This window comes from Hermetia illucens, chromosome 4 (genome assembly GCF_905115235.1).
Source record: "Hermetia illucens chromosome 4, iHerIll2.2.curated.20191125, whole genome shotgun sequence".
Taxonomy (NCBI): domain Eukaryota; kingdom Metazoa; phylum Arthropoda; class Insecta; order Diptera; family Stratiomyidae; genus Hermetia; species Hermetia illucens.
The window spans coordinates 84206694-84783409 of NC_051852.1; the positions used below are offsets into that span (position 1 = coordinate 84206694).

A 576716-nucleotide genomic window follows, 5' to 3' on the forward strand; every position below is an offset into this window, starting at 1 on the left:
CAGGTACAATAGGCACTCATAAAAGTTAACCCCTTTGATTTGTAGGGCCGTCAACTTTGGTGGATTATCTACTTCTTAAGCACACTAACACTAAACTTCATTGCTAATCAATTTGCCGAAACGCCTTGTTTTAGTTTTGAAGACGATTTATTTTTCGGCTGACGGAAAAATTTACATGCATAACACCTTTATTGTTTGTTGTAAACATCCGAAAAGTGCCAATCGACACGAAGTCAAATTGAATGAAAAACTTAATGAAAATTTGACTTTTTACGGTTTTCTGTGGTGCCTATTTCATATATTTAACTTTTACTAGTCTTAACTTTTGTGAGTTTCTACTGTATTGGTATGGGGTTTATCTGAGTTTTGTATTATGATTTTTTTTCACATTCATGGGTTGGATAGACTATACTCTCTGAAGTTCCGCATAAATGGAACTCGTTCATCCCTTCAAATCAAATAAAAGATGTAGTTGGAAATGTAATGATGCCTTTCCATGCATTTATGGAGGTCTATAACAAGAATACATTGATATGTCTATGAAGACAAAAATAAAAATAGCTGGCATAGAGACATCTACTATGAATATACTATGAATTCAGGCATAAAAGGTTTTGTGCATTTCTCATGCGTTTGAGTGGTTATTTGCCCAATTTATACGTAGCTCGTAACATTTATGCATTACGTATGACCGACTATTCACTTTAGTTTGATGCTGACGTTCAGAGTCTTAGGTTGCAGTATTTACTGCGACAGCTTTGACATATTCATATTTTGTTAGTAATGGTACAATTTCCACAAAACATGGTAGTATTATGCTCTCTAGTATAGCCTACATTACTGCAAGGAAACCCAAGTCTAAAAATTTTAAAAAAAAAATGTAATATAGGGTTTTTAGAGCCTAGACACCGTACAGTGTGTGAAAATTTGTCCGTGAAAGAAATAGTCACTTTCCAACCCTTTTCAGTTCCCCCTCTTGAATAAAATCTCAGATCTGAAGCCAGCTTTGAAAGATACTAATCGAGACATTTCGTTTGATATCCTACATGTTCAGTTAAAGAAAAGTACACCCCGTTTTGCATGTATGGGCCCCTTTTTAAAGACAAAACGATGCTATCCACTGTATGCGTGGGGTTTCACAGTTCCTACCAAATTTCAAATCCAGGTGGATAACCGTTTTTGAGAAAAGTGCATGTGACGAACGGACAGATAGAAACTCTCATGAAAAACGAACGATACTCGGTTAAAAATAAGAGAAGATGGCGACGTCCACCCGGGTGGATGAATAGCAACTGACTAACCTATGAATAAAATTTATAAGTCGTGGCATCTGCGTGCTTTCCATTTAATGGCGTTGTTATTCAAAAATGAGTAAATGAGTTAAACCCATTTGTAGAGGAAACAAGTCGGGAAACCGGAAGCTGGACGCTTCAGGTACGAAAGGTTTTGTGTATTTCTTAGTACGTAGCACGTAATATATGCATATATGTATTATGTGAGAATATCCACTTTCGGATGATATTGACATTCATAGTCTTGAATTTGCAAAGAAGCGACAACTTTGACGTATTATAACTTTGTTAGTAATAGTGCGATTTCCACCAAACTAATAGTAATATCATGCTCTATATTATGTCCTATATTGTTGCGAAATTTCGTAGTCCTAGCATGAACTTAAGGGGGGTCTTGCAGCGAATTACTAAAAATTATAGTAATATACTATTATTAACTTTATTTGTGCAGATATCAGTGGGGAAGGTATTTCGGAGCACAGGCACCATATAGTGGCAGCCTCTTGATTTTTTTCAGATTTTTCGGTTTGGTAGTTTCTGAGAATGGCCCCCGTAAAGGAATGGTCACTTTCAACCACCCGCCCTCCCCACCTTTTCAACAAATGTCAAAACTAAGACCGTCTTCGAAAAGTACTAACCGAGACCTTTAATTTGATACCCCACATGACTATATTTGATGAAAAAAAAAATTTACACCCCCCTTTTGCATGTATGGGGACCCCCCCTTAAATTCATCATTAAAGGACGTAACTCACTGTATGCGTGAGCGTTCACAGTTCCCAGCTTTCCACCAAATTTGGTGTCAATCGCTATAACCGTCTCCGAGAAAACTGCGTGTGACGGACAGACAGACAGACAGACAGACAGACAGACAGACAGACGGACAGACAGACAGACAGACAGACAGACAGTAAACCGATTTTAACAAGTCGGGAAACCGGAAGCTGGACGCTTCAGTTACGAAAGGTTTTGTGCATTTCTTAGTACGTAGCACGTAATATATGCATATACAATATTATGTGAGAATATCCACTTTCGGATGATATTGACATTTATAGCCTTGAATTTGCAAAGAAGCGACAACTTTGACGTATTATAACTTTGTTAGCAATAGTGCGATTTCCACCAAACTTGGTAACATCATGCTCTATGTTACACCCTATATTGTTGCGAAATTTCGTCGTCCTAGCATGAACTTAAGGGGGGTTTTGCAGCGAATTACTAAAAATTATAGTAATATACTATTATTAACTTTATTTGTGCAGATATCAGTGTGGAAGGTATTTCGGAGCCCAGGCACCATATAGTGGCAGCCTCTTGATTTTTTTCAGATTTTTCGGTTGGGTAGTTTCTGAGAATGGCCCCCGTAAAGGAATGGTCACTTTCAACCCCCCGCACTCCCCACCTTTCCAATAAATGTCAAAACTAAGTCCGTTTTCGAAAAGTACTAACCGAGACCTTTAATTTGATACCCCACATGACTATATTTGATGAAAAAAAAAATTACACCCCCCTTTTGCATGTATGGGGACCCCCCCTTAAATTCGACGTAAGAGGATGTAACTCACTGTATGCGTGAGCGTTCACAGTTCCCACCTTTCTACCAAATTTGGTGTCAATCGCTATAACCGTTTCCGAGAAAAATGCGTGTGACGGACAGACAGACAGACAGACAGACAGACAGACAGACAGACAGACGGACAGACAGACAGACAGACAGACAGACAGACAGACAGACGGTAAACCGATTTTAATAAGGTTTTGTGTTTACACAAAACCTTAAAAATGGATAATTTTCATGATTTTTTTTAAGAAACAAAACCTTTTCAAATCACCATTATATCATCTTAAAGTCATACAATGAACAACTTTCAGTAATCTTTTCATTGTTCATTGTTTCATGTTTTAAATAACAGTTAAAAAAAAGTATTTCCACTTTTATGTTTGGGGTGATCGAAATTGTGAGGAACTGAATTATCTGAACAAAAAAATATCCATGGAACTAGTTAAACAGTAAGCTAGCGTTTGTTAGAAGGGTTTAAAAGATATGCATTTCTCATAGAATATCGGACAATTATAGTTTCTTGGTTATATGATATGATCGGCCATCCTCCTGTAAGAGGCCAAAAAAACTTCGAAGAATTCTTCTCTTGAACGCGAGTGGAAGTTTGAAATTTTTATTGCCAAGATCCCGAGTCATAGATGAGGACTGGTAAGATCATTGTTTCGAGTTTCGAGTGGAATTATTTTTGTAAACTGAGCCGTTGCGGGATATGCGGACTAAAAAGTCGAAATTATCGATTATCGACGATTTCAAAGCTGTATTCTCTTACCTTTATTTTTTTTCCTAACCAGTGCTATTCCATGTTGTCTAACTAACGACAAAGGGATGCCCTACCATGCGTCCTCTTTAACCTGACCCTCGAGAAAGTGATCCGTGATGCTGAGATAAATGCAAGAGGTACGATCCTCTTTAAGTCCACCCAACTACTGGCCTATGCTCACGATATCGACATCATGGGAAGAACCACCCGAGACGTATAAACTGCCTTCATTCAGATGGAGCAGGCGGCAATTGGTGCAAGATCTTGGGCTGCACATCAATGAGGGAAAGACAAAATATATGGTGGCAACGTCAGCATCGAAAACCAACCAATCAACAACATCAAACCGCACTGGTCAAACGGGAAGAATAAAGATAGGCGACTACAACTTCGAGACCGTTGATAATTTCTCTTATCTAGGGTCGAAAATCACAACCGATAACAGCTACGATGATGAAATCCGCGCACGATTGTTGTCAGCCAACAGAGCCTATTTCAGCTTACAAAAACTGTTCTGCTCGAAACGTCCCACCATAGGGTCAAAGCTTTTACTGTACAAGACAATGATCTTGCCAGTCCTCATGTATTCCTCGGAGACCTGGGTTCTTAGCAAGAAAAATTGCGACCTCTTGACCCCATTCGAGAGAAGAATCCTCCTAAGAACTTTTGGCCCCCTACATGAGGATGGACGATTCCGTAGCCTACATAATGACGAAATCTATAAGCGATACCATGACTGTCAGGTTGTGGATAAAATCCGGCTCAATAAGTTACGGTGGACGGGTCACTTAACCTGTATGGATAAGTATGGTCCAGCCCGAAAAGTTTATAAGGGCAATATCTATGGTAGAAAAAGAAGACGAGGCAGACCCTGCCTGAGATGGTGAAATGGCGTAGGTCAGGACGCCAGACAGCTTTTAGGGATATCGAATTGGTGGACCTCGGCGCAAAACAGAGATGTCTGGAGTTCCTTGTTAAAGCAGGCATAGACCGGACACCGGTTGTTGCGCCGTTGATGATGATGATATTAACATTGTGAGTATAGGTCAGCAGTTGGTTGAATTTGGAGAGAAATGCGTCTGTTCAAGCCAGAAAGGAAGGGGGGGGGGGCATTTTTAACGGGTCCGAAGATTTCTCGGGGGCTTGAAATAGAAAACGGGGATAATATGAGGTCCTGCATAATTGCCATTTACTTCAGCATCACGGACCACTTGTGAAACCACTGAAATGCGGTTCACTTGCCTCCACTATTTTCTTGCAAGTATGACCAAATAAAATCAGGGGCGAATCGAGCCCGAAAAAGACTTCTCGCGGAACACCGGGCGGTTTGCTCGGCTGGACGGTGAAGAATTTTGAGGGGGACACGTTTTCGCGGCATCCAAATCCGAGATATCCCTGAGTAGTACGGCTGAGGAAAAGGCCACCGAAATTACACGATGGATGGCGAAAGCATGCGATACTACTATGCACAGAACGCGATTACTCCCCAGTAGGCAACCCTAGTACTAATGGAGGAAAGAAATCGCGAGTTTGTGAGTCGCATCTCTCCGGGCAAAGGGCTCTGCCAGAGGCACAGTGGAAAGCACGGTGGCGATAGTCGAGAGGAAGTGCACAGGCAACTACATGGCCGCCTAAAAGAAGCCATTCGGAGGAGTATAAAAAGTCGTTTCAAACAACTGTGTGGCTTCCTACAGGGTGATAATGAAAAGACTGAGAATTTTATTGAGGTGATCTGTCTGCGCCTCCTGAAATAGATTGTTACCACTTTGTTCCCTCACCACGAAAGTAGGGGACAGTAAATGGCTGCCCAGCTAAATGAGGGCATAATACCCCCAGTAACTGTAGAGGAGTTAGTATGTGGTAGAATCGGTGACAACAAGGTCCCAGGTGTGATGGCATTCCTAACCAAGTTTTGAAACTGGCAGAGAAGGCTAGGCCCGACCTTTTGCCAACACCTTCGACGCGTGCCTAAAAGAAGGAATATTCCCTGTCCAGAGAAGAAAGCAAAACTTGGTGCTGCTTCCCAAACCTAACAAGCCTCCTGGAGATCCAGCATCATATCGTCCTATTTGTCTACTGGATACACTGGGGAAGATGATGGAGAGAGTCATCTACAACATACTCCTACCCATTGTTGAAAACAGCAATGGCTTGTCGGAGCGCCAGCTTGGTTTTCGGCGTGCCCACTCTACGGTGGATGCAATAAGCACGGTAGTGAACTTGGCGAAAGGCGCATTGATTTCTGGCGGCACCAGTACCGTGCTAGTGCTGCATGCCAAAAAACACATTCAACTCGGCCAACTGGTACAGAATAAACCGGCATTGGTTGACATTGGTGTCCCTGGGTATTTGGCGAATTTGGTGGAAAAGTGCCCCTCAGACAAGACGGTACGGATGATGAGGGCTCCAAATAGTACATTGCCACAGCCGGTAGTTGGTCCTTGTTGCGGAATATTATTTATAATGGGATGCTCGTTCTTCCCGGCCCAGAGGGGACTACGATTGTCGGCTTTGGTGATGACCTAGCTGTGGTTGTTACAGCAAAACATTCAGAAGATGTGGAGGCCTAAGCGACGGAAACAGTGAGAGCAGTAAAGGCCTAATATATATAATATATATATATTTATATGCATATGTAGATGCAGCTTTGGGGTAGTGCCTAATTTGGATAGATATATTTGCACATTGAACAATTGGTATTCAATATACGTACTTTATATGTACATATGTCTACTTTTATGCAGGAAGGAAATCGAAAATAAGTGCACAATCAATTTATATACATGCTTATAGAATACAGTATTTGGTAATAGGCAATGTTTGTTTGCTTAGGGTAAGCAAAATATCTACGTCTGTCGTCTCAATAGGTCAAGCATAATTTTCGCAAGTATAAAGTGGTTCCAATTGTTGAGTCTAATGTAAAGTTACATTTGATTTATAATTTCGCGAAGATAGTAGCGTTGTGTCCCATTCGTTTCTTTTTCACCTGTGAATTTGTCATCAGCTGGGATAAATTAACGAATGAGTACAATGTCATGTAGAAGGAATGATACTAATTTTGCATGCATTCATTTCTCATTAGTTTCTATTGATTAAGTGATTGAAGTAAGAACGAAATGGTAGCACAAAGTTTCACTGCGATGCGCGGATTGGCGCACATGCTCAATGATTTACTTCCACCATAAAAATTTGAGACGGGACACGAGTGTTCTTGGCTTCTACCGAAGCCATGTCTAACACGCTGCTGGCTTTGGAACGTCATTTCATTTATTTTCTGAATAGTGACTTACAACTAGACAATGATTACTTAATGCTAGCTTAATGACTGCTAATAGATCTTAACGCTATCAAAACGGGTGACTATTACATCGTTTGGCCAACCCGACCTTCTCTGTAGTTTACTTTACTGTGTATATTCTTATCATATACATCGATCTTGACAATTTTTTTTTTATAGGACTTAGCATATTCAAACTGCGCCCGCACTAAAGGCGCGAGAAGGTGAAATTTTACTTACTTAACCTAGTTACATATAACTTAACCCAACTTATTTTAACTTAACCTAGCTTAATCTAACATAAATAATTCTTAACTACTATTTACAATGAGCACATTACAATTTCCTGTGCTTATCCTCTATCCACCCCTACCAGGCAAGGAGCTTCAAAAAGGGTTAGGATTTTGCGTCTTAGAGATGAACTCATGATTTGGCAGGGCCTTAAGAATGTGGCCAATGGGGAGGTTTTACCCTGTTGGTAGAGTTGCCGAATTAATGGGTTGGGGTGGTCCTCCGTTCTTTCGAAGAACCTTTCCATTATTGTGAGAACGTGTTCTCGAAGTGGTTTGACTTTGGCTCGCCTATACACTTCGGCGTTTTTGCCGATTTTTTTTGTTTTCCAGTTGTAAGACAAGCCTGTGCAATGTCTAAGGATTCGGCGTTCGAATGACTCGCATTTTGCCATTGCTTGGTTGGAGCAAGAGATCCAAGTTGGTGCTCCGTAACAGATAACGGGTCTTATAAGGGCCTTATACAGGGTCAGTTTGGTTTTGGTGCTGAGACCTACTGTCTTGGGAAGAAGATAGTAGATGCTACTGACTGCACCGCGTGCCTTGCTGATAGCGAGCTGAAGGTGGAGTTTGAACTTGAGGAGTTCGTGCAGGGTTACTCCCAAGTATTTGATCGAAGTAGATCCGCTCACTGTGGTGTTCCCGATTCTCATTTTTAAGCGTTTAGCTTTCCTATGGATGCCTCTAGAACCTAAGTATCTAGATTTTCTCCTAAAGGTGCAGATTTGCGTTTTTCCCTCATTAATCTTGATTCCCCAACTACGGTAGTACCTGCAGAGATTTACAATGTATTTCTCAACCGCTTTGGCTGCCCTGTTGGGATGGAGGTTCGAAGCGAAGATAAGCGTGTCATCGGCGAATTGGATCAGTTCAACGCCGTCATCGGGGATCGGAACGTCAGCCGTGAAGATATTGTAAAAGGTTGGCCCTGAAATGGATCCTTGCGGTACACCCGACGTTACCGGCAAGAGATCGGAGAATTCATTCCCCACGCTGACATAAAAGTGCCTATCTTCGAAGAAACTTAACGCAAGTCAAATTATCGGGACAGGGAAGTCATTATCTATCAGTTTGTTTATAAGTCCGTTTACCCACACGGAGTCGAAGGCCTTTTCCAGATCTAACGCACATGCTACTGTGGGTTTGTTGTTGACGTTAAGTCTTGAGACGACAGTGTCGTGTAGGTAGCTCAGCGCGTGCTGGGTTCCGTGTTTAGAGCGGAATCCGAACTGGTGGTCAGGGATAACTTTGTTGAGATTACAATGCTGGACTAGCCCAATTGTCCATGCTTTCTCAAACAGTTTGCCAAGGTTGGATAATAGGGAAATGGGCCTGAAATTGCTTGGCTCGTTGGAGGTTCCTTTCTTCCGGATTGCAATAATTTTTGCAACTTTCCATGTGGATGGAAAGTAGCCGTTATTAATACAGTTGTTGAAAACTGCTAATAAAAACTTCAGTGAGGCTCTGGGGAGGTTCTTAATGACAAAGTTCGGGATTTCATCAGGCCCGGCTGACCTTTTACCGTTGAGGTTTCTGGTTAAGTCGGTGAGTTGAGGTAAACTCAGAAAATGTTGCGATTCCGATGGCTTGACTGAGGTGTTGGTTGTGGTGAATTTTGTTAGCTTCTTGGAGCTCTCAGAGACGAAGGCCTTGATTGTTGAATCAACAATCGACGATATAGTCGGGTTGTTTTGAGGCGGAGGGGAATTGAGCTGAGTCTCAAAAGATTCCGCGAGAACTTGCGCTTTCCTAGCGTCACTGCAGATGTGCTCCCCGTTCTTGGAAAGAGCGATATTGCGGGGCTTATGTTTGCCGGTTAGCCTGTTGATATGCTGAAACATATCTGGGCCGGGCTTAATATCTGCTAGTTTCCTTGTCAGTTCTTTGTTGCGGAAATTCGCCACTCTTTCCCGAATTATTGTACTGAGACAATTAATCCGGGAAAGCAATGCTTTATACTCAGCATTGACTTTATTTCCGAGTTTGTGGAAAATCCGTTTGAGTTTCCTACGCCATATTTGCCTGACTTTCATATGGAGCATGATATCGTGAGGGACTGAGTTATATTGTAACTCGTCGACTTTAATAAGCCTTGTGTTTCTGCGTGTAGCAGTATTAATGGCATCTGTGGCCAAGGTGATGGCTTCGTCGATCTCCATGTCTGATAGATTGCGGTCAGTTGCGAGTTTTTTCAAGTTCAGCCTTGGTGCAAGGTCTGCCTTGAATTTGTCCCAATCAGTGTGGGCGAAGGACCTTGCGGTGGTCATTACTCGCTTTCACAGTTGGGAGGACGAGGACAGTTTAAGTTGTACTGCGAAATGGTCAGACATGCCTGGTAGAGTAGTGCACGATATCACTTGAAAGTTCAGGGAAGTTTCCTCAGATAGGAGGAAGTAGTCAATGCTTGATTGGCTATTGGGTCTTGTCGGAGTATCTGGCAAGACCAAATCGACATAGGCTGGCGAGTAAGGGTCTTGGATCCATTTAAGCAGGATTTCCCCATTTCTATTGACTGCCGTATCGCCCCAGGAGGTGTGCCTAGAGTTGAAGTCGCCACCGAAAATGAGGTACTTGTACTTTAACTGGAGATTGCCCAAGATCTTAAGATCTTGTCCCAGTTGCTCAGTTAGACAGTTGCATTTGATGTAGACGGAAACTACCAAAATCCGTCTACCATCAGTGGTTTTTACTATTGCCGCCGCAGCGGAAGAGGTAAGCAGGTTTCGTATAACGACTTCCTCAAATTCATAGTCTTTTCTGACTAAAAGGGCAGCGCCAGTGTTGTTGTCGTTCCGGATAGTATTATACTCGGTGAATTGCACGTTATGCCTGCTATTGAGGTGAGTTTCTGAAACGCAGTATAAGTCTGCTTTCAGACTGTCGATCAACACTTGGGCAGTGGCACGTTGGGCGTGTGAGATCAGGGACGCGGAGTTAAAGGTAACGATATTTAACCCCATAGGTTCATCAAAAGTTTTATTGCAGCGAATTGCCGCTGCTCGTTGGTGGAGGCCGTCGCGAGAGATTGCACCAATTCGCGGAATGCGTTTGGTGCGGGGGTGGGAGCAGGTTGTGCTGCCACTCTTGGTGCAGAGCTCCTGGCAGCTTGCGCGTACGAGACGCTGGGTCTGGCCAAGCTTTGTGACAGTTGTGTCACTGCGTGCTTGGCTCGGGAGCTTTCATTCGCTCTTCTTTGCTTGGCAGCTTCCTTCCTAGCTACCATTTCTTTATAAGCTGGACACCCGCGGTAACTCGCTGGGTGGCCTGCTTGCCCGCAGTTGCAGCAGAGTACTCCTTCGGCTGCAGTCCTCGTGCATTCCCCACGAGGGTGCGCTTTCGAGCACTTGACACATCTGTGTACAATTGTGCAGTTTTGCGCAAAGTGTCCGAAGTTTTGGCAGTTGTAACACTGCACTTCTTCGAAGCTCATGACTTTTTGCCAGGAGATCTTTTGATGAAGGATGAATCTAACCTTCATCACTTCGGTGAGCTCTTGAGAGGGCTCGAACGTGGCTATAAATAGCCCCGATTGAGATTTCATCGGGAGGGCAGGGACTTCTCTATGCAAAGCTTTGTCTCTGCGGGTGACCAAGTTCGCCACCGTGTTGGCTTGCAGTTCCTGCAGGATGTCCGTGGGGTCCGTTTCCCTGTGGAGCCCTCGGATAATTAGGGACTGATTTCGCAAAGAAGGCGGGGTCCGGGTTGTGGCGTTAAGCCCTTGCTCTTTCATGAGCGTGAAGACCTGGGCGTGTTCTTCCGCCGTCTCCGTAAAAATGAGGGTACTATCCGCCCTCGTGTTTTTTAGGGATGCTTTCAATCCCTTGGCTTTAATTAGTCGGAGGAAATGGGGCACGTTTAAATTGTAGCCGGTAATGGCCGGAATTTTAACTTTTCTGATTTTTAAGGGGGGGGAAGGATTTGCGGATGGCTGTGGTGGCTGTGGTGGGGCGGTCACAATTTTCGCACTAACCTTGCTTTTTTTATAACTTTTCCGGCTCCGGACAAAGTTGAAGGGGTCCTCGTCAATGATGACCTCAGGGAAGGCTGCAGGCGATCCCGCGATGTCCATTGAAGGGGCTTCTTGCTGCTCCTGTTGCTGCTGTTGATGCTGTTCTTGATGTTGTTGTTGTTGCTGCTGATGTCTCATTTGCTGCTGTACTGCTGGCGGCCCAGAGCGGACCGTCTCCTCCTTAGCTTATGCTGCAGTTGCTTGATGAGCAGCTGCTGGCACTCCAATTGCTGTGCCATGGCCGCTCTTTCGCACTTCAGGTCTGCAATTTCCTTTTGCAGACCCAAAGTAACCTCGTTGAACTCGGAGCCCGTGCTCCCCTCTTCCTCGGATGACATTTCTCCTGGGAGTAAGGTGATACTCCTCTTGGCGGACATTCTGTCCCCAAGCCCGTCCTGCGTGGCTTTCTCCTGTACTTCACTAAAAAGATAAAAAAAACGTCAATAGTAAAATTTTATCCACTGTATAACGAAACAGAACGATACTTCCTTGAGGGTCTGCTTCTCCCTGCAAGTGTATGCTTCACTGTCCGTCTTGACTGCTTCACACACTACTACACTATCACCACTCACTATTAACTTCTCTGAATTAATTTTTCAATAATCGTCGACGTCTGTTCACTTCGATGGCTCGGAGTGAACTCTGCTTCGGAACGTCTGCTGCTGGGTCATATGAATGTATGGAACAATTCTATTGTGTCTGAAACATGTAGCACTGGACACGCTGACTAAGGGATGGTATGAAAATTGACGTTCAACACATGCTTGGGAACCAATACGTGTCATTGCGTTGAAGATCTCAACTAAGTGCTTGATGGCAGGGAGACAAAAGGGGCGTAAAAGGAAAAAAAAAACATTCTGGCAGGTCTACCAAAATTGAACTAAAAACCCCAAACCTAACGACGGTTACCAGAGCGAAACCGTAGGAAAGGTCGTGCAATGAGAAACGAAGAAAACACTTGGAAATAATATCATGTGTGTAGCTTACGCCAAGGAAAGGAGGGAAGTAATTACCGGCATATCACGGCTAGTGGTTTTGTATAGATAAAATTCAGCAATGCGTTCGTCTACAGCCATACCAAAAAGTCCTTAATATCGCCGAGAAATTCGGACTGGATATGTTGGTTCAGTTTTTCGAAGCATGCATGTTTGAGGTTATATTTCCTGTAGCATGGAACCGGCAGTAACTGGTACTGCTGCCTAAGGGTGGTAAACCTCCAGGTGAAGCAGCTTCTCTTTTAGACATTATGGGGTACATTTTAAAGCGGGTAATTTACAGTTGATTACTGCCGGGTGCCGAGATTCAAGGATGCCTTTGAGAGTGGCAGAATCGGCTCCGTCAAGTCAGGTCAAACATTGATTCCTCGTTTAATTGGTCGACACAGCAAATTCATGGAAAAGATAGCTCCAGCAAATATCACATGGTGATGACCCTGGACGTGAAGGATGGATTCAATTTAGTCAGCTGGAGCTTTATACATAAGTCGCTGGTGATGATTAGTATTCCCACCTATCTCGCTGCTATTGTCGATTGCTACTTACAAGAATGGAAGATAGTGCCATGTAGCTGGAGAGAAAGTATAGGAATATATAACTTCACCCAGTTTCTCACCAGCCATGGAGGATATCGCCAGTTTATCTGTACAGGTTTCAATTGAACACCGCACCTTATTGTCCAACCTGTCATTAAGTTACGGAGAACCTAACGCACGTATTTTTCCAATGCCGTAGATCCTTAAAAGAAAAGAGACACCTAGAGGAAACTCTAGATAATATATAATCACCGGAAAGTGCCTGTAGGATTGAATTCGGTTAACTAAACCATTGCAACGGCCTAGAGTAGATTGCGAAAAGCGGAAGAGGTAACTAAGTGGTTAGGAAAGCGTGGTTATGGACGTCGCATGTAGAAGAAAAGAGAGTGAAGTAAATTGACTCCGCCCTGTGGTGTAATATCTAATATAGGTTCCACAGAGCATAGAGGGGGGTGGAATGGTATTATAAGTAAAATTTTTAAAAAGTCCTTAAAAAAGGACAGGCTGTAAACTGGTTTTAATAAGATTTTGTCTTGAAAGAAAGCTATAAACGAAAACGCCTCGTGAGATTTGCTTGAATTATTCCCGATTCACGCTACTCCGACCATTGTTTTATACAGCATTTCGGCTTTAGATTTAGATGCAACTGTTTTGCACAAGAAGTAGCTTTTTGCAACCGTGGTTCAATTGGGTGAGGGGAAAATAAGGTCTTATTAACAGAAAAACAATATTTGCAGTTTTTGATTTAGTAGTTGCATACTGGAGGTCCTTCTCCATTGATTTGCATTAACATGAAAAAGCTTTTTCATTGGTAGCATATCATTATAGGATGATCATTCACTTTCAATACTTTTTCTGGGACTTGTAAAACGAACTGCAATTGATGTAAATTTTGAAATCTTAATTATGCGGAGATTAATTTTAAACAATCGGCTCATCATTGTCAACTCATTTATATCTTTAGATCGACATTCAAAGTATTTATTAATCACTACTATACACACCAGCCAATCACAACCTGATACTTATCCCATAATTTTAATGTCAAGAAAGCTATCTAAGACTCAACTGAAGCTCCAAAACACATATATGATGTCTCACAGAATATTCATACCCGTAAATCTAGCACAAAATGAGTTAATCCCTTTATCCACGTAGAAGAATCCGTAAGCTGAATGATAATGTATGCCTGGCACCCCGAGAAGCTAAAGGGATGCTGTTTAAACTTCATTGAAAAGTATTTAGCAATCTTAATTACTAGTAATCGCAAGTTATAGGGGAATTTCAGATCGACAGGATAATAGGATTATTGGTAAGTATTTTGTCGTTTCGAGAAGTTTTTATGTCAGAGTATGGAAAATTTAATTTAATCTCCATTTAATCTGCTGGGTAAATTTACTGATATGCCGATAAGTGCGTAAATCAGTTGATGTGCACTAATGAATTTATATGTGTATAGTGTACATAGATACATATCCACTTATAAGCATTTCTCGCAAATAGACTTCTGTGCCTATGGAATACACTCCGATACACTTTGCGGTTTTCACTATTCCCACGCTTATTCTACCAATGCTATTTTTTCTCGACAAAATCATTCTTTTTAGGGAAATATTGTACATCAGATATCTTATTAAAAACATGAGTGATGAGTCCCCATTGACTAGACACTCTAGAATTTGACATGAAATCTACACAATCTCCCACTGGAAAGCGACCCCGCTCCTTTTCCGAATCTACAACATATTTTAATAATGTATCGCCTTTCATATTCCCGTCGGGAAGTATGTATCTGACGATTTACGGGCTAATATGGAGATAATTGGAGATTTGAATTTTGGATCAGTTGAACAAATAATTTCCCTCATACCGTTGCCGCTGTTCTAAAGATTAAATTAAGGACCATTTTCCATTGATGTCAAATATTTGACAATCTGATAATCTTAGTGTTGGTGGATTTCAGTTCTCCTGCACATGTGTAAGAATTAACAATTGTCACGTTCATGCCAGGCAAATATCCGAAGGATGGAAAGTGTAACGTATTGCTGTTCTGTAAACTTAATTGTCCTTACGTCTTGTCAGCAGGGTTGCCTTATAAAATGTAGGAAGCAAAGTATCGTCAATCGTGTAAACACAAAACCTTATTTAAATACGTTTACTGTCTGTCTGTCTGTCTGTCCGTCACACGCATTTTTCTCGGAGATGGTTGTAGCGATTGGCACCAAACTTGGTAGAAAGGTGGGAATTGTGAACACGCACGCATATAGTGAGTTACATCCTTTTACGTCGAATTTAGGGGGGGGGGGCACATACAAAAGAGGGGTGTACATTTTTTTTCATCAAATATAGTCATGTAGGGTATCAAATGAAAGGCCTCGGTTAGTACTTTTCGAAGCTCGAAGGGGGGTTGAAAGTGATCATTTCTTTAACGGATCGATTCTCAGAAAGTATCCAACCGAGAAATTTCAAAAAATCAGAAGGCTGCCACTATATGGTGCCTATGCACCGAAATACCCTTCATACCGATACCTGTCCAAATAAGGTTAATAATAGTACATTACAGGAAATCCCCTCTTAAGTTCAACCTAGAATCACGAAAGCAATGTAGGCTACAGCATAGAACATGATCCTACCAAATTTGGTGAAAACTGCACTACTACTAACAAAGTTATAATAGGTGAAAACTGTCGTTTCTGTGCAAATTCAAGACTTTGAATGTCAATATCACTTGAAAGTGGATATTTTCACATAATATATGCATATATTACGTGCTACATGCTGAGAGGGCAAATGCACACTTAAATCCCTTTATAAACGAAATACACAAAACCTTTCATACCTGAAGCGTCTAGCTTCCAGTTTCTCGACTTGTTACTTCTAATATTATCACAATAACATTTATGTTGGTAGATGATATTTTAGCAGAGAGATTGCAGCGAGCAGAAATTTTTTATATACACGAATGTTAGTATACACTGGCACATATACGAACCAACGTATATTTGAAAAATTACATTTTTTAGACTAATTTTTAAACATTGTACAAAGCTAAGAGTTAGTTATTTTTAACTTCAAATTTAAACAGTTTTCTGTCATATTTTCAAGCTTTTAACAAAGAAAAATATTTCTACACTTTTTATAGCAGCTTTGTAATATTTTGTACTAAATTACGCCACATATACGTTTAAAGGCCCTTACGAAAAGTTTGTTCAAATGAAGATAATAATAATGGCTAGGTTAACCATTTTTACAGACAACTTGCTACAGATTTCGCAAAAGTTTGCAGAAAATTGAAATCTGTTGGATCCTATATTTCCCTAATGTTCAGTCTCAGCCGCGTATGGAAAATATAATTTTGCGTTTTACTTTTGGGTTGCATGTTGCCGTGGGATTCAGATCCGGATTACACGCTGGCAGCTGCTAATTGGTATTTTGTGTTGTTTAAAGCGCTTTGGATACATGTATGGAAACCTGCTAAAAAATGCAGTCTTCACCCATTTGCTCATCCATAAAAGGGATAGGAGCGCCTCGCCGCATTTCATTGTTCTTAGCGGAACGAAGCAAAGATTCGCTTTTCAGATGCTGAAAATGTTCCCCAAATCTTAACATTTCCCCCTTCAAAAATAAATGTCCGACATCCGAACAATTTCTTCTTTTATGTCAAGGCGGTAACCGGTGGAGGAGCCAGGACCATCTAAACTCATTTTTTTTCATCTCAGAGGATAATTTTTGCGCATTCTGTAATCCATTGAATATGCGCTTTGGCAAATTCCAGTTTATCGTTCCTATGTTAACGTTTTAGAAGTAACTTGCACTTGGATGTTTTTCCTTTCACGTAAAGAATTGATATTGCTGTATTGGAGTTGCCTTCAAATTTTTTATTTTTTCATTTTTATAATTTCTAACCTCATGTCTAATAAGATTTGTTTGCTCATTTGCCAACTTTTCCTCCTTTGTTTGGAATTTTCAGCGTCAAAGTATGCTCAGCTATGCAAAGTATGTATGTTTTTCCAAATAATTTTGCACCACAATTTCAAAAAATCCTTTCTGACTTCCTGTTCCTCTACTGGAGTATCCCTCGTAATGAAAAAAAAATAATTTACATTTGAAATTCAAAATATCATAGAATATCATTTAAAATAAAAAGTGATCCACACAAAAGTTATTATTTTCACAAAATGCTTGAAAATCCAAAATTGTCAAATATAAATGAATATGTGCACAATTTAATTGCAATATCCGTATATTGCAACCTCACTGCGACAAAACAAAAGAAAGCAAGCCTGTGATTCAGTGAACTTCAGCTACTGTCATGTGTCTCCTATCCATCTCCTCTTTTTAAGTCTTACGAAATCCTTGAGTGTAACGTGCCACTCTGCCCTCCGTGTCCTCGCTCTGCAGCATGACCTCAATTACTGTATCCGGGAGCTTGACACCTTCCTGCCGAGATGCGATAGCGGTTGGCAGGTGTAGCAGGCATGAAATCCTTGCAATAAATACAGTCTGATTTTCCGATTGTGTTTAGGTAAGGCTGAAAGGAATGTGGCACCCCCCGAAAATTGATGTCGTTTCTTAAGTCTAGCGCAAAAGGAGAACCACTCGTCGACAATGGCGACATTAACTCGTCTGGTCGAGTGGACTACTCCTTCAATCGCATTAATTGTGGATCGGAAACGTGAGCCGCGCCTTCCGACTCGTAAGTCTTCGCGTCATACCCACGCCCGCCATAATTCTAATTCGCCCTGCCCTTTCCAAACCCCTGCGATCTTTCCGTACTTCCAGCGCTTAAAAAAACGAGTGAGAACTGCCTTTCGTCAAATGATCCACCCGATGTTTTAAAGTAATGAAAAAGTTGGTCCCCTATCTTTTCAGGAATGGTGATAATGGCCAATTTTGGTCCTCAGGAGTTAGCCAGGTTACCCACGTGTGAAATATCGCTCTTTATCGCTTCCTTCACTTCTTTCGTGTTCACAAGACAATCAGAATCTCGTATCTCGTGGGTGCACATGGACTCTAGGCTTGCAACCTGCTTTAATGTCTAGAGTGGTCTGGGCCGTTCAGTGAACGTACTTTTCTTGTCAGTCTTTGACCCTTGTTCGACAAGTATATCCCCAATTGTAATTGACCGGACAGATCTAACGTCTACCCCACCGTCTGTTGCTTTGGCGTTGTTGTGGATTTCTTGAAGAACTTCCGTGAAAGATATTCTTTTGTTCGACGTAATGTGAAGTGCCTCTGCACGTAGTTTGCACCTTCTCCGTTTCTTTAACGCTGATGTTTTCATCGCTATTCAACTTTCTTAACACGACGCAGAATTCTTTTTATTGCGACGTTGGCCGCAGATCTACGCTGTTTCCCCAATGTGTCATTTTATTAATTGTTTTGTCCACCTGTAGCTAGAGACTACGCTAACGATTTGAATTTTTATCAGTCCCTCTTAGGCTGTCTTCCAGAAATGTCGGTGTCGAATAATAAGGTCTAGGAATTCTTCCATCTCTATTACACCAATTTTGCTTCCGCGAGATGTCACTCTTGTATAGTAATGGAACGGAACATCATAGCTATCAGCTCATGTGCTACATATTCCGAATCGTTTGCCAAATCAAAAGTCCGAACGCTAAATGAAGTCGGATAGATTAGGCAAGTTATGAGTCCGCATGCACTTACTCATATCATACATAACGTCAGCCACCCTCTAAATAGACTGTTTCAATGCTAAGACGAGCAGATTTTAAACTAGTATTCTTCATAATTTAAAAGGTGGAATAAAGACCCTTCAATCATAATAACAATCGTTTGCGCGACAATCTAATTAGATCGGAGCCTTGAAGCATGTTAGAGTACTACATTCAAGACCGCAACGGTATACCACAGGTGTACGGTACACAGTAGGACGTGTATGGTCATCATTGTGCTCGTCCGAGATTATTACCCTGGCACTCATTCACCAGGTACTGATTCACGGTTGAGTCGACTGGTATCCGATAGTGCCACCAGTGACATTTGTGCCGGGAGTTGTGTGTAACATCCTAGCTCTCTAACGACTAAGCCATTCGGACAAATTACCGTTTACTTCCAATGATAATAAAAATTCTTTAAATAATTAAGGGGGTCGTCCCGTGTGTCGGATCCGCGGAATCAAAGTTTCTTTTTGGCATCAATTGTATCTAGATATAGTGTAGAATATATAGGCAAAGTGATTTTTTTTATATTCGGAGTCGTTTGGAAATTATAGTGTTGAAAACGTGATAAGTCACATACCAGATTTATGTCGATCGCCGTAATAAGCTCGTATTTATCGGTCCGAATGACGTTCGAATGACTTCGCCAAAAGGGCAAGAATTGAAGCCAAAGCTGGACATATGTTTCTTGAAGAAACTAAGGTTTATGGATTAGGTATAGAAGATTAATAGTCAGTTAAGGTTTTATGACTAAAACTCGCATTCTACTTTTTAAATGCCTTTTTCTCTAAACCGCATGTTGAAAATCGCCTGCCACCATAGCCCAAAATCTATCAAACGAAATTCTTTGACATTTCCACCACTTATTCAGAACATATGTCTACGGTCTGCAAACTAGGATAATTGCGATTCCAAAAATTTAGCTTTTAATATTTTTTAATAATCCTAGTTTGCGGACTGTAGTTAAGTCTGTACATTAAAATACCGTTTACTTTTTTTTCTTTAAAATGATCGCAGCGCCGTCTAGTGTAGCAGCAGAAAAACACCTGTTTTTGGATATGGGTATCTAAATTACTCTGTATTTCAACAACGAACTACGCAATCGGGATTGAAAAATTGCTATGCACGCTCAAGATATTAATAAATCTATGGTGAAAAATTCGTATATGTATCTTTTTTCAGTTCTTCACTAAAAAATTCTAAAAAAGCCAAAAAACGGCCTTCACATAGGAGGACCCCTTTAAAATCCTTGAAAAAATATCTCAGCGTTAGTTACCTGCCCTACCGGAGCACCTATAAATAGTATTTCTTTAGTCGACCGTTAGCTTATAAATTCAGATTTCTGAAATTAAAAATTTGGTATCCACATCATTTCGAAATATATAGTATTCACACTTCCATAGTTCGTCATTTCGAAAAAAATCCTTGGAGGCAATGATGGTATATGGGAGTATTAGTTGCTTGAATGCGGGTGGTGAATTGAAATCAAACCGACCTTATAGCAGATCCTCAAGTTGGAGAATGTAATGGTATGCATATTCCAAAAATTAATACGTGTTTGTACGATTTTCGACTCACCATTTCACCATGTTTTCAGTAAATAGTGGACATTACTATAGGGCCTACCTACTCTCTGGGACTGAGTATTTGGATTATAATGAATCATTTCTCCCACCGTCATTGGTTGAATTCATACAGAAAACTTTGACCGCTAGAAAAATAAGACGAGTCAGACTCTGTCTTAGATGGAGCTATGGCGTAGGTCAGGACGCCAGGCAGCTTTCAGAGATATCGAATTGGTGGACCTCGGCGCAAAACCAGGGTCCCTGGAGTTCCTTATTAAGCAGGCCTAGACCGTATACTGGTTGTTCCGGCGTGGATGATGATGATGAATAATTCTAAAGGAAATAAACCGTACACAAAATAATGAATAAATTAGGAATCCAATAAAACAACTCAGAAACGGGAAGCTTGGTGCTTCAGGTATGAAAGGCTTCGCTGATTTTTTATGTGAGAATATTAAGGTACACGATGGTTCCATTTAAACATAGTTCATAGTATATATACGTTGAATATACGCGATATTTAATTCGATGTAACACAGAGATTTCATCTCTTATCTTCGTTAATAATAGTATAATTTTCACCAAAACTCCAAGTATGATTTCTTCTACTAAAACTTACACTACCAAAAATTCAATTTTTAATTTTACGGACTTAGGAAGAACTTAAATGCGTTCGCAGCATATTTTAAAAAGATGATGATATACTATTATTACCTTTATTTATTTATTTATTTATCGTGTATATTAATGGCGGGCAGTATATTTTTCAGATATTTCGAGTGACTAGTTTCTGAAACCGGGTCCTTGAAATAATTGATCAATTTAGGACCCCGCATTCCTCCCCAATTCGACAAATACTAAAACTAAAACTGCTTCAGAACTTTTCATTTGATACGACACATAGCTATATTCGGCGAGAAAATTTTGAACCTACCTTTTACGTGTACGGGGACCCTCCTTAAGTTCAACGTGCTGCAATGTAATTCAGCGCATATGTGGGGGGTTCACTGTTCCAACCTTTCTATCAAATTAATGTCAATGAGTATAACCGTTTCTGAGAAAAGTATGTATGACAGACAAACAGGCAGACGGACGGTGAACCGATTTTAATAAGGTTTCTCTCTAACAAAACCTTAAAGAAACAAGTAGAAACCCGGAAGATGGACATTTCAAGTATGAACGCTTTCGTGTATTTCTTATGTAAGAGCATTTGAATGCAGAAATGTTCCATTTGCACGTAACTTGTAATGTAAATGAATTTAACATGTCAGGTTAGTCACTTTACGGTGTTATTGATATTCGTTGATTTGAATTGCAGTAAACATCTTTGGGCGACTATACGTTTATCAATAATAAGTGGGATTTCCACCAAACTTTGTAGTATCGTGCTTTATATCGTAGTCTATATTATGATTCTGGAAAGAACTTAACGAGGGTTCCACACAATTTCGGAAAAATATATTAATATATTAATTTTAACTTTATTTGAGCAGATTTTGGTATGAAAAGTATTTTGAACCTTTTTGAGAAGCTCCTTATTTTTTTCAGATTTTTGGGTTTGGTAGTTTCTAAGAATGGCCCGTCAAATAAGTGATCACAACCCTGCCCCCGCATTCCCATCCCTCTTTACAATTAATAGCTTCAGCATGTACTAATCGAGACCTTCCTTTTCACACCCCACATGAATACAATCAGTAAAAACAGTGTATATTTAGTTAAAGATGCTGGTCGGCGCATTAACCGGACTTTATCCGCTTTTCTTCCTTTGGGCAAAATCTGGAAATCTAATTATTTCAACACCAGCGCTAGTTTTGTGTAGTGGGATTTGCATCGTGACTGTGCATCGGATACCAGTGGACTGAACTGGGGATGAGAGTAACTGAGTCAAATCGTTTAATGTGCCTTTATGGGCGTAAATGAAGTGTTTTAATACATACAAAGCCCATATCCAATTGGATTGTTGCACCAACGACTTTTAGTATAATTATAAAAATATGAAGATATGAAGTTACTTCGAAACAAAGAGAAAACTTGGACGTCAGTAGCATTGACCAATGTTTCTATCAGAAACTGGGAACAAACCTACTATAATGACAGGTGGCTAAGCTTAAATCCTGCAAAACGCACCAAACGTTTCCTGTCAGAACCAATTAAACATAGTCTATCCTGTCAAAAAGTAGAAAGACTTGTCGCAGTATTGTGGTCATTCTGACTGGTCATAATTCACTAGCTGTCATATGCTCAGAATAAGTCCAAGATGATACATATCCATCCTGTAATGAGTGCCCCGGTCTATGTACGCATCAAACATCAGAATTTGATGATTGTGATGATGTGCTACAACTGCAGCGGGTAGCATCACTTCCCTTAACGGAAATCCTGCGATACATAAACGAATCTGGGATATTCCGTTAAATGGGAAAATGGAGTACAATGGACTACTGGGGCCTGATGCTTTCAGAGGCTTTGCCTTTCCTCCACCTAAAACACACACACCAACACATAATATGCTATTTTTTACTTTATTTCGTGAGGTGAATCACTGTAATTTTTTCAGATTTCTCCGTTGGTTTGGTTCTGATAACGAGACCTGTTTCCATTTTTGAAGCACATGTTTTGAGTCCTCACTCATCAGAAATAAGTGAATTTTCGAAAAGTATTAATTGAATTATTTCATTTGACATCCCACTTATCCATGTATGGGGATCGTCCTTTAACCAAGCGTAAAACTACGCTAATCGTTGTTTGCAAAGCGATTCATAGACCATCTATTCCCGTGACGATCATTCCAGCTGTCTCCGAGTAAATCTTGTGTGACAGGTGGACAGACAGGCAGACAATACGAACCGAATTTCAAAAAGACGATTTGAAAGGCAAACACTAGAGCAGCGTAGATGCCTGATCAAGATCCAATAAGAAAATTAGTTAGACTTATAGTTACATAGATATGGAACTCCGTTGCCTATTTTCTTACCGATACCTACTGGTAGTCTAGCAGCCCTTGAACCATTTGATGTGACTACAAACATTTGATGTAGATGCATTATCCCCTTCAGTCATTCGCATTCCAATTAATAAGGACATCGGTATTACACATTTTCCTTGTTGATTTGAGTCCGTGTGCTTATGTAGGTACAAACCTGATGTATTCAACACGAAAAAATCCCTAGGTCAGTACGTTTGACACGCAAGAAAATAGAAATGGAGTGTGCATACTTCACACTTCTACAATTTTGTACAAGCAAGGACGCACATCTCTGCTCAGAGGATATGTACCTGGAATGCCAGTCTGTTTGCAAAAGATTTGTACAAGGTAATTCAGTTAATATTTGGGACAACTTTGTTCCATGGATGCTCCGAATTGAAGATACACATGTATGTATATGTGATGGAGCATTCAATGCAAGGTTGTCCGTATTCCGAAATGTATGTGCATATATGCAGATAAAGATACATCTCGGAACATGTTTTACATTTTAAGCAAATACTATAAAATGTTTCTTAAAAAACCATGTCTTTCCAAATAGTTCCTGAAAGTTTTCATTGACATATATGTATATATGGTAGGAAGCTGTTTTGTCCTTATGTTTTTTCATACAGAGTCGCTTCCGACCATCTACACAGCCACTACCCTAAATTAAGAATAATTCGGAACGTCACACTTTGCAATTTTTACGAAATAGTTGATTCTACTTATTTAGATACAGATAAATTTGAAAGCCTGAGTTAGTGCATTTGATCCGAATGGTACTCCTAGGAACTGAGTTACGCTAAGTACACACTTTCAAGCAATAACTTTGAAACGGATTAGCAGAATATGTAGTTCCAAAAACTTGCCCAGAGCAAACGACTTCTTAGCAAATCATTCAACTCCCAATCGACTGATAAACTTTGATAAGCCCCTAACTGCTTCATCACGGTAACTAATCTCCCAAAATACCCAAGTCGAATATTTACTTACTGTACCGGAAGGTGTACAGAGCAAAGTTGCTGTGGATGAACACGGAGAGACTCCTGTCAGCATAAAATCCTATCAACAGATTTTCCTTATTCACCTCACGCATTGTCTTCTTGAACAGATTAACCTGATGATTGTTATTGATTGAATTACAGGCGAAGGTTGTAAAAATAGCGGCGGCAAGCGCCCAAAGGTGAAAATGATAATAAATAGCAAGTGCTAAGCATGTCAGTTAGTAGAGGCCTTTCAAAATTGATGACATATCTGGACCGTTGTAGCATCTTAAACGTTCAACGTTAAGCGGGATCTAATGTTATTTTTCGTCGTCAACGTTAACATTCCGTGATGAGCATTAGCGTAATTGCGTCGCATTAAAAAGAATCTATCTGTGTACGAGGTAAATCTTGCAGAAATGAAATTACCCAAAAATGGCGTCTGTACAAAATTTATTCCAGTATGCTGACATTGATGATAACAACGAAGCATGTATTATAAATAAAGGAAGTCCGCTAATCCCGAAGGTAATTCCACGGCAGATCTTGACTTTCGTATTTGGTAATGAGAGAAAATGAGACGTATGAAAAAAGAAATATTTCTGTGAAAAGTAGGGGCGAATTTGCAAATCGAAATTCATTGGAGGATTATTGCACCGGAATGGGTAATTATATTGATTGGGCGAATCATCATCATCAATCTGATTTGGAGGAAAAATATCGGATATCCCCTGGACGTGATGAGGTATACTGTATTAGTTTACTGCTACCCTAAGAGTATCTAAAACATGAATACAGAAGCAGAAGGTCATTTACTCCCCGACACGGAACATTGTGCAATCGACTTGCGGCCTAGACATGCATTTTGGGAGGATACTGGGGGAACTAAAAATCCGATTATGGCGGGATCATCTTACGCATTATTGTTTTATTTTCCAAAGACGGAAGTGAATCGTATGATAGAAGAAAGCTTCAGCAACAAAGGGGAAGAACTACAGGACTAAACCTTGCCTATGAAGAACCTTCTCCAACATTTCTACCAGAAAAAGCGGATGAGAGCGAAGTCAGAGATGTAGGTTCAACAGGTCTTTGTTATGGGAAAAAGGATCAAAGTAGACCAGAAATCGTAAACAGTGAGATGGATCTTTTTAGAAAACAGGAAATTTGCTGTAGCACCAGGTGTGGCAATATCGAGGAAGGTCGGACGCAAGGGAGGAAGGAATTTTCAAATTGATAGAAACTGATAATCCCAGTGATATCCATACAGACGCAGCAGCCTCCACAGCCATGGGCGATTTTACATCACATAAGAAATTACGCGTTCAGTATAAGAGCGAAGATATTTTTCAGCAGAGCAAAAGTCCCTATCTCAACCTCCACGTGGTGATCGCTGGAAGTCCTTTCTTAATGAAAAACTACAGACGCAGAAGAATGAAGGCGAGTCTCCCCGCGTCCAAAAACGGGACATATTGTATCAACTGGTCCTCCAAGTTGGGGGTAGGGTACGGCTGACAACGCTACACGCAAAACCGACGCTTCGAAGCCATAGAAGGAGCGTCGGGCAGGATGGACTTTAAAACAGCAACGACAACGGAATAACGATTTGCCCATTTTCTCATGGAACGTGCGCTCCCTGTACAAACAGAATGCTGCTGAACAGCTAGCGGATACCCCATCCCAATATAAGGCTGATATAACTGCGTTGCAAGAGATGCGCTGGACAGGGTCCGGTTTCCTAGAGAAGAGCCGTGTATGTATGGTATGTATGTATGTATGATGTAACATTATAGTGACCATCCAGTAAACCATGTGCTCGGAGTAGGTTTCTTTGTCAGCTAAAAAATTAAACCTGCTGTTATCGGCTTTGAAAATATAAACGGCTATGCACTCTGCGTTTGCGAGCCAAATTTAGAAATATAAGCTTCATCCCCTACAGAGGAGAATACAGAGTAGGGGAGTGATACTTTGTACGAGGCAGTTGAGCGGACTCTGGAAGCCTGTCCCAAGTATGATATCAAAATCATACTTGGAATTTTAACAGTCAAATAGGGAGGGGGCCTGTATTCAGGCGATACGTCGGCTTCCATAACTTACATAGGGATACATGATAATGGACTGCGAATTATTCAATTAGCAGTATCGCACGAAATTGTTATTGGAAGTACCTGCTTTGCGCGGAAAGCGGTAAAAAAAAAACGCGGACCTCTCCAGATGGGATCACCTTCAAATTGACCACATGCTGATTGAATGCCGCTACCCTCAGCCTTGATGAATGTTATGTTATCATTAATACAGCCACAAATATACTTGTCCCCAGCCGCAAGAAAAGTCGGAACGGCTGGTTGAATGTAAACTAGCAACGGAACGTAAGAGTGCTGCATACCAAGTAATATTGCACTCTCAACGGTCACGGCCAAGCGCGGAGACTTCTCACTAACTCCGTCGAGCGGAGAAGTGACTTCACAGACGGAAAAAGGAAACCAATAGGTCTGTGAACTTGACAAGTACAGGAAGCAACCACACCAGGCGCCGACGTTTTACCAACAAGTCAGCAGGATGTAGCCTTACACACTTCGATAATCATTCTGCAGAGACAAAGTTAGAAATCTGATTTCCGACAGAATGGGCATATTGAAGCGATGGGGTGAGTATTTTGATGAACTGTTCAACAACGAAAATATCGGCGAATTGGAGGTCCTGCTAACTGACGACAACAGACAAATGCTGCCCCCAGTATAGAAGAAACGATCTGCGCAATCCACCGACTTAAAAACCATAAGGCGGCCGGAGCCGATGGAATTACGGCCGAATTGGGTAAATATGGAGGCGACCAACTACACTAAGCAGTTCATTAATTGATGCTCAAGGTATGGAACAGCGACTCAATGCCTGACGACCTGCACCGGGACATTTTCTTCGCCATACATAAAAAGGGGGGCGAGAGATCTCGGGCCACATATTAATGAAGACAAGACGAGCAAATCAAATTGCACTGGTTAAACGAAAGCAACATCTATCTAGGGTCAAAAATCACAACCGATAACAGCTATGACGATGAAATTCGCGCACGGTTATTTGCTGCCAACAGACTGTTTCGCTCGAAACCTCTTACCATAAGATCAAAGCTCTTACTGTACAAGACTATGATCTTGCCAGTCCTCATGTATTCCTCGGAAACTTGGGTTCTTAGCAAAAAAAAAAATGCGAAATCTTGGCCGCGTTCGAGAGAAAAATCCGCAGAAGAATTTTTGGCCTCCTTAATGAGGAAGGACAATTCCGTAGCCTATATAATGACGAAATCTATGAGCGATATCATGACCTCCAGGTTGTAGCTAACCAGGTTGCGGTGGGCGGGTCACCTAATCCATATGGATGAGGATGGTCCAGCCCGGAAAGTCTATAAGGGCAATATGTATGGTAGAAAAATAAGACAAGGCAGACCCTGCCTGAGATAGAGCGATGAGCTCAGGACGCCAGACAGCTTTTAGGGAATTAATTGGCGGACCTCCGGGATGTCTGGAGTTTCTTACTAAGGTAGACGTAGACCGGACACCTGTTGTTGCGCCATTGATTGTAATGAGGAAAGTCCTTAAGACGATTGCGACGACTCTTAGGCCAACTTTACAATTACTGATTCTTAAGACTGGTAAATCGTTAATGTGTATATTTGTGCAAATTCACTTATTAGTTTAACTTAAATACTACATAGACAAATTGCAACCATTTGGAAAAGTTGAATTGACTACAATACACATTTTGACTTAAGAGGAAGAAGTCTGGAAATCTGGAATTCGATTATTTTTCCATTAGACCGTAAACTCTACCTCACTATCATTCATCATTTCATTCATCATCTGTAAAACCGCGAATTGCGTGTCTTTTATTTCTCCATTCTTAGCTTTTATTTCGTAATATCGTGTTTATTATAGTTTTCATCAATTAAAATGGTAAAATAATATCAGAAATAGTCAAATATATATCGTCACATCAACAAAAAGCTGATCGTGTAGTCAGTCTTAGACCCTGCTTTAGGAAACCAGTTTAAAGTCGAATGCTAGCGTGGAGGCGATTAGTGATCGCATTACAATTATGGCAATGCTACTTTGGTGAGAATTGAATAGGGTAACCCCCCAAAACTGTCATATAGCTAGTGGGCCAGCTCAATCTACGGAGGTAATAGACGATTTGGTGATAGACACTAGAGATCACAGCCTTAAAATAATTTTTGGCAATTTGAAAACGGAAGGTTTAACCAGCTAACGAAGGAAAAAATCTAACTTAAAGCCCCTATGTACAAGTAAACTTCGGAATCCGAACCAGCTTCCAAGGAAAACAGTTTTCGATTATCAGCCTGATGTACTTCAGTGTTCCCTTGGCGAAGAGGATGATCTGTCGGGTGTATAAGCGCTTTACCACCAACAGGTAACCTTTCTAGACGTTGCAGCTAAAACAGACAGGATACCTTGCGCTTTTGAGGCGATTGGGGGCTCTAAAAGGGAATCTTCTTTTCATTCAGCCCCCGTCCAGTTCACATTCTCCATTTGGTTCTATCAAATACCTAATATGGGTGTAATTGCGAGGCTTTTAAATCCCCATCCTGCGTATCAAGCCAGCATTGTTTGGCTCTAGAAGGGAATGAAACCCTGAATCCGTTATCACCAATTGAAGAAGGTGGGGTAGTTTTCTTGATGCGCGTAGCTCTACCATACCGAGACAACGCTTGTCGTACAACAATAAAGTAGAGGTGTAACCGGGACATTGAGGTAATTTTGTCTGTAACGAGCAAAATGTGATCAGAAGGTAAGAAGGAAAACGAGATTTATGAAGCATCTTGAAGTTTTACAGAAAAAGCGGATATGATTCGGGAAAATTTCAGCCTGAGACCAATAGAAAATTACTATGAGTGGGCAAAAGTCACACCAGGTGGCCTGACTAGGGCTTCTCTTCAAATTGCTGTTGAACGAATTTTTCGCACCAAAAGGAGAATGAGCCACAAATTGTCGGTAAACAGGGCATTTTCCCGTTACCTATGGTTTGCTAGCGGGAAGTATGGGAGCTGTGGATATAAAAAAGGATGACTGATAGTTTCGATCATGGCAGAGGCAACTCACTTCTGCTCTGGGAGCAGCATGACAAAGGGTTGGTACCAGCGTCAAACAACACATCACTGCGAATTACATCCAAATGAAAATCGGTACTCGCCTCAAAAACAGGTAATTGGTCCAACGGACTTAAAACTCACTCAATCTGTTAGTATATTTAATATGATGGGAAATTCGACTGAAATCTGAATAGATGCACGCGATACACCAGACATTTCCTAGCGAAATCAAACAAACAACAAGAGCAGAAAATATGCTGAAGCATTGTGAGAAATATGACTCGCCGTAGCTTACTAGCTGCACATGTTTGTAGAGTAAGATTTCTACAATATGATATATACTATAATAAATATAAATACTTAAATACTTTCTATGTGAAATATTGCAAGAGGAAAAGGAATAATGCGAGAGCGCCGGTTAATGAAAGAATGGGTGCAGAACGACCAGAGCAGAATGTGTGGTTCGGCGTTAGAGACGTTGGGCCATCTCATTTCTGGCTGTGCTGTTATGGCACGGGTGCAATACATCACCAGGCATAATGCTCAATGTAAGGTCATCCATCAAAACCTTGCATACAAGCATGGGATGATCACGGGAGCATGCCCTGTTTACCGATATGAGCCGCAAGCAGTACTTGATAGTGCTGCTTACAGCATGTGTTGGGACCGACAAGTTCTGAAAGATCGCCATACTCTACATAACAAGCCTGATGTACTGTTAGTTGACAAGACGGGTCGCTCCGCGTATATAATTGATGTTGCTGTCCCCCATAATAGCAACATCGAACGGAAATACGTGGAGAAGAAGGTGGACTATGGGCCACGGGTCACGGCTTTCCTTCATGTCCTGGGACTTTCGCACAGTCTGGTTCAAACCATGCAGAAGTACACCATTCTGCATACGGCTCGATGTTATGGGGAGTTCTCAACGGATTCTCCCATTGACCTATCACCGGCCAGTAGATACGATCGTCCGAGCCGAAATGCTTGGCACCTAGTGCTAGTATTAGGTAAAATCCGGCATCTGTCGAGATTGTGACAACTCGGAAATAATAATCGTTGGCGCAACAATCCATATTATATCAGGGCTTTGAAGTGTGATAGAGCTCTTCATTCGAGACTGTTAACGGTACACTACAGTAGTACACTGTACGAGGCAATGTGGTCAACATTGCGCCCGCCCGAGATTATTACCCTGATTTGACTCAGGTACTCATTCTCAGCTAAGTCGACTAGTATCTGACGTCAAATCACGATACAAATTCCACCGCCACCGGTGAGATTTGACTAGTTGGGTGTCATATTCGCCAGAAAGTTCCGCATTTGCTAAACCGAGATGCTTACACCTGGTAAGTTTTCTAATAATAGTGGACCCAATTCCCAGCTTGCCACAAGAAGCAACTAAAAGAGATAGAGATTTGTGAAACAGCAACCTGTAAATTTCTAAATTTTGTTGCTACTGAAGCATCAACAATGCCTTTGATATAAACTCTGCTCATGTATTCGGTTTCAGCTCTCGGAAACGGTTTATGACTGGTTGCTGAAATGTGCACACGTTCGTCGATAGCGATATCGAACGCTCCACAATGCTCGCTTTCTCTTCAAATCGAGTGAGAATCCCAGCGATATAAGCTGAACATTGTGGTCCTGAGCGAATTGATTTAGTGGGACTATGCAAAGCACTCGTCTCAGTGGCAAGTGGTAGCAGACACAAATTCGATATCGGGCTGCTGCTCACACTAAAAGGTATGAAGCTTATTTATTTATTTAATTCAAAATGTACAACAAACAGAAAAATTCCATGAAGGTTTTGTACGCGCATATATTATAGAAAGAACTTTCCTGCGAAAAAAGAGAAAGAAAACGACAGAAATGGTTACAGTGCAGACGCTACTTTCTTCTTAAATAAATCAAATGATGAAGACAGAGGGCCAAGTTGCAAGTGGTTGTCACCAAGCATTCTTGATGCAGAGGAATGAAAGCAGCACAAGAACTTCACGAAAGCCACCTCAAAAACCTTCTCGTATGTCCTTGTGTAAAGACTCGGTAACCGTGCAAAGTTACTGAAAGAAAAACATTTTTTTTCATGCCCTGTAAGCGGAAAATCATGAATCAGTTTTCATGAATTTTCAATAAAAAAAAACATTACCAATCCTTTATGTTATTTAAAAAGAGAGATCAAAATGTTTGTGAAAGATTTAGTAAAAGACAAATTACTAGTAATTGAACTTTCTAAGAGGAAAAAACAAGGTTTGCCCAATATTTTGTGAGAAAACAATAAAAGTAAATTATTACAATTAGCTACATACATATCTCCATTCTGCAGAGCAAATTGTTCGTACATTTTCTAAAAGAAAATATAATCTCTATAATCTAAAATATAATCTCTATAATCTTTTTCGATTTGACACATTCATCGTTATAGTTGGGGGGAATTGGGCATTTTGCTAGTTGCTTTAGGGTCCTAAATTTTTCTCCTGGCATGTCCTTGTTTAAAGATTTAATAGAATGTAATGTAATATTCATTTGGACTAGGCTAAATTTTCCATTTCACCGAGGCGGGTTTTTTTTATATGAGACTCAAATTGTCCCTAATGTTTGTTTTTGACTTTCTTATTAATAAATGGAACAGTAAAACAATTAGCGAAATTCGTGTTTGTCTTTGCTTTTCTTATTTATAAAACCATTTAGCACAATTTTTGTCAACAACCGATTTCCATTTCTTTGAGAAAGCCACCCGTAGAAAGTCTAAATAGTATGATCAAGTGAAAAGTCCATAACATGTGGAATTTATTCAAATTGAGTGAAGTTTGCCGAAATGACGATAATTTTATGTCCTCGTTGGAAGAAAAACTTTAATTTCGCGGATAAGACACTGTAAAAAAAAAACAACAAATAAATGGTTCTCGATAGGAAAAGTGTAGAATTCCCAGCGTCGTAAAATTTGTCAGGCTAAAGAAACTTGGTTTGAATCATCGCAAATGTCTTCCCAACAAGTGATTATATTGTTGTTTTGCTTTGTCCATCTCCTTTGGTGCTCAGAGGTGGCGGTGAGGAAGACGGGGCGGCAACCCTCACAGCCAAACCAAAACCAAGTGACCGCTGTACTCACTTTGGTTTGCCGGCCGTGATGCAGTAGGCGAATGCTCCAAAAGCCTAATCAGGGCGATCAGACCCGAGTCTGTACGGGGACATATCTGAAATGGCAAATTAGTCACGAAACCTCACCAGGGGTATACTGGTACCATGGGAACCGAGATAGCCCCTGGACTCTCATACTTCGGGTGAATTTCCGTTGTATGTGAGTTCAGCTCGGTTATTTGCGGTTGGCCCCCTAGTGGGAGCTTCGTGGGGGTTGTTGGTTATGCTCAAGCGAGAAGGGACCTTCGGGCCTCGGCGTGGTGTTGCGTTTCAGCATGGGTGCCGCACTCCTTAGTTCGATAAAGATTTAGGTAAATCTTGCATCCACCAGTATGAATGCTAAGCCATGCACTTGGTATAGACTGGTACCGTTGTTGCTTGTCTCAGCGGGGCTCTGATTGTGGTCACAAAATCAATCCGTGTATTAAGAAAACCGTGGGATAAAGTCGTCCCGACAGGTGCTCACGTTAAATCCTCAAAGACTTAACTGCCCATCACTTCTCTTACAATGATTCTATAATTTCTATTTTTGATGAAATCCTCATCCGAAACTGTGGCCGATCGGTATTCCTACGCAAGAGAAGTTTGTATGATCATTTTAGACCAATTATATAAACAAGAAGGACCAATTGACGGTACCTCTAAATTTATAGAAGTGGATGAAATAAAATTGGCAAGTGAAAGTATGAGGGCAGACGTGTGGTTGATGGACACTGGATTATCGGTTTGATTGAAAGAAATGCAAATAAGTACCGTATTGAAATATGCCCAGTCGGATTTCGTGATATTATAAAACAAGTCGGAATACCGGAAGCTCGCGCTTCGGGTATAAAGGTTTTGTGTTCATCTTATGTAAGAAATTTCAACGCACATTTTTCTATCCATATATAGCTACAAATCCAACATACTCCTTCATATTTTTCCAAACTACGAGACATACGTACATATTACAGCCGTAGATATTACGCTCACCCTAAACAAACAAACTGCCTATTTCCGAATACTGTACACATATATGCAGGTATATAAATTGATCGTACCCACATTTTCGCAAAGTCCATTAGCATGCATATATTATATACCTACATACACACATGTCTCGTTAGAATAATTGATATTTATATACAAATGACTAAAAAACTAAAACAAAATAATCCTTTTCCACCCAATTCATAGGAACTTACTTCGTTATGGTATTGACGAATTGATATGTGATGATGACGTCATGCAGGTTGTAGAGTGCACGAAATTCACAAAGAATTGTTAAGTTTTACACCCTATAACTTTGTTAATAATGGTTGGATTTTCTTCAAACTTGACCAAATTGTGCAACATGTTCTTCATTACACCTATGTTAAACTTTGTACTTCTGTGATGAACATAGGGGGGGTGCCGGGTAAATTTATAAAATGTGGAAATATACTATTATTAACTTTATTTGTGCAGATATCGGAACCGGATATATTTTGAGACCTAGATTTCATGGAGATGCACTACTGTGATTTTTTTTCGGATTTTTCGGTTGGATAGGTTCTGAGAACGAGACCTGTTACACTTTTTGGGGGTCATATTTTGAGCCTTCACTCCCCTATGTTTCACCCAATATCAAATATGGAACCAGTTTTGAAAAGTACTAACTGAGACCTTTCATTTGTGAAAAAAGGAGCCCCCCCTTAAACTTAACACAAAATGGCGCCAGCTGCTGCATGTAAAGGGAACAACAGATCACAGACTCCTACCAATTTTCGTGACAATCGGTCCAGCCGTTTCCGAATAAATCGGGTGTGACAGGCAGACAGACAGACAGACAGACAGACCGACAGACAGACAGACAGACAGAACTGCGGAAAACTAGGAATGGCGTATCGGCTAAGTGCACTCCGGGTATGCAGTGCTTATCGAACGACATCAGGAGAAGCAGCATATGTACTGGCAGAGACAATCCCCATAGACATCTTGGCGGATGAAGTTCGGCGTCTCTACGACAATATATATGCGATCGGTGAGTCTATTGTACTTCGACGGCGACTAGCACGGCGAGAATCCATCGCAAAATGGCAAAAGAGATGGAACGAGGCACAAACTGGCCGTTGGACCTACCGTATCATTCCACACATTCGAAGATGGATGGAAAGGAATCACGGAGAACTAACCTACGAGCTAACACAGTTTTTAAGTGGACATCGAGGTTATCGGGCTTATCTTTATCGATTTGGACACGACGAGTCACCATGGTGCCCAAGATGTGGTAACGTGGCTGAGAATGCAGAGCATGTTGTGTTTGAGTGCCCAAGGTTTACAGCACACCGAACTAGGCTGGAGGCGATCGCAGATAGGCGCTTAACACCTGGAAATATAGTGGAGTTTATGTTGGAATCAACGGAGGCTTGGAATCAAGTGGTAATTGAGCTGAAAATGATTCATGAACAGCTAAGGCATGAATAACTGCGAAGAAAGCAAGAAAGGGAGCGAACAATAATGCGCCGCAGTTAAGAACTGATCCAGCCCCACGATGCAATGCTTATAGCAGTCCCATGGGGAGAGTGGAAGAAGAAGGAGGTGGTTTTAGTGAGTAGAAGTCTCACATAACTGTTTGGCAGGAACCAGCAGTAGGTTTTGAACCGTTCCACCTTCCAACGATGAAAACAAACAAAAAAAGACAGACAGACATCGAATCGATTCTAATAAGGTTTTTTTCACACAAAACCTTAAAAGCCTGTGCCGGTGGGATCCGATTACTGCAAAGGATATTTGAAACTGGCTGATCATCATATCACAAATAGTGAATCATAGCAAAAATTGTGTTGATCCTGTCACTGGATGCCATACACAAAATATTGAAAGTCGCTAGCGAGTCCTCAAGATGAATTTGAACTGAAAACTTGGACTTACATTTATGTGAGTTTCTATGGCATCGAATGTTAAAAAACAGTGGCATCGATCCATTTGAATTCTTTTTGCAAAATATAAAAACAATTTATTCTGGAGAATAAAGATATGTTTAAGTCATAACGAATTGAGTTTTATTACTGCATCACAAAATTCTGCTCAAATTCTCCTGATTTCCCTTCTATAAAATTCATGTAAATTACTGGTAATTTGCCTTTTACGTAATTTGTGAATCGAGGACCCACTAGTACTATTAATAAAACCACATCGGATTATTAAAACTAAAACTTAAAGTCTTAAATGGTGTAATTAATATCAAAGGTATTTGCTAAATATATGCAAATATAATCTGGAAGAAATCCTTTAACGAAACCCATTCCATGTCCAAGTAAGCAAACATTGCTTGAATTCATTTTAAAATCTCTTCGCTCATAGAACCATTTCAGCAGAAACTTGGACTGAATTTTCTCTGCTTTACTAGCAAATTCATATTTACTCGAGGGTATACAAAATATCGACTGTGTAATTGAAAGTCGGATATACTTTTTGATTAAGTTTTGTGGTTTTATGGTGCTCTGATGATCGATATTAAAAGAAAGTACAAGCTTGTCGATTTATACGCCCATTTTCAATAGGGACTTGTCTTGTAAATATATAAATTCAGAGTATATGTGGTAGTGTGTATGTTGACGATTAGCTGCCGACCTTGTCCTCTAGGCCCGCTCCTAGAGTGAATAATCGCCCATTGATGGTAGAAAAATCGCTTAACTTGGCATAAAAATCGATTTATTTTTAAATTACCCACTATACGTTAAATTTGTTTGAGAAAGTTTTTTTTGTTCAGAATCCATCATGCATGCATACATATTTATGATGAAAAGAGAACGACAAGCAGTGCAACATTTTTTCTAAAAGAATCAACAAATTAGTTTTGATAGTTTGATGCTGAAGAAGATTTAAAATATAAACTTCAAATTTATTTCAGAATCTACATATATTTAATAAGCAGTAATATAAGTAAAGTATTATATAGTCTTGAAATAGATTTTCAATACTTCCGGCTATAAAGCAATTCCCTTACGGTGGCAAAAAGCATAAAACCAGGGAAAACGCTGGTCACACGCTACTTCATGGAATTGAAAGATGTTCGCGAAAGTAATCTGACGAATTATTTCTGATTTCCTTGAAGCTATTTTATACAGAGATGCTGAAATGAAAATGAATCCAGACATGAAGTTATAGCCGCTATAAAGCGACTTATTTGGAATTAACACCGGGACAAATTGCGCGCTCAATTGTAATTCTCACCTCCAGGTGATCCAACTTCCGACCACTTCTGGAAAAATGAATACAGCATTTCAATAAGTACTTGCCTCGTTCTGCTTGTCGCACTCACTTCAGATGGCCCAAAGCAAACTTGCGGTGTACGAGTGCTTCACAGCCTTTCCCTGCACGACTTACAAACTCATCCTGCCAACTTGTGTAAAAATAACTGAGAATTGCATAATTTGGTAGAGTCGTGCCCAACGACATTGGGAGACAAAGCCGCCCTTGCACATCCCTCCGCCAGCATGACGAATGTTTATGTAAACGGTGGTCATGCTGCTTTCGAAAATCGTAAACAAAATTTCGCTTTAAAATAACTTTGAAAGGATCCAGCTTGCTACACGCTCTCTTTCTCTCTGTCTCTTTGCACGTTAAATTCTCATCTGAATGGCCAATAAAAACACACCCACAAACGACGAATTCGTCACAATACTCGTGTCCACAAGAATAGTTTGATTTATTGCCCCAATATTGATATGTTGAAAGGCTAATTTCAATTTCAACTGTACTCAAAGGGGATGAAAAATGTTTGGAATTCTTCGTATCCGCCAGCCACCCTAGCCGTCCAGTTTTTTGTCAATCGAAATGCAATGTTGCCTCTTTTCGCTGGTGCGGAGGATTCTATGAGAGCTTTTTCAAGTTTTTTCTCTTCCTGTGATATACATGTGTATAGTGTTCTCAAAGCAAAGCATTTTTCTGTACTGTGATGTCTCGCAAAAAGTTACCAAGTGTCCTTGATGGTTACCACCACCAATCACTGGGACGTCTAGACTTTTTATTTAGACATTTGATGATTTTTAAAGTTACAAACTACTTACTTGGCTAACTTTAGTTAGCTTTGGATTCACAACTAACCTAGCGCAAATTATCATACTAATATTATGAACAAGAAGAATATTCGACAGAGACGACATTATTACATCTGGGCTGTTCCACTCGATCCCAGAGAAGATCTATTAACACCACTAACAATTCCGTTCAAGTAGATCAGGCACATCAACTAATATAAATGCATTTTTTTCTTCAATTCATGCAGATGGCTTCTTAAATGAAAGAAATATGCTTGCAATAAATAAGAATATTTGGGTATGCAATGGTTCCATTCATAGCTATAGCTGGCAGTGCATATGCGTTGAATATATCTGATATTCAATTCGATGTAGTACTGACATTTTATCTCTTAAAAAGTAGTAATTTGATGCGGAACAGGGAATTTGATCTACCCTAACTTTGTTAATAATAGTAGAATTTCCACCAAGTAAACCTCATATTAAAACTAATTTTAGTGCAAAATTTTACGGACCTAAGATGAACTTAAGGCGGGCAGCGAATCTTTAAAATATCGCAACAAAGATTTTTCTAGATACCATGTCACACCATCATTTTTTCAGATTTTTCGACCTTTTATTTGATAGCCTACATGTGTATATTCGGTGAACAAAAATTGTTCACCCTTCTTTTAGGTGTATGGGGAACCTCCTACTCTTAAGTTCAACGTGCAGCAATATGATTCACCGTATACGTGGTTTTCTCAGTTCCAACATTTCCAGCGAATTTCGTGTCAATAGGCGTAACGTTTCTGAGAAAAGTGCGCGTGGCACACAGACAGACGAACGGTCAGACAGGACCAAACAGTTCTGAAAGAAGTAAATCGAGTCCGGGATAATGCATCCCTTGGTATTGATCGAATTCTTAACAAGGCGCTGAAACTAGCAAAAAAAATGGGACCAAGAATTTTCGCACATTTATTCACAGACTGCCTAAAAGGAAGATCTTTTCCTGTAGAGTGGCAATTACAAAAGCTTGTATTGAACTTGTATTGATAGACCTGTCTTCTAAATACATTAGGCAAGATTCTTGCGCGGATAATATAGAACCGGTTATATCATATATAAGAATTGATAGTGACGGTTATCTATTAAATAGGCAGTTTTATTTCTGGAAGGCTCGGTCAGACTACCAAAGTAGGTGCTAAAGTAGCCAGGAAAGACTGTGGCGAGAAAAAATATTGCGCAGTGGTGACTCTCGACATTAAGAGCGCTTTCAATTCTGTCAGATAGAACAACCATTGCTAAAATACCTGGTGTGACTTTCGAATCAATGATTAACTTTAAACCTCATTTAAAGCTTCTAATCAATCAGCATCAGGTTTAAACTGTAACTATCAGTTCATTTTTTAAACATTTTTTAAACTTCAACTCCAATCTTAATTGATAATTTACGATTGCCTTAGAATTTTGTGTCACTATTGCTTAAATTCAAATCACGTTAAATTGCCGATGTTCTTTGTAATGTCAGACGACCTTAGGTTGAGGAAATTAGCCAATATAATGATGACTGAATTCTTCCATAGATTGCCGAAAACAGCACTGCTATGCCGGCATCAGCCACTTGCAGAAGCAAGACACCACCCGAATTGATAGCCCTTTGTACAAAGCTGGAACATCTTGATAAAGCAATAAACAGTCTTCCGCAAAAGTTTACGACCTCAAAGTCCCACTCAAGCACCAAATGCCAGCATTAAGAGACACACCCTTGTGAAATGGCATCAAATTTTACCGTGAAAAAATTTGCTGAGGGTATGTGTGACAGCGTAGCATTTTCCCCAACAGACACCGAGTCTCTACTTCGTTTATTTGACTAAGTTTATCTCATCAACTCTGGTGTTACTTCCTCCAACGTTTCTGCCTCCAAATTCGCCGGTCATCAACTCAAATTACGTTTTGTCCTGTATGCTACCAACTACCGGCCAAAAAAGTCATATGAAATTAAAGTAACTGCTCCAGAGTACAAACTCCGGACGAACTTTGCTTGGCCCTTTGTTATCGCTGACGTACAGCCAGCCATCATTGGGAATCACTTCATAAGACATTTTGGCTTGCTTGTGAATCTTACTATTCAAGGAGTGATTAACAAAACAACATCGCTTATTTTTAAAGGCGAGACCATCAAAACTCCCTACCTCTGTAGATACACCATTCATCCAGTAATCAATTGCTCGGATCTTCTTTCCGAATTCATCTAAATCACAAAACCCTCAGCAAACGTCTCAGTAGCCCTTCGGAAAGAGGGCTGTACTGACCGTATAGTATCTAAAGGTCATCCTGTTTTCGCTAAATGCAGGAAACCACCACCCCTTCTAAACTGACTTTTCTCTCAGCTAGAAAATCAATATTTTTAACTATGGATCTGGAAATTGCATATCTGGTAGTAACTACATATTGAAGACTGTATGAGTAATTAATCATAATTAAACTAAATTAAAAATTATATAGGCTGTAGAAATAAAAAAATGTCTTCTATCACTCAAGAAAGCACTTGCTGGTGTGACATGATCGGTTTTTCCATCTTCTAACTCGGATAGGATTCTTACCATTGGCGCTTTAAGAGCTTGCGTCGGAGCAACTTTGGAACAGATAGATAGTGATCTCACGAAACCGGATCGGATTTATCTCCTGAAACCTTACCAACAAATAAATCCCGTGCAGCACGTATGATCACGAACTGCTTGCAATTTTCCTGCAATCAATCAATGTATTTTCATCATCAACCGTCATTTTGAGGGCAGACTACAAACTGTGACTATATCTTTCTTAATAAAAATCTGGAAAATGCCTTAAATAGACAGCTTCACTAAATCGACTTCATTTCCCACTTTACGATAGACACAGACTATCCGTTATGCCGATAATTCTGGTTCCTGAAACCATACTTCAAGTTCAGGCCAGTAACTATACTCATCAAAGACGTAACTATGTAAACAGTTGGATCCGCTCTCTTTGATTATTGGACCACCCATTACGACACCTCAATGAAAATAACAACTGACTTGACCTGAAAGAAGTGTACAACTGCTCACACGTTGAGTTAGTTTCAAATCTTCCAACAAAAGATTCTAGGGGACGGAGCGGCATTGCAGCGATGATTACTAACTTTGAAAACAAGCGAAGTTATGGTGAACAGACAACCAATAGGGATTCTCTTCGCTTTGATTTTTCCACTCATCAAAACAAGATGACCAAGAAATTTCTATCAATATTATGTCTGATTTTCCTTAATTTTCCCGTTCAATAAACACATTGTTTTGATAACATATTTGCCGTTTTGTTGTCTTCTTGAAAGGATAATACATTAAAATCATCTGACGAGAGTGATTTGGAAAGAGGGGACTGCTCCAGGCCTCGAATTTTCGGTAGCTATCCACGATCAGTTTCGGTTATGCCTGAGAAGTCCGCAGATGATCAGTGGCCGGAACGTGGATAAGATGGAGCCGACCTGTCAGTTTGAACTGTTCAGGCGGTCGGTAATCGAATGAAAAACGATTCGGCCAACCGGCCATTCGAAGGGGATAAGGAAAACTAATCTGTGTGTGCGTTAATGCTTTCTGTCGACAATCGGAGTGATATGATGTCAAGAGGAGCAAACGAAAAGAAACGAAATTCATAACAAATTTTCACAAAAAAATCCCAAAGAGTGTTGAGAGGAGCAAGAAACTACATGGAGGTCTGATTTAGAGGACTGATTTAGAGATTACAATCAGAGCCCCACAGCGACTGTCAGAGTGGTATTGGACTGAACTGGGGCCAACCACAAATTACCGGACCGGGAATTCTCCTGGAGTAGATGCACTCATAGGGCCATACCCGTTCCTATGCTACCAGACAACGTCACGTGAGAACTCGTGGCAAAAGCCACTTTAAATTAGTCCAATTATAGACTCGGGTTTAGACGGCACTAATACAAAAACACACAACACTGGTGGCTGTCCACCACAGCCACTGTCGCTATTCACTCCTCATACTGTAGATGGAGCAGCGTCAAGGAATTCGCTTCGTCGCCGGAAGGCAGCAGGTGCGTATGCATTGCCGCCTCGAAGCGCACCACTGCTAGCGATGCACGAGCTAAAATCGTAAATACCGTTCACTAATAGAATGTGCTTGTCGTGTAGATTGTGGATGTCACAGTACCCTGGACAGACACAGAGAACATGGAACCAGAAAAGAAACTTATTCATACTAGCTTGGCCTTCAGGAGGAAACCCATCTCGTGCCCGAGGTTCACGAGAGAACTTCCTCTGGCGGCCACACATTTCCCGTGCTCACATATAATCCCACCCTTTCCATTTTCTTTTCTTTTAAGCTGCCACTTAAATGTCACGTTCTCATCTAACAGCTAACCCCTCCACTTGGTCCGCACTAAATAAATCTTTCTGCAGCAACTGATCATGTAACACAGCACTTTCTCTTGATAAAGAGGAATAATACGCAATAATATTTTTATGGCGTCGGTCAAATCCGTGCGACATACAGGAAAGCATCCTCACAAGCGTAGAGCAGCTTCCTGCCCTGCACCTAAATCTCAATATCGTAAGAAAATATTCAACAAAAAGTCCCACATATATGGATCTACCAGATCTTCTGTTTTCTGTTCTGTACAACTTAAATAGAGTTGGGCAACTTAGGTTGCTTTTCGGCAGCATCGCGACGATCCTTTCCAAAGACCACGAGTTCACGATGCGCATTCACTCAATACTCCGACACTCGAGCTCAAGGCTGTTCCCTCATCAAGAATGAGGAGATAAACCGCGTAAGTAACGCATTCAGCCAGCGAACTAAGCTCACCCAGGTTCAGAATTTCTCCTTCCCTTCAGCACGATCGCTAGGAGCCACCGAAGGTTCGGTTCTCGAAAACAGTTCACTCAGCAAGACACAAATCCTGTCACGCCTTGTCAGAATAGTATACAATTTACCTTCACTCCTGAATTGTCGAGACTTAGGTTCCCTATGCATATCTGGTAGACCCTTCCCTAAGGGTCATTACTATACTCACCAATAAAGCGCCTCTAGTCTACTTCTTTCAACTGCATCAACGATACACCTCGTTCGTAAGCGAGCCCAACAAACCCAAAAAAAAAATAAAGAAGGATTCAGAGTATACACCCGCTCATAAATTGAAACGTTTGGGAAAGAGAACGTCGTCTAGAGGGAAAAATTGCGCTTTTGTTTTGGTAATCTGTGCAAGATTTTAAGCCACCGTCAGATGGGAGGCTCTATAATGCTTTGTTCTGGAATTGGGTACCAAGGGAAATACAGAAATAAAGTTTATTTCTGGTGAAACATCAAGACATAAATCGAAATGATCCAGGATCAAGTCAGTGATCAATGAGTACAAATTATCAAAAGACCCATGATCTTCCAACAGGACAACACAGCAATTCATATAGCACAGATCACAAAGCCATTCACATATCCGATTGAACAACAAGATATATCCACAAGAATCTGAACGATGCAATAGTTCGGTGCTGGCAAGAAATGCCTCAATCAGAAATCAAAGAACTGTTTAGAAGTTTACTTAAAAGACTGCTGGAGGAGGTAAAAGTAAAGCAGGGACAACCCATTATTATTGTCTTTTTGTGTAATGTCTGTGTGCATGGTTGTCGATCACACCCGATTTACGCGGAGAGATCTCCCATCCCTAAGAAATATTTCAATGGACGTTCTTAAAATCAAATAAGTGAACAGTACTTTTAACTTGGCTTCATTACTTACTAGAGAGAAATGAGGTCATTCCTCTAATTGATGCTAATAGATCTATCCACAGTTTCAGCAATGCAATAGGGCCTATTCCCGAATTTTCATCTGGTCAAAATCTTTACCGTCAACGTGTCTAATATCAAACGTCCTGTTTTATTTTCGTTCTCGCTTTCGACTTCTCTTACAAGTTTTTTAGACGTTTGTTTCACCAATGTTAATCGCATTCAAAGTCTTTCAGTTGTGAAATCGATCGAAATTACGATAACAGCTATCATAATATCCTAATCCATGCTTCTATGCATATCAACGACCACTGACGTCATAAGCAAAAGCTTTTCATGCTTATAGCAACTGTTTCGTGTGAAGGAGCGTGTACGCTTTACCAGAAAACAACGACACTGAGAACACTACCCAGTTTTCCAAACCCCATCGTTCAAGCTCTCAACCACCCCCATTCGAATCAACCACATTTTGTGTTCGACAACTTGGTATGTCTCGGGAACTACGATAAGAGGAGGAGTGGGTGGTGACTGGCAAAGTGATAGAGTAGCGCGCACTTGTTGAATGGAGCGGCGGCAGTCAAAGGCCGTAAGCTGGGAGGCGCTCCACAAGTGGTAGCTGGCATTCAGTAGATTGTCGAAATCCTTCGGTTTCAGTTATCAAACAGCTGTTGAGAAAGTCGGTTATTCAACAAGTGGAAACTCTGCCAATCCTGTAATAAAACGTAAAGGACTTGTGTTGTGTGGAAATCAAGGGATATGAAACAGAAAATATAACAGTGATGGAAAACAGCGAGTACCTACATTGAACAATTATCGAAGTGAAATTAGGGCGCGAAAAGCTCGGGTTCTCGTTTCTTATCGTGTTGTTGAAGTGAAAGCTGAACTGTGATTGAAATTTCCTGAGTATATTGTGCTTGTGTTTATTTGCGACTATTTCCAAGACGGTAAGTATTTGTTCCACGCTTTTGTATTTATCTTTATTCAAAATATTAAATAATCGGCAGAAACCCAGGAACCCACATCGTGCTCATTTGCGGTTTCAATCGCTGCAATCAGTTCAGATTCCAACTGAGAAGGTCAATAGTTTCTCGCTTTGTATGACGGAAATAATAGAAAGCAAAAAAACAATTCGAGGCTACATGTGGTCTCTGCTAACCATTAGATATTAGATCTAAGCAGCGTATCTATAAAATATACGAATAACATAAGCAACAAGTGGCCGTTTGGCTTTTCCCACCCTAATCGAAAGCGCTCCCTGCATGCAGACTATACCGTACTTTTGTTATTATGAGATAGAAATTTTGTCCAGATAATGACTGCCGAAAGGAACGTGAGAGGCTTGCCATCATGACTCCGTAACAAAATATCCAATTTATCTAAAATTTGCTAGTTTTTCGTTTTTCCCATATTCTTCCCAAGAAGGTTGCATTTTCCAATATAGTCAAAGTAACAATTTTCAAGTTTTTAAAAAATTTTTTTTGACACAGGCAGGCTCTTTGTGAAAAGAAAATGAACGGAAATTGGAAAATAACATAGGAAAAATGTTGGGCATTAATTTAATAATTAACATAGTCTTTGCTGAGATGCTGTTATATTTTCAGAAAAGCATTCACCCATCTATATTTTGATGTTGGCCAATTGTTTCCCATTTCTGGTCGATGGCCGACACGATTATGTCTATCACTTTTCAAATTGTATTTATGGTAGCTTGTTCTATCTTTGACTTTGATTATTAAGATATTAAAATCTTAAAAGTCAATATGATTTCCTACGCGACCCTTTCCCCAAATAAGAACTACAGTAACAAAAAGGGTAGTAAATATTGAATTCCTTAACAAGTTAGTCAGGCAAAAGAATAAAATTCTGATAGTGTGTAAAGTGGGAAATCTTATTTGATGCTTCCCCCATCCTGATTATATCGTACTGTAATCTTGGAAAAAGTTTTTAATGTAAGCAGCCGAACCTCTGCTTTTAAAAATGTACAGTGTAAAATTTAAATTTACGTATTTTTTTCACAATTATGTTATCATCAATATTAGCGTAGCCACTCTCATAGCCGTTACTTGCATTGTCAGCACTCCCCCATTTTAGATACTTAGAAAGTATTGATATATAGGTTAAAATGAATCATTATAACAATTGATATCTTTATTTTACTTGCCGAAACCATGAATTAACGACTAGCCCCTTGTGCGGAAAGAAAAAAATACTAATTTGTTATTTAAAATATTTGATGATGTGCTTCTTAGTTTTTCACTAATTATATACGGCAGACAGGCTGACACAGGCAACAGACAGACCATAAACTGATTTTAAAAACAGACCGACAAAGGGAAAGGTCTGTATATGTCAAATAGATGAGAAACGTGAGGGCTAAGCTACTTCCTACGTAGTTAAGGTGGACATCTTTATGCAGCCAAACAATTGAACCTGTCAAATTAACTGCACAGCAATACTATATAAGTAACAATTCGCAGCATTCTCTGTTTTTCGAAAAAGATAATTGAAGCACTTTTTGACACATGTAAATTTAGAAAATTTAGGCAACTCAACTTCACACGTCGTCGAGGCTCTTCAGTCCCATATCTTGAACGTTTGATAAATACCAAATTTCTCTGCTTTACCATTCAGATTTTTTTAAATATCGATGTACGCATCCATATTCCCCTCTACGAATATCACATTACCTACGCCGTCCGCACCGTAACAGCCACCCCACAATAGTACTTCCCCCATCATGCATTTCGCATATCGCACGGAATAAATGTTAAGGAGGTCACCCCGTGTGTCAGATTCGCGGAGTCGAATTTTTTTTGGCTTCAATTGTATCTAGATATAGTGTAAAATATATGGGGAAAGTGATTTTTTGATATTCGGAGTCGTTCGGAAATTATAGTTTTAAACACGTGATAAGTCACATGCCAGATTCATGTCGATCGCCGTAATAAAGCGCGTATGTATCGGTCCGAATGACTTCGCTAAAAGGACAAGAATTGAAGCCAAGGCTGTACATGTGTTTCTTGAAGAAACTTGAATTTTATGGACTAGGTATAGCAAATTAATGATCAATTAAGGTTTTATGGCTAAAAATCGCATTCTACTTTTTAAATCCGATTTTCTCGAAACTGTATGTTGAAAATCGGCTGCTACCATAGCCCAAAATCTATCGAACCAAATTCTTTGAAATTTTCACGACTTATTCAGAACATATTTCTACGGTCCGCAAACTAGGATAATTGCGATTCATTCAGTAGTTTTTTTTTATTCATTGAAGAAGCCTTGAAAAAACACCAAAATTCGCAAAAAAAAGTTTAACACGGCACCAAAAATTTAGTTTTTAATATTTTTTAATAATCCTAGTTTGCGGACTATAGTTAAGTCTGTACTTTAAAATGCCGTTTACTTTTTTTCTTTAAGATGATCGCAGCGCCCTCTAGCGTGGCAGCAGAAAAACACTTTTTTTGGAGATGGGTGTATAAATTGCTCTGTATTTCAATAACCAACGATGCGATCGGGCTAGCAAAATCAATCAAGTAAAGCGATTTGAGCTTGCTCAGAGCTATCTTTTTGAAAATCAAACATTTTGGGGCGATGTACTTTTTGCCGGAAAGTCTAGATTTCATATATTCGCCAACAATGGAAAAGTAAAAGCTTAGAGGAAGGCTAACACAAAACTGTAGCCGAAAAATCTGAAAATCAAAGTAAAGTGGGAAGAGTTATGTTGCGATGCTGTTACAGAACGGGCCGCATGGGCAATGTGATATCCGTGGAGGGGAATATGGATGCGAATATATACATTGATATTTTTAAAAAAATGTGCATGCTAGCGCATTGGTATTTGTCGGTGAGCCGAAACATAAAGCGTGGAAAACACAAATGTATTGTCCGAACCTTTTTAAAATTCTCGGAGTGCAATATTATTGAGAATCTGCTGGGTTATGTTGACGGTAGGCTTCGCAAAGGTCTTATTTTAAACAAAAAATACTTGATGAAACGTCTTCCCAAATAATGTAGAAAAATTGCAGCCGAATACAGCCAACGTTTGGCCAAATCCATGCCACTGCCCAGTGAAGGATGTATATGATGCTAAAAGTCTACATACGAAATGTTAATTAGTTATTTTTTGAGTTTTTAATGTCATTATTGTTCAAATTTCAGTAATGCATACGTTTTTTTAATTCGCCCTTAGCAAATGTTTTATTTGATACTTTTTCTTTGATTTCCTTTGCCTTGTATACAGCAGACTGTATGATACATTCTTGTAAAAAAGTAACACATACGACTCCTTTTACCCCCTTTCTCAACACTTATGTATTTGATAATATGATGTCCGGATTTCAATTTTGTAATGGACACTGGGAACGACGAAAGCTATCTGTCTGTCAAAGGCCGATAACGACGCGCATAGGATATAACACAGCAGAAGTGTTGATCACAATAAAGGGATTTTCTTTGCCGATCGACGAGCTACGACGAACAGAAGGACAGCTAGGGGGAATACTTTCAGTAGATTACAAACGACGACTTCGTTTGTTCTCTATCCCGAATACCAGTAGTATGTTTTTGGAGCATTTCCACCTGTCAGCCTCACAGAAGTCGAGAAAACGATCTAATGAATAAAATCGGGGAAAGCAACAGCAATTGACGACACGCAGCTGAGCTCTAGAAAGTGACCCAACACTGTGGCTCAGTCAGTGGGGTTATTGAGAAGAATAGAATGCCATCTTACAAGAAAGTACCACCAATATAATAAAAGAAAGACCATCATATGATGATGATGATGACGATTGAACCGTTTGCAGCGTTCCAGTAATGTAGTCTAACAAAGCTGCACATATTCATCAAACAGAATATTTGGTTGTCAAAATTCTATCAACACTGAAGAAGTATAAAGGCGTAGCAGTCACTTACCCCTCCAAAGAATTGTGTGATTTAGTTTTCTCTTTAAGTATACTCCCACTACATTTCAATTTTTTGGATTGTATTTTCTTGAATATGGCACAAAACGTAAAGATTAGACTTGTATAAAAATACATCCTGTCGAACGCTTGTTTAAAATATTGCTCAAAGAGTTCTAGTACAATTAGAACTTCAGTTAAGGATTAGTTTAGCAAAACCTAAACTTAGCAGGAAATCAAGAGAAGTAAAGAATTCCCCTTCATAAAAACTTATCCGGTCGCCTTTTCTAATCAGAACCATTTCTAATTATTGTCGGAACCAGCTGTACAGATACTAACGCCATCTATTATTCCCCGGAATCCAAAATTAGCTCTAAACTATTTCCTTTCTTCCTCCTTTTCTACCCAGGGCAATAAATTTATAGGTGCGGGAGATAACAAAGCGAAGCGTTGACATTGAAACTAGTCAAACCAGAACGTAACAAGTCGGGAAACCGGAAGCTGGACGCTTCAGGTATGAAAGGTTTTGTGTATTTCTTTTATAAAGACATTTGAGTGTGAATTTGTTCCATTATTACGTAACACGTAATTTACGCATATATTATGTAAGAATATTCATTTTGGGGTGATATTGGCATTCAAAATCTTGAATTTCCAAAGAAATGACAACTTTGACCTATTATAGCTTTGTTACTAATAGTGCGATTGCGATCAAACTTGGTAGGATCAAACTGTGTATTATAGCCTACAGCTTCGGAAAGTACTAACCGAGACCTTTCATTTGATGATTTCATGTAACTCACTGTATGCGTGAGCGTTCACAGCTCTCAAATTTGGTGTCCATCGCTGCTAGTTTCCGAGAAAAATGCGTGTGACGGACAGACAGACAAACGGACAGACAGATAGGGAAACGGACAGACAGACAGTAAACGGATTTTAATAAGGTTTTGTTTTACACAAAACCTTAAAAAGCTTGTCACTCGAAAAATCACAAGCCCGCTAGAAAACAGGTCTGATAAATTTATCTGATGCATCTCACTGTTATCTTGTCAATAGAATGGTAGGGAATGATTTCTTTTTCATAGCGTGACCAAAAATTGATCATAGATAATTTTCCTGAAAGGCTATAACTGGGGCCTTAGACGGATAAACGTTGTGGCTTGGGAAAGCTAGCATTGGGAAGTTGCAAAAATAAATGATACGCAATAAAAAAAAAAGGCGAAGGAAGGCATGGCCGGCTTCCCATGCACGTCAAAGTGGCTTTAAATATTTTTGTCTGATTGTAATCAAATGAAATGAAATATCTTTGTTATCACTTTTTCCTTTTTGTTTAGCCTTTGTTCCGTTCAAAAGCTGGGTCGTCTTATTGTCATCCGTTCCGCCATTTTTGTTCTGTAGGAGGTCTGATCTTGATGTAGTCGCGAGGTTTTCAAATCATTATCCAGCACATCAAGCCACCGTTGTTTCGGTCGACCTTTTGGTCACTTACCATCGACTTCGATTTTCAGACCAATCGTGGCAAGCGAATTCCCCTTAGCGCAAATTACATGACCATTTTGTCGAAGATGCCTACCGTACTTTTTCCACGATTGTTGCAACCTCATGTAGATTGCGGATATCCGCATTTCAGATATGAACAAGTCGTCTTAGCTACCGCGAGATGCCGTTCATTGTCTTTTATATATATATACTCATATACTCAGGACCATAGGGGGCGACAGGGCGGACGGTGTTTTCTCCAGATCCAGAAATGCAATGTAGATAGGGCAACCCATCTCAAGGTGTTTCCCCGTGAGCAACCACGCAGCTCGTATTGCGTCAGTAACTCTTGGCAAACTCCGCTTGATTCACCGTTATTTGAACGATTTCCCGAATACGGTTGTCAAGAATGCTTTCAAAAATCTTCATGGTATGGGAAAACCGGATCGAACAGGAATTTTTACATCCTGTTGGACTAACTTTCTTTTTCCATATTATAATTGTGGTACTTTCCTGCCAGTCATATGATATTCTACCTTCCTGTATAACCCAATTGAAGAATTCACTGACCCACTGTGTCGATTTTATTGGTGGAATTGGTCCAAATGTGAGAAATGTTTGCGAAAGTAAAGGATGAACAAATTCTTCTAGTCCTCGAAATATTCTCCCCATCTGTTCGACCGACGGCAAGCACAGTACCGTTCTTGTGATTAACACTACCGAAATGTTCGATATCCTGTGTGCGCTCGTGTCGGCTTTTGGCGGGTCGATACAGATCTCTCCCGCCATCCTGCCGTGTCCAGTTTATCGTAAAGATGTTTGGAATAGTCCACTCGGGTGACAGCGATCGGTTTCTCTGTTTCCCGGTTGACATTCTATCGTTGAGAAACTTGTGGTAGAGGCGTTTCTTTCCACAACCCTTTAATTCAACATCGTCATTCTATAGCCGAGGGTTGCATAGGCTGTTTTCTGGATCGTGTGTTTATCTTGGTTTAACGATTCCTCCACATTCGTTATGGTTGGTAACCGAGTAAGTGAAATCATTTCTTTTTTCTTCTCACGAAATCGCCACCATTTAATGCGTGGAGGGCTTATGTGTTGCTCACGCTGTTTCATCGGTGGCTTCAGTCGCAAGACGGCAATCAACGGCGATATCAAGGTCCGATGATCTCATAGAGAATGGCTGTGCAGTCAGTGAATGTGGTAAAATGTCGGCGCCTTATCAGATTATTGTCGGTTTGCGTAGGAAGATGAGACAATCATCAGCAGCCACGTTGCAGGCTTTTGCATCAAGAAGTTTCCAGAAGGCATCTTTCTCGGCAGGTCGATTTGTCTGTGGTTCGTACGTGGTGAAGAAGTGAATAGTGCAATTAGCTGATATAATGCTGAGATTCATCAACCGGTCTTCAAATGGTTCGACTTCTTCTCTTCTGCTCGGAGATGGCAATGCCAACGCTGTATTGAGTGCGTGGGTTACTAAAATAAAGAAGTTTACAGCCATTTTTACCGCGTTCGCGTTCTATGTTGCAGCTTTTAGCACCAGACCATCAGATTTCCTATGGAGGACAGATATCGCGGCTTTTCTAAAGGGCTCTTGCGAATTTCTCGGCCTTTCCAGTGATGGTGCCAATATTTAGCGTGCACTAATCTTCTTACGTCCTACCGCCGTCCATGCGTCAGGAAACCTTGCCCATTTCTTGACAGGACCGGGGCCCTTCAAGTCACGTCGACTGAGATGCACATCCTAACAATTTTTCGAGGCCTATAATTCAATACCATAATTTTGTTTTTAATGACATTGGATACAAAATACGGTGGATACTCCTTTATCTCTGCTTGGGACAAGCATGTAAATAGCATGGCGGAGTTTCTTCTTACAAATCTCATAAAATCGCAATTGTGCCCCTTTATGAAATTTCACCATATCGAAATTTGTTCAAATAAAGTGAATAAAAGTATATTCTTGCATTTCAGTAATTTACTAGAAATCTAACTGGGTCCATCCTTGCAGTAATATACAAGTATGCTACCAAACAGGGCACGAAACAGGAAAGTTGACAAACTATTATAGTTGAAATTCAAAAGAAATTTGCAAGTTAGTGTGTTTAATGAAATTCTTCAAATACCGTATTTTGGGGATCGCAAATGAAGAAGAAAAGAACGCAAAAGTGAATTTGAGGATAGTTGGTTTTCGAATAAACTACTCGTGTAGCGTCACCAGAAATCTGTCTCGTCCTCTAGATAATCCCTCTGACTATGGGTGAGGGGGTGGGACAATGAAGCTTAAAATAATCCATCGAAAGGTGAACACTTGCTCGAGCTGCATTTTTTTTTTTGCCGGATTCTTTGCCATTCTTGGGTTTATATTACTTGCATTTTGTACCTGACTTAGGGGGCGGCCATAATTAACATAAGGGCAGATATGCCGGCACTTATGTTGACTGCGCTCGATGCGTCTTAATGTAACTGCCCTTAATGGAGATATGTTAATAAATTTCCCCAGTTGCAGTTATGGTTTACCTTAATATATTCATGCTTCACTTCTAATTACCTCACGTATCCGGATTTTTACTAAGATGTTAATCACATTGAGTTATGAGTTGAACTGAATCTTTAAGCTGTAGGGCATACGTTGCTGCGCGCATTGTCCATGTGCCATAGTAGCATCCTAGACGAAGTACTTCGGGAAATCTGGCCATTCCATTTTTTCGAATACATACAAAGTATGCAAGTCGTACGATCTCCCAAGTTTCGCCAGGGTATTCCAACCGGAAGTACTGGTGATTCTGGCAGCCTGAAGCGTTGTCATTCTGACCGACAGTCAAGCGGCCATTAAAGACTTTTACGGGCAACATCCTCCAGGCTGGCGGAGCAGGAACTCGCTGAACAGTCTGGGTGACACGTGCAAGGCCACCTTCTTCCGGGTTCCCGGTCATAGGAACATAGATGGAATGAACAGACTGACGAACTGGCCCGGCGGGGCTCTGCTCTTAGCAGTTCGTCGTCGGATACAGTCTGCGTCCCGCCGGCGAGTGTCAAGGTTGGAATCTACACGCATTACTTAGCAGCCTTGGACCTCAGATGACGAAGGCTCACCCCCTGCGCCAAGTCAAGAAGGATTTGGCCCGCAAACCCATACAATGTTGCTTACCGCGCTATGAATTAAGAACTAAATTTCTCATGCTACATTCGTCATCGGTATAACGAGCTTATAACCCTTTTCGGGAAACTTAGGAACATATTCGCGAACGGAACGTTGTCAATCAATATGGGCTAAGAATCGAAAAAGTCGCCTGCAAGGTACCGGATAAACTCAAAGTCGGAAAAGGTTGTTGTTGTTCTAATTTATAAGGAAACTTAAACGGCATTTCACGTGGCATTTGCCGAGTATGCTGCGGCTTTCTTCAAAGGTAAGCGAAAGATCACCAACCTGAAATTTTCAGATGTGCTTCCATAATTTTTCAACAAGAGGATAACCTTTCAACGCCAAGGCTCCTTTGCGCTAGGGCTTAAGAATATAGCCAAGTTATTACCCGCCTTTCTTAATGGGATAGTGCGACCAATGTGTAAATTACGAAATAGTGTTGCTATAAAAAACTCAACAGCGCCTTGGATAGAAACGGGCCTCACCACTACGACCTTGACCGCTTGCTATTGTAGAACATGAGCCCTTTGGTCGGTAAAGATATTGAGGAACCAGAATTTTTATTTCCTCCAAATTAAACAGGAATTCCAGAGACACACAGATGAGAGAGTAAGGCTTTTAGGAGTAATCCTTCCTCTAGTGGCGCTATACTTTTGAGCCCTGGAAAAGGTAGTGGTAGTAGACATGAATACAGTGTTAATAAGGGTTCGGGCTTATACTTATCATTATTGTTGTCAAAATGTCACTTTTAGGGATCCTCACCTGAATTGTTCATAGAAAGCATGCTTCCCTTCTGCATCGGAAATATCCGCAGGTGACTAGCATTGGGCGATAGTGGCGCCTCTTAGCTGGTCTTGCCCGTTGTAACAACGATGGTGGATGGTTTTTAGATTCCAGCAACTTTCACTGCCTCGTCATTGACAACAGACTGTTTGAGCAGAAAATCTGCCACAAACTCAAGTAGGAAAACTTTCTTGCTGAAAACGACACACACTCTAAACAACTCGCATGGGAGTATTGATAAGCAGTGGGCTTGTGATAAGCAGGACGCGCTGGAGCGCCGTTACTATGAAAATATATAGGAAGTGCAGCGCAGTGTACGCCTTGCTAAAATGAATTCTAGCATTGCTTTGGTGAGGGAAGCAAAAAGTGTCACAAATAGCAACCATCGTTTCTGTAGGCTACATTAAGGTCAAGCTTCTCATCTATGATGATAATAAACTGAAGAGGCGATCTCACAGGGAACGCAAAAAAAAATAAAATAACCTAGGGCCACAAAAGTATTAACACAACGAGAAATGTAAACGGATTCTAATTAGAAACTAACCAAATTGAAACTGCTATTTCAATTTTAATTTTATTTATGACATTACGGCTGTAAAACAACGGTGCATCGGATTGAAAAGGCATTGAATCACATCCCACGGAATTTTGTTTCATTTTTGAGGAGATTTGTAGACCTGGAGTTCAGCGGGGTTAAGATTTACCGATTGAAGAGACTACATATAATATATATAACTATTCTTGTGTCAAAAAGAAAGTGTACTTGAGTTTGTTGTCCCACTGGAATACAAGCACATGAAAGTATACCCGCTTCCGTATTCTAATCAAGAAACACCAATCTACTCTCCCTGAAGCTCAAAACTAACTGATTCTCGCCACCATGCTTGACGACTGCATATATGCTGTGTTTTAAACTACACACTGGTTTATCTACAGATATATTGTTTTCCGCAAACAGGCTGTATTCACTTTTGGCGACCACAGAACTGAATACCAAAAGTCTAATGCCGCATTCAGACACTTGCAACTTTTAAAGCAAGCAAGCAAAGTATAGTTTCTTTACCCCGCCCAGTAAAAATATTTTGGATGCATTCGTTCCCTGCTCCACACTCTCAGAAACTTCCTTGCAACTGCATTGGACATTCCACGTCGGCGAAGTTTGCTCCAAGTCGGCAAGGCTCGTTTACACACTGCATTTCACACCGTTCATTCATCTCGCACACACATGCACACATCCTGTGGTTTTTACCAAACACCGAATCTCCATCGGTAATACGACTATTTGTGCACACGCTTGCGCTTGAGGTTTTTTTTGAAGGCTTGGTAAATATGAGGATGTCATTTCAGATTTTTATAGCACACTCTTTCTGCTCCTTTATTAGAAATTTGGCTTATTTCAGGCAGGGACGACCGGCCGCGTACCGTTACCAGTTCATTTTTTAGGTTTTGTTTACAAAACAAAACCTTATTAAAATCGGTTCAATGTCTGCCCGTCTGTCCGTCTATCTGTCTGTCCGTCTGCCTGTTTGCTTGTCACACACACTTTTCTCAGAAACTGCCGCAGAGTTATAAAAGTTTGTAGTAGTATAGAATATAATATGAAGCATGTTATCCCCAAGTTTGATCAAAATCATACTATTACTAACAAAGTTACAGTAGTTCAAAGTTGACTTGACGTGTAAACTCACTGCAACTAAATACCAGTATCACACTAAAGTGAGTAGTCTGACATACTAAATGCGTAATGCGTAAACGCCGAACTTCCGGTTTCCCGACTTCTTTTTATTTAGAAAGACGATTACGGTTTCGTCTACGGAAGAGACAAGTCAGCAGACGCTACCTCTGCCTTGGAAGCAATATGACCAAAGTGCTTAGTAGATATAGTTCGCAGCCTTTTATTATTTCGGAAACACGTCATGGCTACGACTTATATCCTCGGGAAAAAACGCCTAGTATTTTTGATCAAAAGCCGGTCGTAGCGGAAATATCCCTTGTTTGAAATGAAAGGAGCCCTGAATCCGCCATCAAATTGATCCACAAAACTATAGTCGTCTTTTTTAAATAAAAAAAATAGCTGGGTATAAGCCCAAAATGAGGAGCCCATGGACCAGAAAAGTCAGAGGTAGTTTTTCTCCAATTGGTCCGGTCCGCCACCAAGTGCATCGCGGATTCAGGACTTCCTCCATTCCAAACAAGAAATAGTTACTAATTAAGATTTTCGGTCATTTTATTATTCATAAAATGTGATATTGCAAAAATTAACTTGCCAATTTAACTAAAAATTAGTAATTTTGGAGATACTGATAAACCTAAAAAGATACTAAGTTTAGTAAGTTTGGTACTAGAAAGACAACACTGATACTTTGGTACTAGAAAGATAACACTGTTTATTATAGTTAATCACAATAACCCTGGGCTAGTTTAGCAATCGATATATTTGTAAATTCGGAATCAATTGCGAACGATATAGAAATATACGACATAAGCTACAAAAGATTCAAATAATATCAGTTGTTATTAATCTCATGAAACTTATATAATGTGCTGAAAATGTATGACCAAGGGCTTTGCGATTTTAGCTATAATCTAAACGATCGTGTCCAGTGGTAGACATGAAAATGGGTCATTCCATTTTTCGTTATACAGATGTATATTTCCATACTTATATATAATTAGCATTGCCACTCTCGCTGGAAATTTGTATACTGAACAAGGCTCGCAAGAAAGCAAAAGTGATATGTTGGCTAGCGTAGAGAATAAATACTTCGATCTGCTGGTTATCATTTGGGAAATGCCACAGGGATCCATTCCAGGATCAACATTTTACACTATTTTCACAACTAAGGTTCCGATTCTGATGAGGGCCATCTCTCAATGACACTTTTTTCGTCCTGTCCTTTCGGTAACGCAGCTAAATCGATCGTAAACTTGGCAAATAGTACCGTAGTTGGGATATAAAAATCAATGAGGGCAAACTGCAACTAGGTACTTTTCGGAAATTATTAAGATACAGGGGATCTAGAGCCATCCATGAAAGAGTTGAATATTTGAAGATTAATATCGCGAAGAAATAGTAAGCAGTTCGTCATTAGTAAAGCAGTTAGTAGAGTGGGTCTATGTAGCAGTATTTACCTGACACTTTACAAAGTCGCTATAAGGCGAATTAGAGTTTTCCGAACTCCTATATTGATCATTTGCTCTACGAAGGACATGTGTGAATGTGAGACATTTGAAAGCTAAATTACATTTCCTTGGTCCGACGCGTCCTATAATTGAAAGATAAAAAGTGCAGACAAAATTAAAACTGTCAAGAAAGTTCTATCTGAATCTGATAAATAGCTACTTCGGAAGATCGGAGAGTTAGATGACACAACTTCATTAACCACATTCCTAAGGATCTACCCATTTTGTAAGGATTTGTTTGTCTGTCTGCCTGTCACACGCACTTTTCTCAAAAATTGCTGTACCGATTCACACCAAATTTGGTGAGAAGGTGAAAACTGTGAACATCCACATATGCAGTAAGTTACATCTTTCTACGGTGAGTTTAAGGGGCGGGAGTCCTCAAATATGCAAAAGGGGGTGTACGCTTTTGTTCACCGAATATAGTCATATAATCGACGATCTGGATTAGTACTTTCCTTCTTAACGAGTCTTCGTTTTGACATTTGTCAGAAACATATGGGGGGTCGAGAGATGATGATTATTTCTTTAACGGACCCATTCGCAGAAACCACCCAACCTAAAAATATGAAAAATCATTAAGGTGCCTCTACACCGTGTCGAGGCCTCAAAATTAAGTTAATATGAAGCTCCTTTATGTTTATCCTAAAGTCATAAGAATCTTAAAGTTTTAAAAAATTGTAACAATATAGACTATAGTATGATATAGTGCGATATCCCCAAGTTTGAAAAAACTTACAATTGCAAATTGATAAAGTTATCATAGCTCAAATTTATCTTTTTCACGTTAATTTACTGCAACCCAACGTGTTAAAGGTCAATATCACACTAAAGTGAGTAGTTTTTTAGTAGTTCTGCACTCAAATATACTTACATAAGAAACAAACAAAACCTTTCACCCCTGAAGCGGCGAGCTTCCGGTTCCCGGTGCTTATACATAAAATCCACCCACTTTTCCCTTTTTGGTATTCCTTACCAGATGGGGATACACAGCGGTAAAGCATAATTAATTGTAATCTACTATTATAGATAGAAGCATTTGTAAAATAGTTTAAAGGGGTCATCCTGTGTGTTATTGCGAGGTATCGATTTTTTTGCCATCAATTGTCTCCAGATATGGTCCAGAATATTTGACCAAAGTGATTTTTCGATATATCAAGTTTGCGAGAATTGAAGTCAAGGAGTAATAATCGGCTGCACACGACTTTTTTGATGAAACTGAAGGTTTATAGACCAGGAATAGCCGATTAATTGTTAGTTGCAATTTTATGGTTGGCAATGCATTATCCTAAAAACTACAAGTTGAAAATCAGGTGCACCATACCTCTAAATCCATCCAACGAAATTCTTTGACGACTTAGGTATTAACAACATAATATATTTCTACTGTTCGCAAACTAGGATGATTGTGATTCATCTGGCGGTTTTTTCATACATTAAATTAATGATGGTAATCTAAATAGTTATAATAGCCACCTTTCGAAATAAAGTAAAACTAGTTAACTTGAATGAAGTTAAATATAAATGACTATGCTTGGAACTGAAACACTGTCGGAATTGGAATAGAATAAAATCAAGATTATGATTTATTATGCAAATCGTAGTGCTTAGAAACGTTTTCTAGGTGGCATTTTCGATTTGTTGTTACCACAAGAAAAAAAGACAGCACGCATCACAATTTATTACAATGAAAGAGTTTATTTATGTTTCAATTTTGTGCTCTTTATTGTACATAAGCAAATAATGGAAAAGGACTTATTTTCTCCAAGCAAAACACTTTCAGAGTTATCTAAACAGAACAGAATACCAAAGTAACAAATTTATACGGTAACACTCTCATCATCCATTCTCTTGACTATTTCCTAAGGCGACAATAATTTAGGGTGGCATTGGTTGGTTTTTAGGGTGCCACTCACTCGGCACTTGGTGGTTAATGATAAGATAAAAATAGCGACAGGGAGAAGAAAGCATAACAATTAACGGTCACTAAGCTTGGAATTTCTTCACTTCTCTGCCTCTCTCTTTCTTAATTGCTTGCGTATTTGTCACTACGGAAATAATATCGTAATTAGGAAATGAGAATGAAAAGAACTTTCTATTTAACAGAGACATAAAATTATTTTAATAACACCATTCACCGTAAACGGACGAGAATCATATAAAAGTATAATGACAAAATATTTCATTGTTACTTGCTGATTGCAATTTCTTCTGAACTTTGGCATTTAAATGAAGCAATCCTTGGAGTGGATAAGGGCTAAGGACATCTCCCAACAAACAACCGCAAGTTGCAATTGCAGTGTGCACTAACTATCTGAAGAGATGCAACGTACTGAAAAGTAATTTATTAAAATTATCTTTTTTTCTATGGGCGGAATTTCTGTAATAAATGGTTTTTACATGTACCGGCATACATCAATTGAAATAATTTTTTGGGATAAGAGAAATGGTTGCAAATAAGAGCTAGATTTCCCGAAATAGACTACAACTTTCCTGGTCTTACTGGCTTCGCCCAGTATATTCTCCATGAGAAAATGTAATGTTAGACCCTCAATTGAAGAAAATATTTTAGGTTAGGTTTAGGCAGTATACTTAGGGTTTAGTCTCCTGTTTGACATGTTTTTTTTTTTATTTTTAAGGTTTTGTGTCTGTCTGTCAGTCCATTCGTCTGTCTGTCACACCTATTATCTCAGAAACAGTTACTCCTGTCGATGCGAAATTTGGTAGAAAAGGGACAACTGTATGCAGTGAGTACCAAAGTTCTACGCTGAGTTTAAGGAAGGCCCCGCTTCACATGCAAAAGAGGGTGTAAAATTTTGTTTCACCGAATATATTTATTTTATTTGTGTGATCATCTGCACGCATTTCTACTTTACCCCGTGCACAAAGCCATACAAATACGTAACTTAAGGTACACAACTTAATTAGCACATACATATACATAGACACGTGTGTTTCGAGTAATTGATACTGATATACAAATAACTCAGAAAGGGTAAAAAATGAAAACTCCCCATGGACCCGGCGGTTAACATAACTTGTCTTTATATGATGATGACGTCATACACATCTTAGAGTGCTATACATTTTCATGAAATGCAAAAGTTTCAGTGCTAATAATAATAATAATAATAATCGTTGGCGCAACAATCCATGTTGGATCAGGGCCTTGAAGTGTGTTATAGCACTTCGTTCAAGACCGTCACGGTACACTACAGTACACTGTAGGAGGCAATGTGGTCAGTATTGCGCTCGCGCGAGATTATTACGCTGATATGACTCAGGTACCCATTCATAGCTGAGTCGACTTGTATCCGACGTCAAATCACGATACAAACTTCACTGCCACCAGTGAGATTTGAACCGCGACCTTCCGTATGACAGCCTTGTGCTCTAACGACTCAGCTATCCGGACACTGAATAGCTTGATATTTTCATATCCTTATACATGTGTATGATAGTTTTCTATTAATTTGGAAGCTAAATTTTCGTAGAGAATATTGTAGGCGGATACGGTGTTATTCAATATGAAGCATTTCTTCACATCTGTACAGTTTGCATCTCAGTTTGTAGAGATTAGGGGAATAGATATGTAATGATAGCTTTTGTTTGCAAAACAAAACGTTATTAAAATCGGTTCAATGTCTGTCTGCCTGTCTGTCACACGCACTTTTCTCAGAAACGGCTTTATCGAATAGCACGAGAAGGTGGAAACTGTGAACGCCCAGACATACAGTGAGTGATATCCTTCTACGTTGAGATTTAGGAGGGGCCCCCCATACATGTAAGAGATGGGTGTAAAAATTTTTTTCACCGAATATAATCATGTCGGATATTAAATGAAAGGTCTTGATTAGTACTTCTTAGTTTTGAGATTTATTAGAAAGGCGGGTAGTGGGAGGGGTGGAAAGTGATGATTTCTTTAACGGACCGATTCTCAGAAACTACCCAACCGAAAAATCTGAAAAAACCCAGCTGCCTCTATATGGTACCCAGGCCTCGAAATACCCTTGATATCGATATCTATTCAAATTAAGTTAATATATTTTTGGGGAAATTTAGTAAAACGCCCCTTAAGTCTATCTCAGAGTTATAAAAGTTGGTAGTAGTACAAAATATAATACGAACCATATTATCCCCATTTGATCAAAATTATACTATTACTAACAAAGTTACAGTAGCTCAAAATTGACTTTACCGTGTAACTTTACTGCAACTGAATATCAAAATCACACTAAAGTGGGTAGTCAGACATGCTAAATGCATATACATAACGGGCTGCATACAAATGGGATAGTTCTACACTTTAATATACTCATAGTAGAAGCAAACAAAACCTTTCATACCTGAAGCGCCCAGCTTCCGGTTTCCCGACTTGTTTTAAATTAACTCCGGTAATGCGAAAAATAGTTTCTAGTTTTCTTTCGTTAGAAAATTGACATTTGGCTTATGCTCTCTTATGTCAATTACAGTTGGGCATTTAAAGCCCAAGCAATTTGGCATAAAGCAATAGTGTCGCAACTCGAAAAAGTTAGTTCTTCAGAAATAGCAAAACACCATTTGCTTCTAAAGAATTAATAACTTGCCTCTGCCTTTCCTTTTGAGAATGGCGGTATTCTTTGTCCATACTGCTATGTGAGCTTTTGATCCATTTTCTGTTAAAACAATTGTGTCGCTTAGAATATGAAGGTCCCTTTAAAAAGAAAGTTTCATACCAAGTTTTAGTCGTTAATTTCTGACCCGAAATCAAATCAATATCGGATTAGGCGTCCATTAGTCCTGAGTTCTACTACAAAGATTGAATTAAAACTGACGAGACTTCTTTCATTTATGTGTTCGATAATCATGTACATATTTGGATGGATTTCAATATTTGCAACTTCCGATCCTTTCAGGCTTTATTTGAATCGATTACTTGGATACAACGGATCCCTATCCAGCGTTATCTGAAAGTGTAATTACCTAAGACGCTCCTAATGTTTATCTAAGAATAATCTTCTAATGTCCTTCTGTTTTTATGTAAACTTGCAAACCAACCATAATAAACCAAAATAATTTGTTCAGATGGTTCCTTTTATTCACAGCCATTGAAGTTTGTTCACGTGCACCAAGTTCTTCCCTTTCAACAAATATGTTAATACCTAACTAAGGGTTCAGAAAACAAGGAATTTATAAAACACATTTACATTTCTCAAATACTTTTAATAATCGAAAACACCGACCACTTATTTGAACATTCAGAGCTATATCCAATATACATGCCCAAACCTCGCCAGTAATTAGAAGAAATATTTGAACTTGAACATATTATGCACATTGCCTCCAATCCACTTCTATCTAAGCGGACGAACTCCGATAATGAAAGTTTGTAGCATTAAAAATATGTATGTGCTAAAAATGTGTGATAAATCGAAGCAGAAACGTGTCAACTTGAAGCATGCTCCTTAATTTTTCGAGTGTTATAAGTCAAAAATGTTGACATGTTGTAAACGTCATCTAGCGACAAGTATTTGTATTGCAGTTCAATTGGTTTTGCAGATTAATGGATCCTTATATTCTATTCTATATTTTTGTCGTAAGTGTGTTTTTTTATCTCAATAAAGCACTCTTCCAAGACAAGCGCTCGCCATGTTTATTCTAAATCAACCGCCCCACAAACAAATATTGGAGGAAGCTTTGACTAAATTTATAAGTAGGCGCACTTGGTGCACCAATTATAATATTCATTCCACCGGATGAGGAAACAGGGGATTCTTGTTAACAAGGATTCAATTAGCTTATAAATCTTCTGCCCAACCCGTCCTCGAGATGGGGAACATAAAAAGAATTCTTCCTTCATTCGAATCCTATAATAGCATTGAGGAAAAAAGCAAATTGTCATCCAAATATGCACATTTGCGAAAAACAATCAGTTTAGCAAAGTTAATACGGAAAAAATCGTATTTTAATTTAGGGACTGTTGGAGGCATGATAATGAGTATATAATATATTAGGCGATGACGGCTTTTCGGTTTTTTACCAGGGCAGAGGCAAATCGCCAGACGGTGCCTCACCTCTGCCTTGATGTTAAATGCTCCTTTATGTAATTCGCAGAACACAACATGACTACGGTATTGACCAGAGCTTGGCCAGAGCTGAAAATATTTTTTTTGAGAATTGTCCGGCATCAAGTTGATGCGGACTTAGGATCCCGCGATTCTCGAGAAAATATAACATAATAATGAGTGTAAAATATAATAATCGTTGACGCGACAATCCAATTGGATCAGGGCCTTGAAAGGCTTTAGAGCGCTTTATTTATCCAACTTCCAGTCAAAATACAAATCCTTCTACCAGCAGTGAAATTTGACCTTCTGCTAAGATAGCCTCGCGCTCTAATCACTGACCCACCCAGCCTCTAGAATATACATAGCTCTACAATAATTGAGGAACATCAAATGCCAAATATTATTAGATCCATAGCAATGAATGAATGAAATTATTAACCGATAGTATCCTCAATTAATAAGATACATTCTAAGTAGATAACATAAAAGTTAATACTATCCATGAGCTTAGACGAAAATATTTGTTTTAGAAAAATATTTATGGGAAGATCTTACATGCGGTGGGTAGATGTCCTAGATGAGGTGGTATACCATAAAATGCAAAGCTTGTGATGACCAAACGTTGGGTAGGAGCATGAGCCCGGAGAATGTAGTTGCGGAGATGCTAAGGTCGAAGGGGAACTAGCTGACGGTTTTCTCCGCAATCGTAAAAATGCGGTAGGAGTTGTTGAAGGAGGGAAGCAGCAAGGAGCAGAAGGGCGAGTGCCTGAAGCAACTGGCCGAAAAACTAGTTATAGACTAGCAGATATCAGCATGAATGCCCCTCCTCCCTCGGGTCCTTTATTTCCTCCGTTCAAGACTGATACAACCAACAAATGAACATTTAACTAGTTTTAATAAGATTTTATTTTACACAAGATCTTAAAATGGAATGGAAACAACCGTGGCACTTGCCTGCTTAGTTGTCAAAGCTATGCAAAAGTTGTAATAGGTGCACAATAACCAGCGTGAGGGAGGACGGCTCTTCAAGTATGATTATTATTATTCGCTCGTAAAACGAAATGCAAGCGCCTATAAACATTTTTTCTGTGAATTTTAAGTTGAATACTGGCCAACTCCAAATGACAAATTCTGCTACTTTACTAATTGTATCCAGCGACCAGTGTCAATCTACCAGATTTTTAATGTCTCCTGCCAATTTACTTTATTGAAAAGTGAGGGATGCATGATTAAAAAAGTTCACTCCTCAAAACTACGCCATCTTATCCCTCTTCAGTTAATATTCAAAGTATAGCCCTAAGATACCTGTTTACTCACCCGCAAATAAATAGCAAGAGTAAATTGAAAGACCTGAAAACATATAATAATATAATCGTAATCGATAGCGCAACAGTCCAATTTAAACACATATACGTACATAAAATTACATTTATCTAATATTTCAATAATTACACCAACACGGCAAACCACTTTATCATCATTTCATAGATAAACCTCCATTTGACTTGCACAACTTTCCAATGAGCATTTTGTAAAAGGAAAATAGGCTCTATTCCAGTGAATAGATAAACTGATTGTTATCAATCACACGATAGGACCACAGATATCTTTGACTAAATACTCGATAACAACTGAAGTGATTAGATATCCCCACTATGTGCGCAAATTGATCGTCATGTCCATTAAGAAAAGGATACCTAAAAACTCCAGGGTGTCACACATAAATAGAGTGCATTGCTTTTACCCAATATTTTTTTATCTCCATATTATTTTATGGAATTCCTCGAAAGAGAAATTTAAAAATATAGCCTTGGATAGGATGCATGATGTTTTTCCAACATGCTCATAAAAAGCTCCAAAAATGTTTAAATCGATTCACATTGAAAAGTAAAAGAAATTTGAAGAAAAAATATTTAATTGAAATAATAAAAATTTGTTGTTTCTTTTTCGTTGGTGTGGATATTTATTCTTGCAAATACCGATATTTCGGGAACCACTTGTTCCCTTCATCAGTGAAGGGACAATTGACTTGGGTTCAGCAGAATGGTGCACTATTGCAAACAACCTAGGCACAATCTATCCTTTTCGGGTCAACTTTGGTAATCGTATTATCAGCCATCTCGACCGTATCAGTTGGCCATTAATTCGTCATTAATTATTTAGGCTCTCAATGCAAATATCGAGCAAGCTATTCGTGAGATACCGCCAGAAACTGTCACCAAGTTCTTGGAAAATGGGCTATCCAAATGCCCTAATGAATTAAAAAAAAATTCACTATATTGACCACCCTATAGCACCAGCAATTCAATAGGTTGTTCTAGCTACATATCATAGCAAGTCCTATCCACATTTGTTTGCCATGAGCGGGGTTGTTAGTATACAATATTGATCTTTGATGGCATTTTGCAAAGAAATATTTTATATTTATATTATATTTTTTGGCCTCAGCTACAAACTTCGTAGACCTCAAGTAAAGTCACTAAAGACGACTCAATATATAAGTTTGTGTTCAAGAATCTTTTTAAGGTTTTGTGTAAACACAAAACCTTATTAAAATCGGTTTACTGTCTGTCTGTCTGTCTGTCGTCATTCGCATTTTTCTCGAGGACGATTATAGTGATTGACACCAAATTTTGTAGAAAGTTGGGCACTGTGAACGCTCACGCATACAGTGAGTTACATCCTTTTACGACGAATTTAAGGGGGCGTCCCTATACATGCAAAAGGGGGGTGTACATTTTTGTTTATTAAATAAAGTCATGTGGGGTATCAAAGGAAAGGTTTCGATTAGTTCGAAGCCGGTCTTAGTTTTGACATTTGTTAGAAAGGTGGGGAGTGCGGGGGGTTGAAAGTGACCATTTTTTTAACGAACCCATTCTCAGAAACTACCAAACCGAAAAATCTGAAAAAAATCAGAAGGCTGCCACTATATGGTGCCTGCGCTCCGAAATACCTTCCATACTGATATCTGTACAGATAAAGTAAAAAAATAGTATATTACTATAATTTTTAGTAATTGACTGCGAGACCCCCTTGAGTTCATGCTAGCACGACGAAATTCGCAACAATAGAGGGTATAACATAGATCATGATCTCACTAAGTTTGATGGAAATCACACTATTACTAACAAAGTTATAATACGTCAAAGTTGTCGCTTTCTCGCAAATTCAAGACTACGAATGTCAATATCATCCGAAAATGGATATTCTCACATGATATATGCATATATTACGTGCTACGTATACACAAAACCTTTCGTACCTGAAGCGTCCAGCTTCTGGTTTCCCGGCTTGTTTGAAATAGTTTGTGTATTATCTTCCTGGACATTGACGAAATATCTCCGAAGAAAGATGGGATTTTCTGGGCCTTAAATGCTCTCTCACGGAATGAATATAAATGGAATGAATTTCCCCTCCATTTCTTCTTGTACGCAAACTGTTATATTTTGCCTCGAGATGGGAAAAGAGGATGAACAAAAATATACAAAGCTAGTCCCACCAGCAACAATGAATTACGCATATTTACCACAGCTTTGGAGCTTTTCTGCGCAAGTTAATCTCACAACCCTACATTAAAATCAGTGCCGGAAGAAAAAAAATTAGCCTATTTACAGAACCTTTAAGGGCACATTTCACACTCAGAGCGCGACTTGCAGAATGTGTCTAAAATTGTAATTTCTCAGAAATGAAATAGAATATTGTTTTGAAGTTTTTTTCATTTTGAAGGTTAAGAATCAAATTAAAATAAGAAATGTATCCGGTTGTTGTTGTTGTTATATACACGGGTGTATTTGTTGTTTGTGTGTGAACCCGAAGAAGAAAGTGTAAATGCGGTTTTGTGTAGAGCACAGTTATGGCCCGAAATGGAACTAACGGGGTCGGTTAAAACATAGAATTTTGGCAGCTTTTGAAAAATTAAATTAAAAAAAAAGTTTTATATATTTCTTTTATAAAAATATTTGGGTGAACATTTGTCTCATTAATACCTAACACATTCTGTGAGAATATCCACTTTCGCGGGTTACAAACTTTCAGTCTTGAATATGCATCGAAGCGGAAAATTTGACCTATTATAATTTTGTTAGTAATAGTGTGATTTAAACCAAACATGGCAGAATCATGCTCCATGTTATAGCCTACATTGCCGCTGTGAGTCTAGTATGACCTTAAGGGGACTTTCGCAGTCAATTATTAAAAATTATAGTAATATAATATTGTATTATTAACTTTATTTGAACAGATATCGGTATGCAGGGTATTTCGTAGCCTAGGCACCATATAATGACAGCCTCCTGATTTTTCCAGATTTTTCGGTTGAGCAGTTTCTGAGAACGGGTCCGTGAAGAAATTATCACTTTCGACCCCCCGCATTCCCCACCTTTCCAACAAATGTCAAAACTAAGACCAGATTCGGAAAGTACTAACCGAGACGTTTGATAGTCCTCATGACTAATTTTGGTGAAATACAATTTACATCCCTCTTTTGCATGTATGAGGACACCCCACCCCAAGTTTAAGTTCAATTTAACATGATATACCTCACTGTGTGAGTGAGCGCTCACAGTTCCCACCTTTCCACTAAATTTGGTGTCAATCGCGAAACCGTTTCAGAGAAAAATGGTAGTGGCGATACTTGTAGTGGTCGGCGGCCGCGAGATCATTTCGTTTCCTTTCGAGCAAAATCGCCATCATTTAATTTGGCGCGCATTGTTTCAAGGGTCAGCAACCGTTTAATAAACCATGTGCAGAAAAATACAACATCGAGGGCGCAGCGAAAATCGAAGATACGCTCGTCCCCCTTATTGCGTGTGCCAAAGCTTGTAGCCCCGCGGTACCGCCTGTCCACATGACCATCAAAACACCGCTCATTGCCGATATATTCATCGGGAAGCACGTTACTGGTCTTTTTGTGTAAAATAGAAGGGGTCAATCGGACATTGGGTTTATATTTCTGTTGTACGTAGGTGCAAAAGAAGTCAATCATGTCGTCAGTTCAGATAATAGTGAAGTTCCCCAACTGATTATCAAATCCCTCGACTTCCATGGTGACATCATGAATTACACCAAAGTATTGGAGTTTATAACCATGTACACGTGAGGCTCCAAAAGGTGCTAAAGGTATTTCTAAGGTGCGAGGAGCTTCAAGACAATACTGAGAATTATCTCAATAGTTAAGGACTTCCAACGGGGCTTTCACCAACATCTCCAACGAACGTGTGATAGAAAAACATGAACTTGAAGCCATAAAGGCAACAGTCAAAGGTTTGTTGATTTCTGCAATATTCGTCATCTTGTAATTGCTGGCACAATCTCGAGCGCAAAGCCCAGTACAGATCCTGAATTTAACACAAACCATTTTTTCGTGTGATGAAACCTACTTGGCTAATAATAGAAATGACGCATTGGAGCACTATAGAAAATGCGGACGGAGACTCATATCAACAAGGACTGTGAATTCGATACAAATTATAAGTCGTACAAGGGGCAGAAGGGTATGGGTCATCGACAAACTGCACGCAGCAGTAGTTGTCCGAAGTACAGGGAAAATTTCAATCAAAGGATGAATAAGATTAATAAAAGTCAAAGTCAGTCTGGATAGCTGAGTGGTTAGGGCACAACCCTGACGTATGGAAGGTCGCGGTTCAAATGCCACTGGTGGCAGTGAAATTTCTATCCTGATTTGACATCGGATACCAGTTGACTCAGCTGTGAATGAGTACCTGAGTCAAATCAGGGTAATCATCTCGGGCGAGCGCAATGCGGACCACGTTGCCTGCTATAGGGCACTATAATCCTGCAGTGTACCGTTACGCTCTGAATGAAGTGCTCTAACACACTTCAAGACCCTAATCCAAATAGATTGTTGTACCAACGATTATTATTAAAAGTCAAATTTAACTAGTATGAGTGGATTTGCCCTTTCAGATCATTTGCGAGAAAGTCGTCGATGTGTCCATAATTAGCAAACCATATCGACGTCATGGTAACGTCATTCCAGCATTTGCATGGCTGTCTGAAAAAGGCCATCCGAAGAAGTAAGAAAAATTATTTTAAACAATTATTCGGGGATGCCAATACACACCGTTGCAGTAGGGCAACTTGGATAGAAATAAAAAGGCTTCGATGGCAAAGATCACTTTGCATCACTAAATGCAAACAACGCACCAGTCTAAGGAGAGCACGACACTTCCAACTATCGAGAAAAAACTAAAAATAATATGAGAAGATTACCGATAATAAGGCCGAGGATTTGAACGACAACAAAGCGTTGAGACGCTCCTATCCAATGGAAAAAACTTAAGTTAATGCTACTTTTCAAAAATCACCCAGAGGCCGTACATTGTGTCATGCGCTCTGCTTTTGCATACTATGGGGAAGATATTGGAAAAAGTAATCTACAAGAGACTGCTACCCATCGTTAACATTTGGCAAACTAGTATTTCTGAATACTCAGTGAGATTGGCCCAAAAATTATCTCTCGAAGTGGATTTCCTGGTACGTAGTGGGTATGGACCTTGGAGAGTACATTTTCTTAGCCAGGATGCCACAAGGTTCGGTACTGGGCCCTTTGCGGAGGGATATAATGTAAACGTCCCGAAAGATTCAAAGTTTGTCGGCTGAAAAGTGAGTAGCTGCGGGTGAGGCAGCATCGGCCACATCCAAAGCATGTGCAAATGATTATGGGGAAAACAGTGGTAGCAGTTGACTGGAAAAGCCGGATTAACCCTGATCGATAAGAAAATAGAACCGGTCTTGATCACGAATTGTTGAAAAACAGTGGCAATGGAAGTCAAAGGTATATTGTTAGTCTTAAGTCGGCTATCTAAGTTTTAGGGTGGACCTAGAGTGTGTTCACGACAAGTCACTGCACTTGAAAATTCGGCTGAAGTGACCGAGGATGATTTCTAGTAGGCATGGACTTCACAGTTCAACGTTCACTCGGCAGGGCTAAACGGACGCGACTTTCTAAAATTTTCACTTCCGATCTTCTCTAACCGTAAATAAAATGCCTTGCGAAGGAAATTTGGGTTAGTACAAACGAAGACAAAGTAGTGGCTATGATGCAAATCAAGTCTTTCATATAAACTATATGATGATGATGCGAAAATATCCAGAAAGGCCTTAGGGAGGACAATTGATGGAAGAGAAAAAAACAAACTGAGAAGGAAATGAAATGACACACCCAATGCTGGCGGTGAGGTACCATATAGGTGATTAGACACAAGGATTTAGCAAACACAATTATTGAATTGAAGCAGCTAGAAACAACTACTAAAGGAAAAAAGGACCGAAGCGATTGTAGCTATTTGGTATAACAAGTCAAAGGTCTAATCAATAGTTTTTTGGAAAAAAATACTTCTGTACTCAGTAACTATACAGCCGTAAGGTTGACTAGAACTTTGAAATGCTTTTCAAAAGCATTTCAATTTCAAAATATAGCTGACCCCGTCATTGTCTCAAATAAAATTGATAATGACATTTTTCTTTAGAGGTCAACGAAACCACTTTCATCGAATTCCTTTTCTTCCGTTATAAAGACATTGAAACTAGTAAGTTTACCTAAAACTGAACTCCTAATAATACATTGGCAATGATCTTTGTTTACAATGCATCAAATCACATAAAAGAGAGCTTCATTTACAACAAATAATTAGGTGAAATAAATGGATCATGGTTAATTTAAAATTAATTTTCGCTTCTTCCTTATTCTATTCCAATTTATCAAATCTTATGTGACAAATACTTAAATATATATCGATGTACTAAACATAACTTCCAGCCGGGCAAATGGGTTTCCTCCGTATTGCTCTTATCTCGGACCCAATTTGTGTAAATGGAATATTACCCCGAAACTAGAACTCACTGACACTACATATTAAAGTTGATGTATAATCTGTGGCCCAAATTTTCGAGCGGTTCCACATTAACATAACAAAAATATACGGAAACCGACATAGAGTCTTCAACCCCTTGGCGGAAGCACACGTTCATATTGCGTTTAGTATCATTTACGTAGGAGGCTTTTCTTTATATACATACATGTATTTCACAACCACCCGTTCATTCATGAATTTTTCTGCAATAATGTTGATTTCAAGTGTAAAATTCAATTTGGAAAGGAGACGGCTGGGAGACGAGCTTCTATTTGTCTGCATTAAGCCGATGTAAATCTATGGCGCCAGTATGACAACTTGAACCTATAATCTAAATCGATCAACCCCCACAGCTCGCAGCCTCACTCACATCGCATCAGCCCCATCATCATTCTCATCATCACCATGTTCACTTTCGTGTTCATGTTATCCTTATCCCAATGCTATGGATGCTCCTGGAGGTGGCCTAACACGGAGGCAACAGGCGGAAATCATCAAGTGGTTGTCGAAGCTGTTTATGCTGATTGAACGAAACACAAATAGCGCGACTACTGCCGCTAAGCTCTCATTGTTCTACACTTCCCTGTATTACGTTGTTTAAAGTGTGTGAGACCAAAGGTTAAACTGTTAAAAATAAAGATAAATTCGAAGTGTCCTTAGTAGTAAATGTATCAAGACAATGGCAACAGATACCATTTAATTCAAATCAAATCATCCTCTCCATTTACCACGAAAGACATTAAAAATTGACTCTTGCCCCCGACTAGAACGCAACGAAGTGGACTTTATAGCGATAAAATAATGATAGCCTTACAGCATCGAATCCCTCTGTGCGGGTGTCGGATGTAACTTGAAATGTTAACACGCATCCACCAGGTCTCGTCCTCCCTGTGCGAGTTCCTTTCTGACACTTGTCCAAGGAGTGCTTTCAAAGGAGAGTTACCAAGATTACTAGCATCGATACTTTTCACGGATATTTTAGAATCGAACTTGCAAGTTTTTACACAATTCAACGGATTTCATTTATCTATGCTATGTGCCAAAAAGGTCATAATATCGAACTAGCTCCAAAAATATATTTCTATCGTTGTTGACCTGGAGCAGCTAAGGAGAAATGGATCGGGATTCGATACAGAATGCGGAACTGCGCCTTGGTTAAAAAAGGTTTGAAGTTTGCGTCTTTTTCTGTTTCCTTGGCTTTTTCCAAAACATTTATTATTTATATTATTTCAAATGCTATTTATTGCAATGTAAACTACACACTTTGTAGATACTACAAAGAATTGTACCTAACCTATCTTTGAATCAAATACTATGTATTTATGGAAATCAAAATTCCATAAGATCTTTGTTTTCAATATCTTTCTTCGAAGTATTCAAACGGTAAAATAGACATCGACCAATTTATATTTTCTTCCTTGCGGCTGAAATACCGGAAAGAAATGTAACTCCGCTTTGTTGGTTTAAGATAATCGTAGTGTTATATAAAACCGCACTTTAACATTTTTTATTCTTATTGATGAAACGGATCGTTTACTTTGTTCAGACTTTGCAATTATCATCGAGTCAGATAAATTTGAATAAACACTAGAACTACATTCTTAGGATTTTAATATTCTTCTGCCCCAGATTTTACTTTAGGAATCTACCCACGCTAGCACTTCTAAAGATCGTTTTTAAGGTTTTGTATAAAAAAAACCTTATTAAAATCGATTCGCTGTCTGTCTGTTGATCTGTTCGTTTGTCACACGCATTTTTCTCGGAAAGACGGAAACTGCGAACGCTCACGCATACAGTGAGTAAAATCCTTTTACGCCAAATTGAAGGGCGGATGGACCCGTACATGCAAAAGGGGGATGTAATTTGTTTTTCACCAAATATAGTCATATTGGATATCAAATGAACGGTCTCGATTAGTACTTTCCGAAGCTGGTCTTAGTTTTGACATTTGATGGAAAGGTGGGAAGTCGGAGGGTCGATAATGATCATCTCTTTAACGAACCCATTCTGAGAAACTACTCAACCAAAAAATCTGAAAAAAAACCACTATAGGTTGCCAAGGCTCCGAAATACCCTCCATACTGGTATCCGTTCAAATCAAGTTAATAATAGTATATTACTATAATTTTTAGTAATTCACTGAAAACCCCCCCTTACGTTCATCCTAGCACCACAGTAATGTAGGCTATAATATAGAGCATGATTCTATTAAGTTTCGTGGAAATAGCAATATTACTAGCGAAGTTATAATAGGTTAAATTTGTCGCCCCTTTTCAAATCCAACACTTTGAATGTCAATATCATTTGAAATGGATATTTTCACATAATATATGCATATATAACGTACTACGTATTAGGTTGTTGCACATGAAATGACAATCGGTCACCAAAATTTGAAACGACTGTAAAACTTGCAAAAATTTATTTAATTAATCAAAATAGGTGCCAGTCAATTCAAAATACTTCTCCCAGCGAGCATGTATGCCAGTTTCGTAGAAGTCCAATTTTCAGGTGCTGATAAACTCGTCGAAGGCAATTTGGATGACCTCTTTACTCCTCAATTGTTTTTCCACCAAAATATGATAAAAATGCTTAAAAAAAAGTGGTAGTCGGTTGGTGAAAGGTCCGGTGAATATGGTGGATGAGACAGAGTCTCATATTGCAATTCGTTCAACTTTTGAACCGTTGTTCTGAATTCATGAGGTCGTGCATTGTCTTGAAGGAGTATCACATCATCTCTGTTGACTAATCTCGGCCGTTGAATACTCAATTTTTGGTGCATTTCCTCGAGTTTGGCACAGTATTTTTGTGTATTCATTGTTTCTCCAGGTGCCAAGAAAGAATAGTGGATAATTCCAGCTGTAGATCACCACGGATGGAGGCTCGGTTTCGGCATCCAGCCGTTGTGCTGATCGTCGACGATTGTCGTATATTATCCACTTTTCATCACATGTCACTATTCTGTGCGAAAAAGGATCGCTTCTGTTGCGGGAGAGTAAAGAACTCGAAACTTCCATTCGAAACATCATGTTTTGCTACGTAAAGGCTTGCGGAACCGATTTGTCGAGCTTTTTCACCTTTCCAAGTTGTTGCAAATACCGGGAAACTGTCGAATAGTGTACGCCCAGTTGCTCTGCAATGTCTCTCACAGACTGACGTGTGTCGGATTCGACTAGCAAACGCAGCTCGTCGTTATCAATCGATGGTCCTGGATATACACGTGGCTTACTTTGAAGGTTTACGTCACCTGACCGGAATTTTTCGAACCAACGCTGTATGGTTCGTTTTACCGTATCAGCTCTAAATGCGCTGTTAATGTTCCTGGTCGACTCGGCAGCTTTATGACCGAGTTTGAACTCATACAGAAAAAGTATACGTTCTGGGCTCTTTTCCATCCTTTTTTCCTTTTCATTCTCTATTATCACAACAATGGTCAAAACTGAAATGACTCCTTGATTAAATGTAGGAGTATTTATACTACATTATCCGACACAGACAGCGCCAACTGGTGATTTGATACAGCAAACTCGCAACTAACTTCACTTGATTGCCAAATCGACCACTTCATATGCAATAACCTAATACTATTGGTACAAATGCACACTCAATTGTATTTATAAAATGAATACACAAAACGTTTCATACCTGAAGCGTCCAGCTTCCGGTTTCCCGACGTGTTTTGGATTTATATTTATGAGTGCTGTGTGAAAATTTCATGAAGACCCGGACAGTACTTTTATAATTATAACGAATTTTGTGAGTCGCCACGCGACTGCCTATGCTAAGCTCCTCCTCCTCAAACGAAGGAAGATTCAACGTAGAGAGGCTAGATTGGACAAAAGTAAAATTTTCGCGAATCAGGCGGTCTGCTCTATGGTATGGGGCAATACTGATTAAGTGCAAGTTCCAGTTCCCAATGATTTTCCGTTAAAAAAATTAAACGCGTTTTAAATTGTCCCGAAACTAATCAACCGATTTGCTTGAAGTCTTAACCACATATTTTACACATTTGTGAATTGAATCCAATATGTAGAAATCAGCTCCACCGGAGATTTTTACAACGCAAGTGATCTGCCTTTATTTTTTTAAGGTTTTGTGTTTACATAAAACCTTATTAAAATTGATTCAATGTCTGTCTGTCTGTCACACCGAGAAAGTTTGAGCTGTGAGCTTTACATATAGTTTATATTGAGTTTGAGAGGAACATGTGAAAGGCGGGTGTAAAATGATCCTGTTTCTAATATTGGGTGAAACATAGAAGAGTGAGGGCTCAAAATGTGTGCCCCAAAAAGTGAAGCAGGTGTCGTTCTCAGAAGCTACGCAACCAAAAATCTGAAAAAAATCACAGTGGTGCATCTCTACGAAATCCAGGCCTCAAAATACATTCAGTTCTGATATCTGCACAAATAAAGTTAATAATAGTATATTTCCATATTTTAGCAATTTACCCGGCAAACCCTTTTAAGTTCATACCAGGAAACATTGGTGTAATATTCCTTGGATGTGCTCTCTTTATCGTTTCATTTCCACAATCGGCAAATAACTGCCCATATTAATTTAACTTAAGGGGACGCGACGGGTTCAAATTTTGATTATTTTACTTTTTCAAACGATTTATTTTCTGAAAAAAAATCAGATATTTTGATGAAATTTTGCAGCTATATTATTATAATGTTAAAGTTAAAGTTTAAACAAGCCCGGAAACCGGAAGCTGGACGCTTCAGGTTTTGTGTATTTCTTTTATAAGGACATTTGAGTGCGCATTTGTCCCATTAGTACGTAACACGTAATATATGAATATCCACATTCGGGTGATATTGACATTCAAAATCTTGAATTTCCAAAGAAGTGACAGCTTTGACCTATTATAACTTTGTTTAATAGTGCGATTTTCACGAAACTCGGTAGGATCAAACTCCATATTATAGCCTACATTGTTGCTAGGACGAACCTAAGGGGGTTCTGCAGCCAATTACTGAAAATTATAGTAATTTACTATTATTAACTTTATTTCAAAGGATATCGGTATAGAAAGTATTTCGGAGCCTAGCCACCATATAGTGGCAGCCTCTTGATTTTTTTCAAATTTTTCCGTTGAACAGTTTCTGAGCTGTCGAAAGTACTAACCTTTCATTTGATACCCCATGTGATTATATTTGGTGAAAAAAAATATACACTCCCCTGTATAGGGACCTCCCCTCAAGTTCGACATAAAAGGATGTGACTCACTGTATGCGTGAGCGATCACAGTTTGTTTTACACAAAACCTTAAGAAAAGGATTTATAAAATTTTCTAGGCTGCTATTTGTTTGCTAGAAATTTTTTAATGAAAGGTCAAAAATTAACAGCGGGTAGGTTTCGGGTAACTGCGATCGATGTTTTAATCAGAATGATATTCTCTATAAATAAACCACAAAGAAAAAAATTCGCCAAAAATAACAAAGTGACGGTTTAAACCGATAAAACCAGTTTCCAAAGTATTCCCTTCTATTTATGTAACATGCTAACAAAACGAGAATATGAAATATACCCAACTAAAGCAGACGTTTTGAGGAGAAAGGCACAATACAAGAAGTAAGAGGCTCAAAATGCGACTTTGAGCCGCCGCGCTATATAAACTATGTAGCGACTTTTTAAAATAGAATATCACTTTCATATTCTTACCACATATTTTCAGATGTATTTTCAATCAAAATCAATCATAAAAAAAATTACAAAAATTAAGTTTAAACCATCAAACGTACCATGTTGAAATATAGCAGGAAAAGCTCGTCGCGTGTGCAACACCATGTTCACTTTCTATAGTTGTTAAACAATGGAAAACTTTAGAAATCTATCCTCTTTTTTGGATTAAGTTTATTTGGACTTTGCAAATCGTAGCTAACATGTTGAATCCGGAAGATGTCCAAATAATTGCGTCCATTTCATTTTCAATTTTTTTCTTTATTCCGTTAAATTTTATTTTAATTTAACTATTCGGAAACATCCCAAAGAATAGCGATATGAAATTCCATTTGATGATAATAAAAAGTAAAGGAGTTGTTTTGATTTTATTCGAATTTTTCATGTAATTGCTTTATGTAGTTAATAATTGTGGACATAGTCTGGTCCGTTAAAAAGAAGAATATCGACAGCAATTTAACTGATTAGTTATGGTTAACCCCTCCAACAAACCTTCGGTCCCCCCTCCCCTCCCTACCCTTTTCCCAAAACTTAATCTACCAATTAGTCGTTTGGAAGTAAAAGTCCCCACTTTTGCTTGCAACTGCAACTTTAATAAATCGATCTCCGCCGAATAGAAGCCAATGTTGGCTTTTATTGAGCTACAATGGAATTCCTATTAAAAAACGTGGGCCCTCCAGATAAGACAATGTTCGTTCATTTAATTAAACGGGAATCACCACATGAAGCCATGTTGTCATTAAGAATTGAATTGTTTTAGTCTAGGCACCCCTCGTAGACTGTGTCATCCCTCGTTTCCTATTTCCCTTCACTACTGTGCTATTTGTAACACTCCCACGACTTTGAAAATTCCACTTGATTAGGCTGTCAGTTGATCCAATGCCCAGCTTCATCTGTTGCCGACAACAAATCAATTACATTTTCACTGAATCCTAATAATAATGGTCTAAATAAGTTATTAAGGACACCGGGGGATGAATACATTTGAGGATAACCCTCTAAATGAAATTCATAGAGAATACACACACAAGGCACGAGTATTTAGCTACCAACGATAAGTATATGTCCTGTAGGGCAAAAGACGTGTAACTTTCATTGGTATACATATACGAGTACCTATAATTGAATGCAATTGGTAGAGTATATCATCCAAAAAGCATGAACTTGAAGTGTGGAGAGTTTTATATAAACTATATAAACAATCCAGAATTGCAATATAACCTAATGAGTGACCGTTCACAATGCAATTGAAATTGAATAAAAATTCAGCCATTTAGAATACATTTAATTAAAGATGGATATCATATGATTTTCTACAACTCCTGAATGAATTAATACTAATATTTTCCGTTCTATTTCGTTGCACTGAGGTTTTATCTATTCACTTGTATTTTCATGCATTCTTATCAAAAGTCCTTGATGAGTTCTTCTAGAGATTCATTGTATTAACGCTAAGTTTCTGAAGGTTCATTTCTTTGTCAACACATTCATTTAAGTTGGAGGTCGCGGCGGAACGATAAAGTCTTCTATTCATTAATTTTGACGACAAAGGATTAAGCCCCTGTACACATCAGACTCGTGACGTTTGCATCTTTTCTTTATTGGTAAAAGACAGATCATTCTAAAGATGATTTTCCAGAAACTCAGCGCCCTCTTTGTAACCGAGTTTATAAGGCAATTTTCCTCATCCTTACAGAACGCCTTACATCTCTCCAATGGAATCGCAACATTGTACCGACAAAGACACGGATATGAGCACAGCTTAATAACGAATTAAGATTGTCTAATAAAATACTGCATTAGGCAACAATCATCACTCTTCACTCGCACATTGCGGCGACATTTCAATTGGAAATCATGAAAGCCGGAATAGTGGCGTCTTCTGTAGCAACTGTACCAAAGGAAGAAGATACTATTTGTACTGCGGAATTGTTTTCACCGCAAATACAGAACACAAACGCATATTTTGAACAGTTTTCATCCGGTCCTCTTAGTGGGGCTAGTGGTGGAATTCTGGGAGAAACTATGCTAACGACACCAGAGACTGGTTCCAATCATACAGCATCCTACAACGAAATTGACAGCACGAGGCCACGAAGGACGAGTCGTCGAACACAGCCGGTAATGAGATTGTTCAAATTGACTTAGGGCTCGCAGGACGTTAATTAATGATTGCTATGTTCTTTCTCATTTTGTGTTGCTATTGTTTGTAGATGAACACTTTTGACCCAGACATGACAGACTCCAGTTCACAGAGTGATGACACAAGCGGTGGGGGTGGAAGTAGCAATGGTGGCACTCGGGCGTCAAGTCGAGGTCGAAGTACAGGTGGCACATCGAGGCGACGGAAAGGTGCCCTAAATGCGAAGGAGCGAAACTTACGGAGGTTAGAATCAAATGAACGTGAAAGGATGCGAATGCATAGTTTAAACGATGCATTTCAGGTAATCTATATTATTCTCATACTATACATACAAGTATAACACTATCCAAGAAAAATCTTTCTCACATTATATATCTACACTACTTCACGAAAGTATTTATGTGCTTCCGCAATCACGGAAAAGAAGATTTTTTATATTTGGAAAAAGAATCATATATGTATGTACATCTATAGGATCACAAAACAATTTCTCTCTAAATCATCGATGAGTGTTGATGTGCAAAACTTTATGATTGTATTGCAATTAGAGTAGAAGTGTATTTAAACGTCTCAACCTCTCAACAGAATTGGAAACCAAGGTAGAGATTTGGCAATTAAAAAACCTAGCAACCAAAATGTATTTTGTAGAAATATTTGTGAGGTGTAAAATAAAGAATTGAGATTGAAAATGATCTTAAGATTACCTTAAAGATTGAAAAAGGAGGAATGAAGGGTGACTCTACATGTTAAGAAAGGATTTAATAGAGTAGAACCCATCTGTGAAATTGGGAAGGGACTCACAGTTGTGAGATTCATGAAAGAGGAAGAGCAATTGAACGAATCTTACTAGGCGAGGCTATCGCAAAACAAAAAAAAACATTTGAAGGCACTTCGCGGAATGTCCAGAAATCATGTATATTTTTCTACACGTGAGAAATTGTCAAATTTGGGGGCGGAATCAAGGCTGATTGAATTTTTTTTTGAAGATGGGCCTTCTGAAATCGTTGTCAACACTACTACTAAAATGTTTGTGGACAAAATAGCGGGAAAGTATTAGGTTGTTGCACATGAAATGGCCAATTTGGCAATCAAGTGAAGTTAGTTGCGATTTTGCTGCTATCAAACCACCAGTTGGCGCTGTTGGTGTCGGATAATGTAGTATAAATACTCCTACATTTAATCAAGGAGTTATTTCAGTTTTAACCATTGTTGTGATAACAGTGAATGAAAAGGAAAAAGGATGGAAAAGAGCCCAGAACGTATAACGTTTCTGTATGAGTTGAAACTCGGTCATAAAGCTGCGGAGGCGACCAGGAACAATAACAGTGCATTTAGAGCTGATACGGTAAGCAAACGAACCATACAGCGTTGGTTCGAAAAATTCCGGTCAGGTGATGTAAACCTTCAAAATGAGCCACGTGGACATCCAGGACCATCGATTGACAACGACGAGCTGCGTTTGCTAATCGAATCCGATACACTTCAGTCTATGAGAGATATTGCAGAGAAACTGGGCGTACACTATTGGACAGTTTTCCGCCACTTGCAACAACTTGGAAAAATGAAAAAGCTCGACAAATCGGTTCCGCAAGCCTTTACGTAGCAAAACATGATGTTTCGAATGGAAGTTTGGAGTCCTTTACTCTCCCGCAACAGAAGCGATCCTTTTTCGCACAGAATAGTGACATGTGATGAAAAGTGGATAATATACGACAATCGTCGACGATCAGCACAACGGCTGGATGCCGAAACCGAGCCTCCATCCGTGGTGATCTACAGCTGGAATTATCCACTATTCTTCTTTGGCACCTGGAGAAACGATAAATGCACAAAAATACTGAGCCCAACTCGAGGAAATGCACCAAAAATTGAGTATTCAACGACCGAGATTGGTCAACAGAGATGGTGTGAGATTCCTTCACGACAATGCACTACCTCATGTATTCAGAACAATGGTTCAAAAGTTGAACGAATTGCAATATGAGACTCTGCCTCATCCACCATATTCATCGGGCCATTCGCCGACTACCTAAGTATTTGGATCATTTTTTTGGAGGAAAAACAATTTAGGAATGAAGAGGCTGTCAAAATTGCCTTCGACGAATTTATCAACAACCAACAGTTGAACTTCTACGAAACTGGCATACATTCTCTTGAATCTCGCTGGGAGAAGTGCTTTGAATCGACTGGCACCTATTTTGATTAAATAAATAAATTTTTGTAAGTTTTACAGTCTTTTCAAATTTTGGTACCAAAACGGCCATTTCATGTGCAACAACCTAATAGTAAATACCGAAAATTTGACCGTTTCGTAACTATAGGAGCACTTCCAGAAACTAATTTATCTAATCATCGATGAAAAATCTAAACTTACAACTAATATATGTAGTCTAATTCAGAATTTTCCAAGCCAATTCAAAATTTTCCAAACTAATTTCAAAAATTTCGAAACTAACTTCAGATTTTTCCAGGTCAATTTCCGAATTTTCTATTTCAAATTTAGTTTTTTCCATTTCCATTTCAGAATTTTTTCTATGATCTACTGTCAAGTTCTATATCAACTTTCTATCCCTGGATAAGAGCCCGAGATCCAGGTTCTTTAAAAAAATCTGAGCAAATCATCAATTTGCTATCATTATTTCTGTTAATAGACAATAGTACTCAGTCTGAAAAAAATCTAATCCCCTCAATCTACTTTTTTTTATGACCTCTAGATATAAAATAATTGCAAATAATTCCGTCATTTCCTGTAAAACCTTATTAATGTCCAATGACAAGCGAGGGGACTTCTCAAGTATTAAGAAGTTTAAATTGTGGTGTTGCTATTACTTTCAGACACTTACCCGTCCTAGAAGAACCCATTGGACCTTTATATCCTCAGACCGGTTCATTAAAGCAAATAATTATAAACAATTGATGGATAGCGCAGATTTTTTCCAAGAATTCCAGCTCCTTCCTTATCCAGTGGTATAGAACTTTATAGTAAAATATTGCTAAAAATATTCTGAATTGGAAATGGAAAAATCTGAAATGGAAAAATCTGAAATTGAAATGGAAATTTTTTCGGAAATTTCTGAAATTAGTTTGGAAAATTTTGAATTAGTTTGCAAAATTCCGAATCTGACTTACAAAACCGATATATTTAATCTGAGAACTTTTCAGAATGACAACAGTGTTTTACGTGCTTTAGAGTTCAGTAGTATTTTCGCAGGGAATACTACGTCCTAAAGGTACGACTACATTTACGTTACGCGACGCGACCACAGACTACGCTGTCTGTCAAAATTATAATACATTTAGCTAAGTGACGTGACAGAGCCGAGTTGCCCGGCAAAAAATATTTTGCAGCGTCGCGTGTTATTTCCATATAGTGGTCTCACTTGACTGCTATGATTTTCAGGTTTGGTGTATGCTCCTGTGAAAATGTCAAAACATGTAGTTGTTTACAGTTCGCTGCCGCCCTAGTGAAACATAGGCATGCCGCATTGTGGCAGTTGTGCCGATTGTAGTGTCGCGTTGCCTAGCCTAAATGCGAACCTACCTTTAAAGTCACTAACATGATGATACCGCCTGCATACTGCAAAATAGTTGATTGGGAAGCGGTGTACATCCTTATGATAAAGTAATAATTCATCCCATAACTACCATCCAAACTCATACGAATTATTGAATAATTTACATTTTTGAGTTGCGATAAAAATTTATATATGGATACCATTTAGATATTCGTCATGACTTTTTCAGATTTTTCGGTTGGCTAGTTTCTGAGAATGGGTCCGTTAAAGAAATCACCTTTTTCGACTCCTCGTACTCCTCGCCTTTACAATGTCAAAACTAAGACTGGCACCGGCAAGTACTAATCAAGACCTTTCATTTGATACGCAACATGACTATATTCGATGAGAAAAAAATGTACCCCCCCTTTTGCATATATACCGACCTAAAAGATCTGGCCACAAATGTGAACAGAATCCGAATAACCTAGAAAGGGTATCTCATGTTTGAGCTGAAAAGATCCAGCGTAGGCAAAACTGATGGCTTTCGCACTCAACTCAAAAACCCACTTGAGGAGAATGCCGCAGTGCGTGCCCAAAAACATTAAATTTATATGAAATGACATCGAAAGGAGAAATTTGTGCCGCTCTGATGGAGCAATTCAAGAAGGTGTGGGGAGAAAGGGCCATATTGGCAGAGAGTGAAATAGGGACCCTAAATGCCTATTGTGCGAAGTAAAGGAGGGACAGGATGACCGGCATGATGCTGGAAGTGGTAATTGTCCGAAATTTAGGAAGGCGCTCATTGCAATGAGAAAATGAGGTGTATTCAAATAAACCTAAATCATTGCAGGGTCGCTAAGGATTTACTTGAGTAGACCACATTCGAATCTGAGATGAAAATTGCCACCATAAGTGAACCGTATTGAAACCATTACGGTGGCATATGGATTATGCCACGGGGTGGAGCGGCGATATGGGCTTGTGGTCGATAGGCCATACAATGTACTGCAAATCAGGCAGCCAGTGGCTTTGTATGGGCGAAAATAAATGGTGTATATGCATACAGCTGCCACGCCTCACCAAGTTTCACACTGTCTGAATTCGAGGAAATGCTTGATAACCTTGTTCTCGACGCGATGGTACGAAGTCCAAAGGTGATTGCTGGTGATTTCAATGCTCGGGCCCTAGAGTGGAGTAGCAGAGAGTCAAATGCTATTGGGCGCAGTTTATTAGAAGTTTTCGCGCAGATGGACATAGTTTTGGCTAATGAAAGTGCTGTAAACACTCAGGCTCGCTGGCACGTGGTATGTCCTGGTGCGTCAGTGAACGCTACATCCACAGCGATCACCAGGCAATCTTCTTTGAGACATGTTCCGAGCCCCAGGGCAAAGAGCTATCATGCCCGAAACCGAAAAAGATTTCAGGCTGGTCTGCAAAATCTTTGGATGAGCAGATCTTCAGAGAGGTGTGGTTAGATCAACCTGATAAAGCAGGCACCTCTACGGAAAGAACCGTCCATCTGGTTCAATGCATCGCCAAAGCATGTGACGCGTCCATGCCTAGGAGGTGCTCATTCCCCAGTAGAAGACCAAACTACTGGTGGAATGATGAACTGACCGGCCTTCGATCAGCCTGCCACCGAGCCAGAAGAGCGGGCCAGAGGGTGGTAGGTAGACTCGATCAGGGGCAGAAAGAGTGCGCAAGAGGAAATGCTTTAAGGAGCTCTGCTAAGAAGCGGACGTAAAACCGTGGGGGAGTGCTTATAGAATCATGATGGGACGATTCAAAGGCCATTCATCTCCGCGGATCACGTCTTCCACCCTTCTGCTGAAAATCATCCAGGGGTTATTCCCCCAGCAAGAGGAGGACACCGACACGTTCCAACCACTTCTGAATGTGACGGAAATTCCGAGGGAATATTTCAAGCGGCATGGAAGCGGCAGCAGTTGATACTTCTGCCTAAGCCTGGTAGACCTTCAAGTGAACCATCCTCATACCGACCCATATGTCTTTTGGACACGGTGGAGAAAATGTTAGAGCGGGTAATCTATAATAGATTACTCCCGGTTGTTGAAAGCCGAGGCGGCCTTTCAAATCGGCAGTATGGGTTCCGAAAAGCCAGATCAACCATTGATGCCATCAAATTGGTTACTGGCTTGGCCGAAGGTGCAATCCACGGAAAGGGTAGTACCAGCAAACATTGCGTGGTTTATTTAATTTAATTCAGCCGATTGGAATCTAATACGCAAATCATTAGCGAAGGTTGGTATTCCCGCCCATCTCACTGCTATCGTCGATAGTTATTTAACTGAAAGGATGCTCTGGTATGACACTGATGACGGACCCCAGGAGTACCTTGTTTCCGCAGGTATCCCGCAGGGCTCCGTATTGGGCTACTACTGTGGAACATCATGTTCAACGATGTACTTAATCTTCCCCTTCCGGAGGAAGCCACAGTGGTGGGTTACGCTGACGACATAGCACTGCTTGTTGTCGCAAAGCATCTCGAAGATGCTGAGTTATACTCAAGCGAGGCAATCAGTGCTGTTAAAAGTTGCCTAGAGAGCTCTGCTCTGACCCTTCATCATCATCATCAACGGCGCAACAACCGGTATCCGGTCTAGGCCTGCCTTAATAAGGAACTCCAGACATCCCCGTTTTGCGCCGAGGCCCACCAATTCGATATCCCTAAAAGTTGTCTGGCGTCCTGACCTACGCCATCGCTCCATCTTAGGCAGGGTCTGCCTCGTCTTCTTTGTCTACCATAGATATTGCCCTTATAGACTTTCCGGGTGGGATCATCCTCATCCATACGTATTAAGTGATCCGCCCACCGTAACCTTTTGAGCCGGATTTTATCCACACCCGGACGGTCATGGTATCCTCATAGATTTCGTCATTATGTAGGCTACGGAATCGTCCATCCTCATGCAGGGGACCAAAAATTCTTCGGAGGATTCTTCTCTCGAACGCGGCCAAGAGTTCGCAATTTTTCTTGTTAAGAACCCAAGCTTCCGAGGAATACATGAGGACTGGTAAGATCATTATCTTGTACAGTAAGAGCTTTGACCCTATGGTGAGACGTTTCGAGCGGAACAGTCTTTGTAAGCTGAAATAGGCTCTGTTGGCTGAGAACAACCGTGCGCGGATTTCATCATCGCAGCTGTTATCAGTTGTGATATTCGACCCTAGATAGGAGAAATTATGGCGAGGATGATGCCGAACGTGGGAGGGCCACGGCATACTTCGTTGCTTATAGCCAGGGTGGTGACCTCAATCATGCTCTACGCGACCCCAGTTTGGAGGGAGGCACTGTAGATGTCATTTAACACTAACAAACTGAGTGCAGTCTTCATGGAGGACAGTCCTGAAGGCATGCTCTACCTTCAGGACTGTCTCAGATGATGCAGCATTTGAAAGAGGCAGATGAGATGAGATGGCGAATATATAAAATGCGAAGCCAATCTTTCCCTTATCGCAGATGAAGAACGCTGAGAGCGAGAGATCCATAGATAGATGGCAAGAGCGGTGGAAACGCTCGGGAAAGGTTCGGTGGACTCACAGGTTCATTATTGCCACCAAGGAGTGGTCGGAAAGACGACAGCGTGAGATTAATTATCATCTCACCCAGTTTCTCACGGGGCATGGACGATATCGCCAACACCTGCACAGGTTTAAATTGGAGACCTCATCCGATTGTCCAAATTGCAAATGCGGATAGACGGACAACCGAGTAGACAGACAGACATTGAATCGATTTTAATAAAATTTTGCTTCACACAAAATCCTAAAAGAAGTATGAAATAAAACTCACCGGTGCAGAGAACACGTTTACTATTTACCCTCAGTTACTGTCAAATCCAGAGTTGGACAAAATCATAATCATGATTATGTGATTATGATTACGAATTCCATGATTACGTCGTTGCAATCATAATCCAGTTCTCGTGATAATGATTGTAATCATGTAATCAGCAACCACGCCAGATACCCTGTACACACGCTTGCGTTTAAGAGACTTTTCCAAAAGTCTTAGCGAAATGGAGACGACACCTTATAATAATTAAGCCATTTTTAAAATATTCTATTGTCCTATCTGAGGCATGTGGATCTACACATTTTGCTTCATCTAGAGATGTTACCTGATTTCGTGTCTTAAAGCCGTCATCCACATTCAGTTCGATGAAAGCACAATTCATGTATCCGTAAACCAAGCAGCATCATTAGTTCAGCCCTGGGCGTGGAAGGCGTTGAGACGCAAATTTGAGATATAAAAAATGCTTACCAACGATAAAGGTGCTCATATAATTCTCGCTTACAAACTAAACAAACATGAAATTCTCGCTAGCTTCCTTTACAGAGTGTATGCGACGAGGACGACAGGGCGCATTAAGGCTCACACGTGCCGGGTTTCCTTATCTCAGGTGTAACTGACAGGCAGAACTGATCGTAGATGACTACGTTCAAGTAGCGCGCCTACTGATTACCACACGACACGCCACGTCAGATTTTTAGAGCAGTATTGGCAACGACAAAACACTGCTCGGTGCAGAGACAAACATTCATATTGGGAATTAATGTTGTGCAGCATTATTTGGCTAACACGATAATTAATTCAGTTGTTAATAGCAATGAGCGCTTGTCAATTAAAAGCAGCAGTTTCAGCAAAAAATCGTGTCGCTATAGAGCGTTTCAATTTCAGTCGAATAAATTATGTTAGTCATCAAAGACAGACGAGCAGTTGTTTTCAAGACGGATTTATCTTATGTCGGTACAAAACCTTAAAAGCAGTTCCATTTTTAACTTGCATAACTCTAGAACGCATGCGCCCCTAGATTTAATCAACAACTAAACCAATTGTTACTTACTCTGCCAATTGTATCTAATCCATTAACTTAATATTAGTTAGCAACTGCACAAATCACAAACAACATCGATCGTAATGGTAACTTAGGTGATAACGTATGATTCCATGATTATGAATACGATGATTACGATTTCATGATTACATGAAAGAAATCGTAATCATGGCTTGTGACTGTGATTTCAATCTCGTATCCAGGTAACTGTTAGAGAACAAGACTGTCGTATGGAAGGTCGTGGTTCAAATCTCACTGGTGGCAACGGGATTTGTATCGTGATTTGATGTCGGATACCAGTCGACTCAGCTGTGAATAAGTACCTGAGTGAAATCGGGGTAATAATCTCGGCGAGCGCAATACTGACTACATTGCCTCCTATTTTACGTTCCTGAATGAACTGCTCTAACACACTTCAAGACCATGATCCAATTGGATTGTTGCGCCAACGATTATTATTATTAATCACAAAGTCACGCTCATTTCTGATTATAATCGCAATCATAATTGTAATCATAATCATGATTATGATTTTGCTCAACTCTGGCTTGACCTAAGTAGTATCATGGAATTGTTCTCCGAAGATAGTGTACAAATCGACCCTTTTTGCTAATTTCACATCAAAATCATTACGTTAAGATTGAAGCTGAAACGACAAAGTTTACAAACGTAATATTTGAAGGAGTTCAAAAAACCCGGGGAGAGGACACGAGATATGCGAATGGTTTTCCAGAAATCGATATCGATAGGTAGAAAATCACAACTTTTCAGAATGGAATGGATGATTTTACGACGGAAATACTACGGAAGTTAATGCTGCAGAATTTTGAAATTTTATGTTTGTATTATTATTATTATTCTTGCTTGCTTAGTTATTTTTTCAAAATAAATTTTGTAATAATGAAACCAGATTCTGTGTATTTATAACGCCCAAATGTTTTTGTTTGGCAGTCTACTTTTCTCAATAGTATATACCACAAGTTTTATCAAAAAAAAAAATTATCGATGTAAGATAACCATTGAAAAAGAGAATTTATCCGACAGCCTTGTAAAATTTTGTTTTATACGGCGAAATCTTTTTTTTTTCTGATCTATAAAGTCCAATCCAAAGTCATAACCAAAAGTGGCATTATATCCATAACATGAGGTGGTTTCTTTTAGATCTTTGTAGTACTATTAACACATAAAATCTCGTTTACGTATTTTATCCATTAGATCTGTATCTAGCCGACTCTCGGACTATATATATATTTCAGATATTTCGAACAGTTTCCTCCATTACGATTAAATTCGAACAAAAAAAGGATGAGCCTTTTAATCAACCTGAAAAATGCACTGAAATAAAATTAAAATGCCGTTTCAACTTACTACAGGTATTGAATTACAACGCAAATTACAGAGGTATACCCGTGGGCAAAAAATGGTAGTCACAATTGAGTTTAAAATATAAAGAGGCATACATACCCCATACACCATACATATCGTCCTCATGCATGCATCCAGTTATTGAATCAACGCCTATATTAGACCTAAAAGGTATCCTTAACAAAAGAAAGAACTTACGCTATTAGTAGAATATGGGATTAAAGCTTGTATCAGATAAATATACATATATGTATGAGCCACTTTTCTGTTGTGTAAACAAAAATATTGTAATGGATGAGTGATGCAGACTAATGGAATGCACATCCGTGTGAAAACGTGGGTATAATCACTGCAATAGGTCATTATTATTATGATGTTAGATGTGAAAATAGACTCATGCAAGAGGCTGCATATCATCACCAATTAAAGGGTTATATCTGCTTGGATAAAAAAGGTTTTTTCTGCTTGGATAAAAAGATTTTTCTGTGAGCCCATTTTGGAATTATAGTCCACAAGTAATATATCAATCGATTAACCAACTATCCAGATAACTAAAGGTTTTTTTCGCAGAATGGCGTGGCTTAGAAAAAAAATTCGCTTTTTCGTCGCAAAATATCTAGTTAAACTGTTAATAAGAAAAATTGTCGTCAATAGTTGTAGAAATCGTGTATAATTACTATCACCTCACTAAATGATTAAATGATCATGTTATAATTAAATTTTCACGCCGATCGGATGAAAACTCTTCGAGTTCTACAGCTCACCGAGTTCCTAAAATGTGATTTCCAGAAAACAACATTTTTCTTACTTAACCTAACAGAAACCTTAACATCTAACTTAATCAAAGGTTTATTATAAGGAAACTTAAACTTCTTCTCTAATATATAATATAATAATAATAATGGTTGGCGCAACAATCCATATTGGATCAGGGTCTTGAAGTGTGTTAGAGCACTTCATTCAAGACCGTAATGGTACACTACAGTACACTTTAGGAGGCAATGTGGTCGGCATTGCACTCGCCCAAGATTATTACCTCGATTTCACTCAGGTACTCATTCACAACTGAGTCGACCGGTATACGACCTCAACTCACGATGCAAATCCCACTACCACCAGCGAGATTTAACCGAGGACTTCGGACAAAAAACAATAAGAAATAATAATTAAGTAATTAATAGATAGTTGTCAACGGGATTGACTAAATTTTTCTACGAAAACAATCGAATTATAACCATTATGGGGAATTTGCAGAGATTGCATCCATCATTTTCAAATTTAGTAAATAAGAGGAGGTAAGAAACAGGATTTCCAGAACTTTAAAAGCGAATCGATATTTACCTATAATTTCCTCTGAAATAGGAAGGTCGATGCTTCAGGTATGAAAGTTTTGTTTTTTTTTCTTATATGTTATATGTATGTTTGAGGGCAGAACTATTCCATTTGTACGTAGCCCGTAGATATCGATATGGAGATAATTTTGAGGCCTGGACACCGTATAGAGACATCTTCCTGATTTTTTTTTCAGATTTTAGATTGGGTCGTTTCTGACAACGGGTCATCACTTTCGACAACCGCACACCCAGCCTTCCCAACAAATGTCAAAACTAAGACTAGCTTCGAAAAGCAGTAATTAAAACATTTCATTTAATAATCAACATAATTATGTATGTATGTACCGTTTACACATATGAGAACCCGCCCCCCTTAAACTCAACGTAAAAAAATTTAACTTACTGCCTGTGTGGGCGTTCACAGTTCCCACTTTCTTAATAAATTTCGTGTCAATCGATATTGTGATTTTTGAGAAAAGTGCGTGCGACAGACAGACAAACATTGAACCGATTTTAATAAGGCTCTAGTTAAAAAATGAAAGAAAATTGTCAATACATAATTTGATAGAAAATTGCGGGAATTGTGTAGATCCTTTCGGATCGGTTTTAGCCAATTTTTCCAAGAACGAAAGTAATTTAACAAATTATACGTCGATGGATACTAGGGTTTCCGAGTGGTAACACAAGGGTTAAAATGTAGAGAGAGACGAAGCTGGTTCGAATCACATCGAATGACGCCCAAAAATGAAAGGTCCATCTTTCAACCAAATAGTCCATCAGATGTTAACCCTCACTCTATTCTCGGAATACGTTGTGAAAAAGATCAAAGATATTCTGTAAGTCGCCAAACTTAACGGATACGCCGACCAAACACCACCAACCGTTCTCCCCTACTCACAGAAAAGGAGTTTAACTTTCGTTAAAGCGAAAGCATGCAGGGTTTGGACTTTTTTCAACAACAGCAACAGCGAACTTAAAACTCTTCTCGGAGGAAAAGGAAGCAATCGACCAAATGGCTTGCTCTTCAGCATTCGAAATTTCCGACAATCGTTGCACAAAAGGTACACTTTATATCTGCTAGACTAAAAGATAGATTCAAGCCCAACTTAGCAAGCGCTTGGCTGAGCATACTGTTTTTGCGAACCGCACCATTTCCTAGAAGGCCGTAAAACTAGTCAAACTCATAGGGTAAGGAACCTTGGCTGTTCAAATTTATCAGTAAATATACTGCAGACACCAATTATAATATCCATTCCAATATACAGATGAAAAATAAGCCCGAAGTGTTAATGGGGATTAAATTACTGGCGATTTTCTCCTTTCTAGCAAAACTTTGCAACAGGAAGGGATATATTTCAATTGCAAATTTTTCCTACCTTTCATGAATTGGAGTGCCTTCAACAAAAGTAACCATATCGAACAAATTCCTGATTTTCGTAGCCACAACATCACTCACAACTATCGTCCCTATTTATGGATAATCAGATGGGAGGCTATAGATTATTGTGCGATATTATGGTAACCAGTCAATTCATTCTCCTCCTCTTCTAAATGCAGTGTAGAGAAGATGTAGAAACAAGTCGGGAAACCGGAAGCTGCGCGCTTCAGGTATGAAAGGTTTTGTTTGCTTCCTGTGTGAGTTACATTTGAGTGTAGAACTATCCCATTTTTACGTTGCCCATTATGAATATGCATTTAGCATATCAGATTTACTACTTCGGGTTGTAAATTTACACGGTAAAGACAACTTTGAGCTCAAGACCTTTTATTTGATACCCCACATGCCTATGTTTGGTGAAAAAAATTGTTACACCCCCCTTTTAAATGTATGGGGACCCCCCTAAATCTCAGCGGAGGAGGATATCACGGGTCCCATCTTCTCACCAAATTTCGTGTCAATCGGTATAGCCGTTTCTGAGAAAAGTGCCTGTGACAGACAGACAGACAGACAGACACTGAACCGATATTAATAAGGTTTTGTTTTACAAACAAAACCTTAAAAAAAACATGATTGACGCATAAGGACAACTTTAGCAGTTGCCAACGTAGTTCGGTCCATTCAAAGGAAGTCTTACCTACGGGAAAGTCAATCCTTTGTAGATTGCCGAGTTGTTTACATTACAAATGAATGAGATATACCGATTATTTCTGATAAGACAGTTAAGGTCTTAAGTGACTTTCTATCATATGTAAATCGATTGTTATACACCGGCATCAAAATTAAACAAGTCGGGAAAGCGGAAGGTAGACGCTTCAGGTATGAAATGTTTTGTGTATTTCTTTTATAAAGAGATGTGAGTGTGCATTTCTCCTATTACTATGTACCACGTAATAAAAGCATATGTTATGTGAAAATATCCACTTTCAAGTGATATTGACATTCATAGTCTTGAATTTATAGGGAAACGACAGTTTTGACATAGTATAGCTTTGTTAGTAATAATGCGATTTTCACCAAATTTGGCAGAATCATGCTCTATGCTGTAGCCTATATTGTTGCATTGTTCGTGATTCTAGGATGAACTTAAGGGGGGTTTTCCTGTCAGTTACTAAAAAATCGGTATGGAGGGTATTTCGGAGCCTAGGCACCATACAGTGGCAGCCTCCTGATCACTTTTAACCCACCGCACTCCCCACCTTTCAAACAAATGCCAAAACTAAGACCGGCTTCCAAAAATACTAACGGAGACCTTTAATTTGATACCCCACATGACTATATTTGATGAAAAAAAAATGTACACCCCCCTTTTGCATGTATGAGGACCCCCCCTTAAATTCAACAATTCAACGTAAAAGGATGTAACTCACCATATGCGTGACCGTTCACGGTTCCCACCTTCCTACCAAATTAGGTGTCAATCTCTACAACCATCTCCGAAAAAAACGCGTGTGACGGACAGACAGACAGACATACAGTAAACCGATTTTAATAAGGTTTTGTGTTTACACAAAACCTTAAAAACGGAAGAGAATTAAAAATTGATGGAGGAAAAGTAAACCTAATGAAAACAAAATTAGGTACTCCCATCCACATAGGCTAAGGCCATGAAACATAGTTTTGTTTCCGCAGTTGGCTAGGTCCTATGGCTTCTTTCCGAGACATAACCAACAACTTGATCTACGCTAGAACATCATTAACGGAGTAACAAGCATTATCCCGTCTGGGGAATTTCAGAAATTCATCTGAGGTGGGGTTTGCCACGTCTTCTTTTTCTACTATAGATATTGCCGTTATAGACTTTCCGGACTAGATCATCTAACTTATTGAGCTGGATTTCCATCCATTATTTTACAAGGGATCAAAATTTCTTCGGAAGATTCTTCACTCGAACGCGGTCAAAAGTTGACAATTTTTCTTGCTAAAACACAACTCTCCAAGGAATACTTAAGGACTGGCAAAATCATTATCTTCTATAGTAAGAGCTTTGACCTTATGGTGAGAAGTTTCGATCGAAACAGTTTTTGTAAGCTAAAATAAGCTCTGTTGGTTGCCAACAACCGTGCGCAGATTTCATTGTCATAGCTGTTATCAATTATGATTTTTAACCCTATATAAAAGAAATTATCAGCGGTATCAATCTACTATCTTTACTGTTCCCATTGTAATAGTGCGCATTAATGCTGTTGCTTCATTGTTTTTTGGTGCTAACGTTGTCATCATATATTTCGTCTTACTTTCCTTAATGTGCAGCCCAAGGTATCGCACCGCTTGCTTGGTCTGGATGAAGCCGATTTGTACGTCTCGGGTTGTTTTTCCCATGATGTCGTTAGCATAGGCCAGTGGTTGGGTGGGTTTGAAGTGGAATGGCTCCCTTGCATTTAGCATATTTCAGTACCGCGCCACCTTTTCCAGGGTCAGATCGAAACCCAACTGATCTTTTAGCAGCTTCTGCGCTCGAACAACGTTCCGCCAAACGTCCCAAACGGTTTTATAGTCTATACCCAGTTCCTGGTCAATCGAGCGAATGCTCACATGCCGGTCTACTTGGATGATTTCGACGATTTTATCGGTTTCTACGACGATTGGCCTACCAGTACGGGGTGTATCTTCGACATCCACTACACCAGCACGAAATCGATCGAACCAACACTGTGCTGTGCGAATCGTTACAGTATCGGGCCCATAAACTTCATAAATTTTTTCGACCGCCTTCGCTGCATTTTTACCTCTCAGGTAGTAAAAAACTAAAATATGACGAATTTCTTGTTTGGTAGACTCCATTTTTGACGCGCTATAACTTGAGACTGAAAAATACGATCACAACGCTGTGAAAGAGACACTTCTAGCACAGATTGTCGTCTTCAAATCGGCGTATAGTATAACCGGATAACATGTTTAAGTGTCGCCATCTATTGACAAAATACGACATTTCTACGATCACAACGCTGTCAAAGAGACACTTATAGCACAGATTGTCGTCTTCAAATCGGCGTATAGTATAACCGGATAACATGTTTAAGTGTCGCCATCTATTGACAAAATTCGACATTTCACCTAAACCAGGCCAAAGTGGTTTTTTTGTTGAGGATGCTGAGAGTCGCGAGTCCGCACCCACTTGATAACGGATCGGACCACTTGGAAAGCAACTTACATCCTCTCTTGTGGTCATCGGACTCCTCTTTACTTCTCCTATAGACTTTTTGCCCCACATTTCAATAACACACGTACTATCGAAAGAGCAACAGAATTATCCCAAATTGTTACATTTATTTTAAACCACGATTCAAACAAACTTAACTTTCTTAAGTAAACAATGTTTGCAGTCTACTTACTAACTGTAATCGAGAGCGTAGTTATTCAGAGAGGAAATGTTATGAAAATACCTAAAAATGAATTTCTAATTTCTGAATAAATAGAAGTAGTCATTTGGAAGAAATGCAATGCAACGGCTGCCAAAAAGCAATCCATAAAGAGAACGTCAAGGCTGGTCCACAAGCAGAAGGTTCTCGCATTTGTACGCTGATGATTGAGATGGTTCGACCACTGTTTGCAAGAGCAGTCTGAATCCAGATATGTAGTTGCTATCGCGAACAACGAGTCGACCATAACATCTTTTGCATCTTCTCTTCTATTATTATCATTTATACTCTTCATTGTTTTTTATAAATTATTGCAAAGTTTATTAAAAAGATACTCGTATTTAAATGTAGGATATGTTACACCTTCAAATGTCCATTACTATTTCTATTACATTCTACATCTTTTTCTAACTACTACATATCTAAACAAAAGATGTTATCTTTGTTGACCTATACAATTAAATATAACCTATTTTTCCCAACAGTCGTTACGAGAAGTGATACCACATGTTAAAAAAGAGAGGAGACTTTCAAAAATCGAGACTCTTACATTGGCCAAAAATTATATTACCGCCCTTACCGATGTCATCCTGCTGATGCGAGGCGAAGAAACAACAGGAGCAGCATCATCTGTAGCATTTCCTAGCCCGGAAATAAATTGCAACATTTTCGCTGATACAAATACAGGTGCTTCGGACAACATTATGTCCACCGCGAATATATACGAAGAACCTTTCCGGGAATTCCTGTAATCTTAAGTAAGTTTAATTTTAGATGAATTTTTATTTTATGTACATAAGTCTCAAATTTTTGTATTCAAAATTGTGTTGAGAGAAAATGCAAATTTACTGTTGGTAAATCTAACAAATAGCGAAAATGCCATAATTTTGTGATTCGACAAGTTTGCAATTCATGTTACTGAGAAGATCCTGTAAACTCGCAACATTTGTTGGCCCCCAGAATTCACAACTCCTTGGGACAGGCGTTTAGACCATTAAGAAATACAGCAGATTCATTGTACTGCTCACTTGAATTTTAATGTGGATACTGCACAGTTTTCAATTTAGAAAGGGTATATGTGGGTATTAAAACATAGCATGCCTACAGTGAATTTATTCTCCGAAATAGCTACCTTTGGCGTTTGAGAACTGGAATAAAACTAGAAATTTTAATAAAAAGCATCATCGCCGAACGTGTCAGCTAGATACAAGAGAAACATCATTTTATTAAGTAATCAATAAATTTTTGAGAAATTTGATGTTCATAAGCAATATCACCAACACTCGGCAGCCGATGCTACAACATGTTACACTTTCAGCTAATATCACCTTGTGATATTACATGCATACACCTACCCGTCTCTAATACCAATCTCGTGGCAGTGGCTTCTTTCAATCTAGCAAAGAATTAAATGCTATTTCGCCCTATGTCCTAAATTGTCTATATGTTAATTTAGCAGTCAATTGATAATGACGCATGTAAAACTTTTAACTACCGTAAATTATAAGATTTTATGTTAGGGGTGAAAGCTAGATCCATAAAAATTTGATTAGGGTTTCGAATTTCCAAAGAAGAGGGAGTTTTAATATGAAAGCAGTGATATATGCATCAAAAAACAGTGTGATTTAAAATACTAGAACACTACACAAACATTTACAAAAAGGGGAAAAATAATTGCGAGGTAGAGGCCGATACTTTGTGGTTAGTAGAAAAGGAAACAAGTCGGAATTTGATAACAGGTATGTAAATTGTGTGTAGGTATTAGTTATGTATTATAGATAATAATAGCTGTATGACGAATGTTCTCCCGCTGAAACTCAACGTAACACGATGTTCTTCACAGCATGCATGAGGTTCCATAGTCCAAAAATTTGACCAAATTTCATATCCGGAGGCATACCGTCCTCCAACTAATTATCTGTAACTGACAGGCAGACAGACAGCCCGATAATAAACCGATTTTAATAGGGTCGTGCTTTATATAGCAAACAAACGCTGTATTATGTGGTTGAAACTTCAAGAGATAACGGTGGACAAGTAACTGAATTTGGAAATCAGCAAAAGGTTCTCCATACCTATACCCCGGCGAACACAGAAGTAAAGAACACCAGGGATCCGTTTAAATAAGCATAATTAGCATAATTAGCAATTCTATATACTGTTACCGTTAAAAATGAAAAAAAAAGCTTTTTTCATAAAGGAGAAGTATCGAGTGGAAAAATAAGAAAAATGTCAGGCTGTGGTTACAGGGACCCATATTTCAAGAGACTCATACAGACCCAACAAATTCAATTGATCTGTCTTTAGTGCTTCTATTTATTTCTTCTAGTTCTATGCATTTTTCGCTTTGCTTTGTGCCACGTATTTCTAGGCCAACTCACTCGTTGACCAACCTCGATTGGTGAATTGCATTACATGGAATAGCTAAAAATTGAGTTCATACCCATTCTTAATGCGTGACATATCTATTGCCATTTTCGGTTTCTAAACGACACGTCGACCGGTACCTGGCCCGCCTGGTGGCGTAGTTTCTCGCCCTTCACGATTTTCGAACAAAGCGGCGTGGAGAACATTATCCTTATAATAAAAAGCAGTAGTATCGGCTACAGAATGTAATTTTATCGGGCTCCTCCACGTACACTATTTGTTGAGGCTGATACGAGCTTCCAAACAGCCGAACGCTTCAGGTATGAAAGGTTTTGTGTATTGCTTTTTTAAGGATATTTGAATGGGCATTTATCTCATCTGTACCTAGCTCGTCTCGTTTATGTATTTGGTTTGTCAAACCATTCACTTTAATATGATTCTGACTTTCAAAGCCTTAAAATGCAAAAAAATTGTACAGAAGTGTCAAAATTGGCCTATTATTACTTTGTTAGCAATAGTGCGATTTTTATCAAAATTTTCTTTAGTAAAGCGTATATTACTGCAGTTGATGATTCTAGCCCAAACTTAAAGGAGGTTCCAATTCAATTTCTAAAAAAAAACAAATATAGTAGTATACTATTATTAGCTTTACCCAAACAAGTACCCGTATGGAGAGTATTTTGGGACCTAAACACCATGGACCACAATATATATAGATATTTCAGGTTGGTTAGTTTCTCAGAACAGATCTTTGAAGTAAGACCACCACTACCGCGCTCTTCTTCTTTACAACCAATATCAAAACTAATACCGACTTTAGAAAGTACTAACCGAAACCTTTCATTTGATATCCCACATACCCTCCTTCTGCATGTATGGGGACTCCCCCCCCCCCCCCCCCCCCCACTTTTAAACTCAACATGAAGCTATGTTACTCACTGTATGCAAGGGGGATTCACAGATGTCTCCTAAATTGGATATACATAGGAGTAATCAGTTCTGAGATAATCGGTCTGACAGACAGACCCTCAAATTCCAAGATCCAAGGTGTAGTAGGAATTACAGGAACCCGGAGTAATAGTTAGAGTACTTCATTCAAGGCAGTAACGGTACACTACAAGACCTCACACTACTGGAACCGGGCTCCGGGATAAGATATTAAGCTTGGAGTGCTCCAAGAGGACTCCATACTGAAACAAAAACCGGGACGTATCTTAGTTGCAACTAACCTTCTTTGTGCACCTCTGTTTCATCGTATAATTGTGTTACCTTAAGCATCTTTCCACCTCGCGCTACCCCTTTTGTTAACTGTCATATATATTATTCTATGCTCAACCTTCCTCATCATCTTAAATTACCACTCCTTCCTAATTGCGCCTCCCTCACATCGTGCCACTTTCTTAGATATTTTTTCTGCCTTTCATGATGAAACTTGGATTCATCATTATAAATCTGACTCCATACATCATGCAATGGGCCAGTCAAATTCAAGGTATCCCAATCAGCCATAAAACTCGCGGTCTTAGTTTATGGGGTTCATACTGAAGGTGTGCTGCTTTTGAACGATAACACCCCTGGGGTCAAAGCGATGGTTTCCACTCAAAATCTACGTTTTGGAATACTGAATCACCCTCTATATAGTCCAGATTTAACTTTAAGCGATTATCATTTATTCCTGAAAATGAAAGAAGAAGACCTTTTCGAGCGACAGTGAAGTGAGGGACCTAATTTCTGCTTATTTTAGAGACAAAGAGAAATAATTCTTTCACGAAAAAAAAATCGGATAACCACAGAAGGTTATGTGCTTCCCCGAGTGCAATCATCCTTTTTCAAGGAGTCTACTTTGGTCATAAAAAACACAATAAGTTTCTATAAAAATCATACTTAAATTTCTTGTTCAGAAAAATAATGAAATAGCATTACGAACGTCATACGGTACTACTACCTTGACCCAGTTTCAGCGAATACTTGCTCCACGCATGCTCAGCTGCTTGGTGTTGAGCTGGCTGTGGTGGTGTCCCCCGCCTCGCAAAATGAAATTTAAGCTCATGTCGACCTCAGGCAAGGGTTGCGTTTTGATTCTATACTAATTTTGAATCGGAGCTGGTCACTGCAACAGGGGAACCGTTCGCTAACATTAAAGCTTCCATATATTTTCAACAGACCACGTCATTTTCTATACTATAACAAGTCGGGAAACCGGAAGCTGGGCGCTTCAGGTATGAAAGATTTTGTTTGCTTCTTTTATGAGTATATTTGAGTGCAGAACTATCCGATTTGCACGTATCCCGTTATGTATATGCATTTATCATGTCTGACTACCCACTTTAGTGTGATATTGATATTTAGTTGCAGCAAATTTACACGGTAAAGTCAACTTTGAGCTATTGCAACTTTGTCGCTAATAGTATGTTTTTGATGAAACTTAGGGATAATATTCTTCATATCATATTTTATACTACTACCAACTTTTATAACTCTAGGATAAATTTAAGGGGGTTTTACTCAATTTTCCCAAAAATATGGTAATATACTATTAGTAACTTAATTTGAACAGATATCGATATGGAGAGTATTTTGAGGCCTGGGAACCATATAGAGGCAGTTTCATGATTTTTTTCAGACTTTTCGGTTGGGTAGTTTCTGAGAATGGGTCCGTTAAAAAAATCATCACTTTCAACCCCTCCCACTCCCCGCCTTTCTAGCAAATCTCAAAACTAAGACCGGCTTCGAAAAGTGCTAATCGAGACCTTGATACCCCACGTGACTATAGTTGGTGAAAAAAATTTTACACCCACCTTTTACGAGTATGGGAACTCCCCCTAAATCTCAACGTAGAAGGATATCACACACTGCATCTCTGGGCGTTCACAGTTCCCACCTTCTCACCAAATTTGGTGTCAATCGGTATAGCCGTTTCTGAGAAAAGTGCGTGTGATAGACAGACAGACAGACGGACAGACAGGCAGACAACAAAACCTTAAAAACGTTCAGTTCAGTGTGGCAAAACTCTACAAGAGGCTTTATTTATGATACAAATGGTTAGTGTGTGAAATAAAATCGGTTTAATGTCTAATCGAAAAATTTATATGAAATCTAGACCTCAAAATACATCCCGTTCCGATATCCATCTATCTAGCTATATATATAAAGTTAATAATAGTATATTACCATGTATTAGAAATTTATAGGAAAACACCCCTTAAATTCATCCCAGAACTACAAAATTTGATAAAAGCATAAGCGATAATATAGGACATAATTCTGAAGGCAATCCAACTATTATTAATTATAGAAGGCTATGTATGTATGTATGACGTCATATTCTCATAAGGTCTTATATGAACGGCGGGTTCCATGGGGACGTTTTAGTTTTCCTTTTTTGGTTTTTGTTAATTATTTGCATATAAGAATGGGAAATCGTACATATGTGTTTGCCTCTTATCTCTTCGGCGATCCTTCTCCCATCCTTTTCCCGTCTCTCCTTAAACCGAATGTATGTAGAGTGGCCTTTGGTCCGTCCCCACTTGTCTCCTTGCTATTTCCTTGGCAGGCTTGGTCACTGAATTCTTGTTGCCAATATCAAACTTGAATGTCAAATAAACTTTCGAATTGTTTTTATTGAAAGATATTTTAATAACTGGTTGATCGTATATCATAATCTAATAGTCAAGGTGCAACATAAAATATCGATATTCTATATACTTATGCATATACTATACATGTAATTTGAACTCCTGTCGGCAGACGATCATTTTTTTAAGGAACGTCATTACTACTGTTTCGCGGCAAGGCATGGAAACTTTATAACGACTTTTTATGAGTTTAGCTCTCTGGATTCAATGAGAAAACGAAAAGGGGACGTAAAAGCGCGAATAGCACAGGCAGGAAACTGTCTCAATTGACGCACTAAGCAAGTGTGCAAGGTACATATTATTGATATTATTCATAGTGTAACCAGAATGTCCGCTTTGGTAATTCAATCCTCTTCAAACTTCAGCCCAATTCAACTTCCTTATTATAAACACCTTTGTTTGTTGCTCTGTGATTTCTTTCTAATTCCCCTTCTCTTTTCACGCTATCCTTCTTCTTTAAGGGAAATAAGTTAAAACGTGAACGAAAAAAGATACTTTTAATACTGGTCACAGTACGTAAACTCAAATTTCAGACAATAGGTTCGATATATTTTCGACTCTCCTTCCTCCTTGGTTTTTTCCGCATGAATTAAAGCTGAATTCAATTACGATTCCATTTTACCATTCTACTTGTCATCTATCTGTCGGCTCTATTTTTCGCTGAAAAATAAATTAACATTTTCAGTGCTGGTTACGCCAATGTAAACTAAAAATAATATTTGTGGCAAGAGCTCCAGGAAATCAAAGCTCCGAATTCAAAGCCTATGAAAATTTACAAAAACTTCCTTTGACAGGGTGAGAACACTGCAGGCAAACAAAAACAGGAGCAACATTTCTCCGGCTAATCAGATTCCGAAATCAATGGCTACTTCCCCTGTATATGTATTTCGTGGCACACTAAACCAAAAGCCGTAAACATGCATTTACGCATCGAAATTGAATCAGTAAAATCAAGCTCTGAAAAACAATAAATTAAAGCAGTCGACATGAAATGGGTACTCAAAGAATTTTTCTGTTTATTTTCTTCGAGAAATACTTCTAAAGAGAGTAACACAGAAATGCCCAGCGTGGGTGTTTACTCATAACTGTAATTGCAATGTAATGGATTGAAAATGTCCTGCACATACACACATTAACCTTGGGCAACTCTATCAGCTTCCTTGGAATATCTTTATATTCCAGTCATGCGGTTCTTTCTAATTCATCTACCATCAAAAGCATCTTTCTTCTCAACAAGATAGAATACATGCAGTGGTATTTGTTGCTTACCATGTTAATTAGATAGATAAATTGCGAGGGAAAAGAAAACATCTACAGCTTTCACTTTTCGCCCTTGTCCTCTCAGCTATCAGTACTATATTTAGATGTAACGTATATAGTAGTACACACGTCTATTTGTTCTCTTGTAGCCGGGTGCCTTCCTTATGTATATGCGTATTCTCAAACGGCCTCTAAATGTCGCTCCCGTTCGAGTTTCTTTGTGGTCTAGCCTTATGTCTCCAGGATATGAGTTTGCAACCGTCACGCGTCGTAAGGCTCGCTCTTCTCCACTGCTATCCTAAAAACTCGATGAGAAGGCCATTATTTTCAATCTGTATTCTCGTTATGATTTCTATTATTTGCTTAAGATGCCACTGGCGACCACATGGGTAAATCCTAGAACAACACAATAATGCAATTTAAGTTTCATCAAGGAAAGCCATTTCGAATGTGCACATATCCTCTAGGCGTGTTAGACGGGTATGAAGTGTAATGTCTTCTGAGAAAAGAAGCAAAGAAGTGACCTTTTGTATTGAGTTCAAGTATTGTTTACAATCAGGGTTCATATTTTAAGATTCACATGGAAAGCTAAATCGATAAAATGCCGCCGAGAATATCAGTTCTTAACCTCTGCCACAAATTTACTGAAATAATTTCATATTCACTTCCAAGATAAAACCATTCATAAAAACGGTTAGCTAGAAATCCGACTTCTAGCAATTATTCTATCTTTGATACAGTTAATACGCCCAGGAAATAGATGCGAAAGCTTTTCCATTAAATATTTTTTTCTTTCCCCTTAGATAACATTAGGGTTAAATAGGTAAAGACCTCAGGGGAATTATTGTGTTTACGCGAATGATACAGACACAGCAGCGGTTCATTTTCAGCAGCTCCTACATGCAAGCCTATGCGGTAAAGTTACAGTTCAATGCCGCTTAAAATGAACAATTCGCCTTTAGCCCCTTCCACTACTGTACATTTACCCTTTCCACTTATAATTAATTTTACTTACTACTACAATTAGCATAGTAATAGTATTACAATAGTATTACTAATTCATTGACGCAGCACGATCAAATTTTTGAAAGATGTCGTTCTCTGTAGGGCAAAATATAATTTTCGGTATAATATAATGTTCAACAACCACGATTCTGTAGTTTTAATAAATTAGTATTGTTTTGTTATCACAAAATTCGTTAATCGGAAAGTGTTGTCCAACCAACTGGGGAACGCATTTTATCATTCACGTAGGCAAATCGGAATAGCGAATACGCAACACCTGTAACATATTGTAACCCCGTCTTACTACACTGGCTCAAACTGAAACTCGGGCATTAAAGTATTTTTTTTAAAGAAAAAAAGTAGGAAGACATAAAGTCTGATGCAGGTTAATATAAAATCCTTCAAAACACAAGCAACATTTGTCCAAATCAATCAAAAATTAAAGTTTGAAAAATGACAAAAACTATTCTCAAATTGAAACTCGGACAACTGACAATACCGCTATTGTTTTATCAGAAAATGCCAGGAATCCCAGAAATTTGCGACCCCCTTGACATTAGCAATCCTCTGTTTTCATTTATCATTCATATACATATACGTTTCATTGAGAAACCTCAAAGAAGGTTTCAATATTCGCTTGTTTTCGGAAAATTTCGGTTTGAAACTTAACAAGTCGGGAAACCGGAAGCTGGACGCTTCAGGTACGAAGGGTTTTGTGTATTTCTTAGTACGTAGCACGTAAATATATGTATATACTCGTATTATGTGAAACTAACCATGTCCGGGTGATATTGTGCTAGGATGAACTTAAGGGGGGTTTTGGAGCTAATTACTAAAAATTATGGTAATGTACTATTATTAACTTTATTTGCACAGATATCGGTATTAAAGGTATTTCGAAGCCCAGGCACCATACAGTGGCAGTCGCCTGATTTTTTTCAGGTTTTTTGTTTAGGTGGTTTCTGAGAATGGCCCTTTTAAGGGGGTCATCACGTGTGAAGGCCGTTTTTTTTTGGCTTGTTTTAGAAATTTTTTATGAAGAGCTGGATGAAGATATAAATACGAATTTTTCACCATAGATTTATTAATATCTTGAGCATGCATAGTAATTTTTCCACCCCGATCGCATAGTTCGTTATTGAAATAGAGAACAATTTATACACCCATCTCCAAAAAAGGTATTTTTCTGCTGGCACGCTAGAGGGCGCTGCGATCATCTCAAAGAAAAAAAAGTAAACGGCCTTTTAACGTACAAACTTAACTACAGTCCGCAAACTAGGATTATTACAAAATATTAAAAGTTAATTTTTGGTGCCGTGTTAAACTTTCTTTTTGAATTTTGGTGTTCTTTTACGGCTTCTTCAGTGAATGAAAAAAACTACTGAATGAATCGCAATTATCCTAGTTTGCGATCCGTAGTAATATGTTGTGAATAAGTCTTGAAAATTTCAGAGAATTTCGTTTGATAGATTTTGCGCTATGGTGGCAACCGATTTTTAACATGCAGTTTCGAGAAAAACGCATTTAAAAACTAGAATCCGATTTTTGGCCATAAAACCTTAACTGACCATTAATCCGCTATGCCTAAGCCATAACCCTTAGGTTTCTTGAAGAAACACATGTACGGCCTTGGCTTCAATTCTTGTTCTTTTAGCGAAGTGATTCGACCGTCATTCGGACCAATAAATACGAGCTTTATTACGGCGATCGACATGAATCTGGCATGTGACTTATCACATGTTTAACACTATAATTTCTGAACGAATCGGAATATCAAAAAATTACTTTGCCCATATATTCTACACTGTATCTAGGTACAATATATGCAAAAAAGTACCATCCCGCGGATCTGTCACACGGGATGACCCCTTAAAGAAATGATAACCTTCAATCCCCCGCACTCCTCACCTTTCTAACAAATCCCAAAAATGTGACCGGCTTCAAAAAGTACTAATCCAGACCTTTCATTTAATACCCCAGATGACTACATTTGATGGAAAAAAAAATGTACACCCCCCTTTTGCATGTATACAGACCCCCCCCCCCCCTTAGATTCGACGTAAAAGGATGTAATTCACTGCATACGTGAGCGTTCACAGTTCCCTTTCTACCAAATTTGGTGTCAATCGGTATAACCGTCTCCAAGAAAACCTAAAAAATGCGTATGACGGATAGACAGACAGACAGTAAACCGATTTTAGTAAGGTTTTGTGTTTACACAAAACCTTAAAAATGGGAAAGAGTCGATAGTGCGGAAAACAAAGAAAAATCCAAAGTTAAGTACTCTAAAGTTAACTGCGAAATTAAAAACGCAATTCGGAAAAGAAGCGAATCAAAAAAAGATAAGAATAATGCTAAGGAAGAATAATTTCAGTGCTGGGGTAGCGCCAAAAAAATGCTTATTACCAAGAAGAACCGACGAAAAAGGTTAAAGTTTACAAATTGCACAAAAATAAGGACTTTTAGTTTTGGAAGACAGAATTGTTAACCGATGAAAGCAAGTTCAACTGTGGTTACTTTATAATTGCCCCCGTCTTCTCCATCCAACTCCTTAATCCCCAGACTTAAATGTTATTGCATATTTATGGAGATATTTCGAAGAAAATATGAAAAACTACTTTGAGTCACTGTAGCTATGTTAGTTTGGGAATGCGAGTGTCGATTCTACAAACTTCTGCTATCTCAATGTTATCTTAAGGGGGCCATCCCGTGTGTCGGATCCGCGGTATCGGTTTTTTTTTTGGCATTAATTGTATCTAGATATAGTGTAGAATATATGGGCAAAGTGATTTTTTGATATTCGGAGTCGTTCGGCAATTATAATGTTAACAAGTGATAAGTCACATGCCAGATTTATGTCGATCGCCATAGTAAAGCGCGTATTTATCGGTCCGAATGAGATTCGAATGACTTCGCTAAAAGGACAAGAATTGAAGCCAAGTCTGCATATGTATTTCTAGGGTTTATGGATTAGGTATAGCTGATTAATGATCAGTTAAGATTTTATGGCTAAAAATCGCATTGTACTTTTTAAATGCGTTTTTCTCGAAACTGCATATTGAAAATCTGCTGCCACCATAGCCCAAAATCTATCCAACAAAATTCTTTGAAATTTTCACAACTTATTCAGAACATATTTCCACGGTCCGCAAACTAGGATAATTGCGATTCATTCAGTAGTTTTTTTTTTGATTCATTGAAGAAGCGGTGAAAAAACACAAAAATTTTCAAAAAAAAAGTTTAACAAGACACCAAAAATTTAGATTTTAATATTTTTTTAATAATCCTAGTTTGCGGACTGTTGTTATGTCTGTACGTTAAAATGCCACAGCACCTTTTTTTGGAGATGGGTGTACAAATTGCTCTGTATTTCAATAAGAAACCATGCGATCGGGCTGAAAAAATTACTATGCATGCTCAAGATATTAATAAACCTATGGTGATAAAATCCGTATATATATCTTTATCCAGTTCTTCACAAAAAATTTCTAAAGACCAAAAAAACGGCCTTCACAGGGGATGACCCCCTTAAGAAAAAATTATTTTCCACTCCCTGCTATAAAGCTACGATCATGTTGCAAGTAGAACCGCAAAACCGTAAAAAAATCAAATGGTTCCCTGCGCTCGTGGAACCAACTTACTCCAAAACCTCCAACTAGTGCCGTGGCGTAGGTTCAGAGTAAAGGGAAGCAACGTTTTAATTTACAGTTGTAACCCCGTGTTATCATATCAAACAATTGAAAATATATATAAATAAATATGTGTTCGGATGTATGTTTACATGTAAAGGATAAATAATTTCCTAAACATTTTTTTTCAAACCAACAACATACCTATTAACATGAAATGCATACAGTCAGCAAAAGTGAAATCCGGACAGCCTGGTACGAAATACATGAGTACTAGGGGGTGAAAGGAGTTGTATGTGTTGTTTTCTTACAAGAATGTTACGTACGGTCTGTTGGATAAAATGATAAAGAATCAACGAAAAAGGATGAAATAAAACCCTTGCTAAGGACGAAAAACAAAATGTATTTTCGTATACAAAATTAAAATAATATTGACATTAAAAACTCAAAAAATTGCTAGTTAATACTTCGTATGGAGACTTTTAGCATCATAGATACATTTACAACCTTCACTGGGCAGTAGCATGCATTTCACCAAACGTTGGCTATATTCGGCTGTAATTTTTCTCCATTATTCGAGAAGACGTTCCATTAAGTATTTTTTGTTCGAAATGGGACCTTCGCGAAGCCTACCTACCTTCGACATAATCCTACAGGTTCTCACTAATATTGCACTCCAATGGTTGTGAAGAGGTTTTAAGTATAATAGCTTCGGACCATTGAATACTACCGCATGCGTGTTTTTCACGCTTTGAATGTTTGATAAATGCTCAGTTTCTCTGCGCTGCCATGCAGATTTTTGTAAAATATCAATGAATAATACTTATTTGGATCGATATTCCCCTCCATGAATACCGCATTACAAACATCGTCCACTTCGTATCAGCCACCTTCTCATAGCACCTTTTACTTTACTGTGATTTTCAGATTTTTCGGCTACAGTTTTGTATCAGGCTTTCTCTACGCTTTTACTTTTCCATCGCAGGAGAATACATTAAATTTAGGTTCGTCTACAAAGAGCACATTACCGCAAAACGTTTGATCTTGAAAACAGAGTTTTGAGCAAACTCAAATCGTTTTACTTGATTGACTTCATTCATTTATTATCATTCACTTTATTCCATGCGATACGTAGAATGCATTGTTAGGGAAGTGCTATGGTGGGGAGGTTGTTACGACTTGAACTGCGTGGGAAATATGGCATTTGTGGAGGGGAGTATGGATGCGAATATGAAAATCGATATTTTAAAAAAATCTGCATGCCAGCCCAGAGAAATTGGTTATTTATCAAACATTCAAGATATGCCAAAACAGTGACCCGAAACATAAAGCGTTAAAAATACGCATTTGGTAGTGTTTAATTGCCCGAAGCTACCCAAAACCTCTCCGCAATATTATTGACAATCTGCGGAATTATGTCGAAGGTAGGCTTCAAGAAGATCCCATTTCGAACAAAAAATACTTGATGGAACGTCTTCTCAAATAATGTAGAAATATTGCAGCCGAATATAGCCAACGTTTGGTCAAATGCATTCTACTGCCCAGTGAAGGATGTAAATATATGCATGATGCTAAAAGTCTCGATACGAAATATTAACTAGCAAACTTTTAAAGTTATTAATGTTATTATTATTTTAATTTTGCATACGAAAATAGAATTTATTTTGTTTTTCGCCCCCAGCAAGGGTTTTATTTTATCCTTTTTCGTTGATTCTTTATGCATTGTATCCAACAGACTGTAGGTAACGTTCTTGTAAGAAAACAAAACACATACAACTCCTTTTACTTTCTTTCTGAGGACGCGTGCATTTTGTACGAGCCTGTCCGGATTTGACTTTTGCTTATTATATATAACTATACCACAAAACCAACATAAAATTTATGTTAAAGAATTATGAATCAATATTAAATTCTCTAAAAACAAAAAAAAAGAAAACAAGTCGGAATACCGGAAGCTTGCGCTTCGGATATAAAGGTTTTGTGTTCATCTTATGTAAGAAACTTCAAAGCACATTTTTCTACCCGTATATAGCTACAAATCCAATATAACCCAACATAATTTTCCAAACTACAAGATATACGTACATATTGCAGACATAAATATTATCCTCACCCTAAACAAACAAACTGCCTATTTCCGAATACTGTACATATATATACACGTATGTAAATTAAATATAAAAACAAAATAATTATTTGCGACCCCATTCATAAGAACTCATTTCTTTGTGGTATTGAGGAATTGATATGTGATGACGATGTCATGCAGCTTGTAGAGTGCACGAAATTCACAAAGAATGGAAAACTTCCACCCCCTATAACTTTGTTAATAATAGAGATACACCACTGTGATTTTTTCCAGATTTTTTGATTGGTTAGGTTCTGAGAACGAGACCTGTTATACTTTTTGATGGTCATATTTGGAGCCCTCACTCCCCTATGTTTCACCCGATAGCAAATATGGAACCAGTTTCGGAAATTACTAATTGAGCCCTTTCGTTTGATACCCCACATCGCCACATTTTATGAAAAAAAATGTGCATCCTCCATTCTCATGTATGTGGAGCCCCTCCTTAATCTTAACGCAAAAATGGTGCCACTTGCTTCATGTAAAGGAATCAACAGATCACATGCTCGTGTCAATTTTCGTGACAATCGGTCTAGCCGTTTCCGAATAAATCGGGTGTGACAGACAGACATCAACTCGATTCTAATAAGGTTTTGTTTCACACAAAACTTTAAAAAACTTCTTTTACATACGTAAATACAGTGACGGTAAAAATAATTTTTTTTTACATTAAACTTTTTGTGACTTAGTGTTTGTAACTTAGTGTTAAAATGGTTATAATGCGCGACAACACAATTTCTGTTAAGAAGCGGCCATTCAGCGGGGTAAAAATAATAACAGTGTGGAGTTTCTCCACATTTTTTACTATTGCTTTTCCTTATAATAGACCGACTTTATAACCAAAACAGTAAGTTTGATCATTTTTGATAATGGAGGAAATAAGAAATAAAATCTTTTTTGGTTGAAATAGTGGAGCGTGCGCCGCATTATACTCCCGAGGAGCGAAATTTTATAAGGAAAGATCAACACGCATATAACAAGGTCTTCTTTTCTGTCAAACAAATGCAATCAAATATAAAACAAGTCGAAATACCTGAAGCTGGACGCTTCAGGTCCAAGGGTTTGGTTTTTCTGTAAAAAAACAATACACCCGCTTTTGCGTGGGTCCCCAACAAATAATGGCACCGCTTGCTGTATGTAAAAGGATTCATAAACCACATGTTCTCACCAAATTCCGTGACAATAGCCTCAACCGTTTGCTTCCGAATAAACCGTGTGTGGCAGACAGACTGATTGACAGACATTGAATCGATTGAAACAATTGACACTGATGGCAAAAAAAGAGTTTTAGCGTCTTTGCACGCAAAATGTATCATGAAGTTTTCGGAAAAAAATTCCGTTATTGCCTACAAATTGTATAAAAGAAAAATTCAAGTTGGAGCCTTGCGTTGAAACAGTTCAAAACTGGTTAAGGAATCATAATTTGAAAGACCGAAGTCTAAGAAACGAAACCAACACATATTACAAAAGAATTCGATTTGTAGAACTAGATGCGGAATGGCCCATTCAAGAATGGATAAATATTTTATGGATCAACGAAATTAAGGTGGTTGAAGGGGGCTCCTTATACACGGGAAAGGGAACCCCCTCAATTTATATATTTATAAACCTATTATCGAGCAAAACTAATCTTCACTACCCTGCATACCATATACAATCGCTTGAAATTCACATTGAGAAACTGAAGAAATTCATCCACAACCAATTTTACTGTTCCGGAAGCAAATCTGAAGACACCTCCACAAGAATGTAATTCATCGTATTGGCTCCATACCATTTATGAATTCACGATGAATGCTCAACAAGCGATCCTTCCGCTGTTTCCAAAGACCGCTGTCACTTTCTGAAACATCTACAAACTCTCAAACTGAATTACGAATTAGAATGTGTGAGCGCGGGTGGTATACCTCACTCTTGATGCTTGAAGTAAAAGGTAGAACGATAGCAAGCGATAGAAATAAATCGCAGGTGAATGGCTTAGTCCATATATATACTCGAATATCCGGCTGACAAGACTCCTAGCTCGAGTTATATCTTCAACATTTATCTCTCAAACCCATCTTTGTTTGTTGATGAGTCCCCAACCCCAAAAAATTTTCTTCATTTGATACGATACGGTTTACACGGCGAAAGTCTGAGCATCGAAATCGATGGGAAACATCCCAAAATTCGACCAAAGCAGCGATTGTTTTAAACGCTAGATGGTGATTCGGGAACAATGTGACTATACCCAGAACAAGGATATAAGTAAGAAAAGAAGAAACAATCCGATCTATATATACGAGCTGACCCTGTCACCGAATAGGATAAAGGCGAAAGAAACAGAAAATAACCGAAATTAGGGTTGAGATAATCCATCCTCCAAGTTCCATCTGCTTTAGTAAGGAAAACCAGACATCCGGGTGTTGCCTCGAGGTCCTGCCATCCTGACCTAGGCTATCACTCCATCTAAGACCCGATTTGCCATTTCTTCTATTGCTATCACAGATATTACCCCCATAAACTTTCCGGACAAGATTATCTTAATCCATACGAATTAGATAAACTACCCCCCGCAACCACATTTTATTCACAAGCAAACAGAGATGGTATCGCTTATAGATTTCCTCGTTATATAGACGTAATCGTGCTTCCTCCTGTAGAGGGCCAAACTTTCTTCGGAGGATTGACCTCTGCTGATTGTCAACAACCGTGCGCGGATTGCATCGCTATAGTGGTTATTGGTTGTTATGGAGAAACTGTAATGTAAAATTGTACTCCCTATCTTTATTGTTGTAAGTTGCCTATTGATTCATTTCTTTCATATATTGTCTGTATATGTTCTTCCCATTATATCGAAATCCTTAACATAAGCCAGTCGTTAAATGGGTTTGTCGAACCTTTGCTTCTGGTATTAATATCAGCGTCGTGCACAACTTTCTCCAAGGTCGAAAAAGATGTATAATAGGGCATGCCTTGTCTTAGACCGTTTTTGATGGTGGAATCAATCTTATTATTTCGGCTCGCATACCGAACTTTCTCAGTGTCGTGTATTTCTGGCTTTCCTATCATAGGCAACCTTAAAGACGATGGAGAGCTGGTGCAACTTATGTACAGGGTGCGGCAGCATAACTTCCTTTTTCAAAACTCAATAAAAACTATTATATGCATCGGAAAATATTTATTTAGTTTTTATAATGTAGGTACATGTCTAAAGTTTTTATTTACATTGTTTTGAAAATCAAATCTGTTAGGTGACGTCCCCCATTCTCCATACATTGCGTAAACCGATTTCTGGCGTTTGTCATGACTCTTGTTAGCATAGCAGGTGTTATGTTGGCAATTTCTTCTTGGATGTTGGTCTTCAAATCTTGTAGGGTTCTTGGACGGTTCACATAAACACGGGATTTCAAAAAACCCCATAGAAAAAAATCACAAGGGGACAGATCGAGAGAGCGTGCCGGCCATTCCAAATCGCCTCTAATTGAGATAAGGCGCTCTGGAAAGTGTTCCCTCAAAACAGCCATCGATGCTCTTGAATTGTGTGCTATTGCACCGTCTTGTTGGAACCAAGTGTCCCCCAAATCCAAATTTTCTAGCCGTGGGAAAAAAAATTCTGTAGCATGTTTACATACCCGTCCGAATTCACTGTCACTGTAACCTCATTTTCCTCAAAAAACCAGGGACCAATAATTCCAGCTGAGAAAATTGCACATCACACTGTGACTTTGGGTGAATGCAAAGGCTTTTAATGCAATTCTCGAGGGTGGGTGTCAGCCCAGTAGTGCATGTTTTTTTTTGTTAACCGACCCACACAAATGAAAATGGGCTTCATCGCTAAAAAAGCAATAGCACCCTCGGGAACGACATCAAGAAGAAGCTCACACGCGTTCATCCGAGATTGAAGTCACGTTCTGAAAGTTCCTGCACTATCGCCATCTTATAGGGATGAAAATGAAGATCATCACGAAGAATTCTTCTCACAGAACGATCGGATAGTCCAAGGGCAGATGCGTGTTTGCGCGCAGAACGCCGTGGCGATCGCAACATTGACGCTCTCACTGCTTCAATGTTCTCAGGTGATCTAACGGACCAAGGGACTTCAGTTCTTCCTTTTGTCGCACTTGCAGTTTGTCTGAATGTAGTGACCCATGTAACAATTGATTTGCGGTCTGGGACGGGAGCCAACGGGGCTAAATTAAAGCGATTCCGAAATGCACGCTGTGTTGCAATAACCGAACATCCGCTTGAAAAGTAAACCTCAACGGCAAAGGCACGCTCCTCACTATTCCAACGCATGATGGCGACTGAATCGTGTCGGGACAAAACTTTACAGTATCCCCTCTTGAACGAGACCACTAGCGCTCCGCTATGACATCAACTAACTGAGTGGCGCGCATTTTAAAAAAGGAGGTTATGCTGCCGCACCCTGTATATGCCATTAATTTCCGCAGAAAGAAAATCTGAAGAAGTGAAGCCCCTTTGATATGAGCCGGCGATCTTTTGGGCGTATGTGGCTATTCCGGCTAGGAAGAATACCTTACAAATTGTAATCAACCACGCAATACCTCTATAATTACTGCAATGAGTAATGTCTCCTTTTCGAGGGGTTTATTTATTTCGGTTTATGCCTGACGGTCTGTCCGTCCTTTTCTCCAGCAGCCTGTCAAAGCACTTTGTCAAAAACGATTGCCCCCATTGATGCGAAATTTGGTGGAAAGGTGTGAACTGTGAATCCCATGACATGCAGAGAGAAGCATCGTTCTACATTGAGTTCACCGAGTCAAGTGGCATATCAAATAAAAGTTCTTAATTAGGACTTTGTAAAGCTGGCCTTCTTTTTGACATTTGATGCAAAGGGAAGGGTGTGTCAATTGCAAAGTGATAATTTCTGTCTGGCATTTATCCTTCAAGCTAATATCTGTTTAATTAAGGTTAATAATAGTATATATACACACTTGCGACAAACCGCCTTACAGGTTGTCCGCCGCGGCTGGCAGCGAGACGCTGTTAAAATAACTGGCATTTGTCCAACATAAGGCGGTTAGATTCGATTTACAAATGAAATGGACGCCATCATAATACAGCATCTCCATATCAAAGAGAGAAGCGAGGCGATTTTGCCGGTAATATATTAGTTAGTGATATACACGGCGCTTGAACCGCCATATCCTACGCAAAGTAAGAAATGAAGCCAATTGGAACCCAACCTTTTATTAGGCTTCTGGCTTCCCTCGCTATTTGCTTACTTTACAGAAACATTTATAAAAACTGTAAATGAACTAATCTCACACAAGTCTGGATCGTATTGAGATACAAGGATTGAATATCATAAAAAGTACAGCAAAAGAAGAAGTATCAGATATCGTAGGAATAAATTCTATAATTGATGTTCTATGATATCACAGAAATTGAATTAGAATATTGAATATGTATTGGATTGTCTATCAGAAATGCTTACCAAGAATGCGATTCCCTCCTTCATCATCATCATCAACGGCGCAACAACTGGTATCCGGTCTAGGCCTGCCTTAATAAGGAACTCCAAACATCCCGGTTTTGCGCTGAGGTCCACCAATTCGATATCGCTGAGGTCCACCAATTCGAACTGTCTGGCATCCTGACCTACACCATCGCTCCATCTCAGGCAGGATCTTCCTCGTCTTCTTTTTCTACCATAGATATTGCCCTTATAGACTTTCCGGGCTGGATCATCCTCATCCATACGGATTAAGTGGCCCGCCCGCCGTAACCTATTGAACCGGATTTTATCCACAACCTGACGGTTATGGTATCGCTTATAGATTTCGTCGTTGCGTAGGCTACGGAATCGACCATCCTCATGTAGGGGGTCAAAAATTCTTCGAAGGATTCTTTTCTCGAACGCGGCCAAGAGTTCGCAATTTTTCTTGCTAAGAACCCAAGTCTTCGAGGAATACATGAGGACTGGCAAGATCATTGTCTTGTACAGTAAGGGCTTTGACCCTATGGTGAGATTTTTCGAGCGGAACAGTTTTTGTAAACTCTGTTGGCTGCCAATAACCGTTCACGGATTTCATCGTCGTAGCTGTTATCAGTTGTAATTTTCGACCCTAAATAGGAGAAATTATCAACGGTCTCAAAGTTTTATCCGCCTATCTTTATTGCTCCCGTTTGACCAGTGCGGTTTGATGTTGTTGATTGGTTGGTTTTTGTTGCTAACGTTGCCACCATATACTTTGTCTAATTTTCATTGATGTGCAGCCCAAAATCTCGCCCCAATTCCCGCCTGCTCGATCTAGATGAAGGTAGTTTGTACGTCTCGGGTCGTTCTTCCCATGATGTCGAAATCGTCATCATAGGCCAGTAGTTAGGTGGACTTAAAGGAGATCGTACCCCTCGCATTTACCTCAGCCACACGGATCACTTTCTCGAGGGCCAGGTTAAAGAGGACACATGATAGGGCATCCCCTTGTCATAGACCGTTGTTGATGTCGAATGGTCTAAGAGTGATCCTGCTGCTTTTATCTGGCCTCGCACATTGGTCAGGATCAGCCTGGTCTGTTTTATCAATTTCGTCGGGATACCGAATTTACCCTGGCTACGCTATCCTAAGCGGCTTTAAAGTCGATGGAGAGAGAGAGGGAGATTCCATCCTTGCTCTCTACATATATGAACTTTTCTTATACTATAATTTACCCGTTTGCTGCTGTTTCAAATCCGTGTCCTTATATACTGACGTCAAACAATTCCAAATTGGTCTCCTTTGTTGAGCACAACCACCGCAGGTCGGACCGAAACTCTTCATGCAACCGCCGCGTTTGAAATTGTATTGCGGTCTAGTGCGTATAAATATGCTCGGTTGCATATTAAAATCAAAAAGCCTTTGCTCGCGCCGCTAGACGCCTAAGCGGTTAACCGCAATTGCGCATGAGCCCTAAGAAGTATGTACCCCCACATATGATGCACATACCATAATACTGATACATCCGTAGCTTGACAAAGCAGAGGGAAAAAGAGGTGTGCAGCCTAGAAATTACATCAGAATAAGGCCTCTTACAAGTCCGTACATCCATACATACATACGTAGATATATATGTGCACATTTAAGTTGAAAAGTATCGTGGCCATCTCAGAACACACATCTATACTTACTATACATGTTATAATTTCGTTACCAACAGTTCGATTTCATTCAAGCTTTCCAGAATTATGCTCTATACATACTGTTGTTTATACTCATGCTAAATTGCGTACCTTTACGTTAAGAGCGGTTTTCCTAGAAATTAACCCGTATTAACCGTTCTTAACTTTATTTGAGCAGATATCGAGATGGGATGTATATTGAACCTGACATCTTAGAAAGATGCTTCATTTTGATTTCTTCCAGATTTTTCGATTGGATGCGTTCTAAGAACGAAGACTACTGATTTTGATGATGGGTACATTTGGAGTCCTTTTTCAGAAGCTGAAATTACTAGCGGCTTTAATTCGCATCCTTGTCATGTTTGCAATTATGTAAAACGGAGCGATTTCGGCCATTTGTCACTTTCGGTCACGTTGCTTCCGGGCCAGAGGTGAGACAGCGTCTGATGAGTGGTCTCTGGACGAAACCGCTAGTCATTCTTTCTATCCCTTTTTAACTTATGTTCAAAGTTGAGTAACTTCGAAAAGTACTAATCGCAGCTTCTATATTCAGGCAGATTATTATGGCGCCGCTTCAGATATGTTATGTGATCTATAACTTGTGCAGGAGCAAACAACACTGACGGCTGGACAATGCTCATAATACTTTCCGTCAAGCAACTCCAAATATTTTTCGAGCAGTCGAAAAGGTACTCCTCATATAAACGAACGACCCTTAACGCGACATTAACTTCTCGACTCAACAATAAATACTATTATTCCGGGTGAGGCTTGCCACACCTTTACCGTTAAACGCCTACGGCCATTCAGACTATAACGATTCTTACCACCTGGAAGCAGATTGCTTACCACTCTGGGTTCCCCCGTACCAACGGGATTAACATCCCAAAAATCATTAATTTAGATCCTCTCTTCATTTTTCCTTCATCGATTTCGTGAAGGTTCTCCACAATGTGAGTAAGGAATGTATCTGGAGTGCTTTACGTAGGAGGGGCATTCCATAGAAAGAAGAGCCTATGATAAGCGCATTATGCCTTGAATTTTATCAACAGTACATTTTCTTATCGCTATTGGTGGCACGCTTATGCTGCCTTGACTGGAGGATGAGTGATGTTCAATGGACCATTTCATTTTTCCCCAAATTGTCAACCGTGACTACGCCGGTAACATTTGCTCGCCCTTTCACCTCGCCATGAGCTTTAGTCAAATAGCTCTAGACTTTGAGAGAGAGGTAGGTAGATTCGGAGTGAAAACAATAAAACCAAGGTTTTCAGTCTGACTGAACTTCATAACACTCCGAAGCTTTAATTTTTCCAACAATTTAAATTCTATAATTAAGGCAGTGGTCACATCATTAATACTTTTTGCATTTTATGGCCATGTTCATCTACTATTCGTCTATTCCATTCCATTATTCCGCTTTTTGAATTAGTTAAGGTGCCTTGTAAACACTGACATTTGGCATATGTATTTCAAAAATAGGTTTAGCATTAGCCATAAACCTTTTGTGTTCCCTCCAACTTTTCTACGATTCAACACCAACTCAGCTCTTACCGGATGTGCACTCATTAATTCCAGTTTCTTTCGCAAAACCTACTTTCTCATTAAGGTATCTTATTATCTGGCCTAGGGAGCTTCACGCCCGCGGAGTCGACTAGCTTATGCCGCTTAGATCCAGCTCTTACAGTAACATGAATTGTGAAAAATCTATTTTATCGTCTATCCTAATTCCTATTTCAAATCTATTTTCATTACATTAAAAAAATTCAATAGAATACACTATTATTTCAAATAAGGTAAAGTTATATTATATTGATAGAACGATTGCTCAAAATGAATAAAATTTAAATAATAATAACAACAACAACAACAATTTTAAATATAATTGAATTTTTGCTATTTTAAGACCTAAAATGTCAATCAAAGTTTGTCTAACATGAATTAATTTTCTATAAACTCTAAGAAAACCCCCTTTAACACTAAGTTTTAGAAAAATATTTTTAAACTAATTTGACATTAGGGAATATGTTAATCGAGATCCCTACTTTGATTAGTACTTATATCTTTTCAAGGAAAAATATACTTGCTACTGGGAAAAAACGAAGTCACTGAATTGCAGGACGCAAAACGTATACCGTCTAGTAAATTTAAGAAGTTACTTACAAAGTTAAATCAAATTATCCATTGAAGTCAATATGAAAATAATTCGGTGAAATTAAATTATCCTTCCAAAATATGAATAGAATTACCATATACCATATAACTATTCCATAAATAAAATTTACTGAATTGCAAGTGAATCTGTGTTGCTTTTGTGATTTTATCGAAAATCAAAAATGAAAAAGAACAAACGAATATGTTAGAATTAATATAAAGTGAATTAGGAGCTAAGGTTATACGATAAGTACCAAGAAAGATGATAATATCATGAAATTTTGCTCAGCGATAACACACAGTGCTATTATATAAATAAAATGTTAAAGAGTCGCATATTTCACAACATATACATACGTATGTATTCATGAAATATTTAATATTAACTATGTACATATATAAATAGATGAAATGAAAAGAACCGAACTGGACAATGATGGGAAAATATGAGTGTTAAGACAAAATATTGCCGTAACGATTAAAATAAATATTGCTTTTAAATGTTGAATGCATTTTACGTTAAAGTTGTATTTTATTTCCCTGTTGAGAAATGGTAGCTAACGAAAAATACATTTTAGGATTTTTGGAATAGTTAAACAATTATTGTACACCATTTAAAAAGTAAGTTCAAATATCGACAATACATTGCATTTTGTAACAAATAATAATAACACACTTGATGTCATCAAGTTAGTTAAGACCTATCTAGAAAAGTCTAGCAGGCGATACGGACTACTAAGTCAAAATGCCGAATAGGATCACTCCAATTTTACCATGGAGTAGTCGGTTAGCTGCACGCTTAATTCTAAAGTAAAGAACAGGCGAGTCCCTTGCATGCGGTTGTTTATAAGGCAGATTGGAAAGATCGATCTTTCAATCCTCTGACTGGGATGACGTCACACCTCGATGACACCGTTGTAATGCAGGGACAGATATTATGATATATTCATCAGAACCTCACATACAAGTATGGGCAGTTCACTGTTATAATGTCTGATTTACCAATATGCTATGATGTTGTCATCCCTCATAACAGCAACATTGAGTGGAAATACGCGGCGAACATGGGCAACGGCTCGGTAAATCAAACAAATCTCGATTGGGTGAATGCTGTTCTGGAACTAAATATTTCATGGTTTCCCAAGATGTTCTGGACTTTCGCACTATCTAATTCAAACCATGCTGAAGTGCAACATTCCCCAAATATATTCGATGTTGCGGGTCGTTCTCGACGGATTTTCCCGATAACTTTTCACCAGTCGCCGCTACAGAAGCTCCTCTATTCCTTTTAAGTAGGTAAAATCGCCCGACTCTAACTACTCGGTATCTACTGGCTAAATTAGTATTAAATAAAATCCAGCATTAACCGAGGCTGCGACAACCTTGAAGTATGTTAGAACACTCTATTACAGACGCCGTTGCTCTCGTGTAAGGTTATTTCCATGATTTGACTCAAGTACTCGATCATATGTTAGTTGAATCGACTAATATCTGACATTCAACCACAATACGAATGCCTCTCTTTTTGGTGAAATTTGAATCGCAACTTTCCACTACCGACCTTAGTAACAAATGCGACTTAGCCCAAACTAAGGCCAAGAAGGCCCGCGAGAGGCTGCCTGTCAGAGATGCAGGAGTACATTGAGAGCATCTGCCCGGCAGGACTGCAGAGCCCCAGTAACACCTGCACACGCGGTTCTTTCAATCCTATTAAGCTTCATCCTATTGTATTTTTTTCTCAAAACCTACCACCATGCAATAGAGCCGTACGTTAGCATCGGACGCACTAAAGCGATGTACATCTAGAGAACCATCGTCGGTCGAAGACCCTATTTCTTTGCAAAGGTTTTCTTGCAGGCATAGAAGGCTATAAACGCCTTCTTAACCCTCATTCCTATGTTCAATCTATAATTTAAATTTGGATCCAGGATTACACCCAAATACTTTACATTAGAGGACAGAACCAATTCATGGTAGATGGAATTCAGATATCCTTGTCTTGGTGATGAATAGCATCAATTCTGTTTTGGTTGGGTTTATGGTGAGTCCGCATCTTACGGTCCACAGGCGCACCTTTAGCAACGCTCCTTCCATGATGTCGCTCATAATGGACAGAAACATCCCTGATACTAATATCACCAAGTCGTCGGCATATGCCACCATCTTCACCCCGCTGCTGTCCAATGTTCGTAAAATTTCGTCCATTACTATTAACCAGAGCATCGGTGAGATAGTGCCACCCTGGAGCGTGCCTCTGTTTATAGCTCTGGTCAAGTCGTTGCCTCCCAGATCCGACTGGATTATCCTGGTACTTAACATGGATATAATCCAATGCGTAAGATACCCCCCCAACCCAATACCGGTCAAGGCTTTCTTGATGGCGTTGGTACTGACGTTGTCAAAAACTCCCTCTATTTCCAAGATGGCAGCTAGGGTATACTGGTTGTACTGCAGCGACCTGCCCGCTTTCGGTATGAAAACCACTCGATTGTGGTACTTATCCTAAAGAGATGCAGCTCCGGTAAATCTCAACAAGCCACGGCACAACCCTTCCCTGCTGCTTCTGTAGCATGACCGGCATTATGCCATTTAGGCCTAGAGATTTATATGCGGATAAGCTGTTTATAGCCAACCGATCTTATCCTCGGTTATTACCGATTTGATAGTCTCGCGCAGCTGGGGTGCCTGCAAACCTTCCAAGCAAGGTCCTGACTCACAATCCTTCTCTAGGAGGAAGACACGCCTATTAGCCGAGCGCAATTCGAGTGCGGCAGATTTATCTGCGTTTCCCTCAGCATGATCTGCTTGCGTAGGGGGTTCTTCAGTCCCCGTCGGACCGTCGATCGTCATCTTTTCTAAAAGCTCTCTAGGTCGTCGTCCGGTATTGCAGAGCGGAACACTTTTACCTTTGCGTTCCTGACTCCGAACCGCACTTTGTAATCGACCTTTTCCAGTGCCTCCAGGCACTCTTCGTTTATACGGAGTAGTAAAGGTTGACTGTTTGTCTGATGATAACAACCCGATCGTCCATAGGAATTGGTTGAGTTTGTCATTATCCATGCGGATCTTCGGTAACCAGATGCGAGCGACCGGTGTCCTGGGAATCTCGTCGTAAGGGATGACCTTGAGCTTTACGCCCTCCCAAGCATCGCTGATCTTAGCGACACACGAACCGAGAAAGTCCCTAGAGAACTGGTCCATGCAAGCTATAACGTGGAACCCACGGATCACCTGAGAGGAATCAAAGCAGGGGGTGAGTCCCGTGTGTTTGCCTTCGGTGTCCAGGAGATGCTCAAAGACGATCCCCGACAGCTTGGCCTCAACACTGGTCCACACTTCCGGCGCTAGTTTGCCGCTAGCCGAATTTCCATCCGCCGCGCCACACGTAAGTGGCTCCTGGCCACGTCGCTAAAGGGTTTCGCAGTTCGTGGCCCCGTGGCCCGTTGGATGTTGCTTAGCGTCTGAGCTCTTGCACACTCTGCTCCGCTTGTGATCTTGCACGGCTTCATCTTGAGATCGATTGCATTTCAGAGCGATGGACTTCGCCTTCTGCTCGTGTGCCTATTCCTATTACTCAACAATCGCCTGGTATTTAGCGAGGTCTCTTTATTCTTAGCAATCTTGCTGAAAATATGCATGGCCTTCTGGTACCGGCTCTTGTGCAGGACACCAGTGGACTTGTCGGTTTTCACTTTCGAGGGATCCCCCGAGATTGACGGTTTCGCGTTGGGAGTGCTACCTCGCTCCGGAGGTCCCTGCCGTTGGTTTTAGCACAGAGGTGCTACTGCTGACACCGAGTGTACTGCTATCGACGGCTGCTGTCTCCTGGCTGGATGCTAGTAGCTCGTCCTCCGATAATGCGCTTATCGTTACCCCCCTCCCCAACTTTTTATATCGTCGTTTTTTGTTTTTAAGGTTTTGTGTGAAACAAAACCTTATTAGAATCGAGACGGTGTCTGTCTGTCCGTCTGTCCGTCTGTCTGTCTGTCTGTCTGTCTGTCTGTCTGTCTGTCACACGCGATTTATTCGGAAACGGCTGGACCGATTGTTACAAAAATTGGTGAGAGTATGTAATCTGGTAATCCCTTTACATGCAGTAAGTGGCGCCATCTTGTGTTAAGTTTAAGGGGGGGCTCCCCATACATGTGAATGGAGGGTGCAAATTTTTTTTCACAGAATGTACCCATGTGGGGTATCAAATGAAAGGTCTCAATTAGTACTTTTCGAAACTGGTGCAATATTTGATATTGGGTGAAACATGGAGGAGTGGGCGCTCAAAATATGACCCCCAAAAAGTGTAACAGGTCTCGTTCTCAGAACCTATCCAACCGAAAAATCTGAAAAAAATCACAGTGGTGCATCTCTACGAAATCTAGGCCTCAAAATATATCCGGTTCCGACATCTGCACAAATAAAGTTAATAATAGTATATTTCCACATTTTAGAAATTTACCCGGCACCCCCCTTATGTTCAGCCCAGAAGTACAAAATTTGGCATGCGTGTAATGAAAAATATAGTACACAATTTGATCAAGTTTGAAGAAAATCCAATTATTATTAACAAAGTTATAGGAGGTAAAACTTTACAATTTTTTGTGAATTTCGTGCACTCTACAACCTGCATGACGTCATCATCACATATCAATTCGTCAATACCACAACGAAATGAGTTCTTATGAATTGGGTCGGAGACAATTATTTTGTTTTAGTTTTTTAGTTATTTGTCAGCCAGACATGTGTGTATGTAGGTATATAATAGATGCGTGCTAATGAACTTTGCGGGTAGTGCCTAATTCAAATAGATATAAGAATTAAATCGGAAATATGGGTAGGATCAATTTATATACGTGCATATATGTGTACAGTATTCGGTAATAGGCAGTTTGTTTGTTTAGGGTGAGCGTGATATCTATGGCTGTAATATGTACGTATGTCTCGTAGTTCGGAAAAATATGAAGGAGTATGTTATGAAGAGATAGTTATTTTTAACGTGGGGGAGTCTATTTGAAATAAAAATTGGTTAAATTTTAGTCAATCGAAAAATCTTACGGACTTCACTAAAAAGTGTTACTATAAAACTATAAAAATTGGAGGAGCTAGATTTTTGCCCAATTTGGAAAACACGATTTCGAGACAAACCTGTTTAAAATTTCCAATGTTAATATTTTAAGGAAATTCATACTGTACCTATCATCTACGATGTCTGGGCTACACAGCAATCTTCAAAAAGGCACATTCTTCGGCCGCTTATCTTTATAATAATCGTTGGCGCAACAATCCATATTGGATCAGGGCCTTGAAGTGTGGCGCTTATCTTTCCTTGGTGAAAAACATACTCTACTGGCTTTTCCAGCTTCTTCAGTGAGGGCGCCCGGATTTTTCTATAAGCGTATTGTAAGCTTCTGTACAAAAGCTATAACAATGAAATCCCGTTGTGATTCTTAATTTGCATTATTTTATTATGAGCACTATTGAAATAAATTACTGGAAGGTTCGCAGCAATATCGCGGGCAGTTTTGCTATTGGGGCAAATTAAGGACTCACTGACCGTACCATCGCATTAAAACTTTTGTCGTAATTCTGAGTAAATCCGCTCAACATCGCGTTAATAACTCATCTTTATTTAACTAAGGTATAATGAGATTTTGCCTTAGGTACTATATATACCATGCCCACAATTATTTTCACCGTCTATGATTGCCTTTCATGCCAAACACACCCTGAACTTCCTGCTATAGGGTTGATGTTGGAGCTTCTCGTTCTTAGAAATTTTATCATAAAAGTAAAGTATGTAAAGTAACTCAAATAGATTTTTTCAGGTTTTCAATTGAGTTGCTGCTTCCGCTAATAGTTTCAGTCATTTTTATAAGCACTACAATATAAAAGGCCGATGAAATTAATTTAATTGCGAGAAACACGAGTTACTCACGACAAAACCTACTTTCCACTCTCTAATGGAGTTTTTGGAATCAACTTTTATTCTAGAATGATTATTCATGTACTCAACACTTTTTTATCCATTCAAAAAATGTTTTTACGCAAACCTTTGAATATAATTTTTGAATAATTAAGGTAAAGGTAAGGTGGTAAAAATCACAATTGGTATTAACTCTTCATAATCAATGATCCCCGGAATGCCCAGTTCAGAGGAACGTCGATTCCTAGGTTTTTGCCAAACCCATTTGAAAGTGCATATTGATGATAAAATATAAGCTTTGATAAGTATCTGTGAATTCCAATTCAACGAGCTGTTGGAAGAGAGGAAGGTCGATTGTCCGATGTGGACTGACAATCCACCTACGCAAATAGGATATGCTTCTGCTTCTGCTGCAAACATCAAAGTCGCATTACTACATTACTGATTCGGAAGAGGCAAAACTATTAAAAGACTGCAAAATAAATATTACGGTTTATTCCGCAGCACACTAGACACTAATATGGATAGCCCTAAAGCACACATCCTCGCCAGAAAGAGCCTGTGCGACTTTCTGTGGCCAGATCTGAATTTAAGCGGCCTAAAAATGGTCAGACTAGAGCAAAGGAGAATGGAGAATCCTTGGAGGATCGACTGGAGGAAGTTGAGGCAAATTATCAAGAACAAACTGTCCAGTACTCCCAATGGAAACGCTGGAACGATAGATGAAATGGAGTCAAAGAGCGAGCCTTCGGAAAAGCATTTAAAGTTTCGTGTATTGTAAAAAAAACAAAAAAAAAAACGTTGACACCTTGGCAGAAGATCTTCAACATCTTCTGCAGGCACAAGTACTGGAAGTCATATAGGGACTATCTAAAAAGGTAAGTCTACCATCAAGGCTACCAGCAAGCGGTGCTGGTTGGACTATAGTCGAAGTATTGAAGATTGAAAGCACCTACGAGACCATAAAACATCCTTTCATAAAAAGTCTATCCACGAATCTTTCCATAGGCACTTCCTTTGAGATTGTCCAGCCATAGCTGGAGCGAGGCTGGGGACACTAGATGAACAATTATTTGGGGACCTCAAAGAGATCTTTAGTTGGAGGGTGGGGGCTGTTAGTGCATACGCACTTCTCCGCCAGCGAGAAAGACTTGGAGTCAGAAGCTAACTTGGAGGATATGCAGCCCCCTTGTCTGAGATTATCAAATCCATAATCACCAAGGATAAAACCACTGGGCAGCAAGAAAGATTTATTAGAAATTTATCGCGACCGCGTTTCTTTCGAATACGTAACGCACCCACCTGGTTTACATACTGAAAGCGGGTAGACGCGGTCTTGAGTCAGTAAAGGATTTTTGCCAATCAGACTCTTCACTTTGATGTTGAAGACCTTAGACCGCGTCCTAGAAATCCACCTTAGGAAGATCAAAGACAGGACGCATTTCTCAAAACTTCAACATGCCTACCCCTAAAGCAAATGCACAGAAGCTGCTTTTCACCAATCAGTTAGCACGATTGAGCGGTTCATACACCACAAATAAAATACAGTAGCTGCTCCTCTGGATATAAAGGAAGCATTCAACAGTGCTAGAATCAAAGCCGTAAAGGAATCTCTAACCAGAATAGGATTTCAGGATTGTCTTATGCATAGTATCCATGATGAAAGTCCAGTTAAACCAATCTGATCTGAGAGATAGCCCCTTGATCAGAACTGTGAACAGAGCGACGCCCCAGGGTGGCGGCATGTCTCCGATGCTCTGATTGTTAGTGATATTTGAAATTCCATGCATCTTGAGACAAGATAAGGGTACCTAAATTTTACCTTCATCCGCTAAATGAACTTTGGCACTTTTCTCCAATGTAAAGTATTTGGGGGTGATTGCGTATCCCGTTTGACGACTGCAGTTTCACTCTGAATTTGGATCCTTCTCAAGATGTTTCTAACGAAGCTAAACAACCGAGTGGCTGGGATCACTCCCAGACTTTAGGAGCCATTATCCGTTTCGTTTACTCTCCCAAAGATCCTAAATTAAATTGGATACTGAACATAGAAATAAGGTTCAAGAGAACCCATGTAGCCTTCATGCCAGTATGAGGATCTCTGCAAGGAAATAGGATCTGGAGCCGAGAAAGATTCTCTGGATGTACACGGCCGTGGTTTGTCTCATCCTAATGTGCGAGTCTATTGTCTATAATAGATCCAATCTCAATTGGATTCACATGACCGTGTGTTCATGAGTTATTGGGGTCTCCAGTCCACTCGTAATTGCCCAGCTCTAACAAATACTACGGGCTAGCTGGAAAGATCTAAGTTAGCTGGATTCTGCTACCCTTGTTCTTCCCACAGCAGTCATGGCCTTAGGAGTTTGTAACATCAACACGGTGCATCACAGCACTAATTGGACTCCTAGGGACGGTCATTGATACCAACGTACCCATCTAAAAATTTCCCGCGGTATAGCTTATGATGACTACGCGCCTACGCGCCTAAAAGTAAGAAATGCAATTGCGTCTACTAGTATCTGACTTACTTTCATTAAAAGTATGCAACTATCTGCGATGCAGCTAACTTCACAAAATCTTATATTCAATTCTTTGAGTAAGGTCAGGATGAGCAGAAATTGTAATAACATTCAAGAAGTAAATAAAGTTAATGTTATTCTTGTGATTATTTAATAAAAAATTACTATTAATTTTAATATAATATGCTTTCTTCCATAAATAAATATAATATATAATTTTGAAATGAATTAATTGCATTAATAACTTAAACGCTAGCAACAAGCCAATGTAGCAATGCTGCTACTGCAATATATAGTTGGATTTCCATGACGCCCCTTGACGTTGAAGTATGACAATGGCATTTTTAATGTGCCAATTCAATCGATTGTGCAAACCACATCTCTGCAACTAATGTCTTTTCAAGAATGTCCTTAATAGGGTGATGTATGAGCTAGCCGTCCCCAACATCTGAAATGAAAGTATTTGCTATAAGTATTTCAAAACGCATTAAAAAAACAACTTACCGTAGCAAAAACTGAAATAGATGGTGTGAAAAACGGTACCTGCACACTAGTTCCCTTCTGAGATCTAACCATTATCAACGCAACCATCTTTTGAGTTCTTGTGTCATATTTATACCATTCCCGGAAATATACAGCTCTCGCGACATCAATGCTCTAAATTATGGACGAATCAAATGTGAATCTCTCATTTTAAAAATCTACTTACAGATTCGAAGACCTGGGACCCCCCAATACAGTATACAAACAATTCAAAAATCACCATTAAACTGTGCACTATATAAACGACAATATTAAATCCTGACGCCTGAAAAATTTCAAAATTAACTTAAAATCATTGCATCACAGTGCATCATTGCATTCTCACCATTAGGAAATCTATAGCTGTAACACATATGACAAGCGCTGCAGATAAAAAGTGTCCCAATATGATAAGGGTGAAAAGATCCACTAATTCGTCGCACATATCCATAATAACATTGTGTTTTTCAATTACTGCGCATAATTTTTTCTGAGTAATTCTATTCTGTTCTGCAGAAACAACAGCCACTAGAAATATTTTATTAATCTTCACAATTAAGAAACGGATATTGGTACAATAAGAGTGAAATCATTAGGGTTTTTGACCACAAAGAGCAAAATTAAGGAAGGTTTTTTGGTTTTTTGCTTTTGAGTTTGTCATTATTTAAGCAAATAACCATAATTGATAATTTTTGAGTATGTAATTTTGATAATTTTTTTAAGATTTAATTTAAAACAATCTGTCTGCCTGTTTATTTGCTCACCCAAATTTCTGGCGACCAAAATATTAGTTCGTTTGCCGATCTGTATCTTTAATATGTAGAACAGTGAATAGTAAACAAATACAGACTAAAAGGTGGGACCCATTATCATGATATATACCATCTCGGCCTAAAAGCTTTCTTCAACACTTCCGTTACCTTCGTTTAAGTTTCTTTTATCCCGTCCTTATTTACTTATATTTGAAAATATTGATTGACAAAAAACATCTACGGACTTTCACGGTCAATTTCGCGAACGTTTTAAGTTTTCGGAGTAACTGCCCCCCCTAGGTCACTTGCAGCCAACTCCAATGGCCTTTAGACCATCGCCAGTCTGTTCAGTCATTATAATTCCAAGCATTATTAAGAAAGTTATAGTCAAAAATTTGGTTTTGGTATGCATTTGGCCTACCGGATGCATCGCTTCCAACTATCTCGTTCCAAAGACCGCGTCCTCTAGCTAGAAGATCTTAGAATTCATCTGCAATCTGCGTCCACTGAGTCCTCCCAACAATTCCTTGGCTTGCCTTTTGGTCGGCTCTACCTTTCATCCCCCGTTTCGAAATTCTTCCCTCGTGCATTCGTTCGATGTGGCCAGCCTATTGCAATTTCCGGAGCCGACCCCGCTTGTGAACGGGACAAAGGCTGAAGAAAAAGAAGAAGAAGGCAAATCCTTCCTTTAAGGCTCCGAGAATCTTTCGGAGGACTCTTCTCTCGAAGATATTGATCAGCTTTTCCAACATTTGCGTTAACGCCCACGTCTCGCATCCATACAGCAGTACAGGGCGTACAAATATCTTGTAGGTGCGTAGTTTATTGCGTCTGTGTACTTTTCCCGATCTCATTATGGGGAGAACCGCATAAAATGCTTTATGAGCATTAGTAATCCACCTTAGATTTCGTGTTTTTTGCTTCCGTCCTTCGAGAATAGGGCTCCAAGGTAAACGAATTGGTCCACATGTACAAAATTATGCTCGCCCATTGCAACGTTCTCAACACTACCAGTCGCCTTTCGAGGTTGCTTCATATATTTCCTTTTAGATTCATTGATCCTGAGCTTCACTTCACTTGCTGCTGACTCGAACTGTATGAACACTTCCTTCTCATGAAGCATCGATCGAGTAAGAATATTCGCGTGGTCTTTGTACCCACGAGTTGCGCGGATTTTACCAGTAACATACCTCTGGTATCCAATGAGACCACCTTCCTGACGACGTATTCGAGCACCAAATTAAAGAGGTCGGGGGCGACACTATCTCATTCCTTAAGACCTGACACTATAGGCAAGCTTTGTGTTAGTTCACTTTGGATTCTTACCTGGCCCTCATTATTAATCATTGTGGCTTTCACTTGCCAGACTATTTTAGGTGAGACTTTTAGCTCGATCATTATTGTGTACAGAGCATTAAGATTTACACTATCGTATGCCTGACAGAAGTCAACGAACAGCTGGTGCACATCGATTTCATATTCCTAGCACTTTTCAAGCACCTGCTTAATTGCGAATATCTGGTCCGTGGTCGATTGTCCGGATCTGAAGCTACCTTGGTATTCCCCGATGATGTTGTCTGTATTCTCTCATCAGTCATCGTTCGATTGTATTCGTCAGCACCTCGTAGCACGTGCACAGTAGTCAGCTCCCCATGTAGTTTTCGCAAAAGTATGGTATGGTATTAATTTACTGCACTTTTTTTTAGTGTATGGGAGCCCTATTTGCGCCTAACTCCTAATGTTTAGTTTGTCAGACCATTTACTTTAGTATAATATTGAGTTTCAAAGTTTTAAAATGTAAGAAATTTCCTCCCCTTTGCAATCAATGTGAAAATTAATGTCGCTTCGTGTAGTATTATACTAACCGATACCTTTCATATGACACCCCATGCGACTACACTCGGTGAAAAAAAAATGACACCTTCTTTTAGGTTAATGGTCACCCCTCTCCCCCGTTAAACTCAATGTGGAACTATGTTATTTCCTGCATGTTTTGGAATTCGCAGGTCCCACCATTCTATCATTCTATCTTCGTATCAATAGTAGTAATTGTTTCAGAGATAAAGTGTGGCAGACAGACAGACGGACGGACAGACAGAGAGACAGTAAACTGATTTTAATAAGTTCTATTTTACATAAAGCATTAAAAATGTGTGAAACTGGTACCAAATAGAACTCATATTCACAAACGGCATAACAGACAAATCTGAGCCTCTCTTATGTTTGCGCTGACGTTCCAAAATACAAGATACATGTAGCTAAATTTGTAAAGTGTTTAAAATTTTTTCTGAAGAACGTATTATGTTTATAAGTATATACATACATATATGCAGCTGAGTAATGTACCCATTACAAGACGTTTCAGTTTTTGCTTAAGCACGATATCGATTGACCATTTAAACTTCACATTCCTACTTACACGGTCCTTTATAAAATGCCAGCTTTGCGTCCTCTCGACATAGTTGGAATAACGTTGCCATGTAGAGGCAACATTGAACAAAGAATCCATCAACTCCTCCGAATCCAAATGCTGCGATAAATCCAAAATATGAGTTTATCATGTATCCAATACCGAAGGCCACAACATTATGTGTCTGGAATGGAATCCTAATGCAAGAGAGAAGCATGAAAGAAATGAAAGGAAAATAAAACATTTATAATTTCATAAAAGTCCACCAACCATGCAATAAATGGCATTTCTCTAGTTATATTCCTTCCGTTGCGATGATTCAGCACATTATTGACAATCGGCCGGAAAAAGTATGCTGCATTTGTGGCATTCCCAAAAAGGAATACTATTACTCCACAAAATGTTATTAGCCTTTTCATATCCTTCATTATTTTAAGTTTTTTGCTGTTGTTTTCTATAATTTTAAAGCAGTGTCTTCACTTCAAAGTTTGCACATAACCATGAAAATTGTATATAAACGATTAAAGATTTTTTGATAATAAGATAATATTGAGATTGGAAGGCACTGCAAATTTTATGGAAAATCACATTTTCCACTTTATGATTTGTGAAAATGTTAGTGTTTTACTAATCACGAATCGACATTCAACTTTTTCGTGACATCTCAGTAATTCAAAATAGGTCAGCAGGACGAAATACAGTTCGCAAGGAGCATTGATCCAGTAATACCCTCCGAAAATCATCATCATCACCAACGGTGCAACAACCGGTATCCGGTCTAGGCTTGCCTTAATAAGGAACTCCAGACATCCCGGTTTTGCGCCGAGGTCCACCAATTCGATGTCCCTAAAAGCTGTCTGACGTCCTGAACTACGCCATCGCTCCTTCTCAGACAGGGTCTGCCTCGTCTTCTTTTTCTACCATAGATATTGTCCTTATAGACTTTCCGGGTGGGATCATTCTCATCCATACGGATTAAGTGGCCCGCCCACCGTAACCTATTGAGCCGGATTTTATCCACAACCGGACGGTCATGGCATCGCTTAAAGATTTCGTCGTTATGTAGGCTACGGAATCGTCCATCCTCATGTAGGGGGCCAAAAATTCTTCGGGTGATTCTTCTCTCGAATGCGGCCAAGAGCTCGCAATTCTTCTTGCTAAGAACCCAAGTTTCCCAGGAATACTGTCAAGATCGTTGTCTTGTACAGTAAGAGCTTTGACCCTCTGGTGAGACGTTTCAAGCGAAACAGTTTTTGTAAGCTGAAATAGCCTCTGTTGGCTGACAACAACCGTGCGAGGATTTCATCATCGTAGCTGTTATCGGGTCTAATTTTCGACCGTAGATAGGAGAAATTGTCAACGGTCTCAAAGTTGTATTCTCCTATCTTCATTCTCCCCGCCCCCCTCAGAAAATAAGCCTTTGAAAAGTCCGATAATCCCAAAGAGATTTGAAGGGGCAGGATTTATTTTTGAATCATCATCCCGTGTGAAGGCCGTTTTTTTGGCTTTTTTTAGAAATTTTTTGTGAAGAACTGGATAAAGATATAAATACGAACTTCTCACCATGGATTTGTTAATATCTTGAGCGTGCATGACAATTTTTCTAGCCCGATCGCATAGTTCATTATCGAAATACAGGGCCATTTATACACCCATCTCCAAAAAAAGGTGTTCTGCTGCCACGCTAGATGGCGCTGCGATCGCCTTAAAGAAAAAAGTAAACAGCATTTTAACGTACAGACTTAACTACAGTCCGCAAACTAGGATTATTAAAAAGTATTAAATGCTAAATTTTTGGAGCCGTGTTGAACTTTTTTTTGTGAATTTTGGTGTTTTTTTTGCGGCTTCTTCAACGAATAAAAAAAAAACTACTAAATGAATTGCATCCTAGTTTACGGACCGTAGAAATATGTTCGGAATCGTCGTGAAAATTTCAAAGAATTTCGTTTGATAAATTTTGGGCTATGGTGGCAGCCGATCTTCAACAAGCAGTTTCGAGAAAAACGCATTTAAAAACTAGAATGTAATTTTTTGCCATAAAATCTTAACTGACCGTTAATCCGACTCCTAAGGCCGTGACCGTTGCTATGGAAGCAGGGAGGCAGAATCCAGCCGGCACGGATCTACAGAGCCAGTCCGTAGCAGCAGTTGGAAACCTCTCTGAGGTCCACAAAGAATGGTTTACCCAGTGTCCGCAGCCTGACTCTAGCCAGAGCTGGGCAATCGCAGAGAAAGTGCATGAGGGTTTCCCTTCCTTCTCCACAGCTGAGCCTAGCGGCATGGTCCCCTATGGACCATCGCCCCGTGCAGACCACCGTAATGTTGAATACATTTGCACGCGTCTGGCACAAGAGCTCTCGTGATCGGGATATGTTATAAGCGGGCCAAATTCTCCTTGACACAGCTCGTAAGCCTTCGCCATCTTAGGCCCTAACGAACTAGAAAGCAAGCACATTATTTATTTATTTCACAATAAATTGTTCGTTACCCATTTAAGATATTGGGAAGGAAGGGTCACTATGGTCTGAAAACCTCTGTATCAGGCATCTCAAGGTGGAAATGATGTAAATCTAACTTGTCCTTAAATGACTTCTTATCCGGTTTCCAGAAATCGATGTTATCTTTTATAAATAGGATGTCCCTTTAACAATGGTTGAAATTTGAGTGGTCGATTGTACCACTCGTTTGAGGGAAATTGTTTCATGGACTGGTCACTTTAATGAGTAATATTGGTAAATTGCTAATTAATCCCAACATTTTTACATGTCATTCCAAAGCTAATACGATGAGGCAACGTTATATTTCGGAATTCAAATGAAATTCATATGAAATAGCGATTTTGAAGTTACTTAAATTTGAACAGTCATATCTTCGAAATGAAATTTTATATAGTTGCCGAAAATGGAGGAAAATTTAGAATTAAATTATTGGGGGAATGAAATATTGTGATTTTGTTGGGTGGATCAAGCTTTTTGACACTATTCATTAAAAACGCTATAACTCTATAAAAGGTAGAGTAGCCATTCCATTGAACAATTTTCCTCATCATTAATGAAGCACCCTGTACATTTTGAAAACAGAATATTAGGAAATCGTAAAAGTAAAAGTATTTACTAAGTTATAGTAAATAAAAGAGCACGCGCTTACCATATTTTTTGAACTGGTGCGAAGCCCAGCTATAATTTTTTTGAATGGATTGCGCTGATATTTTCACACGTTAACCTACACATCAATAGGTCTCTTTCGAACCCAATGGTAAGAAAAGACGATTTTTCTGTACAACCTCACCATTTTACTGTTTAGTAAAGTAAAATTATCCTCCTTCGAATGATAGGGGCGATTATACAGAATACCAAAATGTTTTAAAGGGGTCATCTCGTGTGAAGGCCGTTCTTTTTGGGTTTTCTTACAAATTTTTTGTGAAGAACTGGAGAAAGATGCAAATACGAATTTTTCACCATAGATTTATTAATAATATCTAATATCTTGAGCATGCATACTAATTTTTCCCGCCTGAGCACATAGTTCGTTATTGAAATACAGAGCAATTTATACACCCATCTCCTAAAAAGGTGTTTTTCTACTGCCACGTAAATGGCATTTTAACGTACAGACTTACCTGCAGTCCTCAAACTAGGATTATTAAAAAATATTAAAAGCTAAATATTTGCTGCCGTGTTAAACTTTTTTTTGAATTTTGGCGTTTTTTCACGGCTTCTTCAATGAATAAAAAAAACTGCTGAATGAATCGGAATTATCCTGGTATGCGGACCATAGAAATATGTTCTGAATAATTGGTGAAAATTTCAAAGAATTTGGTTAGATGGATTTTGGGCTACGGTGGCAGCCGATTTTCAACATGCGGTTTCGAGAAAAACGCATTTAAAAAGTAGAATGCAATTTTTAATCATAAAACCTTAACTGATCATTAATCTGCTATACCTAGTCCATAAATCTTAGATTTTTTGAAGAAACACATGCGAAATCATTTGAACGCCATTCGGATCGATAAGTACGAGCTTTATTGCGGCGATCGACGTAAATCTAGCATGTGACTTATCACGTGTTTAACACTATAATTTCCGAATGACTCCGAATTTCAAAAAATCACTTTGCCCATATATTCTACACTACATCTAGATACAATTGATGCCATAAAGAAAATTCGATTCCGCAAATCCGACACACGGGATGACCCCGCTTAATTTTCGGTTCCAGATTACTAAAAAATAGAAGAGAACGAAATTTAGCCAGAAAAAAAATTACAACGATTATCAAATTCCTTAATTAAATATTGTGTATCATAATATCAAGCCTCACATAGGAAAATATAGTGACTCCCCCCCTTGAGTTGGGGATTTAGAAGTCAGTTATATTGCTTACATATTGCTAAAAAAAATTAAAAGGGATGAACATTTGAAGGTTAGCAACCGGGAAATTTCGAATTTCATTATAGGGATGAGGACAGACTTACCGCGTACGACCTTCGATTATCAGATATGAACTTTGACTAGCTTTTAGAGTATGTACGACCTCCTCAATAATGACATCGGAAATTCTGAGAATGCTTGCCTCTTCATCCTAGATAAAAATTCTTTTAATACCAGTTGAGCGATGTAAAACTCGCTCAAGTGGTTTAAAGTCGCCGGTTAACGGTTTTCTTGCGGAACTGCGTTATTCCCTTCAACTCGTAAATTCGGAAACCCGACATTTTTCCCAGGGAATGGAAGAAGAGGATGGTCCTTAAGATTCCGATAAACGACACCCGCCTTGAATAGGATAATTGAAGGGTGTTTACGTTATCATTGCAACTTAAAAATAATACTGAAGCTGGACGCTTCTGGTACAAAGGTAACATGTTTGTTTCGCTATTCGTATAAAGCTACAAATTTAAAACACTCCTCCTTTCCAAACTCCAAGGTACACATATGTACATATTAAATCACAAATATTATGCTCATGCTAAAGAAACAATTATTCCCTTTTCCGAATGTTGTTGCATACATATATCTATATGTATATATTTGGGGAAAAAAAATGTACAGCCCCCTTTTGCATGTATGGGGACCTCCCCTTAAATTCGATGTAACAGGATGTAACTTACTGTCTGCGTGAGCGTTCACAGTTCCCACCTTCCCACCAAATTTGGTGTCAATCGCTGCTACATTCTCCCAGAAAAAATGCGTGTGACGGACAGACAGACAGACAGTAAACCGATTTTAATAAGTTTTTACACAAAACCTTAAAAACGGCTAAAAAAGGCAATGATATATGATGATGAAGTCATACACGTCTGTCAAATTCATTCACATGAAAATTTTAACCTTTAATTAATTAATAATAATAGATTCGGAGGACCTTTTCGCCCAGCGGAAACAGATGCCATTCTGTAAAATGATTCACAGAACACATTGTGTCATCAGCTTTCGTGGCCCCAGCCGCTTCCAAGTAAATCATGTATGACAGGCAGACAGACGAACAGACAGATATTGACAGACCGTACAACCATTTTAATTCGTCATATTTTTTTCGATGTGTGTAGGGAATTGGTCATTATCTTCATTATAACATTATCTTTAAAAAATGGGTTTGAGTTAATGGGACCAACGAAATACACAAAAAGAATGAAACTACTTCAATTTGAAAATTGACTTCTCCAGGAGTGAAAACCAGCAAATGAAGCATTACATTTCGAGCTTACACGGAACAAGGCAATATCACAAAATCACACCACCCGTCATAGGTAAAGCCCCGACACCGCGATCTTTGCGGAAGTTAGTTTTTACGATTTTGTAACAAATTTTATTCAAGGTTGAAAAATTCTTAAAAAGTCATGGTTCACCAGTCAATTCCCTTTCATCATCATCAACGACGCAACAACCGGTATCCGGCCTAGGCCTGCCTTAATAAGGAACTCCAGACATCCCGGTTTTGCGCCGAGGTCCACCAATTCGATATCCCTAAAAGCTGTCTGGCGTCCTCACCTACGCCATCGCTCCATCTCAGACAGGGTCTGCCTCATCTTCTTTTTCTACCGTAGATATTGTCCTTATAGACTCTCCGGGCTGAATCATCCTCATCCATACGGATTAAGTAATCCGCCCGCCGTAACCTATTCAGCCGATTTTATCCACAACCTGATGGTCACGGTATGGCTTGTAGATTTCGTCGTTATATAGGCTGCAGAATTCCAAAAATCCCTCGGAGGAATCTTCTCTCGAATGCGGCCAAGAGTTCGCAATTTTTCTTGCTACGAAGCCTCCGAGGAATACATGAGGACTGGTAAGATCATTGTCTTGTACAGTAAAAGCTTTGACCCTATGGTAAGACGTTTCCAGCGTTTTTTTAAGCTGAAATAGGCTCTGTTGGCTGTACGTGCATTTTATCATCGTAACGGTTGTGATTTTCGACCCTAGATATGAGAAATTATCAACGGTCTCAAAGTTGTAGTCGCCTATTTTTATTCTTCCCGTTTGACCAGTGCGGTTTGATGTTGTTGGTTGGTTGGTTTCAGGTGCTGATGTTGCCACCATATATTGTATTTTGTCTTGCCTTCATTGATGTGCAGTCCAAGATCTCGCAACGCCTGCTCGATCTGGATGAAGGCAGTTTGTACGTCTTGGGTCTTTATTCCCATGATATCATCAGCATAGGCGAGTAGTTGCGTGAATTTAAAGGGGATCGCACCCCTCCATTTACCTCAGCATCACGGATGACTTTCTCGAGGGCCAGCTTAAAGTTGATGTCGAATGGTCTTCAGAGTGATCCTGCTGTTTTTATCTGGCATCGCACATTGGTCAGGGTCAGCCTAGTCAGTCTTATCAATTTCGTCGGGATACCGAATTCACTCATGGCCGTGCCTGTCATAGGCAGCTTTAAAGTCGATGAAAAGATAGTGCAACTGATATCCATATTCCAACAGTTTCTGCATCGCTTGCCGCACAGAGAAAATCTGATCTGTTACTGCTTTACCTGGAGTGAATGATGTTCTGGGCGTCATCCGGCCATCCGGCTTAACAAGCGAGAATATCTTATAGATGGTGCTCAGCAACGTGATGCCTCTATAATTGCTGCACTGCCTGATATCCCCCTCTTTATGTATGAGGCAGATAATGCCTTTTTGCCAGTCGTCAGGCATTTTTTCACTGCCGCATATTTTGAGCATCAGTTGATGAACCGTTTAGTGTAATTGTTTGCCTCCATATTTTACCAATTCGGCTGTAATTCCATCGAGTCCTGGCGACTTATGGTTTTTAAGCCGACGAAATTCACGGACTATTTCTTCCTTACTTGCTGGTGGCAGTATTTGTCCGTCATCTTCACTTGGCGAGACCTCCAACTCGCCGATGTTCTAGTTGTTCAGTGGTTCGTCAAAGTACTCAACCCATCGCTCCAATATGCTCATTCTGTCGGAAATCACCTTTAACTCTTTGTCTCGGCAGGATGAGCATCGGGGTGTGTAAGGCTTCATCCTGCTGACTTGTTGGTAAAACATTTCCGCGCCGTTGCTAGCTTACATTCATTGTCAAACCAGCCGTTCTCTTTCTCTTTTCGATAATGTCCATTCTCCTGGAGGTGAATTACGAATGGAAAGTGATGATATTTATGTATTGTTTTCACGGCCAAACTTGACAGCTTCATCAAACATATGAACAAAACATTAAGTGGAGATAAGTGCGAGTAAACATCGTAACTATGGTGAATTTATTCCGCACTATCGACCCAAAAAAAATAAACGTCGTTTTAATTTTTTCATGTTACATTTTCAGGAATCACACACAGGCTTGGAAATTGCAATAGAAGAACCTAAAGAAGCAAAAACTGACTAGAAATATAGATGACTACCAATTATTATTGGAAAAAACAAATAATGGCAGCTTATACAAGGAGGCATCATCAATATAATGAAATCATAGCTTTTCCAGTTTCCCAAACACAGCTAAGATCCTTGTCACAGAAATTCTGCACACTTTATAACGTAAAAAGTTGTTATAATGCAAAATAATATGACTTATATATTTTTCCTTGCTTTTTCTATAGAGACATATCTCGCTCAAATAATGCTTCGAAATAGCGAACACATTTGAAATAGCAAACAAGTTCTGTTTTATTTTGTTGGCTATTTCGAGGCGCTACTGTTGTTTAGTAAATGGATTTCAGCAGAAGGCGTTTAAAAACAAACTTTTGAATAATTAACACTCGGCAAAGAATACTTTCAGCTTATATATGGACCTTTAATACCGTACAGTTCAGACTGTTAAAGTTAACATCTTCTAATTTCTTAGAATGCAGGAAATTCACCTTCAACCTTTGGCGGTCCCTAACTCGTGTCTCATTTCATCCAAAATCAGAAGCAATATTAGTTGCGAAAAGTAACCTTTTGTTTGATACCGCCATGACCATATTCCGAAATAAATTTACACCCCCCCCCCCCCCCCTACTCAACAAAAGCGATCCTATTCAATCCGTATAAGAGGTTTCGTATTCCACACATACGAAACTTCGCGATATTAGATTTCGCGGTTTCCGAGTAAAACAGGTGTGCCAGACAGAAATTTGGGTAAAACAAAACCTTATTAGAATCGGATCATGCTTGTCTGTCTGTCTGTCACACACAATAAAACTCGCTCGGCCGATTCAACAGATAGTGCCATTATGCATTGGATTTAAGGGGGAGCTCTCCATACATATTAGGGGGTGGGGATGAAATTCGTTTTCACATAATATGACCATGTGGGGTATCAAATGAAAGGGTTCAGAATCCCTCCGTCTCACCAAAGAGCTGCTCGACAAATGCAAATCGACAAATGGCTACCAAAGACAATTCATGTATTTATCGGTCATTGATTTCGACTTCCATTCATCGATCCGCTCTTGATCCGACTTCACCACACTCAGAGGATTGAAAGGTCGATCTTTAAAGTTAAGTGAAGTCACAGTTTGCCTTACAGATAGCCGCATGCAAGGGACTCGCCTCCTCTTTGCTGTAAAAATAAGCCCGCAGCAAGTCGACTTGGCGATGATGTTGTGTCACCATGTCAACCACGCCTCTACCTTCGATGTCATGAGGCAGGTTTATCCGCTCCACGGCAGAGTTTGGATGATGCATTCGGAATTTGGGCATAATAGTCCGTTTCCGCCACTGAATGTGTCCCGATCGGTTCTCGTCCACAGCAATATTGCGAATGCTTAAACCAGTGAAGGGATAACGAATACATTCAATGCGCTTATCTCATTCTTCCCCGAGAGATGCGATTTCAGTACCAGCTTCACACGTCGTAGGAATTCGAACAGCAGAGCATCTTTCAGATCACCAACTCGAGCATGGGTTCCTTTCAAAATTCCCAAGTATTTGTAGAAATCTGTCTCGGTCATAGCTTCGATGTGGAGGTCACCATTGCTATGTCCGGCATGCGGCTCGTAATGACCTTTGCGGATGGCTTGGATTCAACACTTGTCTAATCCAAATTCCATCCGAATATCACGGCTAAACATGTCTACTATTCGCAACAGATTTCTAAGATGGTCGTCAGTACCAGCGTACAACTTGATGTCATCTGAGTGCATCAAGTGTGTCAGCTCGCACTTAGCACGTAAACCATATTTTATTGTTAAACCATGCCCTCTAACACCATTCTGTAGCCTTAAAAGGGGTTTAGTACCATGCAAAACCAAAGGGAATTCAACGAATCTCCCTGGAAGATGCTCCATATATAGGGGCTCTGAGGTATTAGCACCCTGAGATGTACGCACTGGTATGGTGGTGCGCTACCCTTCCATCACTGTCGCCAACAACTTTATTAGTTTCGGATCAATTCGATACAGATGTACGACATCGATTAGCAAGGTATACGGGACGCTGTCGAAAGACTTGACATAATCGATATAGCAACTAAAGAGGTATCTTTGGCCTCTAGTTGCTTGTCCTACAACTACTGAGTCGATAATGAATTGCTCTTTGCAACCCCTTGACCCGACTCGACAGCCCTTCTGCTCCTCAGACAGAATGTTATTGGTCTGGAGGTGTACATTGACCCTTCCACTAATAATGGACGTTATGAATTTGTAGAAGGTTGGTAAGCAAGTAATCGGTCTTGCTTTCGCGGGGTCCATTTTAGGGAGAAGGGAGGTAATTCCCGCAGTGAGGAAAGGTGAAGATTCCTGCGGCCGACTAATGACCTGACAGTGTGTCAACCAACTGTATGTACTGGTAAAATTCTTATACCAGAAATTCTGCACCCGATCCAGACCAGGACTCCTCCAGTTCTTCGAGCTGTTTATGGCTCGTCGAACTTCCTCTTCGGTAACATCCGCAGAATTCATACCAGGCGTACTGGCATGGCGGGTGCCTTCGGCGGTGACCCACTCAATATGCTCAGCATGCTAGGTAGGTAACCTCTAAAATACACCCCAATATTCTTTCGCTTCTATCACCGAAAACTCATTCACTAAGTGATCTGAAAAACTCCGCTTAAGTCGTATTCTGGACACATCTGGAGTGGCTTCACACATAGCGTCGTAACCAACTGCACATGAGAGAAGGCTTCTTCTGCTCTTGCAATCTGACAGCGGTAACTCCACCACAATACACAAATGATGGTAGTTGCAACAGCGACATATCAGCATGCAGTCGGGATGCAATCTCATCTTTGATTTGAGATAGATTTCTCTAGATAGAGCCTGGGAATACCTCGTCTATGCAAAGAATCCATTTGCGAAAATTCTATACACGCTGTTTGGAATTCATCCCGAACCTCAACGGAGATTTCAGCTGGATAGTGAAGAAAAGTGCTTCGCGAGTACTGAAACTGTTGCCTGTAGTGCGACGTGGTGTTATTTATGCCGCCACCTCTACCCCCATCGACTCTTGGTCTCCTCGCGATGACCTCAATTCACATGATGTCACCTGATGGTAACCGGGTTTGTGTCACTGTGAGTAATAAAGCGGTACTGGTCTGCGACTCGCTGCAGTCACGTGCGTGAATTCGACGACGAATCTCTGGTGCCCCAAGGAAAGGTAAGATGTTGTACCCTCCCCGCCGTTATTTCGTAGTAGGAGCGAATGATGAAGAGGTTCATTTATTCACTTCACCTGATCCGCTGCCTACGCGAACCTGCTGAAGTGGTCGCCACAGACTGTGGCGAAACAGCTGTAGCAGCCGGAGCAGTGTTCCTGGTCGTCGTGGCACCTAGACGTCGAACCGCCCCTTGACTATCGATTTCGACGACGTGCTATCCAATACGGGAGCCCAACCCAGTCACCAAGTGTTACGACTCCAGCCGATTTTCCATACCGGACTTCAAGTTTCTCCTTCTTCTCAAAATCTGCAAAACTGCAAAGTTCCTACACTTTCCTCACCTACTCCCAAAAGAGACGTTGCGATGTCATAATTATATAAGGTGAACTCATAAAAACGGCGGATTCGGATTTTTGAAATACATATTATATTGTATATCAAGGAATATTTTGAATTGGAGGTATGTACGATTGGGAAAACATACATAGGAAATTTCTCACACAAGAGGAACACAAAACCTTTATACCCGAATCGTCCAGATTCCTGTATTCCGATATGTTTATATGTTTGCATGATTGAATGCTATTGTCACATTACAATGGAAGAGGTTGACATACCGAAAACCAATAACAGGAGACAGAAGTTCTCCAAAACAGCCAGGAGAAGTAGGTGCGCCCAGTCATTTGCTTCAAAATAAATTGCCAGATAACGTCTAAAGAATTCTAACCTAGTAATAGACCAAATTTAAATCCTTTGGACTTTTATTTATGTAACGTAGCTAAAAGCCACCAAACAATCCAGACATCTAAACGTCGCATTATTGAAAGCCGCTATTTAAGTGGCATTCGCCGATATTGCTCATCAAATGTTAAAGCGCGCATGCACACGCTTAAGAGAAAAATACGTTTGACAGACAATCAGTAAACCGATTTTAATAAGGTTTTGTTTTACACAATATCTTAAAAACTTATTTTCGTCAGGTCACCATAGTTAAAGGTTAACTATTTAAGTGGGAGACAACATGCCAAGTGTATTTACCAACAATAAATCGATTTGAATAAATTTTTGTTTTACACAAAATCTTAGAAACTGATCCTCGTCGGATCATCTGAGTAAAACGTTGATCAGTAATTGGGAGTCCAAATGCGAACATATAATTTTCAAGAACAAATTTTTATCATCTATATAAGATAATAGAAGGGGAGGAGGGTAAATACACTGCTTAATTCTACTCCTCCTCAATTCTTAACCACGGTGTCAAAGATATATGTGTGCCTATACTATAGGCTCATACACATCTTAGAAGGCGGCGGCACATGCCCTGAAATTGGAATAAGTGGTTTTAATTTGTGTGTTCTGTTTACAGGATATTTTCTTATGATTCATTTTCCATTTTTTCCAATGTTCTCGTTTTTTGTGGAAGAGTTGGACAACCGTAACATGGAAACCGTCGGACTGCCAATTATTACCTCCGTTTGGCACATTATTTTAGGATAGCCTCACCATAGGAAGACTGCAAGGCAGGGATTTCTTCTGACCAATCAGATGGAAGGGAGGGTGGAAATAGTTAGTTTAAAGAACCCCCTGCTTACGGTCGCCCACCAGTCGAGCTCTATCTCCTTCGAAATACGAATCACATCTCCCTGGCAATGAGGATGATGGGAGTCTCCTCCGCAACCCCCGTCAACACCGGTTCTGAAACAGCGCGGTAAGTAGACATCATCCACAAAGCTCCTTTGCTACCTCCTCCTTCATCCTCCTCTGGACCTCCAGAATGAGCCCCGGAGTAAGTCCGGGGATGATGAAACCCCATCATGTATATCTTTCCCCGATTAGCGTCGAATTCTTATAGCTAATATATACCCTGTCGTTGCGGTGTGCGCCACTTCTAGGTCGTTTAAGCATTGCATCACATGGCGAAACTATTTCTGCAGGTCGTCAATAGGAGGTGCATGGGCATGTCGTTACCAGATTCATAACTGAATTTACGACTAGCGCTACTACCTCCCGAAGTGTCCTGCAGCGCAGCTCTGCCTGTTCTACAATAATAATCGCTGGCACAACAATTCATATTGGATCAGGGCCTTGAAGTGTGTTAGAGCACTGCATTCAAGACCCTAACACCACAAATTTTTTTTTTTTTGATGGATGGAGGTGGAAATCTTAGAAAGACACTGCCGCGCCAGGTTGCAGCAGCGTGTGGGATTCTCACCCACTAAAACCACCCCCACTTTCTCCTTTTTCCTTCCCCGCGGGACCGCCGCAAAGCATTACTTCGCGGGGTGGACCGCGCTTTACGCGACCACGCCTTCCGTTCTTCGCGTCCTCCTTGCGCGCTCCGCTTTTGCCAGTTCCTCTTGTATTCGTTTGATGGCGGTGTTCACCGCACACCATTTTCCCTCCGATTTCAACATTTCCCCAACGATGTTCTGCGGGCTTAGAGTGGTTTTCAGGGAGTCTTCCAGACTCCTCCTTTCTGAGAGAAATCGTGGACAGTGAAACATAACATGCTCCGGGTCCTCAGGTGTGCAACCACATTCAGGACACAAGGGAGAATCATCCAGCCTGAATTGGTGCAGGTACTTCCTGTAACCGCCATGTCCTGACAGGAATTGCGTCAGATGGTAGTTAATCTCACCGTGTCGTCGCTGGATCCACTCTTCAATACGGGGAATCAAAGTGTGGGTCCAGCGACCCCTCTGCGAGTCATCCCACCGTTTCTGCCACTTCTCCAGCGACTCTCGCCTTGCCGCCTTTCGGCATTCTGCATCCTTTTCAAGAGGATTCATTTTCCTTGTCTCGTACAGGCCAGAATGTCTATCGGGATCATTCCCGCAATAACACACGCTGCCTCGCCTGATATTGTTCCGAAGGCGCTGCACACCCTTAGTGCCACTAAGCGGTAAGTCATATTCACTCTCCTACGATTACTCTCACACGCTAATGCTTCCTAACAAACTGGTGCCGCGTATAATAGTGTGGAGCGAACCACTCCGGCTACAAGTAATCTGCGACTGTACCTTGGACCTCCAATGTTAGGCATCATCCGCGCTAATGATACGCTGGTATTTGCCGCTTTCTCACAGGCATAGTCCAGATGTCCCTTGAAATTGATTTTAGCGTCAATCATCACCCCTAGATATTTGATAACCGGCTTCGAAGTGATGACGTGACCACCAACGTGAATATTAATCGTATTCCTCTTCCTACGATTGGTAATCAAGACCGCCTCCGTCTTTTGTTCCGCAAGGTCAAGCTGAACCATCTCCAGTCACGCTTTTATGGCGCTAATGGTTTCGTTAGCGTATATTTCAACGTCTTCAGGTTCTTTCGCGACGACAACCACAGCTAGATCATCTGCGAAACCGATTATCGTGGCCTCCTTTGGCACGGGAAGGACAAGGACCCCAATGTACATGACGTTCCACAGGAGAGGACCCAACACTGAGCACTGTGGTACTCCTGCGGTGACGGTGTACTGCTTGGATCCCTCATCCGTGTCGTACCACAGTGTCCTCTCCGAAAGGTAACTGTTGAGGAGCTTAGTCAAGTAACTAGGGACACCCGTTTTAGCCAGTGAACTTTTTATCCACTCCCAGCTTGCGGAATTGAACGCATTTTTGATGTCCAACGTCACTACGGCACAGCATTTTTTAGACGACATCCCGCCTCGAGCCAGCTTCAAAACAACGTCTACGGCGTCGATCGTTGAGTGGGCTTGACGAAATTCAAATTGTCGCTCCGATAGTCCATCCTTGTATTCGATGATAGGGAGCAGTCTGTTGTAGATGACCCTTTCGAGCATCTTTCCTGCCGTGTCGATAAGGCAAATCGTCGGTATGATGATGGGTGTCCTGGGTGTCTATTCGGCTTCGGGAGCAAAACTAGTTTTTGCCTCTTCCACCGGTCGGGGAAAACTCCTTCTATCATGCATGTTTCAAACACGCTGATAAACCAGTCGGGTCTGGTCTTAACAGCGAGTTTAAAGGCTCTATTGGGAACAGCATCCAGACCGGGTGCTTTGTTATCACCAATTCTCCGGCAAATTTGCTTAAGTTCCTCCTCAGTTACCGCAGGTATGGTGTAGACGTCGAGTGCTCGCTTGTGTTGTTTGCGCTCCCCTTTATCCGGGGGGAAGAGTGCCGTCACGATATCGAGCAGAAGATGCGGGCAGGTCAATTGTGGTGTTCGCCCTCTCATCTTCTTCATAACTATCCTGTACGCTGTTCCCCAGGGGCTTTGGTCTGCCTCTGTGCAAAGCTCCTTGAAGCATTCTCGCTTGCTGGTCCGTATAACCTGCTTAAGCTTACCTCGAAGGTTCACATATGCTAGCCGTTTCTCGTCGAAGTCTGGTCTTGCTCTAGATCGTTGGCAGATCCTTCTAGCACGAAAACACGCATCCCGTAACACCGCGATCTCTTCATTCCACCAATAGTTTGAGCGCCTTTTTGCGAGAACTCGTCGCCTCGGCATAGCAGCGTCGCATGCTCTTGTTATGCGTCCCATCATTTGCTCTACCTTTTCCGTAGCCGCGCCACCGGGACTTTGGCCTCCCAATAGCATCTCTATGAATGCATCCTCCTCAAGCCCTTTCACGGACCAGCCCCGGTTTCCAGCCTCACGGGAACACGTATCGGCGCATGGCCTATATTCGATCTGGAGGAAAATCGCCTGGTGGTCGCTGTGAGTATAATGCTCACTGACAAACCATGTCATTCTCCTCGCCAATGTGGTACTCACTTATGTCAGATCGACTATTGAGCCCGACCCTGTCCCACGAAAAGTGGAAACGTTTCCCGTGTTGGCAAGCACCAAATCTAGCTCCGCGAAAGCCTCGAGCAGGATACAGCCCCTGGCGTTCGTAGTGCGACTGCCCCAATCAACGGCCCACGCGATGAAATCACCAACTATGATCTTGGGGTTTCGACTTCTTGCATCCGAGACTAGCATACCTAGCATTCCTTCGAATTCTGTTATCGTCGCGCTTGGTGGAGCATAGCAACTATAGATATAGATACCAGCTATTTTTGCCCTGACGAATCCAACTTCTGGAAACTCCATCACTTGAATGGCCTGATTTCCACACGCCCATATTGCCGCCTTGCCAGTTTCATCTGCAGTCCAGGCGCCGCTCTTATTGTTGCGATAGGGCTCGCTGATTATGGCAGCTTCGATTCCCTTCTCATAGATGGTCTGCGAGAGAAGGTCTTGCGCTGCCTCGCAGTGGTTGAAGTTGATTTGTATCAACCTCATTTTTTTACTGCATTCAAGGCTCGCCTAAACACTGGGCATCTGCTGCTGCCTGCAACGTGCCGACAGTCGACGCCCTTTTTTTCCTTGCAGAGCATGCATTCAGGCTCAGCCTTGCATTCCCTGAACATATTACCTTCTCTCCCACATTTTCTGCAACATTTTGACCTGTCACAGTCGCCGGTGCATTTCGCCGCTATGTGGCCGAATTCCAGGCATCTAAAGCAGCGCTTAAGGGATACCTGCTCCCTGAGCCGGCAAACGACCCAACCTATTTTTACTTTCCCAGCCGCCAGCAGTTTGAACGCTGCTTCAGTTGGTAAGCTTATGGTTGCCGTTTGCGTGCCTCCGTATGCCTTCCTCAGTCCCCTGATTGCGGAATCTTGCAAGCCAAGTGGTCCAAACTGCTTTTCTAAGGCGTCACGGATATCCTCCTTGGTCGTGATTTCGTCAATGTCCTTACATTCTATGACAAGCTCCAGCTTTTTGGCCCGTACTTGAGCTTCTTCTCCAAAGGACTTCTCCACCTTGCCGAGGAAATTTTCCACCGTTTTGCCCGGAGACTTCTTCAGCTCCAGCATCAAGTCTCCTTTCTGCGAGCGTCTGATTCGGCTGACGTTTTCTCCAAGATCCATCAGCTCAGGATCGGATCTGACCTTCCTAAGGATATCGGCGTAAGTCATATTCCCTTTTTTGGAGATGAAGATTAATTCGGGCCGTAATCTTCTTTTCTGCGTGTACACTACAGAACACTGTAGGAGGCAATGTGGTCAGCATTACGGAAGCCTGAGATTATTACCCTGATTTAACTCAGGTACTCATTCACAGCTGAGTCGACTGGTATCCGATGTCAAATCACGATACAAATCCCACTGCCGATCCGAACACAAAAAAAAAACTTCGGCGAATTTGCCGATGTTCACCTTTGCAGGGAAATTGCCGGGCCGGTGCAGGTCGAGATATAACGTCACCCACTTTTGTCACGTATGCATGGTAGTTCGATAGAAAGTATGCCAGAACTCCCAATCTGCCCACTGGCGACACCACTGACTCCAACGCAAACTTCCCGTCGGGTATGCTTTATTCGTAGTCTGGGCGCTGAAACGTTTTCGTTAATCCGTTGTTTAAAACTACGAGCCTTGTTCTCGCCGCCATTACTAGGATCTGTGTCATTCTTAAGTCTGGTTGAGACATACCCTTTTATTATTATACAGTGCTGAACATCAAATCCAGACAAAGCCATCCCCTCTGTCATGGGCCTGAAACAGAAGTTTCTGAAAACTGTTATCCTTTAATACCGAAACTAGGCCCTAGGCTCGAATCCCAGGTCGGGTGCCGGCCGTTCCGAACCTAGCGGCTTGCAATAAGTCCGAACGGCATGTGGCTGGGTCCTTGTTCCGGGACTGTTTGCTGATTAACAGCTGCGCTAGCAACTCATGAGCGGTTGCACTCCAGCTAACATTTATACATAAGTACATAGAACATACCAAGTTATCTTATAGGTAACCATTACTTTCAATGATTACTTTAGAACAAAGCTGCGAGGTCGTCAAATTTTTTCCAAAATTACCAGGAGCAAAAAACATTAAAAATGCTATATGTAAAAAAGTGGTCAATGGATAGGAGAAAATCTAGGGCCATAAAACTATTTTGCTTGTTTTTAAAGATCTCGGACTGTACTACAATCGGGTTGGAAGAAAGTTTGGACCACTGCGACAATAGTCCTGTTATGAATATGGCCGACGAAGTCACTTTTAAGAGGAAGACAATATTGCACTTGCTAAGGCGTAAAAAAAATTAACAAAAAGCAACTCGTGTATGTTTGTTTTGTTAATGTGGTAAGTTGAAAAACGAATTGGAAATAATAAATAAGTTGGGAAACCAGAAAGTGAGCACTTAAGATCTGAAAGGTTTTGGGTTTTTCTTATATAAGGACCTTTCGATACATCGTTTTCCATTTCTACTAGCTAAAAATTCAAAACATTTCTTCATGCGTTTCCAGACCCCAAGATACATACATTTGTGGGTACATGCCGTTTCGACGCGAACGTTTCGACCCCACTCGTATTGACTCGGCACCTTTTGACACTGCCCGTTTCAACGCCGGATAATAATTTATTAGTCACTATTTTTTTCAAATAGCATTTATTTTCTTAGTTCCCTTCTACCACTGACATTCCTATCAAAAGAATGTTATTTCTACTTTTGTGCCAATTTTTTCATCAAAGTAATGTCGACCAATGTATTTCAACTTAAAGAAAAGTAATAAAAACAGAAGGCTGGCGGCAGTGGGATTTGTATCGCGATTTGACGTCGGATACCAGTCGGCTCAGCTGTGAATGAGTATCTGAGTCAAATCAGGGTAATCGACGTATCGCATGAATACGGGCTCCGTCCCTACTTGGCTGTTCAAATCTCCAAGTATGATTTTGATATCATACTTGGGACAGGCTTCGAGGGTCCGCTCAACTGCCTCGTAGAAGGTATCCTTCTCCGACTCTGCAGTCTCCTCTGTAGGGGCGTGAACGTTAATAAGGCTTATATTTCTAAACTTGCCTCGCAAATGCACAGTGCATAGTCTTTCGCTTATATTTTCAAAGCCGATAACAGCAGGTTTCATTTTTTGGCTTACTAAGAAACCTACTCCGAGAACATGGTTTACTGGATGGCCGCTATAATATATGGTGTAATGGCTCTTCTCCAGGAAACCGGGCCCTGTCCATCGCATCTCTTGTAACGCTCTTACATCAGCCTTATATTGGGACAGGGTATCGGCTAGCTGCTCAGCAGCATTCGGTCTGTACAGCTAGCGCACGTTCCATGAGAAAATGTATAAATCGTTAATCCGTTGTCGTTGCCGGGCTCGTCGTTGTAAGATCCATCCTGTCCGAGGCTCCTTTCGTGGCTTCATAACATCGGTTTTCCGTGTAGGGTTGTCAGCTTTACCCAACCTCCAACCTGGAGGACCAGTTGGTACATTTTGTCCCGTTTTTAGGCGCGGGAGACTCGCCTTCATCCTTCTCCGTCTGTAGTTTTTCATAAAGAAAGAGCTCCCAGCGATCACCCCGTGGAGGTGGAAATAGGGTTGGTAGTAGAGCTGTTGGTGTTACTTCAGCAGACGTTTCACAGGTTTTATGCTAGATCGTGGGTACCAATCCACGTTTCACACAATCAAGTCTCTTTATAAAAGAAATACACAAAACTATTCATACCTGAAGCGTCTAGCTTCTTAGCGTCTTACAAGTCGGGAAACTTGTTTTTTGTTGTTTAGAAAAATTATCCCCTTTCCGCATGTATGGGGAGCTCCCCCTTAAATTCAACACCAAAATGGGGTACCACATGTTCTCACTGAATTTCGTGATAATGGCCTCAACTTTTTCTGAATAAATCGGTTGTGATAGACACCCAGACAAACAAACAAACAGAAGACGGGGCAGACAGACATTGAATCGATTCTAATGAGGTTTTGTTTTACACAAAATCGTAAACAAGTCGGGAAACCGGAAGCTAAGCGCTTCTGGTATGGAAGGTTTTGTGTGTTTCTTATACATACATATTTAAGTGAGCATTTTTCTCATTTGTACCGAGCTCGTAAGATAATGTTTGAGCATTATCGTAATCAAGATAAATGATTTAATAATTCTAGGATAAAGCTAAGTGCGGTTCCCTGTCAATTTTCAGAAAATATAATGATGATAAATATGGTAATATACTATTATTAACTTTGTTTAGTTAGGTATCGGTATGAAAAGTGTTTTGAGGCCTAGATGCCAAGTGCATGGACCGCCACATTTCTTTTCAGATATTTGAGTTGGCTAGTTTCTAACAACGGGTCCTAGAAGTAACTGACCCCTTTCAACTAATGTCAAAACTAAAATCGGTTTCGGGAAATACTAATCGATACCTTTCATAACTATATTCAGAGAAAAACTATTTATATTATTTCCAAAATCTTGGAAAGATATGTCAGTGACTGCTTGTCCGCTCACTTTGGCCGTCACATAGTGAAAGAGGAACACCGCGTACGTCGACTGCCACCAACTTGCAACGTTAGGTATCGTATGAAAAGTCTCCCCTCCTCCGGCGTCGCACAGGTATCTATTCTGAGTCCTTCATTATTTTTATTTATTATCAATAACCTTCCTCCCCTCCTTACTTGTCCTTGTTTGCTTTATGTCGACGACCTTAAGCTATTTTCCGCTATTTCGTCGCTTATGGACTATGTTTCCCTTCAATCTAACCTAGACGCTCTGGTTCGTTGCTGCTGTGTCACTCTCTGTGCTACTCACTTCTCACGCTCTTTCTTCTCCTACTCTTTAAACGGATATTCCTTATCATACCTAAATTACACTCAACACATTGAAATAATGGAATTTGTATCGTGATTTGACGTCGGATGTCAGACGACTCAGCTGTGAATGAGTACCTGAGTCAAATCAGGGTAAAAACGTCGGGCGAGCGCAATCCTAACCACATTGCCTCCTGCAGTGTGCTGTAGTATACCGTTACGATCTTGAGTGAAGTGCTCTAACACACTTCCAGGGCCTGATCCAATCTGGATTGTTATGCCAACGATTATTATTATTATTATCAGTTTTGGACAAGGTTACGCAAAAAGTTACATTACACTAAATTTTGAGTGTTACAATTGTGAACATATAGCTAATAGTTCCACTCTTAATAGGTTCCATAAAAGGAATTTATCCCTTTAAAGGGCAAATGTAGTGACAAATTGATTTACATTAGTTAAACACTCACCTACTTGCATCAAATCATAGATTTGACGGAGGAGAGCACGAAATCTTTTACGCGTTGCCCACATCATAACAAGTTTTAATACTGTCACGAATTTCGAAAGTGATGGCGCCATGGCATCCAACGCAACAACTGGTTGCTGAAGAAGCATAATTCCAGAACACATCTCCGAGATTACAGCCCACGATAAAATAACCACATTGATGACACCATGAATGATTCGAATAGGCGTTAGATGAGTTTCCGGCCAGAATCCAAGTACTAACAATGCAAATTTTGGTACCCGAAAGAATTCCATATCAATTGATTCCACCTCCATTTTATATATCGACGTTTAAGATAAACTATTTCACCAGAAAATAGGTATTATGAGGAAAATATGTTCACATTACTACACCAATAAGGACATTCAATACTCTTTTTGCTAAGCAGTTACAATTGAAAGTTAATTCAGGGATACAAAAATACGGTGATATGGTGGCAGACACTAATCCTTTAAACCAACTGCTAAGCCTTTTTATACTGAGATGGAGTCATTTGAGAAATTACTTTGGATAAATTATTGACAACTTTCAACTTTCAAATAAAAATTGATAATTACCATCGAATCGATAACCACATTCCATTATTATAATTTTCTTGTATTGAATATTAGTAGTTTTGGGATTTGATAATCAAATTTTCATGAAATTGTTATTTCTTTATCACCTCTTTGTCCCAAGTGAGATATGTGTAACACCTATGTTTACAAACGTGTGTATATGTAGGTCGCCTTGGTCCTTTTCCTTCCCTAAAATCGCATAACAATGTCCGACAAATCCTTATGTTAGTAATTTCAATAAATGTACAATTGTGTGTTCGCCCTAATTTCTAAATTATTCATTCTGTCAATTTTTCGTCACGAAAACAATTTGTCAAGTAGACGAGGATGTCATTTCAAAAGGGTGTTCGCTATAATTTTACCTGCGTCCTCTCTTGCATTTGACATGGACAAGTTTACGGAAGTTGAAGTATTTTATTGAATCGCTGGAAATACTGTCATTGTGGAATAATATATATATTACTTGGATTTTGCGACAAAGCACTCGACCGAATTGGACAGAGCAAGCTACCAGCGGACTTATTTAACACGGCAAAATTAGACTTCTATGAAAACAATCTCCAAGCTAAGTAAGCCAATAAATTAGAATCAGTCGAAACCCACCTAGCCATATAATAGATGTGTGCTCAAAAATTTGCTGTCGATGACGAAGCCGTTAAAATTACAGGGTTCTACAGTCCATTCCCTATTGTTGCCACGGCCACCAAGACCATGTCTCCCCTATACCATTCACGAGCATGGTGTTATCAAAGCCTACTCAAGTGAAGTGAGAGAAAGCATTCTAGGAGTCTTGAACACGGTTATCGTTTTTCATAATCAATGGTGCAACAACCGATATCCCGTCTAGGTCTACCTTAATAGGAACTCCAGACATCATGGTTTTGTGCGAGATCCACCATTTCGATATCCCTAAAAGCTGTCTGGCGTCCTCGCCTCCGCCATCGCTCCATCTGAGGTACCGTCTGACATGTCTTCTTTACCATAGATACTGCCGTTATAGACTTTTCGGGCTGGATCATCCATACGGATTAACTGACCCGCCACTATATGCTGTCTAGGCTCCGAAATACCCTCCTTACCGATATCTATTCAAATAAAGTTAATAATAGTATCTTACTATAATTTTTAGTAATTAGCTTCAAAACCCCCCTTAAGTTCATTCTAACACCACAAAATTTTGCAACAATGTAGGGTATGACATTGAGTATGATCGTTTGGTGGAAATCGCACTATTATTAACAAAATTGTAACAAAGATGTAATAGATAGTTCTCGCTTCTTTGCAAATTCAATATTGAATGTCGATATTTTCACATAAAATATGCATATATTGTGTGCTACGTACTAATGGACAAATGCACACTCAAATGAAATACACAAAACCTTTCATACCCGAAATATCCAGCTTCCGGTTTTCCGACCTGTTTATTTATTAATTCAAAATAATATGGTCTGAAGACTCATCCCACAAATTTTCAAGTCGAAACTCCTAATAGTTTTTTTTAAAGCAAGTTAGAAAATTTTATACAAGTCACTAACTAATAAGTAAACAAAAACAGTACATTTTCACATGAATTGTATTTGTATTATAACACAAACATCTAACAAGCGGGACAGCGCACCGCGCATAGGCTAACCCATACGTCGGAGGCACATTTCCGCAAGTTGGAAGGTGAAGCCTTGGAGCCAAGCTCAACATTGGCGTACTACGAAGACAGCAGCCAACAAGCAGGGACGAAGAAGGGTACGTTCGAGGCCACCATATCAGACGTCAGGAAGGAGACAGGCCTCAGTGGCGTAGATGCTAAACAGTAGCTGCGCTTTCTGAAGGAAGGCCTGAATCCAGGGGAGATTAAGATGGCTTAGGACAGACCTAACCCTTCAGCAATGAAAATTAGCCCGCTAGAAATGCTCCCAAGAAACACCAACCCGGGTCCAAGAAAGGGGAAATCTCAGGGCGATCAGGGGTGAAAGCAGAGGCCAGGAGACTTGCCATTAGCTATGCTAATGAGGTAAAAACGAGCTCGTGTTCACCGGCATACGTTTTCGACTAGACCTTATTCTGGTGGACGGCGCGATAGAGAACACGACGGACTGCCTTAGGATCATAGCTCTTAAACTGCCAGGACAAAAGGGAACGGAGCTCTCGACATCTGCTTGAGATGATATACCAGGGGCAGACATGATGTTGGTATACCTTCCCAGAGCCATAGCGGTCGAGACGGAAAACCTTCGACGCCTTCTCATCTCTGAAAACAAGGATCTTCACACACAATTATGGATAGTTTTTAAAAGCAAGGAGGAGGGCGAGGGCAAACTGCGGCCCACAGAGTAGAAGAAGCTGAACAATCTTAACCTAGACCTTCTAGGGCTCAAGTCGGACAGCGAAACATAAGAAATTGCCACGTCGGAGAAGGAGGATAATACTCCGACGTTGAAGAAGAGCTCGAAACACAAACGAGCCGATGGCGAGCCCTAAAATAGCGCAGGTAATCCTCCACCATGCAAAAACTTTAGCTGCAGTAATTGCAAGGGCAAATTCCAAGTGTAACATTGAAATGGTGCTGGTTCAAGAACTCTGGATTTATCGAGGGCAGATACGCGGTCTGCAAGGAGAAAGAATGCAGGTAATTTGGGACTCCTCTTCTGAAAAAACCGTTAGACTGGCGAAGTTCTGCGGGACGAAGACGCTACCACTCTTGCTCCAATGCGATGCCAATGCATATCAGCATCAATCTACAGAACAGAAAGACTTTTTTTGTTTTCAATTCGGACCACCAATACCACTAGGTTTCACTTAAGTTTTAATTTATTATTGAGGCAGTCCTGGGTCCGCTGTCCACTTAATGTCAAATCGGATCAATTGCAGAGCAACTTTCTCTCATTTCTTTGGTATACTGACTCTTTTTGGGCTAGCATGGTAGCATTTCGTTTCAATTAATTCGCACCCCCGTTGTATTGGCGAGCCTATATAGGGGCCAAATCACACCCAGCAACCAGTTCGTTTCCGCTGCTCCCATGGCAGAAGTAAAGATGCGTGTGATGAGTTACCTCTGTTTTCTCCCTCGACGATTACCTACCTTGACGTGGTGAGGGAGCTCAGTAAGGAAGATCCTCCAGGAAACGGGAGGTGACACCTGAAGCCAAGCGGTAATCAAAACCCCAAGCCAAGGTGTGACTACCGTGCCGAGGGCTGAATGGTCACAGGGGTTAAGATGTGGCCGTAAACGGTGAACTCTGGGTACCAGGCGACCCCCAGTTTCAACTAGCCTTGTCTCGGCAAAAAGGGGCTCTGCCGAGATCGACTTACTTTCCCCGGAAAAATTGAGGCCATGGCAGCCAATTATGAAAAAATAAAAAAACAAAAACACAAATCTACTAAGCAAACACAAATAAACTTCGGTCGTGACGATCCAACCCCGAGTGAAGGGGCAACCCTGAGCTCATCGATGGAGAACCTGAGTCTAGACTCAGATTCCCCACTTATTCAAGTGGGAACCAATTCAATTGGGACCCAGTCCTTAACGGATGAGCCGATGCAGGCCCCTTCTGTCAGCACTCCTGACCCCAGGCTCCAATCGGCGCCACCTGCTGAGGCTAAAGTCTTGCCCATGGGTAAGCACCTGTCCACGGACAGCAAACTGCCTTCGGGCAAACCGCCTTCGGGCAAACCGCCTTCGGGCAAACCGCCTTCGGGCAAACAGCCTCCGGGCAAACCGCCTTCGGGCAAACTGCCTCCGGGCAAACCGCCTTCGGGCAAACCGCCTCCGGGCAAACCGCCTTCGGGCAAACCGCCTCCGGGCAACGCACAACCAAAGAGCTGTGCCAAGGTTGAGGGGAAAGGAGCGTTCGGGGCACCTGCGGCTAAGGGGAAACCGAAGCGGCAGCGGTCCTCGGACGATCCTAACTCTTCGACACAAAAGGCGGCAAAGAGGGCTCGGCCGGCAACGGCTAGGCCTTCATTTGCAGCCAAGGCTATCGAAGCCGACGGATGGGTCCTGTATGACGACTCTAATCCATCCGGCTACGATACTGAGCAGTGCGAACAGCTTAGAAGGAAACTCCTCCTAGCTGTAAGGACTGCGTCCGCGCAAGGCATTAAGCTTTGCTTTGAGTCGGTAGGTGTATACCGTAAAATGTTACGGCTGAACTTTGCCGACGAAGACACGAGCGAGTGGCTCAGGCAGTACTGCTCCTCCCTTAACGATGTGTGGGAGGGTGCGCGACTAACCTTGAAAAGGGTCTCTGAGCTGCCATCGATCAAAAAGTGCTTTCTCTGGCTTCCAGAAGAAGAGCGAAATGGTGTCGGGGTTCTGGAACAACTTGGTGTACAGAACAACCTTAACACTTCCACCTGGTTGCTGCTAGGCAGCAAAACAGGAGAGAGAACCGATAGGCCGGGAACTTTTCTCACTATCGGCGTTCCCGAACCTGATGTTAAGATAGTTCGGGAAAAATCGGGTTGCCGGCTCTACTATGGGCTGGGGACCGTCACGTTACAAGTGTCGGCTCCTAAAACCATTGAGGGGGACATGCAGCCCCCGGCATCTACATCTGAAACATAGATGAGGTGCCACATCTCCCAAGTAAATTTGCAGCATTGTAAAGCGGCGACTGCACTTATCAGTCGTCGGATCAATAGCTGCAAGACATTTATATACCTCATACAAGAACCGTGGGTTGTTGGTGGGGTAGTCAGGGGCCTAAACTTCCAACATGCTGACCTATTGTATGCCAATGGAAGCGATCGACCCCGCACCTGCATGGTAGTCTCCAAAGACTTCCAGGCTAACCTGGTTAACGATCTATGTGATGGCGACACCACATCGGCTAAGCTAACCATAAAAAGTCAGCAGGGAGATAAAGAGATACTATGGTGCTCTGCATACTTCCCCTACGACGCAGAAGACGTTCCCAGTGGAACATTCATCAGAGCTATCCAATATGCCAAAAGTAGAGGCATGGGGGTAATAGCAGGATGTGATGTCAACGCTCACCACATATGCTGGGGAAGTTCGAACATCAATGCAAGAGGATCGAGACTACTGGAGTATCTAGTAGGAACCGATTTGCAGATCCTAAATGTGGGTAATGAACCCACTTTCTTCAACGTGGTCAGGCGAGAGGTCATCGACATCACGGTGGCATCTCCTGACATCGCGGCTCTGATCGGAGAGTGGAGAGTATCAAACGATGTCACACTCTCGGATCACAGACGCATTGATTTCGTTATGGGCATGGATCTACCTCCACCCACTCCATTTCGGAATCCGAGGAAGACAGATTGGGTAATGTATCAAACAGAATTGAACGCCCGAGTCACGATCCCTGGGAGGCGCATCAAATCCATTGCTGGAATTGAGAAGACAACCCAGATGATCACAACTAGCATGAGAGAAGCTTTCGAAGAAAGCTGTCCACTCAGGATGCCAAAGAAGGGTAAAACACCATGGTGGAACTCGGATTTGGCAAAACAGAGGAGAACGACAAGGATGCTCCTTAATCGTGCTCTGAAGGGCGAATCAAGCACTAGCTGGAATCGCTATAAAGAGGCACAGAAGGCTCTAAAGAAGAGCATAAGATCGGCCAAACGGTCATCTTGGAGACGCTTTTGCGAAGAGACTAACTCTCTTGAGGCAACCTCAAAGCTGAAGCGGATTCTGGTCAAAGAACGTAGCCAGAAACTGGGTTACTTACGTTTACAGAATGGGAAGTACACAGAAAGCGACGAAGAAACGGCAAATCATTTGCTTGAAGTACACTTCCCAGGTAGCATCCAAAATCTAATCTCGGGGCCAACAGGTGCATACAGCCCTCAGCCGAGAGATTGGAATCTGGCATGCAAAGTAGTATCACTGGAGCGAGTGAAATGGGCATTTAACTCGTTCCACAGATATAAGTCTGCAGGTCCGGATGGCATCATTCCTGCGCTAGTAATAGAAGGAATGGATGCCCTGGGTCGACACATTCGGAATATATATCGGGCATGCCTAGCACACGCTTATATTCCAATTAGATGGCGGGATGTGAAGGTGTTGTTCATTCCCAAACCAGGAAAACCCACCTACACAGACGCAAAAAGCTTTCGACCGATCAGCCTAACGTCCTTTCTGCTAAAAGGACTAGAAAGATTAGTAGATCGGTTCATAAGGGATACACACATTCCTAAATGGCCACTTCACCATAGGCAACACGCCTACCAGAAAGGCAAATCCACGGAGACAGCACTCCATGAACTTACGGCAAAAATTGAAAAGGCGATGTCCGATAAAGAATACGCTTTAGGCGCATTCATGGACATCGAAGGTGCCTTCAATTATGCCTCATTTGCGGCAATTTGTGATGCGGCAAGACAGCATGGAATCGAACCGCTGCTAATCAGTTGGATCCTTCACATGCTAGAGTGGAGAAAAATCCACATATCGGTCGGCCAGAAGTCTATTGAAGCAGGATGTCTCAGGGGCTGCCCACAGGGAGGGGTTCTCTCTCCACTGTTATGGCTCTTGGTGATGGATACCCTGCTGTGGCTCCTGGAGGACAAAAAAGTCTTCGCGCAAGCATTTGCGGACGACCTAGCCGTAATAATTAACGGCAAGTTTGCGGACACAGTATGTGACCGCTTGAGTGCAACTCTGCATGTAATCCACAGCTGGTGTCTCCGCAATGGACTCACGGTGAACGCTAGAAAGACTGGACTAGTTATGTTCACTAAGAATGTCAGGTGGGGCAGCTATACGCTACCCACCTTAGCAGGGGCGGAAATCCAGCTGGCACAAACAGTCAAGTACTTAGGAGTACATTTCGACTCCAAGTTAACGTGGAAGCATCATATCCAGGAACAATACCAGAAATCCTGCAGATTGCTCTGGTGCTGTAGGAATGCGATAGGTAAGACCTGGGGACTTTCACCTAAACGGATACACTGGATGTATACATCCATAATAAAACCCATTTTGATGTATGCATGCATCGTCTGGTGGCCAAGACTGAACTTTGCTAACAGCAGGAAGCTGCTAACGCAGATTCAGAGACTTGGTTGCCTAAGTATTACTGGAGCAATGAGTACTACGCCGACTGCGGCACTTGAAGCCATCCTAAATTTACCCCCCATCCACTTGGAGGTGAAACGGAAAGCAGCAAACGACGCATATAGGCTCGATACCATTGGGGCGTGGAAAGGCGGCCAATCCAACGGGCATGCGTCTATATGGAAATTCCTTGAAAAACACCCGGTAGCCCTGATGCCGACCGATCATATGGTTTCCAGATTCGTCTTTGAAAAGACATACACTGTCGTAATCACCGAAAGAGAAGAATGGTCGACAAGTGGCCATGAGTCTTTTCAGATTACAGACCTAATAATCTTCACCGACGGGTCAGTCACGGAGGATGGATCGGGTGCAGGCGTGTTCTCGGAGAATCCGATTATAGAACTGGCCCGACCCCTCGGAAAAATGACGACCATATTCCAAGCGGAGATATATGCCATTTCATTGGCAGCAGAAGAATGTCTGCGACAAAAATGGAGGGGTCGCACCATTCGAATCTGTTCCGACAGTCGGGCGGCATTATCAGCACTAGATGGCAACAACATATCAAGCCAGTTGGTGTGGAGTTGTCGTCAGGTGCTGCTGAAACTTGGCCGACTGAACGAAACATTCCTAATGTGGGTGCCGGGGCACTCTAACATCGCCGGTAATGAGGGGGCTGATAGACTGGCTCGCCGAGGGTCTGGATCCACAATGGTGGGCCCAGAACCAGCTCTTGGAATCCGACCATCTACTGTCAAGTCTACTCTGAAAGGTGAAATTGCAAGGATTCACGCAACCGAGTGGAGAAATTTGGACTCTTGCCGGCAAGCGAAAATCCTTGTAAAGGAGCCTAGAGCCACTAGAGCGGCATTTTTGTTGTCCCTTAAGAAGTGGGACATGAAAACCCTAGTAGGGCTTTTGACGGGACACTGCCCCTTAAACTACCATATGGAAAAGATTGGGGTAGTGGTTTCGGCTGTGTGCAGCCAATGTGAGGAGGAGGAGGAAACTGCCCTGCACTTTTTATGCAGCTGCCCGGCATCCTCAGATCTCAGACGAAGACACCTTGGCAAGGTTTTCTTCAATGAAGAATCTGCACACTCTCTGCCTCTTGAGAATGTTCTCAGATTCGCTAAAGCCTGCGAACACCGTAGGCAGGAAGCCATTGAATAGGCAACTTACGGGGATAGTACAATGGGCCTAATAATGGCCTGAGTGCTCGGAGCTGCGGCTCCCCCCATTTAACTAAACTAAACTAAAAACTACCTCTGTTTTGATGAAACCATGAGTCATCTGTTTCTTGAAAATTGGTTACTAGCCCCTAAAAAGAAGGAGAAGTCCATGAGAATAGTGGGAGAAATTTCTTTAAAATCGGACCGATCCGCTTTTTCGCTTTTTAAGGTTTTGTGTAAAACAAAATAGTTTACTGTCTGTCCGTCTTTCTTTTTTTTTCACCGTTGGAAGGTGGAAAGGTTCAAAACCTACTGCTGGCTCCTGCCATGCAGTTATCTGAAACCTACTCACTAAAACCACCTCCTCCTTCTTCCACTCTCACCACGGCTCATTATTGTTCTCACCCTTTCTTGCTTTCTTCGCAGTTCTTCATGCCTCAGCTGTTGAGGAATCATTTTCAGTTCAATTACAACTTGTTTCCAAGCCTTCGTTGACTCCGACATAAATTCCACTATATTTCAGGTATTAAGCGCCTGTCTGCGATCGCCTCCAGCCTAGTTCAATGCGTTGTAAACCTTGGGCACTCAAGTACAACATGCTCCGCATTCTCAGCCCCGTTATCACATGTTGGGCAGCATGGTGACTCGTCGTGTCCAAATCGATGTGGATAAGCCCGATAACCTCCATGTCCACTTAAAAACTGTGTTAGCTCGTAGCATAATTCCAGTTGGCTCCTATCAATCTATCTTCGAATGTGTGAAATGATACGATAAGTCCAGCGTGCCAGTTTGTGCCTCGTTCCATCTCTTGTGCCACTCTGCGATGGACTCCTGCCGTGCTAGTTGCCGTCGAAGTACAATAGACTCGCCGATTGGATACATTTTGACGTAAAATCGCCGATCTTCATTCGCCAAGATGTCCCTGCCAGTACATATGCTGCTTCTCCTGATGTTGTCCAATAAACACTGCATACCCGGAGTGCATTTAGTCGATACGCGATTCTTAGTGTTCCGCAGTTTGATTTGTTTTCCAGAACACTTGCCCAAACTGAAGCTGCATAGAGTAGCACAGAACTAACTACTCTTAAAATAAGGCGACGTCGACTTTGTCTTGGTCCACCAATGTTCGGTAATATCCTCGAGATCGTTACAGCGATGGAAGACGCTTTAGTTGCAGCGCACTCAATGTGTTTTTTAAAGTTGATCCTTTTGTCGTTTAAGCGTTTCTTGGGAGTAAATTGTTTGTTGTCCAACTTTAATTTTCACGGTTGTATCCTTCCTTCTTTTGCTGATTAACACTAGTTCCGTTTTATGTTCAGCAAGTGATAGACCGGACTTTTTCAACCAAAAATTGATCTCCTATATCGCTTCATTTGCGTAGATTTTTTTCTCGTCTAAGCGTTTTGCAACTACTGTTACCCCGATATCGTCCGCAAAGCCAATGGTTGCCACGACGTTAAGAAGGCGTAGCGTCAACACTCCATCGTATGTAATTAACCACAGTAAGGGATCAAGACATGCCCCTGTGGTTATCGGGAATAATTTCAGTCCATCGTCCAAATCGCAGTATAATCTTCTTCCTAGAAGAAATGCAACAACGATGCATCCAATGTACTTCGAAGCCTAAAGTTTGGTTAGAGCCTCCACGATTTTCGTCCACTTTGCAGTGTTCCATTTTTTACATCGAGTACACTACTGCATTACAGCGCGAACCAAGCCAGCCACCATGTTGATTGCAACGACGGTTTTCCCCTTACGAAACCCGAATTGCTTGTCGGATAGGCCTCCTTCCTTTTCCGCAAAAGTGAGCAGCCTGTTGTATAATACTCGTCCAAATATTTTACCAATGGTATTGACCAAACATATCGGTCGACATGAGGTGGGGTCACTCAGTGGTTTACCTGGTTTCGAAATAAGTATCAGCTTTTGCAGCTTCCATTGCTCGGGGAATTCTCCTTCTCTAAGGCATGCCATAAAAACTTGGGCAAACATACCTGGTGTTGTCCTGGCTGCCACTTTCAGGGCGATATTCGGTAGTCCATCTAGCCTTGGGGTCTTATTTTCAGCGAATTTCCTTGCTGCATTGAGAATTTTCTCTTCTACCACTACAGGAATTTCGTCGGGGTTTACATGGACTTTAGGCAGATTTGTGTAAATCACATCCTCTGGGAAGAGGGTGTCTATCAGAGTTAGCTTCAGTACACATCCCCTTGAATTGTTCGCATTTGCTCTTCGTGATTGCTACTTGTAATTTTTCCCCGCGTATTTGTATTGCATGTGTAGCTCAACGAAGTCAGGTTTCTTTCTTCTGCGCTGGGAGCATCTCCTTGCTCTGAGACAGTTTTTCCAACGTTCGACAATTTCTGAATTCCACCGGAAATTGGGATTTCGTTTTCGGAACCCGCTACGCCGAGACATAGAGGCATCGCATGCCCGCTGCAATTTTTCCGCGACCTGTAAAACTTTTTCTTGTGCGCTTCCCGATAATAATGGGTCATCAAGAAGTCCCTCCTTGAACATTTCTGCATCGAATTTGTTAGTTACCCAGTTAATGGCTTCGGATAATTCCTGTGTGAGGTTTGAAAGACGATTGTCTGATGATCGCTGTGTGCTGCGTAATATAGTTCAAAAAGCCCACGGACCCTCTTCCCGCCCAACCGGACCGAGGGGCGACCAACCTAAGGATGGGCTGAAGGCAACATCCAAAGGCCCGCATCACGGCGATGATGCGTTCTAACGCAAAGTGTGTGCGACCATGCGAAAATGTATTACTACATCCCGATTGTCGCAAACACTTTAGCCAATGACGCGGAGGTCCTACACTACAGAGACATGGATCTTATATTGAAGACAGTGCGGATCAAGACTGAAACCCATTAGGTCAGATTGTTACCGGACAGGACTCTTCGGACTATAGCACAGGTTGCAAGGATAACTGCTTTTTGCATCTCCATGTATAGTCCAGCCCTAAGATCGAGCGTTTTCAGCGCTTTATGTAAGTTCTGCGGGACTAATCCCGTCACTGAAATTATTACTGGGACTATTTGGATCTTTTGTAGTCTCCAAGTCTGCTTCATATCATCTGCCAAGGGGCCGTAGTTCCGGATTTTTTCGTGCTGTTTTTCAACAGTGTTCCGGTCCAACGGTACGGCTACATCGATTATAAAGCACGCTCGTTCTTCCTTCAGAAGCAGAACTAGATCGGGTCTGTTATGATTAACACTGTGGTCGGTGGCAATAGTGTGGTCCCACAGTAGTTTGGCCCGATCATTTTCCAAGATTCTCTGCGGAGTATACTTATAGTAAGGATGGTAGGTTGCCACTAAGTTATACTTCAACGCAAGGTTTTGATGGAGAATCTTGCAGACGGAGTTATGACGACTGGTGTACTCGGTACCGCTCAACATCCTGCACGCAGATGTTATGTGCTGGATGGTCTCCTCTTCACAGTTGCATAACCTACAACTGGAGTTGGTGATTGAGGAGTCGTGAAGAATGTACCGTTTATAATTTCTTGTTGGGAGCGAAGCATCCTGAATTGAAGTTAGGAATGCTTCGGTCTCATAGAAAAGTACACAATTTGTCAACCATTTGTTGGAGGCCTCGATGTCAATGCCTGACAACAACAAATTTTTTATATGACCTCCGTGAATGGGTTTCTCTTTCCACATGTCAATCTTCTGTTGGACTGAAGTAACATTCGACATGGGATCCCATTCTCTGCTTCTCAAGTTCAAAGGAGATAATTTATTATCTGCCATGACGGTAGCCTGATGTATTTGGCTAGAGGATTGTTTCTCATAGAAAAACTCACGAAGAGAATGCACTTGATTGTAGTGTAACGTTTTTAAATCAAGTACCCCCCTTCCTCCCTGATGACGTGGGATAGTGATCCTCAATTTTTCGGCAGCTCTATTGTGCATGTTGTTGTTTGCAAGAACTACTCTTACCCGTCTATTGACAGATTCTAAATCGGTATTACTCCACTGTATCACACCGAAAGTGTATAGAAGGACGGGAATGGCAAAGGTGTTGATTGCCATGATTTTATTTTTCCCGTACAGCTCAGTTTTAAGGACAAGATCCAGACGCCGCTCAAATTCCCCCAGCAACTTAGATTTAATTATTGCCACAGCAGGTGTTGTTGCTTGCAATATGCGGAGGTATTTGTAGACGTCGTCCGAATCCATGCCCTCAATTCGGCTGTATCCTTCGTTGTCGGTGTTATTTTGGCAGTATCCTTCGTTGTCGTTGTGTTTTCCCCGAACAATTGTTTTTATGCGACATTTCTCCAAACCCAACTGCATGCCGATATCCCTGCTGAACTGGATGGTGATGTCCAGCAAGGAGCGAAGTTGGTTCTCGTCTTTGGCATACAATTTGATGTCGTCAATGTACATTAAATGGCTTAATGTACATTTCGACAATATGCCATGCTTGACTTGGAACCCGTATTTGCTTTCATGCAAAAGATGGGATAGCGGATTCAAAGCCAAACAAAACCACAGTGGGCTTAGAGAGTCGCCTTGGAAAATGCCAGGCCTGATTGGTATCTCTCCTGATGTTTGCGAAGATACCGATAGCTTCGTGCTCCAATTCTTCATTACTGTTCTCAGTAGAAGAACGACATTCGGGTTGATTTTATACAAGCGTAACATTTGTAGTAACCACGAAAGTGATATGGAGTCAAAGGCTGATTTATAATCGATGTAGGCTGTCGAGATGTTTCGTTTTTCGTGGACAGCCTGCTTTACAGCTACCGTATCGATTATAAGCTGTTCTTTGCAGCCTCGGGAGCCTTTTGCGCATCCTTTTTGCTCCTCAGCTATCAATTTATGAACATCAAGATGGGTTGAGATGTTCGCGCACAGAACTGAAGTGAAGACCTTGTAGATGGTAGGAAGACAAGTAATTGGTCGACATTTTGAAGGGCAAGAGACACCCTGTTCCTTGGGGATGAGGAAAGTTATCCCCTTGGTGAAAAATGGTGGAACTAAATCAGGATCGGCAATCATCTGATTAAATTGATTTGCCAATATCCTGTGAGTGCTCTTGAACCGCTTCAGCCAGAAGTTGTGAATTTTGTCAACTCCTGGCGCCTTCCAGTTACCTGCCTTGTCAAGGACTGCTTTAACGTCGACTTCAGTTACATCAGGCATGGTCATTTCGGGGAGGGCCTTGCATGAACGCATAAGGTGTGGGAGCCACGGTGCTTCTAAATTGCAACGACTGGATTCGCTCCAAACACTTCTCCAGAAGTCTTCTGCCTGATCCAGATTAAGGTTACTTTCCCTACCTGAGTTGATGAGATTTTTGTAGAATCCCCGTTGGTTCTGGAAGAACAAGGTGTTGTTTGTCCTTCGCTGAAAGCTTTTCTGATACCTACGGATGCGATTGGAGCATACCGCAAGTTTCTGCTTCAGCACCTCGAGGATTTCTTCGATTGGCATATCATTGGACAGATGGTAGTTTCCAATGATGTTCGCAACGCATCTGTGCACTCTTGGTGATGGATTTCCAAGGAGTGCTTGCGTCACACGACCAATCTCCTTTCTCAACTTTTCGACTCTTTTGTTGAGTCGAAACACCCAGAACGGTAAAGTCCTTCTGCGCATACCTCTGTTATTCGCTCTAAGATGTTGGTTATGGAGACGAATAACTGTGGCAGCTGCAACGTAGATCAGGCTGTGACCCTCTGTAGCAGTAATCTCGCTAGCCAAACGATCAGCCAAAATTCTGTCAACGGCAGCAATGATGTTAGTAGTTGCCGAAGTAAACTTCAGTTTTGGGATCCTTGGCCTAGCGTCTGGGAGAATCTCAGCATACTCTGTGAATGCGACCTGGAATGCGGTCAAAGGCTCATTATAAATTGGGTCGACATCTGCAGTTACTAAGCTTCTCCTGACTACTGGATTCATGGAGTGCCTTACAGGTGGAGTACTTGTGTTATTCCTTTGACTAGTCCGGTAATTTGATGACTCCAGCCCGAGCTCAAGTGAAACCTCTTGGAAGATTTGTTGCCTAGTTGGTAAGGCAACTCGGTTGTTATTCGGTTGACGACGTTCTGTTCCGGAACATGACTTAGCTCCGGAAATCGGGTTATGAACGCGTCATGTAGTCGATGTCTGTACCCTGATGGATTCCGTTCCAAATCCGTGACACGGTAATAGGCGCGGACGATAAATTCGTTGAGTTGGTTCGTCCAAACCATACGACGCCTAGGTCTCCCGTCCCTGGTGGTTGACGGCATAACCGCCAAAACATCCAAGGGCGAAGAGCCGCTCCGATGTTGTTGAACGACCCTTCGTGTCCCTGAGGTCCCATTTAAAGAATTTAAACCAAAGTCCCCAATTTTATTCCCACGAGTAATGGGGAACCAGTCAGCCCTGCAACAGAGCCCCAATGTTGCAATGCCCCATGGTTACCTCCAAAGGTAGGGAAGGTATTTGGAGGGGAGCCGCTGAAATACAGTGTAACGTCACTGCAATTCATCCGATAGGCGCGTCGATCCCTTCGCCCCGGATTACGGATTTGTTAAGGAGGTTTACTCCCCCTGAACGGGAAGAATCGGTAAGGGAGGACGAACACAAAGGGAAACGTTCTGCTTGTTCACGGCTACTTATTTACAAGATTAACTTGCGATGTCATTATCCGCAACCCATGACACGCGCCTGGTTGCATGCAGCTCTGCGTTTACAACTCAGGTGAGGGTACGCCAGGTGTATATACATATATATAACCCCTATCTTGGCACGTGTAAATCCGTCCTCTGGATGTTTTTTCACATCTTCTATAGCTCGACTTCCACAGCTCCATATCAGGGCTTTGCTGTTTTTGTCTGCTACCCATACTCCGTAATGCAGATTTTCATATTATTTGCATACAATAGCTATATCGACATTATTTTCGAAGACGCTCTGGGAGTGCAAGTTTTGCGCCGCTCGAAAGTATTTGAGATTTAGTTGTGGGCTTTCCGTCGCAATCCATCGCAAAATGGCCTTGTTCTCCGCACTTACGGCACAGACTAGATGTGTCTCGCGAGTTGGTATAGAGGCGACCAATTACACCAAGCCGTTCATCAACTTATGCTCTAGATGTGGCACAGCGAATCAATTTCTGACGACTGACAACGAGGTATTATCTGTCCCATACATGATAAGGGAGATATCACGGAGTGCAGCAATTATAGAGGTATCACGTTGCTGAGTACCATCTGTAAGACAGTCTCCGCTATCTTGCTAGGTCGGATAGCCCCAAGCGCCCAGAATATAATTGGCTCATACCAAAGAGACTTCACTCCAGGCAACAGATCAGATTTTTTCTGTACGGCAAGCGATGGAAAAGCTGTTGGAATATGGGCATCAATTGCACCTTCTTTTCATCGACTTGATGTCCCTATGATAGCATAGCCAGTGCAAAACTGTACACTGCCTTCATCCAAACCAAGCAGACGGCGCGAGATCTTGGGCTGCACATCAATGAAGGCAAGGCAAAAAATATGGTGGCAACGTCAGCACCGAAAACCAACCAACCAACAACATCAAACCGCACTAGTCAAACAGGAAGAATAAGGATAGGAGAATACAACTCTGAGACCGTTGACAATTTCTCCTATCCAGGGTCGAAAATCACAACCGATAACAGCTACGATGATGAAATCCGCGCACGATTGTTGTCAGCCAACAGAGCCTATTTCAGCAGTAGTGAAGCGTATGCGGCCGGCAACCTCCTCCAGAAGAACGTCAGCAAAAACACAGGCGAGCATGTGCAGCCACGAAAGACAGGCAAAAAGGGAAAATAGCGGCACTTCCCGCTGAAAATGCTGTTTGCACCAAAAAGCCCGCAGATAGCCCACTGCAAAACGAACTGGGGAAAAAAGTGGGGCCTCACAGAAGGCTTTTTCGAGATTCAGTGTTTAGGGATAACTTTTTTCAGCGCTTCTCTAACGCCGAATGAGATAATGCTAGACTTTCGACCTAGGCTCGATGCCCTGGAGGGTGACATTTTGGGCACCGAGGGACAAACCCTGATAGGAGGTTACTTTAATGCTAGGGCCCTTGAATGGGACATGATTTACCCAAGCTCTTAAGGCAAAGGAAAATAAGGCTAGAACCGGGCTCGTAGCTTTCAACACCGGATCCACGCCAACATTGCGACGCCCAGGCTGTGAAGGCAGCACTCCTGACGTAACTTTTGGGTCAGAATCACTGGCACCGTCGGTAGACGGTGGTTCCCCGTGAAGAACGTCAACGCGCACTTACCGAGTGGCAATTAATAATAATAATAATAATCTTTGGCACAACAGTCCATACTGGATAAGGGCCTTGAAGCGTGTTAGAGCACTTCATTCAAGACTGTAACGGTACACTACAGTACACTGTAGGAGGCAATGTGGTCATTGCATGGCATTTTAGCTGATCTTCACTGTGTCTTGAGTCTTTTAAATTAATTTAAAATAAATTATAACCCGTTTTCTTATTTTTTATGATCGAGCCGAAGTGTTCATAGCCGCGGTTGGATACAGAAGAGACCGACTTATTTCCATGCGGTCCTTACTGTCCCAACCAACGGCATTTTTTTACCGCTGGCTCTCCACTCCCCCGGTGCGTTCTGAAAACGAGTGAGTGGAGAGTTTCCACGTTCAGCGCCATCTACCCGTCCGCATCCGCAACATCCGAAATAAATTTCGAATGCTGCAGATCCTGCCGCGCCACAGCATTGCGCTCGACTGGCAATTGCCTCGGCAAAACCAGCAAAGGGGCAGATATACTGCGCGGCTAATCGGCAATTTAGATGCATGGCAGAAATATTGAGTGCGTGATTGACTCTTTACTTACCCAAGTTCTAAGTGGACATGGAGGTTTTGAGTGTTACCTGCACGAGATTAGGATGGCACCATCTCCTGATTTTGTGCGATGTCTAAAAGGATAAACCGAATTTCCCGACCCTGGCTACCACAAAGGCATACAATTGCATGTAGATACGACACCGTATTAGTTCCGGAACTTTTCCCGTTTTTAGTATATCCCTGCCATCATGATTGACTATATTCAATCCAGTTACATCGCTTACATCTACGTTTATTACAGGTTCCCTTTCAGGTGATGACCACCAAAAATGTACTAGGAACTAGTTAAAAAAGCTACCCGAATTAAGCCGAAGACAAACTACGCGAATATTCGAGCTCCAACTTAGATATAGAAAAAAAAATCTGCAACCTTAGTGTCAAAAACATTAACTCCTTTGTAACAGAAATACGAGGCAACATCTAAATTAATAAGCTAAATTATAATCAGTTGCATTAAGACTGTGAATAAACGAGGATTGAATTCTAAATTTTAAGTCGTTTTATTTAAACTCCATAACTTGCATGACGAGAGAATTCAGAAAATCTCACAAATAATATAATGTTATCTAGTGCAAATTTGAACTGATCTGAGCCAGTTATTTTCAATTCTAGTTTTATTCAAGTAAAATGTTTACAATCAATTTTTTCAGGATTTACCTCTGCAAGAAAGTTCTTAAAAGAGTAATATATGACATAGCTGTTCCCAACATCTGTAACAAAGTCATTCAATAGTTGCCGGATGTAATATCAAATAGTATGTTACTTACCGTACCGAAGACCGGTATTGACGGTGCAAAGAATGGTACTTGCACATTAGTACCTTTCTGTGATCTTACCATTATCAGCCCGATCATTTTTTGAGTGCTGATATCATACTTATACCACTCACGGAAGTAAACAGCTCTAGCAACGTCTATACTCTAAAATATAAATTAATAATTTATTTTCTGGTGATGGGTTACATCTTACAGATTCAAAAACGCCAGTTCCACCAATGCAATAGACGAATAATTCAAAAATCACCATTAGGCTATGCACAACGTAGACAACAATATTAAATCCTGAAGCCTAAATATTAAAAATTACAAGAAATATTCAATAAACAGCGTTCATTAGTCATACATACCATCAAAAAGTCGATAGCAGTGACGCATATAACAAGGGCCGCAGATAGAAAGTGTGCTAATATAATGAGCGTGAATAAATCCACTAATTCCTCGCACATATCCATAATCTTGTTATGTTTTTCAATAGCTGCCGATAGCTTCTTCCGAGTAATTATATTTTGCTCTACAGAAGCTACATTGACTAAAAATTTAGTAATTTTTAAGGTTTCCTGTAATACAACGTGTGAAACAAATCCTTATTAAAATCAATTCATTATCTGTCTGTCTGTCATAGTTCCTAAGGGACTCCCCAAACATATAAAGGGGGGATGTAAAAAAATTTGTTCATCGAATGTGGGGCATCAAATGAAAGATCTCAATTATATCTTATATTAGTTTTGTTCCTGAATTGCAAAGTCCGCGAGTAAATGTACACACTTAAAGTGAGACAGGACTCATTTTACAAACTACCCAACCTAAAAATCCAAAAAAATCAAGAAAGTGCGCTTAGATGAAATCTAGACCCCAAAATATGTCCCATTCCCATCTTTGCTCAAAAAAAAACACCATTTGTGGAACGCCATTTCATCCAGGTTGCGTTAATGCGTGAACGAATTTCATAACGCAGTTCTCCATTGGCTGATAGTCTTGACCCGAGATATTTAAATCGCTCAGTTCTGGGCAGATGACACCCGCTGACAGTGATTGTGCCTGTTTCATGGGGATCGGTCGTCAAAAATTCAGTTTTGTTTAGATTCAATCTGAGACCGTATTGCATGAGACGATCATTCTATTTTTGGTCAAGTTACTCGAGATCATTTTTGCTATCAGAGGCTAGGTAAACATCATCTGCATAAAGCAGTAGGTAGGGCGCAGGACGTTGGATGTCCCGGGTGACGGTGTCCATAACAAGAACAAAGAGAAGTGGTGAATAGGCGCTTCCTTGATGATCATCAACACAGAGACGAAGCGGTTTTGATACATCCGCAATACTTCGAACTTTACTTTTCGGATCGTGGTAGCGTAATTGAACCCAGCGCACGAGTTCTTCTGGCATTAAGTGTTGTTGTAAAACATACCAGGTAAGTTTGTGTGGCACACGGTCAAATGCTTTCCCTAGATCCAGAAATTCAATGTAAAGAGGGCGATGCTTCTCACGGTGTTTCTCCATGAGTAACCGCGCAGCGTGTATTGCGTCAGTAGTTCCGCAGTTTTTGACAAATCCGGCTTGATTCATGGTTATTTCAATGATGTCGCGAATACGGTTGTTAAGAATGCGTTCAAAAATTTTCACGGTATGGGAAAATAATCGGATTGGACGGTAATTTGAACATTTTCCATATTGGAACTGTGTTACTTTCTTGTCAGACAGATGGTGTTCTTCCTTCCTGAATAACCCGATTAAAGAATTCACTGAGCCACAGTGTTGATTCGCAGCTCTTCGCTTTCCAGAGCTCAGATGCGATGTCGTCAGGTCCTGTGACTTTCCCGGATTTCATTCGTTTTATTGCCTCCTCAACTTCAGTTGCGCTGACAGTTAAGTCCTTGAGGGTTTAACGTGAGCACCTGTCTGGACGACTTAGTCCCACGGTTTTCTTAAGACACGGATTGATTTTGTGACCACAATCAGAGCCCTGCTGAGACAAGCAACAACGGTACCAGTCTATACCAACTGCATGGCTTAGCATTCATACTGGTGGATGCAAGATATACCTAAATCTGTACCGAACTAAGGAGTACGGCACCCGTGTTGAAACGCAATACCACGCCGAGGCCCGAAAGTCTTTTCTCGCTTGAGCATAACCACAACCCCCATGAAACTCCCACTAGGGAGCCAACCGCAAGCAACCGAGCTGTACTCACATACAACGGGAATTCACCCAAAGCATGAGAGTCCAGGGGCTATCCCGGTTCCAATGGTACCAGTATACCCCTGGTAAGATTTCGTGACTAATTTGCCACTTCAGATGAGTCTCCGTGCAGACTCGGGTCTGATTGCCCTGATTAGGCCCTTTGGAGCATTCGCCTGCTGTATCACGGCTGGCAAGCCAAAGTGAGTACAGCGTCTCCCGGTGCCACCACTATGGAGGTTCTCCTCGGCCACTTGGTTTTGGTTTGGCCGACAGGGTTGCCGCCTGTCTTCCTCACCGCCACCTTTGAGCACCAAGCTGCGCTTACCTGAACTGGCCCAAATGTCGGCAATGATTGTGGAAGTGGAGGATGAACAAATTCTTCAGTTGAAATCTGCTCGAAGTATTCTCGCCATCTATCCGTTGCGGCTCGACGGTTGGTAAGCAAAGTACCGTTCTTGTCGATATACTGTGTACGTTCGTTTAGCAATTCCAGTTTATCATAAAGATTTTTGTAATGATTCGCTCGGGTGACAGCGATCGCTTTCTTTTTCTTTTTCTTCCCGGTTGGCATTCTTATAAATTTGCCAATTAGCAGGCGTTTTATCGTCGAGAAATTTGTGAGAGGCGTTTCTTTTCACGGATCTTCATTTCAACATGATCATTCCAAAGCCAAGTATCTCGGTTGATATTCCACTTACCCGGCTTAGTGACCCCGAGGGATGCAGAGGATGCTTTGTGGATCTTTAACATTCGTAATGGTCGGTAATCGTGTGGGTGACATCGTTTCTTCTTTCTTCTCACCAAATCGCCACCGTTTAATGCGCCGCGGACCAATCCAAATACAGGTTTTGTTCCTAAGTTAGATACACGTGCGAATGGTATATTCGTAGTAAAATGCATGCTTCCAAGCTAGTATCATGGCGATGAGGATTGCTATGGTAACTCTTGATGAATTCAACAAGGTGGTGGTCAACAATTGGTGATTGTGTATTTTATCTAGTAGTTCCAGCCGCTGTTGCCTAATTTTGGTCGCTAGCTGTCGGATTTTTTCTGTGTGAGGACTGACGCCCGTTTTGTTAAATTGGATTTTTAAGAACTGTGGTGTGTATATGCTGATATCCATTGGTATTAGGCTTGAATAGGAGATATTCAAACTGCTGAAGTAGTCTTGATGTCCTTGTGCTTGTGTTATGTGCTCATACTTCGCGATACATCCTAGCTCAAGCGCCAAAATACCAGACCCTTTTATTGATTGAATAATATTAGAGCCGGAACGTACTATGTTTAAACAGGATTCCTTGACCACGGCCAAGCTCCATTTGTTAGTTGTTGGTATCTCTATCCAGGCAAAATTGATCATAACTGGTTCCTTTGGCAAAACTCTGGCCTCGAGACATCATTTAACAGGTCAATTTCACACTTGTTTTCATTTACTCCGCGGTGGTAAATGGGATGAGGCTGGGCGCAAAGGTAAGATGAGTTGTGTATTATTATGCATTTCGACCGTTCATCTTCAGCCACTGGATAGTATTGATTTCGATGAGCAGTTACCGCTAAGTAATCGCATGATTATCGCACCATTATGATCGTCGCGTTAACGACTGCCGGAATGAGGAATATCCTGAACAAGGTGTGGTTTTTGAGCAGTGACAGAACCAAATCTTCGTTTTTGTGGATATTGCTAATTTTTTTGCGGCGTCTCATTAGCATAGTTTGAATCGAGCACGCCGAATAGAAAGTTGGCGATTGTTCCCACGTGGTTGAAAACGCGTCGCTTCATTCTCCCAGGCCGTTATTTCATCACAAGAAGCACGTTTTTTTCCGCGAGCCCTGCGAGGGCCCTTGTAGAGGAGCTGCTGGCAAAACTGTTGCAGAATAATTGTGCTATTTCTTAAAGCTCGGAATTCGGCTCGATAGGGTTATAGAATAGAATCAACTACAAGCTTTCAATAGTAAGTAATCAGTTTCATCTCTCCTTCACCTTCAAAGTAAATCCCTGGTTGCTGGCTAAGTTTTATTACCTCTACCTCCTTACTGTTGATTGTCGGGATTAGCAAGCAAGTGAGCAACATTGTCCTGAGCACCTTCCCCACCGTTTGCTTCTTTCTTTGTCGAGATGGCATCTATGTGGGATCGGAGACCGACGGCTCTTGCGCCACTTGGCCTTATGGTTACGCTTTCTGCATTGCCTGGTTGCCTCCGAGTTAGTCGTTGTTTCCTCCGTGTTCTGCTCTCGTGGCTTAATTAGGGGTACCAACCTGTGAATTGCACGCTTCAAAACAACCGACTTTGTGCGTATTTCTGCCACCCTTGCTAAACCTTCATCGCCGTAATGTACCTTGATAATTCTTCCCAGGGGGCATTTCATAATAGGAATATTATCCTCTTTGATGATCACGATAGTGTCCTTTTCAATATTTTCTTCCATCGTTTTCCATTTGTTGTTATGCTGAAGTTCAGTCAAGTATTCTTGGGATCAGCGTTTCCAGAATTCTTTCTTGATGTGTGACACTAGTTTCCATCGTGTGGTGAGATCCCTTTTTATAAGAATATTATTCGAACGAAGAATCTCGATTTTAGTTGTCCTTTGCAAGAAGAAACCGACACCAACGTGATTTATCTTCAATCTAAAATAAGTTCAGATTTTAATTTTGTAGTCAAGTGATATATGAAATATTGGGTGTGTGCATAATTTTTTTCAATTTTTATTTCGTAATATACAGGGTGCGACAGCATAACTTCCTTTTTTCAAAACTCAATAAAAACTATTGTATGCATCGGAAAATATTTATTTATTTTTTATAATGTAGGTACATGTCTAAAGTTTTTATTTACATTATTTTGAAGATCAAATCTGTTAGGTCACGTCCCCCATTCTCCATACATTGCGTAAACCGATTTCTGACGTTTGTCATGACTCTTGTTAGCATAGCAGGTGTTATGTTGGCAATTTCTTCATGGATGTTGGTCTTCAAATCTTGTACGCTTCTTGGACGGTTCACATAAACACGGGATTTCAAAAAACCCCATAGAAAAAAATTACAAGGGGACAGATCGGGAGAGCGTGCCGCCCATTCCAAATCGCCTCTAATTGAGATAAGGCGCTCTGGAAAGTGTTCCCTCAAAACATCCATGGATGGTCTTGAAGTGTGTGCTGTTGCACCGTCTTGTTGGAACCAAGTGTCCCCCAAATCCAAATTTTCTAGCCGTGGGAAAAAAATTCTGTAGCATGTTTACATACCGGTCCGAATTCACTGTCACTGTAACCTCATTTTCCTCAAAATACCAGGGACCAATAATTTCAGCTGAGGAAATTGCACACCACACTGTGACTTTGGGTGAATGCAAAGGCTTTTGATGCAATTCTCGAGGGTTGGTGTCAGCCCAGTAGCGCATGTTTTGTTTGTTAACCGACCCACACAAATGAAAATGGACTTCATCGGTAAAAAAAAACAATAGCACCCTCGGGAACGACATCAAGAAGAAGCTCACACGCGGTCATCACGTTCTGAAAGTTCCTGTACTATCGCCATCTTATAGGATATGAAAATGAAGATCATCACGGAGAATTCTTCTCACAGAACGATCGGATAGTCCAAGGGCAGATGCGCGTTTGCGCGCAGAACGCCGTGGCGATCACAACATTGACGCTCTCACTGCTTCAATGTTCTCAGGTGATCTAACGGGCCGAGGGACTCCAGTTCTTCATTTTATCGCACTTGCAATTTGTCTGAATGTAGTGACCCATATAACAATTGATTTGCGGTCTGGGACGGAAGCCAACGGGGCTAAATTAAAGCGATTCCGAAATGCACGCTGTGTTGCAATAACCGAACATCCGCTTGAAAAGTAAACCTCAACGGCAAAGGCAGGCTCCTCACTATTCCAACGCATGATGGCGACTGAACCGTGTCGGAGCAAAACTTTACAGTATCCCCTCTTGAACGAGACCACTAGCGCCCCGATATAACATCAACTAACTGAGTGGCGCGCATTTTAAGAAAGGAAGCTATGCTTCCGCACCCTGTAGAACTTTCATAAGAAAATATTTTTATTTTTAGTCTAAAAAATAGTTTCCTCCGTGGTCTACTAACACTGCCAATTTTCTGAAAATAATAGAATCCCCTATTTATAAAGTTCAAATGACTTGGATGAGAAGAAATAAATAAGGCCGGCTTTCAAAGCGTCTTCGTTCAAAAATTATTTTCCTTTCAGATGACTGTCGCAACAGTCGAGCAACGAGCACGGCCAGGGGAGTACAAAGTATTAGACCAACTGTAAATCTAACCCTGCATTTTTTTCTGAATTAGAGCGGCAATGTGAGGCCTAGCGCTGTCATAGTAGAATATGATGTTGCCCATATTCACTAGTGATGGACGTTTTTCCTCCAACGCCTCTTCGAGATGCTCCAAGTTCTTCTTTTTCCTTAGCCTTCCTTTCCTTGCCTCTGTTAAAGGCCTGATCCGGATGCGGCAGGCTTTTTGGTCGTCTTTTATCGACTTCAATGATCAGATTACTCTTGGCCAGTGAATTCTCGTTTGCGTGAATTACGTAACCACGCCATTCTCGGTGAATGCAACTCCATATCGATCGCGGATACCCTTATTTTATAATGGAAAAAAGAAATTTTATTTCTTAATACCGATTAGTGAGTTTTTTATTTCCCATATAACAGTATTTCGAGGACCAGTCGTCCTCTTATTCAATCGTTCATTGTCTTGCATAGTCGGCCAGCAGTCAGAACTATAGAGGACGACAGGGCGGACGACATTGCGGTAAATTTCGGATTTGAGACGTTCGTTGATACGTCGATCAAAAAGTACGCGAGTTGTGGAACACACTTCATCCAGGTTGCGCCAATGAGTAAAACAATTGCATAACGCAATTTGCCATTGGCTGATACCAAATATTTAAATCACTCAGTTCTGGGCAGGTCGTTGCCACTAACAGTCATAGTGCCTTTTTCATTAGAATCGATCTTCAAAAATTTTGTTTTATTTAGATTCAACCTGAGACCGTGTTGCGTGAAGCGATCATTACATTTTTGAACAAATTTCTCGAGATCGGCCTTGCTATGAGACGCTAGGAAAACATCATCTGGATGAAGCAGTATACAGGGCGCTGGACGTTGGATGTCCACAGTGTCCATAACAAAAACGAAGAGAAGTGGTGAAGGGACTCTTCTTTAATGAACCCCGACATGGACACGAAGCGGTTTTGATATATTCGCCACCCTTAGACTTTTACTTTTTGAATCGTGGTAAAGCAATTCAACCCAGCCCATGAGCTCTTCTGGTATTAAATGTTGCTACAAAGCATACCAGATGGCTTCGTGTAACATAAGGTCAAACGTTTTTCTGGATCTAGAAATCCAATAGAAAGGTGTGTGCTTCTCGCTGTGTTTCTCCAGGTATTGCGTCAGTAGTTCCGTAGCTCCTGAGAAACCAAACTTGCTTCACTGTTATTCAAATGATGTCAAGAATACCTTTTATCAAGAATACCTGCAAAAATGCTTCATGGGCAGTAAGTTGAACATTCTTATTGACTACCTTTCAATTTTCATATTGGGACACTCGTACTTTCTTGGACACGGTGTACTTCCGGTATTAGGGCAGGTTTGGGTGGTAATCTTTCTCAAGGAATAATTCCTCGAATATCACGAAGGTGGAATTCTGCTCTTGATGTCAATGGGGGTGTTTCATTCTTCTTGCAAGCGATTTTGTGGCGTTTAACATTTTTGCCAGAAACCAAGTCCTTCAAAGGAAAAAACCATTCCAAACTTCCTATTCAAGTGTGAAACGCAATTGTTCAGATGGTATTCCTTCCTCTTCAGAGACACCTCATCCCTTGCCAAATCAAATTTTCTTAATATAAACGTCGTATCTGGTAAGAACATTGGGTAACAGTATTGCTGTAAATACAAAATAAATTTCGAAAAGCATCCGCCGTTCTGCTTTCGAGATCGGATTCATAGAGTAAATAATACCTTGAATGAATTTAGTCTACTTCCTTGCCGGAAGGCGTCAGAGTTTAGGTAGGAGGTAGTAAAGATTCGCCCGGGTGGACATTGCGAGCAAAAAGGAACTTAAGATGACATTCGTTAGCTGAGGAGATACGTCAATCGGTAGTGGCGCCACACTTCAAATATAGAGTCTTTCATTTGCAGCATTTTCGGGGAAAAACGGGACAAGCGGAATTTATCACCACAAAATTCAGTGAACACATGAGAAAGGCATCTAACGGCGGACGAAAGGTCGCTCGACCATCGAGAGCAGTAAATTAGTCAACGAAAAATTCATCAACAATCTGAAACTGGTACTACACGTACGGAGAAGAAAACCACGTTATTTAGCAATATTATTACAAAGAAGATAAAACTTTGAACGCAGAACTCAAGACGCCTGAGCACGCTCTCTGTGCGTTTTCTGTTTCTATTGAACTTTGCTAGGTATTATAATAGCTTCGGTTTCTAACTTGTTTTGGAATTTTTCTAAGATTTTTAGCTAATTCTCTTCGTTGTTTCTTTTTTAAGGTTATGTGTAAACACAAAACTTTATTAAAATCGGTTTACGGTCTGTCTGTCTTTCCGTCAGTCTGTCTGTCTGTCTGTCCGTCACACGCATTTTTCTCGGAAACTGTTGTAGCGATTGGCACCAAATTTGGTAGAAAGGTGGGACCTGTGAACGCTCACGCATATAGTGAGTTACATCCTTTTACGTCGAATTTGAGGGGGGTCCTCATACATGCAAAAGGGGGGTGCAAATTCTTTTTCATCAAATATAGCCATGTGGGGTATCAAATGAAAACTATCAATTGGTACTTTCCGAAGCCGGTCTTAGTTTTGATATTTGTTGAAAAGCTGGGGAGTGCGGGGGGTTGACAATGATCATTTTCTTAACGAACCCATTCTGAGAAACTACTCAAAAAAAAAATCATGAGCCTGCCACTATGCTCCAAAATACCTTCCATACCGATACCTGTTCAAATAAAGTTAATAATAGTACATTACTATAATGTTTAGCAATTGACAGGGAAACCCCCCTTAAGTTCACCCTAGAATCACAACTAGAAAGCAACAATGTAGGCTACAGCATGGAGCATGATCCTGCCAAATTTGGTGAAAATCGCACTATTACTAACAAAGTTATCCTAGGTCAAAACTGTCGCTCCTCTGCAAATGCAAGACTATGAATGTCAATATCCCTTGAAAGTGGATATTTTCACATAATATACGCATATTTTACGTGCTACATGCTAATGGGACAAATGCTTTAGTTTTGTTTACTTTCTGCAGTTTTGTTTCAATTTCTTCGTTTTTAACCTTATTAGAATCGAGTCGGTGTCTGTCTGCCTGTCTGCCGTTCACACCCGATTTATTCGGAAACGGCCTGACCGATTGTCACGAAAATCGGTAAAAGTGTGTGATGTGCTGTTGCCTTCACATGCAGCAAGTGGCGCCATTTTGTGTTAAGTTTAAGGGGGGCTCCCCTTCATGTGAATGGAGGGTGCAAAATGTAGCCATGTGGGGTATCAAATGAAAGGTCTCAATTAGTACTTTACCCTAATTAGCACTTAACTGGTTCCATATTTGATATTGGGGGAAACATAGAGAAGTGAGGGAGTAAAATATGACCCACAAAAAGTGTAACAGGTCTCGTTTTCGGAAACTATCCAACCGAAAAATCTGAAAAAAATCACAGTAGTACATACCTACGAAATCTAAGCCTCAAAATACATCCGGTTCCGATATCTGCACAAAGTAAATAATAGTATATTTCCACTTTTTAGAAATTTACCCGGTAACTCCTTTATGTTCATTCCAGAAGTACAAAATTTGGGATGGGTGTAATGAAGGACATAGTGCATAATTTGGTCGAGTTTGAAAAAAATCCAATTATTATTAACAAAGTTATGGGGGTGAAACTTTGCCATTTTTTGTGAATTTCAACCATTCTACAACCATAACGAAATGAGTTCTTATGAATGGGGTCGCAAAGAATTATTTTGTTTTAGTTTTTTAGTCATTAGTATATGAATATGAATTCCTCCAACCAGACATGCTATATAGGTATATAGTACATATATGCGCGCTAATGAAGTTTGCGAGTAGTGTCTAATTCAGATAGATATATTTGCCCATTAAACCAGCCGTATTTAATATACGTACTACATATACATATGTATGCTTTTGTGCACGAAATAAATCGGAAATTTGGGTACGAATTTATATATTATAAGTGCATATAAATGTACAGTATTCGGAAATAGGCAGTTTGTTTGTTTAGGGTGAGGATAATATCTGCGGCTGTAATATGTACGTATGTTTGGTAGTTTGGAAAAATATGAAGGAATAGGTTGGATTTGTAGCTATATACCGACAGAAAAATGTGCGTTGAAGTTTCTAACATAAGATGAACACAAAAGCTTTATACCCAAAGCGCAAGCACGTATGCAGAATGGTGTATTTCAGCATAATTTGAACCAAACTGTGGGAGAGTGCCAGAATATCAAGGGGAACCGTAAGGGATTAGGCTATAATACCGGTAGCTTACAATATTATACGAACTATGATACAATCACCTTGCCACCAAGCCAGTGGATCATAATTTACCTTCTTCTCTGCATATTTCCGTTCAATGTCACTATAATGGGGAATAGCAAGATTAATAATATACACGGAGCGAGCCCTCTTGTTACCTAACAGCACGTCAGGCTTATTGTGCGCTATATGCTGATCAGTTTGAACTTGCCGGTGCCAATACATGCTGTGAGCAGAACTTCAAGAACTGCTTGCGGTTTCTATCGCTCAACCGGACATATTCTCGTGATTGTCCCATGCTTGCATGCAAGGTTTTGATGGATCACCTTACATACAGCATTATGCCTGCTCGTGTGCTGCACAAGCACCATTATAGTACAGCCAGAAATGAGATGGTCCAACATCTCTAACGCCGAATCATATATTCTGCACTGTTCCTTATCCATCCCGCTCTTTCATTATGTGCTTTTTATAAGCTCGGGTGGCGATCACGCCGACCTGAATGGCACACATATATCCCTCCAACTCAGCAAAGAGCGCCGCAGCACACAACTATTTGTTCGAAACATGCAAATCGACAAATGGTTACCAGAGGCAATTCACGTGTTCACCGTCATTGCACGTTTTCCAGATATCTCTTCTTCCACGGCAATATACCGAATGCGTACGCCAGTGAAGGGATAGCGAATACGTTCGGTGCACTTATTTTTTTCTTCTCCGAGAGTTGCAATCTCAACTCCAGTTTCACAGGTCGCAGTAATTTTGACAGCAGATAACTAATTCGAGCATGAGTTGTTTCTATTATTGAGATTTTTGTTTATTTTCTTTGACTATGGCAATTTGTTTGTATGATTGGATTTGATTATTAGGAAATATATGTATTTCCTTTAATTCAAAGAAGTCGCAATTCTCAGGAAACGCTTCGACGACTGGCATCGAAAAGCCCGTAGCTACCAAAAAATGCAACTAATTTCAAAGCGTGGAGATCTTCCATTCACCACTGGGTTTGTTAAAACGAGTTCGATCGCAGGTTATATTGGATGGTAACCAGTGATACATGTTATAAGGGGATCTATAGGAGGAAGTGTGGCGCGGCAGGATCTGCAGCATTCGAAATTTATTTCGGATGTTGCGGATGCGGACGGGAAGATGGCGCTGAACGCGGAAACTCTCCACTCACTCGTTTTCAGAACGCACCAGGGGAGTGGAGAACCAGCGGTAAAAAAATGCCGTTGGTTGGGACAGTAAGGACCGCATGGAAATAAGTCGGTCTCTTCTGTATCCAACCGCGGCTCCGAACACTTCGGCTCGCTCATAAAAAAATAGGAGAAATAGGCAGTGTGAAATAGTAACAAAGTGTGGTGCATTGTTTTTAGATAAATGCTTTTGTAAATAAGAAGAAAACGGGTTATAATTTATTTTAAAGAAAAAGACTAGGTGGTTAAAAGGTAAAGTAAAAAAATAGGCGATCGATATTGGAAGAATACAACAGAATTTAAATTGTATTTAAAAACTGTAACACAAACAAAACAAAGACACACAGAAGATCAGCTAAAGTGGTGACCCCGATAGAAAAAAGTGACAAATTGTCCGCCATCGCCACCATTGGTGAAGTTCTATTAACGACAAAATTCGTCCGAGCAACACGGCAGAAATAGAACTTCCAAACACCGAGAAATCTATCAAAAACATCAGTAGACCGTACGGCAAGCGATTTTCACGCGTTCGCATCTACAGTTGAGTGTCGAGGGCCGTTGTAAACATCACGAAAACGTGTCGCATCTCCACATCCCGAGTCGGAGCAGAGGCAAGAAAAAAACGCGAGAAAACTTTCTCTACACAGTGTACTGCGCGACCCACGACGGACCCTCACCAGAAGTAGATTTTCACGCGACTTCCCGTACGCGCGCCCTCCTGCACAACACCTTTCACGCACCGGACCAGCCATCATTGCCACGACCTTCCGACAATCTTTGCAGGAAATACTATCCGCGCTTCAGAAGTGTTCCCAATGTGTGTGGGCGGATTAATGGCGTAAAAATAATAAATCCGGAAAATCAGAATTGGGCAGAGTCCAGCCCGCGAGCAGGTTCAGAGCAATTTGGCGCTGCAGCGTTCGGAAAGGATAAGTTGAACAACCGCCCGGTCTCCTCGCAGTCAGTGGCCGCGTCATTTCCGTCGTCATTTTGGTGAGCACATTTTCCTTGAGAATTTAGGAGTAGTCACGACAACGATCAACAGCAGCAAACGGACGTCCCCAGCACCGCCAACGCCGCAGCTACAGCCCGACGAATTTGAACCAGCGCCGCCGTCGAGGAGGACCCCAGCTCGGCTTGAAATTATTATATATATTATTATCTCATTATCTCATATTATCTCATCTCTGTAATCATTTTATATCCAAATTCAATTGTAGCATTAGTTGTGCACTATTCGCACTAATTGTTCATTATATTAAAAAGTGATAATAAAATTAAAGCCGCTGCAAGAGACGGCGTTGAGGTGTTTCGAATCGCGAGTTCTCTGTTTTCCCGGTGTTTTTGGTCTGCGCTGGAGAGCGTCCGCTTCGGTCGTCGTTTTTCTCGGTTCGTGCGTGCATTTGTGGGTACGGCCTGCCGTGTCGGTGTAAATTTCACCGCGTTTCAGTATAAACTCACCGCGTCTGCATCACAAACTCGTACTTTTCGGTAAGAAAAATGTCGTTTGACAATAAAGACGCGGCAGGCCCATCGGACCCACAAGTGACCGCCCTCGCCGTACGCGTTCCTCCGTTTTGGCGGCGGAACCCCGAGCTGTGGTTCGTGCATTTGGAAGCACAGTTCCAAATGTCCGGCATCACATCGGACGCGACCCGTTTCAACTACGCGGTGGTCGGCCTGGACGAAGAGTCCATACTTCTGGTGTCCGACGTAGTGAAGTCGGCATCGTACTCGCAGCTCAAGAGCGAGTTGATCAGGCGCCTGTCGGCAAGCGAGTCGGCAAAATTAGACCACTTGCTGGCGGGTTTAACGTTGGGGGATCGAACTCCCAGCCAATTGCTTCGTGAAATGAGGCAATTGGGTGGGAGCAAGATCGGCGACGATCTGATCAAGTCGCTCTGGCTGCGTCGGCTCCCGGAGGGCACCCAGGCGATCCTAGCCTGCGTCTCCGGTTCCTTGGAGGAACTAGCAGCAACGGCCGATCAGGTACAGGAGGTGTACGTTCGCCCAACCATAGCGGCCGTTCAACCACCGTCGGATGAGGTCAGCGACTTACGGCGCGAGATCGCGGCCTTAACTGCCAGCGTGGCCGAGATGCGGGCGACGTTGGACGCTCAGCGTTCGAGTGCCAGGTCGCGAGCTCGCTCACGGTCTGCCACACGAAAAGGGCGTTCGGGTAGCAGGTCGTCAAGACAGCCTGCGGACCAGGGTATTTGCTGGTATCATCGTAAGTTCGGAGATAAAGCGACAAGATGTACGCTACCTTGCAAATTCGCGCCTACCGCAAAAAACTAGGTCCGCGGGGGGTCTTGGCGACGGCCACCCAGAGCGCAGCGCCACGTCGCCTAACTATTTTCAACCCCCTCAGCAGGCGCAACTACCTCGTCGACACGGGTGCGGAGGTTTCGGTTCTTCCCGTACCCCAGCATCATCGACTATTTCCTCAACCCCTCAAACTGGCGGCAGCAAATTCCTCCCGCATCAATACATACGGGTACAGGCAAGTGGACGTGAGTCTTGGCTTGCGTAGGACGTTTCCGTGGCGTTTCATCCTGGCGGATGTCAGCTTCCCCATATTAGGCGCAGACTTCTTGTGTCACTATGGGTTGCTGGTGGACTTGCAACATAAGTCCCTTATAGACCCCACAACCAAACTAAATTCGTCGGGCCAAATGGTATCTCACGCTGACAATAACCTTTCCGTTCTTTTGGAAGACATCTCCGACTCTCGTGTTCGGACACTCCTCCAAAAGTTCAGCCAGATAACTACCGAGTGTAGTCTCTCGAAACCAGTAAAGCACAATGTGCAGCACCACATAAATACTACTGGTTCCCCGATTTTCTCAAAGGTGCGTCCTCTACCACCCCAGAAACTGGCTATCGCGCGGAAAGAATTTGAACAACTTGTTCAACAGGGTATCTGCAGGCCCTCAAACAGCTGTTGGTCTTCCCCTTTACATATGGTCCCTAAGCCAAATGGCGAATGGCGTCCCTGTGGGGATTACAGAAGGCTAAACGCACAGACTGTTCCTGACCGATATCCGATTCCACTCATCCACGACTTTGCGCATCACCTCGCGAATTGCCGCATCTTTTCGACCTTGGACTTAGCCAAGGCATACCACCAAATCCCAGTAGCTCCTGAAGACATTCCAAAGACGGCAATATGCACACCCTTTGGACTCTTCGAGTTCACCCGAATGACTTTCGGATTGTGCAATGCGGCGCAAACCTTTCAAAGGTTCATTCACTCAGTCCTGCGAAACCTCGATTTCTGTTTCGTATATTTGGATGATGTTTTGGTCGCTTCTTCTACTGAGCCTGAGCACTTAGCACATCTCGAGTGCATTTTTCAACGTCTCCTTGAGGCCGGTTTAGTCTTAAACGTTGAGAAGTGCAAATTCCTTCAAAAACAGGTGAGATTCCTCGGCCACTCCATTTCCCCTGAAGGAATACAGCCCGACCCAGACAAGGTGCAAGCAATCACAAGCTTCCCGCGTCCAAAAACAGTGAGGGAGTTGAGGAGGTTCTTGGGCATGCTAAACTTTTATCGTCGTTTCCTGCCCAAGGCCGCCCATCACCAGTCCATTTTGAACGCGTACTTGTCTGGCCCCAAAACAAAAGACACACGAGAGATTGTGTGGTCTGAAGAGGCTGTCTGCGCGTTCAATAAATCCAGACAGCAACTGGCTGACGCTACACTCTTGGCATTTCCTCTACAAGATGCACCCCTAGCCGTTTTTGTTGATGCCTCTGACATCGCAGTAGGTGCTGCCCTTCACCAAAAGGTGGACCAAGTTTGGCAGCCGTTGAGCTTCTTCTCGAAGCAGTTGAATCCCGCTCAGCGGAACTACAGCACCTACGATCGCGAACTGCTCGCCGCATACCTGTCCATCAAGTACTTCCGTTTCTCCCTAGAAGGCAGGCCGTTCACAGTGTTCACGGATCATAAGCCTCTCACGTTTGCTTTGAAACAGAAGCCCGACAAAGCGTCCCCTCGTCAGCTTCGACACCTGAGCTTCATAAGCCAGTTCACGTCAGACATCCAGCACGTGTCCGGGAAGGACAACATTGTTGCTGACGCTTTGTCTCGTGTCTCCGAAGTTAACATCCCCGCCTCACTCGATTTCTCGGCTATCGCCAAGGCGCAAGTGGATGACGCAGCACTTCAGAGCCTCAAGTCCAACCCCAAATACAAATTTCGGGAGTTGCCCATCTTCGGCTCAAACCTCTCGCTCTGCTGCGAAGACTCGGAAAAGGGACCTCGGCCATACATTCCGGCCACATTTCGCAAGGAAGTGTTCCACGCAGTTCACGACTTGGCGCACCCCGGCATCAGGACAACAAACCGGTTAGTCACCGGAAAATACTTCTGGCCCTCCATGAACAAGGATATCAATTCCTGGGCCAGAGAGTGCATCGCATGCCAGAAGTGTAAAGTCTCCAGGCATGTAAGGAAAGAAGTGGGCTCATTCCCCCGCACTACCAAGCGTTTCCACACCATACACCTCGACATAATAGGGCCTTTGCGAGACTCGCACGGTTACAAGTATTGCCTCACAATCATCGACAGGTTCACGCGGTGGCCTGAGGCAATACCTCTGAAGGACATTACGGCGCAATCTTGTGCCGAAGCCCTCTGCCGAGAGTGGATACCTCGCTTTGGCGTCCCTGCAGTGATCATCACTGACCAGGGAATGCAATTTGAGTCCACCCTTTTCTCCGAGTTAGGCAAACTCCTGGGTTTTAAACGCCAGTGGACTACTGCATACCACCCGCAGTCCAATGGGATGCTAGAACGTTGGCACCGGACGCTGAAAGCCGCCATTATGGCACGCGACGACCCGTCCTGGACTCAAGTCTTGCCTCTCGTCCTACTCGGCCTTCGTACAACCCGCCGAGAGGAATTTGCTGCCAGCCCCGCGGAGTTGGTTTACGGGGAGAACCCAAGACTCCCAAGCGATCCGGTCTTCGACAAGAGATCGGGTCTCACGGAGTCGGGGTTGGTGCGTCTGCTGAGGGACAATCTCCGACGCATCAAAGCGCCACCACCCACTCGACACTCGTCCATACCTGCTTGTTCGCCCAAGGAACTGGACACGTGCACGCACGTGCTGATCAGGACGGATGCCGTCCGGGAGCCGCTGCAGCCTCCATATGAGGGCCCGTACCGCGTTCTCGAGAGGGGAGAACATTTCTTCCAGCTCGAGATCGGTGGTCACAAAAAGGCGGTCTCTTTGTCCAGGCTGAAACCCGTGTGCGCCCCGAAGCAACGTCGTGTCCGCTTTGTGGATTAACGGCGAACGAAGTTCGGGGATCCGTCGCCGAAACCCCCTAGGTTTCGTCTGGGGGCGGAGTGATGTGGCGCGGCAGGATCTGCAGCATTCGAAATTTATTTCGGATGTTGCGGATGCGGACGGGAAGATGGCGCTGAACGCGGAAACTCTCCACTCACTCGTTTTCAGAACGCACCAGGGGAGTGGAGAACCAGCGGTAAAAAAATGCCGTTGGTTGGGACAGTAAGGACCGCATGGAAATAAGTCGGTCTCTTCTGTATCCAACCGCGGCTCCGAACACTTCGGCTCGCTCATAAAAAAATAGGAGAAATAGGCAGTGTGAAATAGTAACAAAGTGTGGTGCATTGTTTTTAGATAAATGCTTTTGTAAATAAGAAGAAAACGGGTTATAATTTATTTTAAAGAAAAAGACTAGGTGGTTAAAAGGTAAAGTAAAAAAATAGGCGATCGATATTGGAAGAATACAACAGAATTTAAATTGTATTTAAAAACTGTAACACAAACAAAACAAAGACACACAGAAGATCAGCTAAAGAAGTATACATAAATAGGACACATTACTTGAAAGAACTGGCAAAAAATTGACTAATTGATCTTAAGATCCAACCGATAAAGCGTTTAGTGATAAGAAATTTATAAACATTATTTTTAATAACAATAATTGAAGACTTGATGTTATTCTTACTACTTACCTTACTAAACGACATGCATACGTGTTAGCCTTATAATGTTTTCTAAAAGCTATTCTTCCTTATATAGTTTATGGATCACTGGAGAAATGATACATCAGCAGTGACATACTTCCATATTTGCAGCTGGTGAGCCTAGTTCTATATTAAAACTAGAATAGAACAAGGAAGCTTTGCGCTTCAAATGTCGTGAAATAAGTGCTCACTATCTAGAACACGCACCGCCTCCTCCTTTACTACTGAAGTGCCCGACCTGCGAGATGTTTGCGAAGGATGTTGATCATGTTGCTTTTAAATGCCAAAGATTCGCCGCGCACAAGGCGGATTTCGAAGCTATCGAACCACTATTGTCACATGGTAGTATCAGAAATAAATTGGAGTATTTGAATGATGAATAAATTCAATCCTGCCCTGCAACGTAATACTGTTGGAGCAATACTGCGGGGTAAATGAAGGCGAAAAAGGTGATTTTCGTAAGTAAAAGTCTCATATAACCGTATAGTAGGAGCCAACGGGAAGTTGAGTCTTTCCACCTTTCAACAACAAAAAGTAACAGACAGACAGAAACCCAGGCAGATAACCAAAAAGACGGACAGACAGGCAATCAATTGACTTTATTTAGGTTTTATTTTATGCAAAATCCGTAACTTACACGTTCCAGCGAAAAAAGCCAACTTTGCATCTTCTCGACATATTTGAAATAAAGTCGACAAGTACATACAAGACTGGACAAAAAAACCATCAACCCCACCAAATCCAAATGCTGCTATAAATCCAAAATAAGAATTAACCATGTATCCAAGGCAGTAAGCTACAATATTGGTTGTCGGAAAAGGAACCCTAAATTCGGCAAAAAGAAAATTTCACCAGTAAGTTTTAAGCACATAAGCAAAGCAAGTAGTACCATGCAATAAACGGCATTTCTCTTGTAACATTTCTTCCATTGTAGTAATCCAAAGCATTATTCACAATAGGACGAAAAAAATACGCCGCGTTGGTAGCATTTCCTAAGAGGAATACAATAAAGCCGAGGGCAGCTGTAAATTTCTTCATCTTTTTAAGTATTTTGAGTTTCTTTTCGCTGTTATCTGTAATAATAATAAATGAATAATAATCAGTCAAACAATCAAACGTTCAAGACAAAACAAAAACCACTTTACAAAGAGTACTAAATACGCACCTACTTGTAACAAATCATAAGCATCGTTAACTAAAATTCGAAATCGAATACGCGATGTCCACATCACAGTCAATTTTAATATTGTTACCAATTTTGAAAGTGATGGTGCAATTGCATCCAACGCCACAATTGGTTGTTGAATTAGCATAAATCCTGAACACATTTCAGATATTACTGCCCATGATAGAATGATTAGATTGATGACTCCGTGGATAATTCGAATAGGAGTTAGTTTTGTTTCGGGCCAAAATCCGAGAACGAGTAACGCAAACTTTGGCACACGGTAAAATTCTAAATCTATCGACTCTAGCTCCATTTCTTATTCTGAAAGTTAAAGAAATTTAAAAAGTTACTTAATTTAAAGCCATTTTTAGCTTAAAAAGGAATATTTAGAAAAAAAAACAAACATGATTTTTTTTCATATTTTTCAGTTGAGTGGGTTTATGAAAATGGCACCGTCAACCCCCTTGTAAAATAAATGTCAAAACTGAGACTAGTTTTGAAAAGTAGTAATCGAGACCTTTCATTTGATGGCTATATTTGGTGAAAAAAATTACAATCCACTTTTGCATATATTGGGATCCCCCCCCCCCCTTCCCGGGCAGCACGGAAGTCTATGAGGAATTTCGGCGCGGTGGGGAGCAAATCAAATAAAGTACCAACATCAACCGCAAAACTGTGTTCATAAGCTATCAATTTGTCAAAATCACTTCAGGTTTTTGGGAACTTTGATTGCTGAATCTACTCATGGAACACCAAGTATTATCTCATTTGCATTCACGTATATTGAAATCTGGGAAGAACTTTTCCCCCTTATGTCCACTTATCAATTTCAGACTTCGACGTGGATTTTTTAAATGCTCCCATGACCGATTTAGGCTTTTCTTTAATGGGCGGTTCCCCTGTCTTCATACTATAGCCACTTCATGCTAATTTGCAGTCAATCACGCATTTGCCGCAATATTATTAAAATTGTTATATATTGCTGGGAACTTTTCTCGAGCGAATTCACTATATGTTGACTATCATCTATTTCCCTACAAGTCCTGACACGCTAAATTCCGGACCCCAGCTCACCGGTCCAGGTCCCGCTAATATTGCTTTCCCGACCCGCTTTGACCCGACCTTAAACTTAAAACTCAACGTCACTGGGACCACAGTAAAAACTGCTTCAAATTTTACCATTACAAAAGTCCGATTCGCCGCAGTCAGAAACAAACGATGGATATGTACTTAATAATGGGTAGCATGAGCAGGCCTATGTGAAAGCAAAAGTTCAATGATCATTTCGCAATATAGTAGAATCTCGATAATTCGTACGGTCAAGAAACGAAATATCGGAATTTTATGAATTATCGGGAGTGTAAAATGAAGAAAATAGAGAAAAGAAAAAGAACTACGACTTTCGCCAGCTAAGCCAAAATTATAATCATGGGTCGGACATTTGAATACATTAGAATTTTTGGTTTCAGATTACAGCAAATGGAAACGTACCTCCCACCAACTACCTTTTTAATAGAGTCCATTTTGACGCAAAAAACACAAACGATTATCAAATTTATTAATTAAAAATTTTGTGTCTTAATACAAGATGCCATTAATAACATATAAAAAGATGGAAAAGATAACATCTCCTTTTATTGTCAAAAAAAAAAACCCTTTAAAACCCCTTTAAAAAAGACCCATCTCGAGAGGTTATTTTCGTTAATTAAAAAGGATTAAAGTGGAACAGAACAGCAATAATGCTGTTGGCAAAATTGCATCGGTGGTATTATAAAAGCTTTTCCTGCTCGGAAGCACATAAGTGGTCCTTGGTATACTTTACACGAAAAAATTCAATTCAAGCCCCATCAAGTTTCAGCTTCTCTTTTTCTTCCGGATAATAATAACTTCTCCTCAAAATTATAAAATTAAATTAAAGTGTTAACTTTTAAAAAGCAATTCAACCCCAAGGCTACTGTGGTTACATAGCCGCGTCTACTATCAAACAAACTGGCACCATCATTCAGGCTCGAAATATCCAATACCAGCAATTCTAAAAAAACTAGAAATTTGGCATGAAGGAATTCATTGATTGATATATTGAAAATAGATTCCAGCTTTTGTCAACAACAAAAGCCTTGTAGATAAACTATCCCAAAAAACAATTTTGATAATAAATATCTACACAAAAGAGGGTTTTAAAAAGGTGACTCACCGTGTTGTGACAGAAAGAAGAAAATACTTCACCCACCAGCTGAAGAGAGCAAAACTGTACGATGTAATGGAATACACTGAGAGCGAAGTTGATCCTGAAGGAATAGAAGGAGAAGTCACTAAGTTATTCAATAAAATCAATTAAGGGGGTCATCCCATGTGAAGGCCGCGAAAGATGCAAATACGAATTGTTCACCATAGATTTATTAATATCTTGAGCGTGTAGTAATTTTTCCAGCCCGATCACATAGTTCGTTATTGAAATACAGAGCACTTTATACAACCATCTCCAAAAAAAGGTGTTTTTCTGCTGCCACGTTAGAGGGCGCTGCGATCATCTTAGAGAAAAAAGTAAAAGGCATTTTAACGTACAGACTTAACTGCAATCCACAAACTAGGATTATTAAAAAATATTAAAAACTGAATTTTTGGCGCAGTGTTAAACTTTTTTTGAATTTTGGTGTTTTTTTACGGCTTGTTCAATGAGTAAAAAAAACTACTGAATGAATCGCAATTATCCTAGTTTGCAGACCGTAGAAATATGTATATTATGTAAACAATTTTAAGGAAATATAAATACGAGGTGACCGAGAAGAAGCTCAGTCCTTGTTTCGATATTACGATACTCTTGTTTCTATATCACAGTACGGAAGTACTAAAATAAACAACTGTGTAACAAATACGCACTAAGTGTTGTTACTTAACTGGTCTGTCTCGTCTTCTTTTTCTACCATAGATATTGCCCTTATAGACTTTCCGGGCTGGATCATCCTCATCTATACGGATTAAGTGACCCGCCCACCGTAACCTATTGAGCCAGATTTTATCCACAACCTGACAGTCATGGTATCGCTTATAGATTTCGTCGTTATGTACCCTACGGAATCGTCCATCCTCATGTAGGAGGCCAAACATTCTTCGGAAGATTCTTCTCTTGAATGCGGCCAAGAGTTCGCAATTCTTCTTGCTAAGAACCCAAGTCTCCGAGGAATACATGAGGACTGCCAAGACCATTGTCTTGTACAGTATGAGCTTTGACCCTCTGGTGAGACGTTTCGAGCGAAACAGTTTTTGTAAGCTGAAATTGGCTGCCAACAACCGGGCGCGGATTTCATCATCGTAGCTGTTATCTTGTCTAATTTTCGACCGAAGATAGGGGAAATTATCAACGGTCTCAAAGTTGTATTCTCCTATCTTCATTCTTCCCGCCCCCCTCAGAAAATAAGCCATTGAAAAGTCCGATAATCCCACAGAGATTTGAAGGGGCAAGATTTATTTTTAAAGGGGTCATCCCGTGTGAAGGCCGTTTTTTGGCTTTTTTTAGAAATTTTTTGTGAAGAAAGCCCGAGCACATAGTTCGTTATTGAAATACAGAGCAATTTATACACCCATCTCCGAAAAAGGTGTTTTTCTGCTGCCACGCTAGAGGGCGCTGCGATAATCTTAGAGGAAAAAAGTAAACGGCATTTTAACCTGCAGACTTAGCTACAGTCCGCAAACTAGGATTATCAAAAAATATTAAAAGCTAAATATTTGGTGTCGTGTTAAACTTTTTTTTTTGAATTTTGGCGTTTTTTACGGCTTCTTCAATGAATAAAAAAAAACTACTGAATGAATCGCAATTATCCTAGTTTGAGGACCGTAGAAATATGTTCTGAATAAGTCGTGAAAATTTCAAAGAATTCGGTTGCATAGATTTTGGGCTGTGGTGGCAGCCGATTTTCACAATGCGGTTTCGAGAAAAACGCATTTAAAAAGTAGAATGCGATTTTTAGCCATAAAACCTTAACTGGCCATTAATCTGCTATACCTAGTCCACAAACCTTAGGTTTCTTCAAGAAACACATGTACATGTACCACATGGCTTCAATTCTTGCCCTTTTAGCGAAGTTATGCGGACCGATAAATACGACCTTTATTACGGCGATCGACATAAATCTAGCATGTGACTTATCAGTTGTTTAACACTATAATTTCCGAATGACTCCGAGTATCAAAAAATCACTTTGCCCATATATTCTACACTATATCTAGATACAATTGATACTAAAAAAGCAGTCGATTAAGCAAATCCGACACACGGGATGACCCCTTAATGTCATTACGAACCACAACAGAATACCGCAACTTATATTCAAAATTGAACCTAATTAAAAGTTATACAGAAATTTGGCTACACAAGACCTTAAAAAAGAAATTCAAACTAGATTCAGAAAATGTAACGAAAGAATACGATAGGGGATATAAAGTCTCTAAAGCCCTGGGGACAAACCTGCTACCGGCTCAAAGATGAAAACAACAATAAATGAACTGAGTAACTAAAACTTAAACTTATCTACTTCCTATAATATGCCTGCCTCATGTACTGTAGTATGTACATTGATCTACGTTACTTACTTAACTTACTTCACGAAAAAATATATGTGTCCTTCGCTATATTTTTTACGATGCTGAAAATCCAAGGAAGAGGGCCTACGAGCCCCACCGTATACAATAAGCTACAGTAAAATACTCCACAACACTTTTTTTCTCTCCGCAAATACCTCGACTACGCAGGCTCTGAATGATAACCACCAATAATATGAAGGTTCTCAGTCTGACTGGAAGACGTCGAACAATTTATATATGTAGATAGCCAGCCACTATTACTCTGAAGGTCCAATCCTTCCTCAACTAATGTCTGCATCATATTATCGGGGGATTCTGACCTGCGACAATAAAAAGTGAAGAACTTTATAGGCATATGGGCCAAATACCGAAGTGGCCGCTGGTTAACACGAGTATTTGAATTTGTGGATGGGTTACACATTGACAAAGAGCGACAATTTCATTCCAAGCTAGCCATACAATGGAGCAGTTGAAGAAGAATGCTAACTTCTCGGACTATGGATTGAAGCACATTGCCAAGAACCGACAAAGATGGCTGTGTGGTTGGCCTGCTTTGTTTTACATAAAAGGATGTGTTGCAATCAACATGTTTTTAAAGCAAAAACAAATTGATTCCGATAACCAAACCATCATCTTTGGATGCTGCAGCATCAAATTTGCTTGAACCAGCGTGGTAATTCATACTGGAGATTATCGTAAACTTAGATAAGGATGTGCGGTCATTCATCAGAACCTTGCAAACAACCAGAGAGCACGAAAACGTGCTCAGTTCACCAATATAAATCAAAGGCAGTACTCCAAAGTTCTGCTTACGTCATGTTTGAATCCAACAAGTTTAAGCTGGTCACCATCTACCCCACAATAGTCCTGATATTTTGCTACCTCTTCTATGCTATTTACGTAACATGCCTCAAACTCGATATTGTGGTACCAAACATGCAATATAGAAAGTGAACGCGGTGAAAATGATTATAAACTCCTCCATTTTGGCAGCCCATGTACTGGTATTGACATTTTCATCTCTGAGAGCTTCCGTGACAGCATTTGAAGAAAGATTGATGAAATCCATTATGTTAATTTTAATTTTAATTCCATTCGATTCACGTTATTTGCTTCATATATGGTCTAAGTGCAACGGTTTTCGATGAGGATATCCGCGATCGATATGGGTTTGCATCGATAGTGGAAAAATATGCGAGAGAGACGTCTTCGATGGTATGTTCACATAATTCGCGCTAACTAGAATTCACTTGCCAAGATTGGTCTGAACATCGAAGTCGATTGAAAACGACAAGAACGCCAGCTGAAACAACGGTGGCTTAACACGCTGGGTTTGGAAGCCTGGAGATTGTATCCAGATCAGGCATTTGACAGAAGACTCTGCTTTTGAACGGGACAAAAGCTAAAGAAGAAGAAGACAATGTCAAAAAGTGGAAGAAATTTCGATGGTGGTGGCTTCAAGGCAAAAACTCAGAAACCTCAGATCTAATGTGTTTCGATATAATCTCAGTATCCATATTCCTGATATTCATGCAGCGCTGGAGAATTCTAAAAGACTATATCGTCAATGGCGAACAGCTCCTTAAAACAATGTGGGTGTAACGTACGCCTATAAGGTTATTCAAAGGTCAAATAGACGTATATACCTCTTTCGAGACTTTATTCAGGGTAGTAATTGTCACTCAACACCCTAGCGTGACTAAAACAGTTTTAGTTGAGCTATAACGAAATTCAACAACGCGCCTCAGTGCGTTGTCCTGTCAAAAGAATAGGTCGACAATTATGGCCCCCCCGGCAATGAATGCATTTGAAGTCACCAGGTATCACGGTATCCTTATAAAATTGGAAGATGTGGATACTTCCGAAGGGATTAAAAAGTTTTGCGAAAACCTATTTTTCATAGCGCATTTAGCATAACCTTCACTGGATTTCCCCTTTGCTAGACAGTTGTAAAGCGTCAAGGTAATGCGCAATGTGAAGAAAAGAAAGAAAGAAAGAAAGAAGAATACTATTTTCTTCGTCTTACGATTTTAAACAATTGCAACGAATCCGTCAAATCCTATCTTTCGCCGGTCCAAAAGTTATACGTAGAATGATTCTAATATATGTACAATAAATTTCCTTTGTAGTTGTTACAGGTATGGATGCATTTTTTATGCATAGGGCAAATTATCAGGTACAAGTCCATCGATTACCGGGACCTTACTCATATAGCTGAGTGGTTAGAGCACTAGGCTGTTATACAGCGGGTCGCGGTTCAAAGCTCACTGGTGGCAGTGGGATTTGTATCGTGATTTGACGTCGGATACCAGTCGACTCAGCTGTGAATGAGTACCTGAGTCAAATCAGGGTAATAATCTCGGGCGAGCGTCATGCTGACCACATTGCCTCTTACAGTATGCGGTAGTGTACTGTTTCGGTCTTGAATGAAATGCTCTAACACACTTCAAGGCCCTGATCCAATATGGATTGTTATGCCAACGATTATTATTATTATTCAATTTTTAATTATGCAGGACTGCGGAAACCTCATCATTCGAAGGAGTCTCTTCCTTGAGACTGTATGTCTTACATTGAATTGCATGTATTCTACCCATCTTTTCTGGTTACCGTTGGGATTATCTAGACTGATGCCTTCTTCGTCCTTACATAGACTTGTCTTCGTGCTTATAGTTCAGTTCAAAAGTTTATTTTTAGTAAACGTATTTTCATGAATCGGCATAGAAAATTCTTCCTTCGGACCCGGTTTTCAAAATAACAATTCACCCCACAGATTGACCGTGGATGGCATTATAATGCCCGATTTTTAAGATTTTGCATAAGAATGAATTTTCTTTAAACAAGTGCACTTCCTGTCTGTTTGTCCATCATAAAAGCCTTACGAATAAATTTCATAGTTAAGATAGCCCCTTGCATAGGATAAAACACCACCCTCTTGTAATTTTCAGGGCTGTGGTCGATGCACAAACATCACATATATTTTACTTCCAGTCTATCAATTCTAGGTGAACTTGAAATCATTAAGTTTAACCTTCTAAGTGACGAAACTCTTCGATGTACATTTTCACTTTTGCATTAATAATTGTAATGCTTATTTAAATGAATCAAACAAACAATTCCAAAAACATAAATTATAAATACGTACCACCGTATCTCATGCCAACCAAGAAACAGAAACTTGCCATTTGAAATGTATTATTCATGCCTTATTGAACATTAATTGTAGAGTAAGTACTGGTAAAAATAGTTTCTTATGTCGACACCTATATATCTACATACGAGTGCATTTAATAGTATTAATAATAGCTCCAAAAAAATTGCACTCATAAATCAATATTTTAAGTGGCCTTAATAAGATACTCGTATGTTTAATAAAAAATATTTCATTTTGGTTTTGCTCCTTAAAAAAGCAAAGTAGCAGTAATACTTGCATCTCGTGTACATCGGTGTGCACCCTAGCGTCCTTAATTTGTATTCGTAATCTCACAATTCATTACAAACATGCACAGTTTCTAGTTAAACCTAGTTAAAATTTTCAAACTGTGAAAATTTATTACAAATTTTAATAATAATAATAATCGTTGGCGCAGCAATCCAATTAGATCAAGACCTTGAAGTGGGTTGGAGCACTTCATTCAAGACCATAACGGTACACTAAAGAATTACAGTACGCAATACGAGGCAATTTGGTCAGCATTGCGCTCGCCCAATATTATTACCATGATTTGACTCAGGTCCTCACAGCTGGTAAGCAACGTCAAATCACGATACTAATACCCCTGAGATTTGAACCGCGGCCTTTTGTAAGTACTTTTAAGCAGGATCAAAAGAGTCATTTTTGATACGTCGGCTCTCATAGCTTACATCCAAATACATATGCTAACGGACTGCGGATTATTCAATTAGCAGTGTCACAAGAAATGGTTGTTGGAAGTACCTAGTTTACGCGGAGAGCGCTCCACAAACAAACCCCCTCTCCAGACGGGACCACTTTCAAAAAAATTGTCCACCTGCTGATCGAACGCCGCCACCTCTCAGCGTTGACGACTTTCAGAACATACAGAGGGGCCAATATCGACTCGGATCCCATCTCTTTGGCATAGTGCTCCGAACTCCAATAACAACACCACCCGAATCCCCTCTCACAATCAGGTGAAAATCAATACTCAAGCCATCCACAACATAGCCCTCCGCAACACCTATAAGAGGAAAATGGATGCCGCAAGAACCGCAGTCAACAGAGATCCTGGAGATGAAGCATCAACAAATCACAACCACCTGAAGAAAGTTATCGGAAATGCGCCCACGAAGATACTTGGACCCGGTCGTAAAAAGAGTCGGACCAGCTGGTTCGATATATGATGAATGTAAGCTAGCAAAGCAATGGAAGAATGCTGTATACCGAGCAATGTTGCATTCTCAAAGAACTCGGACACGCGCGAAAACCAATCACGAACTCCGGCGAACAGAGAAGCTACTTCACAGAAGGAAAAGGGAAGCCCGGGAGAACCAATAGGTCTATGAACTCGAAAAGTACAAGGAACAACCGCGCCAGGCCCATAACTTTTACCAACAAGTCAGCAGGATGAAGCCTTGCATACCTCGATGCTCATGCTACCGAGACAAACAGGAAAATCTGATTTCCCACAGAATGGATATTAGAGCATAGGGCATATTGGAGCGATGGGTTGAGTACTTTGATGAACTACTGAACAACCAGAACATCAGCGAGCTGATGATCCCGTCAACTGAAGACGACGGACAAATACTGCCACCACCAAGTATAGAAGAAACAGTCCGTGCAATTAATCGGCTTAAAAATCATAAGTCACAGCAAGCGATGGAAAACTGTTGGAATATGGACATCACTTGCACCATCTTTTCATCGACTTTAATGCCGCCTATGATAGCATATGTGTCCGGATAGTTGAGTGGTTAGAACGCAAGGCTATCGTACGGAAGGTCGCGGTTCTAATCTCACTGGTGCTAGTGAAATTTGTATCGTGATTTGACGTCGGATACCAGTCGACTCAGCTGTGAATGAGTACCTGAGTCAAATCAGGGTAATAATCTCGGGCGAACGCAATGCTGACCGCATTGCCTCCTATAGGGTTCTGCACTGTACCGTTACGGTCTTGAATGAAATGCCCTAACACGTCTGCAGGCCCTGATCCAAAATGGATTGTTGCGCCAAAGATTATTATCATTATGATAGCAGAGCCAGAGTAAAACTGTACACGGTCATAAGAGAATTGGGTATTCCAACGAAATTGTTAAAACTGACTAGGCTGACCTTGACCAATGTTCGAGGCCAGATAAAAGCAGCAGGAACACTCTCAAGACCATTCGACATCAACAACGGTCTACGACAAGGGGATGCCCTCGAAAAAGTGATCCGTGATACTGATGTAAATGGAGGGGTACGATCCTCTTTAAGTTTACCCAACTATTGGCCTATGCTAACGATATCGACATCATGGGAAGAACGACCCGAGATATACAATCTGTCTTCACCCACATCGAGCAGACGGCGCGAGATCTTGTGCTGCATATCAATGAAAGCAAGACAAACATATGGTGTCAACGTCAGCACCAAAAACCAACCAACCAACAACATCAAACTCCACTCGTCAAACGGGAAGAATAAAGATCCGAGATTATAACTTTGAGACCGTTGATAATTTTTCCTATCTAGAGTAAAAAATCACAGGAAAAATTGCGAACTCTTGGTCGCATTCGAGAGAAGAATCCTCCGAAGAATTTTTGGCCCCCTACATGAGGATGGACGATTCCGTAGCCTACATAACGACGAAATCTATGAGCGATACCATGACCGTCAAGTTGTGGATAAATTCCGGCTCAATAGGTTACTGTGGGCGGGTCACATAATCCGTATGGATGAGGATGATACAGCCCGAAAATTCTATAAGAGCAATATCTATTGTAGAAAAAGAAGACGAGGCCTGCTTGAGATGGAACGATGGTGTAGGCCAGGACGCCAGACAGCTTTTAGGAATATCAAATTGGTGTACCACGATGAAAAACCGGGATGTCTGGAGGTCCTTATTAAGGCAGATCTAGACCGGATATCGGTTATTGCGCTGTTTGTGATGATGTTGGTGATGATTCCATATTGTAATCCTTCAGCTTCCTCGTAGTGACTGGTATACATCTGTGCACTGATTGTATGCATAGATGTATCGGTAGGTAGGAGATTCAATTCAAAATTATTCTTAAATTCGATTTGAAATTTTCAGACTATCTTATACTGAAAATTAACATATTTAGGTAAACACAAATTTGGAGTTTCCTAGGCCGGTTACAGGTATATCCCCCTTAAATTTAATTTCAACCTCAGATTTTACATTGCCTTAATTTTGCGTGAACTTCGAATAATGTAACACAAGGCACAGTGGTACTTGATCGATATTTTAGTCACCCTTCTACAAATGGGATTCAGCGCCCACTAGAAAAATGGCAGACATACGAAGAAATAAGTGCGAATTGGTGAGAACTGATATCTGCAGAGTAAAACAGATACATGAACAGCTTAAAGCCCGATTCTTGAGTAGCAACCACCGCAGCTTCTGCGTTTTATGCAGCTGCGTTTTCCTCATGATGAAATTCCACTTCAATTAGAAATTTGCCTTGTCTTTCCTCCTCTTTTTAACTTTTCTGCATACTGCATATATCGGTTGCAGTGGCTTTTTTAGCTAACCAATTATAATGATTCTCTGTATATTCCAGAAAACAGATGCCAAGTTCTGTATGATGAACTGAGATTAAAGCTGGTCCCGGTCAACTTGTAACATCTGAGTTTACCCTTCAAATGCCATGCAACTTTTTCTTTTGGTCAACTTTAACTTAACTTTAACTTTTTCGGTGCTTACGTGTGACTATCCATTTCCACGTGACGTACATTAATTGTTTACCTGACATCACTTAAATGTTTGATATTCACTCCTTAATAAGGATCTCCAGACATCCCGGTTTTGCGCCGAGGCCCACCAAATCGATATCCCTAAAAGCTGCTTGGCGTCCTGGCCTAAACCATAGTTCCATCTCAAGCCGCCTCGTCTTCTTTTTCTACCATAGATATTGCCCTTATAGACTTTCCGGGTGGGATCATCCTCATCCATCCTCCATCCGGATTAAATGAAACGCCCACCGTAACCTATTAAGCTGGATTTTATCCACAACCTGGTGGCCATGGTATCGCTTATAGATTTCGTCCATAATAATCGTAATCGTCAATCCTTATGTAGGGGGCCAAAATTCTTCGGAGGATTCTTCTCTCGAATGCGGCCAAGAGTTCGTAATTTTTCTTGCTAAGAACCCAAGTCTCCGAGGAATACATAAGGACTGGCAAGCTCATTGTCTTGTATAGTAAGAGCTTTGGCCCTATGGTGAGACGTTTCGAGCGGAACAGTTTTTGTAGACTGAAATAGGCTCTGTTGACTGACAACAACCGTGCGCGGATTTCATCATCGTAGCTGTTATCAGCTGTAATTTTCGACCCTAGATAGGAGAAATTATCAACGGTCTCAAAGTCGTAGTCTCCTATCTTTATTGTTTTCGTTTGACCAGTGCGATTCGATGTTCTTCGTTCTCTGGTTTTTGGCTCTGACGTTGCCACCATGTACTTCGTTTTGCCTTCATTAATGTGCAGCCCAAGATCTCGCGCCGCCTTCTCGATTTAGTAGAAGGTAGATTGTACATATCGGGTTGACATCCCGATGATGTCAATATCGTCAGCGTATATCATTAGTTGGATGGACTTGAAGACGATGGTGCCTCTCGCATTCACATCTGGATCGCAAATCACTTTCTCCAGGGCCAGGTTAAAGTGGACGCATGATAGGGCGTCCCTTTGTCTTAGACGGTTATTGATGCTAAATGGTCTCGAGAGTGATCCTGTTGCTTTTATCTGGCGTCGCACATTGATCATGGTCAGCCTAGTCAGTCTTTTCAATTTCGTCGGAATACCGAATTCTCTCATGGCCGTCTACAATTTTACCCTGGCTCTGCTATCATACGTGCATTCAAGTCGATGAAAAGATGGTGCAACTGATGTCCATATTCCAACAGCTTTTCCATCGTTTGCCGTACAGAAAAAGTCTGACCTGTTGCTGATTTGCCTGGGGTCTCTCTCGTGAGGGCCGATAATGTTCTGGGTGTATGGGGCCATCCGACTTAGCAAGATAGCGGAGAATATCTTATATATGGTACTCAGCAACGTGATACCTCTATAATTGCTACATTATCTGATATCTTGCTTACCGTCAGCTATTGATTCGCTCTCCCACACTTGAGCACAAGTTGATGAACCGCTTGATGCAATTGGTCGCCTCCATATTTAACCAATTCGGTTGTAATTCAATCGGCTGCTGATGACTTATAATTTTTAAGTCGATGAATTGCACGGACTGTTTCTTCTATACTTTGCGGTGGCAATATTTGTCCGTCGCCTTCAGTTGGCGGGACCTCCAACTCGCCGATGTTCTGGTTGTCCAGTAGTTCATTAAAGTACTCAACACACCGCTGCAATATGCCCATTCTGTAGGAAATCAGATTTCCCCCTTTGTCTTGGTAGGATGAGGATCGAGGTGTGTAAGTCTTCATCCTGCTGACTTGTTGGTAAAACTTGCTCGCTTGGTGTAATTCACAAGCCTGTTGGTTCTATCAGGTTTCCCGTTTCCATCTGTGAAGTCGCTTCTCCGTTCGCCGGAGTTCGTAATTAGTCTTTGAGAATGCAACATTACTCGGTATACAGGTGGTTATGAAGATCATTTGTTCATGTTTCATCTCCAAAACCTCTTTTGACTGTGGTTATTGCAACATCCATTTCCCCCCTAGATGTTATGGAGGGTTGTGTTGTGGACGGCTTCAGTGTTAACTTTTACCTGTTTGTCAAAGGGGATTCTGGGTGGTGTTGTTATTCGTGTTCGGAGCACCATGGCAACGAGATGTGATCCGAGTCTATGTTGGTCCCCCGATATGTTTTTGCATTTACCAAGACTGAGAGGTGGCAGCGTTCAGTCAATACGTGGTCAATTTGGTTGAAAGTGGTCCCATCTGAATAGGCTCACGTATGTTTGTGGACCGCTTTCCGCATAAACCAGGTACTTCCAACAACCATTTCGTGTGACACTGCTAATTGAATAATCCGCAGCCCGTTAGCATTTGTATTTGGATGTCAGCTATGAGAGCCAACGTTGCGCCTGAATACGAGCTGCGTCCCTACTTGGCTGTTAAAATTCCCAAGTATGATTTTGATATTATCTCTGGGACAGGCTTTAAAGGTTCGTTCTACTGCCTCGTAGAAGGTATTCTGCTCCGACCCTGCAATCTCCTCTGTAGACACGTGAACGTTAATGAGGCTTTTAATTCTAAATTTGCCTCGGAAGCGCGGAGTGCATAGCCGTTCGCTTATGTTTTCAAAGCATGTTCATAAATAAGGTTAAATGAAGTTTATGCAACTCAATCTGAATGACTGTCGAGCGACCCAAGACCTACTTTCTCAAAGCGTATTCGAAAACAATGTCGATGTTGCCATTGTATCCGAACAATACGAGAATCTGGATAGCGGAGTATGGATAGCAGACAAAAACAGAAAGCTATAGAAGATGCGAAAAAACATCCAGAGAACGGGTTCACACGTGCCAAGATAGGAAGGATATATATCTATAGCTGTTACGCAGCACCAAGCCTCACAATAGAGGAATTCACGTTATTGCTGGAGAAACTATTATTCAATGCCAGTCGCCAAAGTAATAGCCGGCGATTCCAACGCATCACCAGAAGAAGCAGACCTCACCTTCGTCAGTGATACTCTATTGAGAGACTTGCGGTGGCGTGTCAGCGAGGAATACACACACAGGCCATCATCTCCCAAACCTCACAAAAGGATATTATGAAGCCATTAAAAATAATGTCGATGAGCTGGGTAATGAAGACATTTGACGCAGAAACGTTTAAGGAGCGTACAAGAAAAAGTTTCGCAGGTCGTGGAAAAATGGCAGCGGGCTTGCGGTACTTTTACGCCTCGGCGTAGCGCTTTCCCAAGACGAAATCCCAATTTCTGGTAGAATTTAGAAATTGAGGAATGCCGGAAAAAGTGCCTCAAAACTGAGAGACGCTCCCAGCGCAAAAGAAATTGACCTGAGTTCGAGGAACTACAGGTGCAAAACAAAAATGCGTGGAAAAATTGCAAGTAGCTATCACGAAGAACAAATCCGAACATTTCGAACTGATGTGTACTAAAGCTGATTCAGACCCATGAGGTGACGCATACAGATCGGTGATGTCATCACTAAAAAGCAAGCGCACCCATCGATTAGTTGTACGGAGCTGTTGCAGAATATAGTGGACACTCTGTTCGCAGCAGATGAGAATTATACGAGGTTTCCTGCAGTACATGTAAATCCCGACGAAGCTCCGGTAGTGGTCAATGAGGAGGTTCTAGACGCGCCGATTCACTGAAAAAAAAAGCCAGGACTGGATGGAATCCCTAATATTGTCCTGAAAGTAGCCGCCAGGACAGCCTATGTTTGCCCAAGTTTTCCCAGCATGTCTTAGGGAACGAGAATTTCCGGAGCAATGGAAGCAACAAAAACTCATACTCATTCCGAAGGTAGGTAAAACATTAAGTGACTCCTCCTCATATAGACCAATATGTCTGGTCAATACCATTGGCAAACTATTTCGCGAGTGTTAGACAATAGACTGCTCGCTGTTGCGGAAAAGGAAAGAGGCCTTTCCAACAAACAATTTGGATTTCGTAAGGCGAAATCAACTATCGGCGCAATCAACATGATGACTAGCTTGGCTCAGGCTGCAATACAAAAAAGCAAATGCAGCGCAGGTCACACGAAATGGTTGTTGGAAGTACCTGGTTTGCGCGGAAAGCGGTCCACAAACATACGTGGGCCTCTCCAGACGGGACCACTTTCAACCAAATTGACCACGTGTTGATCGAATGCCGCCACCTCTCAGCCTTGATGAATGTCAGAATATATAGGGGGGCCAATATAGACTCGGATCACTATCTCGTTGGCATGGTGCTCCGAGCTCGAATAACAATACCACCTAGAATCCCCTCTGACTCAACAGAGGACCTGGAGATGAAGCATCAACAAATGATCTTCACCACCACCTGAAGAACATTATCATTGATACGGCCACAAACATACTTGGCCCCAGCCGCAAAAGGATTCGGAACGGCTGATTTGTCGATGAATGTAAGCTAGCAACGGAACGGAAGAATGCCGCATACCGAGTAATGTTGCATTCTCAAAGAACGCGGGCACGCGCAGAGACTTATCAGGAACTCCGTCGAACGGAGAAGCTACTTCACAGACGGAAAAAGGAAGCCTAGGAGAACCAACAAGTCTGTGAACTAGAAAAGTACAGGGATCAACCGCACCAGGAGCGGAAGTTTTACTAACAAGTCAGCAGGATGAAACCTTATACACCTCGATGCTCATCCTGCCGAGACAAAGGGGGAAATCTGATTTCCGACAGAATGGGCATATTAGAGCGATGGGTTGAGTACTTTGATGAGCTACTGAACAACCAGAACATCGGCGAGTTGGAGGTCTCGCCAACTAAAGACGACGGACAAATACTGCCACAACCAAGTTCAGGAGAAACAGTCCGTGCAATTCATCGGCTAAAAAATCATAAGTCGCCAGGAGCCGATGGAATTACAGTCGAATTGGTTAAATATGGAGGCGACCAGTTACACCAAGTGGTTCATCATCACTTGTGCTCAAGGTATGGGACAGCGAATCAATGCCTGACGATTGGCAACGAGGCATCATCTGTCTCATACATAAAAAGGGAGATATCACGCAGTGCAGCAATTATATAGGTATCACGTTGCTGAGTACCATCTATAAGATATTCTCCGCTATCTTCCTAGGCCGGATAGCCCCATACGCCCAAAACATCATTGGCCCATACCAAAGAGGCTTCACTCCAGGCAAATCAGCAACAGATCAGATTTTCTCTCTGCGGCAAGCCATGGAAAAACTGTTGGAATATGGACAACAGTTGCACCATCTGTTCATCGACTTTAAAGCCGCCTATGATAGCATAGCCAGGGTAAAACTGTACACGGCCATGAGAGAATTCGGTATCCTGACGAAATTAATAAGACTGACTAGGCTGACCCTCACCAATGTGCGAGGCGGGATAAAAGCACCAGGATCACTCTCAAGACCATTCGACATCAACAACGGTCTACGACAAAGGGATGCGCTATCATGCGTCCTCTTAAACCTGGCCCTCGAGAAAGTGATCCGTGATGCTGAGGTACGATCTTTTTCAAGTCCACCCAACTACTGGCCTATGCTGACAATATCGACATCATGGGAAGAACCACCCGAGACGTACAAACTGCCTTCATCCAGATCGAGCAGGCAGCAATGAGGGCAAGATCTTGGGCTGCACATCAATGAAGGCAATACAAAGTATATGGTGGCAACGTCAGCACCGAAGACGAATCAACCAACAACATCAAACCGCACTGGTCAAACACAAACACGAAGAAGAATAAGGATAGGAGAATACAACTTTGAGACCGTTGACAATTTCTCCTATCTAGGGTCGAAAATCACAACCGATAACAACTACGATGATGAAATCCGCGCACGGTTGTTGTCAGCCAACAGAGCCTATTTCAGCTTACAAAGACTGTTCCGCTCGAAACGTCTCACCATAGGGTCAAAGCTCTTACTGTACAAAACGATAATCTTGCCAGTCCTCATGTATTCCTCGGAGACTTGGGTTCTTAGCAAGAAAAATTGCAAACTCTTGGCCGCGTTCGAGAGAAGAATCGTCCGCAGAATTTTTGGCCGCCTACATGAGGATGGATGATCCCGTAGCCTACACAATGACAAAATCTATGAGCGATACCATGACCGTCCGGTTGTGGATAAAATCCGGCTCAATAGATTACGGTGGGCGGGTCACTTAATACGTATGGATGAGGATGATCCAGCCCGGAAAGTCTATAAGTCTATGGTAGAAAAAGAGGACGAGGCAGACCCTGACTAAGATGGAGCGATGGCGTAGGTCAGGACGCCAGACAGCTTTTAGGGATATCGAATTGGTGGACCTCGGCGCAAAACCGGGATGTCTGGAGTTCCTTATTAAGGCAGGCCTAGATCGGATACCGGTTGTTGCGCCGTTGATGATGATGCGTTCAATACTGCAAAATGGGAAAAAATCAACGTGGCACTCGTCAAGCTACAGGCTCCGAAATACATTGTACGCATTGTTATTGAGTTTCTCTTTGGAAGATGACTTTACTGGGCTTAAAGTATTCCCGACAATTTGCGGGGTGCCACAAGGTTCTGTCCTAGGTCCCTTACTGAGCCTAGTTATATATGATGGAGTGTTGACGTTACGACTTCCGGACAATGTGACAACTATTGGCTTTGCCGATGGTATTGGAATAACAGTTGTTGCAAAGCATAAAGACGAGATCGAGATCTACGCAAATGAAGCGATATGGGAGATCAATTCCTGATTGAGAAATTCCGGCCGATCCCCTACTGAACATAAAACAGAAGTAGTTCTCATCAGCAAAACAAGCAAGAACACAATCAAAGTTGGAGAACAGACAATTTATTCCCAACCATCGCTCAAATACTTGGGGGTAACGATTGATAGAAGACTCAACTTCAAAAAACACATTGAGGGCGCTGCAACTAAAGCGTCTTTCATCGTTTTAACAATCTCGAGGATACTACCGAACATTGGTGCACCAAGACAAAATCGACGTTGCCTTATTTCAAGGGTAGTGAGTTCCGTGCTACTCTACGCAGCTTCACTTTGGGCAACTGGAGCAGGGAAAATGGCACTCTTCGAGGCTCTTATTGAAAATAATGCAGAGAGGAAGGGGAATGAACTTAAAGGTTTTAATCAGGAAGAGGTTGGGAAAATCATCGAGGTCGAGTCCAACATTGGCATCAAGGTTTTCAATAAGGTACTCCACCAAAAAGGGAGCAACGAGACCAATGGCAGGAGATTCGGAGGAAGCTGTACTCAGAAGAGGGAGAGAGGAAGAAGATGGAGAGGAGTTATGCACCGAAGAGAAGTAACTGCAAAATAAATCACAGGATGGCTGAGCAGAGGTAGCAGTAGAGCCAAAGAATTTCTTGAAAGTGGGAGAGGGCTGGGAGGCATTGCGGGAGTTACGGATGTGACACCAGAAAGGCTTCAAGTTACCACGGGCCAATTCGATTTCAACACTGTCCAGATTACCCTTCCTAGACTTAACTACCAGCAACTTAACTGAAGATCGTAGAACGCTGGAATAGTGAAAGTCTGTACGGCTTCCGGTGGATAAAAACTTTTTCCTCGCAGCTTGCTTCAGACGAAGTTTTTTATGGATTTCAGTGGTGAACCATAATGGGTAGAAGTTTAGGGAGTTGGGGGAACTCAGACAGAATAGAATAAAAACAGAGGAGAGCTTGGTCGCAGGTTAATGGTGAGAGACTGGGAGCCCAGTTTATTGACGCTAGAGCTAAGTTCAAACCCTCAAAGTTGCCCTTACGAAAGTAGAGCTTAGTGGAAGTTAGTATGGAAGTTGAGGCGTGGCAATTGTACCTCAAACTCAAGAGCAGGACGATAGGCGTCAGGAGCAACATAGGGAATAGCAAGAGAAGATTGACAAAGGAACTGTTCTGGCATGTTGGAGAGGACTAGATCGAGAGTGCGATTTAGATGAGTTGTGGTACAGTTGATCTGAAGAACAGCACAGGTATTCATGAAAGTGAACAAAGGGAGAAGATGGGTGAGAGGAACAAATTGGAAGTTGTGGCGGCCCGTGAATGTTAGACTAGGAGAGCAAAGGGTGGTTAAAGTCACCACAGACGATAAGGACACAGTTATAGTAAGGACTTCTGAAAGACTGTCGAAAAATACATCGTACATAGAAGAGGGGCTAAGGTAAGAGAAGTATACGCAACATATAATAAAAAGACCGGCGTTGGGAGGGAAAACACGTAAGGTGATGCAATCATTTAGGGTAAAGGATGAAGAAAAGATGGGTTCGACTCACAGCGGGACTTAACTGCGATCAAGGCACCTCCACCAGATGGCTTCCCTGAAGCTACGTAATCTCTGTTCCAGCGAAAGACAGAGAACCCCTCGAAGAGCTCAGAGCGCCATAATACTAATGATGAAACGTAAAGATCCGTAGGTCAAAAACGTGCAGAAATAAGTCAAGTGGCCGGGAATAATATAACCATTCCACGGAATAGACTGTAATATTAACACAGATTTCAAAAAGCGAGAAAGGAAGAGAAATCAGAGGAAACGAGAATCGAACTCCGGTATTCTCGGCTGGCTCTACACAATATCATTGAATTATAAGAACACTGGCGCGTTGGAGCATTAAACGCACAACGAGGAAGTTGGGACTATGCTATGTGTTTTAAGCTTTCAGTTCCTTTACCTTGATCCTTTTTAGAAAGTTACGCACAGTTATAGCTGGAATTTCGATTTTTTTTAGATTGGGAAGCTTGGAAGGGATTAGGGGTAGTCTTAGTATGAGCACTTACAACGCTAGCTCTAACCTTAACTTTAGTTGATTTTCTCCTTCGGATGAAGTTGAAAGGGTCGTCTACGTCGACGATAACTTCCAAGTATGTTACTGGTGGTCCTCGCTGTCCACATTGCACCCGTCCGTTGTTCTTGTTGCTGTTGTCGCTTCTGTATCGCGCTGATATTTGATACTGCTCTGCACCTGGCTTAACCATGCACCTGGCCTAACTCGTGCTGCTGTTGAAGCTGCCTAAGGACAATTTGTTTGCACTTCAGTTGGTGCACCATAGCCTCCTTTTCGTTATTTAATTCTTTATCTCCCATAGGAGGACCGAGTTTCTGTGAGCGCCAGTTTCCACGACGTGCTTTAAAACATTTCCATAACATTACAATTGTTTATCTCTCGTATTCACTCCTTGGTGGAGTATAAGGCATCCACACAGTGAGATTATGCTTCAGTTTCATTATCATCATACTTAATGCTGTTTAAGTGACAAGTTCACCGAAGCAAGACAAACACAAGACGAAAAGATATCGGCGACAATGAAAGTCGAACCTAGGACAACGAGATCGAAAGGCAAGCCCTCTAACCCCCCGAGTGGCGCGAAAATTGGAATGGGGATTCGAATTGGTCAATATTTCTTGTTCGTTGTCTTTGCTCTCATTATGCCATCGGCATTACACGGGAAGAAATGTTTTGGTCTTCTCATTGCATCGTCTCAAACATGTTTAGATATGCGCTTCTCAAAGTAATGTCTCCTTTGACAATTTTTTGGCAGTGCACCAACAATATTGATAGTCACATTACACAATATATATGGGTATGAAACAAAATACAATAACAACAGAGGTGAACATCTTTTCTTTCTGGCTGACCCTATATATAACCATATAATGGTACCATTTAGTACCTTTCTGTCACATTTTTCGATACCATAGTTTTGTCATTTCCAACAACAAAACTCACTCTGCTTTTCTTCATTTAATGTTAAAAATAGATTTAAAACTGCAATTGTCCAAATAACCACAATAGATTGGTTTAATAAACGAATTGCATATCTTTTCACAAATATATCGTTAGAAAGCGCAATTTTCCATAATCCGCATATTTCGACTAAATTTCGTGACGCTGAGTTCAACTGTTTCCAAATAAGTTGCGTATGATAAAAAGATAAGGGTTCGTTTTACCGAAAGCCTTTAAAACTATTTCCACTTTTAGTGCCTCAATTATCTTTACAAACCTTTCAAATAATTTTCCGTACTTTTAACACTGAAATACTTCTAAGCTTGGGAAGGACAAACTGCAGATATATTTGAAATGAAAGTTACTCAGTGACTGGTAGCTATCCAATTGGCAAGCTTTTAGCAATATCGACAGATATATACAGAACAGAACTCAATCAACTATTTAATTATAGATGAAGAAGCACATATTCAAATATTCAAAACTTTTGCATGTGAAATATGTTAAATAATAAATTAATTTGTTACACCCGCATATCGCAAACAAGCTGATTTTCTCATTTGACTTTATATGATGATAGATATGAATATAGAATATAGTTGCAGGCTTTTTGAAAGGTACTGAAAAACTAAATATGCAAGTTAATTTGGAAAGATGAATAAATATTAAAACTCTTCAATCAATCAGCCTGGTAAAATCAAAATCAAAAATTGTAACACAATACTTTAAAATTTTCGCTGCTTTTAACTGGAAATAGCATATTTATTCATATTATTATATCGATATAGCTTTGAATATAATATTAGTGGGAAATAAATGACAAGCAACAAGTGCAAATTTGTATTGCATGTGCAACATATACGAGCAGACAGGCATGAAATGCAAATCTGTATTCTCAAAAGAACGACTGCAGGATGGTCAGATACGACAGAGATGCGCTCAAAATCTGAAATTCGAATGGAAATGCTTAAAAAATAACAAATATAGATACGAAGGTTTACTTACTGCTCTATATGCTGGTAACGAAGGCGTAAAAAACGGTATACGTAGATTTGACCCTTTTGTCGATATTATCATCATCATCAAAAGATCCCTACGAATCTTGGGATTAAAACGATACCAGTGTGTAAAATATACAGATTCATGTATTCCTTGCGTCTAAAAATTGCATGAAAATAAATTTTAGACAAGAAGCTGCAAACAGTAAAGGAATAATTCAACATATTGCAGTGCCGATTGAAACCATTATCCACGTAGAATCTTCACATAATCTCCCTCATTGGGTTTGAAATAAATTCACTTTGGAAGGGAAGAAAGAACATAAAAGGATAAAAACAAGTTAGGATACCGGAAGCTGGACGCCTCAGTTATGAAAGATTTTGTGTTTCCTTGAACTTGAGTTCATGACAGTTCCGCATGTCCATAGTTACAATTTCAATTGAGCACTATTTTCTAAAGAACCATTTACGTAAATAACTTGATCTGGAAAGTACTGTATTGTTAATAGCCAACTTCATACGTTTTACACTAGGAGTTCAACATTATTAACAAGTGCAAACAAGTTCATATGTTGTATGACGCTTCAGGTATAAAATTTTTTGTTTATCTTATGTGAGGAACCTTCTATGCATGGTTTTCTAATCGTACAAACCTTTAGTTTTTTTAAATTGAAAATATCCTTCATATATTTCAAAGCTTGTTCATTTTATACGAGTATAATTATCGCATTATACACGCCTAAGAGTGCAATAAATTCAGGCGAATTATAAAATGTTCACCTTCAAGAACTTTGTTAATAATAGTTTCCTTCAAACTTTCAACGAGTCGGGAAACCGGAACTGGACGCTTGAGGTACGAATGGTTTTTCTTAATCCTTTTATAAAGACATTTGAATGTGCGTTTGTCCCATTAGTATGTTACACGTAATATATGCAAATATTATGTGAAAATATCCACTTTCAAGTGATATTGACATCCAAAGTCTTGAATTTGCAAAGAAACGACAACTTTGACCTATTATAACTTTGTTTATAATAGTGTGATTTCCACCAAACATGGTACGATCATACTATATATTATAGCCTACATTTCGTGGTTCTAGGCTGAACATAGAGGGTTTCCACCCAATTACTAAAAATTATAACATAATACCATTATTAACTTTATTTGAACAGATATTGGTATGTAGTGTATTTCGGATCCTAGGCAAAAGCTTATTGTTTTTTTTTAGATTTTTCAGTTGGTTAGTTTCTGACCGTGGGTCCACTAAAGAAATGGTCACTTTCAACCCCCGCACTCTCCATCCTTACAAAAAAACTCAAAACTAAGACCGGCTCGGAAAGCACTACCCGAGGCCTTTCATTTGATACCCTATATGACTATATTTGATGAAAAAAATGTATACCCGCTTTGGCATGTATGCCCCCCCCCCTTAAATTCGGCATAGAACTACGTAACTTACTGTATGCGTAAGCGTTCACAGTTTCCATCTTTCTACCAAATTAGGTGTCAACCGCTACAACCGTCTCCATTTAAAATGAGTGTGAGAGACAGAAAGACTGATAAACGGACAGATGATTTTGTTTCACACAAAACCTTAAAAAATGTGTAATATATTACGATACCATTCATTCTGATACCAAATTTCATACTTCTAAGATTAACTTGACATAGAACACGAATTGCAAAGGCGAAAAATGATGGGGCTGAAAGGAAATCGCTGGCCGAACAAGCCAAGAAGCCCAAGAAGGACGACGGCAGAAGATACTCCAAGATCAAAGAATTAACCCATTCAGACGAGGCTCTCCAATTTTCCGACCTCCACCAGTGCCAACGATGCCAACCAAAAAATGCTAACGATAAAGGAGTGCTTAAAAGGAGTAATCCGACCAACGCTCGTATAGACGGACACGGACATGCAGCTTAGAACAAAAATCGTTAAGTTGTCCGAGTTTATCAAACACAAGCGCAACGTGCACCAAGCCATAAAAAACATGGTGAGAACCTAAAAAAACCTAAGTAATCTCGGCAGAAATGTCAACAATATCAGAAGAACCCAGAAAGGGTTTGGCGGCTTTCCTGACCAAGTTAAGAACTCATTTGAGGAGAATGCCAAAGTACGGGCCCAAAAATGTGAGATCGACACATAGTGCAAGGATCGCGACAAAGTGTCATCCAAAGAACAAATTTGCGCTGCGTTCATATAGCAATTTAATTTTTTTTAAGAAACTGGGTGAAGAACCCATTGTGAGCGTGAGAAAAGCTTATGGTGGCACTTAAACGGCCACAACGCAGTAGAAGCACAGAAGCTATTGGCTTTAAAAATGCTCAAATCGGATAAATTGTCTACCCTCAGAGAGAGCAGACTCGACTGCTGCAGCGGCGACATGGACAATGCACCATGAATCAGTCGATCAGCGGTTTTGTGTGGGAAAGCGATGTGTGCTCCACCCAGTGTTATAGTGTCCGAGTTTGAAAACATTTTGGACAACGCTCCTCACGACGCAAGGGGACGAAATTCGAAAGTAATTGCCGGTGACTTTAATGCGTGGGCCCCTGAATGGGCTTTTACGACGACATTGAACTGGCTGTGGTTGCAGAGCATCCCCAAGATGCTGAATTTGTATATGCTAGGGTTGGGCTGGCACTTACGTAGGAAAACACGGGAACAGCCCTAATCCAGAGTAATGATAGTTGCAAAGCTCAATTTAAAGCATGTATACTCTAGGTATACATGCGGAAAAAACATTCACCACCAGTATGGCTGTGGTAAGTACAACGCCGAATATATTAGATTCTCGGCATACTTGAAGGCTGCTCATGGCTAGGGTAATGAGTTCCATCTTTCTGGATCCAGTTCCAGTTTAGGTTCAGTTTCATCTAACACATATAAACTGAGTGCAGTCTACAGAAGAACAGCCCTAAAGGTGTGTTCTGCCGAATGGCGAACATATAGAAAATCATCTCTCCTTTATCGGAAGCAAAAAATCTAAAGGGAGAGACCTGTAACTAGATGGCAACAGCGATGGGACTACCCAAAATGTAATTGAGCGGTTAATTGTTTTCAACAAAACCTTAATAATAATCAACTTGAATATCCGAAAGGCTCCAGGATTTGATCTGGTTACTGGTAAAATGTTGAACAGTTTCTTTCACTTCGGGTATTCTATGGGACTGTAAAAATAGTTCAATCGTGACTCCCCCAAAAAATAGGAAAGGTCACATATCTCTCATCTTTCCGACTAATCTCCTGAATAACCATTGTATCATCATTTGGACTTCCATACAAAGCACAGCACAATTGAATAAGTTCCTCGATTATAGAGGGAAATCATCATAACGCAATGCACGAAATACGTTACCTGGGAATGATTAGATTATTTTTCATGAAGCAAAATTGCAAAAAACGCAACATATTAAGAATCTATGTTTTCTGTAAGAATAAACTACCTGCAAATATCAGAAGGCAAATTCGAAGAGAACACGACAATTCGAGAGTGCAAAGTGTCGGAAGGGAAAGTCAAAGGATCAAGTGAATTCGAGAATGCAAAATGCGGAACGGTCCTTCGAGTCGCGACGCAGCGGTCGGCAACCAATTGCAGCTTTCTCACTGTACACATGTACATTTCAAACAATTTTGTTAAATATTCAGTAAGAAATAAAGGAGCTTTTATTCAATTTTCAAAAAGTTATTGAAAAAATAATAATTTTCATGTTCCACATCTTCTCCATTTTCTTCAAATGCTATCATATACGGTGATCCCATCGTCAACTGAAACAAGTCGGGAAGCCAAAAGCTGGGCGATTTAGGTATGAAAGGACTTGTGTATTTCTTATATTAAAATATCTGAGTAATGAATATACATATATTTAAAAAAAAAGGGAAGATGACTAGCGGTTTCGTCCAGGTGAGAGATAACTCAGCAAACGCTGCCTCACCTCAGCCCTCATTTGATATGCCACATGACCATATACTATTCATATTAGTATGTACAACCATTTCTGAGAAAAGTGCGTGTGACAGGCAGGCAAATGCACAGACAGGTAGTAAACCACTTTTGGTAAGGTTTTGTTTTATACAAAACTTTAAAAAGATCTCGTTCTGAACAAACGGTAAAAACGTACGTGCGTTGAGTGGTCCCAGGTGGTCGTTGAGCGAGCAAGCCGCTGAAATGAGTAATCTCAAAACCTCTTTCAGAAGAACTGCTAAACAAATGTCATCTCACAATGCAGGATCAGATACAGCCTGCATGCCTAACATTTACCAAAGCGATAGTGGGAATTATAGTAAGGGGAGTGTGGTATAAATTTTTACTGATCAACGATAAGCATATTTTTATTTAAAAGAATGTATCAACAGCCAGACTATCGATCAAAATCCGCAGGAAATGATCGAACTGCACTTAGAATGAAGTGGTGTGCAGTGGCTTCTGCTGAAATCTTAAACCACATTAGGAGGTCTTCAAAATCGACTTTTTTTTTTAACATACATAGATCGTCAGTCCTTTCTACGGGTGCATTTGGATTTGTTGTAACTATATTTTGTTAACAATTGAAAACGAGAAATGTCTTCATATCCTAAGGCTGGCTTTCCAGATAATTTTTTTCAAACTCGTTTTTCTCAAAATGAAGGTGTTTATATTTTATTATTTATATTGAATATGAACCAACATTTAGGATAATGAGGGTGTAAACATTTTTCTCCACATATAGTCATGTGGGTCCGCAAGAACCCCAACCCAAAAATTTGAAAAGAATGATGATGATACCTGCACATAAAGTCTAGGCCTCAAAATGCTGTCCATACCGACACGACGTCTGTTTAAGAGTATATTACTATTTTTCCTATCCTAGAACCATCAAGCTATGCGATAGTATAGGCTACAAACTTGATGGAAGAAAGTTATAATTGGTCAAAGTTCTCTCTTTTGTCCAAGTTTATTGCCATCTAAGACTTTCAATGTCAGAACCACACTAAAGTGAATAGTTTTATAAGTTAATATTCTAATCTCTCTTGAGATTTTTTACTTCCTTTTTGTTAGACAGTTAGGTTTTACTACATTCAAAGACGCAGTCAGGTACACAATCAGATATATCATATTCCGAACTGCTGCTAGTAATTTGTGAGAGGCAGAAATTGGCTCATTCAATACCGGAAGAAATTATTTCTTAGTCAGAATCGCCATGAAATTACAGAAGACTTTCATCAATTATCAGACTTTCATCAATTATCAGACTTAAATAAGATTAAAAGAAGCTGTTGACTTGCTTGAAACCCGAACTACTATTGTTCTAGACAATAAATAGACACTCGAAATGGAAGAAAGCTCCCTTTAATACATATATATACAAATAATTTTTCCTCAAACTAAGCAATCTACAATACCTACCCAACAAGCGGGAAACTGGACATGTCAGGTATGAAAGGTTTTGTGTAATCTTTTTATAAAGCCATTTGAGTGTGCATTTGTCCCATTAGTACATAGCACGTAATATATGCATAAGTTATGTGAGAATATCCATTTTCGGGTGATATTGATTTTCAAAGTGTTGAATTTGCAAAGAAGTGACAAGTTTGACCTGTTATAACTTTGTTAGTAGTAGTGTGATTTCGACCAAAGTTGGCAGGAACATGTTATAGCCTACGTTGTTGTTAGAATGAACTTAACTGGGTTTTGTCACAAATTACTAAAAATTATAGTTACATGCGATTATTAACATTATTTGAACAGAAATCGGTATGAAGGGTATTTTGGAGCCTAGGTACCATATAGTGGCAGCCTCTTGCTTATTTTTCCAGATCTTCCGGTTGGGTAGTTTCTGAGAGTAGGTCCCTTAAAGAAATTATCTCTTTCGAATCCCCGCACTCCACCCCTTTCCAACAAATGTCAAAACTAAGACCGGCTTTGGAAAGTACTAACCAAGACATTTGATATCCCACATGACTATATTTGGTGAAAGAAATGTATAGTCCCCTTTGCATGTGTGGGGACGTAGCTCACTGTATCTATAAGAGTTCACAGTTCCCACCTTCCCATCAAATTTGTTTTCCATCGCTATAACCGTCTCCGAGAACAATGCGTGTGAAAAACAGATAGACAGTAAACCGATTTTAATAAGGTTTTGTTTTACACAATAAGGTTTTGTTTTGTTTTACACAAAACGTTAAACTAGGAGGCACCTTAAAACAATTCAACCCATTGTATCTGAAGATAGCAAGCACATTCGAAAAGACCGTTAAATACCTCATTCAAAGCTCTACTCCCATTTATCAAAACGTCACTTGTTCGACTAATCTTAAGAAAAAGTGTTAGGGTGGAGAATTAAGTCTTCTACAATGGCCAAACATCCGCCAGATTGAGAGACCAATCTCAGTGTGGACTAGTACCCACTATGGACAACAAAGCCTTGGAAACGCCTGTTGAACAAACACCAACAACTCTGCTACCAAATCCTTTCTCTGTACAAGGAAAAAGACCCGCTACGCAGAAGGAGCCTTGGACCCAACGACAGTCCTGGAAAAGAGCAAACGATTTGTGTTTTTTGTCATCGAACGTGCACAACCTGCACAGATGATAAGCTGTTGAGTACCTAGCCTATACCCTATCTTAATATAGGGATAATGCCGCCGCAATGCCGCTTTTCTGCTATTATTACCTTCGAAAACATAAGGAAGCGGGTATGCACTCTTCGATTGTGAGGCAAATTTCCAAATATAACCATTATTAGACTCTCAAGACAACAAACTTTCAACCAAACTGACCACGAGTTAACCGAAAGCCGCGACCACTCAGCTTGACAAATGTCAAAACATATAGGGCACCAATATAGACTCAGATCACTATCTCGGTGGCATGGTATCGGCTCGAAAAACAACAACACCACTTCGAATACCGTCTGAAAATCAAGTGGGGATAAACGCTGAAACCATCCATAACAAAGTTCTCTGTAGCACCCACAAGGGCGAAAAATGGATGCCGCAATAACCACACCTATCAGATATTCGGGAGATAAGGCATCGACGAATGAGCTTCACAACCACCTGAAGAATGTTATGATTGGTACGGCTGAAAATATGTTTGGAAGTAATCGCACAAGAAGTCCGAACGAATGCTTTTGGATTATGATTGCAAATCAAAAACGGGAAAATGCGGCATACCGGGCAACTCTGCAATATTAGAGACCGCTAGCACAAACGGATGCCACGTACTGCGTCGAACGGAAAAGCGTCTTTACGGACAGAAAAAGAAAGCCTGAGAGAACGAACAGGTCTGTGAACCCGAAAAGTACAAGGAGTAACCATACGAACGTAAGAACGTTTTACGAACAAGTCAACAGGGTGAAGTCATTGACAACTCGATGCTCATCCTACCAAGCCAAACAGAATAATCTGATTCCAGATCATATGATTATATTGAATCGATTTAAATGAACTGATCAACAACGAGAATATTGGCAAGTTGGAAATCTCGCCAACTAAAGACGACGGGAAAATGCTAACACCACTATTGGAGGAAACATTCCGTGCAATTCATCACGTCGCTGAGCATTTCTATAAGATGTTCTTCGCTATCTTGCTAGAACAGAAACCTCATATGCTCAGAACACCATCGGCTCATAATAAAGAGGCTTCATTCCAGGTAAATCACCGGCGGATTAGATTTTCTCTTTTCATCAGTCGATGGGAAAACTGTTGGAATATGGCCTTCAGTTGCACTATGCACGGTACATGGCCATGAGAAAATTCACCATTCCGACAAAACTCCTTAAAAACTAGTAAGATCGACTACACTCGCCCTGACCTATGGTAGAAAAAGTAGATGTGACAGACACCTTGCCTCAAATCGAAGAATGGCGATAGACAGCTTTTACCGATATTGAATTGATGGAATTGGTTCTGGTCGTTTTCCACATTAAACTACATGATAATACATGATTATTACTGATATTACATATTTCTTCTTGATGTAAAGCTGAAATTGGGAGTAATAAATAGATGTCACATGAGAAAAGCATAACAGCTTCCTTATTACGTTTTTCTACAACTAAAAAGGATGTGCACTAAGATATAGGATAATCTCAATAACAACTCAGACGGCAAAGCAATGCGCGATGAGAGGAGCATTATGGGAAGGGGGCTGAGCTGTTATTGCTCTTATCTGTCCCGTTGTTGCAGCGGTGCGATAGACTGGCCCCAACATTTTTTAACATCGCCCCGGGATAACATAATCCAAAAGATGACAGTGGATCTAAATGCTACGATTTTGTACAAATCATCCCAGTTAGTAGCCTATGCAGATGGTATAAATATATTCTAACATGGTCGAAGAAGAACGCAAAAAAGACCCTTGAAGCCTGACGAAGTAGCGAAAGGAGCAACGGAGGGAAAATCAAAATCATGATGCAAATCAGAAGAAAGATGTCACTTAGACAAAACGCGAAATGTACAACAAAGTTCATAGTAGCTTCAGGTATGAAAGGTTTTGTTTGCTTCTTCTGTGAGTATATTTGTACGTAGCCCATTAAGAATATCCATTTAGCATGTCAGATTTAGTACTTCGGGTTGTAAATTTACACGGTAAAGACAACTTTGAGCTACTATACTACTAAAAACTTAAAGGGGGTTTTACTCAATTTTCCCAAAAATATGGTAATATACTATTATTAACTAATCGGTATAGCCGTTTTTGAGAAAAGTGCCTGTGACTGACAGACAGACAGACGGACAGACAGACAGACAGACATTGAACCGATTTTAATAAGGTTTTGTTTTGCAAACAAAACCTTAAAAAGTGTGGAACCAAATGAGAGGACTTAGTCAACAACAATTTATATGATGCTTGGTTTCAGACATTAGAAGAGGCATCGCTCGAGGGAGACAAATACTTTGGGCAATCTCTCCTACGCAGAGATACTCAAAAAGGTCAAAGTTGATCCCGACCTAAAAGATCTGAGCAAAAATGTGAAGAGAATCCGAAGAATCCAAAAAGGGGATCGCATGTTCGAACTGAAAAGATCCAGCGTGGGCAAGACTGATGCTTTTCGCACTCAAGCCGAAAACTCACTTGGGGAGAATGCCGCAGTCCGTGCCCAAAAGCATAGATCTATATAAAATGTAAGGATCGCGATAAAATGACATCGAAAGGAGAAATTTGTACTGCTCTGAAGGAGCAATTCAAATTGAAAGAACTTACAGAGGAGTCCGTTGTGGGCTTACGAAAAGCCTATGGTGGCACTCAAACGGCCACAGTACGAGTACCAGCGGAGGCAGCACAGATGTTGTTAGCTGCCGGAAGGGTTCGGATTGGATGGGTTGTTTGCCGTTTCAGAAAGCAAGCTTCACTGAAGAGGTACTTTAAATGCTTCATGTTTGGGCACTTCGCGAAAGCATAGGTTGTCTGCCGTTTAAAAGAATAAACTCACTGCATTGATCGATCCGGGTCGCTCTGGATTTCCTTGAGCAGACCACGTTCGAATCTGAGATGGAAATCGCCATCATAAGTCAACCGTATAGAAACCGTCACGGTGGCATATGGGTCACAGATTCGACTGGTGGAGCGGCGATATGGGGTTGCGGACGACAGGCCATACAATGTACTGCAAGTCAGGCAGCCAGTGGTTTTGTGTGGGCGGAAATAAGTGGTATGTATACAGCTGCTACGCCCCACCAAGTTTCACACTGTCTGAATTCGAGCAAATGCTTGATAAACTTCTTCTCGACGCAACAGGACAAAGTCCAAAGGCTGGTGATTTCAATGCTTGGACCCTAGAGTGGGGTAGCAGAGAATCAAATGCTAGGAGGCGCAGTTCATTATAAGCTTTTGCGCAGATGTTTTGGCTAACGAAGGTACTGTACACCTTTCACGCTCGGTTGTAGACCTAACCTTTGTCAGCCCTGCGCTGGCGCGTGGTATGTCCTGGGGCGTCAGCGAACGCTTTACCCACAGCGATCACCAGACAATCTTCTTTGAGACATGTGTCGAGCCACAGGGAAAAGAGCTATCATGCCCGAAATCGAAAAAGTTCTCAGGCTGGTCTCCTCCTTCAAAGAGGTGTGGTTAGATCAACCTGATAAATCAGGCGCTTCTACGTAAAGAGTCGTCCATCTGGCTCAACGCATCGTCAAAGCATGTGACGCGCCCATGCCTAGGAGGTGCGCATTCCCCAGTAGAAGACCAATCTACTGGTGGAATGATGAACTGACCGCCCTTCGATTAGCCTACCACCGAGCCAGAAGAGCGGCTCAGAGGGCGGTAGGTAGAGTCGATCAGGGGCAAAAAGAATGCACCTATAAGGCAACCCGCAAAACCCTCAAGCTCGCCATCCAGCGAAGCAAGAGGAAATCCTTTAACGAGCTCTGCTCAGAAGCGGACGTAAACCCGTGAAGGGGTGCCTACAGAATCGTGATGGGACGATTCAGAGGCCGTTCGTCTCCGAAAATCACGTGTCCCACCCTCCTGCTGAAAATCATCCAGGGGTTGTTCCCCTAGCAAGAGGAGAGCACCAACATATTCCAACCACCTCTGAATGTGACGGCAATCCCGCCAGTCACCAGAGACGAGCTGCTGGAGATCTGCGGAAGAATAGGAGACAATAAAGCACCGGGCCTGGACGGAGTGCCGAATAAGGCTTGGCGTGAAATCCAGGCCAAACATGTTCGCTGAGTTGTTCGAAGCGTGCATGTCCGAGGGAATATTTCCAACCGCATGGAAGCGGCAGAAGTTGGTACTTCCTGCCTGGTAAACCTCCCGGTGAACCATCCTCATACCGACCCATATGTCTTTTGGACACGGTGAGGAAAATGTTAGAATGGGTAATCTATAATAGATTACTCCCGGTTGTTGAGAGCCAAGGTGGCTTTTCAGATCGGCAATATGATCAACCATTGATGCCATCAAATTGGTTGCTGGCTTCGCCGAAGATGCAATTCACGGAAAGGGTAGTACCAGCAAATCTTGCGTGGTAGTAACCCTGGATGTGAAAAATGCTTTCAATTCCGCCAATTGGAATCTAATACACAAATCCCTAGCGAAGGTTGGTATTCCCGCCTATCTCGCTGCTATCGTCGATAGTTATTTAACTGAAAGGATGCTCTGGTATGACACTGATGATGGACCCCAGGAGTACGTTGTTTCCGCGGGTGTCCCGCAAGGCTTCGTATTGGGCCCACTACTGTGAAACATCATGTACAACGATGTACTTAATCTTCCCCTTCCAGAGGAAACCACAGTGGTGGGTTACGCTGACGACATAGCGCTGGTTGTTGTCGCAAAGCATCTCGAACATGCTGATTTATACTCAAGCGAGGCAATCAGTGCTGTTAAAAGTTGGCTAGAGAGCTCTGGTCTGACACTGGCGGAGGAAAAAATGGAAGCGGTCCTCATCACGAAGCGCCGGAAGAAAAATTACGTCTGTATTAGAATCGGGAATCATATCATCACTTCCAAGCCGACCTTCAAATACTTGGGGGTGGTAATAGACAGGAAGCTCAGCTATAAGCAACACGTACAGTATATTTGCGATAAATCATCCACTGCTAGTATGGCCCTGCCGAGGATGATGCCGAACTTGGGAGGGGCACGGCATACCTCTAGGTTGCTTATAGCCAGGGTGGTGACCTCAATCATGCTCTATGCGACCCCAGTTTGGAAGGAGGCTTTGCGGATCTCAGTTAACACTAACAAACTGAGAACAGTCTACAGGAGGCCAGCCCTGAGGGTATGCTCTGCTTTCAGAACTGTCTCAGATGATGCAGCATTCGTCATCTCTGGAATGATGCCAATTGACATCTTGGCAGATGAGATGGCGAATATATACAATGCGAAGCCAATCTCTTCCTTATTGCAGACGAAGAACCTTGAGAGGGAGAGATCCATAAATAGATGGCAAGAGCGTTGGGAACGCTCGGGAAAGGGTCGGTGGACTCACAGGCTCATTCCTGCTATCAAGGAGTGGTTGGAGAGACGGCACAGTGAGATTAATTATAATCTCACACAGTTTCTCAGGGGACATGGAGGATATCGCCAATACCTGCACAGGTTTAAATTGGAGACCTCACCCGACTGTCCAAATTGTAATGGAGTCCCAAAGGACCCAGAGCATGTATTCTTCCACTGTCCGAGATTTGTGGAAGAAAGGAGGAATCTAGAGGAGACTCTAGGAGAGGTGCTGGTACCAGAAAATCTGGTGCCAAAAATGGTAGCACATCAAGAAAATTGGGATGCGGTCAACTCCATGATCGCATCTATCCAAACCAAACTTGGAAAGGCAGAGCAGAGGAGAAAAGCGCAGTCGCATGCACCACATATAGAAGAAATGTGACTAAGCTAGAATGAGCTGATTCCGCCCCGTGATGTAATGTGTGATGGTTCCGCACTGGTGTGTACAGACCAGTGTCTTTTGAAGATTTCCACCTCCTGAAAAAAAAGACGGACAGACAGACAGACATTAAACCGACTTTAATGAGGTTTTATTTTGCAAACAAAACCTTAAAAAGTGTCGAACCAAATGAGAGGACTTAGTCAACAACAATTTATATGATGCTTGATTTCAGAAATTAGAAAAGCCATCGCTCGAGGGAGACAAATACTTTGGGTGGCCAAAATCAGTCATTGGACTGGGGCTTCATAGAAGAAAAAGAATCAAGTCTTGTGTATTTCCGTTGAGAATTCACGCATGATATTCAACCCGATTTTGGCCTGGGTGAGTAACTACGTCCTGTACTTTGAATCAGCGGGGGTGATATTCGGATCGGATTTTAGTATCTAAATCTTGAAGCTACGATTGCAAAATGGGAATATGCTGACATTTGTATTTCATTCTTTCTTAGGTATTTCCTTTTGAAATGGTTTTTAACTGATATCACATCTATCCATATAAAAGACACATACATATTTTCTTTAATTGCAATTTCAGGAACAATGATAACCACTTACTGCATTAGCAACGCAATTACCCGCGATGCAATATACCAATAGCTGCAATAGCACAACAACAGCATATATGAGGTATAGTATCGTTGCGAATCCTTCTTGCTATTAAAAGATAAATTTTATCAATAAACTGTTAATAAATATACATAGTATACCACAAATTAACTACCTTTTAAATTTTCTTACCTTTATGAAATCCAGCAAGCTCAAACCGATTAACAAAGCCGAAGTAATGAAGTGAGCTAATATTATAGGCCACATTATTTTTGATAGTTCCACAATGCGGTTTATAAGCTCAATATGAAGCCTCACAACGGGTCGAAGTTTCATAGAAAACGTTTCCATCTCTTTTGCAGTAAACGGGTCGACACTATCCACTTAAAAGAAAAATCAATGCATGGCGTTTGATGGAAACTTTTCTGCTTACAACCGTTATTAATAAAACCTTACCGATGGCCGCATTAAAGTGAGTCCTTAGTTGATTTGAAATAATATCGAATTGGGCAGCAAGGTACTTACAATATGCCATTATAATACCATCCACGGCCGGAAATGCGAAACAAGTCAAAAGTCCTGAATATGAAAATAATCCATAGACAATTGGGTAGGTTGGATTTTGGTCTAAATTAAGTGGTAAGCTAGGAAAATGGCCAGGGTGAATATCAACGCTCGTTCTGTTTTCCATTATTCAATTATTTTTCCATAGTATCTACCTCGCTTTGAATGGTAGCTCTCTAGTCGAATTTCCTCCCAGGACCATCCGAACTATATTATTAGCAATGGGTCTCAAAAAAAAGCAGAAATTCACAGAAGACCCCCCAAGAAATGTATACAAGCAATATCTATATGCAGATCTCGTAGCCTCATACACTATTTTGTAATGCTCTCCACGATATTCTGTTAACAAAAATTGTAGATTTTGCATAAGATAATTTATATTTCTTTAAATATAAATAACGTTTCACCTACCTTTGTCGAAATAGCTTGTGATCATTTCATTATTGTGTTTAAATTCTTTCCGAAAGTAGAGTACAACGCATAGTTTGAAAAACGTCACGAATTTCTCAAGCGTTGGATTCAATGCATCGAAAGCTTCCAAAGGATTTTCAAAATGCTCGAATACGTACTTGAATTCAAAAAACATTGCCACCGTATGATTGGTTAACGTTAGGCTCACAAAGATTAATTTCGGAAGAGGCCACGAGGAATCATCCGGCCAACATTTAAAAAACCTTAGCAGTCTGCGTGGTAAGTGGAAAAGAGGGTACTTGTCCATTTCAAACGATGCACCAAGACCAAATAACCAACGACGACTCAAATCATAACATTTCATACGCAAAAGCCCAGCAACGTAAAGTAAACAAATTTTCTTTAATTCAATCCACCCAGCATGTAACTTTGTTAATTGATGGGTACAACATGTTATTTTAGGATGAGAATTACATACAGTTTAACTCAGGAAATTAGTATCTAAACTTTGCTTTTTTTAAACTTTCAAAGAATATTGAATAGGAGTTGAGGAGGAAGAATTTATGTAGTATAATGGTTTTGCTTATTACAAGACTTAAAAATAAAACTAAGGATAAGGATGAAGGCGTTTCCATTTGATTTGTTAAACGCGAAACTGCACGCATAAGAAGATTAAAAGGCGTTACTCAATGTACAATATTATACCTGTAAGAAATTTGAATAAAGCGAAATATCTACCAACTTTATGGACTAAAATCCCTTTTCAAGATTTTGTGTAAAGCAAAGTCTTATTAAAATCGGTTTACTGTCTGTCTGTCCGTCTTTGTTCTCAGGGACAGTTATACCGAAATTGTAAACGTCCACGCATACACGGTGGTCCCAAACATGGGGGTGTGGGGTATCGATTCTTACTTTCCAAAGCTGGTCTCTGTTCTGACATTTGATGCACAGGGAAGGAGGACGGAGGCTAAAAATTGGTCATTTCTTTCACTGACCCATGCTCAGAACCCACCAAACCGAAAAATCCAAAAATGGCCGAAATAGTTTACATACCGATATCTGTTCAAATAAAGTTAATAATAGTATATTACTATAATTTTTAATAATTGTTTACAAACCCCCCTTAAGTTCATTTTGCAGTTATATAGACTATAATATAAAACATGATCCTACCAGTTTGGTGGAAATCATACTATGATTCACAAAGTCATAATAAGCTAGTTAGTTTAGTTAACTGGGGGAGCCGCAGCTCCGAGCACTCAGGCCATTGTTAGGCCCTTTGTACTATCCCCGCAAGATGCCTATTCAATGGCTTCCCGCCTACGATGTTCGCAGGCTTTAGCGAATCTGAGAACATTCTCCAGAGGCAGAGAGTGTGCAGATTCTTCATTGAAGAAAACCTTGCCAAGGTGTCTTCGTCTGGAATCTGAGGATGCCGGGCAGCTGCATAAAAAGTGCACAGCCGCCAAAAGCCCTACTAGGGTTTTCATGTCCCCCTTCTTAAGGGACAACAGGCCCCAGGCTCTTTCACAAGGGTTTTCGCTTGCCGGCAAGAGTCCAAATTTCTCCACTCGGTTGCGTGAATCCTTGCAATTTCACCCTTCAAAGTAGACTTGACAGTAGATGGTCGGATTCCAAGAGCTGATTCTGGCCCCACCATTGTGGATCCAGACCCTCGACGAGCCAGTCTGTCAGCCTCCTTATTACCGGCGATGTTAGAGTGCCCCGGCACCCACATCAGGAATGTTTCGTTCAGTCGACCAAGTTTCAGCAGTACCTGATGACCCCTGGTGCAACCCCTCCATTTTTGTCGCAGACATTCTTTTGCTGCCAATGAAATAGCATATATCTCCGCCTGGAATATGGTCGTCATTTTTCCGAGGGGTCGGGCCAGTTCTATAATCGGATTCTCCGAGAACACCCCTGCGCCCGATCCATCCTCCATGACTGACCCGTCGGTGAAGATTATTAGGTCTGTAGTCTGAAAAGACTCATGGCCACTTGTCGACCATTCTTCTCTTTCGGTGATTACGACAGTGTATGTCTTTTCAAAGACGAATCTGGAAACCATATGATCGGTCGGCATCAAGGCTACCGGATGTTTTTCAAGGAATTTCCAAATAGACGCATGACCTTTTAGTTGGCCGCCTTTCCACGCCCCAATGGTATCGAGCCTATATGCGTCGTTGGCTGCTTTCCGTTTCACCTCCAAGTGAATGGGGGCTAGATTTAGGATAGCTTCAAGTGCCGCAGTCGGCGTGGTACTCATTGCTCCAGTAATACTTAGGCAACCAAGCCTTTGAATCTGCGTTAGAAGAAAGAAAAAAGAAGTCATAATAAAGTTGTCGATTCAGTGCAAATTCTAAAACTTTGAAAGTCAGTAGTTCACGTCGCGAAAATGGATATTCTGATTTAATATATGCATATATATTACGTGCTAAGTACTAATGAGACAAACGTTTTTGAATAATACACAAAACCGTTCATACCAGGAGGGCCCAAATTCTGCTTTCCCGACTTGTTTTTTCATAGAAACAGCGTGCTTCACTGATAGTACGCGAGCCGGCTGAATTCAGACCTTCTAGTTTAATTTTTTGCATAGGTATCCACCAAAAATCCACAAATACAGTATAAATGGTTGTTCAGAAGGCTGAATGTTGCAAAAAACTCGGAAAATTTGGAATTGTTTTTATTATAGGATAGGGGTCAAGCAGTGCACTGCAGGATAGACTGACGCGGAACATAGCTCCCTGAGGTCAACCTATCTCTCTCTGAAGATGAGCTGTCTCCCCTCTGGGGCGGTGCATAGCTTTTCAGCGGCCAAGCCTCTCGTCTACCAAGACCGTTAGTGAGTGGTGATAGGCACACCCTGTACGAGGTGACGCTACTATTAACAAAACGCTATGGATCTAGACTGGGGAGTCGAAAAACACCTCCCCAATCCAGGGTGTTATGCGAACCGTGCCCACTGGATAGTTCGCAGTCGGGGGTAACTAACTGTATTTGAGCTATGGCACGGCGGCTATCCTAACCCCCATACTCGTGGCAATCAAATGAGTGCAAACAACAAAGAAAAGAAAACGAAAACCAACAAAGCGGGGCCCCGGACCATACAAAAACTAGTTAATCAGGCGGAGGCATATCTCCAAAATACTGAGAGCCAGGTGATTACACCCAAGAAGGGAGAAGTTGGGACCTCAAACAGTGGGTCCAAGGTCAACATTGGTATACTGCGTGAACAACAACCAACGAACGCGACTGCTCAAAAAGCAGGGACCAGCAAAAGCACGTCTGAGATAAATATATCAGACGTCAGAAAGGAGACAGGCCTCAGTGGCGCAGATGTTAAATGGTACCTGCGCTATCTGAAAGAAGCCCTGAAACCAGAAGAGGACCTTAAGAAGGTTCAGGACAGACCTAAGTCATCTCTACTGGAGCCGAGAAAGCGGGGAGAAGCAGAGATCAGCCCGCATGAGGGGAATGCTCCCGAAAAATCCAAACCTGAACCCAAGGGGGGAGAAAACCCGGGCAGGTCAGATGTGAAGGCAAGAATCAAGAAGCCCACCATTAGCTATGCTAGTGCGGTCAAAGGCATTCGCCTGGCCATACTGCCAAAAATGTTTCCCGAACAAATACTCACTCGTGAGGAGCAGGAAACCATTGAAGACCTTGTCGTCAAGCAGATGTGCAATGGATGAACTTCGAAACTTCTGTTCACCGGGATACGCTTTCGACCAGGACTTATACTGATGGACTCCGCAACATATCAACTACCGATTTGGCAACATACCCGTGCATGTGCACAGGGAAAAGCCGAGAAAAGACACCTCGAAGGAGACACCGGGTCAAAAACATACCGAGGTCCCTGAAGAAGTCTCGAAAGCCATAGAGGCGGGAAGGACTGGATCAACCAAGGAAGTAGACCTGCTGCCCAGTGAAGAGCAGAAGCTAGACGACCTAGACCTAGGACTCCTAGGGCTCAGGGTGGACAGTGATGCGCAGGAAAGCGCCATGTCGGAGGAGGAGGGCGATACTCTCCGACAGTGGAGAAGAGCTCCAAACAATAATGGAGCCAATGGGCAGCACTAAGATAGCCCAGATAAACCTCCACCATGCGAAAACTGCATCTGCGGTAATTGCAAGGGGAAATTCCAAAGGGAATATTAGAATAGTGCTGGCTCAGGAGCCCTGGGTGTATCGGGGGCAGATTCGCGGTCTGCAAAGAGGAAGTATGCAGGTAATTTGGGACTAGACAGGAGGTACTAGACATAACTCTAGGAAATTCTCTAATAAACTGAATGGTCACGAATTGGAGAGTGTCGAATGAACCCTCTATGTCTGATCACAGGATAATCAGATTCGACATTGAGGGTAACTTCAAAATAGAAAGAATAATAAGGAATCCCAAGAGAACGGATTGGGAGTCCTACGCAGCGCACTTGAGCAACAACATTGCCACTGAACCCTGAAATCTCCCGGAGTAGATGGCATTTTCCCAGCACTTATCCAGAGAGGCTCAGGAATTACCTTAGAGTCTCTTCTGAGGGTGGTAAAGGAGAGCATAGCACTGGGGTACATACCAAGGGCATGGAGACGGACAAAAGTGGTCTTTATTCCGAAAGCGGCTAAAAAGGATCCTTTTCACCCTAAATCTTTTAGACCAATTTGCCTAACATCGTTCGTACTCAAAACGGTGGAGAAGGTCATAGGCGCGGTCATAGCGTAATAATATTGGAATACAAGTCCAGGGTTACGCGGACGACATTGTTTTAATATGTAGGGGCTAATACGATACCCTATATGATAGAATCCAAACTGGACTAAGGGTTACTAGTGTCTGGTGCAGGAATGTGGGACTACGGATCAACCCAGCCAAAACCACCGTAGTACCATCCACTAGGAGGCGAAAGCTTGATCACCTGCGAGCCATAAGATTACATGATATGCAGGTGAAACGAAAAACCGAGCCCAAATATTTGAAAATTACGCCAGACCAAAAATTACTCTGGAAGACACATGTCGGAAACACTTGTTTGAAAGCCACGAGGGCTCTGATGACTTGTAGATCCATAGCAGGAAAAAATGAAGATGAAGATACTACTTTGGATATATACTGCATTAGTAAGGCCAATGATTACCTATGGAGCGGTAATCTGTGCAGAAAGAGCACACAAGATTGGCTTGCGTGTTGATCAGTGGGGCAATGAGGACATGCTCAACGGCATCCCTAGAGGTCCTTCTGGGATTAACCCCTCTCCATCTGCACATACAGATGCAGGCAAGGAGGGCAATATCCAGGATGGGCGGTAGTATGAGTGAGGCGGGGAGCTGGCGGTATCCCGAATTACTGATACCAAGGGATAACATGACAACGAAGTTTCACTTCAATAAGAAGTTTGAAACACGTTGGAGTAACAAGGCACTGGAGCGTGGTTGCGACATACGGCTTAAACCAGCAACTGATTACTTGGTACACTGACGGATCCCTCACAGCAGAGGGAGCGGGTGTCGGTGTCATTGGTCCAAGGAAAATGTACTTCCAGCCAATTGATAGGTACACTAGCATATTCCAGGCGGAAATATACACCATAGACAAATGTGCCTCCTTTAATCTGCAAGGAACAAAGGAAAGGGGACAGAACATAGCTATTCTCACCGATAGCCAAGCAGCGATCAAGGCACTTAGGTCCAACCAGGTGAACTGTAAACTGGTGTGCGAATGCCTTGAGAGACTGAATATACTCGGCTCGTCCAACAAGGTCTGGATACTTTGGATTCCAGGCCATGCTGGGTTGGAAGGCAAGACGCAGCGGACGAACTAACCAAGAAGGGAGCAGGGATGCCTTTACACGAACCAGAACCCTTCTGTAGAATCGGAAACGGTTTCATGGCTATGAATCTAAGAAACGAAGAGAAACGGTTGAGGGAACTATACTGGACGAGCCTACCAGGGATGGAGCAGTCCAGGGTGCTTATTGGGGGATACGAACTCATGCGTACAAAGGATTGCTTAAACCTCACCAAAAAGAACCTCCGAATCATAGTGGGAATTCTCACTGGTCATTGTCGGTTGAACTATCACCTAGAGAAGCTAGGGATATCTACAGACACTGCCTGCAGGTTCTGTGAGGAGGAGGACGAAACCTCTATGCACATCCTGGGACAGTGTCCGGCACTTGTGCAAAGTAGGTCGATACATCTGGGAGAACACTTAATACCAGATGCAAAGCTGAAACTTCTGGAAGTGGGGAACATACTAAAGTTCCTAACGGTTACAGGCCTGCTTGAGATACTATGATCAACAGGTACACTATAACCAGTAAAAGGGGCACAATAGTTCTTGAAGGACGCGGTGCGACTTTCCCTTAACAGAATAATAATAATCGATCGCAGATATCCTCATTTCGGATGTGATCAAAACGTGTCACGCCACTAGTCCAATGGAACATCTTAGTCCCCATTACCGCAAAACGCGGTTCTGTCTTTTATATCATAGTAGGCCAACACTCAGAAGTATAGAGATACGTCGATCACAAAGAACACTAGTTGCCACTTGAAGCAATTTCATTACGCAGTTCTCCATTGGCTGATAACATTGACCCGAGATATTTCAATCGCTTAGTTCTGGGCAGGTCACCCCCGCTGGCAGAACTGAGCGATTTAAATATCTCGAGTCAATACTATCAGCCAATGGAGAACTGCATTATGCTCCTCACATAAGAAAACACAAAACCTTTTATACCTGAAGTGTCAAGCTTCCGCTCCCGACTTGTTATATAACATAATTTGTTAATTTAAAAGATTGTTTTTTGTTCATTTTCCTAATCTATATATTATTGTTACCTATTTCTTAAAAATAAAAATGATTTTAAAAAAAAGCAAAACAAACCATTTATCTCGGTCATAGATCTAGTTCGGGCGGAATCATAAGTCATTTGAATCCCCGATTCCAAACTAGGTCTTTAAATCGCGAAATTCACACTTCTCTCCAGTTGATGTCCATTCTGGAGGTCGATGCGGTCGCCTAATGGATTACTTTGATAAGGTTGCTTTTCTCAAATTTAGAAAATATCACTAGTTATGGTACAATCATGACTGTCCCATACTTTGCGGAAGAAACTAATTTGTTGTAATTGTTGATGGCATTAATCATAATCATGAGGGGTAATTTCAAGAAAAAATCAGTGAATATCAACAGCGCCCCTCAAAATGAACGTTTTCAACAACATCGTCACTTTCATGTTATTTAGCATCGGAAAAAAAATTCTGTAAATTTCCAAGAAAAAATACAGTTTAGTAAACTTTATAGCAAATACATTTTCCGTCCCATCAATATTTTGTGATTGTTGTTTTCAAAATTTGCAGAACTATTCATTGCAAAGTAAAGTGTCTGTAAAAATATTTTCCTAAGCAAATATTTAAAATTATTCGATTTATTCGCAATCTGCTGAGACAATGAAAAAAATTATAGCTTAAGGGGGTCATCCCGTCTGAAGGCCGTTTTTTGGCTTTTTTTAGAATTTTTGTTGTGAAGAACTGGATAAAGATACAAATACGAATTTTTCACGATAGATTTATTAATATTTTGAGCGTGTATAGTAATTTTTCCAGCTTGATCGCATAGTTCGTTATTGAAATACAAAGCAATTTATACACCCATCGCCAAAAAAGGTGTTTTTCTGCTGCCACGCTAGAGGGCGCTGCGATCATCTTAAAGAAAAAATAAAAAAACCCTTTATCGTGCAGACTTAACTACAGTCCGCAAACTAGAATTATTACAAAATCTTACAAACTAAATTTTTGGTGCCGTGTTAAACTTTTTTTTTTGTGAATTTTGGTGTTTTTTCACGGCTTCTTCAATGAATAAAAAAAACTACTGAATGAATCGCAATTATCCTAGTTTGCGGACTGTAGAAATATGTTCTCATTAAGTCGTGAAAACTTCAAAGAATTTTGTTGGATAGATTTTGGGCTATGGTGGCAGCCGATTTTCAACATGCGGTTTCGAGAAAAACGCATTTAAAAAGTAGAATGCGATTTTTAATCATAAAACCGTAACTGACCATTAATCTCCTATACCTAGTCCTTAAATCTTAGGTTTCTTGAAGGAACACATGAACGGCCTTGTCTTCAATTCTTGTCCTTTTAGCGAAGTCATTCGGACTGATAAATACGAGCTTTATTACGGCGATCGACATAAATCTAGCCTGTGACTTATGACGTGTTTAAAACTATAATTTTCAAATGACTCCGAATATCAAAAAATCACTTTGCCCATATATTCTACACTATATCTAGATACAATTGATGCCAAACAAATTCGATTCCGCGGATCCGACACACGGGATGACTCCCTTAATGCGAAAAGGTGATTTCGTGATAGGCTAACTTTAATTACACCAAATAATCGTTCGCAATAATCATGATTTCCAGTTCTTTGTATTTGAAAATATTGTACTATCTATTATCTTATATCCTTATATCCTTTTTATCTCTTGCATGAAAGGTTCATACATGCATGCCAAATTATTCTAATAATAAGTGACATTTGGTACTATGAGTTGCCGAACGTTAATACTTAATGTTGATGATATTTTTTTTGTGCGTACACGGAGATGGAAAATCTTGGAAAGACACGTGCGCACAAACGCAGGAGCTACAGCGGACGCGAGTGGTATTTGCACCCACTAAAAACCAGCCCCAGCCCCGCAACAACACCATTTAGGTATTAATTCGGGGGGTAGGCTTACGCTTGGACACTCGTCCCTCTCCTCCTTTGGGCTTTATTCTTTCAGCAACACCTCCTGTATTTGCAAGATTGCGGGGCAAACCGTAAGCCAGTTCTGCATGGACCTCAGCAGCTAAGCTCTCCAGGCTCACGCTCCTGTCCAACACTTGATTTAGCTTCCTCCTCTCCATTACAAATCTTGGGCAGTGAAACATTACCTGCTCTGGATGCTCCGGTATGCGACCGCAACTAGGACAATTTGGAGAATCATCCAACCTAAAGCGGTACAGTTACTGCGTGTAACAGCCACCGCGCCCCGTGAGAAAATGAGTAATGTGGTAGCTGACCTGCCCATGTTTCCGCTCAAGCCTAATTAATATTGGGAATGAGCCCGTGCGTCCGCCGACCCTTCGCACACTGGTCCCATCTGCGTTGCTAGAGTCATGCGACTCTGACTTTGCCACCTTTCTACGCTCTGTGTGCCCTTCTATACATGGTACAGCACACTCATTTCTTTCGCCAGAATGTCGATAGGGATCATGCCTGCCATCACGAATACTGTCTCATTTGATGTGGTTATAAAAGCACTGCAAGCCCTCAAAGTCATCAATCGGTAAACTGAGTTCACCTGCTTCCATCTCTGAGAGTTTGCAAGCGCCTCTGCCCACACAGGTGACAAGTAGAGCAGGATAGAACGCACCATTCCCACTAGAAGCAACCTCCGATAGTGTTTCTTTGCGCTAATGTTCGGCACCATTTTCGCAAGTGCCGCGGGGGCACTGTTTGCTTTTTGGCAATTTCTTGCCAATTGTCACCCCCAAGTAGCCGCTTAAGCATGCCCATCCACGCATATCTCCGAATGTGTTCATGTGCATGCGCCTGTCACATTCGCCGAACATTCCCGAATCCACACAAAGGGACGCGCCTGATGGGAGATTTGGAATAATTTAACATGATATGTATGGTTAAGGTAATGAAAGATGATGTTTGTGATATTGCTTTGAAATATCACCTTTTTCAAAAAAGTGATATGATATCACATTATTTACTAAAGTAATATTTTGAACACCTCTATAAAACAACACATTTTTCATATCAATTATATTTGTGGCACCACGTTTCCTCGGATACTTTTTGAGATTATTTGGGCATGTATTATTCGATTTGCTCGATTCCTTTTTTGTTTTATTATCTAGACTTGTCTTTAAAAACTTCATTTAAACTTAACAATTTTTTATATTCCGATTGGTCGCAAACATCTTCTGAAACTTTAAACGCGTTTATCTCGAAAACACGTTTCTTAAAACTTCCCTTTACTTTTTGAAGAGCTACTGGGCCGCATTCTACTTTTTAAATGCGAAACCGCATGTTGAAACTCTGCTGCCACCATAGCCCAAAGTCTATCCAACCAAATTCTTTGAAATTTTCACGACTTATTCAGAACATATTTCTACAGTCCGCAAACTAGGATAATTGCAATTCATTCAGTAATTTTTTTTTACTCATTGAAGAAGCCGTGAAAAAACACCAAGATTCACAAAAAAAAGTTTAACACGGCCTTCAAAAATTTAGCTTTTAATATTTTTTAATAACCCTAAACTGCGGACTGTAGTTAAGTCTGTACGTTAAAATGCCGTTTACTTTTTCTTTCTCTAAGACGATAGCAGTGCCCTCTAGCGTGGCAGCAGAGAAACACCTTTTTTTTCGGAGATGGGTGTATAAATTGGTCTGTATTTCAATAACGAACTATGCGATCGCGCTGGAAAAATTACTATACACGCTCAAAATATTAATAAATCTGTGGTGAAAAATTCGTATTTTTATCCAGTTCTTCACAAAAAGTTTCTAGCCAAGAAAACGGCGTTCACACGGGATGACCCCCTTAACAATTGACAACCTACACGTCTTAATTGCACAGCACACCCACCTGTAAAATAAATAGAACAAATATCAATACTGTTTATTTCGACATAAACCATCTTCCAACATAATTTGCCTTTACCGGCAATAAAACCATGGCCTAATTTCATATTGTTAAATATAATTTATTTTGTTTTGCTAAATATATTTTTATTGGTTTTCTTTTTAGTTATTTCCATATCAATATCTTCCATATTTTTTTGCTTATTAGAATAGATGTGACATATTTCACGTTTCTCTCTAAACTCTCGTTTCGTATTTAATCTTCCTGATGTGAAAAATAGGACAAATGAAACACATTACAATTTGTTTTGTTTTCGTAACATTTTGAAGATATTTATAATCATCTTGAAAAAGGGACGGTGAAATTTTTTTTCAATAAAATTGAATTCAATAAATTACATTTACGACTTATTTATATAAGGATTTATTTTTGTATGTATTTTACCCACTTTTTTAGCAGTTATTCAATATTCATTGTTTCTGTTTTGGATATCCATCGCTATTACTTGTATTTCCACTAAATTATTTTATTAGTGTTGTTAATATGTACTCAGATCGATTTCTGGTTCATATTGTGATTTTTTCATTCACCTTTTCTATGAATAAGGTTTTAATACTCGTTATTAAATTCAATTGATTGGCTCGGTATAGATTGTTTAAAAATATTCCATTTAAAACGTGACTTTTCTAGACAATAGTTTTATGATATTCAATTTCTTTAACTAAATTTTAATGTAACATAGCAAAGCTGTTTATAAAAATTATTTAAATTAATTTTCTGAAACGCAAAACTTACGAGTTGTTTTGTGTTAAGAGGTAAATAAGTACGCATGTTGTCTGGCATCAGACAACCGTCTTAGATTCGTACGTATAACGATTTATTTCATAATATCTAGAACAGTACAAAAAACCACAACCAAACAGAAGTATTTAGCATACTATCGATATTAAATATGCAGAAAATCATATTCAAATCTAACATTCAATATTGGTAATCTCAAATATAAATATGGGAATATTGGGAGATGTATAGAAATGATATAATTGCTAACAGCACAATCCTAAGCAAAAAGAAAGCTTGCAAATGAACATTTTTGCCAACAGGACATGTATAGACATTAATGGACAAGAGATGCACATCTATTGAGGTACTCCAGGATAATCAATTACAAAGTTGATGGAAAGCATTCGAACTAACCGGATGGGATTTGATATTCTTAATGTTCATGTGGTGTATTAAAACATTTTGCTGCCGTTTAAGACTTTTTCTGCTAAACTTTAACTTGTTTGGACGCTTCAAGATATTTTTATTATTCTTTACTCTTAATAAATATAATTATAAATTTTTCGTTACTTACATATTAATTTAAGGACTTTTCCGTGTATTTATAAATTATTTTAGTTTTTACTAAGTTCTCAACTAGATATCTATATTCCACTTTACTAATAAACTTGTCTTAAAGACTAACTCAATAAGTTACTACATTTTTTCTTGCTCTACTCAACTTTGAAATTACTTCTTGACAAAAAGTGGCCCAATTTGCAAGGAATACTACGAAAACCAAATGGAATAAAACAATCGGGGACTTTACAAGCCCAGCGTCATTTTCATTAGGGGGCTCGAATCACTTAATACAAAAAAGATTTTCACGACATCAAGAACCAGCTTAATTTTATAGTTTAGTGTTTTAATCATATTTTATCGAACAATAGTTGCGTACAGCATTTTCTCCTTTTATTTCATACTTTCGTATAAAAAAATTATTAATATTTATGGAATTACTTATATATAAATACGCCGCTATGTGTGTTTGCTTCCTCGGACATAAAATTCGTTATCCCTATTAGATTTCAATAAAAAACGCATATTTTGTTCTTCTTTTCTTCTTTAGTTTGTGGACGAAATCTGCCGAAGTTATATACAACACATAGTCTGCGTTCCATTCACAGAGTAGTCAGTAAAATATGTATGCAATTAGATCTTTCTTTTATGTTCTCTCTCTTTTTCTTGCTATTGTTAATTCTAACTTACAACTTAAGTAAGTTATAAACTAAAGCTAAAAGTTTTTGCTGCACGCTTGTCTTATGTTAGAAGAAGTTTGTGTTGGAGTTGTTGGTTGGATTTCGGGTTGACGTTCGTGCAAATGGTGATTTGCCACCTGCTCCACGCTGGGGTGGCATTGGACGACGAACATGACGAAGTTCTCTGCAAAATAAATGAAACGTCAATTAGTGAATTATTTTATTTTGGCTAGTGTTTCTCAAACAGACTCAGAACCGATGATAGATTAATGCAGACATTTTCAGTGAGGCCTTGTATCCTTACGATAATTTCAAAGTGCTATCCCTAAAAGTTGTCTGGCGTCCCCGCCCACCCCATAGCTCCATCTGAGGCAGGGACTGCCACGTTTTCGAGGTATACATAAGGACTAACAAAATCAACATATTTTACTTGGATATATACCGAAAGACGGTTGGGAGGAGGTCTTTGATATCACTCTAATAATCGACAATGGGATTCTTAGGGTGGAGTACTGGAGAAAGTCTGACCAGAGATCCTACTCAGATCACAGTTGGATAATTTTCAGTCTAGATCTCGCCGCAAAGACCTCCAAACCCTTCAGAGACTCCAGCATGATCGACTGAAGAAAGTTTGGTCAAGTAATTAATTATAAACTCGCTGGTACGCAAATTGGTAAGATTGGCACGACAGACGAACTGGAGTCAAAGGTCGGCGCTCTGGAAAAGACATTCGATACCGCCTTTAAAGTCTCGTGCCCTACTAAGTACAGAAAAAAGACACTGCCACCTTGGTAGAATGAAGATCTCTCCAGCCTCAGGAAGCTAACCAGGGGAATCTTCAACATCTGCTACAGGCATAAATAATGGCAGCCATACAAGGACTGCCTGGAGAAGTACAAGTCAGCCATCAAGACCGCCAAGAGGCGGTCTTGGTTGGACTATTGTCAGAACATCGAAAGCACCAGTGAATCCGCGAGGCTCAGTACGATTCTGTCCAAGGAACATAAGAGCCCGTCCTTTCTTAAAAAGTCGAAAAGCTCCTGGATGGAATTTTCTAGTGAAATCTTGGAGCTGCTGGTTCAAACGCACTTTCTCACCAGCGAGGAGGACTGTGAGTCTGAGTCTTGCTTGGAGGGTTTGCGGCCACCCCCGCTGTGCGCCATTAAGAAAATTTTGGCCAGTATTGGATTGGAGGGGTATCTTACGCATTGGATTATATCCATGCTAAGTACCAGGATAATCCAGTCCGATCTAATAGGCAACCACTTGACCAGAGCTGCGAACAGAGGCACGCCCCAGGGTAGCATCATTTCTTCGGTGCTCTCGTTAATAGTAATGGACTAAATTTTACGAATATTGGACAGCAGTGGGGTGACGGTGGTGGCGTATGCCGACGACTTGCGTGATATTAATGTCAGGGATGTTTCCGTCCATTATGAGCGACATCATGGAAAGAGCATTGCGAAAGGTGTGCCCGTGGGCCGCAAGATGCGGACTCGGCATAAACCCAACCAAAACGAAACTAATGCTATTCACCACCAAGACAAGGATACCTAAATCCCACCTACCACGGCTGAATGAACTAAGATTGGTTCTTTCCTCTAATGTAAAGTTTCTGGGTGTTATCCTGGATCCAAATCTAAATTGGAGATTGAACATAAGACTGAGGGTTAAGAAGGCCTTTTTAGCCTTCTATGCCTACAAGAAAATCTTCCCAAAGAAATGGGGTCTCCGGCCGAGGATGGTTCTCTGTATGTACACCGCTATAGTGCATCCGATCCTAACGTACGGCTCAATTGTATGGTGGCAGACTTTGAGAACAAAATAGGATGAAGCTTAATAGGATTCATAAAAACCACGTGTGCAGGTGCTGCAGCGAAGTCGTACGGCCACAGAAATATCCTAGGCGAAGTACCTCGGGAAATGTGGGCTTTCCTCACGAACTATGCCACATGTAAGCTGAACTTCACGAGAAACTTTGCTGTGGAGTTTCCAACCAGGGCAAAGTGGAAAACCGGCGGCGTGTTGCAAGAGGGGAAGCTGCTTTCCTTCGTGAATGCTACGGGCTGGCTCTGAAGATCCGAGCCGGCTGGACTCTGCCTCCATGCTCTCATACCAGCAGTTACGGTCTTAGGAATTTCATCATCAACGGCGCAACAACCGGTATCCGGTCTAGGCCTGCCTTAATAAGGAACTCCAGACATCCCGGTTTTGCGCCGAGGTCCACCAATTCGACATCCCTAAAAGCTGTCTGGCGTCCTGGCCCACGCCATCGCTCCATCTTAGGCAGGGTCTGCCTCGTCTTCTTTTCCTACCATAGATATTGCCCTTATAGACTTTCCGGGTGGGATCATCTTCATCCATACGGATTAAGTGACCCGCCCACCGTAACCTATTGAGCCGGATTTTATCCACAACCGGACGGTCATGGTATCGCTCATAGACTTCGTCATTGTGTAGGCTACGGAATCGTCCATCCTCATGTAGGGGGCCAAAAATTCTTCGGAGGATTCTTCTCTCGAACGCGGCCAAGAGTTCGCAATTTTTCTTGCTAAGAACCCAAGTTTCCGAGGAATACATGAGGACTGGCAAGATCATAGTCTTGTACAGTAAGAGCTTTGACCCTATGGTGAGACGTTTCGAGCGGAACAGTCTTTGTAAGCTGAAGTAGGCTCTGTTGGCTGACAACAACCGTGCGCGGATTTCATCATCGTAGTTGTTATCGGTTGTGATTTTCGACCCTAGATAGGAGAAATTGTCAACGGTCTCAAAGTTGTATTCCCCTATCCTTATTCTTGTTCGTGCTTGTGTTTGACCAGTGCGGTTTGATGTTGTTGGTTGATTCGTCTTCGGTGCTGACGTTGCCACCATGTATTTTGTCTTGCCTTCATTGATGTGCAGCCCAAGATCTCGCGCCGCCTGCTCGATCTGGATGAAGGCAGTTTGAACGTCTCGGGTGGTTCTTCCCATGATGTCGATATCGTCAGCATAGGCCAGTAGTTGGGTGGACTTGAAGAGGATCGTACCTCTTGCATTCACCTCAGCATCACGGATCACCTTCTCGAGGGCCAGGTTAAAGAGGACGCATGATAGCGCATCCCCTTGTCGTAGACCGTTGTTGATGTCAAATGGTCTTGAGAGTGATCCTGCTGCTTTTATCTGGCCTCGCACATTGGTCAGGGTCAGCCTAGTCAGTCTTATTAATTTCGTCGGGATACCGAATTCCCTCATGGCCGTGTACAGTTTTACCCTGGCTATGCTATCATAGGCGGCTTTAAAGTCGATGAACAGATGGTGCAACTGTTGTCCATATTCCAACAGTTTTTCCATCGCTTGCCGCAGAGAGAAAATCTGATCTGTTGCTGATTTGCCTGGAGTGAAGCCTCTTTGGTATGGGCCAATGATGTTCTTAGGAATTTGTGGCATCCAAATGGCGCACCACAGCGTTAATTGGGCTCCTCGGAGCGATACTGATACCTACCTACCCATAGAATGTGGACCTTGGCAATGAAATTAGATTTACGATTGAGTGTGGGTCGTTTCATCAGATACTATAGAACCAAATTTAACAGAATCTGCAGTCCTGCCCGGCAGATGCCCTCAATGTATCTCTGTGCCTCTTCCACATTAGATGCGCTGGGGCGCGCATTGTTTTTAGACTATGTATGTCAGCCTAGATGTTGAACAGCGAAGCTTTACGGCTACAGTAACATCTTAGAACGAGTTTCGAAACTCTACGCGTTCCAATGAATTACGTTTCAGACAAACCGGGCTTCAAGAGGGGTTTTGCTATGGGTTTTCTAACCAGAGCTCTAGCTACAGCCAGGCTGCGAAACTTTGGTAAACAATCCGAGGACCTCAAAGAATTCTCTAGTCGCAGAGTGAGCGAGCTGCTATCTTTTATAAACACTTTGGATTGGCTTTGATAAACTGAGCCGGCTCTACCCTGCTCGCTTTGCCCTTCCCACTGCAAACGCGATCTTAGGAGTTTGTCACAACAGAACGTTGCACAACAACACCAATTGAGTTCCTCGGAGAGGCCGTTGATATTTTAAATTTTAAATCCAAATAAATGAACAAGTATTCTATTAATTTTCTGTATTTTTAAGTGTTGATTTTTTATCTAATATTCTGTGGTCTCCTACCACGATCCATCTTTCCTTCCTTCCGGATGCATGAATTTTATTTGTAGATTCTGTCCTCCACATTTCATAAAGAAGTTGTTTGCCTAATAATTTTTCTTCCTTAATATTAACCCATACAAATGGGGCAGAGTGAGGAACTTGCGCGTCGTATGCAAATCGCGGTGGCCATAGCATCGAAAACAATTTTTGACAGCGAAAATTATTTCTCGGTGTTAGTCAAGAATGAATTGTAAAGAAGTTGTGAATGTGAAAATAACATCGTTATTTTCAACCTGAACAATAGTTTAGTCTTCTTATTTTCATGATTGCCTTCGTCATTGTTTGATGTGTTGCTGGTGCCGTAGTCTCAGGTATAATTAATGTAACAATTGGTAGACGGCTCTGAATATCGACAAGAGCTGAAATTCAGTTTTATGCCGTCAATTCGAAAAAAAATCGCAACACGTTCATCCATAAATTGACTTGACTTCACAAGCCTACGGAATCAACCCTGCTACTATAAAGTCTGCTCTGAAGCAGTCAAATGAAGAAATTCAAACTAACGTCGGCAGTGGAAATATTTGTATATATTATATATATATTGAACGCATCCAAGGCAGCTAAATAACTATTTTTGGACGCATTCAAGGCAGTTAAATAACTATTTTTACTATCCCTTAAGAAGAAGTAAAGACTTTCTTAGGACACTACTCGCTAAATTATCACCAAACAGATCGACAGCCCCTATCAGGAAAAGGACGAGGCTCAGGGTGCATTTAGACGAAGAAAATATTGATATGGTAAATTAATTTTTCTCTTCTGGATATGAAAATATCTCATCACAACACAACATCTCAACACAACACAAGCCGGAGAGTAACGGCTGTAGATAAGGATTATTTGCGTGTTTGTGCTGCGGCGGAGCGACACCGGGCACACTGGGGGGTGAGGGCCATTGGAAAGAGCGGGACTACTTCACATCCTTGCCGTGTAAAATTTTGATAATAAAAAGCTAAATTGTTAATTATACTGAATTGATGTTCCCGCCGTCATTATCACAGAGTTCGGAAATCACCTGGGATTCCAACCTGAGCGGACAATTGCATACCATCCACAGTCCAACTGGAAGCGTTGACATCGCACGCTGAAGGTAGCTGTTATAGCATGACAATAATAGTAAAACTGTTTTACTAAAAAGCTAAATTGTTTATTAGCTCAAGCACTTTTCTTGTTTCATTCTTTTTCTCCTGTAGCGCTACAGTTGAATGTCGGTTCGTAGCCTCGTGAAGTCACTGTTCGCGACCGCGTCCTCCAATTTCCAAAACCGAACAGGCGTGTAACTTGCTTTGTCCAATGAGTGTTCCCATCTATTTCGGGGCTTCGCAGGTGGTCGTTTACCTTTCACCATTCCTTTGAGTACGGAGCTAGCAATTCTGTGGACATTTTTGTTTCTTAGAATTGGCAAGACCAGCCGTCTATTTCGTTGTCGTCATGTGAGAATTGGTCCTATATAAACAAAACTGTCTACTTGTTCGAAGTTGTAATAATTTAGTATTGCATTTTGTCTTCTGGCTTGTGGTATGGTTTTGATCTTTTCTTCGTTTATTATTAACCTAAATTCTCTCATTATTTCATGAATCTTAACCATGATCTGGTTCGCACTCTCCTTCGGTCCATTGACATCCCTTGAATTATATACCGCAGTGCGATGTTGAATAATGTAGTGGCCAGCCCATCGTCTTGCTCTAATCTGGATACCTCTGGTTTTGTAGCTTCAATTGAATACCAGACTGACTCATTCTCATGTATCTAATCAGTTTTACCGGAACTTCAAATATAGACAATATTTGTACAGTACCAAGCGATTGATATTATCATATTTATTTTTGAAGTCGACGTAGGGCATCAATGTTACATTTCCAATATTTCTCCATCTGATCTGAAATCTGATCGATTGTTGATTTTTCACGCAAACAAAATTTTTTTGGGAAAAGTTCGGACCTTCTTTCAATTATTTTGACGGCAGAGTTTGTCCCCTTTTCTATGCAAAACAAAAACAAATCTTCCGCAATAGCTTCGTTGATTTTATGTATTTTGGCCTAGATCCCAGGCGAAGAGGGATCACGTGATTTCGGTTGCTTTTCGATTTTTTAAATATTGTTGAATAATCGATCGCCAGACCTTTATGTATACAAATCAGAGTTGCGCATTTCTATATTCGTAAATACGAATACGAATATATTCATACCATGATTTTCTATAAGTATGAATGTAAATATATTCGCATTCGTACATGTGGTATTCTTGCTTCCGAGAGTGAATACAAACGTATTCGTACGTTTCCGTATTTACGAGTGTGAATACAAATTCTGTTGAATTCCCAGTACGAATATCTGTATTGAAATGTTAGGTTTCGCCTGGAATGCGAATATTAGCGCCTTAATGACCTCATCATGTTGTATGTATGGAAGAGTCGGGGTCAATATCCAATAAGAAAATTAAAAGGCGTTGCAGGTTTGAACAAAAAATTATGTACATATAAACTCGGAAAATATTTGCAAGTCTGAAGAATTGTTTTCGTCTGTACTTGTATCTCAGACCTCAGATAACATTCATTCATTATTAAGTTTTATTTAAATCTGTGTACTTATTATAAATGGAAGCTATTTATTAAAGCAAATGGAATCCACTATGAGGTGTATTTGATACAAAGACTCCGAGCACTTAGAGCAAGAGAAACAAAACAAAAGAAAAGTGTCCATCTTTTTGTTAAGCGTTTCGATAGGAAATGAGAGACCATTCATATAATCGATACCCAATTTGCTTATAACGTAAAACAAAATTGCTTCAGGTTTCATCGCTTCATCTGCAATATTTCTTGAATAGTCTTAAAAAAAAATAATATCGAAATGAAATATCGTAAGGCATAAATTCAATGCTACAAAAGTATGCAAAAAAGTTAACAAGTCGAGAAACCAGAAGATAGGTGCCTCAGATATAAAAGGCTTTGTATTTCCCTATGTGACGAACGGTGAGTACATGACAGTTCCATGTATACATAGTTAAAAATCCAATTGCGCTGTTTTTTGAAGAGCCATTTATAAACAAATAATTTGATCTGGAAAGCACTTGATAATAGTCAGAAAATACACAAAACCTCAAAAAGGGCTGGGGAAAAGTAGATTTTTCATAAACGGGACTAATATTTCACTCAAATGTCAATGTTTCTTGTTAATTACGGCGTCAGCATCTTATTTCAATGGCAATGCAGTAAATTGATAAGTTTGGACTTTAATTTTATGAACGATATAGCTCTTTAGGGTTTGCCATTTGGGACTGCTAAGATGAACTTAAGCGAGGTTTTTCAGTCAATTTCAAAAAGGTGATAATATACTATTATTAGTAAGTTTATTTTCAGCAGATATCGAAATGGCATATATTTTGAAGCCTGAATTCCTGATCCTGATTTTTTTCAGATTTTTGGGTTGGGTAGTTTCCGAAAATGAGTTCTGTCTTATTTTAAGTGTGCGCATTTTAACTCCTTACTTGCACATTTTGCAATTCACGTCAAAACTAATACTAGTTTTAAATGCGACTTTTCATTTGATACCGCACATGACTATATTCGTCGAAAAAAAATTACATATTACAAATTGTTTAGCCAAGAAGACTATACGCAGGAGGAGAAGTTTTGCGGGCAAAAAATATAGCATCCGGTGGGCGGGGCTTTTCAGTCAGGATCGCAGTTACGTTCTGCGTATTATCATTGGTATTGGTTCCCATTTGTGTGATGATGTTAGTATATCTGGCCGCATTCGATATAGAAATTTCCCAGCTTGGTGCTAAAACCAACCGTAGAAGACGGCGATCCGAATAATAGTGCAATGACACAATTTCCTATTGTATTTATGTATGTATGGATTTGTTGTTTATTGCTGGCTATTTAGTTACATTGATTCGCACACGATGCACAATACATTAACATTTGCGCAGAACGAACTCATTTTTTGTTCTGCTTTTTTGACAAATTTCACCTCCTGTGTTTAGTCTTCCAGTGTTTAGTTCATTGAGTACATTTTACTTTTGTGTTTTGTTTCTAAAATGCTTCTAAAATGTGTAGCTGGTTTCAGAACTAGATAAAATCCACCTTCAATACTCGTTTTCGCAACCAACCACTGACTGACTGCATACAAACTTTTGTGGTGTTCATTTGCGCATTTTACAAAATCGCTCTGCGGTATCAACAAATGCCATTGATATTTCCTTCCTTTACTAGCATCTTCTTCTTCTTCAGCTTTTATCCTGTTTACAAGTGGGGTCGGCTTGTCGTGATCGATTTCGCCATTTGGTTCTATCAAATGCCTGATCTGGATACAGTCGCGAGGCTTTTAAATCCCCATCCAGCGCACCCGGCCACTGTTGTTTTGGTCGTTTACCATTGACTACGATGTTCAGCTCAATCTTGACAAATAAATTCTTGTTAGCGCGAATTACATGACCATACCATCGCAGACGCCTATCTCATAATTTTTCCGCGATCGGTGCAAATCCATATCGATCGTGGATATCCTCATGTGTTTAATAAATCTGAGACGCGATTCGCAAATATTAAACGCTCTTTGCTATAATTCACAAACACGGTTCACAACAAACTCAGAATTATATTGAACGTAAATCCGCCCACATTTTAGACCGAAGTTTAGGCGGAGGTAGAAGTTTTTGTTTAGGAATAGAGTTCCCATCCATTTAATGTCGGAACGGACCAAAAGAAAATCAACTTGCTCTCGCTTTTTGTATTGCGAATTATACCATATAAAGCAATGCGAGCCGCTTCGTTCACCCTCCTCCCAGGCCAGGGGCGAGGTATTAGTATAACATGAAAAGCATCTCATTCAGGGATGATGATTAGCTTTTATCAAACTCTTTTTTTATCGGGAAAGTATCAAGCGAAGAGGAAAAAATCGGCGAAATGTCTAGAATGTATCAAATTTCATACATTGCCACAGAATCGAGGGGTATGACCAGACCCCATCCGTGAAACTGAAGTATATAAAAAAATGCCAGTAACTATCCTTATATGGCAGATGTCCTTCTAATTTTTAAAGAATGAACGCGGATAAAATTTTGTGGAAAATTTGGGAATTTTAAGTCTTTATATTAATTACTAGCATATCAAAAATACAATTTCATTTGCAAAAGGTCTAGCTGAATCTATGAGCCAAACGAAAAGTTAAAAACACTACATTGCTGACTTCCCTCTTGCAAATTAAATGATTCACAAATGCATATTTCGGAGGCCTGTACCTTCCTATATTGGCCTCTATTTTCTCATTCTGGTGCATTCTTATACATCGTCAAATTTATTATTACTATATTGCATTTGTGTAGTATATTTGTATTTTATCGTATCGTATAATCTGTATCGCATATGTTAAGTCAGGATTACCATGCAAGAATGCAAAGACAATCATATTTTTCAGGACAACACCAGTTTAGAGTAACATAAAGGAACTAGAAGAAAAAGCCTGAGTACAATCGAAAGTTAGATGTCGGTTGATACAGAATAGAGTACAATAAATATTAAGCGACAGACGCTGGAGAGGAGAAATTGTTAAGTCTAGAGAGAGAAATTATTAAATCTTAAGAAGGAATGCCGATCATTAGACATATAAATTGTTATAAGTCAGCGAAGTTGAATAACAAGTTAAGAAAAATTTGAAAATCTCAAAATATGTCTCATAAAGGCAAAAAAACTTGAATTGAATTTCACTTACCTATCCATTTCCATCTCCTCTAACCGTTGAGTTAATGCCAACTTCTGTTGCACAGCTAGTCTCAACAATTGATTTAGAGTCTTCTTCTCCTCTTCAGCTGCCTCTAGTTGACGAGTAAGGTCATCAACTTGTGTAACGTATTCTTCGCACCGTGCTGCGAACATTGCACGTAGACCTAAAATGCAAGAATTGAAAAATATGCAAATATTAAAGATTGTACAGCTGAACAGAATTTTTGAAAATCTTACTTGAGAATGTAGCAGCATCCTCTTTGAGAATCTTCAATTCGTTTCTCAATTTTGCCATTGTTTCACTAACCACCAACTTCTCATTCTCATATTTCGATTTCAAGTTGGTTAAAGCAACTTCTGCTGTTTGCTTGTTCGATTTCAGAACAGTACGTAGAGTAGCGATTTGTTCACGTTTTGTGGACAGTAAGCTCTTGAGTTTGATAATTTGCTCTTGCAGTTCAGCTTCTTCACGATTGTATTTGTCTGCAAAAAAAGAATTAATTAGATCGCTGTAGTTATGTTGTTGGCAAATTATGTCAATTAAATTTTGACCTTCTATTTATAATAGAATTCAGCTATTTCAGCAAAAATGGCAGGTGTAGAGAAAACGTTGTGTATGTATAAATATTAAGGAAAAATGTATTCGAAAAAAATGACCACTTTTACAAATTATTACTGTTTATCACTATAAGCCCTAAAACAATCGTTCACAAAGCGTACAATCACTTCCCGATTTGAAATAAATAACCTTGCAATTGTGCAATGAATCAGTGTTTCATGAAAGTGCAAGTTGTGCTCCCAGCGATTTGCAGTACCATAACCAACCTAAGCAAAAATAAAATTTCCAAAATCTTTCCACCTGTTCCGGTTGCTTCATATTCTTTTTTGAAACAAGAAGCCCTGTAATTTAAGAAGCCTATACGCACCTTTCTAACTTCAAGAACATAATTACTCGTTAGAAACAGTGTCACAAACACCAGGCTGGGAATTTTTTCGTTTCTACATGAAGGTACGCCTGGGAGTACACCCAAAAAGCATATACTTGAAGGTATAGATTGACACTGAGAGCGTTAACTGTTGTACTAATCCAAGTGTTGCAATAGCAATAAAACGGGAAGCACTCTGGAGCACTTCTTTAAAGTCAACACAAATTGAAATCATTAGAAGTAAACAAACAAACGATATTATGTTTTAAAATATATAGTTCCATTATTTTATCATGTCTAGTATAGCTTTCAGAAGAAAAAGATGTCAAAGTTAACTACCCTACTTTTAGAAATGAAACATAGGAAGTGAACTTAATAGAAAACCATGCCACAGTGTTGATGGTGATATAGAGGAAACCTACATTTCCACTAACAGCGGAACACAGAGGAAGCACTTCAGGCAAACTACTAGAATATTGTCTTATAAACTCTGTACGAATAGGTCCACGTTATGAAAATAAATACATCACTAGTAAAAAATAACATTTAAAAATCCTTCCGAAGATCTTATAAGCAGAAGCAATTCTGAAAATTTCATTGACTTTACATTCAAATCGCAAATTTTATTTAATTCCCAGTGGAAATAACCACACATTTTTCACAAAGAAATTAAGGTTGAATTAAATAACTGTAACGAATACTTTTTTCCTTCTGAAATTCATGAAAGTAGCAACCACTTTAGCGCAGCACTCACCTTCGGTAACATCACCGCGAACCTTATTTTTATTAAGCTCGATCGTGTGTTCAACAGCAGTCTTAAGGTGTTTGATTTGATCGTTAACAGTGTCAACGTATTTCTTAATTTCTATCGCATCAGCTAACGGTTGAAGATCTTCCACTACATGAGATCTGGTCGTAAGTACGTCAGATTTGAATTGCGATTGGATGGCTGTTAAGGAATCAAAACTGAAAACAGAGAAAACAAAATTATTTAGAATACGCCAAATATCCTTATTCGATCGAAAAAATGGTCAACTCACTTCATATCGTCGCTCTTATGGTCCAATAAAACTCGTGCTGGTGTCTCCCCATTCACGGTGCAGACTAGATGATAAAGTTGTGCCAAATCATCACTAAGTGCGGCCAATGTGCCTCGTGCCGATCCTAAACTTTGTCCGGCATTCTGTGAAATTTGGGTAAGAGTTTGGACATCTGTGTGAAGATCCAAGGATTTCTGTTCCGTTGACAGAAGTTTGTTTTTTAAATTGGTAATTTCATTGCGAAGTGTGGTCATCGCATCTGAACAGTTCAAACCTCTTTGTAACTCTAGAAGATCCGCCTTCAATCCATCAATTTCTTTCGAACTTAATGTAAACCAATTGGAATATTGTGACAAGCAGCCACGCAATTTATCATTGAGCAGATTATCTTTCTCTTGAGCTATCACCTTTTGTGGTTCTTGGACGTCTACTTGTTTCTTAAGCTGCATCAGGGCATCCACGTGAGCTGCTAAAAGTGTTACCCGTGCCATGAAGTTTTGCAATTCATTTTGACTTTGATCCAAATTAGTTTGAGCGTCACGCAAATTGGCGGTCAAATGTGATTTCTCCGTTTCCAAAAGTTCAAGTTGTTTTTCCAATTTCTTCAATTCGTTCAGATGAATTTCAGAGAACAAATCAACTTTAGTACCGTCAGGTGTTTTCAGTTCGGTCGATAGATCAGCTTCAATGCGTTTCAAGGCTTCCTCTTCACCATCACTGTTCACATTGTTCTCTTCCATACCACGAATGCTGTAGGCCAAATTGCTAATGTTGTACATGGACTCGCGATTGATATGAGCATCTAATTCTTTTTTCAAAGCGTATTTCGCTTCACGTTCTCCCTAAAATTGAATTTTCAAGATTTAATCATAATGTTTTATTAAACAAAGTCATTCACATTTGAATTGCGATGGGAAATTATTGCCAAATTGTTTGATTCTTCTTGACGCCTTTCCAGATCCATTATATATGTCCAATGACATCAATACGCATTTCAAGTTGAAAAAGTAAATTATTTTTCCAATATTTTTTATATATATATTCTTAGCTTTTTAGATCTTTAAGGGGGTCATCCCGTGTGTCGGATTGGAGGAATCGATTTGTTTTGCATGAATTGTATCTATATATAGTGGAGAATATGTGGGCAAAGGGATTTTCCGATATTCCGAGTCGTTCAGAAATTACAGTGTTAAACAGGTAAGGAGTTTGCAGCCGCTGCTAGAGTACTCGATGAGAAAGTGCATCGAATCTTTTTTTACCTAGTTAGTTTTTTGTTTATAAATTCGAACACAGGTATAAATATAAAAAGATGAAAAACCAATCAATTGTCTAAACTTATTTGCTGTTTGGAATAAAAAGGATAATCCAGTCTAGAGTGAGCACTGAAAGGCTTTCAAGCTATACTCAGTTATATTTTGTTGTAAGTATTGTGCTGTTTGTGTGTTCAGTGATTTTTGTAAATGGATCGTACGAAGGGAGATCGCTTTAACGTTCAACGTCATGCTCGCACTAAAAAACGAGTATTTAATGGGAATCGATACTTATCAGAGAGGAAAAACGACTTCGCATCAACATCAGCAAAGAAACTTTTAGCAAGCATGAACATGGATGTTTCAATTGCGACAAGTTTTGTATATTGTATATTGGATTTTGCTGGAGTTTTCTCCGGTATTTCTGCAAGATTCTGCAAATAATAAAATATACGTGGTATTAAAAGAGGAATGCGTAGGACACGTCGAGAAAAGAATGGGAACGCGGCTTAGAAATGCAAAGAACAATCACAGAGGCATTGGTGGAAAAGGGGCTGGAAAACTTACTGATAAGGTTATTAACGACCTCATTCCATTTTTTGGGCTAGCTATTCGTCGACACGCAAATTCGATAGAAGGAATGAAGCAAGAAATTTGGGCAACTTTCTTCCATAAATGTTCTACAGACGAAAATCCTCAGCATCAGGCGAGGACAGTTCATGCAAATGGTGCAAAGCGGAAGCTAAAGGAGAACTGGATAGTTTTGCACCACGAGAAGGCACCTTTGACTGAAGAAGTTCAAACAGTCATCAAATCAATCTACGAAGATGTGTCACGAGATGATCTCTTGAACAGATGTTTAGGAGCAGAGACCCGGAATAACAATGAGTCGTTAAATGCATTGATCTGGACTTTCGCTCCTAAACACCTTTATTCTGGGACCAAGGTTGTAGAAATAGCCACTTTTCTGGCTGTAATTATTTTCAATGAAGGATTCAATGGCATTCTCAAAATCCTAGTGACAATGGGATGTCAAGTTGGTCACATATGTCAGGTTTATGTCGACCGCCGTAATGAAGTGCGCTAAAAGAGCCAGAATTGAAACCAGAGAGCAACAATCGGCCTTACAAGACGTTTTTGAAAAAACAGAGACTGCTCTCTATGGACCAGGTGTAGCAGATTAATGGTGAGTTAAAATTGTACAGTTGGTTATCACATTTAAATTTTCAAATGCGTTTTTCTCAAAACTGCATCTTGAAAATCGGCTGCCACCATAGCTCAAAATCTACCAACCAAATTCTTTGAAATTTTCACGACTTCTTTAATACATATTTCCACAGTCCGCAAACTAGGATAATTGCATTCGGACGGATCGTTTTTTTTTATTCATAAAAAAAAATAATATAATATTTAATATTTTCTAATTATCCTAGTTTGCGGACCGTGGAATATTGTCCACATTAAAATGCCGTTTAGTTTTTTTCCCTCAAATAAACACTGCGCCCTCCAGCGTGGCAGCAGAAAAACACCTTTTTTTAGATATGGGTGCATAAACTGACACGTATTCCGAAAACTAGCTCCGATATCAAGCTGAAAAATTTATCACGTATACTATTCTATCTTTATACAGTCCTCCAAATAATTTTTCAAAAAAAAGCAAAAACAAGTCGGAATACCGGAAGCTCGCGCTTCGGGTATAAAGGTTTTGTGTTCATCTTATGTAAGAAACTTCAACGCACATTTTTCTGTCCGTATATAGCTACAAATCCAACATAATCCTTCATATTTTTCCTAACTACGAGACATACGTACATATTACAGCCATAGATATCACGCTCACCCTAAACAAACAAACTGCCTATTACCGAATACTGTACACATATATGCACGTATATAAATTCGTACCCATGTTTCCGATTTACTTATATCTATTTGGATTAGACACTACCTGCAAAGTTCATTAGCACGCATATATTATATACCTACATACACACATGTCTGGTTGACAGATAACTAAAAAACTAAAACAAAATAATTCTTTCCAACCCCATTCATAAGAGCTCATTTCGTTGTGGTATTGAATTGATATGTCATGATGACGTCATGCAGGTTATAGAGTGCACGAAATTCACAAAAAATTGTGAAGTTTCAACCCCTATAACTTTGTTAATAATAGTTGGATTTTCTTCAACCTTGACCAAACTGTGCATTATGTTCTTCATTACACGCATGGTAAATTTTGTACTCCGGGAATGAACATAAGGGGGGTGGGGGGTAAATTTCTAAAATGTGGAAATATACTATTATTAACTTTATTTGTGCAGGTATCTGAACCGGATATATTTTGAGGCCTAGATTTCGTAGGGATGCATCACTGTGATTTTTTTCAGATTTTTCGGTTGGATAGGTTCTGAGAACGAGACCTGTTACACTTTTTGGTGGTCATATTTTCAACCCTCACTCCCCTATGTTTCATCTAATATCAAATTTTGAACCAGATTCGAAAAGTACTAATTGAGACCTTTCATTTGATATCCTACATGACTACATTCTGTGAAAAAAAAATTTGCACCCTCCATTCACATGTACGGGGAGCCCCCCTTAAACTTAACACAAGATGGCGCCACTTACTGCATGTAAAGGGAACACCAGATTACATACTCTTACCAATTTTCGTGACAATCGGTCTAGCCGTTTCCGAATAAATCGGGTGTGACAGACAGACAGACAGACGGACAGACAGACACCGTCTCGATTCTAATAAGGTTTTGTTTCACACAAAACCTTAAAAACGGCCTTCACACGGGATGTTCTCCTTAAGGATTTCTTCAAGAAACCTAAGGTTTATGGACTAGGTATAACAGATTAATGGCCACTTAAAAAAAAATTTACAAAAAAAAGCGCCAATATCAAAATATCAATATTTTTCAATAATCCTAGTTTACGGACTGCGGTTGAGTCCCCACTTTAAAATGCCGTTTACATTTTTTCTTTAAAATGATCACAGCGCCATCTATCGTAGCAGCAGGGAAACACCTTTGGATGGGTGCATAAGTTGCTCCGTATTTCAAAAACACACTATGCTATCGGGCTAGAAAAATTGCTACGCATGGTCAAGATATTAATAAATATATGGTGAAAAATCTGTTCCTTTATCCAGTTCTTCACAAAAAAGCGAAAAAAACGGCCTTCACACGACAAAGACTAAGGAAACCTAAAAACTTTTGGGATTGAATAATAAATTGCATGCTATATGTTTGTCAGTTATTTCTCCTAGAACTCTAATAATTCATTATTGCGCCCTTGACAGCACTAAACAAATAAAAGTTAAGTTTGTTTGAAATTATTATATCACCTGCTCACGGTTTGAGAACCATAGGGCGCACCATTTGTCCTACACTCCTCATCATAAATAACACAGTAGATAACTATTTGGCAACACCAGGGAATGCCAGACAAGAATGTCAAATTTTTAAGCCAGTTTCAACTTCTATACATGTATTCTAGAAAATACAGCAAAATCCTATGACGTTCTTGATGCTGTCTTGGCCGAAGGACTTGAAATTCCATTAATCATCGCATCTTTTCTCAGACACCTCGACTGAGCCGAGGATATTGTTGGGTGTCTCCTAGTTAAAGACCTCTGCCAAATGGCTGAATTTAAAGAAGAACCCAAAGACAATCAGATTTAATATAAATTACACCCAAATGAGGTTCTTATTTTGCTGATCATTGCATTGTTTCCATCTGCGTTAACGAGCAAGGTATCAAACAATTAGTTCTTCCTGGTTGTTGTTTCTGCGGATGGCGATGCAAAACACAATGTCTGTCAACGCATTAAATCTGAAAGTGCAGATACTGTACAAAATACATTAGTTTCCCCAATATAACAGTTCTAGAAAAACCTTTCAACCTAATTCGCCGAGTATCACAACACTTTGGTCATCGCTCCGTATACATTGCTAGATAGATTTTATACATGGACCCAGGGTGGCCTTACAAATCTACTTGATTCGTGATTACTTTTAAAGTCATGGAGCTGATTGCTGATTTACTTGCCGTATTGAATCGGGCACTCAAGGAGACCATGAAATCGAACCAAGTTCGAAATAAGGGAGTTTTCTTATATGATTGCCTTCGAAAATCGATCTTTTTTCTTTCATGTATATTTTGAAAACCAAGTCATATAAAACGAAAGCTTTAAAAGCGTTTTTCTCAAAAACACATTTTTTTTCACTGACAGGCAGCACAACTGAAATTCTGTTGAACCGATCAAGCTGACGTTTTTACACATCAGTAGTTCTGGTCCCAACCACGATTATGTGACTATTTTCGTTGATAATTTTTCCTTTTTATTTTGGATTCTCAATGAAAAAAGGTCACATTTTTGAAGATTTCTTTTTACAACTTCCCTATTTTAATGTTCAGTAAGGTAACATTATAAACGTGGATCGGACGACAAAGACAAGTAAAAAACGAAACGAAACAAAAAAAATTTGAATTATTGCTTCCAGATTACTACAAATGGAGAGGTGCTTCCCGCCCAAACCTTAGAAAGATTGAAATATCAAACGTCACATAGAAAAACCACCTTAATGAATGGAAATGGAACGGAAAACCTGGTGAATATCTATCATAAATTGCTACTACCAGGTGTTTGTCAATCACAATAAATTTTTGAACAGATAGTTTTATGGTGGCTTACTTTCACTTATGGGAAACTTGTTATGAAAATAGGAAGCAACTAATGCAAAATACATAATTAGAGACGCAGGATCATCCTACTAGTGAGATAAAAGCGAAAAAATGTCCAATTTACCATACCAGGTGAAAAATCCGTAGGCGAATATAGAAAAAAAAATTGTTAATAAAATTTGATTTTATTATTCTTCTAGCTGACCCTTCCAACTTTGTTCCGCCTGAGAGGCAAAACATAAATAGATTTTTGATATTAAGTTTTTTTTTTATTAATCAGGTATTTCAATGACTCTTTAATAGGCTGCACTCTTCAGTTAAGCACCTTGTGATACACGACATTTTTGGTTTTATTATCAGGCGCAAAAACAAACAACGCAGATGGTCTTCCGACCCGTGAACATGCCACACTCCATGTGAAGAACATTTAATTTCCAGAGTCAGACCACAAACTTTCAAGGATTGACCTTGTGATTTGTTAATGGAGACGAATCGGAAATTGAATTCTTTTAAACTCAAACGGCATATCGGTTGGGATCACCGGGACCCTCGGAATGAGAACTTCCTCATCTTCGAATTTCCCTTTGAGTATCGTCGCGTAAATCACATTGTTCATCAATTTTCACCAAACGCGTACCGTTGCAAAGTTTTGGTGGGTTTATGTTTCGAAGCATGATTACTACGGAGCCAACCTTTAGGCGTAAGCCAGGCAAGGAGTTTAAAAATTCAATTGGATAGTTGGTGGCTTCATCTTCATTTGTTACACAATTAATGGATTTGAATGATGTTCCAATGATATCATTCTGAATTATATAGTTTAGGTCATCTACATCTTTATTGTTAGCCGCTAAAATTCCTCCCTCACTCAGTCATTCACTATTTTTGTAGTTAGTAATGATATTTGGGAATACTTTGTTGATAAGTTCCTCTTTCGATGAGACAAAGTTACAGAAATTCTGAGGAAATGAAATCAATCCGCTTGATTCGTCGACAAGTACTAGACCATTACCGATAGTCAGCAATTGCTCAGAGAAATCTTCAGAAGATGTATCATTAAGCAATGCAACTCTCATGTTTGTTGTCAGTTGCAGTTTCTTCACATAGCGCCATAGATTCGATGATTTGAGGTAAGCGTTTATTTCGTTCGCAGCCGTTGATCTTGGAATTACCGTATCCCACTGGGTATCGTTTTCTGGTAAATTGAGTTCTTCACTTGCAGCACGATATGTTGGGAATATTGCACCATTAACAGTCCGTAGTGATTCAAATGGTGTTGGCCCACGTACATTTACCAGCAACAACCGCAAATAGAAGCATTCATCATTCTTTGGATGAACTGTATATATACGACCAAGAGCATCAGTAGAACGCACATCCGGATAACCAGGGACCGTATCGCCTTGCTTCCGTCGTTGAATATTCTTCAATCAAGCATTCCAAGTGTCGGGAAAAATTCGATTGTCTTGATCGCAGTATTGTTAATGATGATTCAAATAGAATAAAAATTACAGATGATTCTATATTTCTGACAAAATTTACATTATCAAATTTTCTACTTAACCATAGACAAAATTATGATTAGCTGTCATTTACGTTTTCTTATTTCATGTCAGATGCGTTTTTGTTATACCACGTTTTATAGTGACTTCATGGAAACGGTCGAACGGGATAAAATATGTCCGTCTCCTGGTTCTAAACTACCTCTCCACCAATTTTCAGCCAAATCAGTTCAGCCGTTTTTGAGTTATAAATAGTGTAACTAACACGACTTTCTTTTATATATATAGCTGCCTTTGAGGGCGATACAACTATTATTGCGGTCATACAATTTTCCGATATTATTTTTGTAATATGATTTGCCTTTAGCCTTGAAATAGGCCTCAATTTCGGCAACTACCTCTCGTCGGCGCTAAATTTCTTGCCAGTGAGCATTCTCCTGAGGTCTGAAAACAGGAAAAAGTCGCATTCAAAACCCAATTTATGCAATTTTGCCATCGTTTTCATTGATTTGTGACACGGTGCATTGTCTTGATGAAACATCACTCCGTTTCTTTAAATGGGGCGGTTCTTCCCCGATTTCATCCTCGAAACCCTCCAATAACGCTATGTAATAGTCGCTGTTGATGGTTTTTCCCTTCTCAAGATACTCGATGGATAATATACCATGCGCATCTCGAAATATTGATGCCATAACCTTGCAAGTCGACTGTTGCTTCTTTGGAGGCTGTGGAGTCGGTTCACTATGTGCAGTCCACTCACATGACGATCGTTTTGATTCTGGTGTGAAATAATAGAGCCATGTTTCGTCCATTGCATATATCGACGCATAAATTCCGATTTTTCTTTTTCTTTTTTCGTCAAAAAGCAATGCTTTGTCATCGAAATTCCTTTTTATCCAATTTCTTCAAACTAACAAAACCTGAAACAAAATTTGCTTCACTCAAAATGCTTTATCCCACATAAACTAACTTATACTCGTGCCTTTTGAAGATTAGCTAGTCTGAAAACAATGATTGTGCTCATTTGTACGACCTCTGCGACGCTGAGGTAAGTGACTAAGGCAAGTCCACCGAATTCTTAGGGTTTTGTGTGAAGCAAAACCTTATTAGAATCGAGTCGGTGTCTGTCTGTCTGTAACACCCGATTTATTCGGAAACGGCTAGATCGATTGTCATGAAAATTGGTGAGAGTATGTAATCTAGTGTTCCCTTTACATGTAGTAAGTGGCGCCATTTTGTGTTAAGTTTAAGGCGGGCTCCCCCTACATGTGAATGGAGAGTGCACAGTCACAGAATGCAGTCATGTGGCATCAAATGAAAGGTCTCAATTAGTACTTTTCGAAACTGGTTCAATATTTGATATTGAGTGAAACATAGAGGAGTGAGGGCTCAAAATATGACCCCCAAAAAGTGTAACAGATCTCATTCTCAGAACCTATCTAACCGAAAAATTTGAAAAAAATCGCAGTGGTCCATCTCTAGGAAATCTAGGCCTCAAAATATATGCGTTTCCGATATCTGCACAAATAAAGTTAATAATAGTATATTTCGATATTTTAGAAATTTACCCGGCAACTTATTATGTTCATCCCATGCATGTGTGTAACGAAGAACATAGTACACAATTTGGTCAAGTTTCAAGAAAATCTAACTATTATTAACAAAGTTATAGGGGGTAAAACTACCATTTTTTGTGAATTTCGTGCACTCTTCAACCTGCATGACGCCATCATCACATATCAATTCGTCAATACCAAAACGAAATAATTTCTTATGAATGGACCCGCAAAGAATTATTATGTTTTAGTTTTTCAGGCATTTATATATGAATATCAATTACTCTAACCAGACATGTGTGTTTATAGGTGTATAGTATATGCGTGATAATGAACTTTGCGGGTAGTGCCTAATTCAGATACATATATATGTAAATTAAACCAGCCGTATTTAATATACGTACTATATATGTACGTATGTATGCTTTTGTACACGAAGTAAATCGGAAATATGGATGCAATCAATTTATATACGTGCATATATGTGTACAGTATTCGGAAATACGCAGTTTGTTTGTTTAGGGTGAGCATAATACAATATCTATGGCTGTAATATGTACGTCTATCTTGTAGTTTGGAAAAATATGACGGAATATGTTGGATTTGGTTATATAGGAATAGAAAAATGTGCGTTGAAGTTTTTTACATACCTGAAGCGCGAGCTTCTGATATTCCGACTTGTTAGACTATGCTGGCGATAACAATATACAGTGGAACCTGGAAAATTCGAATTCGGGTAATTCGAAATAATGAAAATTCGCACTTTTTTCTTAGCCCCTGAAATTCCCTATCAACTTCCATACTTTGAACTTTGGATAATGAGAATTTTGAATAATTCGAAGTTTTTCGTTGGTCCCTTCGATTTCGAATTAACCAGCTTCCCAATGTACTGTAATGCGAAAATCAGCCCGAGATTCATAAACTGTCGTCATCCAGATGGAATAGGCGGCACGAGATCTTAGGCTCCATATTAATGAAGACAATACAGAATACATGGTGACGTCATCAATCGTCAAGCACTGGTTCATTGAAAACAATGAAAATAAAAGAGAACAACTTTGAAACCGTTGAAAATTTCTCCTATTCAAAGTCGAAAAGTGCGTTATGGCATTTTAACTACACACATATCAGAAAACTAACGAAAAACTGGAGTTTCCATTGTTGTTTCTATAATGCAATGTTTAATCTTCTTCATTTCTTTTAGATTTATTTTGTAATAATTAAAGAATTCAAGTAAAATGTTGGCAAGAGGTTTTGTTGTATCCCGTATTGTCTAGTGGTTAGGATACCTGGCTCTCACCCAGGAGGCCCGGGTTCGATTCCCGGTACGGGAAACTTTTTTGAATATTAAAAACGAGTTATAGAAGGAAAACACTCATTTGCAAATTCATTCTTCATTTGAGTTGTTGCTACTTGCTTGCAATTTGTCTTTATCGAATACATACATTACACCAGCATCCGACGACAAGATTTTTAAAATCAAGGAAGGGTTGAAGACAATACGCCTCCGATATAAATATAAATCAATACGATGTATATTCGCCAAGAAATTCACTGTTTTGATAGGAAAAAAAATATTTCCGTTGGAGTGAAAGTAGCATAGTAGAATAGTTCGCTATGCGAACAATCGTCCTTTGATATTATAGGAAAGGTTAAAAGGAGAATTACCCCATAATGAACTACACCAAATACTCGATAGCGGCGGTTACTTGTCACATCAAATCAATTCCCGGCTTGATTTTATTACATTGAATATGGCAATCAAGTGAAGTTAGTTGCGATTTTGCTGTATCAAACCACGACCAGTTGGCGCCTTTGGTGTAATAATGAAGTATAAATACTTCTACATTTAATCAAAGAATTATTTCAGTCATTCACTGTTATCACAACGATGGTCAACGTTGTGATAACAGTGAATGAAAAGGAAAAAAGGATGGAAAAGAGCCAAAAACGTATACTTTCTTTGTATGAGTTCAAACTCGGTCATAAAACGGCGGAGGCGACCAGGAACATTAACAGCGCATTTGGAGCTGATACAGTAAGCAAACGAACCACACTGCGGGGGTTCGGAAAATTCCGATCAGGCGACGTAAACAGTAAAAGTGAGCCACATGGACAAGCAGGACCATCGATCGATAACTACGAGCTGCGTGTGCTAGGCGAATCCGACACACGTCAGTCTGTGAGAGACATTGCAGAGAAACTGGGCGTACACTATTCGACAGTTTCCCGGCACTTGCATCAACTTGGAAAGGTAGAAAAGCTCGACAAATTAGTTCCGCATGCCCTTACGGAAAAAAACATGGCGCTTCGAATGAAAATTTGCAGTTCTTTATTCTCCCGCAACAGAAGTGATCCCTTTTTGCACGGAATAGTGACATGTGATGAATAGTGGATATTATACGACCATAGTCGCCGATCAGCGCAATGGCTAGATGCTGATGAACCACCGAAGTATATGCCGAAACCGAGCCTCCATTCGAAGAAGGTAATGGTGACTGTTTGGTGATCTACAGCTTGAGTTATCTGCTATTCTTTTTTGGCACCTGGGGAAAGGATAAATGCACCGAAATACGGTGCCCAACTTGAGGAAATGTACCATAAATTGAGTATTCAACGGCCGAGATTGGTCAACAGAGATGGTGTGATACTCCTTCACGGCAATGTATGACCTCATGAACAACGGTTCAATAGTTGAACGAATTGCAGCATGAGACTCTGCCTCATCCACCATATTCACCGGAACTTTCGTCAACCGACTAACACTTTTTTAAGCATTTAGATCATTTTTTGGCGGAAAAATAATTTAGGAACGAAGAGGCTGTCGAAATTGCCTTCGGAAAATTTACCAACACCCGACAGTTGGACTTCTACGAAAGTGGCATACATGCTCTTGAATCTCGTTGGGAGAGGCTGATCAAATAAATTTTTGTAAGCTTTACAGTGGTAAATTTTAATAAAAAAACGACCATTTCATTCGCAACAACCTAATATAAAAGCCAAGTTCTGCGCAATAATGACTCTCCACAAAACCGGCAGTAACAACTATTCAGGGGTTAACCCCACTTGTGACTATGAAAAAATACGACTTTATTGCATATAACTATAACTATCTGAGAATACGTCTTTAAAATTTCAAGTCGATCCGATTAACATTAACTGAGATCGGTGAAACGGAAGAATCCATACTGTAAACGACCTGAAGTTGAAACTTTTAAACATTCATGTTCATTTCTGCAAATGGCATGTTTGAAACCAGTGACCAAAATTACTTGCAAACTACTAAACTAATCTTTCTAAAACTTGGCAGGCTGTTTCAATACATAATAACTCGGGAAACCGGAAGCTGGGCGCTTCAGGTATGAAAGGTTTTGTTTGCTTTTTCTGTGAGTATATTTGAGTGTAGAAGTACTCCATTTATACGTAGCCCACTATGAATATGCATTTAGCATGTCTGACTACCCACTTTAGTGTGGCATTCATATTTAGTTGCAGTAAATTTACACGGTAACGTCAATTTTGAGCTATTGTAACTTTGTTACTAATAGTATGATTTTGATCAAACTTGGGGATAATATGCTTCATATCAAATTTTATACTATTACCAACTTTTATAACTCTGGGATAAACTTAAGGGGAGCTTTACTCAATTTCCCCCAAAAATATGGTAATATACTATTATTAACTTAATTTCAACAGATATGGAGATATAGAGGCAGCTTCATGATTTTTTTCAGATTTTTCGATTGGGTAGTTTCTGAGAATGGGTTCGTTAAAGAAATCATCACTTTCCACCCTCCCACTCCCCGCTATAACAAATCTCAAAACTGAGACGGGCTTCGAAAAGTACTAATTAAGACCTTTCATTTGATTTCCCACATGATTATATTTGGTGAAAACAGCTTTTATACCCCCCTTTTACATGTATGGGAAACCCTCCTAAATCTCAACGTAGAAGGCTATCACTCATTGCATGTCTGGGGGTCCATAGGTCCCACCTTCTCACCAAATTTCGTGTCAATCGGTGTAGCCGTTTCTGAGAAAAGTGCCTATGACAGACAGACAAACAGACGAACATTGAACCGATTTTAATAAGGTTTTGTTTTGCAATGATGACAGCAAGGGACAGTGACTGCGCTTAAACTTTTCGCAGTATTTGCCGGCGAATTACTCAACTCGGTTGAGTTTAATAAATCTCCTAGAAGGTCGTTGGTTGCCTTTGCTGACGATCCGATAGCCTACACGCCACACAAGAAGGTAAATGAGGTAAAAGTTGAACTTGAGAAGATGCTCAATGATATTAAGTTCTGTAGGAACAGCTGACGGATGAAAATCAATACGCAAAAGTGTGAATTGATTCTGTTTCGAAATTCCTTGATGTACGCCAGTAGGAACTTGAAAAAGGAATAGGAGACATTTCCACAAACGAGGATAGTTCTGAGCGTATTCCTCATAAGAAGTGCGTGAGATACCTGGGTGTGCGTCTTGACGAACGTCTCCAATTTAAAGAGCACGTTAAAGTCGCGCTAGACAGCACTCGCAAAGCACTCATGTCTCTTCGAAGACTCGTTTATGTTCCACATCTCAGCCGGAAGGTTAAGATTATTTGCTATATTACTTTGGTTAGACCGGTGATCACCTACGGATGTCATATCTGGTTCAATTTGAGTGCTAGCCAAATGGAGAAAATAAGGATCTTTGAAAGGAAATGTCTGTGTGCTTGCACGGGGTTTAATAGGACTGCTTTCGTCAAACTATGAGCACAATGTAACTAATGAAGTGATATATGCAGCTGCTCCTGTACCAAGAATTGACACAGTTATCGTCATATTGATTCGAAATCATATAGTGCGATCCGTTTCGCATAGCAAGGATCCTTGGGTTTCGCAGCCGTTCTACCCAAATGATGAGAAGAAGAAGCTTGTCATTCCTCCCGAAGCGTTCGTGTATCTTGACAGGAATGATCTAATTCTTGATTCTCCCAGTGATCCGGTTATGTATCATATACATAGGCGGGCCACGGACAAAAGGATATAATATCGCCCGAACTTGAGTGTGGAGGCTCCGGAATTCGACTGAAGATACTCCAGAGCGAGAATAACTGATATTAAGCGGGATGAAAAAGAGAAATCTTTGTACTGGTGGCTGCGGGATAACGATTAGCGGCGGCCGTGCTCAGTCCTGCCATTTGTTTCTTAGTGGGGCCTTGTGAATATGTACATATTGAACGGGTGCCGCTTTTGCCTCCAGTTGTAACTTATACATTCATATGTTATTATTCTTTTTTTCTTTGTAAATATTACAACTGTTATTATTACTTTTCCTCCCTATGGATGTTATTGTAAAAAAAAAGAAAAAAGATATAAACCGAAAAGTATCCAAAAATTTTGAGAGGCCAGAGTGGCCATTAGATTTAAGTTATTTTTGTTGTTTTAAAAGATTGTTTTTTTTGTTCATTTTTCCAATCTTTCGATGGTGTCAATGGGAAATGTATCTGGAGTGTTGTGTGAAGTATTCCGAAGAAAGTAATCTTCATTATCAGAGTAATATGGGACAATTCAAAATTTCACGTGTTGTTTGGAGATAAAATTTTCGAGTCCAAAAGCAAATCTGATAAGTGTACATTCTAGCAGGCGGAATCCAAACTTGGAAAGTCGTGACTGAAGCCCAAGGCCAAGAACTGTTAACGATGGCATCCGTTGTATTCCACACAGGTGTATCACAACTATGTATGTTATTATATCGCCCCCAGAGGGATTCAATAAAATAGGATTTCGAAACTGGAGGACGCGATCGATGGACCGAGTTGTTTGCAAAAAGGATATCCTAAAGGCCAAGGTCCGAAATGGGCTGTAGAGTCTGGACAAGAACTCAGCTCATGTGAATAATTGTTACAGGAAGTGATAACTATGAGGGTAAAATATATTTAATGGAACAAACATTTAAATTTATCATTGAAAGTGCCTCAACGTAGAATAGTAAAATAAGGATGGAAATAGAAGTTTTAAAATACTTGGCCTGCTTTTATACTTTGTAATCATTATGAATGGCTTCGCTCGTGAAAATCAACGAAGAAAAACTATCAAAACTATCAACTTCCGACATGTAAAATTCATAATATATGAGTGGCGCTTCTTAATCAAAGGCGCTATTATCATATTTACACTATTGTTCGCTTCATTTTAACGATAAAACATTTACAAAGTCGAAACCTTCACCTTGATCGAATTAACTCAACATGGCAATTTTCTCATATCAGGGCAAATTTAGGTTATCGATTACAAGCGAGCAAGTAAACAAACTAAATTACAGTCCGTGCAACCATAGAGACGGTCCTTGAATTATACACACCAATCAATATGCTATGCACGTTTTTACAATTAAGAACATTTGTTTTTTCCAAATCATGAAACTGCAGAATGAACTACATATGCACATTGTTCAGACGATAAAAATGCGGAGCAAAGCGCAATAAGAATACCACGCCTACTTTTACTGAACATGTTGTATATAATATGAATGGAAATTGCTCACAAAATATACAACTTGAAAAACAAATGATATAATATCCTAATATCATTATTAAATCACGACCATTCTTCTTCTCATTTACAATTTGGAGGTGCAGAAGGTGCAACCCAACCAACCTATATAACAAGTCGGCAAACCGGAAGCTGGACGCTTCAGGTACGAAAGGTTTTGTGTATTTCTTATTATGTAGCACGTAATATATCCATATATTATGTGAGAGAATCCACTTTCGAGTGATATTGACATTCATAGTCTTCAATTTTCAAAGATTTTTTTCAGATATTTCGGTTTAGTAGTTTCTGAGAATGACCCCCTTAAAGAAATAATCACTTTCAACCCCCCGCACTCCCCACCTTTCCAACAAATGCCAAAACCAAGACTGGCTTCAAAAAATACTAACCGAGACCTTTAATTTGATACATGACTATATTTGATGCCATGCACGGGGCCCCCACCTTAAATTCAACGTAAAAGGATGTAATTCACTGTATGTGTGAGTGTTCACAGTTGCCACCTTTCTACCAAATTTCGTGTCAATCGCTATAACTGTCGAGAAAAATGCGTGTGACGGACAGACAGTAAACCGATTTTAATAAGATTTTGTATTTACACAACATCTTAATAAAACGACTTTGAAATCTCCTACACTGAGAAATAACTAACGGTTTAAAATAGTACGTTGCGAAGTTAGCGGAAAAGTGTTCATAACAAAGACAAAGATAAGACCGTAAAGAAGATCCAAAGAATAATTTTACTCTAACGCTTAACAGCTAATTTGGGCAAGTCGTTAGAAGAATGCAACATTTAAATTCAAACTTTTCAAATTTTTGTGAACAATGAAAAATCAAACTAATTTGGCAATATCCATACACGATGTTAGAGTAATATAAAGTAAAGCTTACTTGCAATGCCTCCAACGCATCTTCCATTTGTTTTTCAGCAATCTTTTTCAAGTTTGCCAATTCCTCGACTTGTGAATTCAGCAGTTCAATTTCTTCAGTCAGTCTTCGGATCTCATGTTTCGCTCCTTCAAACTCAACCTGTTGAAAGGGAAATTTGATTATTACATAAAAAACTTTTATAATCGCTATCTTTTCTAATATACCTGTGAACTTCTCAAACTTGACACTTGCTTCTGCAGTGAAATGTTCTCCTCTTCCAATTCTGAATATTCGGTCAACATTCTTGTTTCCCGAAATTTCAATTCTTTCAACTCTGCCTTTAAGCGTAATTTTTCAGCATCAGAATCCGACTTATCGCGTCCAATTTCCGAATTTTCTTGTAACATACGATCACGTTCGTTTGTCACACGTTCCAATTCATGGCGTAATTGTTTTGCCTCGTTTTCAAGCTCGAGAATTTGTAGATTGAGCGATGTTTCCAGGGCGGCAGTTTCGTTGAGCAAAGCATCTTCCTGTTCGATCCCCGTTTTTGTCGTTACGGTTTGTGATGTTTGCAATTTTTTCAAAGCCTGGAAATACACGAAAAAAAAAATGGCTAAATTAGTTGTCCTTTTTCGACATTCAAAAATTAACTCATTATCACCAATTTACTCAGATAAAAATCATAATAAAATAAGGCACGGAACTGTTCTTAGTCCCTCGCAGTCGACTCATGTATAGTAATGTAATATTTAAAAAACACCAATAAAATCAAGGTCCTGCCTTAATTGGTAAGGAGAGCGTTAAAAAATATGTACATCTACAATAGCATGCGTTATTTCTGCTAATATCGACACGGAACTTGATGCCTTTCGATGTACTAACAGCGCTAAATCCACCTTTGCTAGTTGGTCCAAAATCTGAATGTGCAAATATTGAAACATCAACCACCAACCAATGTTCTCGCTGCGCTGATAAATGTTATACATGGAACTACACTGTTACTCAAAAGCTCCAAGCTTTCATCAACTCATGTCTACGCCGCGTCATCGCGATTCTCTGACCTGAGACAATAACAAGGAACTGTGGCTAGGTAGGTTACACATTGAGAAAGGGCGACATTTCGCGGCAGCATAAACACTGTTTGACTGTGACTGGCATTATTTGTCCTATGTTATGGCTAATTCGACAGAATTCAAACCAATTCTTCAATATATTAAGCAATTATCATATTGTCTAATGCCTCTATTTGGCAATATGATATATCCAAAGATTCCAAGGGCAATAAGGAGCAAAAGGTAGTGTATCAAATAAACCAAGAACTTAGCTCCTAGCTCCCAGACTAAATCCAGTGTCTTGACTTAAAATGGTTTTGTACGAGCATCTTCTAATTTTAACACGAAATGAGTTAGAATTTAAACCTAATAATAAATAGTAAGATATTATAAAGGTCCTTTCTCTTTGTCGGGGTGGAAAAAGAAATCACTTAAGGAGTCATTGTTGGATACTAATCACTCGAAAATCCAAAAAAGTCATAATGATTGCACTATATAGTATCATCGGAGTACGCTGGCCTGATGCTATCTCAAAGGAGAACTTGGTCAGCTCACAGATTTGGAAAGGTCACATATTAAGGAGGGGCAAAATTTGCATTGCTGGCTACGCCATGTAATGGCATCCACTCTCCCGAGATGGGGTGAGTCGTCCTCCCAACGGCACTTGGAGAATGAACAATAGAAAAAGAGTTCATGTATCTCAGGAAATCGTGGGGGGACCTGAAGTGCATTTGAGGTAACCGTGAACGATGTGTGTGTACTCCATCATGGGGCAAAGAGGCCAAATATATATATTAGAAGAGGGATTATGTTAAAAACTAAATATACAATTTGTTAAATAACTCGTGTTTTTCTTGTGAACAAAATAATCTCGGAACTTTGCACTATCATCCTTGCAACCGTCCCTATTCCCCTCTTTTTAAGAAGAGCTCAGATTTCCATAACTTTTAGTGTATAAAGAAAAATTAATATTTTCTACGCTTGACGACTTGACAGTGCCAAAAAAGCAGAACTAAATTATCTACGGTAATTGACTTATATGTTTTATGCCGCCATGCCAGGCTCCCGAATTTGGGGAGGCCCGTTAGACAGTTCAGCCTATCGTTGATTCGAACTGCCCCTTTACGATTCCACATTGGTTCACTCCATGTTCAGAAAACCGAATGAGGCAACCATTGAAGACGGGAAATACAAAACACTAGCCTCAAGAGTCCCTTATCCCCGAGGCTTCTGGAGACAATCATCTAATAGCACAACAAATGACGATCTTCCTTAAGGAAACTATTAAGAGAAAGAAAGGAAACTCTTGTCTGTAGGGAGGAATCACAATGAGGCAAAAGAACACTAGATTCTAGGATGTAGCCAAGAAGAGAGAGAAACCACGTGTACGTGGAACAACCAAAAGAGCAGAGCTAAATTATCCACGATGATTGACGGATATTGGGTCCGGGTACAGGTCCACCAGCAAATAGGTGTAGCCCAAGTGACATATTCCGATGGTAGCATAATCAGCTACTCCATTAACAATAAATGTAATCTAGCTGAATGTGACATATTTGCGAATATACAGGGTGCGGCAGCATAACTTCCTTTTTTCAAAACTCAATAGAAACTATTGTATGCATCGGAAAATATTTATTTATTTTTTATAATGTAGGTACATGTCTAAAGTTTTTATTTACATTGTTTTGAAGATCAAATCTGTTAGGTGACGTCCCCCATTCTCCATATATTGCGTAAACCAATTTCTGGCGTTTGTCATGACTCTTGTTAGCATAGCAGGTGTTATGTTGGCAATTTCTTCTTGGATGTTGGTCTTCAAATCTTGTAACCGACCCACACAAATGAAAATGGGCTTCATCGCTAAAAAAAACAATAGCACCCTCGGGAACGACATCAAGAAGAAGCTCACACGCGTTCATCCGAGAATTGAAGTCACGTTCTGAAAGTTCCTGCACTATCGCCATCTTATAGGGATGAAAATGAAGATCATCACGAAGAATTCTTCTCACAGAACGATCGGATAGTCCAAGGGCAGATGCGTGTTTGCGCGCAGAACGCCGTGGCGATCGCAACATTGACGCTCTCACTGCTTCAATGTTCTCAGGTGATCTAACGGACCGAGGGACTTCAGTTCTTCCTTTTGTCGCACTTCCAGTTTGTCTGAATGTAGTGACCCATGTAACAATTGATTTGCGGTTTGGGACGCGAGCTAACGGGGCTAAATTAAAGCGATTCCGAAATGCACGCTGTGTTGCAATAACCGAACATCCGCTTGAAGTAAACCTCAACGGCAAAGGCACGCTCCTAACTATTCCAACGCATGATGGCGACTGAACCGTGTCGGGACAAAACTTTACAGTATCCACTCTTGAACGAGACCACTAGCGCTCCGCTATGACATCAACTAACTGAGTGGCGCGCATTTTAAAAAAGGAAGTTATGCTGCCGCACCCTGTATGTAAATGTATAGGGACATATCCTATATGCCAAATCAAAGGAGAATTTGCAACCATTCACCACCTAACAAAAATTACCCCCTTTTGCTATATACTACATACTGCATTGATATACGGGTTTTAAACTATGTTTTAAAATGCTGGGATGTTGTCCACGTTCTGAAGCACTGTTTCCAAAAATGCAGACCCCTAGTTTGGTAAATTAGTTACGACCTAACAGTTCAACAATTAATTGAAAAGTGGCAAAATTGATGATTACTTTTACATTCAAATCAAAAAATATAACCGCTATCAGCACATCTGTGCAGATATTTGAACAATTGGTAAGCAATTTTCTCAACTTAAATTCTGGTACATTTTGTAGAATTTGCAAAATATTTTTCTTTTCATGTTAGCTCCAGCCAACTAATTGATTTCTTCAACTTATGTTTCCAACGGTTGAATCGTTTAAGCTTTAGGCAAACTGCTAAATGCTAAAATTACTAGTCCGCATCAAAATTTTCGACACCTTTATATCCATCTGCAGCTATGCAATCGAGAAAAGTTTTAAAGTTTATGAAAAGCTATTCAATTTTGGTATGTTGTTCCTTTTCCGGGGAATGGTGTATGCTCTGGCGAATTGACTGGTTTCTTTGCATTGAGATCCTTTCAACCTCATTTCGAACATCAAAGAGTTGGTAGAAATAGTTCGCCTTTTTCTTTCCAAGGCCAATGTAAATCAAATAAACTTGTTTTTAAACTCAAATGGTTTAACGATTGTACACCTTCTTATCATAAGAGAAAATTATCCTGGAGACCTTTTTTGAATCACGACCATCATTAAACCATATGCTTTTGACAAATCAAAAGCAATTCCTATCGGGAAATCTCACCCTATGTCATCGAAGCAAGACGCGGGTCGGAGCCTCGAGCATCTCGAGATTGACGATTTAAGACGCGAGTTGCGAGATTCGAGTCAAGGGACTATGCCGGTATGCATGAATGGAAACAATAGGCCAGAGTCAAATATCAATGGACGGCTTATTCTGATTTTCATTTGTCTTGAAGTTGTTGAAGAGCAATAGCAATGGAAATCAGAGAGGAAATGATTATTTCCACTTATGAGTGCGGTCTTTGTTACGCAAAGCTCATTTCATTCAGCTTCCTCCCAAGTTTTTATATGGGTCAAGTAGATAAAGGCTCTGCTGCATGGATGCATGAATGCATATTTAGCAAGCACTTTAGAGGGAGCCATCAGAGAACCAACATCCGCCAGCAACAACTCCAAACACATCATGGAAGTGGAGGAAAAGTTTATAAACGAAAAGTGTGTGTAGACGCAAACCATGGACAGAATGCGAGAAGCAAAACAAAAACTACCGGAGAAGCAGAGAAGCAACCGACAACAAGATCCAAGAGAGACGAGATTCAAATAAAAATCCGGAAAGGGAAGAAAATTATTTCTCCTTAATGACACTCATAATGCCTCGTTGAGTTCTGATGAAAATCCACAAGGTGGCTTTGGCTCCGCTTCCGAGGAAAGTGGAAAACATCAAGATGATATTAAAGCTGTTTACATTCTGAGATTTAAATCATTTTACTATTTCACTTTCCATATTTCCTCCAAGTTCTCTGGTGAGACAGAAAGCTAGCGCTTTGGATCGTTGTGACGATTTTAATTTCGCACTTAGTCCAATCTTGTTAGTGACTAACGAACAGTTTGGCTTAATTAGAAACAGGTGCTAAGTACCGTGACATTAGAACATTTGTCGTTCTGAATCGTTTTAAGATGTTGTTGGCGGGAGTCTATTCAAAGTAAAAAGCAGGAATGCCTATTCAACAGATGATGTATGGGCTCAATGGCTTTGTGAAAAAAAACTATAGAAGGGCTACATTCGTCTCATTTCGCGTTAGTATTTCAGAATGAAAAATGAGACTACGTTCTGTTAATACTGTAATTATGATAAAATTTACTGAAGACCGAAGTAAACAAAATCATTCGATTCAATTAAATCGAGACCTTATCAAAATCGATTCACTATCCTCAAAGTACATACAATTCCAACATCCAGTTCTATAAAGTCAGTCATGGTATTTTGCCACTTTTCTGAAATTCATTGGAAAGCTCTGTAAACGTTATTATTATAATTATATTAACAAAATTGCAGTGGGTCAAATATTTTAAGGTTTTATGTGTCTCTCCGTCTGATTGTCACACTCAATTTATTCGGAAACGGCTACACCGATTGTTATGAAATTTGGAGGGAATGTGTGGCCTGTGAATCCCTTTACATATAATTGTGGCACCATTTTGTATTGAGTTTAACAGGGGCTCTCCATACATACGAAAGGAGGTTGCAAAATCAAATGAAAGGGCTCAATTAGCAATTTTTGAAACTGGTCCCACATTGGATATCGGAAGAAATTTAGGGGAGTGAGGGCTCAAAATATGACCACAGTGTTCCCAGAACATAATCAGCCGAAAAAAAAAATGAAAAAAAATCCCAGAGGTGTATTTATACGAAATCTAGGCCTCAAAGTACAAAATTTGTCCGTGCTATAAAGGATAACATAACTTTTGGAAAGTTTGAAGGAAATCCAACAAAATTATAGAAAGTGAATCTTTTTCATTTTATGTGAATTTCGTGCATTCTGAAATGTGTATGACGTCATCATAACATCAATTCGTCAATACCCATCGAACTGAACTCATATCAATGCGGGGTCGCAGGGAAACATTTTTAATAGTTTATATATCAATATCAATTACCCAACACAGACATATTTATGTATTTATATCTATATGTTAATTGAGCTTTGGAGTAGTGCCTAGTTTAGATACTTTCACTTTTATCATCATCATCAACGGCGCAACAACCGGTATCCGGTCTAGGCCTGCCTTAATAAGGAACTCCAGACATCCCGGTTTTGCGCCGAGGTCCACCAATTCGACATCTCTAAAAGCCTGACCTACGCCATCGCTCCATCTTAGGCAGGGTCTGCCTCGTCTTCTTTTTCTACCATAGATATTGCCCTTATAGACTTTCCGGGCTGGATCATCCTCATCCATATGGATTGTTACCTGCCCACCGTAACCTATTAAGCCGGATTTTATCCACATGGTCACGGTATCGCTCATAGATTTCGTCGTTACGTAGGCTACGGAATCGTCCATCCTCATGTAGGGGGCCAAAAATTCTTCGGAGGATTCTTCTCTCGAACGCGGCCAAGAGTTCGCAATTCTTCTTGCTAAGAACCCAAGTCTCCGAGGAATACATGAGGACTGGCAAAATCATTGTCTTATACAGTAAGAGGTAAGGTATTCAATATGCGTATTGTATATGTACATGAGTATGTTTTCTTTTGTGCACGAAATGAATCGGAAATATATGTACGATCAATGTATATACGTATATAGTATAGTATTCGATAATAGGCATTTGCTTCTTTAGGGTGAGTGTAATATCTACGTCTGTAAGGTGTGCGTATTTCTTGTAATTTGAAAAAAAATATGAAGGAATATTTTGCGTTTTTAGCCATATATAAATGGAAAAATGTGCGCAGAAAGTTTCTCACATAAGATGAACACAAAACTTTTATACCCGAATTGCCAACTGCCGGTGTTTTGATTTGTTTCTACATCAAATTATTGCACAATTCTTTTATTATTATCGTTATCGGTTTCTGGCAATGAGTTTCAGTTCGCTCATGGATTTCTCTTCTACTGTTCTGCGCCGTAAAACACTATGGATGTCCTGGGATAGTGGACTCCATTACATGACGTAGTCAGCGCTAAAGTTGTCGCTTTTCCTTTATGTGTGACCTACGCAGCTCCACTTTTCTATTAATACGGCCACCAACATCTGCCACGTATGGCGACATAGCTCTTCAATTAATATTGCCTCAGGGCAAAATATGCGATGACACGACATTGATGCACTGCGGACCCTTTCTAGATACTTTTCACAAATAGTAGGCCAAATTGCTGCGGGATAAGCTTAACTTGAGATAGGTGTTGAAATAGAGTTATTTCAAAACTTTGGACAAGATAATGAAAGCGATCTCATTGATACAAATGTGGTGGGCGAAATCGAGTTCGGCATACATTTTTAACACTCTCTATTAACGCTGCTGCGAAGAGCGGATCTTGTGCACAGATCGGATTTTGTGCCGATTTTTTTAAACTGTCGAAATGTTACTTAATGCCTTACACGATTTTTTTAAATATATCTATTAATATTTAAAAATACACCAATTGCAGAGACTGCAAGCAATTCCGGCAGCTTTACTCGACTTGAATACATTGATGGCATGGATGGATAGAATCGTAAAAACGAAAGCCGAAACTTTTCATTCCTGCGATTAAGCTTATCCAGAAGATAAGTACTATATCTAATGCTAATCACAATATGGTCGATCATGACATTGAGATTGTGTTAGGCTCTGTGCTCGACCCATGTGCTGCCAAAGACGAGAAAGTGGAACTTTCAAAAATTCACAGTACTTTCCCTATTTTAATTGCATTGTGTTGGGGCAATCGACTGTTTAGTCGAGCGTCAACCTCTAACAGTCATTGCAGCAGATTAGAATCCTGGTCGACAACGATGTTTATCCCCTTCTTACTCTCCTACTCATATAGGCTTATCACTTGCACAGTATTAAATGTGGTGATGATGAAAGTAAAGGACAGTCTTATTGAAAATAAAACGGGGAAACAAAATAACAATAAAATTAGACTGTATGTAGCATATAAGCAAAAGAATCATATATACAGTTGCGAACAAATCGGAATACCGGAAGCTGGAAGCTTCGGATACAAAGGTTTTGTTTTCATCTTGTGTGAGAAATTTCCTATGCACGTTTTCCATTCTTACATAGCTAAAAATGCAATACATTCCTTGGTATATCCAGCCCCGCTGTTACATTTTTGGGGCATATATTTTGAGCCCATTTTGTTTCATCCCATATCAGAAATAAGATCAGTTTCGAAAAGTACTATCATTTGATGCCCCACATGACTATATTCTGTGAAAAAAAATGTACACCCCCCATTTACAAGCATCAGCGCCCCACCCCCCTAAACTTGACAGAAAACAGTGCCACTTACTGCATGTAAAGGAATTCACAGAACACATGTTTCACCAAATTTCCTGACAATAACCTTAGTCATTTTCGAAAAAATTTTGTGTGACAGACAGACATTAAATCGATTCTAATCAAGTTTTGTTTCAGACAAATCCTTAAAGGTTTATATAAGTAAATGTTTATTAAAAGCGGTTGCAGCATCGATTAATACATATTGTGAGGTACTTCTAAAACTTTTTTTAAGAAAAAGAATTTTAAAATTTGTGGATCTACAGCTTTCTCCAAGAGTGCTTTTTTGGGAGTGGTTTGTAGTGGACCCGGCAACTCCACAACATTTCAATCGAAATCAAAATTTTAAAAATTTTCGTTACTATATCGTATTCGAAGTATTTAACGAAATACAAATTATCAAAAAAAAATCCGGTGATTTCACCAAAATGTTTACTTTGTTAGATGTAAAAATCTCCATGTTTTATTTAAAAAAATATTTTTTTTAAAAGAATTGAAAATCTGTCGCTCAGCGACTAGTTATTCCATAATAAATAAGTGGTAACAATTTGACGTTGATTGGACTAGTAGTTACTAGACCGGATTTTATAAAAGTACGATTCGGAGATAATGACATTTAAAGTTGATGTTTTTCATTTTAAAAATTAACTTGTTTACTTAGATCGAGTCGTTTATTGCAGTATTCCCTCTGCAGACTCCAAAACATCGATTTGACGTTGATTACAAGTCATTATAGTTTCTCTTGCGGCTGCAACTGCAAGCAGTATATATATACAGCGATGAAGGTTCAAAAGCCTATACACAACTACGCTGGAGTAGCGGGGTAACGCTTTAAAAATAGCTAAAATTTTGGACCTAGTGTTGTTAAAATAACGTCTCACAAAAAAAAAAAAAAAATTAAAAAATAAAATCAAAATCTGAACTTGTCACGTCTTCTTAAATATATAAAGATATATACAACCCCTTTAAAAAGAAGAAGTTCACACTTGATATCAAACTTAATTATAATATTTTTGCTACTAATCCCCTTCTTTGATCCCCATTGTATGGGATGTACGCTCACTCATTGCTTTCCACAACCCTAAAATGTAAACAATTTATCCACACAACAGTTTCTTAGAAATGTCACTTCAAATGGTAACATGCATTTTCTAAAGCGATCAAAAAAAAAAGCAGCGCTTATATTTTCTCACGTTTGGATTTATAGTTTGGTTCAAAAGCCATTTCTATTATTTAATGATATGTTGATATGTTGATATTTATTTTTATAATAGCGGAAGGTGGGAAGAATTATACAGCACAGATTTGCAGTGCGCAACAAAACTGATTGCGAATGCTTTAGGTTTGAATGCAAGCCAGAAACCAGTCCTTTGTAGCAAGAGTAACCCTTTCATGAGGACAACCCAATTAGAAAACGAACTGGCTGTGACAGCTACTGTCCATACTTTAGATTGAGAGAGAGTAATTTAAAAGTCCGAAATCTGAGAAAAATTCATTGTTTTACTAAAAGACATTTTACGTAAAGCCTTCAATTTGTCAGCGAGACCGAGACCGCTTTGGGAGACCGACAAATGGATAAACATTTTATGTCATGGCTGCGAAATTGTTTTACATGATGGCCGAAGCGCATTCCGATTTAGACCCTAAATACACATTAATAACAATTAGGTCTTGCACATTGTGGTATGAGGTTGCCTTTGATTCTATGGCTAGGTCACAGTAGATCTACTATAGGCAGTACCCTTACAAAAATGACCCCACTTGCAAATGTGCTTGCAGAAGCTTATCTGTACACATTAGAGACGCTAAACAAGGAAAATGCATAATCTTCGTCAAATCGTATTGGTAAGAGAGAGATCGGTGAGCTTTTGCTATTCTGGTACTACGGCGTGCTCACGCATATAGCAAAAAGCTGTTTCACGTATTCACTTATACATAAGCAAAAACTTGCCAATCTCACCAATACATTGGAAAGCCGGGCGGTATGTCAAAACTAAGACCGGCTTCGAAAAGTAACCGAGACCTTTCATTTGATAGTCATGTGGGGCTATATTTGATACAAAAAAAATTTACACCCCCTTTCTCCATGTATTGGAACCCGCCTTTAAATTGGACATAAAGGGATGTAACTCACTGTATACGTGAGCGTTCACAGTTCCCACCTTTCTACCAAATTTGGTGTCAGCCCCTATAACTGCTGCTTCAAGCGACTCTGTGATGAGGCAGACTCAGATCCATGGGGAGGAGCGTACAAGTCCGTTATGTCAACAATAAAAGGCAAAAGATCCCCTCTTATTATGTGCCCTAGATTATTGTGGGAGATAGTTTCGACATTGTTCCCCCATCATCCGGAAACAATCTTCTCAATGATGCCAATGAGCGCCAAAGATATGCCTGCAGTAACCACAGACGAAATGTTTGAAGTAGTGAAAAGGGTTGGGGATGCCAGAGCCCCCGACATGGATTGAATCCCCAACAAGGCGCTCAAATTGGCAATGAGAATGGCACCAAGCATGTTTGCACGGGTATTTACAGACTTGCCTAAAAGAAGGGTCCTTCCCCGCAGAGTGGAAAAGACAGAAGCTTGTATTGATCCCGGAGACAGGTAAGCGGATAGGTGAACCAACATCCTATAGACCAATCTGTCTTCGAAATACAATAGGCAAGGTCCCTGAGCGGGTAATCTATAACCGGTTATATACCATAATTGATAGTGGAGGTTATTTATGGGATAGGCAGTTTGGCTTCCGGAAGGTTCGGTCAGCGGTTGATGCTACCAAACTGGTTTTTGAACTAGCCAGAAAAGCTTACGACGAAGGAAAATACTGCGCATTGGTGACTCCTGACATCAAGAACGCGTTCAATTCTGCCAGATGGAACCATATCATCGAAGCGCTCATCGCGACACAAACACCTTAATACATATTAAATATAATCTTCGATTACTTCCGATAGCGGGAGCTACTTTATGATACGGACGAAGAGTCGAAGATGTACGTAATAACGGCAGGAGTTCCGCAGGGGTCTGTTCTGGGCTCTCTGCTATGGAACTTAATGTATAATGGCGTTTTACGGCTTCCAGCCATAACATCCAATCACCCCGACGAAGTACAGATATATGCGAAAGAGACTATACGGACGATCAAGTCTTGGCTTAAAGAACACGAGCTGGAGCTTGCCGAACACAAGACGGAGTTGGTGCTCTTTGCAAAGCGGCGGAAACAGAAAACTGTTGGAATTTGTATCGGGGCGCATGTTGTTAGTTCTCAACCATCGCTGAAATACCTGGGAGTAATATTCGACTCCAAGCTGAGCTTTAAACCCCACCTAAAGCTTACTAAGCGGCCACAATAAGCTCAACACTGGCAAGGATGCTTCCAAATGTAGGCGGCCCGACGCACAGTCGACTATTACCCTTATCGCGAGTCATCAGCTCTGTACTTTTATACGCGGCACCAGTATGGGGGTCGGCGATAAAAATTGGAGAAAATTTTAGGCAGCTTCAAGCGACATATCGATTAAGCGCTCTCCGGACATGTTGCGCCTACCGAACAACATCATATGAGGCAGCATGCGTGATTGCGGGAATGATCCCGGTAGATATTCTAACGGATGAGGCAAGTCGTCTGTACGAAAATCAGGAAGCAAGCCTAAACAAGCAAAGTGAGCGTTCGCGGTCACTGGATGCATGGCGAACAGCATGGGACCAGGCGGAGAATGACCAGTAGACACACAGGCTTATCCCAGACATAGGTATGTGGACTATGCGAAACCACGGTGGATACAGGAGTTACTTCTATAAGTTCGGTCTAGATGAATCGCCCGATTTCCCTACGTGTGAAGGTACAGCCGAAAATGCAGACCACGTTCTCTTCGCCTGCCCCAGATTTAAAAGCTGAAGGAGAAAGCTTGAAACAAAGCTAAATACCCGTTTAACGGTGGAAAATCTGATAAGGTACATGGTGCAATCAAATACAAATACACAAAACCTTAAAAATGAAATAAGTGATTTGGATGGATGGACAATAGAGTTATTAAAGTGGGTTCATTCAAATTTTCATAGAAGGCAGCCTTCTTCTCTTTATCGGAAATATCCGATTGTTAGTAGCGTTTCTTAATACTACTAGAGAGAGGAATCTTTTTAAAACCTATGAAGGGGCGGATTAGCTTTCGATTTTGACAATCTTTCGTAAATTGCACTAGTTCACAATTTTAATATTCTTACCAGCGGAATGTTCAGTTTTCCGTTTATGATTAGTTTAGTGGGAACTATTAACACCACGTTGAATTTTCCCCACCTAATCACTCACATGCCTATTCAAACTATACAGAATTAACTTTCTTTTTTGAAACGAGAATGAAGCAATCTTTGACCGTTATATGACAACGCAAAATATAGATAGGGCGTCCAGGTTAAATCTCAGATAAGTTTAAAGTTGAAAGTGGAATTGGTTTAAACTGTACTCTGCCACCGATGTCCTAGTTTATACATGGAAGAATTCAATAAACAAGAAAACTTTTCCTCAGATCATTATTGTTGTTGTTGCATGATATGCCCTTGCTCTATTGCCGAGTTTTCACAGATACCCATACGAAAGCATATTCAGATGACAGCGCTTCTGGTGATATATGATCAAAAAATGTGGAAACATATCTATGACAATACCTACATCTGTGAATATTCAAGGAAGTTCTAATCTAATTAAAGATAAATGAAGCGTTTCCGACAATTTTTGGCTCGACACATTTGCAAATGAAAAACTGTCTCTCACAAGGTCAGGTACCAGTAGATAAGTTAATTAACATGCATGCAATATGCCAATATTGCAAGGAATGTCGATGATGGCATTGCTGGGAATGCTGACAAATCGCCTTAGATCTACAAAAAACAGGAGATTACAAATGTTTAAAGCAAAGTACTCTTCCTTTTGAAAGAACTAGCTCCTGATCTTCCAGCTCTTCTGCACTACAATAAACGTCTCTTCATAATGAGTCACTTACACTATACATGAGTGAGATTTCTGCTTAACTGAAATAATTCCAGGTCATGAAGCAACAAAACCAATTCACAGTCACGAAGAGTTAAATGTTTTCAATTATCCTCAACTGGTACACAATTCTATCCGAAATCCCTTTTGGCGTATCCTAATTAAAACGGCACCAAACACCCAGGGACGAGTGAGTACTGCTCGTACAGAAAAAGTATTTGAATTGTCTAGACGTGATCTCAACTTGGGAAAATAATATCTGAACGGAAACAACCATCACTGCTCAAATATCAGTCATCTAGAAAATGCTCATAGCCAAACCCGAAACGGTAGTAGTGAGTAAATACATTAAAACGACGGCCACTCCTCATAATATGAATTCTCATAAAAAAGTCTCTTCTAGCGCAATATTCTCGTGTCCTGACCTATCCAACTGCCCCGACCCCAGAGCTGAGTGGATATTGTTACAGAAATTTGCAAAGTCAAGTAGTGGAGAGAGGAACTCGTTCAAACATTACTCGGTAAATAGATAGCCACACCACAAAATCGCTTCACAGAGAAACTTTTCCGACCCATCGTACCCATCGCCATTTGCTTGGGTTGCAGCAATTCAGAAGGCTTTATCGCACGGCACAAAAGCCCCAGTTGCCCGTTCTATTGGACGAATTTTGTATTGAGCGAGTAATTAATTAAAACTTAAAAGTAAACACGACCCAATTTCACGTACGTTTCCATTAGCCATATTTGCACCTAGAGCCCGGATGGTGTTGCCAATTTGATAGTTCAGAATGAGCTAATTGGAGGGTGGAGATGGAATGGGGACAAGGGCCCCTTTTGTTTTGCAATTCAACTGATGAGCAACGGCCCTTCATAATTTCCTCAAATGCAAACACCACATGATTGCTGCTTCAAACTTGAAAACGGACAATTTGTCAACAGCACTTGCTCAAAGTGACTGCAAGCTGCAGAGCACCATGATTAACAACCCTCCCGTTTATGCTTGAGCTCACGTCCACTCTCATGAACGTTTACCTGTGCATTGGCTTCTCGCATGGCTGCCTAAGAAAGCATCAAATGAGTTTAAAATCAATGAAAAGCGACATCAGCACAGCACCCGGCAAATTATCATGCAGATTTCAGTGAGCCTACTTAGTTTCGTTCTGTTGTAAACTGCCAACTTGCTGTGCCACAGTCTCGTACTCATTCCATATCTTCACGCGCCCCCAGGCTTGGCAAGCAAATTTCACTTTAATGAATGCATTTTGTGAGGATTTCGCTCCGCTCATATTGTCCCCACGTCCGACGACAAAAGAGCTTGACCAAACAACTACAACTCCAAGCGGATATTATGAATATTTCATTGAAGATTATTTTGATTTATCTAGTCCGCTGGGACGTGGGTAAGTGATCAGAAGAAGAATTTAATTGAATTTAGAGATTAGAACATGACGGTATAGAAAAATGGAGCCGATTGGGGATTGAAATAATTATGGAACATGAAGGTAGATATGGAGCATGGAAAATCCTCGAGAAGCCAACAAAAAAAATTATTTCTGAAGTTCAAGTAACTCACAATTCGTACTGGGGATGGATTCGTATGTGAGAACCGATCATCATCAACAACCGATATCCGGTCTTGGCCTGCCTTAATAAGGAACTCCAGATATCCCGGTTTTGCGTCGAGGTCCACCAATTTGATATCCCTAAAAGCTGTCTGGCGTCCTGGCCTACGCCATCGCTCCACCTTAGGAAGGGTCTGCCTCGTCTTCTTTTTCTACCATAGATATTGCCTTATAGACTTTCAAGGTGGGATCATCCTCATCCATACGGATTAAGTGACCCGCCCACCGTAACCTATTGAGCCGGATTGTATCCACAACCGGACGGTCTTGGTATCGCTCATAGATTTCGTCATTGTGTAGGCTACGGAATCGTCCATCCTCATGTAGGGGGCCAAAAATTCTTCGGAGGATTCTTCTCTCGAACGCGACCAAGAGTTCACAATTGTTCTTGCTAAGAACACAAGTCTCCGAGGAATACATGGGGACTGGCAAGATCATAGTCTTGTACAGTAAGAGCTTTGACCCTATGGTGAGACGTTTCGAGCGGGACAGTTTTTGTAAGCTGAAATAGGCTCTGTTGGCTGACAACAACCGTGCGCGGATTTCATCATCGTAGCTGTTATCGGTTGTGATTTTCGACCCTAGAAAGGAGAAATTGTCAACGGTCTCAAAGTTGTATTCTCCTATCCTTATTCTTCCCGTTTGACCAGTGTGGTTTGATGTTATTAGTTGGTTCGTCTTCGGTGCTGACGTTGCCACCATATATTTTGTCTTGCCTTCATTGATGTGCAGCCCAAGATCTCGCCACGATTGCCGCCTGCTCGATCTGGATGAAGGCAGTTTGAACGTGTCGGGTGGTTCTTCCCATGATGTCGATATCGTCAGCATGGGCCAGTAGTTGGATGGACTTAAAAAGGATCGTATCTCTTGCATTTACATCAGCATCACGGATCACTTTCTCGAGGGCCAGGTTAAAGAGGACGCATGATAGTGCATCCAATTGTCGTAGACCGTTGTTGATGTCGAATGGTCTTGAGAGTGATCCTACTGCTTTTATCTGGCCTCGCACATTGGTCAGGGTCAGCCTAGTCAGTCTTATTAGTTTCGTCGGGATACTGAATTCTCTCATGGCTGTTTACAGTTTTACCCTGGCTATGCTATCATAGGCGGCTTTAAAGTCGATGAATAGATGGTGCAACTTTTGTCCATATTCCAACAGTTTTTCCATCGCCTGCCGCACAAAGAAAATCTGATCTGTTGCTGATTTACCTGGAGTGAAGCCTCTTTGGTATGAGCCAATGATGTTCTGGGCGTTGGGGACTATCCGGCCTAGCAAGATAATGGAGCAACGTGATACCTCTATAATTGCTGCACTGTGTGATATCTCTCTTTTTCTCTATGAGACAGATAATGCCTCGTTGCCAATCGTCAGGCATTGATTCGCTGTCCCATATCTTGAGCACAAGTTGATGAACCACTTGGTGTAACTGGTCGCCTCCATATTTAACCAATTCGGCTGTAATTCCATAGGCTCCTGGCGACTTATAATTTTTTTGCCGATGAATTGCACTGACTGCTTCTATTATGTTTGGTAGTGGCAGTATTTGTCCGTCGTCTTCAGTTGGCGGGACCTCCAACTCGCCGATGTTCTGGTTGTTCAGTAGCTCATCAAAGTACTCAACTCATCGCTCTAATATGCCCATTCTGTCGGAAATCAGATTTCCCTCTTTGTCTCGGCAGGATGAGCATCGAGGTGTATAAGGCTTCATCCTGCTGACTTGTTGGTAAAACTTGCGCGCCTGGTGCGGTTGCTCCCTGTAATTTTCTAGTTCACGGACTTCTCCCATGTTTCCTTTTTCCGTCTGTGAAGTCGCTTCTTCGCTCGACGGAGTTCGTGATAAGTCTCTGCGCGTGCCCGCGTTCTTTGAGAATACAACATTACTCGGTATGCGGCATTCTTCCGTTCCGTTTGCTAGCTTACATTCATCGTCAAACCAACCGTTCCGACTCCTTTTGCGGCTGGGGCCAAGTACATATGTTTGTGGCTATATCTATGATTACGTTCTTCAGGTGGTTGTGAAGATCATTTGTTGATGCTTCATCCCCAGACTGACTGCTGTTATTGCGGCATCCATTTCCCTCTTATAGGTGTCGTGGAGGGCTGTGTTGTTTATGGCTTCAGTGTTAACTATCACCTGATTGTCAGAGGGAATTCTAGCTGGTATTGTTATTCGAGCACGGAGCACCATGCCAACGAGATAGTGATCCGAGTCTATATTGGCCCCACCCCCCCTATATGTTCTGACATTCATCAAGGCTGAGAGGTGGCGGCGTTCGATCAACATGTGGTCAATTTGATTGAAAGTGATCCCGTCTGGAGAGGCCCACGTACGTTTGTGGACCGCTTTCCGCGTAAACCAGGTACTTCCAAGAAACATTTCGTGTGACCCTGCTAATTGAATAATCCGCAGTCCGTTATCATTTGTTTTTTCGTGTAAGCTATGGGAGCCAACGTATCGCCTGAATGCGGGCTCTTTCCCTACTTGGCTGTTAAAATCCCCAAGTATGAAGTAAGTATCATATCTGGGACAGGCTTCGAGGGTTCGTTCTACTGCCTCGTAGAAGGTATCCTTCTCCGACTCTGCAGTCTCCTCTGTAGGGGCGTGAACGTTAATGAGGCTTATATTTCTAAACTTACCTCGCAAGCGCAGAGTGCGTAGCCGTTCGCTTATATTTTCAAAGCCGATAACAGCAGGTTTCATTTTTTGGCTGACTAAGAAACCTACTCCGAGCACATGGTTTACTGGATGGCCACTATAATATATGGTGTAGCGGCTTGTTGTTTACGCTGGAACCTTTGTTCAGCAAGCCTTTTAAAAATGTAGGATAAGGTTTGATTTGATTGTCCTCGATTTAGGAAGTTTAAACTATGCTGAACATAGATATTTGCCGTACTAGTGCCCTAAACTCTATTCGCGAGTCCCAATTGCCACAAATTATATACCGATGTGGCGCGGCAGGATTCGCAGCATTCGAAATTTATTTCGAATGTTGCGAGTGCGAGCGAATAGATGGCGCGGATCTATCCACTTTGCGTAGCACGCCAAGGGAGTGGAAGATCGCAGTAATTATGTTTTTCAGACCTGTCACTGATTTTTAATATTAAGTTTGGAATTGAAAAAAGAACACTGAAGTCTTTTTGACTTGGAAAATAGAATTGGAGTTGAGTTCGCTGTCTAGCATTGGAGTTGAGTTCGCTGATTAGAATTAGGACTAATAATATGTAAAACCATTAATATTAAATGTTCGCTTAAATATTTTAATAAAAATATAAGTAATGTTAATTACTTAATTGGTGACCCCGGAACTCGCACCAACAGCATCAACAACTAAGATCCCGAATTCCCAGAACCTGCAAAATTGAAAAACTCAAGCACATCATCAACAAATCGCAGTCTGCGCAAGCACAATCGCCCAGCAGGCAGCCGCAGCCGCCATCGCTGCCGCAGCCACTTTCGCCGCCGCACTCAACTCCACCATCGCCGCAGAGGTCGAAGCCGCCGCCGTCACCGCCGTAGCCGCTACCGTCGCAGCCGACACCAATATCACCGCCGCAACCATCGCTATCGCAGCAGGAGCCGAAGGCTCCGCAACCATCGCCGCCTCCTCAGCAGGTGCCGCCGTTTTAGTTGTTATAAGTTAATTGTATTTCACTCTAAGTCAATATTAAAAGTGAATAATTGTCCACCATCGCCGACATTGGTGAAGTTCTATTAACGACAAAAATTCGTCCGAGCAACACGGCAGAAATAGAACTTCCAAAGACTGAGAAATCCTTCCAAAACATCAGTAGACCGTACGGCAAGCGATTTTCACGCGTTCGCATCTACAGTTGAGTGTGGAGTGCCGTGGTAAACATCACGAAAACGTGTCGCATCTTCACATCCCGAGTCGGAGCAGAGGCAAGAAAAAACGCGAGAAAACCTTCTCTACACAGTGTACTGCGCGACACACGTCGGACCCTCTCCAGAAGTAGATTTTCACGCGACTTCCCGTACGCACGCCCTCCTGCACAACACCTTTCACGCACCGGACTAGTCATCATTGCCACAACGATCAACAACAGCAACAAACGAACGGCCCCAGCACCGCCAACGCCGCAGCTACAGCCGACAAACTCGACCAGCACCGCCGTCGAGGAGTTATACTTAAGTGAAATTATTATTCATTTATATATAATATTTATTTATTTATTCAGTTAAAAAAATAGTAATAAAAAAATTGAAATCGCTGCAAGAGACGGCGTGCAGGTGTTTAGCATCGCGAGTCCTCCATTCTCATTGGTGGTGTTTTTGGTCTGCGCTGGATAGCGTCCGCTTCGTTTTTTCTCGTTTCGTGCGTGCATTTGTGGGTGCGGCCTGCCGTGTCGGTGTAAAGTTCACCGCGTTTCAGTATAAACTCACCGCGTTTACATCTCAATCTCGTACTTCTCTGTAAGAAAAATGTCTTTTGACAATAAAGACACGGCAGGCCCATCGGCCCCGCAAGTGACCGCCCTCGCCGTACGCGTTCCTCCGTTTTGGCGGCGGAACCCCGAACTGTGGTTCGTGCATTTGGAAGCACAGTTCCAAATGTCCGGCATCACATCGGACGCGACCCGTTTCAACTACGCGGTGGTCGGCCTGGACGAAGAGTCCATACTTCTGGTGTCCGACGTGGTGAAGTCGACATCGTACGTGCAGCTCAAGAGCGAGTTGATCAGGCGCCTGTCGGCAAGCGAGTCGGCAAAATTAGACCACTTGCTGGCAGGTTTAACATTGGGTGATCGAACTCCCAGCCAATTGCTTCGTGAAATGAGGCAATTGGGTGGGAGCAAGATCGGCGACGACCTGATCAAGTCGCTCTGGCTGCGTCGGCTCCCGGAGGGCACCCAGGCGATCCTCGCTTGCGTCTCCGGTTCCTTGGAGGAACTGGCAGCGACGGCCGACCAGGTCCAGGAGGTGTACGTACGCCCAACCTTGGCGGCCGTTCAACCACCGTCGGATGAGGTGGGTGAATTGAGGCGCGAGATTGCTGCTTTAACAGCCAGTATGGCCGAGATGCGGGCGACGTTGGACGCTCAGCGTTCGGGCGCCAGATCGCGAGCACGCTCGCGGTCTGCCATCCGAAAAGGGCGATCAGGTAGCAGGTCGTCAAGACAGTCCACGGACCCAGGGATTTGCTGGTACCACCGCAGATTCGGGGATAAAGCGACAAGATGTACGCTACCGTGTAGATTCTCTCCTACCGCAAAAAACTAGGTCCGCGGGGGGTCTTGGCGGCGGCCACCCAGAACGCAGCGCCACGTCGCCTAACTATTTTCGACCCCCTCAGCAGGCGCAACTACCTCGTCGACACGGGTGCGGAGGTTTCGGTTCTTCCCGTACCCCAGCATCATCAACTTTTCCCTCAACCGCTCAAACTTGCGGCAGCAAATTCCTCCCGCATAAACACGTACGGGTATAGGCAAGTGGACGTGAGTCTTGGCTTGCGTAGGACGTTTTCGTGGCGTTTCATCCTGGCGGATGTCAGCTTCCCCATACTAGGCGCAGACTTCCTGTGTCACTATGGATTGCTGGTGGACTTGCAAAACAAGTCTCTTATAGATTCCACGACCAACCTTAATTCGTCGGGACATATGGTATCTCACCCAGGCAATAATCTTTCCGTTCTTTTAGAAGACATTACCGACTCTCGTGTTCGGGCACTTCTCCAAAAGTTCAGCCAGATTACTACCAACTGTAGTCTCTCCAAACCAGTGAAGCACAATGTGCAGCACCACATTATCACTACTGGTTCCCCGATCTTCTCGAAGGTGCGTCCTCTACCATCTCAGAAACTGGCAATTGCACGGAAAGAGTTTGAACAACTCGTTCAACAGGGTATCTGCAGGCCCTCAAACAGCTGTTGGTCTTCCCCACTGCATATGGTCCCTAAGCCAAACGGCGAATGGCGCCCATGTGGGGATTACAGAAGGCTAAATGCACAGACTTTTCCTGACCGATATCCAATTCCACTCATCCACGACTTTGCGCATCACCTCGCGAATTGCCGCATCTTTTCGACCTTGGACTTAACCAAGGCTTATCACCAAATCCCAGTAGCTCCTGAAGACATTCCAAAGACGGCAATATGCACACCCTTTGGACTCTTCGAGTTCACCCGAATGACTTTCGGATTGTGCAATGCGGCGCAAACCTTTCAAAGGTTCATTCACTCAGTCCTGCGAAACCTCGAATTCTGTTTCGTATATTTGGATGATGTTTTGGTCGCTTCTTCCACTGAGTCTGAGCACTTAGCCCATCTCGAGTGCATTTTTCAACGTCTCCTTGAGGCCGGTTTAGTCCTAAACGTTGAGAAATGCAAATTCCTTCAACAACAGGTGAGATTCCTCGGCCATTTCATTTCCCCTGAAGGAATACAGCCCGACCCAGACAAGGTGCAAGCAATCACAAGCTTCCCGCGTCCAAAGACAGTGAGGGAGTTGAGGAGGTTCTTGGGCATGCTAAACTTCTACCGTCGTTTCCTGCCCAAGGCCGCCCATCTCCAGTCCATTTTGAACGCGTACTTGTCTGGCCCCAAAACTAAGGACACACGAGAGATCGTGTGGTCTGAAGAGGCTATCTGCGCGTTTGACAAATCTCGTCAACAACTGGCTGACGCTACACTCTTGGCATTCCCTCTGCAAGATGCACCCCTAGCCGTTTTTGTTGATGCCTCTGACATCGCAGTAGGTGCTGCCCTTCACCAAAAGGTGGACCAAGTTTGGCAGCCGTTGAGCTTCTTCTCGAAGCAGTTGAATCCCGCTCAACGGAACTACAGCACCTACGATCGCGAACTGCTCGCCGCATACCTGTCCATCAAATACTTCCGTTTCTCCCTAGAGGGCCGGCCGTTCACAGTGTTCACGGACCATAAGCCTCTCACGTTCGCTTTGAAACAGAAGCCCGACAAAGCGTCCCCTCGTCAGCTTCGACACCTGAGCTTCATAAGCCAGTTTACGTCGGACATCCAGCACGTGTCCGGGAAGGACAACATTGTTGCTGACGCTTTGTCTCGTGTCTCCGAAGTTAACATCCCCGCCTCACTCGATTTCTCGGCTATTGCCAAGGCGCAAGTGGATGACGCAGCACTTCAGAGCCTCAAGTCCAACCCCAAATACAAATTTAGGGAGTTGCCCATCTTCGGCTCAAACCTCTCGCTCTGCTGCGAAGACTCGGAAAAGGGACCTCGGCCATACATTCCGGCCACATTTCGCAAGGAAGTGTTCCACGCAGTTCACGACTTGGCGCACCCCGGCATCAGGACAACAAACCGGTTAGTCACCGGAAAATACTTCTGGCCCTCCATGAACAAGGATATCAATTCCTGGGCCAGAGAGTGCATCGCATGCCAAAAGTGTAAAGTCTCCAGGCATGTAAGGAAAGAAGTGGGCTCATTCCCCCGCACTACCAAGCGTTTCCACACCATACACCTCGACATAATAGGGCCTTTGCGAAACTCGCACGGTTATAAGTATTGCCTCACAATCATCGACAGGTTCACGCGGTGGCCTGAGGCAATACCTCTGAAAGACATTACGGCGCAATCATGTGCTGAAGCCCTCTGTCGAGAGTGGATACCTCGCTTTGGCGTCCCTGCAGTGGTCATCACTGACCAGGGAATGCAATTTGAGTCCACCCTTTTCTCCGAGTTAGGCAAACTCCTTGGTTTTAAACGCCAGCGGACTACGGCATACCACCCGCAATCCAATGGGATGTTGGAACGTTGGCACCGGACGCTGAAAGCCGCCATTATGGCACGCGACGACCCGTCCTGGACGCAAGTCTTGCCTCTCGTCCTACTCGGCCTTCGTACAACCCGCCGAGAGGAATTTGCTGCCAGCCCCGCGGAGCTGGTTTACGGGGAGAACCCAAGACTCCCAAGCGATCCGGTCTTCGACAAGAGATCGGGTCTCACGGAGTCGGGGTTGGTGCGTCTGCTGAGGGACAATCTCCGGCGCATCAAGGCGCCACCACCCACTCGACACTCGTCCATACCTGCTTGTTCGCCCAAGGAACTGGACACATGCACGCATGTGCTGATCAGAACGGATGCCGTCCGGAAGCCGCTGCAGCCTCCATATGAGGGCCCGTACCGCGTTCTCGAGCGGGGAGAACATTTCCATTTCCATTTCCAGCTCGAGATCGGTGGTCACAAAAAGGCGGTCTCTTTGTCCAGGCTGAAACCCGCGTGCGCCCCGAAGCAACGTCGTGTCCGCTTTGTGGATTAACGGCGAACGAAGTTCGGGGATCAGTCGCTGAAACCCCCTAGGTTTCATCTGGGGGCGGAGTGATGTGGCGCGGCAGGATTCGCAGCATTCGAAATTTATTTCGAATGTTGCGAGTGCGAGCGAATAGATGGCGCGGATCTATCCACTTTGCGTAGCACGCCAAGGGAGTGGAAGATCGCAGTAATTATGTTTTTCAGACCTGTCACTGATTTTTAATATTAAGTTTGGAATTGAAAAAAGAACACTGAAGTCTTTTTGACTTGGAAAATAGAATTGGAGTTGAGTTCGCTGTCTAGCATTGGAGTTGAGTTCGCTGATTAGAATTAGGACTAATAATATGTAAAACCATTAATATTAAATGTTCGCTTAAATATTTTAATAAAAATATAAGTAATGTTAATTACTTAACCGCGTTCACTAAGCTACAACCTGCAACATAAAATAAGCTTCGGCGTACCGCAAAGTCCTTTCCGAATATATAATTTGCTATTTTTACTATTATCTCACCATGCAGTTAAATCCACTATTACAGGATGGCCAGCCAGTGAAACGCTGTAGAACTATTTGACACGCAAGAATTAAGGAGGAGAAAACAACTAAATCAAAAAATCAAACATAATCAAAAAGGAGCATGATCGAAATGATGGCTTTAGGACAGTTATCATCAAAAGTGTTCAAAAACGCATAGAATCTTACTAAATTACCTTATTGAGTCTGTTAGTGAAGCATATGGTTATCTAAATTCATACAAATCTACCTTCTACCCTATGGCTTAAGAAGAATGACTGCAAATCAATGTCTTGGTCTACTCGAAGTGGCAAAGGATACCACATTTGCAAGGTAGAATGGATTAGATTGGCTTGCAGATGACTAGCATTGAAAACACCAAATCCCCACTCGCTAGTTCATATGCAGCAACCGCCAATGAAAAGAAGTAACAAAAAATCAGAATGACAAAATAACATGCAATATAGCCCAGGATGCCAATTAGCACCATGCAAATCGGTTGCAATTTCGATTAAAGAATTAAAAATCGGTAGACATCTCCTTTTTTGGAAAAAAAAAACATTATTGACTATAAGGTAGTCGTTCTTTGAGTAAAATTTGTGTATTTCCTGATATTATGGTAAAGCAATCCTCGAAATAGGGCATAGAGCATTACGGATTTGCCGAAATTTGCTTCCCGAGAAACCTTCACTCCTCTACTGTTTTGCATCATTTGCCTTGTGTTTCTAGAGCAACTAACTCGTCCTGCTGGGGCCTGGCCCGTACGCCGATGCAGGTCTTCATTCAAGGCGGAGACAGTTAACGAAGGGTTCGACCCCTCGTGTAGCGATGGTGGTAACTTTTCATGTGTTGCTGCCATGCAACAGCGCGGAGAGAACGCGACAACTTGATATTAGTGTTGAGACATTTCCATTTCCAGATATTAGACAAAATAACGAAGGTCGATCTACTGCTGTTAATGCGACGGGTAACGTCAAGCTCGATGCTACCGCCAGCAGACAAATTGGCCGATGATCAGTCAGACTCAACATTGGTTTTGTTGGTGTTCATCTTCAGTTCGGCTTAGAAGTACCGGCAGAAACAAATTCTATTGTCATGAACACCACTCAAGGCTGTGGTGGAGTACTATCGCCGCAGATATGGAGTATGGTATTGAATGAACTCTTGGACTTGTTAACAAGTACTGGAATAAAAGTCCAGCATTACGCGGACGACATTCTTTTAATATGTGGGGGCAAATATAAAGTTACCCTATGTGATGGAATCCAAACTGGACTAAGGGTTACTAGTGCCTGATGCAGGAAGGTCAACCCAGCCAAAACCACCATTGTACCATTCACTAAGAGGCGTAAGCTTGATTCCCTGAGAGCCATAAGATATTGAGGTGAAACGAGAAACAGAGGTCAAATATTTGGATATTACGCTAGACCAAAAATTACTCTGGAAGACACATGTCGGAAACACTTGTCGGAAAGCCGCGAGGACTCTGATGACTTGTAGATCCATAGCAGGAAAAAATGCGGTTGCAGCCCGAAGATACTACTGCAATAAGGCCAATGATTACCTATGGAACGGTAATCTGGGCAGAAAGAACCGAACTCAGCACACAAGCGAGGGAATTACATAAGCTCCAAAGGCTGGCTTGCGTGTGTATCAGTGATGCAATCACGACATGTCCAATGGCATCCCTGGAGGTCCTTCTGGGATTAACCCCTCTCCATCTGCACATACAGATGCAGGCAAGGAGGGCAATATTCAGGATGGCCGGTAGTATGAGTGAGGCGAGGAGCTGCCCAAATCGAAGGAAGATTGATATTCTCTCTAGGCGGTATCCCGAATTACTGATACCAAGGGATAACATGACAACGAGGTTTCACTTCGATAAGAAGTTTGAAACACGTTGGAGTAACAAGGCAAACTGGGAGAGCGTGCCTGCGATATACGGCTTAAACCAGCAACTGATTACTTGGTACACTGTCGGATCCCTCACAGCCGGTGTCATTGGTCCAAGCAAAATGTACTTTGGGCCAATGGGCAGGTACAATAGCATATTCCAGGCGGAAATATACGCCATAGACAAATGTGCCTCCTTTAATCTGCAAAGGAGCTACAGGGGGCAGAACATAACTATTCTCACCGATAGCCAAGCAGCGATCAAGGCACTTAGGTCCAACCAGGTGAACTCTAAACTGGTGTGCGAATGCCTTGAGAGACTGAATACACTCGGCTCGTCCAACAAGGTCTGGATACTTTGGATTCCAGGCCATGCTGGGTTGGAAGGCAAGAGGCAGCGGACGAACTAGCCAAGAAGGGAGCAGGGACGACTTTACACGGACCAGAACCCTTCTGTGGAATCGGAAAAGGTTTAATGGCTATGAATCTAAGAAATGAAGAAGAACGGTTGAGGGAACTATACTGGGCGGGCCTTCCAGGGATGCAGCAGTCCAGGGTGCTTATTGGGGGATACGAACTCATACGCACAAAGGATTGCTTAAACCTCACCAAAAAACCTCCGAATCATAGTGGGAATTCTCACTGGTCATTGGCGGCTGAACTATCACCTAGGGAAGCTAGGAATATCTACAGACACTGCCTGCAGGTTTTGTGAAGAGTATGACGAAACACATCCTGGGACAGTGTCCGGCACTTGTGCAAAGTAGGTCGAGGCATCTGGGAGAACACTTAATACCAGAAGCAAAGCTGAAAGATTTGGAAGTAGGGAATATACTAAAGCTCCTGACGGCTATAGGCCTGCTTGAAATACTATGATCAATATACTATACGAGCGGTACAAGTTTCCCTTAGCAGAATAATAATGATTCGGCTCTATCTGCCTCCATCTTCAAATTTTCGATGATTGTTTCTGCAATCCTCTTCACGCTGGAAAACGTTTACAGTTAGCTCATATTTACCCGAGCTTTCCCCATATCCTGAAATTAGTGGCTGCCACATTTTTAATCGACGTTGATATGATGCATTGAACATTTTTCCGTGTGGTAAATCAGCTGCGCAGATACCAGTCGACTCAGCTGTGAATGAATCCCTGAGTACAATTAGGGTAATAATCACTGGAAAGCACATTGCTTGCCATATTGTCTTCTTGCGCATCGTTACGGACTTTAATGAAGTGCTCTAACACACTTGCAATCCAATTGCCACACAAGCGAATATTATTATTATGTCAGCCGCCCACAGCCTTAGTAAATAATTGCTCAAAGCCTTGTACCGGAAAGTATCCACAAAGCAGGGATACTCACAGGATTTTTACGAAGACTGAGCCTCTCTTGGCCAAATCATGATTGATATTTTCATGGAACAACTACCACTTTGTGTCATTTTATTCGGACGTCCTGCTGACAGAATATCTCGCTTCAATCCCATCAGGTTATTTTTTGAAAGCAACTAAACGATCAGCCTCTCCTGGCATTTTGTCGTCATTTGATCCCCCCACCTACTTGCCATTTCGTCGATATTGCTTGTCATCTCACATCTATTGACAACTGTCGACAAAAATCTTGTCAGACCAAGGTAATCGCCTGCCTTTGTAACCACGAGAGATTATAAGATTAATTACACGCAGTTCAGGGAAGGCTTCCTAAAGGTGACATTATGATCGTGATTGATGATCTGAATGTCAAAATCGGATCTGACAACACTTTGCACTTTGTGGTGGAAACCCGGTCTTTGCGACCGTAACGATAATGTTGGGAAACCTCGTCATTGGTGGCATATTACTCGAGCCAGAGACTACCATAAGGTCAACCGAAACAGTACGAGCAATAAGATCGACCACTTCGATCAGCGGTAGATTAGAGGCTGCCTCCTGGATGTGCGTAAAAAGAAAAGGGCTGGCATCAGTCTCGAAATGGATCAACATCCGATAGTCGTTTACGTGTTGCATCCGACACTTTTCGCATGACTGGCGAGCTTCGGACCCCAATTTCAACATCGACCGCTTGTATGATCCTGCTGTCGCTCGACAGTGGGAGAGCTATCTTACTAATCGGACGTCAGATATACTGAGTAACCCGCCTGAGAATATCGATGGGCATCGGGCCGCCATGTCCCGAAAAGGCATCATAAGATCTGGCTGACTGGGGCCGCTTGTGGAAGCGAATCGGTGAACGGAAGAGGCGGACATAACGCGCTCGAACTCCCGTACCGAATGAAATTCTGAGAAGTTCAGGGTAGTGTGCGCCGTGATAAAAGGGAATTTGCTTTTGCGCTGGTGAGGCAAGCAGAACACAATCAAGATTCAAAAGAAGTGCACCCGTTTTAAGCGTGACAATTGGAGGGGTGTACACGTGCTCCTTGCCGTTGCAAAAATAATGGCTAAAATAATCCTGGAACGCATTAAAGGAAATTCCGAAAGCTTAATCGCTGGTTTCCATTCCGAAACCTCCTGCATTGACCATGCCAACACCCTAAGGATCATTTTGGAATAATGCACGGAATTTAGATTTTCGCTGCACTTATTCTTCATCAATTTTGAGATAGCTTTCAATAGTGTGAACAGGGAATATATCTGCAGTTCTCTATGCAGAAGGAGCACCCCGGGGAAACTAATAGCTATTACCAGAGCAACATATGATGGCGCAAATTGCCACGCGCTGTATCGCGGTAAAATCTCAGAGGATTTTGAGGTGCAAAGCGGAGTCCGCCAGGGTTGCATCTTATCACCGATATTATCGCTTCTTGTTATCGATGACATTCTTCGTGCTGCTTTGTCGGGAGAACGTGGAGAAGTTCAATGGACTATGGCATCTTCCCTCAAACACCTCGACTAAGCAAATGACATCTATTTGCTCTCTCATCGGGTCTTTAACCTTGGTCTTTGGTCTTTAAAGAGAGGCAAGTAGAGTTGAATAGCAACAAAATCAAGGTTCTCAGTCTGACCGGCCATCGCAGTCTCCCTATGTGCATTAATAAGTAGGGCATCGCTTAGGTGTGGTTAATGCGATATACCCCACCAAGGGGTAAATGGCAACCGTATATATATATAGAAGAAACATTCAGAAGGCCCAAAGGTTTGCCCATCAAATCTTTCCTACTCTGGACTTCCTAATACTTTTCTTATCGCCTTTCTCAGATCTCTTTATTTAATAATAATAATCGTTGGCACAACAATCCATATTGGATCAGGGCCTTGAAGTGTGTTAGAGCACTTCATTCAAGACCGTAACGGTACACTACAGACTGTAGGAAACAATGTGGTCAGCATTGCGCTCGCCCGAGATTATTACCCTGATTTGACTCAGGTACTCATTCACAGCTGAGTCGACTGGTATCCGACGTCAAATCACAATACAAGTCCCTCTGCCACCAGCGAGACTTGAACCGCGACCTTCCGTACGACAGCCTTGTGCTCTAACTACTCAGCTATCCGGACACGATCTCTTTATTTACGAGGCCAAATTAACATATTTTGCTTCTATTACAGTCGATGGTGGTTTTGCTTCTTGTCTAACTAGTTATTCCACTAGTAGGCCCATGATTGACTGGTAATCAATTATTCCTCTTAAACCTCCCACTTTGGCATCCGTTGTAAATTCGTAAATAACCTTGAGCGCTATGCTGTGGTTGGTTGGTTGGTTTCCTTCCAGGGACAAGGATAACTTCGACGATAAGCTCCGTTTCAATAAACGCTATGTCAATGGTTCCATTTGTACTAAGTTCGTTTCGTTTTAATGTGATATTGACAATCTAAATGGCGTTTATGGTGTGGTGAAGCATATTATAGAAAAGGTAGTATTTTGAAGCCTAGTTAGTACATAGAGACATTACCATAATTTTTTCAGATTTTTCGGCTGAGTAGTTTCTGAGAGCGGCCCTTCAATTTGAGTGACCCTTCTCTGAAATTAAGACCAGATTCAAAAAGTACCTTCGAGATTTGATGCCTATATTCGATGATAAAAAAGTGTTCCCCTTTCGCAAGTGTGGTTTTTTTCCACAAAACCTTTAAAATAAAATATGCTTTCAATTAGTGTTATGTTGGCTATGTTTTCCGGGGACAGATATTTTTATTTTGGAATTTATTTATTCGAAATTCGACCTTTTAGAGGTTGTGAAAGTGGAATACAACAAAAATTTGAAAGTCGTCTTCAGGAATACATAGCGACATGTCCACTGAATATCAGAAAAAAAATTATCAAATCCAAATCTTCCAGAAAAAGTCATACCACAAAGTTTAAAATAGACAACGTGTGGAGAATCGCACTTAAAGATAAATAACGCTGTAAAAAGCAATATTATAGCCGCAGAGCTCTTCTTCGTCTCGGGAATTGCTTTTAATTTGTCAACAATCATAAATTAAATCCTTCGGGAAAAGGATTTATAACTGAAAAGGGGCCTGGGAGGACGAAATGTTCATGTGCTGTTGAAGGCCCGAGACGGCTATACCTACGAAGGAAAGTATCTTTCACAAAATTCCTTATATTGCCTATTTCTGACAGCATCAAGATTGGAAAGTGGAAAACAAAAAGAAACTGACTGTTGAAACAACGAAGGTACATGACCGCAGTAGCAATTGCTCTATGACAAGATCTCTTTTTCACAAATATCCAAACTTTCTTCCTTCTATACTTCTTACCACACAGCGTCCCCTGCCCCATATTCGCGCTATTCCTTGAAATTAACACGAATCATCTAAATCCATAGAAACAAAATGACATTTATTAATTCTTCAAACGTAACCCACAAGAACAATGTCTAGTTTATACCTCCCTCGCAAATTCTCCTTTTCAAATGAATTGTGCATAACCTTTCAACTGCACATAGCTAATGAGGCAATGGTTCTTTTTACCAGGAAACGGATTCCGATGGTAGAATGTGATACGGCAAAATGGTTTGGATCCGGATGGTTTTTCCTGAGCTCAGATCATTTACGACATACGAACTAATTAGGAATTTCGGGATGAATAAAAATTAGCCAGATAAGACTAACTCCATTTCTAATAAGAGCTGACGCTGGTGGATAATCTAGATAATTTCGTTTAGTTAGCTGGTAAAAATAAATGCGGTTTTGGAACAGCGAATTTCTTGATAAAATTAAGTATTTCAGGCATCAAAGAATCGTCTCCGACTAAGAAACGGATTATTATGGAAGATGATATCGTCTCCGAGGAAATGAAGATGTTTTACCAATCTAGTTGGGGCATATTCATTTCTAGATAAAGGGAGAAACCAAACGAAAAAGACTTTCCAGAACGAAGGTCGGCACTTCAGATACAAGAGGATTTGTAAATGAATTTTATAATAATACATAAGAACCCGCATACCTTCGGCAATCCTTCCTCTGTAAGTTTTGTTTAAGGATGACATACAATTGTTTTGAAAGACTTATATTGTATTTTCTTTCCGTATTTTCCCTAAGTTCTTGTGAGAGGCTACGACATGTTTCCGAAGTAAGCTCTACAAGCTATATCATATTTTTCTTTTTCTTCAACCTTTTCCCCTTCAGAAGCGGGGTTGAATGATAGATGGAAGACTTGATCCAGATGAAATCGCGAAGCACTCACGCCTTTTGGTCGTTTCCCATCGACTGTTCTTTTCAGAATCTCATTCATTTTATTGTTTCCCCGACTTTAGTCGCGCTGACTGATGGAGCTGTCCCAAATGTCGGCAGTACTCGTGGAATTGGAGGATGAAAAAATTCTTCCGCTGAAATCTGCTCGAAATATTCCCACAATCTATCCGTCACGGCTAATCGATCGGTGAACTAAGTACCGCTCTTGCCATTTACGGAACAAAATTGTTTGTGTGCGTTGGCATCGAGGAAACAATAAAACAAATGAAATCGTGGAAAGCAACAGGACCTCACATTCTTGACAACAGCATTTGCCAAACCGTTCAAATAATCGTGAATTAAGCCGGGTGTGTCAAGAACTGCAGAACTAGTGACACAATCCAGGTTGCGCGGTTATTCATGGAGAAACACCGTGAGAAGCATCGCCCTCTGTACATTGCATTTCAGGATCTGGAGAAAGCGTTTGGCAGTGAGCCACACGAACTCATCTGGTATACTCTACGACAACACTTAATGCCAGAAGAACTTGTGCGTTGGATTCAATTGCTCTACCAGGTTCCGAAAAGTAAAGTTCGAAAGTGCTCCCTTAATTACAATATTGAATCCTAAATCATAAAGTGACGGATTAGGAGACTATAAACCTCTATCAAGAGGTTTATGGAAAAATGTAATTGGATTTTCTATTGCATCTCTTTAGGGCATTCCCATTATGGAAATGGCATTCCCATTCGCTACTTGATTAAGCAATGTTTTCTTTTAGCGAGAAATTTGACCGGAAATGGTAAAATTTGCACAGAGTAGTGGATTCTCATTGGAAACAAGTGTATCGGTATGGACACATTCGCAAAATCACGGCTAGGTTGTCGCCAGTAAACCAAAAAATTGTTGTGATTTTACAAGGTTCAGGTGCTGAACGCAATAACAAACATGCGTTAGTGCAAGAAATCAATCGGAATTGAATATATGTGTATGCATCTATATAATCTACACCTAAAACGAGGCTACCGATGGAAACACCGCATATAACACATATCTGTATGTACATTTGAATTTAACTGCAAATAGACATCAAATGGGACAAGTCTTTTCAGCAGCTTTCTTTGATATTGTATATATTATTATTAAATATGTAAGACAGAAGAAACAGCATTCTATGTAAGGAAGTTTTATGTAGGTAGATGGAAGGATGACATTTATTAATACAAAAAAAATCGGGATAGCTAAATGGTTAGAGCACAAGGCTGTCGTAGAGAAGGTCGCGGTTCTAATCTCACTGGTGGCAGTGGGTTTTATATCGTGATTTGACGTCGAATACCAGTCGCCTCAGCTGTAAATTAGTACCTGAGTCAAATCAGGGTAATAATCTCGGACGAGCGTAATGTTGACCACATTGTCTCCTACAGTGTACTGTAGTGTACCGTTACTGTCTTGAATGAAGTGCTCTAACACACTTCAAGATAATTCGATTGTTGCGCCAATCATTATTATTTTTAGGTCGAGAAACCGGAAGCTTGACGCTTCAGGTATAAAAGGTTTTGTGTTTCTCTATGTGAGGAGCATAACGGGGTTCTCCATTGGCTGATAGTATTGACTCAAGATATTTAAATCCATGAGATATTTAAGTCGATGGCAGTAACCTGCCCAGAACTGAGCGATTTAAATATCCCGGGTCAATGCTATCAGCCAACAGAGAACTGCGTAATAAAATTTCTTCACGCATTAACGCAACCTGAATGAAGTGGCATTCCACCGCTGGTGTTTTTGTGACCGACGTATCAGCGAACGTCTCAAATCTAAAATTTATCGCAATGTCGTCCGTCTGCCCAATGAACAATAAACAGCGTCTTGCGAAAATGGAGACGAAGATATTGCGGTGGACCAGTGGCGGATACGTTTTGATCACATCCGAAATTAGGATATCCGCGTTTGATATGGGGTTGCACCGATCATGGAAAAACTTGGAGTGATACGTTTTCGATGGTATGGTCACGTAATTGACGCTAACGAGAATTCACTTGCCAATATTGGTCTGAACATCGAAGTCAATGGTAAGCGACCAAAAGGCCCGCTGAAACAACGGTGGCTTGATACGCTGGATGGGGATTTAAAAGCCTCGAGATTGCACCCAGATCAGGCATTCGATGGAGCCAAATGGTAATACCGATCACGACGAGCCGACCCCGCTTGTGAACGGGACAAAGGCTGAAGAAAAAGAAGATGTGAGGGGCGACGTGTGCATGACAGCTCCATGTCACATAGCTAAAAATTCCATTGCCCTCTATTTTTTAGAAAGCGATTTAAATAAATCATTTGTTGGAAAGCCCTGCATTGATAATAGTCAACCGCATACGCTTCACACTCTGAGTTTAATATTATTAGCAAATTGGAAGAAGTAGATTCTTCATGAATGGAACTTTAATATTTCATTCGAATGTCAATTATTCTTGTTAATTATGACGTCAACATTTATTTTGCATGGCTTTAGAAGCAGTAAATTAGCGCCAAATTGCAAAGTTTGAACTGCTATAACTTTGGCATTAATGGCGAGATTTTCATAAAATTTGGCAAAATGTGCGAAATTGGGTAGTCCTAGGATGATCTCCGATCCCGAGGTTTTGCCGGTCCTACAATGCCCTACAGCTCTCTAGCTTTAAGCGTAAAATATGCCATTTACTTGCTCCTCCCTCTGAGGACAATATGTAATAAGAAATTTGCTTTCTATGTATTGTCCTCATTAAATAAATAAATAAATAAATTTAAGGGGGTTTTCAGTAAATTTATAAAAATTGGTAATATACTGTTAGTAAGTTTATTTGAGCAGATATCGGAATGGGACATATTTTGAGGCCTAGATTTCATCGCACTTTCCTGATTTTTTCGGATTTTTGGGTTGGATAGTTTCCGAAAAAGAGTCCTGTCTCACTTTAAATGCGTATTTAAAATGAATAAAATTCATATCATTGACACCACAAATCAATATTTTAATTAAACTATGTAAATTAAAGTCATAAAAAACAAGATTCACCCTTCATAATTAATAAATTTAAAAGAAATCAATGCAAAAATAAAATTAGGTACTCCCGAATTTTCCCATTTTGACTTCTTACTGACGCATTTTGCAATTAACGCCAAAACTAATGTCAGTTTCGCACTAGTAGTATTAATAATCGAGACCTTTCATTTGATACCCTACACGACTATATCCGGTGTATATTTTTTTAAATCCTCCTTTCGCATGTATGGGGAGCCCCCCTTTAAACTCCACGTAAATTAATGTCACTCGCTGTATGCGTGGGATTTCATAGTTCCCATCTGTTCACCAAATTTCGTTCGGATCGGTTTAGCCGTTTTGGAAAAAAGTGCGTGTGACAGACAAACCGACAGTGAATCGATTTGAATAAGGTTTTACATAGAACCTTAAAAACAATACGGGAAGTGCAAGCTTGGCCTTTCAGTTATGTACGATCTTGTTTTTTTCACAATTAGTATTATTCATACTATCCACTTTAATGCAATACTGAGATTCTACACCTTCGTTACTTGAGACCAAATTGACGTGTAGTAGTGCAGTGTTCAAAACATGAATATGAAATCTATAGATAAGTTTTCTCCAAATGGTAGGAAAGTTCAACCTTCGGAACCACCCACAACATTTAACAATCAAATCGCGGCGAACAGGCGAATATTGGAGGAGGTACCAAATTCATGCTCTCAACGAAGAAATCTGTGGAAAAAAATGATCTCAACTTTTAGAAAAGCGAATTCAGCAATTCCCCCGAAGGAAAAAAAACGGAAACGAAATGGCTGGTCTGAGACATTACTACCTAAATCTTCCAGAAAAGTAGAGGGGTAGACACGCTAGAAGAAAACTTCGGTCGATAATAAGCGGAGAATACAGGATATATCTTCCTTGTCAAACTCCTCTCCTTCATCTCTACCAGTTGTTGATGTTGGATGCAAGGAAACAAGATCGTAACCATGATTATATCCGCTCTGGTTGCAATCTCTACGCTTTTAATGAGGATTAGGACGGATTTACTAAAAGGTAAAGATATCAACGAGAGGAATGTGAATGGTTGCTCCCATAGGAAAACTAACACGAAAGCGGGAGAGAAAGTAATGTATCCATAGGCAGCAACTTCGTTTCTAGCCACCATCGGGGTTTTCCTATAAGGATGTTCAAATATGGGAAAAATGAATTACCATTCTGCAGGAGTGTCTGTGAAAATAAAATCCTGGAGTCGGACCCAAAAATCAAGGTTGAATAATTACGATTTTCATAATGAGCTCCTCCATTTGGAATCACTGATAATATTACAGTAAAATGACTCCAAAAGACAATTCCAGCGATAAATTTACCGTGAATACCGGACTGGGCCAGACAAAGTATGTTAGATACTAAGACATTAAAGGAAGACACTGGACATTCCAGTATGTTTGGTGAACAGAATCGGGGCATAGATCTTGAACGTTGAAGAGAGTAAAATTCATGAAAATCAGTATATATTAAAAGCGAGGGTACTCAAGGGCAGTCTCTATACCTTAATATAATTGTTCCTGGAATTGAAATTCAAGTATATCAAGAAACTGTAAAACACTATTTTTTGAAAGTGAAAAATGATCATGGCCTACAGCGGGCTTGTCCATAACGGATTTGTGAAAGATAGGAGTTCACATAAGCAGAGGCCGGTTTGCAGCGATGAACGAACTACCTCTATCTCTCTGTCAAAGCCTTCCCCAAAAAAAGAAGAGCTAAAAGCGTGAACGGATGGACAACACTCTCTGTGATTGAGGCACATTCTCAGAGAAACAGGACGAAAGATCTTTTATAAGGAGAAGCAGACAGAAGACCCTAAGCTTAGGTTTAGACATTGAATTTGTTAACAGTTGATGAAACAATCCTGTGTCCATTATCTAGCGGGGATCTTCGCCCCAAAGCTATAATACAAAGATAACAGTGGGTTTCATATTTTTGGCTGACATAAAAATATACTCATAGTATAAATTCAAAAAACTTACGATTGGATTATTTACACAAAGAAGAAAAGTTGACGGGGAGAACCGTTCAATTTTTATGGGCATTAAACGACATGATTATCACATCCCATGCAAATCTTGATTCGCTACTCAATTTGCAGCCTTGGGACATCTCAGAGCGCTAAAATGAGAGCTACTCATAGACTCATTCGTTTAGACCTACAAGAAAATAGCCGACGTAAAGGGCACAGAGCATTGGAAGAGATAATGCAAGAATTAATCCCAGCTATTATAATGCCATCTATTTCGCGGTTCCCCATACATCCGTTTCATAGTAAATATAAAATTGACCTCATGCAGAGAATATTAGGATCTTACATAAAAGAGTGAAGTCAGTATTTTCTTTGGGACAATATACTACCTTTTTTTAGGCTGGAGTACGTGCGATCCTAAAAACGATAACCTGAGTGATTGACAAGCATGCAGGACTGACGCATCGCAATCTGATGTGTCAGCTTTAAGCACATTTAGTAGTCCTTTTATCTCTTCAAAAGTCGTCCAAGAATACAGAATACGATCGGACGACCTGGTGACTGTGGCGTAAAGGGAAATGAAATCCCGGATGCCTTAGCAGAAACGGTTTCTGTTATGTCGAGAATCAATAGCTTCCCATAAAGATAAGTGAGATAGACTAAACCCCACTAGACACGCCAAAGGCTTCATGTTAGAACCAAACAACCATTATGCAAACTTTATACTATCGAAAAGCGGGAAAATATGCAAAAACTTCGTAGGCATACTTACTGTAATTAACTAGGTTGCGAACCAAGTTGCAAGTTGGAACGAAAATACATGTTTTTGGGAAAGTTGCGGTTACTCGCTCAAATTGTAGCAACGAGGTTCCCAGAATATCAAAAACTTTCAATTTTTGTGGGTGGAACCTCGAATTGGTAAGCAAATTACACTGTCTGTGGCGTGATTTGCAACTTCAGTACGTTAAAGCAATAATAACAATCGCTCGTCTTACGATATCTATTCTTTAGAATATTAAAAGAAGTTGCATGGTTGGTGTCAAATAAATTGCAACTTGGTTAACAACCAGATTATCTTGTCCATATATATATCGTTCGCTTCACCTCCACCCAGGATTTCCTGCGACGCTCGTACACCTCATCTAGTGCTCTGCGACAACTGCTCTTGGGGGCCTTGCTCTTGCATGGCGTAGTCAGCAAGGGAATTGTCGCCCCTGCTTTATGCATGTTGTATCCATCCACTACCAGTTCCGCCTGCCAGCCACATCGCCCATGGGTGAAATGTATCAGCCAGCGTATTTCAGTGATATGTCACAGACAAGTGTTCACGAAGGCTTGGAGCTTTAGAGTGACAGTGGGGATCACTCTCCATGTGCTACTTTCAGATCGCGTCGAGCGAGATCCAGTATGACGCCACCGCACATACTACGCTTCCTAGATATACAATCTGATCGAACTAGCCAAAGTTCATGACCCTGTAAGAGAACAAGCAGATGTCGTTTGCGTAGTCGAGGTGTTTGAGAAAAGATGTCACCGTCTATTGAACCTCCACGTCCTCCCGACAAGGCAGCATGAAGAACGTCATCGATAACAAGAAGAAACAATATCGGTGACAATATATAACTCTGGCGGCCTCCAATTTCGACCCCGATTTCGTCTGAGAAACAGAGACATTTTGTGGCATCATATATCGCTCTGATAATAGCTATTAGTTTATCCGGAATGTCCCTCCTGAATAGAGTACGTCGGATACATTCCCTCTTTAAGCTTTAACGACGAAGGGCAGGTGAAGCAAAGATTTAAACTCCTTGGGATGTTGATGTGGTGAATGCAGGCGGATCCAGAAAAGGAAACCAGCCTATTTCTGTCGGTCAAGTTTCGAGATTTTCTCTAAGGCGTTCCAAGATTATTTTGACTATTATTTTTGCGACGGCAGAGAACGTGCATACACCTTTCAATTGTCACATTCAAAACGGGTGCACCTTTTTGAAATTTTAACGATAATTCCCTTCTTCCACTCTCTTGAGAAGGTCTCGGATCCCAAAAATTTTCGTATGAGTGAATGCAGCAGATAAATTACTCTTCAGGGATACCTTCAAGCCCAGCGGCTTCGCTTTGTTTGAGTGCTTTGATGGAAGAGATAATTTCTCTTCTTATTAGAGGAATATTCCGTATCCACAGGTTACGGTGATTAGCTATTTTATCAAGAAAATGCGGAACCTCACCGCATTCGATACAACGAAGAACTGTGCGGAAGTGCTCCTTCTGTCTGTTCAGCTACTCGGCATTATGTATTAGAAGTCGGCCGTTAACGACTTCACAGGACCATCGAAAAATGTGCGACCACATGCAAGTTCTAGCGTGTTGCGATATACACTTCTGTAATCATTGCATTCTGCGGCGTCTTGCGCTTGCCTCTACAATGCAATAGCAAATTTCCCTTTATTGAACTTCCCGAGATTTCGTAAGGTATCGGAGCTCGAGCATGTCACACCCGCCATCAATCGCAGCTCTCAATGGAGCCTTCAATCCATTCCATTCATCGATCCGCTTCCACGATACTGCAGTCAGACAGAACTTATGACGACCCCTTTGGGACGTGGCCCATTATCTGCATACCAACCGAGAAAAGAGCATTCAGTATTCTCAGGTGGCTTACTTTCTCTATCTATCGTCTGATCAACAAGATGGCTTTCGCGCTGTCGAGCAACAGCTGGATCCTAAAAGTGGTCTATGTTGAACTTGGGTGGTCGCAACTCCCCAATCATGCGAGAGGTAGCGAACGCAACACACATGCTAAGAAAATCGACAGTTAGATCGTGATCCAATCCGAGGCGGATGACAGCGCTTCTTTTGTTATGCCGGCTCCAATTATCGGCGCTTGCCGTAAACTTCACAGCTCCACAAACGTTTGGCGGACTAAACACCGTCATCCACGTATGCAAGCGCATTAGCGTTTTCTGAACAAGCAAGAAAATATCCTTTTTATCCAAAAAGGATCACTCGATCGGATTGATAGCAAGTGCTTGCAAACCTATGCTAATCAAGCCAAACACCCAATCAACACCTTTGCATGGGATTATTGAAATTTGGCGAAGATGTGGATCCTGCATTACACACATCCATAAGGTAACCTCTAAATCTACTCCGAGTAGACAATCTGATTACTCATATGTTTTATCGGTCATTGGAACTCAACTGACCTTATGACAACCTCTGTTTTAACAATATGCCACCACCATTGACGAGGCTTTGGAAGCTACATCCATAAACCGACGACCATTATCGTTACGGTCGCCAAGACCGTGCTCCCCTATCACATGACCAAGAAAGGCGCTGTAAGACCCCGTCTTGGAATTCAGATCTCCCATCACGGTCACAATGTTACCTTTAGGAAGTCTGCCCTGAATTGCGTCCAGTTGCTCGTAGAAACCATTCTTCTCCGCTATATCGAGTCTTCGTTGGTGCATTGCACTGTATACTGTGGGGCTCGAAATGAACCGAAACCTTGCAGTGGGAAGTCTATCAGAAACTGGCTCCCAAGTCAGAGTGAGTGTCTTCTAAAGTCCTAGCTCACAGGCACATGAGATTGTTAATTAGGTTGCATGGTATGTGACAAAGAAACTGCAACTTTGTTGACAACCAGTTTGCCTTGCGTAGGGCGTCTATTATAGGGATAGTGAGATATTAGAGTTCACACAGCCAACTTTTTTTTCATCCAGAACAATCCCACATACATATCCTGAAGGCATCACAGATTTCTTCGCGCACAGCAACTTTTCAATTATATTTGCTGATATTATTGTCAACCGTTGCTTCATTCTTCACACTCTCTTTCCGAAATCTGCTCCATTTGCTCTTCCCCCTATCGAACGCAATACCTAATTAGCTCTGGCTTATGAATTATTGATTGTCCTATTTTAATATTTTTCATGCGTTAGATTCAACTGACTGAACGTGAAAAACTTCCGCAGCTAGTACACTATATAAAGCAAAAAACAAGTAAATATTTGTGACCGCTGCACTGCATAAAAAAACTTAACTAGAGCGATCTAAGTCATCAGCTACACCTGGTTACCTAGAATGAGCAGGAAAATGCAGTATGAAAGTAGGAAAATTTGCTGAAATGGAAAGTGATTGTAATTTAGTGAAAGGAATGTGCTACGATTTGCACGAGTCAATTTTGACATGGTTTTCATTGAGTATGACAACGGAACAAATAGCTGTCTTGCGGCACCTTGGCAATAGAAGGAAGACTTTTAGGGCGATAGACACAAAAGCCTTGAAACGCGCTCAATGAGGCAACATTGTGCTCGGATTCCTTTCGAACAAATTGAACTCAACTTCCTGTTCCCTCCAACATTTCACTATTAAATTTTTGTCCTTGGAGGATCACAAATGCAGGAAGGAGCACTCAATTTATTTATCATTTGCCTGAAATTTAATTGGTCGTCGACACGTTGTTCGTGGGATTTGACAGTGAAAACGGACAATGCATTCACCATCTAGCCAAGAGCATTTAAATACAATTGCGTCTTCCCATTATGCACTTTCAATTTGGAATTCACAAATGAATCTCCGAACATTTACTTGGTTTCAAGCTTTCCCAAAACCACGCAACCAGATCGAGACATGTTCAAAACAAAAGCCTCCGATCAAAACACGAAACTTCCAAATGTGACCGCCGCCGTTCAATTTCAAATAAAATTATAATGGAAAAATTTAATCTGCAGCTCGGCGGCAAGTGTGCGCGACTCGACTATCAAGCAAATGGGCCGAGCAAGCCATAAACGTGAACGAATGGGGTTCGAACGGTGCCAACATTGATGATTCACCGCCGAGTAGGCATTTGCACCTGAGCAGGTCGCTCACAACTGCAACCACTGCCGAGGAGGTGACCACAATTCGCTTTCGAATTCGTCAGTTGCGCTTTCGGGGAATGTATAGCTGCGTTTTTATGCGCTGGGGGCAACTAGCAAAAACTCATGTGAAATTGTGCAACCAATATTTGAGAAATTAGCCGAAAATTTGCTGTTGAATGCCGGAATTTGCATTGGAGGAGGAGGCAGTGAATCGCATTGACACTAATCGAGGGAATCGGAGAAATTCGGGGAGAATGCGAAGGTAAACGTCTGAGTCCTCGAGTCTTGCTAATTGGACTGCTCATCGCCAGCAACTTCTCGTTGGCCGATGAGGTCACAGCCTGGCACCCCCAACAATTAGCTCCTGTTGCTACCGGCTCCCCAAATTTGCAAATTAGCTCAGGCATTCGAAAAGCAGTCACGCTAGTGCCCCGTCCTTTTACCCGCCAATTGGGCGCAGTCAGCTGATCGCCCCGATTACACAAGGGGCCTCTAATTCAGGTGGAACACGGTGATGACTTAACAGATGTTCGCTGAGGTCACCAGCAGCGCGGTGGCCCGTGACTTCACCTACCTCCTGTGTGATGTCCAGCTCGTGCTTGGTATTCTCGTAGAGTGTCTCCAGGTCCTCACACTTGTGTTGGAGGGCCCCCTTCTCCTCGAGCAGGACGAGCCCATACTGAGCCGACTGAATCTTCTCGCTGCTGGCCTGATCTAGTTCGCGCGTCAGACGCTCGATTTCCGCCCGTAGGGCCTCCACATCACTGCTCCCGCTGTTTGCCATTTTCGCCCGAAAACAAAAACTTCACACGTCCTCGCGACGACACGAAGCAGGTGCAAGGGTTTCCCCAAAGTTCCGTCCGCTGACAACGCGCTCACCCGAATCCTAATCACTTCCGCTGATGAGGTGACGACGGTTTTAATGAGACGACACAGCCGCGACGATGACTGAACGGACTGGATCTGTCGTGCGAAAAACGATGATGGAATATCGTGTGTGGCCCTCCCCGACGCCGCGATAAATTCGCACTCCGTGGCCACGGACAACGGGAACGTCTTTGGATCAACACTCACACTGCCCAACAATTGTCAGTTAGCGCGATGTGCAGACACGTCGGACTCCACTCACACCACCGCGACCACCACGACGTTCATTCCACTCTCGGGTTCTGGTGGACTTGCGAAAATCGCTTTTCCTGAATCCCCGCTGGATCTGTTCCAGACAACTTCGGCTGCTTTACCTTCACGGACGTTTCGAACTCAACAAAAACTGCAAATGAAAAATTCCACGCACCGAATTTCGACCGTACTTAAAATTTCAATGACATCATGAGAAATTCTTTGCGGACTGTGTGACGGAATGTTCAGAAAGTGAATTATTCGGAACAGAGCATGCTAGCAGAGCATGATGTCAACGCAGATTGTTTCGAATGTGGAATTGTGCTGGATGGATGCACCACCGCGGGAAATTTTAAACGCTTCAGAGGTGGGAAACTTAGCTGTTTTCGGAATTTCAGAGAACAAAACAGACATAATAGAAGAATTTTTATTTAAACACCGGAGCTATCGTTAAAACATTTTTTGTTTTATTCTTTCATCCGGAAGTGGAACCGTCTGGAATGAGTTGGAGTCCTAGTTATAAAACGAAATTACTAAACATCCAGCGGTAAAATAAAATCTGAATTAAAACCGAAAAAGTCTAATATTATTATAAATAATCAGCAGTCATTAGCTTCTCAACGCTAATCCCATAGGGGCTGAAATAGAGATAATCGGTAAAAGAAGAAAGGTGAAGGAAGGTGAAAGAAGCGCCATCGTTGTATGGTTATGCCATCCGTGCTGAGTATAATTCCCTAATCAAGATTGGTCTGAACAAATTCGACGGGAAATGACCTAAAAGGCTAGGAAAACAGTGTTGAATTTATATACTAGATATTGATTCCAAAAATCTTTTTTACTTCACCCTAAGTTTATAGTAAAAAAAAAGTAGCGACGCCGATTGCACTTCCGAACTAGTGGATTTTCCACAATTTGTCTTTAATATAAATTTGCTTCCCCTTTTTCTGAATCCATTGCCATTTGACCAAGGTTTATTGCCTCGTAAGGGAGCACGATATTATCACCTATCTAGCCAAGTAATTTGAGTTAATAGTAACAGTGTTAAGGAAAGTAGTACTGCGCCTAGAAGAATTATTGTGCTTTGAATCATCATCATCATTATCAACGGTGCAACAACCGGTATCCGGTCTAGGCCTGTCTTAATAAGGAACTCCAAATTTCCCAGTTTTGCGACGAGGTCCACCAATTTGATATCCCTAAAAGCTGCCTCGCGTCCTGCCCTAGGCCATCGCTCCATCTCAGGCAGGGTCTTCCTCGTCTTCTTTTTCTACCATAGATATTGCCTTTATAGACTTTCCGGGTGGGATCATCCTCATCCATACAGATTAAGCGACCCACCCACCGTAACCTGTTGAACCAGATGGTCATGGTATCGCTCATAGATTTCGTCGTTATGTAGGCTACGGGATCGTCCATCCTCATGTAGGGGGCCAAAACTTCGGAGGATTTTTCTCTCGAACGCAGCCAAGGGTTCGGAATTTTTCTTGATTAGAACCCAAGTCTCCGAGGAATACATGAGGACTGGCAAGATCATTGTCTTGTACAGTAAGAGTTTTGACCCTATGGTGAGACGTTTCGAGAGGAACAGTTTTTGTAAGCTGAAATAGGCTCTGTTGGCTGACAACAACCGTGCGCGGATTTCATCGTCATAGCTGTTATCGGTTGTGATTTTCGACCGTAGATTGGAGAAATTTTCAACGGTTTCAAAGATGTTGTTCGTTCTTTTGGTTTTGGCGCTGACGTTGCCACCATGTACCTCGTCTTGCCTTCATTAATGTGCAGCCCATGATCTCGCGCCGCCTGCTCGATCTGGATGACGGTAGACTGTATATCTCGGGTTGTTCTTCCCATGATGTTGATATCGTCAGTATAGGCCAGTAGTTGGGTGGACTTGAAGAGGATGGTTTTTACCTACTTTGAATGGTTTCAATATACCTATTAACTATACCATATCGATCAAGCCTGAAGCCGACAAGAATTTTAAAATGTTCCTGAATTCCATGTATTGCAGCCTGGTATCTGGTATTAAGTATGCTCCTAAATGAATTAAGCTACTTAGCACAAATGCCAGACAGTTCCCGCAGATCTCCCTAGCTTGCCACAATTTAGCCTACAATGGCTAGTGAGCATTCCTATTACAATCCTAAAGCTTTTCTTAGTGAGGTTTAAACAACCCTTCGAGCACTTGCTGTCTTACCCCCAATAGGCACCCTGGACTGTTCCATTGCTATAGTATAGTTCCTTGAGCCGTACCGATTCCACAGAAGGGATATGGCCCGTATAACGGCACCCCTGCCCTTTCCTGGGCAGCTCAACCTCTAACTCATTGCCTTCTCCCCAATTTGCCCTGGAACCCAGGCTATCTAGAGATACCGTGCGAGTCCAAAATATTCAGACTATTAAAGTATTCCTATACCAGCTTATAATTCACCTGGTTGGACCTGCCTAGGCTCTCATTCAGAATAGCAATATTCTGCCCCTTATAATTGCAAAGTAAATCTACCTGGGGCGTATATTTCCGCCTGAAATATACTAGTGCGTTTACCCATTGGTTCAAAGTACGTCCCTCTTTGACCAATGACATGTCCTCATTATCCCTGTGATACATACACAAGCGAGTCTTTGAAGTTTTTGTAACTCCCGGGTTGTTATGCTGAGTCAGGTTCTATCTGCTCAGATTATCGCTCCTTAGATAATCTTTGGCCTTACTATTGCAGTATATATCTAACGTAGTACTTTCAAGGTGCATCCCTATTTTTCTTTTCTGCTGTGGACCTGCAAGTCATCAAAGTTCTTGTAGTCTTCCAACATACTATATGTTCAGATCAGGGAAAGAGGAAAATAAAGTATAGTTAGCGTTACATCAGCATGCTAAATCCTACCTGATCTCTCTTGGTGACAGATTCCGCGACAGGTCGATCAAATAAACGCATTAAATGTCGTTAAAAACAAAAAAGATCTTGTTGAGATATCTGAAGCCTCAGAGAAATGCGAGAGCATTCACCTCAGTTGACGCAGCAGGAAGGGCCTCGTTCTTGTCGAGAAATAGGCAAGGGCTCTTGACGCATAGATGGCGTCAGGACATAAGTAAATTAGTCTAAGCAAAACAAATAAGTATCAGTACACTAAATATGGGCATCCTCACTGGAAAGACGAAGAAATCCTTCGCAAAATACGCATAGATATTTGCGCCCTACAAGCTGGACATAGAACCCGAACGCGCTAAAAATGGCTATGAACTTCGCTATTTGTGAAAAATGTTGCTCGAGAAATGGGCGTGTGCTGGTACCATTGTTGGTTTGCGGATCAGACCATTAAATATATTGTACTAGCCCATGTGCTTTTCTCGCCAATCCAAAATATACCGATTAGGTTTCTGACAGACCCCACAATCCCTCATAGATGATCAGGGAAAATTAAAACTGCGCAAACATCACTTTTTCCATCACTTTTGAGGACTTTGCCGACCAACGCATTCGCGCACTTTAGCAAAAATATCGCATCATTTCTACCGAATGTAGTATAACTCCGCCAGTTGAGCATGATCTTCAGCATCACATCAACACTACACCACTCTCCAATCTTCTCGAAGACGCATTCTTTACCACCCCAAAAGCTATGAAAGAGTTTAAACAACTTTTCAAACAAGATATATGCAGACGTTGCAACAGAAATTGGTCATCTCCATTGCATCTTATCCTCAAGTCCAACACGAGTGTCAACCTAGTGGAGATAATAGACGCCTGAATGCCTAGACGTTTCCGGACCGGTATCCCGTTTGACTCATCCAAGACTTTGCGCATTACTTAGCAAGCCAAGGCTTACCGTCAATTGCCTGTATCTCCCGAAGATATTCAAAAGATAGCAATTTGGACACCTTTCAGGCTTTTCGAGTTCATATGGATGACTTTTGGTTTGTGAACGATGCAAATCAACTTCGACTTCTGTTTCGTGTACTTACATGACATTCTGGGCGCAACTTCTATGAAGTCCGACCATTTGGCATATCTCGAGTGCATTTTTCAATGTCTAATTTCTAGGCTATTCCATCGCTCCTGATGGCATACAACCCGACCCAAGAAAGTTGCAAGCGATTGTGAGCTTTCCGCTGCGAAAGACAATTAAAGACCTTCGAAGGTTCGTGGGTATGATAAACTTCTACCGTTGTATCGCATCTAAAGTCGCTCACCATCCGGCTTTACATCCCGCCATCCTGTCTCGTCCTAACACCAATAAATTGTAGAAGGTTGTGTGGTCTCCAGAAACCGCCCAAGCGTTTGAAACAACCAGGCAAAAACTGGTAGACGCTGAAATTTTGTCATTGCCTCAGGAAGACGCACCCCTAGCAGTGTACGTCCATGTCTCTTCACCAGACGGTGAACCAAAGCTGGCAACCTTTGGGTTTTTTTTCTCAAAGCAAGTGAATTTCGCTCGAAGGAATTACAGCACCTATGATCGTGAATTACTAACCGCATATCTGAACACCAAGTAATTCCATTTTTCCCTTGAAGGCAAACCATTTACTGTGTTCACGGACCATAAGCCTCTAACTTTTGCCACACATCGGACATTCAACATGTGTCCGGTGAAGACAGCATCCCATCCGCAGTCAATTTTTCGACTATCGATGTGTCACAGAAGGATAGCACAGTTCTTCAGAAGCTGTGGTCGGATTCCAAATACAAGTTCAAGGGGTTCCCCATCTTCGACCAACCAGGCCTTATATTTCGACCACTTTCCGTAAGGAAGTGTTTCGCACGATCTTCCGCACCGCGGCATTAAGACAACGAACCGACTAGTCTCCAGCAAATATTTTTAGCTGGCCATGAAATCCATGCCAAAAGTGGAAGGTCACTAGACATGCTAAGAAGGAATTAGGTGTATTCTCTAAGTTAACAAAACGCTTCCACACCATACAGCTCGACATTGTAGGCCCTTTGCAAGACTTTCATCGCAAAAAATATTGCCTCAAGATCATTAATCGGTTTACGCGGTGGCCCGAGGCAACACTAGAGCACAGTCATGCACTGAGAGACTCTGTCGAGAGTGGATTCCGCCCTTTGGTGATCCCGCCGAAATCACCACAGACCAGGAATGCAATTCGAATCTACTCTCTTCTCATAGCTCGGATCCGCAATCCAATGGGATACGAGAACGTTGGCATCAGACGCTGAAAGCAGCCATTTTGCAGTGTGACGAGCCGTACGGGCGCCAGGTCTGCCTTTCGTTCTGCTTGATCTCCGTACAGCCATCCGCGAAGAGTTTGCTGAGAGTCCTGGTGAGCTAGTGTACAGGGAGAACCTTCGACTCAACGGCGACCTGGTTCTCTATAAGAGAGCGGTCCACATCCCTAGGAAGGTTGAAGTCTGCAGGACTTATGCGACTCGGACTCGGAGGCCACTGCAGCCACCATATGAGGATCCCTATAAGGTCCTCGTCGGTGGCAAGCCCAACACGGCTTCCTTAGACAGTTAGAAACACGGCGTCCTTAGACAGTTAGAAATCTTTTTCCTGGAGCCAGACGGCACGAAAAAGCCTAAACTTCGCGTACGTTTTGATGTCTGTCAGTCGACCCGACCGAATAGGCAGCCCTGGTTTCTCGTCCCGAAACCCCTCAGTTTCGGCTGAGGGCAGAGTGCTGTGGCCAGGACATCGAAAACGAATACGTTCTCTATGAGACCATCGCACCTCGATGTCCGCCGTTGATTGCTGCCTTGCAAATCAAGCCGCCGATAAGACATCGTAAGAAACACACTGGCCCGCCTCACGATAATTGATGGCGATTTCATGACTATACCAACCACTACGAATGCAGAAGAATTGTGAAATCAAGTTAAAAACATAATCCACAAAGCGGCATATGCAGCCCTCGGGGTCATAAAGCCAAGTACGCGTTTCACCAAACGAGATACTTGATTTTGAAATGACGATGTCCAAATGAAGGTCCGTGAAAAGAAACACTTCTACCATAAGTTTCTCGAGGATGCTTGCTGCCGATTGGACAGGCCGTTCATTAGAGTATTCTTTAGATTTATGTCTAGTTCCACTTGGATGGTGCTAGTCATGAATGTTGGTATATTTATAGCTTATTGCTAAGGTACTCGGGGGAAGTGGTAGCGCCTTCCTCTTGTAGGACTTCACCACAAGTCTAACGACTAATTCCGTCGGTTGCGGGTGTCGTTTTCTGGGAAGTAGTCCAATGCCAGGACTGCCTATTAAGTTATCCCACCGGCTTTCAAAGAAACTTGGGCAGTCACAAGGTCTCCAGTCAGGAACTATGAAAGACGTATATATTGTAAATTGGGTTTAATAATAATAAAAGATAATAGTAGAAAAAAAAGTATCCAAAATTACCTACGTCTAGGGTTCTTGAGCCCAATGTTATCCTCCTTCCTTTCCATCGCTATGGCTTTAGGAAGGTAGATTGCCACCATGTGTGCCCCTAGTATATCATTTCCAGCACATGTCGACAGTTCTGCTTTTTAGAGCCTGGCAATTGAGGGAATGAGGTCCTAAGTCAATCCGCCGTCATTGAAACGTATATCGGTGAACACGGGCTCTGGACTCATCTTGCACATTTGCATGACACCAAGATCTTCGATGATTTCCTACTCCGCACAATTTTACTACTAAAGCCAGTTAGATATTATTTATCGCGGAGAATCGTCCAGAACGAACCTTTGTTTCCAAATTTTCTGCATACTTTCTGAGAATGGTTATGTGTGAAAAAAGGTTTAAGGCAGGAAGCGGACACGGCTTATAATCTTCCCATTGATACTGAGGGTTTGAAGTGTTTTCCTCAGCGAACGACGGCATTAAAGTCTCCATATGGCGACTGCAAAGACTATTTTGAGACGTCATTCTTTGGCAGTATCCGCAGTCCAAGTTCCTGAGAGTGGAAACAAGATCAGACTCAGTTTATTGTCTTTTGGGGGTATGAAGTGCAGACAGCGCTTTTCTCAGCGAATGAACCAGCTCTAAAGAATCCAACAACGTGTCTTTCGAAACCTAGGAATTTGCTGAGCTCTGCAAAACGATAGAGTCGAACTGTTTGCTAGAAACATTGCTTCAGGTCATAATAATCGTTGAGCCATATTTTAAACCCTTGCGATTATTACGTCGGGTCGATTTTGTTTGAGGTGAGTTATATGAAAATGTTTTGTAATCTCTGCAAAGGAACTTATTTCCCTAGCTAGATCTAAGATTGAAAATATCCGCCAGTTTTTAAATTTTGCAAGATATCATAGATGAGCGAGTGTGTGAAAAGGTTTGGAATGTTCTGAGCATTTATTCTGCGATAGTATTCGTAAGGTTTCCACTATCCATTTTGTTTCCAAAGGGGTGTGTTGTGTAAAGTTTTGAACCAGCAACAATCAAATGGACGGCTAATACCTTGTTAGAGCAAAAGCTTAAATTTTTTCCCACCACAACTATCTTTCAGGTATTAAAGGACGCTTTTTTTAAGGAAATGTATGAACCTCATCAAAAGAATTAACCGAATTTTATACCTTCCTTGTCGATTTCGAAGTAGTCATGTTGCCAGAAGCTGTCCGAAGGTATCCGTGCCAGTACTTATCAGAAAACAACATTTGTTCGAACTAAAGCATTACATTACTTGGCGAAGTCCTCCAGAAATCCATCGCCAGAAGCTTTAAGTTTTTGCCATTTGTCTAAAGGTTTCCATGGCTTACCTACGAATTAAACAAGATTTGCGGCTAGTGCACTTGGCCTGTCAATTCTACCAAGGAGTTGATAGTGTACATTAATATCGCCTGAATGCTCACAGGTAGTCTCTACAACCATAAAATCATGAGTAACTCCCCACCAGTTTTATCGCCAACTAAGTCGCCTCTGTTGTTTCATCTCTATCAATATAAATGATGATTGTCAATCGCTCAAGAATAAGATTATCAAGAAGTGAACCAACTTTATTGATGGTTTCGATCAATTTGTACATTTAGGAAGAATTTTTTTTGCCGACAGCAAACCAAAACCAAAGTGACCGCCAGTTTTACTTGAGCGTTCCAAACTCTCACCAACTCATGTCTACCCCATATCATCAATTAAAAACTTCGGCGGCTTACGGGCCAGCTACTAATGGACATTTTGTTTACAAAGAAAGGGTCCTCCTAGAACTACTTTGTGCCGAATAATGGAGGGAGAGTGCAAGCTTCTTGGGAAGCCGTAGAGGAGCTGAAGCATAATGCTAGGAATCGGCAGAGAATGTTGTGTATTTTTGTTATAAAAGCTCACCTAGTACTAATGGATAAATATGTTTAAATAATATGCACATTCCCAGACCAAGCCTATAGCCGAAGAAAGTGGCGAATCCAATTTTAACAAGCCAACTTCGTTACCAAACGGGGCAAAAGCTAGAGAACAAGAAGTTTGAAGCCTGAACCAGCAAATTCGCAGCTGTGAAAACAATGGGCAGAGTCCTAACCCATCAGTGGTAGACATTTGCTGATTACCATATAGTCATACCAAACGGATGGACAGAGAATTAAAAGAGTAGAAACCCTGAAACTAAATAAACTTAGAATGGGAACAGTGATGGATCTAATAGCCAGGCTTTGTTCTTGGCGGAAATATCAGTATACGGCGTGAATCTAGCAGCAGGAACACACCACCAAGGGAATAAAAACAATGGAGAAGAGTTGGGCCAACTGCGCCTAGAAGATTACCTCCTTTGTCTAACGACTAGGAAGGTAATTCTAACTTAATGAGTTACCTGGATATGACAACATTTTCTCGATTTGTTTTCAACGCCTTAGTAACTGTTTATTTAAAAGCCTAGTGAGTACATATTGTAGGAAACTTGTAATAAAATGTTTGAGAAATTTTTTTTTTTTCACAGAATATAGTTACTATCGTATCAAGCGAAAGAATCGGTTAGTACTTTTCGAAACTGGGTGAAATATAGGGGAGTGAGGGGTCGAAATGTGTGCCCCGAAAAGTGTAACAGATCTCGTTCTCAGAACCTATCCAACCGAAAAATCTGAAAAAATCAAGGTGGTGCAGCTGTACGAAATCTAGGCCTCAAAATACATCCCATTCCGATATCTGGTCAAATAAAGTTAATAATGGCATATTACCATATTTTAGAAATTTACCTGAAAACCTCCTAAAGTTCATCGTGGCAGTACAAAATTTGGTACCATGATAAGCAAGGATATAGTACACAAGTGTGTTTTTGAAAAAAATCCAACTATTATTAACAAAATTATAGAAAGTCAAAGTTGCGTATTTCATGTGAATCTATCGCAATCTAAGAAGTGTACAGATGACGTCATGATCATATAAAGTGAGCTCATATAAACGGCGGAGTTGTATATATGAGGGAATATTTTGAATTTTTAGTTTTGTATGCGTGGAAAAATGTGCATAGGAAATTTCTCACATAAGATGAAACAAAACCTTTATAGCGGAAATGTCCAGCTTCCAGTATTCCAACTTGTTTTTATCTTCCTCGATATGGTACAGACAGGCAGCCTTTACTGTCTGACGTTGGCTGCGGTAAGAAAGTAAAAAAGAATTCCACTCCTTATGGTATTCACAGAGGATCCAACTTGCATGAAAGTGTTAATTTGCTAAGTTTGTCGGCTTGCTCATTTGAAGCTATGTGAAAAGTGTTGCTGTGAGCCGGCAACGTGAAGACAACAATGTCAAAACTTTCTACAACTTCATTATTCTTGTATATCCTCCTAATTGGAATTTTAGTGATGAAGCCTTGACTAAGACTGTTCTTATGGTATAGTCCACTGCAGTTGCCCCGTTTTCCAAGTGTCTAAGGAAGTCTAGGATGTTGCTTTCTATAGAGCTAGGCTGCCCAGCTAGGTGCGCATTCTATGATGTATTTAATATGGTAGTCGAGGAAGATGAAGTCTAATAAAACATGCAGAGCCTCTGTAAGGCATAAGCAACTCTCTTTCTCTGGTGAGCTTTGTCGTATCATATTCTTTTTTAGTAGTTACATGCTGCCACACAATAGAACCACTGACGAGAATGCAACACACAGGGCTTAACGTGTTTTCAGACCCAGAGCAAATAAAGGGATAACAGCGAGTCTGTGTAGCTTTTACCTCGGCCTAGATTTTCTACAAAATCCCCAAACTCCGCACAAATTTTTGTCTTTACGACCACGACTAGAGAATAAAAGAAAGGTTGGTCGGCTGTCTCCTAGTCCTTAGCATAGGCACTATCTGACGCGGTGACGCAGTTCCGTATTCCTTAGACAGAAACTTAGCAAAAATTTAACGAAGGGCCCTTCATGGGAGTCTTAATTACCTTCTTATAGATTTTAAGGAGCCCTTGCAGAGCTGGCAGCATTTTTACTTGAAGTGGATATTCAAGTTTTTTTTTACTCATTTCTCGGAGGTCAGAAAGGTTTTTATTTCACCATAGTGATAGGATATTCTTGTTGTATTTTTTGAGGCTGCAATCAGTCTTTATAGCTTTCCTGGAGTATCAATATTATTGGTTGTTCTCGACAAATAAGAATTAAAGAAATTTCAATTCTCCTATGAGATCTACATTGCAGAGTATCTAGCTGCAATCCGAAAAATCTTGTTGTACACTCTGCAGTTTTCAGGGCGCGGGGGAAGGGGGAAGTAACACGTAAGACTTCCTTCCAGTCATCACATTTCTGAACATTTGGAAAGATAAAAGCTGAGATTCCATCTATATTACTATTTGGAAGTTTAGTAGTATCAGGTTGTCCACAAAGTTTTCGCACAAATATTAATGTGACAATTAAAAAGCAATTAGCAGACAAACCAAAACAGCAGGTACAACATGTGATATCCCAATGGAAAGGTCAGAGTCCTAACTATAAAATGCATGGTAAATTATCCTTGAAGGATCAGTGTTGTGAAGGATATTCAAGGATAAACATGGAATTCGACAAAGTACATTTTCGTCATTGCATTTTGTACGAGTTTCAAATGGGGACGAAGGTGCCCAAGGCGATTGAAAATTTGTCGAAGGTATTCGGTGAAGGAAAGGTAAAGCGCAGGACAGTTTACGATTGGTTCGAAAAATTCTACAGCGGAGACCTGACACTTGAAGATGAACCTCGCTCAGGAAGACCCTATACGATTGACGACGATATCCTGCGCAACAAACTGGAAGCGAATCCTTTTCTTTCGACACGTGTGCTTGCAGAGGATCTCGGTGTATCAAAATCAGGAGTAGCAGTAGCCATTACGCGTCTTGGATATGTTTTGAAGAGCACAAAGTGGGTACCGCACGAACTGACTGAGCGAAATCTGGCCGATAGAGTGAGAATTTGCTCCGCTAACCTTTTACGGAACGAAAACGACCCTTTTTTGAATCGATTGGTAACTGGCGATGAGAAATGGATTGTGTACGAAAACGTAGCGAAGAAACGAGCCTACACTCATCGAGATCAACCGGGTCCATCGGTAGCAAAGCCGTCTATTCATCAGCAGAAGCGAATGCTCAGTATATGGTGGGACGTTCGTGGCCCCATACACTACGAGCTTTTGGGACCAAACGAGACCATTACCGCCGATAAGTACTGCGAGCAGCTCGACAGATTAAACACCCAGCTACGTTCGAAACGACCAGCATTGGTCAACAGGCGAAATATTGTCTTTCATCATGATAACGCCCGGCCGCATACATCTTTAACTACTCAGCGAAAATTGAGTGAGCTTGGCTGGGAAGTTTTGAGTCATCCTGCGTATAGTCCCGACCTTGCTCCTTCTGATTACCATTTGTTCAGGTCCCTCCAACATTTTCTGGATGGTAAAAAAATGACTTCTGAAGCTGACCTCCAAAGTGCACTTCGCACGTACTTTGAGGGGAAGGGGGAAGAGTTTTATAGAGGGGGGATTTTGAAGTTGCCCGATAGATGGAGGGAAGTCGTATCTAATGGAGGCAATTATATATTAGATTAAATAATTAAAGGTTTTTATAAACTTATCTGCTGAATTCTGTCTTTGATTTGTGCGAAAACTTTGTGGACAACCTGATAATAATAAAATTAAAAGATGAGTCTTCTTTTAACTGTATTATTGCTACTTCTCCGTTCATCAGGGCAGTGTAGTTGCAATTGTGAAACGGATTTGCCAGGAGCAAAAAAGAAGCAGGAGCACAGCGGAGGCATAGAAGGAAAGCTACAATTAACACCACCCAAAGCGGTAACGTAGAACGAACAGTTAAAAACTGAAGAGCCCTGCGAAGTAATACCAAAACGGTACTCCCGTGGGGAGATTGTGGAGAAAATATGAGAGGTTTTAGTCTTTCCGGCATGCGTGTCCTAGATTTCAGATGTGTCCGCGTGAATTTCCCCTAGCCTAAAAAAAGATAGGCAGTGAACCGACTTTAATAAAGTTTTGTTTTACCCAAAGCCTTGAAAACTAAGTATATACCATAATAATAATCGTTGGCTCAACAGAGAGTTAGAGCACTACATTCAAAACCGTAACGGTACACTACAGTACACTGTAGGAGGCAATGTGGTCAGCATTGCGCTCGCCCGAGATTATTACCTTGATTTGACTCAGGTACTCATTCACAGCTGAGTCGACAGGTATCCGACGTCAAATTACGATACAAATCCCACTGCCACCAGTGAGATTTGAACCGCGACCTTCCGTACGACAGCCTAGTGCTCTAACCACTCAGCTATCCGGACACAGTATATACCATAGCCGCGGAAAAATTATTAGATTAAATTGGGAATTCTTTTTTGCCTTTTAAGAGGTCATGAGCAAGAGTAAGAGCAAAGAGTGAAAGAACCACAACTACATCATACCCTATACCCCATACCCTATCATATTCTTTTCAAAATATTCGCTGAATATGAGGAGATATTCAATTGTATAACCAGAGAACATGGTCAGGGAATGTATCCTGCTTAAGATCATTTGTAAAGTTGCACGTAGTAGTGTTTCCTATTCACGACTTAGTGAAGTATGGGTCATCCACACAGTCAGATTGTGCTTCAGTTGCACTATGATCACACTTAATGCTGTGCAAGTGATAAGCTTACAGCAGCGAGACAAACACAAGACGAACACAGCCACCCATGACGGCTGGGATTCGAATCTAGAATAGCGAAATTGAGAAACTGACGCTCTACCCCTCAGCAATCGCGCCGTCAAAATTGTACGTTGTACTTATTAATGTCGAAATGCAACCGCTTTCCAAAAAACAATTTTTGGATTTAGAGTGGACGTTACATACATGGCAGCTGCATCACCATGAAAAGTCGCTAGATATGTTATAGAGTACCATACCAACAATGACCAACAAACAGTCTGTTCATTGGTGCTCGGTTGGACCTTCGAGGGCTTTATACGTAATATCCTTGCGACTGATATATTATAGGGCGTTATTACCGGAAAGAACCGTTCAAATTACTCAGCAAGTTATGAAAGCATACGCTACCACTATACCCAGTAGGCAACTCAACTATTAATGGAATAGCGAAATTGCACTCGTTTGGGGTGAATACTTTTTTACAAGGAAAGGATAAAATAAACCCTACGCAGCGTCACCCAAAAAAATATAATAATTTTCTCTGCCTAACAAACTAGCATCATATTACCATTCTGTCTGCTGTAGACAGCTAGACGCACTTGCCTGTAATATTAGGCAATAAATTGAACGGAGCTATGGAAAGCCTGGCACCATTTTACACAGTTCCCCACAGGACTTCATCTACTGAATTGGAAAAGTCTGAATTTGAAGTGGAAAATTCTGAAATTGACTTGGATAAGTCTGAAGTTAGTTTGGAAATGTCTAAAGTTGGTTTAGAAAATGTTGAATCCGTTTCGAAAATTCTGAATCAGATTTGCATTACATGTTTGCCTGTCTGTCTGTGACACGCATTTTTCTCGGAAACGGTTATAATGATTGACACCAAATTTTGTGGAAAGGTGGGAACTGTGAGCGCTCACACACACGATGAGGTGGAATTTTTATTACATGCAAAAGGGAGGTGTACATTTTTTTTTACCAAAGAAATTTATATGAGGTATCAAATGAAAGGTATCGGTTGGTTAATACTTTCCGAAGCCGGTGTTAGTTTTGACATTTGATGGAAAGGGGTGGAGTGGGGTCGAAAGTGATCATTTTTTTCACGAACCCATCCTCAGAAACTACTCAAACGAAAAATTTTAAGAAAATTAAGAAGCTACCACTATATGGTGCCTAGGCTCCGAGATACCCTCCATGCCGATATTAGTTCAAATAAAATTAATAATAGTATATTACTATAATTTTTAGCATTTCACTACAAAACCACCCTTAAGTTCATCCTAGAACCACAAACCATGTTGGCTATAGTATAGAGCATGATCCTACCAAGTGGTTGGTGGAAATCGCACTATTACTGGCAAAGTTATAATAGGCCAAAGTTGTCACTTGTGTGCAAATTCAAGACTATGAATCTCGGTATCGCGCGAAAGTGGATAATTTCACATATATAATACATGCTAGGTTCTAAGGGGACAATTTTCCGCTCAAATGGTTTTATAAAAGAATTACACAAAACCTTTTATGCCATCCATTGGAACTTTGCGTGCATGACAGTTCCCAGTGTACATAGTCAAAAATTCAATTGCGCACTATTTTTAAGGTTTTGTGTTTACACAAAATCGGTTTACTGTCCGTCTGTCTGTCTCTCCGTCACACGCATTTTTCTCGGAGACGGTTATAGCGATTGAGACCAAATTTGGTAGTAAGGTGGGAACTGTGAACGCTCACGCATACAGTGAATTACATCCTTTTACGTCGAATTTAAGGGGGGGTCCCCATACATGCAAAAGGGGCGTGTGAAATTTTTTTTCATCAAATATAGTCATGTGGGGCATCAAATTAAAGGCCTCGATTAGTACTTTTCAAAGCCGGTCTTAGTTTTGACATTCGTTGGAAGGGTGGGGAGCGTGGGGGGTTGAAAGTGATCACTTCTTTAAGGGGGCCATTCTCAGAAACTACCAAACCGAAAAATCTGAAAAAAATCAGGAGGCTGCCGCTATATGGTGCCTGGGCTCCGAAATACCTTCCATGCCGATATCTGTTTAAATAAAGTTAATAATAGTATATTACTACAATTTTTTGTAATTGGTTAGAAACCCCCCTTAAGTTCATCCTAGTACCATGAAATTTTGTAGTGATATAGGCTATAATATAGAGCATGATCTTACCAAGTTTGGTGGAAATCGCACCCTTACTAACAAAGTTATAATACCTCAAATTTGTTGCTGCTTTGAAAATTGAAGACTTCATAGTCAATATCACCCGAAAGTGGATACTCTCACATAATATATGGATAGATTACGTGCTACGTATTAAGAAATACACAAAACTTTTCGTACCTGAAGCGTCCAGCTTCCGGTTTCCCGACTTGTTTAAAGAATTATTTACGCAAATAATTTAATCTGGAAAGAACTGTATTGATAATAGTTAACTTCATACGCTTCACACTGGGAGGTAGTAGGTAGGTAGGACTGGGGAGAAGGGGGAATTTCAGTTTTTAACTCGAATGGTAATTATTTTGGTTAATTATGACGTCAACGTCTCCCTCGAAAGTAAGTCCTGTCTCACTTTAATTTTGCACATTTTCACCGCACACTCACCCATTTTACAATTTACGTAAAAACTAAAATCTGCTTGTGAAAGTATTAATTCAGACCGTTTGTTTGATACCCCAGACGGATACACTAGGAAAAAAAAATTACTTTCCCCTCTGAATGTATGGGGAGCCCCCTCTGAACTCCACGTAAATTCACGTCACTCACTGTATGCATGGCGTATGTTCACTAAGTTTCGTTTGAATTGAAGAAAAGTGCGTGTGACAGGTAGACAGACAGTCAATCGATTTTAATTTATTTTTTTAATAATACTGTATAATCTAAAAAGGTCCATAACCTACGTTGCCCTGTCTTCGATACATGCTTTTCAAGACAAGTATGAGTGTGTGCTAGGAACGGGAATAGGGGTTTTGGTGCAGATTTTTGCCCACGAGTCTGTGGATAATTTTGGTTTTTTTGATTTTTTTTTATTTTAAAACCACTTCGTCGTTTTATTTCCAGTAATGAATTCTTCCATCTTTCAAACAATTATTTTCCAAAATCCTTAATTTCGAAGGCGAACTAATGCCTTATGCCAAAATGAATTCTAATCAGTCAAATATTAGGAGTTTATTTTTCGGATATCCAGTAATCACGAACCGAACTGGAGTTTGGAGTTTGGAAATTAAAGAGGAAGGTTTGAAAGAAAATGCTTAGTACTATCTTCAGTAAAATAAAATGCTGAGTTCAAAGTAAAGGAAAGATAAAGTATAGGTAATGTTACTTACCATGCTAAATCCTACCTCATCTCCCTTGATGCCAGGCCCCCTGATATGACCTGCCATTATACCTCAAAAAATGCTAGGGCGCCCACGTCTACGCGGAAGGAGCAATCCTGGCCTTGTTAAGAAATGAGCACGGCATCTTGGTACCCTCGTTGTAGAGAGATAGAGCCTTTCAGGAGAGGTGCATGGATAACTTCACTCTACTAAAAGCTGCGACATAGAACGCAAGCGCTGTGAAAGTGGCTATAACGTTCTTTGCTTTGATAGTCTCGCACTCAATATGTTGTCAGCATTGCCATCTCTGAGTGTTTCTGTAACATCACTAAAGTAGTCGAGCGATTTGATGACTCGCTGATGAAGCTCATTTTTTATTTCAATTGATCACATGATTAATTTGAGGGTCAACATACCCTCTCTATATCCATTAATAGGCAGACCATCGAAGGCGTCCGGATAGCTGGGTGGTTAGAGCACAATGCTGTCGTACCGAAGGTCGCGATTCAAATCTCACTGGTGGCAGTGGAATTTGTATCGTAATTTGACGTCGGATAAGAGTCGACTCAGCTGTGAATGAGTACCTGAATCAAATCAGGGTAATAATCTCTGGCGAGCGCAATGCTGACCACATGGCCTCCTACAGAGTATTGTAATCCTGTAGTGTACCCATGTACCGGTCTGAAGTGCTCTAACACACTTTAAGGCCCTGATCCAATTGGATTTTTGCGCCAACGATTATTATTATCGGAAGCGTCAATCAATTTGTTTATTTAGGAAACGTGTTTTCAACCGATGCACTTCATACATGTGTGTGTTTGAGGTGAGGGAGAGGCAAAGCCTGGGCATTCAGACCCTAGTGGTCCATTGTGCTCGATTCCCTCGTCTAATGGAATATCCCAGATTCGTTTGTACCGCCAGATTTCCGCTAATGGATGTGATGCTACCCGTTGCAGTTGCAGTTGCAGCACCAGAAATCTGATGTCTTATGCGTGCATAGGCGAGGCACTCCCAGTGAAAATGTTCTGTGGATTCCGCTTCCTCATTACAGGATGGACACGTATTATCTTGGAGAAGTGAATTATGACCAGTCAGGATCAATCCGAGATTTCATTTCCCTCTACAAAACAATGACCGAGTACCCAGAATAGTTCCACCGTATTGAACCTAGAAACAGAGTTCAATCGATTTCTACGTGCCTGATCGATTTTTAAAGTAATCAGGACTACTCAACGCCCGCAATTTCACTCTCGTTATAGATTGCGATGAGCGTGCCCTTCAACCGTTTGTCAATCATTCAGGTTGCCGCCGTTAGGATAACATACAATTCCGCCTGAAAGACTGTTGTATATTGTACAAAGGGAAAGCCCCATTTCTCGTTTTTATTCGAGAAGTAGATTCCTGCTCTAGAACTCTGTGCTGTTTTTGAGCCAATGGTATAGAAGATATCAGTATATGCTGGCACGCATTCTTCTGGTTCGTCCCATTTATCTCCTCATTTCAGGATAACTTCATATCTTCTACTAAGCGGATGTATGGGGATCCGAGAATCAGAAGGCATTTCGAAAACTTGATTCAGCTCTCCCAATAACTCTCCAATACTCTGTGCTCCCTATGTCCATTGTTTCCCTATAGATCTAATCGAACTAGTCTATGAGCTGCTCTCATTGCAGTGCTCTGAATAAACAAATCCAAGGGCTGCAGATTGAGTAGGGAGGGAGAACCTGCCCCGGATGTCATGCTCATAGCACCGGTAATACACACAGTTCTTTGCAGCGTAGCTAGTTTACAGCGAAAACTCTGTTGTTTCATCTGAACCCAGCACATTACGGCTACATAAGTGAACAGCGGCCTAATGATAGCAACATACATCCATATTACTACCTAAAGCCTAAGTCTCCAGGTCGAGGCAAAGGTCCGCCTACGCAGCCCATAAACTGTGAGAGTTTGTTTCATCTTTACGTCTACATGTTTGTTCCAAAGAAGCTTTTTGTCTAGAATAACTCCCAGATATTTCACTTCTGCGGTATGCCTCATCTCTGGAATGCAAAGACCAATCAGTTTCCTCCTTTTTGTAAATAATACCATTGAAAGTCCATGCCTGAAGCACCAACTGTTCCGAGGGAGTGAAGAGCAGACTAACAAGACTTTCCACGTTGGTAAGCATGTTGGTTTTCATTTAATGGATACGACCTTAGCGCCTTCTTGTGAAAGTAACCCTCAAACAGTTTCTCCAGACATTTCGGTGGAAACTAAGTTAAGCTGATTTGCTTTAAGTTCTTTGGGTTTGAGTAGTTATCTTTCCCAGGCTTAGGTATGAAGACCACCTTAACCTTCTACCAAGAGGAAGACACGTAGCCCAGAGAAAGACATTCTCGAAAAGTATTTCTTAGAAGTTGGTCTAAGTGCTCTATACCCTCCTTTAGCATGGCTGGGTAGATGCCATCTATGCCAGGTGCTTTGAAGTGTTCAAACGATACTATAGCACTCTCGCCTTTTCGCACAGTGCCCCAAATCCTTTTGCAATACTTTCGTGTTTGCAAAAACCGCCAATTCTCTTTCCCCCATTTCTGAGATATGTTCTCCCGGGTGGTGCACTTCCAAGTGAGTCTGTATAGACTCCATTCTGGAGTTCGTGAAAGTACCATCCGGTTTTCAAAGAACATCCAACTTGGCCGCCTCACCTCACCCATTAAAGACTCTGCACAGCCTGGAAGTCTCTCTTTCACTTTCCAGTTCACAGTATTCTCTAAAAGAGTCTCATTTCGAACTTTTTATGAGCCTTTTATATTCATATTCATTCACTGTGAGTTCCGGAAGTTTAACCAGCCTTCATTCTTATTGCCTTTGCAAGCACAATTTAGATGTCTTCTGGTTGATTTCCTGAGTATTTTCAGTTCTCGCTTTCACCATGAAACTGTTTTACCATCTTGGCCTCGGGAAAGTGTGCGATTCAGAGTTTTCAATTGATCTTCTATCACCAAAGGAGTCTTTAGTTTTCTAGGGGACTCCACTGAAAGTGAGGTTTCAACTAGCACTTGCCAGTCTCTAATCAACTCTAACAACTTTTGAAGTGAAGATTTTTAAGTCAATGACTTCAGTTCTTCTTGGCCCCATGAACGTCATCAGACCAGCTGAAGTGATAAAATCAAACAGCTTCTCTCCTCTAGCAGTGCATTTCTTGTTTCCCCAACAAATCTGCTGAGCGTTCGCACCGCAACTGTTCCCCACTTCCAGATGTTTCAGCTTTGCATCTGGTATAAAGTGTTCTCCCAGATGCCTCGACCGGAGGTTCTTTTTGGTGAGGTTTAAGCAATCCTTTGTACGCATGGGTTCGTATGCCCCAATAAGCACCCTGGACTGCTCCATCCCTGGTAGGCCCGCCCAATATAGTTCCCTCAACCGTTTCTCTTCGTTTCTTAGATTCATAGCCATGAAACCGTTTCCGATTCCACTGCCTCACCATGGTTGTCTCTATCAATTTTAACATCAGAACGCAGCCTTTCGGTCAGATTTCCAGTTCCTCTCATTAAGAGAGTGGCTGTACTATCGTTTTTAGCTGACCGCGCAGTAGACACCGGGTGTAGGTTCTCCACTGAAGTGGAGAGCCTATCTTCCACAGATTTCTCCGTGGAGGAGCATGAATCTGGTGAGGCCTCCAAAATTCGTATCTCGGCCACAACCTGATTTCTCAAAGTCAAAGTGGATTCGAAGAAGTCCTCCTGAAATATTCCCGTCATTGGAATTTCTGAAGCCAGCCTTGGCAATATACAGCCCCATGTACTCTTTAAATGAGTTTTTTATTTTCTTCCATTTTCGTTTGCCATTTCCTTATCATTTGCCTATCGAAAACGAACTCTGATTGGCTTCTGGAATTTGCACATGCTCCTCGACAACGGCAGTAAGATTCCTCACAATGCTCGCGTCCTCCAACTGGAGAGTACTCCACTCCCTCTTGAAGCAATGTGCTTTCGCACTCTGGAAAGCCATGTGTTCTCAGACGCGTATCCGGTGTCATGTTGGTGGGTTTCGGACATATTCTAACTACAACATTCCGGTCCAGATTAAGGAGCATCATAATTGTACAATAATACGGGCAAACGGAGACTTCCGATATAGTGGAAAAGGATATTTTCTACGAACAATTAAGCGCAGTTTAGAGGAGGCCTCCTAAAGGTGAATACCAATGTGGGATCTGAAAACACCTTGTTCGGACATGTGATGAGGAAACACGATTTTGGTGACCGTAACTATGGTGGGAGGTTCGCGCATTTCTGCAACTTCCACCGCCTTGTTATTGGTGGCACATTGTTTGAACAGAGAGCCTGCTATAAAGCCAGTTGGGTCTCAACACACCATACGAGCAATCAGATCGACCACTTCGCGATCACTGGCAGATTTAGGAGTTGTCCCCTGGATTTGCGTAACAAGAGAGGTACTGCCATCGGCCTCGAGGGGAATAACCATCCGATGGTATCTTATCTTCGCTTGCGTGTTGCGTCCACCACTTCTCGCAGGTTTGGGGGGTGGCAGCCCCCTAAGTTCCACATCGACCGCTGATATAACAGCAGCAAGCAGTCGCTTGACAGTGGTGGTGGTTTCTCGGGCGCTACACAGGCCGTCGGCCACGTCCCAAAGTGGCGTCGTAAGATTTTGTGCACTGCGAAATCGTGAACGTCTCAAATCTAAAATTTAACGCAATGTTGTCCGTCCTGCTGTCCTCTATAGTTCCGAGTGTTGGCCAAATATAAAAGACAATGAACGGCGTCTTGCGGTAATGGAGACAAAGATGTTACGTTGGACTAGTGGCGGGACACGTTTTGATAGCATCCGAAATAAGGATATCCGCGGTCGTTATGGGGTTGCACCGATCGTGGAAAAGTTGCGAGAGAGACGTCTTCGATGGTATGGTCACGCAATTCGTGCCAACGAGAATTCACTCGCCAAAATTGATCTGAGCATCGAAGTCGATGGTAAGCGACCAAAAGGCAGGCCGAAACAACGGTGGCTTGATACGCTGGATGGGGATTTAAAAGCCTCGAGATTGCACCCAGATCAGGCATTCGATAGAGCCAAATGGGGAAACCGATCACGATGAGCCGACCCCGCTTGTGAACGGGACAAAGGCTGAAGAAAAAGAAGAAGAAGGGGTTGACCGCTCTACTGATCACTGCGAGTGATGGCGCACGTAACGCGTCCGAACTCCGATACCAAATGAAATGTCTTCTTGGGAAGAGAGAATTTGCCATTGCACTGGTCAGGGGAGCGGAAGATGTCGAAGAGTGGAATGATTTCAGAACCGTATACAACAACCCGAAAGAGCTTGCATGTGGTCGCAAATCTTTCGATGGTTCTGTGAAACACGTTAATGGTCGATTTCTCATCCACGATGATGAACAACTGAAGGGATAGAAAGATCACTTCATCACGGTTCTTAACCTATTCCATTCGGCAAGGTACCTTCTATTGTGTATCAAATAGCTAGTCATCGTAACAAACGAATGCGAACTGTTCCTCCAAGCGAAAAAGAAATCATTTCGACCATCAAACCACCACCACTCAAACGGTGTAAGATCGCTGGGCTTGATGATCTCCCCGCAGCGTTATTTATCACTGCACCTGCTGTTACTGCAAATCTACTACTTCAACTCGTAAGGAAATCTTGGGAATCCGAGACCTTTTCCAGAGAGTGGAAGATAGGATGATCGTTGAGATCCTAATGGAGGGGACCCGTTCTGCATGTGACGATTGGAGGGGTATCTGCATGTTCCCGGCCGTCGCAAATATAATGGCTAAAATAATCCTGGAACGCATTAAGTAACATCCCGAAAGCTAGATCGAGGGAGAGCAGGTCAGTTTCCGCTCCGGATCCTCCTGTATTGACCATATCAACAGCCTACGGGTCATTTTGGAGCAGTGCAAGAAATTTAGATTTAATTGCGCCTGCTCTTCATCGATTTCGAAAAAGCTTTTGATATGGAGTACTGCATCTGCCACTGATTGGTATCGGAGGAATTCAATGGGCGATGGCATCTTTCTTCAAACACCTCGACTACGCTGATGACATCTGTTTGTTCTCTCTCCGGGACCTTGATCCTTGGCCAAATGGCTCTGGATTTGTAAAGAGAGTGAAGTAGATTTGGACTGAAGATAAACACTAATAAAACCAAGGTTCTCAGTCTTACGGGTCATCGCATTCTCCGTATCTCCATTATTGGGCAGAGCATCAAAGGCGTCGATCAATTTGTATATCTAGAAAGCGTGATTTCTGTCCTACACATTAACAGGGCTAAATTCGTTTTCGTTTCCCTGTCTAAAATCTGGAAATGCATTTATCTTAACTAACCTCACAAAGATCGTGAACACCCACTGCGCAAAATAATATGAGGGGCTGAAGTTTTTGGTTCTCAAATATTACCTCCCTGTCAGGACATAGAGATTTTATCACGTACCTTGACTTAATAGTCAAAAAAACTAAACCCACTCTCTAACACTCTAACGTAACGTCTCGAGGCGAATTGATAGCACCGAAAATTCCAATCCCAAAGGAGCTAAACTGCCAAATTACCTAATAAGAGAGGGGACACAATCAGAAAAAATTTAACGTGCTCGGGAAGGATGGAGAAGGATTAGCTCTGAACGGATTCCTTTATTCCGCCTTGTTTCGGCCCACTTCAACCTAAACGTTCACCCCCTGTTGCTTCCAATATAATGGGGGAAATTTACTAAGACGGACTGAAGCTTTCCTTTCTTAGAGCAAAATCAACTCAAAGATTTTCAGGAAAACAAAAAGATAGGTTTAGGAGACGTTTTGTGAGGAATCTGATAAGAATCGTAGACCTAAGTCCCTCCCAGAATAGGGCTGGGGTGACGGCACGGCGATTCTCCTAATTTCGATTAGCCCGGTTCTCAAACTCAAAGCTATGATCCAAACCAGACACCCACAGAGGCCAAACGCGTCAAAGAATTTTAATTTTTGATATACTATATATGTTGAGTGAGTAATTTCAGCTAACTAATCGGCAAACCTTTAAAAGGTGAAGGCCCCAAGCTTCGAAGAAGTTGAAGAAATTGTAAAATTTCTCTTTGGATTGGCCTCGCTGGAAACTTTATTCGTGACTCTAGATGAATTCATCAAGATTACCAATCAAAGAGTAAACGCCTACGAGTACGTCATCATTCCATGTATCGACCGGACACTCTAGGAATTGGTGCATGACTTCTATCGTTGCAAAAAGATCCATGACGAAAAACGCATTGCTAAAAAAAGAAGAGGGAGCTACTCAGTGAAGGACTACTGGCGAAGTGAAGGCATTCTAGAAAAAGGAGACGATGTTGTACTGTTCCAAATATTATTGTTAAATTGTTATTTCACACGTTTAGATGTTCTTCTTCCTATAACCTGTAACAGATTTAAAAACTACACCCAGTTAGTAGATCTAATGTAGTTGGAATTGATCGTTGTCTTTAAACTAATATTTTTGATTCTTCTTTTTCTTCAGCTTTTGTCCAGTTCACAAGCGGGGTCGGCTCGTCGTGATCGGTTTCGCCATTTGGTTCCATTGAATGCCTGATTTGGGTGCAACCTCGCGGCTTTTAAATCCCTATCCAGCGTATCAAGTCACCGTTGTTTCGGCCAGCCTTTTGGTCGTTTACCATCGACTACGCTGTTCGGACCAATCACGCACGAATTGCGTGACCATACCATGGAAGACGACTATCGCAATTTTTCCACCATCGGTGCAACCCCATAACGATCGCGGATATCTTCATTTCGGATGTGATCAAAAGTGTCACGCCACTAGTCCAACAACATCTTCGTCTCCATTACTGCAAGCACTATTCATTGTCTTTTGATGGTTTCGTATTATAAATGGTAGCTTTGGTAGCTTTTTTTCGTTTACCACCTAGATTTCGAATTATTTTTACCTACCTGAAAGAATCTCCCAATGGCATTTCACATCGGTTAATATTTAAAACCTATTCCCGCCCATCAAGCAATTTGCCGCCCTATCCATACATTTGAACCATCAGCTCGGCGTTCACATACATTCCTAACTTCTCTCAATAATACTTATTTTGACATTTCTCACAGCTGCGTTTTATTTATAAAAAGCAAGGTAGCGAGAAGACAGTTTGTCTGGTATCAAATTTTCCCATGATTTCATCTTAAGAAATCCAAAGTATTTTCATTGCAAATTGGCCATTTGCTTACCGCACACTACACGAAATATTCATTCTACCGTCCAAAGCTCCAGGTGAGTTCTAGTTGCGATTCGAGTCAATTCCGGCATTCAGTCATTTCGTTGTTTTTTTATGGCGTGAAAAATTTGTACCCGATGCGCCCTCGCACAGCACCCACCTGGTAGAAAACAAAACGATTTTGAGTGCTGCCGCGAATTAGCATCTTATTGTGACTCACTTGGTAGATTCATTGTTGCGGAAGTTGCTGAATTTTGGATAGGCTTTAGCAAGACAGGCGGCGAACAAATCGATTACTTGAATAATGATTTCATTTCCCTGTTTTAGATGCTCATCTGCGGAAATGGAAATGAAAAAGGTGCTCGAGCAGGAAGGACGCGATGCGAAGAATTTGATGCTGTATCAGCTAGTTGTTGAGGAGGATGCGAACAATAGTAATTATCAATAACTTTAGGATTTAGGATAACATACACAGTGCGAGAGGTGGAGTAACGAATTTTTTGTCCGTCTGTTATGCTAGGCATAATATGCCTATGCGACCGGAATTGGTGGATGAAAATCTATGTAAACCATCCCATCCTCCCAATTTTATAGAAATCGTAATGCATAACTTACAGACTAGAAATCCTATTGGAACTTCCAAACGTTGCGGTTCACGAACTTAGATTAAGAGAATGAGCATATCTTCTTTTTCTTCAGCCTGTGTCCCGTTTACAAGCGTGGTCGGCTCGTTGTGATCGGTAATAGCATTTGGCTCCATCGAATGCCTGATCTGGGTGCAATCTCGAGGCTTTTAAATCCCCATCCAGCGTATCAAGCCACCGTTGTTTCCTTTTGGTCGCTTACCATCGACTTCGATGTTTAGACAAATCTTGGCAAGTGAATTCTCGTTAGCACGAATAGCGTGACCATACCATCGAAGACGCCTCTCTCGCAATTTTTCCACGATCGGTGCAACCTCATAACGATCGCGGATATTCTCATTTCGGATGTGATCAAAACGTGTCACGCCACTAGTCCAACGCAAGATCTGCGTCTCCATTACCGCAAGACGCCGTTTATTATCTTTTATTTTTGGCCAACACTCAGAACCATTGAGGTCGACCGGACGGATGACATTGCGTTAAATTTTTGATTTAAGACGTTCGTTGATACGTTAATCACAAAGAACACCAGTTGTGGAATGCCTTCATCAAGGTTGCGTTAATGCATTAAGCAATTTTGATAACGCAGTTCTCCATTAGCTGATAACTTGACCCGAGGTATTTAAATCGCTCAGCTCTGGGCAGATTACTGCCACTGACTGTGATTGTGCTAGGAGAACATCATCTGCATAAAGCAGTGTGTAGGACGCTGGACGTTGGATATCCCGTGTGACGGTGTCCATAACAAGGACAAAGCGGAGCGATGAGAGGGCGCTTCCTTGATGAACACCAACAGAAACACGAAGCGGGCATACTTCGAACTTTACTTTTGGGATCGTGGTAGAGCAATTGAATCCAGCGTGCGAATTCTTCTGGCACTGTGTTTTCGTAAAGCATACCAGATGTGTTCGTGTGACACACGGTCAAATGCTTTCTCTAGATCCAGAAATGCAATGTAAAGAGGGCGATTCTTCTCAAGGTGTTTCTTCATGAGTAACCGCGCAGCGTGTATTGCGTCAGTCGTTCTGCACTTTTGGGCAAATCCGGCTTAATTTACGGTTATTTCACAATTTCGTGAATACGGTTGTCAAGAATGCGTCTTCGTGGTATGGGAAAGTAACCGTATTGGACGGTAATTTGAACATTCTGCTGGACTACCTTTCTTTTTCGTCAGGTCCCGTGGCTTCCCCGATTTCATTCGTTTTATTGCCTCCTCGACTGGAGTTGCGCTGACAGGTGGAATGAACATGTAATTTGTCAGAGTGAAATTATGCGGTGTTTCCAACGATTAATTAATTGAAATAATAAAAACTTGTTGTTTCTTTTTCGTTTTTGTGGGTATTTATTCTTGCAAATACCGATATTTCGGGAACCACTTGTTCCCTTCATCAGTGCAAACAAGTTGGGTTCAAGAACTTGTTTGCACTGATGAAGGGAACAAGTGGTTCCCGAAATATCGGTATTTGCAAGAATAAATACCCACACCAACGAAAAAGAAACAAGTTTTTATTATTTCAATGTAATTTGTCTTTTTCGAAACGAATATTGTTGCAATATTTGGCTCTTGGCTTGCATGCTGAGGCTGCGTTTAGTTTGCTGAGCAGAATGTCTGCTTGGTCCAAACCGCGCGAATAGAAGCCATTTTCTAGGACTAACCTTTTTACCAAAATCTGCTTTATAGTGGTTGAGAAGCTTTTATGCAGTAAGGACCAACAACCAGTTGCTCACATTTCCCTCTTTAGTTGGATGAGGGCCATTTGGCAGAAACTCCAAGACCTTGTCGTAGACGCCAGTAACTCGATGCAAAAATTATCGATGAATAAGTCGGTGAAAGTCAAAATATATGAACAAGTTTGTCTGCATTGAGACCGTTTTTTGGTTTGCTGATGTATCCAGAAATTGTCTTGACAATTTTTTCTTTAGAATGCTGCCATCTCGTGACAGTTCCTAATGATGTGCTTCAATGGTCCCTTGGACCATTTCGAGAAGCGTTCACGTTTTATTATTCTGCTTCAGATGCAGATATATAAATACAGGGTGTTTCAAAACAATCGGACAAACGATATCCCAGGTGATTCCTTATGTAATTCTAAGCAAAAAATATACCGTATCTTGATTTGTTAAAATAAGATTCATTTTTAAAATAATAAAATCGCAATAACCCGACTATGCTAGTTAGGCTATTGAAATAAACGCCAGATCGAAGCGTACACTTTCGTCTCAAATAGGAACGTATGTTTGTATAAATAAAGCGAGCCGTTTGGAAGTATAATAATAAATTTCCTAACACAAAGATTCTGTTTTTCGCTCACAAAATTGTGTGGTTTAACACAATTTTTCTTGAATTTTAAAAGAACATTGTGTTCTTCTTTTTGCAAAAAGGTGAATCTTTCTTTTTAGCGTTTTTTTGTCAAACAATACCTTATTAAAATCGGTTCAATGTTTGCCACACGCATTTTCCTCAGAAGCGATGGACACGAAAAATTGGTGGAAAGGTGAGAGGTGGGGTAATAAGATACATCTTTCTCCGTTGAGATCTTTTCACAGAATATAATCGTGTTGGGTATAAAATGAAAGCTCCTGATTAGTAGTTTTCGATGCCAGTGTTAGTTTTGATATTTCTTGAAACGGCGACCAACGCGGGGGGGTTGAAGGTGATGATTTCTTTAATGGACCCATTCTGAGAAACTACCAAAAGGAAAAATTTGAAAAAAATTATGAAGGTGCCTCCATACAGTGTCGAGGTTTCAAAATAATCTCCATATTGATATCTGCTCAAATTAAGTTAATAGTAGTATATTACTATGTTTTTGGGGAAATCGCCTTAAGTTTATCCAAGAGTTACATTGGAGCAATGTAGACTATATTATGAAGCATGGTATCCCCAAGCTTAATCAAAATCGTACTATTAATAACAAAGTTACAGTAGCTCAAAGTTTTCTGACCTTGTATATTTACTGCAACCTAAAGTACTAAATATCAATATCACAGAAACTGAGTAGTGTGACATGGTAAATGCATATACACTACGGGCTGTGTACAAATGCACTCAAATATACTTACACAAGAAACAAACAAAACCTTTCATACTTGCAGCACCGAAGTTCCGGTTTCCCGCCTTGTTTTCTAATAAAATCATGTTCATTTTATTTTAAATACTCAATTTGTGGCAGTTACAAACCTGCAAAGGCAAACCAAAAATAGGAAAATAACGCTGAATTTTGGATAGAAATGAAGAAATTTGCTCCTAACGGACAGAAAGGACCTAGCCGCTACTTTTATGAATTAAAATTCAAAGATAATTGTATTCTGAATGTGTCTATTAATGTCTTTCGCCTTATAAATTACGTACTGCTTTTGATAACATTCTGCTTGATATGTGTGCATTTACATTAGTAATTTTAGGACAAACTTCTCCAAAGACCTCTGAGTCACCCTATAATCCACCTCTTTCAAATATAACTATAGGAAGTAGTCTAGTGGATTTCATTCAGGCGATCTTAGAGGATATCGTACTGGTTCATAACGGCCTATTTACCATTCATATTCGTCGTTAAGAAGCAACATCCCTGAAAATATGTGGAAGTTCCCTGTCCTTGTGAAATCACATCCTACTTTTTCAATTAAGTGGCACATTTTCTAATAATCGAGCGGCACTTGATTTATACCCTTCGCCTGTCAATCGTTTTGCCAAGCTTCTGAATTCTATAATTGTTGGTAATATGCTTCACACTTCAATTCACCTCCATTTACTATGAAAATAAAAGGTCCGTTTTTGAGTAAAACGACATTCGTCAATAAATAAAATATTTTTAGTGAAGTTAGGATTTTTTCTAATAAATAAACTTGAATAAACTTGTTTCAGGTTACGATGATTTTAGCAAGTTACAGTAACACCTAAAATGGCAGTCAAATTTTTTTTCTACTTATTTTACTTTTTCAACTGCTGTTACGAACCCCTCATAAAAAACCCAATCACTATAATTATAATTGTTAATGGTATCTTTCACTGAATCAAAGTTAACGAAAATTGTTCATGTGGTGTATCTAGTAGTTATGATGGGTTTTTATAATTTTTTGTCTTTGGGTTCAGGTATTTGGGATAATTTTCAGTGAGCGGGTTTCCATTTTACCTATTAGAACTACTGCACGTTGAACACTTGATGATGCTAACAAAATGTTATCGCAGTAAAATGAGGATTCAAGAATAATTTGGTTAAACAGCAAAATTTTGGGAGAGAAAAACTAAATTTTTGCGTCCGGAAATTTATTACTTCCAAACGGCTCACTTTATTTATACAAACTTACTAATTACCATATATTTCCTTTTTAAGGTTTTGTGTGAAACAAAATCTTATTAGAATCGATTCGATGTCTGCCCATCGGTCTGTCTGTAAAGCTAATAATAGCATATTAGTATATTTTAGAAATTCAGCTGGAAACCCCCATTAAGTTCATGCTAGAACTACAAAATTTTGCAATTGTATAAAGGACGACATAAAGCACAATTTGCTCAAATTTGACGAAGAAATCCAACTATTATTAACAAATTGATGTGTCCGGATAGCTGATTGCGCAAGGCTGTCGTATGGAAGGTCACGGTTCAAATCTCACTGGTGGTAGTGGAATGTGTATCGTGATTTGATGTCGGATACCAGTCGATTCAGCTGTGAATGAGTACCTGAGTCAAATCAGGGTAATAATCTCGGGCGAGCGCAATGCTGACCACATTGCCCCCTACAGTCTACTGTAGTGTACCGTTACGGTCTTGAATGAAGTACTCTAACACACTTCAAGGCCCTGATTCAATATGGATTGTTGCGCCAATGATTATTATTATAGAAGGTGAAATTTTGCCATTTGTTGTGAATTTCGTGCATTTTACAACGTGTATGATGTCATCATCCCATATCAATTCGTAAATACTACAACAAAGTAAGCTCACATGAATGGGGGGTCACAATGGAATATTTTATTTTAAGTTTTTGGGTCATTTGTATATCAATATTAATTACTCGTCATCTCACCTTCCAATAGTCTTTATATTAGATTTCGCTAATTTTAAACCCTCTTGATTCTTTAAATTTATCAGAAACTAAAAAGTCAACTCAAATTGTTGAAGGGATACCCTACTTTATCGATGTTTTATGAGACGCGGTAAACGTTAGTATACCAGGCAAAATCATCATCAACGGGGCAATAAACGGTATCCGATCGAGGTCTGCCTTAATAAGGGACTCCAGACATCCCAGTTTTGCGCTGAGGTCCACCAATCCGATATCCTTAACAGTCGGCCGAGACCATCGTCCCTTCTGATACAGGGTATGCCACATCTTTTTTTTATACTGTAGACGTTGCCAATGTAGACTTTCCCGGTTTTATCATCCTCACCTGTATCGATAAAGTGACCCGCCCATCGCAACCTATTGGCTCGAATTTTGTCCACAACCAGATAGTCATGGTATCGCTCAAAGATTTCGTCGTTATGTATGCTACGGAATCGTCCATCCTTATCTAATGGGGCCAACAATTCTCTGGAGGATTCTCCTCTGTCAAACGCAGCTAAGAGTTCGCAATTTCTTTACTGAGAACCCGAGGAATACCTGAGGACCTGCAAGACATTGTCTTGTATAGTACGAGCTTTGGCCCTATGGTGAGACGTTGTGAACGGAACAGTTAAAGCCTGTATTTTCTTGGGCATGATGGATCACTTTTTCCAGGGCCGAGTTAAAAAGGGTGCACGATAAGGCATCTCCTTGTCTTAGACCGTTGTTGATGTCGAATGGTCTCGAGGATAATCCCCACCAAGTCTTCTAACAATCATTTCGTGCGATATTGCTAACTGAATAATCCGCAGTCTGTTATCATTGGTATTTTTATGTAAGCTATGGGAGGCAACGTATCGTCTGAATACCTAGTATGATTTAGATATCATATCTGGGACAAGCTTCGAGAATTAGTTCTACTGCCTCGTAAGGGCGTGAAAGTTTATGAGCCTTGTATTTTGAAATTTTTCTCGCAAACGCAGAATTCACAACCGTTCATTCATGTTTTCAAAGCCGATAACAACAGGTTTCATTTTTTGGCTGAATATGACCTACTCTGAGCACATGATTTACCGGACGACCACTATAATATATGGTGTAGTGGCTCTTCTCCCGAAAAGGGTTCCCTGTCCAGCGCATCGTTTGAAACGTTGTTGCATCGGTTTTATATTGGTACAGGGAGCGTACGTTCCATGTGAAAATGCGGAAATCGTTCATCGGTTTCCGTTGCCGGATTCGACATTGTAATATCCATCCAGTCCGAGGCTCCTTTTGTCGCTTCTAATAATCTGAGTGTAATTATGCGGTGTTTCCAACGATTAATTATTTTAAATAATAAAAAACTTGTTGTTTCTTTTTCGTTGGTGTAGATATTTATTCTTGCAAATACCGATATTTGGGGAACCATTTGTTCCCTTCATCAGCTTCCAATAAGTTGTGTTCCGTGTCAGCCGCACCCAACCTCCAACCTGGAAGACAGTTAGTACAATTTGTCCCGTTTTCAGGCACGGGAGACCCGCCATTCTTCATTCTTCACTGTCTGCAGCTTGTCCTTAAGAAAGAAATCCCGCCGACCACCACGCGGAGGTAGAGATATTGTCTGGTAGTGTAGGTACCATCGTGGGTACCAATCCACGTTTTCGCCAAAGGAGAATATTCTCTACAAATACTCTCCTACAAATAACACGTAATACGGGCACGCGTCTATACAGCGAGTCGCAGACCAGTACCGCTTCATTACTCACAGGGAAACAATTGCAGCCATCATTACGGAACGTGTTCGTTTTGAGGTCAACCCAGAAACTGGTGAGCAAGATTCTATGGGATAGAAGCGGTGGCATCAACAACACCACGCCGCACTGCGAGTAACAGCCTTAGTATACCCCGAAGCACCCTTCTTCACCGTCCGCTTGAAGTCTCCGTTGAGGTTCGGGACGAATTCCAAGGAGAGTCTATAGAATTTTTGGAGATAGATTCTTTGCATAGACCAGGTATTCCTAGCCTCTATGCATCTCCAGGAACTCCGAGAATTTCATCTGAAATCAATGATGAGATTGCGTCGCGACTATGAGTGACCGAAGAGATCCACCTTCGGTCACTCAAACCCATAACGCGAAAGCGGATTCTCTGTTCGTGCAATCTGACAGCCGCAACTGCACCACAATACATTATTGATTGTAGTTGCAGTAGAGACATATCAGCCATAGTCGCGACGCAATTATGGAAAATTCGTCTGGAACGTCGGCGGGACTCACTAAGACAGGATATTGCTAGGCTGATTCAAATCAGCACTGGCAATGCCAGCGGAGCCAGTTTACAGGAACTATGCTACCCCCGCGAGACATTCGTAGTTGAAATTCTGGACACACCAAAGCAGAAACTTAGTCTCGTATGCAGTCGGTTACGGACGGTATGGGGAAAGTCACTCAGAATGCAACGTACCCGAGGAACCATCGGAGTTTTTCAGATCTTTCAAAGAATCCCGACAGAGTGAGAATACAAGACAGAGCGAGCGACAGTACAGTTTTCTGTGACGGAAACGAAAAATATTGCGATGGACTTTGGGGGATATCCGCGCATGGTAAGCACACAGAGTGGATAATCGCTGAATGCACCCGTCCTGCCACTACGCCTGGCATGAATTTCGCGGATTTTACCGACGAAGAGGTTCGCCGAATCATAAACAGCTCGAAGAACTAGAGTGGTCCTGTTTTGGATCGGTTGCAGAATTTCTGGCATAAAAAATTACCAGTGTACACAGTCGGTTGGCACATAGCATAAATCAGGCTATTAGTCGGCCTGAGGAATTTCCACCTTTCCCTATTGCGGGAATGACCTAAATTGTCCCTAAAAAAGACGCGGTGCAGGGCCCTGCGGACCCAAGACCGATCATTTGCTTAACAACCCTCTACAAATTCATAACGTCCATTATTAGTGGAAGGGTCGATGGGCCCCTGGAGACCAATAACATTCTGTCCGAGGAGCATTAGGCCTGTTGAGTTGTGTCAAAGGATTTCGAACTCATTATCGACTTCAAGGTTGTTAATAGGCAATGGTTTTGACAGCTGCTGCTGGTATTGACGACCTTATAAGTCTGTTACGAATAGTAGACATGTTTAGTCGATTTGATATTCGAATGGAATTTAGAATAGCCATCCGCAAAGGACATTAAAAGCCGCATGCCGGATACAGTATTGGTGACCTGCACATCGAAGCTATGGCCGAGACAGACTTCTACTAATTCCTAGGAATTCTGCAAAGAACCCATGCTCGAGTTGGTGATCTGAAGGATGTTCTGCTGTCTGATTTTCTGCGACGTGTGATTTTGGTGCCGAAATCGCATCTCTGGAGAAAAATAGAATAAGCGCACTGAACGTGTTCGCTATCCCTTCATTGGCTTATGCATTCGGAAGACCGCCCTGGACAACGTGCAGCGGCCGGAGGATACGGACTATTATCTCCAAATTTCAAATCCATCATATAAATTTTGCCATGGAGTGAATGAACCGACCTTGTGACATGGGAGGCAGGGACATGGTTGACATGGCGGACCAACATCACCGCTGCTAGGCGCTTATTTTTACAGAAAGAGCACGGGAGTCCCTTGGATGCGGCTGTTTGTTAGGCAGATTGTGGGCTGAATCCACTTGAAGGATCGATCTTTCAATCCTCTGAGTGGGATGAAGTCAGACCTAGAGCGGATCGATGAATGGAAGTCGAAGGCAATGCACGGTAAACACGTGAATTGCCTTTGGTAGCCATTTATCCAACTGATGAGTATATGTTGGGGAGCTCTTTGCTGAGGCGAAACGATTTATGTGTGCAATTCAGGATGGCGTGTTCGCCACCCGCGATTATGAGTAAAAAAATTCAACTTAATACGATTCTTAGAATCTTAAAAGTGTAATATGATTGTGGTGGTTTCATTTAGTATTACTCTTTCGAATAATATCTCATTATAATGGATTGGAATATTCGAAAAGGCTCATAATGAAAAAACGACTTGTGTAGAATGTGTGGTTCGGCGCTAGAGACGTTGGACCATCTCATTTCTGGCTGTACTCTTGTGGCGCCAGTGCAATACACCAACAGGCATAATACTGTGTGTAAGGTGATTCATGAAAACTTTGCATATATGCATGGGCTGATCACGGGAACCTGTCCGGCTTACCTATACGAGTCGCAGGCAGTACTCGATAGTTTTGGTTACAGCATGTATTGGGGCCGGCAAGTTTTAACTGATGCCTGACGTGCTGTTAGTTGATAAGGCGGGTCACTTTATGTATATATTGATGTTGCTATCCCCCATAATAGCAATATTGAACGGAAATACGTGGAGAAAAAGATGAACGATGAGCCACTGGCTCAGGAAATCAAGGAAATTTGGCGTCTCGAGAAAGTGGTTATAGTCCTTATAACACTGCCAGCTACACTTATTGTACCTAAATCCCTCACGGCTTCCCTTGATGCTCTCGGACTCTCAGACAGTCTGGTTCAAACCATGCAGAAGTACACCATTCTTCATACATGTTCGATGTTGGGAAGTTCTCGACGGCTTTCCTCACTAATCTACCATTAGCTGCCACCACCAGCGTCCCTGAGCCCTCCGGACACAATACAATAATAGGTTCACAAAATATATCAAACCATACCAAAATCTTTATACTATCCTCGTTAGAGTATGGAACGGAAAGTATGGAAACGAATTTTTTAACATTTCTCAGCTCCTTGGCTACCCGCTACATAATATTCTTCTTGAAAATGAAGTAGAGAAAACTAATTTGTCTGGAACAGCCCTTTGTATGCTACATAAGATAATGAAAATACTTATCGAGGCTAATGGACAATATCGTGTTCGAGCTAATTCAAATTCCTCATAGAGCCGCTAAAAGGGAATGATTAACTCAATTTTATAACTAATGCCCGTCTCTTTATTTATTAATTTCCGATATCTAGTAAAAAACCCCACGAATACTCTTCCTTCTGCGCGATAATATGATGAATGATATAGTTGTTCCAATTCTAAAATTCGAAAATGGAGTAAGGAAAGTCTTTCGGGTTGTTAATGAATGCGTTCGACTTGATTGGTAAGAGTATATTATGGTCGACATCTACTGTTTATCTTGGCCTCACCCTTAATTGAAAACTAACTTTTAATTATAATGTAGAAAAGAATTACTTTTAAGTACTTTAAATAATTACATTTACTCATTGTGTACGCTAATAATCGGCAGATAGTAGCGACTCATTGGAAATAAATTGCTGGTGTTCGAACTGACCATTCAATCAATTCTAACTTAACGACTATCTTCTTGGAGGATTATGGTAAACTGCCATATGAGAAAATAACAAGTACTTCAAAATAAGCATTTGAAAATTTTACTTAAGGGAGAAAACCATTTTACGAGTTACGGGAAATTGAGAAAAAAATGTTTCGTTTAAATTATCTCTATCCGTAAGAACTCAAATTGCGCTATACCTTTTATTGACCTATATGAGTGCAATTGAGGTGTTCCAATTGTTTAGCGACCGTAGCGAAAAAGCCTTCTTAGCGACGAAATGATACATAATCTACTTCTTTCTGCTTCAGTACTTTTTTTTTTATGGATGGAGGTGGAAATCTTAGAAAGACGCTGCTGCGCCAGGTTGCAGCAGTGTGTGGGATTCGCACCCCCACTCTTCCGCCCCTACCCGCGGGACCACCGTGAAGTATTACTTCGCGGGGGAGGCTCTGGTTCGCTATACCAGCTCGTCCATGTCACGTCTCCGTCGCGCCGCCTTCCGAGCTCGATCCAACTCCAGGAGTTTTGTCTGCACCACGGCTACTGCCTCATTTACCGCCATCCAGTTTTCCTCCGACTTCAGCATCTCTTCCACTAGGTTCGAGGGCTCGATGTCCGCCCCTAAGATGCTATTCAACCTCCTTTTCTGCTGCAGAAATCTGGGACAATGGAACATAACGTGCTCCGGGTCCTCGGGTGTAGCACCGCATTCAGGACAGTTGGGAGACTCGTCCAACTCGAAGCGATGCAAGTACTTCCTATAGCCACCGTGTCCCGCAAGGAACTGTGCCAGGTGGTAATTCAATTCTCCGTGCTTTCGGTTGACCCATTTCTCGATACACGGGATCAATGTATGGGTCCACCTGCCCTTGTCGGAGTTATCCCATCGTTGTTGCCACTTGCCACCCAACTCTCTTCTGATGGCTTTTCGGAAATCCGCATTCACTTCGGCTGGATTTGCCTTCCTTTTTCCGTAGAGCCAGTGTGCCTCGCCCGCTAGAAGATCTATAGGGATCATTCCTGCGATGACACACACTGCCTCCGTCGACGCCGTCCTAAATGCGCTGCACACCCTTAGCGCAATTGGCCGGTATGCCGAACTTATCTTCCTCCGGTTGACAGCGTGGTTCAACGCTCCCGTCCAGACAGGGGCCGCGTATAGCAGGGTCGACCTCACCGACAACCGATTTTGAGACGACCTCACGATTACCAACCTGGATGGTAACCGTGTTGTTCTTCCTACGGTTGGTAATGAGGACCGTCTCCGTCTTTTCGTCCGCCAAGTCCAGCTTGGCCATTCGTAACCATGACTTGATGGTATGAATGGCTTCATTTGCATAAAGCTCCACGTCCTCGGGATGCTTTGCAATTGCAACTACCGCCAGGTCGTCCGCAAAACTAATCAGCGTTGTCTCCTCCGGCACGCGAAGGCCAAGCACTCCGTCGTACATTATGTTCCGCAGCAGCGGTCCCAATACCGAACCTTGAGGCACACCTGCTGTCACAATGTACTCCTTCGGCCCGTCGTCCGTCTCGTACTAGAGAAGTCTGTCCGAAAAGTAACTCTCGATGAGCCGAGCCAAGTAGCTAGGAACACCCAGTTTGGCCAAAGCGCCCTTAATCCAGCTCCAGTTGGCTGAGTTAAAAGCATTTTTGACGTCCAGCGTCACCAGAGCACAGCATTTGCCCATGGCCATTGCATTTCGAGCCAATTCCACGACCTTTGCTACTGCATCGACCGTAGAACGGGCTCGCCGACACCCATATTGCCGCTCCGAAAGACCACCCGCAAGCTCGATGAATGGGAGCAGCCTGTTGTATATCATCCTCTCCAACATCTTCCCCATGGTGTCTAAGAGGGGATATGAAGAGGGCACGGCGGGTGGTTTCCGGGGCTTCGGTAGCAACACCAGCTTCTGCCTCTTCCACTGGGCGGGAAGTCTGCTTCAGTACTGAATCTTTGACATTGTAGCAGTTATGGATTCGACCATGCAACTATGGACAAAAACAAGTATGTCTTTGCGAAAACATTGGGAAGTTGCGGTTTTGTTTTGAACAGCTTTGGATTCGGTAGTATTACCCACTATTTCTCTAAGATTGTCGATATTTCGTTTAGTTTTTTTTTTTTTTTTTTAAAAAGAATAACCCAAAGTTTGCTTTATTTTGTTTGTGGTTTACCCTTCAATAGAACTTCGCTTTTTTCAACAAGAATTATAGAATTACGAAGCAAAATGCAAACATAAAAGTTATGAAAAATGTCTCTGAAAATTCATAAAAAAGTGTAGGACTAAGATACGCTTAATTTAATTATAGAATTAATTGTTGGACGAGTTTATTTCAAGTTTCCTCGAGAATTATATTATTTATGTAGTCATAAATTATGAACTTGTATTCAAAAACTCCTATGAGTGCTGTATTCTCATATGTAACTTTCGAAACGAGAAATTAAGCTTATAATAAAGATTTTTTGATTGTGATAGAACAGACCTATTGATTAAATGGTTATAATGCATTTAGCTATGCCACAGTGCAGTTCAGATTTCCGCCCCCATCTGTCTTTTACTTTATGATTTATTCCACCAGGTCGAGCAATTAAATAACGCTTAATGGCTTAATATATGACATTCTGTCAGCCGGTTCAATAGGTTACGATGGGCGGGTTATTTAATTCGTATGGATGAGGATGATCCAGCCCGGAAAGTCTGTAAGGGCAATATCTATGGTAGGAAAAGAAGACGAGGCAGACCCTGCCTGTATGCGGCGGATGGCGTAGGTCAGGACGTCAGACAGCTTTTATGGATATCGAACTGGTGGGGGATGTCTGGAGTTCTTTATTATGGCAGGCCTTGACCGGATACCGGTTGTTGCGCCGTTGATGATGATTCTACCAGCCAGGAAAGATTAGCATATAATTGTCCTCTAATTATTCTTTGTCAGACAAAGGCGACTTAAGGGCACTTTTCACACTAGTAGGGTGTTTTTAAAATTATGTTTTCTCCGCAATTTTTTATTTTGAAGATAAAGAAGAATTAAATTAAACTAAAAAATGTATTCGATTGTTGTTGTTGCACACAGGGTTGTATTTGATGTTGAAATTGCCCTTTTTTGAGTCTTGCTCCAATTTCTCCTGCTTTTTTGAGTAAACCATATACCCGAAGAGGAAAGTGTAAATGTAGTTTTGCTTAGAGCACATGTAGCTATGGCCCGAACTAGAACTAATGGGATTGGTTGGAAAGTAGAATTTTGGCAGCATTTAACAAATTGAATTTCAAAATCGAGTTTATTTTTTTAACTAAAACTTAGTGTCAATGGATCTTGGATATTCTAGTTTAGGAAATGATGACGAGTGTTGTAATTATTTTGATAAAAAAAAATATTAAAATCGATCCAGTAGTTGAGAGAAATGAGGAGAAGTTTTGAAAAACGCGTTTCCGAGATAAACGCATTCAAAATTTCAGCAGATGTTTGCGACCATTCGAAATATAAAAACTGATTAAGTTTGAAATAATAAAAAAACTTGTTGTTTCTTTTTCGTTGGTTTGCATGTTTAGTCTTGCAAATACCGATATTTCGGGAAAAATTTGTGCTAACAAGTTCTTGTTAGCAGACTTAACCACAGTCCGCAAACTAGGATTGTTAAAAAAATATTGAAAGCTAAAGTTTTGGTGCCTTGTTAAACTTTTTTTTTTGTGAATTTTGGCGTTTTTTCAAGACTTCTTTGATTAATAAAAAAAACTACTGATTGAATCGCAATTATTCTAGTTTGCGCATCGTAGAAATATGTTCTAAATAAGCCCTGAGAATTTCAAAGAATTTCGTTAAATAGATTTTGGGATATCTAGGCAGCAGATTTTAAGCATTCAGTTTCGAGAAAAACGCATTTAAAAAGTAGAATGTGATTTTTAACCATAAAATCTTAACTGACCATTAATCTGCTATATCTAGTCCATAAACCTTGGGTTTCTTGAAGAAACACAAGTTAAGCCTTAGCTTCAATTTCTATGATCTTAGCGAAGCCATTCGGACCGATAAATATGCGCTTTATTACGGCGATCGACAAACCTGGCATGTGATATTTTACCTGTTTAACACTGTAATCTCCGAACGACTTCGAATATCAAAAAATCACTTTTCCTATATATTCTACACTATATCGAGATACAATTGATGCCAAAAAATCGATTCCTCGGATCCCACACAAGGGATGATTCCGTTAAGAATGTCATATTATATCAAATGTTGGTTCATATTTTTGGTAATTTTGTAAAGAATCATACCTCCAAATTTCATAATGATTGGTTTATTACTGAAAATACAATTACAACAGGCACTATTCCACTCGTGCAAGGGACTGACCCCGTGCATTTGTAAATACGCTATTTATTTAAAATCTAAAAGAACGCGAATTTCGCTTTGAAATATCTGCAACTTATTCTAGGATAGCTATGCTAACAATCTATGCGATAACAAAAGTTGATTCTGAAAAACTCCTAATGTGGTTCCTCTCTTTAATCAATAGTTTCGGATCCTATTCTAAAATTGCCATGGTATTCTCGAAAGACATTGCTGGCATATATCCAGCAGTTTTTCAATTATTTGAACCAGACTCTACTACTCTTTTGATAACAAATCGGCTTTAAATATTGGACACGTAATCGATTTTCACTAGTCTTTTGAAAGTCGCTCAACGATCCAAATTTTTAAGAATATTTGTTGGATTCGACTATAAAGAATTGCAACGTCTGTAATAGGAGCCTTATTTGATTTCAGAGGCAAAATTGTTGCTTTCGCCTCATCAATATTTTATGCCATATTGTTGTGCTGACGCTGTAAACCATTTTCCTCTCATTTTTATTCAAATAAAAGGTTTTCCTTAGTATTTTAGTATTGAATCCAATATTAATTTTCAGATTAGTGGTAAAGGGTGGGATTGTGGGGCTCGAAATTGGTCACTTATATCAAAATATCCTCTATAACGATATCTTGTTAAATAAAATTGACAGCAATATATCATCAAATTTGTTCGAGTGGAAACCTCCCTTAAGTTCAGTTATTCAAATTATTTTCCATTTGTAGCCACACATTTTTTCCTATTTCCGCGAGTTTATGGATATTATTAAAAACGAGTCGAAATACGGTAACTCGGCGCTTTAGGTATAAAGGTTTTGTATTTATTTTATGTGGGCAACTCTCTATGTACGTTTTTCCATTCATACATAGCTAAGAGTGAAAATATTTCGTCTTATATTGCCAAGCAAAATATGCATGTGTACATACATATTAAATATATCACTATTATTCCCAAAATTGATTTAACGCAACTTAACGCACACACTTCTGGGTACAAAATATTTAAAGTACTGATTGGTAAATGCATGCCCTATTGAAGAAAATAAATGGTAGTCGGAAGGAGCACAGTCGGTTGAATGTGGCGAGTATGGTAACACTTCCCACCCAAGAGCTGTCAACCAATCTTGGATCGGCTTTGCAATATGCAGTGATGCATTATCATGTAATAGCATTATTTGTCCATATTTTGTTACCCATTCAGACCTTTTTTCGACTAAAACCTGGTTCAAGTTGATTATTTGCAGTCGGTAATGATTAGCATTTACAGTTTTGCCAGGCATCAGTAGCTCACGGTGAACTACACCTGTTGTTTCGCATTGAAGATGTTGCACGATGCACGATGATCCACGACCGACCTATGATTTTTCCGCTTTGGATTCCCGAACTAAATCCACTTCTTTAATTTATGCATTCCTCGGTGAAATTTAATGGTTCCAACCGCCAAAATGATGCATCATTCGGTACAGTTCTGTAGATGTGTTACACTGTTTGCACGGCTTTCTTATAGCTATTGTGCGCTTTATATGTAATACGGCATTCATCCTGCGGTCCGTGTGGAGTACATTGTATTGTAGGGTGACAATTCTAGTTATTAGCATTCTATTTTTAAACTAATTGGGGTGAAATAATTTCATTTCTATCAATGGGTTTATTGAAACCATTTCGATTCTTCCTTGTGATTTGGGTGCGTTTATACTTTCTTACGATGGTTTACTAAATGTGGTACTCTATGCAACTTATTTTCTCCTTTTAAAAGTAGAACTCTAGGTTACTCCTCTGCCGTTCTGTGCCAAGTGCTCCTGGGATGATCTACAAACTCCCTTTTGTCATGGCGCACACTACTTGGAAATTCCCAAGATTTCGCACAATGATGACACATTCATAAACCTACCACCATTATCGTTACGGTCACTAAACACATGTTTCCCCCATCATTTTTCCGAGCCAGACCTTATAGAGAAGACCTTGGCATTCAGGTCACCCATCACGATGACAATGTCTCCTTTAGGAAGCCTCTCTTGAATTGCGTGTAATCGCTCATAGAAAGCATCGTTCTCCACTATATCAGAGGACTTCGTTGGTATATAGCACTGTACAATAGTAATGCTCCTTAACCTAGACCGGAATCTGACGGTCAAGATTTTGTCAGCAACCGGCTCACATGTTAAGAGAGTGCGCCTTGTGGTAGTCGTCAGTAATCTTCCGACACTGGGCTTGTATCTGCTATAACTTGGGCTTTCCAGGGGAAAGGTAGGATATCACCTGTACGTCCTTTATTTTGCTAGTTAAGTTTTTTAATTTAAATTTTAATTAAAATTTATTCGGCAACCCCCCTTATATCCATTCTAGAAGGAATAAATTTGGCAAGGGTGTAAGGGATAACACAATGCACAATTTGGCCAAGTTTGAAGACAATCCAATTATTACTAACAAAGTTATAGGGGGTGAAGCGTTATCATTTTTTGTGAATTTCGTGCATTCTATAACGTGTATGACGTCATCATCCCATATCAATTCATCAATACCACAACTAACTAAGTTCATATGAATGGAATCGCAAAGAATTACTTTGTTTTAGTTTTTTAGTCATTTGTATATGAATATCAATTACTCCAAACAGACGTATGTGTATTTAGGAATATAGTATTATATATGCGTCCTAATGAAGTTTGCGGGTAGTGTCTAATTCAGATAGATATATTTGTACATTAAACCAGCCGTATTTAATATGCGTACTATACATGTGCATACATGCTTTTCTGCACGAAGTAAGTTGGAAATATGGGTACAATTAATTTATATAAGTGCATATATATGTACAGTATTCGGAAATGTTTGTTTAGGTTGAGGATAATATATATGGCTGTAATATCTACGCATATCTTGTAGTTTGGAAAAGAATGATGAAGGAATATGCTGGGTTTGTAGCTATATACGGATAGAGAAATGTGGGGGTGGAATTTCTTACATAAGATAAACACAAAGCCTTTATATTCGGAGCGCGAGTTTCCGGTATTCCGACTTGTTTAAGGTTTTGTGTAAAACAAAATCTTATTAAAATCGGTTTACTGCCTGTCTATCTGTCACACATTTTATCTCAGAAGCGGTTATCTAGGCCTCAAAATGCTCTCCATACCGATACCTGTTTAAATAAAGCTGGTAAAAATATCTTACCATATTTATTATAAGTATATTTTCTAGAAATTGACTGGGAGCTCCCTTAATTTTACCCTAGAGTCAACAACTTTTGCAATAATATAGGCTATACTATAGAGAATGATACCACCAAATTTGGTGGAAATCGTACTATTACTAGAAGAATATAATACTCACTTTTGTGCAAATTTCCTAGATTCTAAGACCAAAGTCTTAGACTAAGACTATACTAAAGTGACTTAGGATCATACTAAAGTGAAATGTCTGACAAATTAAATGCATAAACATTCCGAGCTATGTATAAACGGCTTAGCTTCCGGTTTCTCGACTTGTTAAAAGCTTGCCTACGTTTAATTACTGTTGATTCGGTATTTGTACAATTTAAAAAAAGTAGATTTCAGAATCAGTCCATAATTGTGTCCTTAATATCGGAGATTTTTTAAAAACTTTATTTATTCACAGAATCGCCTGCCGCTAAAAAGCCTCCCGTCATTCCAAAATTATTACCAAACATTCCAACAATCAAAAAGCAATCTCAACAAAATGCTAAGCCGACTTCAGGACCTAGAGTTCGAAGCGCATCCACCGGTCGCGACAAGAAATCCGAGTTGCAAGCTCGTTATTGGGCTTTGTTATTTGGTAATTTGCAGCGTGCTGTAGATGAAATTTATCAAACAGTTGAATGCTATGAGAATATGTCGTCCTGTCAAGAAGCAATATTAGTATTGGAAAACTACATTCGTGATTTCAAAGCTTTAGCAGAGTGGTTTAGAGTATCATGGGATTATGAAGCTACGCCTTTACCACAGAGACCCCACTCATTAGCTTGGGAAGTAAGAAAAAGTAACCCTACTCCTAGAATTAGAACAAGAAGTCTGTCTAGTCCTACAGTATCGGGAAAATCAAGCCCATGCTTTTCTGGAAAAAGCAGTCCATGTTCAACAGTGGAAGATGGGAAGGGGACACCTAGGAAAAATTTGCGGTTAGGAACTGAACAACAAGTAGGGCTTAAATCTGGAAGAGTAAATATACGTGATTTGTTCTCAAAGGATCAAACGAAAAGAAATCTAGATGCAAAGAACGCAGAAAATAATACCAAGACAAATGTAAAAGTTCAGGAAAGCCACATGGACAACGATATGTCTAAGAACTTAGATATTACGAAGTTAAGTTGGAATGATCGTGTCGAATTACAATCAATGGATATAGTTCAGGACGATAATGATCAAAAGTCTGGAGCAATTGAGCAAGCAGAAGAAACACCACAAATTGTCAAACATGATAAGTATGCGCAGACAGATTTAGAGGACGAGAATCTTACCCTTGCAGAAATTCGCGAAAAAATGCGATGTGCCGCAGAAGAGCAGAAGCACACAGAAGAATCAAATATTGGGCAGCCAGAAACAATTGTCAGAGAACCTACGGCGGTAGAATTAACGATCCAAAAGTTGGATGAAATGGAGAATGCATTTCTAGTTACAGAAATAAAAGGGAATAATATGGTTGATATCAATTCCAAGCAAGATTTACCACAAATAGCGGAAACTGTCACATCGCACCCATGTTTATCGCAAAAGTCTGATTTACTGCACTCACCTAAAATTGTTGATACGAAAAAATCACAAAGCAGCCCAATGAAATATTCTAGTATTCTAAACCGCCCGGCTACTGCCGGCACACCGATTAAGGCTACTCCTGTTCAACGAGTCGTTGGCAGATCTTCAAGACCACAGTCTGCAGCTCAGAAGCCAGCATTTAATAATTTGACATCCGGTACTAATTCAGCTAAACGTGCTCCTCCTAAAATAGTTACAATGACTCCTGCCAGTAACCGTAACGACAAAAATTCGAGTCGAAGTTCAGTTCTAGTTCGAAATACTTCAAATCTAGCAAAATCTGAGAAGTGCATTCCATCTAATGTAGCAAATCGCTTATCAGCTAGATCGAAGACTATGATTGATATGAATGACAAAAACAGTAGACTTTCGAGGCCTTCTATTATAAGTTTTAGCAAATTTTCTAAAGAGGACATCAATAGTTCAAGTTCAACGTTAAAAGCTAGTAATGAACAAATTGGAGATTCCAAGACAAGCCTTTATGATAGCAATCGTAGCGACAGAATCCCGGATTTTGATAGGAGATCAGAACCGAAGCAAGTAACATCAGAGAATGGAAGTAACGATGGTTGGTTGACTGTAAAAACAAGGAGACGGTCAAGCTTACATTGGGCAAATAGATTTAATCAACCTACCGGATATGCAAGTTTGCCCACGCTTTCACTACTCAATGGGAAAGAGAAAGATGAGAATGGGAAGGTACCCACAAATAAAGAAAAGAAGATGAACCATGAAAAGGTCATGAAAAACAAGTCGGAAACGTCAAAGAGCGAGAAATCTAAATCTTTAAAACCTGAAATTAAAAATGCAAAGGCTAAAGTGAACTCGCTACCTACAAGGGCCGCCAATAAAGGACCAGTTACTTCCAAATCGGCTAGAGAAGCCTCCGATGTTCCAAAATCTTCAAATAATCGGCAAAATCTTATAAAACGACAAAAGTCCGATTTAACTGGTCTTAAGATGACCACTTTACATCGTGAATTCATGCGCAGTGAGAAGATAAACAAGAGTAATAAAATTAATGAAACCGGTGAGCCTCAGAATTCTACTGACTTACAAAATTGCTTTGAGGACATTGAACTTAATAAAATCGATATTAAAATTCAAACAAATCGGGAGTTTTCTAAAACGATTGGCGAATTATATGACAGTCTCCCGAACATGACTAACGGTATTCGGGAAACAGTTCTGTCAAGTTGTGATGAGGGCGAAGAAAAAGATGATACAGAGAGTGATGAAGATCAGAGGAAATTACTGGAAGAACAAGAAAATTTGGAAAGGCAGATTCGTGAACTGGAGAATACAGAAATAGATGTCGATACGGAAACTGATGAAACGGATTGTGAAGTGAACGTCGATTTAGAAGAAAATATCAATGAGGTATTTACAGAGACAGATGATTTTATTTGTTTTTCAAATGATGAAAATCTAACATTGGAGCAAAAGTATCAAGCGCTTTTGTCCGAAATGTCAGGAGGTGAACGAGAAGAAACCTTAGCAACCCTTCAAGCGTACGTCAGTCGGCATCCTGGGCGAGCTCAAGAATTGCATCAAAAGCTTTCAAGTCCTTCGCGAAGACGATCTCTTCAGGAAACGTTGAAGAAGTATCAAATAAAGCAGGCGAGAGCTCAAGAAAAACGGGAACTTTTACAAAAAGAGAAATCCTTGAAGATTCAGCAACTACTCGCAAGAGTTGAGGATGTTAAGGCTGCTAAGCAACAACTTATTGAAGAAAAGAGATTGAAAATGGAAGAGCGGCTACAACGTGCTGCTGAAAACCGTAATCAACACCTTCGAGATATTATACGCAAGGCCCACGATGAAGAAGAAAAACTTAAAGAAATTGCGTTTATAAAGAATTTAGAAGCGCAGAATAAGCGACTTGATTTCATTGAATCTTGCAAGGAACAGGAAGGTCGCCTCCAAGATTTAGAACAGGAGCGACAAAAGAAAGCGGAGGAGAAAGCGGCGAAGGAAGCAGCTGTAGAAAGAAGAAGGCAGGAGCTAGAAAAGGCTCGGCAGAGGCGATTGGAGAAGATGAATGAAACGCGTTTGGAGCGAGAACAACGAGTCGGTAAATTGCAAGAACAACGGGAAAAGCAAAGGCAGGCGATTGCCCGTGAAAAGGCGAGAGATCGCGAAGAAAGACTTTTAGCCTTGCAAGTGCAGCAACAACAAAGCGCTGAAGAATTACAAAGGAAGATCTTACAAAAGCAGAAAGAATCAGCGAAACGGCATGAAGAGAATATAGAACACATTAGACAAAGAGCGCTAGAGCTTACCATTCCTAACAGAAATGTCGATGAAAACGATCGTGCTGCAAGCGAGGAACGTGATGATGGCGGTGATTTATCTTCGACGGTATCGGATGTTAGCCGTGAGCATAGCAAAGCCTTTAAGAAGAAGATAAAGAAGCTGAAGCTGCGAATGGCACAAAAGTAAGTATACGTAGGTTGCCTATTTTGTAATTGCACGGAATGGAGGTTTATTTCATTTCTAGGACCGAGGAATATCTTAAAGAGTTACAACCCGTCCCATTACACATGAAACGTGAAAGTCAAGTTCCAAAATATTTAAATTTGGTTATTAAAGGCGGCGGGGCACAAGGTCTCGAGCGTCCTCTAGGGCAGCTGCTTAGATTAATGGCAAAGGCTCAGGTGTCTGATTTTCAATGCTTTTGGCTTATGAATGGCTTGGGAATTATAGGAGATGTGATTACAAATGGAATGGAACCGAATTCAGAGACGAGTAAAAGGTAAAATTGGGCTCTGTTAAGTATGTGACAATAATTTACAATTATTTTAAATGTTCCAGAGCTGTGGTAATTGCGGTGCAATTATATCGAAACGCGTGCTCTTTATGCCCACAGATTGCAAGGCATGCTATTTTGGCAAATTCTATTACCCTCCTATTTGATGCGCTTCTACAAAGTTTACAGGTAAGTGAAGGCATTAATTGATTATTAATTAATTCCGAATAAAACTCAGAATTCTCGTTGAGCTTTTATGTTATGTTCTCATTTGTTGGTGGTATTCGATTTTCTCTCAATCCAGATTTCAAAATCATTACTTATTAGTTATAAAATTCGTTCAACGATATATAAAGGGAGTTGTGGATCGTTACGGTCAACACTACATTAACATTTCAGAAATTTAAGCTTGAAGTAAGATCAATCTCGAATTCTATTATAATTTTATTTTTGAATTAATTCCTTCTACGGCCGGTAATCCAGCAGCCAAACAGATAAGCCAACATCTCCGTTAATTGATTGGTCATGAATTCATTTTGTGATAAGTAGGACACTATAGATCTCTATTAAGGCCTTGCCTTGTAAGAAGTGAGAGATAGGGGGAGGGAGAGGATAAGTGCATTATCAACGTGTCGTGTGAGAATGAAAAACAAGAAGAAGGATATGCACGTTTGCCTTCATCCTCTGCATTCAAAGCCATTTTTTACTTCCCTTAGACTCCTTTCCAATTTTAAATAAGCTAATTTTGGATGTGCTTGTGAACTTAACTTGTGTGAATTTAGCCCTGGCCGCAATCAACTGAGTTCTCCTCGTCTCTCCATTAATGTGTGACCAAGCACTCAACACCTATACCATTTTACCTGATCTTCCCTGTTAGGTCCCCTCCTCTGCAAAGTGCTTACGCTCTTACCCGCCCTGGTTCCCCACTGAAGTCCACAAAAAATTTCGTCAAAAACACACTGCGAGGAAGAAGTTCTTGTCTTCTAGAACCTATGTTGACTTAGTTTTTTTTTTCAAATCTTTGCGGTCTAATCGTCCGTACGTAAGTCCAGAAACGAATATTTGACCAGTGTTGAAGAATCATTAAAGCGTGAAAACCTCAAAGCTTTCTGGTCCCCCATTCGCAACCCCCACTGTTCTGCCCAGCCATCCCCTTTGTCCATTAAAGTCTCTGACTCCTCAGCTAATTCCCCCCAACTATCCTGTTGATTTACTCTGCCGCTACTTTTCCTTAGCCTATGGTCCCCCTCCTTCCTCCGCATCCCTACCGCTAGTGGGTGTAGCCTGCCCCGCATCGCCTACCCTACTTACCCCTCTCCTTGTCGAGTACCTTGTTGGCAAACTTGATGCCAATGTCGGCCCTGACTACGATGGTCTTCCAAACCTCTTTTTGCTTAGAGCTGGCCAGTCCACCTCCCATCCCCTTTCTCTTATTTTCAACAAAAGCCTCGAAGAGAATCTTTTTCCCGGCTTTTGGAAAGAGGTTCTCATCATCTTCATTCATAAAAGTTGCGATCGTATGCTTACCGTGGATTACCGTCCCATTTACCTCTTCTACTCCTGTTCTAGAATCTTGAAAAGATATGTCAACGACTGGTTGTCCGCCCACTTTGGCTGCCACATAGTGAAAGAGCACCACGGCTTTGTTAAGCGTAGGTCCACTACCTCCACTCGGCTTGAGTTTAACAACTTTGTCGCCAAATGTCTAAATTCATGGCAATAAGTAAATACCATTTACATTAATTTCGCTAAAGTCGTCGGCACTGTAAATCACAAGATACTCCTATTTAAACTCTCGTCTTTAAGCGTCCCCATACCACTTATTTTATGGCTTGCCATTTACCTTTCCAACCGTCTCTTTTGACGACTGCACTTCCCGCTACTCCCCCTCTGGCATTCCACAGGGATCTATTCTGGGCCCTTTTTTATTAACGACTTCCCCTTGGGCCACTACTGATCTGGTCTTATATTGCTCAGTGAGAACATCGTGTATTTCTGATACCTTTGGGTTACATCAAGACCATACGCGGCCGTCATATCCTAAACGGTTAATAAACAACATAATTTGGAACCTGCAAGTTGGACGCTTCAGACATGAGAGGTTTTGAGCTTCCCTATGTGAGGAACTTTAATTTAAAATTCAATTGCGCACCACCGCAGACAGAGAGACAGAAAAGCGATTTTAATAATGTTCTGTTTTATACAAAACCCAACGCGACAAGTTTCTACTTTCTGCTGTTCAATCGACATGATTGCCGAACTAATGTAAGTCTAGCAACCTGGTTTTTTGCAGCTTTAAGGGGGTTTTTATATGTGAAGGTTTCTGGAAATCGATTAATAAGGTTTACAGTCTGTCTGTCCGTCCGTCTGTCTGTCTTTATATAAATATTAAAATCGTGGAAAACTAAAATTTAATTAGGAATTGGAAAAAAATGGTTAAATTGTAAGGTTTCGGAGAAGTGTATAATCGTAATGGCGGTTGTTGGGGAAATTTCTGTTGTGAGCCCTTTTGCACAAGGAAGCGGACAGAAGATGATCTAAAGGCACCAGATCAGGGGAACGCGAGAGAGAACCCCAAACTCGTTCGGGAGATGCTTCGTGGCGTTGGCCGTGTGTAGCAGCATCGTGTACCAGACAGGGTTGCTTTGCCAGCATGCTCCTCTATTTATTCTGAATTGTCCTTTTTGGTTTTTCTTTTATTCTAAATCGCCCTTTTCATTTCTTTTATTGGCTGAAATAGTTAAAAATCGCAAATACGCCATCTTGTCCCCTTAATTAGTGTGATTTCTTATCTTCTCCCCTTTGTCAGTGTCTCTCTTAGTCAGTGAAGAAAAACTCTTCCCAACTTGTTTCTTTTGCTTCATAATTTATTAATTTATAAAAATTGTAGACTGCGACACCGACATCCATTATCAGAAGAATGTATAGGTTAATGTTTAACCTTGAATTTGATTTGAAATTTGATAACTGTTCAAACTGATAGAAAGTCTGGCTTTAATTTGATAGTAGTAGTAGTAGTAGTTCTTCTGATGATAACAACTATGCTGTGCTATCATAGGCGGCCTCGAAATCGGTGAAAGGATGGTGTAATTGAAGGCCATATTCCAAAAGTTTTCTCGTCCACAACTACGTAGAGATAATATGATATGTTGGTGATTTGCTTGGAGTGAAGCCAATATTTACCTATCGTGTTCAATTGGCGGAACCTTCAACTCCCCCGTATTCTGGTTACTGAGCAGTTCACAAAAAAAAATTCAGCTACACTAATATGCCTATATGGTCGGAAATCAGATTTCCTTCTTCGTTTTGTCAGAATGAACATCCTACTGATTTGTTGGTAAGGCTATTACGCCAGGTGTGGTCGCTCCCAGTTCTTCTCGAGTTTCGCCTTATTTCGCAACTGAGGTTAAATATGTTTCTGGTCGTACCAATGGTAAAATTCTTCAGATGGTTAGCAATATCATTTGCTGATGCTGATAGAGAAACCGTCTGAGAAGACTGGCTGTATGGAAAGACTGGGATGTCATCGACACTAGAAAGTCCTTTGTTTCTTTGATATTCGTTCGGACAAAGTTAACTTTTCGTGGGCAGATTTCCCGAGCACCAAATGTGCGACTCGACTTTCAATACAAAGATGGAAGGTGATGGTAGAAATTTTAATGGTGGGTAATACTACTTTGTGTAAAATTGGTCCATGTAATGGACACTTTATCGTTTACCGTTACGAAGTTATAGCATTTTTCGTGGATAGTGTCAAAAAGCTTGACCTCAATCATTTAATACCACCTTCAGAAACTACATAAAATTTCTTATAAAGGAATACGTTTTTAATTGTAAAGGTCATAACTTCGAAGAAATCCCTGTTTAAATTTTTAAGAAATTTCAAAATCGACTTTTTATCTAAATTTTAAATATACATTATTGTAACGATACTTTAAACTTAAAAAATATCTTACTGTACAAGACAATGTGTGCGAGTCCTCATGTATTCCTCGGAGACTTGGGTTCTTAGCAAGATAAATTGCGAACTCTTGGCCGCGTTCGAGAGAAGAATCATTCGAGAATTTTTGGCTCCTACATGAGGGTGGACGTTTCCGTAGCGTACATAACGATGAAATCTACGAGCGATACCATCACCACCAAATGACATGTAAAAATGATGAGCTTAAGTATGGAAAACTTGGGAATATCCCGCGAGAAAACGTGATCATGATATGGAGCACACACACTAGCAAATATGATACAAACAACTCACGATACCGGAAGCAGGGTGCTTCGGGTAAAAGGTTTTGTGTTAATATTATGTGCGTAGTTTTCTATTCCTACATAGTTACAAATGCAAAATATTCCTTCATTAATTGCTAAACTCCAGATATACATATGTACATTCATATCAAAGACACCAATATTGTGCTAATCGTAAATAAACAAACGTAGCTCATTCAAATGGATCTAATGCATTTCCACTTTACCCCGTGCACAAAAAGTAAATACGGCTGGTACTAACGTACAAACATGTCGGTCCTATTGGACATCCGCAAGCCTAATTAGCACATACATATACATACACATCTCTGTCTCGAGTAACTGATACTGATATACAAATAACTAAAAAAGTTAAAAAAGGAAAACTAAAATGTCCCCAAGGACCTCGGTGTTCATATAACTTCACTTTACATGATGATGACGTAATAGGCTTTAGAGTGCAATAAATTTTCTTGAAATGAACAAGTTTCAAGGGCAATGACTTTGTTAATAATAGTTGGATTTATTTGAAATTTCTTAAAGTCATATCCCTTATACCAGTGGCAAAACCTTTACTTCTAGGATGAAATTAGGAGGGGGGAGTGGTTCGAGTAAATTTCTCAAATATAGCAATATGCTATTATTAACTTTATTTGAACAGATATCGGAATGGGATGTATTTTGAGGCCTAGATGGTAGGGTACCGTCCTGTTTTTTTTTGAATTTTTAAGTTGGGTAGTTTCCGAAAATGAATCCTGTCTCGCTTTACGTATGTATATTTTGACTCCTCACTCGCCTACTTTACAGTGAACTCAAAACTAATATCAGATTCGGAAAGTACTAACCGAGATCTTTCATGTGATATCCTACATAACTTTATACAATGAAAAAAACTTGACATACCCCCTTTGCATGTATGCCGCCCTTTAAACTCTACGTAAAATTATGTCACTCACTGTTTGCGCACCAAATTTCGTTCCGATCGGTTTATCCGTTTTAGAGAAAATTACGTGTGACCGACAGACAGACATTGAATCGATTTTAATAAGGTTTTGTTTTAGAAAATACATGAAGAAATATTTTGAATTTATATAATAGCTACCTGCGAAAAGGAAGAAGGTTCCTCGAATTACGACACCACCTACAATCTCAACAAATGGTCTTCACAACCACTTGAAGAACGTTATCATTGATGCGGCCACAAAGATACTTGACCCCAGTCGCAAGAAAAGTCGGAACGGCTGGTTTGACGATGAATGTAAGCTAGCTACGGAACAGAAGAATGCCGCAAACCGAGTAATGTTGCATTCTCAAAGAACGCGTCGCGTTGAGCGGCGAAGCAACTTGACAGACGGCAGAAGGAAGCCTGGGAGAACCAACAAGTCAGTGAACTAGAAAAGTGGGGAGAACAACCGCACCCGGGGCGGAAGTTTTACCAACAAGTCAGCAGGATGAAGCCTTATATACCTCGATGCTCATCCTGCCAAGACAAAGAGGGAAATCTGATTTCCGACAGAATGGCATATTGGGGCGATGGGTTGAGTATTTCGATTAACTGATCAACAACCAAAATATCGGCGATATGAAGGTCCCGCTTACTGAAGACGACGGACAAATACTGCCACTACCAAACATAATAGAAGCAGTCCGTGCAATTCATCGGTTTAAAAATCGTAAGTCGCCAGGAGCCGATAGAATTACAGCCGAATTGGTTAAATATGGAGGCGACCAATTACACCAAGCGGTTCATCAACTGATGCTCGAAGTATAGGACAGCGAATCAATGCCTGACGGCTGGCAACGAGGCATTATCTGTCTCATACATAAAAAGGGAGATATCACACAGTGCAGCAATTATAGAGGTATCACGTTGCTGAGTACCATCTATAAGATATTCTCCATTATCTTGCTAGGCCGGATAGCCACATACGCCCAGAACATCATTGGCCCATACCAAAGAGGCTTCACTCCAGGCAAATCAGCAACAGATCAGATTTTCTCTGGGCGGCAGGCAATGGAAAAACTGTTGGAATGTGGACAACAGTTGCACCATCTTTTCATCGACTTTAAAGCCGCCTATGACAGCATAGCCAGGGTAAAACGGTACACAGCCATGAGAGAATTCCGTATCCCAACGAAATTGATAAGACTGACTAGGCTGACCCTGGCAAGACGAAGTACATGGTTGTAAAGTCAGCGCCAAAACCAAAAGAACGAACAACATCGAATGGCACTGGTCAAACGAAAACAATGAAGATAAGAGACTACAACTTTGAGACCGTTGAAAATTTCCCCTATCTAGGGTCGAAAATCACAACCGATAACAGCTATGACGATGAAATCCGCGCACGATTGTTGGCTGCGAACAGCCTATTTCAGCTTACAAAAACTGTTGTAAGTGTGTAGTTTGGAAAAATATGAGGGAATATGTTGGATTTGAAGCTATATACGGATAGAAAAATGTGCGTTGAAGTTTCTTACATAAAATGAACACTAAACCTTTATACCCGAAGCACGAGTTTCCGGTATTCCGACCTGTTTTATAATGATATGAATTACAATAAGCGTAATAGTTAAAATAAAAAGATTTTTTTTCACCGTATAGACTCGTGTGGGGTATTAAATGAAAGGTCCCGATGAGTAAGTATAGCAAGCAAGTATAGCAAAGTGTGCGAGTAAGGAACCAAAATATGTATACTTAAAGTGAGACAGAACTCATTTTCGGAAAAGCAAAAATCTGAAAAAATCAGGGTGATGCGCTTATACGAAATCTAGGCCCCAGAATGTGTCCCATTCCGATATCTGCTCAAATAAACTTACTGATAACATGTTACTAACTTGTTGAAATTACCTGGAAAACTACCCTTATATTCATTCTAGGAGTACCAAATTGCAGCAAAATAGATGGCAGCATCTCATAATACTGCCAAGTTTCATGGAAATCCGGCTATTACTATCAAAGTTATTGCAATTCAATCTTGTCATTTTATAATTTTTTTTTCACTAAATATAGCCATGCGGGGTATTAAACGAAAAACCGGTCTTAGTTTTGACATTCGTTGGAAAGGTTGATGCGGGCGGTTATTTCATTCTTAGAAACTACCCAACCGAAAAATCTGAAAAAAATCAAGAAGCGTCCACTGAAATACCCTCCATACTGATATCTTTTCAAATAAAATTAAAAATATATTACTATAATTTTTAGTAATTGACTGTAAAACCCCTTCTAGAATCATGAGATTTTGCAGCAATGTAGGCTATAATGTAGAGGATGATCCTACCAAGTGGTGGATCAATATTACTAACAAATTAATAATAGATCAAAGCTGCTGTTTCTGTGCAAATTCAAGACTATGAATGTCAATATCACTTGAAAGTGGATATCCTCATATAATATATGCATATTTTACATAGTAGGTTCTAATAGAACAAATGTCCGCTCAAATATTTTTATAAAAGAAATATACAAAACCGTTCATACCTGAAGCGTCAAGCTTCCGGTTTCCCGACTTGTTTGAATTGCGCGCGCTGAATCAATTGTATCTACAATTCTTAACTTACAACAATTTCGAAAAAAAATCCAACGAAAATAATCTCTAAAGAAATTGTATAATATATCGCAAAAGTCCCACGGGGTTCCATGCAGCATATAATTAAACATATACAGTTGAAATTCCAATGCATGGAACTGAGAGAAGTGCGCCAAAATCCGAAATAGAAGTATTTAGATATTTTGGCCTGTCTCAATCCTTTGAGTATGTCATTCTTAAGGTTTTGATGCATTTTTTCAGCGGAAAACAAAAAGTCGAGTTTGTCGAGAGTGGTCTAACTCCTTAACTAAAAATTCGAGTGTAAACTGTGAACATGGAATTTGATTAGCAATATTGTTATTATTCCACTGACCGTAAATTAATTCCGTTACATCCGTCTATAGACAATCTCAGAATCCTAATTCTATAAAGCTCCAATTCAATTGATCATAATGACTCTAGGGCACTGAGTTCCGCAATGCATGGAATTTTTTTGTGTTCCTGGAGATATTTTTGTTTATTTACATCTTTCACCGAATCCGACCAAACACATTTTGGTTAATTGTGATTGCTCATTGACAGATTCACTTTAGGCAAGCTCATCATCGGCTCCACTACGTAAAAGAGTTGAGTTCCGCCGCCTTGATGTGAAGATGCCTATGGTACGTGCTGTCGGAAATAAACAACGAGAGAATTATGTTCACGTGTAAATGAGTGAAAAATTCATTTGGATTGAGTGATTGACGTTTGGTTTATATGGTTTTTGGGATTAGATAATTGATTTGCCGACAGCCAGTCTCGAATATAATTGTTAGAAGATTGTGTACGCTTTGTGAAAATATTTTTAATGGAAACTATATGGAGATTGTAGTATTTTTGCAATTGTAATGAATGCTTTTACTTTGCTTGGAGGCATTTGGTGCGCATATGCTTATTGGAATATCTACATAATTTACAATTATTAGTTTTTATTTTTTAAGAGGGTCGACAAATCCTAGAATGAAGGAAACTATCGAACATGGGATGTAGGAGAAGTGAAATGTATTTCGTTTTTTTGCTCATATTTCATCTTACCTTATATATATCTTGTATCTTGTGTGGGGAAAACTGAGTTTGTCGTAGCTGTTTTCTCGGCTCCTTTCGAAATAATCAATACATTTAATGGAATAATGACGTATAAAAGGAACCATACCCAGAAATTCATTTAGGGTATTGTCAAATAATCCTCATTAAAAATAATTAGTTAAAAAAAAGTCGGACTATGTCGTAGAAAATTCAATATCGTGCCACGCAATTTGTAGCAAATAGTATCATTTCCTGCAAATTTATTGAAAATCTGCGGCGTATTTAAACCATTTAAACCAACATTGAACAGTATTTATTGGTGTTAATGCAATGTACTTTCGTCATCGCTTTTTCGGTTTCTTTTGATGCTTAATATGCCTCCCATTTACTCCTTGGTGGGGTATAGTGCGTCAACTATATCTACGCGCCATCGTTCAAGCTTACCTGAAATGCCCTTTAGCGCCCCACACAACTTCCCGAGACGCTCGTGCTCCTCCGCTATTCTGCGAGAAGTGCCCTTTGGGCGACCCACTCGTCAGTCATTTTGGGAGAGTGCATTCCATTGTATGGCATAGTCGGTAATGCAGTTGTCACCCCTCCTTCATGTGTGACCTATCCATGGCCACTTCCGACTTCCGATCAGAGTGCGTACGAGTGGCAGGTCTGTGTGCCGATCAAGTTCTTCGTTTGAGATAGTGTCAGGCCAGCGTACTCCGATGATACGACGCATACAAGTGTTAACGAAGGCTTGGAGCTATCGAATTAGAACTTTCCATTTGCTACTCTCCTATAGTAAACGAAAAGAACACTAGTACAGAATAGTCTGTACTTAATATTGGTGTTGAGATAACTGTATTTCCAGATTTTAGGCAAGACAATGAAAGCGGATCTAGCCCTGTTAATGTGTCAGGTAACATCCAGTTTGGTGCCACCGTCGGCAGGAACCACGCTTCCTAGATATACAAATTGATCGACGCCTTCGATGCTCTGCCAATAAATGCAGATAGGGACAGTGCGATGACCCGTCAGATTGATAACCTTGGCTTTTTTTTTATTTTTATCGTCAGTATAACTCTACTTGCCTCTATTTCAAAATCCAAAGCCATTTAGCCAAGGTCCATAACCCGGAGGGAGAGCAAACAGATGTCATCAGCGTAGTCGAGCTGTCTGAGAAAAGACGTCACCGTTGAATTCCCCCACGACCTCCGGATAAGGCGGTATGAGGAACTTCACCGACAACAATAAGAAATAATATCGGTGATAGGATGCAACCCTGACGACTCCGCTATCATATGCCGCTCTGAAAATGGTTATTATTTTCTCCGGAATGCCCTTCCTGATGCTTATGCAGAATGTTTTTAATAAGAAAAATTGGGATTAAATCCTCTGTAATCATTACACGAAAAATTCAAAAATATCCAATCTTTTAGATTGGCGGTTTCTTATGATTTTCAAAAAAAACTGTAATAAGGTTCAAGGTAACAGTATGGCTTGCATTTTGTCTAGATTTCTTAAGAAGGCATCACCATTACCTTTTATGGTTTTTATAATTGTCTAGTTTCTGAAAGGGTTTGCATTTTTCAACCCTCGTTTTAAATTTTAACTTTGATCCTTAGCATGATTATATTCCGACACATACCAAATGCACATTCCATTTTATGTGTAGCGTAAACCTGGATTTTAACTCGTTAGATTTCTTTACCCGTCAAAATTTTAACGATACACTTTCCGAATCGTACGACATCCTATGAAGTTGCACTTCTCGTGAATGAAATGACTAGTCTCCTCAATATATTTTCCTAATTAAAACATGCTGGCTCGAATGTTTTTCGTCCTTTCTAGATTCCACAGAACTATTACATTCGTTTGGAGTGGAAAAAGATTGTTATGAAAATTTCATCTTGTTTGTTGGTAAATCATATTACGCCATCAAAGTAATAATTGCATTAGCAGATTTCGAATAAAACAACATAAGTGGATTTAGCGCTGTTAATACATCGAATGACAGCAAGGTCGGTGCCGTCGTTAACGTCAGACTGAAGATCTTGATTTTGTTGGTATTTATCTTCAGTTCTACTCTGCTTGCATTCTGTTCCCAATTTAGAGGCATTGAATCAAAGTTTATGACCTGACGAGAAAGCAAGCAGATGTCATTGCAATGTTTTCGGAAGTATCCTCCATTTCCGACCTCAAATTTCTTTAAGATTTTACATCGATTCAACACGCAATGATCCGCAATGGGGGGTTGGGACAGAAGTATGCAAAAAGCGACTCATCCTGTTCTTTGTCGATTAAGCTGTCAAAGCGGTCCTTGATGCGTTTTAAGATGATTTTAGCCAGCATCTTCGCGACGGCATGGAGGCGCAAATACCCCTCCAGTTGTCAAAAAGATGGATGCCTTCTTTCGAGATCTTTACGATCATCCGTTGCTTCCAGTTCCTGGGCATCATCTCTTCTTCTCTGTATCGGATTTCTTGGCTGGTACATGGCAATTTGGCAATTTCACCGACAAGAAGCCGGCTTTCGAGTAATAAAACCTGGTCCTGCGGTACGTTTGAGAAACAGCCCCACTACGTTTTCCAAAGTACAAAACCACACTACCGAAAGAAGAAGATATGTATTCTCTACAGTCCCACAATTTCCATCTCGCCTAAATCTGGAATGTCCAGTTTATATCGCTGGAATTCTCGCTCGACTTGGAGAAATTGTACATTCTGGCGGCCATCGATACCGTTATGGGGGATCGTGTGCACATTGTAGAAACCAGTTATAAACCACTTTCGATTGCCAAAGGACGTAGCTGTGAGGCCAGTTTCTATCCGAGGTGCAGACGTCATTTCGGTAGCAAGGTAGTTTCGAAATATATAACTCGCAAACTTTTCTATCCCTTTTAATTGTCTCCTACACCAGTAGATCCCTAGGAAATACTGTGTTTCTATTGATAGACCCCAACTCAATAAGTGGAAAAAAGTACTCCGAGAGAAAATTATAAATGGAAAAAAAATCGAGAAAAATTATCTTTAAAAAGAAAAGTGTTTTCGTTCCGATAAACAGATAGTTGAACATATTTTCACGAATATATTCAATTCAAATGTCCAAGAATATAATTTTTTCATGACCAGATATTACTCATATGTACCTACATAGGTAGGAATATGTCTGTAGTTTTGATAAATGTTGAAGTCGTAAACATGTTGTGAATTTCAACTAAATTTCGACCAAACTTCATCAACATTTTATTTTCTAAATATTGTGACCTATGGTCACTTGTACCTCCAAGTACGTTCATGTAATAAAATGTAATAAAAACAGATTAACACCTGGGGACGATTTGTCACCGAAGTTGGCATGTGGGTTGGTTACGATCGCCATTATTTGATTTTATATTCAATAAAAGAAAATAGTATTTGCAAACGACACATTCATGATAATAAAGTCAAGTAATTAGCATTTCATTCTGGCACATCCACAAGCTGTAAAAATTTTTCTCCTTCAAAAAAGTAATATCTTAGATTCTCAGTTAAGTTCGTCTCATATACGAATATAGTTAGCATCTATAAAAGTCTGAAACAAATCAATTTTCTTGACAATAAGTTGTAATTTCAATGTAGGACACATTTATAGGGATGAAGTCATAAAAAAAATGTTGTCGAAAAATATGTGGGATGATTTTTATGGAAGTGCTTTGCTGGAAGAGTGCAATAGTTCCTACTCTCAGTTTAGTATTTTCCGTGGTAACAATATGTTTATATTTTTCGATTTCTAGAGATGAGTGTTATAAAAACGAGGTAACTTTCTAATAGACTTGTTCTTTTTTTGGAACTCAAAAGCCATTAATTTATGATTAAATTTACGTGTCAAAATATTTTTGCAATAACAAGGTATTTCTTGTTTGATTTGTTTTAGTTTCCATTTTTAAATTATTTCAATGCAAATTGTCATTACATTTGATAATTTTTTTAAACCATTATTCTTTATGATGATTGATAATTTTCTTTTCATTCTTCAAGATGGCGTATTTTGTTTCTGTAGACAATAATTCCGTGATATCCATATACATATATACAGACTTTTTTAAAAGATCCAGCTTTTTGGAAATCCTTTACATGTCCAATAACAAAATAAGAATTATTTGGTAAAAATTGATTATTGCATATTTTAGTTTTCCAACTATTTTAAGTTAGGGTGATTTTCTACGAAAATAGAAGAGATGATTGTAATACATATTTTAAGGTTTTGTGAAAAACAAAACCTTATTAAAATCATGTTTGTCCGTGTCTCTTCCTGTTACACGCACTATGCTAGGAAACCGTTATACCTACATATTGGCGCGAAATTTGGTGGAAATGCTAGAACTGTTAACTTCACGAATCTTAAGGGGACCATTCATACATTCACGCAAGTTGTTTTTATCATCGAATGTGAAGTAGAAGAGGCCAGATTTATGGAAAGACAACTCCTTACCCCCACACGGTATTAATTGTTTGTAAGTTTTTCGCCAGAAATTCCAATCATATCGTTCTACTATCGCTTTCCATTGAGTCGTTGGGAAAAATTTAAACCGAAATAAAAAAGTTACGTGACGTTATTACACTCAAGATCGTAACTAGAGTTCTCCAACCGCCGGACCTGAACGTATTAACTTATTTTCGAAGAATATGAACCTCAATGAAGTGAATGAAGTGATAAAAATAAAAAAAAAATGCAGGTGTTAAAAAATTTTCAATTTTCATCACTTTTTTTTTTTAATAATTCAAAGAAGTACTCTTAAAAATATGCTATTTTCCCAAATGTTGGTTCCTATTCTTGGCAATCTTATAAAGAATTATATCTCTAAATTTCATAATGATCGGTTTATTTCTTTTTGAGTTATGATTTATGCATGTGAAGAACGTCATTTTGAGAAAACTTGTTTTTGTACAAAAAATCAGTAAAAAGTTCCCTTTCGGATATGAACTCATTTTTAATTACAAGCAAAATAAAGTTACAACAAATATAAACGCACTTGTAGAAAGGCTGACGCCAAGTAATTTAAATACACTATTTACATAGCACCAGAAGATTGCGTAAGGATGTAAAGTGACTCTTGGGCGCTCGACCCTAAGCCTGTACCCGATAATGCTTCGGTTATATCATCATAGAATCTAAATACGAATTTTGCTTTGAAATTTTTGCGGCGTATTCTGGGATAGTTAAAGGATCGATTTCTGCAGTTGGATTGACTTGCTTGCGAATTCGCATGACATCTTTTGGACATTTTGAAAGCTGTCGGCTTTCCACAGTTGCTGTTTAGATCCCAAATTAACGGGGTCATCCCGTGCGTCGGATCCGAGTAATCTTTTTTTTTTGGCGTCAATTGTGTCTACACATAGTGTAGAATATTTGGGTAAAGTCATTTTTCGATTTTCCGGGTCGTTCGGAAATTACGGTGTTAAAAAGGTAAAGTGTCGTATGTCAGGTTTATGTCGACTGCTGTAATGAAGCGCGAATTTACTGATTGGCACGACGTTCCAATGACTTCGAGAAATGATGCCAAGAAGTTACATGTGTTTTAAGGAATCGAAGGTTTATTGATTAGGTATAGCAGATTAATGGTCAGTTAAAATTTTACGGGTAATATTCACATTCTAATTTTTAAATGCATTTTTCTCAAAAATGCATGTTGAAAATCTGCTGCCACCATAGTTCAAAATCTATCCAAAGAAATTCTTTGAAATTCGCACTTATGGACTCATTCAGAATATATTTCTACGAAAACTAGGATAATTGCAATTCATAGGGCTGTTTCTTTTATTCATTAAAGAAGCCGTGAAAAAACACCAAAATTTGCAAAAACAAGTTTAAGCAGACATAAAAAATTGACCTTTCAATATTTTTTAATAATCCTTCTTTGCGAACCGTGGTTAAGTTCGCACGTTAAAATGTCCTTTATTTTATATTATATTTGATAGCCAAAAAGTAAAAAAAAACTTTCTTTGGAGATGGGTGTATAAGTTGTTCTGTACTTCAATAATGAACTATGCTATCCGGCTGGAACAATTTTGTGGTATTACCCATGCTCAAGATATTAATAAATATATGGTGAAAAATTCGTGTTTGCATCTTTATCCAATTCTTCGCAAGAAATTCCCAAAAAAAGCGAAGAAAAGCGGCCTTCACACGGGATGGCCCCCTCAACTTTCCACTTGCAGTATGCAGTGTGTGATATGTGATTTTCATGTAAACACTTTTTTAAAGAAAAAAAATTTAAAAAAGGCTTATCTACAGCTGTTTTAGGGTTTTGTTGAATACAACAACAGGTAATAAAGGAGTGACTTAAATTAAATGGCCATTCTCAGAAACTATCCACCAGAAAAATCTGAAAAACTAGCTAAACTAATATAGGCTTTAACATGAAGCAGCATACCAGAAAGTTTGGTGGAAATCCTACCATTATCAAGAAAGTTACAGTAGGTCAAAATTGTTTATTTTGCGTCAAATTGGTACTCCCAAAGAGATAAAATGTCCACACTACATGAAATTGGTATAGAAGGTATGCATAAATGAAACCATCGTGTACCCAAATATTACTATATAAAAGATCAACAAAACCTGCCCGGATGGCTCATGCAGTTAGAGCACTGGGCGGCCGGAAGTTCGAGGTTTAAATCTCACTGGTGGCAAAGGGATTTGCTATCGTGATTGGATGTTGGATACCAGTGGACTTAGCGAATGAGCCAATCAGAGAAATATTTTCGGGCGAACGCAATGCTGACCACATTACCATTAGTATACTGTAGTGTGCTCTGATACACTTCAAAGTCCTGATCCAATATGAATTGTTGTGCCAACGATTATATTATTATTATTGAAACCTTTCTTACCTGAAGCTACGAGCTCCCGGTTTCTGACTTTATTTACTTTTTAAGGTTTTGTGTAAACATAAATTTGTGTAAACACAAAACCTTATTAAAATCGGTTTACTGTCTGTCTGTCTTTTGTTTTTTTTTTGTTTGAGGAGGTGGAAATCTTCATAAGACGCTGGTCTGGACATACCAGCGTGTGGGATTTTTACCCACTAAAACCAACCCCGACTCCAATTTAAACCCGTGAAGGTATTGGAGATATCCTCCATGTCCCGTGAGAAACTGTGTGAGATTATAATTAATCTCACCGTGTTGTCTCTCCAACCACTCTTTGATGGCAGGAATGAAACTGTGAGTCCACCGATCCTTTCCCGAGCGTTCCCACCGTTCTTGTCATCTATTTAGGGATATCTCTCTCTCAGCGTTCTTCGTCTGCATCTGTCTGTCTGTCCGCCACACGCATTTTCTTGGAGACGGTTACAGCGATTGACACCAAATTTGGTACAAAGGTGGGAACTGTGAACGTGCACGCATACAATGAGTTACATCCTGTTACGTTGAATTCTAAAAGGGGGTGTACAATTTTTTCATCAAATATAGTCATGTGGGGTATTAAATTAAAGGTCTCGGTTAGTACTTTTCAAAGCCGGTCTTATTTTTAACATTTGTTGGAAAGGTGGGGAGTGCGGGGGGTTGAAATTGATCATATCTTTAAGGGGGCCATTCTCAGAAACTACGCAACTGAAAAATCTGAGAAAATCAGGAGGCTGCCTGGGCTCCGAAGTACCTTCCATACCGATATCTGTTCAAATAAAGTTAATAATAGTATATTACTATAATTTTTAGTAATTTGCTGCAAAACATCACTTAAGTTGATCCTAGCACCACGGAATTTCACAGTGATGTAGGCTTTAATCTAGAGCAGGATCTTACCACGTTTGGTAGAAATCGCACTATTACTAACAAAGTTATAATGCGTCAAAGTTGTTGCTTCTTTGAAAATTGAAGACTATGAATCACCCGAAAGTGGATACTCTTACATAATATATGGATATATTACGTGCTACTTACTGAGAAATACACAAAACCTTTTGTACCTGAAGCGTCCAGTTCCCGGTTTCCCGACTTGTTTACTTACTTTTTTGGGAAACGCTTGTCGTGGACACAATAATTCGATAACAGTTCAGCTGAAATCAGAATTTAAAAAAAAATATGGGGATGAAGGTTTATTTTATGTACAACTACACTGGCGCATTGCGCCTCGTAAATTGTTACAACTTTGGACCTAATATTCCGATCGAAATTCGGTGAGAATATTCCTGAGATAATGTACTTAAAGAATTTTTAATTATTTTTTTTCAATTTCCGTGACCATCGCAACTCTACATAACCCCTTAAGTCACGGGAATTGGAACTCGTGCATCTTTCTTCTAGTGGTGAATACCATTAGGTCTGTTTTGGTTGAATTTACGTTAAGTTTGCATCTAGTACTTATAGGTTCTTCCAAATACTCTCTTAATGTATATCTATCTATAATAAAATATTCAAAAAATCTAAATAAAAAACTCTGATTTTGAATTGCAAAAGTCTGAATTTGAAATTAAACTCTGAAATTAATTTGGAAAGTTCTGAGATTAGTTTGGAAAATTTTGGATTTGGTTTAGGAAATTTTTAATTTGACTTGGGAAACTTATATACAAGTCTTCTACTCCCGCTAAATTCATTTTGACCTAATTAAAAATCATGTAAGCCCTTTCTGGTAAGATTATAGGCTTTTGGAATCTCTTATTTTCTCAGTGCTTTCAGAGGTGATTGTCTAGAAATTAGGCCAATAAGTGGATAATGCAAACAGATGTGACTGGCAGATTATAGGTGAAAGAGGAATGAACAGAGGGTGATAACTTGTATGATGTCGTTGCGAAGTACAGAGAGCTGGAGGGTCTTGCAACACCACTGAGGATGATACACTCAAAGGAGCGTATTGCAAGAACGCTCGCTTCCATTCAACCGGCTCAGGAGTTCACTTTTTGGGGATCCAGGGCAGTCGATCTGGAAATTGTTGTCGGTTGTTGGTGTGAGGGAAAAATCTGTGAGCCGAATCGTCGAGGAGGATCTCGGCTACAATTAAAGTTAGACGGATGCTTTCAAATCAAGTTGACATCCGAACATCGCATCGTTGATACCCGCAATTCTGCGATTTATGGGCTAGCAACTTGTGGGTTTTGCATTGCAATATCGGACAATGCCATCATTAATAGCGAATTTTTGACCAAATACACCAACAATACCATTACAATCATTGAATTTACCTTATTTGGCTCCCTGCGATTTTTTTTGTTCAGTTGAGCTAAACACTACGGGGAACGAAGATGATTCTGTTGGGTATGCGAAATTCTGAGTATAAAAAATGTTTCGAAGATTGGACCAAGGAATGGCTTATGAATTGCAGAAGATGGGAATTACTTTGAAGGGGACAACATTAATTTTGATGAATAATTTCCAATTTTCTAAATAAATTCCAGGGGCTTTTCGATCAAGGTAGTGTATAAAGCAGCCACGTTTGTCTCGTATCTCTTCTTATATGAAAGGATTGAATAACAAAGTCACAGCAGGATTAGACTGCCCGTTTGGTATATTCTACGAAGAGTGGGCATTTCTCCTGATGTTTTTGAGAATATCGTTAGTTTTGTATTGATTTTGTACAAGCAGCCAAGGAAACGTAGTTCTTGATTTTTTCTTGCCGTTTTTCAACAAATTGCTTTGATTATGAAGTACGCTAGTTCTCTCTTGAAAAGCAGACCTAGACGGGCTCTATTGTCACAATTACTGTCGTCGAATAGAATGGTGTGGTCCCACAGTAGTTGGCACGATCAATGTTCAAGACTCCTTGCGGAGTATATTTTTACCCCTTAACATACCAAGCTCCTGTCGTCAACGTTATTTACCAAGCTGCGGTCCCTTAAAATTCCCTTTCTGCTAGTGCCACAATCTTCCTTGGAATGGCCGGCATGAAATTTTTTATAGGGTTTCCTTCTCTCACGGAGTAGCAAATAAGTTTTTGAAAGAAATACCTTCTTTATAGGCGTATTAACCTGCTTAACCTAATCTGGGTCACATATAAAAATCAAGGTCTGATTGTTGGCAGAATTACATAAAATCATTCTCCGGGGTCAGGGACCTCCTTGGTATGTTAAGGGTTAATAAAAATGCTAGTTTTTCCATCTAGGGACTGTATCTATTTTTTGGAACAGCGCACCATTAACCAAACATTTGTTAGAGGTTTGGATATCTATATTTGACAACTACAATTTTTTTATGTATACTATGTGAATGGCTTTTTCTTTCTAGGTGTTGGTTTTCTGTTGAATTCCCATATACCTACTGAACTTAATGATGATATCTAGCAAGGGCTGAAATAGCTTTTCGTCTTTGGTATACAATTTAAAGTTGTTAATATGCTGTGAATGAAATTAAGGTAATAATCTCGGGCGACCGCAATGCTGACTACACTGCCTCCTATAGAATGTGCTCTAACACACTTCATTGATTTATAATCGATGTAAGTTGATAAAATATTTAATTTTTTCAGTTTTATTAGGCGCGATCATGTCGGGAACTTTGAATTTAGAGTTTTGAAAATGTGACGCCATTGCTTTTCATTCGATAGGCGTGTCGATTACTTCATCCTGAACTACGGACTGTGTGTATAACTGCTCATTCTTCCCTTGTTATCGAGGCTATATGTGTCGATAAAATTGGCTAAAACTATTGATCTTCGAGCTTTTTCGTGTGCTGTTTCCAAGCTACTGTGATATTGTTTGATAGTATTGTCTGTACGAATTAATTTGAACTTCCAAGTCCGCGGTACATGCATCATGAATGTACTATCATGATGACGTTGTTATGTTTGTACGATTAATAGAGGCAAGGTTATTTTTTTCAGGAGGCGGAGGTTAAGGAAAAAGGAATGGATAAGACTAAACAGCCAAGATAAATGGAGGAGAATATGGATTCGAAAATTTCAGTAACACTACGGCGCCACGACCAATACAAGTGGTCCAACAGATTTGTTTCGAAATATTTTAACAAGGTCGGTTTGGTTTCAAATGAGCGACACCGAACGCTTATGGTCGCTACCATGTAACATCCACTACTTCTCGCAGGGTTGGAGAGCTACGACCCCCCACCTTTAGTATCGACCAACAGTGGGAGAGCTACCTTGCTAATCGGATGGCAGATAAACTGAGTAACCCGCCTGAGAATATCAATGAGCATTGGGCCCCCATCAAAAACGCCATTTTCTCGAGTGTTACACAGGTCGTCCGCGATGACGATGATGAGCAACTGGAGAGGTGGAAAGAGCACCTCACCAGGGTTCTTAACCATATAATATCTGGTGAGGTTCCTTCTCTTGTGGATGAAGTTAGCCACGTAAAATTTGGATACGGAATTCCAAGCAGAAGAGAATTCAAACTTCGTTTGTTATATATGGTACTTACTCCTCCACGTACATCTAATAAGTAGTATCCACATTAAATGGGCCGGACTTGCGAATGTATTGGGGAAGTTTATCTTAAAATGTTGCTTCCTAACAGCAGTTTGACAGAACAACAGCAGAACAGCAATAGAAAATGCCTTCTTCTCAATACAAATTTCTTGAGAGGCATTTTTAAAATCTGCCTATACTTGTATGACGGTCCACTGAAAAATTGAGTCAGGAGGGATTGTCAAATGTAATAGGGGAACAGGGAGTTAGTTCAAAATGGTTGCAAAAGTTCGAGACAATGGGGTTACAGAACAAATTGGCTTATCTTCTAAGAAGAGAAGGGATGAAAGGATGAGGTATCAAACCTTTGCACTAGTTCGAGGTTATTATATAATAGGCATTATCAGATAGTTGCATCGTTAATGTATATTGTAATGAATACCAAAGAGACTCCTTTTATTATGAATATAGCATCAAGTTCAGAACGCTCCGTTGAGGTCACAACTCTCGAAATGCTTGAAAAAATTCATAAACTCGGGATTGGAAATAAGTGAGATAGCCGAAACAACTGGAATATGAACTAAACGTGCGCATAGCTTTCTGGTAGGTGGGTGCCCCATTTGTTAACTTTCGGTCTATAGTTGAACCGGTAAACTGTTTCGACGTTGAATTTTTGCGTAGAAAAAAAAAACTTTGGTTTCTCCGTGACAACGCACCCGAAGATTCAGTCCCCAACGATTATCGTTTCCTAATCTCCAAAAACCGCACGAGGGTAAAAAATTGGAGACAGCGCGAAAGTTATGCTTCTATAAATGCGTATTTGAGGAGCTTGATGATTCACATCATAAAAATCGTATTGCTGCATAGGACCCCGTTATGAAAAATGTGTTTCTTCATGGAGATCTCATTGAATAATAAAATGAAACTAGTCGGAATACCGGAAGCTCGTGCTTCGGGTATAAAGGTTTTGTGTTCATCTTATGTAAGAAATTTCAACGCACATTTTTCTATCCGTATATAGCTACAAATCCAACATAATCCTTCATATTTTTCCAAACTACGTATGTCTCATACGTACATATTACAGCCATAGATATTACGCTCACCCTAAACAAACAAACTGCCTATTTTCGAACGCTGTACATATATATGCACGTATATAAATTGATCGTACCCATATTTCCGATTTACTTCTTATATCTATTTGAATTAGGCACTACCCGCAAAGTTCATTAGCACGCATATACTATATACCTATATACACACATGTCTGGTTGGAGTAATTGATATTCATATACAAATGACTAAAAAACTAAAACAAAATAATTCTTTCCAACCCCATTCATAAGAACTCATTTCGTTGTGGTATTGACGAATTGATATGTGATGATGACGTCATGCAGGTTGTAGAGTGCACAAAATTCACAAAAAAATGTGAAGTTTCACCCCCTATAACTTTGTTAATAATAGTTGTATTTTTTTCAAACTTGACCAACTTCTGCCTTATGTTCTTCTTTATACGCATGCCAAATTTTGTAATTCTGGGATGAATATAAAGGGGGTGCCGGGTGAATTCCTAAAATGTGGAAATATACTATTATTAACTTTATTTGTGCAGATATCGGAACCGGATATATTTTGAGGCCTAGATTTCGTAGAGATGCACCACTGTGATTTTTTTCAGATTTTTCGGTTGGATAGGTTCTGAGAACGAGACCTGTTACACTTTTTGATGGTCATATTTTGAGCCCTCACTCCCCTATGTTTCACCCAATATCAAATATTGAACCAGTTTCCGAAAGTACTAATTGAGATCTTTCATTTGATACCCCACATGGCTACATTCTGTGAAAAAAAAATTTGCACCTTCCACTCACATGTATGGGGAGCCCCCCCTTAAACTTAACACTGGATGGCGCCACTTACTGCATGTAAAGGGAACACCAGATTACATACTTTCACTGATTTTCGTGACAAACGGTCCAGCCGTTTCCGAATAAATCGGGTGTGACAGACAGACAGACAGACAGACAGACAGACAGACGGACAGACGGACAGACAGACACCGGCTCGATTCTAATAAGGTTTTGTTTCACACAAAACCTTAAAAAGAACCCACAGCAAAAAGAAAAAATGTTTTTCTTCATTATTTTATAAAATTTTGGTCCTTTCCTTGTAATGGCTTGAAATTGTATACTGCACTTCGTACCTAGAAGAACCTTTTTGCCATATGAGGTGAAACATGCCATTATGCCAGCGTCATCTCTTAGGCCACTTTTCGGTGGGTAACTTTCCTGTTGTATAACATGCTATATCTTGGATCTTGGCATCCAGGATATCATATTCTAAGATCAGATTGAAAACCATGGGAGAAGTTCATTTTCATGTTTCAAGCCTGCTTCAGTTCCGAGGATTTGTGTTACCTCCGTCTGGGTTTTGATATAGGTCTCAGCTTTGATAAAGGTTGAAAATTAGGCATTATCTCGTATGGTTGGTATATTGTGATGATATATATATATATTAGATGAAAATATACTCAGATGGGATTAAATATTCTTAATTTTTTTAAGCATTTATCAGAATATTATCTACATGATGTTAAGATTTGGCGGTGTGATCCTGATTTTTTCCCAATGTTTTCCTCTTTCCCAAATTATTCTGGAAGTAAGATTCGTTCCCCCCAGGACCATGTTTTTAAAACCAAATTGTTACACCATTCTTTTACATTCATGGGAATGATTACATAGTTTCAATATCTGTGTCAAATTTTATACTGTTTCCAAATAAATTGCGTGCCATATATAAATAGACGAACTGTAGACCGAATTGAGTTTCTGTACAAAGACTTAAAATCGTTTCGAAATGGGTTTTTATAGCAAATTAAGGGAGTCATCGCTTGTGTCAGATCCGCAGAATCTTTGGCATCAATTGTATCTAGATATAGTGTAGAATATATAGGCAAAGTGATTTTTTCATATTCGGAGTCGTTCGGAAATTTATGATTTATGATGTTCGCCGTAATAAAGCGCGCATTTATCGGTCCGAATGACGTTTGAATGACTTCGCTAAATGGACAAGAATTAAAGAATTAAAGTTTATGGACTAGGAATAGCAGATTAATGATTAGTTAAGATTTTATGAGTAAAAATGACATTCTATTTTTTAAATGCGTTTTTCTCGAAACTGCATATTGAAAACCTGCTGCCAGTATAGCCCAACATCTATTTAACGAAATTGTTTGAAATTTTCACGACTTATTCAGAAAATTTTTTACGGTCCGCAAACTAGGATAATTGCGATTCATTCAGTAGTTTTTTTATTCATTAAAGAAGCCTTAAAAACACCAAAATTCACAAAAAAAAAAGTTTAATACGGCACCAAAAATTTAGATTTTAATATTTTTTAATAATCATAATTTGCGGACTGTAGTTAAGTCTGCACGTTAAAATGCCGTTTACTTTTTTTCTTTAAGAGCGTGGCAGCAGAAAAACACTTTTTTTTTGGAGATGGGTGTATAATTTGCTCTGTATTTCAATAATATACTATGCTATCGAGCTAGAAGATTGATTACGGATCCTAAAGATATTAATAAATATATGGTGAAAATTCGTATTTGTATTTCTATCCAGCTCTCCAGAAAAAAAATTCTAAAAAAAGCGAAAAAACGGCCTTCATGCGGGATGCCCCTTAAAATAAAATCTGGTTGAGAAGAGTCCACTGAGCAATCGTCCTTCAGAGTTTATACGGTGCGAGAGTGAGCGATTATCGGGTACAGGCTCAGGGTCTCCCGCCGAGAAGGTAATCTCCTTATGTCCTTACGAAATCTGGTAGCGCTATGCAAGTAGTGTATTCATAAATACTTGGCGTCAGTTCTTGCACGCGTGCATTTGTTGGAGCTGTATTTCCTTCGGAATTAAGAATGATAAATTTTCGGGGATTCTCGCCCAAAAAGTAGTGAATCGATCATTATAAAATTTGGCGGTAAAAAAATAAAAATGCATAATTAAAAATTATAAAAACCGAAAAAATTTGTTTGAATATCTTCAAAATTTTTATTTTTGATTACTTTGAACTCAATTGAGGTTCATATTCTTAGAAAATAACTCATGTAAAATTAAAAGCCTTTTGGTTTTACAGTTGGAGAACTCCAGATACTCCAGATACGATTACCGGAATATTATCGCGAATCTCTTTTATTTTTAGCTTAAAATTTTCGAAAAAAAATTCATAGGTTGTTCAGTATATGACTAATACAAAGTTCAAATTTGATTGAATTCCGAGTAATTTTTCCCACTAAAAAAATCTCAAAAGGCACGTGAAAAGGCATAATTTTATAAGAGGCTTCACAGTATACGAATCTTTTATTTCAAGTAAAATTCGAGTGAAAGTCTAGAATTATTCTATTCTATTCTTCTGTTAAAATTCAATGAAGCTCTAGTTGAAAGGAGAAAAGAGTTCAATTCAAATTCACATTCAATCAGGGTATATGACTTCACGATTTAAGTTAAAAAATTTATTCGATAATTTTTGTGCTATCTTTTTTAATTTATTATAGCACTCTTTGGCTGCACTTTAATATGCCCTTTCATTTCAGTCATGTATGAATTACCAGATTCCATGTCATATGCTATCATTCCTACTTCCAAGCAAAAGACCTAATTTTGATTTATGTCCCTCAAAATTCAATTTGCTGAACAATTAAAATTATTTTTTTTGCAAACGAAGTTCTAAAATCAGATTTGTCCAATACTACGATCCCCATTATCGCGCATGACCTCCATCCCTCTTTTTTGCAGTTGTATTTGTTTCCATTCCATTTACAAAATTCACCTCAATTCATTTCCACTTCAATTTCTTAATTCTTTGCAGCTTCCCGAGGAGAAATCTCCACAGCATCCAGTGGAACTCTCAACTGAATTGATGCTTGCCTGCACTGTGGCCTTATCTCCGGTGAATTCAATGAAACAGTCCCACCCAAAAGTAGTGGAACGCCTCCCGGATGTAATCAGGTAAGTAGCAACGGTAGTAGTGGTGATAGCAACAATCGATGCAATGCCGGTCCCTTTCCCACTCATTTTACGACTCGTTTTTCTGGTTGGAACATAACACCAAACAAAATGTGATAAGAAAACTGGGGAAGTGGAAAAATGGCTGCAGAATGTGTAGAGCGAGACGAATGTAACCAATTTAAAGGGTGTGGCCTTCTACGGTGTAATTAATGAGTGCTTACGTTCTGTGTGTCGGTACATGAGATAGTTATATGGTGTTCGCTGCAGGTTGGTATTGCCTGATGGAAAATAAGAGAAGTTTACGATAGGGCTTCATTTTAGATGTTCACCTTTAATGGATAATTTTGTTTGTGTTATATTATTCGTACTTTATTTTTGGACAAATTCAATTTCACTTTTTCTTCGGCACTATCCATTCGCAGGACTTTAATATGGTGGTTCGTAAAAGTTTTGCTGTGTAGGAAAAAATAGTTGATGATGTTTTGAAGGAAGTTTCAAATTTAACAGAACTTTTTTCTTGGTACTTTGGTTTGAATTTTTCAACAATATTTCTAAGGATATAGTTAAAAGTTGGTTGTGGTTAGTGATATTTTTAGTATATGTACCTACATTCTTATTTCGTGGGGAAGAGATGGAATCATAAATCATTTCGTGGATTTCCTAAAGTAAAAATGTATGCTATTGTGTTTATTAATTGTTCTGATTATTGTCAGAATATAACTATAATTTTCTGACAATATGCTATAAATTCTTCTAACCTGCGATTTACGGAAAGTAAGTGCTAAATTTGCAATTATAACTATTTGGAAAGCGAAAATCTAGGTTCGATCGAATTATGATCAAGATAGACAGATTTGATGTTTAGTTTTTCAATCGTTTGGAAATGAATTTTACTATGGTGCTATTGTGATATTTGAAGATATATCGAAAATGATGGTCAGTTCTGGAAAATTCTCATTATACATACTCATCGAAATTTTCGTAATTTTTATTATATTGCTGCGTTCATAGGAAATGATCCTTTTATTACTGGGTTGGGGAAAAAGAAATGTATTTGCGATCGAAATTTGACGCTTTATTTAACATACTTAGATTTAAGTCCAATATTCGCCGTTTTGTTCGCAAACTTGTTGCCATTTAGAAGGCAACTTCATTATCCCTCCCCTTAAAAAAACCATCCTCTTTATTCGCAAAAAACTCAGACAGCCAGTTTTCGCAATCCTCTTTTGAGGCCAACTTAGTAGCACCAAGAGCGTTTTGCATGGACCGGAAGAGATGGTAATTACTTGGTGCCAGGTCCGGACTATACGGTGGTTGCAATAGGACATCCCATGCGAGCTCCCGTAGCTTCCGGCGGGTCATGAAAGATGTGTGAAACCGAGCGTTGTCCTGGTGGAACACAACACCATTCCTATTGACCAATTCTGGCCGCTTCTAGTCAATCGCCTGCTTCAAACGGTCGAGTTACTCACAGTAGAGGACCGAATTGAGGGTCTGGCCATAGTTGAGCAGCTCATAGTGGATGATACCCTTCCAATCCCAGCAAACACACAGCAAAACCTTCCTGGCCGTCAATCGCTGCTTGGCGATGGTTTGGGCCGGCCGGATCACGATCTTTTTCGCTTGAGGTTGTCCTACGTGATCCATTTTTCACAACCAGTCGTCATCCGCTTCCAAAATGGGTCGAATGCGTTCCGTTTCAGCAGTGCATCGCAGGCGTTGATTCGGATTTTTTTGCGTCAACTCGTGTGGCACCCAAACATCCACCTTTTTTGGAATCCAATCTTCTGTAAATGGATCCAAACGGTTTTATGGTCTATACTCAGTTACTGATCAATCAAGCGAATGCTCACATGCCGTGGTTTCTAAATTAAAGGCCAGATACAATTATTATTTTGTTTTTTTCATTGTGCAGAATGCCATGATCAAGTCCTCGTAGGAGTTCTATGGTCTCTGGCGAAAAAACTCGGAGAAGTCACTTTTCGAATTCAATTTTTTCCGTATAGAGAACTCTGAGATGCCAGGAGTAAGTAGTAGTCCGATGATTCAACTTTAGCGGTGCATAGGGGACAGAATAAAATTTCCCAGCCAATCTTCTTCATTTTTTGCCTATTCGTGGTTCCGCATTACCTTATAAAACCTCGAAATTTCTCCAATTCTGGTTTCTTCTTTGTTCAGTCTTGTTAATTACTAACAATTGATGTTAGTATCAATCGTTTAACTAGACTGCAGCAGCAGACAATTCTCTGCTAATCCCTCTAGCAACGGACCGTTAGCTTTTTCTTTGTTAAAGAGAGATTTGCGAACATTTCGAAAGATTCAGAAAGTTTGTTCCATGACCACTTTCGCATGATGTTGTTGTACGTCAACCATTCTTCATCTCCAGTTATAATTGATTTTTCCCTTTAGCAGTAGACCGCATTCTCAAATCTGATCGAGTAAATTTCTTGCACAGACATTCCAGAAAGTTATCATTGGAATAATTGTTATGCTACATGGACTTATGGAATACCTTGTCCAAAAAACCTCTAAATTGTTTTTCCGGTCGGAATCCAACTTTTGTCTTTTGAGAGATAAAACCATAAAATATTGAAGTTTCGTTAATTCACATATCGAAACGTCTACAACGTCTTCGATAAGGACTAAACTCACGGCTACGACCTTTGACTATCGAAAATGGACTACGATCGGTTTTTGAAATGTGGGCACACTCCACGACACGACGGTGATCTGAATGCCAACACCTGACAACACCTTGCTCAGACATGTGATGGGGAAACACGGACTTGGTGACCGCAGCGGTAATGGAGTAAGGTTCGTGGCTTCCTGCTACCTCCACCGCCACGTCATTAGTGGCACATTGTTTCAGCACGAAGCTTGCCATAAAGTCAGTTTGGTTTCAACTGACCGATGCCGAACGAGCAATTATATCTCCCACTTCGCAATTAGCAGCAGATTTAGGAGTTTTCTCCTGGATGTGCGTAACAAGAAAGGTGCTAACATTGGCCTCTAAAAGGATTAACATCTGATGATCGCTTACGTTCGCTTGCATGTTGCTTCTGCCACTTCTTGCGAGATTGGATAGCTGCAACCGCCTAAGTTCAACATCGACCTCTTATATGATCTTATATGGGCGCTCGACAGTGAGTGACCTATCTTGCTGATCGAACGGTGGATATACTGAGGAACCCACCTGAGAATATCGTACACAAGTTGTGGACCACATCCCGAAGGGGCGTCGTAAGATTTCACTGACTGCGGAAACGATGAACGAAAGGGGCTGGGAGCGATCGCGGGCGTGACGCGCTCGAACTTCGATACCAAGCGAAATCACGAAAAGCTCGGCGTAATGTACGTCGTGACAAGGAAGAATTTGATATTGCGCTGATAATGGAAGCGGAAGATGCTGCAGATTGCAATGATTTCAGGAATGTCTACCGCATCACGAAAGAGCTTGCATATATCGTAAATCTTTCGATGGTCCTATGCAGGACTTCAACGGTCGACTTCTCATCCAGGATGATGAGCTACTGAAGAGGTGAACACTTCACCGTGGTTCTTAACTGTATCACATTCGGTGAGGTTCCTCCTCTTGTGGATGAAATGGTTAGTCCCCGTACCATGCGGGTATTCACTGTTTCTCCAAGCAGAAGAGAGATCATTTCGGCATCAATGCACTGAAACGGAGTAAATGGTAGCGTGATATGTAGGTTCATGTTAGAGAGCTTGCCATCATTGTAGTTAGTTACCAATTCGTGGCGAATTCCTTTCTGCCTTGTATTCAACAGGCAACGATAACTTTGATTATTCAAGTGAAATTTCTTTAGCTTTCTCACCGAATTATGGACTTGGAGAAAAGGGGCAAGGGAGACGGGCTGAATTAATATTATCAAAACAAAGGTTCTCAGTCAGCAGCATTGTTTACGCTATCGGTGACGCATTGCTCATAAACGGAAACGAGTGATTCGCGTTTGCTGACCTGTCCAAAAAGCTGAAGACGGAATAATTTCAACACTAATTGGGGCTGTTTTACACCAATGTTCAGCTACTTAGGGACTGTAAAAGTGATATTTCTTTTGAAAACTTCGATTGAGTAGACACCATCTGTTTCTGTGATTTTATCTACTATTGCGTTGATACACTGGTAAAACACCATAATAATAAGAAAGAAGAAATGCTGCTAAGTCGTCAAGATATAATTATGTTTATATTACTATAAAAGCAACGAGACATTTTCCCAGCAACAGTCAAAAATCATAGTTGAAATGAAAAGAAAGTCCTGGGGATATTGTTGGATTCTGACAATGATAGTGAGTAGACGTGGTGGCCATCTGGTTTCATTAATAGATTTACAGCTACGACATATGGGTTATTACAGATCTCTTAACTCTTAGGAAAATTAATTTGGTAAGCAAATTTCAAACGTTTTTTCCAACGAAATATAAGAGGATTGAAGAAGTGTGAAGACATTTTTCGAAAGCAGTTTTGATGCCTGCTTCATTGTTAAATTGTTTTTCGCGAAAACAATGTATGTATGTTTAACACTTTGACTTTCGATGGGGATACGCGTAACTCTTCTCCGTGACGGCTTCGTTTTAAGTTGGTATGACTGTATTATCAAATATTTATTACTTACGCTCGCAGGCAAGGTTTTAAAAGAGTGACATTCAGCTGGCCAGAGGTTGGTTGAATGTCGTGGATGAGAGTAACAAAAGTACGACCAATTTTTATAAAAAAAATCAAACATTAATTCTTTTTAAAGTTTTTTGTGAAAAAAAACCTTATTAGAATCGAGTCGATGTCTGCCTGTTCGTCTGTGTGTTTGTCACATCAGATTTATTCGAAAACGGCTGGACCAGTTGTCACGGAATTTGGTGAGAACGTGTGGTTTATGGATCCTTTTTCATATAGCAAGCGGCGCCACTTTCCGTTGAGTTTAAGAGGGGACTCCTCATACATGCGAAAGGGGGAGCGAATTTCGCTTTCGCAGAATATAGTCGTGTGGGATATCAAAGGGCTCAATTAGTACTTTTCAAAACAGGTTCCACATATGATATCGGGTGAAACGTAGGGGAGTGAGGGCTCAAAATATGATCCTCAAAAAGTGTAACAGATTTTCCTCTCAGAACGTATCCTAGAACCGGAAAATCTGAAAAAAAGAACGCAACATGTATCTAAACGAAATCTAGGCTTCAAAATATATCCCGTTCCGAAATATGCACAAATAAAGTTAATAGTAGTATATTAGCATATTTTAGAAGTGTAGCCGGGAGCACACAAGCAGAAGGGATAATATAAGGCCTAACTTTGGGATGTTTGAAGAAAATCCAACTATTATTAACAAAGTTATAGGCGGTGAAACTTTTACATTTTATGTGAATGACGCCATTATAACATATGTTATAAATGGGGGGTCGCAGGGAAAGATTTCGTTTTAGTCTTTTAGTCATTTATATATCAATATCATTTACTCGACAAAAACATATGGCATTTATATGTATATGCTATTCAAGCTTTGGGGTAGTGCCTAATTCAGGTAGATATATTTATACATTAAACCAGCGGTATTCAATATACGTACTGTATATGCACATATGTATGCTTTTGTGCATGAAGTAAATCTGAAATATGTGTACGATCAATTTATATACATGCATGCGATAGTATAGCGTTCAGTAATATGCAATATTGGTTTGGAAATTGGACTGCACTTATATCCATTTTATTAAAATTAAAGGCCCTTTCTCTCAAATTTGTACTTATTTTTCCAAATAATCGAGTTGGACGAACTTATTCAATGTCAGATACCGCAGTAAAATTATTTATAACGTCGAAGTTCGTTTTTTGGCTTGGTTGCAAGCACATTTTTAAAAACTTATGGTAAGCCGGTTTTTCTGTCAAACCAGTTGCTGTTTGCTTTTAGAATTAAGGTTTGTCACCGCCAACGGCTTTGTCGAAGGGGCTAGATCGACCGTTCAAGTTTCGTAAGGAAATATTTAGCGAAATGAAAGCGTGCCTCATTTTGATCATCATTTGATATACGAAGCGCTCTTCGAGAAGGCTTTCTCGTGCATTCCAGATGATGATCAAATATTCGTAAGGCCGTCATGGAACTTAAACCCAGTTCATTAGCCACCATTCCCTGGGTCAACTTGGGTTCTTCGTTTATTTTGGCTTTTACTAGTGCAACATCTTATCATCATCCAAACATTTTGGGCGGCTTTCACCCGGTTCGTCCTCCAAGGAAGAATGCCCGTTTGGAATTTTCTAAATTACTTTCTGCCTTAATATATTGGGTTGGGGCAAAAGTAATGTCGTATTTGTGATCGAAATTTGACGGTTTATTTAACATATTTAGAATTATCCGATTTAAGTCAAATATGCGCCGTTTTATTCGCAAACTTGTTGTCATTTAGAAGGCAACTACATTATCCCCCCTTTATAAAACACCCTCTCCTTATTTGCAAAAAACTCAGACAGCCAGTTTTCGCAATCCTCTTTTGAGGCTAACTTACTAGCACCAAGAGCGTTTTGCATGGACTGAAGGAGATGGTAATCACTTGTTGCCAGGTCCGGACTATACGATGGGTCTGATAGGACATCCCATCCGAGTTCCCGTAGCTTGTGGCGCGTCATCAAAGATGTGGGAGGTCGAACGTTGTCCTGGTGGAACAAAACACCATTCCTATTGACCAATCCTGGCCGCTTCTGGCCTGCTTCAAACGGTCGAGTTGCTCACAGTAGGGGACTGAATTGAGGGTCTGGCCATAGTTGAGCAGCTCATAGTGGATGATTCCCTTCCAATCCCACTAAACACAAAGCGAAACCTTCCTGGCCGTCAATCCGGGGTTGGCGATGGTTTGGGCCGGCTCGCTGCGCTTCGACCACGATCTTTTTCGCTTGTTTCGCTCGTTGTAGTACGTGTTCCACTTTTCATCACCAGTCACCATCCGCTTCAAAAATGACACGCTATAACTTGAGACTGAAACGTACGATCACAACACTGTCAAAAAGACACTTGTAGCACAGATTGTCGTCTTCAAATCGCCGTATAGTATGACCCGATGTGATAAGTACAACACAAGATATGTTTCAGTGTCGCCATCTACTGACAAAATACGGCATTTCTTTCTCCTCAACCCAATACAATATATCTTGCTTTGACTTGCTCCTATTCTTTTGTCTTCATTTCCACTGCAACCACAATGATTTTTAAGGTTTTGTGTAAATACAAAACCTCATTAAAATCGGTTTACTGTCTGTCTGTCCGTCACACGCATTTTTCTCGGAGACGGTTGTAGCGATTGGCACCAAATTTGGTAGAAAGGTGGGAACTATGAACGCTCACGCATATAGTGAGTTACATCCTTTTACGTTGGTTTTAAGGGGGGTCCCCATACATGCAAAAGGGGGGTGTAATTTTTTTTTCATCAAATATAGTTATGTCGGGTATCGAATGAAAGGTCTCGGTTAGTACTTTTCGAAGCCGGTCTTAGTTTTGACATTTGTTGAAAAGGTGGGGAGTGCGGGGGGTTGAAACTGATCATTTTTTCAACGAACCCATTCTCAGAAACTACCAAACCGAAAAATCTGAAAAAAATCAGGGGGCGGCCACTACATGGTGCCTAGGCTCCGAAATACCCTTCGTACCGATGCCTGTTCAAATTAAGTTAATAATAGTACATTACTATAATTTTTAGTAACTGACAGGAAAACCCCCTTAAGTTCACCCTAGAATTACAAAATGCAGCAATGAAGGCTATAGCATAGGGCATGATCCTGCCAAATTTGGTGAAAATCCCACCATTACTAGTTAGTTAGTTATACTAGGTCAAAAGTGTCGCTTCTCTGCAAATTCAAGACTATTAATGTCAATATCACTTGAAAGTGGAAATTTTCACATAATATATGCATATTTTACGTGCTAATGGGACAAATGCACACTCAAATCTCTTTATAAAAGAAATACACAAAACCTTGTTAAAAGTGAAATGACTAAAATGTCCTATTGTCCGGCATTACCAGTAGTATCTGGCGGCAGTTTGAGACACTAAAATCGCCATTAAGTTCACTCCATTGGATTGCAACAATTCAATAATATTCCTTAATTTACACTATGTGTTCAGTGTTTTTTGAAAGCTTCAATTTTTCGCAATTACAAATTTTACTTCTTTGTGGAGCATAAAACATTCACACTTTCTCTTCTTCCGAATTTAATATATAAGGTAAGGTTTTCATTTGTTATGCAAAGAATAATTTTATAGTAGTGGTAACAAACAGAGATATAAACAATTATAACGACGGGAATTTGAAATCGGGACAATAACATTGAAAGGTCAACGATCAACTATTTCGGCTAAGGAGGCAAACATCTACATATTAAATAAGGAAATCTTTTGTTATGTATGTTCTTTAATTTGGAGTTTAAAAATGCCCAATATTCCCTGCTTGTTGTCAATGGTGACTAAAAGGAAAAGCACCGAAATATCAACAGGGCTTCAGATTGGGACTGACGGTTTAAGATTTGTTTTTAGATTGCCTGTACGTTTCTCTACAATGTTATTCAAGGATCCAGAATGCCCGCTTTGACAGGCTTGAGGCAGAATTTTGGCGATACGAATTGGATATTCTGGGATTAAGTGCGGTGAAATGACGATGCGCCCTTTTCTTTCCTGCGGCACTTTGTTTGAAGGTTTTGTGTAAAACAAATCATGTGGAAGGTGTCGTTTAGTACTTTCACAAGCAGCTTCCAGTTTTGACGTAAACTGCAAAGTGCGCAAGTAAGGAGCCAAATTGTGCACATTTAAAGTGAGGCAGGACTCATTTTCGGATATTACCCAACCTAAGAATCTCGAAAAATTCAGTCATGCGCTTGCATGATATTTAGGCTTCATTTAATTATATATCTTCTCAAACAAACTTAATGCTACTACAGAAATTGACCGGAAAATCCCCCTTAAATTCATCCTAGGTTTACAATGCAGTAGCATAGAGGACAGTGTCGTGCACAATACTGCAAAATTTCGTGAGAATCTGGCTATTAGTTTGAAAGTTATAGCAGTTTAAAGTTATCAGCCCTTTTTAAGGTTTTGTTTGTAAAATAAATAATAATATAATAATCGTTGGCGCAACAATCCATGTTGGATCAGGGCCTTGAAGTGTGTTAGAGCACTTCATTCAAGATCGTAACGGTACACTAGGAGGCAGTGTGGTCAAGCATTGCGCTCGTTGTAAAATAAAACCTTATTAAAGTCGGTTCAATTTCTGTCTGTCTGTCACACACACTTTTCTTAGAAACGTTTGACACGAAATTGAACTGTGGAAGCCCGCGCATGCAGTAAGTTGCATTTTTCTATGTTGAATTTAAGGGGTTTCACTAATACATGCAAAAGGGAGGCTGTAATTTTTTTCCACCGAGTATATTCATGTTGGGTATCAAATGGAAGGTATCGATTAGTACTTTTCGAAGTCAGTTTTAGTTTGTTGGAAAACCGGGTAGTGCGTAGGATTGAAAACGATGATTTCTTTAACGGACCCACTTTGAGAAACTGTCCAACCGAAGCTGGACTATACGGTGCCCAGGCCTTAAAATACTCTTCATGATATCTACTCAAATTGAGCTAATAATGGTATATTACAATCATCATCAACAGCGCAACAAGCGGTATCCGGTCTAGGCCTGCCTTAGTAAGGAACTCCAGACATCCCGGTTATTCGCCGAGGTCCACCGATTCGATATCCCTAAAAGCTGTCTGGCGTCCTGACCTACGTTCCATCCTAGGCAGGGTCTTTTTCTACCATAGATATTGCCCTTATAGACTTTCCGGGTGGGATCATCCTCATCCATACATTAATTGACCCGCCCACCGTAACCTATTGAGCCGCATTTTATACACAACCGGACGGTCATGGTATCGCTCATAGATTTCGTCGTTGTTTAGACTACGGAATCGTCCATCTTCATGTAGGGAGCCAAAAATTCTTCGGAGGGCTCTTCTCTCCAACGCGGCCAAGAGTTCGCAATTCTTCTTGCTAAGAACCCAAGTCTCCGAGGAATACATGAGGACTGGCACGATCATTGTCTTGTACAGTAAGAGGTTTGACCCTATGGTAAGACGTTTCGAGCGGAACAGTTTTTGTAAGCTGAAATAGGCTCTGTTGGCTGACAACAACCGTGCGCGGATTTCCTCTTCGTAGTTGTTATCGGTTATGATTTTCGATCCAAGATAGAAGAAATTGTCAACGGTCTCAAAGTTGTATTCTCCTATCCTTATTCTTCCTGTTTGATCAGTGCGATTTGATGTTATTACAATGTTTCTGAAAAATTGATTAGAAATTTCCCCCCTCTTATGTAAATTGTAAATATTTGTAGCAATATAGAATATATTATGAAGCATGTTATCTACCAGTTTAGTCAAAATAGTGCTATTACTGGTAAAATTATAGTAGCTCAAAGTTGTTTATTCCTTGTAAATTTACTACAACCTAAAATACTAAATATCAATATCAAAATGTGTAATTTGATTTGCTAAACATATATATTATGGGCTATGTAGAAATGGGGTAGTTCTGCACTCAAATATATACGTAAAGAACAAACAAACATTCATACTTGAAGCGCCGAGCTTCCGGTTTCCGACTTGTTTTACTCTGGAAAGCCTAATGGAGGTAGACGTGAATCCGATGTCAGACTGTTACTGACGGCCCTCGCAAGCCAAGTTCTCAGTCTCTCTCTCTGGGAGCCGGGGATTGGATCTTAATTACAAGATTTCGATTCAGACTAAGGAGCATCACAATTGTGCAGTGGTCAAGGAAGTTTCCAACATTGAGGAGAAGCTGATTGTTCAATTTCTATTTATCATATTTCTTCAAATTCTGGAACAAATTTTACTATCAGGACCAGGTGTCTTTTCAAATGTACCATTTTTTCCATATGTGAAAAATTGAAATTGCTACCCATTTTCCAAAAGGATTCTGATTTGATCTCATTTTCGGGACATTGCAGAAATTACAAATAAACAGAGTAGAGTGGATATTGAATAATGCAATCAGCCTTTTACTATAGCGAACAATGAGTCCTAAATGACGGTGGTCGGGAAATATTCCAATTTCATTTAAAGAAGGATCATCTGGCATAGGAGTATGCTTGCCCATATACCGAAAATGTGTGTAGCCACTCATGTATTTGTTGGAATACAGGAGAATTGGAGATGATTCTTTTGATGGTAGGGAAATCAGATACTTTTGTTTGTATGGGGATGATGTTTTGTTTTGATTTCTGTAGCGGTAGAGAAGTTTAGATAAAATGTCTCATTTTACACCCAACAGTCAACCGTAATGGCTTGAATGTTTGTGTAGTCAGGAAGACTATGATCAGAATTTTATGAAAATCTGGTATAAAGTAGAAAGGAATTGAATTTAGATCTGATGGGCCAGAAACGATTTGCCAGAAATGGGGTTTTTACCCCGCACTACGCTCGACGCTACGTCGTCCACAATACTTCCGTAATATTTTCAAATCAAAGATTAAGTCTAAAACTACGTTCAACGATCCATTTGTGTCATCTCAACAACCTGACAAGGGAATACAAATTAAAATAAGATTTTACCACCCAAAGACAAGATAACTGTCGGCAATTTTCCTCAACTCTTAAGATAAAAAAAAATATATTAAAACCAAATAAACCAACCGCACAAGTTGTTTTAGCTAGAAGTCTATGAAATGAAAGGAAAGAGTAAGAGTCCAAGAAAAACAAACGTACGTCTTCCATCTAGACAGAACATAATATCCGATCCTCAGCTATACGCGATGTGTAGTACGCACTATGAATGATCATCGCCAATACCACCATATGGCAGAGATCTTGTCAAAATGTCAACTGAATTGCACGATCGGAAATACTAGAAATCTAATATTCAAGATATTTTAAGAATTTTTCCATGGCACATATTCAGTGGTCGACCTTTGATAGTTGTGTTCATACCCAGTGTTAGGTAAAGTGAATTATGAATATTTTTTTTTTTAATATTGAGAAAAAGGTGTTCAGTAGCAGCGCTCATCTTAGATTTCATCTCTCTAACTAATTATTAGATATTGTTGGGTCTGCAGTGACGTTCTGCTCGATACTTATGATTACTTATTTACTTATGATTGTAGATCAAAACGAGACGAAGCCATTTGATTTGGAAGTTTTTCTGTCCATAGAAATTACATTTATTGGCGCTTTAGGGGAAATTGCTTTAGGTCAGTTTTGTTGTGAGATAATAGGAAAATATAATTTACATAGAAAAATGTGTAGAGAGCCCTGGACATTGTACGTCCTGTGTGATATTGATCCTGATAAGAGCAAAGAGGACTGCCGACCAGACGTCACTTCTTCGACGAATGCCGAGAGAGATACGAAGCCAAAGTTGCCAAAGTTGGAACTTCACTTTTGGGATCGCGGTTGAGTAATTTAACTCACATCGACGACATGAGTTCATCTAAGGTGAGTTTGTATGGCACAGGATCAAACGCCTTCTCTAGATCCAGATATCTACATGAGTAACCGCACAGCGTGTATTGCGTCAGTTGTTCCGTAGTTTTTAACAAACCCGGCACCTGGTACTGACAGGTGGAATTACCCCAAATGTTGGCAGTGTGTGTGTTTTTAATTCGGTTCTACGATCCTTCGACATTTATAATGGTGGCAATTGCGTCAGATTATTTCTTCCTTTTTAATTCTAATTCAAAGCACTGACAGCAATCAACGGAGGTGCGATGGTCTCATTGGGAACGGCTTTGCAGTCAGTGACGGTGGTAAAATGTCGACGCTTCATCAGCGGGTCAGGTCATCAAATCGTTCGACTATTTTAATGACATCACGGAAAGTCTCAGATATAGCGATATCGATACTATATTGAGTGTGTGGGATTCTAAAGTAGAGAAGTTTATAGCCATTTTTATCACATTCGCGTTCTACCTATCCACTTTTGGCACTAGACCATCCAGTTCCTTGGAAAGCGCAAATATTAATGTGTCGTCTCCGAAGCGCTCTTGCGAGTTCCTTCGCCAATCCAGTAAAGCTCGTTTCACACGTATACGGTTTCATTCGGTGCAGTTTCAGTCGCTGCCGACAAGTGTTAAACAGCGTTTCGGTTTCAATTCGATGGCTATCCGGTACCTAATTGAAACCGTTTGCCACCGAATGCGACACGATTAGGTTTTACTTTCACTTGTCGGCAGCTATCTAAACAGAACCGAAAACGAACCGAACGAAACCAGCCTAAGGGTACTATGAGAGTCTCAAATTAATTTTTCTGTAATTTTCCAAAATTATATGTAAAACATCAATAACTTTCATAATAGAAATCCCACATTATATTTCAAAGCTATGTCAGCATGTTTATGATAATTCAATAACCTTTTTATGTATTATGCCATCTCAGCATGTTCGTAAATCAGGTGTCATTTACCCATATCTACTGCGTGTACTTGACCTATTCACAAGGTGAAAGTATCATTCCCATTTATAATTGTGTTAACAATGCGAATAAGAATACTGTGATTTAGTATTTAAGCCAGGTTAGCGAAAATAAATTTTACTTACAAACTTTCCGAGTTATCAGTTCAAGTCATATCAATTACCCGTCTTAAAGATCGGTGATCGAACCGAGCCTAAGCGCTGAAATTTCCGACTTATGGTCAGATATTTTTTCGGAAAAACATATTTCGAACAGGTATCCACCAATGTTTAGCGTGCAGGCACGTTTTTGTTGTCTCCAGACTCATTTACTTATTACGTAAAGAGCCCATGCTCACTTCTTGACAGGACCGGGGCTTTGAATTCAACACGATAATTTTTGGTTTTAGCGACATTGAATGCATTTTCTTAGTCGGCCTGTCGTGGGATCTGTCACCAAGAGAGATCAGGTTTGATTTAGTATAGTGGAGTAACTCCAATTATGCTTTATTTATTTCTTTCCCTAATTTCAACATGTTATTTTTGTTTTACTAAGGATAGTATAAAGTGTGTTGCCTCAAACTTTCTTCTTTTATCTGGGCTTGGGTTCAGCAAGCTATGTAAATCACGTGGCGGAATTGACTAGAATAAACCAACAACCAGCAATGAGAAAAGATAGTAATAACAATGATCGCACAAATAAGTGCTGTAGACTGGCGGTTAGTTTATAGTCGTACACATCAGAATGTTGAGAGAATGTCAAAGTACATCGAATATGTACTAAGATTGGTTCGTTCCATAACGTAATCTAATTCAGGCAGTAATATGTATCCGATATCCAAAATCTTTTACTGGATTTGGAAAAGTGTTGAGTACCTGTAAAATAAATCCAATATCCATTGAGGGAAAATATTTCTTTTATTTTTTCCCAGGAAAGATTTAATTCTTAAATTATAAATTAGCGTTTAAAGGATATAAAATAGAAATGATAAGGGGAGTGGTAATGATATGTATAATGTATCCTTTCAAACTCTACGATCTTAAAGCCTTTAAGTTCAATTTGTAAGTTCGAAAAGTTTAAAAGTTTATACCAACAAATGGCTTCAGGGTATCCGAGCGAATTTCTGTAAAATGCAACGTACTCCGGTTCAGTACATATTTCAATTCGACATAGAAAGCACACATAAAATATATACGTATTTTTCGAATGGAAACGCAGAAAATTGTGTTTCATTGTCTATCAAGGAAAATATCTCAGTTTCATGCCGATCCGAAAACTTACAACCATTTATTAACATATTAATTCATTGGTAATTGATTCATATAAGTTCTGTCATATATAAACTTAGGGTAACGATCCTTTACAGTAGCAAATTTCAAAGCAAGTGCCATAATAATACGTTGTACTATCACGAGGCACAACTTGCAAGCATAATGTCTCTATTTTAAAAAACAACCCTTCGACAGAGTCAGATACACCCTGGAGATATTTTATATGTATAATATGATTATAATAGACGTTGAAGCAATAAAAGTGGGCAAGTTGAACTTCGCGTACAGGGCAAGTAGGGATTTGAAATTATTCATGGCTGTATACCAAGAGCAGGTTTACGAGAGGATGAAAGGGAGGATTTGTGATGTCATTTTTTATAGAGAGACAACATACTGCAATCATTTGAGCAGCGGGTTCTAAACCGCGGAAAACTTTGAGAGGGTTTTGATGTTTCATGACAACTTGTATTTACGCAAATATGCGCATAAAATTACCCCCAGGGAAGGAGGAAAAAATGTGAGTCCTTCTGCAGTCGTTCACATATGGTAAAATGTATACTGTAATATGTAGCCACCTGTTATTATGATGCGAACTGAAATAAAATCCTTCCAAGAAATATAAAAATTAAGAATACGTAGTTCCAGAAAATTAAAAATAATCAATTTTTTAATGCTGATTCCACATTTATGCAGGCAGTAAATAACAACGGCAAGTAAACAGTGTTCTGAAACCTAATGCCGGGTCCACTTTGCCGCAAATTTCAAACCTTCAACAAATATTTACCTTGATTTTGCGTATCAACATTGTCATTGTGTGCAAGTGGGTTACACTAGTCACAGACGTGTAGCCAAGTTGTCAAGTAAGTTGTTGGTTGGAGCGGGATCACACATATGTGGGCAAGTTGCGGTTGGTCGATCAAGTTGCGGCAATCATACAGACTTGCAATCTCACTTCAACCGCAACCTCAAATTTACGTGAACTGCAAAACTTTGGCCTTACTTTGATTATAGTCGATGGATTTCATTGACACTTCCGAAAGTTATGCCTTAGGTAGGGTAGGTATAAGGGATACTCCCTCATATTAATGCCAAATCTTGTACTTCTAGGATGGATTTAAGGAGTTTTTCAAGTAAATTTCTAAAATATAGTAATATGCTATTATTAACTTTGTTTGAACAGATATGGCGAATAGGATGTATTTTATATACGAAGATGCACTATTGTGAATTTTTTCACATTTTTCGGCTGGGTATTCTTTAATTTTGAATGCTCACTCCCGTATACTTACACCCCCCTTTCGCATGTATAAGGAGCTCCGCTCAAACTCAATACGGATGTGGAGAGATTCACAGCCCTTCTCATTAAATTTCGTGATAATTGGTTCAACCGTTTCCGAGTAAATCAGGTGTGATAGACAGACAGACGTTGAATCGATTTTAATAACGGTTTGTTTCACACAAAACCTTAAAAACGTTATGTAACATCTGAAGGCGTCGGCTTAGCTTGTGTTGTAAAAGTAATTTATACCCCAAAAATATTAATAACTTTTTATACTATAAGTTATTAATATTTTTGGGGATTGCCTAACACTTTTGGCCAAGACTGTATTATTTATTGTACTACATATTATATTTTGGAAATCTATCAGAAAACCCCTTTATAATTATCTCACCAGTGCCGACTTTCAGAGCAACATATATAAACGACCTTGTAGGTCAGAATTCTGTAAAGTTTGGTATACGCCCTATTATTGCTTACAAATGCAAAACAGAATGTGTTATTCGTTAGAATTTATTGCATTCTAGGGTACTCACAGAATATAATATGACATTAAGGAAAACAGTCTGAAAAACATTAATGGTCCATATATACTATAACATTATTTTGAAAAACTACTCTAGATACCTGAAGTATCCAACTATCAATATTCATATTAATATTATTCACGTAAAGTTTGGCCTTCAATTTGTCGATAGCAATAGATTCAGAAAGTAGCAGCACGGTATCAAAACTCATAATCGTGGGACAGTTCGACGCCTAGACGCCACAATGACCAAGAGCATGGCTTCGCTTCTGCATCTGTATAGTCACAATCTTTAGTGACTACTTCAGCACATTCGTGTTGGCAGCGATTAAATGGACTGAGGAAATTCACCCCTTTATTATCCGCTCCTTTTATGAAATTACAACGGACTGGGCAGGTACAAATCTTTCCGCTCCTTCTTGCACTAAAGTGAGTTTGCAGACTGGTATCGTTTTATTACTCACAGCGACACAATCCCAGCCATCACCAGGGAGCTTCCTGAGGTCTCCCTTGAAGTTCGGAATGAATTCTAAGGAGCGTGCCTGGAATTTTGGGAAATGAATTCTTTGCATAGACCAAGTTTTCACTGGTTCTATACATCTCTAGCAATTTCGAGAATTCTATTTCAAATCAATGATGAGATTTCGTCTCGACTGTGTGGTATGTTGCTATTGTAATTACAGTCACTTCTGCATTGAAGTGCAGTTGTGGCTGCCAGCCTGCCTGTGACTACTAAGATTCCCTTTCGTATTATTAGCTCGATGACGGAAGAGAACCACCATTAAAAATTCATCTAGAATGTTGGCTGACTCAAATCAGTCTTGACAATGCCAGCAGATGGGTGAAGAATAAAGTGCAGAGGGCTAATTGGAGCCATGCCATCCTCAATGAAACATTCGTAGTTGAAATTTTGGACACAATCAAGCACAAACTTTCTGTTACTCCAGATGTATTCAGAATGCAATGTAGGTGAGGAAGCAATGGAGCTTTTCCAAACACTTGACCAATCCCAACAGAGCCTTCAACGCGTGCAATTTTTAGTATCAACAGGGGTGGACTTCTTTCGTCTTACATGTTGAGCATGATGCGTAGATTGCTGTGGAAGGCATCCGCGATGCCATTATCTCGGTCTTCAATTTTGCGGATATTACCGAAGAGGAAGTTCAACGAATTATAAAAAGCTCGAAGAACTGGTAACCAAAGGCCACAGAAATCTCTTTAGTTGCTATATCGATAATGTCCAGGCTTTTGATAGCCTCCTGTAACCTAGCTAATCGATGTATTACGTCTATATTGCATTCCACTCACATGTTTCACGTAAGAAAGGTTGGTCCACCTTATTTGTGACTGCATTGTTAGGGCGTCGTTGGTGCAATGCACAGAAAGGCGTTATGCTATATAAACGGTGATTCATCAGATCCTCGCATACAAACATGGACTGGTCACGGAAGCATATAATTCCTGGTAGTTTTACGTGAGTAACTGCCGTGTCGACATAACCTCACGGTCCTCTTCGGATGTGGTTTATTAGCCAAGGTTCAAATAAAACTAAACGGGTTGAGAACCTTATTTCTTTTATCCAACTGTCCCCCTTTTTCGTGTTTTCCTTTCTTTTCCCTCTTCTAAGGAGAAAACACGATTACGCAATACAGCTTGAGGCTAAGCTGAGCTGCCTGCGGAGCTGATCATCGCATTAATAAATTTCATTGTCGGTCAGATCTCGTGATGCCTCCTCAGGATGTGACGGTCCAATCCTCATCAATACTCTCAGGCGGATTATTGAAAGCATCTGCCGTCGAATCACTAAGGCCCTCCCAGTGTCGTTCGTCAACTAGATAAAGTAAGTGGTCAGTGTTGAACCTGGGGGATCGTAGCTCTCTAACCCTGCGATAAGCAGCCGAATCAACACACAAGAGACCATTATATGATGATCCCTTTCGAGGGCAAAGTCAATGCCTCTCTTGTTGCGTACCCGAACAATGTGTCATAATGTTAAGCGGTGGAAACTGCACTAACATATCTTATGTCTCAATTAGTTCGGATAGTTCGGATAATCGAGGATCTACTGTACTAGAATTTAATTAACGTCGCCCTTATCCCATTGAGGTTATGACCCCCCTGTGAAATGGGGACTAAAACTGATGGAAATTTATGGGTTAGCTACCTGCAAATTTTGAATCTCTTTTGCTGTAGAACGCTATCCACCAGTTAAGTGTCAGTTAGTCACAACGTGGCTTTTGATATGGGCGTGGTTCAGGGACAGGGCTCTGAGTGCGGGATTCAGGCTCTGCCAACACCTTGGTCGGATATGTCGCAAGTCCGTATTTCTCCATAATATATCGAAAGAAATTGTTGGCAGAGTCCGATTTTTTTGCTGCTCAAACATTCTGCCCTTCTATTGATGAAAATTGAAAAATGAATACAAAGGCGAAAGTGTCTGCTAGGTATATTTTTAGCAGTCAAAAATATTAAGCAGAAGTTCATCGGCGAGTTCGATTGCGTTCCGATATGACACTAATTTTTCGATTATTGAAAGTTTTCTTAATGGTTAAAAATATTTTGAATAATCATGAAAGTAACAATTTATTATTTGAAATTATTAAAACTTGTTATTTCTATTCGCTAGTGTTATTATTGGTCTTGCAAATATCGATATTTCGGGAACCACTTGTTCCCTCCATCAATGCTATCAACAAGGACTTGTTACTATCAATGAAGGAAACAAACGGTTCCTGAAATATCGGTATTTGGAAGACCAAAAAATAACACTAACAAATAGAAGAAACAAGTTTTAATTATTTCAAATAATTTAATATTCAGAAATACCGCGTAATTAGACCCAGATAACAATTTATTGCTTTAAACGTATTAAGTTAATTATTTTAAGTTTAGTAATGAAAGGTTTTCTTAATACAGTCCAGTTAATTCGGTGCCGTGCCAAACGCGTTGCAAATTGAATACAAACAAAAATAACCTAAATCCGACGGAAAAATTCATGACATATGTAAACAGTGTAAAGAAGATCACCGAATTCGAATGGATGTTCATGTTAATGCTACACTAAAAAGGACCGCCAGTTCTTCGGGGCGATTGTATTGTCGACAAGACAAAGGGATGAGTCAATCAAATCTCGATGATGAGGGCTTAAGCATCGCAGGGAACTAACACCAGACCCTCTGGCAATAATTCTCCCTCATCGGCGTAACGCTAAGGACTTTATGATATCCAATGTTCCGTAAGTAATTCGCATCCGTCTCTCTCTGTCAAATTTCACATTGGCAAATATGAAACGGATGACTCTGGCTTACGCTCTATTTGATTCGCTTCCTATAAAATTAGATCCATTCTGATTTAAATCAAAATGCACTTTAGTTTTCTGATCTCCTTTGAGGGAAGTGGAGGAAGTATACATACCTTCTTCATGGCAGCTACAGTGAGTGATTTGACTGATGTTGTTTTGCAGGTTGAATAGTAGGGCGGACTGTCTGTTACCTACACGGCTTCTACGATTTTTGAAATTTGAGCTCCTGTTGGCTTGGGACATCTGTTGTTGTGGGCTATTCTCGAATTTCCACCATAATCTCTTAATATATGTTGTTTGTTTGACATATTAAGAATACACAAATTAAGTATAGAATTTAAGTATTCCATATACTATATAACATAATGTTAACGGCAATACCAATTTCTTAAGTAGCAAATTTCTGTGTCATGTGTTACGTTTAAAAGGTGTTAATAGTTTATGTTGCATCTCTGTCAAGTTTCCGCAATTCCATACAAATATTTCTATAAAGTTCAGTTCATATTTTTGAATGTAGCTCATATACCTATTGACTGTTGTTCATAATCGAACCATGTATGTGAGTACAGTTCCATGCACTTTTAGGGTTGAAAAGTGGCCTTAAAGCTGTTTCGAGATTAGCGCTAGTTTTTGTCACCTCCCCTATGTGGAAAAGAAACGCGGATATCCAAAACTCATTGCTTACTGATGGCAAATCCTCAGCAGGCTACTTTATCATCTAAAAGATAATGTTTTGCAATTGAGGAAATGAGAGTCGTGACTATTGCGCGTAACAATCTAAGGCACATGATAGAGGAGGGACCTTTTTCTCTAAACAGACATTGTTGCGCCTCTATGTGTGCCTCTCTATTGAACTAAATTCACTTTTTCCCAGAGATAACAAAAGAGCTCGGTTTCCAAAATCCACTAGTTTTTCAATTTCGTTTTATTTCTCAAATGATAGCGACATCGTCTTGGTTTTTTGTTGACACTCTGCGATAGCTGGAACTGAGGTGCTTGGCAGTGATCCGGCAGTAAATAAGTATCCCCTTGATACGCTCTTGCACGCCTCTGTCCTAGCCAGGCTTGAGAATGTGGGGAGGGGTTCTTAGACACTCCACCCCTTTATATCATGGAACGCACCAAAAAACTAAAAGTCGGAATACCGGAAGCTGTACTCTTCGGGTATAAAGGTTTTGTCTTCATCTTGTGTGAGAAACTTCCTGTTCATATTTTCGTATATACCTCCATTCAAAATACTATATTCCATATATACATACGTATTTCCAAAGTCCAACTCCGCTGTTCATATAAGTTCACTTTATATGATGATCACAGCATACATGTCTTAGAGTGCGATAAACTGTAAAATATCCAATTTTGACCTTCTATAACTTCGTTTATAATCATCATCAACGACGCAGCAGCCGGTATCCGGTCTAGGCCTGCGTTAATAAGGAACTCTAGACATCTCGGTTTTGCACCGAGGTCCACTAATTCGATATCTCTAAAAGCTGTCTGGCGTCCTTTCCTACGCCATCGTTCCATCTCAGGCAGAGTGTGCTTTGTCTTCTTTTTCTACCATAGATATTGCCTTTATAGACTTTTCGGGCTGGATCACCCTTATCCATACGGATCAGGTGACCCGCCCACCGCAACCCGTTGATCCGGATTCTATTTTATTTTTAAACATGATAGAGTTGTTGATATCGAATGGTGGCAAAGTGATCCTGCTACTTTTATCTGACCGCGCACATTGGTCAGGGTCAGCCTAGTCAGTCTTATCAATTTCGCCGGGATACCGAATTCTCTCATGGCCGTGTACAGTTTTATGCTATCATATTTACGGAAGGTCGCGGTTCAAATCTCACCGGTACCAGTGGAATTTGTATCGCGATTTGGCGTCGGATACCAGTCGACTCAGTTGTGAATGAGTACCTGATTCAAATCAGGGCAATAATCTCGGGGGACCACATTGCCTCCTACAATGTACTGTATTGTAGCGTTACGGTCGTGAATGAAGTGCTCTAACACACTTCAAGGCCCTGATCCAATTGGATTTTTGCGCCCACGATTATTATTATTATGCTATCATAAGCGGCCTTAAAGTCGATGAAAAGATGGGGAAACTGATGTCCGCTTGCCGCAGCGAGAAAATCTAATCTGTTGCTGATTTTCCTGGAGGGAAGCCTCTTTGGTATGGGCCGATGATGTTTTGGGCGCATGGGGCTATCCGACCGTAAAACAAAACCTTATTAAAATCGGTTTACTGTCTGTCTGTTTTCTTTTTGAGGAGGTGGAAATCTTACAAAGACGCTGGTCTGGAAACAACAGTGCGTGGGATTTTTACCCACTAAAACCACCCCGACTCTCTCCCTGCCCCGCGGAACCACCCTAAAGTATTACATCACTAGGCGGAGTCAGCTCATTCTAGCTTAATCACCTTTCTTCAATACGTGTACGTAACCGCGCTTTTCTAATCTTCTCTGCCTTTCGTAGTTTATTTAGGATAGATGCGGTCATAGAGTTGACCGCGTCCCAATTCTCTTTCTGTGCTACCAATTTCGGCACTAGAATTTCTGCTACCAGCACCTCTCCTAGAGTCTCCTCTAGATTCCTTCTTTCTTCCACAAATCTCGGACAGTGGAAGCATACGTTCTCTGGATCCTTTGGGACTCCGTTGCAATTTTGACAATCGGGTGAGGTATCCACTTTATACCTGTGCAGGTATTGGCGATATCCTCCCCGTAAGAAACTGGGTGAGATTATAATTAATCTCACCGTGTCGTCTCTCCAACCACTTATTGATGGCAGGAATGAGCCTGTGAGTCCACCGACCCTTTCCCGAGGGTTCCCACTGCTCTTGCCATCTATTTATGGATCTCTCCCTCTCAGTCTTCTTCGTCTGCAATAAGGGAGAGATTGGCTTCGCATGGTATATATTCGCCATCTCATCTGCCAAGATGTCAATCGGCATCATTCCGGAGATGACGAATGCTGCATCATCTGAGACAGTCCTGAAGGCCGAGCATACCCTCAGGGCTGTCCTCCTGTAGACTGCATTTTAGTTTGCTAGTGTTAACTGACATCCGCAACGCCTCCCTCCAAATTGGAGTTGCATAGAGCATGATTGAGGTCACTACCCTGGCTATAAGCAACCGAGAGGTATGCCGTGGCCCTCCGACGTTCGGCATCATCCTCGCCAGGACCATATTAGCAGTGGATGATTTATCGCAAACATACTGCAAAAGACACTGGCCTGGACACGACAGTGTGTGGGATTCTTACCTACTAAAACCACCCCCCACTCCACCCGGGTGAGGTATCTAGTTTAAACCTAAACAGGTACTGGCGATATCCTCCATGCCCCGTGAAAAACTGGGTAAGATTATAATTAATCTCATCGTGCCGTCTCTCCAGCCACTCCTTGATGGCAGGGATGAGCCTGTGTGTTCGCCGATCCTTTTCCGCGTTCCCAACGCTTTAGCTATCTTTTTAGAGATCTTTTCCTGTTGGCGTTTTCGTCTGCGATAGAGGAGAGATAGATTGTGTATATTCGTCATCTCATCTGCCAAGATGTCAATGGGTATCATTCGAGAGATGACGAATGCAAATGACGAACAAATTTCTTCTTTGGATGTCACTTTATCGAGATCCTTGCACTGTATATAGAGCTCATGTTTTTGGGTCCGTACTGTGACATTCCCCCCAAGTGAGCTCTTAATCTTCTGGGCGAACTCGCAATTTTGCCTTTTTCTTCGCCTTTTTATTAATAACCTTGGTCTATCCACCGTTTTCATTCCCCTTGGATTTTGCCGATTCGATTGCGGAGCTCGCACTTGGGGAACCTGCTTTTTCTCTTCGGTGCTTTTAGTTCGGTTTTTCGGAACTATTTGTATGGGATTTTTCCTCTTAGGAGCCTGCTGATTTCCCAGAGGATCCACATCTCTTTCCCTTACTCTCTTGTTTGGTGACATGCAATATGATTAGGTGTCATTTGGGTCGCCTATAACACTGTTGGGGCAACAGATTTCGACTTGCCCTTGGAATTTCGTTCCTCCTGCTGCGATTCGTTATAGAGCACTCTAATAGATCTCATCATATTTTTTACGGCTTGGTGCACGTTGTGCTTGTCCTTAATAAACTCAGACAGCTCCATTATTTTTGCACGAAGCTGTGGAAAGAGTAATTCCTCTGCTTCAGGGCTCTGCTCTCCATGAGTCCTAACCGGATTACTACTTTTAATAGTCCTTCACATTTGGCATTAATTGGCCTTCCCTCCGTTTTATTTTTTTTTTTTTGTGTGGCATTGGCGGAGATTTCAAAGTTGACGAACTTCTTCTGAATGGGTCTTTTTTCTGGTCCTGGAGTACCTCCTGCTGCTGCTCCTCTTGAATATGTGCGGTCGGTATTGTTGCTGTTTTTTTCGTCCAATAATCTGTTCACTCCCAAAAGCCGCCGGTACTGGGGTTCCGAGCCGTAAGTTTCTTCTTTCCCACGTCTTCCATAGTGGTTTCATGTTCTGAGTATCCTTCCCATAGTCATTTTGGTCCGCGCACCAGAGATGAGCAAACACTAGCCCGTGCACAGTCCGAAAAAAAAGTGCTCAAAGACATATTTACACATCAGTAGGTATGCCCCAATCTGCCAGCTGGGGTCGCGCCTCATGGGAGATCTGGCCACTCCTCACAGGTCTGCCTGTCTGTCCATCACACGCAGTTTTCCTAGAGGTGGTTGTAGCGATTCATATCAAATTTGGTGAAAAGGTGAGAATTGTGAGCGCTCACGCATGCAGTGAGTTACATAATTCTACATTGACTTTAAGAGGGGTGCATTCTTTTCATAAAATATAGCCATGCGGGTATTAAATGAAAGGTCTCGATTAGTACTTTCTGAAGCCGGTATTAGTTTTGATATTTGTTGGAAAGGTGGAGAGTGCGGGGGACGAAAGTGTTCATTTCTTTAAAGGACCCATTCTCAGAAACTACCCAACTGAAAAATCTGAAAAAATCAGGAGGTTTCCACTATATGGTGCCTAGGCTCCGAAATATCCTTCATATCGATATCTGCTAAAATAAAGTTAACAATATATAGCCTATATTACATAGAGGATGATCCTACAAAGTTTCGTGCAAATCGCAGTATTACTAGCCAAATTATAAAAGGCCAAATTTGTCGCTTCTGTGCAAATTGAAGATTTCAAATGTCAATATCACGCAAAAGTGGAATATGAGAATCACATAACATGCATATATTACGTGCAAGGAACTAATGGGACAAATGCTCTGGTTGTTGACCAGTTCATCAAAATTCTTAGCCATTCTGTCGGAAATCAGATTTCCCTCTTCGTCTCGGCAGGATGAGCATCAAGGTTTGTAAGGCTTCATCCTGCTGATTTGTTGGTAAAATTTGCGCGCCTGGTGTGGTTGCTCCCTGTATTTTTCTATTTCATAGACTTGTTGGTTCTCCCAGGCTTCCTTGTTCCGTCTGTGAAGTCACTTCGCATTGATTGTGAAGATCATTTGATGATGCTTTATCTCCAGGATCTCTGTTGGCTGCGGTTATTGCAGCGTTTATTTCGCCCTTGTAGGTGTTGCGGGGAGTTGTGTTGTGAATGGCTTCAGTATTCACTGTCACGTGATTGTCCGAGGGAATTCTAGGTGGTGTCGTAATTCGAGCTCGGAGCGCTATGTAAACGAGATAGTGGTCCGAGTGTATATTGACCCCACTTTATGTTCTGACATTCATCAAGGCTGAGAGGTGGCGGCGTTCGATCAACACGTGGTCAATTTGGTTGAAAGTGGTCCCGTCTGGAGAGGCCCACGTATGTTTGTGGACCGCTTTCCGCGCAAACCAGGTACTTCCAACAACCATTTCGTGTGACTCTGCTAATTGAATAGTCAGCAGTCCGTTATCATTTGTTTTTTCGTGTAAGCCATGGGAGCCAACGTATCGCCTGAATACGGGTTCCTTCCCTACTTGGCTGTTAAAATCCCCAAGTATGATTTTGATATCATATCTGGGACAGGCTTCGAGGGTTCTTTCTACTGCCTCGTAGAAGGTATCCTTCTCCGACTCTGCAGTCTCCTTTGTAGGGGCGTGAACGTTAATGAGGCTTATATTTCTAAACTTGCCTCGCAAACGCAGAGTGCATAGCCTTTCGTCGTTTTGAAATCCATCCTGTCAGAGGCTCTCCTGTCCTCTTAATTGGAAAATCAGTTTAATTTTGTCGTCGTTACTTCCGAGTTCCCCAAGAAAACCTCCTGAATTATTGGAGATTGGATTTGAATAACTGACATATCCATTATAACCCGTTTAGTCTTGAATTTCCGTAAATTATTATTGTGGTCCCGTATCTTTTTTGTATGTACATTAATGGTTAGAAAAATGTGCTATTCAACAATAACCTAGTTTAGTTACAAGTTCAATTTTTGTTAAACGGATACATAATCACCCCACAGCAAACCGCTATCATCAAATTGCGATCATTTCACATTCTAAATTTTTCCACCACGTGAGGTGATGGAAAAAATTGAGTGTCACCGAAACATTTGCAAGTTTATTAAATAATAAATATCATTCCATCAGACTCTCGAGATGCAGAAATATAAGAGCCCCTAATACCTTCCGTTGCACTTGATTTTGTCAGATTTCACATCAATATTTTCATGTTGAGAAAAAAGGGTTCAGCCGCATTTCCTGCCATCTGCCCAAGTCAGAAAACTATAACGAATATTTCTTTTGTGTGCGTTGTTACGTTTATGTTTCAACGAGAAAAAAGGAAACAATATGCAAATAGGAACAATGCATTTTCAATCAACCCTCGAATGAGCAACTACTCCACCACTCAGTTTCAATTATTATAGCTTTATTAAAATTGACGTAGGGTGAGTCGCGTGGATGGCTATTTTATTTGACATCCTTGGCGGCATGTTTTTGTAACACTCTTTTTTTTAATGTTCATCATGTACTCATGTGGTACTTGAAAAGGCGAAGGTGTCTGAAATGAAATCTGGAAAACCGAATGAAAGAATTTGTTTTGTCGAATGAAAGTGACGTCCGTACACACCTGGTCTGGTGGTAAATATGCTTACGGTCAAAGGTTATTCATTCAATGGAAGCATTCGGCGCGTTATGGGCTACCCTTTCAAGGATGCTTTTTGCAGGAGGGTGACGATGGTTTTACGAGTGGATTGCATTTTCTATGAGGCATTGAAATTCACTGGCAAATGAATTCAGTCACGTTTGCATCAATCAAGCAATAAGTGATCATTTTACGTATGGGAGCTTCCTGCAAGATATTTCAGGAAAATGTGAATAACTGTTGAAAGTGGTTTACATTTTCTTGCTGCAATGTATAAGTAATTACAAGGCATAGGACATGTGTCTTACTCTGATAATCAAATAAAATGGAATTGGCAAGAAAAAATGCCCACCCTCGAGAAAAATTTGTATGCCAGCGAGGAACAATCACCGCAAAACTAGATATCCCAAAACAGCACTAAAGATTCAACGCAATGTAAGTTAACAAGTATCGTTATAAACGCATAGGCCACCTGCGTCAGAATCCTCCATAAAAAGAAGGTGCTATTATGAAATAAGTGTAGCCACTTATTTACTCAAGTTAATGGAGAAGAGTACATGTGGCTCTTAAATTTCAGGATAAATTTTTAATTTTAACGAGGAAAGTATTTGGCTGCATTAGGCCTAAACCATTTTGAATTACAGAATTACATAAAATTCTGTCCCAAATTTTCTGGCGTTAGTAGCACAATTAAGTATGTATCTAGAATATATCATCTGATATACAGTGAGCAGAATTGAAATCGGACACCTTCGTACTAAAACATGTGTTCAGAGGTGTACGTTTTTTGTTTTTTTTTTTACAAGAACGTAATGTACAGTCTGTCGGATACAATGCAAAAAAACAAGCCGGAATACCGGAAGCTGGCGCTTCATATTTTTTTCAAACTACAAGGAATACGTATATATTACAGACGTAGATATTATTCTCACGTTAAACAAGCAAACATTGCCTATTACCGAAAACTTTATTCTATATGCATGTATAGTATATAAATTGATCGTACACCTATTTTCGATTTACTTCGAGCACAAAAGTATACATGTTAATTTCTCCTATCTAAAGTCGAAAATCACAACCGATAACAGCTACGATGACAAAATCTGCGCACTGTTGTTGGTAGCCAACAGAGTCTATTTCAGCTTACAAAAATTGTTCCGCTCGAAACGTCTCACCATAGGGTGAAAGCATTTCCTCTACAAGACAATGATCTTGTCATGTATTCCTCGGAGACTTGGGTTCTTAGCAAGAAAAATTGCGAACTCTTGGCCGCGTTCAAGAGAAGAATCCTTCGCAAGAAGGATACATGATACATGAGGATGGACGATTCCGTAGCTAACATAACGATGCGGATGAAATCCGGCTCAATAGATTACGGTGGGCGGGTCACTTAATCCGTGTGGATGAGGATGATCCAGCCCGGAAAGTCTATAAGGGTAATATCTATGGTAGAAAAAGAAGACGAGGCAGGCCTTGCTTGAAATGAAACGATGGCGTAGGTGAGGACGCCAGACAGCTTTTAGGGATATCGAATTGGTGGACCTCGACGCAAAACCGGGATGTCTGGACTTCCTTCTAAAGGCAGGCTTAGACCGGATATCGGTTGTTCCACCGTATAGGTATGTACATATAAGGTACGTATAATATACCGCTTGTACAATGTACAAATATATCTATTTGAACTAGCTTCATTAACATATACATACATACATATGCCTGTCTGGAGTAAGTGATTTTGATATATGAACGATTGAAAAACTAAAACGAAATGTTTCCCTGCGGCCTCCTACTCACGTCAGGTCACTTTGTTGTGGTATTGACGAATTGATGTGTTATGATGACGTCATACACGTTTTAGAATGTATGAAATTCCGCCTTCTATAACTTTGTTAGTAATGGTTCGACTTCCTTCAAACTTCTCAGAGTTATGCCTTCTGATAACCCTTATACCACTGCCATACATGTAGATGTGGCGCAGCAGGATTAACAACATTCGAAATAAATTTGATACGAGCGGGTGGACGACCACCGCTGCTCTCCGCGGCTTTTGTAGAATTCGCCACGAGAGAGTGGAGAGCCAACGGTGAAGGAGTCCGCATCTCCCTTCTACTCCAACCGCCAGCGTGATCATACGCACTCTCGCGTAGTGAAGTTGAAAACATGTGATAGTATGAAATGAATTTGTGAATGAGTCACCTCTGCGTTAAGAGTCAGAAAACAATTGTATAATTATTTTGAATTGTTTTGTTGCAATTTTCTAGAGAAACTAGTTTGATAAAGATTTTCGTAATTGAAAGTAACTGCACTATTGTAATAATTGTATTCATGCTTAATCGTGATATCGACAAATAATTTTAAAAGAAAGAATTTATCCAGAAAAGGAATTTCCACTAAATTTATCCCGAAAAGGGATTTACTTTAAAAGTTTAAAGTAAAATTTCTAAAATATAGAAATATATGATTATTAGCTTTAATTGTGCAGCTATCGGAATGGGATGTACTTTGAGGCCTAGATTCCGCCCGGATACATCACTGTGATTTTTTTCATAATTTTCGGTTGGACAGGTTCTGAGAACGAGACCTGCTAACATTCCTTGAGGGTTATATTTTGAGCCCTCACTCCCCTACCTTTCAGCTGATGTTAAATACAGGACCAGTTTCGAAAATTGAGCCCTTTCATTTGATACCTCACATGGCCGTATACTGCGAAAAATAAATTATGCAGCCTCCATTCACATGTATGGGGAGCCCCCCTTAAACTCAACATAAAATGGCGCCACTTGCTATATGTAAAGGGAACAATAGACCACACACTTTCACCAATGTTTGTGACAATCGGTCCAGCCGTTTCCGAATAAATCGGGTGTGACAGACAGGCAGACAATAACTTAATGAAATGAATAACAAATGCAAATTTATTTTCGATAAAAAATCTAAATCCGGAACCCGATAAAAAATCATCATAATGACATTACAAATTCAAAAAAATTACTAATGTCGTATTTATGGAGGGGAATGGGAGAAATGGGTATTTGTCAAACATACAAGGTGTATCGTGACCCGAAATATAAAGTGCAAAACATACACATGTGGTAATGTTCAATTGTCCGAAACTACTCAAAACCTCTCTACAATCCCCCGACTGTATTGTTGAGAACCTCTGGGATTATATCGACAGTAGGCCTTGCGAAGGTCCTATTTCGAGCAAAAAATACTTGATTGAACATCTTCTCGAATAATTGAGAAAAAGTTTGGTCAAATCCATTCCACTGACTAGGGAAAGCCCTATATGATGCTAAGCCTCCTTAGGGAGTATTAATTATTCTTTTTTCAAGTTTTTAATGCCATTATAACAGAAACATTAAAGAGAAAGCCTATTTCAGTTTACAAAAACTGTTCCGCTCGAAACGTCTCACCATAGGGTCAAAGCTCTTCATGTACAAGACTATGATCTTGCCAGTCCTTAAGTATTTTTCGGAAAAAAAATTGCGAACTTTTGGTCGCTTTCGAGAGAAGAATTTTTGGCCCCCTACATAAGGATGGACGATTTCGTAGCCTAATAACGACGAAATCTATGAGCGATATCATAACCGTCCGGTTGTGGATAAAATCCGGCTCAATAGATTACGGCGGGCGAGTTACTTAATCCGTATGGATGAGGATGATCCAGTCCGGAAAGTCTATAAGGGAAATATCTATGGTAGAAAAAGAAGACGAGGCAGACCTTGGCTGAGATGGAGCCATGGCATAGGTCAGGACACCAGACAGCTTTTAGGGATATCGAATTGGTGGACCTCGCGTGCAAAACCGGATTGTCTGGAGTTCCTTATTAACGCCGGCCTAGACCGTTCGGATTTCTATTTTGCCTATGTAAATAGAATTTCTTTTGTTATTCGACATCCGCAAGGGTTTCATTTTATCTTTTTTCGTTGATTGCCTTTGCATTGTATACGACAGACTGAACATTATGTTCTTATCAAAAAACAAAATTCATACACCTCCTTTTATTCACTTTCTAAACATTTATGTATTTCGGATTTCCACTTCGATTAAAAATTGGATTAAAAATTGTATTAAAGGTTTGCTATTTTCCAGAAGTTTTAGTGAGTATCAGAGGTGAGCGAAAATATATATATCTTGTTTAGGAAATGTTCAGTAAAACACCTTTTATTCTGAATGCATCGTGAAACGATAGTCGCATAAAAATTTCAAATCAAATTCCTTCTGATCGATACAATATGTACCTTCTCCAATTGTTTCTCTAGCGGTACAAATTCTCCCTTATCTTTTGCTATCAGAATAAACTCTTTCATTTAAACAAACGAATACTACATATTACATAGTAAATTTTTTGTGTTCTGTTTTGCGGTACTATTGGAAAAATATCAGTTTTTCTTTGAAGTCGGCCGCAGATAAAATGCAGGAAAAAATCACTTAACTTTTCACTACCATTTGAGCAAACAGATGAAACATATACGTAGAATGCCTCCGACACGAGGTCGCGGGCCTTAAAATCTACCAAATTTATGATTTTCTTTGCCGCTAAATGTATGTTTGATTACGTACGTACATAGGTCAATGGAGAATGGAAAAAAAGGAAAAATATGAGGCGTTTTCAAGTGGGGCCTTCCCAATATTTGTCTTTAAAATTTCGGCTCTTTTACTGTTTAAAGATTTCCGAAGATTCCAAGTGTCGGTATTTTCTCTGAACAGCTAATGATGTTGTCAGAGTTATTCCTTGCTTCGATTGAATTGCATACTTATTTTTCGTGTGACATCAAATAGACTCTCGTGCAACTAATGACATGTGATATGATTTATCGAGTACACATTGCCCGCAAAGTATATGAAATGTGTGTTTGTTAAAAAGAACACTTTTCTGACAAGGGCTTCTATTGTGTAAGGAATATTATATAATATAACAGTCAGGGCTGAAGAGAGAAAATCCGGGCCCATGATGAAAATTATGCGGAAAAACGAGGCCCGGGGTTAAAATGATACGAGTTTACGGTGAAAATTAAGCGAGTCCCCATATTATCCTTTTTTTCCATAAAATTTGTATTCCGGAATGAATAGTTTAACACGAAGTCAATAGGCCCTGTAACACATTTGTACAAGATACCACGACCGTCAGGTTGTGGATAAAATCCAGGCCAACAGGTTGCGGTGGCGGGTCACTTAATATGTATGGATAAGAATGATCCAGCCCGACAAATCTATAAGGACAATATTTATAATAGAAGAAGGCAGGCCTAGACCGGATATCGGTTGTTACGTCGTTGATGATGATAATTTCTTATTCAAAGAATAAGTGATGCGTTGGTCAGTTGAAAAAGTGATATTTGTATGGACCCGACAAGTGTAGGGGTCACTAGATTGATCCACACGAAAAGTCACCTTGAAACGCACAGGTAGTTCAAGGTTGAATGAAGAACAAAACGGGAAACCAAATGCTGGACGCTGCAGGTATGAAAAGTATTGTGTACGCTATAGGAAAAAATAAAGTGCAAATCAAAGCAATCTCGCCAGGCAAACTCAAAAACGAAAGCATTTTCTTTTTAAAATGGAACTAAAAATTTTTCTTTATTTCATAACAGTATAATATTTACAAAAAAGTTTTATAAAAACCCAGTAAACGGTGTGGACCTTGTATTTCAAGGTGGACAGAATAAAGCGCAACCTAAGAAATATGTGCAGTAATTACTTCAAATAAAAAAAGTGTCAAAAAACGGCATATATAATATCTGGTATGAGCTCCTTTATTTTTTATCACCTCTGCTAGTGTTATAGGAACACTGCTAACTAAATTATGTAGGGTATTTCTAGGCATTTTTATCTACTCTCCTTGCATGCTTCTCCAGAAGGAGTCTAAATTCACACGAGCCTCTAATGGAATTCTGTTATCTAGAAGGCCCCCGGGGGCTTAATCGGATTCAAATCGGGCAATTAAGCCAGCCACTCTAATTGTTTAATGCTGCTTTCGATAAGAAACTGTTTTGCAATTTTACTCGTGTGCTTGGGATCATTATCTTATTGAAAAGAATAATCACTCAAGCACAAGTTATTTGTACGCGACGTTTTTTTTTTTTCAAAATTTACATAAATCGCTCCAGTAATTCTCGAGTTAATTTTCGCCAGCTAATGTGCTCTTGACAAACGCAGGTTTTGCACTTTATTTTGTCCGAATGCGAATGTGGAACTATGAGTTTGTTTCAGTTTTAACCTACTAGGAAGTCCAAAATTTGAAATTTTATATTCCAATTTTGTTTTAGGGGAATCCCTATTTTGTAATTAAAATGTAATAGAAGTACTTCGAAAAGTTATTATTCATAAAAACCGTACTGATTTTGCCATGGATATGTTTGCACTTTATAGTGATTTCGATAGTGTATTTTTTATATAAAAACATTTGGGTGGACATTTATCCTATTAGCACCTAACGCGTGATGTATATATGCATATATGAATTATGTCAGAATATTCACTTTCGTGTGATATTTTAATATATTATAACTTTGTTAGTAATAGTGCGATTTCCATCAAATTTGGTAGGATCGTGGGTTATATTATAGCCAATATTGCTGCAATTTTATGATTCTAGGATGAACCTAAGGGGGATTTGACTTTATTTCAACAGATATCGGCGTTGGAGGCTATTCCGGAGCCTAGGCACCGTACAGTTCGGTTTTGTAGGTCCTGCGAATAGTTCTGTCAAAGAAATAACCACTTTTCAGCCTCGCCCAACCCGCTTGTGCACTATGTCACATGAACTACAATCAGCTTTGAAAAGTACTACTTAAGATTTTTCATTTACTATGGTATTAATTATTATATTAATTACGCCTTTTGCATGTCTAAGGTTAAGCCGAAAGATGTAATTTACTGCTCTTTGCTGATGTGCAATTCAGGACGGCGTGGTCGCTTATAAAAAGCTCATCATGAAAGAACGGGTGGCGAACGACTAGTGCAGAATGTGTGGTTCGAGGTTAGAGACGTTGGACCATGGGTGTACTGTTATGGCACCGGTGCAATACATCAGCAGGCATAATGCTCTATGTAAGGTTATCCATTAAAACCTTGCATACAAGTATAGGCTGATCACGGGAACATGTCCGGTTTACAGATATGAGCCGCAAGCAGTACTTGATAGTTCTGCTTACAGCATGTATTGGGACCGGCAAGTTCTGACTGATCGCCACACTCTACACAACAAGCCTGACGTACCGTTAGTTGACATGACCGGTGGCTCCGCGTATATTATTGATGTTGCTATCCTCCATAATAGCAACATTGAACGGAAATACGTGGAGAAGAAGGTGAACTATGAGCCGTTGGATCGGGAAATCAAGCTATCGGGAATCAAAGCTGCAGGTATTGTACCTAAATCCCGCACGGCTTCCCTTGATGTCCTGGGAGTTTCGCACAGTCTGGTTCAAACCATGCAGAAGTACACCATTCTTCATACGTGCTCGATGTTGCGAGGAGTTCTCGACTGATTCTCCTATTAACCTACCACCGGCTACCACCACCAGTGCCCCTTTAGTTTTTAAGTAGGTAGGATCATCTGAGCTTAAATGCTTGGCACTTAATGCTAGTATTAGGTAAAATCCGACATCTGCCGAGATTGTGATAACTCAGATAAGAGTAGTATTTCCATCAAACTTCCCAGAATGATGCTTTGTATTAAAACCTATAGCCCGAAGGTGATTAATAGTGAAGACCGTAATTTTGAATGATTTATAGCTGTTTAGAATTGTATTTTCATTCGCTTTGTTGTTCTGCTCATGAGTTATGGCGTTTCAGAGTACGTACTGGCAGTATTTATGGCTAGACTGTGTATAGATATTTATAATAAGTGGTAAAAATTTCAGAAGGATCGGTTCACAGAATTCACTGTCACGGTATGAAAAGAAATAGTGTTGAGAAAAATATTTTTAAACTTGTCAGACAATTTTTCTTTCGCACTTTGATCGGTTTGGGGAGCGGCATAGAAGCTCAATAGGTTGATCCTGTGCGAATCACGAATTAATTATCGAATGGCAATTAACCCGAGAAGGGTTTAATCTTTACTCAACACATCAGTATTTTACAATCCAACCAACCGATTTGATTAGGTAATTATTATCGATAAACTGCTGAAAGGCCGTTTTCACAGCTTCTGGGCATTGATATCCGGTAGCAAAGATAGAGTGCCCATTCCATGGACCAATTTTCCTCAAACAAGCGGTAAAATTCACCACTATTCACGGAAAATGCTATAACTCCGTAACGGTAAATGATAAAGTGGCCATTCCATGGACTAATTTTCCTCGAAATAGTACTATCCATCATTAAAATTTCTACCATCATAAACGGGACGCAATGTATAATACTATTATATTTATATGCTTTTTTTCCCTTGGGGTCACTTTTGACACACGATACCAACAACGTAACTAAAAATATTGACACCAGTTAAGGGTTAACATCAAATTGTATTAAAGACATCAATAGTTTTATATCTAAAAATTGGGCATTACCCTTCATTAAGATCAGTTCGCTAAGGAATCCTTAAAGCAATCTGAAGAAATATTGTAACCTGTGAAGTCTTGGCTTAAATATCTGAATTTCTCTGCAGTTACATCCCTTATTAACAAAAAATATTGAGTTTCTGAACGCAGAAATATTATATCCTTCCTCGGTATAAACTTCATTAACCATTTTTAAGGTTTTGTGTAAAACCAAACCTCATGAAAATCGATTTACTGACTGTCTGCCATACACACTGACTGAAACTGAATGGTATTAGTTTTGACGTGAATTATAGAATGCGTGAGCAAAGAGTCAAAATGTGCACACTTAAAGTAAGACAGCACTCATTTTCGGAAACTACCCAAGCGAACCCAAAAATCGGAAAAAAGTCAGGGGTATTGCGCTTATATGAAATCTCCTCGAAATATGTCCCATTCTGATATCTGTTCAAATAAACCCACTAACAGTATATAGCATAGAGCACAGTATCCCGCATAATATTGCCAAGTTTCATGGAAATCCGGCCATTAGAATCAGAGTTATAGCAGCTCAAAGTTATCAACGTTACACGAATTTACTCCACCTTATATCATCCAAATAAGATGTTGATATCATAATGAATGGGAATAACTGACATTCGAGTGAAATGTTAAAGTCTACTAGAATCTACTTCTACCCTGATTTGACTCAGTTGCTCATTTACAGCTGAGTCGACTGGTATTCGACGACAAATCACGATACAAATTCCACTGCCACCAGTGCGATTTGAATGGCAGGAATGACGGAACAAAAAAAAGAAATATTTGAGTTTTCTGTTGAAATAAATTCCCTCCATCAATTGTTAAAATCATGGGCAGTTCGCTAGGTAATCAAATCAAGATATTACAGTTAAATTTTTAAGTCGCTCTTCTACTGCTCCCCAATTTCGAAAAAAAAGTTTTCAGAAAATTGCGTTTGAAATTCAAAAACACTAGAATCTTTCGAATTTTCTATGATTTTTTTTTAAATTTACTCTCGTACATCATACGAATGGGAAGTAAGTGTTTAGCGACTTGAATGCGATTTTTTTCTTAGGAGTTGCTCCAGGAAAACTAATAGTGACAATATTTTTAAGTTATTTTGAGACGAAAACGTTGGTGATTATGAATCTAGGGATGTTTTAACGTATTTTAAGCCAATGAAAAAAAGAAATTGGAGAGGAAAAGGTGTAAAACAGCAAGTTTATGAAATACGAACTAAGAGTTCAGAAATTTGATGCTCGTGAATATATAATATTTCGATCTAAATTGAAAAACCAGGCGGAATACCGGGAGCTCGGCGCTTTGGGTTCATCTTATGTAAGCAACTCTCTATGAACCTTTTTCCATTCATGCATACATCAAGAGTGCAAAATATGGCACCATATATTGACAAATAAAATACGCATATGTACATACATATTAAAGACATAAATATTGTGCGCAAAATTGCTCTAACACATCGTCACGCATTTCCACACACGTCCATCTTATTGAACATGATACTGATATTCAAATAACTAAAAAACCTAAAAAGCAAAAGCCAAAGTGTCTCCGTGGACCCCACCGTTCATATAAGTTCACTTTATGCATATGATGATGACGTCATATATGTCCTAGAATGTAATAAAATTACATGAAATGCAATAATTTGACTTCCAATAACTTTGTTAATAATATTTGAATTGCGTTCAAACTTATCAGAATTATGTCCTATATTATCAGCTACACTGTTGTACTTCTACGATGAACCCAATCGGGTCTTCGGGGAAATTTCTAAGACATGGTAATGCACTATTATTAACTTTATTTGTGCAGACATCGGAACGGGATGTATTTTGATGTCTAGGTTTCGTATAGATGGATCACTGTGATTTTTTTCATATATTTCGGTTGGGTGGGTTCTGACCTGTTTCAATTTTGGGGCACACATTTTGAACCCTCCCTCCCCTATGTTTAATCTAATAATCTAAGATCAGTTTCGAAAAGTACTAATCGAACCCTTTCTTTTGATACCCCATTTGACCATACACTGTGATAAAAAAAATTACACTCCCCTTTCGCATGTATGGGAAGCCCCCTTCCAAGTCAATACAAAATGGAGCCCCTCGCTGCATGTAAAGAGACACACAGTCCACATGTTCTCACCAAATTTCGTGACAATCGGTTCAGCCGCTTCTGAGTAAATAATGTGTGGCAGACAGATATTTAGCCGATTTACATAAGGTTTTGTTTCATACAAAACCTTAAAAAACATAAAACGTAACATTGAACTAGAAAGCTCTTAAGCCTCATTAGGCAGATCTTCTACATCAGCACAGAATTCAAATTTATGCAACCATTGGGCAGCAAGAAAATATAAAAACTTCCAGATCCTTGTAAATTGACATTTAACTGGATTACATGAAAAATTGTTACTTATAATAGAAAACAAAAACAAAAATAGTTTCCGATTTTATTTTGGAATGTGAAAATGTGGTTCTTGCAACTGTATTGCGTAAATGGTTTACAGCCCGATATGTTTTCCTTTGTGATAATTACAAAGTTTATACTTTTTCCTTACTCTGCTTTGGGTTGACTTTCATCGATTCTATAGGGCCTAGCCCCAACTTTCTCACGGAAGAAAAATTTGAAGTATTTTCTTTTCAAGTGCATTGGGAATCATAATTGTTTGTCAAGAGCAATGTGCTTATAATCCGTAAAGTGGTAGTTGTTTAGTATAGTGGAATATTATTTGTTTTTTTTTTTCGGAATCAATTATCAATTTTAACTTTACGGGTGTGCTGTTAGCATATTCTGTAGGTCGAAAGCAAATGCCTACTATGAATAAAATCTTGGGTCTAGAAACATCGAGCTATGGTTCACTTGTCCTCTGAAGGATGATGCTCGTATTCTTGACATTCTGGTGATTTTTATTAGTTAAGTATTTAAGCCCGCTAGAAAATATCTATTCATGTACACGAATTTTTATATTCAGAATAATCGCTCTTAATTCCATAATGAAATTATTTTTAAGTTTCATCATCATCATCAACGGCGCAACAACCGGTATCCGGTCTAGGCCTGCCTTAATAAGGAACTCCAGACATCCCGGTTTTGCGCCGAGGTCCACCAATTCGATATCCCTAAAAGCTGTCTGGCGTGCTGGCCCACGCCATCGCTCCATCTTAGGCAGGGTCTGCCTCGTCTTCTTTTCCTACCATAGATATTGCCCTTATAGACTTTCCGGGTGGGATCATCTTCATCCATACGGATTAAGTGACCCGCCCACCGTAACCTATTGAGCCGGATTTTATCCACAACCGGACGGTCATGGTATCGCTCATAGATTTCGTCATTGTGTAGGCTACGGAATCGTCCATCCTCATGTAGGGGGCCGAAAATTCTTCGGAGGATTCTTCTCTCGAACGCGGCCAAGAGTTCGCAATTTTTCTTGCTAAGAACCCAAGTTTCCGAGGAATACATGAGGACTGGCAAGATCATAGTCTTGTACAGTAAGAGCTTTGGCCCTATGGTGAGACGTTTCGAGCGGAACAGTCTTTGTAAGCTGAAGTAGGCTCTGTTGGCTGACAACAACCGTGCGCGGATTTCATCATCGTAGTTGTTATCGGTTGTGATTTTCGACCCTAGATAGGAGAAATTGTAAACGGTCTCAAAGTTGTATTCCCCTATCCTTATTCTTGTTCGTGCTTGTGTTTGACCAGTGCGGTTTGATGTTGTTGGTTGATTCGTCTTCGGTGCTGACGTTGCCACCATGTATTTTGTCTTGCCTTCATTGATGTGCAGCCCAAGATCTCGCGCCGCCTGCTCGATCTGGATGAAGGCAGTTTGAACGTCTCGGGTGGTTCTTCCCATGATGTCGATATCGTCAGCATAGGCCAGTAGTTGGGTGGACTTGAAGAGGATCGTACCTCTTGCATTCACCTCAGCATCACGGATCACCTTCTCGAGGGCCAGGTTAAAGAGGACGCATGATAGCGCATCCCCTTGTCGTAGACCGTTGTTGATGTCGAATGGTCTTGAGAGTGATCCTGCTGCTTTTATCTCGCCTCGCACATTGGTCAGCCTAGTCAGTCTTATTAATTTCGTCGGGATACCGAATTCTCTCATGGCCGTGTACAGTTTTACCCTGGCTATGCTATCATAGGCGGCTTTAAAGTCGATGAAAAGATGGTGCAACTGTTGTCCATATTTCAACAGTTTTTCCATCGCCTGCCGCAGAGAGAAAATCTGATCTGTTGCTGATTTGCCTGGAGTGAAGCCTCTTTGGTATGGGCCAATGATGTTCTGGGCGTATGGGGCTATCCGGCCTAGCAAGATAGCGGAGAATATCTTATAGATGGTACTCAGCAACGTGATACCTCTATAATTGCTGCACTGTGTGATATCTCCCTTTTTATGTATGAGACAGATTATGCCTCGCTGCCAATCGTCAGGCATTGATTCGCTGTCCCATACCTTGAGCACAAGTTGATGAACCACTTGGTGTAACTGGTCGCCTCCATATTTAACCAATTCGGCTGTAATTCCATCGGCTCCTGGCGACTTATGATTTTTTAGCCGATGAATTGCACGGACTGTTTCTCCTAAACTTGGTGGTGGCAGTATTTGTCCGTCGTCTTCAGTTGGCGGGACCTCCAACTCGCCGATGTTCGGGTTGTTCAGTAGCTCATCAAAGTACTCAACCCATCGCTCTAATATGCCCATTCTGTCGGAAATCAGATTTCCCTCTTTGTCTCGGCAGGATGAGCATCGAGGTGTATAAGGCTTCATCCTGCTGACTTGTTGGTAAAACTTGCGCGCCTGGTGCGGTTGCTCCCTGTACTTTTCTAGTTCACAGACTTGTTGGTTCTCCCAGGCTTCCTTTTTCCGTCTGTGAAGTCGGTTCTCCGCTCGACGGAGTTCGTGATAAGTCTCTGCGCGTGCCCGAGTTCTTTGAGAATGCAACATTACTCGGTATGCGGCATTCTTCCGTTCCGTTGCTAGCTTACATTCATCGTCAAACCAGCCGTTCTCACTACTTTTGCGGCTGGGGCCAAGTATATTTGTGGCCGTATCCATGATAACGTTCTTCAGGTGGTTGTGAAGAGCATTAGTTGATGCTTCATCTCCAGGTCCTCTATTGACTGCGGTTATTGCGGCATCCATTTCCCTCTTATAGGTGTCGTGGAGGGTTGTGTTGTGGATGGCTTCAGTGTTCACTCTCACCTGATTGTCAGAGGGGATTCTAGGTGGTATTGTTATTCGAGCTCGGAGCACCATGCCAACGAGATAGTGATCCGAGTCTATATTGGCCCCCCTATATGTTCTGACATTCATCAAGGCTGAGAGGTGGCGGCGTTCGATCAACACGTGGTCAATTTGGTTGAAAGTGGTCCCGTCTGGAGAGGCCCACGTATGTTTGTGGACCGCTTTCCGCGCAAACCAGGTACTTCCAACAACCATTTCGTGTGACCCTGCTAATTGAATAGTCCGCAGTCCGTTATCATTTGTTTTTTCGTGTAAGCTATGGGAGCCAACGTATCGCCTGAATACGGGCTCCTTCCCTACTTGGCTGTTAAAATCCCCAAGTATGATTTTGATATCATATCTGGGACAGGCTTCGAGGGTTCTTTCTACTGCCTCGTAGAAGGTATCCTTCTCCGACTCTGCAGTCTCCTCTGTAGGGGCGTGAACGTTAATGAGGCTTATATTTCTAAACTTGCCTCGCAAGCGCAGAGTGCATAGCCGTTCGCTTATACTTTCAAAGCCGATAACAGCAGGTTTCATTTTTTGGCTGACTAAGAAACCTACTCCGAGCACATGGTTTACTGGATGGCCGCTATAATATATGGTGTAGTGGCTCTTCTCCAGGAAACCGGTCCCTGTCCATCGCATCTCTTGCAACGCTGTTACATCAGCCCTATATTGGGACAGGGTATCGGCTAGCTGCTTATCAGCTTCATCTCTGTACAGGGAGCGCACGTTCCATGAGAAAATGCGCAAATCGTTGTTCCTTTGTCGTTGCCGGGTCCGTCGTTTTAACATCCGTCCTATCCGAGGCTCCTGTTGTGGCTTCGTAACAGGTTGTTTTCCGTGTAGGGTTGTCAGCCCTACCCAACCCCCAACCTGGAGGACCAGTTGGTACAATTTGTCCCGTTTTTAGGCGCGGGAGACTCGCCTTCATCCTTCTCCGTCTGCAGCTTTTCGTCAAGAAAGAGCTCCCAGCGGTCACCATGTGGAGGTGGAGATAGGGTTTGGTAGTAGAGCTGTTGGTGTTGGTTCAGCAGGCATTTCCCAGGTTTTATGCTCCATCGTGGGTACCAATCCACGTTTCGCCCCGGGACCTATACTACCCTTTGACCACCATTTTTAAGTTTATTGAGTCTTTTTTGTCGGTTTGCTCAAATTTTGCAAGAATTCCGAAATTAGAAATTGACTGTTAAGGTATGACCAGTCAAATTTTCATGCATTTCTTATTTCCTTTATATATTTTGCTAACCTCCTAATGGTCTTGAAATCGTTACTTCAGTTCTTTTGTTACATTAGAAATGGGGCACCTAAGCACATTTTTGAATCATACTTATTCTCTTTGTGAGATGTTCTCATAACCAGCAAGGCCTACCCAGTCTGAAGCGGTACATACTATATGTTGGCAAAAGATTCGTACCTATATTTCCAATTGTTAATTAAAATAAGAGTTGCTTAGTTTAATAGCGATGAAACATTTAACGCAAATTATGTCCGACCGTGTGAAAATGTATTGTTACCCGGTTGTCGCAACCACCTCAACGTACTGATCGTAAAACGAAAACCGTGCGCATCTGGGGAGAGCCCACTAGGTCAGGCTGTTGCCGGACAAGACTCTTCGGACTATAACACAGGCTCCAAGAAGACGCTTTTTATCATTTCCATGTATAGTCCGGCCCTTAGATCGAGCAGGACTAATCCCGTCGCTAGAACTGCGACTTGGCCTTATTACGATCTTTTGTAGTCTCCATGTTAGCTTCACATCGCTATCGCCAAGGGGCCGTAGTCCCGGATTTCTGTCTTTCAGTAGTGTTCCGGTCCAATGATACGGCTACATCGATCAACAAGTATGCTCGTTCCTCCTTGAGAAGCAGAATTAGATCAGGTCTATTCTGGTTAATACTGGGGTCGGTGGTAATAGTGTGATCCCACAGTAGTTTGATCTGTTTATTTTCCAAGATTCCCTGCAGAGTATACTTATAGTAAGGATGGCAATTTACCACGAAGTTATACTTCAACGGAAGGTTTTGATGCAGAATCTCGCAGATAGAATTATAACCATTGGTGTACACGGTATTGTTCAACAGCCTGCACGCAGATGTTATGTTAGGCGTCATGAAGGATGTACCATTTATATTTTTTTGTTGGGAGTGACGCATCTTGAATCGAAGTGAGGAATGCTTCGGTCTCATAGAATAGTACATCGTTAGTCAACCATTTGTTGGAGGCTTGGATGCCAATACCTGGCAACAACAAATTTTTGATATAACTTCCATGAATGAGTTTCTGTTACCCGTCTGTTGACAGATTCTAAATCAGTATTACTCCACTGTATTAAGAGAAAAAAATAGAACTTGAATTAAGATATCAAAAAGTAAATAGTTTTTATCTAATAGATATAGCACAAATTTTTTTGGCTACCAAGAAGCTTCATACATATTCATAAATGAATTTATAGAGGCGTGCAAAATTTTCGATACGTCAAAATTTGTTAATTGTAGAAAAAGTATAATATGCATAGTTCGGGTAAAAGCATATCTATGAAAGACATTGTCTTTCAATTCAGAAGAATATGATGCGGACGGGTTAGATAATTAATGCCGATGAAAAATGTGATATGAATCGTAATTGCCATCAAACCCGCGTAGAATTAGTTACGGTTTGACTGCACTTGCTACCAAATAGGAGAATCATAATTTACCGTCTACATGTAAGAGCCAGTAGCCAAAAAATTAGACTGAATTAGAGAAAGACATGGATACTTGTTAGTTTACTTTAGGTTAATGATGGAAAAGCCTGAAATTTTTGCAAATTTCGCGTTATTAATGTCTGAGAGGTGTAACAAAAAATGCAGCAATATACATAAAAGATAACAAATAAAATATTAATATTAAATTAAATTAAATTTTATTTAAAATTTGAGGTCGAAAATTTTGGCATCGCTGTAATTTACTAAAAATTTTCCCAAACTTCCATTTATTATCCTTGTTTCTTTTTAAAGTGTCGCACTCTATTTACTCTGAAACGGCTAATTCGATTGTCACGTATATGCATCGAGTGGTATCATTTTGCGTTGTGATTAAGGGCTCCCCACTAATGCGAAAGGGGGGTGTATTTTTTTTCCATCAAATATGGTCATGTGGTGAAACAAATGAAAGGGTTCGATTTTGCGTGAAACACAGGGGAGGGAAGACCCCAAATGTGTGCCCCAAAAAGTGAAGCGGGTCTCGTTCTCAGAACTACCCAACCAAAATATCGGAAAAAAAATTCACAATGGGGGATTTATGTGAAATCTAGGCCTCAAAATGGATCCCGTTTTGATATCTACACAGATATACTATTACCATATTCTAGAAATTTACCCGAAAACCCCCTTAAGTTAATCCTAGAAGTACAAATTTTGGTAGCAGTATAGGCGATAATATAGAACACAATTCTGGAAAGTTTGAACTAATCTAACCATTATTTCCAAAGTTATATAAGTCCAAAGTTTCGCATTTCACGTAACTTTATTGCTCTCTAAGACGTGTGTGACGTCATAACCACATAAAGTGAACCTATATGAATGGCGGGTTGCATGGTGACATTTTAGTTTTCCTTTCTTAGTTTTTTTAGTTAGTTTTATATCAATATCAATTACTGAAGGTAGACATGTGTATGTGCTAATGAAGTTTGCGGGTAGTGTAGCTAAAATACGATGCACATGTGTATACGTTAGTATCAGTGGTATTCGATTTACGTACATGCACGGGGAGCACGGGGTACAGTAGAAATATCTGGAGATGCGTTACATCAATCTAGATGGGTGGATATAACATGTTGTAGCATACGGTAATAGGCTATGTTTGTTTTAATATTTGTGTACATATTTATAACTTAGAGTTATGGAAAAACATTCAAGGAACTCATTCTTACATAAGATGAACACAAAAGTTTTACAACCGAAGTGCCGAGCTTTGGGTATTCCAGTTTGTTTTTCATAAAATTGCTATTCTATATGCATTCAATTAAAATCGAGATATATCTGAAAAAATTGATTTAATTATTCAATATAGTTGCCTTCGAGGGCGATACAACGATTATAGTGGTCATACATTTTTCGATATTTTTTTTATAGTACGATTTGTCTTTAGCCTCCAAATAACCCTTAGTTTCGGCGATTAACTTTTCATCGGCGCTAAATTTCTGTTCAACGAGCATTCTCTTCAGGTTTCAGAACAGGAAAAAGTCGTTGGGGCCAGATCTGGAGAGTACAGTGGATGCGGAAGCCATTCGAAACCCAATTCGTGTAACTTTTGGTATCATTTTTATTAATTTGTGACACGGTGCATTGTCTTGATGAAGCAGTACCTCCTTTTTCTTCAAATGAGGTCGTTTTTTGCAATTGCATCCCTCAAACGCTCCAATAACGCTATGTAATTGTTACCATTGATGGTTTTTCTCAAGATTGTCGATGAATATGCGTCTAAAATATTGATGCCGTAACCTTGCCAGTCGACAGTCGCGTCCTTGCACGCTTTGGAGTATTTTCGCTAAAAGCAATGTTTTAGTATCACACGAAATTCGTTTTTATCTATTTTCTTTAAACTAACAAAAGTTGCTTCACTCTAAGTGCGTTATCCCACAAATTAATAGTTTGACAGCTGGCAAATTTGTAAAAGTGTCTTTTCTATGTTGAAGTTTACTAAAACTTATATGGATTTGCCACTAGTAGTGCCATCTGTGTATTAGCCTACAAACTTTTGTGCCTGCCTGGTATATTATCCAATCGTATAAAAAGAGGGATGAGGCAGATGGATTTTCGGAAGTGGCCACTTCAAATTATCCTATGTTAAATGTATATGGCAAAACGTTAAACATTGATTCTTAATGTTAGTCTCTACTAACAATGAAACTTTAAGACCAATCTCTCACTTTTTTATAAACAGAAGAAAATTTATTAACCAGCTTCATAATTTCAAGTTTTATTCAGTCTCTATTAATGTCGAAGTGTATACAGCTCGTGGGTAACTGCTTTTCTTGCACCTATTTTCCATTAACGAGAAGTTAAATCGTTGAACACATTAAATCATGGTCGGATTCATCGTGTACCCTCGATCTTGATTAAGTTATTTGTGTTTTGATTGAATTTCATCCTATTGCCCTAAAAGGTACATCTGCATGTATCTACGTACATACTCAACGGCACTCTCCATCGAAGTGAACAAAAGTGCACCCCATTGTGGCGTGAGCTGAAAATAAGTAAGTGGTGATTTAGCACAGCAGGAAGTCGGAAAGTATCCTGCTGCTCTACATTTTTTAATGTGTCCTTTCTCTATTCGGCCGGGGGCTGAAGTAGAAGTTGTTTGGTGTATTGCCTGTGTACAAGGATTCTATCACTCAGACTACTACTACTGCTACTGCATACTACTATTCATATTGTTCAGGGAAAAAAGCGAATTGTGCGGACATTCATGGTTCCATTAGCAGATTAGAGCCAATATTTATTATTGTGAAGCGGATAATGAAAATGTTTATTAGAGTTCGCGGTTGGACACCTTTTCGATAACAATGGTGAATGAAGTGGACTTTATATTTTCCTCGGGCACTTGCTTCCTGATGAAGTAAGGGGGCGTTTCAGGGCGGTTGTCTATAATAATAATAAATGCAGCTTGTCAAAGTAAAACTTGCTAAAAGGTTGTAATTAATGTTCATAAAGCAAATGTTATATGCGGCTCCTAAACAAATTAACTTTATGACCGCAACAATGCTCGGTTTGTCATATACATTTACCATATATGCCATATACTTTATATGTAAAATATTTTTTTCTGATTCTCGGACATGTGGAATTACTATATATGTTCGTTTATTGCTGAGCATTACCACCACTGTAGTTAATATTATTTAAGAATCTGCCTTGCTTAATAATAGTTAATAGGAATCATGACGAGATTTTTGAGCAATGCACGAGTTCCGATGTAGGCTTGCCTTAAAAAGGAACTCCAAACATCTGTGCAGCTCAAGATCTCGGGCCGTCTCCCCGATCTGGATGAAGGAATTTTGTACAGCTCGGTTTGTTCTTCCTATTATGCCAATATCATTGCGTGGATTTCAAGAGGATGGTACCCCTGGCATTTATGTGAGCATCACGGTTCACTTTTCCGTCTTGGATCATTGTTGATGGTGAAAAGTATCGAGAGAGACTTTGTAGCATTTACCTGGCCTCGCATATTCTTATTAATTTCGCCGGGAAAGTTCTACACTAGCTATATTATCGTAGAAGAACTTGAAGTCGATGGAAAACTGATGTCTATATTCCAACCGTTTCTCCATTGATTGCCGTAGAGAGAAAACGTAATCTGTTGCCTTGAGTGGTGCTCATTTGGCTTATGATCTTCGTATATAGCTTTTTAGCCTAGAAAAATAGCGGATAATATCCTATGAACAGTACTCAGCAACGGTGTACCTCTTTAATTGCTGAACTATGTGTGCTTCCAAATCACTGGTATTCTGATTGCGGAGTAGCTCATAAAAATACACAATTCATCTCTCCAATATGTCCATATGGCTGGAAATCAGATTTTGCTCTTTGTCTCGATTTATCGCTTTTAGGAGGTCGCCATAAACCTCCGCGCGTGTCCGTTCTTTGAAATTGCTGCATTGCCCGTTCCGTTGCTAGCTTACAATCATCATCGAACTAGTCATTCCCGACTTTTCTTGCAACCGGGCCCATTACTTCAATATCGCCGGGATACGCATCGAGGTATGTATGGATGGCTTCATTGTGTTCACTTGTCGAGAAAGTGTCCGCGCCTGGCTTGTAATTCTCGAGTTTACAGACCTGTCCGTTCTCCCAGATTTTCTTTTCGTCGTTTTTCCGCTCGAATATGTTTTGCTATTATACCAGGAGTGACTAAAAGACCTTCCCCGACCAGATTGATTACTAGGTAGCCACGATAATATATGATATAGTTGTTCATCTTTTGGAAACCGGTTCCTTTTCAGTTCGTTCAGTTTTTGGACGCGAGAGACTCGCTCTCATCTTTCTTTGTCTGCAGTTTTTCGTTAAGAAACAAACTTCCAACGATCACCCCGTAAAGGTGGATTTAGGGTTTGATAGCAGAGCTGTTGGTGTTGTTTCTCAGGTTTTGTGCCTCCATGGTGGATATCAATCCAGACTTTCACTCTGGGATCTATACTACCCCTACCGCCTAAACCTAATGATAATACGAATAATCATTGGCACGATAATCAAATTAGAACTGGGTATTGAAATTTGTTAGCGTACTTCATTCAAGAGCAGAACGGAGCATTCCAGAACTTCGGTACACTGTAGGAGGCAATGTGGTCAGCGTTGTGCACTCATAATTATCATGCTGATTTGGCTGAGGTGTTCATTCATACCTGAGTCGGCTGGTATCCGACATTCAGATACGATGAAAATCCCTCTGCCACCTTCCATTGCGGCAAGCAAGCTATCTAATCGCTAAACAATCTGGACACCAACAACAATTTCAATAATTTAACTTCCTTCGATTTTTCTTTGCTCGAGTCGCGAAACCACTAAAGAACCCGCGTTTTAGCTTTACTGCTGAAACTAGAACACAAAACAGAATGTAATAGAGAGTAGAGCCCCGTATTTCCAATTCATCGGCCGGCCCATTCCCCTTTATGTTCTTATGATCATGAACCCAGGGAGGGTGAGTTTGACTGCTCAGACTGTGCAGCACCTGGAGAATATCGCCACTGACTGCAATGCATCATGCTTTAGGCCTCTAGTGTCGCCAGTACCTTTGCCTGGAATACACTCGCGAATCCAGGAACACTATACTGCTGCCGCCTGTGTATCCGAAGAAACCTCTGTACCGACTCCACAGACCATCTTTGATCTGTCGGTGAAGAATACTGTGTCCATAACCTTATAATATGTTATGTCGCCGGTTCTCCACTTTGCGCGGTTTCAATCCTAATAAGCTTGGTTCTATAGTGTTTCTTGCTAGGCGCTTGCCACCACATAATAAAACCGTACGTCAGGATGGGACGAACCCCGGCATATTTCATATCCAGAATCAACCTCGCCAATCTTTGTTCATTTACTCGCGGAAGGTCGAATTCATCCTTGTCAGCTGCGTTTTGCTTGAACTTTTGCCGACTTCGCAGTTTGCAGCTCACAGGCACAGTTTTTCCAACACGCCCTTCATAGTTTCACTCATAACGGCGGAATATCGCTGGCACCGACATCACCAAGTCGCTGGCATATGCCCCCGCCCCTCTCATCCTACTCCTCTCCAATATGTGCAGAATCTCTTTTATCACTATTAATCAGAACACCGGAGAGATGGCGCCACCTTGGGACGTTGCTCATAGCGCTGGTCAATTGGTTACTGCATGAGGTTGGATTATCCTTGTTCCTAACATGTATACTATCCAATGCAGAAGATCCAATCCTATTCTGATTAAAGTATCTTTGATGGCTTTATTAATATACTAATATAAGGTACATTGCTTGTGGTGTAGCGACTGCTCAACCGTGCAAATTACCTCGTCCAGAACTATCGGATTAACATAGGAGGCAGGCGTGCTGAGACTCGAAGAAGGGCGTCCTCTTCATGGTCGTCTCAAGTGGATCTCCAGGACGCCTCCTAGGGTCTTCAACATGAAAGTGTTGCAGAGGGAGGGTCTAAAAATAGATCCTTGTGGTAATCCCGCGGTTATTGGCAATAGATTGAAAATTTCATTTCCCAGAACTACAACAACTTACCAAGAAGTTCCTGTCTTCAAGAAAACTTATCGTAATTTATACTTAGGTTCGTTTGCCGACACGGAGTAGAACCGTTTCTCCAAATCTAACGCCTACCATTGCTTTATTGTTGGTGTTAAGTCGGGTATCGAAAAATAGATATCGTTTATGCAGTTATTACAAATTGCAATGTTTCGAGAAAAACGCAGAGTAGAATGTGATTTTTAGTCGTAAAGTCTTACCTGATCATTAATCTGCTATACCTAGCTCATAAACCTTAGGTTTCTTGAAGAAACACATATACAGCCTTGGCTTCAATTCTTGTTCATTTAGTGAAGCCATTCGGACCAATAAATACCCGCTTTATTACGGCGATCGACGTAAATCTGGCATGCGACTTATTACGTATTTAACACTATAATTTCCGGACGACTCCGAATATCAACAAATCACTTTGCCTATATATTCTACACTATATCTAGATACAATTGATGTAAAAAAAATTCTATTCCGCGGATCCGACAAACGGGATGACCCTCTTAAGAATCATGATTTCGATTGAAATCTTATGAAGTCGGTTGGCATCTTATGAATTATTATCAGCTATTGCGTTGTTATAGGATGGGAGGGATCGGAAAAGTAGACTTTCTTCTGATCAATTTAAGAAGGGTCAATCAGTTCAAAGACCTGTTGTCAGATCCTATCCAACCGAAAAATCATAGTTGTCCGTGCATATGATATCTAAGGCTCACAATACTCCCCATTACGATATCTGCTCATAATAATATATACTTATATTTTGAAAATTGACTCACCTCTTAAGTTCATCGTAGATCAGCAGTAGGATAGACTTTAATAGGAGGAATTATATTGGAAAGTTTGGGGGAAATCCTATTACTATTAACAAAGCTGTGGTGGCTACTCCCGGGATAAAATGTCAGTACCACATCGAATTGAATATGAGGTATATTCATATATAAGTGAAACCATCGTGAAGCCAAAAATTTTTACATAAAAAAACAATTAATCAATCAACAGGAGCTTCCGGCTGCCCGCGTTGTTTCCAGGTAACCTCCATGAAAGTTTGTACATTTTTTAAGAATTTCTGTGAAACAAAGCCTTATTAGAATCGAGTCGGTATTTGTCTGTCCGTCTGTCTGTCTGTCACATCCGATTTATACGGAAACGGCGGGAGCGATTGTCACGAAAATTGATGAGAGTATGTGATCTGCTGTTCCCTTTACATACAGCAAGTGGCCCCATTTTGTGTTAAGTTTAAGGATGGACTCCCCATACATGTGAATACCCATACATGCAAAAATTTTTTCACAAAATGTGGCCAAGTGGGGTATCAAACGAAAGGACTCAATTAGTACCATCAAAAAGTGTAACAGGTCTCGTTCTCAGAACCTATCCAACCGAAAAATCTGAAAAAAATCACAGTGGTGCATCTCTATGAAATCTAGGCCTCAAAATATATCCGATATCTACACAAATTAAGTTAATAATAGTAGATTTCCACATTTTAGATATTTACCCGGCAACCCCCCTTATGTCCATCTCAAAAGTATAAAATGGGTGTAAGAGATAACATAATGCACAATTTGGTCAAGTTTGAAGAAAATCCAATTATTATTAACAAAGTTATAGGGGGTGAAAGTTTACCATTTTTTGTGAATTTCTTGCATTCTACAACGTGTAGACGTCATCATTCCATATCAATTGGTCAATATCACAACGAAATAAGTTCATATGAATGGGGTCGGAAAGCATTATTTTGTTTTAGTTTTTTGGTCATTTGTATATGAATATCAATTACTCCAAACAGACGTGTGTATATGTAGGTATATAGTATATGCGTGCTAATGAAGTTTGCAGGTAGTGTCTATTCAGATAGATATATTTGTACATTAAACCAGCCGTATTTAATATGCGTACTATATATGTACCTACGTATGCTTTTGTGCACCAAATAAATCGGAAATATGGGTACGATGAATTTATATACGTACATATATATGTATAGTGTTCGGAAATAGGCAGTTTGTTTGTTTCGGGTGAGCGTAATACAATATCTATATACATATGTCTTGCAGTTTGTAAAAATATGAAGGATTATGTTGGATTTGTAGCTATATATTGTTTCTTACATAAGAGTCTTTAAAGTCTTTATACCCGAAGCGCGAACTTCCGGTACTCCGACTTGTTATAACGGTGCTCTAATGTAGTGATATCATTTTTAATGTGAATATTCAAAAAAGCAAAAAAAGTCGACTGACGGTTTCATCCAGGGCAGAGGCAACTCATCAGACGCTGCCTCATTTCTGCCCTGGGAGCAGCGTGACCGAAAGTGACGACAGATGGTTATTGCACCACTTAAGAGGCAGAGGTGAGGCAGCGTCTGATGAGTTGCCTCTGCCCTGGACGAAACCGTCAGTCAACTTTTTTGCTTTTTTGTAAACTTGGGTTTAACTCAAAAAAAAAGAGTCCGTGAACTACAAAAGAGGGAGTAAGTTGCTTCCCAAGTGGTTCGGTCCGTCACTAAGTAGGTGCGGACTCAGGACTCCCAACATCCTCGAAATTTCCTGTCAGGGAAAACATAAAAGGCATTTCTTAGACCATTTGCTATATGTTTGAAATTCTTTTGAAATTGTTAGCTCTTTGAAATCTACATATTCTGATTCATATTTAACAAGACACACTTGATTAAACTTATCTTTTATAGTGTGTTAAAAAAATTCCTGACCACTTTCCTTATAGGCTCCCCGGGCCTTACGAAGATTGTGTTGTTTCGATATGTATCTGCTACAAATATTTAAATATTTCAATCTCTATGATAAGCTTATGAATTTGTTTGGACACGTAATGGTGAATGGATGAGTTGACCCTACGCTTCTTGAACAATCTACGATAGATAAGTTCTTGTCTATCACTAGAATTTTGCCAAAGGATTTTCAATGTTCAAAACTGAAAATTGCATCTTATTGAAAAATCAATGAGATGCTGACAACAGAATATCCTGAATTGCTGAGTAGACATAAGTCCATAGTGTTTTACTTGCTGAAAACATATATTTGCGTTAGAAGACCTTAGAACTTAGAGAACGTTGAGATTCTTCATCTCAGTAAAAGTATTTTTAAAGGTTCAGAGAATCCGAGGAAAAGTCACTATTTGTTTCGTAACTCCATTTTAGCTAATTATAAAAAATTGTAGATATACACCATGAATCATCCTAAAAATTCATTTATCCAGTTGAAACATATTCCTTGAAAGTGCCTATTTTGATTATTATTTCAAAATATTTGTATTGATAGGGTAACGTTGAATTTCCAAATTAGAAAATACCTAGTCCTGACTGCTCACCATAATACCACCTTATTACTATTCTCCAATGTGTTAATTAAATTTGAATAAGGGGGTGAATGTAAATCTGGTGATTGAAATGTTTAGGTAGTGCCTCTCTCTTCGTGCACTCAGAACGGGGAACAAGGACACTTGTAAACTCCGTAAATAGCAGTTGCGTGCAAATTGTTATTTCATAGGCCTTAGCAAACGGAATTCTACCAAAATATTAGCTGCCCACTTGAAAATGAAACGCATGCCGCTCCCATTCACATGAAGGAAATTATATCGCTGTTTTTACTTCTTATGGAAATCAAGCGCACATAGTCTTCATCCTAACGTCGTTCTTTTTCATTGAGGGGAGAAAACCTGATAATCCTTTCTCAAATTTGTTTAGCACACATCTCATTCTCGAATGGAGTGTAAATCCTTGAATAAATTTTCTACTCGGGTTTGTCAAGCCTCGTATTTTCCACTTTCTCGGATGCGTCCCCTTTTAGGCAATATGTGAATGTCTTTTAGTTGAATCAATTCTCGTTGCTCTTTTGAACTGATATAAAATGAAATAGGGGCATTTTTCATGAAATTGTGGGTTGCACGAAAATCTGCTACTTCTTACTTAAGCGGCTTTATTGATGGGCGGAAGAAGTCATGTGCAGTTGGTGTAAAATTTTAAGTATAACATTTTAAAGTGGTTCTACAATTATTTGAAGCACGGTGAGAGTTTTACCAGAAGTTTGCAGCCCCTGGGCTCCGGTTCATATTTAAGGGTGATTTATCTGGGAATTTGTGTGGTAAGCACGGTATGCAATAAACAAAAAAGTATATATGATAGTATATGTACTAGGCAATGTTTAGTAACTATTGGCCAGCTTCTACAATGGTGTGATTTTGATCGGTAGCACCTCAGTAGTAGATGATGCAAATGACTAAAAGAAAGCGTTTTACATTCTTGTCAAAATGGTTTACTAAACTGACAAATACTGAAAATGTAAAAGATGTTCTTGTCTACTTCACTCCATCGTCTACAACACGGATTAATTGTACCTCCTACAGAGGCATGATTTCTGGCTTAAATCGACATTAAAGCTGCCAATGCCGGGCAAGTAAATATTATAACAAGTGTCAGCTACACACGGTACTTAAAACATCCTTGCCTTGTTCCCTTGTATTGAAACTTCTCGTGGAGTTTATACATTCTGTTGCACTACATCCTTTTTCTCGGGCAATCGTTCGCCACAATGTCGGGGACATATATCGCTCATACACTTGAATCTCAACCTTCAAGTGTTCTGTTACTGAAATTTTATTCTTTTCATTCTATTGACACAAATGTATTTTTTCCCAGCTATGCCGTCACAACTGGTCTCATCGAGGTTTTATCTCGGCGCTGTATGAAAATTCGAGAGTCTATAGAGAATTATCAGAGTGTTGTCCTATCGCTGCTGGCGACGTTGGGATTGTTGACGAAATTTGCAGAATTATGTCCTGTTGGTAAGTGGTTTTATTTACTTTCGTATTTTGCACATACCCCTCTTGTGACCATACGTACAGTTATTATGTCTGAATCAGATTTCGTTATATGTAGTGTAGAAATAAAATTATTCCCCTAAACACATACATATGCATATCGAAGTAATAAACTTTTTATTAATTTTTTTTTTTAATTTCAGGTCCGACAGACACAACGAGGTTTTTAGGTGCGGCTAAATCTACTGAATTGTTCGGGACAATACCTTTACTATATGCCACTGTAGTTCCGATAGGTAAGACGAAAATCTATATCAAATATACTAGTTTAATGGCTTCATTCATAAAAGAGCCCAAGATAAATTTCTACGTGAGGTTTTGGAAATCATTTTAATCAAGCATGTGCTAAGAGTGTTCCGGGCGCGTGTTCGTTTTGATGTTCTGATATAATGCTTACAGCTCAATTTAGGTTTTTTTAAGTAAACCTATTCTACTTTGTAACTTAGCACGTTGTATCTTAACACGTTCGTGGTCGTGAGAACTAAATGTACTACTTTGTAATATTTATTTTCAACATTTTCTGCTACAGGTGAATGCATCCCACCTCGCACCATTTCTTTAGCGGCTGCTACCTTCAACCTACTCGTATCGATGGCTGTTTTAGATTTATCTACGTTCCAAGTAAGTAAAAACTTTTCAATGCCTATGTCACTCTTTTGATTTGAGATGTTGGTTGATAGTCTGGTGGGCTTGGTGAAGCATAACAGAAGAACATCAAATGCATCAGAGCATATGCAATGAACGAACCCTTGATCAAATTAAAACGAAATAACTATGAAATCCTTGAATACAGAGAGATAAAAAATTTCAAAAAATCGTCTACATCCTTATCCTTATTACCTACCCAAATCTTATATAAATGCCGTCATTCTTATGAGCCGCATTGATTTAAACGATGAAAGGAGAGAAAAGTGATATTAGATCTGTCATTAAAAAAGATTTCACCGAATTAGCGACAGTTGCGCTTTGGTTCCAAGAAACATAAGTGGAGTATAAAATATATAGAAGAAGAGTTTCATGGTTGTTCATCCACGTCCCACATGGCTAAAAACGCGAATCGAAGATCTAATCGAAGCTAATCGAATATTGATCTATTTAGGGCTCTGGCATTCTAATAATTGTATACGTTATCAAAGGATTTCACTAAAAAAAATGAATACAAGAAAAATCGGCTCTGCATGAAGCCGCGATTGCTACTATTCGCGAATTGGGCTTCTCCCTCCTTATTATTATTATTATTCTGTTAAGGGAAATTCGCACTGCGTCCTTGAAGCACTATTGTGCCCCTTTTACTGGTTATAGTGTACCTATTGATCATAGTATCTCAATCAGGCCTATAACCGTTACGAACTTTAGTATGTTCCCTACTTCCAGATCTTTGCCTCGACCTACTTTGCAGAAGTGCAATAGCTATGTTCTGCCCCCTATAGTTCCTTTGTATATGGAATATGCTAGTGTACCTGCCCATTGGCTCAAAGTAAATTTTCCTTGGACCAATGACACCGGCACCCGCTCCTTCTGCTGTGAGGGATCCGTCAGTGTACCAAGTAACCAGTTGCTGGTTTAAGCCGTATGTCGCAGCCACGCTCTCCCAGTTTGCCTTGTTACTCCAACGAGGTTCAATCTTCTTATCGAAGTGAAACCTCGTTGTCATGTTATCTCTTGGTATCAGTAATTCGAGATACCGCCTAGAAAGAATACCAATTTTCCTTCGATTTGGGCAGCTCTCCGCCTCACTCATACTACCGGCCATCCTGACTATTGCCTTCCTTGCCCTCATTTGTATGTGCAGATGGAGAAGGGTTAACCCCAGAAGGGCCTCCAGGGATGCCGTTGGGCATGTCCTCATTGCCCCACTGATACACACGCAAGCCAACCCTTGGAGCTTGTGTAATCCCCTGGCTTGTGTGCTGAGTTCGGTTCTTTCTGTCCAGATTACCATTCCATAGGTAATCATTGGCCTTACTATTGGAGTATATATCCAAAGTAGTATATTCGGGCTGCAACCTCATTTTTTTCCTGCTATGGACCTGCAAGTCATCAGAGCCCTCGTGGCTTTCCGACATGTGTCTTCCAGAGTAATTTTTGGTCTAGCGTAATTCCCAAATATTTGACCTCTGTTTCTCGTTTCACCTCCATATCATGTAATGTTATGGCTCTCAGGTGATCAAGTTTACGCCTCCTAGTATTCATGTAGGTGAAATTATAATAATTTACAGACTAAATTACATTACATCATTTATTTATTTTAAATATTTGTTTAATGTGTCCGGATAGCTGAGTGATTGCATTGTGATTTGACGTCGGATACCAGTTGACTCAACTGTGAATGAGTTAAATCAGAGTAATAATCTCGGGCGAGCGAACTGCTGACCACATTGCTTCCTATAGGGTACTCTAATTCTGTAGTGTACCGTTACGGTTTTGGAAGAAGCGCTCTAACATGTCTAATTAGATTGTTGCGCCAACAATTGTTTGATTAATTATTGGAGTATAAATTTTATTGAGAAGAATCATTTTCCTCCTTGCGCTCGTCTGTCTCCAATTGACACCGAAAAACAAAATTTTCGATGTCAAAAATTGTTTTGTCGATGTCATGGCCGCCACGGTTCACATTTGCCTGCGTTCGATACACAGGTTTCTCGTTCCGCCACAACACTCCCCAGCTAAAACCAAACGAGGGTTGCGAGGAACCAGACGCACACCTCCCTCAACTGGGTCACTGTAAGTCAAAACGGACGCGTCCTGCGCGGCCAAGTAGAACGAGTGGTAGGATCTGTGAGCACGAACGGTCGTCTTGGGCCATTATACCGGCCTTTAGCATCCTGTGCCGCCTTTCGAGCATCCCATTGGACTGCGGGTGGTACGCGGTTGTCCGTTTAAAGCCGAGGAGTTTGCCCAACTGTGAGAAAAGGGAGGATTAAAACTGCATTTCCTGGTCGGTAATTACAATTGCCGGCACATCAAAGCGTGGAACTCATTCTCCACAGAGAATCTCCGCATAAGATTGTGCAGTAATATCTTTCAGAGGTATCGCCTCAGGCACTACTTGAAACAGTGCGAGTCTCGCAAAGGGCCAACACGTGACAAAGCGTCAGCAATCACGTGATCTTTTCAACTGTTTGAATGTCGGAAGTGAAGTAGCTGATAAACCTCAGGTGCTGAAGTTGGAGAGGGGACGCTTTGTCGGGCTTTTGTTTGAAAGCAAAAATGAGTGGCTTATGGTCTGTGAATAATGTGTACGGCCTGCCTTCAGCGGAAGTTTTTAATGGCGAGGTACGCGGCGAGTAACCCACGATCATAGGTGCTGTAGTTCTGTTGATCGGGATTGATATGTTTGGAGAAGAAGCTCAACGGCTGCCAGATTTGATTATTTTTTTTATGAAGAGCAGCACCTACGGTAATGTCTGAGGCATTGATGAATACGGCTAGGGTGCATCTAGCTGGTGGTGTCAAACGCCTGAATAGCTTCTGAGAACCATACAATCAGACGGGAGTCTTTGGTTTACGGACTAGACAAGAAGTCGTTAAGGATCAATTGATGGTGGGCGGTTTTGAGTAAAAAAACGACAATAAAAGTTTAACATGCTCAAGAATCTTTTCAGTTCCTTGGAAGTGGTGAGCTCGAAATTGCTTGCACCTTGACTGGGTTCGGTTCGATTACTCAATCAGGTGGTCAAGGAATCTGATCTGTGATTATAGAAATTTGCACTTTTCAACATTAAGTACTATATCGGCCTAAAAAGACATTGAAAAATGCACTCGAGGTGCTCTAAATGCTCGAAGAGTCCGAAAGGTGTGCAAATTGCCGTGGTATGCCTTCACTAAGTCCAAGGTCGAGAAGTTGCTGCAATTTACGACATAGTGCGCAAAATCGTGGATGAGTGGGATGGAGTATCGGTCTGGAATCATCTGAGCATTTAGACGTCCATAGTCGCCACAAGGTCTCCATTCGCCATTGGATTTAGGGACCATATGAAGTGGCGAAGACTAACCGACTGTCTGAAGGTCTGCAAATACCTTGCTTAAGAAGTTCTTCGAACTCTTTCCGTGCAACTACGGACTTCTGCGGTGTTAATGGACGCACCTTAGAGAAAAATGGGGAGCCAATAGTGTTGATGTGGTGGTGAACATCATGCTTAACAGGCTCGGAGAGACTACGCTCGGTAGTGATGTTGCGGTATTTTTGAAGAAGTGTGCGAATACATGCGTCGGCAACGTCTTCAGAAACGATGGGAAGTGTGGTGGGTGAGCTGGATGAGATTTTTCCTGATAACCTAAGGGAGGTTTTGGGGTCAATCAGGGGCCTATCATGTATATCTACTTGTAATCCATAGTGGCACATCAAATCCGCGATGGGTATGCTGATGTCCGTAATAATGAAGCGCAAAGAAAATGCTATTCGAAGTCCTAAACTCAAGTCTAGCCGACTGTAGCCATACGTGCGGATCGTCGAAGAATTTGCTGCCGCGAGTTTCAACGACTGTGATCGCCCATTTCGGGAGACAGATTTACACACCGATTTAGTCCTACTCCCGGTACACAAAGTCCCGACAGCCTCTGCCTACTCGGACACGGTGGCTGTTAATGCTACCACCATCTGCTGCAGCTGAGCCACCTAGCTTGAGTAATCGCCAGATCCCTCACCAACCATGAGTCGCACGTGGACCTCGTCAACTTTGTCCGCGATAATAGCTAACGTATTCAGAGACTCCAAATCCACACCTGCCAGGATGGCCTGTGTGCTCTTCGGAAGCCTCGCAGGCACAAAGTTTGTAGTAGCTCGGTGTCAACTTTGTGACTTCACGTCAGGCAGCATTTGGTTTGGCGCACGGTGACCTTGCGTTAGCTCTTTCAGTAAGTAATTTTAGTCGTCTCATTTACTGATAGACATTTTATGAGCTGCTGTTTTAGTCGAGTGTAAGGACAGTCCTCGAGGACTTCGGAGACAAGCTCAACTGCCTCCTCGTCCAGCTCGACCAGCGCGTAATTGAAACGACCGGCATCCGCAAAGTGAATTTGGCCTTGAGTTGGAGGAACCATATTGTCGGGCTCCTAGATTAAAACGGCGGCATCCGTATGGCCACAGTAACAACGAGGACATCGTTAGCGGGCATGGACAACCCAAGAAAGAAAACATGCAAGTGAAATGAGTAGAATTCTAGACAGAAAGAAGTGAAAGAGCGGAGGAGAAAGAAAACGGTCCTGCCTCGTCTATAGCGGCGTTCTCTTGTTTCACTTTTTTTTTTATAATATTTTTTAAAGAGAAAGAAGTAGCGCCAACTCTTGCGGTCTGACAAACTTGGAATAACAATGAAATTTTGATTGTAACATTTATAGGTAAGCGATTCTTTCTTCGGTGCCGTTTGCTGTGTACGGTATTTTGCTTGTTTTCGCCTTTATGTGTCAGCAGGAGACAGAGATTGATTGGGCGATGAAGTTAGTTGAAGATCTTGTAAAAGTACCACTGCGGGACTCTTGTTTATCCTCAAGTTCTTTGTATTCCTCGGCAAATTTTGGGGATTCAGGAAGAGAAACCATTTGCTAACGTCGTCAATGGTGTTTTTGCACCTGTGACCGTGAATGATGCTGTATTGATTGTTGCTCCCCTCCTGTTTTCGGTTCCTAAATGCGCATTAGTCCTCTCCAGAACTTCCTGGGACGCCTACACTTTTCCCGGAGGCCGACATCAGCGTCTCTTTTATTTCGCACATCTGGAAGAGAATTTTCAAATCTGCTGCTGGTCGTGACGTAGTCGATCTGATTAGGTGTATGTTGTCGATCAGTTGTCATCCAACTGGCTCAACTGAAAAATGTCCTACCAATTGCCAAGCAGTGGAAGCTTCCGAAAGTCGCAAGCCGCTTACCATTATCGTTACGATACCCAAGGCGGTGTTTCACCATCACTTGTTCGAATAAGGTGTTATCAGAATCACATTACACATTACGATAGCAATGCCAGCTTTTGGAAGCCCCTCCTGGATTGCGTTCACTTGCTCCTAGAAAGCCCCCTTCTCCTCTGTATCGGAAGTCTCCATCCGAGCAGTGTCTGATATTGGTTCCCAGGACAAAAGGGCATGTTCAACGGATGACTTGGCATTCATTCTAGGCAGCCTCGATGCCGTCATCAATAAGCACATTCCAGAATCCAATCATAAATCGTTAACGGAAGCAAAACCCCATAGCGAAAGATCAATCCGATTTATAGCTGTGGTAGCCGTTTACGAAGCGTAAGCAGTGCAGGGATTGTAGGCAGGGAATACTTTGAGTGAATTCTACAACCCACAATTCACAGAGATGTACAAGCTAAGAGTAGTTTGCACCCCAACTGCTGTGGCTTATCGACGAAAGGTCTCGATTACTATTTGATGAAATAGGCATCAAATTTGATGTTGTTTGTAAAGTAGGGGAGTGGAGGGCCAAACAGTGATGAAACAGTCGTTCCTGCTACTCGAAGTGGTAGAAGAAATGCGCCTACCGGCTTTTGATATGCTAAATGTATCCGTTGCCCTACTGCGATTTTATTTCATGATTTTGTGAACTTAAACTTATTCATAGTTTTTCCTATGTCCTTGACTTTCTTGACTTCTTACCATAGTCCTTGTCGAAATGTCATGGGCGATTTTCTGGCACCTGAATGGTCATTTTATCTATTCGAAATCAAGAAAATTATGGCTATGTTTTCCCAGCGGAATTTTTATTATTTTGAAATTTCGCAAGAATTAATATCATTTTATAAAAAAGTCGTTTTTGTATTTTTGTACGGTTTTGTGTAAAACAAAACAACAATCGGATTCCATTCGATGTCTGTTCGTCCGTCTGTCTATCTGTCGCACTCAATTTACTCGGAAACGGCTAAACCAATTGTCACGAAATTTGGCGATATCGTGTGGTTTGCGAATCCCTTTACATCATTTTGCATTGGGTTTAAGTGGAGTGGGCGGCCCAAAAATGTGAAAGGGGGGTGTAATTTTTTTTCACAGAATATGATCATGTAGGGTATCAAATGAAACGGCTCAATTAGTAGAAACTGATATAGTTTTGATACCGGGTGAGATATAGAAGACTGAGGACTCAAAATGTGTGCCTCAAAAAGTGTAACACATCTCGTTCTCAGAAATTATCCAACCACCAAATCTAAAAAAAATGCTATGATGCATGCAGGAACCAAGGCCTCAAAATACACTTGATTCCAATATCTGCTTAAAAAAAGCTAGCAATAGTATATTACCATATTTTACAAATTTATCCGACAATCCTTTTTTTTTGGGTAGGGTAGGGTAGGTGAATGCATTTACGCACAAAGTGTTGGACTCCCGGTTCGGTACGAAACTCCAACTGCAGCCTTGTTCGCTGCTGCTTTGATTTGCGCAGAAAAGCTCATCTTTGAGTCAAGAGTCAACCCGAGGTACTTTACCGCTGATTTTGACTCGATTATCAACTCGCCGAACGATATGGGATGCAGGTCTTTTTAGTCAGGATGACTACCTCCGTTTTTTCCAATGCAAGGTTGAAACCATGAGTAGTCATCCATTCGCTTATCCGTCGCATCAATGTGCCGAGTCTGCTTTGCGCCTGTCATCCACATAGCCGACCAGGCGCGACTCTTCTGGCATGTCGAGTTTAAGTAGACTGTCATAGGTAACGTTCCAGAGGTCCGGCCCTAGGATGGATTCCTGTGCTACCCTCGACGTGACCTCCATCCTCCTTTGACCCTCTAGTGTTTCATAGAGCAGGGAGCGGTTCCTCAGATAGTCCCTCAGTATCCGTAAGAGATAGCTCGGCACGTTGAAAGTATTGTCTAGTGTGCCTAGAATGTCTTTCCATCTTACGGAACTAAAGGCGTTTCTGACGTCAAGTGTTACGAGGACTACCATCCGTCGAGTTCGGCGGCTATGTGCCTCTGCTCGTCGAACAGCGTCCACGACTTGCACGACAGCATCAATTATGGATCTCCCTGCTCTAAACCCAAACTGCCGGGGAGATAAATCTCCGGCAGCGCGTATCGCTTCGGCGAGTCTACCTCTGATGAGCTTTTCGAGCACTTTCCCAGCAGTGTCAAGCATACATAGTAGGCGGTATGCAGACGGCGATTCGGGGTCGCCTTTCCCTTTATGGATCAGCGCAAGCCTCGCCAGCTTTCAACGAGCAGGGAAAATGCCCTTTTTCAGGCAAGCGTTGAATTCGCCGAGTAGTAGGTCTGGACGGTGTTGGAATACCAGTTTGTATACCTCTGCTGGAATACCATCGGGTCCTGACGCTTTCTTGCTTTTCATCGAGAGGACTGCCTGTTCCAACTTTTTTATAGAAAAAAGTGGACAGTCCTTTGCGCTCTCCGCGCCGACATCATCATCCCATACGGGGTGTGCAGGGAGTGCCCTTACAATGCGGTCCATCTGCTCGGCCTTAAGTGAACAGGGTTTCCGCAGAGCCCCGATTTTTCGAACTACCAGTTTCTAACCGAGTCCCCACGGATCCCCATTTACAGTCTGTTACATAAGAGCGTGGTCACTGTTAAATAATAACAACAATTGATTTTTCGAAAATTCGCAAATTTATTGATAATTTGGTCGCCAATAGTCAATGCAAATACCTCAGTAGCAAGTCCAATCTCCTGCATTGTCAATTATGGCCTGGCACCGTCGGGGCATACGTTCCACTAGTTTTTCTGCATATTCTACCGGAAAAGACCTCCCAATTTTCCGAATTTGTCGAGAAAGTTGATGTAAATTACATGGCTTGCGTCTGCGAAGCTGCATTTTCATCAGAGCTCACACCTTTTTCATGGGATTTGCATCCGGTGACTGAGATGGCCAATCTAAAGTGACAACTCCGTTTTGCGCCTTCCACTCGCTACACGTTCGAGTTCGGTGTTTCGGATATACCATTGCTGATATACCATTGCTTAGCAGATGGTAACATAGCCTTTTGATATATTTTATTCATTTTTTCGGCATTTAAATTCTCGGTAAATAAGAACAAAGTACCGAAACCTTTGTTTGAGAAGCACCCCCAAACATGGACCTTGACGGGGTGTTTAACAGTCCGTTGAAGCATCCTACTGGTGGAGGTTGTCCAGGCGTGTTTGATGCTCGGAAATGCCCAGAAGGAGGATTCATAAAAAAAAATTACGTTGCTCCAATTGCGGTCCAAGTTTTCCTTCGCCCATTCCACTCGTTTTTCAACGTGTTTTGCACTCAACATTGGTTTTTCCAAAGTACTGCGATATTTCCGTTTATTGGCAAGCAAGTGCCTGCGAATCGTTCCGTAAAATATGTCAACACCTTTTGCTTTCAATTTCACAGCAGCTCCACGTAAAGTCAAAGTTGGATCTGTCGAGAACAATGCGAGAATCTTTTTTTCGTCTTTTTTTGAAACTTTGCTTGCACTTCCGCGATCAGGAAAATCATCAACTTTACCGACCTTTTTATAGCGATTTATCCACTTGCTAACGAACTGCTTCGACTTTCCCATATATTTCGCAGCAGCAGTTTGCGTTAATTTGGGTCCTTTTTCATGCAAACATAGAAAAATTGCCTCAAAGCGGGAGGCATAAACAGCACTCATTTCGAAAAACCACTCAATTGAAGACTAAATTTGACAGAGAGCTGACTTTTTACAAAAAGCATGAAGGACTGAGGTGCCCTCTATGTCATAGAAAAAGAAACAGGACGCTCTGATTTTTTATCTACGTGTAACAGTGACCACGCTCTTATGTAACAGACTGTACCTCATCGACCAGATCTTGCCAGCAGCGAGTTTTGCTGTTGTTTATTGCGCTATGGAGTCTCCGTTTGGCTAATTTGTACTCCGTCGTTATGGTACATGCCTCCTCCCGATCGCCTAGAGGTTGTGTTAAGCGGCGGAGCCTGTGACACTCCTTCCAGAACTCTGCGATTTTTACTGTCTACCAATACATGGAAGGTTTGCCGCGCCTCGATGCCTTCTTGGGCAGGGACAATCCCCCTTAAGTTCTTCCTAGGTGTACAACATTTGGTATGGTGATAAGTAATGAATCCAAATCCAACTATTGCTAACGAAGGTCAAATTGCGTATTGTGTAACGCGGTCAAAACTGTGTATTTTACCTGAATTTATCGCACTCTAAGACGTATATGACGTCTTCATCATATGAACGGCGGATTTGGAGTTTGGAAATACGTATGTATATCAAGGAATATTTTGAATTAAAGGTATACGCGAATGGGAAAACGTGAATAGGGAATTTTTCACTCAAGATGAACATAAAACCATTATACTCGAATTGTCCAGCTTCCGGTGTTCCGACTTGTTTTAAACCTTGAGGGGCTTTAAAAATGGTACAAACACATTTTTCAAAAACTGGCTTGGAAAGTCATAGCGAAATGTTCGCTGAACAACTGAAGAAAAAAATTGATTGAATTTGGTGAATATTTCTGGTAGAAGTGATGCCACAATTCTTAAAAAATCAACTTTCGGGACAACGCTTTTAAAGATAAAGCATGATATAAAACATGATTGTAAAAAAATTACATTTCAATTTGCAATGTCAGGGCCATAGAAAATATTCTCGATTGGCCGTGTTTTCTTCTTTCTGTTGAATCCGGGCCGTTTGCGGCGTCACTAACTCTACGCTCGGAGCGATCGATGCGTTTCACGTCCTCAAAGTAACCTCAATGCATCCATGACTTGAAAATGAACAAAAATCCTTCGTTAAAGATCAACCACTCGTTTCCCCGAAATGCAAATCTTTTGAAACCAAACTCCACACACAACTTTTGATGGATTCGCTGCTCTCCTTGGGTCTTGACCTGATGCCACTTGATGAGCGGAGCGGTCGCATGCAGCTATGCACTCGAAAAGACTACTTTCAAAACCACGACAGTAGAAGACCTCTAATTCGAATAAATTCAGGATGTATGATATTATGTCGTCTAGTGTATACAGTTTGTCTTCCTCATGTTGGGAATAAGCTAGCAAACTATTAGGTTGTTGCAAATGAAATGTCGGATATTTGAGTAAAATTTCAAAAAACTATAACTTTTATGAAAATTAATTTTATTAGTCAAAATAAGAACCAGCAGCTTCAATGCACTTCTCCCAACGAGATACAAGGGCATTTATTCCAGTTTCGTAAAAGTCTGGGTTTCTAGAGCTAAGAAATTCTTCAAAGGCACTTTTGACAGCTACTTCATTGCTGAATTGTTTCCCCGCCAAAAAGTGATCCAAATGCTTAAAAAAGTGGTAGTCGGTTGGCGAGAGGTCGGGTGAATATGGTGGATGAGGAAGAGTCTCATATCGTAATTCATTTAATTTTTGGACCGTCATTCTGGAAACATGAGGTCGGGCGTTATCATGGAGCAGTATCACTCCATCTCTGTTGACCAATCTAGGCCGCTGAATACGTAATTTCTCGTGCATTTCATCAAGTTGGGCACAATATTTCTCTGCATTAATTGTTTCACCACGCTCCAAAAACGAATAATGAATAATTACAGATGCAGACCACCAAACAGTTACCATTACCTTCTTCGGGTGAAGGCTCGGTTTTGGCATGTGTTGTGGAGGCTGATCGGCATCTAGCCATTGCGCTGATCTGCGACGGTTGTCGTACAATATCCACTTTTCATCGCATGCCACTATTCTGCGCAAAAAGGGATTGTTCCTGTTGCGGTTGAGTAGAGAACTGGATATTTCCATTCGCAGCGCCATGTTTTGCTCGTTGAGTTCATGCGGAACCCACTTATCAAGCTTCTTCACCTTTCCAAGCTGTTGTAAGTGCCGAGATACTGTCGAATAGTGTACGCCTATTTTCTCTGCAATGTCACGAATCGATGATCGGAGATCAGATTCCACTATCAAACGCAACTCGTCGTTGTCGATCGATGGTCCTGGGTGTCCACGAGGTTCACTTTGGAGGGTCATGTCGCCTGATCGGAATTTTTCAAACCACCGCTGTGTCGTTCGTTCGTTTGCTGCGTCAGCTCCAAATGCTCTGCAAATGTTTCTGGTTGCCTCCGCTGCGTTGTGACCAAGTTTAAATTCATATAGAAAAAGTAGACGTTTTTGACTCCCTTGCATGCTTTTTTCTTTGAGTTTTACTTGGAACTTCAATGACGATTGAAACTGAAATGACTCCTTGATCGAACGAACGACTATTTATACTCAATTATCCCATACCACCAGAGTCACCTTGCGGCAGTTTTAAACATTAAAATCATAACTAACTTCACTTCATTGAAAAATCCGACATTTCATTTGCAACAACCTAATATATTAATTTCCTTTTGAGACTTTTCTTTGTAGCTTTTAAGCTTTCCCTTTTTAAATTGCATGAAAAAAAAAAAGAAATCCTTTCCCTTTCTAATTGGCTATCATCCCCCATTAGGTCCCATTAAATGACCGACAAATATAATTATGTTCTGAAAATGAAACTTTGTACTGCTGATTCTCTTGGATATGTAAACAATTGGGGGAACCCCTTTAATTTTTTTCTACTAGAGCTAACGAATATTTGTTTTCAGTTTGGCGGTTAGCCAATTTAATTAAAGTGCAATCAGACGTGTACATTTCTCTGCCATCAGATGTTTGATTTGGTTACTAGCGGGGCTGAAAATGTATTTGTTTTGATGATCAATGAGTGCAAATACAACTTTGATTGGTTTCTTTGTTGGCTCTCATATTGCAGAAGGGAGCGGCATGGGCAGTAACAGGAAAAAGGACTGTACGGGATTTGCAGCGAATGTACTTTTGCTACTAGGAAAAATCTCTAATCTAAATTAATATCACATAATGTGTTAGGATTATATGCCATTATAAAATTTCTTTCTTTAATTAAGAAGAATTGGTTCGCAACTATTTCTAGTGCTGAATTGTCCTATTGGCATTCCTAAAATATAGTATTACCATCAATCCCAATGCTTGCATAATGAAGATACATTGTATACTTCAGCTAGCGTGAATTAAATTTTTATATCAATCTTTTCCCCAGAGATTTTTTTATTACTTCCGCAAATAAATTATATCATCGTCTAATTAACAGAATTTAGTTTTACATTGAGTACTTCTACCAGAGCATTTTGTTTTTTTACATTCTCTAGATTTTAAATTAAGCTCGATTTCACGTTCGAATAAATCGAGGAGAGCTAAGTAAAGATTTCGGTTCACCCTAGCAAACATCACGTTATTGTTGATGGACTCGTAAACTCCTCGAAAGCGAACCTTGTGCAATAGACATCAGATGTCTTGTTTGTTTGTCAAGTTTACTTTGGGAATTAAAACGCGGTAGTCCCACACTCCTGCTCTTCGAAACCTTAGTTTGTTTCCTTTCACTTGCATATTCGTTGGTTCCGTGCTGGGATCTAGGAAGGCAGGAAACTTCATGCTTTCTGCAATGAGTCTTGTTTTCCCCTGTTTCGATGTAGATATATTTGTTTCAAAAAAAGATAAACTGGAAAGGTTCTTATCATAAAATTTACTTTCGAAATTTATTGACGTAGAAAGAGACGAGGGGGAGGATAAAGTTAATGAAAGGCCACATGAACAGTGCATCACGTTTGTGATTTTCCGTAGTTTTCGAAATAAAGAATTAACAAGTCGGGAAACTGGAAGCATTGCCTACATAAGCATATTTGAGTATTTAGTCCATTTGTATCTAGCTCGTAATGTTTGTGCATTTATAATAGTTTGTCAGACCATTCACTTTAGTATGATACTGACACTCAGAATCGTTGAATGCAATGAGTTTGCACAAAAGTGCCAATTTTAGCCTATTATAGCTCTGCTAGTAACAGTACGATTTCCACCAAACTTGGTAGTATTATGTTCCATAGCCTTCGTTACTGCAAAACTTGATGATTGTAGGGTAAATTTTCCCAGTCAATTTCTAGAAAATATGCTTATAATGAATATGGTAATTAGTCCAATTATTAAAGCTTGCAACCTCCGAATTCTTTCAGTCAAGACCAATTGACATGAAATTTGGGGGTGGGGGCATAAGAAATAAAAGTGATGTAGGACCGATGTGCGCCTCCCCCCGGAGGTAGTTTCTCCGAAACTACGCATTCTATATCCACCAAATTTTCAGAATTTATTGCGAGGGCTCTAATACAGTGTATTCTTAGGGATTTGTTTTTATTGATTTTTATATAAAAAATTCAGGTAATAACATTATTTTGATCATAGCTCCGTTATTATTTAGCGAACTGACTTCTATTATACCTCATTTTAAAGGTCTTCTCGAGCATTTTAAAAGAGCTATAGATCAATTTCTACTAAAAGTTTTGTGTTATTTGGCTTTAAAGATATATAAATATTAATTTATATAAATTTTTTTAGACATTAAGAATTTACGTTTGGCGAGCTATACCTCCATATTACACCTACCAAAAAAATGAAAACATTCATTCTGCTGGCTGTTCAATATGCCTTGTTTCTGCCTAGTATCATTTCTACATGAAATGGTTTTCGAGTTAAATATTAATGATAATAATAATCGTTAAGGCAACAAATTGGATCAGGGCCTTGACAGTGGTCTTGGCTCTCTTAGCGACATCAATGCTACCAATTGAAATGTCTGAACAGACTGTGAACTCCCTGATGGTAATTTGCCGATATCTTCATGGATAAAAGCGGCAGCCGTATACCGCAGAAGGATGTCTGGTTGATACCGTATTCATCATACAGAGTAGATCATTCAATTCTAGTTCCACCAGAAATTTCCTTTCCTTGCTTATCTGCTCAAATTAAGTTAATGATATCTGACTATATACATTCTAGAAATTCACGTGAAAACCATCCTTAAGTTTATCCTAGAAGCGCAGTAATAGTTCATAACAAAGCGCGGGTATTGGCAAGCAAAAAGTCGATATCACATTAAGGTGACTACTCTGATATATACTATATGAAACCACACTTAATTAGTAACACTACAGTGTTCAAGGCGTCACAAATAATTACATTGCATTATCAATTACTGAAGGGAGCCCAACATCTGGAGGTTACCTCGATGGATAACAGGCGTCGTAGAAGTTGACCGTTTTCTGCGAATTTTTAGCATTTAGATGGGGCCAGATGGAATCGTTATTGCATTTTTTTTTGTTTTTTCCTTTATTTAAAAAAAAATCATAACAAAAGGCATGAACCTTTCATATGTTCATATGAATTTGATTGTTATTAACAAAGTAATGGCGTCAAACCGATCCTCTTCGTGTGAATTATTACTGTATTCCCATACAACAGAATATATCAGTACCACATTACGGTGAATTGTCTGAAGTGTACCATACTAAAGACCCATATACAAGTAAGATGGAAGTATTCTTGCTACCCGTATTTTTTTTCGCAGTTTATCTAAGACGATCTCAGCTGATATTCATTTATTAAACAATATAATTACTATTTACATAAACACCCCACTTAAGGTTATCAAATACAAAGAGAACTGGTATGCAGGGGTTAGTTCGATTGTTGAAGTGGACTCCGTGTCATCGTCATTAAGGGGACATATTGTAACTTCCCAAAATCATTTTGTCCCCCCAATCATTTTGTCCCCCCCCCCCCCCCCCGAACTCCCCACTTTTCAACAAATGCCAAAAGAAAGACCGGCTTGAAAAAGTACTAGCCGAAACTTTTCATTTGAAACATTACATGACACTATATTTCATGCTAGCCGACCCCGCTTGTGAACGGGACAAAGGCTGAAGAAAAAGAAGATGACTATATTATACTCAGTTTGGTATATATGTACCCCTCCTTAAATTCGACGTAGAATGATGTAACTCACTGTATGTTCTCACCTTTCCACCAAATTTGGTGTCAGTCGAGCTTTTTAAGGTTATGTGTGATACAAAACCTTGTTAAAATCAATTCAATGTCTGTTTCCCACACCCGATTTACTCAGAAATTGCTTAACCTGCCATTACAAAATTTGGTGAAAAAATGTGATCTGTGAATCTCTTTACATGTAGCAAGTGGGGCTGTTGTTGTTGTTTTGTGTTGAGTTTATGGCGGGACCCCCATACATGCGAAAGGGGGTGCAAATTTTATAGAATATAGCCGTGTGGTGAAAATGAAAGGGTTTGATTGACACTTTTCAAATTTGACCCTATTTGGTGAAAAATAGGGAAGATATCCAGCCGAAAAAAAAAATCAAAATGGTGTATGTATACGAAATTTACGATTCAAAATACATTCCGTTTTGATATCTGCAAAAATAAAGTTAAAAATATTATATTACACGATTTTGGAAATTTACCCGAAATTTGCGGTAGAAATACAAAATTTGGTCCTAGTATAAGGGATAATTTAGGACCCAATTCTGCGAAATTTATTTAAATTTGTATTTAGGTACTGGTTACTCGTTTTCATGCTTTATTCTTCTGACTTTTCTTTTAATACAATTTCTTTCTTCACTGATGGCTTTTCGACTGTCCGCTTTACCGGACTCCGGATCGGAGTTTACAATATGTTCTCGGTAAATTAAACATTTTCGATACGACTAAGATACTTTGGGAAATTCGGTAAAGTTCCTTTATTTAGTTTTTCTCAGCAGCAAACGCCTGTTGCCTGTTAGGGACATGCTGGCGCTACCATCGCGATTTTGGCGGGAGTATCGTAAGCGCTACGTACGATATACACAATAGATAATATTTTTTAAGCAGCCTATATTTACCGGAGAATAATTAAATATAATTTGAATTAAATTAAAATCTCGAAAAGTGCTTTTTGAAACTATCCACATTTTCAATATAATGTAAAGAATATGATCTCTTAAGGGAGGAAACGACAGTGAAAGGCCTATTTTCACGTACTGTTTCGAATTTTTTTTTAGTGAGAAGAACTTTTTCTTTGAATAATTTAAGCTACAATTAGCGAAGTTACGCGATATTAGGTCGTAACTAGAGTTCTCAAACTGCAGCACATGGGAAAATTTCTATCAGAAACCAAAACGGTTTTAATTTTACGTTACTAACTTATTTCCTCATAATATGAAGCTCATCGCAATCAAGTGTTCAAAAAAATATTTCAGGTTTCATTATTTCAGGAATCATGCAATCATGCACCCTTAAAAATATGATCTTATCCCAAATGTTGATTGATATTCTTTGTAATTTTGTAAAAGATCGTGCCTCCAAATTTCATAATGGTCGGTTCATTAGTTTTTGAGTTAGAATTCTCGTAAATGTGAAAAAAGTCATTTTGAGAAAAATTCGTTTGAAAATAATATTTGAAAATTTCTCTTTCCGATATGGAGACATTTCACATTCTTAATTTCAAACAAAAACCATGTACAGCAAATACAAATGCATTCGTACAAGGGATTGACGCCAAGCATTTTTCTACATAGCGCTATAAGATTACGTAAGGGCATACAGCTGCTACATCCTGGGCACTGAATGCGTGTGAAACTGTACACGATAATTGCTTGGTTTTACGCTCAAAACATGAAGGAGCGCGAATTTAGCTTTGCAATTTTTTACAGTGTATTTTGACTAGTTGAGCTAATGATCTATGCAATAAAAAAATTCAATCCTGAAAACCTCCTAAGGGCATTTTTCACACTTTTTTTTTTGTTCGTTTGCTAATATTGGGAGTACGAATTAATTCAGTCAGTTTTTTAAGAGATGACTCTTGTGGTCATTAATGTGGACAGCTGATTGCGATTACGTCAACTAGGTAGCATTTGCGGGAAGTTTTATTTCGTTGCTTTGATTGGAGGAAAAAGCAGCTGAAGCGCATAGAATGCTTGTGAAAGTATATAGTGACGATGCGGCAAATAATAAACCATGTCACGAACGGTTTCTACGATTCAGGAATGGTGATTTTATTCTCGTCCTGGACAACCGAAAAAATTCGAAGACCAATAATTGGATACATTACTCGATGAAGAAGTCAAACGCAAGATAAGCTTGCAGAATCATTGGGACATAGTGACATAGCAAAGAATTTCAGTATGATTAAAATCCACAAACAAGGAAGCAAGGAGAGATGTGGAAAGGCGATTGGGCATTTGCGAGCAACTGCTTCAAAGACAAAAGAAAAGGTTTTTGCATCAGATTGTGACTTGTGATGAGAAATGGATATTTTATGACAATCCCAAGAAGAAAAAATACGACGCTGGGCCCGGTCCACCATTGCCATCGACCTCTACATCAACACCAAACTCGAATATCCATGGTTCGAAGGTCATGTTGTGTATCTGGTGGGACCAAAAGGGAATTGTGTATTATGAGCTTCCTGATGATTCCATAACGGGGATTCGGCATAGACTGCAATTGGTTCGTTTGAGCCGAGCGTTACGAGAAAAAATGCCAGAATACTAGGCAAGGCACAACAAAATCATTCGTGTGCATGATAACGCTCAGCTTCATGTCGCAAACGTCTTTCTTTATTTACAAATTCTTAAGTTAAGTTATTTTGTCGCACCCGCCGTATTCGCCAGACATTGCTCGTTCCAATTACTGGTTGTTCTGACGGATGCAGCACGATTTGGCAGGGTTCTTTCGAAGAAGTCGAGAGTTGGCTTCAAAGTTGTATCGCCTCGAAAGACGCAATGGAATCCGAAAACTGCTTAGAGAGGGGAAAATGTTGTAGCCAACGATGGACAATATTTTGATTAATCCGTTCGTTTATCTTGTTTCGAAATAAATGCATCGTTAACACTAAAAAAACGAACCGAATTAATTTGTACTTTGATAAAATATAGTCTCAAAAATCATCCCTCAAAATTTTAAATCGAGATTAGCAGTAGTTTTTTGAGATTTCTTTTTGTGAAAACGAGACACGCAATATCATACAAAAACTAACAAGAAAGCACAAAGCAGGACATTTTTCATATGAATTGTTTTTGTGACACCTGGTTTTTCCGGATGCTTTTTGAGATTGCTTGGCCATTTATTATTCAATTTGCTCGCTTGGTTTTGCTTTGCTTGGTTTCGTGTAAAACAATACCTTATTAAAATCGGTTTACTGTCAGCTGTACCGGCTGACACCAAATTTGGTGGCAAGGTGATAACTGTGAACGCCCACGCACGCAGTGACTTACATCGTTCCATTTGGAACTTAAGGGGGTATCCATACATGAAAAGGGGTATACATTTTTTTTTCACTAAATATGTTTATATTGGGTATCAAATGAAAGGTCTCGATTAGTACTTGTCAATCCTGACAATTCTGACATTTATGGCAATAGGGGAGAGGGCGGGGCCGGAAAGAGATAATTTTTTCTACGGATCGATTCTCAGAAAACCATGAAGCTGCCACTGGTCGCTAGCCTCCGAAATACTCTCTGTTCAAATAAAGTTGCTAATAGTATATTGTTATAATTCTGAGTAATTGACTATAAAACTCCCCTTAAGTTCATCCTAGAATCATGAAATTGCGGTAATATTGATTATAATATAAAGCATGATCCTACCAAGTTCGGTCGAATGACGACGTTTATTACTAAAAAAGTTATAGTAGGTCAAAGTTGCCGATTTAGCCCAAATTTTTATTTTATTCTGACATAATACAGGGTGCGGCAGCATAACTTCCTTTTTTCAAAACTCAATAAAAACTATTGGATGCATCGGAAAATATTTATTTATTTTTTACAATGTAGGTTCATGTCTAAAGTTTTTATTTACGTTTTACGTTTTGAAGATCAAATCTATTAGGTGACGTCCCCCATTCTCCATACATTGCGTAAACCGATTTCTGGCGCTTGTCATGACTGTTGTTAGCATAACAGGTGTTATGTTGGCAATTTCTTCTTGGATGTTGGTCTTCAAATCTTGTAGGCTTCTTGGACGGTTCACATAAACACGGGATTTCAAAAAACCCCATAGAAAAAATTCACAAGGGGACAGATCGGGAGAGCGTGCCGGCCATTCCAAATCGCCTCTAATTGAGATAAGGCGCTCTGGAAAGTGTTCCCTCAAAACAGCCATCGATGCTCTTGAAGTGTGTGCTGTTGCACCGTCTTGTTGGAACCATGTGTCCCCCAAATCCAAATTTTCTAGCCTTGGGAAAAAAAATTCTGCAGCATGTTTACATACCGGTCCGAATTCACTGTCACTGTAACCTCATTTTCCTCAAAAAACCAGGGACCAATAATTCCAGCTGAGGAAATTGCACACCACACTGTGACTTTGGGTGAATGCAAAGGCTTTTGATGCAATTCTCGAGGGTTGGTGTCAGCCCTGTAGCGCATGTTTTGTTTGTTATTCCGAAATGCACGCCGTGTTGCAATAACCGAACATCTGCTTGAAAAGTAAACCTCAACGGCAAAGGCACGCTCCTCACTATTCCAACGCATGATGGCGACTGAACCGTGTCGGGACAAAACTTTACAGTATCCCCTCTTGAACGAGACCACTAGCGCTCCGCTATGACATCAACTAACTGAGTGGCGCGCATTTTAAAAAAGGAAGTTATCCTGCCGCACCAGGCGCGGAAGTTTTACCAACAAGTCAGCAGGATGAAGCCTTATACACCTCGATGCTCATCCTGCCGAGACAAAGAGGGAAATCTGATTTCCGACAGAATGGGCATATTAGAGCGATGGGTTGAGTACTTTGATGAGCTAGTGCACAACCAGAACATCGGCGAGTTGGAGGTCCCGCCAACTGAAGACGACGGACAAATACTGCCACCACCAAGTTTAGGAGAAACAGTCCGTGCAATTCATCGGCTAAAAAATCATAAGTCGCCAGGAGCCGATGGAATTACAGCCGAATTGGTTAAATATGGAAGCGACCAGTTACACCAAGTGGTTCATCAACTTGTGCTTAAGGTATGGGACAGCGAATCAATGCCTGACGATTGGCAACGAGGCATAATCTGTCTCATACATAAAAAGGGAGATATCACACAGTGCAGCAATTATAGAGGTATCACGTTGCTGAGTACCATCTATAAGATATTCTCCACTATCTTGCTAGACCGGATAGCCCCATACGCACAGAACATCATTGGCCCATACCAAAGAGGCTTCACTCCAGGCAAATCAGCAACAGATCAGATTTTCTCTGTGCGGCAAGCGATAGAAAAACTGTTGGAATATGGACAACAGTTGCACCATCTGTTCATCGACTTTAAAGCCGCCTATGATAGCATAGCCAGGGTAAAACTGTACACTGCCATGAGAGAATTCGGTATCCCGACGAAATTAATAAGACTGACTAGGCTGACCCTGACCAATGTGCGAGGCCAGATAAAAGCAGCAGGATCACTCTCAAGACCATTCGACATCAACAACGGTCTACGACAAGGGGATGCGCTATCATGCGTCCTCTTTAACCTGGCCCTCGAGAAAGTGATCCGTGATGCTGAGGTGAATGCAATGATCCTCTTCAAGTCCACCCAACTACTGGCCTATGCTAACGATATCGACATCATGGGAAGAACCACCCGAGACGTTCAAACTGCCTTCATCCAGATCGAGCAGGCGGCGCGAGATCTTGGGCTGCACATCAATGAAGGCAAGACAAAATACATGGTGGCAACGTCAGCACCGAAGACGAATCAACCAACAACATCCAATCGCACTGGTCAAACCCAAGCACGAACAAGAATAAGGATAGGGGAATACAACTTTGAGACCGTTGACAATTTCTCCTATCTAGGGTCGAAAATCACAACCGATAACAACTACGATGATGAAATCCGCCCACGGTTGTTGTCAGCCAACAGAGCCTACTTCAGCTTACAAAAACTGTTCCGCTCGAAACGTCTCGCCATAGGGTCAAAGCTCTTACTGTACAAGACTATGATCTTGCCAGTCCTCATGTTTTCCTCGGAAACTTGGGTTCTTAGCAAGAAAAATTGCGAATTCTTGGCCGCGTTCGAGAGAAGAATCCTCCGAAAAATTTTTGGCCCCCTACATGAGGATGGACGATTCCGTAGCCTACACAATGACGAAATCTATGAGCGATACCATGACCGTCCGGTTGTGGATAAAATGCAGCTCAATAGGTTACGGTGGGCGGGTCACTTAATCCGTATGGATGAAGATGATCCCACCCGGAAAATCTATAAGGGCAATATCTATGGTAGGAAAAGAAGACGAGGCAGGCCCTGCCTAAGATGGAGCGATGGCGTGGGCCAGGACGCCAGACAGCTTTTAGGGATATCGAATTGGTGGACCTCGGCGCAAAACCGGGATGTCTGGAGTTCCTTATTAAGGCAGGCCTAGACCGGATACCGGTTGTTGCGCCGTTGATGATGATGATGATCCTGCCGCACCCTGTATGTGGAAAATGCCCACCCACATGCTTTTATGTACGAAATACATTTACATTTTACACTTTTTATTTTGATTTCATCCTTCATCTTCAAAATAAGAAAACCGCAAATCAATACGTTATTTCGTTTGTGAGAAATAACAATTTTACAAACTGCACTCTGAATGTGAAAAGTGCCCTTAAGGAGGTCGTCCCGTGTGTCGGATCCGCGGAATCGAATTTTTTTGCATCAATTATATCTAGATATAGTGTAGAATATATTGGCAAAGTGATTTTTTGATATTCGAAGTCATTCGGAAATTGGAGTGCTAAACGTAATAAGTCACATGCCAGATTTATGCCCATCGCCGTAACGAAGCGCATATTTATCAGTCCGAATGACGTTCGAATGACTTCACTAAAAGGACAAGAATTGAAGCCAAGGCTGTACATGTGTTTCTTCAAGAAACCTAAGGTTTATGGGCTAGGTATAGCCGATTATTGATCAGGTAAGATTTTACGGCTACAAATCGCATTCTACTTTTTAAATGCGTTTTTCTCGAAACTTCATGTTGAAAATCGGCTACCACCATAGCCCAAAATCTATCAAACGAAATTATTTGAAATTTTCAGGACTTATTCAGAACATATTTCTACGGTCCGCAAACTAGGATAATTGTAATTCATTCAGTAGTTTTTTTTATTCATTAAGCACCAAAATTCACAAAAAAAGTTGAACACGGCACCACACGGCACGGCATTTTTTAATAATCCTAGTTTGCGGACTGTAGTTAAGTCTTGACCGTTTACCGTTTACATTTTTTAAGGATGATCATAGCGCCCTCTAGCGGGGCAGCAGAAAAACACCTTTTTTGGAGACGGGTGTATAAATTTCTCTGTATTTCAATAATAAATTATGCTGTTAAGCTGGAAAAATTATTGCGGATGCTAAGATATTGATAAATATATGGTGAAAAATTCGTATTTGCATCTTTATCCAATTCTTCGCAAAAAATTCCTAAAAAAAGCGAAAAAAAAACGGCCTTCATACGGGATGACCCCTTTAAGGTCTAACATACATTTTGAATGATCACTAATGTTTTGTGAAATATTGAACGCGCTTATTTCAAAACTTCTGCTCATGTCAGCTACTGCTACTACCGCATACTTGTTATTATGGCTCGAATTGGGATTTCCGCGATTCGTTGACACTAAGTCCTTTTTCGATGTTTTAGGTAATAAAATGCAAAGGTCCTCACTAACGAAAAATACAAAAATCAAAGCGCCGAGCTTCTGACTTGTTTTAGTTGAAGTCGAAGCTATACATCGTTATTAAAGACGAAGAAAGACATTCTCCTTCAATTAATACTCCCCGTTAGTGGCACATTTGCATAACCTTTATTTGAATTCTTGTGAAAATCACTGTAGGTGAACAGACAGAGAGATGGAATCGTGGCAAAACGATGCAAAGAAACATGTTAGTGTACAGTTTTAATTATTTATAAACCCTTTCTTCATCTCCATTATTCATTCAGAGCAGCAACTTTCTCGTACCATTCCAAAAGAAAGTTTAATGAGTTCAATATTATTTTCCGTTTTACAGGAAGTCCTGTCAGGAGAGTCGCTATCAATGAAATTCTTAGATGTAGTTACAATTTTACTAAAGTATTGTGGATCCAAGTGCACTATAAATGAAAAAAGTGAGACTCAGGCTGTGATCATTGACTTAATTGCAACGCTAGGTTTCTTCTCCGCTAATAATAAGAAAAATCAGGTGAGTTGGATGGAATGAAATTTCAAATTCGGATCAGGCACATCAAGGGTGTTTGAAATATAATTGTAGTTCTTAGTTGATCCAAGAAATGTCGGTTATTACGTAGCGTTGTAATTATTATGAATTAAAATTTATACTAAGCATTCATCCAAATTCAATCACAGGAGCTCCTTACTTCGGAACAATGTTCGATAATCATCAAAAGTTTAACAAAGTTGCCACAACACTTCAACGTGGTGATTTATCCTACTTTGTTTACGATCATCTACGACAACGATGAAGCTAAGCAGGTGGTAGCTCGTGATTTTAACGTAGACGTAAGTATACATGTCAAGCTTTATTTAATTATTTCTTCTAAAACGCGGAAAAACATTAATTCATCTTCCCGCAGTTCCTTGATGAATACAGCAAATCCGAGATTGGGAGGAAGAATCGTTTAGTGTCTGTGCTCAAACCAAAACATTAAGTTCGTGTGTATTATTACAATTAATATTGGAAGCAGAAAAGTGTACTCATAGTAACAAAGACCTTAAAACATTCATTAGTGATAATCATCATGCCATAGGTTTAAACTATACATTTGCATATATTTATATTGCTTCTATCGTATCTTGGAAAAGAGGAGTTAGTTTTCACACTTTATACGCTATCGTGGTTTGCTTTTTTGGTCCGGAGAAAGACCCTAAAATATTGGATTTTTACATGAAGTGAAAATATATATAAATATATGTCACGACATTCGAAGAAAAAAAACGATATGTGTTACTAATATTTAGTCATTAATTTATTAACACCATATAAGTGTATTATTAATTTTTTATATTTAATATTGTCACAAAACTTTCAAATATGATAATAAATTAATAGAAAAAATATTCTGAATGCTTTTTAATAAAATAAGTTTTCTAATACTGAAGGTTGGATGATTCTTCATCAACTTTCGTATGTATAAATATATAGGTACTTGCCGAAATCCTTAGTTAAGGTGAAGAATTGCAATTTCAACTACTGGCCCTAGTGGTCGAATGTAGCTTATATGTTTCAGGTCTTATTGGGCCATTTGAGAAACGATATTGAAAAAGTGAGTACCGTTTGTGCACTTAATATACAATTTTTAAATTTCTCAGTTGCATTTACAATCATCCATTTGAAAAATGCGCTTTAAGGTAGTGTCAATATGCAATTTAAAAAATTTACTGTACGTTTTTATATGCACTTTCCTTTTTGTAAAAAAAATCGAAACTCTGAACCTGTTTTAGGAAGTTGTGCTTTAGCGCTCTTATTTAAGAAAGCCCGTTCTTACACATCGGAATTTTACTCTTTAGATAATTAGGTTTGCGGTACAATACTTTCTGCCTTGAAATCTTATCTCTAACACTTTTGAAGTTGTCGCTTTTAGAATTTCCATTTATAGCTTTTGACTGTGTTTATTCAATTCAAATTGGGTTTAGAACGGCGTACTATTTCAGTATTTTAACTTACTAAATTTTAAATTTATTCGAAAGTTTTTAGTCCCAATATATTTCTTTTAAAGCGATCTTTCGTCTGATGGATTCCGAAGTATTTCACCCCATTAGACTGTGGTATTTGCCTCTGAGTTTAAAGGGAGAGCATGTACCCTTCTTCAGGGTAAAGGTAACGTGTCAAGGTTTTGTTCCATTAACTTTGAACTTATAAAGAATCGTTGTTCTACACTTTACAGTCGAACTTTTTTAATGGACCAGTACTGCTGACTCCCCCAGCCAGTGGTAGTTTACTACTACAGGTGAAGTTAGAACCAAAGAATTGTAACTCTCTAGGTGGTAAGAAGTCACAGACTTCGAATCCACCCGCGACTTTGACAAACCAGGTCGTGGCCGAGGCACGGATATTGGAGGCCCCACCAGGTTCATGTTCCCCCACGGAAAAATCTGTGGTAGATAAGCCCCTGTCAGAATTTTCTCCTCTGCCTCTACCAAGAACAGCGGAAGAAAGGGATGATGTGAACGTAACTGGCCTAATTCCAGTATGATGCAGCTCGGACACCATGAACGTGGGAGGACTCTCAGCCGACGACAACGGAAAGCACTGCGAAAGAAAGCTAACTCCAAATCGGATGCAAGAGAGCGAAACTTTCGGTAGAAGGTTAGGACAAGCTGGTAAACCCGGTGTGAACCACACTGAACGCAACAGACTTTTCAGTTAGCGGCATATTAGACTACACTTTTGTCTACAAACATAAATGTTAGTTAAATTAATTTGGGACATACTAAAGCCTCTTCCTATCTCCTGGCAAAATTGCAGAACTGTCCTTATATATTTCTGGTCCAAGAGAACCCATCGCTCTTGGACGTTTTAACAAAGTCTGCGGTATTGGATCCGTAAAGCGGACTAGAATCTTCTTCGATAAAATATCCTCGAGATTGGGGCATGTCAAAATTGTTAGAGACAATCATGCAGGGAAAATTCTGTTCCCAGGACCCAATCGTAGTCAACTAACAATAACAGGCTAATGGTAAGATGAAAAACGTCATAGTTGCCTCTGCTTGCTTACCCTATCTTTCTTTTTGTTCTCCGTCGACGCAAGAACTAAGGGATGTGGTAGTGTATACAGAATCAAATGGTCTTGAACTCTTAATAGGTTGTGATGCGGACGCTCAGCATGTTTGTTGCGGAAGTAGCAAATGCAAATGGAGAGAAGCTGTTTGATTTGATCACTTCAGCTGGTCTAATGATCCCAAACGCCCCGATGATCGTGGAACCAAGAAGCAATGAAGAGATTGGAGAAAGTTCAATGGGCTTCTTGGCGACAAAGTGGAGCTCCCTAGGCGAATAAAAACTACTTTCTAAATTGCACTGTCTTAGAAAACCGGATGGTACTTTCACGAACTCGAGAGTACAATCTATGCAGACTCTTTTGGAAGTACACCACCTGGGAGAACAGGTCTCAGAAGTGGGAGGAAGAGAATTGGTGGTTACTGCAAACCTTTCATTACGAAGGTATTTTGAAGCTCTGTGATGCCGCCAGAGAGCATGGTGTTGGTGAAACTTTAATTATGTGGATCTACGCTATGCTAACGCAGATGTTGTTTTGTGTGCTGCCGTCATTTCTGTGGAGTATGTTGAGCGACTCACTGTGTGTGAACTGCGAAATCGGCCAATACACGTTCAAGCTTATGCGTATGACGTGGCTTTGCTAGTTGTTGGTCGAGATCTCAGAACGGTGTATAGAAATACACAACGCGCTATTGTTGCGATGTGGGGGAAACTGAATGGTCTTTGCCTTCCAGAGATGAGAGGTAGAAGCCTTCAGCGCTCCGGAGAAGTGAAATACCTGGGAGTTGTTTGGAACTGAAATACCTGGGAGCTTGTTTGGAACAATCATGTAGATATAAAGATGGAACGAGCTCTCTTAGCTCTGTAGGTGGACATTTATGTGGATATATGTTGTTATCATGTTCGCCTATGCATCCATAGTGTGGTGGGCTAAGGTAAAACAAACGAGTTTTCACTGTACACTAGCCACCCCCCAAGAACTATGTGTCTGGGTATCACCGGGGCCATGAGCCTCGGATTTGTTTATTCAGAGCACTGCTATGAGAGCAGCTCATAGACTAATTCATTAGATCTATGGGAAAACAATGGACGTGGGCAGCATAGAGCATTGGAAGAGTTATGGGGAGAACTGAACCCAGTTTTCGCAATGTTTTCAGATTCTCGGATCTCTATACATCTGTTTGGTAGAAGATATATATATATATATGCTATCTTGAAGCGAAGAGAAAGCTGGGATGAACCAGAAGAATGTGTATCAGGATATACTGACGGCTTATGGCTCAAAAACAGAACAGGGTTCTGGAGCAGGACTCCATCTCTCGAATAAAAACGAGAAGTGGGCTTTTTCCTTGAGGCAATATACAATACGGTGGAACTACTCTGAATACTCGATCATTGTGTTATAAAGAAAAATGAAACCTCGAGGGTTCAATTTCCCTTATACCCGGACCGGAACCAGCAATTGGGGCGTCAGCAGCATTAGCTAATGCTGCTATTAAAAACTGAGAACAAGCTTCCCATAATGGCAGGTGGTTGAACCTAAATGCTGCTAAACACACCAAACTTTTCTTGCAAGAGCCAAACAAACATTTGGCAAAGTTTATCCTATCTAAATGCAAGAAGACTTATAAAAGTATTGTGGCTATTATGACAGGTTATAATTCACTAGCTGGGCATATGTTCCGAATAGGAATTCTCCAAGATTATATGTGCCCATCCTCTAGTATGGAGGTGGGATCCATAGACCATTTTCTATGCAATCTGTGTTTTCGGAAGTGAGAAAACTATATCGGAAAATCTGATGAAAACCTTATTTCAATTATAATGCTGTCTATGCAATTCTTCGAGCTATAAGACAACGATGCATCGAATTGGAAAGGTATTGAGTTACATCGGGGTAAATTTCGTTCCTTATTTCCTACAATGCGCTGCGGAAATCATTTTTTGTGAGAATTGCCGCTTATGAACCTGAAGCTGGAACCCGGTATTGACTTACCTATAGACATACTACTAAACTCAATCAGGTGGTATTCATTTTCGCCAGACTACATAACTGAATATCTAAGTCTAAGTCTAAGATTGTTGTAGCACGCTCCTTTACAAAGGCAGGCTGCTTTTACGGCAATTTTCGGAGATGAACGATTTTCTTCTTCATCTCCGGGCGACTATGAAGCTCCACTGTCCGCAATACTTAGCGTGTATTGTGCCTCTGCATGTGTTGACATTTTCCCCCAGTGTCGCTGCACTTTTTAACTGTCCTTTATGAATCAAATTGAAACATTGTCTAAAGCATGAATGACTAAATTTCCACGGTGTGAGCCAAATAATCTTGTAGAATTTAATGTAAAAGTCTGCTGTCATTTCTCCTTCTATCTTCCCCAATCTCCCAGCTCCTTTTCTTCTCATACAGTCCCATAGAATAATTGCGCCTTCTCTAAATGTAGTAGCATGTGAAAGTAAATATTTTGGCATAATATATGCGTATACATTACGTGCTAGGTATTAATGGAAAAAACGTCCACTCAAATGATTTTATGTAAAAAATACACAAAACCTTTCTTACCTGGACCGTTCAGCTTCTAGTTTTCCTACTTGTTTACAGTCAAATCGGAAATGTTTTTGGCAGACTCTGCTTACCACGGAGACTTATTATCCTGTTCCATGTCTACCAACAACAACAACTGATTTAATGTGTAAATAACATAATTATGTTAAATGATTTTATTTTTAAGGAAATCAATGTCAAATAGGAGCTTTCATATGCTACAACTTAAGTGTGAAAAGTAGGGAAAAACTCATTTCTATGAGGAAACTAGGTTTTTTCGAACTTCATTTATTTCTTTTTTTTTTATTTTTCTTCAAGTTTGAAATATTATTAGGTTTATAAAGGCGTATTTTTATATATTATAATCATCTTAAATATCTACTTTTCTTACGTGCTCAGTTAAAGCCTCAACAGGAGGTAAAAGACCCTTTTCAAGGTTTTGTTGAAAACAAAACGTTATTGAAATCGGTTTACTGTCTGTTTCCCTGTCCGTCTGTCTGTCTGTCTATCACGCCACTGCTGATGGGACAAAGTCCTCTAAAATATGTTTACACAATACACAAAACTTTCCATATTTGAAGCGCCTAGCTTCTGGTTTCGCGACTTTCCTATATGCAGTGGTTAACAGAATATTGAGACCTCCCAAAAATTTGTATTTATTGGTACGATTGTTTCAAATGATGTGGTTCGACATATCCCGAAACTGAAAATGACCACTTCTATCACTCAACTTTCCTGTGGCGTGCCAGTGGGAGATTCTCGCCTGAGACAGTTTTGATTGAAAAATTACATACATTCTCCTGCAGGGCAGAGACCTCTGGGAGTGTTGATGGAATGCCGAAGTGGCAGAGGGCTGTCGAACGGAGTGTTTAGCATTACTAAGCTCACATAGAATTACTAAGCTTACTTATTGGTGGCTTGCTAGTTCTACATCTTTCAGTTTGGCGATAGTGATTTCAATATCAGCACTTTGACAATATAATACAAGATTTTCAATTTCGTATCCATCTCCTTGTATCCACTTTTCCTATGGCATAACTAATTTGCATGTTGCCTGAAAGCAAGAAAAATATTTCCAATGCTCATATAATGAATGCCGAAACTAACTATATTCAGTTTAGTTTGCGACTATTTAGTATATGAAGCCTTTGGTAAATACATTTTTAAAAAACATGCACCAAAGACCATCGCCTAAAAAAATCCAAACTTTCATTATACCCTTAATTAGCTTTAAGTAAATTAATTTAGTAAACACGTGCCACCCTTTATTGTAGTGTAACGCACCGAAAGTCAACTAATTATGATACGAGTAAAAGAGCTGGGGGTGTTTCCATCATCGCCAGCCTTTTTGCTTGGATAAGTAAATTCGGTTGGTACATCTGATATCTACTTACTTTCCACAGTTACCAGCAGCCGAACTAGGGATGACATTGATACGCTTCAGTACATATTGTCATCTAATACTTTTCAACCCTTCCTATTCATCCTCATCGACTTGTCTATGGTTTAGAGTTGTTTCACCCTTACATTGCGAATGTCTTGTTTTGGATACAATGGCTGAGGATATCAGTTACATTTTGTGAAGTATGTTGGTTGATAATATAACAGCCGTGACTAGTTGGATTTATTTTCTTTGGAAAGTATGTTTGAAACAAGATGTATTCCTTGATTTGTTTACCTGTAAATTATTCTTGATTATAGTGTTGATGCTGTACATTGTACAATGTCAGCTTACTTTCATCTTGACTTGCCCCACCTTTATTTAACGAAGATACATACACAAGAAATTGAAATTTTTTTGTTGGTATTTGACGCTCGTTATTCAACTATAATTACTCGTACTTGCCATCGTACTTCCATTTTTAGACAAGTTGCTCGAGATCACGTTTGCTATTAGACGCTTGGCAAACATCATCTGCATAAAGCAGTGTGGAGGGCGCTGGACGTTGTATCTGGGGCAGTATCCGTAGCATGAAGAAATAGGAGCGGTGAGAGGCGCTACCTTGATGAATACCAACAGGGACACCAAGCGGTTTTGATACACGCGCTTCACTTCGAATTTTACTTCCATCGTCGTAGAGCAGATGGACCCAGCGCTCTGACATTCCGATGCCCTAATTGCGAGGGCACTGTTGCTGACGTAACTTTTGCTACGGAGTCCTTAGTGTCAAAGGTCCAACGATAGAAAGTACTTGAAAATTTCACAGCCAGTGATCATTGCTACATTTCCTTCATATTGAAAAATGAGTCTTCCCAATATTCTGCTGTCTGGCAAACACCTGTTGGGTAGAAAATCGACGTTGCAAAATTGTTCGAAACTCTCAAAAGTGGTAAATCAGCCACAAAAATCGGCGAAGATAGAAGAACTGCAACTGAATCGCTGGTTCATTCAACAATGAGGTTTATAACCGCAGTTTGTATTGCATCGGTTCCCAAAAGGAAGTTGCCTCCTGGGAAATTAGCCGCGTATTGGTGGACGGATGAAATTGTAAGCCTACGAAGAAATTGCCCTAAAATTTGGAGGATTTCTCAGCGCGCAAGAAGCTAAGACGTGATGACATTTAGAACCGCATAGTTGAAGAGTGGGAAAAAGGAACTCCCCCACGGAATCAACAGGCAGAAGGCACGCTGCTGACTGGAGCTAATCATCGACGTAAGCAGAGAGCCATGGGATCTCAGGTTTTAAAAAAAAGTAGGTGCCCATCGGTTACCGTCTTCATGGAAGAAGCAGCGCAGATGGAAGAAATAGTGCAGGCCCTTTTTCCTGTCCACCCCATCTGAACAGACGCAGTTGGAGACAGTACTGAGGAATGTCGACCCTTCATTGTAAGCGAATGTCCACTCTTCACTGTAAATGGACAGGAGGCAGTCCTCTCCACGAAGGACAAAAAACAACAAGACCGGGTGGTATTCTAGCATACATAAATACAAGCCGAACTTGCTCCCGTTGGAAGGTTGCGAGACGTGTGCTAATAAGCAAGATCAAAGGCAATCCCTAGGCGCCGTCAGTCTATCATCTGCTCAGTATGTCGCACACGCCGGAGAACCTATGCTACGAGACTCGGGAAGAACAGCGTACAATGAAGGTAACATCGAGGGCGGCTCAGGGATCTATCCTTGGTCAGGATCTTTGGAACGCCTTATACGATAGCCTTCTAGGACTCCAGATGCCTGATAAATCGCATCTGGGCAGATACCCAGACGATGTTGCGGACCTGATTACCCTACGCACGGTTGAACAGACGCAGTGCACAGTGGGAATGGTGATATGGTGAGTATGGAGAGAAGATGGCTGAGCATGAATTCTCCCTAGCTCTGGAGAAAACCGAAGTTGTTGTATTAACCAAGGAGAGGGTTCCTAAGATCCGGATGACGTCCATTGTCGGAGATCCCTTATCCAGCAGGTGTCAATTGCTAATGAGTGCAGTTCAGTCCTCCTTTACGGTTCCGAAATATGGACTGACTCCCTCAGTAAGGGAATGTATTGTAAGTGCCTAACGCAAGTGCAAAGATGAGGGGCTCTGCTAGTTGCGCCGCCTACCGTGTCGTCTCGGAGCCAGCTGTAATGGTGGTCGCGGGAGTTATTTCGATCGCAGTTGAATGCAACTCTGCATGAAATCCACAGTTGGTGCCTCCGCAATGGACTCACGGTGAACGTTAGGAAGACTGGACTGTTGTTCACTAGGACCTTAGCAGGGGCGCAAATCCAGTTGGCACAAAGAGTTAAGTATTTAGGAGTACATTTCGACTTTGAGTTAACGCACCATATCCAAGAACAACATCAGAAATTCCGCAGATGTAGGAATGCGATAGGTTAGATCTGGGGACTTTCACCAAAATATTTTGATGTATGCATGCATCGTCTGGTGGCCGAGACTGAACTTTACTAGCAGCAGATTTAAAGGTTTGGAGCAATGACTACTATGCCGACTGGGGCACTAGAAGCTATCCTAAATCGACCCCCAATTAACTTGGAGGTGAAAAGAAAAGCAGCCAACGGCGCACATGCCATTGAAGCATGGAAAGGTAGCCACGGTCATGCGTCTATTTGGAAATTTCTTGAAAATATCTGGTCGCTATTATGCCGGCTGATCATATGGTTTCCACATTCGTCTTTGAAAAGACATACACTGTCGTAATCACCAAAAAAGAAGAATGGTCGATAAATAGCTGTGAGTCTTCTCAGATTACAGACTTAATAATCTTCACAGACACAGTCACGGAGGGCAGATTGGGTGCGGGTTCTTGGGGAATCCGATTATGGAACCGGCCCGACCGATGTCTACGACAAAAATGAAGCGGTCGTACCATTCGAATCTGTTCCGATAGTCAGGCAGCATTATTAGCACTAATAGCAACGACATATTATGCCAGTTGGTTTGAAACAAGTGGGTTCCGGGACACTTAAATATTACTGATAATGAGGAGCCTGATAAACTACCTCGCCGAGGGTCTGGCTCCACAATCCACTTTCAAGTCTATCCTGAAGGGTGAAATGGAATGAATGGAGAAATTTGAACTCTTGTCAGCAGGCGAAAATCCTTGTGAAAGAACCTGGGGTCGCCAGAGCGGCATTTTTGTTGTTCCTTAAGAAGTGGGACATAAAAACCCTAGTAGGGCTTTTAACGGGACACTGCTTCTTAAATTACCATATGGAAAAGATTGAGGTGGTAGTATCGGCTATGTGCAGTCAATGTGAGAAGGAGGAGCAGACGGCCCTGCACTTTTTACGCAGTTGCCCGGTCTCCTCAGATCTCAGACGAAGACACCTTGGTGAGGTTTTCTTGAATGAAGAATCTGCACAATCTCTGCCTCTGGAGAATATTCTCAGATTCGCTAACTTTATTATTTACATATAGAATAGGTCCCAATCATTTAACTGCGGAGTTGAAGCCTGCGAACGCCATAGGCGGGAAGCCATTGAATAGGTGATTTACGGAGCTGCGGAGCTTCGATTGCTTGTTTTGTTTTACAGAACACCTTACAAATATCTTTTCATAAGAAATTTTATTTAGTTTCCGAGAATTGTATCAAATGTGGGATTAAACTATTGAGGGAGTGGATAATAGTGATTTTTTTGGGAAGATCCAGCTTTTTGACACTATCTACGAAAATCGCTATAACACTGAAATGGTAAAAGATAGAATGCCTATTCCATGGATCAATTTTCCCCAAACAAGTGCTAATATCCACCGTTAAAATTTGCACCATCATAAAGGAGACACCCTGTATATTATTATATTCAGCTCAAATATATTCGTGAACCATAATTTAGTAAATATCTATTTAATTCATGAGCTTATTTTGAGCTAAAGAACATTATTACTAGTGATGGTAAACAACATAGATTTTTCTTCAAAAGGGTTAAATATCTTGGATTAATGATATTAGCTAATGGTGAACCGAGTTTTGAATTTGCTTTGCGCGTTAGCGTAACCTGGATGAAGTGGGGTTCCACAACTGGTGGTCTTTGTGGTTGAAATATAAACGCACGTCTCAAGTCGAGAATTTTCTGCAGTGTCGTCCACTTTGTCGCCCTCTATGACTTGGTATGTTGGTTGACTATAAAAGACAATGAACGGCGTCTCGTGGTAATGGAGATGAAGATGTTACCCTGGACGAGTGGCGTAACACGCCTTGTTCACATTGGAAATGAGGATATCCGCGATCGATATGTGGTTGCACCGATTGTGGAAAAATTGCAGGAGAGACGCGTGCAATTAGGTATTCTCACGTATCAAAAACACAGAACCTTTTCAAACTTTTGTGAAGTAGCCATGTTCGAAGGCAACCCAAAGAAGTTCTTTGCCTTTTTAGAATCAAGTGATGATTGGAGCTGCATTATTAGCTCTGAATTGAGAATTCATTTTAGAAAATTCACCAATTCAGTAATTCAATTACAATTCAAATACTTTTCAAGTTTGCCTTAAAATGCACTAAACCATTTGTTTTTATCTCTAGTTCAATTTGTTATTTCATCTTAAATTATCTTGCGTACAACTCAGTCTCATCTAAAACACAACTGTCTTCTAATGGATGGCCCTGCCGCTTCGTAATTTTCTACACGACTCGATTGTGTTGCTATGGATATATGGTTATTGTAGAATAAGGAAAACATACTGCGTGATCGTGATGTGATCAGAACCTTTCTATCAAAATCCGCCTCCATTGTTAAAATAGATATTATATTATGCGGGCTTTGTGGAGGGTGAACGGCTTTGAAATTTGAATTTCACCAAGACTCTCCAATGCAGAAAGGTGCAGTGTCGAAATACAGAATACCTAGGATGATTCCCATAATCCAACCACTAAAAAAATATGCATTTCACACCAGAAATCTGGATTAAGGTTTAATAGTTTGAAATCTAAAAATTGTTAACAAATACTTTTATCAAGAATATTTGTATTTTCATTTGCAAATTCGCATTTTCACCTATTTCGGTTAAATTGGGAGTAGAGTTAATTTCTGAATTCATTTATTTAAATATAGTAAATTTATAAATAGCAGCCTCCCTCCCCCATGGTGTATTTTCACTTTCCTTGAAATGTTTTGATATTTTCTGCTAATCCAGACTATACTAGCTTAACCGGTCATGCGACCGTTTTTTCTGAAGGTGACTCTCCACCTCAGCTTCAATGCTGACTAAATTTTTCACCTTTTGCTTCGTTTGGATGACATAATCTTGAGCTATGTGAAAAAGTACTAACATCGTAAAGTACCTACTCGAATAGGTGTTCGAATTTCTCAGTCAGACTTGGTGTTTTTAAAATAATCCTGATAAATGGTAATATAATGTCGTTCTACCTGACCAAATTGCTTTTTTCATTGTAATTACTGAAACTTCTCAACGGTTGCTTCTCTAAATTATTGAGATTTCAGAGAACAATTATATAAGAACACGAACATATGCATTTTCACAAAACTGTTTTATCAATATGATAACTTTTGTGCCGCTGCTCTTACGGCAGAAATCATGCCACTTGAAATAAACATGCAAACAGAAAAATATATGTACTTTAAAGAGTAGTAACAGCAGCAACAAGAACACCAACATCAGGTACATATATTATTTTTTAGCATCCCCTTATCTGAAGTGAACGCTCTTAAACTATAATTTAACTTATTTTATGAGCGCATTTCGCGTTCTCTTCTTACTGTGTCACCGTCGCCATTCGCATTTCGCCATATTTACCATGCAAGGCGTTCTCATGTCATCTAAATCAGTTACTTTATTCGCTTTTTATTCACATATACATACTCGTGTATTATCTTAACCTCGAACACGACTTTTTCCACTTTTCCCTTTTTCACTTTTCACGTTACGTTACTTATGTTTTAAACCCATTCCCGAGATAAATAACAGTATTAAGGCATATTGGTGCACTGAATATGAGCGAGTAGATAGTACTAAAGAAAATGCATATGGAAAAGATGATAACACTCTTGTGGAGCACGAATCAAACATTAAAATGTAAATCACGCAGCAGAAAGGAAGTGGTAATAAGTTCTTAATTAACTAATTTGTGACCGTGCTGTTTGGCGTTTACTATTCAGAGGTTTTTAATGTTGAAAATTTATAGGACTCCTTGGTAAAATGCCGCCACATATGCTGATTCAATGCTGCTCTCAAATCCTTGTTAACAGCTCAGATTTCCTTATCCCTTAACAGAAAACAATCATTATGAAAACCATCCCATCGGTAACCAGTTAGAATTGTCGCCCGAAGCAATCAATTGACTCGGGAGTGATAAGTATCCACCACCCCAATTGAAAAAGCTAAGACAATGTCCGTAGTGTATCCGCACTGGAGGAGTAGTCCCAGAGGATAATTAGAAATATCTTTCACTCGTCATTTCCGATGTCCCATTTAATCTCCCTGATATGCTGAATATGCTACGTTATATTCATTTTTTGCTTTTCATTTCGGTCTTCGTCCTTGCCGTTGGCCGATATTCCAATCGTCATTCAGTATTAACACCGCATAGGAGATGTTACAGTGATCCCCCAAATTTTACACTGCGACAAGAGAGATCAAATTCACATAACGCATACAAAAGTCACCTAGGCTAAATCTGCCATAAGAGTTAGTAAAACATTTGCCATCAGAACAAGTGGTGACTACTGCTATAGAGAGTACAGTGGATATAAACACTGCATCAAACTCATTCATGCAATCCCTGCTGCAGTATTGTTCAATTCATAGAAACGCTCAAACGTAAAGAATAATTTCAAATTGTCACAAGTCACAAGGATCAACAATTCAAACTCACATGTTCGCCGTCAACTTCTATTCGCGGTGAGTGACTGCGAACTGAAGCGGGACAATAACAACCGTTCGAGTACAATAGCAACCCTCTGAAAAATAGAAATTAACATCCATATGGCAGGATTAAAAATTTTGTACGTTCCGATCCCGTGAAGAAATTGGGGACAGAAGAAAACAACATTCGGAGACTGTGGTCTTTTATTCGGACGACATCAAACGTGAAATTTGTGTACGATTTTCAATGCTAGAATGTGAATTAAAAATGACAATTTTCTTTGCACTCTATTCATTACGATAATAGGAGGGTTGATTGACGAAGATTGTTTTCCTTCCTATTTTCATGGATAGGGTTGGGAAAGTTCTAAGTTGAGCCTTGTAAAGCTTTAAGTGTTCGGAGTAGAGATTGATAATACATAGTACGTTTTTATAGATGAGGTGGAAATTCTTTTGCTCCAGGTGGCAACATTGGATTGGATCCATACAGATATTAAAACCGGCTCCCCCCGCTCTTATTTGCCTTGGGCCTCAGCATCTCCTCCATGGAACCAGTCTCCACTTGATTCTGTCCTAAATGCATTTCACCCCTTTAGCGCTACACCGAAGTCGCCCTCTTGCGGTTCATATTGCTGTCAAATGTAACTACCTAGATAATAGTCGTGTATAGCAGGACGGATTTTACCACCGACGATATTCGATTTTGGTGCTTTTTTTCGTGCATATCCTAATGCACCATGAGGCACAATTTGGTGTACATATTTAATGGTTGATTTTGAGATGACCAGGATTCGGAGGAAATATAGATACCTAGGTACTAGAGGAATCCATAGGAAAGCTAAACACTTAAAAATGAAGATCGGAAACACTATAGTGAGCAGATCCCAATCCATAAACTACTTAGGAGTTAAGCTTCAAACCATGTCCAAATGTGAGACATTCGAACGACGGATTTTAAGGCACTGCACTGGTCTCTCTTACAATTGGAAAACCAAGAAGGTTGGGAGAAATGCCGAAGTGAATCGGCACGCAAAGTAAAACTTCTACGAGAATTCGTTCTCAATTACGTGTAACGGTTCTTCGAAAGAACGGGGGATCACCCAAATCCACTAATCCGGCAACTCTACCAACAGGGTAGCACCTTCCCTTTGGCCCACTTCCTAAGGCTCTACCAAATAGTGAGCGAATCCCTTAAATCCACCAGCCTTTCCCTCTCTGATTCCCTTCGCCTGTAATGTGCTATTGTAAATAGTAGTCTTAAATATTTATTGTTAGATTTAGTTTAGAGTTAGTTTTAATAATAACAATCATAATAATCGTTGGCGCAACAATCCATATTGAATCAGGGCCTTAAAGTGTATTAGAGCACTTCATTCAAGACAGTAACGGCACACTACAGTACACTGTAGGAGGCAATGTGGTCAGCATTGCGCTCGCCCGAGATTATTTCCCTGATTTGACTCAAGTACTCATTCACAGCTGAATCGACTGGTATCCGACGTCAAGTCACGATACAAATAAGTTACCTATACTCCGTACGTAAGCAAATAAGTAACACTTTCTGGCACTAAAAGCGCAGTTTGCAAGCAATTCAGATACGTAATAAATAATTGTCAAGATCGATGTATTGTAATTTACAATTGAAGTAAATTTATACAGGAGGTTGGGTAGGCCAAACAATTGTAATAGCTACCCATTGCAATTAAGTTAGGTTAGTTAAGCTAAATATTTTAAGCTAGAACTTCAGTAATAATGTATTAGCGTTATTACTATGAAAAATAGAAAACTTGAAGCTTGAACTTGATGACCAGGAACAGGTACGCTCTAACGAAATGTGTATAAGATGGTACTCCAGACCAACCTCATGTGACGGAACGATACCGGGCGCACTGGAACAGGGCGCAACCCGCCACCAGGCCGGTTTAAAAGAACGGGACTACTTCACACTGAGTAATCGTTGTCGTGTGACGTGAGCCTTACGGGTCCAATTGACTTTTAAAAAAAGTATTGAAAAAATAAATGAATGAGTTAAAATCAGAATTCGAGGAATGAAGAACTTCTCTCTTAGGAATCTTTAAATTTAGTTTCATAATAAATAATAATAAATTAATTAAAAATAACGAAAGGAAAATGGTTTTTAAATAAAAGTATTAATTAAATGTATTCTTAATTAAAAAATATAACTATACCTAGGTTTTTGCTATATATATATATATAAATAAGCGTTATTAATTTCCTATTTCATCACTATCCATAACTAGATAAGATGTACTTGGACTTGATGTGGAGGTGTAGTTTCGGATTCGTAGCTTTTTAAGGTTTTGTTTTGCAAACAAAATGAAAATCGGTTTAATGTCTGTCATACGCACTTTTCTCAGAAACGGCTATATCGATTGACACGAAATTTGGTGAGACGGTGGCAACTGTGAATGCCCAGACATGCAGTTAGGGGGGGGGGGGTCCCCATATATGTAAAAGAGGGGTGTAAACATTTTTTTCATATAGTCATGTGGGGTATCACATGAAAGGTTTCAATTAGTACTTTTCAAAGCCTTAGTTTTGAGATTTGTTAAAAAGGCAGCCTGAATTACTTGCTCTTTGATGACATCACTAACCAATTGTATTTTCAGGTCCCTATGCAAATCCTCCTTATGAATGATTCAGGGAGCGTCTACTATGCTTTTGAGCACTTCATTTTGGCAGTTTGTATGACCTTCAGGTTTGATTTTTCGGCACAGCCCCAGAGCTGGACGCCGTACTTCCATATGGGCCTTAGGATCTGGTTATAAATTAGCAACTTGTTGCCGACGGTCAGCTGCAAATTCTTCTCCAACAGCCAGTATATCTGTCTGTATCTGGCATTTAACTCGTTCTTCTTTCTTAGGATGCCTTTTCCAGCTGAGCTTAGTATTGAGTGCCATACCTAGATATTTTACTTCATTTCTTTTCTCTGTTTGTGAAGTTAATGTTCGTTTGCCTTTGTTTAATTTCATTTTCCGTTTCTAGGTCTATTCTACAATGTGGTCAATAGCTTTATTTTTGCTTCCTCCGTAGTTTCACACGTGGTAAGGATAGCAGTATTATCCGCAAATGTCGCTATTTGGCATCCTCTTAGCAAGGTGTATCATTGGTATACAATGTTAAGCTCAACGCAGTGCCCTGCGGTATACCAGCTGCAACTTTTTTTCAGTTTTGAGTACGTTCCTTCGTATACATAATATTTTAGGATCTCGAAGAATTCATCTGGGACCCTGGAGCCATACCTTATCAAACGCCTGGGCGACATCGAGAAAAATGGCTGAGTAGACCTGCCACGGAAACAGAATTGGTGAGGTGGCGTCAGGTTTCAATTCAGTACAGTTTCAGTCTCTTAAGGAGAAGCCTTTTAAATAGATTTGCAGTAATACGCAATAACGATGTTGGTCGCTAGGCTAGGAGCTTTATTAGTAAGCACATTTGTTTTAATTTCTGTCCTAAGCTCGTTTAGCTTTACACGGCTTGTTGGGAAATGGTACACTTTTCTGACTGGGGTCAACCTAGTAGACGCGTGTGTAACTAGCGGCTAGAAAGTACTTTCTAGATATTTCGTGAAGAGATTACTTATCCTGTGCAAAACGAACCCATTTTACACTTTCCGGTTTAGTAAATTGTATTTGTTGTCTAGGTGTCTTTAGATTTTTCGCTGCCTTCGACAAGGAGGATTTGTTTTTAAGGTTTCGTATAAAACAAAACCTGCATGCAAAATGGGGATGTAAATTGGTTTTCATTAAATATAGTGATATCGAATGAAAGATCTCGATCAGTACTTTCTGAATCCGATATTAGTTTTGGATTGAATTGTAAAGTGTGCGAGTGAAGAGTCAAAGTGTTCTACCCAACCCAAAACTCCGAAAAAAATCGGGATAGTGCGCTTATATTAAGTCTAGGCTTCAAAATATGTCCTATTCCGATATTTGCTCAAATAAAGTTACTCATAGTATATTACCAACTATAAGAAATTGACTGAAAAACTCCCTTTAAATTTATCCTAGAAGCATAGAGAACAATGTCTCGCATACGCGTGCCAAGTTTCATGGAAATCCGGCCATTAGTGCCAAAGTTATAGGAGTTCAAATTTATTTCTTTCGCGCACATTTACTTCATCTGAATCCACGCAAATAAGATTCTGACGCCACAATTGACGGGAATAATTGACATTCAAGTGAAATACAATATTAAAGTCCCATATATGAAGGGGTTACTTCTCCTCAGCCCTTGTAGGCTATAGCATAAAGTATGATACTGCTAAGTTTGGTAGAAACTGCAATATTAATAACAATATAATAGGTCAAAGTTGCCGCTTTTCTGGGAATTCAACACTTTGAATTTCAGTGTTACGCGAAAGTCGATATTCTCGCATAATATATGCATATATTACACACTAGGTGCTAATGGGGTACTCAAATTTTTTTATAAAAGAAATACACAAAACCTTTCATACCTGAAGGGTTCGGGTTCTGGTTTCCCGACTTGTTTATATCTATTTTTGGTGAACTTCTTCACATTGGGTAATAATGTTGAACTCCTAGTGTGAAGCGTGTGCAATTAGCTTTAATAGATAGAGTATTTTCCAGAGCAAATTATTTTTGTAAATAGTTGCTGACGGAGTTGAATTTTAAATTATTATGCAAGTGCAACTGCCGCGCACTCAAAGTTTCACATAGCGAAACAAAAAAGCTTTTATACCTGAAGGCTCGAGCTTCCGGTTTCCCAACTTATTATATTTGTTAATTGAGAACTTAGGTTGTTTCTCAAAAAGGTTAGGGTTTTTTTCCTTTCCTGAAGTTTATAAGCGGTGTTGATTTGGTCATTTATGCAAACGTACTTGCATGTACTTTTCGGATATCGCTCATTTTGTTTGTCTATTAGTCAGCCTGAGAGGATAGTCTCTTCTACTCATTTTTTCGCTGACCAGCATCACAGCAGGCGAGTGTGAGTGATCGTTCATTCTGGTTTCATTGTTGACAACATGGTTGTATTGGTCTGAAATTCCATTAGTTACGAAGGAATTGATGACATCGAGTATTTTTGTTATGTCAGTCGGCCAGCATATAGGCTTACCGCTGTGGTAATTGCACTCTTGTACTCGTCCTGCTTCCAACAATGCTCTATCTCTGGATACTTTTAGTCTATAAGACCAGGATCCATTTTTCCCCACCTAAAATGTAACTTCCGGTAAACTGGAAGAGTCGAGCAAAATCTTCTTTTTAATTGTCATGAAATTTGGTGAGGACATGTGGTCTGTAAATCTCTTTATACACAGCCAGTGGCGCCACTTTATATTGAGCTTAAGGGTGGGGGCATACATGTGAAAGGCGGGTGTCACATTTTTTTCAAAGAATATGACCATGTAGGGTATCAAATGAATTGATTAGTACTTGCCGAAAGTCACCTTATTTCTGATATTGCCTGAAACAGGGGAGTCAGGGCTCAAAATGTATATCCCGCAAAGTGTAACAGATCTTTTATTTAAAATGTCAAGTTTATCTAAAATAATTTTCATTATTTGGTTACCATTGTCATTACTTTTGGTTAGTGCACCTTGCTTTACATCTGCGAGTATTCCATTTTCTTGGATCAAACGGCAGGCATTGGGTTGTTTTTGGTGTGGGTCGTGTCACGCGCGGAGACTTCTCACGAACTGCGTTGAGCGGAGAAGCGACTTCACAGACGAAAAAAGGAAGCCTGGGAGAACCAACAAGTCTGTGAACTCGAAAAGTACAGGAAGCAACCGCACCAGGCGCCCAAGTTTTACCAACAAGCCAGTAGGATGAACCCTTACACACCTCGATGCTCATCCTGTCAAAACGACCGAGACAAAGAGGGACATCTGATTTCCGACATAATGGGCTTATTGGAGCGATGGATTGAGTACTTTGATGAACTGCTCAGCAACAAATATGGAGGCGACCAATTACACCGAGCGTTTCGTCAACTGATGCGCAAGGTATGGGACAGCGAATCAATGCCTGACGAGTGGCAAAGGGGCATTATCTGTGCTATACATAAAAAGGGAGATATCACACAGTGCAGCAATTATGAGGTATCATGTTGCTGAGTACCAAGTATAAGATATTATCCTTTATCTTGCTAAGTCAGATAGCCCCATATGCCCAGAACATAATACCAAAAAGGCCTCACTCCAGGCAAATCAGTAACAGATCAGATTTTCTCTTTGTGGGAAGCCATGGAAAAGCTGTTGGAATATGGATATCAGTTGCACCATCTTTTCATCGACTTTATGATAGCATAGTCAGAGTGAAACTTTACACGGCCATGAGAGAATTCGATATCCCGACGAAATTAATAAGACTGACAAGGCTGACCCTGACTAATATGCGAGGCCAGATAGTCCACCCAAATGTTGGCCTATACTGATGATATCGACATCATGGGAAGAACGAACGGAGACGTACAAAGTGCTTTGATCCAGATCAACAGACGATACGAGATCTCGGGCTGCACATCAACGAAAGCAAGACAAAATATAAGGTGGCAACGTGAGCACCAAAAACCAACCAACCAACAACATGAAACCGCACTGGTCAAACGGGAAGAATAAAGATAGTAGACTACGACTTTGAGACCGTTGAAAATTTCTCCTACCTAGGGTCAAAAATCAGAACCGATAACAGCTATGACAAAGAAATCCGCGCACGGTTGTTTGCTGCCAACAGAACCTATTTCAGCTTACAAAAACTGTTTCGCCCGAAACGTATCACCATAGGGTCAAAGCTCTTACTGTACAAAACAATGATCTAGCCAGTCCTCATGTATTCCTCGGAGACTTGGGTTTTTAGCAAGGAAAATTGCGAACTCTTGGTCGCGTTCGAGAGAAGAATCCTCCGAAGGATTTCTTTCCCCCTACATGAGGATGGACGATTCCGTAGCCTACATAACGACGAAATCTATGAACGATGCCATAACCGTCGGCTCATTAGGCTGCGGTGCGCGGGTCACTTATTCCGTATGGATGATGATCCAGCCCGAAAAGTCTATAAGGGCAATATCTATGGTATGGAAGACGAGGCAGACCTTCCCTGAGATGGAACGATGGCGTAGGCCAGGACACCAGACAGCTTTTAGAGACCTCGGCGCAAAACCGGCACATCTGAATACCGGTTGTTGCGTCGTTAATGATGATGGTGTCATTTTTCGGGAGCAGCTAATTTTGGCAACAACGGTCCTTTGCGATGTAGCTTCTACAATTCTTTCGCTACTTCACAGTCTCTGTAATTGGCTGGGTGTTGGCCTTTACAATTTATACATTTTGCCGGAGAAGCTCTGTTGTTTGGACATTTTGATGATTCGTGGTCACCAGCACATTTGACACAGCTTGGGAATCAATTTGCAGTACCTTTTTGCCAAATTTTTTTGTCAAAATATTTTTCCTTTAGGTCTTCAACAATGTCATCTTTTTGGCCCGTTGGGTTGAGACCCCTAACCATAACCTTGAGAGGCCTGCTGTTTTTGTCTTCGTACGTGTACCGTTCTATACTCAGCTTCTTCGAGGGGAAGCCATCTGCGTTTACAGTGTGTACTTTCCAAACATTGTTGCTTAAAGCAATTTTTGAGTACTTCTTTATTATAGCTTCCGCAAAAGGCTTTCAAGTTTCAGGTGCTTATTAATTCCGCTAATATTAATCGGCGGAGAAAGTTTCACTTTCAATTTTATTGCGTTTTTTGCGGGACTTTCTTTAATAATTTCCGGTGACAAGTCTACCTTTCTTTTCTTAGACGGTCTTCTTTTTTTCCAGATCCAGTCAGTTTCTCTAATCAATTCTTCTTCATCTGTTTAGTATCCTTTTGGTTCATTTACACTTGGCTACGGCACTTCGCTGGAATTGCACTAGCCTGAAATGTTCTCTTAAGGTTTGGTTTTCTTGCTGTAGTTCTTTTATTTGCGAACTACGTTGTAATGTAAGTTTCTCTAGTTTGTTGAGCTTTCTGCGCATTTTCTTATTTTCCATTTCTTGAGGTATTTCCGCTACATTACTGGTTGGTTTTGTAGTTTTAGGTTCCTTTGGTGTTCTTGTGGGTGTGGTGTTCTCTTTTGTTATTTGGGTGACGTTTGATTGAATGTAATTAAAAGTCCTCCGCAGACTGCTACCTGGAGTATATATTCCATTGGGTGGGGTGAGTGGGTTTACATCTTCTTACCTTGTTTTGGGCTGTGAATGAGTACTTGAGTGAAATCTGGGTAATAATCACTGCCTACATTGCCTTTTACAGTGTACCGTTACGGTCTTGAATTAAGTGCTTTAACATGCTTCAAGCCCTAAATTGAATTGGATTATCACCTTAACCATTATTACAAGCTTATGTGAAAATATTTACTGTCGAAATCGATTCAATGTCTGCCTGTCTGTCACACCCGTTTTTTTCGGAAACAGCTCAACCAATTGTCACGACATTTGATGCGAAGATACGGTATATTATGCCAAATGGGGGTGTAAAATTTTTTCATCGAATATGGCGATGCGGATTATCAACTATTTACTGTAAGTACTGATCTTAATTCTGATATTGGATGCAACCTAGGGGAATGACAGGTCAAAATGTGTGCCCCAAAAAGTAAAGCAGGTCTCTTTCTCAGAACCTATCCAACCGAAAAATCTGAAAAAATTCACAATGGTGAATCTATACGAAATCTAGGCCTCAAAATATCTGCATAAATAAAGTTAATAATAGTATATTACCATATTTTGGAAATTTACCTGAAAACCTAACTTAATTTCATTCTAGAAGTACAAAATTTGGAATTAGTATAACCGATAGTATGGAAAGTTTCAAGGCAATTATTAACAAAGTTGTTGAAATTCAAAGTTGTGCATTTCATGTAAATTTATTTTACTCTGAGACATGTATGACGTCAACATCATATAAAGGAAATTTATATGAACGACGGGGTCTATTTAATTTTTCCATTTTTTTTTACTTTTTCCAGTATTTACATATCAGTATATGTATGTGCTAATTAAGTTTGCGGGTAGTGTCCAATAGGATAGATATGTGTGTACGTGAGTACCAACGATATTTACTTTAAGTACATATATATATGGATTCCTTTGTGCACGGAGTAAAGAGGCAATGCGTGAAGATGCGTTAGATCCATTTGGATGGGCATCGTTTGTTTATTTAGAATTAGCACAACATTGATGATGATATGATGTACATATGCATATCTCGAGTTTAGTAATTAATGAGGGAATATTTTGCATTGTCAGCCATGTACGAATGGAAAACCGTGCACAGAAAGTTCTTCACATAAGATAAACACAAAACCTTTTACCCGAAGCGCCTAGCTTCCGGTATCCCGACTATATCTCAAACATCTCGTTCCATTTTGCGGTTTACATTAAACACCAACTTTCTTCGAAAAAATTCACAGAAATTATAGAACTATCCCATTTGTACGTAGTCCGTTATGTATACGCATTTACCATGTCGCAATTAGTACTAAATTTACACGTTAAAGACAACTTTGAGCTACTGTAACTTTGTTACTAATAGCATGATTTTGATCAAACTTGGGGATAATATGCTTCATATTATATTTTATACTACTTCTATAACTCTGGGATAAACCTAGGGGGGTTTTACTCAATTTTCCCAAAAATATTGTAATATACTATTATTAGCTTAATTTGAACAAATATCGATATGGAGAGTATTTTGAGGCCTGGGCACCATATAGAGGCAGCTTCATGATTTTTTTCAGATTTTCGGTTGGGTAGTTTCTGAGAATGGGTCCGTTAACGCAATCATCAATTTCCACCTCTCCCACTCCCCGCTTTTCTAATAAATCTCAAAACTAAGACCCGCTTCGAAAAGTACTAATCGATACCTTTCATTTGATCCCCCACATGACTACATTCGGTGAAAAAAAAGTTTATACCCCCCTTTTACATGTATGGGGACCCCCCCCCCCCCCCTAAATTCAACCTAGAAGGATATCACTCACTGCATATCTGGGGGTCCACAGTTCCCACCTTGTCAATCGGTATAGCTGTTTCTGAGGAAAGTGCTTGCGACAGACAGACAGACATTGAACCGATTTTAATAAGGTTTTGTTTGCAAAACAAAAACTAAACTAAACTAACTAAAACTAAAAAACTAACAATATTGAAATGAACACATACTTGATACTTACATAACAATTAGATAAACGCAATTTTTCTAATTCGATATGTTTTTATATTAAGAAAAACTTTCTAAAACCTAAAACTTCGTTTGTTTGTGGGTCATTTTACCTAAAAATCTTTCGCTTCGCGGCTTGCTATGTCATTGCACTTACCTGTAATTCAACATTTTGCCATCACTGCACACACAGATCATTACCCATGACATCGACATGAGTTGCATTGAACCAAAGAATGTCTTCAATTCAACAATTTCTTCCGACTATTGTCTTCGAAGAAAAGCCCAACAGGTTGTCAAGGCAAACGTGCAGGTGCCTTGCGGAAACAAATTTATGGGGGTTGACCACAATATATACAATATATTTTTTTACATTGCCCTCTAGCCACAAATTATACATGTGATTACGTATTAGCGTTTGTGAATGAAGTTGAAAACTAATTCCCGGTCGTTTATTGTTCACCTCGAATTTTTTTTCTAAATGATTTATATGACTCAGATGTGTGACACTAAATATTCGATTGAGCCATTTCAAACCAGGTCGGGTATGATTGATTACCAAACACCTGTTCAGTCATGCCTTAAGCTGTAAGGATTATTCACTGATCCTAAGTAGATGCAGTCAAATGCCAACACTTGAATTAATAATTCATTGGAAAAATTCGCGTATATGTAAAAACATATGTACATGTGCGAAAATATGTAAGTTGTTTAAGGAGAAGCAATTTTATCCCACATTTGGACAATTTCTTGAAGCTTAAGCTCAAAATATTTTTTAAATATGTATTCTTCGATAAAAGGACTTAAGGTTAGTAAAATATATGAGCTTAAAGACGAAAGTAACTGGAAGACATGAAGGGGCGATTATACCCGAATTTAATTAGAAAATGTGCTCTAGCCTACAATTTTCGCTTTCTAGTAACAATGGTTTACTGAGTATTGCAAATGTGGAATCCCTTTCTATTTGCCCCATTACATATGCCTTTATCTTGCGCATCTATTGTTGCCCTATTCGAAAAATGAAGGAAAAAGACACTTACAAACAGGATATTAAAGTCTCAACGAATGCTTTTCGAGCTGTACCTTTCCATTTGTTATTTTCATGTCCTCATAGTATTGTTTTCGAAACACTGCTTCGCCCTGACATCGACACACACTGCCATCAACATGTAATGCAAATGAATGTACTCGAATCTTGGCATCTATTTACCACTTGGCTCTAATGTATTCGTGGCCAAAGTGTAGGCAACTAAGGAAATTCTTTAAAAAACCGATGAAGATTTTCTTCTATTTTCCAAGGTTTCATTGATCGTTGGAGTGTTTGGTGAATGTGGTGTGTGGAGAAAAGAGGTTTTGTACAATGGTAAAAAAAGGATATTGATGGAAACATATTTGAAGAGTTTAATGGAAACGAAATGGCGAAGAGAATGTTTTGTAGGATTGCAAAGGTTAAGAGGTCCCTGTGAATTGAATAATCTCAAACTGAATGGGGGATATGCTGACGTTATATTTCAATTATTTATTTAAAAATCTATCTATAAGTATCGTAATGTGCAGATATTTGATAAGATCGCCAACATTTTTCTTTCTTAATAATTTTCAGGATATTATTTATACCCCCAGAATACTATCCTCAGCAAAACAAACTAAAATTTCTGAGATTATGGAAAATTAAGTAAATAAATGTTGCACCAGAAATTCGTCTAACGTTTCCCGCAATTCGCGCACGTCACTGTACAGCGAGTCGCTTTATTACTCGCAGCGACACAATCCCGGCCGCCATCAGGGAGCGTGTTCGACTTGAGGGCATCGGGGAAACTGGTGACCGAGAGTCGATGGGGACAGAGGCGGCGGCATCAACAACACCACGCCGCACTGCAGGTAACAGTTTCAGTACTCGCCGAAGGACTCTTCTCCACCGTCCAGTTGAGGTTTCCGTTGAGGTTCGGGATGAATTCTAAAGAGCGTGTATAGAATTCTCGGATATGGATCCTTTGCATAGACCAGGTATTCCCAGGCTCTATGCATCTCCAGCAACTCCGGGAATTTATCTCAAATCAATGATGAGATTGCGTCTCGGCTGTGTGCTGATATGTCGCTGCTGCAACTACAATCACTTGTGTATTGTGGTGCAGTTACGGCTGGCAGAAGATTGGCTTCCGTGTTATTGGTTTGAGTGACCAAAGAGATCCACCATGGAAAATTCGTCTGGAGTGTCGGTGGGACTCACTAAGGTAGGACATTGCTAGACTGATTCAGATCAGCACTGGCAATGTCAGCAGATGGGTGAGAAATAAAGTGCAGAGGGTTTATCGGAATTATGGCATCCCCATTAAGACACCCGTAGTTGAAATTCTGGACACACTGAAGCAGAAATTTTCTGTCATATGCAGTCGGTTACGACGGTATGGCGCAAGTTATTCAAGACGTGTTCAGAATGCAACATACGCGAAGAACCAATGGAGCTTTTTCAGATCTCTCAACGAATCCCAACAGAGCGTCCAGACAGTGCAATTTTCTGTGACGGAAGCGAACGAGTATTAGGGTGGACTTTGGGGGTTAGTCGCCCAGCATGCTGAGTGGATCGCCGCCGAAAGCACCCGCCATCCCAACACACCTGGCATGAATTTTGCTTTTGATAGCGTTCCGCATACCTGGCTAATCGATATCCTACATCTGTATCGCATTGATCCGAAACTAATTAAGTTTTTGGCGACAGTCATGGAGTGGAATGGATCTGAGGGTGTTAATACCTCAGAGCCCATTCATATATCTTCCAGCATCTTCCAGGGGGATTCGTTGAGTTCTCTTTCGTTTTGTATGGCACTGAACCCCCTTTCATGGCCACTGAATGATGCTAGAAGGCATGTTTTGCAATAAAGTATGGTCTATGTGTTAAGTGCGAACTGACACGCTTGATGTACTTAGATGACATCAAGCTGTATGCTGGGACTGACGACCATCTTAGAAGTCTGTTGCAAATAATAGACATGTTCAGCCGTGATATTCGGATGGAGTTTGGATTAGACAAGTGTCGAATCCAAGCAATCCGTAAAGGTTACCACGAGCAGCATGCCGGACATAGCATTGGTCACCTCCACATCGAAGCTATGGCCGAGACAGACTTCTACAAGAACCTAGGAATTCTGCAAGGAACTCATGCTCGAGTTGGTGATCTGAAGGATGCTCTGTTGTCCGAATTCCTGTGACGTGTAAAGCTGGTGCTGAAATCGCATCTCTCGGGGAAGAATAAAATAAGCGCGGTGAATGTATTCGCTATCCTTTCACTGGCTTATGCATTCGGAACATTGCTGTTGACGAAGGTCGATCTGGTAAACGTCCAGCGGCGGATACGGACAACTATGTCCAAATTCCCAATGCATCACCCAAAGTCGCTGTGGGGCGGATGAACCTGCCTCGTGACATCGAAAGTAGGGGCGTGGTTGACGTGGCGGCACAACATCATCGCCAAGTCGACTCGCTGGGCGCTTATTTTTACAGCAAAGAGCAGGCGAGTCCCTTGTATGCGGCTGTCTATAAGGCAGACTGTGGACTGACTCCACTTAACTTGGAGGATCGATCTTTCAATCCTTTGAGTGGGGTGAAGTCGGACCAAGAGTGGATCGATGAATGGAAGTCGAAGGCAATGCACGTTAAACATGTGAATTGTCTTTGGCAGCTATTTGTCGATTTGCATTTGTCGAACAGATGGCTGTGTGCTGGGGAGCTCTCTGCTGAGACGGAGGAATTCATGTGTGCCATTCAGGAAGGCGTGGTCGCCACCCGAGCTTATAAAAGCTCATCATCAAAGAACAGGTGGGGAACGACTAGTGCAGAATATGTGGTTCGGCGTTAGAGACGTTGGACCATCTCATTTCTGGCTGCACTGTTATGTCACCGGGGTAATACATCACTAGGCATAATGCTCTATGTAAGGTTATCCACCAAAACCTTGCATACAAGCATGGGCTGATTACGGGAACATGTCCGGTTTACCACTATGAGCCGCAAGCAGTACTTGATAGTTCTGCTTACAGCATGTATTGGCACGGGCAAGTTCTGACTGAATGCCATACTCCACACAGCAAGCCTGATGTACTGTTCCGCGTATATTATTGATGTTACTATCCCCCATAACAGCAGCATTGAACGGAACGGTGAACTATTATATGAGCCATTGGCTCGTGAAATCAAAGAAATTTGGTGTCTCGAGCGGGTGGTTGTAGTTCCCATAATATTGTCAGCTACCTAAATTCCTCACGGCTTCCCTTGATGTCCTGGGACTTTCGCACAGTCTGGTTCAAACCATGCAGAAGTACACCATTCTGCATACGTGCTCGATGTTGCGGGGAGTACTCAACGGATTCTCCCACTGACCTATCACCGGCCACCACCACCAGCGCCCCTTTAGTTTTTAAGTAGGTAGGATCGTCCGAGCCTAAATGCTTGGCACTTAGTCCTAGTATTATGTAAAATGCGGTATCTGCCGACATTGTGATAACTCGGAAAATAATATAAAGACGGTACACTTTCCTGGTGATAGGTCTGACCATACAGTCACCAGGGGAACGGTATTGAAATCAGTAAAGTATAACTATACTATGTACTTAATATGCTTCGTGGCAAGGTGAGATCTAGTTGTGTCGAGAAATGAGCGAATTCTGATGGGAAGGTATCGTTAAGATGTATATCAAGTCAACTAGTTAAAATCAGCTCACCTATAGGATGGTTGAACTTGCAAAGGCCCTCCGCAAAGGACGGAACAATATCTGTGCTTTATAAGAAACTTGGATTGGTTTCAGAACTAAATAAGACTACAATAATATATAAACTACCCCACATATGCAGTTCAAGCACCTGACATGATGTCTGATGAGGCGCAGATTACATTCTTATTAAACGTCGTTACTTGCTCACGAACAGCAAAGTCGGACCCGACGAACACTCCCGAAATACCGAAAAGACATTATATTACTCCCGTCATGCAGACCACAATGAACGTCAACAAAACATGCACTATTGACATTTGAAGTAATTTCTCCTATCGAAACTGAGCAGTTAAGGAGGTCATCTCGTGTGTCGGATCCGCGGAATCGAATTTTCTTTTTGACATCAATTATATCTAGATATAGTGTGTTTTTGATATTCCAAGTTATTCGGAAATTAGAGTGTTAAACACGTAATAAGTCACATGCCAGATTCATGTCGATCGCCGTAATAAAGCGCGTATGTATCGGTCTGGATGATGTTGGAATGACTGCGTTAAAAGGACAAAAATTGAAGCCAAGGCTATATATACATGTATTTCTTGAAGAAAGCCAAGGTTTATGGATTAGGTTTAGCAGATTGATGGCGAGTTAAGGTTTCATGGCCAAAAATAGCATTCTACTTTTTAAATGCGTTTTTCTCGAAACTGCATATTGAAAATCGGCTGCCACCATAGCCCAAAATCTATCCAACGAAATTCTTTGAAATTTTCACGACTTATTCAGAACATATTTCTACGAAGTCGAGAAAAGCAATAGGACCTGACGCCATTGCAGTTGAATCTTGGAATGCGATGAACTGGAATTCGACACTTCTGTTCGGAAAAGTTTGACTTACTTCTTCAACGTAGACCTGAAATGATGTTCGGCGTCTGTGTCTAAGCCGAAACTCCCATGTGTTTTAATCCGTTGTTCCGTTGTTGTATCGTCCTACCGGTCTCCTCTATGTAGACGGCAGTAGGAAGGCATTTTATGTACCTCTGGTGTGTAAATTGGCAGCTTTTTGTCCTTCGAGATTTTTAACATTTGCCCTATTTTGGTCGGGGTGAACATGGTGTCGATTTTGTGTTTCCTGAAGACTCTTCCGTTTTGCTCGGTCGTCATGCCGTTTGTGTCATACTTACAGGTAAGGGATCGGATGGATTTGCGTTAAACTTTTTGGAAAGCCTGAAATAAGGCGATAATTTTCAACATAGTACGATGTATGTGTATGCAGATAAGGAGAACTCTTTTTTCGCAGACATAATAATATAACAAGCCTCAATATAACGTTTTTCTAGATGTAAGCGATTTTTCGAAATCCCCTGGCACTGCCCGTACCAGTTAATGCAAAATATACCTTTCCATTAGGAATATGTGCAATGATTCAAAAAAGTATACGGTCAAGTACGTTACTTTACTTTTATTTGTAAATACGAACACCTAAATAACATAACATAAAATTATTTAACTTTTAACTTCCAACGGTAATATAAAAAATCATTTCATCTATTCGTGCCTGAAATTTTGGTCAAAAAAGAATTCGGGCGTAGTACAGATTCTTGTAAAATAACGTCAATTCGTATGTGACTGAAGGTGGGGTAGTTTTTTAGATTTTAGTTTCTTGTCCTGTGTGTGGTTATATTTTGGGAGTTTCTTTAACGTTTGTAAAAAGTGTGAAGTTAATATTGAAATAAGAATTTGATAATTACCCATTACAAAGATAATATAACGGAACGTGAAATTCCTTCTACTGTTAGTAAATCTACTTCTCACTACAAAATTTTCCTTTTTAAAGAAAACCAAATCTGTGGAGAAGGAATAGACCAGAGCTTCCGTGCATATTCGATGAGGAAGAAGAACGTTGGATTGTAAGAGAAGTTCAAAGAGAACGCTGTTAAAATTACGGTAGAAGCAAATAATTATGTAATCCAGAAAATGTTAGAAACATTTTACGAAAAAATGGATACCATGGTCGAACTGCTAGGAGGAAACCTTACATAAACGAAGTAAACAGGATCAAAAAAGTAAATTTCGCTAAGCAGTATATAAACAAGCCATGGGAGTTTTGGAAAAGTGTTTTATTTGTTGTTAATAATGTGGATATTGAATTAAAAAAAAGTTTATTTAGTTATTGGCATTTTTATTTACTAATAAAAATAAAGTAAGTTACTTGCTCGAATACTGTTTGAGTGACTGTACCAACAACCTCCTTATAATGAATTTCCAATCATTGCAGAATATATATAGAAAGTATTATTTATCCTTTACCTTTTACAAAACATATCCCACCAATTAATACTCTCAGAATAACAACAACCATTCTTTTGTCGACACATTCAAATATGTATGTACTTTAAATTTTCCGTAAGTCATTCATTGTTTCCACCTTGTTAAAACGAATCGTAGAACAACCAAATTTCATTGCAACAAATTATTTAGTATAAAGAATATTTTTTAATCTTCTTCAGCTTTGTTATATCGAGGTTGCACTGTATCAGGGTGATCACTGAAGAGTGACTAGATGGCTTAGTAGTTAGACCGGTAGGTTATCACAATGGTCAAAACTTGACGCTGATAGGGGTGTTGATATCGGATATAAATTGATTCAGTTGTGAATTACTACCTGAGTCAAATCAGGGTTATAATCACAGGCGAGCGCAATGTTGATCATATTGCCCATTATAGAGAGCTGTAGTCCTGTAGTGTACGTGAAGTGGTCTAACAAGTTTCAAGGCGTGGATCCAATAGGATTATCGCGTCAACGAAATTACTTTATTAAGCAAAATCAAAATTATCAGTTACCTACATACTTTTTGACGTAACATATTGCATTAGCAGTTACTGATATAGCTCTAATTAGTCGAATGGTTGAATTAGAATGGTCATTTTAATAAGTAGAAGCTTCCTAAATGAGCGGTAGCACACTGACAACATATGATATGACATAAACAAAGCATGCTTCCTCCCTCACATATCCTCTCTTGGGTACTTCATCGGGCGACGAAGTTTTTTTGGGCACTCAGGCACTCCGAGCTGTTCTCAAATTGGCATTTTTGTGGAAGTTGCTCCATGGGCACTATACCCAAGTTGTCCCGTGAGCTCAATCCTTTAGCCTTACCTGTTGCGTATTATTTTGGTGAGACCGTAAATACTGCTGCCAATCTGATGGTCATTTCAAACCAAACTTCGTCACCCAACTGTCCTTCACCAGAAAGGCACGACGATAACAGCAATGCGAAGCACCGCTTACGTTGAACGAATTCAAACATACTATCTCCTCAACGCTCGTTAATGACTTCTACCGGGACCTTATCAATTACTCTGACGTCAGGTTACCTTAAAATCAGTCCTAAGGTTAAGACTTTTTTGTTAGAACAATAGCTAAGCTACTGGCTTTCTAGAACGAAATCCCCCTTAAACTCGCAGTACGTAACACGATTGCATGTAAAGCGATCCCTAGAATATATGTTTCCGCCAGACAATAAATCGATTTCAATACAGTTTAGTTTTACGCAAACCCTTAAAAACAGGCTAGTTGATATGATATATTCTAAGTGCAGAAATTGAACACTGGCTTTTTAATAACTATTTCTGGGTTTCAAAAGTTTACTCCGATATGCGTACCTACAGAAAACGTTGTAGTGAATTTTGGAAAAAACAGAAAAATGAAGATTCCGGTCAAAACGTTGAAAGTAGCATAATATAAATCCCTTCCTTTCAAGATTTTATCCTTTTATCAACCTAGAATTTTGGAACAGAATTTCCCTTAGCTAATCACATCCTTGTCTGGGTTTAATAGACACCGTCAGTCAAAAATATTTCGTTTTCACTAATAAAAAGCTATTCCTAAAATTGAACTCTTCATTAGCTTGGATATCTGATCACGCCGACATTGTGCACACTGCGTTTGAGGGAAGTCAGTTACCGCTCACTCATCCGTTCACTTAAGATACAAGATACCTTTGAAAAGATAGGCGTCAACGATTATTTAAAAATGCGTGATGAGAGACATCAGCCACTTGTTTCGAGCGAAGTAATCAAAGTCTTGGAATCAGCTAACATTTTCTTTTTTGGCTGTCATCTAATGTTATCTTCCTTTTCGAAAGTCTTTTGCAGACCAGTGGGCATTCCCAATGTCAGTCTGACCGGTAGAAAGTACAAATAGCCGAGCACATGTACAGGTCGGAGCAGATAGACGAGTGCGATAAGTGAATTAGCCGAATGAGTCTTCTGTTCACCTCGAAACAAATGATTCAGCAAAAATCGCAATGTATATGGATAGATTCGTTGTGATAGAGCCTACCTTGGCGCATATGTAACAAAGTGTTGAGTCGGTTAGGGAGGGTTCAACGAAGGAAAGTAAAGTGACACAGTCGATACTCTTGATTTCTGCTTTTATAGAGTACGATTCTTATGAAAAATCCATTCATAATTAGTACTCTCTGGATATTCACCAACCAAGCGATTATAATTTATTTTGTAGTCTTTTGTCTACGAAATTATTGACAACATTGAAAATTTTAATATTTCATTAATAATTACGAAAATTTGGTCGATGCTCATACCGTAGCCCATTATAAATATCAGGAAAAGATCCGGGCTTCCATATCCAAGACTCGAAGTCAAGCACCCAATTCATATCTTAATCGTACAAGAAGTGTTTGGATATCAGAAACAGTCATCTCGTCTCCAACTCTCTCTTACAAGCGGACATGATCTAAGTGTTTGGACTGGCGCACTTTTTAGAAGCCTAATTTCTGGCACCCTGGGAGTATTGTTTGGTCAACAATTTCATTTGTAATTATATACCCCGGGACCGATCATACTATTCCCGAAATTGTTTGTTGAATAGATGAAGAGAGGGCTTGCACTTAACTTAAGTGCATGTAACCATTGATTTTCAAAATAGACGTAATCTTCGATTGCCCAGAGAAATGTTTCGATAATTGTAGCAATTGACTAGCAGTGAAATAGAGACAGGATGAACGATTTTACAGAACCATAAAATACAGAAACTTCTGTGAGAATATTTTTAAACGGCGCCTGAACTATTGGAAGTTTTTACTATGAGCTGGAAACGCTTAAGTGATATTTTTAAGAATGAAAGCCAGAGAACATAAAAGGAATCTATTTAGCGTTATATTATCATATTTTCGACGCTAGGTAGTAATCACGACAACTGCAAAATGTATACATAATCTTAACATACACATGGTTTTAAAGTACTGTTCCATCTATTCAGCTATCAACAGAACTCTCAGCTCTTTACGTTCATCGATTCACCTTTAAGTTTCAGCACTCACCCAGGACTTGCAACATTGACCGACAACCTCATTTGGATCAGACATAAAGGTACTTTTGTAGTCAGCTGAGTATGCATCAATGCTGTTTAGAGTTGGGTTCGTTTGCGCAACTAGAAAGTTTTCCCGCCACTAGACGACAGCCAGATCACAGAGACGGCCCTTATTGAATTCGGGGTCCGAGGCTCTATTTCCTTACGGGCAGAAATAGTAGTGCACTTAAGCGAAGGGCCTTGATGATAAAGTCCTTTTCGAGGTCGATATAAGCACACTTTTTGTTAGCCACTTTCACAAGACAACTCTTCAATCTGTAGCTGGTTGCGATATAGTCGATCTGATTTGATGTTCGTTGCCAGTCGGTCAAAAACTTGTTGCCTGCCCTGTACTCGGAACAATATACCGCCGATGAGGAAGCGGTGAAAATTGCAAGAATCGGCAAATCTTTCACCGTTGTCCTTTCCTCCAAGCATTCTTGTAGGGTCATAAACTAAATTCGCCTCGAAGGTCCAGAGCACATAGCCGTCAAATTAAAGCTTCTGTTTTTGAGTCATTGGTGTATATATCCCGTTGTGGTAAATCCCACACGCATTCTTCTGGTTCGTCCCTGTTTTCTCCATGGCAGAAGCAGTCAGAATGCATTACAAAAACTGGATTTAGTTTTCACGATAGCTCCTTGAATGCTCTGTGTCCTTCACACCCATTTTTTCCCCATAGATGGAAACGAATATATATGTGTATAAGGGCTGCTAATTGAATATTACAGCCAGAGTTGCCTCGGATGTCGTGCTTATGGTACCAATAATACTCAGACATACTCTTCTTTGCAGTAAGGCTAGTTTACAGTGAAAAATCTTTTGTTTCAACTTAACCGATTACACTACGGATGCATAAGCGAACAACGGGTTACTGATAGTATGATATATCCATATTACTACATGAGGCCAAGGTTCTCCTGCGCAGCCCATAAACTGCGCAAGCTTCTTTCATCTTTACCTCTAGATAGAAACTTCTGATATGGAATAACTCTCAGATGTTTCACTTCTTGTCAGAGTTGAGTTGAGTCTTTGGAAAACAAAGACCATTTAGTTTCCTCCTTTTTGTGAATAATACCATTGTGGTTTTATGTGGATTTACTGAAAACTGTGCCCGAGGTCGCGAAATCAACGCGAGTTATATATTTTTATACATCGTTCTGTGATTTCGACCAACAAGTAGTAAAACCACGTCATTTGTATAAGGGCGGGTATCGGCGGATTTTTCAATTCGCATATATGTGAGTCGACCCTCAGAAGTGGAGATAGCACACCTCCTTGTGAGCAGCCTTTCATTGCTTCTGTTGTCAGATAGCGATTAACACCCATTTCAGGACACAGCAATATGTGTTAGCAACAGAGATCCACTTAAATAAAGTAGGCTTTCAAGATTTTCACGCTGCTAAGTGTGTATGTTTCATTTAGTAGGCGAAACCTTAGCGCGTTGTCACGAATATGATGGTGAACCAGTCTCTCCAGACATTTCAGCAAGAATGATATTAAGTTATTTGAAGCTCTTTGGGTTTCAATTGTCATCTCTCCCAAATTTCAGCATGTATTCTATCTTAATCTTCTGCCTCTCATATTCAGATGAAGTGATGAAATCAAATATTATAGCTTCTCCCCTCTATTGCCTCAAAAATTATGAGGATCGTTTACATCACAATCTATTAAAAGTTCAAGACTACTTGATTCTCGGCGGGAGGCATAAATTCAATCATATCCTAGCCTCCTTAACTGATCCAATATCATAGATTTTGTTAAATTTAACCCATGGCTCTTGCACAAAAAATAGATAACGGCCTTACTGCTGGAAGAAAGGAAGAGGCTTGCTACAGGTTGATTTGATTAACCTTTGCGTTCTTCGAAATAAGTCTAAGCTTATGTCGAATGCAGTAGAAAATAGTTAGAAGATTATGCCATGCTCGGTGTGTAACTATCTTTCCTTCATATTGTAACGTGGGGTACTTAAACGCGAATTGTAGCGCCGCGTCAAAAGGAAATTTATGATTACTTTTGTCATGAGCTCAATATTTTACATAAAGCTCAATGTATGGTCAAGAGCGCCTGTGGTAGGCGTTTCACTGAAACTGTGTCTGTTTTTAGTGCAACAATTGGAGGAGTACTTTCGTGCTCTCAGCTGTCACAAGGATAATAGTTAAAATTAATCAGACAGGCATCAAACAATATCTCGAAAAGTTGATCCACAGAGGCTGTTTTCCGCTCTGAATTTTTCATTACTGATGTCACTAATACACTTTAGTTCATTGCGATTTTCGTACCACCTGCTCTTCGTTGATTTCGAGAAAGGTTGCGTTAGAGTATCCCGGAAAAACCAATAGTTATTATTAGAGTTACATGTAACGGTGTGAATGTCATGTACCAACATAAAATCTCTGAGTAATCTTAAATCCGGAGCCCGCCAAGGTTGCATTACCGTACAGCCACCGATACTGTTTCTTCTTATTATCGGTGACTTCCTTCCTATTGCCTTGACTGGAGATTGTGGACAAGTTATCTTTTCTCAAACAGTCCGACCAAATTCAAAACAGCTGGAACAGGTTGGAGAAAGGGGCAAGCAAAGTCAGACACAAGATAAACACCAACAAAACCAAGGCTTTTAGTTTGGCTGGTCATCCTACTGTTCCTATTTGCATTAATGGGCAAAACATTGTCACTGCTCACGGTGTCATCAGAACTTGATTTGGACGTGTTGGCCAGTAAGCGGAGATGACAATGGATTGTCGCACATCTACAACTACATTTGCAGATTATGTTACACTATCCCGACGAGTGGTTCGCATTGTACTCCATTATTCTTTTTTAATCGCGCTGACAAATATCAAAATCGAGAAAGGATTTCATACGAAACCGGTATTATTATTATCACTGACGCATAGTGCTGAATAATCTAATTCTTAAAAACTAATTGATTTTTACATGCACTATTATCCTCTATAAATCATTTAAAATTCACATGATACATCTAATATAATCCATTTATGCGAACCATCCAATTTTTTAAAGAGAAAACATTCTTCAAACATTGACTCTAACAAATAAAAATCCCAATTTCGATAAGATAAATTTACATACGTATCTCATTACTTTATTCCAACTCCCGAAATGTAACTTCGCCATGAATGTTTACTCTGCTGGTTGTTACGAACGTACCATAACTTCAACACCGAATCAAAAATTTAATTTAAGATCACTCAAAGCCGTAACAATTCAATTTTCCTATTTGATATGTACCCACAATATGTACACAAATGTATGATGTAGCTATTATACATACATATATACATACTTGCTAGAGGGTAAATATGATTCAGCCGAAAAGTTTAATTGAATTAAAGGAGCATTCGATAAGTAAGCAGAATGAAGCATATCCTTCATCATTAGAGTCTATGTAGCTCAAATGCTTGGGAAATTGCTGGATCACTCCAGTCGTTATTCGAGTAGTTTTTGTCTGGAACTATCATTTACTATTATAAGAATATTAAATGTGGTTTCATTAGTGAATAACTGTATTTATCTGCCGAGAAACAATTTTCACCAGGAATCGTATGAGGGAAGCAATACAAAGACATTTTAAGGGCGCTGTTCCTACCAGAAGACATATTTTGTACATATGTGCAAATGCGTGTACCTTAGTAAATTTTAAACTAAAGGAAGTTGGTGTCTAATATATATGTATACATACAAGTATGAAGTGTGGGTAAACTATCGGACGATTTACATGACTCGTAGGTTGCCATGTGGGCGTTGCTTTGTATTTCCCTTAATAACTGCCGTAAATAGAAAAGGACTATTTCAGCCCTGGTACCTGTGCTTTATACGAGACCTTTGCAATATTTGTTTTATACAGGTTGTCTAACATTTTTGCCGAGGCAGTATAAAACTTCTGTCTTCAGGGTAGGCCCCTAAAAAACTCTACATTTTTTCTTGTAAATATTATTTAACCATGCCCTGTAGTTCTACACAGAATATAGAGTGGTCTCAGGAAAATGGATAAGCAAGCTAGAAGTAATGAAAAAGTCTGAGAACAATAGCGTAGCGTGATAAAAAGAATCAGTCGGAAACCGGAAGCTTGGCTTTGTTGATTTTTTGTGTAAGAATATTTTTGTACATTCTATCCATTTATATATAACTCGTAGTGTATAAGCGCTGAATATACTCGATAGTCAATGCGATGTGGTACTGACATTTTATCTATTAGGGAGTAGTAACTTGACGCCAAAGAGGCAAACTTAGACCTACTGTCACTTTGTTAACAAGAGTAGGACTTTCAACAAATTTTCTAAAATGCTGCTCCATACTAAAACCTATATTACTGGAATTTTGCGACTTTCGAAATATAATAATATACTATTATTAACTTTATTTTACCCGATATCGCAACAAAGAGTATTTCGAAGCTTAGATACCATGTGCATTTCGGATCTCCGCACTACCCCCCTTTGCAACCAAATCTCAAACCTAATACAATACTAATCGATACTTTTCATTTGATACCCCACCTGGTTATATTCAGTGAAAGAAAAATTTACAAAACTCTTTTAGGCGTATAGAGAGCTCACTGGCTAAAACGGGTGCCCCTAGTTACTTAACTAAGCTGCTGTAAAGTTACCTCTCGGAAAGGACACTTTTGTATGATATTCTCAGTGTGGGGTCATCTTCTGTGGAACGTAATACGCAATATATTCCTTGTCCTTTCCACGCCAAAGAAGAGCACAATAATCGGCTTTGCAGATTATCTAGCCCAGGTTGTCGTCGCGAAGCGACGTTGGGCAAGCATGGCTGCAGATGGCTCAGGTTGACCTGGCGGAACAAAAGACGGAGGCGGTCTTGATTACCAACCGTAGGGAAAGCAATACAATTAGTATTCGTGTTGGTGGCCGCATCATCACTTCAAAGCCGGTTACCCAATGGTGGTGATGATTAACGCAAAGGTCAATTTCAAGGGACTACGTCGCGAGAAAATGGCGTTAGCGTAAATAATGCTTAATACTGGAGGCTCATGACAAATTCTGCCATGCTATTAACGTAGTATGCTGGTCCCAAGCCCAGGTAAAGGTGAAGGGTTTGAGGCAACGTATTCTGTACTAACCTAAAATTTAAATAAATTGCTGAGATCAGGGAAAGAGCTAAATAGAGTATAGTTGGAGGTATTCCACTATGCTAAACCCTACCTGATCTCTCTTGGTGACAGGTCCCGCGACAGGCCGACCAAGAAAATGCATACAATGTCGTTACAAACATTATGATCGGATTGAGTCACAAGCCTCGGAGAAATGCTAGGGCGTCCACCTCAGTCGACGCGGTAGGACGGGCCCCGATCCTGTCGAGAAATGGGCAAGGGTTCTTGACGCATGGACGACGTCACGACGTCACGACGTAAGCAAGTTAGCCCGAACAAAACAAACAAAAAAAATATGTGTCTGCACGCTAAATGTTGGTACCCTAACTGGAAAGACGGAGGAACTCGCAAGAGCCCTTCGAAAAAGCGCATTGATATTTGCGCTCTGCAAGAAACCCGATGGTCTGGTGCCACAAGCTGCGACATTGAACACGAACGCGGTAAAAATGGCTGTAAACTTCTCTATTTTGGGGTTTTCCGTGATGCCATTAAAGAAGTCGAACGATTTGATGATCGGCTGATGAAACTCACCATTATATCAGTTGATCGCACTATTCATTTCTTCACCGCGTACGCACCACAGACAGGTCGACCTGATACCGAGAAAGATGCCTTCTGGCAACTCCTCGATGAAAAGACTTGTTACGTGCCTGCAGGTAACAGGTGCCATGGGGGAAAGGGGTTCGGAGCGTGCAATGAGGGTGGCGAGCGTATAATCGATTTTCCGGACACCCATGACCTTGTACTTATGAATACATGGTTCATCAAACGATTGTCTCATCTTCCTACATTTTATAGTGGGAACAGTAAAACGCAAATCGATTATATTCTCATAAGACGCCGACATTTTACCACTGTCATTCATTGCAAAATCGTTCCCTATGAGACCATCGTACCTCCTCATCCGTCCTGCAAATTAAGCCACCGATAAAACAGCGTGAGGCACGCACTGGCTGGCGGCGCATCAAATGGTGGCCATTTGGTGAGAAGAAAGAAGAAACGATCTCACTCATACAATTGCCAACCATCACGAATGTGGAAGAATCGTGGAACCAAATGAAAGACACGATCCACAAAGCGGCCCCCCGAGGGTTGCCCTCGGGGTCACCAAGCCGAGATACTTGGCTTTTGAATGATAATGTTGAAATGAAGTGAAGTGAAAAGAAACGCTTCTACCACAAATTTCTCAACGATAAAATGCTTGCTAATTAGCAAATTTATAAGAATGCCAACCGGGAAGCAAAGAAAGCGGTCGCTGTCACCCGAGCGAACCATTTCAAAAATCTTTACTATAAACTGGACACTCGGGATGGCGAGAGAGATCTGTGTCGACTTGCTAAAAGCCGTAACGAACGTACACAGGATATCGCACACTTCTGTAGCGTTAATGACAAGAACGGTACTTTGCTTACCAACCGTCGAGCCGCAACGGATAGTTGGCGAGAATACTTCGAGCAGATTTCAACTGAAGAATTTACTCATCCTCCAGTTCCACAATCATTGCCGACATTTGGAAAAGTTCCACCTGTCCGCGCAACTGGTGCTCTAAGGTGGCGGGGAGGAAGGCGGGGTGGCCACCCTGTCGGCTGAACCAAAACCAAGTGGCCGAGGAGAGACTCCACGTGGTGGCACCGGGAAACGCTGTATCGCATTGGCTTGTCGGCCGTGATGCAGTAGGCGAATGCTCCAAGGCTTAATTAGGGCGATCAGACCCGAGTCTGCACGGGGACTCATCTGAAGTGGCTTCGGCCACGAAGCCTTACCAGGGGTATACTGGTACCATGGGAACTGGGGTAGCCCCTGGACTCATATACTTCGGGAGAATTCCTGTCGTATATGAGTACAGCTCGGTTGTTTGCGGTTGGCCCCCTAGTGGGAGCTTCATGGGGGTTGTTGGTGATGCTCAAGCGAGAAGAGACCTTCGCACCTCGGCGTGGTGTTGCATTTCAACACGCGTGCCGTGCCAGTATGAATGCTAAGCCATGCCCTTGCATAGACTGGTACCATTGTTGCTCGTCACAGCGGGGCTCTGATTGTGGTCCCAAAATCAATCCGTGTCTTGAGAAGACCGTGGGATTAAGTCTCCATGACAGGTACCTACATTAAAACCCCAAGGATTTAACTGTAAGCGCAACTGAAGTCGAGGAGGCAATAAAACGAATGAAATCGGGGAAAGCAACAGGACCTGACGACATCGCATCTGAACTCTGGAAAGCGAAGAGGTGGAACCCAACACTGTGGCTACGTGAATTCTTTAATCGAGTTATTGAGGAAGGAAGAACACCATCTGAGTGGCAAGAAAGTACCACTCTTCCGATATGGAAAAAGAAAGGTAGTCCAGCAGAATGTTCAAATTACCGTCCGATCCGATTACTTTCCCATACCATGAAGATTTTTGAACGCATTCTTGACAACCGTATTCGCGAAATCGTTGAAATAACCGTGAATCAAGCCGGTAGCCGGAAACTACGGAACTACTGATGCAGTACACGCTGCGCGGTTACTCATGGAGAAACACCGTGAGAAGTATCGCCGTCTTTACATTGCCTTTCTGGATTTAGAGAAAGCGTTTGACCGGGTGCCACAAGAACTCATCTGGCATGTTTTACGACAACACGACAATCCGAAAAGTAAAGTTCGAATTATGGCGGGTGTATCAAAATCGCTTCGTGTCTCTGTTGGTGTTTGTCAAGGAAGCGACCTCTCACCACTCCTCTTTGTTCTTGTTATGGACACCGTCACACGAGATATCCAACGTCCAGCGCCCTACACACTGCTTTATGCAGATGTTGTTTTCCTGGCATCTGATAGCAAAAATGATCTCGAGCAACTTGTCCAAAATTGGAATGATTGCCTCATGCAACACGGTCTCAGATTGAATCTAAACAAAACTGAATTTTCGAAGACCGATCCTCATGAAACAGGCACAATCACTGGCAGCGGCAATAATTTGCCCAGAACTGAGCGAGTTAAATACTTCGGGTCAACGGAGAATTGCGTTATGACATTGTTTCACGCATTAACGCAACTTGGATGAAGTGGCTTTCCACAACTGGTGTTCTATGTGATCGACGTATCAACGAACATCTCAAATTTCAAAATTTACCGAAATGTCGTCCGTCCTGTCGCTCTCTATAGTTCTGATTGGTCGCCGACTATAGAAAAGAATGAACGGCATCTTGCGGTTACGTTGGACTAGTGGCCTCATTCGTTTGGATCACATCCGAAATGAGGATATCCGCGATCGTTATGGGGTTGCACCGATCGTGGAAAAGTTGCGAGAGAGGCGTCTTCAATGGTATGGTCATGTAATTCGGGAGGAAGCACTATCATGTGAGAGCAATCGGAGGAGAGTAAACCTTATTTACCACTCAGTGGCGCTAAGGGTGTTCAGCGCCTTCAGAACAATTTCAAGCGAGGTAGTGTGCGCTATTGCGAGAATGTTTCCGATGGGCATTCTGAAAAGTAAGGCACGCTGTCTGCACGAGAAAAGGAGAATAATGAATATACCTGAAAAGGATGCAGAATGCCGAACGCGGCAAAGCGGGAGTCGCTGGAAAGCTGGCAGCAATGGGGACATAACTCGCAGAGGGGTCGCTGGACCTACACTTTGAATTCTCGTATTAAGAAGCGTTCTCGGCGGCGACACGCGAGATTAACTACCAATTGACCTTTTTTTGTGAAGATAAGTTAGGCAATTTCATACAAGTCATTATTATTTAGAAGACACAAAACAGCACATTTTTCATATTAATTGTATTTGTGACACCACGTTTTTCCGGATACTGTTTGATATTTTTCAGCCAATTATTACTTGAGTTACTCGATTCTTATTTGTTTTATTCTGTACACGTCTTCAAAAAATTGCATTTAAACTTAACAATTTTCTCCATCCCGAATGGGCGCAAAAATCGTCTGAAACTTTGAACGCGCTTATCAAGAAAGCACGCTTTTCAAAACTTCTCCTGATTTTGCTCAGGAACTGTTGGATCGATTTTAATATTTTTTTTATTAAAATAATTGCAATACTCGTTTTAATGGGCCGAACTGGAAATTTGGAGATTTGTTGGTCGTTAGTCCCTTTTTCCGATGGTTAAGTTAAAAAAAAAATGAACGCGATCTTGAAATTTAACTTTTTAATTGATCCTGTTAATCCTAGTTCGGACCATAACCACATGTGTTCTAAACAAAACTGCATTCTCACTTTCTTCTTCGGGTTCACGGTGTGGGCAAACACATACATTTTAAAGGTTTTGTGTAAAACAAAATCTTATTAAAATCAATTCACTGTCTATCTGTCTGTCACATGCACACTTAAAAAGGGCCAAAATGATCCGAACGAAATTTAATAGGCATATGGGAACTATGAAATCCCACGCAAGCAGTGAGTGGAAAATTTACGTACAGTTTAAAAAGGCGGCATGTAAATGGGTCATGTAACAAATGTTTTCATCGAATATAGTCATGTGTATCAAATGAAAGGCGTCAATGAATATTTTTCGAATCTGATATTAGCTTTGACGTGATTTATAAATTGCGCGAGTAAGGAGTGAAAATGTACATACATAAAGTGAGACTGGACTCATTTTCGGAAACTATTCAATCCAAAAATCCGAAAAAATCAGAATGGTGCGCTTATCTAAAATCTAAGCCTCAAATTATGACCCATTCCGAAATCAGCTCAAATAAACTTACTAATGCTATATTGTCCAACTTTTAGAAATTCATTGGAAAACCCCCCTTAAGTTCATACAAGTAGTGCCAAATTTTGCACAAGCATAGAAGGCAATATCTTGCATACGTATGCCATGAAATCCGGCGATTAACGCCAAAGTTATAGCAGTTCAAACTAAGGTTCTGTATGAAACAAGATCTTATTAGAATCGATTCGATGTCTGTCTCTCCGTCTCTCTGTATGTCTACCTCTCTATCTATCTGTCACATCCAATTTATTCGGAAACGTCTGAAGCGATTGTCACGAAATTTGGTGTGTGGTCTGTGAATCCCTATACATAGAGTAAGTGTGTAGAGTTACATGGGAAAACTGGGTGCAAAATTCTTTTTCACGCAGTATGGCCATGTGGGCTATCATATGAAAAGGTTCAGTTAGTACTTTTCGAAACTTGTATCATATCTGACAGCGGGTGAAATGTAGGGGAGTGAGGGCTCAAAATATGACCCTCACAAAGTGTGACAGGTGTCGTTCTCCGAATCTATCCAAGCGAAAAATCTGAAATTACAGCGGTTTATCTAAACGAAATCCAGGACTCAGAATACATTCTGTTCCGAAATTTGCACAAATAAAGTTAATAATATTATATTAGCATATTTTGGAAATTTTATGTGAAACATTTGTTTTTATTTTTTTAATAATTTATATATCAATATCAATTACTCGAGACATATGTATTTATATGCACATATATGTTAATGTAGCTTTGGGGTAGTGCCTAATTCAAATATTTATTTGTACATTAAACCCGTGATATTCAATATACGTACTGTATATGTACATATGTATGCTTTTGTGTACGAAGTAAATCGAAAATATATGTACGATGAATTTATATTTTTGCATATGTATAAGTATAGTGTTCGTGTTTGATTAGGTTAAGCATATTATCGACGCGTCTAATATGTATAAATATCTTGTTTAAAAAATATGAAAGAAGCTCTTGGGTTTTTTGCCATACATGAATGGAAAAATGTGCGTAGAAATTTTCTCGCAGAAGATGAACACAAAACCTGCCCCGAAGTACCAGCTTTCGGTATTCCGACTTTTTTGTATCTGCTTTTGGTGAACCTTTTCACATTTGCTAATAATGTTGAATTCCTAGTATGAAGCGTATGGAGTTAGTTATAATCGATGGAGAGATAATTTGCAGAGCAAATTATTTGGTTTGTAATAATAATTTATGTAATAATATTCCGGCAGAAAATGATTTCATTTATACAAAGCTCGCAGTCTAGATACGTCGAACATACCCGATATTCAATTCTACGTGGTACTGACATTGTACGGTATCTCCTAGGGAATACTAATTTTTCCCTAAGGAGGCAGCTTTGACCTTCTTTAAGTTTGTTAATAATGGTTCCACCAAACTTTCCAGCAGGCTGCTTCATATTAAAGCCTATATTAATGGATGGGTATAGGATGAACCGTGTCCGGATAGCTAAGTGGTTAGAGCACAAGGCTGTCGTACGGAAGGTCGCGGTTCAAATCGGGCTGACGACAGTGGGATTTGTATCGTGATTGGACGTCGGATACCAGTCGACTCAGCTGTGAATGAGTACCTGAGTCAAATCAGGGTAATAATCTCGGGCGAGCGTAATGCTGACCACATGGCCTCTTACAGTGTTCTGTAGTGTACCGTTACGGTCTTGAATGAAGTGCTGTAACACACTTCAAGGCCCTGATCCAATATGGATTGTTGCGCCAACGATTATTATTATTATAGGATGAACCGAAAGGGGGTTCGCATTAAATTTTAAAAATATCTTAATACATTATTATTAACTTTATTTTGCGGGATATCGGTGTGAAAAAGGTATATTATATTTTGTTTTCAGATTTTCTAGGTAGGCAGTTTCTGAAAATGGCCCGTTAATTTAAGAGACCCATTTATAACCCACTTTCGGAATTTGATTCAAAACCAAGATTTAATTTGGAAAGTCCCGTTCAATCGATACCCAACACGACTATATTCCACGAAAAAAAAATTTAACGGCCCTCTTTTGCATAGATGTTCCACATAGAACGAGCACAGGAGAGAAGCAATCGATTTTGGATGCCTCGACATACATCACAATGTAACATAAGTAAATCATAAAAAACAAATTTCATTGTCCACCGCAAAATAATTCTAGCCATACCAGGGCATCATTTGAAACGGATGTTTTCACACAATGTGGACTTGCAGACGGTCCTGGGTCTCAGTTGATTTCCTTGGATGTCCTTACCTTCTTTCTTGCGACGGCGTTAGTGTTACGGAATCGGATTCCGAGATGTTGAGTTCTTTAGCAACTGTTCTCTGACTAGAGCCTTTTTTACCACTTCAAAGATAAAGGGTTTCAGCTTCTCGTGCTATTGTTTTCTAGCGACACAATAAATCAACAATAAACTAAGAAAACTACCTTGAGCACGTTTTTTTTTTTCAATAAATGAACCATAAATTGAAAAATTTATTTTCCGCCCAAAAAATTGACGAACATGGCAATAATGAAAGTGGCTAATTTAAGACAACTTTTTTCAACAATTGAAATTACACATCTAATTCTTTGAAAACATGTATAACATATGATATAAAAATCAAAAATACATTCATGTTGTAACGGAAGACATCTTGGACAACATTTTTTTTTCGCCACCGTCTACTATATCATGAATTCTGCAAGCCATTTCGGGTTTCCAGTAAAATTCAAACTTTTTAATTTCACCCTGCTACTTTACAAACAAGTCGGAATACCGGAAGCTCGTGCTTCGGGTATAAAGGTTTTGTGTTCATCTTATGTAAGAGAGGCACATTTTTCTGTCCGTATATAGCTACAAATCCAACATAATCCTTCATATTTTTTCAAACTACGAGACATACGTACATATTAGAGCCATAGATATCACGCTCACCCTAAACAAACAAACTGCCTATTACCTACTGTACACATATATGCACGTATCTAAATTTATCGTACCCATATTTCCGATTTACGTCTTATAACTAACTGAATTAGGCACTACCTGCAAAGTTCATTAGCACGCATATATTATATACCTACATACACACATGTCTGGTTGACAAATAACTAAAAAACTAAAACAAAATAATTGTCTGCGACCCAAATCGTAAGAACTCATTTCGTTGTGATATTGACGAGTTGATATGTGATGATGACGTCATGCGGGTTGTAGAGTGAACGAAATTCACAAAAAATTGTAAAGTTTCACCCCCTATAACTTTGTTAATAATAGTTGGATTTTCTTCAAACTTGACCAAACTGTGCGTTATATTCTTCATTACACGCATGCCAAATATTGTACTTCTGCGATGAACATAAGGGGGGTGCCGGGTAAATTTCTAAAATGTGGAAATATACTATAATTAACTTTATTTGTGGAGATATCGGAACCGGATATATTTTGAGGCCTAGATTTCGTAGAGATGCACTACTGTGATTTTTTTCAGATTTTTGGGTTGGATAGGCTCTGAGGACGAGACCTGTTACACTTTTTGGGTGTCATATTTTGAACCCTCACTCCCCTATGTTTCATCTAATATCAAATATTGAACCAGATTCGAAAAGTACTAATTGAGACCTTTCATTTGATACCCTACATGGCTACATTCTGTGAAAAAAAAATTTGCACCCTCCATTCACATGTACGGGGAGCCCCCCTTAAACTTAACATAAGATGGCGCCACTTACTGCATGTAAAGGGATTACCAGATTACATACTCTCACCAATTTTCGTGACAATCGGTCCAGCCGTTTCCGAATAAATCGGGTGTGACAGACAGACAGACAGACAGACAGACAGACGGACAGACGGACAGACAGACACCGTATCGATTCTAATAAGGTTTTGTTTCACACAAAACCTTAAAAATGTCGCGCTGCGCATCATTCTCTCTTCGATATGCAGGGAAGTGTCGGTACTCCAGGTGTTGTCAAGGAAAACATGATGGAAAGCTTCCAAAGTCGAAAGTTCTTTTGAAGCAGGGATCGACATAATTTACGTTCGTTTTTATTTTTCTCAGAATAAGATCGTATCAGCCGCAAGACGTTAGGAGTACTTTCCGAAATATACTCCAAAATAAACTATAGGGTGTTTTCTAGTAAATTCTTACAATACAATAGTCCACCCTTATTAACTTAAGGTTTTGAGGTTTACATTTTATGTAGAGGGATTTCCGTGACTTTTCTCAGGTTTTTCAATTGTTCTTCGATTGACCTAGTAGTGGAATGATTTCTGTTTCATTTTATGCCTATATTTCTTGCCCCTTACTAACTATTTGGCAACTGAGTGAAATGTGACACACTGATAAAGCAGCGTTTGTACCTTTCCATATAAAAATATACAAAAATTAAAATGGTTTAAAAACTGAGGAAATGGACAGTGTGACAGCGGACCTGTTCAGTGCACAATCTTAGGTTACATCTGAACTAGTATTGAAAGTAAGAAACCTTGTACATGAATTTTATTTATGGCTAGCGAAACACAAATCAAGCATAACACTACAATAACATATATATAATAATAATCGTTCGAAGCAACTTTTTGCTTGTGGTTTAAGGGCAGCAGTTTACTTTTTACGACGCGAAATACCTCGCCCGATTCACAAAGTTTAAAAAGCTGCGCTAAGGCCAATTGAACGGATAAAATTGCCGGACTTGCTCCTTGATGTTTAATAGCAGTTTGACGGAAAGTCGGGCTCCGATCAGGCCATTTATACGGTCAACAATTGGTGTCTCATATTTATTCCCGTAAATAATTAGAAAAGCTTTCAGAAGCTCTGTACTTTTCCTACGACATTATATGATTAACAAAAAAGTTTGATCGGACTCGCAGCAAAAGATTACCTGAGTGTTTTTATATTATCATCATCAACGGCGCAACAACCGGTATCCGGTCTAGGCTTGCCTTAATAAGGAACTCCAGACATCCCGGTTTTCCGCCGAGGTCCACCCATTCGATATCCCTAAAAGCTGTCTGTCATCCTGATCTACGCCATCGCTCCATCTTAGGCAGGGTCTGCCTCATCTTCTTTTTATATCATGCCCTTATAGACTTTCCGGGTGGGATCATCCTCATCCATACGGATTAAGTGACCCGCCCACCATAACCTATTGAGCCGAACTTTATCCACAACCGGACGGTCATGGTATCGCTCATAGATTTCGTCATTATGTAGGCTACGGACTCGTTCATCCTCATGTAGGGGCCAAAAATTCTTCACAGGATTTGTCTCTTGCACGCGGCCAAGAGTTCGCAATTCTTCTTGTTAAGGACCCAAGTCTCCGAGGAATACATGAGGACTAGCAAAATCATTGTCTTGTACATTAAGAGCTTTGACCCTATGGTGAGACGTTTCGAGCGGAACAGTTTTTTTAAGCTGAAATAAGCTCTGTTGGTTGACAACAACCGTGCGCGGATTTCATCATCGTAACTGTTATCAGTTGTGATTTTCGACCCTAGATAGGAGAAATTATCAACGGTCTCATAGTTGTATTCTCCTATTTTTATTCTTCCCGTTTAACCAGTCCGATTCGATGTTGTTGGTTGGTTCGTCTTCGGTGCTGACGTTGCCACCATATATTTTGTCTTGCCTTCATCGATGTGTAGCCCAAGATCTCGCGCCCCCTGCTCGATCTGAATGAAGGCAGTTTGTACGTCTCGGGTGGTTTTTCCAATGATGTCGGTATTGTCAGCATAGGCCAATAGTTGGGTGGACTTGAAGACGATCGTACCTCTTGCATTTAAAAGTTGAAAAGGACGCATAATGGGGCATCCCCTTGTCGTAGACCGCTGTTGATGTCGAAGGGTCTTGATAGTGATCCTTCTGCTTTTAAAGTAACCTCGCACATTGGTCAGGGTCAGCCTAATCAGTCTTATCAGTTTCGTCGGGATACCGGATTCTCTCATGGCCGTGTACAGTTTTACCCTGGTTACACTATCATAGTCGGCTTTAAAGTCGATGAATAGATGGCGCAACTGTTGTCCATATTCCAACAGATTTTCCATCGCTTGCTGTAGAGAGAAAATCTGATCTGCTGCTGATTTGCCTGGAGTGATACTTCTTTGGCATGGCCCAAAGATATTCAGGGTGTATGGGGCTATCCGGCCTAGCAAGATAGCGGAAAATATTTTATAGATGGTACTCAGCAACATGATACCTCTATAATTGCTGCACTGTCTGATATCTCCCTTTTTATGTATGAGACAGATAATGCCTCGTTGCCAATCGTCATCGTTGAACACAAGTCGATGGACTACTGGGTGTAATTGGTCGACTCTATATTTAACCTATTCGGCTGTAATTCCATCGGCTCCTGGCGACTTATGATTTTTTAGCCGATGAATTGCAGGGATTGTTTCTCCTATACTTGGTGGTGGCAATATTTGTTCGTCGTCTTCCGTTGGCGGGACATCCAACTCGCCGATGTTCTGGTTGTTCAGTAGCTCAACAAAGTACTCAAACCATCGCTCCAATATGCCCATTCTGTCGGAAATCGGATTTCCCTCTTTGTCTGGGCAGGATGAGCATCGAGGTGTATAAGGTTTCATCCTGCTAACTTGTTGGTAAAACTTGCGTGCCTGGTGCGGTTGCTCCCTGTACTTTTCTAGTTCATAGACTTGTTGGTTCTCCCAGGCTTCCTTTTTCCGTCTGTGAAGTCGTTTCTCTACTCGACGAAGTTCGTGATAAGTCTCTGCGCGTGCCGCATTCTTTGAGAATGCAACATTACTCGGTATGCGGCATTCTTCCGTTCCGTTGCTAGCTTCTTGTGACTGGGGCTAAGTATGTTTGAGGTCGTATCAATGATAACTTTCTTCAGGTGTTTGTGAAGATCATTTGTTGATGCTTCATCTCCAGGTCCTCTGTTGACTGCGGTTATTGCGGCAACCATTTCCCTCTTATAGGTGTCGCGGAGGGCTGTGTTGTGGATGGCTTTAGTATTCACTCTCACCTGATTGTCAGAGGGGATTCTAGGTAGTGTTGCCATTCGAGCTCGGAGCACGATGCCAACGAGATAGTGGTCCGGCTCTATATTGCCCCCCCCCCCCCATAAATTCTGACATTGATCAAGGCTGAGAGATGGCGGCGTTCAATCAACGCGTGGTCAATTAGGTTGAAAGTGGTCCCGTCTGGCGCAGACCAGGTACTTTCAACAACCATTTCGTGTGACACTGCTAATTGAATAATCCGCAGTCCGTTATCATTTGTATTTTGGCGTAAGCTATGGGAGCCAATGTATCGCCTGAATATGGGCTCCTTCCCTACTAGGCTGTTAAAATCCCCAGGTATGATTTTGATATCATATCTGGGACAGGCTTCGAGGGTCCGCTCAACTGCCTCGTAGAAGGTGTCCTTCTCCGACTCTGCAGTCTCCTCTGTAGGGGCATGAACGTTTATGAGGCTTATATTTCTAAATTTGCAAACGCAGAATGCATAGCCGTTCGCTTATGTTTTCGAAGCCTATAACAGCAGGTTTAATTTTTTGGCTGGCTAAGAAACCTACTCCGAACACATGGTTTACTGGATGGCCACTATAATATATCTTCTCCAGGAAACCGGTCCCTGTACAACGCATCTCCTGTAACGCTGTTACATCAGCCCTATATTGGGACAGGGTATCGGCTACCTGCTCAGCAGCTTCATCTCTGTACACGGAGTGCACGTTCCATTAGAAAATGCGCAAATGGTTCTTCCTTTTTCATGACCGGGTTCGTCGTTGTGTAATCCATCCAGTCCGAGGCTCCTGTTGTGACTTCGTAACAAGTTGTTTTGCGTGTAGGATTGTCAGCCCTACCCAACCCCCAACCTGGAGGACCAGTGGGTACAATTTGTCCCGTTTTTAAGCGTGGGAGATTCGCCTTCATCCTTCTCCGTCTGCAGCTTTTCGTTAAGAAAGAGCTCCCAGCAGTCACCACGTCGAAGTGGAGATAGGGTTTGGTAGTAGAGCTGTTAGTGTTGGTTCAGTAGGCATTTCCCAGGTTTTGTGCTCCATCGTGGGTACCAATCCACGTTTCGGCGTGGGACCTATACTACCCTTTGACTACCGTAAATAATTAGAAAAGATTATCTGAGTGTTTTTATATTATGGACATTGAAATCATTCTGGAAATTGAAAAGCCATTCCTTTGGAGTTTTTTTAGGAATTGTTCCGTCGGAAGCCAATCCATGCATATCGAAATGTACCTCTCCAGAACTTAATAGTACAGTAGAGTGCAATGCGAACATCTATTTGTATGAGATTTTGCGAAAAAGTAGTGCTATACCAAATTTGTTCCTTTTTTAGCTGCGAATTTATAGGCCAGCTTGGATAAATGAACGAATGATTAAAATGTCATACAAAAAGAACGGTAGTTGCATTTGTCGATGAAAACCATACTAATTTTACATGCATTCAGTTTTCATTAGTTTGCATTGATGAAATCATTGATGTATGAACGAAATACTTCGAGGAGTCTTCTCGGCTTCTACCGATGCTGAATCTGATACGCTCCGTGTTTAATAAGGAACACCTGATGCTGGTAAGTATGAATATGGAGGAATTCTTTTGTTGCTGACATGTTCTGCGCTGGATACGCTGCCTGCTGGATAGTATGAATGACGCTAGCTGTTGTTAAGTACGAATAGCGTTTCAAATTGATCCCTTCTACTATCAAGGCTACCTAGACTAAAGTGATTCTTTCCTCGTTCAATGGCTCCGTAACAAACGTTGTTTGTCCTCTCTCCGAGCGGTTGTTTGGCAATTTAATGTTTTATGTCTATTGGCTTTGCTCCATGTCCTGTTGCATATTAATTTACAGAAACGGCAGATATATTTCTAACGTTTTCACCAACATTCGTCCATGAAAAGAAATGAATGTGTTATATGATGCATACGTACATACCATAACTCCAGCAAGCATTATAATTGCCGCTTTCAATTCATGTCTAATTCTAAAATTGCTTCTGTTCGGATACGCTCAGAAGGCAATTTAATGGGATTAAATTACTTTACATTTTCACACCCGGAGTAATCAGCAGCATCAAAGAACTTTTTGTCCAGTGTATGAGATTATGATCTACCCTAGTATCATCTTTATAACATTGAAAATGGACACAGGTCATTCGCATAGAAAACCGGTAGTACTTTTATCTCTTATTTGAAAATTAAAATTCTCAATAAGATTAGTTAAGGGGTAAGGGGTAATCTTATGCAAATATATGCCATTGCGATAGCAGTGGGGAATTTATTGTTTTATGGAAATTATTCAAAATCACCTTCACTGCAAGTTTAAATTTACTTATTGAGTTTTATTTCTCAGTTTCATTCAGTGAAATAAGATCATACTCTCTTTCAAATTTCAGTACACTTTACTGTGCGCTACGCAAGGTACTTTTCTATTGTAAATATGAAATCAATTTGAACGTGTGCTATTTTCAATTTTCCAGACAGTCCGATGTCTCCAAATTACCCCATTCTTGGCAAAAGCAGAATACGATGATGACCGGAAGCCAGGGCCTATTGTATTGTAGAGTCTAGCACCGCTTTAATGAAACCGGCACCGAGCTCGACGTCTGCTGTAAATTTCCTTTACCTTCCCATTCACGTCATTTTCCATTTACACCTCGCACAACGTTTTCACGTGGTTCTGGTTCGATGATAATGTAGAAATCAATGGTTGCTACTGGAGTAAATTACCCTATCAGTTCGATCGGAACAAAGCAACCCCCATATCGCCGCATTATGAGGTAAAATCATAATGAAAAACAAGTCAAAATATTAATATATGTAGACGCAAGTTACTTTTTGTCACTACGTACATATGTATGCACTACTGAGACATGAAAGGGTGTTAAACAAATCACTATCATTAGATTTGTTTTTTTTTATTATAATTAAGCCTTTAAAGGGTGTACTTTTTGTGGACTCTTCTAACTGCGAATTGGAGTATATGTTTTGTTGAATATCGTTAGAAGTAAAGGAAGATTGGATTGAATTTTTTTACCCTGGACCGGTAGAACATGCATAGTCCCATTTCATTCTACGGCGGTAGGAAATGCAAGATTTGCGATGAACTCGCCATTCACTTTTGTGGAATGATGTAAGAAATCACGTTATTAGTTTGAGTTAATTAAATAAAATTTAGGTAGGATTCTAATATTAAATGCGTAAAACAAAGTATCATTTTCAAACTGTTAGAAAAAGAAAACTTGAGCAGCTATCAACTTTAAATATTGCATACTTCGTTACCACGGATGTCACACAGTGCAGCAATTATAGAGGCATCACGTTGCTGAGTACCAACTATAAGCTATTCTCAGCTATCTTGCTAAGCCAGATAGCTCCATACGCCCCGAATATCATTGGCTCATACCAGAGAGGGTTCACTCCAGGCAAATCAACAACAGATAACAGAAAAGAAGACGAGGCAGACCCTGCCTGCGATGGAGTGATGGCGTAGATCAGGAGGCCAGACAGCTTTAATTGATATCGAATTGGTGGACCTCAGGGCGAAACCGGGGAGTCTGGAGTTCCTTATTAAGACAGGCCTAGACCGGATACCGGTTGCTGCGCCGTTGATGATGATGATGATACTTCTTTATTGGGTCCTTACAATTCTATCGTTATGGAAAATAGAAAAACTAAATGGCTGTCGCAGTATTTATAAATTATAGCTTAGGAACCTAGCTGCTAAGTACTAGGTTTTCCAAGTGGCGAATTTCTTGAAAAATTTTAGCCAAAAATAAAAGATTCACGCGACACTATTCCACTGAAGGTCATAGCTAGACTTTTTCAAATGCGGGATGTGTTGCGACTCAAATTTTTATCTGAAACCGAAAAGACTTCAATTTCACTTTACTGACTTATTTTCTAAGAAAATCCTGAATTTTCAAAGAAGTGACAACTTTGACCTATTATAACTTTGTTAGTAGCAGCGCGATTTCCACCAAACTTGGTAGAATCAAGCGCTATATTATAGGCTACATTACTGCTAGGATGAACTTCAGGGGGTTCTGCAGCCAATTACTGAAAATTATAGTAATATACCACTATTATTAACTTTATTTGAAGGGTTATCGGTATGGAAGGTAGGGCCTAGCCACCATATAATGGCAGCCTATTGATTTTTTTCAGATTTTTCGGTTTCTAAGAATGGTCCCGTTAGATAAATGATCATTTTTGACATTTTGATCCCCGCCTTTCCAAGAAATAACTAACTAAGACCAGCTTCGGACAGTACTAACCGAGACCTTTCATTTGATACTCCACATGGCTATATTTAGTAATGAAAAAAATTTACAACCCCTTTTTGCATCTATGCGGATGTAAAGGATGTAACTGTATGCACATAATTACCACCTTTCCAACAAATTTTGTGTCAACCGCTACAACAGTCTCCGAGAAAAATGCGTGTGACGGAAAAACAGTCAGACAGATAGTAAACCGATTTTAATAAGGTTTTGCTTTACAGAAAACCTTAAAAAGGACTCTTGAAAATATGATATCATCCTAAATGTTAGGTCATGTTCTTCGTAATTTTGTAAAGAATCATCACCAAATTTCATAATGCTCGATTTATTGCGTTTTGAGCTAGAATTCCCGCAAATGTAAAAAATGTCATTTTGAGAAAAACGCATTTGAAGAAAATTGCTTGAAAATCCCTTTTTCGGAATTTAGCACTCTTAATTACGAACAAAATATTTAAATTTAAATTTTTTTTCTGCACTTTTTGTTTATTTTTTAAATGAATGCATAACATTTCAAGGCGATCGGAGTAAAATCGAGGAAGTCATTAGTATTTGAACGTCTGTTGCACTAGGCCAGGTCTTTTAGTGTACTTTAAATCGCTTTTTTGAAAGTTGCTATTTTTGAAGTTCGTGTACGCCATAGCGCAAAATTTACTGTATCAATCGTTTTGTAATTGTGCACAATGCTTCTTTATATAATTCTCCAGGTACTCCTCGGGATGTTTTGGTTTCTTTTAGTAGTTACTAATTTTAAATTTGTTTAAATTAGGCGAATTTTAGCAAAAAATCGAGTTTTTGGCTTCCTAACTGTACGAAAAATTGAAAAATCAACAAAAAAATTCGGTTTAGGATTACCTCGAGAAACATCTTCTTTAAGGAATCCATTTTGTTTCAGATGATTGGTGTACATCGCATAACAACTATTTCCCGAAGTGCCTCTGGAGTTTCAATGTGACTCATTCAATTTTAAATTTTTTCTAATAGAAACATTATTTCGTTATTATATGAAAATTGACTAAATGAGTTGGCACTATCTGTATCCGCAAAAAGAAAAACTTAAAAACATGTCATTTTTCCACTAAATTAATCCTAATTATCTAATTGGCTAATTGCCACTATTACGATTTACATTGACGTCACATCTAATTGTCCCAAAGTTATTTTCGTCATATTTTCGTCACACTGCCTACCATTTTCGTCACACTGCCCACCATCTGAACTTGTTTGTCCCGAACAAGAATCATCGCTATCTGCCTAGTTTCCAATAGTCATTTCTCCGGGTACTCCAATTTCGTTTGCGTCCGAAACGTGCCCATTTCTCCAGGTACTTCCAATTTCGATTGCTACTTTAGTGTTTTCTCCTTCTTGTGCTGTAAACTCTGGAGCAATACCAATGATCCTCGAAAGAGCCAAAAGAACTGGTTCTTACATAAAACATTCCTTGTCTCCTATTACTTGAAGGGTGCACATCTTTCTTACCGCTCTGTTATGGCGGTTTTATCTCAACCATAAAACTCCTTCCGAATGTAGCTCCAATCTCACATAGGAGCTTGTACTTCCATCTTCATTTCTTCATATAATTTCGCGCCATCTGATCCTAAGCATCTAGTAAAATAAAACCGTTGTTTGCCCTTCGTTATAGTTTCGTTGACATTCAAATTCTCATTGCTTACTTCGTCATGATGCTTCAAAATGATGCCTTGTGTTGTTGCTCGTCCATCCTTTTCTTGAATCGTTTCGTAGATATTTTCCTATCCTTCTGTCGGATATATTTGTTGTGTTCTTTTGCGATTTCCTTTCTTTTGCCGATAGCTGAGTGGTTAGAGCACAAGGCAATCGTACGGAAGGTCGCGGTTCAAATCTCACTGGTGGCCGCTTTAGATCCTTGTGTTTAGAATAATCTTATGTTTCTTGCAGCTCTTTTCTAGCAACTGCCAGTTTCCTTTTCGAATTTGGCGGTATAAACTATTTCCACACCGCCTCAGCTATCGTTTTAAAGGTTTTGTGAAACCTTAAAATCAAATCAAATCGGTTCAAAGTCTGTCTGTCTGTTTGTCACAAACGATTTACTCGGAAATAGATGGACCTTTCTTTTTATTTTTAAAATCATTTTTATTTTTAAGAAATAGGTAACAATAGTATATAGATTGGAAAAATGAACAATAAAAAACAATCTTTTAAAATAACAAAAATAACTTAAATCTAATGGCCACTGTGGGCTCTCAAAGTTTTCGAATAACAGAAGAGAAACAGTAAGAAATTTGGGAGGTGTGGTACGGTAAATAAGTAAAACTCTACACTTTTATGCTATAAGAACTACTCAATGGAACTTATATGAAGACTATAAGCACACGAGTTTAACTTTATTATACAAATGATAACAGGATCGGGATTTTACAGAGTGTGAGAATAATAGGGAGATATCAAATTCGGAACTTGGCGCGCTCGACGAATTGATGTACTCGATCTCGGTGTAGTAGGAAAACTGAACTCATTTTAACATTTCTAAGTCCCTTTATACAGTTCAATTTCATGTGTATTGTAAGTGTCTGTTATTCATGGATACTGATGCATGTGTTTGGAGAAAACTGTAAAATAAGAACCCGGTGTATAATATTGTTTAAATATGTCTCGAGCAAGTTCCCGTAAAACAATAGATTAGAAAGTGTATGCATATGTTGTATGAGGAAGCTCGATAAAAATAAAATGATTGCTTTTGAGAAACCAGTCTATGAATAAATATGGCGATAATTAGATTTATTTTTTGGTGTGTACAGTGTTCGTATTTTATGTTTAATGTAGTTTTGATACATTTTATTTGTTGTATACTTTTGTGGCGTGGACGCTACAGAAATAAAAATCTAATTTTACAATAAGTTGTCGGGAAATGGTCAAAAACCCGATAGAATTCACTTGGCCTTAGTGGCAAATAAAGAAATATAAAAGTAATAATAGTAATAAATGTTTTATCGCTTCAAAAAATACTTTTAACTTAAATTATTGTGCTAAGATCCATAGTTAGAAAAGGTAATAATAACAGTTGTAATATTTACAAAGAAACAAAGAATAATAACGTATGTATCTATAAGTTATTATACAACTGGAGGCAAAATCAGCACCCGTTCAATATGTACATATTTACAAAGCTCCACCAAGAAACAAATGGCAGAACTGAGCACGGTCACCGCTAACCGGCATCCCGCAGCCACTAGTACCAGGATTTCTCTTTTTCATCCCGCTTAATATCAATTGCTCTCGCTCTGGAGTATCTCCAGTCGAATCCCGGAGCCCCCCTGTCAAATTCGGGGGGTATTCTATCCTTTTGTCCGTGGCCCGTCTATGTATATGACACATAACCGGATCACCAGCAGAATCAAGAATTAGACCATTCCTGTCAAGATACAAGAACGCTTCTGGAGGAATGAAGTCTGCCGTGAGAGTTTTTTCGAAATACCCATCATTTGGGTAGAACGGCTGCGAAACCCAAGGGTTCTCACCATGCGAAGCAGATCGCACTATATGATTTCGAATCAATCTGACGATAACTGTGTCGATTCTTGGCACAGCAGCAGCTGCATTAGATGGACCTATTGCCACGGAATTTGGACTTTTGAGTTGATACATGCGAAAGAGCTCATCTAGTACTTTTCTAAACTAGCCCTATCTTGGATATAGGTTGAAACTTAGGGGAAGGACGGCTCAAATTGTGAGCCCCGAAAAGTGAAACAAGTCTGGTACTCAGAACCTATCCAACCGAAAAATCTGAAAGAAAATCTTGATCATGCATTTATACGAAATCTTGGCCTCAAAATACATCCCGTTCCGATAGCTGGTCAAATAAAGTTAATAATGGTATATTACCATATTTTAGAAAGAACCAGCGAATGATCGGAACTTTGATCAAGGCAGGGTTGCGCAGGTATGCGCTTTTTGTATTGATCGTTACGCAATAGTCGATAAGGTCAGGTATTTTACAACGATCGATTGGCCAATAAATTGGATTGGTCGATAATAGCACATCGAATTCACAATTCATCGCTACGGCAGTTGAGATGGTTTTGTCCTTAGTGGAGATTGGTTTCGAATGTTTGGCACTGAAGTCTGCAGTTACAGTAAATCTTCTACTAAGTGTGAAAAAGAAGAAGAACAGTTTGTAAGCTGTTCTGCGGGGATGGTAAACCGGGAGGAGGAGTGCAGTATACACCAGAAATTGTGAAATTGAATCAAGAAATTTTACTAGACGGATGTGACTGAGTGAGTGCTTTGTGTGATGTTTCATGAGAATTCCTGAACTCAGTATCGTAGCATTCATAGTCGGGTATGATAAAATTCCATTTGTCAGTGAGATGAGTCTTCGATATATGGAAAATGTCGATCCCACTGTTGACGTGGAATACTTGTAATTTCATTTTATTTTGGCTAATACTATTCATATTCCATTGGCAGATTGTAGCAGAGTATATTTTATTACGAGAAGGGTTTGAAGAATAGCATCGGTTTAGCATGAGTTCTTGTTTTATATTGATGCTGTGAATTAGTTCATGCTTGAAATGAACTGAGCCGTTACAGATTCGGGTTAGATATGGTTGGCTATGTTGATTCGGGACATCTGAATCTCGCAGCACCACCAGAAGAAAAAGATGATTGTGTTTTAGCAAATGCAAGTCGTTGGAAATAGTGGTTGGGTTAAGATTGCCTATTAAGGGTCCTTTGGTTTGTGATCGGGAACTTTGATTCATTTCAACATGCACAAGGAATCCACTGCGTTTTACCTTCGCTAAGCTTCTTGGGTTCCGGCTCCACCTCTACCTTAAATATAGGCGCGGTACTCTGAATCGGTTTCGATTTAACTGTCAAATCCTCTTTTGAGAACGCTTCAAAGATTTCCGTCGGATCAGTTTTGGATCCAATGCCTAGCCCTTTGCTGCTTTTAAGGGGGAATGTATGGTATTTTTTCCCTGCCAAATAAAATTCTCTGGTGACTTTTCGATAATCACCTTTGCTGTAGACGTAGAGTTTTGTCTCGTTAACGGAAAAAAGCATGTTTTCCTTTTTAGATAGAACATTTTTAAGCTTTTTCATAAAAAGAATATTGTTGCAAAATCGACTCAATGTCTATGTGTCCGTCTGTTTGTCTGTCAAATACAATTTACCCTGAAATGACTCCCTATACATTCGAAAGAGGGGTGTACATTTTTTTATCAGGGTATTTTTCAATTATCACTTTTCGGAACTAGCCTAACTTTCCATATAAGCAGAAAGATAAGAGAACTAGAACCCAATCATGAAGTGCAACAGGCTCAGTCCTCAGGACTATATGATCAAAGATCTGAATATGATTACAAAGACGTATCCATATAAAATCTAAGTCTGACAATATATTCCATTCCGCTATCTGCTTAAACAAAGTAACAATGACAGATATATTTCTTCCTAATCTAAACTTATCAACCTCCAAGGATAAAAAATTGGTTTGTGATTAAGAATTAAGACTAAAATTCGTATGTTAGCAATCTAGAAATTTGAGGATTTATTATGCTAATGAAACACGGCTCCAATCTCTGGTGACACCAAGATTGATTTTCGAAATGCCCGCACACTCTTTGATATGAGCATCGAGAGTGCACAGAATAGTCATTTTTCTAGCTTTAACATGAATTCAGTGGAAGCGGTTTCACCTTCTTTGGCTTGAGTACATTAGTTGGTGTTACTTCTATTTCTCCCGCAGAACTGTACTGTTGTACTCAGGTAAACTTATAGAAATCAAATGAGAATACGATGTCGGATCAATGCTAACGGCATCTCAAATGCGTCTTCATGATTTATAAGCCGGTGTCAAACAGGATACCAGTTGCTACTGTCTGATTTAGACAGATGCGTAATTCAGTGACGATACAATTGTGATTTGAATCAAAAGTAGACTCAATAAGCCCTACTGCAATCTGTAGGAAATTCAGGAGGTTTCTTCTTATTAACATAATAAGAAAATTTCTAATATTCGCATTGAAATATACCATCTTTTGACGATCGGATATGTTAGTTCCGAACAGACAACTCATCAGATGCTGCCTCATCTTTGACTTGAAAACAGCGTAACCGGAAGTTGCTAAAAGTAGTGATCGCCTTTTTATATATATTCGGAAACAAGAAGTGAGCACGAGTTATAATAAATGCCAAAACCACCTTGCTCAGGCCTAAGCAAGCTCGATGTAATTTTGTTGGTTAAGGGTTGAGGGAATCCTGAGTCCACTTACGCTGGATTACCTTAAATCACTTCTCGAAAAGTTTGCAGACCGATCCAGATTGACGTTACTTTCCCGGCCTAAGAAGTGAAATTAAACTCTTTCTCCCTCTCTCTTCTCTTAGATTTCGGAAGAACAAAGTGTTGTCTGTCCTTCGTTGAAAGCATTTTTGATACCGGCAAATCTAAGAAAAGAAGAATATTCCCCAAGTTTCTGCTTCAGATCCCTTAAGTGAATAGCATATTCCAGGGCAGATATCCAATGATATCTGCAACCGTGGTGATGAATTCTCAAGATGTCCTTGTGTAGCGCTATCAGTCTTTTTTCATAATTTTTTCAGTCTTTTATTTAGTCAGAATTCCCAGAACGATAAAGTCCTTCTACGTCCTTCACTCCAAGATATTTATTGTGGAGGTGAATAGCAGTAGCAGTTGTAACTTAAGTCGATATCTTAACATCCGTTGCATTATCCTCACAACCCAAAGCATATCCAAGCAATGACGCTGTTACCCGAAGTAATCTTTAGTTTTAGTATCTTCAATTTAGCTTCTGGGAGAATTCCAGCATATTCTCTGAATGCGATGTTGATTGTGGTACTGTTTTATCTTTCTTGAGCCCCATTTCATAATAGAAATTTGCATAATATTCGCGATTTATGTAATAGTCTTGCAACAGAGCATGTTGTAGGACTGCCTAGCAACTACCAAAATATTGTGTAATATAGCTGCAGTTCATCAATTATTAATTAAAACGAGGCAAACTTCCGGCTTGTTCGTGTTTACTTATTTTGCAAGATTAATTTGTGATAAAAGTAGCTGACACAATAAGTGATATCATTATCCGCAATTGATGAAATGTGCCTTGTTGCACGAATGGTAGCTCTGCATTTGTAACTCGGATCGTCATAACACCTGGAACACATATATTATTATTCTGCTAAAAGGAAGTCGCACCGCATCTTTAAAGAACTATTGTGCCCGGACACATACATACTCGTGTATATACATATTGTTGCCTTCAGAAGGATAGATCCTTATAATGTTTTCTGTTACTCCAGATTCACTTGAGGATTTCTCAAATCATAGCTGAATTCCTCAAGTAAACTGAAGCAGTTATCATAATTGGGGGCTCCTTGGGTTTGTAGCCCTAATATGGGTGATAGCTGGAAAGTTTATTAAATGCAATGATCACCACTCAGCCAGTCACTTGATTGCGTTATTCCATCTAAGCAATAGTAGTAGACTTTGTCATGGGGGTTTAGGAATTCTAACCACATCTTATATCCATATATGCAATCCGGTGGAAGTCAATATCAAAAGTTGTTTGCCTTGAATAGGAAAAAACTTGAGTGGCGTCACCTCGATGGAAGATAATCCTGATTTAATTTATTGTGAAAATGCATGCCCTATATGCCATTCTATAACATTTGCATGTTGCAAATTTTTGATTAGCATTACACATTATTATGAAAAATTCATCACAATCCTGAAGAAAATGTCGGATGTAAATTAAATATTTTTTGTTATCATTTGTTGCTCACAAACAGCGGCAAAACGTTGCCATAACAAAAGAAATGTGAGGGTTCCAGATGAATGTTCACTTTCTGAGAGGCAAGACAACGTACGATGAACGGATGAATGCATCATTCTTTACATTCGGTTAGATTGATGTTGTTTGCATGTTGGCTTAGTGACCACTTCAAGGATCGTTCAGTTTCCTCTTTGTGTTGACTCAAAGTGTCTTTTCGCCTTTCGGTCCTTCCCACTAAGGATTCTGACTACAAAGAAGGTAAACTACTGTCCCCGAATTTTTTTGTTGGCGAGTCGAAAATAAACAGACTTTGTCGCCACTTGAAAAAAGCACGGGGACGTCCCCTTAAGAAAATTGGTTCTAGAATTAGTACAGAATAGCTTTTGTTTTCCCAAAGGTTATGACCCTGGAGGAGAGAAAAATCGACATCTTTCTCTAGTTTGCACATATCATATATAATAAATAAAGAAAGGTTCAAAATGGCTATACTATAGGTTTAAATTTTTACCACAATTAGACTCAGAAGGAAACTTAATGTCATGTAGTAAGACTAAATTATACTATGTATACATACACCGTTTCCTACTCGATGAGTTAACCCGCGCATCTATCATATCTTTCTGAGAAGAAAAGCATCCACAAACTATTTCACGTTTCACAATGCATTAAATATATTCAAAACCATTTGCTCGATGACGTCGAACAAGCATTTTCATTTCAATGCCCATCAATATCATTTTCCCAATGAAATATTTCCCATTTTGATGGAAAAACCATTGGCTGCGATGTGTGGCGTCAGTCAGACACACAAGAGGAGAAAATTTTGAAATATTATTTCGAGAGGAGCAAGCATTTGTTCCATTTAAAGAGGTGATGTTATGTGGCCTTTACTCGCGCAGTTTAATTCTGGAATAACAACTGCCTCTAATTTTAGAAAAACACATCTTAAAGTGGTTTTTTGGGAAATGGAAGAAATAACTTTAAAATAATAGCGACAACGCCATTGGCAATATGTATTGAAAGCCTATAAATGTTTAAAGAATTTATGTTTATGTTTAAATAGGAATTTATGTTGGCTTTTTATTCATTAGACTCGCACGCTTTTTGAAGTAAGGACAAAAGAGAGTATGTGTATAGGCTTTTAGGTTTTTAAATGCAGCTCATGGCTAGAAAATAATTGTTCTATATCCTCAAAATAAAAATAAAATAAAAAATATAATAGCAGTAGAAGGAAGGCAAATACATGATAGCTCAACTTAGAGTGAAAGTGGGAGACAGTGTGCCTTTTCCTTCCCGGACAATTTTGTGACTTTCGTCCAAAATGATTAAAAGTCGAGTTTTAGAGTACTGATCTGATTCGCAGTAGTTGTATTTAAACATAGAAAACTTCTCAATTTTAGGATAACTTTCATCGAATACTAGTTCGACCCACTCCGTAGTTAACCATTTGAAGCCAATTGGAACGAATGATACATATATATTTTTTTTTATGGATGAAGGTGAAAATCTTAGAAAGACGCTACTGCGCTAGGTTGCAGCAGTGTGTGAGATTCACACTCACTAAAACCACCCCCACTATTCCGCCCCTCCCCGCGGGACCACCGTGAAGTATTACTTCGCAGGGGAGGCTCTGGCTCGCTATACCAGCTCGTCCATGTCGCGTCTGCGTTGCGCCGCCTTCCGAGCTGGATCCAACTCCAGGAGTTTTGTCTGCACCACGGCTACTGCCTCATTTACCGCCATCCAGCTTTCCTCCGGCTTCAGCATCTCTTCCACCACGTTGGAGGGTTCGATGTCCGCCCCCAAGACGCTGTGCAACCTGCTTTTCTGCTGCAGAAATCTGGGACAATGGAACATAACGTGCTCTGGGTCCTCGGGTGTAGCATCGCATTCAGGACAGTTGGGAGACTCGTTCACCTTAAAACGATGCAAGTACTTCCTTCCGTGTCCCTTAAGGAACTGTGTCAGGTGGTAATTCAATTCTCCGTGCTTTTGGTCGACCCATTTCTCGATACACGGGATCAATATATGGGTCCACCGGCCTTTGACGGAGTTATTCCACCGTTGTTGTCACTTGCCACACAACTCTCTCCCGATGCTTTTCGGAAATTCGCATTTACCTCGGCTGGATTTGCCTTCCGTTTTTCGTAGACCCAGTGTGCCTCGCTCGCTAGAAGATCTATAGGGATCATTCCCGCGGTGGCACACGCTGCCTCCTTCGACACCGTCCTAAATGCACTGCACACCTCTAGCGCAATTAGCCGGCATGCCGAACTTATCTTTCTCCGGTGTACAGAGTGGTTCAACGCTCCCGCCCAGACAGGGGCCGCGTATAGCAGGATCGACTTCACCCCTCCAGCGAATAGCCAGCGACTACACTTCGACCCTCCCACGTTAGGCATAATCCTTGCAAGGGATGAGCTAGCATTTGCTGCCTTCTCTCGCGCATAATCCAAGTGTCCATTGAAACTCAGCTTGGCATCGATCATCACCCCCGGGTATTTGACAATTAATTTTGAAACGACCTTACGATTACCAACTCGGATGTTAACCGTGTTGTTCTTCCTACGGTAGGCAATGAGGACCGCCTCCGTCTTTTCGACCGCCAGGTCCAGGTGGCCATTCGTAACCATGACTTGATGGTACGAATGGCTTCCTTTGGATAAAGCTCCACATCCTCGGGATGCTTTGAAATTGCAACTACCGCCGCAAAACCAATCGGCGTTGCCTCCCCCGGCACGCGCAGACCAAGCACTCCGTCGTACATTATGTTCCACAGCAGTGGTCCCAATACAGAATCTTGAGGCACACTTGCTGTCACAATGTACTCGTTCTACCCGTAGTCCATCTTGTACCAGAAAAGTCTATCTGAAAGGTAACTCTTGATTGCCGAGCCAAGTAACTAGGAACACCCAGTTTGTCCAAAGCGCCCTTGATCCAGCCCCAGTTGACTGAGTTAAAAGCATTTTTGACGTCCAGCGTCACCAGAGCACAGTATTAGCCTGTAACCATTGCATTTCGAGCCAATTCCACGACCTTTGCTACTGCTATGAAAGACCACCCGCAAGCTCGATGAACGGGAGCAGCCTGTTGTATATCACCCTCTCCAACATCTTCCCTATGGTGTCTAAGAGACAAATAGGGCGATATGAAGAGGGCACGCCGGGTGGTTTTTGGGGCTTCGGTAGCAACACCAGCTTCCGCCTCTTCCACTGGGCCGGAAACATTCCTTCCGCCATGCACGATTCGAATGTGCTAGCGAACCACCTTGGTCTGGTCTTGACCGCCACCTTCAGAGCCTTGTTCGGAATTCCGTCCAATCCCAGAGCCTTGCTATCCTCAGTACGTCTGCAGATTTCCCGAAGTTCCTCTTCGGTAACACCAGGGATCGAGAAGACGTCCTGCTGAGCTGCCAGTTGGGGTTCTCTTTCATCCTGCTCCTGCTGCGGGAAAAGAGTTGTAATTATTTGCAACAAGAGCCGTGGGTATGTCACTTGAGGTGATTTTTGGCCGCGGCTCTTATTCATTACAACTTGGTAGGCTGCACCCCACGGATTCGTATTAGCCTCCATGCAGAGCTTCTGGTAGCATTCCCGCTTGCTTCTCCGTATCGCCTTCTTAAGATTGCTTCGCAGATGACTGTATTCCTCCTCTCGCTCCTGGCGCTCCAGCTTTCCCTTATCCTGTGGGCAAGTCTTCTAGCTCGGAGACAAGAGGATCTCAAGGTACTGATCTCCGTGTTCCACCAGTAGTTTGGCCTCTTGCCGTGGTGCAAACGTCGTCGTGGCATCGTAGCGTTCGGTTACAAGCTGAGACAGCTGTGTGGCCCTTTCCACCGCTGTACCATCCGGATCATAGGCTCCCTCCAATGCCGCCAGGAATGTCTCCTCCTTGAAAGCTCCGATAGACCCGCCAACCGCCTTTGCTTTTCCAACTCCAGAGCGTCGTTGACTGCTTCCCCGGTTCCCAATGTGGAGGAAGATGGCCTGGTGGTCACTGTGGGTGTAGTGCTCACTCACTTGCCAAGCCATCCCCTTCACCAGTGAAGTGGTAACAAATGTCAGGTCAACGATCGAACTCGACCCTCTACTTCGAAATGTGGGCACGCATCCAACGTTGGAAAGCACGATGTCCAGCTCCGCAAAAGATTCCAACAGAATTTGACCTCTGGTGTTCGTCGAACGACTTCCCCACTCAAAGGCCCACGCGTTCAAATCGCCCGCAATGATTTTAGGGCTGCGGTCTCTAGCGTCCAACATCAGACTGTCTAACATCTCCTCATATTGTGCTAAGGTTGCACTGGGCGGAGCGTAGCAGCTGTAAATATGGACAACGTTGACCTTCGCTCTTATAAAATCGGCCGCCGGGGGGGGGGGGCATGACCTCCTGAATGGCCTGTCTTCCGCACGTCCAGATTGCGGCGTTGCCAGACGCATCCACCGCCCAAGTCGCACTGCCGTGGTTTCTGTACGGCTCGCAAAGCATCAAGACATCCACATTCGACTCTCGAATGGTTTGCGAGAGCAGGTCCTGAGCTGCCTCATAGTGATTGAGACTGATTTGTTCAACTCCCTCCTATATACCGGACATCTGCTGCTTCCCACAATATGCCGATCGTCCACGCTCTCTTTGCCACTACACAGCATACACCGTGGATCTCCGGTGCAATCTTTGATGAGGTGGCCCTCTTCCCCACACTTCCTGCAACTTCTCAACCTATCATGCTGGCTAGTGTATGCCACCGCAAAATGGCCGAAATCGAGGCATCTGAAGCATCGCTTTAGAGATATTTCCTCACTGAGCCTGCACACGACCCAACCAATTCTTACTTTGCCCGCGGTAATCAACTTAGCTGATTCCGCCGGGAAACTAATACTAGCGGTCTGTGTGCCGCCATATACCTTCTTCATCCTTTTTATGGCACTCTGGTCTATATCGCTAAGGTTGAACTGTTGCTTTAGCGCAGCACAGATGTCCTCCCGTGAGGTGACCTCATCTAGGTCCTTACATTCAACCAGTATCTCCTGTTTCTCTCTTACCTCAGCTTCCTCTCCTAGTACCTTTTCCACCTTGCCTCGAAAGTTATCGGCCGACTTGTCGGCGGATCTACTTAATTCGAGCATCATCGCCTGATACGGCTTACACTATCCCCCAAATCTATCAGTTCCGGGTCTGATTTCACTTTTCGGAGGAAGTCGGCATAGGACATATTTCCCTTCTTGGAAATAATTATTATTTCCGGGCGGAGCTTCTTTTTGTCCTTTTTAAGGTTTTGTGTTTAAACACAAAACCTTATTGTGTAAACACAAAACCTTATTAAAATCGGTTTACTGTCTGTCTGTCTGTCCGTCACACGCATTTTTTTCGGAGACGGTTGTAGCGATTGGCACCAAATTTGGTAGAAACTGGGTGGGAACTGTGAACGTTCGCGCATATATTGAGTTACATCCTTTTACGTCGAATTTTACGGGGGGTCCCCATACATGCAAAAGGGGGTTGTACATTTTTTTTTCATCAAATATGGTCATGTCGTGTATCAAATTAAAGGTTTCGGTTAGTACTTTTCGAAGCCGGTCTTAGTTTTGACATTTGTCGGAAAGGTGGGGAGTGCGGGGGGTTGAAACTGATAATTTTTTTAACGAACCCATTCTCAGAAACTACCAAACCGAATCTGACAAAAATCAGGGGGCTGCCACTATATTGTGCCTAGGCTCCGAAATACCCCCCGATGCTGATACCTGTTCAAATAAAATTAATAATAGTACATTTCTATAATTTTTAGTAATTGACAGGAAAACCCCCTTAAGTTCAGCCTAGAATCACGAAATTTTGTAGCAATATAGTCTACAACCTAGAGCATGATCTTGCCAAATTTGGTGAAAATCGCACTATTACTAACAAGGTCATACTAGGTCAAAACTGTCGCTGCAAATTCAAGACTATGAATGTCAATATCACTGGAAAGTGGATATTGCCACATAATATATGCATGTTTTACGTGCTACATACTAATGGGGCAAATGCACACTCAAATCTCTTTATAAAAGAAATACACAAAACCTTTCATGTCTGAAGCGTCTAGCTTCCGGTTTCCCGCCTTGTTCCTCTTGTTGTTCACCTTAACCCATTGTTCGGACCGCTTTCGGAGTCCCGCGACGAATCTCGACTACCAAATGGAACCATTATCGTCGGTGGTGATCTTCCAAGCTTCGAACTCCTCCTAAAAGGATCAGGTGTCGATCTAATTTCCACTCCACCATTATCCCTTGTAGCATTAGATGCCACAGTAGCCAAGTTTCCTACTACTGAGGCACTGCGGTCGTTGGATATCGATGGCCGGGACCCCGCTTGCTTACTCTCAGAAACCACCGGCACTGGGATTCCGAAGCCCTGCACCGTAAAAAAACTACTTTTCTCTTCTTCCATATTTGCTTTATTTTCTAGGTATCCTTCCCATAGCCAATTTTTATCCACGGGTGGGCGTTTACTTCCCACCTACCAGGCCTGCGCATCAGCATGCCCGTACATGCACATCTTCGGATGCGTGCATGCCCATGATACATTCGCCGAGCATTCCCCTATCCGCACGAAGGGACGCGCCTGATGGGAGGTTTGGCAACTCCAGGTTTCTTTCACGAATTCATCCTCAGAAGCTAACCAACCGAGAAATTTGAAAAAAATCATAAAGCGTCTTGGTCTCGAAATACTCTATATCCATATCGGCTGCTCAAATATAGTAATGATAGTATATTACTGTGTTTTTGGGAAATTAACTAGAACCCTTCTTTGCGTTTAGCCTGAAATCATGAAAATTCTACTAAAATAATATGAATCATTATCTTTCAAAGTTTGGTGAAAAGCGTACTATTACTAACAAATTTACTATAACTCAAAGTTGTCTCTTCCGTGTAAGTTCACTGCAACCCAAAACAGTGAATATCAATATTACACGTATACATTACGAACTACGAGTGAATGCAACAATTCTACATATAAATATACTTACAAAAGAAATGCACAAAACTTTCCATACCTGAAGTGTTCACCTTGTTTATCATACACAACAGACACAATTATGTTTATTGATCGACATTTCGGCAGCATGATTTCAGCGAGCTTTACAATATGGAGTTTTTGATCTCGTACTTTCCGAAGAATAAAAACGAACTCCAAACCTTTAGGGTTTTTAGCAATCATTTCCATAATTGTTGTTTAAACTGCACAAAAGGTTGTATCGAAAATGGAAAGGCCAAAAGTATGGTATGGAAAAATAGTGTTGTCGCAGCAGCCCATTTAAAAGGTCCTTTTTCCGGCACTCATATATGTTGACACAACATTACCAATGACAATGGACTGCGGGTTGTGCACTTATCAGCGTCACACAAAATGGTCGCTCGAAGTTTGCTAAGAAAGAGATACACAAGAGTGCGATTCTGGGACCACCTTCAATCAAATGGACTACGCGCTATTCGAATGGCGTCACCTTAGGCTTGATGCATGTCAGAACATATGGGGAAATTGATATATGTTACAATACAATTTATATAGCCCCATCCACCAAGAATGGGTATAATCCTCAGACTATTGAGAAGCTGATCGTGAAGAAAATCAGGCAACACAATAGGCATACCTATACAACACTAATCTCGCAGCATAAAGAGACAACCACGAGACTTATAAGTATCCCGTATTCCTACCTATTTAACAACATCAGGAATTGGATAAAAAAATTTCAACTGGAAGTCGTAAGTTCGAGTCGAACGTCCACCTTGCGGAATATACGGGGAAGCGTCAAGGATCCTTTGGCAGCGGAAAAAAATCGGTATTTACCGAATAACGTGCAGCGATTGTAATAAGATGTACATAGGACAGACTAAACGCCTTATAACGACTAGATTTCATGAACACATTAAAGAAGCGGTAAGTAGTATTCGGAGACGAAAGTCGTGCATAAGATCATCAGTGGCAGCGCACATAGTCGAAGAAGCCCATACCATTCAATGGGAAAATCTTGACCTCTTGCGTCATACAAACCGAACCACAACCTTGGACCTTTGGGAAAGTTTGGAAATTTTTAGAGCAGACGCGACGCGGTTAGTAAACACAGATTCAGGTAACTGCCCCTCAAAATTAATAAGATTCGCCGCGGTAATTAACCTTAATAAGGAACAGGACATCCTGGTTTTGCGCCGAGGTCCACCAATTCGATATCAGGCAGGGAATACCTAGTTTAGCTTTTCTACCATATATATTACTCTTATAGATTTTTTGGGTTGCATCATTGCCCACCGCAACCTATTGATTTTATACACAACCATGTCATGGTATTGCTTATAGACTTCCTCGTTATTAAAGTTGTAGTCTCTAGTTGTTGGTTGGTTGGTTTTTGGTGCCGACGTTGCCACAGTATGTTTCGTCTTGCCTCCATTGATGTGCACACCAAAATCTCGCGCCGCCTGGTTGATCTGTATTAAGGCAGTTTGTACGACTCGGACCGTTCTTCCCATGCTGTCGATGTCGTCAGCAAAGATCAGTACTTGGATGGACTCAAAGAGGATCGTGCCCCTCGCATTTACCTCAACATCAAGTATCACTTTTTCTAATAATAATAATAATCGTTGGCGCAACAATCCATATGTGTTAGAGCACTTCATCCAAGACCGTTACGGTGTACTACAGGACTACAGTACGCTGTTGGAGGCAATATGGTTAGCATTGCGATCGCCTAAGATTTTTACCCTGATTTGACTCAGGTACTCATTCACAGCTGAGTCGACTGTTGTCCGACGTCAAATCGCGATACAAATTCCACTGACACTTTTGAGATTTGAACCGCAACCTTCCGTACGACAGCCTCACGCTCTAACCACTCAGCTATCCGGACACTTTTTCTACGCCCAGGTTAAAGAGGACGCATCCCCTTGTCTTAGAGCGTTGTTGATGTTGAATGGCCTCGGAAGTGATGCTGCTTGCTATTTCAGGGTCGGCCTAGTTAGCCTTATCAATTTCGTTGGGATACCGAATTCTTTCATGGCTGTGTACAGTTTTACCCTGCCTCTATCGTAGGCACCTTTAAAGTCGATGAAAAGATGGTGCAACTGATGTCCATATTTCAACAGTTTTTCCATTGCTTTCCGCAGAGAGAATGATCTGTTCTATTGCTGATTTGTCTGCAACGAAGCCTCTTTGGTATGGGCCGATTATGTTCTGGATGTATGCTGCTACTCGTCCTAGCAAGATAGCGCAGAATATCTTATATATGATACCCAGCAACGAGATACTTCTATAATTGCTGCACTGTGGAATATCTCCCTTTTTATGTAAGGGACAGATAATGCGTCGTCGCCAGTCGTCAGGCATTAATTCCGTCGGCTCCTGGCGACTTATGATTTTTAAGCCGATGAATTGCACGGACTCTTTCTTCTGCACTTGGTGGTGGCAGCATTTATCCCTTGTCCTCACTTGGGGGGATGTCCAATTCGTAGATGTTCTGGCTGTTCAGTAGTTCATCGAAATTCTCAACCCATCGCTCCATTATGCCCATTTTGTCGGAAATCAGATTTCCGTCTTTGTCTTGGCAGGATGAGCATCGAGGTGTACAAGAATTCATTCTACTGACTTGTTGGTAAAATTTCCGTACCTGGTGCGATTGATCCTTGTACTTTTCCAGTTCACGTGCTCCCAGGCTTCCTTTTTCGGCCTGCGAAGTCGCTTCTCTGCTCGCCGAAGTTCGTGATAATTCTCCGCGCGTGCCCGCCTCCTTTGAAAGTGCAACATTACCTTGCATTCAACGTCGAACCAGCTGTTCCGACTTTTTTTGCGACTAGGGCCAAGAACGCTACATATAGAGCAAACTCAAAGAATCATCATCATCAACGGCGCAACAACCGGTATCCGGTCTAGGCCTGCCTTAATAAGGAACTCCAGACATATCGGTTTTACGCCGAGGTCCACCAATTCAATATCCCTAAAAGCTGTCTGGCGTCTTGGCCTACGCCATCGCTCCATCTTAGGCAGGGTCTGCCTCGTCTTCTTTTTCTAACATAGATATTGCCCTTATAGACTTTCCGGGTGGGATCATCCTCATTCATACGGATTAACTGACCCGTCCACTGTAACCTATTGAGACGGATTTTATCCACAACCGTACGGTCATGGTATCGCTCATAGGTTTTGTCATTGTGTAGGAATCGTCCATCCTCATGTAGGGGGCCAAAAATTCTTCGGAGGATTCTTCTCTCGAATGCGGCCAAGAGTTCGCAATTTTTCTTGCTAAGAACCCAAGTTTCCGAGGAATACATGAGGAGTGGCAAGATCATTGTCTTGTACAGTAAGAGCTTCGACCCTATGGTGAGACGTTTCGAGCGGAACAGTTTTTGTAAGCTGAAATAGGCTCTGTTGAAATAGGCACAATCACTGTCAGCGGCAGTGATCTGAGCGATTTAAATACCTCGGGTCAATGCTATCAGCCAATGGAGAATTGCGTTATGAAATTGCTTCACGCATTAACGCAACCTGGATGAAGTGGTGTTCCACAACTGGTATTCTTTGTGATCGACGTATCAACGAACGTCTCAAATCTAAAATTTACCGCAATGTCGTCCGTCCAGTCGCTCTCTATGGTTCTGAGTGTTGGCCGACTATAAAAGACAATGAACGGCGTCTTGCGGTAATGGAGACGAAGATGCTGCGTTGGACTAGTGACGTCACACGTCTAGATCACATCCGAAATGAGAATGTCCGCGATCGTTATGGGGTTGCACCGATCGTGGAAAAGTTGCGAGAGAGGCGTCTTCGATGGTATGGTCACGCAATTCGCGCAAACGAGAATTCACTTGCCAGGATTGGTCTGAACATCGAACTGCATGGTAAACGACCAAAAGGCAGACCTAAACAACGGTGGTTTGATACGCTAGATGGGGATTTGAAAGTCTCCAGATTGCACCCAGATCAGGGATTCGATAGAGCCAAATGGCGAAGCCGATCACGACGAGCCGACCCCGCTTGTAAACGGGGCAAATAATAATAATAATAATCGTTGGCGCAACAATCCATGTTGGATCAGGGCCTTGAAATGTGTTGAAGCACTTCATTCAAGACCGTAACGGCACACTAGGAGGCAATGTGGTCAGCATTGCGCTTGCCCGAGATTATTACCCTGATTTGAATCAGGTACTCATTCACAGCTGAGTCGACTGGTATCTGGCGTCAAATCACAATACAAATTCCACTGCCACCAGTGAGATTTGAACCGCGGCCTTCCGTACGACAGCCTTGCGCTCTAACCACTCAGCTATCCGGACGAGACAAAGGCTGAAGAAAAAGAAGAAATAGGTTCTGTTGGCTGACAACAACCGTGCGCGGATTGCATCATCGTAGCTGTTATCGGTTGTGATTTTCAATCCTAGATAGGAGGAATTGTCAACGATCAACTCAAAGAATGCATGTTGAAAATATCGAGAGGGAAAGCGACCTCACAGATGGAAAAGGAAGCCTGGGAGTACCAAAGATCTGTGAACTCAAGGAGTGCATGGAATAGCCATAGCAGGTGTGAATGGCTTACCAACAAATCGAAATGATGAAGATATATGTATTTAGAGAGAGAGAGACAAAAGGAAAATCTGATTTCCGACAGTATGAATACACTGGAGTGATGGATTAAGAATTTTGATGAACATCCCAACAACTAGAATAACAGTGGATCAGAGATTATACTGACGACGAGGGACAAATACTACCATTGTCAAAGATGGAAAAAAGGGTCTGCGCACTTTATCGGCTTAAGAATCGTCTTCCATAACGTAACTAGTTTGGCAATATGTTCAAAGTACGGGACAGAGAATCAGTCTCTATAATTTGCAACAAAGTACTATCTCTCCGATGCATAATTCCGGAAACAGTAAATTCAGCGCTTCAGGTATGAAATGTTTTCTTTCCACATATAAAATGTGGAAATATTTCATTGTACGACTATTCTGCAGGCTACCAGTATCCCATAAAGAATATGGATTTAATATGTCATACTACTATTAACATTGTATGCTGTCTTGCGAAATGAATTCATAGAGACTAAAGTGACCTATTGTGAATACACACCACCAATCAAATAACGCAAGTAGCGCATTGATCTACCACGAATTTCGAACTGGTTGCGATTCCGTGAGAAAAAAGGAAAAAGTAATCTTGCTTACGAGATTCCCGACCATTGCGAATGTCGAAGGATCGTGGAATCAAGCTAAAAACACGATCTACAAAGCGGCCTATGCAGGTCTTGGCATCATCAAGCCTGTGAAGTGAAAAAAGGGGTCGCTTTTACCCAAGCGGTCTATTACAAAGATCTTTATGATAAACTGGACACTGAGGGTGCAAGAAAGATCTGTATCCGGATGCCAAAAAACTATCGAACACTGCTGTTGTGTTAATGATAAGACCTGCACTTTGGTTACCAATAAACGGGTCGCGAAGGACACAATGCAGCAATTATAGAGGTATCACGTTGCTGAGTACCATCTATAAGTTATTCTCTGCTACCTTGCTAGGCCGGATAGCCCCATATGCCAAGAACATCATTGGCCCATACCAAAGAGGCTTCATTCAGGCAAATCAGCGGCAGATCATATTTTCTCTCTGCGGGAAGCGATGGAAAAACTGTTGGAATATGGACCAGTTGCACCATATATTCATCGATTTTAAAGCCGTCTATGATAGCATAGCCAGGGTAAAACTTTACACGGCCATGAGAGAATTCGGTATCCCGACGAAATTGATAAGACTGACTAGGCTGACCCTAACCAATGTGCGAGGCCAGATAAAAGCAGCAGGATCACTCTCAAGACCATTCGACATCAACAACGGTCTACGAAAAGGGGATGCTCAATAATGCGTCCTCTTTAACCTGGCCCTCGAGAAAATAATCCGTGATGCTGAGGTAAATGCAAGAGGTACGATCCTCTTTAAGTCCACCCAACTACTGGCCTATGCTGACGATATCTACATCATGGGAAGAACCACCCGAGACGAACAAACTGCCTTCATCAAGATCGAGCAGGCGGCGATTGGCGCGAGACCTTGGGCTGCACATCAATGAAGGCAAGACAAAATATATGGTGGCAACGTCAGCACCGAAGACGAATCAACCAACAACATCAAACCGCACTGGTCAAACACGAAGAAGAATAAGGATAGGAGAATACAACTTTGAGAACATTGATAATTTCTTCTATCTAGTGATATTTAATTTTGTATTGTGCATTTATTATTTATTAACTAAGGATTTCCCACAGGACAAAAGGATATAAATTAGGATAAAATTGTTAGAGTTTTTCATTCGGGTAACCGAAATATTAAGAGAAAGGTGGATAGATGTAAACCTGTTGGTGTCAGTTGGAACGAAGAGTGTTGCAGAAAACGGGCCATAACAGCTCGTACTAAAAGATAAATTCATCATGTAGTCGTAAGAAATCGCTGAATGCCTCGAGAGAAAATATATTAGAAAAGGTAAATGAGTCTGCCCTAAATATTTTTAATAGAACAACGATTCGTCAAAGAAGGACAGTTTGCACAAATGGGGTTCAGATTTTGCAAGCCTTTAAAGAAGGCGAAGTCTGACATGGGTCAAAAAGCATCAGCACTGGACGCAAAAAAATTGGGATAAGGCTGGAATAGTTTATATTCAAAAATAATTTTAACCGCTTTTAAAATATTCCCACAAAGGTATTAAAACATTTTGTTTAGATTTGCTTTGCAGACGCCGATTCATATTATGGATGACAGGACTGATTTTGCCCCGTGCAGAACTGGTGAAAAATTCAACGACAGTTCAATTTTAGAACCTACCTAACACTCCAATTCAGTCGTGATATGGCGCGCCATAAGCTCTAAAGAAACTGCTAAGGTGTACATCGAAATAAAGGACCCCATGCACCAGGACCAGTATAAGGATATTTTGAAGCAATGCATGGCCCTACAGACCATAAAATGGTTTTCAGATGAGAGTATTGTATGACTGCGCCTTCCCACAAAGCATAACCAAATTTCTTGAAAACAATAACATTAAAATTTTGGACCCAACCTAATCCAAATGTGTAGGGAGCTCAAAATCCAAACTAATTTTTATGGTTTGAGTATAAAAATATAAAACCGGAAACCGGAAATAGAAAATTGAAAGGAGGGGAAGAGAGAGTTGAAGAGAGTTAAATAGTAGAAAAAGATATATGCTGCATACAGGCAAATGAATCTCTTGTCAGCTCGTCACAGGATAAACCCAACGACGTTGAGAAGTCACGGACATTACAATAGTACAGAATTGGATAGTTATAAGTAAAGCAACCTATAATGTTCTTTTCGGTCCACACTATACGGGAAAGAAATGATTTTCTAACAATTAGATATATTATGAACTATTACGCTAGAATGACAAGCGATTTGATTTTGTAACTGGTCAATGCTACGTTCAATTTTCTTTTATGTATCACTTACTGTAATAAAGCTGATTTCCAGCAACTTGTCCGAAAGTGGAATAATCGCCTCATGCAGCATGGCCTAACAATGGATCTGAACAAACCAAAATTTTCGAAGAACAACATCAATGAAACTGCAATATCACCCTCAGTAGCAATGGCCTGTTGAGAACTGAGCAATTTAAATACCTTGAATCAATGCTATCAGCTAACGGCGAACTGCCCTATAAAGTTCCCTAAAAGGGTCCATACATTGTCAAACAATTTGCGCAACGGGGGTGCGCAACGTTGCGTTGTGCAATTGTATTCCCCATACACTTAGCGAAATTTTGTTCTAACATTAGTTACAAGTTGGAAACGGTTTAAGTAACATGCCATTAAAATGCTATTGCATCTATTTGTATTGTTATCGGGAGAGATAGAGGGGCAAGGGGGTGGCGTCCTCTATAGCCCCCCTTGCACACTGGGACGATAATTACTCTACCAGCTTATTTATGATTCGAGAATAGCCCCTTTTTGAAGTACCGTAACTTTAACAGAAGTGGAAAGGCCGGACATTTTTTTTCATTCAATATATCCTCTTTACACTCTTACTCTCCGGGGTTATGGTTAGCAAACCCGACTTTACCATAATGATACCCCCACTAGACGGAGGGAATTTGAGAGAGAGGACATCCTTTACCACTGCGGGAATAGGGTTGAAAATTAAACTCTATCGTTTAAAGGGATTTTGACCGCCGCTGTCCTTTAACGCGATTAAAAAAGAGAATCTTTCTCTTCCTTCTACATATCCACCCCATTCTGCCCTTCTCACGGAATAGGCTTGAAGATTCAACTTGACCATGCTGATGTAAAAGGAACCCCACTTTGAATGGCTATAACAGTTTAAGGGCGATGGGCGCACAATATGCTCATACGCAACACAACGGGTTGCGCAAACGTCTCCGTTGCGCAAAAGATTTCAAACATATTTGAAATTCGTCAAATATTTGCGCAACTCATCAAAGACGCCCATACATTGCGCAACAGCATGCGACAGTGATAGTGTAGGGACCCTATAACGCATCAGCGCAACTTGGATGAAGTCGTGCTCCTCAACTGGCGCTTTTTGTGATCGGTGTATCAGAACACGTCTCGAGCACAGTTAGATACTACACAGTTACCACACTCCCCCTTGCCCCTCACGGGGGAAATCAGTGCGAGTACACACGATTTCAAATTGTTTTGCCCTTGAGCATGAGCGAGATGTAACGAAAATCCGATCAGCTGTGTTTGACATACCGCCCGGACTTGCCAATGTATTGGTGAGATTGGCAAGATTTAGCTTATGTATAAGTGAATACGTGAAACAACTTTTTGCTATATGGGTGAGCACGCCGTAGTAGCAGAATAGCAAAAGCTCACCGATCTCTCTCTTACCAATACGATTTGACGAAGATTATGTCTTTTCCTTGTTTAGCGTCTCTGATGTGTACAGATAAGCTTCTGCAAGCACATTCGCAAGTGGGGTCATTTTTGTAAGGGTACTGCCTATAGTAGATCTACAGTGGTCTCGAGTCTACAATGTATCACAGTACAATTCGTGATTTCGTCCTCTACGGTTCTGAGTGCTACCCGGCTATCAAAGACAAGAAACTGTATTTAGCGATAAAAGAGACGAAGATGATGTTTTGCACTAGCGGTTGCACTGATCGTGACAGCACTGATCGTGACAAAATTGCTAGATAAGCATGTTCGATGGTATGGTCATGTAATTCACGCTAACGTAATATGCCTTTCAATTGATTTCAAAAGGTTTAGCCACTGACTGTTATTCAATTCGGCTTTTTTGTTTTTATTCTTTTGATCATTAGGGCTTGTCATACGAGGAGCTGTGTTATGACAATCGCTTGAATAAGTTTTCCAAAGAATAAGGAAGTTTGCCAGCACTTCGTGCTTAAATAATCTTCAACATAAATTTATTATTTAAGGAAAACTTTACAAAACACCTTGGATATTAATAATACAAATATCTAGGAATCTAGAAACTTTTGTAAGGGTTAGCTCAAACTCTGGCTTCCAAAATTGAGCGCACACCGTGAAACATTGATGATGAAACCTGTTAAATTAGCCTTGTACTGCTGCTGCGTTGTTTTTGTTTTCTGGTTAGTCACTAATTCCTGTAGGAACGTCGATTATGCTTCATCGAAGCGCTGCTGAACGTAGAGAGGCATCATATTCTCAAAGTTATCGCATAGAATTCTTTTTTGGTCGATTTTCATATCTTGATCGTTCGTGTTCATGTCCAGGGGTATGGATTAGATTCTATCGTTTTTTAAGGTTTTGTGTAAACACAAAACCTTATTAAAATCGGTTTACTGTCTGTCTGTCTGTCCGTCGGTCTGTCTGTCTGTCTGTCTGTCTGTCCGTCACACGCATTTTTCTCGGAAACGGTTATAGCGATTGACACCAAATTTGGTAGAAAGGTGGGAACTGTGAACGCTCACGCATACAGTGAATTACATCCTTTTACGTCGAATTTAAGGGGGGGTCCCCATACATGCAAAAGGGGGGTGTAAAATTTTTTTTCATCAAATATAGTCATGTGGGGCATAAAATTAAAGGTCTCGATTAGTACTTTTCAAAGCCGATCGTAATTTTGACATTCGTTGGAGGGGTGGGGAGCGCGGGGGGTTGAAAGTGATCACTTCTTTAAGGGGGCCATTCTCAGAAACTACCAAACCCAAAAATCTGAAAAAAATCAGGAGGCTGCCACTATATGGTGCCTGGGCTCCGAAATACCTTCCATGCCGATATCTGTTTAAATAAAGTTAATAATAGTATATTACTACAATTTTTTGTAATAGGTTAAATACCCCCCTTAAGCTCATCCTAGTACCATGATATATATGCAGTGATATAGGCTATAGTATACAGCATGATCTTACCAAGTTTGGTAGAAATCGCACTATTACTAACAAAGTTATAATACTTCAAATTTGTTGCTTCTTTGAAAATTGAAGACTATGAATGTCAATATCACCCGAAAGTGGATACTCTCACATAATATATGGATATATTACGTGCTACGTACTAAGAAATACACAAAACCTTTCGTACCTGAAGCGTCCAGCTTCCGGTTTCCCGACTTGTTTATTATTGTCCGTGATAGTTGAAACTTTATGGAGTTTGTGTGATCATTTCAGTTTTATGAGGAACTTTTCTAATAGATGCTTTCAAGTTACGTTGGACCTACTTTTCGATGATTTCGAGTACTGACATTAATAGCCGAACTATTTGGACCATTTAACCGTGTTAGCTAAAGTTTGCTGAGGAATATGCAACAATCGAACAATTCTACATTAATGAGTTCCTTAACAATACGGTTCGGTGCAAATTTTTTTCACTAAAATACAATATACTATGTTTTAATCAATACCAAACCGAAAGTATCTTTTCTAGTACGAAAAAATGTGTTTTAGTCAATATCGCTCAAACAACTTTAACAGCCCATAGCGGCCATAATTTTTAGTTCATTTTTAAGGTTTTGTGTTTACGGTTTCCTGTCTGTCTGCCCGTATTTTTTTCCTTCAGGAGGTGGAAATCTTCAAAAGACACTGGTCTGGACACACCAGCGTGTGGGATTTTTACCCAGTAAAGCCACACCCGACTCCCTCCCTGCCCCGCGGCACCATCAGGAGGAATTACATCACGGGGCGGAGTCAGCTCACTTTAGCTTAGTCACCTTTCTTCTATACGCGGCCCACGTGACCGCGCTTTTGTCCTCTCCTCTGCCTTTTGCAGTTTATTTTCGATAGATGCGATCATGGAGTTAACCGCATCCCAATTCTCTTGATGTGCTAACATTTTCGGCACCAGATTTTCTGGTGTCAGCACCTCTCCTGGAGTCTCATCTAGATTCCTCCTTTCTTCCACAAATCTCGGACAGTGTGGAAGAATATAGGCTCTGGGTCCTCTTGGACTCCATCGCAATTTGGACAGTCGGGTGAAGTGCCCAATTTAAACCTGTGCAAGTATTGGCCCATGCCCCGTGAGAAACTGGGTGAGATTATATGATAATTAATCTCACCGTGTCGTCTCTCCAACCACTCCTTGATGGCAGGAATGAAACTGTGACTCCACCGACCGTTTCCCGAGCGTTCCCACCATTCTTGCCATCTATTTATAGATCTCTCCCTCTCAGCGTTCTTTGTCTGCGATAAGGGAGAGATTGGCTTCGCATTGTATATATTTGCCATCTCATCTCGTCTGGCCGTCTGTCTGTCTGCTTGTCTGTCCGTCACACGCATTTTTCTCGGAGGCGGTTATAGCGATTGACTCCAAATTTGGTACAAAGGTGGGAACTGTGAACGCTCATACATATAGTGAGTTACATCCTTTTACGTTGAATTTAAGGAGGGGTTCCCATACATTCAAAAGGGGGGTGTAAAATTTTTTTCATCAAATATAGTCATGTGGGGTATCAAATTAAAGGTCTCACTTAGTACTTTTCAAAGCCGGTTTTAGTTCTGACATTTGTTAGAAAGGTGGGGAGTGAGAGTGGTTGAAAATGATCGTTTCTTTAAGGGGGCCATTCTCAGAAACTACCAAACCCAAAAATCTGGAAAAAATCGCGACGCTGCCACTATATTGTGCTTGGGCTCCGAAATACCTTTCATATTGATATCTGTTTAAATAAAGTTAATAATAGTATATTACTATAATTTTTAGTAATTGGCTGCAAACCCCCCCCCCCCCCTAAAGTTCATCCTAGCACCCTTAAATTTTGCAATGATGTAGGCTATAACATAGAGCATGATCTTACCAAGTTTGATGGAAATGGCGGTATTACTAACAAAGTTATCATACGTCAAATTTTTTGCTTCTTTGCAAATTCAACGCTATGAATGTCAATATCACCCGAAAGTGGATACTCTCACATAATATGTGGATATATTACGTGCTACGTACTAAGAAATACACAAAACCTTTCGTACCTGAAGCGTCCAGATACCGGTTTCCCGACTTGTTTCATCTGTTTATTGCTGATAATTTTTTGTTGCTTTATAATTACATCCGAAGGAAATTCCTTTAGATCTCAAGAAAGCTTAAAAGCAATTCCAACTAGTTTAGCTTAAATGATATAATAATATAGATTATTTTGAAGGTTTTGGCGACCTCGTTTATATATTCAACTTTTTCAAGAACCATGTAAGAATTTTTCCAGCGTCGACCACTTCGTTTCAGTCGGTGAGCTACAAAGCATGTAACCAAATTTTCCTTACAGCCGGCGTAGACAAAGGGAAAGTGTTTATACCATCCAAGCGTAAAAATGATCTTCCTTTCAATGAAATTGTGACATAAAATTGACATAATGTAGTGTTAAAATGATGCATCGCAACGGATCCATCATTAAGGCTAATGCTGCGATCTTCACAATGAAAGATTCCTCGCACCCTGACTACACATTTTTACAGAAGAACAAAGGAAACTAAGGGAACGTACATACCTGTATCTCCTGAAGATCATCCGATAAGAGAGAAAAGAAAATCGGATCACGACGATAAAAGGGAGCGGCTAATCTTACATCTTGAAGAAGAATCTCTAGAAAAATGTGTTCAAGAGTTTCGGAACGTAAAGGGAACAAAAGAAAATAGTGATGGACATGATATTTTTTATTGAATTTGAAACAAATTATTTTATTAAACGCTGGCTATTGATTATTTTTTGATGATTGTTAAGTCGTTCTTTGGCGTATATTTCGTTGGTTGCATATACATATATGTTCGGTTATATTTATTTCTATATTGTAATTGCCGCTGAAATCCAGTGAACTAAAATTCAGAATTATTGATCTGATCAACTCAATTTCATGAATCATAAATCCGAAATATTGACTTTTCTAAAATAAAAGAGCCATCAAATTGCATTCAATGTAATGCATTCTAAAAATAACAAGCAGTATCTAAAATAGTCGGCTGGCATTCACTATTCTTTAGATTTAGAACGAGCATGTAGATATAAGTTTTAAATGGGAACCACTTAGCGCATCGTGTTTTACTACAAATGGCGCTAGAATTCCAACGCAAATGGGGGAACAACTTAAGTGATGCCATGTAGAGATGATGACGGTACACCTCTTTGTATCAGATTCTCGAACGTTTTGTTGTACTTAAATCTTGTCGCCTTTTCCATTTTCCTGGCCCGTAATTTATGGGTGTTTTCATGATTCTGCTATTCGTCAAACGTTTCCTCAAAAATATTTTTCATTTATTTTACATTTTTCTGAACACTCTTGTTCGGGATCAACCCAAAAGACTACAGGAAATTTGTAAGGGAACGGATCTTAACCACAAATCAGCAGAAGCGATTCGATCAAATGCTCGAAATTGATCTTGCGGTAGGAATCCAATGCAAGGAAATTATTTATGAAATGCAAAGAAATGCATTAGCTATCGGAAAACATAAAGGTTAAAAGAAGTGCACGTTCTTGTCAAAACAGAAATGCACTTCTTTTAGCCATCTTGGCTGGGATTGCTCTGATTTATGACTATTGCGGTGGCTCCTTTCGATCTCGGCTTTTAATTTTTAATGTTTTAGAGTGCGTTGAGTGGATAAGAAATTGCTTTTACAAGGGGTTAAGGCCGCACATCTGTTTCGTGAAATGAAGTCTATTCTTGAAGTGAAAATACAAACTTCCGTAGCTGTAGATGAATGCTGCAGTTTAGAAAGTTTCCTACAATTTTTGATGGTTCAACTATACATATATGTATTATACACCGAGGTAAAACTAGGTACTATCTTTATTGAAGGATATAGGGTGATAGAAAGTACCATGTAGCCTTATTACAGGAAAAAAAACACGTAATTTGCAAATTCTTAATTGATTGAAAAAATGGTGTATCTGGAGATGACCATCAGGTATCAAATTGAAGCAGGGCTTGTCGGAAACTACTGAAATGATCTAAATGAATTGGAATACCCAAAAATTCCAATTAGACTATTGCTAATCACGAGAGCAACGCTATTCAACAAACTGAAAATCTAGCGAGTTTTGATTGCCGTAGTATATCAACACTAAGCAAATTTTGCCGGACATGTCTGTCAAAATTCTAATTTGCTCGGAACATGCACCGAAATAGGTTTAAGGGGGAGATACCCAATTAGAGGTTTCCCGAATTTTTTTTTTAAATCGATAGTATTCTACTTGAAGAATATTTCCCCGAAATTTCAAAAATAAGTGGGAAATGTTAATGGAATAGTTTTTCTGCGCTATATTGGACGTTCGCATCGAAAGGACATGGACCTCTAAAATATCCCAACTTCCCAATGGGAGTTAGGTAGAAAAGGAGAAAAGAACTCTTAAGCTTTTGGCGCGTGGAAAGCGATCTGTCGCGGCTATCAGAGATCGCGCGTTTGTCGGGGCGATCGGCAATATGATATTGTCACACACAATGCGATATCTTGTGATCGATCCAGTTATTTCTAACAAGTACCCTTGAACTGTGCTAGAGTATTTCATTCAAGGTCGTAATGGTAGACTACAGGATTACAGTACTCTGTAGGAGGCAATGTGGTCAACATTACGCTCGCCCGAGATTATCACCCTGATGAGAAAAAAGGAATACTTCGAGAATTGCATCGTCTTGGTTGCGAACTGCAATCACACGAAGATAGGTTTTTCTAGTACTTTCATTTGTACTGACAACTTTTACGAAGAATTATAATTATAATAACCTAGCATTGAAAAGTGCACAATGAATTGGAGAAAACCAGTAGAACCCAGAGAAATATTAATAATGTTTAAGGCAAATTATGGAAAAATACTTTATAAACAATTTAAATTCCTAAGATTTTAATAATTTATCATAGAAATTCAAAACTATACAAATATCACCTTCTTTTCCGTATCTTCACTTATTACACTGAACAGATTGCCCACCAATTCTGAAAATTTGTACAAACAGACCGCTGACTGCCGCCATCTAGAGTGGATCGCGAGAGATCGCATTGTGTATGGCATCTGCAATGCAATACTGCATCACACAACTACATTGACAGATCACTACGGGCAGAGATAGCTGGTGGCCTCGACAGAACGTGTTCTGTGTGGCGAAGGTTTCAAAGTAAACTTTTTCGTTGCGCTAGTGATGTTTCAATCATACTATTTACCTAAATTATATTATAATTTTCTCATTTCAATGCCAAGCAAAGATGTGGAAGCACTGTTTATCGCTACAAGCGGGCTTCTCATCCACAATAATGCGCAGCTGTGGAGATGGAAGGAGCACTTCACCATGATTCTTCATTGTATAATCTCCCGCAAAATTCTGCTTTTTGTAGATAATATTGCAAACGACCATAACATGTAAATACGAACTGCTCCTCCAAACAGAAGAAGGAGAGTGGAAGAAGTGGAGAATCGGTATGAGGGTACTTGTTTTGAGTATAGCTACTGTAGGAGTATTTGCTTGCTTCCTGCTGTTACGGATGTAAAAGCTAAAATAATTTCGGAAAGCATTAAGGACCATCTCGAAAGCTTGATCGACAGAAACCAGAGTAGTTTCCTTTTTAGATCCTCCACCTACACCTACAAACCAATTTTCAAATCATTGTGGAACACTATGTACAGTTTAGATTACCATTTTATATACTCTTCATCGATTTCGAGAGAGCTTTCGATACCGTGAGCAGGGAGTGCACCTGAAATTCAATGGGCTACCTCATCTTTCCTCAAACACCTCGACTGCGCTGATGAGATCTGTTTGCTCTCTCACCAAGTCATGGACTTTAACCAAGTGGCTTAGGAGAGAGGCAGGCAGGGTTGAGCTGAGGATAAGTACTAAAAAACCAAGGTTCACTGTCTGGTCTCGCATTTCTCCTTTTTCCGTTAATTGACAGAACATCGAAGCTGTCGAAAAATGTGTGTATCTAGGTAGCGTTATTTTTGCTAACGGTGGCACCGAACTTGATGCCACTCAACAGGACCAAATCCGCTTTCGATTTGTTCAAAATATGCAAATAGTACAACTACCTCAATATCAACATTGAGTTGTGACTGTTCCGCGCCTGTGTTCTCTCTATCGGTGCTACTCAGAAGGTCTTTGCTTTCGTCAATTCATATATGTATTGCGTTTCGCTGTTTATGGGTCTAGACGAATAGAAATGAATGAAAGTGAGATATGGACCGCGAGCTACTTTGCGGCACCTCAGTACCCTAATTACTAAGGTATTCGGCAGTTCCATTTGTATATAGTTGGAAGTTCACTTATTTGTTAGGATTCTGTTACACAACAATGTAATGGAAAGTACTGTGTCGACAATATTTCACTTGCGATAGAATTTGACTTCATAGTGAATTCGAATTATGGGAAGTTTACAAAGCCTCAGTTCAGGTATGAAACATGATGTATCGAGTCCTTTGCTATGGCTCTGTTTTACGTTCTATCCGAGAAGAACTCCGAAAAGATTTTTGTCGCAATCTATTGCGATAACACGAGGAACCAACGGTGTTTTTTCAGATCACTCAATAAATTCCAATAGAGAGTTTAAGCAGTGCAGTTTTCAACAACGGAAGTTTGTGTTAGCATTTGGATGAATTATTGCCGAAAGTACCCGCCGTGACCTTGAATTTTGTGGAAGGTCTTGAAGAGAAGGATCGAGAAGGTGTAAATAATAATAATAATAATCGTTGGTGCCACAATCCATACTGGATCAGGGCCTTGAAGTATGTTAGAGCACTTCATTCAAGACCGTAACGGTACACTACAGTACACTTTAGGAGGCAATGTGGTCAATATTGCGCTCGTCCGAGATTATTACCCTGATTTGACTCAGGTACTCATTCATAGCTGGGTCGACTGGTATCTGAATCACGATACAAATAACACTGCCACCAGAGTGATTTGACCCGCGACCTTCCGTATCCGCATATAAATGATTATAATAAACCCCTATTTGGAACACGACGGTTTCTAGCAACATGCTTCAGTTCCCCCCAAAAGTTTCCGAGAAGCTTGCAATCGTCCTCCATACTTCTGGACAATATCGCTCTAGTGCGATCCACTAATGGCATATTCTGGGATAATGGACCTCATTGTGGTCAAGACAAATGTTGAAAGAGAAAGCTAGACTAAAACTGTTTAACTCTAGCAATATAAGGAATAACCTCCAGGCTTCTACTAATGTAAAGACCTATCTACATAAAAAAGGAAAAAGTTGACTGACGTTTTCGTCCAGGGCAGAGGCAACTCATCGGACGCTACCTCACCTCTGTCCTGGAGCAGCGTAACCGAAAGTAAAGACAGATGATAATCGCTCCATTTATATATAATCGCAAACACGTAATGAGTACGAATTATATTGAAGTGAAACCCGTCAGAAGTCAGAACTAAACCAGGCCGAAGTAAATTTTTTGTTGAGGATGCTAGGAGACCTGAGTCCGCATCCACTGGGTGTTTAATTCAAAAAGAGGAGTCCGTGGACTACAAAAGAGGAAGCAAGTTGCTTCCCAAGTGGTCCGGTCCATCACCTAGTGGGTGCGGACTCAGGATCCTCAACAAAAAAGCGTTTCTACATATTTGTCAAACCTTAAGAAACAGTCACAAATGCAAACGTGTAGATAGGGTGCTTGACTTAGTTTCTGTACGTTTGCAAGCGCTTGTAGTCGATTTGGCGCATCCACACACTTGCCACACCTCAACAAACCATCGTAAATGCAAACATGGATAGGGTGTTTGGTTTAGTATGTGTAAGTTCGCTGGCACTTGTGCCACCGATCCGATCGAATGCCGGTTTCTTGGCACAAATCAAAACGGATTTGCCGCCTGCGCTTGCAACGCATCCATATGTTTGTGAGCACTCTGTCTAATTTATGCACTGCCGGCGATCGCACATGGGTGTTATTTAATGAAATGTATGACTGGTCTAGTGAGGACGAATCATACTTTCTGGAATGTGTGCGCATGGGTGTGGGCGTGATGAAGGAGCGGTGTGGAATGAAGTTTGTGAACAAACCTTTTCGACTTGGACTGAACCTCGTGAAATGTTCATTCTAAATTGCAGTTGCAACCGAATTGTAGCTCACTTTGCACGGTGGTTCGGAGTTTGCGGCAACTGTGTGGAGCCGGCTTAATTTTAGCCACAGATTGCAAGAAAGTTATCAAGCTAGTTTCTCGCTAAGTTGCTGTATGATACGGAAAATCAATGCATTTATGAAGGTTTGGAGTTTGCAGCAAACTTGTGGAGCCGGCTTAATACTCTCAAGGACAAACTCGACATAAAAGTGTGTGGTGCAGCAGGGTTATCAACATTCGAAATTTATTTCGAATCTTGCTCTCCGTGGCTTATTCGAACTCGCCACGAGAGGAGAGAGCCAGCGGTGAAAAAGCTCCGTTCGTTGGAAGCAAGTGGACCGCATGGGAAACCAACCATTCTCTTCTGCTCCAACTGTGATTGAAAGTGCACGCGTTTTAACTTTCATAATATAGTATATTTTTTGTTACCTTAAAAACTTATTGCAACTACGTTTACACATTCGCGATGTAATTACGGTGTCAGGCGCAACTACCTCGTAGATACTAGTGCGGAGATTTCGGTTCTCCCCGTACCCCGGCACCATCGGCTATTTCCGCAACCGTTGACATTTGCGGCAGTAAATTTCTCCCGAATAAACATCTAGTGGACGTGGGTCTTGGCTTGCGTAAGACGTTTTCGTGGCGATTCACCCTTGCGGATGTCAGCTTCCCCAAACTAGGTGTAGACTTCTTGTGTCACTATGGGTTGCTGGTGAACTTACAAAACAGGTCTCTTATAGATCCCACGACCAACCTTAATTCGTCGGGTCAAATGGCATCTCACCCAAGTAACAATTTTTCCGTACTTTTGAAGAACATTACTGACTCTGATCGGGCACTCCTCCAAAAGTTCAGTCAGATTGCTACCGAGTGTAGTCTCTCTAAACCAGTGAAGCACAATGTGCGAAGGTGCGTTCTCTCCCACCCCAGAAGCTGGCTATTGCGCGGAAAGAATTTGAACAACTTGTGTAACAGGGTATCTGTAGAACATCAAACAGCTGTTAGTCTTCCTCATTGCATATGGTCCCTAAGCCAAAAGGCGAATGGCGCCCCTGTGGGGATTACAGGAGGCTAAATACACAGGCTGTTCCAGACCGATATCCAAATCCGCTCATCCATGACTTTGCGCATCATCTCGCAAATTGCCGCATCTTTTCAACCTTGGATTTAGCCAAGGCATATCATCAAATCGCTGTAGCTCCAGAAGACATACCTATATGCACACTCTTTGGATTCTTTGAGTTCACCCGGATGACTTTCGGATTGTGCAATGCTGCGCAAACCTTTCAAAGGTTCATTCACTCGGTTCTGTGAAACCTCGATTTCTGTTTCGTGTACTTGGATGAGGTCGCTTCTTCCACTGAGTCTGAGCACTTACCCCATCTCGAGTGCATTTTTCAACGTCTCCTTCAGGCCGGGTTAGTCCTAAACGTCGAGAAATGCAAATTGCTTCAAACACAGGTGAGATTCCTCGGCCACTCCATTTCCCCTGAAGGAATACAGCCCGACAAGCTTGCCGCGTCCGAAGACAGTGCAGGAGTTGGGCGAAATTTCGAATGTTGTTAACCCTGCTGCGCCACTAGTGTACAAAGGATACAGCTAGGCGACTACATAAGAAAACCTTAAAACAATCAGAATTGTTCGGAAAAAGATACAGTAGTAAATATTCTTCCAAACGACATTGGAAAATGGTAGAAAGTTCGTCATAAACAGGTGTACTTTGAAATGTACCTGTTTGCAGGAAGAGGTTAGAGAAGTCTGTAAGTCTGTTGGTGTGCTTCCGAATATTCTTCTATATAATATGTAGTATATGGTGTAGTACATATGTGGTATTGTATGTACCAAGCTCCCATTTAATCATAGGTTATAAATCTTGAAAAGGACGAAATAGAATGAACATAACGGAATGTTTTAATTACATTACATATGTTACATATGTATATTAAACATAATCATTTCCGTCTCTAGATAAATTGAATTTGGTATTGCCTAATTCGGGCACAATTCACATAATAATTCATGATATTCACTTAGGGTTTAAAATGCAAACTCATTTCTGTTGGCTATTTGAGCGCACAGCTTGAAATGGGAAGCTAAGTGGTGATTGCTGGTCCCTTGGATATATGAATTTCAAATCATCAGTTCCGCCATCACTGAAAAGAGATTGGAATGAATGTAGGAAAAAAGTGTATCTAATCACATGAAAATGGATGAGGTGTGGTTTGAGGGTGTGAAAATATTATGATGCGTCACCATAAAGCCATTAATTATGATCTAAGTAAGTGATAGGGAAGTGTAGTTGATAGCAGTGGCTGAAAATAATTACGTTCATAAATAAGTTCACTTACGGTTTGCGGAGAGCGTTTGAAAAAACGTTAGATCGTCCAAAGTGCTAATACTGAACATTTTTGAATTTAGGGTAGAAAGAATCTGATTTTATGATCATATTTTCTTTTAAGAAAAAAGCTGAAAAAGTTCGTTAATTAAGGAAAGCACAGCACATTATGAATGCCATACAAATGTTTACTGTTTACTCCTTTGTAGGGCTTAATATGGTGTGATTTTTTTTCTTGTTTATAATGTTCGACTAAGTTACTAACAATGGCACCATAATTCAGATACATTTTCATCAACAGATAGGATTGTACAAATCATAAGTGAATTGTCGTTGTTCCCCAAATTCTTTTTTTTCATCAAATATAGTCTTATGGAGTATTAAATGAAAGGTCTCGATTAGTACTTTCCGAAGCAGATCTTAATTTTGACGTTTGTTAGAAAGATGGGGAGAGCGGAGAGTTGAAAATGGTCATTTCTTTAAAGGACCATTCTCAGAAATTAACCACCCCAAAAATCTGAAAAACTCAAGAATCTGCCACTATATGGTGCCAAGGCTCCGAAATAGCCTCCATACCGATATCTGTTCAAATAAAGTAAAAAATAGTATATTACAATAATTTTCAGTTGTTGACTGCAGAACCCCCCCTTAAGTTCATCCTAGCACCACGAATGTAGGAATACAGGCTATAATATAGAGTAAGATCCTGCCAACTTTGGTGGAAATTGCATTATTATTAACAAAGTTATGATAGGTCAAAATTGTCACTTCTTTGCTAATTCAAGATTTTGAATGTCAATATCACATTCTCACATAATATATGCGTATATTACGTGCTACGCACTAATGGGACAAATGAACACTCAAATGTCTTTATAAAAGAAATACACAAAACCTTCCATACCTGAAGCGTCAAGCTTCCGGTTTCCCGACTTGTTTTAATTAAAACGAGAAGCTGTATTTGGGAAAAAATGAATTCTTCCTTCAGAATCGAGTATTTAGCATAAAAAAAAAGATTGCAAACTTCAGGCGAAATCGGTCCAGAGGTTTCCGAGAAATTTTGACGGCGAGCTTAAAGAAAACGTTTAGAGAGAAAGGCGATTACTGTTTGATACATATATAAAACCGAGAAATATTTTTTTTTTAATTTACATAGGACCGTCGATTTCAACTCCAGAAAGCAACTGCATAATCCAGAGCATCTTTTTCCTTCATTTTCGGACAATTTCTTTCTTTAGAGTAGCAGATTGGGTTTTATGTTCTGCTTTCAATATGCGACTACTAGATGGTGCTGCGGCAGACCAACGTCTACACTGTTCACCTGATCGTCAAGCGTATGCTGCCATTTACCTATTGGTGGAGTATAGCGCATCAACCACACCTGCACACTGTCGTACGTAGTTACCTAAAATGCCCTTCAGCCCCCCTCCCCATGACTTCTCAAGGCGCCCACATTCCTCTTCCACTGTTCTTCTGTAAGTGCCTTTGGAGCGACTCACTCGTCGGTCATCTTGGGAGAATGGATTTCGCTGCATGGCCGAAGAGATAATGACATAATAAATTAATAAGACTGACTAGGCTGACCCTGACCAATGTGCGAGGCCAGATAAAAGCAGCAGGATCACTCTCAAGACCATTCGACATCAACAGCGGTCTACAACAAGGGGATGCCCTATCATGGTGACGATATTGACATCATGGGAAGAACCACCCGAGACATACAAGGATGGACGATTCCGTAGCCTACATAATGACGAAATCCATGAGCGATACCATGCCCGTCCGGTTGTGGATAAAATCCGGCTTAATAGGCGGGTCACTTCACTTAATCCGCATGGATGAGGATGATCCCACCCGGAAAGTCTATAAGGGCAATATCTATGGAAGAAAAAGAAGACGAGGCAGACCCTGCTTAAGATGGAACGATGGCGTAGGTCAGGACGCCAGACAGCTTTTAGGAATATCGAATGGGTGGACCTCGGCGCAAAACCGGGATGTCTGGAGTTCCTTATTAAGGCAGGCCTAGACCGGATACCGGTCGTTGCCCCGTTGATGATGATGATAATAAATTAATATTGTAATCAAATAATATAATATAATGTAGCAATTTTAATTACCCATAAATTGATGACCCCGAAACTAGCAACAAAACAATAACCATTCAAATTGGAAACAAACCAGCGAAACTAGAATTCTCAGATCGATCGCTCATGCCGTGAAGTGGAGAAAAGTACAAGTGAATTTCCGCGAGTGCTACATTTCCAAGTTCCAAAGTTCGCCCCCAAAAAATCCAAACACCAAAAAAATGAATTTTCTACGAATTCAAATACGCCGATGAATTTTGTGATAAAAATTAAAAAATAGTAATCAAATAATTGAAGTTTCGAAGAAAGGTGCAGCAATCTACAACAGCTTTGATCTCAACAGCCACCACAGCGTCATTCATAATCACAGGAGCAACAACAGCTTTCATCTCATCGCAGCAATCACCAGTGTAGATAGAAAATTTAGTAGGGCCACCGTTGAGAACGTTGGAAAATGGTTTCTCTTCGTCAATCCCAGCATCGACAACAATGCCACATTCGATTTCCAGTTCGAGGACATCGCTAGTATTACCGCAACATCGGCCTGGTCTACTACGTGATTCACATTACGCACAGCTTCAGCAACCTCAATCGCAGGCACCACCTCCAGGACAACAATAGTAGCAACAAGGCATCCAGCAACAACCTACATTTTTTTAAATATGTTATTGCATTGTTCAAATTTAAAAGATTTAAGGTAGTATTAAAGTGAAAAACGGCAGGCCGCAAGAGGCGACACTGCCTCCTTCTCTTACAAATATCATAAAAAAGAGAACACCGCAAGAGACGGCGCAGGACCGTTTCCTTCTCCTCCGCTCTTTCCGCTCGTGTCTGTGCTCGTGCCACTTGCGTGTTCTTTCTTTTGTGTGTTGTTCGCTTCCGCTAACGCTGCCCTCCGGAATAGAGACAAGTCCCTCGGTAACTACCGTGGCCGTACGGGTGCCATCGTTTTAGCTTAGGAGCCCGGCAGCATGGTTCCTTTACCTCGAGGCCCAATTCGCTGGCCTTCGTCCAGCAAGAAAACGCGACCAGGGCGGGAGGTTTTGACGTGCAGCAGCCGCCCTTTGGTTTCACCGGGGGTAGAGGTTGTGGCAGAGCGAGCAACTTGCGTGTCGGAGAGAGTTGACTCCTCTCTAATAATTGTTAATTTGCAAATATTGTGTTATAATAATGACATAATAAATTAATATTATAATCAAATAATAAAATATTATATAGTAATTTTAATATAATAGCATGGATACTATCCAAAGCCACTCCCGCCTTCCGAACACAGTGTAGGAGTGCCAGGCCTCTGCGCCGACCAAGTTCTTCGTTTGAGATAATGTCAGACCAGCGTACTCCGATGATATGACGCAGAAATAGATTCGCGAAGGATTGAAGTGTATAGCAACACAAAAAGAAAACTAGCACGAAATAGTCTCTACTTGATCTTGTTGTTGCGATAACTGCATTCCCAAATGCTAGAGAAGACAGTGAAAGCGGGGTTAGTGCTGTTAATGCGTCGGGTAACATCCAGTTAGGTGCCACCGTCGAGGAAAAGCGCTTGCTAGATACATAAATTGATTAACACCTTCCAGATAAGGAGAGTACTATGACTCGTCAGACTGAAACCTTTGGTTTCGTTCGTGTTTATCTTCATTCCAACAATTCTCGCCTCTGTTTCTAAATCCAGAGCCATTTGGCCAAGGTCTACGACCCCGTGAGAGAGCAAATAGATGTCATCAACGTAGTCGAGGTTTTTGAGGAAAGATGTTACAGCCTGTTGAATCCCTCCACGTCTTCCAGATAAGGCTTCATGAAGAACGTCACCGATAACAAGAAGAAATAAAAACGGTGACAGGATGTAATCCTGCCGGACTCCGTTTTTACCTCAAAATTCTCCGAGATTCCACCTCGGTGACTTCGGTGACATTTTGCGATATCATATGCCACTCTGATAACAGCTATTTGTTTCTCCGGAATACCCTCCTGCGTAGAGCACTCCAGGTACACTTCCTGTTCACGCTGTCGAAAGCAAAATCGATGAACAAAATGTACACTAAAGATATAAATTCCGCGCACTGTTCCAAAATAATCCGTAGGATGTTGATGTGGTCAATGCAGGACGATCCCGAGGAGGAAACTAGCCTGCTCTTTCTCGATCAAGTTTCGAGATGTTCTTTGATGCGTCCAGCTATAGCTATAATCTTTGGGACGACAGGACCACGGAGATACCCCTCCAATTGCCACAACCAAAACCGGTCCCCTTTTTTTTTAAATCTTGATGATCATTCCCTTTTTCACTCTGGGAAACGTCTTGGTTTGCCAAGATTTCTGTATGAGTGGAAGCAAAAGATCTGCGGCGGTGCAGCGATAAACAACTCTGCGGGGAAATCGTCGAGTCCAACGGTATTACTCCGATTGGGTGCATCATGCCCAATATTTATCGATGTATTCCGGAGCGTTACTTAGTATATTTGCCGGCCTATCAGCATCATCAACAGTCGAGCCCCAGCCGGTTCATCAAGCGGTCGATGTTCAACTTGAGGAGTCGCACCTCTCCAGCTCTGCAAGAAGTAGCGGATGCAACACGCAAGCGAACGTTAGCGACCATTACATAGTGATCCCTCTTGAGACCGATGTCAGAGCCTCTCTTGTTACGCACATCCAGGAGACAAGTCCTAAATTTACGTCTGATCGCAATGTGGTGGATCTGATTGCTGATACGGTGCCGGTCAGTGGTGATCCAACTGACCTTGTGGCAGGGCTATAATAATAATAATCGTTGGCGCAACAATCCATATTGGATCAGGGCCTTGAAGTGTGTTAGTGCACTTCATTCAAGACCGTAACGGTACACTACAGAACACTGTGGGAGGCAATGTGGTCAGCATTGCGCTTGCCCGAGATTATTACCCTGATTTGACTCAGGTACACATCACAGCTGAGTCGACTGGTATACGACATCCAGTCGCGATAATAAATTCCTCTACCCCCCGCGAGATTTGAACCGCGACCTTCCGCTACAACAATCCAGCGCTTTAAACACTTGAGCCATCCGGACGCAGGACAGGGCTATGCCTTCGAATAATGTGCCATCAATGTTGAGGCGGTGGAAATTGTAGAAATCCAGGAACCTTCCAACAATATTATTACGGTCGCTAAGGCTATGCTTGCCCATGTTGTCAGTTTCTACCTTACCATTCAGATCACCTATCACGATCAAAATGCCACTTTTATGAAGCTTCCTCTGGTTGTAAAAAACATCCCTCTCCACTATATCGGAAATCTCTGTTGGTGCATAGCATTATACAATTGTGATACTCCATAACCTGGATCGGCATCTGGCAATTAGAAATCTTTCAGAAACCAGCTCCCTGGTCAAGCGAACGCCTTTGCGGTAGCCTTCAGAAACAACCCGACACCGAACTTGCATCTGCTGTTACTTGGCTTTACAGAGTACAAACGCACATCGCGCAAGAGGGAGGAGTACTCTCCAGAGTCCCGCCATCTTACTTCGCTTAGGCCCAGAATGTTAAACTTATAATTATTGGACTTCCCGCGTAAGTTGAAGGAAACGAGTATTCTAAGGACCCTCGCTGCAGTGTGTGCTTACGTTCTAGAATCGTTGTCCGTTTTCAATATCCAAAGATCGTAGCAATGAGATCAGTCTCTATCCGTGGCGTTGTTGAAGTTTCGATAATAACATGTTAAAGTTGCAGGTTGCTAGCTCATCCCTTTTGGTCGCCTCTTACGCAAGCAAGGAAGACTTTGAGTGTATTCTGAAGCTGCTGCGACTAACCTCTAAATAACATTGCAATGGATCAACTTCACACCTTCTAACCACTTGCCATGACAAAAAATGACTGTGATTGGTGAGACACTGAATTCTTAAAATGACCCCTGAATTTAAAATATACATTTATCACGAGCTTAAACATCCGAAAACGGAGTTGGAAGATATGTCAACCAACAAGTTTGAGCTAGCGCTCATGACAGAATCGATCAAGATTGAGAATCGATCCTAATAAAGCAGCAACAAATCGAGAAATCGAAAGCTGGACGCTTATCTTATGAACGGTTTTATGTGTTGCTTATGTAAGAATATTTTAGTGTACATTTGTCCCATTTGGGCATAGTTCGTAATGTTTATGCATTTAGCAGCCCACTTTAGCGTGATATCCAAAGTCTTAGATTGCAGTGAATTTGTACAAAAGCGACAAGTTTAACCTATTATAACTTTACTTTGTTGATAATAGTGTAAGTTAGTATGATACTCAATATTATAACCTCCATTACTACAAAACTTAATGATTCTGGGATAAATTTTTAAACAATTTTTGAAAAATATAGTAATAATAAATATAGTAATTCTATTATTAACTTAATTTAAGTACTTATCGTAACGTGCATGGATTACCATAATTCTTTCCAGATTTTCCGGTAGAGCAGTTTCTAAAAACGAAGTAATTGACCCTTTTCGAACCCTTGAACTCCCTCCCCTTGCAACTACTGTCTAATATCTGCTTCGAAAAGTACTAATCGAGCCCTTTCATTTGATATACGAAATGATTATATTAGACGGAAAAAATGACACCGCCCCTTTGAATGTAAAGGGCCTCTCTCTTAATTTCAACCTGCAAGCTGCTTCAAGCTGCATTCACAGTTCCCATCTTTCCACCAAATTTCGTATTGATAGGTACTGCTGTTTCTGAGGAAATGGGTGTGACAGACAGACAGGAGAATTTTTTTAGTTCCGTATACTGTATGGCAAAGAATTTTCATTAGGTAGAAAAATATTTTAATTTATTAAAAAGAATCGTTGCCATTACAATACTAAAGTCAAAATAACTCGAAAGCTAAGGTAACTGTGGCATTTAAATAAACGCTGAATAACAGCTAGGAATTCACTCAAAAATATTAAAATTAAAATAAACAAAATTGGTTGCGCTCTCTAAAAAACATTGTTTGATTACTCCAGAATTTCACTATTTAATGTATTTTTTCTCGAATCGTGGGATCTACCAACAAGTCAGCATAATGAAGCACATACACTTCGATGCTTAACCTGTCTTAACCAAAAGATAAATGTGATTTTCAACCGTATGGGCATATTGGAAGGATATGTTGACTATTGTGATGAATTGTTTAAGGGGAGAGATACGGTGATCAGTTCAGGAAACTCATTTTTTTTCATTTAAACATAATTGTAATCTTCCGTAAAATAGAGTAATGATAGAATAGAGAAGTGTTAAAAGTTTATAGTAAAATTTGCAAAAATTTTGAATTGAAAATGGAAAAGTCTGAAGTTGAAAATTGAAAATTTTAAAAATGCATTCGGAAAAGTCTAAAGATAGTTTAAAAAGTTCTGTTTGGAAAATTCTGAATCAGACTTGTAAAACCTATATGTGGATTTCAACTACACTTTCTGTGTGAACTTGTATTGACTATTAATGCCCCCAATCGGAGAGATTCAATAGCTTGTCCGGAGAATTTTATTATGCTCTTTCAACAGGATTGTCATATTCAATACACCATAAAATCTTAAGAACAATCGAATTCTCCTTTGGTGATTACACTAATGCCTTACAGATTGTCTTGTTTTGTTGACTAAATAGAGTTAAGGGAGTGCATATTTGAAGAAAGAGCGTCCTAGTTTATTGATACTATACATTTACATATTATACATGTGTTATTTAGTCACTAGCTGTAAACGTTCTATTGAATTATAGGATACTAACCATGCACGGACGTTTTCATTTCGTCAATGGATTCGGGCAATTTTCCCCAACAGTCCATTTGGTTTTTCGACAACCATCCTGAGATATCAAGCTCAAACCCCACCTAATCAAGTGGGTCTCATTGCATGGTATAACCATAAAATAAGTTGGGAAACCGGAAGCTGGACGCTTCAGGTATGAAAGGTTATGTGTATTTCTTTTATAAAGATATTTGAGTGTGCATTTGTCCCATTAATGGTCAAAGGGTAGTATAGGTCCCAAGGCGAAACGTGGATTGGTACCCACGATGGAACATAAAACCTGGCAAATGCCTGCTGAACCAACACCAATAGCTCTACTACCAAACCCTATCTCCACCTCCGCGTAGTAACCGCTGGGAGCTCTTTCTTAACGAAAAGGAGCAGACGGAGAAGGATGCAGGCGAGTCTCCCGCGCCTAAAAACGGGACAAATTGTACAACTGGTCCTCCAGGTTGGGGGTTGGGTAGGGCTGACAACCCTACACGGAAAACCGAAGTTACGGAGCCACGAAAGGAGCCTCGGACAGGGTGGACTATAAAACGACAGACCCGGCAACGACAACGGACTAACGATTTGCGCATTTTCTCATGGAACGTGCGCTCCCTGTACAGAGATGAAGCTGATGAGCAGGTAGCCGATACCCTGCCCCAATATAGGGCTAATGTAACAGCGTTACAGGAGATGCGTTGCACAGGAACTGATTTCCTGGAGAAGAGTCGCTACATCATATATTAAAGTGGCCATCCAGTAAATCATGCACTCGGAGCAGGTTTCTTAGTCAGCTAAAAAATGAAACCAGCTGCTATCGGCTTTAAAAACATAAGCGAACGGCTATGCACTCTGCGCTTGCGGGGCAAGTTTAGAAATATAACCCTCATAAACGTTCACGCCCCTACAGAGGAGACTGCAAAGTCCGAAAAGGACACCTTCTACGAGGCAGTAGAACGAACCCTCGAAGCCTGTCCCAGATATGATATTAAAATCATACTTGGAGATTTTAACAGCCAGTGGATATATGCAATGGAATTTTGTAATTTTAATGAAATTGTTCAAATTTATTTCCTTCTCTCGCGGACTTTAGGGAAATTTCAATTTACCAGCTGCCCAGTATGCCTTGAAGAGCCAACTGTATTTGTAATAAAAAAGTTGGATAAACACGCAGTTTTTATAGCTGTCCATTAAACCTCTTCTCTTCTGACAAAACTGAAAATGAACTACGAACTCTACATTATTTCATTAATAGAAGTATTATTATTATTCTGTTAAGGGAAAGTCGCACCACGTAATTGAAGAACTATTGTGCCCCTTTTACTGGTTATAGTGTACCTATTGATCATAGTATCTCAAGCAAGCCTGTAACCGTTAGGAACTTTGGTATGTTCCCCACTTCCAGATGTGTCAGCTTTCCATCTGGTGTTAAGTGTTCTCCCAGATGTCTCGACCTACTTTGCACAAGTGCCGGAAACTGTCCCAGGACGTGTATAGAGGTTTCGTCCTCGTCCTCACAAAACCTGCAGGCAGTGTCCGTAGATATCCCTAGCTTCCCTAGGTGATACTTCAGCCGACAATAACCAGTGAGAATTCCCACTATGATTCGGAGGTTCTTTTTGGTGAGGTTTAAGCAATCCTTTGTGCGCATGGGTTCGTATCCCCTAATAAGCACCCTGGACTGCTCCATCCCTGGTAGGGTAATAGAAGTATATAATTGTGTAAATATCGACTGAAAATATATTAATTTGTCACACCTCGATTTAGACTAACTTCTTTACTAGCGATTGTATCGTCGTTTCAATAAATTGATCCGATCCGATTGCTGCTGCTACCATGTAGATTTTTGAACGCATTCTTTTCAACTGATTTACGACATCGTTCAAATAACTAAGCCGGGTTTGTCAAGAACTGCGGAACTACTGATATAATTTCTCTACCATGATTCGTAAAGTAGATTTCGGAGTGCGTCGGGTATATCAAAATGTCATCGTGTCTATATTGGTCGTTTCTAATCAAGCTGAGCAATTTGTTCAAAACTAGAATGGTCGGCTCATGCAATATTGTCTCAGATTGAATCTGAATAAAACAGAATTTTCGACGCCCGGTCCTAATCAAACAGGCAGTGGCATGACCTCTCCAGAACAGTATCTTGGAACAATACTATTAGCCAATAGAGAAATGCATTATGAAATTACTTGGATTAAGTGGCATTCCACAATCGGTGTTGTTTGTTGTCAACGTATCAACGAACGACTCAAATCCAAAATTTACCGTAGTGTCGCCCACACAGTCGCTCTCTACCGTTCTGAGTGTTGGCCGAATATAAAAGACAATGATGGACATCTCGCGGTAATGGAGATGAATTTGATGCGTTGAATAAGTGTCATGGTCATGTCACGGTCATGTAATGCGAGCTAGCGAAAACTCACTTGCCAAGATTGGTCTAAACATCGAAACCGATGGAAAACGACTAAAAGGACGACCGATGGTTTGATACGTTGAATGATGGTTTGAAAACTTAATGCCTCCCTCCAGATCAAGTCTTTGATCGAAGAAAATGGCGGAACTTACCAAGACGAGCCGTCTCTTCTGAGCGAGACAAAAGCTAAAGAACACGAGAATGTGTAGAATTCATTTGAAGTGTTCCTTTTTGTGACTTTTGCAAATTTACCGGGTTTGCGAAATACTACCGTTTATATTTGTCCATCCATGGTTACTTCATCAACATAGAACAGATGATTAAGTCAGAAAAGCCATACGGCATTTCAACTTTTTCTTTTCTAAAAAGTGACGTAAATAGAATGGTTTCTCACAATGTCAAAACTGTTGAAAATTTGATGCCACAAAGGCGTTACACTGAGATTCTAATACACATAATTCTGCTTTTTTTTTTACACGAGTTACAAGTTATCATTTTTGGCTTTTTACACAAACTGTTTTGCTTTAACTCGATTTGAAATATTCTAAAAAATTTTTATGTTTTATGAGTTTCTTTTATTCTACTACTACCCACAATTTAGATAATTTAATATTGCATTATCGTATTATAGGAACTAACCTACTATTTTTCCATTTACCTAATATCTTTTTTTACACAATTTTTTTTTGTAGGATTTTATTGGGAACGTGTCTATCGTGTTAAAAGAGAATTAATTGTACTGCTCCCTAATGTAACTGGCATAACGCTAAATCCGCGAATCAGGCTTTTTCTCATTTTCGCATATTAACTGACTTGTATTGAATACTACTGTATTGACTTTATATGCTGGCTGTGGATGAAAACCATATACATTAACTGTTTTAATAGTGAAATTTGGTAAGTTTTATTGATATGATGATGATTCATGAATTCCGGAAAACTCTAAAACAATCCGAAGTTTGGTGGTATAACGTGAGCATCAGTGAGGTAATTGGCCCACGAGATGTGGAGCGCACATAAGGAGACATAAAGAAAGAACTGGTACTGCAATTCCAAATTCCAGACGGTAATTCCGACGCAATAAAGAAGTTGCGGAGAGCATACGGCGGCACGCAAACGCCAATCATCCGCTTGGCGACTGCTTGGGCAAATAAGTTATTAGAAGCAGGCAAAGACAAGAACGGAAGATTGTAGGATTTAAGAGAAAATCTCTTCTGTGTGTTTTAAATGTCTGAAGTACTGTCATATAGCCAGGAAGCACGACAGACCTGATCGATGAAAGCGGTGTCACGAAAAAGGACCCTGGCATGAGATTGTGAGAAAAACATGAATGCATATTTTATGAAGATGCAGGTTTTGAGGATGCGAAATGCACAATTTGAACGGCAGGACGATATCTTCAGGAGGACGATAGGTTCAGAGGTAGATATTACCTTCGTAGGCAGTGCGTTGATGGCGAATTAATGAGCACTACACACATAGAGACCATCAAGTTATACTGTTTAATGAATGGAAAGCAGGACAATGAAGCATCCGAAAAATATAAAGTCATGCCGGATGAAGCACCTGAGTTCAGAGATGTTTGAGGCGGAAGTGTTCGCTGAGATATTTAAAGATAGTTCCATACCAACAGGTTCAACAAAAGAAAAATCTGAGCAAATTGTGACAAACGTGGTCGCACCCTCTATGCCAAGGTGTAGAAATAACGCTCATAGATTACTGGAATGATGAAATCAGACGACTGCATGCCGTATGCCTGCAAACAGGAAGAAATTACTAACGCGCCAACGATGAGCTGGAAATTGCACAGAAAAAAGATAGGTACAAAATTCGTCGGAAGGCGATTCATGAAATCCGTACGAAAGGTGATCCGTGAAAGTAAACGGAACCCCTTTGAAAAACTCTTCGAAGAGACCAACATCAACCCGTAGGAAGGACACTATAGAGCGGTAATGACCAAGTTTAAAGAAAGCAGGGTCCCGTTGATCACGTTCCTAGTTTTATTGGGAAGAACAGTCAACACTCTATTTCGACAGCAAACCAAATGCACCATTGCGACCGAAAGAGTGGGTCCACCAAGGAATAGCATAAGTATAAAAGAGGATGAGCTGCCTGCAAAAAGGTAGGGGCTAAAAGAGTACCAGGGCTAGACCCAACGCCGAGCATGACTTTTAAGGCGGTGATAAAGGCAGAAACGGAATGGTTCATTTTCACCTTTAATACTTGCTTGGAAAAGCGCGTCTTTTCAATTCAATGAAAAAGTCACATGTTGGTCCTGCAACCAAAGAGCGATAAACCATCTGGTGAGCCATCATCGTATCGTCCCATTTGTTAGCTGAACAGTATGGGACAGTTGCAGGTATATCCACACGACAGAACGGTTTTCGCGCTCAATCAATGCAGGAGTTAACGTACCAGAGGAGGCAATTGCAGGTAAAATACTATCGTCATGTATTAGACAAGCACCTGAAGGATGTTGTCGGGGCATATGAGACATCGGTTAGACTGATCAAGGATTTGTCAGTATCATATGGATTAGAGTTGGCGGAACACAAAACTGAGGTTGCACTGGTCAGCTGTCGTAAACTGAAAGAAATTCTACGGTTTCGTTTGGGACAGCCTATGATAAAGTGGGGCAGCATTTGATAAAACCCAGTGTTTTACTGGATCCTCGATTGATGTTTAATAGCACTTCAGCTACGCAAGTGAAAACAGGGAAATTTGTAGCTGCGTTAACTGGCATGGTGCTTAATATTGGAGAACCCAAACCACCGAAGAGAGTAGCCAGAGTGTGTTCATCCATTTTGCTAACGCAGAACGCAGAACAAGTTTGGACAAAGGCCTTTAATTTTCAGGCGTATTGGAAAAGATTATCTTCAGTATATTGTCTGAGTGCGCTAAGAGTCGATAGCGCATTCCAGTCGCATTTACTAGTTCTAAACAATAGTGTCCAAGGAAGGAAGAAAAGTAGACTTTGATAAATTTATAGTTAGCTTATCCGTTTACCTAAAAGTTATCAACACATTATTTTATTGTGAAATATTAAGCATCATCATCACATGATATTCGATATAAAGCAGATGCCTTTGAATTTAAATGACAACAATTCAGATCCGGATGGACATTAGAACGTGCCCTACTTGCGTGATCCACAACCATGCATTTCATTTACTTTTCTATACCCTTCATTAACTCATCTGCAGTGAATCCTCAAAAAGAGGTGAGTTATGATTCACCTGGGTCTTGCTTCACTTCTCTTCCATCCCCCAAAATCATTTCACGTTTTTTACACACATCGTAGTCGACGACTACGGCTGCATGTCATTCAAACATTAAACTCAAGTTAAGAAGTCACGAAACAGGATGATGAACATTAAACAGATGTGCACTTCGGGAAGCCAAAATCGAGATGTACGACTGCAGTTCGAAGCGACTAGAAGGTGACCATCAGCTGGACAAGGAAGAACATCCCTAGGGTGAGAATACACAGGGGAAGTGCCACGCGCTCGTTAGATTTTTTTATAACTTGATAGGTGTGGGGGAGGATCGGATAATTAACTCGTGGCTAGAAAGGCTTCCAGATGTGTTCGGCGTCAGGAATATGTTCTCTGAGATCACTATCAGGAACACAATCTGAACAGAAATTGATTCCTAGATCCAGCCGAAATAATGCAGCTGCGGACTGTTAAATTTTGCAAAACATACATGTTTTCGAATAGAAAAGAAAGTGTTGTTAATGCATGCAGTCATTTATGTATTGTATATGGATAGGTATGTATGTCATTTATTTATTTCATATAGATAAATTGTAATAAGAGTAAATTTTCATTTATTTGTTTTTTACTATTCTCCTTTCGCTTAACTTCCTCGGTAACAATATACTATAATGACTTCCTGATTTATGTGGACACAGAGCCAGTTGAAGCGACCAACACTTTGCATCTTAATAAAATATGGCATTCAGTTATTTAGTAAAAAGGTAGAAAGACTTCTTTTAGTTCTGTCTTGCCAAATGAAAAAATAAAGGAAAAGTAAAAAGTAGAAGAAACAAAATGTCATAAATAGTTTTACAATTATGGAAATGCCTAATCTATCTGATAGGCTTATGCAGCAGATGACAATAGGCAGTAAAACTTTTCTCCATATGGTTATCAATTAGATTAAGATAGCTATCTCTAGGCCGTCAAGTGCAGTCCTGATTTTTTTATTCCAGATAGCAACACAATACGCATGTTATCTTTATTAATATGGAGAGCCATCAGATAACATGCGTGACTACCAAATCGATAGCATCTGATTAACCAAATCAAATATAATCACAGTTGGAATGTAAAGTGTGACAATAATTGCCATATGTTAGCTACCGGTGACGATAGTTAATCTAATATCGCACTGAATGAACTCAAAGCATGTTGTCGCCGATAAGTAAGTTTAAGCATACGTTGAATGAGTATGGAAGTTCACAATATTGGAGTGTATGGAAAAAACGGTTAGTAAACAGTAGATTCAAGTGGTTCACATAATTCTGTTACGCTTCTCCAAAGGCCAATATGTTGCACTTGAAACCGCTTTGGCGGTAGAGTACTGGCTTTCCTTATCAGTCTCCAAATATTTGAGTGTCTATTAAAGCTATTGTGCTATCAGCAATAGTGATCGAAAGAGTGAATCGATTTTTACTACGTCAAAATACGATAGCGTAAAATGACAACAGAGTTTATGATTACACAATGTATATTCACAAATACTGAGGGTAATATCCAGTTTATGAAATATTAGAAATGACCTTCTACCTCACTCATTCAGTGCCAGGACCAAAGGCTAATTGCCATCTCATTTTAGAAATCTGTACACTTCCGTCTTCTCCAGATGACGCAATGGCTGTTCATGTTGATTGGAGATAAGCATATACTAACCTGCAGTACATGTTTTTAAAAATACAAAATTATGCAAAAAGTAAACTATTTCAATGAATTTTGTACAAGCTGCAACAGAACTTGTTGATTTGAATTGGGTGCTCTAAAGCGAAGGTTGTTCCGAGGATGGTAGTGGTAGGCAGATCTGAAAGTGTTATAATAGAGTCTTGATTCCACGTAGTTTAGCTGTAGTTTAGGTCTACGCTCTTGATTCGTTTTTTTCCTCGAGCAACCGCATCATCTAATTTCGAAAACCGAGCAGCGTGTAACTTCCAATGTCCATTCGGATATTTTCCGGGTGGTTATTGCCCTTACATCTTGAGTTTGAGTAGGTGTTTGGAAATTCATCGGTGGTTTATATACTTTATTCATACATAACCTACCAATTTGCTGGTTCGTTGTATAATAAGCACAATTCACTGTTGCATCTGAGAATTGGGGTCAGTCAGCTCAAAGCAGTCGAGAAGGTCATTCCTATTCGCAGTTGAAAAACAAAGCGAGGGAGAAATGCCGCACCCCAAAAACGCCCCAGGCGATGGCTGGCGTCCGAGAAGACGAATAGCGGGAATTTCATCGTGTAGGAAATCAAAGAATTCAGACGGAATAATAAACAGCTTCATGCAGAGTCTGGGAACGGGAATCCATTCCGATGTTAACGGAAACCTTCAAATTTCTTAAATTTGAGAGCAGCGATGCCATCATTAGGTGGACAAGTGCCTGCAGCGCAACTGATCACAGCAAATTCAACGGTATCAACATTATCTGGAGCATCCAAGTACGGATCGATAATATCATGGAGATCATATGAAAGTGCCATAATCATGAGACAAGAAGATCAAGGTGGTCTGTTTAACTTCATTCAATGTCGAACGCCCAGAAACAATCAAGTTAGTACATAAATTGTGAGTGCCCACAGGTAGTACCAACCCGCCCATCTCAACCTAGTCCAAATAAGCCTAAAAAGGTGAAAGTTCCTGCATTCCAAAGGCGTTCTTAAAAAATAAGGGCAGAGAAGACTCTCATTTTTGCTGAGTCAGTTGATGATCACGCTAAAAAATACTCATACTAATTAGAGAGTAAGGACTTAACAGAAACACCCGAAACCCTTGAACTGTGAGGACATTGCCAATGGTTATCAGAAGTCTCCACGGGGAAACAGACCCTGAAAATATCATGTATAAAGTAACCGCGAACCACCCGCAATTAAAACTACGTTTGCGTTGCAAACTTTGTGAATAGAAGAGAGAAGGCTCTTCACAGGGAGAACCACGCTTCCAATCGAATCTCGAACCGAACTTTGCGTAGCCACTTTCCCAAATGTCCAAGGCCCACGACAGAGATGCCGCAATGCTTTCGTTAAATTGGACATCGAGCTAATTATTGCAGATGCTTAGCCCATACAGAAATGACAACTAGAAGGGAGACTGCAAAAACCAAAGAACTTCTTCAAGTTGAGCAAACGGTGGTACAAAGTTTAACCATCCCCAACGTTTCTTACGCAAAAGCTGCGAAGCAATTTCTACACTCCCCCCCCCCCCCCCCCTGCTCAGCTGCGGCGCTACATAAAATACAACTTCCCTACTAAGCAAAGGGGCATTACTTAAATCTCATGGACGATCTCAAGTTAAAATCCAAGTACTTTATTTTGAGTGGCGACTTTAACTGAAGGCACACCTCCAGGGGCGATAGAGCAGATAATCTGCTACTGTCTGAGGAAACTAGACACTCAGGTGCAATTATGCAAAACAATGCCAGGCATGTCTCACCACTTTTCAGTTCAACTTACCGACTTTCTCCTTCTTACGGAGAAAGAAATTAATGAGGCCATCATTTTGGCTACTGGTGCCATAAACACACTATTAAACTGATAAAAGTCGACGAAATCCAGCGTAACGAAATTCCGCATGAAATCATGATTCACCTAAAAGTCAGCCAGATTTGGCGCAGAAATTTTAAACGAAACTTCCATAAATGTGGAAATAAAGTCAATGTTGAATACAAAGCATCCGGGAAATCAGGAAAATGGAAAAGGAAAAGCTGGGGCCAAATATGTTCCCGTATATAAAGAGGGTGATAGATGGAAACAAATCCACTTCGTGGACCAAACCAACAACAGACAATTGTTGAATTAACTGCCAAAGCCTTCGTCTTTGAAAATACTAATATTAATAAAGACCATTGATTCCGTATGGATAAACGAACTCATATATAAATTAATTGGGTATGACTCCCCTATCCCAATTATTAAACTTGCCATAAACTTCCTCGTAGATAGACATTTTTATCTCGGCGTGGGGAATGCATACTCCAATCCCTTGCCGGTAACATGGAGAGTACCGCAGGGGTCCATTTCAGGACCAGTGCCTTACAATATTTCCATGGCTGACATTCTGATCCCCGAGAGCAGCAAATATGAAATCGAATTTGGCGATGACACATTTATCTTTTCTTCGAACCTTCGCCCTGACGAGGCAGCTAAAGCGATCGAAAACTACTTGGTAATTCTTGACAAAGTCGAACCTTGATAATTCGAACTTGGGTAATTCTTAATCGTGGGTAATACTCTTGGTACCTTGAATTTTCTACTCCCAACTTCCGTAATTTCAATTTTGGATAATACAAATTTTGGACAATTCGAAGTTGCCCGTTGGCTCTTTCGATTTCGAATTGACCAGATTCGATTGTACTACCATAGGTCATACCAAAGTCAATGAAACCAAAACCGTAAATATGTACTATTCGGAGGCAATCTAGAACTATTCACAAACACCTGTTTTTTGCCATCTATTGTATACAGATATAGGTGTAAAATATTTGGATAAAGTGTTCTTCGATATTCCGAGTCATTCGGAGACTACCGTGATAAACAGGTAACGTGTCGATCGCCATAATGAAGTGCGGATTTACCGGTATGATCGACGCTCGACTGACGTCGTTAAAGAGTGAAATTGAAGCCAAGGGGCAATAATTGGTTCCACATGTATTTTTTGAAGAAACTGAAGGTTTATGGACCAGATATGGCAGATTAGTGGTCAGTCAAAATTTGATTGTTAATGACCGCATTTTAATTTTTAAATTGTTTTTTTTTGAAACGGTATATTGCAAACCGAGTGCCATCATAGCCTAAAATCTATCCAACTCTCTACTTGAAATTTTCACCACTTTTTCAGAACATATTTCTATAATTCGTTAAATAGGATAATAGCGATTTACCGGGTCGTGTTTGTGTAAAACAAAACCTTATTAAAATCGGTTTAATATCTATCTGTTAGTCATACGCACTTTTCTCAGAAGCCAGAAGCCAAATTTGGTGGGAAGATCGCAAATGTAAATTCGCATGCATACAGGAAGCTACACCGTTCCATGTTGAACTATAGGGGGTCTCCATAAATTGTTTTTCATCAAATATGGTCATGTAAGCTATCAAATGAAAAGTTATTATACAATCAGTACTTTTTAATACAAGTTTCAGTTCTGCCATTTATTGCAAAAAGAAGGAGAGTGGGCGCTGGAAATAGGAACATTTTTAGAAGCTACCTAACCGAAAAATTTGAAAAAATGCCGCTCTACCGTGCCTAGACATCCAAATGCCATACCGATAGCTGCTCAAATAAAATTTATACAGTAGAATTCCGATAATTCGTAAAGGTATTGACGATTTTGTACGAAATTACTAATGATCGGGAGTGCAAGATAAAGAAAATTAATTCTGGGAACGGGCAAATTTTTACGAATAAGCTGGAAACAAGAATTATCGTTGGACGAATTATCGGGATTCCACTGTAATATCATATTACAATAATTTCTAGTAATGTAATTTTCCACCTTGTTTATGCTTCAAAAAAGCAGTGAAAAAACACCAAAATTTACAAAAAAGAGTTTAACAACCTTCTAAAAATTTATAATTTTTTACACAGAATATATAATAGTATGGTCACGTGAGGTATCAATTCAAAGGGCTCAATTATAACTTTTTGAGATTAATTTTATTTCTGGTATTGGGTGAAACACATGGGAGTGAGAACCCAAAATGTATGCCCCACTAAGCAATAAATCAAAAGTGGTAATAATCAGGTAAGGTACTAAATTAGTATAAAAAGTTTGTTTAAGAAGGTCAAAGTTACTGTTAAACAAATTATTTATGTTTTCAGGTACAGATTATAAGGGAACTACCTCCAAAATTTCTGTTACTCAAAAACTTCCCGTTATCTTTTATCCCTTTAGTAATAGTTATGTTTGCCCAGCTTAAATGTTTTTTTCGTTTGAAAATTACCTAAAACCGTTTGTTACTTACTTAACTTTTTTGATTTTTAACTGATGTCAAAATCATACTTGAAGATTTCAACAGTCAAGTAGGGACAGAGCCCGTATTCAGGCGATAGCCTGGCTCCCATATTTTACACAGGGATACCAAAGATATCAGACTGCGGGTTATTTAGTTAACAGTTTCGTGCGAAATGGTTGTTGGTGGTACCTGGGAAGCGGTCCAAGTCTGTCCAGACGAAACCACTTTCAACCAAATTGACCACGTGCTGATCGAGCACCGCCACTTCTCGGCCTTGATGAATATCAGACATATAGGGGGGCTAATATAAATTCTGATCACTATATCGTTGGCATAGTGCTCCGAGCTCGAATTACAACACCCACCTACAATCCCCTCTGACAATCAGGTGAGAATGAATACTGAAGCCATTCACAACACAACCCTCCATAACACTTATAAGGGGGAAATGGAGGCCGCAATAATCGCAGCTAACAGCCGTCCTGCAGGTAAAACATGAACAAATTATCTTCACAACCACCTGAAGATCGTTCTCATTGATACCGCCACAAGCATACTTGGCCCAAGCTGCAAGACAAATCGAAACGGCTATTTCGACGATGAATGTAACCTAGCAATGGAACGGAAGAATGCTGCACGTCGAGTAATGTTGCATTCTGAAAGAACGCGGGCACACGTGGAGACCTATCACGAACTCCGTCGAGCGGAGAAGCGACTTCACAGACGGAAAAGTACAGGAAGCTACCGCACCAGGGGCGGAAGTTTCAGCAACAAGTCAGCAGGGTGAAACCTTATACACCTCGATACTCATTCTGCCGAGACAAGCAACAACTGACTAGGCTGATCCTGACCAATGTGCGAGGCCAGATAAAAGCAACAGGATTACTGTCGAGACCATTCAACATAAACACCGGTCTAAGACTAGGGGATGCCTTATCATGCATCCTTTTTAACGTGGCCCTGGAGAAAGTGATTCCCGATGCAGATGTAAATGCAATAGGAACCATCCTCTTCAAGTCCACCCAATTACTGATCAGCGCTGACGATATTGACATCTGAGTATAATTACGCGGTGTTTCAAGCGATTAAATTATTTGAAATAATTAAAACAAATAAAACAAGTCTGCAGACTTGTTAGCACTGATGAAGGGATCAAGTGGTTCCCGAGATATTGGTATTTTCCTGACCAATAAATAACACTAGCGAATAGAAAAAGCAGGTTTTAATTATTGGAAGAACAAAGATGTACAGTTTACCTTCATCCAGATCGGCGCGAGATCTCAGGCTGTATATTAATGAAAGCAAGACGAAGTACATAGTGGTAACGTCAACGCCAAAAACCAAAGAACGAACAACATGGAATCGCACTGGTCAAACGAAAACAATAAAGATAGGAGACTACAACTTTGACACCGTTGAAAACTTCTTCTATCTTGGGTCGAAAATCACAACCGATAATGACTATGAAGGTGAAATGCGCGATCGGTTGTTCGCTGTCAACAGAGCCTATTTCAGCTTACAAAAACTTTTTCGCTCGAAACGTCTCACCATAGGGTCAAAGCTCTTACTCTACATGACAATTATCTTGCTAGTCCTCATGTATTTCCCGGAGATATGGGTTGTTAGCAAAAAAAACTGTGAACTCTTGGCCGCGTTCGAGAAAAGAATCTTCCGAAGAATGTTTGGCCCCCTACATGAGAATGGACGATTCCGTAGCGTATATCATGACGGAATCTATGAACGATAGCACGATGGTCTGGTTGTGTGGCTCAACAGGTTGCAGTGGGCAGGTCGCCTAATCCGCATGGAGGGGTGATCCAGCTCGAAAAGTCTATAAGGGTAATATCTATGGTGGAAACAAAAGACGAGGTAGACCCTGCCTGAGATGGAGTGATGGGGTAGGTCAGGACGCCGAGGATTGAATATTTTCTTCTAAAATTTCACCATGTACACATTATTTGTCCAAAATAAAACTTCAAAATTTCATGACATTCGATTTGTTAAAAAAAAAAATCTCAAAAACGAAACTTCAGAAAAAAATGGAGCATCGGCTTGCTGGGAAACTATACTGACAAATCAATTATAATTACTTGATACATTGGTATGTTTACGCCCACACACACGAGGTAGCAAAGATCTTTTTTCCTTCCGATACACCTCGAACCTAATAGCATTAATATTTTCCCCTAAATTATAAATTAAGATTTTCCGATGTTGCACCATATTTTGCTTCGATAAAATCGCATATGCCCGCTAATTGTCGCTACCGAATCAAAACGAATTAGAAGTCCTCAAAATGTAATCGTCACGGCACGTGCTTTGAAGAATCATTTTCCGGAAAAGATGAGGCGGAGTCGAAGTTTATCATTTTTAGTGTTTACGCCTGTTTTGATCAATGAACTTCCCAGTACACTGCATATCGCAAAATTGCGGTGATCCTGTGATAAATGACCATTATGGGAATTTTCAGTCGATCATCGTCCGCTCCACTATTCTTCCATACTTTTCGAGATAATAATAATTACAACGATGAAAGGAACGCCGTTCGCAATTCGTAATCCTTACGCCCGGCAATCATTTGTTGCCATTTCGACGGGAAGCGGGCGGTTTTTGAAAGTCAACGTTATTGTTTGCCTTGCCTTCAGGGTGCACAAGCTGTCCCTATTCGGGGCACCCCTTTGCTTGGGAACGCAGACGGGCGCCGTCATTCTTGTGCATGATACCCTGGGACGAAGCGTTTAAGGAAGTTCGAAATTTAGCCAAATTGCTTCGATTGTTGTGCCACGTGTTGGTCACATATTGGCAGACGTTGCACACGTGATTACGATGAATAGACAATAAATGTCGTGCGCAATGTTTTTTTAACGCCTCCACAACGCTAATGTTGACTTTTTTATGTTGGGAAGCCGGGAAACCACTAACTCAACACTTTGATGGCAATGTAAAGTGTTGCAGATGATGAGTCCTTTTTTTGACTGGAAACAAATTTTCCGGTCATGTGATAGTAGCGGATATATTAGTTGAGGTTGACGTTCTTACCAAGGTGTTAGAACGAAAACGGCATGAGGCGACGTGCGCACATAGTATAGATACAGATATTTATATTATAGAGTCAAAATTAGCAAATGTATTGTCTTCGGTATTTGTACTATTGCAATATCTTTCAAATTATCAGAAATAATAATGCTTTATTGTCGAAATTTCGGTTTTTAATGTAATTAACTTTTTAAGCAGCAAGAACGGAATGCTTGTGAAAGGTCATCTTCAGAATGCATTTTTATCAAAAATTATTAGTCATGAAAACCGTGACAACCTAATTTAGTGAAAATTGCGTCCAAATATATACGCTTGAAGTCGTTTTCTTCTCTAGGTCAGTAGAGTGTACTTGAAATTACACTCAACAGACATCATGAAGACTAGAACTTAGAGAAGAAAAAGAATTTGCCTGACTGATGAGGCAGTAACTGCGAAGAAAGAAGTTTAATTGAGTAAATATAAACCTGCATATGTAAAGTGAGGAAATTTTGCGAACAAATTGGACGGTCTTTTGAAGATGAAAGCTGAAATCGATATTACAGGAAATTGTCAATACTGAACTTTGGAAGGTTGTAAGAGTGCATTTCATTGTCTAGAATTAGTTTATTAAATTCAATTTTCGAAGATATTATTTCAAAATATGGAGAGATACTATTGATGATTTTTGGTTGATTTTTATTTACTTATTTTTGTTTGATAACTACAATTGGTAGCAGTGGTATATTGACAATGAAAATCTACTAATTTGGCTTATGATATGTTTACAACCGGGTGAAAATGAATCAAATCCGAATTAAAAGACGAGTGCATAGCTATGAAGCACCACCAAACGTACCAACAGAACTTGAGTCCACGCCCGGAAAAAACCATTCGAAAGTTAATAAAAAGTCTACCATGGAATCATGAATCAAGAATATATAAACTACAAGAGGCACATGTGTCACAATTTCGTGACATAACTGTGAACTATTTCGCTTTCAATTGGCACAAGTTTTCCTTAGATACTTGAAAATGAATCAAATCAAATTTTTTGTAAGTGATTCAATTTTGCGATTTTTCTTTTAAGAAAATTGAATACCACCAAGAGTTGGTTCAAAAGAATATTGAAAAGACAAATGCAATGATCTAAGGATGGTGTCATGAAAGTCAAAATCATTCATCCTAACAAAGAAAACTCGAATGAACTTAATCTCCATCATAGGAAAGCCAAAAAAGTAATATTCAGTCAGGGAAATTGATGCCTGTAAAATGATATAGAACTTCCCCCTGAGAAAATTTGCTTCCATTGGATAAAAATAAGTTAGAGAGGTGTGTATAGTTATAACTTTGAACCCAGATACAACTGCAATGATAGGGAACTTTCCCGCGACAGACTATTTGAGCACAGGGCCATTTATAGGATCGACTGACCGGCAACGAATATCTATCAGATCCACAATATCGTGATTTTTCCACGATCGACGGTATAACAGCACACCGATCGCCTGAGTCCTGATTTCAGGTGTGATCATGAGCTGTTACGCCACTGCATTGAACATTGTGTAGAGCGCTGGACGTTAGATGTTCCGTGTGACAGTATCCAGAACAAGAATAAAAACAAGTCGGGAAACTGGAAGCTGAGCGCTTCAGGTATGAAAGGTTTTGTTTGCTTCTTGTGTGAGTATATGTAAGAATATGCATTTAGCGTGTCAGATTTAGTACTTCGGGTTCTAAATTTACAAGGTAAAGACAACTTTGAGCTACTGTAACTTTGTTACTAATAGCATGATTTTGATCAAACTTGGAGATAAACTTAAGGGAGGTTTTACTCAATATTCCCAAAAATATGGTAATATATTATACTATAATTAACTTAATTTGAACAGATATCGATATGGAGAGTATTTTGAGGCCTGGGCACCATATAGGGGCAGTTTCATGATTTTTTTAGATTTTTCGATTGGATAGTTTTTGAGAATGGGTCCGTTAAAGAAATCATCACTTTCCACCTCTTCCATTCCCAACCTTCTCACCAAATTTCGTGTTAATCGGTATAGCCGTTTCTGAGAAAAGTGCCTGTGACAGACAGACAGACGGACAAACAAAACCTTAAAAATGGAGTGGCGAAAAAGCAACGGAAACACGAAGCGGTTTTGATATACCTGCCGCACTTTGAACTTTACTCTTTGAATTTAAACCAGCGCAGAGTTTATGTGGCACTAAGTGTTTCAGCAAAGCATACCAAAGTTTGTGTTGCACACGGTTAAACGTCCTCTCTAGACCCAGAGATACAATGTAGATAGGGCGTTGCTTGTCATAATGATTCTCCATGAGCAAGTGCGTAGCATGTATTGCGTTAGCAATACTTTCAAAAATCTCAATGGGGCAGCATTTGGATGCGACGGTAATTTGAATATTCTGCTGGACTCCCCTTCTTTTTCCATATTGGAACTGTGGTGCTCAGATGCGATGTCATTAGGTCCTATTGCTTTTCCCGATTTTATTCGTTTGATTGCTTCCTCGACTATAGTGGCGTGGACAGGTGGAATTGCTCCTAATTTTGACGGTGCTTGTGGAGGCGGAAGACGAACTAATTCTTCAGATGAAATTAGTTCGAAATATCTCCACAGTACCTGTGGAATCGGAGGGTGAACAAATTCTGTTTTTAGCATTAACACAAAAGAAAAGTTGGATATCTCGTCGCCCCTAGTGTCCAGTTTATCGTAAAGATCTTTGTAATGGGCCGCTCGGGTAACAGCGATCGCTTTCTTGCTTCCCAATTAGCATTCTTCTAAATTTCTAAATTGGCCACCGTTTTTCGAGGAGAAACTTATGGCAGAGGCATTTTTTCTTAAGGATCTTCATTTGGGCATCGTCATTCCGAGACAAGTATCTCGGTTAATGAATCGCTCACCAGGCTTGGTGAAGCTAAGAGCTGTGTAGGGTGCTTTGCGAATCGTACTTTTAGCTTGATTCAACGCAATCAATCGCGAAGTCAGACCATTTCTTCTCTTTTCTCTCGAAATCACCACTTCATGTGGCGGCTTGAGTGGCAAATCAGCAATTAGAGACCGATATTGAGGTGCAATGGTCTCACACAGAACGGATTTACATTCTCTGACGGTGATGAAATGTCGGTATCTTACGAGGATATAGTCGATTTGCATTTACTGTTCCTGCAGTAAAATGCAGGAAGATAGACAATCCTTGGATAAATCATGTGTTAACAAGTACGAGGACATAAGTGTCCGCAAAATCGATTATTCGCTCGTCACACATATTGAATGCTCCAGACCCTTTAAACCCATAGCAGCTGCAACCATCCACCATTTCAGCCAAATTACCATTAAAATCGTATACAATAATGACATAATCATCGGCTGTCACGTTAAAGGTCACTTTGTCGATCAGTTGCCAGGAGGCATCTTCCTCAGCATCAGATTGGTACTGGTATCGGGAAGCTTCAGAGATGGCAATGCCAACAATATTTTGCCCGTGTGAGCTACTACACTGCGATAGAATTCCCAAGGATACAGAAGTCGTATTTTTCCACTTTCCGAGTTTATAATATAAAGATAAAAAAAGATCTTGAACGAAAAACATCTTGAAAAACTTTGAGCAGGCCTTTTTGTCTGTAAGTCTCGAGGAACTGCCATTGATATACAAATAACCAAGAAAAGCTAAAAAGTAAATGAAAGGTCTTGTCTTGCGTTCCTCCGTATACACCCTTCCATAAAATTATACGTCCATTCTATTTTTTCGAAATTTTTTAAATAATTTGTTTTTTTTGGAGGGGGATTTTTTTTATTAAGATCCTTTACTAGTGCATAAAGCGAAATTACTTATTATTAAAGAAAATACTCGATATTGATTTGCATCAAATACACGGTAAATATCGCATTACCAACGCAGGATCTAATACGAGAGCTCCCAGTAATGAAATCAATACGAACTATGAACTCTATATACAGCCTGAGACTATAAGGGAAACTAATTACTAAAGCAAAATTATTAAAAGATCTAAAATGTTAAAAGAACATGAAAACAAAGGTTACAGATTAGAATTTGCTTACATGGGCTCAGAAATCTCTCCAATTCCTTTTCAGGTTCCAACTGACGTACGCCAAGGAATTTCGAAACAGAATTCTTTAACACTTTTGCGCACGCATCCGCCAGCTGTTCGTGAAGAACTTAATATCATTGAACATCTTCTGAAGTTCAACTTGCACCTCAGTTACCGTGTGCCGTGTGGGCTATCAGATCGTCAGCAAAGGGAACCAACGACCTTTTAGGAGATTTATTAAACTCGAACGGGTTGAGTAATTCGCCGGTAAATACTGTGAAAAGTGTAGGCGCAGTCACTGTCCCTGTCATTCAGAACATGAAACTCTCTACTAGTAGTGAGTTTCCACCCGTAATGACAAAGCACTTGCCATACAGCATACTATTCATCATCGCTACTAGGTGGTTGGGAAACTCGTTCTTCAGGAGCTTGAAAATCAGTCCATCCAACCAGACGGTATCAAAGGCCTTCTCCATGTCTATAAGGCAAGCACCTACGAACTCACAATTGCTAATCCGCCAGCAAATATCAGGCGTTACCTTCGTTATTGTATGCATTGTCGAATGTCCAGATCGAAACCCGAATTGGGCATTCACCAATAATTCCTTCCTGTTGATATGCCCGTTCAAGTCTTTCAATACCAAAACCTCAAATACCTTGCTGATGTTAGGCAGCAAACTGATTGGGCGGTAGCTCTTAGGACTGGATGAATCCTTCCCTCTTTTTAAGATCGGGAATGATGATGATAGTCCCCATATCTCCCATAGATTTTGTTGACGCGAGTGACCAGAAGGCTTTTCACTTTTTTCAACCGTTTTATGGCTGCAGTTCCATATCCTTCCTTATTATTGCGAGGTTTAACCTTAGGGGCGACTTGTTCAATTGTATCCAGCGTCAACTTCTCCAGCCTAAGAAGATACTTACTCATTTCCTCGTTGCTCAAGTTCCTGTCTCATGGCGCGTGTTCCCCATCAAGAGGTGGGCATTCCTCTCGATATCCCCAAATAAACCTCTCTTGGAATTTCTTCCAATCTGTTTGTTTAAAGTTCAGCCTGTGGACGGCACTCTCCATCGGCAGAAGGCGAATTCTTCGTCTATCAAACAGAACCTAAATGAGAATAGCGTTATGGTCGCTATCATAAGAAGAGTCTGTAGTTTCCGTTGAGGATTCCCAAAATTAAAGTTCAGGCGCGCGTCAGCAATGCACAAATCCAGATAGGAATTTGCCCTGGACCAGGTTGGACTCTCTGACCCGTATAATTTGCATTTATACTCTATCTGGTATTGATCTATCGAAGATTTGTGGAACACCCCTCTGGGATTGTTTGTGGTGTTTCGCCACGAGGAATGCTTAGCATTCAAGTCGCAGGCTATAATATAATAATTATGCAGCCTGTTCAATTTGAGTCTCGTAAACAGAAAATGGAACTCCTCCTTGAACTTGGCTCGATTGTTTCCCACTGCATAGACTGACAGAATGTATAGACTTCCCCCTCTAGGAAGTGAAAACAGAATGCAAGAAACTTTTATACATTAAAGTCAAAATCTTTGAATGTTATCGAATGCCTCGGACTGAGGTGGGCTTCTGAAATCAAAACAATGTCAGGCTGTTGCCTGGTAGTGAAATCAAGGAGCTCCATTCTTCGGTGGATTCCAACGATGGAATTCACATTAATCCCGATGATCCGGAGACCATCCATTGGTACCGCTTTGACTGTACATCTAGCAACGGCATGATGTTTGTGTAAATATTCTGTTATACTGTTTAT

General features: G+C 40.4%; 6 protein-coding genes and 1 non-coding gene across 8 annotated transcripts; 3 read left to right on the forward strand and 4 right to left on the reverse strand.

Annotated features, from left to right (window-relative positions):
- Positions 1 to 43579: 43579 nt before the first annotated feature.
- Positions 43580 to 94794, forward strand: LOC119655526 (protein dimmed). The gene is made up of 4 exons (XM_038061437.1): positions 43580 to 43859; positions 77703 to 78127; positions 78220 to 78450; positions 94490 to 94794. The coding sequence occupies exons 2-4, from the start codon at positions 77864 to 77866 to the stop codon at positions 94754 to 94756; spliced, it is 762 nt and encodes a 253-aa protein (XP_037917365.1). The 5' UTR covers positions 43580 to 43859; positions 77703 to 77863; the 3' UTR covers positions 94757 to 94794.
- A 31232-nt stretch (positions 94795 to 126026) lies between these two features.
- Positions 126027 to 150812, reverse strand: LOC119655621 (odorant receptor 22c-like). Its single transcript, XM_038061591.1, has 7 exons — positions 150436 to 150812; positions 129680 to 129863; positions 129419 to 129606; positions 126594 to 126775; positions 126435 to 126533; positions 126230 to 126382; positions 126027 to 126173 (listed from the first exon to the last, which is right to left on the reverse strand). Exons 1-7 carry the CDS (start codon positions 150749 to 150751, stop codon positions 126114 to 126116), a joined length of 1182 nt encoding a protein of 393 aa, XP_037917519.1. The 5' UTR covers positions 150752 to 150812; the 3' UTR covers positions 126027 to 126113.
- A 17747-nt stretch (positions 150813 to 168559) lies between these two features.
- On the reverse strand, positions 168560 to 209469 carry LOC119656121 (odorant receptor 22c-like). 2 transcript variants are annotated; one of them, XR_005249998.1, is made up of 8 exons: positions 209327 to 209469; positions 187947 to 188270; positions 187671 to 187854; positions 187419 to 187606; positions 169210 to 169391; positions 169053 to 169151; positions 168851 to 168996; positions 168560 to 168793 (listed from the first exon to the last, which is right to left on the reverse strand). XR_005249998.1 is itself a non-coding variant. In XM_038062448.1 (8 exons), exons 2-8 carry the CDS (start codon positions 188260 to 188262, stop codon positions 168737 to 168739), a joined length of 1179 nt encoding a protein of 392 aa, XP_037918376.1. In that variant the 5' UTR covers positions 188263 to 188270; positions 209327 to 209469; the 3' UTR covers positions 168560 to 168736. The 2 variants fall into 2 exon arrangements, 1 of the variants encoding a protein (XP_037918376.1); XM_038062448.1 differs by having other exon boundaries at positions 168851 to 169003.
- A 333-nt stretch (positions 209470 to 209802) lies between these two features.
- Positions 209803 to 224273, reverse strand: LOC119656122 (odorant receptor 22c-like). Its single transcript, XM_038062449.1, has 7 exons — positions 223950 to 224273; positions 223694 to 223877; positions 223431 to 223618; positions 223167 to 223357; positions 222984 to 223082; positions 210055 to 210207; positions 209803 to 209995 (listed from the first exon to the last, which is right to left on the reverse strand). The coding sequence occupies exons 1-7, from the start codon at positions 224254 to 224256 to the stop codon at positions 209945 to 209947; spliced, it is 1173 nt and encodes a 390-aa protein (XP_037918377.1). The 5' UTR covers positions 224257 to 224273; the 3' UTR covers positions 209803 to 209944.
- Positions 224274 to 234701: 10428 nt separating this feature from the next.
- On the reverse strand, positions 234702 to 307642 carry LOC119653920 (protein bicaudal D). Its single transcript, XM_038059079.1, has 8 exons — positions 306835 to 307642; positions 265134 to 265499; positions 264931 to 265068; positions 248498 to 249339; positions 248212 to 248423; positions 246769 to 247014; positions 246521 to 246695; positions 234702 to 236806 (listed from the first exon to the last, which is right to left on the reverse strand). Exons 1-8 carry the CDS (start codon positions 307042 to 307044, stop codon positions 236689 to 236691), a joined length of 2307 nt encoding a protein of 768 aa, XP_037915007.1. The 5' UTR covers positions 307045 to 307642; the 3' UTR covers positions 234702 to 236688.
- On the forward strand, positions 258760 to 258831 carry Trnae-cuc. The gene has a single exon. It is a non-coding gene; the product is annotated as a tRNA-Glu (tRNA).
- Positions 307643 to 331797: 24155 nt separating the features above from the next.
- LOC119654822 (S phase cyclin A-associated protein in the endoplasmic reticulum) lies at positions 331798 to 458944 on the forward strand. The gene is made up of 12 exons (XM_038060383.1): positions 331798 to 331958; positions 332230 to 332336; positions 350842 to 354433; positions 354496 to 354750; positions 354810 to 354933; positions 379785 to 379924; positions 433977 to 434122; positions 434302 to 434394; positions 434688 to 434779; positions 457945 to 458115; positions 458280 to 458432; positions 458507 to 458944. Exons 2-12 carry the CDS (start codon positions 332246 to 332248, stop codon positions 458579 to 458581), a joined length of 4932 nt encoding a protein of 1643 aa, XP_037916311.1. The 5' UTR covers positions 331798 to 331958; positions 332230 to 332245; the 3' UTR covers positions 458582 to 458944.
- Positions 458945 to 576716: the final 117772 nt, after the last annotated feature.

Bases quoted from the DNA above. Each gene is read 5' to 3' on its own strand.
- LOC119655526 (XM_038061437.1), top strand. From the start codon at position 77,864: ATGAAAGCCGGAATAGTGGCGTCTTCTGTAGCAACTGTACCAAAGGAA. The intron at 78,128-78,219 runs GTAATGAGATTG...TATTGTTTGTAG, and splicing joins CGAGTCGTCGAACACAGCCG to ATGAACACTTTTGACCCAGA. The intron at 78,451-94,489 runs GTAATCTATATT...TTTTCCCAACAG, and splicing joins GTTTAAACGATGCATTTCAG to TCGTTACGAGAAGTGATACC.
- LOC119654822 (XM_038060383.1), top strand. From the start codon at position 332,246: ATGGAAATGAAAAAGGTGCTCGAGCAGGAAGGACGCGATGCGAAGAAT. The intron at 354,934-379,784 runs GTAAGTGAAGGC...AATTCTTTGCAG, and splicing joins CGCTTCTACAAAGTTTACAG to CTTCCCGAGGAGAAATCTCC. The intron at 458,433-458,506 runs GTAAGTATACAT...ATCTTCCCGCAG, and splicing joins CTCGTGATTTTAACGTAGAC to TTCCTTGATGAATACAGCAA.
- LOC119656121 (XM_038062448.1), bottom strand. From the start codon at position 188,262: ATGGAGCTAGAGTCGATAGATTTAGAATTTTACCGTGTGCCAAAGTTT. The intron at 187,855-187,946 runs GTGCGTATTTAG...TTATTATTACAG, and splicing joins TTATGATTTGTTACAAGTAG to ATAACAGCGAAAAGAAACTC. The intron at 187,607-187,670 runs GTACTACTTGCT...TGCCGAATTTAG, and splicing joins GAAATGCCGTTTATTGCATG to GGTTCCTTTTCCGACAACCA.
- LOC119655621 (XM_038061591.1), bottom strand. From the start codon at position 150,751: ATGGAGGTGGAATCAATTGATATGGAATTCTTTCGGGTACCAAAATTT. The intron at 126,776-129,418 runs GTAAGTAGGAAT...AAATATTTCTAG, and splicing joins GGCATTTTATAAAGGACCGT to TGGCTGTTGTTTCTGCAGAA. The intron at 126,383-126,434 runs GTAAGTAGATTT...TCCATAATTTAG, and splicing joins GGTCCCAGGTCTTCGAATCT to AGCATTGATGTCGCGAGAGC.
- LOC119653920 (XM_038059079.1), bottom strand. From the start codon at position 307,044: ATGGCAAACAGCGGGAGCAGTGATGTGGAGGCCCTACGGGCGGAAATC. The intron at 265,069-265,133 runs GTATATTAGAAA...CCCTTTCAACAG, and splicing joins CAAGTTTGAGAAGTTCACAG to GTTGAGTTTGAAGGAGCGAA. The intron at 236,807-246,520 runs GTAAGTGAAATT...TTTATTTTGCAG, and splicing joins GAGGAGATGGAAATGGATAG to AGAACTTCGTCATGTTCGTC.
- LOC119656122 (XM_038062449.1), bottom strand. From the start codon at position 224,256: ATGGACAAGTACCCTCTTTTCCACTTACCACGCAGACTGCTAAGGTTT. The intron at 223,358-223,430 runs GTAAGGTTTTAT...TTTTCTTTTAAG, and splicing joins TCACTTTAATGCGGCCATCG to TGGATAGTGTCGACCCGTTT. The intron at 210,208-222,983 runs GTAAGTGGTTAT...TGCAATTTTTAG, and splicing joins GTAATTGCGTTGCTAATGCA to ACGCAAGGAATACATGAATC.